General features: G+C 56.7%; 16 protein-coding genes and 7 long non-coding RNA genes across 89 annotated transcripts in view; 18 read left to right on the forward strand and 5 right to left on the reverse strand.

Moving 5' to 3' along the window:
- Positions 1-4,760: 4,760 nt before the first annotated feature.
- On the forward strand, positions 4,761-19,494 carry PARP10 (poly(ADP-ribose) polymerase family member 10). Its single transcript, XM_058832358.1, has 11 exons — positions 4,761-4,808; positions 5,297-5,457; positions 6,210-6,443; positions 8,045-8,263; positions 8,350-9,290; positions 12,623-12,835; positions 12,934-13,075; positions 13,455-14,366; positions 14,439-14,572; positions 14,644-14,821; positions 18,728-19,494. Exons 2-11 carry the CDS (start codon positions 5,298-5,300, stop codon positions 19,033-19,035), a joined length of 3,441 nt encoding a protein of 1,146 aa, XP_058688341.1. The 5' UTR covers positions 4,761-4,808; position 5,297; the 3' UTR covers positions 19,036-19,494.
- Positions 9,597-11,547, forward strand: LOC131576060 (uncharacterized). 4 transcript variants are annotated; one of them, XR_009276916.1, is made up of 3 exons: positions 9,597-10,052; positions 10,093-10,251; positions 11,522-11,547. It is a non-coding gene; the product is annotated as an uncharacterized LOC131576060 (long non-coding RNA). The 4 variants fall into 4 exon arrangements; XR_009276914.1 differs by lacking the exon at positions 11,522-11,547 and adding an exon at positions 10,418-10,853 and having other exon boundaries at positions 10,093-10,196; XR_009276917.1 differs by lacking the exon at positions 11,522-11,547 and adding an exon at positions 10,639-10,853 and having other exon boundaries at positions 10,093-10,196.
- Positions 19,495-20,654: 1,160 nt separating the features above from the next.
- PLEC (plectin) lies at positions 20,655-106,789 on the forward strand. The gene is given in 34 exon segments (XM_058832298.1): positions 20,655-20,767; positions 29,846-30,041; positions 61,543-61,604; positions 62,915-63,004; positions 64,442-64,519; positions 64,603-64,695; positions 64,872-65,038; positions 67,160-67,275; positions 67,362-67,468; positions 67,553-67,672; positions 68,859-68,922; positions 68,925-68,953; positions 70,502-70,629; positions 71,948-72,041; positions 72,126-72,280; positions 74,429-74,741; positions 77,227-77,304; positions 80,453-80,614; positions 84,460-84,564; positions 85,288-85,383; positions 85,469-85,594; positions 86,386-86,538; positions 87,205-87,359; positions 87,430-87,556; positions 87,637-87,820; positions 88,181-88,338; positions 88,723-88,901; positions 92,983-93,121; positions 93,207-93,563; positions 94,034-94,117; positions 94,239-94,343; positions 94,525-94,623; positions 96,389-99,769; positions 100,291-106,789. Coding segments are annotated over 33 exon segments (13,794 nt in total). The 5' UTR covers positions 20,655-20,767; positions 29,846-29,881; the 3' UTR covers positions 106,621-106,789.
- On the forward strand, positions 28,835-29,794 carry LOC131576057 (basic proline-rich protein-like). Of its 2 annotated transcripts, none has more exons than XM_058832355.1 (2): positions 28,835-28,902; positions 29,024-29,794. In XM_058832355.1, exons 1-2 carry the CDS (start codon positions 28,842-28,844, stop codon positions 29,734-29,736), a joined length of 774 nt encoding a protein of 257 aa, XP_058688338.1. In that variant the 5' UTR covers positions 28,835-28,841; the 3' UTR covers positions 29,737-29,794. The 2 variants fall into 2 exon arrangements, with proteins under 2 accessions (XP_058688338.1, XP_058688339.1); XM_058832356.1 differs by having other exon boundaries at positions 28,900-28,971; positions 29,041-29,794.
- Positions 84,931-85,270, forward strand: LOC131576061 (uncharacterized). Its single transcript, XR_009276918.1, has 3 exons — positions 84,931-85,002; positions 85,043-85,088; positions 85,181-85,270. It is a non-coding gene; the product is annotated as an uncharacterized LOC131576061 (long non-coding RNA).
- Positions 106,790-106,930: 141 nt separating the features above from the next.
- On the forward strand, positions 106,931-108,659 carry LOC131575573 (uncharacterized). The gene is made up of 3 exons (XM_058831171.1): positions 106,931-107,264; positions 107,773-107,913; positions 108,036-108,659. The coding sequence occupies exons 1-3, from the start codon at positions 107,148-107,150 to the stop codon at positions 108,657-108,659; spliced, it is 882 nt and encodes a 293-aa protein (XP_058687154.1). The 5' UTR covers positions 106,931-107,147.
- Positions 108,660-118,203: 9,544 nt separating this feature from the next.
- On the forward strand, positions 118,204-149,876 carry LOC131575574 (microtubule-actin cross-linking factor 1, isoforms 6/7-like). Its single transcript, XM_058831172.1, is given in 41 exon segments — positions 118,204-118,443; positions 118,478-118,744; positions 119,169-119,333; positions 119,474-119,634; positions 119,951-120,110; positions 120,185-120,269; positions 120,715-120,956; positions 121,145-121,264; positions 121,368-121,475; positions 121,570-121,788; positions 122,660-122,863; positions 123,609-123,840; positions 123,951-124,177; positions 124,248-124,370; positions 127,302-127,403; positions 127,528-127,629; positions 128,496-128,642; positions 129,790-129,945; positions 131,445-131,642; positions 131,709-131,837; positions 132,562-132,732; positions 132,836-132,991; positions 134,260-134,427; positions 134,429-134,467; positions 136,172-136,291; positions 136,530-136,586; positions 136,589-136,701; positions 137,710-137,869; positions 139,823-140,020; positions 141,870-141,995; positions 143,486-143,629; positions 145,928-146,116; positions 146,454-146,568; positions 146,638-146,804; positions 148,063-148,225; positions 148,302-148,456; positions 148,535-148,609; positions 148,916-149,033; positions 149,161-149,354; positions 149,434-149,554; positions 149,695-149,876. Coding segments are annotated over 41 exon segments (6,183 nt in total). The 3' UTR covers positions 149,742-149,876.
- A 7,463-nt stretch (positions 149,877-157,339) lies between these two features.
- LOC131575575 (collagen alpha-1(III) chain-like) lies at positions 157,340-161,721 on the reverse strand. Its single transcript, XM_058831173.1, has 6 exons — positions 161,584-161,721; positions 160,701-161,503; positions 159,310-160,238; positions 158,474-158,848; positions 157,803-157,888; positions 157,340-157,456 (listed from the first exon to the last, which is right to left on the reverse strand). The coding sequence occupies exons 1-6, from the start codon at positions 161,719-161,721 to the stop codon at positions 157,340-157,342; spliced, it is 2,448 nt and encodes an 815-aa protein (XP_058687156.1).
- EPPK1 (epiplakin 1) lies at positions 158,464-174,571 on the forward strand. Its single transcript, XM_058832299.1, has 2 exons — positions 158,464-158,510; positions 163,908-174,571. The coding sequence occupies exon 2, from the start codon at positions 163,943-163,945 to the stop codon at positions 173,933-173,935; it is 9,993 nt and encodes a 3,330-aa protein (XP_058688282.1). The 5' UTR covers positions 158,464-158,510; positions 163,908-163,942; the 3' UTR covers positions 173,936-174,571.
- A 15,492-nt stretch (positions 174,572-190,063) lies between these two features.
- On the forward strand, positions 190,064-193,999 carry LOC131576051 (epiplakin-like). The gene has a single exon (XM_058832342.1). The coding sequence runs from the start codon at positions 190,327-190,329 to the stop codon at positions 193,246-193,248; it is 2,922 nt and encodes a 973-aa protein (XP_058688325.1). The 5' UTR covers positions 190,064-190,326; the 3' UTR covers positions 193,249-193,999.
- A 12,209-nt stretch (positions 194,000-206,208) lies between these two features.
- On the forward strand, positions 206,209-240,544 carry NRBP2 (nuclear receptor binding protein 2). Of its 4 annotated transcripts, XM_058832347.1 has the most exons (18): positions 206,210-206,649; positions 221,363-221,485; positions 221,742-221,843; positions 221,946-222,035; positions 223,428-223,468; positions 223,552-223,646; positions 224,152-224,175; positions 225,576-225,659; positions 225,954-226,009; positions 226,579-226,674; positions 230,090-230,222; positions 230,734-230,836; positions 230,937-230,987; positions 232,102-232,237; positions 232,412-232,465; positions 233,780-233,843; positions 239,153-239,208; positions 240,405-240,544. In XM_058832347.1, exons 1-18 carry the CDS (start codon positions 206,533-206,535, stop codon positions 240,471-240,473), a joined length of 1,494 nt encoding a protein of 497 aa, XP_058688330.1. In that variant the 5' UTR covers positions 206,210-206,532; the 3' UTR covers positions 240,474-240,544. The 4 variants fall into 4 exon arrangements, with proteins under 4 accessions (XP_058688331.1, XP_058688333.1, XP_058688332.1 ...); XM_058832348.1 differs by lacking the exon at positions 240,405-240,544 and having other exon boundaries at positions 206,209-206,649; positions 239,094-239,206; XM_058832350.1 differs by lacking the exons at positions 239,153-239,208; positions 240,405-240,544 and adding an exon at positions 235,139-235,214 and having other exon boundaries at positions 206,209-206,649.
- Positions 240,545-241,148: 604 nt separating this feature from the next.
- LOC131576055 (submandibular gland secretory Glx-rich protein CB-like) lies at positions 241,149-243,103 on the reverse strand. Of its 3 annotated transcripts, none has more exons than XM_058832352.1 (4): positions 242,815-243,103; positions 242,387-242,757; positions 241,948-241,970; positions 241,149-241,518 (listed from the first exon to the last, which is right to left on the reverse strand). In XM_058832352.1, exons 1-4 carry the CDS (start codon positions 243,101-243,103, stop codon positions 241,149-241,151), a joined length of 1,053 nt encoding a protein of 350 aa, XP_058688335.1. The 3 variants fall into 3 exon arrangements, with proteins under 3 accessions (XP_058688335.1, XP_058688336.1, XP_058688334.1); XM_058832353.1 differs by having other exon boundaries at positions 242,387-242,779; positions 242,836-242,973; XM_058832351.1 differs by having other exon boundaries at positions 242,387-243,103.
- A 950-nt stretch (positions 243,104-244,053) lies between these two features.
- Positions 244,054-269,934, forward strand: PUF60 (poly(U) binding splicing factor 60). 4 transcript variants are annotated; one of them, XM_058832344.1, is made up of 11 exons: positions 244,054-244,153; positions 254,078-254,173; positions 255,447-255,536; positions 256,473-256,523; positions 260,602-260,763; positions 261,851-261,943; positions 262,945-263,158; positions 263,571-263,761; positions 266,199-266,334; positions 266,912-267,147; positions 268,910-269,934. In XM_058832344.1, exons 2-11 carry the CDS (start codon positions 254,096-254,098, stop codon positions 269,207-269,209), a joined length of 1,551 nt encoding a protein of 516 aa, XP_058688327.1. In that variant the 5' UTR covers positions 244,054-244,153; positions 254,078-254,095; the 3' UTR covers positions 269,210-269,934. The 4 variants fall into 4 exon arrangements, with proteins under 4 accessions (XP_058688327.1, XP_058688326.1, XP_058688328.1 ...); XM_058832343.1 differs by lacking the exon at positions 244,054-244,153 and adding an exon at positions 246,558-246,739 and having other exon boundaries at positions 268,910-269,921; XM_058832345.1 differs by lacking the exons at positions 244,054-244,153; positions 256,473-256,523 and adding an exon at positions 246,562-246,739 and having other exon boundaries at positions 268,910-269,911.
- Positions 269,935-277,490: 7,556 nt separating this feature from the next.
- LOC131576056 (erythroblast NAD(P)(+)--arginine ADP-ribosyltransferase-like) lies at positions 277,491-279,942 on the reverse strand. The gene is made up of 2 exons (XM_058832354.1): positions 278,298-279,942; positions 277,491-277,708 (listed from the first exon to the last, which is right to left on the reverse strand). Exons 1-2 carry the CDS (start codon positions 279,079-279,081, stop codon positions 277,629-277,631), a joined length of 864 nt encoding a protein of 287 aa, XP_058688337.1. The 5' UTR covers positions 279,082-279,942; the 3' UTR covers positions 277,491-277,628.
- Positions 279,943-283,187: 3,245 nt separating this feature from the next.
- SCRIB (scribble planar cell polarity protein) lies at positions 283,188-387,543 on the forward strand. Of its 45 annotated transcripts, none has more exons than XR_009276905.1 (48): positions 283,202-283,504; positions 302,150-302,267; positions 302,460-302,538; positions 304,465-304,554; positions 305,213-305,269; positions 308,634-308,697; positions 310,251-310,325; positions 310,409-310,553; positions 310,894-311,012; positions 311,605-311,804; positions 312,480-312,646; positions 313,200-313,324; positions 314,438-314,563; positions 315,173-315,394; positions 315,878-316,195; positions 319,743-319,805; positions 332,781-332,870; positions 333,582-333,659; positions 335,901-336,215; positions 337,153-337,233; positions 342,836-343,093; positions 343,684-343,794; positions 344,984-345,160; positions 345,529-345,645; positions 347,652-347,840; positions 348,601-348,720; positions 348,966-349,022; positions 352,241-352,297; positions 353,000-353,083; positions 357,063-357,449; positions 358,861-358,929; positions 360,999-361,049; positions 362,172-362,213; positions 363,009-363,134; positions 364,808-364,921; positions 366,160-366,207; positions 367,588-367,753; positions 369,454-369,619; positions 371,011-371,100; positions 372,360-372,542; positions 376,151-376,303; positions 377,032-377,171; positions 377,780-377,817; positions 378,672-378,746; positions 380,369-380,420; positions 380,560-380,593; positions 380,733-380,985; positions 385,349-385,485. XR_009276905.1 is itself a non-coding variant. In XM_058832311.1 (47 exons), exons 1-46 carry the CDS (start codon positions 283,343-283,345, stop codon positions 380,562-380,564), a joined length of 5,769 nt encoding a protein of 1,922 aa, XP_058688294.1. In that variant the 5' UTR covers positions 283,202-283,342; the 3' UTR covers positions 380,565-380,593; positions 385,349-385,487. The 45 variants fall into 45 exon arrangements, 41 of the variants coding, with proteins under 41 accessions (XP_058688321.1, XP_058688323.1, XP_058688324.1 ...); XR_009276906.1 differs by having other exon boundaries at positions 380,795-380,985; XR_009276909.1 differs by lacking the exon at positions 378,672-378,746.
- Positions 387,544-396,629: 9,086 nt separating this feature from the next.
- Positions 396,630-416,167, forward strand: FAM83H (family with sequence similarity 83 member H). 3 transcript variants are annotated; one of them, XM_058832054.1, is made up of 5 exons: positions 396,630-396,957; positions 408,742-409,202; positions 410,523-410,687; positions 411,022-411,146; positions 413,279-416,167. In XM_058832054.1, the coding sequence occupies exons 2-5, from the start codon at positions 408,756-408,758 to the stop codon at positions 415,926-415,928; spliced, it is 3,387 nt and encodes a 1,128-aa protein (XP_058688037.1). In that variant the 5' UTR covers positions 396,630-396,957; positions 408,742-408,755; the 3' UTR covers positions 415,929-416,167. The 3 variants fall into 3 exon arrangements, with proteins under 3 accessions (XP_058688037.1, XP_058688038.1, XP_058688039.1); XM_058832055.1 differs by having other exon boundaries at positions 396,630-396,952; XM_058832056.1 differs by lacking the exon at positions 396,630-396,957 and adding an exon at positions 397,945-397,963.
- Positions 404,759-428,951, reverse strand: MAPK15 (mitogen-activated protein kinase 15). 4 transcript variants are annotated; one of them, XM_058832058.1, is made up of 14 exons: positions 428,837-428,951; positions 427,310-427,408; positions 427,018-427,047; positions 424,621-424,711; positions 424,337-424,467; positions 423,615-423,778; positions 422,455-422,675; positions 422,079-422,136; positions 421,175-421,312; positions 420,847-420,952; positions 420,130-420,433; positions 419,750-419,892; positions 418,130-418,357; positions 404,759-405,598 (listed from the first exon to the last, which is right to left on the reverse strand). In XM_058832058.1, exons 1-13 carry the CDS (start codon positions 428,903-428,905, stop codon positions 418,151-418,153), a joined length of 1,761 nt encoding a protein of 586 aa, XP_058688041.1. In that variant the 5' UTR covers positions 428,906-428,951; the 3' UTR covers positions 404,759-405,598; positions 418,130-418,150. The 4 variants fall into 4 exon arrangements, with proteins under 4 accessions (XP_058688041.1, XP_058688042.1, XP_058688043.1 ...); XM_058832059.1 differs by lacking the exon at positions 404,759-405,598 and adding an exon at positions 416,346-418,041; XM_058832060.1 differs by lacking the exon at positions 404,759-405,598 and having other exon boundaries at positions 416,346-418,357; positions 422,536-422,675.
- Positions 428,952-429,030: 79 nt separating this feature from the next.
- On the forward strand, positions 429,031-430,319 carry LOC131576343 (uncharacterized). Its single transcript, XR_009276960.1, has 3 exons — positions 429,031-429,287; positions 429,501-429,562; positions 430,063-430,319. It is a non-coding gene; the product is annotated as an uncharacterized LOC131576343 (long non-coding RNA).
- A 5,245-nt stretch (positions 430,320-435,564) lies between these two features.
- THUMPD2 (THUMP domain containing 2) lies at positions 435,565-448,752 on the forward strand. Of its 3 annotated transcripts, XM_058832199.1 has the most exons (11): positions 435,565-435,705; positions 436,184-436,316; positions 437,487-437,899; positions 438,210-438,476; positions 439,029-439,106; positions 440,498-440,550; positions 440,855-440,942; positions 441,523-441,594; positions 442,193-442,307; positions 443,993-444,110; positions 446,382-448,752. In XM_058832199.1, exons 1-11 carry the CDS (start codon positions 435,607-435,609, stop codon positions 446,719-446,721), a joined length of 1,776 nt encoding a protein of 591 aa, XP_058688182.1. In that variant the 5' UTR covers positions 435,565-435,606; the 3' UTR covers positions 446,722-448,752. The 3 variants fall into 3 exon arrangements, with proteins under 3 accessions (XP_058688182.1, XP_058688180.1, XP_058688181.1); XM_058832197.1 differs by lacking the exon at positions 438,210-438,476 and having other exon boundaries at positions 439,029-439,109; positions 446,382-448,749; XM_058832198.1 differs by lacking the exon at positions 438,210-438,476 and having other exon boundaries at positions 446,382-448,749.
- A 66,408-nt stretch (positions 448,753-515,160) lies between these two features.
- LOC131576506 (uncharacterized) lies at positions 515,161-518,974 on the forward strand. The gene is made up of 6 exons (XR_009276995.1): positions 515,161-515,190; positions 515,274-515,353; positions 515,431-516,650; positions 518,462-518,624; positions 518,708-518,787; positions 518,865-518,974. It is a non-coding gene; the product is annotated as an uncharacterized LOC131576506 (long non-coding RNA).
- LOC131576507 (uncharacterized) lies at positions 516,749-517,987 on the forward strand. The gene is made up of 3 exons (XR_009276996.1): positions 516,749-516,907; positions 516,991-517,070; positions 517,148-517,987. It is a non-coding gene; the product is annotated as an uncharacterized LOC131576507 (long non-coding RNA).
- Positions 518,975-541,260: 22,286 nt separating the features above from the next.
- LOC131576722 (uncharacterized) lies at positions 541,261-543,240 on the reverse strand. Its single transcript, XR_009277058.1, has 3 exons — positions 543,128-543,240; positions 542,155-542,283; positions 541,261-541,350 (listed from the first exon to the last, which is right to left on the reverse strand). It is a non-coding gene; the product is annotated as an uncharacterized LOC131576722 (long non-coding RNA).
- A 5,827-nt stretch (positions 543,241-549,067) lies between these two features.
- Positions 549,068-553,141, forward strand: part of LOC131576721 (uncharacterized) — a 7,540-nt gene continuing 3,466 nt past the window's right edge. For all 4 annotated transcript variants that reach the window (XR_009277054.1, XR_009277055.1, XR_009277056.1 and 1 more), the window contains exons 1-4: positions 549,068-549,136; positions 549,215-549,258; positions 551,085-551,129; positions 552,341-552,458. This is a non-coding gene — a long non-coding RNA (uncharacterized LOC131576721). The remainder of the gene's footprint in view (positions 549,137-549,214; positions 549,259-551,084; positions 551,130-552,340; positions 552,459-553,141) is intronic.

Here is a 553,141-nt window from a genome sequence, read left to right on the forward strand (position 1 = left end):
TCCGGTTTGGGGTCCCCGTTATTTCATTCCCGTTATTTCAGTCCCGGTTTGGGGTCCCGGTTTGGGGTCCCCGGTATTTCATTCCCGGTATTTCATTCCCGGTATTCCAGTCCCGGTTTGGGGTCCCCGTTATTTCATTCCCGGTATTTCATTCCCGGTATTTCATTCCCGGTTTGGGGTCCCCGGTATTTCATTCCCGGTATTTCATTCCCGGTATTTCATTCCCGGTATTTCAGTCCCGGTTTGGGGTCCCCGGTATTTCATTCCCGTATTTCAGTCCCGGTTTGGGGTCCCCGTTATTTCATTCCCCGGTATTTCAGTCCCGGTTTGGGTCCCCGGTATTTCATTCCCGGTATTTCATTCCCGTTATTTCATTCCCGGTTTGGGGTCCCGGTTTGGGGTCCCCGGTATTTCAGTCCCGGTTTGGGGTCCCGGTTTGGGGTCCCCGGTATTTCATTCCCGGTTTGGGGTCCCCGGTATTTCAGTCCCGGTTTGGGGTCCCGGTTTGGGGTCCCCGTTATTTCATTCCCGGTATTTCATTCCCGGTATTTCATTCCCGGTATTTCAGTCCCGGTTTGGGGTCCCCGTTATTTCATTCCCGGTATTTCACTCCCGGTATTTCATTCCCGTTATTTCAGTCCCGGTTTGGGGTCCCCGGTATTTCATTCCCGTTATTCCAGTCCCGGTTTGGGGTCCCCACCATCGGGGGTCCCGTCCCGCTCCCCCCGGCCCCGCGGCCGCACAAGATGGCGGCGCCCAGCCCGTTGCCATGGCAGCAGCCCCGGGACCGGGGGCGGTGTGCGGGACCGGGGGGGCTCGGCCGGGACCGGGGGGTCGCTGTTTGGACCGGGGGGGCTCGGCCGGGGGTCGCTGTTTGGACCGGGGGTCGGTGTGAGGGACCGGGGGGGCTCGGCCGGGACCGGGGGTCGCTGTGCGGGGCCAGGGTCGCTGTACGGGACCGGGGGTCGCTGTTTGGACCGGGGGTCGCTGTTTGGACCGGGGGTCGCTGTGAGGGACCGGGGGTCGCTGTACGGGACCGGGGGTCGCTGTTTGGGCCGGGGGTCGCTGTTTGGACCGGGGGTCGCTGTGAGGGACCGGGGGTCGCTGTACGGGACCGGGGGTCGCTGTTTGAGCCGGGGGTCGCTGTAAGGGACCGGGGGTCGCTGTGCGGGCCCGCTCCCTGCCGCGATTACCGGCAGCGCTGCGGGGGAAGCTCCGGCGCTGCTTCACCGCCCCCTCGGGCCGTCACCGGGAGCAGCGGGGTCCCGCCAGGCCCGGTCCCGCCAGGCCCGGTCCCGGTGCCGCCTCACGGAACCGGGCCGGCTCCACCGCAGCCCCGGGGCCGCCCCCGCTGCCGGAGCCCGGTTACAAAACCGAGCGCTGCGGGAGCGGCGGCTGCGCCCTAAGCGGGGACCGCGCACCCGGCGCTGCGGTACCGGCAGCGGAACAGCGGTACCGGTGAGGGTACCGGTGTGGTACCGCTGCGGTACCGGCAGCGGAACAGCGGTACCGGTGAGGTACCGGTGTGATACCGGTGCGGTACCGGCAGCGGAACAGCGGTACCGGTGCGGTACCGGTGTGGTACCGGTGCGGTACCGGCAGCGGAACAGCGGTACCGGTGAGGTACCGGTGTGATACCGCTGCGGTACCGGCAGCGGAACAGCGGTACCGGTGCGGTACCGGTGTGGTACCGGTGCGGTACCGGCAGCGGAACAGCGGTACCGGTGAGGTACCGGTGTGGTACCGGTGCGGTACCGGCAGCGGAACCGGTACAGAACCGGTGCGGTACCGGCAGCGGCACCGGTGTGGCGGCAGAACCGGTTGCGGTACCGGTAGCGGAACAGCGGTACCGGTGCGGTACCGGTCTGGCGGCGGAACCGGTGCGGTACCGGTGCGGTACCGGCAGCGGCGCGGGTACCGGTGCGGTACCGGCAGTGGTGCGGTGCCGGTGTGGTACCACTGTGGTACCGTTACCGCCGCTGTTCCGGTACCGGTGCGGTACCGCTGTGGTGACGGTACCGCCGCTGTTCCGGTACCGGTACCGCCGCTGTTCCGGTACCGGTGGGTTACCGGTGCGGTACCGGTACCGCCGCTGTTCCGGTACCGCCGCTGTTCCGGTGCCGCAGCGGCCCCGGCCCGGCCAACGGGCAGCTCCGGCCGGTGGCGCAGGCACCGCGGCCGCGTGACGGCCCCGCGCCCCGGGCGGGCGGCGGAACCGGGGGGGGCTCGGCCCTGCGGCGCCGCGGGGGCGGCACCGACACCGGGCGGGGGGCGCACGGAGCGGGCACGGAGGGCGGGGAGGCTTTCCCGGGGGCACCGGGTGCGTGCGGCACCGGAGACACCCCGCACGGGGTCGGGGGTACCGGGACACCCCGCACGGGGTCGGGGATACCGGGGACACCCCACAGCACGGGGTCGGGGGTACCGGGGACACCCCGCAGCACGGGGTCGGGGGTACCGGGGACACCCCACAGCACGGGGGTCGGGGGTACCGGAGACACCCCGAATGGGGTCGGGGGGTACCGGAGACACCCCGCACGGGGTCGGGGGTACGGGGGGCACCCCGCAGCACGGGGTGCGGAGGGGTGCAGGGTGTCTGCATCACGGGGTGCAGGGGGCTCGGTGTGCGGGGGGCCCGGGGGTGCGGGTTTGGGGGGGTCCGGGGGGCTCGGTGTACGGGGTTTGGGGGGGTTCGGGGGGCTCGGTGTACGGGGTTTGGGGGGGTTCGGGGGGGTTTGGTGTGCGGGGTCTCGGTGTGCGGGCGGGTTCTGGGGGCGCAGGGGGTGCTCGGTGTGCGGAATTTGGGGGGGTTCGGGGTGCTCGGTGTGCGGAGGGGGCTCGGTGTGCGGGGGGGGCTCGGTGTGCGGGGGTCTCGGTGTGCGGGGTTTGGGGGGGTTCGGGGGCTCGGTGTGCGGGGGACTCGGTGTGCGGGGGTCTCGGTGTGCGGGGTCCCCGGTGTGCGGGCGGTTCGGGGGGCGCAGGGGAGCCGGCAGCCCGGCGTGCGGGGGAGCTCGGGGTGCGGGGTTTGGGGGGGTTCGGGGTGCAGGGGAGCCGGCAGCCCGGCGTGCGGGGGTCTCGGTGTGCGGGGGAGCTCGGGGTGCGGGGGTCTCGGTGTGCGGGGGAGCTCGGGGTGCGGGGGTCTCGGTGTGCGGGTGTCTCGGCGTGCGGGGGTCTCGGTGTGCGGGGGTCTCGGTGTGCGGGGTTTGGGGGGGTTCGGGGTGCAGGGGAACCGGCAGCCCGGCGTGCGGGGGGCGCAGGGATGCCCACGGCGCGGCGGGCGGCGTTGCGGGGGTGCCGGTGTTCCCGCATCACGGGGTTTGCGGGGGTGCCGCCGCCCGCTCTTCCCCCCCCCGGCGGTTCTCTCCGAGCCCCGTAAGCCGCTTTGCTCGGTAAAGCCCCGCCGCGGCCTATTTACGGCACCAGCGAGCCTAATCCCCGAGCGCTGCCTCGTTTGGGGAGGGGGGGAGCGGCCGGGAGACCCCCACCGTGCCCGGGGGGGTTGCGGGGGTCCCGCTCGGCCCCGCCGCCCCCCCCCTCGTTCGCACCGAGCCCCGCGCGCTGCGGAATGCGGCACCGGGAAGCGGCGGAGGGAACCGCGCTCGGCGGCGGCTCCGGAGTTCCCGCACCCACCGCTCTCCTCCCGCACCCCCCGTAAGAGCCCCGGAACCCCCCGAGACCCCCCGGGACCCCCCGGGACCCCCCTGCCCCCGCTCACCGGCCGGGCCGAGCTGCGCGGGTCCGCTCGCTGCGCGCCGGTGGGCGGGGCCTGCAGGGGGCGGGGCTAAGGGAGGGGGCGGGGTCAACCAGTGAGCGCTGCGTAGGCTGCAGGGGGCGGGCTTAGAAAGGGGGCGGGGCTTAGAGAGGGGGCGTGGCCATCCCGATTAGCGCTGCGTAGGCCGCAGGGACGTGGCTTAGGGAGGGGGCGTGGCTTAGGAAGAGGGCGTGGCTTATGGAGGGGGCGTGGCTTAGGGAGGGGGCGTGGCCTGTGTCTCGCAGCACAGCGCCCCCTGGTGGCGGCAGCGCGCACTCGCCGCGGTGGCCCCGCCGTGTCACGCGTGGGGACAGCCCGGTGTCCCCTGTCCCCCCCCCGGTGTCCCCTGTCCCCCCCCGGTGTCCCCTGTCTCCCCCACCCAGTGTCCCCTGTCCCCCCCCCAGTGTCCCCTGTCCCCCCCCGGTGTCCCCTGTCCCCCCCCCGGTGTCCCCTGTCCCCCCCACCCCGTGTCCCCTGTCTCCCCCACCCAGTGTCCCCTGTCCCCCCCCCCCCCCCCCGGTGTCCCTTGTCCCCCCCCCGGTGTCCCCTGTCCCCCCCCCCGGTGTCCCCTGTCCCCCCCCCGGGGCTGCTCCGTGTGCCCGTTCCATTCTCGTGTACCCACCGCGCCTTTCCCGTGTCCCCTCGCCACGTCTGGGGTCAGTTCCGCGTCTCCTGGTCACCCACGCGGGGGTGGTCGCGGATCCCCCGGTCACCCACGAGGGACAGTCACTTGTCCCCCCCCGTCACCCGTGGGGCTGGCCCCGTGTCCCCGTGCCATTCTGGGGGACGATCCCGTGTACCCCTGTCACCCGCGGCGCTTTTTCCCTGCCCCTCGTCACACCTGGGGTCAGTTTTGTGTCCCCTGGTCACTCGTGGGGCCGCTCACGCAGGAGGGACGGTCACTTGTCCCGCTGTCACCCCTGGGGCCGGTCCCGCGTCCCCGTGTCCCGCGTGGGGCCCGTGCTGTGTCCCCACCCCGGTCCCGCCCCCCGCCCTTCCCCTTCCCGTTTTCGTCCCATTTCGGTTTCGTTTCCCGGCCGGGGCGGAGCCGTGTCCGGTGCGTGGGGTGGGGGGGTCCGGTCCCGGGGCGTGGGGGAGCCCGGCCGGGGGATTCGGGGGTCCCACGGGGGTGCGGGGCTCCCACGGGGGGTGGAAATGTCCGGGACGTGGGGGGGGGTCCTGTCCCGGGGCGATCGGGGGGGTCCCACCCCGGGGCGTGGGGTGTGGGGGGGTCCCTCCCGGGGGATTCGGGGCTCCCACGGGGGGCGAAGGTCCGGAGCGATCGGGGGGTCCGGCCCCGGAGCGTGGGGGGGGGTCCCTCCCGTGGGATTCGGGGCTCTCACAGGGGGGAAAGGTCCGGGGCGTGGGGGGGTCCTGCCCCGGAGCGATCGGGGGGTCCTGCCCCTTGGTACGGGAATTGGGGGGGGGGGGTCCCTGCCGGGGGTTTGGGGAGGGGAGTTGGGGTCGCGGGGAGGGCACGGGGGGGGGTCCCTGGCCCGGGAGGGGGCGGTAAATTGGGGTTCCACTCCCAAATGTGTGCCCCAGGATGGCGGGGGGGGTGCTGGAGGTGCAGGGGGTCCCCCCCGACGCCCCCGAGGAGCTGCTGGTGCTGTACTTCGAGAGCCGGCGGCGCTCGGGCGGGGGGCCCGTGCAGAGCTGCCAGCGCCTTGGGCCCCTCCTCTTCCTCACCTTCGAGGACCCCCAGGGTAAGCGTGAAGGGAAGGGGGTGGAGTCCCAGTTCCAACTGGGAGCACTGGGATAGAGTTGGGGGGGGGGTCTCAGTGTCACTGGGAGCACTGGGGTTGGGTGTGTGACCGTCCCAGTCTCACTGGGGGCACTGGGATGGGATTTGGGGGTCTCAGTCCCAACTGGGGGCACTGGGATGGGATTTGGGGGTCTCAGTCCCACTGGGATCACTGGGGTGGGGTTTGGGGGTCTCAGTCCCACTGGGATCACTGGGATGGGATTTGGGGGTCTCAGTCCCAACTGGGGACACGGGGATGGGATTTGGGGGTCTTATTCTCACTGGGATGGGGTGTGGGGGGTTCCCAGTCCCAACTGGGATCACTGGGATGGGGTTTGGGGGTCTCAGTCCCACTGGGATGGGATTTGGGGGTCTCATTCTCACTGGGATGGGGTGTGGGGGGTTCCCAGTCCCAACTGGGATCACTGGGATGGGGTTTGGGGGTCTCAGTCCCAACTGGAATCACTGGGGTGGGGTTTGGAGGTCTCATTCTCACTGGGATGGGATTTGGGGGTCTCAGTCCCACTGTGATCACTGGGGTGGGGTTTGGGGGTCTCAGTCCCACTGGGATGGGATTTGGGGTGTCCTGGCCCCAGTGGGGGCACTGAGGTGGGCTGGGAGGGTTCCCAGTCCCACTGGGAGCACTGGTGAGCAGTGCTGTACCCCCGGGGGTCGCTGGGGGGGTCCCCGGTGACCCCCCATTTCCCTCCTCAGATGCTCAGAACGTGTTGGCCCACGGCAGCCACAGGCTGGGGGGGGCCGAGCTGGGGGTGCGTGCAGCCCCCCCCTGGGACCCCCACCACCTTCTGCTGCACTGCCCGGACCCCAGGACGCCCCCCCAGCACCTGGGGACCCTCCTGGGGGTCCCCCCCGGCACTGTCACCCTGTGCCAGGGCTCCGTGCCCGGCTGGCACCCGCTGCGCCTGCGGGACCCCCTCACCCCCCCAGGTGAGGAGGGGGGCACCCCAGGGTGGGTGGGATGGAGCCGCCAGGGGGTTGGGGGGCAGTGGGGTGGGGGTACAGGGGTGACAGGGGCAGCCTGCTGAGGGTGGGGGGACAATGGGGCTGGGGCAGCGAGGGGCAGGGGACACCTGGAGGGAGCACCGGGGTGGCATTTTGGGGACAGTGCCGCGGGGACGGGGTTTGGGGGTCTGAGTCCCGTTGGGGTGGGGTTTGGGGGTCTGAGTCCCACTGGGATGGGATTTGGGGGTCTCAGTCCCACTGGGATCACTGGGGGTGGGGTTTGGGGGTCTCAGTCCCACTGGGGTGGGGTTTGGGGGTCTCAGTCCCACTGGGATGGGATTTGGGGGTCTGAGTCCCACTGGGATCACTGGGGTGGGGTTTGGGGGTCTCAGTCCCACTGGGATGGGATTTGGGGGTCTCAGTCCCACTGGGATCACTGGGGTGGGGTTTGGGGGTCTCAGTCCCACTGGGATGGGATTTGGGGGTCTGAGTCCCACTGGGATCACTGGGATGGGGTTTGGGGGTCTGAGTCCCACTGGGATCACTGGGGTGGGGTTTGGGGGTCTGAGTCCCACTGGGATCACTGGATGGGATTTGGGGGTCTCAGTCCCATTGGGGTGGGGTTTGGGGGTCTCAGTCCCACTGGGGTGGGGTTTGGGGGTCTGAGTCCCACTGGGATCACTGGGGTGAGGTTTGGGGGTCTCAGTCCCACTGGGGTGGGGTTTGGGGGTCTCAGTCCCACTGGGATCACTGGGGTGGGGTTTGGGGGTCTCAGTCCCACTGGGGTGGGGTTTGGGGGTCTCAGTCCCACTGGGATCACTGGGGTGGGGTTTGGGGGTCTCAGTCCCACTGGGGTGGGGTTTGGGGGTCTGAGTCCCACTGGGATCACTGGGGTGGGGTTTGGGGGTCTCAGTCCCACTGGGATGGGATTTGGGGGTCTGAGTCCCACTGGGATCACTGGGGTGGGGTTTGGGGGTCTCAGTCCCACTGGGATCACTGGGGTGGGGTTTGGGGGTCTGAGTCCCACTGGGATCACTGGGGTGGGGTTTGGGGGTCTCAGTCCCACTGGGGTGGGGTTTGGGGGTCTCAGTCCCACTGGGAAGGATTTGGGGGGTCTCAGTCCCACTGGGGTGGGGTTTGGGGGTCTGAGTCCCACTGGGATCACTGGGGTGGGGTTTGGGGGTCTGAGTCCCACTGGGATCACTGGGGTGGGGTTTGGGGGTCTCAGTCCCACTGGGATGGGATTTGGGGGTCTGAGTCCCACTGGGATCACTGGGGTGGGGTTTGGGAGTCTCAGTCCCACTGGGGTGGGGTTTGGGGGTCTCAGTCCCACTGGGAAGGATTTGGGGGTCTCAGTCCCACTGGGGTGGGGTTTGGGGGTCTCAGTCCCATTGGGATGGGATTTGGGGGTCTGAGTCCCACTGGGATCACTGGGGTGGGGTTTGGGGGTCTGAGTCCCACTGGGATCACTGGGGTGGGGTTTGGGGGTCTCAGTCCCACTGAGGGCACTTGGATGGGGCGGCCGGAGCGCGGTGCCAGCGCAGGTTGTGCCAGCGCCGGTTGTGCCAGCGCCGGTTGTGCCGCAGAGCTGGCCTCGGCGGAGCAGCGGGCACGGCAGCGGGGGCTGGCGCTGCTGCGGGCGCCGCGGAGCCCCTCGGTGCTGGTGCGGGCGGCGGGGCCGGCGCTCGGCCGGGACCTGCTGGAGCTCTACTTCGAGAACCGGCGCAGCGGCGGCGGCCGCGTGAGGCACGTGCGGCTGCTGCCGGGCGGCCACGGGGCCATCGTCACCTTCCAGGAGCCGGCAGGTGAGCAGGGAACCCCCGCCGGTGCCCCGGGGACCGCCGGGAGCCGCTCTGGGCCGCCGGCTGCCCGTCCGTTTGTCCTTCCCCAGCCGCCGAGCGGGTGCTGCGGAGGCAACACCGGCTGCAGGACACGGTGCTGGAGCTCACCCCTCACTACCGCTTCATGGAGCTGCTGGAGGGGAGCACGGACCCGACCCTGGACACTGCTCTGGACAGGGCCCTTGCTCCGGACTCAGAGCTGGTCACAGACCCCTTGCCGGACAGAGATCGGCCGCCGGACATGGCCCCGTCCTTGGTCAGAGACCCCATGGTGGCACACGTGAACCCCTCACCGGACACAGCCGTGTCCTCGGACAGAGACCCCGTGGTGGCACATGTGAACCCCCCGCTGGACACGGCTGTGTCCTTGAACAGAGACCCCACGGTGTCGGACAGAGACCCCACGGTGTCACACGTGAGCCCCCCGCCGGACACGGCTGTGTCCTCGGTCAGAGACCCCACGGTGTCACACCTGAGCCCCTCACCGGACACGGCCCCGTCCTCGGTCAGAGACCCCACGGTGTCGGACAGAGACCCCACGGTGTCACACGTGAGCCCCTCACCGGACACAGCCGTGTCCTCCATCAGAGACCCCACGGTGACACACCTGAGCCCCTCACCGGACACAGCCGTGTCCTCCATCAGAGACCCCACGGTGACACACCTGAGCCCCTCACCGGACACGGCCGCCGCAGTCCCGGCACTGCCGGCAGCACCGACATCGCACCCGGCACCAGGACGGCCGCCAGCCGCCTGCCCCGGCCGGGACCGGGACACGGAGGGGTTCAGGGCCGTGCCGGGCCAGGCCCAGCGCCCGGGGCTGTTCCCAGAACCAGAACCGGTACCGGCGGGGCTGCAGCAGGACGAGGCGCTGGTGCCGGCGGAACCGGGAGCGCTGCGGTTCCTGCAGCAGCAGTACCGGGACGTGCTCGGCAGCGTCCCCGGAGTGACCCTGCTGCCGCTGGACGGGGGGGACATCTCCGGGCTCCGGGTGAGCACCGGGCAGGGCTGGGACAGGGGGAGGACAGGGGGGGACAGGTACAGACAGGTGAGGAAGGTGAGGACAGGGAAGGACAGGTACAGACAATTGAGGACAGGTACAGGGGAGGACAGGGGAGGACAGGTACAGACAGGTGAGGACAGGTACAGGCGGGTACAGACTGGTACAGACAATTGAGGACACGTACAGGTGAGGACAGGGGAGGACAGGTACAGGCGGGTACAGACAGGTACAGACAGGTGAGGAAGTGGAGGACAGGGGAGGACAGGTACAGACAGGTGAGGAAGGTGAGGACAGGGGAGGACAGGGGAGGACAGGTGAGGAAGGTGAGGACAGGGGAGGACAGGTACAGACAGGTGAGGAAGGTGAGGACAGGGGGGGACAGGTACAGACAGGTGAGGAAGGTGAGGACAGGGAAGGACGGGAGGACAGGTACAGACAGGTGAGGAAGGTGAGGACAGGGGAGGACTGGTACAGACAATTGAGGACAGGTACAGGTGAAGACAGGTACAGGCAGGTGAGGACAGGTACAGGTGAGGACAGGGGAGGACAGGTACAGGCAGGTGAGGACAGGTACACACAGGTACAGACAGGTACAAACAGGGGAGGACAGATGAGGACAGGTATAGGCTGGTACAGATGGGTACAGGCAGGTACAGGCAGGTGAGGACAGGTACAGACACGTGAGGACAGGTACAGGCGGGTACAGGCAGGTGAGGACAGGTGAGAACAGGTACAGGCAGGTGAGGACAGGTACCAACAGGTACAGGCAGGTACAGACAGCTGAGCACAGGTACCGACAGGTACAGGCAGGGGTGCGGGCAGAGCTCTGCCGAGCTCCCACCTTCCCATGCTCACGGCACATCCCGGTGCCAGAGGCCGCCCACACCCGCCCAGGTGAGCGGGCAGGTGCTGTGCACAGGTGCTGAGCTCTTTTCCCGTGCGCTGCCAGGTGAGTGGGCAGGTGCTGGTGCCCCGGTGCTGAGCTCTTTTCCTGTGCGCTGCCAGGTGAGCGGGCAGGTGCTGTGCACGGGTGCTGAGCTCTTTTCCTGTGCGCTGCCAGGTGAGCGGGCAGGTGCTGTGCACAGGTGCTGAGCCCTTTTCCCATGCGCTGCCAGGTGAGCGGGCAGGTGCTGGTGCCCCGGTGCTCAGCTCTTTTCCCGTGCGCTGCCAGGTGAGCGGGCAGGTGCTGTGCCCCGGTGCTGAGCTCTTTTCCCGTGCGCTGCCAGGTGAGCGGGCAGGTGCTGTGCACGGGTGCTGAGCCCTTTTCCCGTGCGCTGCCAGGTGAGCGGGCAGGTGCTGTGCCCCAGTGCTGAGCCCTTTTCCCGTGCGCTGCCAGGTGAGCGGGCAGGTGCTGGTGCCCCGGTGCTGAGCCCTTTTCCCGTGCGCTGCCAGGTGAGCGGGCAGGTGCTGTGCACGGGTGCTGAGCTCTTTTCCCGTGCGGTGCCAGGTGAGCGGGCAGGTGCTGTGCACAGGTGCTGAGCCCTTTTCCCGTGCGCTGCCAGGTGAGCGGGCAGGTGCTGTGCACAGGTGCTGAGCTCTTTTCCCATGCGCTGCCAGGTGAGCGGGCAGGTGCTGGTGCCCCAGTGCTGAGCTCTTTTCCTGTGCGCTGCCAGGTGAGCGGGCAGGTGCTGTGCCCCGGTGCTGAGCCCTTTTCCCGTGCGCTGCCAGGTGAGCGGGCAGGTGCTGTGCACGGGTGCTGAGCCCTTTTCCCGTGCGCTGCCAGGTGAGCGGGCAGGTGCTGTGCCCCAGTGCTGAGCCCTTTTCCCGTGCGCTGCCAGGTGAGCGGGCAGGTGCTGTGCCCCAGTGCTGAGCCCTTTTCCCGTGCACTGCCAGGTGAGCGGGCAGGTGCTGTGCACGGGTGCTGAGCTCTTTTCCCGTGCACTGCCAGGTGAGCGGGCAGGTGCTGTGCACGGGTGCTGAGCTCTTTTCCCGTGCGCTGCCAGGTGAGCGGGCAGGTGCTGTGCACAGGTGCTGAGCTCTTTTCCTGTGCGCTGCCAGGTGAGCGGGCAGGTGCTGTGCACAGGTGATGAGCCCTTTTCCTGTGCGCTGCCAGGTGAGCGGGCAGGTGCTGGTGCCCCGGTGCTGAGCCCTTTTCCCATGCGGTGCCAGGTGAGCGGGCAGGTGCTGTGCACGGGTGCTGAGCCCTTTTCCCGTGCGCTGCCAGGTGAGCGGGCAGGTGCTGTGCCCCGGTGCTGAGCCCTTTTCCCATGCGCTGCCAGGTGAGCGGGCAGGTGCTGTGCCCCGGTCCTGAGCCCTTTTCCCGTGCGCTGCCAGGTGAGCGGGCAGGTGCTGTGCACGGGTGCTGAGCCCTTTTCCCGTGCGCTGCCAGGTGAGCGGGCAGGTGCTGTGCACAGGTGCTGAGCCCTTTTCCCGTGCGCTGCCAGGTGAGCGGGCAGGTGCTGTGCACAGGTGCTGAGCCCTTTTCCCGTGCGCTGCCAGGTGAGCGGGCAGGTGCTGTGCACGGGTGCTGAGCCCTTTTCCCGTGCGCTGCCAGGTGAGCGGGCAGGTGCTGTGCACGGGTGCTGAGCTCTTTTCCCGTGCGCTGCCAGGTGAGCGGGCAGGTGCTGTGCACAGGTGCTGTGCACGGGTGCTGAGCTCTTTTCCCGTGTGCTGCCAGGTGAGCGGGCAGGTGCTGTGCCCCGGTGCTGAGCCCTTTTCCCGTGCGCTGCCAGGTGAGCGGGCAGGTGCTGTGCACGGGTGCTGAGCTCTTTTCCCGTGCGGTGCCAGGTGAGCGGGCAGGTGCTGTGCACAGGTGCTGAGCCCTTTTCCCGTGCTGCCAGGTGAGCGGGCAGGTGCTGGTGCCCCAGTGCTGAGCCCTTTTCCTGTGCGCTGCCAGGTGAGCGGGCAGGTGCTGTGCACAGGTGCTGAGCCCTTTTCCCGTGCGCTGCCAGGTGAGCGGGCAGGTGCTGTGCACGGGTGCTGAGCCCTTTTCCCATGCGGTGCCAGGTGAGCGGGCAGGTGCTGTGCACGGGTGCTGAGCCCTTTTCCCATGCGGTGCCAGGTGAGCGGGCAGGTGCTGTGCACAGGTCCTGAGCTCTTTTCCCGTGAGCGGGCAGGTGCTGGTGCCCCGGTGCTGAGCTCTTTTCCCGTGCACTGCCAGGTGAGCGGGCAGGTGCTGTGCACGGGTGCTGAGCTCTTTTCCCGTGCACTGCCAGGTGAGCGGGCAGGTGCTGTGCACGGGTGCTGAGCTCTTTTCCCGTGCGCTGCCAGGTGAGCGGGCAGGTGCTGTGCCCCGGTGCTGAGCTCTTTTCCCGTGCGCTGCCAGGTGAGCGGGCAGGTGCTGTGCATGGGTGCTGAGCTCTTTTCCCGTGCGCTGCCAGGTGAGCGGGGAGCCGGCCCGGTGCCGGGCGGTGGCGGAATTCCTGCAGAGCCTGCTGGACTCGGTGGCCTCGCACCCCACAACGCTGCGCTTCCCGGGCATCGCCCGCTTCCTGCGGGAGCCGGCCGGGCAGAGCCTGCTGCGGCAGCTGGAGAGCCGCTTCGGCTGCATCATCCAGCTGCACGGCGAGCCCTGGAGCCCTCCGGATCCGCAGGTGAGCCTCACCGCCAGCGCTCCGGCACCCGGGTACCACCCTGCCGGTGCCCGCTGTGCCGCAGCAGCGCTCCTGACGCCGCCCGTCCGTGCCCGCAGCTGGAGCTGGAGGAGCTGCTGCCCCCGGGCAGCCACCGGGAGCTCTGCTCGCCCTCCTGGCACCGGGACCTGCCCGAGGACAGCCACGCCGCTTATGAGGACACCGGGGACGGCGGCGACAGCGGCTTTCGCTCCAGCGCAGGTGAGGGGCAGGTGAGGGGCAGGTGAGGGGCGGGTGAGGGGCGGGTGAGGGGCAGGTGAGGGGCAGGTGAGGGGCAGGTGAGGGGTGACGGTGCCCGGGTGCCGCAGTGGGGTGAGGGGCAGGTGAGGGGCGGGTGAGGGGCAGGTGAGGGGCGGGTGAGGGGCGGGTGAGGGGCAGGTGAGGGGCGGGTGAGGGGCAGGTGAGGGGCGGGTGAGGGGCGGGTGAGGGGCAGGTGAGGGGTGATGGTGCCCAGGTGCCGCAGTGGGGTGAGGGGCAGGTGAGGGGCAGGTGAGGGGTGACGGTGCCCGGGTGCCGCAGTGGGGTGAGGGGGCCGTGGTGCCGGTGCTCCCCCGGGGCTGACACCGCGCTGCTCCCGCAGAGGAGATCAAGGAGGTGCTGGCAGCGCTGCACCTGCACGGCCCCGCCGGGCGTGGGAGCCCCGGCCCGTGGCCCGAGCCCGTCGCCAGCGGCGAGTGGGACCTGGAGGCCGAGTTCCCCTGCGCGGCCGGCGGGGACGGTGCCCGGGAGCTGCTGTCGGGCACGGGCGTGGAGGAGGAGGTGCAGATGGCTCTGGCCATCCAGTACTCCATGGACCGCACGTGGTGCGAGGAGCAGGAGCTGGCCCGCGCCACCGCCCTGTCCCTGCGCTCCTACAGCCGGGAGCGGGAGCAGCAGCGGGCGGAGGAGGATGCCGGGCTGCTGGCCGCGCTGGAAGCCTCGCTGGAGGAGGCGCTGCTGGCGGCAGACGAGGTGCGGGTGTCGGTGTTCTGCTCCTCGGAGCGGGACGCGTCGGCGGTGCCGCGGGAGCTGGAGCGGGCGCTGGCGGCGCGGCTGCGGGCGCGGGAGGTGGCGAGCGAGCGGCTGCGGGCGTTGCCAGCCACCGGCCGCTGCGCGCTGGCCCTGCTGCGCCGCCGCCACGCCGTGCAGCTCGCCCTGCACGGTGGCACCGCCACGCTGCGAGGCTTCGCCGACTTCGTGGAGCCTGCCGCACGGGAGCTGGCGTGGCTGCTCCGGCAGATGCCACCGCCGCGGCACGGTGCCACCGCCACCGCCACCACCGCGCACTGGGTGCGCTGGGACACGTCCGGCACCGCTGTCCCCTACGGCCCCGAGGCCGCGGCGCAGCTGGAGCGGGCCTGGCTGCGCCAGGAGCGCCGGCTGGATCTGGTGCTGGACGGGAGGCCCTTCACCGTGGATTTGGAGCGCATGGAGGAGTTCGACATCGGCAGCGCCCGCGCCGTGCCCGTGTGCCGCAGCCAGCCCCCGCTGGACAGCACCTGCTGCCTGCTCGGTGAGCCCGGGCACCGTGGGACCGGCCCTGCCCCTCGCCGCGCCCGCGCTCACCGGGACCGGTGTCCGGCAGGGCCGGAGCTGGCCGGGCTGGAGGAGGAGGTGCGGCTGATGCCGCTGGCCGAGGACTCGGAGGAGTTCGCCGAGGCGGCGCAGCATTTCTGCGGGACGCTGGAGGAGCTGCAGGGTCAGATCAGCATCGTGCAGGTGGGTGTGGGTGCCTGTCCCCCCCCCGGTGAGTCCCCGGGGCTCGGCGGTGACGCGGCGGTGCCCGGCAGGTGCAGAAGCTGATCCACCCGGTGCTGTACAAGCAGTACCAGCTGAAGAAGGGCAGCGTCGAGCGGGGCTGCGCCGCCGGCACCGCCGTGGAGCGCGTCCTGTTCCACGGCACCACCAAGGCCTCCAGCCGCGAGATCTGCCTGCACGGCTTCAACCGCAGCTTCTGCGGCAAGAACGGTGAGCGCCGGGCAGCTCTGGGGTGGGAACGGGGTGGAACGGGGTGGGAACGGGGTGCTGAGATGGGCACAGTGCCCTCGGTGTGGAATGGGGTTCCGAGGTGGGCATGGAGCCCTCGGGGTGTGAATGGAGTGCCGAGGTGGGCATAATGCCATCAACTCAGGAATGGGGTGACCATGCGTGCACGGGAAGGGGGTGCTGAGATGGGCACGGTGCCATCAGTGTGGGAATGGGGTGGTGAGGTGGGCATGGAGCCCTCGGTGTGGGAACGGGGTGGTGAGGTGGGCACGGTGCCATCTGCACAGGAATGGGGTGACCATGGGTGCACGGGAAGGGGGTTCCGAGGTGGGCACGGTGCCCTCGGTGTTTAACGGGGTTGTGAGATGGGCACGGTGCTCTCAGTGTGTAACAGGGTGCTGAGGTGGGCACGGTGCCCTCGGTGTGGGAACAGGGTGCCAAGGAGGGCACGGTGCCCTCGGTGTTTAATGGGGTTGTGAGATGGGCACGGTGCCCTCGGGGTGGGAACGGGGTGCTGAGATGGGCACAGTGCTCTCGGTGTGGAATGGGGTTCCGAGGTGGGCATAGTGCCATCAACTCAGGAATGGGGTGACCATGCGTGCACAGGAAGGGGGTGCTGAGATGGGCACGGTGCCCTCGGTGTGGGAATGGGGTGGTGAGGTGGGCATGGAGCCCTCGGGGTGGGAACGGGGTGGTGAGGTGGGCACGGTGCCCTTGGTGTGGGAATGGGGTGGTGAGGTGGGCACGGTGCCCTCGGGGTGGGAACAGAGTGCTGAGGTGGGCATGGAGCCCTCGGTGTGGGAATGGGGTGGTGAGGTGGGCACGGTGCCATCTGCACAGGAATGGGGTGACCATGGGTGCATGGGAAGGGGGTTCCAAGGAGGGCACGGTGCCCTCGGTGTGGAATGGGGTGGTGAGGTGGGCATGGAGCCCTCGTGGTGGGAATGGGGTGGTGAGGTGGGCATGGAGCCCTCGGGGTGGGAACGGGGTGGGAACAGGGTGGTGAGGTGGGCATGGAGCCCTCGGTGTGGGAATGGGGTGGTGAGGTGGGCATGGTGCCATCTGCACAGGAATGGGATGACCATGGGTGCATGGGAAGGGGGTTCCAAGGAGGGCACGGTGCCCTTGGTGTGGAATGGGGTGGTGAGGTGGGCACAGTGCCATCAACACAGGAATGGGGTGGCCATGAGTGCATGGGGAGGGGGTTCCGAGGTGGGCACGGTGCTCTCGGTGTGGGAGCGGGGTGCCGAGGTGGGCATGGTGCCATCAACACAGGAATGGGGTGACCATGGGTGTATTGTGCCATTGGCATGGGCAGGGGGTGCTGAGGTGGGCACGGTGCCCTCGGTTTGGGAACGGGGTGCCGAGGTGGGCACAGTGCCCTCGGGGTGGGAACAGGGTGCCAAGGAGGGCACGGTGCCCTCAGTGTGGGAATGGGGTGACCATGGGTGCACGGGAAGGGGGTGCTGAGGTGGGCACGGTGCCATCTGCACAGGAATGGGGTGACCATGGGTGCACGGGAAAGGGGTTCCGAGGTGGCCACAGTGCCCTTGGTGTGGGAATGGGGTGATCATGGGTGCATGGGAAAGGGGTTCTGAGGTGGGCACGGTGCCCTCGGTTTGGGAACGGGGTGCCGAGGTGGGCACAGTGCCCTCGGGGTGGGAACAGGGTGCCAAGGAGGGCACGGTGCCATCTGCACAGGAATGGGGTGACCATGGGTGCACGGGAAGGGGGTTCTGAGGTGGGCACGGTGCCCTCGGGGTGGGAATGGGGTGACCATGGGTGCATGGGAAGGGGGTGCCAGTGTGGGCCCGGTGCCCTCGGTGTTTAATGGGGTTGTGAGATGGGCACGGTGCCCTCGGGGTGGGAACGGGGTGACCATGGGTGCACGGGAAGGGGGTTCTGAGGTGGGCACGGTGCCATCAACACAGGAATGGGGTGACCATGGGTGCATGGGAAGGGGTTCTGAGGTGGGCACGATGCCCTCGGTGTGTGAACGGGGTGACCATGGGTGCACGGGAAGGGGGTGCCAGTGTGGGCCCGGTGCCCTCGGTGTTTAATGGGGTTCTGAGGTGGGCACGGTGCTCTCGGTGTGGGAATGGGGTGCCAAGGTGGGCACAGTGCCCTCGGGGTGGGAATGGGGTGACCATGGGTGCACAGGAAGGGGGTTCTGAGATGGGCACGGTGCCCTCAGTTTGGGAACGGGGTGCTGAGGTGGGCACAGTGCCCTCGGGGTGGGAATGGGGTGACCATGGGTGCACAGGAAGGGGGTTCCAAGGTGGGCACGGTGCCCTCGGTGTGGGAATGGGGTGACCATGGGTGCACGGGAAAGGGTTCCGAGGTGGGCACGGTGCCATCTGCACAGGAATGGGGTGACCATGGGTGCACAGGACGGGGGTTCTGAGGTGGGCACGGTGCCCTCGGTGTGGGAATGGGGTGACCATGGGTGCATGGGAAGGGGGTGCTGAGGTGGGCACGGTGCCATCTGCACAGGAATGGGGTGACCATGGGTGCACAGGAAGGGGGTTCTGAGGTGGGCACGGTGCCCTCGGTGTTTAATGGGGTTCTGAGGTGGGCATGGTGCCCTCGGTGCGGGAATGGGGTGACCATGGGTGCATGGGAACGGGTTCTGAGGTGGGCACGGTGCCCTCGGTGTGGGAACGGGGTGACCATGGGTGCACAGGAAGGGGGTGCCAGTGTGGGCCTGGTGCCCTCGGTGTTTAATGGGGTTGTGAGATGGGCACGGTGCCCTCGGGGTGTGAACGGCGTGACCATGGGTGCATGGGAAGGGGGTGCCGAGGTGGGCACGATGCCCTTGGTGCGGGAATGGGGTGACCATGGGTGCACGGGAAGGGGGTGCTGAGATGGGCACAGTGCCATCTGCACAGGAATGGGGTGACCATGGGTGCACGGGAAGGGGGTTCTGAGGTGGGCACGGTGCCCTCGGTGTTTAATGGGGTTCTGAGGTGGGCACGGTGCCCTCGGGGTGTGAACGGGGTGACCATGGGTGCACGGGAAAGGGTTCCAAGGAGGGCACGGTGCCCTCGGTGTGGGACTGGGGTGACCATGGGTGCACAGGAAGGGGTTCCAAGGAGGGCACGGTGCCCTCGGTGTGGGAACGGGGTGACCATGGGTGCATGGGAAGGGGTTCTGAGGTGGGCATGGTGCCCTCGGTGTTTAATGGGGTTGTGAGATGGGCACGGTGCCCTCGGGGTGGGAACGGGGTGCCAAGGAGGGCACGGTGCCATCTGCACAGGAATGGGGTGACCATGGGTGCACGGGAAAGGGTTCTGAGGTGGGCACGGTGCCCTCGGTTTGGGAACGGGGTGCCGAGGTGGGCACAGTGCCCTCGGTGTGGGAACGGGGTGACCATGGGTGCACGGGAAGGGGGTGCTGAGATGGGCACAGTGCCATCTGCACAGGACTGGGGTGACCATGGGTGCACGGGAAGGGGGTTCTGAGGTGGGCACGGTGCCCTCGGTGTTTAATGGGGTTGTGAGATGGGCACAGTGCCCTCGGTGTGGGAACGGGGTGACCATGGGTGCACGGGAATGGGGTTCCAAGGTGGGCACAGTGCCCTCGGTGTGGAACGGGGTGACCATGGGTGCACGGGAAGGGGGTTCTGAGGTGGGCATGGTGCCCTCGGTTTGGGAATGGGGTGCCGAGGTGGGCACAGTGCCCTCGGGGTGGGAACGGGGTGCCAAGGAGGGCACGGTGCCATCTGCACAGGAATGGGGTGACCATGGGTGCACAGGAAGGGGGTTCTGAGGTGGGCACAATGCCCTCGGTGCGGGAATGGGGTGACCATGGGTGCACGGGAAGGGGGTGCCAGTGTGGGCCCGATGCCCCTGGCACCCCCCGTGCCCCGTCTGACGCCCACCCCCACAGCCACGCTCTACGGTCTCGGCGTGTACTTCGCGGCGCGCGCGGCCGTCTCGGCGCGGGACCGTTACTCGCCGCCCAGCGCCAGCGGCGCCAAGTTCATCTTCATGGCCAAGGTGCTGACCGGGGAGTTCGCGGCCGGGCGAGCGGGGCTGCGGGCGCCGCCGCTGCGGGAGGGCTGCGGGGTCCCCCGGCGCTACCACAGCGTGGTGGATGACCCCCGGCAGCCCGACATCTTCGTCATCTTCAACGACACCCAGGCCTACCCCCAGTACCTCATCACCTGCCGCAGCCGCCACGGGGGTCCCCTCTGAGCCCCCCCGGCTTTGAGGACCCCCCTTTATCCCCCTGGCGTGTCCCGGTGCCGGTGCGGGGGTTTCGGTGTCTGGGGGGCTCTGCCGTCGGGACTCGGGGTGCAGGGAGGTTCCTGCCCTGCCCAGGAGCTCAGGGCGGGGGGATCCTCACCTGGGGACGCTCCTGGGCACCCCCGTGCCAGGGCGGGAGGGGGACAGGAGGACTTGGGGTCACCTGTGTGACATCAGTGGAATTTTAAATGAAAGTGGAAATAAAATTGGGAATAAATTGGAACCTTTTGCATGGCTGGGATTGGGGGTGGGAGAAGATGTTCCAGTCCCAAATGGGATGACTGGGATTGGTGTGGGTGGGGTCCCAGGCTCAGCTGGGAGCACTGGGAGCTGCGCACCTGTGTGTGGGTGCTGTGTCCCCCTGACAGGTGGCTGTGCTGGGTGGTGGCTCTGGGCCACCCCAGGGCTGGACCTGGCCACTCCTGCACCTCTGCCTGTTCCCTGCTTCTCACCTGTGTCCTGCTCCTCACCTGCTCCTCACCTGCATCCTGCTCTTCACCTGTTCCCCACCTGCTCCCCACCCGCTCCCCGAGCTGTTCTGGGGGGTACCCGGGTGCCCCGTGGGTGGGGGCAGAGCCCCCTCCATGGGCAGTGCTGGCGGCACCGCTGCCATCGGGTGGGACCCCCCAGCGGGGGTGCAGGGGGGGCAGGGAGGGGTGCAGGAGGTCCCCTCCGTGCCCGTGCTGCCCACTGAGCTGCCCCAGGTCACGGGTGGGCGAGCGTGGGGCCGGGGGTCTTGGGGACCCCCTTGGGGAGCCCCATGGAGCGGGCAGGGGTGTGACACGAGTGGGACCGGGGATCTCGGGGACCCCCTTGGGGAGCCCCATGGAGCGGGCAGGGGTGTGACACCAGCGGGACCGACCCGCGGGCACGGGCGGTGGCGGGGCAGGGTGCGGTGGCACCGGCCTGGCGTGTGCCAGTCCCGCTGCCGTGTGCCAGCCCCGGGAACCCGCCCAGCCCCGGGAACCCGCCCAGCCCCGGGATCCCGCCCGGCCCCGGGATCCCGCCCGGCCCCGGGAACCCTCCCAGCCCCGGGAAGCCTCCCAGCCCCGGGATCCCTCCCAGCCCCGGGAACCCTCCCAGTCCCGGGATCCCTCCCAGTCCCGGGAACCCGCCCAGCCCCGGGAACCCTCCCGGTCCCGGGATCCCGCCCAGCCCCGGGAACCCGCCCGGTCCCGGGATCCCGCCCGGCCCCGGGAACCCTCCCAGTCCCGGGAACCCTCCCAGTCCCGGGATCCCGCCCGGTCCCGGGATCCCGCCCGGCCCCGCCACCGTGTTCCAGCCCCGGGATCTCGCCCGGTCCCGGGATCCCTCCCAGCCCCGGGATCCCTCCCAGCCCCGTGGCAGCCGCCCCAGCCCCGCTCCCCGGATCGCCGGTGGGAGCCCCGAGGGAGCGGGGTGCGGCGGGGGGGTCCTGGCCTCACGCCCACCCCGTGCAGAGGCCGCTGCCCCGCGGGTGCCCCGGGCAGGGAGTGCCCGGCGCTGGCGGTGCCAAGCGTGCCGGACCTTTGTCCCCTGACGCCGAGGGGCCCGCGGGGCCCAGCGCCGCTGAAAAGGGCTCTTTGTCCGGCTCTGCCCGGGGGATTCGCTCCCTGCGCCCGTGCCGGCACCGGCACATGACCGCGGCCACAGCGGCTGCGCCAGCACCGGAGCCGCACGGACGGAGCGAGCGGCAGCCCCGGTAGGGCCGGAGCCAGAACGGGCGGGGGTCTGGGAGGGTGACACGGTGGGGACCGGGTGGGGGTCTGGGAGGGTGACACAGTGGGGACAGAATGGGGGGTCTGGGAGGGTGACACGGTGGGGACCGGGTGGGGGTCTGAGCGGGTGACACGGTGGGGACAGAATGGGGGTCTGGGAGGGTGACACGGTGGGGACAGAATGGGGGGGGGTCTGAGCGGGTGACACGGTGGGGACAGAATGGGGGGGGATCTGAGCGGGTGACACGGTGGGGACAGAATGGGGGGTCTGAGCGGGTGACACGGTGGGGACAGGGCGGGGGGTCTGAGCGGGTGACACGGTGGGGACAGAATGGGGGGGGTCTGAGCGGGTGACACGGTGGGGACAGAATGGGGGGGGTCTGAGCGGGTGACACGGTGGGGACAGAATGGGGGGGGTCTGAGCGGGTGACACGGTGGGGACAGGGTGGGGGGGTCTGAGCGGGTGACACGGTGGGGACAGAGTGAGGGGGTCTGAGCGGGTGACACGGTGGGGACAGAATGGGGGGGGATCTGAGCGGGTGACACGGTGGGGACAGGGTGTCCTGTGGAGCCGGGAGGGACCCCCGAGCACATGGAACCGCCCCGGTGTCGGGTCCCGGGGGTCCTCGCTGCTCTCCGCGCCCCGCGGGGAGGCTGCGGCTGTGCTGGGCTTGGCGCGGTCACTTTGGCACTCGGTGGCCCCGATGAGGCCACCGGTGGGGCCGGGGGTCGGGGGGCAGTGCCAGCGAGTGGATGTGGCGGGGGGCACCGGGGGTCTCTGAAGCCCCCGAGACGCCCCCGGTTGTGCGTTCCGGTGCCGTGCGCACCGGTAATGCTCCGGGCCGGGCCTGCAGCCAGCCGGTGTCCACCTGTGCCCGCTCCCAGGTGTGCACACACGAACTGCGGCTGCACACACGCCTGTTCTCCCTCCAGTTCCTGTTCCTGGTACCGGCTCCGCTTCCTGGCACCAGCTCTGGGTCCCCCTGGCTCCAGTTCCTGTTACCAGTTCCTGTTTCTGGTACCGGTTCCTGTTTCTGTTACCGGTTCCCGTTCCTGGTACCGGTTCCTGTTCCTGGTACCGGTTCCTGTTCCTGGTACCGGTTCCTGTTCCTGGTACCGGTTCCTGTTCCTGGTACCGGTTCCTGTTTCTGTTACCGGTTCCCGTTCCTGGCACCGGTTCCTGTTCCTGGTACCGGTTCCTGTTCCTGGTACCGGTTCCTGTTCCTGGTACCGGTTTCCGTTCCTGGTACCGGTTCCTGTTCCTGGTACCGGTTCCTGTTCCTGGTACCGGTTCCTGTTCCTGGTACCAGTTCCCGTTCCTGGCACCGGCTCCTGTTCCTGTTACCGGTTCCGGTTCCTGGCACCGGTTCCCGTTCCTGGTACCAGTTCCTGTTCCTGGCGCCAGTTCCCGTTCCTGGTACCGGTTCCCATTCCTGGTACCGGTTCCCGTTCCTGGTACCGGTTCCCGTTCCTGGCACCGGTTCCCGTTCCTGGTACCGGTTCCTGTTCCTGGTACCGGTTCCCGTTCCTGGTACCGGTTCCCGTTCCTGGTACCGGTTCCTGTTTCTGTTACCGGTTCCTGTTTCTGTTCCTGGTTCCTGTTCCTGGTACCGGTTCCTGTTCCTGGCACCGGTTTCCGTTCCTGGTACCGGTTCCCGTTCCTGGTACCGGTTCCTGTTGCTGGTACCGGTTCCCGTTCCTGGTACCGGTTCCTGTTTCTGTTACCGGTTCCTGTTCCTGTTCCTGGTTCCTGTTCCTGGTACCGGTTCCTGTTCCTGGTACCGTCTCCTGTTCCTGGTACCGGTTCCTGTTCCTGGCACCGGTTCCTGTTCCTGGCACCGGTTCCCGTTCCTGGTACCGGTTCCTGTTCCTGGTACCGGTTCCTGTTCCTGGCACCGGTTCCTGTTCCTGGTACCGGTTTCCGTTCCTGGCACCGGTTCCTGTTCCTGGCACCGGTTCCTGTTTCTGTTACCGGTTCCCATTCCTGGTACCGGTTCCTGTTTCTGGTACCGGTTCTTGTTCCTGGTACCGGTTCCTGTTCCTGGCACCGGTTCCTGTTCCTGGCACCGGTTCCGGTTCCTGGCACCGGTTCCGGTTCCTGGTACCAGTTCCTGTTCCTGGCGCCGGTTCCCGTTCCTGGTACCGGTTCCCATTCCTGGTACCGGTTCCCGTTCCTGGCACCGGTTCCCGTTCCTGGCACCGGTTCCTGTTCCTGTTCCTGGCACCGGTTCCTGTTCCTGGTACCGGCTCCTGTTCCTGGTACCGGTTCCTGTTCCTGGCACCGGTTCCTGTTCCTGGTACCGGTTCCTGTTCCTGGTACCGGTTCCCGTTCCTGGCACCGGTTCCCGTTCCTGGTACCGGTTCCCGTTCCTGGTACCGGTTCCTGTTCCTGGCACCAGTTCCCGTTCCTGGCACCAGTTCCTGTTCCTGGTACCGGTTCCCGTTCCTGGTACCGGTTCCTGTTCCTGGCACCGGTTCCTGTTCCTGGTACCGGTTCCTGTTTCTGTTACCGGTTCCATTCCTGGTACCGGTTCCTGTTCCTGGTACCGGTTCCTGTTTCTGTTACCGGTTCCATTCCTGGTACCGGTTCCCGTTCCTGGTACCGGTTCCCGTTCCTGGTACCGGTTCCTGTTCCTGGTACCGGTTCCTGTTTCTGTTACCGGTTCCATTCCTGGTACCGGTTCCTGTTCCTGGTACCGGTTCCTGTTCCTGGTACCGGTTCCTGTTTCTGTTACCGGTTCCTGTTCCTGGCACCGGTTCCTGTTTCTGTTACTGGTTCCTGTTTCTGCTACCGGTTCCCGTTCCTGGTACCGGTTCCCGTTCCTGGTACCGGTTCCTGTTCCTGTTCCTGGTTCCCGTTCCTGGCACCGGTTCCTGTTTCTGTTACTGGTTCCTGTTCCTGGTACCGGTTCCTGTTTCTGCTACCGGTTCCTGTTCCTGGCACCGGTTCCTGTTCCTGGTACCGGTTCCTATTCCTGGCACCGGTTCCTGTTCCTGGTACCGGTTCCGGTTCCTGGAGCTGCTCTCGGCACCAGCTGTGGGACCTGGCAGCAGCTCAGGGTGGCAGCGCCAGCTCTGGATCAAGGCACCGGTTCCGGTTCCCAGCACCAGCCGCAGTTCCCGGTTCCCAGATCTCCCCACCCGCCCGGGGGATCCCGGGATCCCAGATCTCCCCACCCGCCCGGGGGATCCCCAGATCTCCCCACCCTCCCAGGGGATCCCCAGATCTCCCCACCCTCCCAGGGGATCCCAGATCTCCCCACCCGCCCAGGGGATCCCCAGATCTCCCCACCCGCCCGGGGGATCCCCGGATCCCAGATCTCCCCGCCCGCTCGGGGGATCCCCGGATCCCAGATCTCCCCACCGGCCCGGGGGATCCCCGGATCCCAGATCTCCCCACCCGCCCGGGGGATCCCCGGATCCCACATCTCCCCACCCGCCCGGGGGATCCCGGGATCCCAGATCTCCCCACCCACCCAGGGGATCCCCAGATCTCCCCACCCACCCAGGGGTTCCCAGATCTCCCCACCCGCCCAGGGGATCCCGGATCCCAGATCTCCCCACCCGCCCGGGGGATCCCTCACTCCAGATCTCCCCACCCGCCCAGGGGATCCCGGCATCCCAGATCTCTCCAGGTGTCCAGGGGATCGATCCCTCACTCCCAGGATCTGTGCCAGGATCTGTGCCAGGAACTCTGCCGGTTCTGTTCCGGTGCCGGTTCCGGTTCTGTTCCCGGCTCTGTCCCGGTTCTGTTCCGGTTCTGTGCCGGTTCTGTCCCGGTTCTGTTCCGGTTCTGTCCCGGTTCTGTTCCCGGTTCTGTTCCCGGTTCTGTCCCGGTTCTGTTCCCGCTCTGTCCCGGTTCCGTTTCGGTTCTGTGCCGGTTCTGTGCCGGTTCTGTTCCGGTTCTGTCCCGGTTTTGAGCCGGTTCTGTGCCGGTTCTGTTCCGGAGCACCGGTCGGGGTTAACCCTCTCCATCCTGGGTGTACTGGGAGCACTGGTCAGGGTTAACCCTGTCCATACTGGGTGTACTGGGAGCACTGGTCAGGGTTAACCCTCTCCATACTGGGTGTACTGGGAGCACTGGTCAGGGTTAACCCTCTCCATCCTGGGTGTACTGGGAGCACTGGTCAGGGTTAACCCTGTCCATACTGGGTGTACTGGGAGCACTGGTCAGGGTTAACCCTCTCCATACTGGGTGTACTGGGAGCACTGGTCAGGGTTAACCCTCTTCATACTGGGTGTACTGGGAGCACTGGTGACAGTGAACCCTCTCCATACTGGGTGTACTGGGAGCACTGGTCAGGGTTAACCCTCTCCATACTGGGTGTACTGGGAGCACTGGTCAGGGTTAACCCTCTCCATACTGGGTGTACTGGGAGCACTGGTCAGGGTTAACCCTCTCCATACTGGGTGTACTGGGAGCACTGGTGACAGTTAACCCTCTCCATACTGGGTGTACTGGGAGCACTGGTCAGGGTTAACCCTCTCCATACTGGGTGTACTGGGAGCACTGGTCAGGGTTAACCCTCTCCATACTGGGTGTACTGGGAGCACTGGTGACAGTTAACCCTCTCCATACTGGGTGTACTGGGAGCACTGGTGACAGTTAACCCTCTCCATACTGGGTGTACTGGGAGCACTGGTGACAGTTAACCCTCTCCATACTGGGTGTACTGGGAGCACTGGTGACAGTTAACCCTCTCCATACTGGGTGTACTGGGAGCACTGGTGACAGTTAACCCTCTCCATACTGGGTGTACTGGGTGCACTGGTCAGGGTTAACCCTCTTCTTCCTGGGTGTACTGGGAGCACTGGTCAGGGTTAACCCTCTCCATACTGGGTGTACTGGGAGCACTGGTCAGGGTTAACCCTCTTCATACTGGGTGTACTGGGAGCACTGGTCAGGGTTAACCCTCTCCATACTGGGTGTACTGGGAGCACTGGTGACAGTGAACCCTCTCCATACTGGGTGTACTGGGAGCACTGGTGACAGTTAACCCTGTCCATCCTGGGTGTACTGGGAGCACTGGTCAGGGTTAACCCTCTCCATACTGGGTGTACTGGGAGCACTGGTCGGGGTTAACCCTCTCCATACTGGGTGTACTGGGAGCACTGGTCAGGGTTAACCCTCTCCATACTGGGTGTACTGGGAGCACTGGTCAGGGTTAACCCTCTCCATCCTGGGTGTACTGGGAGCACTGGTGACAGTTAACCCTCTCCATACTGGGTGTACTGGGAGCACTGGTCAGGGTTAACCCTCTCCATACTGGGTGTACTGGGAGCACTGGTGACAGTGAACCCTCTCCATACTGGGTGTACTGGGAGCACTGGTCAGGGTTAACCCTCTCCATACTGGGTGTACTGGGAGCACTGGTCGGGGTTAACCCTCTCCATACTGGGTGTACTGGGAGCACTGGTGAGAGTGAACCCTCTCCATACTGGGTGTACTGGGAGCACTGGTCAGGGTTAACCCTCTCCATACTGGGTGTACTGGGAGCACTGGTCAGGGTTAACCCTCTCCATACTGGGTGTACTGGGAGCACTGGTCAGGGTTAACCCTCTCCATACTGGGTGTACTGGGAGCACTGGTCAGGGTTAACCCTCTCCATCCTGGGTGTACTGGGAGCACTGGTCAGGGTTAACCCTTTCCATACTGGGTGTACTGGGAGCACTGGTCGGGGTTAACCCTCTCCATCCTGGGTGTACTGGGAGCACTGGTGACAGTGAACCCTCTCCATACTGGGTGTACTGGGAGCACTGGTGACAGTTAACCCTCTCCATACTGGGTGTACTGGGAGCACTGGTCAGGGTTAACCCTCTCCATCCTGGGTGTACTGGGAGCACTGGTCAGGGTTAACCCTCTCCATACTGGGTGTACTGGGAGCACTGGTCAGGGTTAACCCTCTCCATACTGGGTGTACTGGGAGCACTGGTCAGGGTTAACCCTCTCCATCCTGGGTGTACTGGGAGCACTGGTCAGGGTTAACCCTCTCCATACTGGGTGTACTGGGAGCACTGGTGACAGTGAACCCTCTCCATACTGGGTGTACTGGGAGCACTGGTGACAGTTAACCCTCTCCATACTGGGTGTACTGGGAGCACTGGTGAGAGTGAACCCTCTCCATACTGGGTGTACTGGGAGCACTGGTCAGGGTTAACCCTCTCCATACTGGGTGTACTGGGAGCACTGGTCAGGGTTAACCCTCTCCATCCTGGGTGTACTGGGAGCACTGGTCAGGGTTAACCCTCTCCATACTGGGTGTACTGGGAGCACTGGTCAGGGTTAACCCTCTCCATACTGGGTGTACTGGGAGCACTGGTGACAGTGAACCCTCTCCATACTGGGTGTACTGGGAGCACTGGTGATAGTGAACCCTCTCCATACTGGGTGTACTGGGAGCACTGGTCGGGGTTAACCCTCTCCATACTGGGTGTACTGGGAGCACTGGTGGCAGTTAACCCTGTCCATACTGGGTGTACTGGGAGCACTGGTCAGGGTTAACCCTCTCCATACTGGGTGTACTGGGAGCACTGGTCAGGGTTAACCCTTTCCTCCCTCCCGGGGAGCTCCGCTTGCGGAGGGTGGGGCTCTGATTTGCGCCCCCCCCGCTGCCCGCCCCCCGCCCCGCCCCTGCCGGGAACCCGGGGCCGGTGCCGGTGCCGGTGCGGGCGGAGCCCCCGGGGCCATTTTCCCCCCGATCCCCCGCGGTACCGGTGCCGGTGCTCCCCCCCCGCCGCCGGTGCCGTTTCCCCCCCCCGGTCATGCCCCCCCGTCGCGTCTTGGCGGACATCGTGGCGCTCGGTGAGTCCCCCACGCGTGGGACCCCCGCCACCCCCTGCCCCGCCGAGCCGGGAGCGGCGGGGGGGGCTCGGAGGATGCTGCGGGGCTGGGGGGGCTGCAGGAACCGGGGGGGCTGCAGGAGCCCTGGGGGCTGCAGGAACCGGGGGGATGCAGGAACCGGGGGGGCTGCAGGAACCGGGGGGATGCAGGAACCGGGGGGCTGCAGGAACCGGGGGGATGCAGGAACCGGGGGGGCTGCAGGAACCGGGGGGGTTTGGGGGGCTGCAGGAACCGGGGGGATGCAGGAACCGGGGGGCTTTGGGGGGCTGCAGGAACCGGGGGGGCTGCAGGAACCTGGGGGGCTGCAGGAGCCCTGGGGGCTGCAGGAACCGGGGGGGCTGCAGGAACCGGGGGTGCTGCAGGAACCGGGGGGGCTGCAGGAGCCGGGGGGGCTACAGGAGCCGGGGGGCTGCAGGAACCGTGGGGGCTGCAGAAGCCGTGGGGGCTGGGGGCTGCGGGATGTTTCCCTGGGGATGCGAGGGGTGTTGGGGGGCTGAGACCCGAGTCTGGGGGTTCGGGGGTCCCCATGGGTGCCCCTGCGCTGGGGGGAGGCGGCGCGTCAGGCCTGGGCTGGAGGGGCTGCTGGGGAGGGGGACGTGGGCGATGGAGCCGTGACTCAGGCTTGGCACGGCGCCCTCCCCACGCCCCCCACCCGCTCCCCCTCTTCTGCCCCCCACGCCCCCCACCCGCTCCCCTTCTGCCCCCCACGCCCCCCACCCGCTCCCCTTCTGCCCCCCACCCGCTCCCCCTCTTCTGCCCCCCACGCCCCCCACCCGCTCCCCTTCTGCCCCCCACGCCCCCCACCCGCTCCCCTTCTGCCCCCCACGCCCCCCACCCGCTCCCCCGCGCCCACCCCCCGCCCGCCGCCCCTCTGCCGGGGCCGCCGGTGGCTCCGCGGTGCCGCTGGTGTCGGCGGCGCCGGGGTCCCGGCGTGCCGGGCGCTGCGGTGTCGGTGATGCCGGTGGGTCCGGGAGCCCGCCCGGTGATGCCGGGCCCGGTGGCTTTAGCGGGTTCGGAGCTTCTGCAAATGGCGCCGCGGCCGCGGCGAACGCCCGGTGCTGCCGGTTCCTGCGGGAGCCAGCCCGAGCCGCGGGCAGCGCTGCGGTGGAGCCGGGGCGGAGGCGGCACCGCGGGGGTCGCGGAGGTGTCGGGATGGCGGGGGCAGGATCACGGAGATGCCGGGAGAGCGGAGGCAGCGGCATGGCGGAGGTGCCGGGATGGCGGGGGCGGGATGGCGGAGGTGCCGGGATGATGATGGGAGAGAGCAGGATCACGGAGGTACCGGGATGATTGGAGAGAGCAGGATCACGGAGATACCGGGATGGCGGAGGTACCGGGATGGCGGAGGTGCCGGGATGGCGGAGGTGTTGGGATGATGGGAGAGCGCAGGATCACGGAGATACCGGGATGGCGGAGGTGCCGGGATGGCGGAGGTGCCGGGATGACGGAGGTGGGATGGCGGAGGTGTGGGATGGAGAGCGCAGGATCACGGAGCTACCGGGATCGCAGAGTCACCCCCGCCGCTACCGGCGCCATCCATCCCGCTCCCCCGGGAGCGCTCCCGGAGCCGAGGTGCTGCATCCCCGGCAGCCGCTCTCAGGCCCGGAGCCTCCCGAGCGCTCTCGTCCCCCAGGGCTTCGCTCTGGCTGCTCCTCCCGGCTGCGGCGGCACCGGCGGGCGCTCCCACCGGCGAGTTCCCGGTGCCGGGCCGGCCGTGGCCGCGGGGGCCCCGTGGGGATCGCGTCCCTGGCGACACCGCCCTGCACGGCTCGGCACGGACCCCGCTTCCCCGGGGCTGTCCCGAGGGGTTCCGCCACCTCCGGGCGCCCTGTGGTTCTGCCGTGCGCTGCCGGTGCTGCGGTCCCGGTGCCCGGTGTCCCCGGCGCCGTCTCTCTGCCGCAGGAGTCGGGGTCGGCGGTGCCGGGGGTCCCTGAAGCCAGAGGGAGGGCAGTGACGATACCGGGGGTCCCTGGTGCTCCGGTACCGGGGGTCCCTGAAGCGAGAGGGAGGGCAGTGACGATACCGGGGGTCCCTGGTGCTCCGGTACCGGGGGTCCCTGAAGCGAGAGGGAGGGCAGTGACGATACCAGGGGTCCCTAGCGGGGGTCCCTGAAGCCAGAGGGAGGGCAGTGACGATACCGGGGGTCCCTAGCGGGGGTCCCTAGCGTTGGAAGGCGATGGTCCCGGTACCGGGGGTCCCTGACGCCGCCCCTCTGTCGCAGGAGCCGGGGTCTGCGGGCAGCCGGGGGCCGGCGGCGATGGCGGAGGACAGCTCGAGCGGCAGCAGCGGCTCGCCCGGCGCCGGGGACACGCTGCCCTGGAACCTTGGCAAGCACCAGCGCTCCCAGCGAGCCAAGGCGGCCGCGGGCAACGGGACGGTGCTGGACCCCGCCGAGAGAGCCGTCATCCGCATCGCAGGTACGGCCCGGGGGGCCAGAACGCGTCCGGGGGGTGGGGACGTGACAGGGGAGCCGGGAACGGGGGGCTCGGCGTGAGCCGCTCTCCGGGGAGGGGGTCGGGCGGCACCGGGGGCCGGGATGTGTCCGGGGGCCGGGATGTGTCCGGGGGTCGGGGACGCGACCCCAGGGAACTCCGCGTGCGCCGGGGGATGGAGGGGTCGGCGGTGTCTGGAGACCCGTGGGGCGATGCTGTGGGAATCGGGGGACCGAGGGGTGACATCGCGCTGGGGGCTGTGCCGAGATCGGGGCAGTGAAGCTGCCATGGGGGATGCCGAACCGGGCCGTGCCGAACCGGGCCGTGCCGAACCGGGCCGTGCCGTGCCGAACCGGGCCGTGCCGTGCCGTGCCGCCCCCATCCGGCTTCCAGTGTGTCCCCATAAAACGCTCAGCGTGTCCCCCGCAGAGAGCGCTCACACCCCCGGCACAGATCCCTCCCCCCCGGCTATTTCCGTAACACCTCCCCCTCCCTCCCTCCCTCCCTCCCTCCCCGCCCCCTCCCGCCGCTGATCCCCGCTCGGATTTCGGGGCACTGGTGTCTATTTTTAGGGATGACGATGTCCCATCCCATGGGGACGGTGTCCCCCCCGCACCCCCCCAGCTCGCCCACGGCTGGGACAGGGCTCTGGGGGGGGAGGGGGTGTTGGGGGCCGCAGTGGGGTCCCCTCGGTGCCCCTCGGGTGGCGCTGGGACACAGAGCTTTAAAAACCCCTCGGTGCTCGTGGGGCTGCTGCGGGAATCCCGGGGGGTGTCCCTGTGCCCCCCAGGCGGGGGGGACGCGAGGGTCCCTGTGAGGGGGGGAGGTCAGGCTGAGAATCGGGGGGTCCCTGCGCCAGGCACCCCCCACCCCGTCCCTCATCACCTGCGACCCCAGCCCCACACGGTCCCCTATCACCCGAGACCCCAGCCCCACACTGTCCCCTATGCCGTGGCCGTGGTTCGGTGTCCGTGGGTTCGGTGTCCGTGGGTTCCGTGTCCGTGGTTCCGTGTTGTCGGTGCTGTGGGTTCCGTGGCCGTGGTTCCGTGTCCGTGGGTTCGGTGTCCGTGGGTTCCGTGGCCGTGGTTCCGTGGCCGTGGGTGCCGTGGGTTCGGTGTCCGTGGTTCGGTGTCCGTGGTTCCGTGTCCGTGGTTCCGTGTCCGCGATTCGGTGTCCGTGGGTTCGGTGTCCGTGGTTCCGTGTCCATGGTTCCGTGTCCGTGGGTGTCCGTGGTTCCGTGTCCGTGGTTCGGTGTCCGCGATTCGGTGTCCGCGGTTCGGTGTCCGCGGTTCGGTGTCCGCGGTTCGGTGTCCGTGGTTCCGTGTCCGTGGTTCGGTGTCCGTGGGTTCGGTGTCCGTGGTTCCGTGTCCGTGGTGCCGTGTCCGTGGTTCCGTGGCCGTGGGTGCCGTGGGTTCCGTGGCCGTGGTTCCGTGTTGTCGGTTCGGTGTCCGCGGTTCCGTGTCCGTGGTTCCGTGTCCGTGGTTTCCGTGTTGTCGGTTCGGTGTCCGTGGCTCGGTGTCCGCGGTTCGGTGTCCGTAGTTCCGTGTCCGTGGTTCCGTGTTGTCGGTTCGGTGCCCGCGGTTCTGTGCCCGCGGTTCCGTGTCCGCGGTTCCGTGTCCGCGGTTCCGTGTCCGTGGTTCCGTGTCCGTGGGTTCGGTGTCCGCGGTTCGGTGTCCGTGGTTCCGTGTCCGTGGTTCCGTGTCCGTGGTTCCGTGGCCGTGGGTGCCGTGGGTTCGGTGTCCGTGGTTCGGTGTCCGTGGTTCGGTGTCCGCGGTTCCGTGTCCGCGGTTCCGTGTCCGCGGTTCCGTGTTGTCGGTTCCGTGTCCGCGGTTCCGTGCCCGCGGTTCCGTGTCCGCGGTTCCGTGTCCGTGGTTTCCGTGGGTCGCGGCGCGGTTCGGGGCGGTGTCCGGCGGTTCCTTTAAAGGGTTGGGCGGGGGCACGTCCCGTCCCCTGTCCCGTCCCCGCTCCCGTCCCCGCTCCCGTCCCCGCTCCCGTCCCCGCTCCCGTCCCCGCTCCCGTCCCGTGCCCCTGCCCAGCCGCGGGGCCGCCGGACCCTCCGGACACTCCGGACCCTCCGGACCCACCGGACCCCGGCCCCGGCCCCCGCCCTCGCCCCCCAAAACCTCCCTGGGCCGCCATGGCCGCCGCCGGTGCCCCTCCCGTGCCCGAGGAGCAGGACTTCATCCAGGCCTACGAGGACGTGCGGGAGCGCTACAAGGGTACGGGACCCCCGGCCCAGCCCGGGGGGCGCGGGGGGCGCGGGGGGCGCGGGCGGCGGGGGGGTCGCGGGGGAGCGCGGCCGCTCATTCCCATAATTGGGCACGACCGGCACCGCCAGCCCCGGCACGGCCGGGGGGGCCGGGCTGGGGGGGCCGGGGGACACGGCCGGTACCGTGGATCCCGCCGAACCCCCCCGGGAGCCCCCCGGGAACCCCCCGGGAACCCCCCGGGAGCCCCCCGGGCCGCCGCTGTCACCGGGGCTCGGTGCCCGGGGAAGGGTGGGGGGCCGTGCCCGCTCCCCCCGGAGCGACCGGCGGGATCGGTGCTGGGGCAGGGGGGTCCCTCCGAGTGCCCGGGGCACAGAGCGGCTGCCGGGGGTTCCCGGGGGCGGCACGGAGGGGGCACGGGCGGCGGGGGGCGGCGGAGCTCCGGTGCTCGGCCGTGGCATCGGTGACACGGGTGACACCGGTGACACCGGTGGCATCTCGGGCTCCGAGCCGAGATGGGGCGGAGGCCGGTGCTCCCCTCGGTGCCCCCGGTGCTCCCCGCGGTGCCCGCGCGTGGCCGAGGGCGCCCCGGTGTCGCGGCAGCGGCTCGGTCATGTCCTTACATGGGAGCGGGCGCTGCCCGCGGGGGGAGCCCCCCCGGCCCCACACCGGGGGTCCCGGCCGTGGGGGGCTCCCGGCTGCTCCCACCGGAGCGGGACGGCGCTGTCGGGGTGCTGGGAACGGTGCCACCAGCGGCTGTGGCACAGTCCCGGTGTCGCCTGGCTGGGGGCCCCGGTGCGCTCGGTGCTGTCGGGAGCGGCTCGGCACGGCCGGGCCTGGCACGGTCCGGTGCCACCAGCGGCGGTGGCAGCTGCTGTCCCCTCCCCGGGGCCAGGCCACCGTGGCATGGCTTGGTGTGACTTGGCTGGTGGCGCTGGGCAGGTGGCAGCGGTTCATTGTCACCGTGGTGTCCCACCTGAGCATTGGCAGGGATTGTCACCGTGCTGTCCCACCTCTGGGTGCTGGCAGGGATTGTCACCGTGCTGTCCCATCTGAGCATTGGCAGGGATTGTCACCGTGCTGTCCCATCTGAGCATTGGCAGGGATTGTCACCGTGCTGTCCCACCTCTGGGTGCCGGCAGGGATTGTCACCGTGCTGTCCCACCCCTGGCTGCTGGCAGGGGTTCAGTGTCACCGTGCTGTCCCATCTGAGCATTGGCAAGGATTGTCACCTTGCTGTCCCACCTCTGGGTGCTGGCAGGGATTGTCACCGTGCTGTCCCACCTCTGGGTGCTGGCAGGGATTGTCACCGTGCTGTCCCACCTCTGGGTGCTGGCAGGGGTTCATTGTCACTGTGCTGTCCCACCTGAGCATTGGCAGGGATTGTCACCGTGCTGTCCCACCTCTGGGTGCTGGCAGGGATTGTCACCGTGCTGTCCCACCTCTGGGTGCTGGCAGCTGTTCATTGTCACCGTGGTGTCCCACCTCTGAGCACTGGCAAGGATTGTCACCTTGCTGTCCCCCGCTGGGTGCTGGCAGGGGTTCATTGTCACCGTGCTGTCCCACCCCTGGGTGCTGGCAGGGGTTCATTGTCACCGTGCTGTCCCATCTGAGCGCTGGCAGGGATTGTCACCGTGCTGTCCCACCTCTGGGTGCTGGCAGGGATTGTCACCGTGCTGTCCCACCTCTGGGTGCTGGCAGGGGTTCATTGTCACCGTGCTGTCCCACCTCTGGGTGCTGGCAGGGGTTCATTGTCACCATGCTGTCCCACCCCTGGGTGCTGGCAGGGGTTCAGTGTCACAGCGTGGTCCCACCTCTCTGAGTTCTGGAAGGTTCAGTGCTGTTGGTCCTGGGGCAGGTGTTTGGTGTCACCTGTGTCACATCTCTGGGTGCCAGAGGGTTTGGTGTCACCTGTGTCACATCTCTGAGTGCCAGAGGGTTTGGTGTCACCTGTGTCACATCTCTGGGTGCCAGAGGGTTTGGTGTCACCTGTGCCACCTCAATGGGTGCCAGAGGGTTTGGTGTCACCTGTGCCATGTCTCTGGGTGCCAGAGGGTTTGGTGTCACCTGTGTCACCTCAATGGGTGCCAGAGGGTTTGGTGTCACCTGTGTCACCTCAATGGGTGCCAGAGGGTTTGGTGTCACCTGTGTCACATCTCTGGGTGCCAGAGGGTTTGGTGTCACCTGTGTCACCTCAATGGGTGCCAGAGGGTTTGGTGTCAACTGTGTCACCTCTCTGGGTGCCAGAGGGTTTGGTGTCACCTGTGTCACCTCTCTGAGTGCCAGAGGGTTTGGTGTCACCTGTGTCACACCTCAATGGGTGCCAGAGGGTTTGGTGTCACCTGTGTCACCTCTCTGGGTGCCAGAGGGTTTGGTGTCACCTGTGCCATGTCTCTGGGTGCCAGAGGGTTTGGTGTCACCTGTGTCACACCTCAATGGGTGCCAGAGGGTTTGGTGTCACCTGTGTCACCTCAATGGGTGCCAGAGGGTTTGGTGTCACCTGTGTCACCTCAATGGGTGCCAGAGGGTTTGGTGTCACCTGTGTCACCTCAATGTGTGCCAGAGGGTTTGGTGTCACCTGTGCCACCTCAATGGGTGCCAGAGGGTTTGGTGTCACCTGTGTCACATCTCTGAGTGCCAGAGGGTTTGGTGTCACCTGTGTCACCTCTCTGTGTGTGGCACCCGGAGCTCCTGCCACCCCTGCCAGGTGCCGGTGGCTTTGGTGCCGTGGCCCGTGGGGATGCCCGGTGGCCGGTGGCTGGTGGCCGATGCCCGGTGCCTGGTGGCCGGTGCCCGGTGGCCGGTGGCCGATGCCCGGTGGCCGGTGGCCGATGCCCGGTGGCCGGTGCCCGGTGCCCGGTGGCCAGGGCCCGTCCGTCTGGAGCGGTGCTGATGTCAGGGCTGAGCCAGCACAGCCGGGAAGTGTCACAAGGGAGGGTGACACAGGCGCGGTGGGCACGGAGCCCACGGGAGCCGCTGATGGCTGCCAGCGCGGCTGGCACGTGCCACCCCTGCGGCTCAGAGCCCGGGGGACACGGGGCCCGCTGTGCCAGGGGCTGTGCCCTGCGTGGGGCAGGGGACACGGAGCTGCTGGTGGCCCTGGCACGGGGCTGGGTGCCAGGGACCCCCGGGTGACACGGGGCACTGTCCTCCCTTAGAGCCACTGGTGTGGCACAGGGCCCGGTGGGCACTGAGGACGGGCTGGGGGACACTGTCCCCTCTGCCACTGTCACCGCTGTCACTGTCACCACTGCCACTGTCACTGGGCACTGAGGACAGGCTGGGGGACACTGTCCCCTCTGCCACCATCGCCACTGTCACTGAGCACTGAGGACAGGCTGGGGGACACTGTCCCCTCTGCCACTGTCACCACTGCCACTGTCACTGGGCACTGAGGACAGGCTGGGGGACACCGTCCCCTCTGCCACCATCACCGCTGTCACTGGGCACTGAGGACAGGCTGGGGGACACCGTCCCCTCTGCCACCATCACCGCTGTCACTGGGCACTGAGGACAGGCTGGGGGACACCGTCCCCTCTGCCACCATCACCGCTGTCACTGGGCACTGAGGACAGGCTGGGGGACACTGTCCCCTCTGCCACCATCACCGCTGTCACTGGGCACTGAGGACAGGCTGGGGGACACCGTCCCCTCTGCCACCATCACTGCTGCCACTGTCACTGAGCACTGAGGACAGGCTGGGGGACACTGTCCCCTCTGCCACCATCACCGCTGTCACTGTCATTGGGCACTGAGGACAGGCTGGGGGACACTGTCCCCTCTGCCACCATCACCGCTGTCACTGAGCACTGAGGACAGGCTGGGGGACACTGTCCCCTCTGCCACTGTCACCACTGCCACTGTCACTGGGCACTGAGGACAGGCTGGGGGACACTGTCCCCTCTGCCACTGTCACTGCTGTCACTGTCACTGGGCACTGAGGACTGGCTGGGGGACACTGTCCCCTCTGCCACCATCACTGCTGTCACTGTCACTGGGCACTGAGGGCAGGCTGGGGGACACTGTCCCCTCTGCCACTGTCACTGCTGTCACTGAGGACAGGCTGGGGGACACCGTCCCCTCTGCCACCATCACTGCTGTCACTGTCACCACTGTCACTGTCACTGGGCACTGAGGACAGGCTGGGGGACACCGTCCCCTCTGCCACCATCACTGCTGTCACTGAGCACTGAGGACAGGCTGGGGGACACTGTCCCCTCTGCCACCGTCATCGCTGCCACTGTCACTGTCACAGCTGGGCCCCAGCTGTCCATCCAGGCACGGTGTCCATCCACAGTCACCCGTGGGGACACAGGCTTGGCATGGTCACCCGTGGGGGACAGCCAGGACACAGTGTCCGTCCACAGTCACCCGTGGGGGACACAGGCCTGGCACAGTCACCCGTGGGGGACAGCCGGGCCCCTGGCACACGCCAGCCCCTCACCAGGGCTGTGCAGTGCAGACCGTGCCAGGGTCCCTCACAGTGTCCCTGGGGGTCACAGTGTCACTGTGGCTGTGTCACAGCCCTCACAGTGTCCCTGGGGTCACAGTGTCACTCTGACTGTCCCACAGCCCTCACAGTGTCCCTGGGGGTCACAGTGTCACTGTGGATGTGCCACAGCCCTTCCCAGTGTCCCTGGGGGTCACAGTGTCACTCTGGCTGTGTCACAGCCCTCACAGTGTCCCTGGGGGTCACAGTGTCACTCTGACCATGCCACAGCCCTCACAGTGTCCCTGGGGGTCACAGTGTCACTGTGGATGTGCCACAGCCCTCACAGTGTCACTCTGACCATGCCACAGCCCTCACAGTGTCCCTGGGGGTCACAGTGTCACTCTGGCTGTGTCACAGCCCTCACAGTGTCACTCTGACCATGCCACAGCCCTCACAGTGTCCCTGGGGGTCACAGTGTCACTCTGGCTGTGCCACAACCCTCTCAGTGTCCCTGGGGGTCACAGTGTCACTCTGACCATGCCACAGCCCTCACAGTGTCCCTGGGGGTCACAGTGTCACTCTGGCTGTGTCACAACCCTCACAGTGTCCCTGGGGGTCACAGTGTCACTGTGGATGTACCACAGCCCTTCTCAGTGTCCCTGGGGGTCACAGTGTCACTCTGGCTGTGCCACAGCCCTTCCCAATGTCCCTGGGGGTCACAGTGTCACCCTGACTGTCCCACAGCCCTCACAGTGTCCCTGGGGGTCACAGTGTCACTCTGGCTGTGCCACAGCCCTCACAGTGTCACTGGGGGTCACAGTGTCACTGTGGCTGTGTCACAGCCCTCACAGTGTCCCTGGGGTCACAGTGTCACTGTGGATGTGCCACAGCCCTCTCAGTGTCCCTGGGGGTCACAGTGTCACTCTGACTGTCCCACAGCCCTCACAGTGTCCCTGGGGGTCACAGTGTCACTCTGACTGTCCCACAGCCCTCACAGTGTCCCTGGGGGTCACAGTGTCACTGTGGCTGTGTCACAGCCCTCTCAGTGTCCCTGGGGGTCACAGTGTCACTGTGGATGTGCCACAGCCCTCACAGTGTCCCTGGGGGTCACAGTGTCACTCTGGCTGTGTCACAGCCCTCACAGTGTCCCTGGGGGTCACAGTGTCACTCTGACTGTCCCACAGCCCTCACAGTGTCCCTGGGGGTCACAGTGTCACTCTGGCTGTGTCACAGCCCTCACAGTGTCCCTGGGGGTCACAGTGTCACTGTGGCTGTGTCACAGCCCTCACAGTGTCACTCTGACCATGCCACAACCCTCACAGTGTCCCTGGGGTCACAGTGTCACTCTGGCTGTGTCACAGCCCTCTCAGTGTCCCTGGGGGTCACAGTGTCACTGTGGATGTGCCACAGCCCTCACAGTGTCCCTGGGGGTCACAGTGTCACTGTGGCTGTGTCACAGCCCTCACAGTGTCCCTGGGGGTCACAGTGTCACTGTGGCTGTGTCACAGCCCTCACAGTGTCCCTGGGGGTCACAGTGTCACCCTGACCATGCCACAGCCCTCACAGTGTCCCTGGGGGTCACAGTGTCACTCTGGCTGTGTCACAGCCCTCACAGTGTCCCTGGGGGTCACAGTGTCACTCTGGCTGTGTCACAGCCCTTCCCAATGTCCCTGGGGGTCACAGTGTCACTGTGGATGTGCCACAGTCCTTCCCAATGTCCCTGGGGGTCACAGTGTCACTGTGGATGTGCCACAGCCCTCACAGTGTCCCTGGGGTCACAGTGTCACTGTGGATGTGCCACAGCCCTCACAGTGTCCCTGGGGGTCACAGTGTCACTGTGGCTGTGTCACAGCCCTCACAGTGTCCCTGGGGGTCACAGTGTCACCCTGACCATGCCACAGCCCTCACAGTGTCCCTGGGGGTCACAGTGTCACTCTGGCTGTGTCACAGCCCTCACAGTGTCCCTGGGGGTCACAGTGTCACTCTGGCTGTGTCACAGCCCTTCCCAATGTCCCTGGGGGTCACAGTGTCACTGTGGATGTGCCACAGTCCTTCCCAATGTCCCTGGGGGTCACAGTGTCACTCTGGCTGTGTCACAGCCCTCACAGTGTCCCTGGGGGTCACAGTGTCACTCTGACCATGCCACAGCCCTCACAGTGTCCCTGGGGTCACAGTGTCACTCTGGCTGTGCCACAGTCCTTCCCAATGTCCCCAGGAGTGGACAGTGGCCCGGTGGCTGCATTATGGTGACCATGCCACTGTCCCTCCTGGTATCCCTGTGTTGGGGACAGGCCGGTGTCCGTGCTGGGATCCCTCCTGGTGTCCCTGGCATCGGGGAGTGGCTGCTGGCCACGGTGGCCGTGGTGGCCACACTGCAGTGGCTTTGCTGGAGTCCCTCCTGATGTCCCTGCAGCTTGGAGGCTGGCCAGTGTCCTGAGTGTGGTGGCCAGCGGCTGTGGTGACCACAGTGTGGTGGCCTCCTGGTCTCCCTAGGGCTGGCTGGTGGCCACGGTGTGGTGGCTGTGCCAGTGTCCCTCCCGGTGTCCCCAGGGCTGGCCAGTGGCTGCAGTGGCTGGTGGCCATGCCACAGTCCCTCCCAGTGTCCCCAGGGCTGGCCTGTGGCCACGGTGTGGTGGCTGTGCTGGGTCCCTCCTGGTGTCCCCAGGGCTGCCTGGTGGCCACGGTGTGGTGGCCATGCCACAGTCCCTCCCGATGTCCCCAGGGCTGGCCGGTGCCCAGGGTGTGGTGGCCATGCCACAGTCCCTCCCGGTGTCCCCAGGGCTGGCCGGTGCCCAGGGTGTGGTGGCTGTGGTTAAGGTGTGGTGGCAGTGTCAGGCTCCTTCTCAGTGTCCCCAGGGCTCTGGGAGTGGCTGTGGTGTGGTGACCAGTGGCTGCAGTGGCTGGTGGCCTTGCCACTGTCCCTCCCGGTGTCCCCAGGGCTGGCCAGTGGCTGCAGTGGCTGGTGGCCTTGCCACTGTCCCTCCCGGTGTCCCCAGGGCTGGCCAGTGGCTGCAGTGGCTGGTGGCCTTGCCACTGTCCCTCCTGGTGTCCCCAGGGCTGGCCGGTGCCCAGGGTGTGGTGGCCATGCCACAGTCCCTCCCGGTGTCCCCAGGGCTGGCCAGTGGCTGCAGTGGCTGGTGGCCTTGTCACTGTCCCTCCCGGTGTCCCCAGGGCTGGCCGGTGCCCAGGGTGTGGTGGCTGTGGTTAAGGTGTGGTGGCAGTGTCAGGCTCCTTCTCAGTGTCCCCAGGGCTCTGGGAGTGGCTGTGGTGTGGTGACCAGTGGCTGCAGTGGCTGGTGGCCATGCCAGTGTCCCTCCCGATGTCCCCAGGGCTGGCCAGTGGCTGCAGTGGCTGGTGGCCTTGTCACTGTCCCTCCCGGTGTCCCCAGGGCTGCCCGGTGCCCAGGGTGTGGTGGCTGTGCTGGGTCCCTCCCGGTGTCCCCAGGGCTGCCCGGTGGCCGCAGTGGCCGCAGTGCAGTGGCCATTCCTGGCTGATTTGGGGCTGGTGTGGCCACCCGGAGCTGAGGCTGAGTCCTGGCACCACCGGCTGGCACCGTGCCAGGGGCTGCCCCCCACCCTCGGATGGGGGTCCCGGTGCCAGGGGGGGAAGCAGCTGGGGGGCTCCCCTGCCCCCCTCAGGGACAGACCCCCCCCAGCAGTGCTGGCAGGACTGGGGGACCCCCGGGGACGGGCCCCACCCGGGGGGAGCTGGGCTGAGCGAGTTTTGGGGGGCTGGACATGGGGGGCTGTACCTGGGGGGCTGTACATGGGGGGCTGTACCTGGGGGCTGTACATGGGGGCTGTACCTGGGGGGCTGTAGCTGGGGGGCTGTAGCTGGGGGGCTGTAGCTGGGGGGCTGTACATGGGGGGCTGTACATGGGGGGCTGTACCTGGGGGGCTGGGCGTGGGGGGCTGTACCTGGGGGGCTGTACATGGGGGCTGGACATGGGGGCTGTACCTGGGGGCTGTAGCTGAGGGGCTGTAGCTGGGGGCTGTAGCTGGGGGGCTGTACATGGGGGGCTGGACATGGGGGACTGGACATGGGGGGCTGTACCTGGGGGCTGTACATGGGGGCTGTACCTGGGGGCTGTACATGGGGGCTGTACCTGGGGGGCTGTACCTGGGGGCTGTAGATGGGGGCTGTACCTGGGGGGCTGTACCTGGGGGCTGTACATGGGGGGCTGTATCTGGGGGGCTGTACCTGGGGGCTGTACCTGGGGGGCTGTACCTGGGGGGCTGTACATGGGGGCTGTACCTGGGGGCTGTACCTGGGGGGCTGTACCTGGGGGGCTGTACATGGGGGCTCTACATGGGGGGCTGTACCTGGGGGCTGTACATGGGGGGCTGTACCTGGGGGGCTGTACATGGGGGGCTGTACCTGGGAGCTGTACATGGGGGGCTGTACCTGGGGGCTGTACCTGGGGGGCTGTACCTGGGGGGCTGTAGATGGGGGGCTGTAGATGGGGGGCTGTAGATGGGGGGCTGTACCTGGGGGGCTGGGCGTGGGGGCTGTACCTGGGGGGCTGTACCTGGGGGGCTGTACCTGGGGGCTGGGCGTGGGGGGCTGTACCTGGGGGCTGTAGATGGGGGCTGTACATGGGGGCTGTACCTGGGGGCTGTAGCTGGGGGGCTGTACCTGGGGGCTGTACCTGGGGGCTGTACCTGGGGGCTGTACATGGGGGCTGTAGATGGGGGGCTGTAGCTGGGGGGCTGTACATGGGGGGCTGTACCTGGGGGGCTGTAGCTGGGGGCTGTACATGGGGGCTGTACCTGGGGGCTGTACCTGGGGGGCTGTACCTGGGGGGCTGTACATGGGGGGCTGTACCTGGGGGCTGTACCTGGGGGGCTGGACATGGGGGCTGTACCTGGGGGGCTGTACCTGGGGGGCTGTACATGGGGGCTGTACATGGGGGCTGTACCTGGGGGGCTGTACCTGGGGGGCTGTACCTGGGGGCTGTACCTGGGGGGCTGGGCGTGGGGGGCTGTACATGGGGGCTGTACCTGGGGGGGCTGTACCTGGGGGCTGTACCTGGGGGGGCTGTACCTGGGGGCTGTACCTGGGGGGCTGGACATGGGGGGCTGTACATGGGGGGCTGTACCTGGGGGCTGTAGCTGGGGGGCTGTAGCTGGGGGGCTGTACCTGGGGGCTGTACCTGGGGGCTGGGCGTGGGGGGCACTGTGCGTGCCGGTGGGAGGGGGGGGTCTGTGCTGGGGGGGTCCGGGCGGTGGGACCACCCTGCCGGGGGGGCTGTGCTGCACTCATGGGGACGGGGGGACCGTCCTGGGGGGGTCCCCTGGTGTTGTTGCTGGGGAGGGGTCTCTGCTGTCCTGCGGGGCCGGTCCCAGGCGCTGCCGGGGGGGCGGTGTCGGTGCCGCAGGGGCGGGGGGCTGCGGCGGGGCGGGGCGGGCCGGGGGGGGCGGGACGGACCCGCCCCGGGGCTGCGGGACCGGCCGGCAGCGTGCGGGAGCGCGGGCGGCCATGGAGGGGGCGCGGGGCATCCACCACGAGATCGCGTCCCTCAAAGGTACCGGGGGAGGGGGCACCGGGAGGGGTCCCGGGAGCGGGCCCGAGGGCACCGGCAGCGTCCCGGGGAGGTTCCGCGTCCCGGGGAGGTTCCGCGTCCCGGGGAGGGGGGGGCGCGTCCCGGGGAGCTCCAGCCGCGCCGCATCCCTCCTGTGCCACTGTCGCAGCGCCGGCAGGAGGGCGGGGGTCACCGGGGACGCCTCGGCATCGCCCAGAGTGAGCCGGTGTCACCGGGCCCCCGGCAGGCATCGCGCTGGCGGTGCCGCGGTACCGAGCCGTGCTGCAGAGCCGGTGCGCTGGGCCGTGAGGAACGGGCCCGGTCACGGGGCTGCTGGCGGCCAGCGGTCCCTGTGTCACCGCAGCGGGCACAGAGCCACCGCGGGGCCCCGCACCGCAGCGAGCCACCGGGCCGGGCCCGGCCTGGAACCGAGCCCGGCGAGGGTCCGCATGTACCCGGCGAGAGATGGGATGCGCGCCGGGAAAGTCGTGATGGAGCCCGGGAGCCTCGGGGTGGGGGATGGACACCGGGAGCCTCGGGGTGGGATGGACATGGGCGGGGGTCGTGATGGACCCCGGGAGCTTCGGGGTGGGATGGACACAGGCGGGGGTCGTGATGGACCCCGGGAGCTTCGGGGTGGGATGGACACCGGCGGGGGTCGCGATGGTCTCGGGGTGGGATGGACACAGGCGGGGGTCGCGATGGTCTCGGGGTGGGATGGACACAGGCGGGGGTCGCGATGGTCTCGGGGTGGGATGGACACCGGCGGGGGTCGTGATGGACCCCGGGAGCCTCGGGGTGGGGATGGGATGGACCTCGGGCGTCCGGGGGTGATCCCGGCGAGGTTCGGGATGGACACCGGCAGGATCAGCAGCTGTGGCGATGCCGCCGGCCCCAGCGAGGGGATCCCGGCTCGTGTCCCCCCGGCAGAGCCCGGGCTGCGGCGAGGCTGATTTACCGTGAGAAGCGTCCCAGCGCCGGGACCCCCGCCGGCACCGGCCTCATTATGAGCCTCTGGCCGCGGTGCCCTCCGCGAACAGCCGCGGCTTTGTTCCGCCGGGCACGGGGAGCCCCGCCAGACCCAGCACTGGCACCGGCACCGGCGCTGGCACCGGCACCAGGACGGCGGCGCCGGGCCCGTGGCCAGAAGCCGCTGGCACATTTTGGGGGGCTGCCCCCCCCGCCCGGCTGCCCATGGGGCGCACAGGAGCGGGATCGGGGGGTGCCCCCAGCCCCTCGTGCTGGCAGCCGGTGCTCCCGGCGGTGCGGGCCGGTGAGCGGAGCTGCGGGGCCGATGCGGGGGGGTTCCTCCCCGGTGGGTGCGGGGCCCTGCCCGGCACGGGGCAGCTGCGGGGCGCTGGCGGCGGCCCCGCTGTCACATCGCGTTGGATCACGGCGGGCGGCGGGCGCTGACGCGGCATTTCCCGGAGGGAGCCGCCGGCGCGGCCGTGACCCCGCTGCGGGCTGGGGGTGCGGGGCCACGGCTGGGGGGGGACGCGCTCCTGCTGCCCCCATCGCTTCCCTGGAGGTGCCCCCATCGCACCCACCCACAGCCGCTCCCCATCATTTCTCATCCCTGCTCCCCTTTGTCCCCCTCCCCGCCCCCCATCACTCCCGCTCCCCCCCAGCCGCTGCCCCCTCCCACCCCGCTGGGGTTCCGGGGTGCTGTGGGGCTCTGGGGGTGGAACGTGCCGAGGTGGGGCTCAGACAGGCAGCTGATGCTTTCCCCAGGCCTTCCCTTCGAGGGGGTCTGGGCACCCCAGTGCTCCCAGTTGCCCCGCACCAGCTGTGCTGGGGCCCCGGTCGGTGATGGAGTAAAGGGAGCCCCACTCCACCACCCCTCAGGGCTGAGGGCAGGCAGGCTTGGGGAAGTTGTGCAAGTCCTGCTGGAGCCCCCGGGGTCGCACATCAGCCCCGCGGGTTTGGGATCGCCAGGGGCGGGCGCCCCACAGGCAGCAGCCCCCCATGGCTGGGTCACTGCTCCCCACCAGTAAATCCCAGTGAGCCCCGCTGTCGCTCCCAGTAGCGCCATCGGCGGGGACGGGGGTGCCGGGGGGTGTCCCTCCATTCCCCCAAGGCTGCCGGGGGGCTCCTGCTGCGGCCTTGCAGCATCCCAGCGCCCCGAGCTCCCTGCGCTTGGCCGGGGGTGCTGAGGGAGCCTTGGGGGGCTCCTCCCGTTTTGGGGGTCTGTTCTCCCGGCATGAGCAGCCCCCAGCGTGGGGGACACCCTGGCACCCCGCTTGGTCCCACACGGTTCCTCCTGCAGCGTGATGTGGGCACGGAACCTGGCTGTGCCCATGGAGAGGGGGCGTCCCCTTCCCGCGGCCCTGCCGGGGGTCCCGCTGCTGTGCCGGGGGCCGTGCTGGGGTCCCCGCGGTGCCGCTGGGGGTTGTTGGGCGGTTCTCGGTGCCGGGGGGGCTCGGGGGAGTGGCAGCTGCCGTGTCCCCAGCTGCCGGCCGGCGGGCGTGGTGTGGCACAGCTGTGTCCCGGTGTCACTGCCGGGACTGTGCGGGGTCCCCCCGGGGGTGCCGGGATAAACCGGGCCAGGAGCAGAGCAAATATTGACGTGGCCGGATGTGGCTGCCGAGCCCTGCCCGTGCCCATCCACCTGCTCGCCCCCCTGCCCGACCCCTGCCCGCGGCTCTGCCCGAACCCCCCCGGTGCGCGATGCTCGGGGGAGCGCGGAGGAGCCGTGCCCGGCTCGGGGCCTCTCCCCTCTCCGGGACCCCGTGCTCACGGTCCTCTCCCGAGCTCAGGGACAGCCGCAGGGCTCAGGGTCCCTCCCCAGGCTCGGGGTGCCCCTCCCAAGCTCAGAGACCCCCGCGGCTCAGTGTCCCCCTGGGCTCCGGGATGGCCGCGGCTCGGGGTCCCCTCCAAGCCCAAGGACCCCCCCCCCCCGGCTCAGGGTCCCCCCTGGGTGCTCCCTGGGGCCGGTCCCGGGGCGGGGGCGGGGCGGGGCCCGCGGGGGTTCCCACGCAGGAACCGGCCGGGTGGGTCGGGGCAGGGGGGGAAGGGGGAGGCGGGTCCGGCCGTGCCCCCCCCGGGCGGGAGCCGGGGCCGGGGAGGGGCCGGTGGTGAGTCAGGGCAGGGCCTGGGGCCCCCCCTGACCCCCCCGAGCGGGGGTGGAGCTGCAGCCGCTCCCGCCGTGCCGGCAGCCAGCGCCGCGCCGTGTCGGATCGCGCCGGGACGTGCCGGGCCATACTGGGCTGTACTGGACTGCACTGGGCTGCACTGGGCTGCACTGACCGCGAGCCGGGCCGGACCATACTGGGCTGGGCTGGACCACACTGAGCCGCGTCGGACCGTGCTGGGCTGTACTGGACCGTGCTGGGCTGTACTGGACCGTGCTGAGCTGCTCTGGGCCGTACTGGGCTGCTCTGGGCCATACCGGGCTGTGCTGGGCCATACCGGGCTGTGCTGGGCCATACTGGGCTGTACCGTACGGAGCGGTTCTGGACTCTGTTGAGCCGTGCTGGGTGAGCCGTAACCGAGCCCTGTGGCCCGTGCCCGGAGCCGAGCCGTGCCACCATGGTGGCGGGGATGCTGATGCCGCTGGAGCGGCTCCGCTCCATCCTGGAGCTGCTGTTTCACGAGGGTGTCCTGGTCGGGGAGCGGGACGGCTGCCCCCGGCGCACCCACCCGCAGCTGCCCGGCGTGGCCAACGTGGAGGTTCGGCGTGCCATGGCCTCGCTGCGCTCCCGCGGCCTCGTGCGACAAACGGCAGCCTGGCGACACCTCTACTGGTACCTGACGGACGCCGGCGTCGCCCACCTGCGCCAGTACCTGCGGCTGCCGCCGGACGTGGTCCCGCGTTCCCTGCAGCGCGTCCCCCGCCCCGCCGCCCCCCGGCCCCGCGCCGCCGCCGCCGCCGGTCCCCAGCGGGCGCGTCCCGCCGCCGGTGAGCGGCTGTACCGGAGGAAGGACGAGGGCGTGGGGCAGGTGGAGCCCAGCGCCGTCAGCGCAGCGCAGGGGGTGGCCCAGCCGCCCCCCCAGCCCGGCCCGGCCGCAGGTACCGATCAGAGCCCCGGGGTGCTCCTGGTGCTCTCGTGGGTGGGGGGCACTCGAGCCCCTCTGCTCCCAGGGGAGGGATGGGACAAGTCCTTCAGCTCCCCAGGTCCTTCAGCTCCCAGGTCCTTCAGGTCCCCAGGTCCTTCAGCTCCCCAAGTTCTTCAGCTCCCCAGGTCCTTCAGCTCCCCAGGTCCTCCAGCTCCCCAGGTCCTTCAACTCCCCGAGTCCTTCAGCTCCCCGAGTCCTTCAGCTCCCCAAGTCCTTCAGCTCCCCAAGTTCTTCAGCTCCCCGAGTCCTTCAGCTCCCCAAGTCCTTCAGCTCCCGCAGTCCTCCAGCTTCCCTAAGTGCCCCCCAGCTCTTCCTTGCCAAGGGGTTCCTGCAGGCCCCTGCCCTGTCTGGGGGGTTCCTCGCCCTGACCCCACAGGGACCCTCTGGGCTGGAGTGGCCCCTGGGGGATCACGGGGGGCACTGAGGTGGCTTCCCAGGGTCCCCGGGTTGGTGGGGTGACGGACCGGGCGTGTGCCGGGGAGTCACCGGTGCCGCCCTGCCGGGCTCCGCCGCGGTGCCGGGGGGAAGCCGGGCCCTGGGGGCTGTGCTGCGGGGGGATGTGCGGCGGGGTCCCCGCGCCCTGGGGAGCGGCGCTTCAGGGGGGCCATGGCGGGGAGGGGGCGCATTCCGTGGGGATTTTGCCCCCCGAGGTCCCCACTGGGCCTGGGGTGGGTCGGACAGACGGCGGCAGCTGGGGCGGGCAGCGCTGGTGGGGAGGGGGCTGCGGCTGCGGGGGGGTCCCCGCCTCCCTGGCGACACGCGATCCGACACACGATCGGCGGCAGCTGGACCCGGCGGGGGTGCGGGGCGTCCGGTGTCCCACCCCCCCGGGCGGGGCAGCTGTGGTGTCGCTCCGAGGCGGCGGCGGGGGCCCCCCCCCGATCCCCGCGGGCTGTGAGTCAGCCCGTGGCCGTGGGCAGCCGCCTCCGGTCCAAGTTTCCAGCCTGGAGGCGCCGAGCCCGGTCCCTGCCAGCGCCGTGAGTCACCGGCCGCCGGGGGGGCCGGGCCCGCGGCGCTGCTGTCCCGTGGCTGCGGCTCCTCGCGGGCAGCACCCACGTCCCGTGGGGACCGGAGGGGTTGTCCCGAGGCCTGGCTCGGGGGTCACATCTCCCGCCGGGCTCCGGGGCTGCCGTGGCTGCGCGACCCTCGCGTGGGACGCGTGGGACTGGACCCCGTCCAGTGCTGGTGCCAGCCGATCCGGCTCCAGGCTTTCCCTCCGCCCCGGCAGCCGCTGCCGGAAAACCCGGCCTGGAGTACCGGCTTGCGGGGACGGGGTCGCGCCGGCGGCCAGGGGTTGCGGGGTCCCCGCGGGGGGGAGGGGGTCCGGTACCCCCCCGTGGCCCCACTATCCCCCTGCCCGGGGGCCCGGCGTCCTTCGGCGGCGGGGCCGTGCCGGGGCTCTCAGTCCTGATGTCACGGCGACCCCCGAGGTATCGGCCGGGTGACCCGCCCCGGTGCCGGGGGGTCCGGGGGTCCTGGGGCGCCGCCGCGGTCGCCCCGTCCCGCCCCCGCCCGTGTCATGTTCTAACTCGGGCTCGGTGACGGGCCCCGGTTATTTATATCAGCGCCCGCTCCCTGCCCGCCCCCCCCCAGCCCCCGCCGCCACCGGCGGAGCCGCGCTGCGCCCTCGCTCCGCGCTCCGCACCTGTCCGCACCCTGCCCGCACCTGCCCGCACCTGCCTGCCCATGAAGGTCGTACCGGGTGGGTGAGACCGGTGGGGCTGCGGAAAGGACGGGGACGGGGGGGGGCTGGCGCCGCCGGGGCGCGTTGTCCCAGGATATAAAAAGCCGGGATGAAGGGGACACTCGGGGGGGGTGGGGGGGGGACGCGGGATGGGGGGGGGACACGGGGGGGCCCTGCCGGTGTGGCGGGCAGGAGGCGTCTCCACGCCGCGGTTCGGGAGGGGTTAAGGCGGAGCGGGCGCTGCCCCGTGGGGGCGGGCGCTGGTTCGTCCCTGACCCGCCGAGCCCGGCCGGTGCCGAGCCCCTGCCGTGTCCCCGATGGAGGACACCGGGTCCCTGTTCCCGTCGCTGGTGGCGGCGGGACACGCAGCATCCCTCGCCCTGGTCTGGTACTGGCGGCGGCAGCGGGACGAGCCGGGGGGCACCGGTGAGTTGGGCTCCGCTCGGCCCCCCCGCGCTTGGCTCGGCCCCTCGCCCCGCCCACCCGCGAAGGGGGAGCCACACGACACCTGCAGCCCGCCAGGGTGGGGGTCCTGGGGGGGTTCAGGGGGGACCCACCCACCGTGGGGTGGGGGACGAAGGGAGAGGCGTGCGGCGCTGGGTTCTGGGGGGGCTTCAGCTGCCCTGGGGGAGCATCCCGGTGGGAGTGGTACCCAAGCGGGGGGAGTGCTGGTACCCAAGGGTGACTCAGCACCGACAGAGTGTGGCCCCCCAGTGCCTCCGCCCCCTGCCCACCCCGGCACTTTTACGAGTGGAGGTCCCGGCAGGAGCTTCCTGGCGCCGAGCCGGCTGCCCAAACCCTCCCGCAGCATCCCCGTGCCGAGGCACCGAGGTGCCAAATAGTTCTGGGGACGGGTATTTGGTGACAGAGGGGGACGGGGAGCGCCGGGAGGATGCCGGTGTCCGGGGGTCCTATGAGACCCCCACCCGCAGCCCCGGCGCGGCCGCAGCCACCTGCATCCGAGCTGCCGGGGCGGCCCCGGCCCTCCCCCCGGGCACTTTCCAGGGCGTTGGCTGCGGTTTCCGTCGATCCGTGTGCGGCGCTGGGCACCGTCACGGGGCCGCCGCCGCTCGGGGATGGCCCCGCTGCCGCGGCCGCTGCGAGCCGCGGCTGCCGCTGCCGGTGCCGGTGCCAGATAAGGCGGGCAGGGCACCTTGGCCGGGCCGGAGCCCCCGCTGCTCCCGGCCGGGGGGGCCGCTGTCCCTGGCGCCGCTCCAGTCCGAAGGACACCCCCAAGGTCGCACCTGCCGGGGGCCATCATCGCTCAGCGCCGCGACCCCCCCGAGCTGGGAACTCCCGGGGGGCTCCGGCAGCATCGGCGGCTCCCGGCGGTCCCTTGGGGGCTCCGGGGTGTCCCCGGTGGTCCCCGTGCCCGGCTGCGCCACGCCGGGCCAGTGGGTTTGGTTTGGAGCGCTGGTCATGAAACCCTCCTGGGGGGAAGGGGGGCTGCCCGGTGCCCACGGTGGGCTCCCGGTGCCCATGAGGGGCTGCCCGGTGCCCACGGGTGGATTTCCCGGTGCCTGTGGTGGGCTCCCGGTGCCCATGACGGGCTGTTCCAGCTGCTGTCGGTGTCACTTGTGGCACAGTGTCAGGGCAGGTGTTTTTGGGGTGCACCACAGCTCAGGCGGAGCTCCTGTCCGTGTCTGCATCCCCGTGCCCGCGGGGCCGGGGGACACAGGGCTGGGGGACAGAGGGCCGGGGGGCAGAGAGCTGGGGGACACAGGGCTGGGGGACACAGGGCTGGGGGCAGAGAGCTGGAGGAAGAGGGTTGGGGAGCAGAGGGTTGGGGGGCAGAGAGCTGGGGGACACAGGGCTGGGGGGCACAAGGCTGGGGGGCAGAGGGCTGGTGCAGAGGATTGGGGGACAGAGGGCCGGGGGGCACAGGGCTGGGGGTCACAGGGCTGGTGCAGAGGATTGGGGGGCACAGGGCCGGGGGGCACAGGGCCGGGGGGCACAGGGCTGGTGCAGAGGATTGGGGGACAGAGGGCCGGGGGGCACAGGGCTGGGGGGCACAGGGCCGGGGGACAGAAGGCTGGGGAAGCTCGGGTGGCCGAGGCAGAGCCTGGCAGCCTGCTGGCGGCGCCGGCTGGTTTTGGCAGCAGGATGCCGCTGTTTGTTTGGCCCCGCTCCGGTTTCCAAGGCTGCCAGAGACGTGGCGGCAGTGGGCGGGTGGGGGCCCCAGAGGTTTGGGAAGCCCCCCCCGTGTCCCCCTTTCCGCTGCACTCAGCTTTTCCACCGCGCTGGCGGCTCGGGCTGTGCCAGGCCGGGAGGGTTGTTGGATGCCGCTTCTGGCCGCAGCAGTGACTCACCAGCCTCGAGGGGCCGTGGCTGGCAACCACCGGCATCCCCGGCGCGGCCCCCCCGGCACGGCCTCCGCCCCCCGGCGCTGCCTCGGGCGGCCGTGGGGAAGCTCTTCCCGGCACTGTCCCACGTCCTCCGCGGTGTAGCCCTGGGAAGCGTCCTGGATCCGTGGGGAGTGTCCCGGATCCGTGGGGAGTGTCCCAGATCCATGGGGAGTGTTCTGGATCCGTGGGGAGTGTCCTGGATCCATGGGGAGCGTCCCCGATCCATTGGGAGCATCCAGGATCCACGGGGAATGTCCCGGATCCATGGGGAGTGTCCCAGATCCATGGGAAGTGTCCCAGATCCATGGGAAGCATCCCGGATCCATGGGGAGCGTGTGGAGCCGTGGGGAGTGTCCCAGATCCATTGGGAGTGTCCCAGATCCATGAGAAGCGTCCCAGATCCATGGGGAGCGGGTTGGATCCATGGGAAGCATCCCAGATCCATAGGAACCATCCCAGATCCATGGGAAGCATCCCAGATCCATGGGGAACATCCCAGATCCATGGGAAGCATCCCAGATCCATGGGAAGCATCCCGGATCCATGGGGAGCATCCCGGATCCATGGGAAGCGTCCCGGATCCATGGGGAGCGTGTGGAGCCGTGGGGAGTGTCCCAGATCCATGGGAAGCATCCCAGATCCATGGGAACATCCCGGATCCATGGGAAGCATCCCAGATCCATGGGAAGCGTCCCAGATCCACGGGAAGCGTCCCGGATCCATGGGGAGCGTGTGGAGCCGTGGCAGCCTGCGGGAAGCGAGGCGGGCGGGGCAGGCGCATCCCACGGGACGCGTGTCCCGTTCCAGGCTCTGTTCCCCGCTGCTATCGCCGAGGCGCGGCCCCCCCGGCCCCCCCGGCTCCCCCCGGTTCCTTATCTCGGCGGCGCAGATGCGGCGCTGCCGCTGCCCTGGGGCTGAGCCGTGGGTCGGCACCGGGCCGGGCCGGGCCGTGCCCAGCCCCCGCTCCTGCTGACCCGGTTCGCCCTGCCTGCCTCGTGCCGTGCTGGCTTTGAACATCGGAGCCCCCGAGATCCCCCAAACCCACCCCGAGACCCCCGGGGTCCCCCCAGCAGGGAGGTGCCTTGCTCCAGCAGCCCCGGCAGAAGCCGGGTGCTGACACGGGCTGGCCTCAAAGCACCCCAGTGCCTCCCTGGCCGGGGGTCCTGGGCCGTGCCAGGCCGTGCCTGGCTGTGCCATGGCTGTGCCTGGCTGTGCCCATGGCTGGCTGTGCCATAGCTGGCTGTGCCTGGCTGTGCCTGGCTGTGCCATGGCTGTGCCTGGCTGTGCCTGGCTGTGCCTGGCCGTGCCATGGCTGTGCCATAGCTGGCTGTGCCTGGCTGTGCCTGGCTGTGCCTGGCTGTGCTTGGCTGTGCCATGGCTGGCTGTGCCTGGCTGTGCCTGGCTGTGCCATGGCTGTGCCTGGCTGTGCCCATGGCTGGCTGTGCCATAGCTGGCTGTGCCTGGCTCTGCCAGGCCTGGCTGTGCCATGCCGTGCCAGGCCATGCCTGGCTGTGCCATGGCTGGCTGTGCCCGGCTGTGCCATAGCTGTGCCATGGCTGGCTGTGCCATAGCTGGCTGTGCCTGGCTGTGCCAGGCCTGGCTGTGCCATGCCGTGCCTGGCTGTGCCATAGCTGTGCCATGGCTGGCTGTGCCTGGCTGTGCCATGGCTGTGCCATGCTGTGTCTGGCTGTGCTTCATTGTGCCATGCCATGCCATGCGTGGCTGTGTCTGGCTGTGTCCATGCCATACTGTGCCATGCCGTGCCTTGCCATGCCATGCCTGGCTGTGCCCGGCTGTGCCCGGCTGTGCCATAGCTAGCTGTGCCTGGCTGTGCCTGGCTGTGCCCATGCCATGCCACACCACACCACACCATGCCGTGCCGTGCCTGCTGTTTCGAGCCCCTCCAGCTTTGTGCCAGCTGCCCGCTGCTCTCTGCCCAGAGCCGTGCGGGTCTGGGGGTCTCAGCAGCGTGGCCGGGGTTGGGCTCCCCGCTGCCGGGAGCAGGAGGAGCCGCGCTGGGTGAGGCCGTGGGCTGGGTGAGTCACTGGCCGCGCTCTGGCCGCGCTCCGGGCACGGATTCCGCTGCACTCCCGGCACGGATTCCGCCGCACTCCCACCCGGACGCCGAGCGGGGCGGGGGGCACCGGGCCGGGACGCGCCATGGGCTTCTCGCTCTGCTGCTGTTGCTGCTGCGAGCCGGGAGAAGGTGAGCGGGGGGCCGGGGGGTCGGGGGGATCGGGATGCCGTGGCACCCCCCAGGACCCCCGTTCCCCTTCCCAGCACAAACTGGTCCGGCCCTGCGTGTGCTGGCGGGCAGCTCCGACCGCGGCCGGGGACAGCGGGGCTCGGCGTTGGGCACAGGGGGTCCCGGCAGCTTGGGGGGCGTCCCTGGGGACCCCCCGGAGAACGCGCTGGGGGCTGTCCTTGGCACAGGGACCCCGGTAGGGACGGGAAACCGGGAGGAACGGGCGCTGGAGCGAGCGGGGGGACAGGAGCTGCCCCCACCCGCGGGGCTCTGTGTGTGCGGAGGGGCCGGGACGAGGCTGCGGGAGATTTTGGGGTGCCAGGAGTGCAGCTCTGGCTGGTCCAGGGGGCTCCGGGCGGAGGGGCGCGGGTGGGGGGCACAGGGGGCTGCTGTGTGCCGGCTTTGTGGGGTGCAGAGTCCCGGCACGGGGGTCCCGAGTGCCGGAGGGGATGATGTCCCGTCCGGAGATCGCCCGGGGGTGTGGGATGGAGTTCCCCCTCGGATCCCTCGGGTTTCCCCGGGTGCTGCGGGCGGTGGCGCAGCCGGAGCCGCCGAGGGGAGGGCGGGGCGGAGCGGGGCGGGTCCCGCCCGTTTCCCCCCCCCGCCCGTCCCGTCCGCCCGGTGCCGCTGGTCGGTCCCGGCCGTGGGTCCGTCGTTCGCTCGGTGGATGGTGGGTCCCGTCCGGTCCCGTCGGGTGGAGCGGCGCGGCCATGTCGAGCCCCGGTGCCGGTGGGGACTGGCTGAGCGGCGGCTCCGGGCCCGAGCGGCGGCGGTACCTGAGCGCCCGGCTCTGCTGCACCGGTGACCGAGGGGCCGGGGGGGCGCGGGGGAGGGAGCGGGGGGCTCCCGGGGCGGGAGGGGAGCGCGGGGGGGGCTGGCGGCGGGGGCGCGGGAGCGGCGGGACGGGGGGGACCCGGGAGGGCGGGGGGACACCGGGAAGGGCGGGGTTTGCTCCGTTCCCCCCCCCCCCGTTTGGGTAACGCCCCCTGTGTGACCCCACCCCCCGGGGGTGAGTTTGGGGCGGGCTCAGCAGGGTGGGGGTGATTGTGTAAATGTGTGCGTGTGTTTGTTTGTGTGTGCCTGTGGTGCACGCCTGCTCGCGTGTGCGCCAGAGAGCGCTCGGGTGTGCACACCCGGGTGTGTCCGTGTATGTCTGTGTGTCCCGTGTGTCCGTGTGTGTGTCCCGTGTGTGTCCCGTGTGTGTGTCCCGTGTGTGTGTCCGTGTGTGTGTCCCGTGTGTGTCCCGTGTGTGTGTCCGTGTGTGTGTCCGTGTGTGTGTCCGTGTGTGTGTCCCGTGTGTGTGTCCGTGTGTGTGTCCGTGTGTGTGTCCCGTGTGTGTGTCCGTGTGTGTGTCCCGTGTGTGTGTCCGTGTGTGTGTCCCGTGTGTGTGTCCGTGTGTGTGTCCGTGTGTGTGTCCCGTGTGTGTGTCCCGTGTGTGTGTCCGTGTGTGTGTCCGTGTGTGTGTCCGTGTGTGTGTCCGTGTGTGTGTCCGTGTGTGTGTCCCGTGTGTGTGTCCGTGTGTGTGTCCGTGTGTGTGTCCCGTGTGTCCCGTGTGTGTGTCCGTGTGTGTGTCCGTGTGTGTGTCCGTGTGTGTGTCCCGTGTGTGTGTCCCGTGTGTGTCCTGTGTGTGTGTCCATGTGTGTGTCCCGTGTGTGTGTCTGTGTGTCCGTGTGTCCCGTGTGTGTGTCCGTGTGTGTGTCCCGTGTGTGTGTCCCGTGTGTGTGTCCGTGTGTGTGTCCGTGTGTGTGTCCCGTGTGTGTCCTGTGTGTGTGTCCATGTGTGTGTCCCGTGTGTGTGTCTGTGTGTCCGTGTGTCCCGTGCGTGTGTCCGTGTGTGTGTCCCGTGTGTGTGTCCCGTGTGTGTGTCCGTGTGTGTGTGTGTGTCCGTGTGTCCCGTGTGTGTGTCCCGTGTGTGTGTCCCGTGTGTGTGTCCGTGTGTGTGTCCCGTGTGTGTGTCCGTGTGTGTGTCCCGTGTGTGTGTCCCGTGTGTGTGTCCGTGTGTCCCGTGTGTGTGTCCGTGTGTGTGTCCGTGTGTGTGTCTGTGTGTCCGTGTGTGTCCGTGTGTGTGTCCGTGTGTGTGTCCGTGTGTGTGTCCGTGTGTGTGTCTGTGTGTCCGTGTGTGTCCCGTGTGTGTCCGTGTGTGTGTCCCGTGTGTGTGTCCGTGTGTCCCGTGTGTGTGTCCGTGTGTGTGTCCGTGTGTCCCGTGTGTGTGTCCCGTGTGTGTGTCCGTGTGTCCCGTGTGTGTGTCCGTGTGTGTGTCCTGTGTGTGTGTCCGTGTGTGTGTCTGTGTGTCCGTGTGTGTGTCCATGTGTGTGTCCCGTGTGTGTGTCCGTGTGTCCGTGTGTGTCTGTGTGTCCGTGTGTGTCTGTGTGTCCGTGTGTGTGTCTGTGTGTCCGTGTGTGTGTCCATGTGTGTGTCCCGTGTGTGTGTCCGTGTGTCCGTGTGTGTCTGTGTGTCCGTGTGTGTCTGTGTGTCCGTGTGTGTGTCCGTGTGTCCGTGTGTGTGTCCGTGTGTGTGTCCGTGTGTGTCCGTGTGTCCCGTGTGTGTGTCCGTGTGTGTGTCCGTGTGTCCCATGTGTGTGTCCGTGTGTGTGTCCCGTGTGTGTGTCCCGTGTGTGTGTCCGTGTGTGTGTCTGTGTGTGTGTCCCGTGTGTGTGTCTGTGTGTCCCGTGTGTGTGTCCGTGTGTGTGTCCGTGTGTCCATGTGTGTGTCCCGTGTGTGTGTCCTGTGTGTGTGTCCGTGTGTCCCGTGTGTGTGTGTGTGTGTCCCGTGTGTGTCCCGTGTGTGTCCCGTGTGTGTCCGTGTGTGTGTCCGTGTGTGCGTCTGTATGTGTGTGTGTGTGTGTGTGTCCGTGTGTCTGTGTGTGCAGGCCGTGTGTCCGTGTGTCCGTGTGTCTGTGTGTGCAGGCCGTATGTCTGTGTGTCCGTGTGTCTGTGTGTGCAGGCCGTGTGTCTGTGTGTCTGTGTGTCCATGTGTCTGTGTGTGCAGGCTGTCTGTGTGTCTGTGTGTGTGTGCAGGCCGTGTGTCCATGTGTCTGTCTGTGTGTGTGTGCAGGCCGTGTGTCTGTCTGTGTCTGTGTGTCTGTGTGTGTCCGTGTGTGTGTGTGTGTGTGTCCGTCTGTCTGTCTGTGTGTGCAGGCCGTGTGTCTGTCTGTGTCTGTCTGTCTGTGTGTGCAGGCCGTGTGTCTGTCTGTGTCTGTGTCTGTCTGTGTCCATTTGTCTGTCTGTGTCTGTGTGTCCATGTGTCTGTCTGTCTGTGTGTGCAGGCTGTGTGTCCGTGTGTCCGTCTGTCTGTCTGTGTGTGCAGGCCGTGTCTGTCTGTCTGTCTGTCTGTGTCCGTGTGTCTGTCTGTGTGTGTCTGTCTGTGTGTGTCCGTGTGTCTGTCTGTGTCTGTCTGTCTGTGTGTGCAGGCCGTGTGTCTGTCTCAGCTCCCCGTGCCCACCCAGCCTGGTGTGCTCCCCCCGCACCTCGGGGAGCCCCTGCCCTCCGTTCCCTCCGTTCCCTCCGTTCCCTCCGTGCCCCCTGTGCCCTCTGTGCCCATCCTCCCTGCTCAGGTCCCCCTGGTGCTGTCCCTCTCCCCGGTGTTGTCCCCGTGTCCCCGGGCCCTGCCACCCCCCGCTGCCACCCCCGGCTTGCTGCCAGTGCCCGCAGACCCCGGCGCCTCCGGTCGCTCCGGGCACGGGGCTCGAGGTCTCCCTGGTGCGCCCGGGTCCTCGGGCTGGTGCCCGGAGCCCCACGGGGCTGTGCTGGCCCGTTGTCCCGGCCCGGTGCGTGGTGGTGTCACCTGGCTGTCACCACGGCGCCGGTACAGCCCCGGTGCCCGCTCCGTGCCCGCGGGTGCCCGGCGCAGCGTCCGGGCGGGGGCGGCTCGGCGGCTCCCGGGGGTTCCCCCGGAGCCCCGAGGGTGGGAGACGCCGTGGGAGGGAGCCGGGCCGGCCCGGTGGCGTCGGCACCCGCGGGCGAGGCTGAGACGCTCCTGCCCGGCCGGCCCGGCTGGCCCGGGAGCCGCCGGAGCCGGGAGCTGCCGGGGCCGGGAGCTGCCAGGGCCGGGAGCCGGGCGCCGCCTGCCCCGGGAGCCGCCGGGGACGGTGCCAGGAGCCGCCCCGTCAGGTCTTCAAAGCGCCCGCTCTGACGCCGCCGCGTCCTCCCGGTCGGTACCTGCCGGAACCGGGGGTGCCGGTGCTGGGGGTGCCGGTGCTGGGGGTGCCGGTGCCGGGGGCGCCGGTGCTGGCGGTGCCGGAGCCGGGGGTGCCGGAGCCGGGGGTGCCGGTGCCGGGGGTGCCGGTGCGGCGATTCCGCCCCTCACCCCGGAGCCATCCCAGGCTCTCAGAACCCTCCGGTCCCGGCTCGGTACACGTCGGGAGCGGTTCGGCCAGTGCGAGCGAGGTGCCAGAGCACAGCGGTGCCACCCTTGTCACCGCGCTGGCAGTGTCACCTCCGTGTCCTTCTCTCGTCCGGTGGCTCCTTCGGCCGTGTGGCGGTAGCCGCGGTCCCGGGGAGTCCCTGCCTCCCCCGACGTGCGTCAGCAGGGCTCCCACCGCGCTCCGGGCGCCAGATGTGCCTGTGCCAGATGCGCCTGTGCCAGATGTGCCTGTGCCAGATGCGCTCTCGGCGGAAAAATGTGCGTGCCGGGGCCGGGCCCGGGCCGGTGCCGCCCGCATTCCGCGGCGGCCGCGCTGGCTCCGTCCCAGCGGGCATCGGCCCGGCCGCGGCTGCCGCTCCCTGACGGGCCCCCGCGGCCGCGCAGTGTCGCGGGTGGGTGCCGGGGCGGCTGTCGCGGGTGGGCGGGGGCCGGCGGGGCTCCCCGGGGCGCCGGAGCAGCGCGCTTGGACCGTGAGTCACGGCAGGACGGGGCACGGTCCCGCGGCCTTGGACTCCGCACTGAGGATGGGCACTGCCCGCGCTGCACGGCGGCTGTTGGGGTGCGGGCACGGATATTGGGGTGCGGGCACGGATATTGGGGTGCAGATACGGATATTGGGGTGCGGACATGGATGTTGGGGTGCTGGCATGGATGTTGAAATGCAGACTCGGATTTTGGGGTGCAGACAGGGGTGTCGGGGTGTAGACAGGGGTGTTGGGGGTGTAGACACGGATGTTGGGGTGTAGACTCGAGTGTTGGGGTGCAGATAGGGGTGTTGGGGTGCTGGCATGGATGTTGGGGTACAGACATGGGCGTTGGGGTGCAGACTCGGATTTTGGGGTGCAGACTCGAGTGTTGGGGTGCAGACACGGATGTTAGAATGCAGACTCGGATTTTGAGGTCCAGACTCGGGCGTTGGGGTGCAGACATGGATGTTGGGGTGCAGACTCGGATGTTAGGGTGCAGACAGAGGCGTTGGGGCACAGGATGAGTGCCTTAGGGCACTGACGTGTGTGTTGGGGTGCAGAGCGAGGTGTTGGGGTGCAGACTCGGGCGTTGGGGTGCAGACACGGATATTGGGGTGCAGACTCAGGCGTTGGGGTGCAGACACGGATATTGGGGTGCAGACTCAGGCGTTGGGGTGCAGACTCGGGCGTTGGGGTTCAGGCAGAGGCGTTGGGGTGCAGGATGAGTGCCCTAGGGCACTGACGTGTGTGTTGGGGTACAGAGCGAGGTGTTGGGGTGCAGACTCGGATGTTGGGGTGCAGACAGAGGCGTTGGGGTGCAGGATGAGTGCCTTAGGGCACTGACGTGTGTGTTGGGGTGCAGACCGAGGTGTTGGGGTGCAGACTCAGGCGTTGGGGTTCAGGCAGAGGCGTTGGGGTGCAGGATGAGTGCCTTAGGGCACTGACGTGTGTGTTGGGGTGCAGAGCGAGGTGTTGGGGTGCTGGCGATGCCAGGCTGGCAGCGCTCCGAGCACCCGCAGCTGCGCTTTCCCCAGCAGCTGCCGGCCCTGCCGGGGGTGACGTGGGTGGCGTTGGTGACGTGGGTGCTGCTGCCATGGGCAGGACTGCCCGCTCCGTGTCACCCCCAGGGGCTGTGCCAGCCCCTCCGGGGGTCCCCAGTGCCCCACGGGGGGATATTCCAGGGGGATGCAGCACCCAGTGCGGCACAACCCCGGAATTTTCCCCGTGGTCCCCTCCGCTGACGTTGTCACCCTCTGGGGGAGGGCGGTGGGAGATGAATCCCTGGGAATTCCATGGATTCCTCCAGCGCTGCCAATGCTCGATGCGAGAGCCCGTGGGTGCTGTGGGGCACAGGGTGGGGTGTGGAGAGCTCTCCTGGGGTGCTCGTCCGGAGCGGAGCTGCTGGTGGGGCTGGTGCGTGCGTGGGGACCCCCGGCGGAGTCTGTGGGGCTCGGTGCCCCCTCCCAGGGGTCCTGCAGCCCAGGGGGGTTGTGACCTGAACCCCCGAGAGGGGCCCGAGGGGTCTGAGCAGGGCTCCTACAGCACCAGGGCATTGCTGGGGGCTCTGGGGCGGTCCCGGAGCTGCGGGTGGTGCCAAAACCGGGACTGAAGGTTCTGGGGACCCTCTGTGAGGGGCAAGGAGGGTCTTGAGCTGGAAACCTGGGCGACCTGAGCCTGTGGAGCTTGGAAAGCTGGTGGTCCTGAGGTGTGGTGACTGGGGGTCCGACAGCCCCAGGCTGTGGGTCCCACCCTCCCCGGGCTCGTGGGCCTGAGGTGTGGGGCGGGGTCTGGCCGCCCCGGGTGAGGGGTGAGGGGTTTCTGAGCACCCCCATCTTCAGGAACGAGGGTCCCGCTCCCCGCGCTGGCAGATCCGGGGGTCCCCGCGTGTGGGACTGGGGGTGCCGGCTCCTCGTGGAGCGCCCCACGGCTGCTCCGCGCCTCCGTGTCCCGTGCCGCCTGCAGGCGCAGGGAGGGAAGGGTTAAAGCTCGGGAGTTTCCTGTGGGCAGGGTCGGGGCGTGGGGCGTGGGGCGTGGGGCGGGGGGAGAGAGCCCCGTCTCCTCCCCGGGCCGCCCCACTCGCGGCGGGACCGGCGGCGGAGCGGGAAGGGAGAGCGGCGGTGTCGGGCTCAGCATGTCCCGGCCGCGGCGCAGCTCGGACGAGGCTCCGGCCCGAACGGGCTCCGAGGACAACCTGTACCTGGCCGTGCTGCGGGCGGCCGAGGGCCGCAAAGGTACGGCCCGGGGAGCCTGGAGGGGCCGCCCCACCGCCGCATCCCCCACCCGGGGCGGTGTCCCCAGGGCAAGCCGCGGGGCAGCCCCCCAAAGCGGGGCGGGGTCCCCGGGGGACACCCCGGTGCTGGCTCCGTGTCCCCAGGGCAGGCCGTGGGGCAGACCCCCACACTGGGGTGGGGTCCCCGGGGGACACCCCGGTGCTGGCTCCGTGTCCCCAGGGCAGGCCGTGGGGCAGCCCCCCACAGCAGAGCAGAGTCCCTGGGGCACAGCCCCATGCCGGGGCGGTGTCCCCAGATTGGTGTAGCCAGGGTGGGCTGGGGCTCCGACCCCCACGCCGGGGAGATTTCTCGGGCCGGGCTGTGGGGCAGACCCCCGTGCTGGGGCGGGCTGTGGGGCAGACCCCCGTGCTGGGGCGGACTATGGGGCAGACCCCCGTGCTGGGGCGGGCTGTGGGGCGGGCTATGGGGCAGACCCCCGTGCTGGGGCGGGCTGTGGGGCAGACCCCCGTGCTGGGGCGGGCTGTGGGGCAGACCCCCGTGCTGGGACGGGCTATGGGGCAGACCCCCGTGCTGGGACGGGCTATGGGGCGGACGGCAGCAGACCCCTCGCCGCCGCCCAGCTCCATCCCCGGTGCCCGCGGTGGTTTCCTGCCACGCCCTGCCCGGCAGCCCCGGCCGCTCCTGTCCTTGTGCCTTCCCCGCGGGGCGGGCGCCGCGCTGGGGACCCCGGGGGTGTCAGAGCCGTGGGCGCGGCTGCCGGGGGTCCGGTGTAGGTGCCCCCCGCTCGGGTGCCCCACATTTCCTTCCTCCTTTCCTTCCTCCCTTCCTTCCTCCCGGCCCGGCCCGGCTGAGCGGCCGTGGACCGCGGGTTGGATGGGGCTGCGTCCCCGGGGAGCCTCGGCTGTGGGCGCTGGGTGCCGCGTGGGCAGATCCCGGCACGCTCCGCCGGGGCAAGACCCAGCACGCAGCGCCCGGCTCGCCACGGCGAGGGCAGGGGGGGCCCCGTGGCTGCCGCGGCACCGGTGGCATCGCCCCACGCCTGTGGGGTGTCGCTTCTGGCCTCCGAGCCCTCTTGGGCGCTGGCGGTGGCTCTGGGGAGCAGGGGGACGGCAGAACGGGTGCTGGCGGTGGGGCACAGGGCGCCGGGGGTTGGCGGGGTGCGGGGCAGTGGGTGCTGTGGGGGGTGGGTCCTGTGGGATCCCGGGTTCCCATCCCGATGTGTCATCGTCCCCATGCCATCCCCTAATGACAGGGCAGCGGGCAGGGAGCGCCGTGACTCACTGCAGCCCTGCTTGGCCCTGTGCCCACAGAGAAGGGTGTCCCGGGGGTGTCCCGGGGGTGTCCTGGGGTGTCCCACGGCGCTGGCAGTGCGGACGGTGCGTGGGCTCATCTCGATCCCGTACGTGTCCCACCAGGGCCCTGCCTGTGGGGCTGGAACTGTGCCGGGGTGGTGCCAGGACAAACACCCCATGGCCTGTGCACCATGGCCACCCCTCTCAGCCAGCCCAGGGCACTGCTGGGGCTCCTCACGGCACTGCCAGAGGGCTCAGGTGGGCACCTCCTCCTCTGAGCCGTCACAGAGGATATTCTGAGCCGAAAGGAATTCCAGGAGGATCACCAAGTCCAACTCTTAATTTGTCCGTACTGGGGTTGAACCTTCAACCTCGGTGTTATTGGCACCGTGCTCTGGCCAACTGATCTAATCTGGGTGCTGGGTGTTGAGGCGCTGCTGGGTGCTGGTGGGTGCTGGCACGCAGGGGCCGGTCCCCGTTAGCTGTTTCCTTTCCCCACACCCCGTGACTCACCGTGCTTCCCCAGAGCGGTTGGCTCATCATTTCCTGCGCCAGCCGTGCCCTGCGGTGCCACCGGCGGGGCCTGGTTTTTGCCGTGCCACCGTCCCGCTGCCGCTGGCTCACCTGTCCTTCTCCTCTCTTGCAGATGAGCGAGATCGTGTCCAGAAGAAAACCTTCACCAAATGGGTCAACAAGCACCTTATCAAGGTACAGGCACCGCCAGTTCTGTGGGCACCGCTGCCCCAGCAGTCCCTGGGCACCCCCAGTCCAGTGGGCACCACTGCCCCAGCAGTCCCTGGGCACCCACTGGCCAGTGGGCACCACTGCCCCAGCAGTCCCCAGCAGTCCCTGGGCACCCCCAGTCCAGCGGGCACCGCTGCCCCAGCAGCCCCCAGAGGTCCCCAGCAGTCCCTGGGCACTCCCAGTCCAGCGGGCACTGCTACCCCAGCAGTCCCTGGGCACCCACTGGCCAGTGGGCACCACTGCCCCAGCGGTCCCCAACGGTCCCCAACGGTCCCCAGCAGTCCCCAGCAGTCCCTGGGCACCGCCAGTCCAGTGGGCACCACTGCCCCAGCAGTCCCCAGCAGTCCCTGGGCACCCCCAGTCCTGCAGGCACCGCTGCCCCAGCAGTCCCTGGGCACCCACTGGCCAGTGGGCACCACTGCCCCAGCGGTCCCCAGCCATCCCTGGGCACCCACTGGCCAGTGGGTACCGCTGCCCCAGCAGTCCCCAGCAGTCCCAGGCCCCAAATCACCGCCAGCCTCAGCCCCGTGTGCTGGAACGGCTCAGGACGTGGCACTGGAGGGTCCCTGGTGCCAGCACCGCTGCCACACCCTGGTTGAGGCCCCTCAGCTGCCTCCGTGGTGGGGGTCTGCCCCCCAGGCAGGATCTGCCCTCCTGCTGCCCTCCCACCTATGCCATGGGAACGGTGCCCCTGGCACCTGGGGATGTGTCCTGTGCTTTGGGGCCCTCAGTCCTGTCCCACTCCTGCCAGTCCCCATTCCCTGGCACCCCCTGCCACAGGCAGAGCCCCACCTTGGCACCTGGCACACGCTGGGACACGGCCCAGCCCCCCCCAATGTGTGTCACATGTCCCTGACCCCGCAGTGCCATCGTGGTGCCACCACACTCTGCCCATGCTGGGTCCCCCCTCTGCTCTCTCCTAACCGCTCTCTTCTCTCTGCCCTGCGCAGCACTGGCGACCAGAGGTAGGTCCTTCCTCTCTCTCTGTCCCACTGCGCTCTTCCTCCCTGCACACCCCCTTCCCCTGCCCGGGGATGGACCCCGCTGTGGTGGGCGGGGGGTCTGACCCCTCCGTGGTGGGTGGGGGGCTCTGACCCCTTCCCGGTGGGTCTCTGCATGCCCGAGTGACGCTGGAGCGATGCTGGAGCCGGCACAGGGGGAGCTGCCGTGTGTGTGTTTGTGGGGGCCGTGGCACCGGGGACACCGTGGGGCTGTGTGTGAGCGCCCGTGCCCGGCTGTCCCCGGCCCCGCTGACGCCGTCGCTGTCCCCACAGGCGCAGCGCCACGTCAACGACCTGTACGAGGACCTGCGGGACGGGCACAACCTCATCTCGCTGCTGGAGGTGCTGTCGGGTGACACGCTGGTAGGTGCCCCGCCGCCCTGCCCCGCTCCCCGCCACGCGCCGGCTCCTCTCCGCCGGCCTTCCTCGTCCTCATCCTCGCCCTCGCCGCCTGCCTCTGTTCCCTCTCTTCCTGCTTGGCCGTCGGTCTGTCCGGTGACCCCGGAGTGCCCGCGCCCCCCGCCCCCGCCTCTAACCTCTCTTTGCTTTGGTGCCCTCTCTGCTTCCTGGCGCCGGCCCCCGGCCCACCGCCGCCTTTGCCTCCTCCTCCTCCTTCCTCTCTCTGCTCCTCTCCGCTCGGCTCGGCCGGGGCAGCCCCGGGAGCGCGACGTCCTGCGGACCTTGCGGTTGGTGAGTGGTTCTGCCATCGGCTCTTGGCATGGCCCCGCACGGCGACCGGCGCTGTGGCACCGGCACGGAGCGGTGCCGAGCATGTCCCAGGACTGTCTGCATGCCGTGTGCCATCCATGTGCCATCCGTGTGCCATGTGCCATCCGTGTGCCGTGTGCCATGTGCCATCCATGTGCCGTGTGCCATGTGCCATGCCTGTCCCCGTGCCATCCCGGTGCCCTGGCTGCATGCTCTGCCTGTCCTGGTGCCCCCTGATGCCGAGAGCTGTGGGGTGGGTTTCCCTGGGCCGGGGGCTCAGTGGCAGCAGCAGGAGAGGAGTCTCCTTCCACGAGCAGCATCGCTGGGAGTGATCCCACCGTGCTGGGCCTCGGCAGGCTGGAGCTGGACTGTGGCTCCCAGCACCACGGCAGGATGTGCTGCCGGCTCTGCGGGGTGGCTGGCAAGGGGTGGCACGTGGCCACCAACTCTCTGGGTCTCACAATAGGGCTGGCCCTGGCCCCGAGTGGCTGCGGGTCCATGCTGGCCCCTTGCTGTGGGACAGGAGTGGCCCTGGTCTGTTCTGAGCAGTACCAGGGGTTCATGGAGTCCCCAGCTCTCCTGGCAGCCAAATCTGGGCTCAGCCGGTGGAATGTGGGGCAGGAACATGTGGGGGTCTGGGCAGGACCCAGGGGACCCCGGCCAGGACCCACAAGTTTGGGGGACTCACCCAGCTTGGCAATTCCTGGTCCTGCTGAGGGGACACGGAGCGTGCTGGGGACCTGCATGGCGAGGGACACGGTGGCCACGCGTGCAGCGCCATCAGGACCGTGGTGCATTGGCACCGCCGGGCAGCGGCTGCCGTGCCCACCCTCGGCTCCCCTCGGGACGGTGCCGGTGTCGGGTGCGGCGTGGGAACAGCCTGTGCCGGCGGGGGGAGCGCGGGGAGCGTCCCCACCCCTGCAGGGACAAAGTGCGAGGGCGGGTGCCATCGGCATGTGCTGGGAGGGGCCGGGCAGAGCCGGGGTGACAGGGGTGACAGCACGGTGTGGTGGCATCGCGGCCGGGCCATGCCGGGGGGCTGCGGTGGCCGGACGTTGCCGGGCCTGCTCTCACCGCCCTCCTCTCCCCCAGCCCCGGGAGAAGGGCCGGATGCGCTTCCACAAGCTGCAGAATGTCCAGATTGCCCTCAACTACCTGAAGCACCGGCAGGTGAGGATGGATGGGGTGGGAACACAGCCCCTGGGCTGTGCCGCGCTCCCCCAGCCCTGAGCCGCGCGCCTCCTGTGCTGCAGGTGAAGCTGGTGAACATCCGCAACGATGACATCGCCGACGGCAACCCCAAGCTGACGCTGGGGCTCATCTGGACCATCATCCTCCACTTCCAGGTGAGCCCGGCGGGGTGGGGACTGGCCGGTGGTACCCAGGGCCAGGATTCCGTGGGGCTGGGGGTCTCCCCGGGCCGGTCTGGTCCCCTCCAGTGGGGCAGGAGCGGTGTCACTGCCGTGCAGCGAGGGTCGCTGTGCCAGTGCCGGTTTCCAGAGTAACGGCCGTGTCCTGGCAGATCTCAGACATCCAGGTGACGGGGCAGTCGGAGGACATGACAGCCAAGGAGAAGCTGCTGCTCTGGTCACAGCGGATGGTGGAGGATTACCAGGGCCTCCGCTGTGACAACTTCACCACCAGCTGGCGGGACGGGCGCCTCTTCAATGCCATCATTCACCGGCACAGGTGGGTGCCGTGGTGGCGGTGCCGTGTGTCTGTGGGCAGCTGTGTGCTCACCGGGGCTGCCGTGTGCTCACCGGGGATACCGTGTGCTCACCGGGGATACCGTGTGCTCATTGGGGATACCGTGTGCTGACCGGGGCTGCCGTGTGCTCACCGGGGATACCGTGTGCTCACCGGGATACCGTGTGCTCACCGGGGATACCGTGTGCTCACCGGGGCTGCCGTGTGCTCACCGGGGATACCGTGTGCTCATTGGGGATACCGTGTGCTGACCGGGGATACCGTGTGCTCATTGGGGATACCGTGTGCTCACCGGGGATACCGTGTGCTCACCGGGGCTGCCGTGTGCTCACCGGGGCTGCCGTGCCGATCTTGCTCACCGGGGCAGCCGTGCCAATCCCCCCTCACCGGGGCAGCTGTGTGCTCACCGGGGCTGCTGTACCAATCCCCGCTCACCGGGGCTACCGTGTGCTTACCAGGGCTACCATGCAGATCCCCCCTCACCAGGGCAGCTGTGTGCTCACCAGGGCAGCCGTGCCTATCCCAGCTCACCGGGGCTACTGTATGCTCATCGGGGCTTCTGTGCTGATCCCGCTCACCAGGGTGGCCGTGCCAATCCCCCTCACCAGGGTGGCTGTGCCAATCCTGCTCATTCAGGGTAGCTGTGCCAATCCCGCTCACCAGGGCAGCTGTGCCGATCCTGCTCACCAGGGTGGCTGTGCCAATCCCCCTCACCAGGGCAGCCGTGCAGATCCCACTCACCAGGGTGGCTGTGCCAATCCCCTCACCGGGGCAGCCATGCCGATCCTGCTCACCGGGGCAGCCGTGCCGATCCTGCTCACCGGGGCAGCCGTGCCGATCCTGCTCACCAGGGCGGCTGTGCCGATCCCCCTCACTGGGGCAGCCGTGCCGATCCCCCTCACCGGGGCAGCCGTGCCAATCCCCCTCACCGGGGCAGCCGTGCCAATCCCGCTCACCAGGCAGGCTGTGCCGATCCCCTCGTGCTCCTGACGAGTCCCGGCCCATCGGCTGTGCCGGCAGAGCCGTGCCCGCCGCTGGCGTGCCGGGGCGGTGGCAGGCAGGTCCCCACGGGTCCTGCTGGGACTGCCGCGTGCTTTTGGGGAGGGCAAATATGCGCAGGTGGGTGCCCCATGGGGGGAGATGTCACAGCCGCGCCGTGCTGCGCTCCAAGGCGCTGCCACGCTGAGCTTGGCCCCACCATGGAGCTCCAAGGGGTCCCAAAGTGTCAGCCCCACAGGGTGTCAGCCCCACAGGGTGTCAGCCCCACAGGGGACTGGGGTGTCAGCCCCACAGGGGATTGGGGTGTCAGCCCCACAGGGTGTCAGCCCCATGCAGGATTGGGGTGTCAGCCCCACACGGTGTCAGCCCCACAGGGGATTGGGGTGTCAGCCCCACAGAGGATTGGGGTGTCAGCCCCACAGAGGATTGGGGTGTCAGCCCCACAGGGGTTTGGGGTGTCAGCCCCACAGGGTGTCAGCCCCATGCAGGATTGGGGTGTCAGCCCCACAGGGGATTGGGGTGTCAGCCCCACAGGGTGTCAGCCCCATGCAGGATTGGGGTGTCAGCCCCACAGGGGATTGGGGTGTCAGCCCCACAGGGTGTCAGCCCCACAGGGGTTTGGGGTGTCAGCCCCACAGGATGTCAGCCCCACAGAGTATTGGGGTGTCAGCCCCACAGGGGACTGGGGTGTCAGCCCCATGCAGGATTGGGGTGTCAGCCCCACAGGGTGTCAGCCCCACAGGGGATTGGGGTGTCAGCCCCACTGGGTGTCAGCCCCATGCAGGATTGGGGTGTCAGCCCCACAGGGTGTCAGCCCCATGCAGGATTGGGGTGCCAGCCCCATGCAGGGTTGAGGTGCCCAGTTCACAGGACACGGGGGCTCTGGCTGTGCCAGGGTTCCCACTGGGGACTGTGTGTACCCCCAGCTCCTCCTGTCCCTGTGCTGGCTGTGGGGGTCTCCCCTGCTGTGGGGCTGTGGGGTGGCTGGGCAGGAGTCCAGGCAGAGGAGGCAGCCATGGTGGCCCCAGGAAGGAGGGGAACCTGCTCTCCTCGGGGTTTTGGGGTCCCCAAACCCCGCTGACCCCTCCTGATCCCTCCCCACAGGCCAATGCTGATCGACATGAGCCGGGTGTACCGCCAGAGCAACCTGGAGAACCTGGACCAGGCCTTCACCGTGGCCGAGCGGGACCTGGGGGTGACGCGGCTGCTGGACCCCGAAGGTACCGGGCTGGGGTCACCCGTGGGGTCCCTCTGCAGACCCCTCCCCACCTCGGGGTCCCCCAGCTGACCCCGCTCCCTCCCGCAGACGTGGACGTGGCGCAGCCGGACGAGAAGTCCATCATCACCTACGTGTCCTCCCTGTACGACGCCATGCCGCGCGTGCCCGAGGTGCAGGACGGCGTCAAGGCCAACGTGAGTCGGGGTGCCGGGGGTCACCAGCGCTGCTGCCAGCCCCACGGTGCCACCCCCAGCCCCACACGTGTGTCCCCTCCCCAGGAGCTGCAGCTGCGCTGGCAGGAGTACTACGAGGTGGTGACGGGGCTGCTGCAGTGGAGCCGGCAGCACTCGGCGCTCTTCGAGGAGCGGCGCCTCCCTGCCAGCTACGAGGAGATCGAGGTGAGGCCGCCGGGACGGGCGTGGGGCGAGGACAGGAGCAGTGCTGCTGGCCTGGCACGGGCACGGGGATGGGCACGGGGATGGGCACGGTGCTGCCACAGCGATGACCAACCTTGGGAGCCGCTGGTAGCCGGGGCAACGTGGGGCACAGTCCCAGCCGGCCCCACCGTGGGTGGCTCATGCCCAGTGTGGGTGTCTCATGCCCAGTGAGGGGTGGCTTATGCCCACCGTGGGTGGCTCATGCCCAGTGAGGAGTGCCAGCCGGCTGTGGCCACCCTGTGGGTGGCTCATGCCCAGTGAGGGTGTCTCATGCCCACTGAGGGGTGCCAGCCAGCCTGTGGCCCCACCGTGGGTGTCTCATGCCCAGCGTGGGTGGCTCATGCCCAGTGAGGGGTGGCTCATGCCCGGTGTGGGTGGCTCATGCCCATTGAGGGGTGCCAGCCAGCAGCCCCACCGTGGGTGTCTCATGCCCAGTGTGGGTGGCTCATGCCCATTGAGGGGTGTTAGCTGGCCTGTGGCCACCGTGTGGGTGGCTCATGCCCGCCGTGGGTGGCTCATGCCCAGTGAGGGGTGGCTCATGCCTGGTGTGGGTGTCTCATGCCCATTGAGGGGTGCCAGCCAGCAGCCCCACTGTGGGTGGCTCATGCCCAGTGAGGGGTGTCAGCTGGCCTGTGGCCCCACCGTGGGTGTCTCATGCCCAGTGAGGGGTGCCAGCTGGCCTGTGGCCCCACCGTGGGTGTCTCATGCCCAGTGTGGGTGGCTCATGCCCATTGAGGGGTGTTAGCTGGCCTGTGGCCACCGTGTGGGTGGCTCATGCCCACTGTGGGTGTCTCATGCCCAGCGTGGCAGCCCCCTGGCAGCCCAGGGCCAGCCGTGCCGCGCCGTGGGTCACCGTGAGACCCGGGTGCGGCTGTGGCACCGAGCCCCCGCCGGTGCCAGCGTGGGGTCTGCGGGGTTTGGGGGGCTCAGAGCCGTGACGGAGCCGGGTGCCCCATGGGGGGGGCCCCTCTGACTCAGCCTCCCCGGCCGTGCCGTGAGTCACCGCTGGCAAAGTCCAGCGCGGCCGCTTCCTTCCCTCCGGCCCCGCACACATGGAAAACTGGGCGGGGGAGGGCGGATACTTGGGGAGGGGGCAGCAGCGGCTGGGGGTCCCCGCTCAGCTGTGCCCCCCGCCCCCCCTGGGCAGATCCTCTGGCGCCAGTTCCTCAAGTTCAAGGAGACGGAGCTGCCGGCTCGGGAGGCCGACAAGAACGCTCCAAAGCCATCTTCCAGGCGCTGGAGGTACCGGCCAGGGGCTGGGGCTTGGAGCTGGGGTCCTGAGGGTCCGGGGTGTTTGGGATCCCCAGGGGTGGGGGGCCTGAGCAGCCAGGGGGCTCGAGAAACTGGGGATGTGTCCCAAAGGGATGATAGTCCTGCGGGGCTGGGGGCTTCGGGGGGCGCTGGGTGGGTCCCAGGAGAATGATGGATGGTCCTGGGGGCTGTGGGATGCCAGGGGTTTTGGGGGGCTCTGGGTGGGTCCCGGGAGGATGATGGATGGTCCTGGGGGCTGTGGGATGCCAGGGGTCTTGGGGGGCTCTTGGTGGGTCCTGGGAGGATGATGGATGGTCCTGGGGGCTGTGGGATGCCAGGGGTCTTGGGGGCTCTGGGTGGGTCCCAGGAGGGTGATGGATGGTGCTGGGGGCTGTGGGATGCCAGGGGTTTTGGGGGGCTCTGGGTGGGTCCCAGGAGGATGATGGGGGGCTGTGGGATGCCAGGGGTTTTGGGGGGCTCTTGGTGGGTCCCAGGAGGATGATGGATGGTCCTGGGGGCTGTGGGATGCCAGGGGTTTTGGGGGGCTCTGGGTGGGTCCCAGGAGGATGATGGGGGGCTGTTGGGATGCCAGGGGTTTTGGGGGGCTGTGGGTGGGTCCCGGGAGGATGATGGATGGTCCTGGGGGCTGTGGGATGCCAGGGGTTTTGGGGGGCTCTGGGTGGGTCCCGGGAGGATGATGGATGGTCCTGGGGGCTGTGGGATGCCAGGGGTTTTGGGGGGCTCTGGGTGGGTCCCGGGAGGATGATGGGGGTCTGTGGGATGCCAGGGGTCTTGGGGGGCTCTGGGTGGATCCCAGGAGGATGATGGATGATCCTGGGGGCTGTGGGATGCCAGGGGTTTTGGGGGGCTCTGGGTGGGTCCTGGGAGGATGATGGATGGTCCTGGGGGCTGTGGGATGCCAGGGGTTTTGGGGGCTCTGGGTGGGTCCCGGGAGGATGATGGGGGGCTGTGGGATGCCAGGGGTTTTGGGGGGCTCTGGGTGGGTCCCAGGAGGATGATGGATGGTCCTGGGGGCTGTGGGATGCCAGGGGTTTTGGGGGGCTCTGGGTGGGTCCCGGGAGGATGATGGGGGGCTGTGGGATGCCAGGGGTTTTGGGGGGCTGTGGGTGGGTCCCGGGAGGATGATGGGGGGCTGTGGGATGCCAGGGGTTTTGGGGGGCTCTGGGTGGATCCCAGGAGGATGATGGATGATCCTGGGGGCTGTGGGATGCCAGGGGTCTTGGGGGGCTCTGGGTGGGTCCCAGGAGGATGATGGATGGTCCTGGGGGCTGTGGGATGCCAGGGGTTTTGGGGGGCTCTGGGTGGGTCCCAGGAGGATGATGGGGGGCTGTGGGGTGCCAGAGGTTTTGGGGGGCTCTGGGTGGGTCCCAGGAGGATGATGGGGGGCTGTGGGATGCCAGGGGTCTTGGGGGGCTCTGGGTGGGTCCCGGGAGGGTGATGATTCCCGGGTGCCGGGGGTCCCACGGCAGTGCCCGGCACGCCCCTTTTGAGGCGGGGTGTGACATTTGGGGTGCGCAGGGCGCGGTGCAGTCGGGGCAGCTGAAGGTGCCCCCCGGGTACCACCCCCTGGACGTGGAGAAGGAGTGGGGGCGGCTGCACGTCGCTGTGCTGGAGCGGGAGAAGCTGCTGCGGGCAGAATTTGAGAGGCGAGTTGGGGGGGGCCGGGGGGGGCGGGCAGGGCTGAGCTGGCACCCACACCCCCCTCCCGCTGCCAAACCGCGGGGCTGGGCCGGGGTGGGGTGTCCCGGCCCCCCCGAGGGGGAACCACAGCGCTGTGAGTCACCGATCCTGCTGGGAAAGCTCTGCGGCCGCCGGCCCGGAGCGCGGCACGGCAGGACAGGGATGGGGACGGGATTGGGGACAGGGGACACGGGGGTGGCACGGCAGGACAGGGATGGGGACGGGAGCGGGGACACGGGGGTGGCACGGCAGGACAGGGATGGGGACAGGAGCGGGGACAGGGGACACGGGGGTGGCACGGCAGGACAGGGATGGGGACGGGATTGGGGACACGAGGGTGGCACGGCAGGACAGGGATGGGGACGGGAGTGGGGACACGAGGGTGGCACGGCAGGACAGGGATGGGGACGGGAGCGGGGACAGGGGACACGGGGGTGGCACGGCAGGACAGGGATGGGGACGGGATTGGGAACACGGGGGTGGCACGGTAGGACAGGGATGGGGACGGGAGCAGGGACAGGGGACACGGGGGTGGCACGGCAGGACAGGGGTGGGGACGGGAGCGGGGACAGGGGACACGGGGGTGGCACGGCAGGACAGGGATGGGGACAGGAGCGGGGACACGGGGGTGGCACGGCAGGGCAGGGATGGGGACGGGAGCGGGGACACGGGGGGGGCACGGCAGGACAGGGATGGGGACAGGAGCGGGGACAGGGGACACGGGGGTGGCACGGCAGGACAGGGATGGGGACGGGAGTGGGGACACGGGGGTGGCACGGCAGGACAGGGATGGGGACGGGAGCGGGGACACGGGGGTGGCACGGCAGGACAGGGATGGGGACGGGAGCGGGGACACGGGGGTGGGACGGGGATTTGGATGGCGGCAGGATCGGGGACAGGGGACATGAGGGTGGGACGGGGATTGGGATTGGGATGGGGATTTGGATGGGGATTGGGATGGGGATTGGGATGGGGATTTGGATGGGGATTTGGATGGGGATTGGGATGGGGATTTGGATGGGGTGGGGGGCATTGGGAACGGGATGAGGGGCAGCATGGGGACTGAAATGGGATAGGATGTGGGGGATTGGGATTGAGGTTGGAAGTGGGGTGAGGGCCAGGATGGGAGAAGCAAGATGGGGACGGGGCGGATTGGGATTGGGATTGGGATGAGGAGCAGGACAGGGAACAGGCTGCAGCACGGGACAGGAGCCATGCTGTGCATGGCCAGGACAGCTGTCCCCTCCCTGCGCTGACCACGTCCCCCTGTGCATGTCCCCGCAGGCTGGAGCGGCTGCAGCGTGTGGTCACCAAGCTGCAGATGGAGTCAGGGCTCTGTGAGGAGCAGCTGAACCAGGCGGACGCTCTGCTGCAGGCAGTGAGTGCCGGTGCCACCGGGGCCTGCTGGGACCGTGCCCGTGGCTGTGGCCGTGGCTGTGACCTCACTGTCCCTCCTGCGCAGGACGTGCGGCTGCTGGCGGCCGGGAAGGCGCCGCAGAAGGCGGCAGAGGTGGAGCGGGACCTGGACAAGGCGGACGCGATGATCCGGCTGCTCTTCAACGACGTCCAGAGCCTCAAGGACGGGCGGCACCCGCAGGGCGAGCAGATGTACCGTCGGTACGGGCGCTGTGGGGGTCCCCACAGCCTGTCCCCTGTGTCCCCAGAGCCCTTCCTGTCCTCCTTGTCCTTCCTTCAGTGCCCCTAAAAGCCCTCCGTGGCCCCCCAAAGCCCTTCACGTGTCCTCTGTCCCCCGTGTCCCCTGTGCCCCCAAAGCCCTGCAAAGCCTCCTGTGACCCCTGTGCCCTGCGTGTCCCCTGTGTCCCCTGTTCTCCTCAAAGCCCCCCAGACTCTCTGTGGCCCTTGAGCTCCAAAAAGCCCCCTGTGACCCCTGTACACCCCAAAGCTCCTCATGTCCCCGAACCCCCACTGTCCCCAAAGCCTCCCACATCCCAAACCCCCCCTGTTCGCTGTACCCCATTGCAACCCCTGTACACCCCAAAGCTTCTCACATCCCCAAAGCTCCTCATGTCCCCAAAGCCTCCCATGTTCCCAAATCCCCGTTTGCTGTAGCCCATTGCATCCCCTGTACACCCCAAAGCTCCTCAAGTCCCCAAACCTGCCCTGTTCACTGTATCCCATTGCAAACCCTGTACACCCCAAAGCTCCTCGTGTCCCCAAAGCTCCTCATGTCCCTGAATCCTCCCATGTCCCCAAACCCCCCATTCACTGTACCCCATTGCATCCCCTGTACACCCCAAAGCTCCTCATGTCCCCAAAGCCTCCCATGTCCCCAAACCCCCCCTGTTCACTGTATCCCATTGCAAACCCCTGTACACCCCAAAGCTCCTCATGTCCCCAAAGCTCCTCATGTCCCCAAAGCCTCCCATGTCCCCAAACCCCCCCTGTTCATTGTACCCCATTGCAAACCCTGTACACCCCAAAGCTCCTCATGTCCCCAAACCCCCCCTGTTCATTGTACCCCATTGCAGCCCCTGTACACCCCAAAGCCTCCCATGTCCCCAAAGCCTCCCATGTCCCCAAACCCCCTCATTTGCTGTACCCCATTGCAACCCCTGTACACCCCAAAGCTCCTCGTGTCCCCAAAGCTCCTCATGTCCCCAAACTCCCCCTGTTCGCTGTACCCCCCCTGTGACCCCTGTACACCCCAAAGCCTCCCATGTCCCAAACCCCCTCATTTGCTGTACCCCATTGCAACCCCTGTACAGCCCAAAGCTCCTCATGTCCCCAAACCCGCCCTGTTCACTGTACCCCATTGCATCCCCTGTACACCCCAAAGCTCCTCATGTCCCCAAACCCTCACTGTCCCCAAAGCCTCCCATGTCCCCAAACCTGCCCTGTTCGCTGTACCCCATTGCAAACCCTGTACACCCCAAAGCTCCTCATGTCCCCAAAGCTCCTCATGTCCCTGAATCCTCCCATGTCCCCAAACCCCCCTGTTCGCTGTATCCCCTTGTAACGCCTGTACACCCCAAAGCTCCTCACATCCCCAAAGCTCCTCATGTCCCCAAAGCCTCCCATGTCCCCAAACCTGCCCTGTTCGCTGTACCCCATTGCATCCCCTGTACACCCCAGAGCTCCTCATGTCCCCAAACCCCCCCTGTTCATTGTACCCCATTGCAGCCCCTGTACACCCCAAAGCTCCTCATGTCCCCAAACCCCCCCTGTCCCCAAAGCCTCCCATGTCCCCAAACCCCCCTGTTCACTGTACCCCATTGCATCCCCTGTACACCCCAAAGCTCCTCATGTCCCCAAACCCCCCCGTTCATTGTACCCCATTGCAACCCCTGTACACCCCAAAGCTCCTCGTGTCCCCAAAGCTCCTCATGTCCTCAAACCCCCACTGTCCCCAAAGCCTCCCATGTCCCCAAACCCCCCTGTTCGCTGTACCCCATTGCAGCCCCTGTACACCCCAAAGCTCCTCGTGTCCCCAAACCCTCACTGTCCCCAAAGCCTCCCATGTCCCCAAACCCCCCTGTTCGCTGTACCCCATTGCAAACCCTGTACACCCCAAAGCTCCTCATGTCCCCAAACCCCCCTGTTCGCTGTACCCCATTGCAACCCCTGTACACCCCAAAGTTCCTCATGTCCCCAAAGCTCCTCGTGTCCCCAAAGCTCCTCGTGTCCCTGAATCCTCCCATGTCCCCAAACCCCCCATTCACTGTACCCCATTGCATCCGCCGTACACCCCAAAGCTCCTCGTGTCCCCAGAGTCCCCAAGCCCCCCCTGACGCCTCCCCCCCGCAGCGTGTACCACCTGCACGAGCGCCTGGTGTCCATCCGCACCGAGTACAACCTGCGGCTCAAGTCGGGGGCGCCGGTGCCAGCGGTCACAGCCGTGTCGGTGACATCGGCGCAGCGGAGGCCGGAGGCGGACGAGGCCCCGCTGCGGTACCTGCAGGAGCTGCTGGCCTGGGTGGAGGAGAACCAGCGGCGTGTGGCCACGGCCGAGTGGGGCGTGGACCTGCCCACCGTGGAGACCCACCTGGGCGCCCACCGCGGGCTGCACCGCGCCATCGAGGAGTTCCGTGCCAAGGTGGAGCGGGCACGGGCCGATGAGGTGAGACCCCCGGTGCTGGGGACCCCCTGCTCCTGGGGGTGACCCTGCAGGGTCCTGGGGGTCCTCTGGGGCTGTTCCCACTCTGCTTCAAGGGGTCCCCCCCCAGTGCTGTCCCCTCCCCTGCTGCTGAGCATTTCCTGTGGGGCTGCTTTCTTCTGTGCCTCAGGGTCCCTGAAGCACCACGGCCGCCCCTCTTTCTGCTCCTGGGGGTCCCCAAAGCCCCCCAGGCTCACCCACCTCTGCTCCTGGGGGTCTCCAAGGCCCCCTGGGCTCACCCACCTCTGCTCCTGGGGGTCCCCAAAGCCCCCCGGGCTCACCCACCTCTGCTCCTGGGGGTCTCCAAAGCCCCCCTGGGCTCACCCACCTCTGCTCCTGGGGGTCCCCAAAGCCCCCCGGGCTCACCCACCTCTGCCCCTGGGGGTCCCCAAAGCCCCCTGGCCTCACCCACCTCTGCTCCTGGGGGTCTCCAAAGCCCCCTGGCCTCACCCACCTCTGTTCCTGGGGGTCCCCAAATCCCCCAGGCTCACCCACCTCTGCTCCTGGGGGTCCCCAAAGCCCCATGGGCTCACCCATCTCTGCTCCTGGGGGTCCCCAAAGCCCCCCGGGCTCACACACCTCTGCTCCTGGGGGTCCCCAAAGCCCCCAGGCTCACCCACCTCTGCTCCTGGGGGTCCCCAAAGCCCCCCGGGCTCACACACCTTTGCTCCTGGGGGTCCCCAAAGCCCCCCGGGCTCACCCACCTCTGCTCCTGGGGGTCCCCAAAGCCCCCCGGGCTCACCCACCTCTGCCCCTGGGGGTCCCCAAATCCCCCAGGCTCACCCATCTCTGCTCCTGGGGGTCCCCAAAGCCCCCCGGGCTCACCCACCTCTGCTCCTGGGGGTCCCCAAAGCCCCCCGGGCTCATCCACCTTTGCTCCTGGGGGTCCCCAAAGCCCCCCGGGCTCACACACCTCTGCTCCTGGGGGTCCCCAAAGCCCCCCGGGCTCACCCACCTCTGCCCCTGGGGGTCCCCAAAGCCCCCTGGACTCACCCACCTCTGCTCCTGGGGGTCCCCAAAGCCCCCTGGGCTCACCCACCTCTGCTCCTGGGGGTCCCCAAAGCCCCCCGGGCTCACCCACCTCTGCTTCTGGGGGTCCCCAAAGCCCCCTGGGGTCACCCACCTCTGCTCCTGGGGGTCCCCAAAGCCCCCCAGGCTCACCCACCTCTGCTCCTGGGGGTCTCCAAAGCCCCCCGGGCTCACCCACCTCTGCTCCTGGGGGTCCCCAAGGCCCCCCGGGCTCACCCACCTCTGCTCCTGGGGGTCCCCAAGGCCCCCCGGGCTCACCCACCTCTGCTCCTGGGGGTCCCCAAAGCCCCCCGGGCTCACCCACCTCTGCTCCTGGGGGTCCCCAAATCCCCCGGGCTCACCCACCTCTGCTCCTGGGGGTCCCCAAAGCCCCCCGGGCTCACCCACCTCTGCTCCTGGGGGTCCCCAAAGCCCCCCGGGCTCACCCACCTCTGCTCCTGGGGGTCCCCAAAGCCCCTTGGGCTCACCCACCTCTGCTCCTGGGGGTCCCCAAAGCCCCCCGGGCTCACCCACCTCTGCTCCTGGGGGTCCCCAAAGCCCCCTGGGCTCACCCACCTCTGCTCCTGGGGGTCCCCAAAGCCCCCCGGGCTCACCCACCTCTGCTCCTGGGGGTCCCCAAGGCCCCCCGGGCTCACCCACCTCTGCTCCTGGGGGTCCCCAAAGCCCCCTGGGCTCACCCACCTCTGCTCCTGGGGGTCCCCAAAGCCCCTCGGGCTCACCCACCTCTGCTCCTGGGGGTCCCCAAATCCCCCAGGCTCACCCACCTGTGCTCCTGGGGGTCCCCAAAGCCCCCTGGGCTCACCCACCTCTGCTCCTGGGGGTCCCCAAATCCCCCTGGGCTCACCCACCTCTGCTCCTGGGGGTCCCCAAAGCCCCCCGGGCTCACACACCTCTGCTCCTGGGGGTCTCCAAAGCCCCCCGGGCTCACCCATCTCTGCTCCTGGGGGTCCCCAAAGCCCCCCAGGCTCACCCACCTCTGCTCCTGGGGGTCCCCAAAGCCCCTTGGGCTCACCCACCACTGCTCCTGGGGGTCCCCAAGGCCCCCGGGCTCACCCACCTCTGCCCCTGGGGGTCCCCAAAGCCCCCCGGGCTCACCCACCTCTGCTCCTGGGGGTCTCCAAGGCCCCCTGGGCTCACCCACCTCTGCTCCTGGGGGTCCCCAAGGCCCCCCAGGCTCACCCACCTCTGCTCCTGGGGCAGTGCACAGCCCGCTGGGGGGGCTGGTTTGGGGAGAGCCGCCCATCCCGCTCCCCACAGCCCTCTGGAGCCCCCTCTGGAGCCCCTCTGGGGTCTGGGGTGCCCTGGGAGGGTGGGGGGCACCGTGCCCCGAGGGTCCCCGCAGCCCCCCTGGTGTGACCCCTCCCTGCATGGCGGGGGGCAGCTGGGGCAGGGGGGCGGCCACTGACGCTGTGTCCCCCAGAGCCAGCTGTCCCCCGGCCCCAGCGGCGCCTACCGGGAGTGCCTGGGCAAGCTGGAGCTGCAGTACGCCAAGCTGCTGGTGAGGGCTGCAGTGGGGCTGCAGTGGGGCTGCAGTGGGGCTGCAGCGGGGCTGCAGTGGGGGCTGGAGTGGGGCTGCAGTGGGGCTGCAGTGGGGGCTGCAGTGGGGCTGCAGTGGGGGTGGACAGGTGGGGGCTGCAGTGGGGCTGCAGGAGGAGGAAGGGGAGATGTGTGGAGGATGCAGAACACGGGGGAGGAAGTGGGGAGGAGGAGGAAGGGGAGATGTGTGGAGGATGAAGGACATGGAGGGGAGATGAGGAGGAGGAAGGGGAGATGTGTGGAGGATGCAGGAGATGGGGGAAGTGAGGAGGAGGAAGGGGAGATGTGTGGAGGATGCAGGACACGGAGGGGAAGTGAGGAGGAGGAAGGGGAGATGTGTGGAGGATGAAGGACACGGAGGGGAAGTGGGGAGGAGGAGGAAGGGGAGATGTGTGGAGGATGCAGGACATGAGGGGAAGTGAGGTGGAGGAAGGGGAGATGTGTGGAGGATGCAGGACACGGAGGGGAAGTGGGGAGGAGGAAGGGGAGATGTGTGGAGGATGCAGGACACGGAGGGGAAGTGAGGAGGAGGAAGGGGAGATGTGTGGAGGATGAAGGACACGGAGGGGAAGTGGGGAGGAGGAGGAAGGGGAGATGTGTGGAGGATGCAGGACACGGGGGGGAGGTGAGGAGGAGGAAGGGGAGATGTGTGGAGGATGCAGGATGGAGGGGAAGTGGGGAGGAGGAGGAAGGGGAGATGTGTGGAGGATGCAGGACACGGGGGGGAGGTGAGGAGGAGGAAGGGGAGATGTGTGGAGGATGCAGGATGGAGGGGAAGTGGGGAGGAGGAGGAAGGGGAGATGTGTGGAGGATGCAGGATGGAGGGGAAGTGGGGAGGAGGAGGAAGGGGAGATGTGTGGAGGATGCAGGAGATGGGGGAGTGAGGAGGAGGAGGAGGAAGGGGAGATGTGTGGAGGATGCAGGAGATGGGGGGAGGTGGAGAGGAGGAGGAAGGGGAGATGTGTGGAGGATGCAGGAGATGGGGGGGTGGGGAGGAGGAGGAAGGGGAGATGTGTGGAGGATGAAGGACACGGAGGGGAAGTGGGGAGGAGGAGGAAGGGGAGATGTGTGGAGGATGAAGGACACAGAGGGGAGATGAGGAGGAGGAAGGGGAGATGTGTGGAGGATGCAGGACACGGAGGGGAGGTGGAGAGGAGGAGGAAGGGGAGATGTGTGGAGGATGCAGGACATGAGGGGAAGTGAGGAGGAGGAAGGGGAGATGTGTGGAGGATGAAGGACACGGGGGAATTGGGGAGGAAGGGGAGATGTGTGGAGGATGAAGGACACGGAGGGGAGATGAGGAGGAGGAAGGGGAGATGTGTGGAGGATGCAGGACACGGGGGGAAGTGGGGAGGAGGAGGAAGGGGAGATGTGTGGAGGATGCAGGACACGAGGGGAAGTGAGGAGGAGGAAGGGGGAGATGTGTGGAGGATGCAGGAGATGGGGGGAGGTGGAGAGGAAGGGGAGATGTGTGGAGGATGCAGGAGATGGGGGAGGTGGGGAGGAGGAGGAAGGGGAGATGTGTGGAGGATGCAGGACATGGGGGGAAGTGGGGAGGAGGAGGAAGGGGAGATGTGTGGAGGATGAAGGACACGGAGGGGAGATGGAGAGGAGGAGGAAGGGGAGATGTGTGGAGGATGCAGGACACGAGGGGAAGTGAGGAGGAGGAAGGGGAGATGTGTGGAGGATGCAGGAGATGGGGGGGAGGTGGGGAGGAGGAGGAAGGGGAGATGTGTGGAGGATGAAGGACACGGAGGGGAAGTGGGGAGGAGGAGGAAGGGGAGATGTGTGGAGGATGAAGGACACGGAGGGGAAGTGGGGAGGAGGAGGAAGGGGAGATGTGTGGAGGATGAAGGACACGGAGGGGAGGTGGAGAGGAGGAGGAAGGGGAGATGTGTGGAGGATGAAGGACACGGAGGGGAAGTGGGGAGGAGGAGGAAGGGGAGATGTGTGGAGGATGCAGGAGATGGGGGGAGTGAGGAGGAGGAAGGGGAGATGTGTGGAGGATGCAGGAGATGGGGGGAGTGAGGAGGAGGATAAGGGGAGATGTGTGGAGGATGAAGGACACGGGGGGAAGTGGGGAGGAGGAGGAAGGGGAGATGTGTGGAGGATGAAGGACACGGAGGGGAGATGAGGAGGAGGAAGGGGAGATGTGTGGAGGATGAAGGACACGGGGGGAAGTGAGGTGGAGGAAGGGGAGACGTGTGGAGGATGCAGGAGATGGGGGAAGTGGGGAGGAAGGGGAGATGTGTGGAGGATGCAGGACACGGAGGGGAAGTGGGGAGGATGAGGAAGGGGAGATGTGTGGAGGATGCAGGATGGAGGGGAGGTGGGGAGGAGGAGGAAGGGGAGATGTGTGGAGGATGCAGGACACGGAGGGGAGATGAGGAGGAGGAAGGGGAGATGTGTGGAGGATGAAGGACACGGGGGGAAGTGAGGTGGAGGAAGGGGAGACGTGTGGAGGATGCAGGACATGAGGGGAAGTGAGGAGGAGGAAGGGGAGATGTGTGGAGGATGCAGGAGATGGGGGAATTGGGGAGGAAGGGGAGATGTGTGGAGGATGCAGGACACGGGGGGCTGTGGGGAGGAGGAGGAAGGGGAGATGTGTGGAGGATGCAGGACATGAGGGGAAGTGAGGAGGAGGAGGAAGGGGAGATGTGTGGAGGATGAAGGACACAGAGGGGAGATGAGGAGGAGGAAGGGGAGATGTGTGGAGGATGAAGGACACAGAGGGGAGATGAGGAGGAGGAAGGGGAGATGTGTGGAGGATGAAGGACACGGGGGGCTGTGGGGAGGAGGATAAGGGAAGATGTGTGGAGGATGCAGAACACGGAGGGGAAGTGGGGAGGAAGGGGAGATGTGTGGAGGATGCAGGACACGAGGGGAAGTGAGGAGGAGGAGGAAGGGGAGATGTGTGGAGGATGCAGGACATGAGGGGAAGTGGGGAGGAGGAGGAAGGGGAGATGTGTGGAGGATGCAGGACACGAGGGGAAGTGAGGAGGAGGATAAGGGGGGACAGAGGGTGTGAGGGGCAGCTCGGTGGGGATGAGGGTGCGGGCTGTGGCCGTGCAGGGCCAGGACACAGCTGCCACCCCCCTGTGCCTCCCCAGAACTCCTCCAAGTCGCGGCTGCGGCACCTGGAGAGCCTCCATGGCTTCGTCAGCGGCGCCACCAAAGAGCTGCTGTGGCTGAGCGAGCGCGAGGAGGAGGAGGTGGCCTTCGACTGGAGCCACAACAACCCCGCCATGGCTGCCAAGAAGGAGAGTTACTCGGTACGGGCACGGCGGGGGGGACACGGGGATGGACACGGGGATGGGTGTGGACACGGGGATGGACACGGGGATGGGTGTGGACACGGGGATGGACACAGGGATGGACATGGGGATGGACATGGGGATGGACATGGGGATGGGTGTGGACACGGGGATGGACAGGGGGATGGATGGGAGGATGGACATGGACACGGGGATGGACATGGACAGGGGGATGGACACGGGGATGGACACAGGGATGGGTGTGGACAGGGGGATGGACAGGGGGATGGACAGGGGGATGGACACAGGGATGGACGGGAGGATGGACATGGACACGGGGATGGACATGGGCAGGGGGATGGACACGGGGATGGACACAGGGATGGGTGTGGACACGGGGATGGACATGGACATGGGGATGGACACAGGGGTGGACATGGACAGGGGGATGGACACAGGGATGGACGGGAGGATGGACATGGACACAGACAGGGTGATGGACACGAGGATGGACATGGACATGGACAGGGGGATGGACATGGGGATGGACATGGGGATGGACACGAGGATGGACATGGACACGGGGATGGACATGGACATGGACACAGGGATGGACACAGGGATGGACATGGGGATGGACACGAGGATGGACATGGACATGGCCAGGGGGATGGACACGGGGATGGACATGGGGATGGACAGGGGGATGGACACGGGGATGGACACGAAGATGGACATGGACACAGGGATGGACACAGGGATGGACATGGACGTGAGGATGGATACAGACACAGGAATGGGCACAGACAGGAGCCTAGGGATGGGCATGGACATGGACACAGGGATGGACACGAGGATGGACACAAGGATGGAAATGGACACAGGGATGGACATGGAAACGAGCACAGGGATGGGCACAGGGATGGGGATGGACACAGGGATGGACACAGGGATGGACATGGACGTGAGGATGGATACAGACACAGGAATGGGCACAGACAGGAGCCTAGGGATGGGCACGGACATGGACACAGGGATGGACATGGAAATGAGCACGGGGATGGGCACAGGGATGGGGATGGACACGGGGATGGGCACAGAAATGAGCACAGACACGGGCACAGGGATGGGCACGGACATGGGCACAGAGATGGGCATGGACATGAGGATGGGCACGGAAATGAGCACAGACAGGAGCCCAGGGATGGGCATGGACACGGGCACAGGGATGGGTGTGGACATGGGGATGGACACGGGGATGGACACAGAAATGAGCACAGACACGGGCACAGGGATGGGTGTGGACACGGGGATGGACACGGGGATGGACACAGGGATGGACACAGGGATGGGTACGGGGATGGACATGGGGATGGACACGGGGATGGACATGGGTGTGGACGCAAGGATGGACACAGAAATGAGCACAGACAAGAGCCCAGGGATGGGCATGGACACGGGCACAGGGATGGGTGTGGACATGGGGATGGACACAGGGATGGACACAGGGATGGACACAGGGATGGGTACGGGGATGGACACGGGGATGGACACGGGGATGGGTGTGGACATGGGGATGGACACGGGGATGGACAAGGGGATGGACATGGGGATGGACACGGGGATGGACATGGGGATGGACATGGGGATGGACACAGGGATGGGTACGGGGATGGACACGGGGATGGACACGGGGCTGGACAGGGGGATGGACACAGAAATGAGCACAGACAAGAGCCCAGGGATGGACACAGACATGGACACAGGGATGGGTGTGGACACGGGGATGGACACGGGGATGGACACAGGGATGGGTACGGGGATGGACATGGGGATGGACACGGGGATGGACATGGGTGTGGACGCAGGGATGGACACAGAAATGAGCACAGACAAGAGCCCAGGGATGGGCATGGACACGGGCACAGGGATGGGTGTGGACATGGGGATGGACACAGGGATGGACACGGGGATGGACACAGGGGTGGACACAGGGATGGGTATGGGGATGGACATGGGGATGGACACAGGGATGGACACAGGGATGGACACGGGGATGGGTACGGGGATGGACATGGGGATGGACACAGGGATGGACACAGGGATGGACACAGGGATGGGTACGGGGATGGACATGGGTGTGGACGCAGGGATGGACACAGAAATGAGCACAAATGTGCACGTGGGCACACAGGCACGGAGAACAGCTGCTCCAGGTGCACAGAGCCATGAACACACACCCGCACCGGGCTGTGCACACCTGTGAGCTCTGACCCCTCCTCACCTGTGCACACCTGTGAGCTCTGCCCCCTCCTCACCTGTGCACACCTGTGAGCTCTGCCCCCTCCTCACCTGTGCACACCTGTGAGCTCTGCCCCCTCCTCACCTGTGCACACCTGTGAGCTCTGCCCCCGCCCCACCTGTGCACACCTGTGAGCTCTGCCCCCTCCTCACCCCACCTGTGCACACCTGTGAGCTCTGCCCCCTCCTCACCTGTGCACACCTGTGAGCTCTGCCCCCTCCTCACCTGTGCACACCTGTGAGCTCTGACCCCTCCTCACCCCACCTGTGCACACCTGTGAGCTCTGCCCCCTCCTCACCCTGGCTGTGCACACCTGTGAGCTCTGCCCCCTCCTCACCTGTGCACACCTGTGAGCTCTGCCCCCTCCTCACCTGTGCACAGCTGTGAGCTCTGACCCCGCCCCACCTCTGCACACCTGTGAGCTCTGCCCCCTCCTCACCTGTGCACACCTGTGAGCTCTGCCCCCGCCCCACCTGTGCACACCTGTGAGCTCTGCCCCCTCCTCACCTGTGCACACCTGTGAGCTCTGCCCCCTCCTCACCGCACCTGTGCACACCTGTGAGCTCTGACCCCTCCTCACCTGTGCACACCTGTGTGAGCCCTGCCCCCACCCCACCTGTGCACACCTGTGAGAGCCCTGACCCCTCCTCACCTGTGCACACCTGTGAGTCCTGCCCCCTCCTCACGTGTGCACACCTGTGAGCTCTGCCCCCGCCCCATCTGTGCACACCTGTGAGCTCTGCCCCCCTCCTCACCTGTGCACACATGTGAGCTCTGACCCCTCCTCACCTGTGCACACCTGTGAGCTCTGACCCCTCCTCACCTGTGCACACCTGTGAGCTCTGCCCCCACCCCACCTGTGCACACCTGTGAGCTCTGCCCCGCCCCACCTGTGCACACCTGTGAGCTCTGCCCCCGCCCCACCTGTGCACACCTGTGAGCTCTGCCCCTGCCCCACCTGTGCACACCTGTGAGCTCTGCCCCCTCCTCACCTGTGCACACCTGTGAGCTCTGCCCCCTCCTCACCTGTGCACACCTGTGAGCTCTGCCCCCTCCTCACCCCACCTGTGCACACCTGTGAGCTCTGACCCCTCCTCACCTGTGCACACCTGTGAGCTCTGCCCCCTCCTCACCTGTGCACACCTGTGAGCTCTGCCCCCCTCCTCACCTGTGCACACCTGTGAGCTCTGCCCCCGCCCCACCTGTGCACACCTGTGAGCTCTGCCCCCTCCTCACCCCACCTGTGCACACCTGTGAGCTCTGCCCCCTCCTCACCTCGGCTGTGCACACCTGTGAGCTCTGCCCCCTCCTCACCCCACCTGTGCACACCTGTGAGCTCTGCCCCCTCCTCACCTGTGCACACCTGTGAGCTCTGCCCCCTCCTCACCTGTGCACACCTGTGAGCTCTGCCCCCTCCTCACCCCACCTGTGCACACCTGTGAGCTCTGCCCCCGCCCCACCTGTGCACACCTGTGAGCTCTGCCCCTGCCCCACCTGTGCACACCTGTGAGCTCTGCCCCGCCCCACCTGTGCACACCTGTGAGCTCTGACCCCGCCCCAGGCGCTGATGCGGGAGCTGGAGCTGCGGGAGCGGCGGATCCAGGAGCTGCGGACCTCGGGGGAGCGGCTGCTGCGTGAGGAGCACCCCGGGGCGCAGACGCTGGAGGTGGGCGTGGGGCTGGGGGCAGATGGGGGGCACGCGGGAGGCTGGGGGGCAGCCGGGGGATCCGGGAGGGCGTGGGGAATCCGGAGGGAGCCTGGGGGTCTCAGTGATCTTGGGAACTGGAGGGGCTGGGAGAACGTGAGGGGCACCTGGGGGCCCTGGTGGGCTGGGGAGGGCATTCAGGAGGGTCTGGGCACTGGGGGTCACTGGTGGGGCACTGGGGGTCACTGGGGGTCACTGGTGGGGTGCAGTGGGCACTGGGGGTCACTGCTGTGGCTGCCTGTCGAGGTGCAGGTGAGGGTGCAGGTGAGGGTGCAGGTGTGGGTGCAGGTGTGGGTGCAGGTACAGGTGTGGGTGTAGGTGAGGTGTGGGTGCAGGTGAGGATGCAGATGAGGTGTGGGTGCAGGTGTGAGTTCAGGTCAGGTGAGGGTGCAGGTGAGGGTGCAGGTCAGGTGTGGGTGCAGGTGTGAATTCAGGTCAGGTGCAGGTCAGGTGTGGGTGCAGGTGTGAGTTCAGGTCAGGTGCAGGTGTGGGTGCAGGTGAGGTGTGGGTGCAGATGAGGTGTGGGTGCAGGTGTGAGTTCAGGTCAGGTGAGGGTGCAGGTCAGGTGTGGGTGCAGGTGTGGGTGCAGGTGTGAGTTCAGGTCAGGTAAGGGCGCGAGTGTGGGCACCTGTGCCAGTGCAGGTGCCCTGGGTGCCAGCCCCGGTGTCCCCCCTGTCCCCCCAGGCGTTCCTGGCAGCGCTGCAGACCCAGTGGAGCTGGATGCTCCAGCTCTGCTGCTGCATCGAGACCCACCTGAAGGAGAACACCAACTACTTCCAGGTACGGGGGTGCCAGGGAGGGGCTGCAGGAGGGAGGGAGGGAGGGAGGGAGGGAGAGACCCCAGAGCTGACCCCCGGCCCCCCAGTTCTTCGCCGAGGTGCGGGAGGCCGAGGAGCTGCTGCGAAAGACGGAGGAGACGATGCGGCGCAAGTTCAGCTGCGACCGCGGCACCACGGCCACGCGCCTGGAGGACCTGCTGCAGGACCTCGCGGTGAGGGCACCCCAGAGACCCCCAGCAAGACCCCCAGACCCCGAGGGGACCCCCGCAGTGACCCCCAGACCCTGGGGACCGTCCCAAGATCTCCAGGGTGACCGTGACCTTGTAGTGCGGACACGTGGAAGCCCAGGAGGGGCTGCCAGAGTGGACCCCCCCTGACCTGCAGGGTGACACCTCCAGGGTGACCCCAGCCCCGTGGCAACCCCAGGCTGACCCCCCCTGCAGGGTGACACCTCCAGGGTGACCCCAGACCCATGGAAACCCCGGGCTGACCCCCCCCTGCAGGGTGACACCTCCAGGGTGACCCCAGCCCCGTGGCAACCCCAGGCTGACCCCCCCCTGCAGGGTGACACCTCCAGGGTGACCCCAGCCCCATGGAAACCCCGGGCTGACTCCCCTGCAGGGTGACACCTCCAGGGTGACCCCAGACCCGTGGCAACCCCGGGCTGACTCCCCCTGCAGGGTGACCCCAGCTCCTGGCAGCTCTGAGGTGTCAGCCCCCTGCAGCCCCCAGGGTGACCCCCAAAATCAGAGTCCCACAGCAGCCCCTGAGATGGGGTGCCACCCCAACACGTCCACTGCTGCAACAGACCGGGGTGACCCCCCTGTCTCATATTTACTGACCCCTCCCCAAACTCCTGGGACCTCCCCCCCCTCCAAGAATCCCAAGAGCTCCTGATATTTCTGAGCTCTCTCAAGAAAACTGGTACCTCCCTAAAATCCTGATGCCCCTCAAGGCCGTGGGACACCCCAAATGCTGAGGTGCCCCAAACCTGCCCCCACAGGAGCAGAAGGAGCAGCTGGCCGAGCTGGGGGCGCAGCTGGGGGGTCTCTCCCGCCGTGCCAGGACCATCGTGCAGCTGAAGCCGCGCAGCCCCGCGACGCCCCTGCCGGGCCGCCCCCCCATCCAGGCCGTCTGCGACTACAAGCAGATGGAGGTGAGGGGGGACACGAGGGTTGGATCAGGGTTGGTTCCCCTGGGGAGGCCGTGGGGGGATGTGGGGCAATGTGGGGAGACGTGGTGGGTCCGGCACGGTGGCTGATGCTGCCCCAGCCCCATGGGGGGGACACAGGAGGGACCCCCCCTCTGGTCTGACACCACTCTGGGGGACAAAGGGAGATGTGAGGGACCTCTCACCCTTCTCTCACACAGCCCCAGCCCCATGGGGGGACACAGGAGGGACCCCCCTCTGGTCTGACACCACCCTGGGAGACAAGGGATTATGTGGGGGACCTCCCACCCTTCTCTCACACAGCCCCAGCCCCATGGGGGGACATAGGAGGGACCCCCTCTGGTCTGACACCACTCTGGCGGACAAGGGGACACATGGGGGACCTCTCACCCTTCTCTCACACAGCCCCAGACCCATGGAGGGACCCCCCTCTGGTCTGACACCACCCTGGGGGACATGTGGGGGACCTCCCACCCTTCTCTCACACAGCCCCAGCCCCATGGAGGGGACACAGGGGGGGACACAAGGGGCCCCCCACCCAGACTGAGACCACCCCAGGCCCATAGTGGAATATGGGGCGACACTGGGGAACGCGGGAGAGGCACAGATGGGCTCGAGGCAGCCCACCCTGACCCCCTGTGCACCCCGCAGGTGACGGTGCACAAGAACGACACCTGTGCCCTGCTGAACCACGCGCAGCCGCAGCAGTGGCGGGTGCTGAGCGCCGGCGGCAGCGAGGCCGTCGTCCCCTCCGTCTGCTTCCTCCTGCCGCCCCCCAACAAGGAGGCTCTGGACGCCGTGCACAGGTGGGGACGGTGACCCTGCGCCCCGCCGGGGGCTCCCCCGTGTCCCTGCTCTGACTCCACGTCCCCACAGGCTGGAGACCACCCACCAGCAGCTGCTGGGGCTGTGGCAGCAGCTGCACCAGGACCTGCGCAGCCTCCGCGCCTGGCAGTGCCTGACCCGGGACATCCAGCAGATCCAGTCCTGGACGCACGTCACGGTGAGTTCCTGGGGGTCCCGGTGTGGCGCAGGGGTCCCAGGGGGTCCCAACGGGGGCTGACGTGGCCGTGCCCCCCCCAGTTCCGCACGCTGCCGGCCGAGGAGGTGCGCCAGGTGCTGTGCAGCCTGGAGAACCACTACCAGGAGTTCCTGCGGGACAGCCAGGACGCCCAGAGCTTCCAGCCCGACGACCGGCTGCAGGTGGAGCGCGACTACAACGCCTGCACTCACAAATACGAGCTGCTGCTGCGTAGCCAGGAGAAAGGTGGGCGTCCCCTCTCTGCCTTCTCTGAAGGGTGGGTGTCCCCAGGGTGTCCCCGGGGTGTCCCCGGGGTGTCCCCAGGTGCTGAGCATCCTCAGGTCCCCGTGGTGTCCTGGGGTATCGCCGTGGTGCTGAGCTGTCCCAGTTTCCCTGCTCCTCACACTGGCTCTGGGGGTGTCCCGGGGTGCTGAGCCATCCCTGTGTCCCCCCTCCCTGCCGTGGGTCCCCGTGTCGTCCCCACGGTTTCCAAGGGTGTCATTTCCGTGTCCCCTCTTCCTCCTGTGGGTGCCCCGGGTGTACCCAGGGCCATGCTGGTGTCCCCACGGTGTCCCAGGGCACTGAGCCGTCCCCCCGTCCCCGCAGGAGAGCAGGACGAGTCTCTGTGCAAGAGCTACATCTCGCAGCTGAAGGACATCCGGCTGCAGCTGGAGAGCTGCGAGAGCCGCACCGTGCATCGCCTGCGCCTGCCCCTGGAGGCCGACGCCCTGCGCGAGTGCGCCCAGCGCCAGGCTGAGCAGCAGGTGGGTGACACCTGTGCAGCGTGCCCGTCACAGGGCCAGCACGGGCCTGGGGCATGGTTTGGGTTGGAAAAGCCCTCAGAGCCCATGGAGTCCCCCCTGTCCCCCAGCACTGCCAAGGCCACCCCTGACCCCGTCCCCAAGTGCCGCATCCACATGGCTGCAGAACCTCAGCAGGGGTGGCACTCCACCCTGGCCTGGGCAGCTGCACCAGGGCTGGACAGACCTTTCCAGGAGGAGCTTTCCCAAGATCCCTCCTAAACCTGCCCTGTCCACCTGCACCGAGGGGCTGCAGAGCCTTCCCCTGCTCCGCTCCTGGGCTTTCGGTCGGGGGTTGTTCCTGACCTGCAGCCAGCAGGGACTGAGGGACTCACTCCTTCCCTGCAGCAAACACACCTGGAGCTGGAGGGCATCCAGAAGAACCTGGCCAAAGTCAGCGAGAAGACGGAGCAGGTGCTGTCGCAGCCGGAGCAGGCGGGCTCAGCCCCAGTGCTGCGCTCGGAGCTGGAGGTCACCCTGCGGAAGATGGAGCAGGTGTACAGCCTGTCCAGCATCTACCTGGAGAAGTGAGTGAGCCCTGGCACCGTCACAAAGAGAATCCTCAGTGCCTGGGGAGCCCGGGCAGCTGGGAGGCCGTGGGGAGTCTGGGGAGAGCCAGCATGCCATTCCCTTTCTTTTCCTTCCCTTTTCTTCCTCCTGTTTCTCTTTTCCCTTATTTCCCTTTTCCCCTTTCTCTTTTTTTCCTCTTGTTTCTCTTTTCCCTTCTTTTTTCCTTCCCTTTTCTCTTTTTCCTCTTGTTTCTCTTTTCCCCTTTTTCTCCCACTTTCCCTTCCCTTTTCTCTTCTTCCTTTTGTTTCTCTTTTCCCTTATTTCCCTTTTCCCCTTTTCTTTCTCTTTTCTCTTCTTCCTCTTGTTTCTCTTTTCCCTTTTTTTTCCCTTCCACTTTTCTTTCTCTTTTCTCTTCTTCCTCTTTTTCCTCTTTTCCCTTTTTTTTCCCTTCCCTTTCTTTCTCTGTTTTCATCTTCCTCTTGTTTCTCTTTTCCCTTTTTTCCCTTTTCCCCTTTTCTTTCTCTTTTCTTCCTTTTGTTTCTCTTTTCCCTTTTTTCTCTTTTCCCCTTTTCTTTGTCTTTTCTCTTCTTCCTCTTGTTTCTCTTTTCCCTTTTTTTTCCCTTCCCTTTTTCTTTCCCTTTTCTCTTCTTCCTCCTGTTTCTCTTTTCCCTTTTTTTTCCCTTCTCCTTTTCCTTCCCTTTTCTCTTCTTCCTTTTGTTTATATTTTCCTTTTTTTCCCTTTTCCCTTTTTCATTCTCTTTTTTCTTCTTCCTCTTGTTTCTCTTTTCCCTTTTTTTCCCCTTTTCCCCTTTTCCTTCCCTTTTCTCTTCTTCCTCCTGTTTTTCTTTTCCCTTTTTTTTCCCTTCCCCTTTTCTTTCTCTTTTCTCTTCTTCCTCTTGTTTCTCTTTTCCCTTTTTTTTCCCTTCTCCTTTTCTTTCTCTTTTCTTCCTCTTGTTTCTCTTCTCCCTTTTTTTTCCCTTCTCCTTTTCTTTCTCTTTTCTTCCTCTTGTTTCTCTTTTCCCTTTTTTTCCCTTCCCCTTTTCCTTCCCTCCTGGGTCTGCGGTACTGCTCTTGCTGAGCTGTCCCGCTCCCATTCCTGCTCCTGCTGATCCTGTCCCGTTCTGATCCTGCTGATCCCGTTCCTGCTCCTGCTGATCCCGTCCCATTCCTGCTCCTGCTGCTCCCATCCCGTCCCTGCTCCTGCTGATCCCGTCCCTGCTCCTGCTGATCCCATCCCATTCCTGCTCCTGCTGATCCCGTCCCATTCCTGCTCCTGCTGATCCCATCCCATTCCTGCTCCTGCTGATCCCATTCCTGCTCCTGCTGATCCCATTCCTGCTCCTGCTGATCCCGTCCCATTCCTACTCCTGCTGATCCCATCCCATTCCTGCTCCTGCTGATCCCATCCCATTCCTGCTCCTGCTGATCCTGTCCCGTTCCTGCTCCTGCTGATCCCGTCCCGTTCCTGCTCCTGCTGATCCCGTCCCATTCCTGCTCCTGCTGATCCCATCCCATTCCTGCTCCTGCTGATCCCGTCCCATTCCTGCTCCTGCTGATCCCATCCCATTCCTGCTCCTGCTGATCCCATTCCTGCTCCTGCTGATCCCGTCCCATTCCTACTCCTGCTGCTCCCATCCCATTCCTGCTCCTGCTGCTCCCATCCCATTCCTGCTCCTGCTGCTCCCATCCCGTTCCTGCTCCTGCTGATCCTGTCCCATTCCTGCTCCTGCTGATCCCATCCCATTCCTGCTCCTGCTGATCCTGTCCCATTCCTGCTCCTGCTGATCCCATCCCATTCCTGCTCCTGCTGATCCCATTCCTGCTCCTGCTGATCCGGTCCCGTTCCTGTTCCTGCTGATCCCATCCCATTCTGCTCCTGCTGATCCCATCCCATTCTGCTCCTGCTGATCCCATCCCATTCCTGCTCCTGCTGATCCCATTCCTGCTCCTGCTGATCCCGTCCCATTCCTGCTCCTGCTGATCCCATTCCTGCTCCTGCTGATCCCGTCCCATTCCTGCTCCTGCTGATCCCGTCCCATTCCTGCTCCTGCTGATCCCATTCCTGCTCCTGCTGATCCCGTCCCATTCCTGCTCCTGCTGATCCCGTCCCATTCCTGCTCCTGCTGATCCCGTCCCGTTCCTGCTCCTGCTGCTCCCATTCCTGCTCCTGCTGATCCCGTCCCATTCCTGCTCCTGCTGATCCCGTCCCATTCTGCTCCTGCTGATCCCGTCCCATTCCTGCTCCTGCTGATCCCGTCCCATTCCTGCTCCTGCTGATCCCGTCCCATTCCTGCTCCTGCTGATCCCATTCCTGCTCCTGCTGATCCCGTCCCGTTCCTGCTCCTGCTGATCCCGTCCCATTCTGCTCCTGCTGATCCCATCCCATTCCTCCTCCTGCTGATCCCGTCCCATTCCTGCTCCTGCTGATCCCATCCCATTCCTGTTCCTGCTGATCCCATCCCATTCCTGCTCCTGCTGATCCCATTCCATTCCTGCTCCTGCTGATCCCGTCCCATTCCTGCTCCTGCTGATCCCATCCCATTCCTGCTCCTGCTGATCCCGTCCCATTCCTGCTCCTGCTGATCCCATCCCATTCCTGCTCCTGCTGATCCCGTCCCATTCCTGCTCCTGCTGATCCCGTCCCATTCCTGCTCCTGCTGATCCCGTCCCATTCCTGCTCCTGCTGATCCCGTCCCGTTCCTGCTCCTGCTGATCCCATCCCATTCTGCTCCTGCTGCTCCCGTCCCATTCCTGCTCCTGCTGATCCCATTCCTGCTCCTGCTGATCCCATTCCTGCTCCTGCTGATCCCGTCCCATTCCTGCTCCTGCTGATCCCGTCCCATTCCTGCTCCTGCTGATCCCATTCCTGCTCCTGCTGATCCTGTCCCATTCTGCTCCTGCTGATCCCATTCCTGCTCCTGCTGATCCCGTCCCATTCCTCCTCCTGCTGCTCCCGTCCCATTCCTGCTCCTGCTGATCCCATCCCATTCCTGCTCCTGCTGATCCCATCCCATTCCTACTCCTGCTGATCCCGTCCCATTCCTGCTCCTGCTGATCCCGTCCCATTCTGCTCCTGCTGATCCCATCCCATTCCTGCTCCTGCTGATCCCATCCCATTCCTGCTCCTGCTGATCCCGTCCCATTCCTGCTCCTGCTGATCCCATCCCATTCCTGCTCCTGCTGATCCCGTCCCATTCCTGCTCCTGCTGATCCCGTCCCATTCCTGCTCCTGCTGATCCCATCCCATTCCTGCTCCTGCTGATCCCATCCCATTCCTGCTCCTGCTGATCCCATTCCTGCTCCTGCTGATCCTGTCCCATTCTGCTCCTGCTGATCCCGTCCCATTCCTGCTCCTGCTGATCCCGTCCCATTCCTGCTCCTGCTGATCCCATCCCATTCCTGCTCCTGCTGATCCCATTCCTGCTCCTGCTGATCCCGTCCCATTCCTGCTCCTGCTGATCCTGTCCCATTCCTGCTCCTGCTGATCCCATCCCATTCCTGCTCCTGCTGATCCCATTCCTGCTCCTGCTGATCCCATCCCTGCTCCTGCTGATCCCATCCCATTCCTGCTCCTGCTGATCCCATTCCTGCTCCTGCTGATCCCGTCCCATTCCTGCTCCTGCTGATCCCATCCCATTCCTGCTCCTGCTGATCCCATTCCTGCTCCTGCTGATCCCATCCCATTCCTGCTCCTGCTGATCCCGTCCCATTCCTGCTCCTGCTGATCCCGTCCCATTCCTGCTCCTGCTGATCCCGTCCCATTCCTGCTCCTGCTGATCCCATCCCATCCCTGCTCCTGCTGATCCCATCCCATTCCTGCTCCTGCTGATCCCATCCCATTCCTGCTCCTGCTGATCCCGTCCCGTTCCTGCTCCTGCTGATCCCGTCCCATTCCTGCTCCTGCTGATCCCATCCCATTCCTGCTCCTGCTGATCCCGTCCCGTTCCTGCTCCTGCTGATCCCATTCCTGCTCCTGCTGATCCCATCCCATTCCTGCTCCTGCTGATCCCGTCCCATTCCTGCTCCTGCTGATCCCGTCCCATTCCTGCTCCTGCTGATCCCATTCCTGCTCCTGCTGATCCCGTCCCTGTGCCGCAGGCTGAAGACCATCGGGCTGGTGATCCGGAGCACGCAGGGGGCGGAGGAGCTGCTCCGCAAGTACGAGGAGCAGCTGAAGGACGTGCAGGCAGTGCCGGCTGACCTGGCTGAGCTGGAGGCCAGCAAGGCTGAGCTGAAGGTACCGGGGGTTCTGGGGGTGCCACGGGGAGCCGGGGGGTGGCTGGGGACACCGTGCGACCCTGACCGGTGCCCGTCTGCCGCAGCGGCTGCGGGCGCAGGCCGAGGGCCACCAGCCCTTCTTCAGCACGCTGGAGACCGACCTCGGCAAGGCCAAGGACGTCAACGAGCGGATGGTCCGCGGCCACAGCGAGCGGGACGTGGACCTGGAGCGGTACCGGGAGCGCGTGCAGCAGCTGCTGGAGCGCTGGCAGGCCGTGCTGGGCCAGGCTGACCTGCGGCAGCGCGAGCTGGACCAGCTGGGCCGCCAGCTGCGCTACTACCGGCAGAGCTGCGACGCGCTGCGCCAGTGGATCCGCGACGCCCGGCAGCGCCAGGAGGCCATCCAGGCCGTGCCCATCACCGACAGCCAGGCCGTGCGCGAGCAGCTGCTGCAGGAGAAGGTAGGGCTGGCAAGGGGGGCTCCAGCAGGGCCAGGGGTGGGCTTGGCCATCCTCAGTGGGGCGAGGGGTGCTCCAGGGCATTCCCCAGCGGCACGAGGAGTGTCCCGTGGCTGTGACGTGGTAAGGGGTTCACCTGGCCATCCCCAGCAGAGTGCAGGGTGCCCCTGCCCATCTCTGTCTGTGGCAGAGTGAGGGGAGTGCCCGGCTGTCTCCAGTCCTGGCACACTGACTGCTGCTCTTGGGTGGCTGCAGGAGGGTGGGGACCATCCCTGGCCGTGGCACGTGGAGGGTGCTGTCAGCCATCCCCAGTGGGATGGGGGGTACCCCTCACCATTTTTGGCTGCAGCAGAGGGAGGGGTGCTCCTGGCCATTCCCAGCCATGGCAGGGCATGCTCTTGGCCATCCCTGGGGTGAGGTGTGCTCCTGGGTGGCCGTGGGGGGCCTGGGCTCACCCCCACATGTCTCCCCAGAAACTGCTGGAGGAGTGCGAGCAGCACAAGGAGAAGGTGGAGGAGTGCCAGCGCTACGCCAAGCAATACATCGACGCCATCAAGGTGTGCCCACTGCCCGGGGGGCTGAGGGGGCAGCACCGTGTCCTGCAGGGGTGGGGTCACAGCACCGTGGCCAGGGGGCTCGTCCCAGGTCGCAGAGCTTTGATCACTCTCTCCTCATCAGGACTATGAGCTGCAGCTGGTGAGCTTCAAGGCGCAGGTGGAGCCGGTGGCATCGCCGGCCAAGAAGCCCAAAGTGCAGTCAGCATCTGACAGCATCATCCAGGAGGTGAGGGGGGGTCTCTGCTGGCCTGGGATGTCCTGCAGCTCCTGGGGCGTGGCTGCTCACTGCAGGGGTGGACTTGGGGGTGTGGAGTGTGGTTTTGCCTCCGTGCAGCCCCATCATTGCTGGGGTACCGGCGGGCCGCGGGCAAGCTCCCGTCTCTCCTGCTGACCCACTGTCCCCACAGTACGTGGACCTGCGGACGCAGTACAGTGAGCTGACCACGCTCACCACCCAGTACATCAAGTTCATCACCGAGACCCTGCGGCGGCTGGAGGACGAGGAGGTAGGGAGCGGTGCAGGGTGGCATGGCCGGCTCTATAACCGAAAGGAACGCACTTCAGGGGGTCTCTGGTCCCATCACTAACGCCAGCCCGCGGCCATGACTCCAGCCCTATCACTGACCGTGGCTCATGGCCTGACTCTGGCCCCACCACTAACGCCAGCCCATGGCCGTGGCTCCAGCCCCATCACTAACAGTGGCCCATGGCCGTGGCTCCAGCCCCATCACTGACAGTAGCCCATGGCCGTGGCTCCAGCCCCATCACTAACAGTGGCCCATGGCCGTGGCTCCAGCCCATCACTAACACTGGCCCGTGGCCGTGGCTCCAGCCCCATCACTGACAGTAGCCCATGGCCGTGGCTCCAGCCCTATCACTAACAGTGGCCCATGGCCGTGGCTCCAGCCCCATCACTAACACTGGCCCATGGCTGTGGCTCCAGCCCCATCACTAACACTGGCCCATGGCTGTGGCTTCAGCCCCAGCCCATCACTAATAGTGGCCCATGGCTGTGGCTCCAGCCCAATCACTAACACTGGCCCATGGCCGTGGCTCCAGCCCAATCACTAACAGTGGCCCGTGGCCATGGCTCCAGCCCCATCACTAACACTGGCCATGACTCTGGCCCTCTCAGTAACACTGGCCCACAGCCCCGAGCTCCTGCTCCCTGCTGGGCTCCTGGGAGCGAGGCTGCTGGCTCTGTGTACAGCGAGTCTCCGGGCCAAGCTGGCTCTGGGCACCGGGGCTCTGGTGTGACTGGTGGTAGGAGGCACTTCCCAGATACACGTCGTGCAGTCAGCACCTGCCTGCGCATGCTGCTGTGCCGGGCGCTGGCCCGCGGGGTCTGGCGCGGGGTAACCTCTCTAACTCTTGGTTTCTGCCCTTGGAGCCGCTTTGCCCGTGCTTTTTCTTGGGGAATATTTGTGTTGGTGGGGATCTAATGGAGGGTAAAAAACCAGGATGACTCTGGCAGCCGTGCACCAGGTACTCACTCTGCGCATGCCTTCTCCCCGCGGCACCCTCCGCCTCCCCCACGGCTCACCGCCCTCTCCTCGCCCTCCTCTACATCTGCGCCGGGACCAGGGGTCCGCTGTGGGTCCGGCTCCCCTGCATGCGCTGCCCGCCCCGCCGAGCGCGCGGCTGCCTCGCTCACGGTGCATGTGGCGCGCGTGCCGCGGCACGGCCCCGAGCCAGGCGCCAGCTGCGTTGGCCCTTTGGCAGAGCCCGCTCCCGGCCGTCTGGAGAGGGCTGGGACGGGTTTGAACCAGCTGAACTGCTCTCTCCTGTTGAGGCTTTCCCGGCAGGGAAGGCTCTGCCGGCGCCGCCCTCGCACCGCTCCCCTCTGTTCTGCTCCCGGTGCTCCGGCCGTCTCTCTCGTTTCCCCACGGCAGGGGCTGTCTGTGCCAGCCCCCTCGCAGGGGCAGCCACGGTGGTGATGTGCACGCTGCTCGCATCGTCTTCATCGCTTGGGCTCCGCTCGCTCTCTGTCCCTTCTCTCTGGAACGTGGCTTCCCGTGCTGCTGTCTGGCTCCTGTTGCCTGTCTGGCTGTGCTGTCGTGTGTCCCCTGTTGTGCCACACATCTTCTGGAAGCCGGCGTCACCGGCTCGTGCGGTGGCCCGGGGGCCGAAGCCATTCCACGCACATCTGCCACCCCTCCGCTGTCTCGGCAGTGCGTGGCTGGGCCAGCATCGAATCCACGGCGCGATCGCATCCCTTGTGATTTGTCTCTCTCTCCCCTCTCTGTCCCCTGCACCCTCTTTCCCCTCCAGAAAGCCGCCGAGAAGCTGAAAGAGGAGGAGAGGAAGCGGCTGGCGGAGGTGGAGGCACAGCTGGAGAAGCAGCGGCAGCTGGCCGAGGCCCACGCCAAAGCCAAGGCACAGGCGGAGGCGGAGGCGCGGGAGCTGCAGCTCCGCATGCAGGAGGAGGTCACCCGGCGGGAGGTGGTGGCCGTGGATGCCGAGCAGCAGAAGCAGAACATCCAGCAGGAGCTGATGCAGCTGCGGCAGAACTCGGACCACCAGATCAAGTCCAAGGTGAAGCTGATCGAGGAGGCCGAGTACAACCGCAAGAAAGTGGAGGAGGAGATCCGCCTCATCCGCCTGCAGCTGGAGAGCACCGAGAAGCAGCGGGAGAGCGCGGAGACAGAGCTGCAGGAGCTGCGGGCACGCGCCGAAGAGGCCGAGCGGCAGAAGCGGCAGGCGCAGGAGGAAGCCGAGCGCCTGCGCCGGCAGGTGAAGGAGGAGAGCCAGAAGAAGCGGGAGGCGGAGGAGGAGCTGAAGCGCAAGGTGCAGGCCGAGCGCGAAGCGGCGCGGGAGAAGCAGAAGGCAGTGGCGGACCTGGAGCAGCTGCGGCTGCAGGCAGAGGAGGCTGAGCGGCGCATGCGGCAGGCAGAGGCTGAGAAGGACCGGCAGATCCAGGTGGCCCAGGAGGTGGCCCAGCGCAGCGCTGAGGCCGAGCTGCAGAGCAAGAGGCTCTCTTTCGCCGAGAAGACAGCGCAGCTGGAGCTGTCGCTGCAGCAGGAGCATGACGTGGTGGCCCAGCTGCAGGAGGAGGCTGAGCGGCTGAAGAGGCAGCAGCTGGAGGCCGAGCACTCACGGGAGGAGGCTGAGAAGGAGCTGGAGCGCTGGCGGCAGAAGGCCAACGAGGCGCTGCGCCTGCGGTTGCAGGCCGAAGAGGTGGCCCACAAGAAGTCGCTGGCGCAGGAGGAGGCCGAGAAGCAGAAGGAGGATGCAGAGCGCGAGGCCCGCAAGCGCGCCAAGGCAGAGGAGGCCGCCCTGCGGCAGAAGGAGCTCGCGGAGGAAGAGCTGGAAAAGCAGCGGGAGCTGGCAGAGGGCACAGCCCAGCAGAAGCTGGTGGCGGAGCAGGAGCTGATCCGGCTGAAGGCGGAGATGGAGAACGGGGAGCAGCAGCGCCTGCTCCTGGAGGAAGAGCTCTCACGGCTGAAGGGGGAGGTAAATGAGGCCATCCAGAGGAGGAAAGAGCTGGAGGAGGAACTGGCCAAGCTGCGGGCAGAAATGGAGGTCCTGCTGGAGAGCAAGGCCAAGACGGAGGAGGAATCGCGCTCCAGCAGTGAGAAGTCCAAGCAGCGGCTGGAGGCGGAGGCCAACAAGCTGCGGGAGCTGGCCGAGGAGGCCGCCCGCCTGCGCGCCCTCTCCGAGGAGGCCAAGCGGCAGCGGCAGCTGGCAGAGGACGAGGCCAGCCGGCAACGGGCCGAGGCCGAGCGCATCCTGAAGGAGAAGCTGGCGGCCATCAACGAGGCCTCACGGCTGAAGGCGGAGGCAGAGATCGCGCTGAAGGAGAAGGAGGCCGAGAACGAGCGGCTGCGGCGGCTGGCGGAGGATGAGGCCTACCAGCGCAAGCTGCTGGAGGAGCAGGCGGCCCAACACAAGCAGGACATTGAGGAGAAGATTGCCCTGCTGAAGCGCTCCTCAGAGAGCGAGCTGGAGAGGCAGAAGGGGCTCGTGGAGGATACGCTGCGGCAGCGGCGGCAGGTGGAGGAGGAGATCCGTGCCCTCAAGGCCAGCTTCGAGAAGGCCTCAGCTGGCAAGAGCGAGCTGGAGCGGGAGCTGAACCGCATCCGCGGGGAGGCGGAGGAGGTGCAGCGCAGCCGGGAGCAGGCAGAGCGGGAGGCTGAGCGGCAGCGGGCGCTGGCGCTGGAGGAGGAGGGCCGGCGGCGTGAGGCTGAAGAGAAGGTGCAGGCCATCCTGGCGGCCGAGGAGGAGGCCGGGCGGCAGCGGCGGCTGGCCCTGGAGGAGGTGGAGCGGCTGCGGGCCATGGTGGAGGAGGCGCGGCGACAGAAGGAACTGGCGGAGAAGGAGTCAGAGCGGCAGATCCAGCTGGCACGGGAGGCGGCGCAGAAGCGGATTGCGGCGGAGGAGAAGGCGCACCTGGCTGCCGTGCAGCAGAAGGAGCAGGAGCTGCTGCAGACGCGCCAGCAGGAGCAGAGCCTCCTGGACCGGCTGCGCGAGGAGGCCGAGCGGGCCCGGCGGGCGGCTGAGGAGGCCGAGTTTGCCCGTGGCAAGGCCGAGCAGGACGCCAGCTTGTCCCGGCAGCGCGTGGAGGAGGCTGAGCGGCTGAAGCAGCGGGCAGAGGAGGAGGCGCAGGCCAAGGCGCAGGCACAGGCGGATGCGGAGAAGCTGCGCAAGGAGGCCGAGCTGGAGGCCGCGAAACGGGCGCAGGCAGAGCAGGCGGCCCTGCGGCAGAAACAACTGGCCGATGCCGAGATGGAGAAGCACAAGAAGTTTGCCGAGCAGACGCTACGGCAGAAGGCGCAGGTGGAGCAGGAGCTGACCAAGGTGAAGTTGCAGCTGGATGAGACAGACCACCAGAAGGGCATCCTGGACGAGGAGCTGCAGAGGCTGAAGGAGGAGGTGACAGACGCCGTCCGGCAGAAGGCCCAAGTGGAGGAGGAGCTCTTCAAGGTCCGGGTGCAGATGGAGGAGCTGGCCAAGCTGAAAAGCCGCATTGAGGAGGAGAACAAGGCGCTGATCCTCAAGGACAAGGACAACACGCAGAAGTTCCTGGCGGAGGAGGCAGAGAAGATGAAGCAGGTGGCAGAGGAGGTGGCCCGGCTGAGCGTGGAGGCGCAGGAGGCCGCCCGCATGCGGCAGCTGGCTGAGGACGACCTGGCGCAGCAGCGGGCGCTGGCGGAGAAGATGCTGAAGGAGAAGATGCAGGCGGTGCAGGAGGCCACGCGGCTGCGGGCTGAGGCTGAAATGCTGCAGAAGCAGAAGGATCTGGCGCAGGAACATGCCAAGAAGCTGCAGGAGGACAAGGAGCAAATGCAGCAGCGCCTGGCTGAGGAGACCGAAGGCTTCCAGAAGACACTGGAGGCCGAGCGCCGGCGGCAGCTGGACATCACAGCTGAGGCTGAGCGCCTCAAGCTGCAAGTGGCCGAGATGAGCATGGCCCAGGCCAAGGCTGAGGAGGAAGCCAAGCGGTTCAAGAAGCAGGCGGAGGAGATCAGTGAGAGGCTGCATGAGACTGAGCTGGCCACACAGGAGAAGATGACGATGGTGCACACCCTGGAGATCCAGCGGCACCAGAGCGATGAGGACGCAGAAAAGCTGCGGAGGGCCATCGCTGACCTGGAGAAGGAGAAGGAGAAGCTGAAGCAGGAGGCAGCGCTGCTGCAGCAGAAGGCAGAGGAGGTACTGGGCTGTGGGTCTCCCGTAGTGGTGGTGGTACACAGGGAGGCTGTCCCTCTTCCCAGCCAGCCCACACCATCCCTGGGCAGGTCCCCAAGGACCGTCACTGGGGATGGTGGGGCAGGATCCCCTGTGCAGGTCAGGGATGCGCGTAGAGTTGGGGGCAGTGGAACAAACCCCTCAGGCAGCGTCGGAGCAGGACCCCGCACCCCTGGAGCTGTGGAGGTGGGATCCCCATCGCCTGGGCCGGCTCTTCCACCCCGTGCCGTGTCCTGCCGTGTTCTTCTCTGTGCCCGGCTCCCAGCCTTAGTGCCGGGGCTTCCCTTGTGTCCTTCCCCTGCTCATCCTGCCCCATGCTGTGTGTGGCTCCCTAACCCGGCTCTGCTCCTTAACTCCTACCTGTTGTAGGGAGTGTGTGGGGGACTCTGTGCCTCCCCTGCCGCCCGTCCCCCTGCCTCAGACCACCCTCAGTCCCCCACTGCCCTCCTGGGTGTCTGACCACGCTGTTCTCTCTCCCACCCCAGATGCAGGTGGCCCAGCAGGCTCAGCTCCGTCAGGAGACGCAGCTCCTGCAGCAGAGCTTCCTGACGGAGAAAGATGCCCTGCTGCAGAAGGAGAAGTTCATTGAGGAGGAGAAATCAAAGCTGGAGAAGCTCTTTAAGGATGAGGTGAACAAAGCCCAGAACCTGAAGGCAGAGCAGGAGCGGCAGCAGCAGGAGATGGAGCAGGAGAAGCAGCAGTTGAAAGCTATGTTAGATGAAGCTAAGAAGCATCAGAAGGAAGCTGAGGAAAACGTCAGGCACAAGCAGGAGGAGCTACAGCAGCTGGAGAGGCAGCGACAGCAGCAGGAGAAACTTCTGGAAGAAGAGAACAAGAAGCTGAGGGAGAGGCTCGAGCAGATGCAGGAGGAGTACAAGGCTGCCCTGGCCCAGCGACGGGAGATCATGATCCAGACAGATGACCTGCCTGAGGAGGTGGTTACCACAACGCAGCTGCTGGACATCAAGGCTGTGCCCAATGGCCGGGATGCAATGGATGGCTTAGCCCAGAATGGGGAGCCGGAGTTCGCCTTCGACGGCATCCGGCAGAAGGTGTCGGCAGAGAAGCTGGCTGATGCTGGCATTCTGAGCAGGGAGAGCTTAGACAAGTTGGCGAAGGGAGTTGTGAGCGTGGGCGAGCTCTCTCAGAGGGAGGATGTCAAGAAGTACCTGCAGGGCAAGAGCAGCATTGCTGGTTTGCTGATCAAACCCTCCAACCAGAAGATGAGCATCTACGAAGCCATGAAGAAGAAGCTGCTGAGCCCAGGCACAGCACTGGTGCTCCTGGAGGCACAGGCTGCTTCTGGCTTCATCATTGACCCCGTGCGGAACGCGAGGCTCTCGGTGAACGAGGCGGTGCGGGAGGGAGTGATCGGGCCAGAGCTGCACAACAAGATGCTGTCGGCCGAGCGGGCCGTCACCGGCTATAAGGATCCCTACACAGGTGACAAGATCTCCCTGTTCCAGGCCATGCAGAAGGATCTCATTGTCAGGGATCACGGCATCCGCCTGCTCGAGGCCCAGATCGCCACCGGCGGCATCATCGATCCTGTCAACAGCCACCGCCTGCCCGTGGAAGCCGCCTACAAGCGCGGCTACTTCGATGAGGAGATGAATCAGGTCCTGTCTGACCCCACTGACGACACCAAGGGCTTCTTCGACCCCAACACTCAGGAGAACCTCACCTACCTGCAGCTGATGGAGCGGTGCGTGACTGACCCGGACACAGGGCTCTGCCTCCTGCCACTCACCGACCAAGCAGCCAAAGCTGGAGAGCTGGTCTACACTGACAAGGAAGCCAAGGATGTCTTCAAGAAGGCCACAGTGACAGCGCCGTTTGGCAAGTTCCAAGGGAAGACGATGACCATCTGGGAGCTCATCAACTCTGAATACTTCACCGAGGACCAAAGGCGGGACCTGATCCAGCAGTACAGGACCGGCAAGATCACAGTGGAGAAGATCATCAAGATCGTCATCACGGTTGTGGAGGAAAGTGAGAAGAAGAGCCAGATGTGCTTTGAGGGCCTGCGGGGCCCCGTGCCCGCTGCCGAGCTGCTCGAGAGCAAGATCATCAACAAGGACCTCTACAACCAGCTGCACCAGGGCAAGAAGTCCATAAAGGATGTGGCAGAGATGGAGTCCGTACGGCAATACCTGAAGGGCACGGATGCCATCGCTGGTGTCCTGGTGGAGTCTACGGGCCAGAAGCTCACCTTCTACGAGGCCCTGAAGAGGAACTTGCTGAGGCCAGAAGTTGCCCTGTCCCTGCTGGAGGCACAAGCTGCCACCGGCTACATCATCGACCCTGTGGGTAACAAGCTCTTCTCCGTGGACGAGGCGGTGAAGGCTGAGGTGGTGGGGCCAGAGTTCCACGAGAAGCTGCTGTCGGCAGAGAAGGCAGTGACTGGCTACAAGGATCCCTACACAGGTCAGACGGTTTCCCTCTACCAAGCGCTCCAGAAGGGCCTCATCCCCAGCGACGCTGGGCTCCGGCTGCTGGACGTCCAGCTTGCCACCGGTGGCATCATCGACCCCGTCAACAGCCACCGGCTCCCGCTTGAGGTCGCCTACAAGCGCGGCTACTTTGACTCGGAGATAAACAAGGCTCTGGCCGAGCTCCGAGACGATGCCAAGGCTTTCTACTGTCCCAACACCCAGGAACACCTCACCTACGCCCAGCTGCAGAAGAGCTGCCACCGCGACAAGCAGACCGGCCTGTGTCTGCTGCCCCTGTCCGACAAGGCGATCCAGTCGCAGCAGGAGGAGGTCTACACCGACAGCCAGGCCAAGGAGTGCTTCGACAAAGCAACCATAGAGGTCCCGGTGGGCAGCATGAAGGGCCAGACAATGACCATCTGGGAGCTGATCCACTCTGAATACTTCACAGAGGAGCACAGGCGGGAGCTGCTCCGCCAGTACAAGACTGGCAAAGTGACAATCGAGAAGATCATCAAGATCGTGATCACCATCATCGAGGAGGCAGAGACCAAAAAGCAGGAGAAACTGACGTTCAGCGGTCTGCGTGCACCGGTGCCAGCCAGCGAGCTGCTGGAGTCCCGCATCATCAGCAAAACCCAGTACGAGCAGCTGAAGGAAGGCAAGAAATCAGTGAAGGACCTCTCTGAGACAGATGCGGTGAGGAGATTCCTGCAGGGCAGTGACTGCATTGCCGGTGTCTATGTGGAAGCCACCAAGGAGAAGCTGAACATCTATGAGGCCATGAAGAGGAACCTGCTGAGGCCCAGCACTGCCGTGGTCCTCCTGGAGGCCCAGGCAGCCACTGGGTTCTTGATTGACCCTGTGAAGAACCGTAAGCTGTACGTCAACGAGGCGGTGAAGGCTGGCATCGTCGGGCCTGAGCTGCACGAGAAGCTGCTGTCGGCTGAGAAGGCGGTCACGGGGTACAAGGATCCCTACTCAGGTGATACCATCTCCCTGTTCCAGGCCATGAAGAAAGGGCTTATTGTCAAGGAGCACGGCATCCGCCTGCTGGAGGCCCAGATCGCCACGGGCGGCATCATCGACCCCGTGCACAGCCACCGCCTGCCCGTGGAGGTGGCCTACAAGCGTGGCTACTTCGACGAGGAGATGAACCGGACCCTCTCCGACCCCACCGATGACACCAAGGGCTTCTTCGACCCCAACACTCAGGAGAACCTCACCTACGTGCAGCTGAAGGAGAGGTGCATCGAGGACCCCGAGACGGGGCTGTACCTGCTGCCTCTGCGGGAGCCTGAGAAGCCAAAAGTGGTGGAAACCACTCACATGTACACAGAAGCGGAGACACGGAAGGTGTTTGAGGAGACACAGGTGGACATCCCTGTGGGCAGCCGGGCAGGCTCCTCCATGTCGCTGTGGGAGATCATGCACTCGGACCTGCTGCCTGAGGAGCAGCGTAAACATCTCATGGAGGAGTTCCAGTCGGGCCGCGTGTCCAAGGAGCGCATGATCATCATTATCATCGAGATCATCGAGAAGACTGAGATCATCCGGCAGCAGAACCTCACATCCTATGACTACGTCCGGCGCCGCATCACGGCCGAGGACCTCTACGAGGCCAAGATTATCTCACAGGACATCTACAACCTGCTGAAACAGGGCTCCAAAACCTTCCGGGAGCTCCTGGACGTGGAGACTGTCTGGAAGTACCTTTACGGGTCGGGCTGCGTGGCTGGCATCTACATCCCCTCCTCCAAGCAGACACTCAGTGTCTACCAGGCACTGAAGAAGGGGCTGATTAACCCCGAAGTGGCCCGCTCCCTCCTGGAGGCCCAGGCAGCCACCGGCTTCATTATTGACCCCACAAAGAATGAAATGCTGACTGTGGATGAGGCAGTGAGGAAGGGTGTGGTGGGGCCAGAGATCCACGACCGGCTCCTGTCTGCAGAGAGGGCTGTGACCGGCTACAGAGACCCATACAGCGAACAGAAGATTTCCCTCTTCCAGGCCATGAAGAAAGATCTCATTCCCAGCGAAGAGGCCCTCAAGCTCCTGGACGCCCAGATCGCCACCGGTGGCGTAATTGACCCGCACTTGGGCTTCCACCTGCCCCTGGAGGTGGCCTACCAGCGGGGCTTCATCAACAGGGAGACGTATGACATGCTGTCGGAGCCCAGCGAGGTGCGCAGCTACGTGGACCCCTCCACAGATGAGAAGCTGAGCTATACCCAGCTGCTGAAGCGGTGCCGGAAGGACGAGAGCTCCAGGCTCCTCCTGCTCCCGCTCTGCGACACACGGAAGCTCACCTTCCGGGGGCTGCGGAAACAGATCACCGTGGAGGAGCTGGTCCTCTCGCAGGTGATGGATGAAGCCACAGCCCAGCGCCTCCAGGAGGGTCTCACCTCTGTTGAGGAGGTCTCTAAGAACCTGAAGAAGTTCCTGGAGGGCACCAGCTGCATCGCTGGCGTCTTTGTGGACTCCACAAAGGAGCGTCTGTCCATCTACCAGGCCATGAAGAAGGGGATCATCCGGCCCGGCACTGCCTTCGAGCTCCTGGAGGCGCAGGCAGCCACGGGCTACGTGATTGACCCCATCAAGGGCCTCAAGCTGACAGTGGAGGAAGCTGTGCGCATGGGCATCGTGGGCCCCGAGTTCAAGGACAAGCTGCTCTCTGCCGAGAGGGCCGTCACCGGCTACCGGGACCCCTACACCGGAAAGCTCATCTCCCTCTTCCAGGCTATGAAGAAGGGTCTGATCCTGAAGGACCACGGGATCCGCTTGCTGGAGGCACAGATCGCCACGGGAGGCATCATTGACCCTGAGGAGAGCCACCGCCTGCCCGTGGAGGTGGCCTACAAGCGGGGCCTCTTTGATGAGGAGATGAACGAGATCCTGCTGGACCCCAGTGACGACACCAAGGGCTTCTTCGACCCCAACACAGAGGAGAACCTCACCTACCTGCAGCTGATGGAGCGGTGCATCACAGACCCAGAGACTGGCCTCTGCCTCCTGCCTCTGAAGGAGAAGAAGCGGGAGAGGAAGACCTCCTCCAAGTCCTCCGTCCGCAAGCGCCGGGTGGTGATCGTTGACCCGGAGACGGGCAAGGAGATGTCCGTGTACGAAGCTTATCGCAAGGGCCTCATAGACCACCAGACTTACCTGGAGCTGTCAGAGCAGGAGTGCGAGTGGGAGGAGATCACCACCTCCTCCTCCGATGGCGTGGTGAAGTCAATGATCATCGACAGGCGCTCGGGCCGCCAGTATGACATCGATGATGCCATTGGCAAGGGTCTGATTGACCAGTCAGCCCTGGACCAGTACCGCTCGGGCACCCTCTCCATCACCGAGTTTGCTGACATGCTCTCTGGCAACATGGGTGGCTTCCGGTCACGGTCGTCCTCAGTTGGATCCTCCTCCTCCTACACCGTCAGCCCCGCCCTGTCACGGACCCAGATCTCCATGTGGACTGACCCAACCGAAGAGACTGGGCCAGTGGCAGGCATCCTGGACACGGACACTCTGGAGAAGGTGTCCATCACCGAGGCGATGCGCCGCAACCTGGTGGACAACATCACAGGGCAGCGGCTGCTGGAAGCCCAGGCCTGCACCGGGGGCATCATCGACCCCAACACTGGTGACAAATGCACCGTCGCTGACGCGGTCACCAAGGGCCTGGTGGACAAGATCATGGTGGACCGCATCAACCTGGCGCAGAAGGCCTTCTACGGCTTTGAGGACCCGCGGACCAAGACGAAGATGTCGGCGGCGCAGGCACTGAAGAAGGGCTGGCTGTACTACGAGGCCGGGCAGCGGTTCCTGGAGGTGCAGTACTTGACAGGGGGCCTGATCGAGCCCGATGCCCCGGGCCGCGTCTCCCTGGACGAGGCGCTGCAGAAGGGCACCATTGACGCAAGGACTGCCCAGAAGCTGCGGGATGTCAACACCTATTCCAAGTACCTCACCTGCCCCAAGACCAAGCTCAAGATCTCCTACAAGGACGCCATGGACCGGAGCATGATCGAGGACGGGACCGGCCTGCGGCTGCTGGAGGCCTCCTCCCAGTCCAGCAAGGGCTACTACAGTCCCTACAACATCAGCAGCGCCGGCTCCACCTCCGGCTCGCGCTCGGGCTCTCGCACCGGCTCCCGCTCAGGCTCCCGGCGCGGCAGTTTCGACGCCACCGGCTCCGGCTTCTCCATGACCTTCTCTTCCTCCTCCTACTCCTCCTCGAGTTTCGGGCGCAGATACGCGGGGGGCACCCAGGGCGCCGTGGAGGTGGCTGCCCTTGCCCTCGCCCTGGCCCCATCCAGAAGCTGCGGGTGGGAGGCGAGCAGGGAGTGCTCCGGGGCGTGTGGGCCCCTGCTCCACGTGGCCTGAGACCTGCCAGCCCCCCGAGGCGCTGCCTCCACCCGCTCCGCATGTGGCAACGCTGCTGGCTAATCACTAGTATTTTTTTTTTAATTTTGAACCTCCACTCTTCTCCCAAAGCAGTGCCTCAAGTTTAACCAAAAAAGACAAGACTAATAAATTAATATATGAGAATGTGCTGACAGTGTTTGTATATTAAGAGACAAGAGACAACACACACTACCCTCCCCACCCTGTGCCCCAGGAGCCGGACACCGTTCCTGCTCCTGGCTGCGCCAATCCCGCCGCTGCTCGCACACGGCGCAGCCGAGCCGGACACCAGGAAAACAGTTCCCTGTTTGGATCTAACCACTTAGCACTCTTTTGTAATTAACCTGCCGGCTTCAGCCCCTGCACCCCAAAGGAGGAGACTGCCTTGGCCCCGCGGTGCACCCCACTGCAGCTGATGTGCCAGAGGAGGACGTTGCAGGCTCCTCGGCACTGGACAGCCAGACACACCACACCAGCCCTGAAGCTGCTGCCTGGACCCCTTCCACATGTCCTCACTGCAGCGAGGAGGGGGCTCTGCACCCCAGCCCCCGAGCTGCCCCATCTCCCTGCCTCGGCCTCCCGGCACGTCCCCACCACCACGCCGCGGAACCGGTGCCCCAACCGTAAGTGCCGCGCTGGCGCTGCCCGGTGCTTGCGCGCCACGCGGGGGGACCTGCCTCCGCTCGCCGCTTCGCCCGCCGAGGGGCTTCGCTGCGTGCCTGCCTCCGCCAGCCCACCCGCTCACCCGGGACGCGCCTGCCGCGGTCTGTCTGTCTGTCTCTCCGTGTATCTGGGAAGTGCTTCTGCTCGAGGTTGATTTCCTCACACTCACGTGGCTCCATCACCTGTTGGCAGGTGTCTGCCAGAGCCCGTGCCCCAGCCTGGGTCTGCGCAGCTCCTGCACGCAGACCCCCCCAGAGCCGTGGGGGTTTTCCTGGCCCTCACAAAGGCTATGAGGGCCGTGGGACTCCTGCAGCACAGGGTGGGCCACGGGGTGCTGTAGCAGCCTGACACACATTCTTGTTAGAAATAGGCAGATTTCTGTAAAACCGGCCTCCTTCTCCTCCTTCGCGGTAATTCCACGGCCCTGGCTCCCCCTGTGCCGGCGCTAACGCGCTCTCTCTCTGGCAGACGTCTTTTTCCAGTCCCAACAAAGACCTCCCAGTGCCGCTGGGCGAGCTCCTGAGCTGGGTCTCCGACATCAGCAGGTCGTGGATGGGCTCGAGGGAGGCCCTGGAGGCGGCAGCTGCTCGGCCGTGCTCACCAGCACAGGTAACACCGCCCTCCCCGCTCTGTCCCGGTCCCACAGAAGGTGCGCGGCACCGGCGGCCGGGCTCGGTGCCTTCATTTCATGGATTGTTCTCATCCCATCTTTTCTGTTCGCTTTGTTGTAGTGTGGCTGGATGTCCATACCACCTCCCCTCATCGCCGCCGTGGAGCCCGTCCCCCGCCCTGAGGCCGGTGGGACCGCGCCTGAGGACACAGGGACGTTCTCCCTCACCCTTTGCACTTGCCAGAGTCCCCGGCCAGAGACTGGGGCCACAGTGCCCGAGCAGCCAATGGCCCGAGAAACACCCACAGGGCCACCACAGGGCCCCCACTCGCCCCACACAGTCCCTCCTCCCCAGGGATGGCCTCGTGGTGTGGTGTCGGGCTCACTGCGGATCTCCAAAACATCTCCTCCTTCCCACCTGCTCTCATCTGCCTCCTGTAAATCCAGTCATGTTACCCTCCGCCTCTGGTGTCATTATTGCTCTCATTACCCCGTTTGGCTTTGCATGAGGTGCCTCTGCGCGCAGCTCCAGGACAGTCCCCGCTCCCGGGGCCCCCCGCACCCCGACCATCACTCACCGGGCCGGGGGGGCTCCATCGATTTCCCAATCACATCTCCTTTTGGGGACAAAACACTAAACTTGTACATACCACGAAGTGTCTGTAAAAGAGCAGTGTGGACCCAGGGCTCCCCTGCAAGGGCAGTAAAGGAGAATCCTCTGAAACCAGCCGGCAGCTCTGCGTGATCTGTTCACCCCCTGGCCTTGCCACCGTGGCCGTGGGCTCCCATTGCCTCCTGCAGCTTCGTGCCGTGGGCTGCCGCAGGTGGTGGTGAAGTGTGCTGGGGTGCCAGGGCCTGACCAACACCTGCTGCAGGTGCTGCACCTGAGCGCTGGGCCTGGGGGTACCCGTGGTGCTGCCAGGGACAGAGCAGGGCCACAGGGTTGTCCCCAGAGCTGCCCCATGCTGGCAGCACAGCTGACACTGCTGGGAGTCAATGTGGGTGCAGCACGGGGCCAGTGGACCCCTGGTTTTGGGGAGTGGGTGCTGCTGCTGCTGTGGGGGCTTCTGAGCATCGAGGACAGACTTGTCCCTTCATCAGTGGGGCTCTGGACTGGGCAGGGGCACTGTCCTCCATGGTCCTGTTCCCATGTGTGCTGCTGCCACTGCTGGCCTGGGGCCGTGCCGGCCGCTGCCGTGGCCACTGCCCCGTGTGGGCTGAGCCGTGGCCACTGCCCGGTGTGGGCTGAGCCATGGCCACTGCCCGGTGTGGGATGCACCATGGACACTGCCCGGTGTGGGCTGAGCCGTGGCCACTGCCCGGTGTGGGCTGAGCCATGGGCACTGCCCGGTGTGGGCTGAGCCATGGGCACTGCCCGGTGTGGGCTGAGCCGTGGCCACTGCCCGGTGTGGGCTGAGCCGTGGGCACTGCCTGGTGTGGGCTGCACTGCCCAGTGTGGGCTGAGCCATGGGCACTGCCCAGTGTGGGCTGAGCCATGGGCACTGCCCAGTGTGGGCTGCACTGCCCAGTGTGGGCTGCACCGTGGGCTCTCCCTCTCTGGGCAGCCAGGGGCTGTTGTGGGTGGATGGCAGCAGTCGCTGAGGGGCTGAGAGGGGTTCAGGATGGGTTCAGGGGGTCAGCCTGGCACCCACTGCTACGGCATTCAGAAGGGAAGGCCTGGCAAACCTGGAGACATCAGTGCAGCCACTGGCACAGGAGGCTCAAGGGGTGTGTCCAGCGCAGTGAGACTGGTACCCCTGCACAGCCAGGACTCCCTGAGCAGAAAGGTCCCAGCAGTGCTGCGAGCCCCAGGCGCTGTGCCAGGAGCAACAGAGCTGCCAGGACCTTGCGGGACCCCGGCAACGTCCAGGGGCTGGTGGGGTCTCAAGCGTGCCGGGACCAGCCAAGCATGTCAGCAGCCCCGGGTGGGGCAGCCGGGCTGGCCGGGACAGATGGCGGTGCCTGGGTAGGACGTTAATTGCATTGTCCATCAGCAATTAACCGCAGCGTCCGTCTGTCCCCACCAGCAGTGGGATGTGGCCGTTAGGCGCAGCCGGGCCAGGGGGACCCAGGGGGGGTTGCAGGCTGCTGCAGCCATTGGGGGGCTCAGGAGAGGTCCCAGAAGAGCAAGATGCTCCCCCAGGTGATGCAAGATGCTCCCCCAGGTGACACAAGCTGCTTGGGGCCCCGCCCCACCTCACTGGCCCCCCAGACATTTCCTTGTGTCCCCCAGATGTTCCCTGTTCCCCCAGATACTCCTTGCTTACCCTCCAGCTTCCTGACTCCTCCCCCAGCCCCAGTAACCTCTCCTAAAGTTCACAGGGCCACCAAGAGCCCTCTGACCCATGACCCGGTCCCTTGTCATGGGCTGGTAGCCCCTCACACCCCCTCCCCAACACTGGTGGGGTCCAGCTCTGTTTCCTGGTGAGAAACGCCCCTGTTCCCAGGCCCAGCCACAGAACTCACATCCATGTGCCAGGGGGGATCCTATTCCCCACTCTCCTTCGACCCTGGGACCCTGCCTGGTGTGCCCGAGGCCCTGGCATCCCCCCGCGGTGCCTGGCAAAGGGGTGAAAGAGGGTGGGCAGGGGGATGCCCTGAGGCCCAGGCTGACTGCTCCTGGCGTGAGCCGGCCTCTTCCCGCAGTGTCCCTTGTCCACGGACACTCTTCATCATCTTGTGTTGCTCCACGTCACCCTCCTGCCCCACTGATACCCCCCGTCCTTCAGCACCGTGAGGGACCGGGCCAGGCTCATTACCACGCAGAACTCCATGATTTCCCCATTTTCATGCCCTGCATGTCATGCTGCCCTGCTGCTGCGGAGGCTGGAGCTAACCCTCCCCACCCCCGCGGGTTCACCCACCCCTCAGCTTTTCGGGATCCCACACGAGGCACCGAGAGCCGAGCGCCCTGGCGGGGTGAGCGGCAGCACCGCCCCGTCCTGGCTGTGCTCCGTGGCGTGGGACCCGTGGCCGCTGTGCCAGGCGTGGCTCGGTCCTGCTGGCACGGAGCGGCCGCCAGCTCCCTGTGCCCACCGCCCCGGGCGCTGCTGGCTCGGCCCCCGCCGCGCCGGGAACGCTCTGTACCGCTGCTCCACAAAGACCGGCCGGCCTCTCCCACGCCCCCCCCTCGCTGGGGAGCCCAACCTCCTCACGGCCAGGGACCCCGAGACCCCCCCGGCCCTGCCGCTGAGGCTCGGAGCCCGGCCAAGGGCGGCTGTGCCGAGTAAAGCGCCGCGGTCCCTGCCCGGCCGGAGCGGTGAATCCCCCCGGGGGCTGCGGGGCTGCGAGCGGGGATGGAGCTGCCCCAGAGCTGCAGCCTCCACCTCCTGCCGGCCACCAGCAGCCCCCGGAGCTCAGGGCCAGGCGGTGGCGGTGCTGCCGTGCGGGGACCCTCAGCCTCCCTGAGCGGCGGCACCGCGGGGCTGCTGTCGGGCAGCTCCAGGGCTCTTTGCTCCGGCTGTCACATCCCCGGGGCAGCCCGCGGTGGCCGGTGTCCCAGCCGCTCCCCCGGGTGTGCCGGAGCAGGCGGCGGCCCTGGGACCCGCACAGAGCTTGTGCTGCACCCAGCGCGTCCCAGCACCCGTCTGGGCTTCGCTGCTCCTCCTGCTCTCGGGTCTCTTGGCACGTCCCGGCTGGAGCAGCCGCGCTGGCACCGTGTGTGGGACAGGCTGACAGCGGTCATCGGAGCTCCATCCCCTGCCCCAGCCCCACAGCCCAGGCTGAGCTTGAGCTGAGTTTGAGCTGAGTTTGAGCTGAGTTTGAGCTGAGTTTGAGCTGGAAGAGCGTTTCCCAGTGCAGGGAAACCGTCTGCCCACCCGCAGTATCTTCCTCCACCTGCCTGGTTCCCTGTGCCCAACCTCTGGCAGCAGGGTGACACTGCAGTCCTGCCCTGGGGTGAGGGCTCGCCGTGGGGCACAGGGCCAGGGACCACTGGTGTGGGGCACGAGGGCTGTGGGACCACCTGTGACCACACCGGAGCTGCCACAACCCCGCTAGCCTCGGTGGCCACAGCTGTGCCATCCTGGACACTGGCCTGGCCCTGGGCAGGAGGAAGCAAGGCGCTGCTGGTGGCTTTTCCAGCTGGTGGGTGGCCCTGGTGGCAGTGCTGGGGCAGGTGGCCACGCTGAGGGTGGGGCCCTGCTGATGGCATCGTGAGCACACGTCCTCAGGTGCCTCTGACGGGACTGAGCCCTGCTGGCACTCCAAACACAAGGAACTGCTGCGGCACCTGCACCCAGCACCTGCCTGGTGCCTCTTCCCCTCATCCAGGGAATTCACAGCTGCTCCTGGTGGGGCTCCTGACCAGACCCTGGCTGAGGTTCCTTCTGCAGCAGACATACCCCAGGCACTCCCCGGTGCTGCAGCTCCTGCTCGGCTGCTTTATGTCACCTTCCCCGGGTCCATCATGGCAGCAGTGCCTCGTCATTCCTGCACCACGGGGCTTTTATCTCCTGTTTATCCAGCCCACGTTCCCTGGCTCTTTCCCCTGCTACAATATCTTGGAGATGTGCTCGTGTCTTTAGGTCTTGGGCCCGTCATCAGCTTTGTGGCATCACTGTGGCAGTGCCCATTTCCCTCACAGGATGCACAGTGCTGTTTCCCCCTCCTTGAGCTCAGCCAGGTGACCTGGCTTAATTAATCACCAGGCTTAGCGACCAGTTAATTGCAGGGCTCCCGGGCTGTGGGAGCAGGATCACCCTCAGCCTTTGGGTGCAGGTTTGGTGTGATCCCTCCTGCCAGTCCCGCTCTCCACTGGGGCACCAGGTAACTGCTGCTGCTTGTTCGTGTCCCGTGTCCAGGGCATTGCTGGTTTGTAGATCCTGGTGTTTCCCTGGCATCTTCTCCCATGTGCTGAGGCGAAGTGGCTGCTCTTGCAGCACCTGGGGAGGATCTGGCCTGAGACACCACTGCTCCATGCCACTGCAGGGGGTTTTCCATGGGTCAGTTTGCCGTTGGTCATTTTTTGCTGGGGGTCAGTTTGCCACGGCTTGGTTTGGGCTCAGCCGGGGGCTGGAGCGTGGCTCTGCAGTGCACAGAGCGGGTCTAGGGACACCAGGGACCGAGAGGCAGCAGGGTGAGATCTGGGAGAAATCCCAGCTGAAAAAGGCTGAGAAACTGGGGTGTCCCACAGGAATGCAGAGGAGCTGGAGCCAAGCCAAAAGCCGCAGGTCCTGGTGATGGCCGGAGCCCGGGACAGATGTGGGGGATCCTGGCCAGGGGAGCTCTGTCCCTGGGGAGCCACAGCAACACTCCAAACCTCCTACACCGGAATGCCAGGGGCAAGGCTGTCCCCTGCCCCTGTGGCAGGCGCGGTGTCCCGTTCCCACCGTCCCTCTGCTCTACTTGCAGATGCCCCGCGCTGCAGGAGACCCTGGGCTCACCGGGGACAGCGTGGAGGGGTCGCCATGGGACAGGGAGGAGATGGAGAGGTACGGGCACCGCCAGACGCGCCGTGTGGGGAGCGGCGGGGGTGCCTGGCACCGTCATGGGGGAGCTGGTGAACCCTACACGGTTCAGGGGTCTGGGCCAGCTCTGGGGTGGGGAGGGTGAGGGTTGGCTGTGGGAGGGAACGAGTACAGCATGAGCACAGCCATGAGCGCAGGTGTTAACACAGGTGTGAGCACAGGTGTGGCTGTGACCCGCTCGGTGCAGGTGGGCAGCAAGGCTGGAGCTCAGGGGGGGACAGAAGCCGTGTCCCCCACAGCCTGGTGTGTCTCTGCTCTCTCCCCAGAGCCCGTCTGCGGTCAGAGCAGAGACTGGAGGTGCAAGAGCAGCTGCTTGCCCTGCGGCACTGGCTGGACGCCGTAGAGAAGCGGCTGCTGGCGCTGCCAGAGCCCGGCACGGCCCTGCAGGTAACGCGTGGCCCTGGCTTGTGACTGAGCCGTGCAGAGCCGGGCAGGACCAGCCCACGCCTGCACCGAGGCTGGTGAGGGCTTGGTCCTCGGAAGGGAGGAAGGAATCCGGCCACAGCTGTCTGGGAGACCCTTCAGCACAGCCCTGCGACCATCGGGTGTCAGGTGCGCTGCCTGCGGCTGCTGCTCCCCAGCCCGACAGCGCTGCTGGCTCGGAGCCCCGCGGAACTCGTGGGGTCACTGCCTCGGAGCCCTGCTGACCACAGGGCCACCGCCCACACCAGCTGCGGCCACAGCTCATGGCACTGCTGCCTGGGCACGGAGAGAGCGGCCAAACAACTGGGGTGTGCGGCTGTGCCAGGGGTGTACAGCAGTGCCAGGGGTGTGCGGCTGTGCCAGGGGTGTGCAGCTGTGCCAGGGGTGTACAGCTGGGCACAGGGGTGTGCGGCTGTGCCAGGGGTGTGCGGCTGTGCCAGGGGTGTACAGCTGGGCACAGGGGTGTGCGGCTGTGCCAGGGGTGTGCGGCTGTGTGAGGGGTGTGCGGCTGTGCCAGGGGTGTGCGGCAGTGCCAGGGGTGTGCGGCTGTGCCAGGGGTGTGCGGCTGTGCCAGGGGTGTGCGGGTGTGCCAGGGGTGTGCGGGTGTGCCAGGGGTGTACAGCTGTGCCAGGGGTGTGCGGCTGTGTGAGGGGTGTACAGCTGTGCCAGGGGTGTGCGGGCTGTGCCAGGAGTGTGCGGGCTGTGCCAGGGGTGTGCGGCTGTGCCAGGGGTGTGCGGCTGTTCCAGGGGTGTGCAGCTGTGCCAGGGGTGTGCAGCTGTGCCAGGGGTGTGCAGCTGTTCCAGGGGTGTGCGGCTGTGCCAGGGGTGTACAGCTGGGCACAGGGGATGTACAGCCCAGCACACGGGGTGTAGAGCCCGGCACACGAGGTGTACAGAGGGCACAGGGGGTGTTTGGCTGTGCATGGGGGTGTACAGCCGGGCACACGGGGTGTACAGAGGGCACACAGGGTGTCCAGCCGGGCACAGGGGGTGTACAGCCCATCACCCGGGGTGTACAGCCCATCACCCGGGGTGTACAGCCGGGCACAGGGGGTGTTAGGCTGTACATGGGGTGTCCAGCCCATCACACAGGGTGTGCCCGTGCCAGGCCAGGACGGATGTGTGCCCACGCCCTGGCTGTGCAGCCCTGTGCTGCTGTGCCCCCCGGCCAGGCGCGGAGCCGCAGCGGGAGCGGTGCAGTGGGGGCTGCCGGCAGCCCCCTCCCCGCCGCCCCGTGCGCAGCCCCTCGCCGGCTCCTTTTGTTCGAGGCCTGGCCGGCACACGGGCTCCCTCGGCACACATGACGGCACAAACTGAATGGGCCATTCATCCCGGCCCCGGCACAGACAAAGCCGAGGCCGCACAGAAACCCACCCGGCTCCCGGGATCTGAGGCTGTGGATTCCAGCCGACCGCTCCCGCCCGGTGCCCCGCGCCGGGCTCCCCTGCCCGGGGCGCCCGTGCCACCCCGAGCCCGGTACCTGGGGCTGCGGAGCGTGCCGGGCGAGCTGCCGGCGGGCGCGGGGGACCGAGGTGGCGAGTGGCTCTGATCAAAGAGCTGGATCCTCACCCCCCTGGCCCAGCTTCTGCCTGGCAGGTCCCGGCTGGGCTCCGTGGGTGCTGTGGGGTGCCTGGAGTGCCACGGGGCTCAGAGCCGTGCTGGGTGCCGAGCACTCGGTGCCAGCAGTGGAAAGCTCCAGAGGCGTGTGGGGAGGAGGATGCAGAGCTGCTGCAGGACGGTGTGGAGCCACCGAGGCCCTGGCAGATGCTAATTCCCGGCAGCGTCTCTGGCAGCAGACAAAGCCCCCGGCCCCGCCGCCCGCCGCTCCCAGGAGACCCCAGGGAGCCCCATCCATCAGCGTGGCCGACGCGCCTGCAGCGGCCCCCCGGCTCCCGGGGCCCAGCAAGGGGCACCCACGCGGCTCTGTGGGGCAGGACCCCCGTCCTGGGGGGCTCTCAGTGGCTGGGGGGCCGCGGTAGAATCAGGTGGGGATGGGGCTCACACCACAGGCAGGAGCAGCCCCCGGCTGGGCACCTCCGGCTGCCCCCTGTTCCCTCCAGCACCCAGGGCGGCAGCGAGGGGGGTCTGGAGACCCAGGCCCGCAGCACCCTGGCTCTCAGGGTGGGCTTCAATTCAGCATCTTAACAGCCCGGTCTGGACCCCCCAGCCCAGCCCTGCTCCACTCAGCCCCCCCGGGCCCCTGGCTGAGGGGCCCCCGCACCCAAAGGGCCCCCGGGAACGGCGCCAAGCCCCTCAGTGACCACAGCATCCACTGCCTGGGGGGCCAGAGCCAGGGCGGGGGTGCAAGCCCCGAGCTGGAGGGGCTGTGGGGCTGTGACACCGTGGGGCTGTGACACCGTGGGGCGGTGACACCGTGGGGCTGTGACACCGTGGGGCTGTGACACTGAGGGGCTGTGACACCGTGGGGCGATGACACCGTGGGGCTGTGACACCGTGGGGCTGTGACACTGAGGGGCTGTGACACCGTGGGGCGATGACACCGTGGGGCGGTGACACCGTGGGGCGGTGACACCGTGGGGCTGTGACACCGTGGGGCGGTGACACCGTGGGGCTGTGCTGTCCTGGGGCTGTGACACCGTGGGGCTGTGACACCGTGGGGCTGTGACACTGTAGGGCTGTGACACCGTGGGGCTGTGACACCGTGGGGCGGTGACACCGTGGGGCTGTGCTGTCCTGGGGCTCACTGTAAGGCAGCACAGCCCGGGCTGGTACCAGTGCAGGTGCCAGTGTGGTTGCCGGTGCTGGTGTCGGTGCAGGTGCAGGTGCAGCAGCAGGTGCCGGTGGGAGTACGGAGCAGGTGTCGGTGCCGGTGTCGGTGCCGGTGCCGGTGGCAGTGCGGGGCGCGGGCTGTCGCCCCCCCGGGCGGCGCGGGGCGGGCGGTGGGCCGGCGCCGCCCCTCCCCCGCGGGATGGCTGCGGGGCCCCGGGGGTTTCCCCGGTAACGGCGGCGATCGGCTCCCGGAGGGTTAACGGGGGCGGCGGTGTGTCCGGGGTCAGACCAGCCGATCCGGGCCGGTGCCGGTGCCAGGGTCTCCGCCCGGTGCCCCCCGCGCTCCCCCCGCGCCGCGGGCGCGGCGCACAAAGGCGGCGGGGCCGGGGCGGCGGTAACGGGGACCGAGTCTCCCCCCGCTGCCTCCGCCCCGCTCCCCCGCACAGGCCGGGCCCCCCCGGAACGGTAACGGCGGCGGCGGCGCCCCCGGGCCGGCCCCATGGACGCCCGAAGTCGCCGAGGGGTGAGTGCGGGGCGGGGGCTCCGCGCGGGGCCGGGCGGGGTCCGCGTCCCGCAGCCCCCCCCGGGGCGGGTGGTGCGGTTCGGGGTCTCCCCGGGTCACCCACCCACCGGTTCGGGGTCTCCCCGGGTCACCCACCCAGCCGTGCAGCCCCGCGGGACCCCGGCAGGCGGGGGGGCGCGGTGGGGCGGTTCGCGTGTGGGGACCCTCCGTGGGTGCGTGTGCGGGGACGCGCACGGGGCGCGCTCCCGCCGCTCCCTGGGGGCTCGGGGTACGGAACCCACGGCAGGGGCACGGCCGCGGTGGGTGCGGGTGGATGCCCCACGCGTGTGCGGGGCTGCTACGGGCGCGTTTCATGTCCCGGCTGATACAGGCGTGGGGGTCGTGTCGCTGACCCTCCCCCGAGCAGGGTGCGAGGGTGGGCTCTGCCTGTGGCGGGGGTGTGTGCGTGTTTGGGATCGAGTGTGTGGCGTGTGCGTGTGCGGGGTGCGTGTGCGTGTTTGCACACGTGTGTTTGTGTGTACACACGTGCGCAGGGGCGTGTGCCCGGGGCCGTGCCGGAGGCCCGGGGGTGAGGCCGTGGCCGGGGGTAGCAGCACTGCGGCTGCGGCGGGGGGGGCTGCCGGGGGAGGGTCCTGCCGGGTCACGCCGGGATTTATGGCTGCGGCAGGGCTTGCAGGCTGGGGAGGCCACCTGCCCGTCCCCTGCTCGCCCCCCGCTTGGCGCCCCCGCCGCCCCCAGCCCCCCGTCCCCCCGGGCAGATGCTCCTCTCTCCCGGCTCCCCGTTAATCCAACGGCACAAGGCGGTGCCGGGCGGGAGCATCTGCCTCTCCCCAGTGCCTGGCGCTGCCGCCACTGCCGCGTCTTCTGCCCAGACGCGTGGGACAGGCACCCGGGCACTGCCGGGGGGTCCCTCGGGGTCCCCTCCCTCCGCCAGCCCCCGGTGACAGCCAGTGTCCCTTCTCCCTGTCCCGGTACCCTGGGTCTTGGCAGTCCTTTGCTGGGGGGCCGGGACCCCCAGCGCCCGAGTGCGAGGTCAGGGTTAGGATCAGCGCAGTGAGGAGTGAGGGCCCACCCGAGCCCCGGTAACGCGCATCCCCTGCCTCATTGCAGGCCGGGATTTGAGGCGGGGGCCCGGCGCCCGCGCCATGGGGAACTCGGTGAGTCGGCCCAGCTGCCTGGGCGAGAAGAGCCGGCGGCCGGAGGAGCTCCTGCGGGAGCCAGGGCTGGACGCGGGGCAGCCATCCGCTGGAGGCGGCACGGAGGCCTGGCCGGGGCTGCCGGAGAAGGCGCCGGTGCCGGTGGAGAATGGCTGGAGCCCGGTGCCCGGTGCCATCCGGAGCCGGCCGGGCAGCCCGGTGCTGAGGCGCAGCCAGTCCGAGGTGGCGGTGCAGAACGGGGGTGCGGCTGGAGTTGCGGTGAGGGGGCAGGCGGGGGGCGCAGCCTGGACCCCCCCCCCGAGCCAGCGTTCCCCGCAGCACCTGGTCCTGGAAACCCGTCACCACCCGGGAGGTGACAGAGGTGACGGAGGTGACCGAGACCATCGTGACGGAGATCGTGGAGGTGACCGAGTACCCGGCGGGTGAGAAGGGTGGCGAGCCCGTGGTCACCCGGACGGTCACCGTGCTGACGGAGTGCGTGGGGGAGCTCACTGCTGCTGCCTGCGCCGGACACACGGATGCCGCTGAGGTGACCGACGGACAGAGACCCTTGCTGGGAGGACGCTGTGCCAAACCCCGGGCCGCAGGGCTGCCCTCCAGCACGGTTTTCTCCACAGCGAGTCTTGACCTTCACGGGCCTTGGCCGGGGCTCGTGTGGAGTCACTGGCTGTGGCCCGGTGTGGGCTGGGCCAGTGACACCCCTCGTGTTGGTCACCCAGCCTGGAGCTCTGGGACAGGGCGCTCCCCTCCCTCAGCTTCGGCTGCTGGGGGTCTGGAGGGATCCAAACCGCACCGGGTGGGCGGCCTCTGCTTTGGGGAGCCCCGTGACGGATGCCAGGCAGGACCCCGGGGGCTGGACGTGCTCCCGGTGTCACCTCGGGGAGGGGGCATGGTGTGGGGGCTGCTGGCCAGCCCCATGGCTGCACGGGCGGCTCAGCCACCTCTCCCCACAGGTGTCCTCACGGGCTGTCCCCGTCCCGGAGGAGGCAGCGGAGCGGGGCCAGGAGACGCTGGAGCGGCTGCTGGCCTGGGTGGCCGACATGGAGGAGCTGGTGAGCAACCAGAAGCCGCCGTCGGCGGAGGCGAAGGTGGTGAAGGCGCAGCTGGAGGAGCAGAAGGTCAGCAGGGCCGGCCGGCGGGTCCTGCCCACGCGTGCCCTGTCCGGGATTAGGGGGCCGGGGTTGGAGCGGCCGCCCGGGGCTGTGCCGAGGCGGGAGGGGTGCACGGGAGCCCCCGGCACAGCGCGGTGTCCCCGCAGCTCCTGAAGCGCCTGCTGGAGGAACGGAGGCCGCGCGTGGAGCTCGTCCTGCAGGACAGACTGACGGCACAGGGCTCCGGCACCGCCGCGCCCGAGGGCAGCGCCGGCCTCCTCAGCCTCGGCGAGAGGTGGGACAAGCTGATGCAGGAGGCTGAAGCCAGGTGGGTCAGGGCCAAGCCCTCATCACTGCACCGGCCTCCCCGGCCCGCTGGCACAGGCTCTGCCCGCTGGTGTCTCTGTGACACCCCGATGTCCCCGGGCTCTGCCCCTGGGGCACCGCCGTGGGGGGAGCGTCCCCATGGCTGCACAGGAGCAGCGGGGCCGGGGCTGGAGGGTGTCCCCAGGGGTCCCGCTGTGGGGACACCGGCCTCGCTGTGTCCCCCACATCGGGGCAGCACCCCGCTGTGGGGACAGGGGGCTTTACTGGCTGGGAGCTCGGGCCGGGGGCTGCCCGCTCACCCAGCCCTCCCGGCGCAGGTACGGCTGCCTGGAGCGGATCCTGCCCGCAGCCCAGGGCTTCCAGGAGGCCGTAGACGCCTTCCAGGAGTGGCTCGGTGCCACAGAGCGGCAGCTGGCCCAGCTCTGGCGCGCTGACGGCTGTGTCGGCCGCGTACAGGACGCCCACCAGCAGACCCAGGTGGGCGCAGGGTGGGCGCGGGGTGGGCGCAGGGCGGGCACGGGCACCTGTGTCATCACTGGTCACTGCTGCAGGCCCTCTGTGAGGAGATCCGCGGGCGGCTGGGAGAGCTGGATGGTGCCCTGGAGAGCGGGCAGCGGGTCCTGGAGATGGTGACAGGCGAGTGGCGATGGCTGGGGGTGGTGGCCACAGGGTCAGGACCATGGGACTGGGGATGGGATGAGCACAGAGAGCGGCAGCCGAGGCCAGCAAGGGGACCCCCGGGCACTGGGGGTCCCTGGGGCGTGCTGCTCCCCACTGGGAGCCGTGGTGTGGTGTGAGGGGGCAGACAGCGCCCCATGGGATGCAGAGGGGCCAGGACAGAGCCTGTGGGCCAGGGCCATGGGGGGACAGGGTTCAGAGGTGGCAAGGTGCAGCTGGGGAGGTGAGTCCTGCTGGCTGTGGGATGAGAGGTCAGAGCTGGGTCTGGGAGGAGCAGGGGTAGGAGAGGGGAAAGGTCAGGACAGTGATCATCACATCAGTGGTTGGAAGCTCCCAGTGTGGCCAGTTCCATGCCCGGGGGTGCCGGTGTGGTGGCCCTGATGCCGGTGTCACACTGCCACAGGGGAGGAGGCCCAGCTGACGCAGGAGAAGATGGAATCGCTGAGGATGAGGTACCTCATCGTGGGCCAGAGCAGTGCTGACACCGCACACCGGCTGGGGCAGACCCTGGAGGCCTCGTCTCGCCTGGGCACGGCCCCTGAGGACCTGGCACTGTGGCTGAGCCGCATGGAGAAGGAGCTGGGCGAGCAGGAGAGCCAGCAGGATGGCCAGGAGCCCTCAGTCACTGCCAGTGACAGGGAGAAGGTGTGGGACACTGGGCTCCCCGAGCCCCTCACCATTGCCAGCATCGCTGTCTGCAGGGGGAGCTCGGTGTGGATGGGACGTGCTGGGTTGTGGCACAGCCCCGTGGGATGCGCTGGCCATCCGTGACCGAAGCAGCTGTCCCGGTGCATTCACACCCTCCCTGGCTGAGGTGTGTCCCTCTGCTGCAGTTTGAGCAGGTCCTGGAGTCCCAGCTCAGCCGTGTGGCTGGGCTGGGTGAGCGACTGGAGGAGATCGGCCGCGTGCAGCTGGATGCCGAGGCTCTGCGCTCGCAGCTCTCCGAGCAGAAGGTGGGTCTGCAGCAGTGTCCAGGGGTGCCGGGGGCACTGCCTCGCTGTCCCCATCCCGCCGGCTCCTGCCGGGACCCGCCACCCACCTGCGGCTCCGTTGCAGCTGCTCTCCGCCGAGATCCTGCACTGCCGGGGCCTGGTTGAGCGTCTGCTGGGCTTCTCGGAGCCGCTGCTGCGCTGCTGCCCCGAGCCCCTGCGGCAGCGCCTTCAGGTGAGCCGGGAGGGTGCCGGGGGGGGACGTGGCCAGCACCCAGGGACGGCTGTGCCCCGTGTCCCCGGCCACGCGGTGACCTCTGTCTCCTCAGCCGTCCGTGCAGGCGCTGCGGGAGCGCACGGAGCAGCTCTCGCTGCGCAGCGGCGCCTGTGCCGTGCAGCTGGAGCACGCCCAGTCCCTGCTCACCCAGTTCTCCGAGGCCGTCGAGGAGCTGCTGCCCTGGCTGGAGGAGACGCAGGCCCTGGGCGTGCAGCTCTCCCCCAACGCCATCAGTTACGAGGCCTTCAAGGAGCAGCAGGCGCTGCTGCAGGTGCGGGCAGGGCAGGGACGAAAGGGACTCGCTCGGCCGCCCCCAGGCTGGGAGAGGTGACGGGACGGGGGTGGCACCATCGGGCTGGAGCGAACAGGAGTCCTGTGGGAGCAGCACCCAGCACACGTCCCTGTGGGGCACATCCCGTGGGGCACAGCCCGTGGGGCACATCCCAGTGGGGCACACCCCTGTCAGGCACATCCCGTGGGGCACAGCCCTGTGGGGCACATCCCGTGGGGCACAGCCCTGTGGGGCACATCCCTGTGGGGCACAGCCCTGTGGGGCACATCCCGTGGGGCACATCCTTTGGGGCGCATCCTGTGGGGCACATCCCTGTGGGGCACAGCCCGTGGGGCACATTCTGTGGGGCACATCCCCGTGGGGCACAGCCCATGGGGCACATCCCGTGGGGCACATCCCGTGGGGCACAGCCCGTGGGGCACATCCCGTGGGGCGCATCCCATGGGGCACATCCCGTGGGGCACATCCTTTGGGGCGCATCCCGTGGGGCACATCCCGTGGGGCACAGCCCGTGGGGCACATCCCGTGGGGCACATCCCTGTGGGGCACATCCCTGTGGGGTGCATTCCATGGGGCACATCCTTTGGGACGCATCCTGTGGGGCACATCCTGTGGGGCACAGCCCGTGGGGCACATCCCTGTGGGGCACATCCCCGTGGGGCACATCCCTGTGGGGCACATCCCCGTGGGGCACAGCCCGTGGGGCACATCCCCGTGGGGCACATCCCATGGGGCACATCCCCGTGGGGCGCATCCCGTGGGGCACAGCCCTGTGGGGCACATCCCGTGGGGCACAGCCCGTGGGGCACATCCCTTCCCAACGCGCCCCACGGCTCTTCCTCGCCACCAGAGCCTGCGGGAGGCCATCGCCGAGCACCGGCCGCTGGTGGGGAAGCTGCAGCGGGTGTCGGCGCAGCTGCTGGAGCTGAGCCCGGAGCAGGGAGCCCCGTTCCAGCGGCGCTGGCAGGAGCTGGAGGAGCAGTACGGCCACATCCGCGAGCGTGTGCGCCAGGCAGCGGCTCTGCTGGAGGATGCCCTGCCGCGGTACAGCCAGGTACGGGGCTGGCGATACAGCCAGGTGTGGGGCTGGCGATACAGCCAGGTGTGGGGCTGGCGATACAGCCAGGTATGGGACTGGCGATACAGCCAGGTACGGGGCTGGCGATACAGCCAGGTATGGGACTGGCCATACAGCCAGGTGTGGGGCTGGCGATACAGCCAGGTACGGGACTGGCCATACAGCCAGGTACGGGGCTGGTGATACAGCCAGGTACGGGACTGGTGATACAGCCAGGTATGGGGCTGGCGATACAGCCAGGTACGGGGCTGGCGATACAGCCAGGTACGGGGCTGGCGATACAGCCAGGTACGGGGCTGGCCATACAGTCAGGTACGGGACTGGCAATACAGCCAGGTGTGGGGCTGGCGATACAGCCAGGTGTGGGACTGGCGATACAGCCAGGTACGGGACTGGCGATACAGCCAGGTACGGGACTGGCGATACAGCCAGGTACGGGGCTGGCGATACAGCCAGGTGTGGGACTGGCGATACAGCCAGGTGTGGGGCTGGCGATACAGCCAGGTACGGGACTGGTGATACAGCCAGGTACGGGGCTGGCGATACAGCCAGGTGTGGGGCTGGCGATACAGCCAGGTGTGGGGCTGGCGATACAGCCAGGTACGGGGCTGGTGATACAGCCAGGTGTGGGGCTGGCGATACAGCCAGGTACGGGGCTGGCACGGCCCTGCTGGGGCGAGTCCCCGGGGCCCTGCCTTGGAGTGACCGGGCTGCTCCGCAGCTGTCGGAGCGCATGGATCTGCTGCTGGAGTGCCTGGAGCGGCTGCAGAGCCGGCTGCAGAGCCAGCCCCCTGTCCGCGGCGACGCGGCCCACCTGCGGGAGCAGATCCGGGAGAACAGCCTGGCCCTGGGCGAGCTGGAGAAGCTCGGGGTGGCCCTGGAGGGCATCCGGGCGCAGGGCGAGGAGCTGCTGGCCACCATGCAGGCGGTCAGCTCCGACGCCGCCGCCAGAGGTAGCGGAGCGGAGGGGTGGGCACGGCCCGGCCGGCAGGCGATCCGTGCCGCTGTCGGGGCCGTGTGCGGGCGCTGGGCACCCCGGTCCCTGACCCCTTGTGCCCCGCAGGGATCCAGGAGCGCACGGCACAGCTGCTGGCACAGTGGGGCTGCCTGCGCGGCCGCTGCCAGGAGCGGGAGCGCTGGCTGCGGGAGCTGCTGGCGCTGGCCGAGCGCTTCTGGCACGGCCTGTCTGAGCTGGCCGTGGCGCTCAGTGACACCCAGCAGCTGGTGCTGGGGCTGGAGGAGGCCGGCGGCGAGCCCGAGGCCATCCGCACACGGCTGCGCACCATGCAGGTACGGCTGGGCGGGGGGCTCGGTGGGCAGCCCCCGGCGAGGGCAGCCCTGAGCCCCGTGCCCCGCACAGGCGCTGCGGGAGGAGATCGACGCGCTCCAGGGTGAGCTGGACACGCTGGGCAGCCTCGGCGTGGAGCTGATGGCCTCCTGCGGGGACCCCGACAAGCCCGACGTCACCAAGAGCCTGGACGATGTGAGTGTCCTCGGGGCAGGGCCCTGGCGGGGTGTGGATGCTGCTTGGTGGGGCTGGCGTGTCCCCGACCCTCGGCAGCGCCGCTGACCCCCGCACCCCAGAGCCCCCCTCGGTGCTGCTGACCCCCACACAGCTGCACCGACCCTGTGCCCAGGCACTCCGTGGGGGCTCTGGTCCCCAGGCCTGGATGTCCGTGCACTGGCACCCCTGTGTCCTGGCCACCTCCTGACACTTGTGACCCGCACACCCTGTGCCCCCGGGTCACTGCTGACACTTGTGACCCCCACACCCTGTGCCCCTGGGACACTGCTGACACTTGTGACCCCCACACCCTGTCCCCCCGGGTCACTGCTGACCCCTGACCCCCACACTCTGTCCCCTGGGACACTGCTGACCCCTGACCCCCACACTCTGTCCCCTGGGGCACTGCTGACCCCTGACCCCCACACCCTGTGCCCCCGTGTCACTGCTGACCCCTGACCCCCACACCCTGTGCCCCTGGGACACTGCTGACCCCTGACCCCCACACTCTGTCCCCTGGGACACTGCTGACCCCTGACCCCCACACCCTGTGCCCCCCGGGTCACTGCTGACCCCTGACCCCCACACTCTGTCCCCTGGGGCACTGCTGACCTCTGCCCACCCTGACCCCCATGCCCTGTGTGCCCACCCTGACCCCCCTTCCCTGTGCCCCCGTGTCACTGCTGACCCCTGACCCCCACACCCTGTGCCCCCCGGGTCACTGCTGACCCCTGACCCCCACACTCTGTCCCCTGGGGCACTGCCGACCCTGACCCCCACACCCTGTGCCCCCTGGGACACTGCTGACCCCTGACCCCCACACCCTGTGCCCCTGGGACACTGCTGACACTTGTGACCCCCACGCCCTGTGCCCCTGGGACACTGCTGACCTCTGACCCCCACACTCTGTCCCCTGGGGCACTGCTGACCTCTGCCCACCCTGACCCCCATGCCCTGTGTGCCCACCCTGACCCCTCTGCCCTGTGCCCCCGTGTCACTGCTGACCCCTGACCCCCACACTCTGTCCCCTGGGACACTGCTGACCCCTGACCCCCACACCCTGTGCCCCTGGGACACTGCTGACCCCTGACCCCCACACCCTGTGCCCCTGGGACACTGCTGACCCCTGACCCCCACACTCTGTCCCCTGGGGCACTGCTGACCCCTGACCCCCACACCCTGTGCCCCCCGGGTCACTGCTGACCCCTGACCCCCACACCCTGTGCCCCCCGGGTCACTGCTGACCCCTGACCCCCACACCCTGTGCCCCTGGGACACTGCTGACACTTGTGACCCCCACACCCTGTCCCCCCGGGTCACTGCTGACCGCTGACCCCCACACCCTGTGCCCCTGGGACACTGCTGACCCATGACCCCCACACTCTGTCCCCTGGGACACTGCTGACCCCTGACCCCCACACCCTGTGCCCCCGTGTCACTGCTGACCCCTGACCCCCACACCCTGTGCCCCCCGGGTCACTGCTGACCCCCACACCCTGTGCCCCCCGGGTCACTGCTGACCCCTGACCCCCACACCCTGTGCCCCCCGGGTCACTGCTGACCCCTGACCCCCACACCCTGTGCCCCTGGGACACTGCTGACCCCTGACCCCCACACCCTGTGTCCCCCGGGTCACTGCTGACCCCTGACCCCCACACCCTGTGTCCCCCGGGTCACTGCTGACCCCTGACCCCCACACCCTGTGCCCCCCGGGTCACTGCTGACCTCTGACCCCCACACCCTGTGCCCCTGGGACACTGCTGACACTTGTGACCCCCACACCCTGTGTGCCCACCCTGACCCCCACACCCTGTGCCCCTGGGTCACTGCTGACCCCTGACCCCCACACCCTGTCCCCTGGGGCACTGCTGACCTCTGCCCACCCTGACCCCCATGCCCTGTGTGCCCACCCTGACCCCTCTGCCCTGTGCCCCTGGGTCACTGCTGACCCCTGACCCCCACACCCTGTCCCCCTGTCCCCCCGGGTCACTGCTGACCCCTGACCCCCACGCCCTGTGTACCCACCCTGACCCCCACACCCTGTGCCCCTGGGTCACTGCTGACCCCTGACCCCCACACCCTGTGTGCCCACCCTGACCCCCACACCCTGTGCCCCTGGGTCACTGCTGACCCCTGACCCCCACACCCTGTCCCCTGGGGCACTGCTGACCTCTGCCCACCCTGACCCCCATGCCCTGTGTGCCCACCCTGACCCCTCTGCCCTGTGCCCCTGGGTCACTGCTGACCCCTGACCCCCACACCCTGTCCCCCTGTCCCCCCGGGTCACTGCTGACCCCTGACCCCCACGCCCTGTGTACCCACCCTGACCCCCACACCCTGTGCCCCTGGGTCACTGCTGACCCCTGACCCCCACACCCTGTGTGCCCACCCTGACCCCCACACCCTGTGCCCCTGGGTCACTGCTGACCCCTGACCCCCACACCCTGTCCCCTGGGGCACTGCTGACCTCTGCCCACCCTGACCCCCATGCCCTGTGTGCCCACCCTGACCCCTCTGCCCTGTGCCCCTGGGTCACTGCTGACCCCTGACCCCCACACCCTGTCCCCCTGTCCCCCCGGGTCACTGCTGACCCCTGACCCCCACGCCCTGTGTACCCACCCTGACCCCCACACCCTGTGCCCCTGGGTCACTGCTGACCCCTGACCCCCACGCCCTGTGTACCCACCCTGACCCCCACACGCTGTCCCCCCGGGTCACTGCTGACCCTTGACCCCCACACCCTGTGCCCCCCGGGTCACTGCTGACCTCTGTCCACTCTGTGTGCCCATCCTGACCCCCACACCCTGTGCCCCCTGGGTCACTGCTGACCCCTGACCCCCACGCCCTGTCCCCCTGTCCCCCTGCTCCCCGGCCCCCTGTGGCACCACTGACCCCCGTGCCCGGCCGCAGCTCTACTCCTCCTGGCACAGCCTGAGCCGGGTGTGGACGGAGCGGAACGGGCGCCTCGAGGAGCAGCTCCAGGCCGCCCTCAGCTACCAGGACACCATGCAGGTGGGCTGCCCTCAGGCAGGTGCCCCACGGAGGGGGCTGTGTCACCCTCCTGTCCCCACTCAGGGGTGTGAGGGACCATGGGGCCACCATGGGGTCCCCCAAATGCCCGTTTTCCCTATGCCAGCGGCTGCTGGAGTGGCTGGACGCAGCCGAGCTGCGCATCGCCGAGGAGTTCCTGGTCGGCGGCGACCTGGACATGGTGCAGCAGCAGCTGGCAGAGCTCAAGGTGCCACCGTGAGCCACGCGGGGCCGTGGGGGCCGGGAGGGCACAGGTGGGATGGGGGGATGGCAGGTGGGACAGTGGCAGTGCCCGAGCGGCGGGCGCTCGGTAGCCAAGTCCTGCCTGGGGTAGCCAAATCCTGTCCCCAACAAGTCCCTGAGGTGGCCGGGCAGCCCCACAGGAGCAGCCCAGGTGGCTGTGCTGTCCCGTGGGGTGCCGTGGGGTGCTGTGGGGTGCCGTGGGGTGCCGTGGGGTGCTGTGGGGTGCTATGTGGTGCCGTGGGGTGCCGTGGGGTGCTGTGGGGTGCCGTGGGGTGCTGTGGGGTGCTATGTGGTGCTGTGCTGTGCCGTGGGGTGCCGTGGGGTGCCGTGGGGTGCTGTGGGGTGCTGTGGGGTGCCGTGGGGTGCCGTGGGGTGCTCTGGGGTGCCGTGGGGTGCTGTGGGGTGCTATGTGGTGCTGTGCTGTGCCGTGGGGTGCCGTGGGGTGCCGTGTGGTGCTGTGGGGTGCCGTGGGGTGCCGTGGGGTGCTGTGGGGTGCCGTGTGGTGCCGTGGGGTGCCGTGGGGTGGCGTGTGGTGCCGTGTGGTGCCGTGGGGTGCCGTGGGGTGGCGTGTGGTGCCGTGTGGTGCCGTGGGGTGCCGTGGGGTGCCGTGTGGTGCCGTGGGGTGCCGTGGGGTGCCGTGGGGTGCCGTGTGGTGCTGTGTGGTGCCGTGGGGTGCCGTGGGGTGCTGTGGGGTGCCGTGGGGTGCTGTGGGGTGCTATGTGGTGCTGTGCTGTGCCGTGGGGTGCCGTGGGGTGCCGTGGGGTGCCGTGGGGTCAGGCAGACCCTGCCCCGCTGTGTGGGGCCGGGTCACCGAGCAGTGCCACCCCCCAGGAGTTCAAGCGGGAGCTGTACCAGTGCAAGGTGGATGTGGAGAGCCTGCGGCACCAGGGGGGCTCGGGGCAGGGGGACCCCCCGGCCACCCTCAGCGACTTCCGCCAGCGCTGGGACCACCTGGAGGAGGAGATCGTCAGCCGACAGGTGGGGAGGGGGCACGGGGGGCTCGGGGCAGGGCTGGCAGGACAGGTGGGGTGCCAGGAATGGGCTGGGTGGGCACGTCCTGTGCGTGCTGGGTGTGCGCTGCTGGCTCAGCGTGGGTGGTTGCAAATGGGCACTGGGTGGGTGCCCAGGTCTGGGTGGGCACTGGGTGGGCACTGGGTGGGTGCCCAGGGTCAGGTGGGCACTGGGTGGGCGCTGGGTGGGTGCCCAGGTCTGGGTGGGCTCTGGGTGGGCGCTGGGTGCTCTGTGGGTCCCCAGGGCCGGGTGGGTTCTAGGTGGGTGCTGGGTGGGCGCTGGGTGGGTGCCCAGGGCCGGGTGGTCACTGGGTGGGCTCTGGATGGGTGCTGGGTGGGTGCCCAGGTCTGGGTGGGCTCTGGGTGGGCGCTGGGTGAGTGTCCAGGGCCGGGTGGGTGCTGAGTGGGCTCTGGGTGGGTGCACAGGGCCGGATGGGCACTGGGTGGGTGCTGGGTGGGCGCTGGGTGGGCACTGGGTGGGTGCCCAGGGCCGGGTGGGCACTGGGTGGGTGCTGGGCACTCTGTGGGTGCCCAGGGCCGGGTGGGTGCTGGGTGGGCGCTGGGTGAGTGCCCAGGGTCAGGTGGTTGCTGGGTGGGTGCTGGGTGGGCGCTGGGCGCTCTGTGGGTGCCCAGGGCCGGGTGGACAGTGGATGGGCACTGGGTGGGTGCCCAGGGCTGGGTGGGCACTGGGTGAGCTCTGGGTGGGCTCTGGGTGGGTGCTGGGTGCTCTGTGGGTGCCCAGGGTCAGGTGGGCACTGGGTGGGTGCTGGGTGGGTGCTGGGTGGGCACTGGGTGGGCACTGGGTGGGTGCCCAGGGCCGGGTGGGCACTGGGTGGGTGCTGGGTGGGCTCTGGGTGAGTGCCCAGGGTCAGGTGGTTGCTGGGTGGGTGCTGGGTGGGCGCTGGGTGGGTGCCCAGGGTCAGGTGGTCACTGGGTGGGCTCTGGGTGGGCACTGGGTGGGCGCTGGGCGCTCTGTGGGTGCCCAGGGCTGGGTGGGCTCTGGGTGGTCACTGGGTGGGCACTGGGTGGGTGCTGGGTGGGCACTGGGCGCTCTGTGGGTGCCCAGGGCCGGGGCTGCCCTTTCTTCCCCCGACGCCGCGTCTCCCCCCTGGCAGCACCAGCTGGAGGCAGCGCTGCTGGGGTTGGGGCAGTTCCAGCACCAGCTGGCAGAGCTGCTGCAGTGGCTGAGCAGCACCGGGGAGCAGCTGCGCGGCCCCGCACCCCTGCGGCCCGACCTGCAGAGCTGCGAGATCGAGCTGGCCAAGCACAAGGTGAGGCTGCACAGCGGCCCGAGGGACGCGTGGCCACGGTCACAATACCGGGGTGTGTGTCCTGGGGGTCCTGAGGGTGGTGGCACCCCCAGGGTGGGTGTGCTGGCCATGGTGGCACCCCAGGGTGGGTGTGCTGGCCGCGGTGGCACCCCCAGGGTGGGTGTGCTGGCCACGGTGTCACCCCAGGGTGGGTGTGCTGGCCGTGGTGGCACCCCAGGGTGGGTGTGCTGGCCACAGTGGCACCCCAGGGTGGGTGTGCTGGCCACAGTGGCACCCCAGGGTGGTCTCCTGGCCGCGGTGGCACCCCAGGGTGGGTGTGCTGGCCGCGGTGGCACCCCAGGGTGGTCTCCTGGCCACAGTGGCACCCCAGGGTGGGTGTGCTGGCCATGGTGGCACCCCAGGGTGGTCTCCTGGCCATGGTGGCACCCCAGGGTGGTCTCCTGGCCACGGTGGCACCCCAGGGTGGGTGTGCTGGCCACAGTGACACCCCAGGGTGGGTGTGCTGGCCACAGTGGCACCCCCAGGGTGGGTGTGCTGGCCACAGTGGCACCCCAGGGTGGGTGTCCCGGCCCCGGTGGCACCCCAGGGTGGTCTCCTGGCCATGGTGGCACCCCAGGGTGGTCTCCTGGCCACGGTGGCACCCCCAGGGTGGGTGTGCTGGCCATGGTGGCACCCCAGGGTGGTCTCCTGGCCGTGGTGGCACCCCAGGGTGGGTGTGCTGGCCCCGGTGGCACCCCAGGGTGGTCTCCTGGCCACAGTGGCACCCCCAGGGTGGGTGTGCTGGCCATGGTGGCACCCCAGGGTGGTCTCCTGGCCACAGTGGCACCCCAGGGTGGGTGTGCTGGCCGCGGTGGCACCCCAGGGTGGGGGTCCCGGCCCCGGTGGCACCCCAGGGTGGTCTCCTGGCCACAGTGGCACCCCAGGGTGGGTGTGCTGGCCGCGGTGGCACCCCCAGGGTGGGTGTGCTGGCCACAGTGGCACCCCAGGGTGGGGGTCCCGGCCCCGGTGGCACCCCAGGGTGGGTGTGCTGGCCACAGTGGCACCCCAGGGTGGGTGTGCTGGCCACAGGGCGCTGCCCGGCCCCTCCTCGGTTGCTGCGCTAGCAGGGCTGGGCAGGCAGCGGCGCGGGGACGCGTCCCCTCCCGCGGTGACAGCACGGAAGGAATGAGCTGTCTCCCAGCCCCTTGCCCGGGCACGCTCCTGGCGTGCCTGGAGCAGGCGAGGCTGCGAGGCTCGGGCTGTCCCCGAGCCGCGGGGGCCGTGCAAGGGGTCCCTGTCCCCTCTGCGCCTGGCCCGGCCACCCGGCTGTCCCAAATGCCGCGCACCCTGCAGAGATCAGCGGCCCTGAGCGCGGCCTGGGGGCACCCACGGGTGCCGTCCCTGCCCGGTGTGAGCCCTCAGTCGGTCCCCAGGGCCGCGGTGACAGCGGAGCCGCCTCGGGGTGAGGGGCTTTGCTTTGTGCAGAGGAATTTGGGGTGACCCCGCCGCTCCGTCCCCAGGTGCTGCGGACCGATGTGATGTCCCACGCGCGCACGGTGCAGTCGGTGACCGAGGCGGGGCAGGGGCTGCTGCTCTCCAGCCTGGGGGAGAGCGTGGAGGGGCTGCAGCGCAGCCTGCAGCAGCTGGGGCAGCGCTGGGAGCTGGTGCGCAGCGAGACCGAGAGCCGGCAGCTGGAGCTGGAGAACAACCTGAGCCAGGTACGGCCGCGGCCCCGCGGCGCTGGCGGGCGGCGGGGCCGGCGCTGAGCCTCGCCTCGCCTCCAGGTGCAGGACATCACCCTGGAGATCACCGAGCTGCTGCAGTGGCTGGAGCAGGTGGAGCTGCAGCTCTTCTGCTCCAAGCCGGCCTGGGGCCACCCGGATGCCACCAAAGAGAAGCTCAACGCGCACCTGGTGAGAAGCAGCGCCAGCCGGCCGCAGGGCCGGCCCCTGGCGTCTGTTGGGCGGGTGTGTGCCCCAGATCCACCCCTCTGCACGCTGGGCCAGGATCCTTCCCTGCTGCCTCCTCTCCCCAACCGGGCGGAGCCCGGTACCCCTCCCTCAGCCACTCCAGCTCCGTAAGACAGAGCAGGAGCCGTCCTTGTCCTTGTCTCTTGCCCTGAACCTGTTCCTGTCCCCATCCACATCCCTGTCTTCATCCCTTCTCCCTGTTCACTATGGTTGTCTCCCTTGTCCCCATCCCTGTCCCCATCCCTGTCCCCTGTCTACTTTACCTGACCCCTCCACATTCCCATCCACATTCCCATCCCCGTCCCCATCCCCGTCCCCATCCCTGTCCCCGTTCCCATCCCCTTTCCCATCCCCGTTCCCGTCCCCGTTCCCGTCCCCGTTCCCGTTCCCATCCCTGTTCCCGTCCCCTTTCCCATTCCCACCCCCGTTCCCACCCCCGTTCCCATCCCCTTTCCCATTCCCACCCCCGTTCCCACCCCCGTTCCCACCCCCGTTCCCACCCCCGTTCCCATCCCCTTTCCCATCCCCGTTCCCATCCCCGTTCCCATCCCCGTTCCCATCCCCATCCCTGTACCTGTCACCTGCCTTCCCCATCCCCGTCCCTGTCGGTTTCCTGGCCGCGCTGCCGGTGCCGGTTCTGATCCCGCGGCGGGCGCTGTCCCGGCAGGAGCTGTGCCGGGAGCTGGAGGCGCGGGCCGTGTCCTACCGGGGGCTGCGGGAGCGGCTGCAGCGGCTGCTGGACTCGTGCCGCGCGGGCCGGCCCTGCAGCACCGAGCACAGCCTGCGGCTCCTGGAGCAGAAGTGGGAGAGCGTCCAGGCCGAGGCCCAGGAGAGGAAGGTGCGCGGGGTGCGGGGCTGGGACCCCCGGGGGGCTCACCCTGACCGGAGCAGGGCAGGAGCGGCGGGATCCCGTCTCCATCGGTGCCTGCCCCTGCCCGCAGGAGCGCCTGGTCGAGGGGCTGACCGTCACCACCGAGTTCCACGGCTCCGCGCAGGAGCTGCTGCGCTGGGTGGCCCACGCCGAGGAGCTGCTGGGGTCCCCCGCGCCCCCCAGCTTCGTCCTCGACACCGTCACCGCCCAGATCCAGGAGCACAAGGCAAGAGCGGGCGGGGCCGGCTCCCTGTGCTCGGGGCCGGCTTGTGGAGCTGGGTCCGGTGCTCCATGTCCTGTCCTGGCTGTGTCCAGTGCTCCATGTCCTGTCCTGGCTGTGTCCAGTGCTCCATGTCCTGTCCTGGCTGTGTCCAGTGCTCCATGTCCTGTCCTGGCTGTGTCCGGTGCTCCATGTCCTGTCCTGGGCTGTGTCCGGTGCTCCATGTCCTGTCCTGGCACGGGCTGTTCTTGGTGCTCCGTGTCCTGTCCTGGCTGTGTCCAGTGCTCCATGTCCTGTCCTGGCTGTGTCCGGTGCTCCATGTCCTGTCCTGTCCTCGCTGTGTCCAGTGCTCCATGTCCTGTTATGTCCTGGCTGTGTCCAGTGCTCCATGTCCTGTCCTGTCCTGGCTGTGTCCAGTGCTCCATGTCCTGTCCTGTCCTGGCTGTGTCCAGTGCTCCATGTCCTGTCCTGTCCTGGCTGTGTCCCGTGTTCCATGTCCTGTCCTGGGCTGTGTCCAGTGCTCCATGTCCTGTCCTGGCTGTGTCCAGTGCTCCATGTCCTGTCCTGTCCTGGCTGTGTCCCGTGTTCCATGTCCTGTCCTGGGCTGTGTCCAGTGCTCCATGTCCTGCCCTGGGCTGTGTCCAGTGCTCCATGTCCTGTCCTGGATGTGTCCGGTGCTCCATGTCCTGTCCTGTCCTGTCCTGGCTGTGTCCGGTGCTCCATGTCCTGTCCTGGGCTGTGTCCAGTGCTCCATGTCCTGTCCTGGCTGTGTCCGGTGCTCCATGTCCTGTCCTGTCCTGGCTGTGTCCGGTGCTCCATGTCCTGTCCTGTCCTGTCCTGGGCTGTGTCCGGTGCTCCATGTCCTGTCCTGTCCTGGGCTGTGTCCAGTGCTCCATGTCCTGTCCTGTCCTGGCTGTGTCCAGTGCTCCATGTCCTGTCCTGGCTGTGTCCAGTGCTCCATGTCCTGTCCTGTCCTGGCTGTGTCCAGTGCTCCATGTCCTGTCCTGGCTGTGTTCAGTGCTCCATGTCCTGTCCTGGCTGTGTCCAGTGCTCCATGTCCTGTCCTGGCTGTGTCCAGTGCTCCATGTCCTGTCCTGGCTGTGTCCAGTGCTCCATGTCCTGTCCTGGCTGTGTCCAGTGCTCCATGCCCTGTCCTGGCTGTGTCCTGGCATGGGCTGTTCTTGGTGCTCCGTGTCCTGTCCTGTCCTGGGCTGTGTCCTGGGTCTCCTCACCTGCCCCAGGACCACCCGCACTCAGCCTCCCCCTGCCCGCAGGCCCTGGTGAAGGAGGCCAATGTCCACGGGGAGAAGCTGGGCAGCCTGGAGGCCGTGGCCGCTCGCCTGAAGGATTTCAGTCGGAAGCAGGACGGGGCCGTCATCCAGAACCTGGTGCTGGCAGCTCGGGAGCGGCTGGGCAAGGTCCTGCAGCGGGCGGCCGAGCGGGGGGGCGATGCTGGAGGAAGCCCGAAAACGCAGCAAGCAGGTACCGGGACACTGCCCGGCCACACCCACGGGCTGGGGAGGGGGCTCTGCCCCTTGCTTTGCTTTGGACACCGGCCTGGAGGGACAGGAGAGCGGGGAATGGCTTCCCACTGCCAGAGGGCACGGCTGGATGGGATCCTGAGAAGAAATTCTTCCCTGTGAGGGCGGTTTCCCGGAAAAGCTGAGTCTGCCCCATCCTCAGACGTGTCCAAGATGAGGTTGGATGGGGCTTGGAGCACTCTGCTCTAGTGTTAGGTGTCCCTGGCCATGGCAGGCGGGTGGAACTGGAGGGGCTTTAAGGTCCTTCCAACCCAAACCAGCCCAGGACTTGATTCCCTGCCATGGGTCCTGCTGGGAGCTGCAGCAGGAAGGGACCGCAGGGCTCCAGCGCTGTCACCTGTCCTGTCCTGGCCGTGGTTTGCCCCATGGCGGTGCCCAGGCCTCGTGTGGCTCCGTGGCTCCTGCTCGGGTCACCCCGGATCCGCTTTGCCCCTGCGTCCCCCCCTCAACTCCCCTCAACTCCCCTCAGCCCCCTCAGTCCCCACAGCCCCCTCAGCCCCCACAGCCCCCTCAGACCCCTCAGCCCCCACAGCCCCCTCATCCCCCACAGCCCCCTCAGCTCCCCTGAGCCCCCCACAGCCCCCACAGCCCCCTCATCCCCCACAGCCCCCACAATCCCCACAGCCCCCACAGCCCCCTCATCCCCCACAGCCCCCACAGCCCCCTCAGCCCCCTCAGCCCCCTCAGCCCCCTCAGCCCCCTCATCCCCCTCAGCCCCCACAGCCCCCACAGCCCCCACAGCCCCCATGGCCCCCACAGCCCCCACAGCCCCCACAGCCCCCTCAGCCCCCCACAGCCCCCAGAGCCCCCCACAGCCCCCTCAGCCCCCTCATCCCCCACAGCCCCCTCAGCCCCCTCAGCCCCCACAGCCCCCTCAGCCCCCACAGCCCCCATAATCTCCACAGCCCCCACAGCCCCCACAGCCCCCTCATCCCCCACAGCCCCCTCAGCCCCCACAGCCCCCACAGCCCCCTCATCCCCCACAGCCCCCTCATCCCCCACATCCCCCACAGCCCCCACAGCCCCCTCATCCCCCTCATCCCCCACAGCCCCCACAGCCCCCACAGCCCCCACAGCCCCCACATCCCCCACAGCCCCCTCATCCCCCACAGCCCCCACAGCCCCCACAGCCCCCTCAGCCCCCCACAGCCCCCTCATTCCCCTCATTCCCCTGAGCCCCCACAGCTCCCTCAGCCCCCACAGCCCCCTCAGCCCCCACAGCCCCCACAGCCCCCACAGCCCCCACAGCCCCCCTCAGCCCCCAGAGCCCCCAGAGCCCCCACAGCCCCCTCATCCCCCACAGCCCCCTCATTCCCCTCAGCCCCCTCATCCCCCACAGCCCCCACAGCCCCCTCAGCCCCCACAGCCCCCACAGCCCCCAGAGCCCCCACAGCCCCCTCAGCCCCCACAGCCCCCTCATCCCCCTCAGCCCCCACATCCCCCACAGCCCCCTCAGCCCCCACAGCCCCCTCATCCCCCTCAGCCCCCACAGCCCCCACAGCCCCCTCAGCCCCCACAGCCCCCTCATCCCCCACAGCCCCCACAATCCCCACAGCCCCCACAGCCCCCACAATCCCCCTCATCCCCCTCATCCCCCACAGCCCCCCACAGCCCCCACAGCCCTCCCCTCTCCCCTCCACCGCAGTTCAGCGAGTCCCGGCGGCTGCTCCTGGACTGGATGGACGAGGTGGAGCAGAGCCTGGAGGTGCCGCAGGACGCTGCCACCAGCCAGGAGGAGATCAAGTGCCAGCTGGCTGAGCACAAGGTTGGGGGGCTCCGGGGGGTGCAGAACCGGGGTTCTGGGGCTGCCCAGGGGGGATCCCCAGCTCCAGGGGGGGGACACCAGCGCCAGGGGGGCTGGACAACTCCCCAGGGCCATCCTGTAGAGTTGGGACACCTGGGGGGGGGAGTGCTGGGCCAAGTTGGAATCCCAAGTGCCCCAGGGGTCTTGGGGGTCTGGGGGGACCCCACACCCACCTGTGGGGTGCGGGGGTGCCCTGCAGGCGTTCCAGAAGGTTCTGCGGGCAAAGCGTCCGGTGTACGAGGCGACGCTGCGGAGCGGGGGCGGGCACTGCGGGAGGGGGCCCGGCTCCCCCAGGACCTGCAGCCGCTGGAGGAGCTGCTGGGGGAGCTGAAGGAGCGCTGGGACGCGCTGTGCAGCCACGCCGCAGAGAGGTGGGAACGGGGCCAGAGGGATGGGATGGGATGGGATGGGATGGGATGGGATGGGATGGGATGGGATGGGATGGGATGGGATGGGATGGGATGGGATGGGATGGGGATGAGGTGGGTTGGGATGGGGAAGGGGTAGGGATGGAAATGGGGATGGGATGGGATGAGCTGTTCTCTGCTCGCTGTGTGAGCCCCAGGCAGGCACAAGGAACTGCTCTTCCTCTCTGAGCATCCTGCTCCAGGAGCCCATTCCCAGCATTGCTGGGCTCTGCCCTTGGGGTGCAGCTGGGCCCCATCCCTGTACATAAAGACACTGCCAGGACCTGTCCCTGTCCATAAAGACACTGCCAGGACCTGTGCCTGTCCATGAGGGCACTGCCAGGACCTGTCCCTGTCCATGAGGGCACTGCCAGGACCTGTCCCTGTCCATGAGGGCACTGCCAGGACCAATCCCTGTCCATAATGGCACTGCCAGGACCTGTCCCAGTCCCTGTGGGCCCTGCCAGGACCTGTCCCAGTCCCTGTGGGCACTGCCAAGACCTGTCCCTGTCCATAATACTGCTGCCAGGACCTGTCCCGGTCCATGTGGGCACTGCCAGGACCTGTCCCAGTCCCTGTGGGCCCTGCCAGGACCTGTCCCAGTCCCTGTGGGCACTGCCAGGACCTGTCCCAGTCCCTGTGGGCACTGCCAGGACCTGTCCCAGTCCCTGTGGGCACTGCCAGGACCTGTCCCTGTCCATGAGGGCACTGCCAGGACCTGTCCCAGTCCCTGTGGGCACTACCAGGACCTGTCCCAGTCCCTGTGAACACTGCCAGGACCTGTCCCTGTCCATAATGGCACTGCCAGGACCTGTCCCAGTCCCTGCGGGCCCTGCCAGGACCTGTCCCGCTCCCTGCGGGCCCTGCCAGGACCTGTCCCGCTCCCTGCGGGCCCTGCAGCTCTGCGGGGCGGCTCCATGGGGTGCCCCCCAGCAGCCGGGTGGCCCCGCAGCATCTCCCGTGGCCCGGCAGGCAGCACAGGCTGGAGGAGAAGCTGCTGTTCTCGGGGAAGTTCACGGACGCGCTGCAGGCGCTGATGGACTGGCTGTACCGCGCCGAGCCGCAGCTCAGCGAGGACGCGCCCGTCGGGGGGGACCGCGACCTGGTCGGGGACCTCATGGACAAGCACAAGGTGAGCGGCACCAGGGTGAGAGGGGACCCAGGAGAACCGGGCTGAGCCCGGCCTCCCTCTGGGCCGGGAGCGGAGCCGGGCACGGGACGGGCACTGCCCGCTGCAGCCAGGCGGGTTTGAGCCCGGCTTGAGCCCGGCTTGAGCAGCTTGAGCTCGGCTTGAGCCCGGGTGGAGCCCGGATAGAGCCCGGCTTGAGCAGCTTGAGCTCGGCTTGAGCCCAGATTGAGCCCAGTTTGAGCCGAGATTGAGCATCTTGAGCCCAGCTTGAGCCCAACTTGTGCCCAACTTGTGCCCAGCTTGAGCCCAGATTGAGCCCGGCTTGAGCAGCTTGAGCTCGGCTTGAGCCCAGATTGAGCCCAGATTGAGCCCGGCTAGAGCATCTTGAGCCCAGCTTGTGCCCAGCTTGAGCCCAGCTTGAGCAGCTCGAGCCCAGCTTCTGCTCAGCTTGAGCCCAGCTTGTACCCAGCTGGAGCCCAGCTTGAGCAGCTTGTACCCAGCTTGAGCCCAGCTTGAGCCCAGCTTCTGCCTGGCTTGAGCCCAGCTTGAGCAGCTTGTACCCAGCTGGAGCCCAGATTGAGCAGCTTGAGCCCCGCTTGTGCCCAGTTTGAGCCCAGTTTACGACCGGCTTGAGCCTAGCTTGTGCTCAGCTTTAGCCCGGCTTGATCCCAGCTTGAGCCCAGCTTGAGCCCCTCGCCCTGTGTCAGCACTGGGGGGCCCCACGTACCCCAGAGCTGGGAGGGTTTGGGGGTTCAGTAGAGCCCTGTGCCCACTCCTGTGAGGGTTTGGGGTTCACAGGAACCCTGTGCCCGCTCCTGTGAGGGTTTGGGGTTCAGGAGAGCCCCGTGCCCGCTCCTGTGAGGGTTTGGGGTTCAGGAGAGCCCTGCGCCTGCTCCTGTGAGGGTTTGGGGGTTCAGTAAAGCTCCTGTGCCCGCTCCTGTGAGGGTTTGGGGTGCACAGGGACCCTGTGCCTGCTCCTGTGAGGGTTTGGGGGTTCAGGAGAGCCCCGTGCCCGCTGCTGTGAGGGTTTGGGGGTTCAGGGGAGTCCTGTGCCCGCTCCTGTGAGGGTTTGGGGTTCACAGGAACCCTGTGCCCGCTGCTGTGAGGGTTTGGGGTTCAGGAGAGCCCTGTGCCCGCTCCTGTGAGGGTTTGGGGTTCAGGAGAGCCCTGTGCCCGCTCCTGTGAGGGTTTGGGATGCAGTAGAGCCCTGTGCCTGCTCCTGTGTGGGTTTGGGGGTTCAGTAAAGCTCCCGTGCCCGCTCCTGTGAGGGTTTGGGGTGCAGGAGAGCGCTGTGCCTGCTCCTGTGAGGGTTTGGGGGTTCAGTAAAGCTCCTGTGCCCGCTCCTGTGAGGGTTTGGGGTGCACAGGGACCCTGTGCCTGCTCCTGTGAGGGTTTGGGGGTTCAGGAGAGCCCCGTGCCCGCTGCTGTGAGGGTTTGGGGGTTCAGGGGAGTCCTGTGCCCGCTCCTGTGAGGGTTTGGGGGTTCAGGGGAGCCCTGTGCCCGCTCCTGTGAGGGTTTGGGGGTTCAGGGGAGCCCTGAGCCCGCTCCTGTGAGGGTTTGGGGTTCACAGGAACCCTGTGCCCGCTGCTGTGAGAGTTTGGGGTTCAGGAGAGCCCTGTGCCCGCTCCTGTGAGGGTTTGGGGTTCAGGAGAGCCCTGTGCCTGCTCCTGTGTGGGTTTGGGGGTTCAGTAAAGCTCCTGTGCCTGCTCCTGTGAGGGTTTGGGGTTCACAGGAACCCTGTGCCCGCTGCTGTGAGGGTTTGGGGGTTCAGGGGAGCTCCGTGCCCGCTGCTGTGAGGGTTTGGGGGTTCAGGAGAGCCCTGTGCCCGCTGCTGTGAGGGTTTGGGGTTCACAGGAACCCTGTGCCCGCTCCTGTGAGGGTTTGGGGGTTCAGGGGAGCCCTGCACAGCAGTGGGGTTCAGGTGGGACCCTGTCCCACCCCCTGCCCTCCCTCCAGGTGTTCCAGAAGGAGCTGGGCAAACGCGCCAGCTGCATCAAGACGCTGAAGCGCTCGGTGCGGGACCTGACGCGGGGCAGCAGCAGCGTGGACTCGCAGTGGCTGCAGCGGCAGGTGGAGGAGCTCAGCACCCGCTGGGACCTGGTCTGCAAACTCTCCCTGTCCAAGCAGGCACGGCTGGAGGCGGCGCTGCGGCAGGTGAGGGCGGGGGGCAGCGGGGGGACCCTGCCCTGGGGCTGGGGGGAGCAGTGGGACCCCGCCTTGGGGCTGGGGCGCAGCGGGGGGACCCCGCCTTGGGGCTGGGGGGAGCAGGGGGACCCTGCCCTGGGGCTGGGGGGAGCAGGGGGACCCCGCCTTGGGGCTGGGGGAGCAGGGGGACCCCGCCTGGGGGCTGGGGGGAGCAGGGGGACCCCGCCTGGGGGCTGGGGGGCAGCAGGGGGACCCCGCCTTGGGGGCTGCAGCCGAGTGGGAAGGCTGAGATGGCCGTGGGGGTGTGGGGTGTGTGGGGTGCTCGGGTGGCCATGGGGTGTGGGGGGTGTGGGTGGCCCTGGGGGTGTGGGGTGCTCGGGTGGCCGTGCTCTGGGGGTGTCCGTGCTCTGGGGGTGTCCTGGTGGGGGATGGCTGTGATCTGGGGGTGTCCAGATGAAGGATGGCCATGCTTTGGGGGTATCCGTGCCCTGGGGGTGTTCAGGTGGGGGATGGCCGTGATCTGGGCGTGTCCGTGCTCTGGGGATGTCCAGGTGGGGTATGGCTGAGATCTGGGGGTGTCTGTGATCTGGGGGTGTCCAGGTGAGGGATGGCCATGCTTTGGGGGTGTCCGTGCTCTGGGTGTGTCCAGGTGGGGGATGGCCGTGATCTGGGGGTGTCCAGGTGTCCGTGATCTGGGGGTGTCCAGGTGGGGTATGGCTGAGATCTGGGGGTGTCCGTGCTCTGGGGGTGTCCAGGAGGGGATGGCTGTGATCTGGGGGTGTCCAGGTGAGGAATGGCCGTGATTTGGGGGTGTCCAGGGGGGGAATGGCCGTGCTCTGGGGGTGTCCGTGCTCTGGGGATGTCCAGGTGGGGTATGGCTGAGATCTGGGGGTGTCTGTGCTCTGGGGGTGTCCTGGTGGGGGATGGCTGTGCTTGGGGTTGTCTGTGGGGTGCCCAGGCTCAGTGGGTGGCTGTGTGTTTGTGGGGTGCTCTGGGCTCCCCGGGTGGTGTGGGGCTGTGATTTTGGGGTTGCCTGTGGGGTGCCCAGGCTCACTGGGTGGCTGTGTGTTTGTGGGGTGCTCTGGGCTCCCTGGGTGGTGTGGGGCTGTGATTTTGGGGCTGTCTGTGGGGTGCCCAGGCTCGGTGTGTGGCTGTGTGTTTGTGGGGTGTTCTGGGCTCCCTGGGTGGTGTGGGGCTGTGATTTTGGGGTTGCCTGTGGGGTGCCCAGGCTTGGTGTGTGGCTGTGTGTTTGTGGGGTGCTCTGGGCTCCCTGGGTGGTGTGGGGCTGTGATTTTGGGGTTATCTGTGGGGTGCCTGGGCTCACTGGGTGGCTGTGTGTTTGTGGGGTGCTCTGGGCTCCCTGGGTGGTGTGGGGCTGTGATTTTGGGGTTGTCTGTGGGGTGCCCAGGCTCGGTGGGTGGCTGTGTGTTTGTGGGGTGCTCTGGGCTCCCTGGGTGGTGTGGGGGCTGTGATTTTGGGGTTGTCTGTGGGGTGCCCGGGCTCGGTGTGTGGCACTGTGTGAGGTTCTGTGCCACGGCCAGGTGCCAGCCCGGCTGCTGTTACAGGTGTGAACGTGCACAGAATACCTGGGGCAGGGGGCTGGGCAGCACAGGGAGGTCCTGGAGGCTCAGAGGGAATTGTGTCCATGTGCAGAGCTGGGTAGGGGGCGTCCCCCTGATCCCACCGAGGGGTTGGGGCGAGGCGGGCAGCAGCTCTCCCCCAGCTGCGGGGGCTCGTCCAGCCAGCAGTGCAGGGCTCAGGGTCTGCCCGGGAGATTCGGGGGGCTCAGGGGCTGAGAGCTGGGGCTGAGAGCTGGGGCTGAGAGCTGGGGCTGAGCAGGTCCCCGCTGTCGTGGCAGGCGGAGGAGTTCCACACCCTGGTGCACTCCTTCCTGGGGCGCCTGACCGAGTCGGAGAAGACCCTCAAGTACGGAGTCTTCCCCGAGGAGGAGGCGGCCGTGCAGGAGTGCCAGGCCCAGCTGCAGGTGGGTGCCAGCCCCCACCAGTCCCCACCAGTCCCCACCAGTCCCCACAAGCCCCCACCAGTCCCCACCAGTCCCCACCAGTCCCCACCAACCCTCAGCAGCCCCCAGAAGCCCCCACCAACCCCCACCAGCCCCTACCAGCCCCCACCAGCCCCCACCAGCCCCCACCAGCCTCCACCAGCCTCCACCAGCCTCCACCAGCCCCCACCAGCCCCCACCAGTCCCCACCAGTCCCCACCAGCCCCCCACCAGCCCCCACCAGTCCCCACCAGTCCCCACCAGCCTCCACCAGCCTCCACCAGCCTCCACCAGCCTCCACCAGCCTCCACCAGCCTCCACCAGTCCCCACCAGCTCCCACCAGTCCCCACCAGCCTCCACCAGCCTCCACCAGCCTCCACCAGCCTCCACCAGCCTCCACCAGGCCCCACCAGCCCCCACCAGCCCCCACCAGCCCCCACCAGCCCCCACCAGCCCCCACCAGTCCCCACCAGCCTCCACCAGTCCCCACCAGCCTCCACCAGCCTCCACCAGCCTCCACCAGCCTCCACCAGCCTCCACCAGCCTCCACCAGCCCCCACCAGCCCCCACCAGCCTCCACCAGCCTCCACCAGCCTCCACCAGCCTCCACCAGCCTCCACCAGCCCCCACCAGCCCCCACCAGCCCCCACCAGCCCCCACCAGTCCCCACCAGTCCCCACCAGCCTCCACCAGCCTCCACCAGCCTCCACCAGTCCCCACCAGTCCCCACCAGTCCCCACCAGCCTCCACCAGCCCCCACCAGCCCCCACCAGCCTCCACCAGCCCCCACCAGCCCCCACCAGCCTCCACCAGTCCCCACCAGCCTCCACCAGCCCCCACCAGCCCCCACCAGCCCCCACCAGCCCCCACCAGCCTCCACCAGCCCCCACCAGCCCCCACCAGCCCCCACCAGCCTCCACCAGCCCCCAGAAGCCCCCACCAGCCCCCACCAGCCCCCACCAGCCCCCACCAGCCCCCACCAGCTCCCACCAGTCCCCACCAGCCTCCACCAGCCTCCACCAGCCTCCACCAGTCCCCACCAGTCCCCACCAGCCCCCACCAGCCCTCACCAGTCCCCACCAGCCCCCACCAGCCTCCACCAGCCCCCACCAGCCTCCACCAGCCCCCACCAGTCCCCGCCTCAGGTCGGCTCCAGGTTTCCCCAGGACCTCCATCACTGGGGTCAGCCGGCCCCAGGCAGCCCCTGCTGGGCTGTGGGATCCCCACAGAAGGGCACGGGATGTTGGGTGCCACCACTGAGAGATGTTGGATGTTGGGTGCCACCACTGAGAGATGTTGGATGTTGGGTGCCACCACTGAGAGATGTTGGATGTTGAGTCCCACCAGGAGCACGGGGTTTGGGGCTCCAAATGCCCTGAGCTGGCACCCCCACCCCAATCCAGCGATCCCTGTGCTGTGGGGGGGTCTGGAGGGCTGAGACCTGACAGTAGCGTGGTCCTTGTCCCCCCAGGAGCTGATGCAGTCCCTGCAGTGCCAGCAGCTGGAGCTGGAGTGCATCACCTCGCTGGGGGAGGAGATCCTCACCACCTGCCATCCCGACTCCGTCATCACCATCAAATCCTGGGTGACGGTCGCCAAGAGCCGCTTCCAGGAGGTGAGACAGGTGCCCTGTTCCCATCCCTGCCCGGGGGAGCAGAGTGGCACCCACACCTGGGGAAAGCAGGGCCCCAAACCTGTCCCACCACCCCAAACCTGTCCCACCACCCCACACATCTCCCACCACCCCACACCTGTCCCACCACCCCACACATCTCCCACCACCCCAAACCTGTCCCACCACCCCACACCTGTCCCACCACCCCACACCTGTCCCACCACCCCACACATCTCCCACCACCCCAAACCTGTCTCACCACCCCACACATCTCCCACCACCCCAAACCTGTCCCACCACCCCACACATCTCCCACCACCCCACACATCTCCCACCACCCCACACCTGTCCCACCACCCCACACATCTCCCACCACCCCACACCTGTCCCACCACCCCAAACCTGTCCCACCACCCCACACATCTCCCACCACCCCACACCTGTCCCACCACCCCACACATCTCCCACCACCCCACATATCTCCCACCACCCCACATATCTCCCACCACCCCACACCTGTCCCACCACCCCACACCTGTCCCACCACCCCAAACCTGTCCCACCACCCCACACATCTCCCACCACCCCACACATCTCCCACCACCCCAAACCTGTCCCACCACCCCAAACCTGTCCCACCACCCCACACATCTCCCACCACCCCACACATCTCCCACCACCCCAAACCTGTCCCACCACCCCACACATCTCCCACCACCCCACACATCTCCCACCACCCCACACCTGTCCCACCACCCCAAACCTGTCCCACCACCCCACACATCTCCCACCACCCCAAACCTGTCCCACCACCCCACACCTGTCCCACCACCCCAAACCTGTCCCACCACCCCACACATCTCCCACCACCCCACACATCTCCCACCACCCCACACCTGTCCCACCACCCCAAACCTGTCCCACCACCCCAAACCTGTCCCACCACCCCACACATCTCCCCCCACCAGGGACTGCCTGCTGCAGCCCCCCAGCCAGCGCGTTGCAGGGATCTGGGGGTGCTCAGCCCCAGAGGGTCTTGGCCTTGCCAGTGTCACCCTTTGCTCCCCCATCCTGTGGCCTCTTGGGGTCACCTGGGGCCTCTGCAGCCCCCTTGGACAGTGGTGGTTCCTGTGCCATGGCAGCCACCACGCAGCTGAGGCAGGGGAACCTCAGCAGGGTCCTAGAGACCCTCACACCCAGACCGTGCTCCCACAGTGGCCCAGAGCCTCCCTGGGCTGTGGATTTGCAGGTAAGAGGCTCCTGGCACTCCTGGGACTGGTCTGGCAAGTTCAGCCGATCCCACACAAAGCCCTTATTGAGCAGAGACCTGCAGGATCTGCTCTAGATCTGCCCTGGGTGCCACACACCCCACAATGGGAGAGCAGCTGCCCTGTCCACACAGCACAGAGCTGGGGACCCTCAGCACGTGGGGGGCAGCACCCCCAGCCCTGTCCCAGCTGCCCTGGAGGAGCCTGGTCCTGCCCCACATCCCTGCCCCGTGGTCCTGGTGGGCTGGGGGCTCCCCACGTCCCTGGTGGGCTGGGGGCTCCCCACGTCCCTGCCCCTCAGTCCTGGTGGGCTGGGGGCTCCCCACGTCCCTGCCCCTCAGTCCTGGTGGGCTGGGGGCTCCCCACGTCCCTGCCCCTCAGTCCTGGTGGGCTGGGGGCTCCCCAGGGTCCTGGTGAGCTGGGGGCTCCCCACACTCGCCAGGGCTGCTGCCGGGGGTCCGTGGCCCTTTCTCGTGGCCGGAGTGGCAGCGGCTCCCGGTGCTGCTCCCCGTGAAGCAGCGGCCCCGTGGCATCTGCCCCAGCCGGGAGACCTCGGGGTGGGCAGCGGGGTGTTCGTGTTCCCCCGAGCCCCAGGCGGGACACCTCGGGGTGGGCAGCGGGGTGTTCGTGTTCCCCCGAGCCCCAGCCAGGACACCTCGGGGTGGGCAGCGGGGTGTTCGTGTTCCCCCGAGCCCCAGCCGGGAGACCCTGGGGTGGGCAGCGAGGTGTTCGTGTTCCCCCGAGCCTCAGCCGGGAGACCTCGGGGTGGGCAGCGGGGTGTTCGTGTTCCCCCGAGCCCCAGGCGGGACACCTCGGGGTGGGCAGCGGGGTGTTCGTGTTCCCCCGAGCCCCAGGCGGGACACCTCGGGGTGGGCAGCGGGGTGTTCGTGTTCCCCCGAGCCCCAGCCAGGACACCTCGGGGTGGGCAGCGGGGTGTTCGTGTTCCCCCGAGCCCCAGGCGGGACACCTCGGGGTGGGCAGCAGGGTGTTCGTGTTCCCCCGAGCCCCAGCGGCCCCGGCTGCCCCGCAGGTGCTGAGCTGGGCGCAGCAGCAGGGCGAGCGGCTGCGGGCGCAGGCGGCAGCGCTGGCGGCCGAGCGGGAGGAGACGGAGCAGCTGCTGGACTGGATCACGGCGGCCGAGGAGGCGCTGGGGCTGCGGGACCAGGAGCCGCTGCCGGAGGAGGTGGAGCAGCTGGAGGAGCTCAGCGCCCAGCACGCGGTGAGGGAGCCCAGACCCGGCTCTCCCTGGGGATCCGCACGCACCCAGCCCTGGGCCGGCACCCGGCCCGAGCGAGGGCTTTGGGGAGCGCTGGGCTGGGCTCCTGGTGCTGCTGCTCGCTTTTGCATCGTGCGGTCCGAGCCCACCACGGCCACACAGCACAGAGCTGGGGACCCTCAGCACGTGGGGGGCAGCACCCCCAGCCCTGTCCCAGCTGCCCTGGAGGAAACTGGTCACGCTGCTGGCCCGGGAGGGCCCAGGGAGGGGGGCAGCGAGGGGGGGTCTCCGGTCCCCGGGGTTGTGGAGCACGGGGGGCTCAGCACCAGCTCCGCCGCAGGTGTTCATGGAGGAGCTGAACCGCAAGCAGCCTGACGTGGAGAAGGTCACCAAGAGCTGCAAGCGGAAGCTGGCGGTGGATCTGGGCCCCCCGGCCACCCGAAGATTGGCCACACGTAAGGACCCCCATCATCGCCCTCGGCACCCCCCGGGCCCCCGCCGCCCCCTCACCCCGCTCTCCGCAGGTCGCCGCAGCAGCGGGAAGGCGCAGGGCACGGCGGCGGTGCCGCTCGGGGGGCTGGAGCCCCAGACACCCCTGATGGCGCAGCTCCTGCACCGCTGGCAGCAGCTCTGGCTGCTGGCCCTGGACCGGCAGTACCGGCTGGAGACGGCCCTGCAGCGCCTGCGGGAGGTACGGGCAGCCCGGGGGTCCCACTGCCCTGGGGGTCCCGAGTACTTCCTCTCCTGCCCTGGGACCCCCAGGTCAGATGCAGAATGGGGTCAGCAGTCCCAGCCCCTGTCCCTGCAGCTGGGGGTCCCCATGGGTGCACCTCGACATCCCAGATTCGGGGGTCCTGGGCAGAGACTCCCCCACCATTGCCAGGGCTGGGAGCAGCAGTGGGCACAGCGTGGTCAGCCGGGCTGAGGGGGGCATGGGGGTCCCGGTGTTGTGTTAATCCCCGTGTGTGCCCCCCCGATCTGAGGGGTCACGGGGGGTCCCGGTGTTGTGTTAATCCCCGTGTGTGCCCCCCCGAGCTGAGGGGTCCCGGTGTTGTGTTAATCCCCGTGTGTGCCCCCCCGAGCTGAGGGGAGGATGGGGGGTCCCGGTGTTGTGTTAATCCCCGTGTGTGCCCCACCGAGCTGAGGGGTCCCGGTGTTGTGTTAATCCCCGTGTGTGCCCCCCCGAGCTGAGGGGTCATGGGGGGTCCCGGTGTTGTGTTAATCCCCGTGTGTGCCCCCCCGAGCTGAGGGGGGGATTGGGGGTCCCGGTGTTGTGTTAATCCCCGTGTGTGCCCCCCCGATCTGAGGGGTCACGGGGGGTCCCGGTGTTGTGTTAATCCCCGTGTGTGCCCCCCCGAGCTGAGGGGTCCCGGTGTTGTGTTAATCCCCGTGTGTGCCCCCCCGATCTGAGGGGTCACGGGGGGTCCCGGTGTTGTGTTAATCTCCGTGTGTGCCCCCCCGAGCTGAGGGGAAGATGGGGGGTCCCGGTGTTGTGTTAATCCCCATGTGTGCCCCCCCGAGCTGAGGGGGGCATGGGGGTCCCGGTGTTGTGTTAATCCCCGTGTGTGCCCCCCCGAGCTGAGGGGTCCCGGTGTTGTGTTAATCCCCGTGTGTGCCCCCCCGAGCTAAGGGGGGGATTGGGGGTCCCACGGTTGTGTTAATCCCCGTGTGTGCCCCCCCGAGCTGAGGGGAGCATGGGGGTCCCGGTGTTGTGTTAATCCCCGTGTGTGCCCCCCCGATCTGAGGGGTCCCGGTGTTGTGTTAATCCCCGTGTGTGCCCCCCCGAGCTGAGGGGTCCCGGTGTTGTGTTAATCCCCGTGTGTGCCCCCCCGATCTGAGGGGTCACGGGGGGTCCCGGTGTTGTGTTAATCCCCGTGTGTGCCCCCCCGATCTGAGGGGGGCATGGGGGGTCCCGGTGTTGTGTTAATCCCCGTGTGTGCCCCCCCGAGCTGGAGGAGTTCGCGCACTTTGACTTCGGGGTCTGGAGGAAGCGCTACATGCAGTGGATCAGCCAGATGAAGTCCCGTGTCCTGGACGTTTTCCGCGGCATCGACAGGGACCAGGACGGGCGCATCAGCCAGCGGGAATTCATCGAGAGCGTCCTTGCCTCCAGTGGGTGCCGGGGGGGAGGCTGGAGGAGGCTGAGGGGGCTGGCACTGGGGGGCTGAGGGTCCCCGTCCCCCCACAGAGTTCCCCACCAACGTCCTGGAGATGAATGCCGTGGCCACCATCTTCGACATGAACGGCGACGGCTTCATCGACTACTACGAGTTCGTCAGCGCCCTGCACCCCAACCGCGACCCGCTGCGCCGCTCCGCCGACGCCGACCAGATCCAGGACGAGGTGTGGGGCTGGGCAGCGGCGGGGGGCGGCTGGGAGGGCGGGGGTCCCGCCTGGGGCTGAGCTGAGCGTCCCCCGCAGGTGAACAGGCAGGTGGCCCAGTGCAACTGCGCCAAGCGCTTCCAGGTGGAGCAGATCAGCGCCAACAGGTACCGGGTAAGCGCCAGCCCGGGGCTCCGGCCCGCTCCGACAGCCGCACACAGCCTGCCCCGTGCGGGGCCCTGCAGTGCCCGGGGGCCGGGGCAGGGAGGGGGACACATCCCCGTGCCCTCGGGAGCCCTGGCCCGTGTGGGGGGCCGCAGGGAGGGGGACACATCCCCGTGCCCTCGGGAGCCCTGGCCCGTGTGGGAGGGCAGGGCAGGGCTGGGGGGGCCGCAGGGAGGGGCAGGTCCGGGTGCTGCCGCCTGCTCTGGCACCCCTTCCCGATGCCCAGCCCAAGCCCCTGCGTCCCTTTCCCTGCAGTTCGGGGAGTCCCAGCAGCTGCGGATGGTGCGGATCCTGCGCAGCACCCTCATGGTGCGGGTGGGTGGGGGCTGGATCGCCCTGGACGAGTTCCTGGTGAAGAACGACCCCTGCAGAGGTGGGTGCGGGGGTCCCACACTGCGGGGCCATGCGGGTCGCTGGGGGGCACGGCTTCCCGCACTCCCCAGGGTCTCGCACGGCTGCGACCCCATCGCTCGCCCCCTCACCGCCTCCGCTGTCCCCAGTGAAGGGAAGGACCAACCTGAAGATCAACGAGAAGTACCTGTCCTCAGACGTCTTCGGAGCCGCCGCCGCCGCCACCCGGTGTGCAGGGAACCAGTCGGCCGCCTCCTCCAAAGTGCTGTCCCCGAGCCGCTCCAACTCCAGCCTCAGCCTCTACAGCAGCGCCTCGGCTCCCAGCAGCCCCCTGGCCAGGAAGGTAAGGGCCGCGGAGCCCCCCTGAAGTCCCCGACCCCCGAAATCCCCCGTGCCCGGTCACTGACCCTCTCCCTCCGCAGTCGGTGCTGCGGAGGACGCGCTCGGGGGATCGGTGTCCGCGCTCCCGGGGCTCGGGACTGCCCGACGGAGCCGAGCTGCAGTTCAGTGCGGCTGAGGAGAGCCTGGCTGTGGCCCCCCCAGGTGAGCACCGGGCCTCCGCGGGCTTCCTGCCCTCCCCGTGGGGCTGGGGGGCACAGGGGAGCCGGGCTGTCCCCCCGGCCCTCGGAGCGCTGGAGCCGGGCCGGGAGAGCTCCCCGCTCCAACCCGCCGTGCCCTCGCAGAGCCGCCCGAAGGCTCCTCTCCGGAGCGCTGCAGCCCCTGCCGCTGACCCCCGCGCCCGCCCTGCGCCCAGCACCCTCGGCCGGCCCCACTCAGGACCCTCCTCCGCCAGGCTGGAGGACGGCGAAGCCTCGGCCGCGCCCCCCGCGGGTCTCCGGCCCGGCGCTGCGGCCCCCCGAGCGGGGCTGAGCTGTCTGTCCGTCTCCGATCCGCCGGGGCCCGCTCCAGAGGATATGCAAGTATCTCCCGACACACACCGAGCCCCCTCCCCGGGCTCCGGTCTCCCGCCCCACGGCTCCAGCGGCCAGCGCGGGGGGTTCTGAGCCCCGGGGCCCCGCTCCGAGTGCCCGGGGCTGTGGGACCACCCCGGGGCACCCCCCCGCCGGACCCTGCCCTTCTCCCGTGCCGTCAGCTCAGGGCGGCTGCGGTACCCCCGGCACTCGGCGTCTCTGACGGGGGTCCCCACGCCGCCTCCCGTGCCCCGGCGGGAGCTGGCCGGGCTCGGTAACCGGGCACCGGGACCCCTGGCCGGACCCGAGCCCCGTTTCTGGTGCTAACCCTCACCCCTCGGCCTTCGGTGTGCGCGCACGGGCCCCCGGCTCCGGCCGCCCCCTGCCACGGGCGGGGGTCCCTGGCGCCCGCGCTCCGTCCAGCGGCGGGCAGCGGGACCCCCGCCCTGCTGCCGCATGCTCGTGTCACCCCGCTAACCGGACAGCAGTAGAGCTGAATGTAACCCGGGCCCACCGCCGCCACAATAAACTGTAGTGAGGTTCCTTTTTCTATCAGCACCCGGTCTGTCCGTCCGTCTGTCTGCTCGGGGAGGGGCCCCCGCTCCACCCATCCGCCTGCCCGCCCCTCTGCTGAAGCGGGGCTCCATCGGTCTGTCTGTCTGTCTGTCTGTCTGTCTGCTCGGGGCAGGAGGCTGCACCCTGACTTGTGTGCTCACCCCGGTGTCAGGATGGGGAGCTGCGGTCTGTCTGTCTGTCTGTGTGCTCAGGACGAGGGGCTGCAGTCTGTCTGTCTGTCTGTGTGCTCAGGATGAGGGGCTGCGGTCTGTCTGTCTGTGTGCTCAGGACAAGGGCTGCAGTCTGTCAGTCTGTCCATCTGCTCAGGACGAGGGGCTGCAGTCTGTCTGTCTGTGTCCTCAGGATGAGGGGCTGCAGTCTGTCAGTCTGTCTGTGTGCTCAGAACAAGGGGCTGCAGTCTGTCAGTCTGTCTGTGTGCTCAGGACAAGGGGCTGCAGTCTGTCTGTCTGTCTGTGTGCTCAGGACAAGGGGCTGCAGTCTGTCTGTCTGTCTGTGTGCTCAGGACAAGGGGCTGCGGTCTGTCCGTCTGTCCATCTGCTCAGGACAAGGGGCTGCAGTCTGTCTGTCTGTGTCCTCAGGATGAGGGGCTGCAGTCTGTCAGTCTGTCTGTGTGCTCAGGAGAAGGGGCTGCGGTCTGTCCGTCTGTCTGTGTCCTCAGGATGAGGGGCTGCAGTCTGTCTGTCTGTGTGCTCAGGACGAGGGGCTGCAGTCTGTCTGTCTGTGTGCTCAGGAGAAGGGGCTGCAGTCTGTCAGTCTGTCTGTGTGCTCAGGATGAGGGGCTGCAGTCTGTCAGTCTGTCTGTGTGCTCAGAACAAGGGGCTGCAGTCTGTCCGTCTGTCTGTGTGCTCAGGACGAGGGGCTGCAGTCTGTCTGTCTGTGTGCTCAGGACAAGGGGCTGCAGTCTGTCCGTCTGTCCGTCTGCTCAGGACAAGGGCTGCAGTCTGTCAGTCTGTCTGTGTGCTCAGAATGAGGGGCTGCAGTCTGTCTGTCTGTCCATCTGCTCAGGACGAGGGGCTGCAGTCTGTCCATCTGTCTGTGTACTCGGGACAAGGGGCTGCAGTCTGTCAGTCTGTCTGTGCTCAGGATGAGGGGCTGCAGTCTGTCCGTCTGCTCAGGACGAGGGGCTGCAGTCTGTCAGTCTGTCTGTGTGCTCAGAACAAGGGGCTGCGGTCTGTCCGTCTGTCTGTGTCCTCAGGACAGGGGCTGCAGTCTGTCCGTCTGTGTGCTCAGAACAAGGGGCTGCAGTCTGTCAGTCTGTCCATCTGCTCAGGACAAGGGGCTGCAGTCTGTCAGTCTGTCTGTGTGCTCAGGACAAGGGCTGCAGTCTGTCAGTCTGTCCATCTGCTCAGGACAAGGGGCTGCAGTCTGTCAGTCTGTCCATCTGCTCAGGACAAGGGGCTGCAGTCTGTCAGTCTGTCTGTGTGCTCAGGACAAGGGCTGCAGTCTGTCAGTCTGTCCATCTGCTCAGGACAAGGGCTGCAGTCTGTCCGTCTGTCCGTCCCCTCACTGCTCTCGGGGCAGGGGTGTCACCCACCCCAGCAGGTGCCACCAGCGCGGTGGCTCACGGTGGCCGGGCACAGCCGGGTGTGCCCCAGCCGGTGCCACCGGCAGAGCCGCCCGGCGCCGGAGCCGCGGCTGGCGAGCCCCGGGCGCTGCAGCGGTGCCAGCGGGCACCGAGCCGCAGCTCCTCCTTCCCGTGGCATCGCCGCTGTGCCCAGCACCGGCGCCCACGGTGGCAGCAGGGGGACGGGCCAGACCCCGCTCCCTGGCTGCTCTCTGGACACCGGGAATGTCCAGCACGGTCCTGGCAGCTGTGTATCCATCACCTGCCCGCCCTGTCAGGGAAGGGATGGGGGGGTTGGAGGCACTGACTGTGTCCAAGAGCTGGAGCACACCTTGAGCATGGAGACTCCTCAGGGATTGCAGCACCACCACCCTTGCCTGCCACCCTGGGGGAGTGCCAGACCCTGCACACGAGGGCTGGGGCTGTTCTCTTTGGTCCCCCACCGGCCCTGCCTGGCTGTCCCCTCCCAGTCCCGGCCCTCTCGGTCACCTGGCCACGTCCTCACGGCTTCCAGTTCTGCTTTTGCATTGTTTCACCCTAAAACCTTCTCTCCACTCATTTCTTTTCTGAATAAGCACAGATCCAAAGGGTCCAGGGTGCCTGTGCTGGGCACATCCCTTTGCTGGAGGAGCCCCACGAATGCCCTGGCACAGGGCAGGACCCCTCGCCCAGGGCACAGCCCCCCAGGAGCCGGGCTGAGCCCACGGCTCTCGGTGCCACATCTGCCAACACGTGCCAGGACATTCCCGCAGCGCTGCGGGCGCGGCTGGAACCGCCGGAGTTGCGTTGCACATTCCTGTGCCTCTGGAAATCTCACCCACCACTCCCAGCCGGGGCAACGTGCCCGGCACCACCGGCACCACCGGCACCGCGGCTTGTGTCAGCCGCATCCTGAGCCCCAGGCAACGGCGCTGGCTTGGCAGGAGAAGACAACAGGCACGGGGTGGCTGGGCCCACACCAAAGTGTTTTGTGTTTTCACTGCAGCCCCTGCAGGGCTGGCACCGATACCATGGACAGACACAGAGCACAGGAATGGGCACACGGGAACTTCACCCACGGGAACTTCACCGTCCTCAGGGAGATGAGGTGGGGAGCAGGGGAGAGCCCCCGTGGCTCTCTGTGGCTGCTGGCCACAGCATGTGCTGAGTCTGAGGGATTGCAGTGACAGGGTGACAGGTGAGCGGGTGGCAGCAGTGGGGAGAGGGGCTGGAGGCTCAGCCCCAGCTGGGACCATCATGGCCAGGTGGGACCATCATGGCCGGGTGGGACCATCATGGCTGGGTGGGACCATCATGGCTGGGTAGGACCATCATAGCCAGGTGAGACCATCATGGCCAGATGGGACCATCAGCCCCAGGTGGGACCATCATGGCCAGGGGGGACCATCAGCCCCAGCTGGGACCATCATGGCCGGGTGGGACCATCATGGCCAGGTGGGACCATCATGGCCAGGGGGGACCATCATGGCCAGGGGGGACCATCAGCCCCAGCTGGGACCATCATAACCGGGTGGGACCATCATAACTGGGTGGGACCATCATGGCCAGGTGAGACCATCATGACCGGGTAGGACCATCAGCCCCAGCTGGGACCATCATGGCCAGGTGAGACCATCATGGCCAGATGGGACCATCATGGCTGAGTGGGACCATCATAGCCAGGGGGGACCATCATGGCCGGGTGGGACCATCATGGCCGGGTAGGACCATCAGCCCCAGGTGGGACCATCATGGCTGGGTGGGACCATCATGGCTGGGTAGGACCATCAGCCCCAGGTGGGACCATCATGGCCAGGTGGGACCATCATGGCCAGGAGGGACCATCATAACCGGGTGGGACCATCGTGGCCGGGTGGGACCATCAGCCCCAGGTAGGACCATCATAACCAGGTGGGATCATCATAACCGGGTGGGACCATCATGACCGGGTAGGACCATCAGCCCCAGGTAGGACCATCATAACCGGGTGGGACCATCATGGCCAGGTGGGACCATCATGGCCGGGTGCTCAGCCGTGAGCCCCTGAACCACCCCTGAGTCCCAGAGCCCCACTCATGGGTCAGAGCTGCTGTCCTGGAGCTGGCTGACCCCTCCATGGGCCCTGCTGCCCACCTGCCCCAGCACTCACCCTGGCTTGGGGAACCCTGGGAGGGGGACATGGCCTGCCAGACATTTGTCCCATTCCACACATCCCACACAGCTGGAGCTCCTCGCTTCCTCCCACCCAGCAGAGCCGGGGTGCACCGTGGGGATGAGGGGCCGTGCCCCAGGGCTGGGCACTGGCAAAGGTGAGAGCCCTCGGGTGTCCCCAGACACCTCCTGTCCTTCGGGTCCCCCCAGACACCTCCTGTCCTTCGGGTCCCCCCAGACACCTCCTGTCCTTCAGGTCCCCCCAGACACCTCCTGTCCTCTCTCTGGGGTGTGAAGAGAAGCGGTGCCAGGGCAGCTCTCCCAGCCCCGGGAAGCACAGCCCAGCTTGTGCCGCTCCATCCTGGCTTTCCTGCCTCAGCACAGCCGTGTTCCAGGCTGTTCCATCTCCCACCCAGAGCCGCCGGGCTCTCCTGCCCGCCCCTTGCCCCCACGTCCCGGGTGAAGCCTTTGCCCAGCACCTTGGTGTGGTGTGGCTGGGGAAGGGACAAGAGCCACAGCCGGGAGCCCTCTGGGCCCCCATCCTGCCCCACAGAAATCACCAGCCAGGCCCAGGGCTGGGACAGCGCGGGGCTGGAGGCAGTGGCACGCTGACAGCCGAGGCTGGCAGGGCTGGAGGCCTCGGTGCCGCGTGGGCTGGTGCTGATGGCAGCTCTGATCCAGCTCTGGGGCCAGCCCGTGTCCCAGCACGTGCTGAGTGTGCCGAGCCATCTGCACGGCCGATGTCCGTGAGCACCTGTCCTGGGGTAACTTTATGATCCTGGTATCCCCAATCGTCTGGTTTATGTTATTTATTAAGTTCTGCACCTTTAAGACTGGCTTTGAGAGCAAGAGAGGGGGAAGAAGAAGCTGCAGTTTGTGTTAAGGAAAAACATCACTCCCACACATCTCGCTCCTGGACCGTGGTGTCTGCAGCACGGACAGACAGCGGGACAGAGCTTCTCCCTGGCTTTTAGTTAGTTTTAGCTAGCTGAGGCAGAGGAGCTCCCTGGACCTTTGTTTTTTTCCTTTTTTTGGATCTGTGCAAGCCTGCTCTGGACTGAACACCCAGCCAAACCCCGGGAGCTCACGCCTGTGACCCACCGGGGCCTGGGCCTCGGCACTTTCCAGCACCAAAAGGTGATAAAAACCTGAGCAAGCCGAGCTACACCACATGAAAAGGACTTTTCTTCCTAGACTTGCCATCCCATCCAACAGCGAGAGGTTTTATTATTTGATATTATTCAATTTCTGTTAAATAAGCAGCTTTTTCCACTTCTCTCCAAGGATTTTTTTTTTTTTTTGTTCCTTTCCTGGACCAGTTGGTGGCATTTCCCTGGGGAAACCCCCATTTGGAGTTTTCCTCCCTAATTTGCCCTAAACTAGGACGGCACCTGAGCTCACCTGTGCGTGAGGTTGTGGGCACCGGTCCCGGGCAGCAGAGCCACAGCGGGCACCGGTCCCGGGCAGCAGAGCCACCGCGGGCACCTCCCAGCGCTGAGCTCAGCGTCTGACCCCAGCCCCGGTGACGGCTCCGCTCCTGCTCTGCCCCGGCCCCTCCCCAGCATCCGCCCGGGGGGATGGCGAGTGTGGCGAGTGTGGCGAGTGTGGCGAGTGTGGCTACTGACACCCGGCCCGGCCTCCCCGTGCTGCTCCACCGCTGCCACCAGCAGCACACTGAGCCCCCCGAGCCGGGGCCTTTGGGCTGTCCGTGAGGCTGGACTGACAGCAGCTGGGACAGACAGACACGGCACAGGGCTGTCCGTGAGGCTGGACTGACAGACGGACACGGCACAGGGCTGTCCGTGAGGCTGGACTGACAGACGGACACGGCACAGGGCTGTCCGTGAGGCTGGACTGACAGCAGCTGGGACAGACGGACACAGGGCAGGGCTGTCCGTGAGGCTGGACTGACAGCAGCTGGGACAGACGGACACAGGGCAGGGCTGTCTGTGAGGCTGGACTGACAGACGGACATGGCACAGGGCTGTCTGTGAGGCTGGACTGGCAGCAGCTGGGACAGACGGACACGGCACAGGGCTCTGGTGCTGCCTGCAGGGTGGGATGTGCCCGTGTGTGGGAGCTCGGCCAGCGGCAGCGGTTCGTGCTGGGTGCAGTGGCTGCTGCTGGGAGCCCTCCCTGGCTCTGCCGGCTCAGCCCAAGCTCCGGCCGCTCCTGTCCGGACCCGTGTCCTGTCCCGGGCACGGCCACTCTGCCAGCGCCCCCCGTGACACCCGGCGTGGGTGGCCACCAACCCACCCGCGTGGGGTTTCTGCTGCAGGACAACTCCTCCAGCACAGAGTGACCGTGTCCAGCTCCCCTGGGCTCCCCCTCCCCACGGCACGGCCCCACAGCTGGGCTGGCACGGCACGGGTGGCACCCAGGCTCCGGGAGCCGCAGCTGCCCACGGGCAGGGGAGAGCTGTCCAGGCTGGTCGCTCCTCGTCCTTGTCAGCAGCTGAGGAGCTTTGATGAAGCCGCGCGTGCTTTGGTTGGATTTGCCCAAATGGCAGCTGCTCATTTACGGCTAATTAACACCACAGCCCCTTCCCATCCCGCGGGCAGCAACAGCCGCCCTGCACTGGCAGGGCTCGGCACGGCCCAGTATGGCCCAGTATGGCCCAGAACAGCCCAGCACAGTGCACTGGGTCCGGTGTGCCCAGCTGTGCTGCCCTGACAGGGAGCTGAGACCTCTCCTGGCTGTCCCTGCAGAAGAAGGGGCCATGCCCCCATCATCCAGGCCCATCAGTCCGGTCACTGGCCACCGTGTCCATCCGTGCCTGATGCCGCTGCAGCCCTGGGGCTCTCTGAACTTCCAGGGTGGGTCACAGGGCCTCAGGGAAGCTGCAGAGAGGTTCTGCTGGCCCCCACCCTGCTGGAGGATGAGCAGCTCAGCGCCTCGGCAGCAGGAAGTTCTGTGGTGCCGGCGCTGAGCGCTCTGGTGCCGCCGAACACTCATCTCTGTTTGCCGACAGATTAAGGCTCCTCAGCCTTAATCCACCTCAGCCAGCGCCTGGGCAGCCCTCGGAAGCTTGTGCCGGTTTCTGGGACACATCTGCCTGCCCATGGGCCACAGGAGCAGGGATGGGTTCGGTGGCAGCCACAGCCCCACCAGGGAGGATGCAGCCCCTGCCCCTCTCACCGGCCCTGTTCAGACATCGCCCCACGAGTCCGGGGCATTGTGCCAGCCAGTGCCTCTCTTGGTTCTCTGGGTGCCCCAGGTGACCCTGCCCAGGTTCCTCTGCCCTTCTGGACCACCAGCTTGGCCCTGCCCAAGCAGCAGGCACAGGGGACCACCCTGCCCAGGCGTTTGGCAGCGCCATTCCGATGGGAATGCCCCCTTCCACCTGGGCTGCACCACCAGGACTGCCTGCACCCACAGCAGGCACCAGGGCTTTGTGCCCGCTGGCCCGTGGCGCGCCGCATCGTGGGCTCAGCCCCGTGCCTGGATACCGGCACCTGTCCAGACAACACACTCCCACACACCATAAACATCTTGCCCAAGTGCCGCATCCCTCCCGCAGCGCCTCGCCCTGCAGGGTGGCAGGGGGGGAGGCTGTGGCACGACCCCCCTGCCCCGGTGGCCCTAAAGGCCTCTTTGCCCAGTGTGGTACCCGCTGCTCTTGCAGGGCCCAGGGACCTGTGGCACTGGGGAGAGAGCTCAGGGTGCCCAGGGGGGAGCAGGCGCTGGCTGCAGGGTCTGGAGAGAGGGTGTGGAGCTGGTGACGGAAGCAGGGCAGGGGTGTTTGGGTGACTCAAGCAGCAACGGGATGGTTTGGGCATGTTTTGGGCAATTCAGGCTTCGTGCACATCCAGGGGCGTGGGCAAGACTGGGGGGAGCAGCGAAGGGTCCCCCTCTCTACCCCAGCTGCTGTGGTGCCAGGGTTAGCCCTGCACCTGCAGCCCGGGGTCCGACCACTGCAGAGAGGCACAGGGGCCCTGCTGGAAGGGGGGAGGGCTTGGGGGGTGATGGAGAGAAGGATGAGGAGCTGCTGGGGATGAAGGCAGCGCTGACCCCAGGCGAGAAGGTCTCTGCCCTTCGCTCTCACCTCCTCTGCGGAGGGCACAGCCCACGGGGACAGGGCCACCTCCTGCAGCACAGCCATTTGGGGACCAGGGAACCCCTGCAAGGAGGGACCCCAGCTCCCGGAGGGAGGCCTGGGGAGGGCTGGCCCGCGAGTTTCTGCAAGGGCTGGGCCGTTGTGTCATCCCCAGGGGCGGGGAAGGGCCAGGTTTTAAAGGTGCGCTGGTGGCGGGCAGGAAGCAGCGGAGGAGCTCCGGGCACCTGCCAGGGCAGCCCGTTGTGCCAGCGCCGTGCGCAGGTAGGAGAGCTCGGGCGGAGCGGAGCTGGCCGCGCACTCCGGCCGTGCCGGGAGCTGCAGGCGACAGGAGCGCACTCGCGATCCCCGGAATGGCAGGAATGCGGCAGCGCTCCCGGTGCCGGGGTGGGACCGCGGGCGTAGGGCGGCAGCCGCTCGGGGCTGGGGCAGCCTGGGCACCCCCGGCAGTGCTGGGGCGGTGGGAGGATGGCGGTCCCTGAGCCCGGCACCTCCCAGGAGCAGGACAGGAAGGCACGGCCGCCCGGGCAGGATGGCTCCCGGGAAGAGCCGGTGATGCCTCGAGGCTCCGATGGCACGGGCGGGCTCGGCTGAGGAAGGGGCTGGCGGTGGGACAGGGCAGGACCCTCCCACAGCACCCGGTGAGGTGAATCCACGGTGCGGTGGGGTTATCCCCGTGGAGAGGGTGCGACTCCATCCTACAGCAGCCCCCTTCGGGCACCGGGCAGGACCCCGGCACTGCGGGCCCTGGGGCGGCCGGGCAGGCAGCAGTGCCTGGGAAGGGGTGCTGAGATGCCCGCTCAGAGCAGGGCCCCCAAAGCACGCCCCAGCTGCTCTCCCTGTTCCCGTCACCCTCCGTCACTGCCCCAGAAAACTTCCCTACTGCTCTCCCTCCCCAAAACAGCGCCGGCCTCAGCCTGTCCCACGAGACACCACCCTGCAGACTCTCCCCGGCCCCGCCAAGCTCCCACCCCCAGCCCCAGCCTCTCCCAGCACTCTGCAGTCCCTGCCCCAGCAGACACACAACTCCTCCGCCACCCTCTGCAGACACCGTGTCCCGCACTCTGCCAGTAAAACCAGTCCCTTCTCCCGGGCGCTCCCTGGGGCCCCCGGCAGCCGCTCCCTCCGCAGCCGGTGCCGCTCTCCGGCTGCTCCCTGAGGGTGCAGACGTGCGGATTGTCCCGCGGGCCGTGGGGCAGCGGCGCCGCCGAGTGTGCGAGGAATGGCCCCGTGCCGGGGATCCCGTGGCTGTGCCGGGGCTCCCGTGGCTGTCCCGGGGTTCCCGTGGCTGTGCGGGGGTTCCCGTGGGTGGCCGTGGCTGTCCCGGGGCTCCCGTGGCTGTGCCGAGGATCCCGTGGCTGTGCGGGGCCGTGGCTGTGCCGGGGTGACCGTGGCTGTCCCGGGGTTCCCGTGGCTGTGCCGGGGTGACCGTGGTTGTGTCGGGGCTCCAGTGGCTGTCCCGGGGTTCCCGTGGCTGTGCCGGGGTGACCGTGGCTGTCCCGGGGTTCCCGTGGCTGTCCCGGGGTTCCCGTGGCTATGCGGGGCCGTGGCTGTGCCGGGGCTCCCGTGGCTGTGCCGAGGATCCCGTGGCTGTGCCGGGGTTCCCGTGGCTGTGTCGGGGTTCCCGTGGCTGTGCCGGGGTTCCCGTGGCTGTGCCGGGGTGACCGTGGCTGTGCCGGGGCTCCAGTGGCTGTGCCGGGGATCCCGTGGCTGTGTCGGGGTTCCCGTGGGTGGCCGTGGCTGTGCGGGGCCGTGGCTGTGCCGGGGCTCCCCTGGCTGTGCCGGGGATCCCGTGGGTGGCCGTGGCTGTGCCGGGGCTCCCGTGGCTGTGCCGGGGCTCCCGTGGCTGTGCGGGGGTTCCCGTGGCTGTGCCGGGATTCCCGTGGGTACCCGTGGCTGTGAGGGGCCGTGGCTGTGCCGGGGCTCCCGTGGCTGTGCCGGGATTCCCGTGGGTACCCGTGGCTGTGCCGGGGCTCCCGTGGGTGGCCGTGGCTGTGCGGGGCCGTGGCTCACACCACTGCCAGCGCCTTCCCTGACGCAGCCGGGAGCGAAAGCCGCGGAGCAGCGGCTGCGGCTGCCAGGGAGCGCTGCCCGCGTCGGGGAGAGACCGTGGCCCCGGGGAGGGTGGCAGGTGCCAACACCTCTGCCAGGAATCTCCCTGCCTTCGTCGGCAAAGTCGGTTACTCAAAGTTTCCGATGGGGCTGACGCCTTCTGTGGAAAGGGAGTGGAGCCTTTCCCTGCTGCACACCCACCTCCTACCCCCGCCCGGGGAGGGGGACAACACCTCGACCCTTTGAGTCCTCAGCCGCCCAGGCTTTCAAACTTCCACATTTATGGGCCGGATTCCAGCTGCACTCCGGTGCCGGCGGCCAGTTTGGTTCTGGGAACGTGTGGGGACCTGCCTGGGGCTGTCCGGACACGGGAACCACACCGGAGCCACACCGGAGCCACACCGGAGCCACACCGGAGCCACCCCGGAGCCACCCCGGCGCTGCCACCGCTGCCGTGCCCGCGTCACGGCCGGGCTGAGCCCGGCTCCTCCCGAGGGCAGCACGGCCGGTGCCTCCAGCCCCGCATCTCTGCCAGGAACGGGCTGCGGGGCCCGCAGCGGCTTTCCCGGCCGCAGGAGCGGGGCGGACAGAGCCGCTGGCAGGTGCCGCCAGCCCCGCAGGTGTTTTGCATGTGCATGGCCCAGGATGCACGCGTGGGCAGCCGCTGTGAGCCCGTGGGACACAGGAGGCAGCGGAGCCCCTCGCTGCCGGCCCACAGCGCAGGACGGAGCAGCTGTCCCGGCTCTCAGGCAGCGGCTGGACCCCCCTTCCCCCCAGGCAGGGACCCCCGAGTCCCCCTCCCCTCTCCCAGCCCTTCCCGCGGGCGGGCGCAGCCCCGGGGCCCCCCGCCCGTCCGCAGCTCCTGGCACGGGAGCCGGGCGCGATCCTGATCCTGCGAACACAAACAGCTCTGCCTGGGCAGATCCGAGCCGCGCTGACATCACCGGGCGGAGGGAGCCGGAGCTGCCGAGACCTTTCCCCGGGCCGGGCAGCGAGCCCGGGGCACGGCTGGGACAGGGCAGCAAGAGAAAGGAAAAGCTGCTGGCGTGGCCCAGGGGCACGGAACGAGCTGGGGGGACACGAGCGGACGAAGCCGGGTGCACGGAGCCCCGCTGGAGAGGCGGCTCCTGGGGTGGGCAGGGCCCGGGCACAGCACCCACCGGCACCGTCAGGCTGCTTTTCGCTGCCAGCGCTTGTTTGCTCGCCTGGAGCCGGGGAGGAGCCGGGTCTGTGAGCTCTGGGCAGTGAGACACAGCCGCTCCGCACTGTCCCCCCTCGTTGTGACCCCTGCGGGAGGCTCGGTGTGGCACCGGCTCTCCCTGGGGTTCTGCGTGCCGGACATCTCGAGGCAGCCGAGCCCAGAGATCCCGGTGGGCAGCACCGTGCCCCCCCTGCCCGGCTGCAGGAGCTTGGGCTGGGGCATCTCCTGGCTCCTCTTGGCGCTTGGCCCGTGCCTCGCTCGCCCCTGACAGACCCCGCTCGCCCCGGGGCTGGCGCTCTGCCCTCGGGGATGGATGGAGCTGACGGGGGAACGAGGCACCGGAGCTGCCCCTCGCTGCTGAAGCCCCCCGCTGCAGGAGGTGCTGCAGCGCTGCAGGAGGAGCTGCAGCGCTGCAGGAGCGGGGTGCTGGCACAGGGGCTGCGGGCAGAGAGGCTCCGCTGCCCGGGGGCACTGGGTGACCGCAGCTCCCGGAGCCCGGCACGCCCGTGCTCGATCGTGAGCACCCTCCAAGCTCCCGGTGCTCACGGCCCGGTGCCCCGGCTGTGGAGGGTCCAAGTTATCAGGATCCAGTTTTTAGAGTTGTTAGGAATGCCTCTGCCCGAATTGAGGTGCAAACCAGACCATATGCCAAAGTAAATAGTGTGAGTTTTATTTGACGGTAAACATGCGAGAGGGAGGGAGAAAGAAATAGAAAATAGGTGGGTGGACAGAAAGAGAGTGACAGAGACGAGAATAAAGAAACCATCACCATTCGTGGATCCCAACCATTGATCCCCTCTCCAGCTGATCTCCTTGGTGGTGAAGGTCCCCCTGGAAAGCAGAATCTGATGGGTTTGTATACGCTTAGGCCAGGGAGGAAATCCCCCCTGGGATTGCCATTTTCTCTTAAAATGACTCCGGATTTGTCACGTGCAGTCCTGTGGTGCATCAGGAATGACTCTGGGGGTCTCTGATGGGTGAAGGCACCTCCTCAGCTGCCCCTCACATAAATGTCCTGTGGATGTGGCCTTCCCAGGGCTCCCACAGCCAGTTTGTGTAAGGGAAGAGAGGTTCACTGCCCCTGAGCGGGGATTACAACACACTGAAACTTCCTCCACCCACCTCGGCTGAGGGGGAAATCTGAGCAAACCTGCTCCCAGCAAATGGGGCTGTGGGCTACGGCCAAAGCAAGCCAGAGATGATTCTTAGCACGGCTGCTGGGTTTGGCCCACATACTTTTCCTTGTTTACTTGTTTACTTCTCCCCTGAAGAATGGGTTTCCCTTTATCTAATCTCAGAAGCTTGAGTTTCAGTTCAAAGTTCCATTCCTTAGGGAGGGGTGGGCTTCAATGGGAAAAATTTTATGTCAGTGTTTGAGGCATTAACTATTTCAGTCTCTGACACAAGTGGATCCTGCAGCTTTGCCAGCAGGAGGGCAGGTTTGGATCAGGTGCAATCTCACCCTGAGGTAGCCCTGGCTCTTTTCCTGGTGGCCACTGCTCACTGGGATGGAGCCTCTGCCTTCCTTGGACAGGGTGAGAAGGGGGAACAGTGGAAGGACAGGGGGGTTGCATGCCAGCAACCCGAGAATCACAAAATCATGGAGTGGTTTGGCTGGAAAGGGACCTTTAGGGCCCATCCAGTCCCACCCTGTGCCATGGGCAGGGACACCTTCCATGGGACCAGGCTGCTCCAAGCCCCAGGGTCCAACCTGGCCTGGAAAACTGCCAGGGATCCAGGGGCAGCCACAGCTGCTCTGGGCACCTGTGCCAGGGCCTGCCCACCCTGCCAGGGAACAATTCCTGCCCAAGATCCCATCCAGCCCTGCCCTCTGCCACTGGCAGCCATTCCCTGTGTCCTGTCCCTCCATCCCTTGTCCCCAGTCCCTCTCCAGCTCTCCTGGAGCCCCTTCAGGCCCTGCAAGGAGCTCTCAGCTCTCCCCAGAGCTTCTCTTCTCCAGGTGAGCACCCCCAGCTCTCCCAGCCTGGCTCCAGAGGGGCTCCAGCCCTGGAGCAGCTGCGGGGGCTCCTCTGGGCTCTCTCCAGCAGCTCCAGGTCCTTGTGCTGCTGCTCCCCAGGGCTGGGGCAGCTCTGGAGGTGGGGTCTCAGCTGGGCACAGGGGCAGAATCCCCCTGCCCTGCTGCCCAGGCTGGGGGATCAGCCCAGGGCACAGGGGGTTTGGGAGCTCCTGTGCACTTGGGCAGGGCACGTGGAGCTTCTCATCCACTGACTCCTTGAGTTTGGCCGGATCCCTCAGGATGGCACATCAGGTTCGGACATGCTCAGCCTTTGGCTGTCACTTCCTCCTGCCTGAGAATATTTATGTTTCTGATTTCCCCGTATTTAACATGCAAACCACAAAGAAGCTGATTTCTCACTGAGCTTTCCCTCTCTGTCCTCTCTCTCCAGAGTCCTGAGCGCTGTGGAAGGCGTGCAGCAGGAGGATGGAGAGCAAGCCAGCAGTGAATGGCCACGCTGTTCCCAGCTCTCCCGGGGAAGACGTGTCAGGGACAAACCACTTGTGCCAGGACACGATGCCGTGCAAACAGCAAAAAGCAGCTGGCAGGGATGTGGCGGGTCTGGAGGCTCCCAGGGAGCCCTCGGAGACAGCTGGCAGCATTGCAGGCGTCTACGTAGAGGCTTCAAAGAGGATAATGAGCTTTTATGAGGCCACCAGAGAGCATCTACTGAGCCTGGATTCAGCCCTCTGCCTCCTCGAGGCCCAGGCAGCCACGGGCTCCATCTCTGACCCGCTGAGGAGCCGCCGTGTCCCCGTGGCAGAAGCCGTGCGGACGGGGCTGGTGGGGCTGGAGCTGAAGGAGAGGCTGCTCTCGGCAGACAGAGCTGCTACTGGCTTTGTGGACCCCTACACAGAAGAGAAAATCTCCCTCTACCAGGCCATCCAGAAGGAGCTGGTGGGGAGGGAGCAGGGCATTCGCCTGCTCCAGGCCCAGATGGCAACCGGAGGCGTCATCGACCCGGCCAGCGGCGGCCGGCTGCCGGCAGATGTGGCCTGCGAGAGGGGATATCTGGATGAAGAGATGAGCCAGCTCGGCTCTGACCCCAGCCACGAGGACAGCAAAGTGTTCCTTGACCCCAGCACTATGGAGAAGGTCACTTACTCAGAGCTGAGGGAGAGGTGTGTTGTGGATCCAGCCTCGGGCTTCCTCCTCCTGCCGCTGCAGATCACATTCCCAGGGCTGGGAGGGAGGGTGAGCAGCAGGGACCTGATGGACTCCGGCATCATCAGCTCCGATGTCTTCCGAGGCCTCGAGGAGGGAAGAGTCTCTGCCCAGGAGGTGGCAGAGAATGACATTGTTCAGCATTTTCTGCGCGGGACGAGGAGCGTGGCTGGTGTTGTGCTGCCCTCCGGGGAGCAGAAAAGCCTTTACCAGGCACTGAGGGAGCATCTCCTCGTGCCTGGGGCTGCTCTCATGCTCCTGCAAGTCCAGGCCTCCACCGGTAGCCTGACAGACCCCCTAAAGAACAAAATCTACTCCGTGGATGAGGCTGTCAGGGTCGGTCTCATCGGCCCAGAGCTTTATGAGAAACTGTCTTCAGCTGAGAAATCCATCACTGGCTACAGGGACCCCTCCAGCGGAGAAATGCTCTCCCTGTTCCAAGCCATCAGGAAGGGCTTTGTTCCCAGGGATCATGGCCTTTGCCTTCTGGAGGCTCAGGTGGCCACGGGGGGTGTCATCGCTCCGGGCAGGCACCTCCGTGTCCCCATGGAGACAGCCTGCGAGTGGGGGTACCTGGACGAGGCCACCAGCCAGCTCCTCTCCAGCCCTCCTGACGACCTCAAGGGCTTCTTCCACCCTGGCTCCAAGGAGAAGCTGAGCTACGCAGAGCTGCTCCAGCGCTGCGTCACCGATCCCAGCACGGGGCTCCTGCTGCTGCCGCTCGGTGGGGACGGCACTGAAGGATCCCAGGGAACACCCGGCTTCCTTGACCACAGGAGCCAGACAGCTCTGGAAAACACACAGGTACCCATCGCTGTCGGGAAGTTCAAGGGCAAGTCGGTGTCTCTCTGGAAACTTCTCTTCTCTGACTACATCCAGGGCGAGCAAAGAGCTGTGCTCGCTCGGCAGCTCCTGGCAGGAACGCTCTCCCTGCAAGGACTGGGAGAGGCCATCAGAGCCGCCGTTGAGGAAAAGGCTGCCACTGCCAACGTCACCTTCAAGGGCCTGAGGGAGCAGGTGACGGCTGACCAGCTCCTGAGCTCGGAAATTATCAACAAAGACTTGTTTAAAAAACTCAAGGAGGGAGAAACATCGGCCAAAGAAGTCACCAGCATGGACACTGTCAGGAAGTACCTGCAGGGCACGGGAAGCATCGGTGGGCTGCTGCTCCCCGACTCCCAGGAGAAGATCAGCATCTACCAGGCAAAGCGGAAGGGACTTCTGAGGCCAGGAACGTCTCTGATCCTCCTGGAGGCACAGGCTGCCACAGGGTTTGTCATTGACCCCGCTGCCAACAAGAGGTATTCCGTGGATGAGGCTTTACGAGCCAACGTCATTGGCCCAGACGTTTACGACAAGCTGCTGGCTGCGGAGAAATCTGTCACTGGCTACAGAGATCCTTACACAGGTGACAAAATCTCCCTCTTCCAGGCCATGCAGAAGGAGCTGATCGTCAGGGACCACGGCATCCGCCTGCTGGAGGCCCAGATCGCCACGGGCGGCATCATCGACCCCGTGCACAGCCACCGCATCCCCGTGGAGGTGGCCTACAAGCGCGGCTACTTCGACAAGAAGATGAATTTAATCCTCTCCGACCCCAGTGACGACACCAAGGGCTTCTTCGACCCCAACACCCACGAGAACCTGACGTACCTGCAGCTGAAGGAGAAATGCATCACCGAGCCCTCCACCGGGCTCTGCCTGCTCCCTCTGAACAGCAGGAAGCGGCAGTTCATCGACGAGGCCACCAGGCAGGTGTTCAGGAGCTCCTGGCTGCCCGTCAGGTTCGGGCGCTTACGGGGGGAGAAGGTCTCCGTGTGGGACCTGCTGAACTCCGAGTACTTCAGCGAGGGGAGGCGCCGGGAGATCTTCAACCACTTCCAGCTGAGGAAGCTCAGCCTGGAGCAAATCCGGCTCATGCTGGAGGAGGAAATGAAGAAATGGGCCCCCATCAAGTTCCCAGCCATGAGAGGCAATGTCAGCGCTTATCACCTGATGGAAACCGGCGTCATCGACAGGGCCCTGTTTGAGCAGGTGCTGGAGGGATCCGTCACCCCAGAACAAGTCCTGCGCATGGACTCCGTCAGGAAGTACCTCTACGGCTCGGGCAGCATCGGCGGGATTGTGCTCCAGCCATCCAACCAGAGAATGAGCATTTATGAGGCCATGAAGCAGAACATCGTGGTGCCAGGAGTAGCCCTGCCCCTGCTGGAGGCCCAGGCTGCCACGGGCTTCATTATTGACCCTGTGAACAACCAGAAGCTCCGTGTGGATGAGGCCGTCAAGGAGGGAGTCATCGGGCCAGACGTCCACGAGAAGCTGCAGCACGCGGAAGGAGCCGTGACGGGCTACAAGGACCCTTTCACGGGCAAGAAGATCCCCCTTTTCCAGGCGATGAAGAAGGGCCTGATCGCGGACAAGCAGGCCATGCAGCTCATGGAGGTGCAGATGGCCACAGGAGGCATCATCGACCCGACGTGTGGCCACTACATCCCCCTCGAGTCGGCCCAGCGGCGAGGCTGCCTGGATGAGGACACAGGCAAGGCCCTTTCCAAGCCCAGCGATGACCACAGAGTCTTCTGCCTCCCGGACAGCAAAGAGAGCGTGACCTACGCTGAGCTCATCCAGCACTGCCAGAAGGACGACGTCTCCGGATTCCACTTGCTGCCTCTGGCACAGACAGCTGCTCCTGCCTACACCGACGAGCAAATCCAACGGATTTTCAAGGAAACCATGGTGAAGGAGAAAGGAGTCTCCCTCTGGGAGCTCATGCACTCAGGGTACTTCACCCAGGAGCAGAGGAGAGACTTCACGGAGAGGTTCCGGTCCGAGGAGCTGTCGCTGGAGCAGCTGGTTGCTCTTGTGCTCAGGCTGGTGGGGGAGATGGAGATGAAAGCCAGGACCCAGATCTCCCTGGAAGGCCTGAGGGGCAGTGTCCCTGTGGTCTGGCTGCTGGACACGGGCATCATTTCTCAGAAGACGTTTGAAGAACTGGCTCAGGGCGTAAGAACTCCTGAAGAAGTGGCCGCGATGGAGAGTGTAAAGAGGTACTTGAAGGGCACAGGCAGCATTGCTGGGGTCTTCATAGAGGAATCCAAACAAAAGATGAGCTTCTATGATGCCATGAAAAACAATCTCCTCCTCCCTGGGGCTGCTCTGAGGCTGCTGGAGGCTCAGGCAGCCACAGGATACCTGACTGACCCTGCAACAAACCGGAGGCTCAGCGTGAGGGACGCCGTGAGAGCGGCTGTGGTTGGAGAAGAGCTTACAGAAAAACTCCTTCTGGCCGAGAGGGCTGTGATGGGCTACACAGACCCCTACACCGGGAGCTCCATCTCCCTGTGCCAGGCGCTCAGGAAAGAGCTCATCCCCCTGGCAGAGGCTGTGCCCCTGCTGGAGGCCCAGCTGGCCACGGGAGGGGTCATTGATCCCATCCACCACCTCCACCTGCCGCTCCAGGCTGCCTGCAGGCATGGCTTCTATGACGAGGACCTCAGCCAAACCCTCTCTCAGCTGGATGACAGCACCAAGGTCTTTTTTGACCCAAACACCAAGGAGAACGTGACCTACCAGCAGCTGAAGGACCGGTGCATTCGTGAGGCTGAGTCGGGTCTGTGGCTCCTCCCGCTGTCAGAAAACGCGATGTTCTGTGTGGATGAGCAGACCATGAAGGTGCTGAAATCTGTGACCGTCTGTGTCAACGTGGGGAGGTTCAAAGGACAGACCGTGTCTGTCTGGGACCTCCTCAACTCCGAATACTTCTCTGACAGCCAGAGAAGAGAGCTGGTGCAGAAGTACAAAGACGAGAAGGCTGAAGTGCTGCAGGAAATCACAACAATTATCACCACAATCATCCAAGAGACTGAGGCACAAGGCAAGAAGTTTGCGTTCAAAGGCCTGCGGAAAAGAGTCTCCGCCAGCGACCTCTTCCAGTCCCAGCTGATAGACAAAAAAACCCTCGATGAGCTCAACCAGGGGAAGAAAACGGTCAAAGAAGTCACTGAAATGGAGTCTGTCCGCAGGTACCTGGAGGGCAGCAATTTCATAGCAGGGGTCCTTATCCAGCCAAGCAATGAGAAGATGAGCATCTACCAGGCCATGTGGAAGGGCATCCTGAGGCCAGGGACCGCCCTGGTGCTGCTGGAGGCACAGGCGGCCACCGGATACATCATCGACCCTGAGAAAAACAAGAAGTTTTCAGTGGAAGAAGCGTTAGAGGTGGGTCTGATTGGAGGGGAGATTTTTGAAAAGCTGCTCTCTGCGGAGAGAGCCGTGACGGGCTACACTGACCCCTACACCAAAGCCCCGATGTCCCTGTTTGAAGCCATGAACCAAGGGCTGATTGTGAAGAGCCACGGCATCCGCCTGCTCGAGGCTCAGATCGCCACCGGCGGCATCATCGACCCCGTGCACAGCCACCGCCTGCCCGTGGAGGTGGCCTACAAGCGCGGCTACTTCAACCAGGAGATGAACCAGATCCTCTCCGACCCCAGTGATGACACCAAGGGCTTCTTCGACCCCAACACCCACGAGAACCTGACCTATATGCAGCTCCTGGAGAGATGTGTCCAAGACCCAGAGACGGGGTTGTACATGCTGCAAGTTGTAAAGGAGGGAGGAAAGTACTTCTACATTGATGAGTCCACGAAACAGGCTTTGCGCTCAAAGCCCCTTCAGGTGAAAGTTGGAAAGTTTAAGGACCAAACCGTTTCTGTCTGGGAAGTCCTCTGCTCTCACTACATCTCAGAGCAGAAAAGGAAAGAGCTGGTGATGCAGTACAAAAGCAAAACCCTAATGCTGGAAGACCTGATATCCCTCATCCTAAAAATCATCGAGGACACAGAGCGAAGAGGAGAAGCCCTCAGGGTCAAAGGACTGAGAGGGGAGGTGTCGGTATCAGAATTGTTCAACTCTGAGATAATTGACAAGAAAACTCTGGATCAGCTGCAGGATGGGAGTCTCACGCTTGCCAGCCTCACGAAGAGGGACACCATCCAAAGGTACCTGGACGGCACTGGGTGCATAGCTGGGGTCCTCCTCCCACTGAGGAAAGAGATGATGAGCATCTACCAGGCGCTGAAGAAAGGCCTCCTCACAGAGCAATGTGCACTGGGGCTGCTGGAGGCACAGGCGGCCACCGGCTTCCTCCTGGACCCCCGGAACAACCAGAAGCTCTCAGTGGACGAGGCCATCTCGTCCGGGCTGGTGGGCAGCGAGCTGCGTGAGCAGCTGCTGTCGGCAGAGAAAGCCGTGACGGGATACACAGATCCTCAAACAGGAAGTAAAATATCTCTCTTCCAGGCTGTAAGACAGAAGATAATAGTCAGAGATCACGGCATCCGCCTGCTCGAGGCCCAGCTTGCCACTGGTGGCATCATTGACCCCTGGCATGGCCACCGCCTGCCCGTGGAGGTGGCCTACAAGCGTGGACACCTGGACGAGGACATGTTCCTCCTGCTCTCAGATCCAGACCACGGCAGCAAAGGCTTTATAGATCCAAACACTCATGAGAAGATCAGTTACAGCCAGCTCCTGCAGAGGTGTGCCAAAGACAGGGAGAGCGGCCTGTACCTGCTGCAGGTCCTGGAAAAGGAGGGCGACTATTTCTACATTGATGAGCAAACCAAAAACGCCCTGCTGTGTACCAAGGTCCAGGTGCCCGTGGGAAAATACAAGGGACAGGTGTTGTCGCTCTGGGAACTTCTCTGCTCCGAGTACATCACTGAGGAGAAACGAAAAGAGCTGGTGAAAAAATACAAAGCGGAATCCCAACACATCGTGCAAGGAATGATTGAGACAATACTGAAGATCATTAGAGAAAAGGAAGAGGACAGAAGTGATGTGTGGTTCCAGGGAATCCGACAGCAAATCACAGCATCAGAACTGCTCAGTGCAAAAATAATTACAGAGGAAACAATAGAAAAACTCCAGAAAGGAAAAGAGACGGCACAAGAAATAGCACAATCAGAGAGTGTGAGGAGGTACCTTGAGGGAACTGGAAGCATCGCCGGCGTGCTGGTGCCATCCAAGGCCGAGCCTGGCAAGGTGGAGAAGATGAGCATCTACCAGGCCATGTGGAAGGGCATCCTGAGGCAGGGCACGGCACTGGTGCTGCTGGAGGCACAGGCGGCCACCGGCTTCATCATCGACCCGGTCAAGAATCAAAAGCTGTCGGTGGACGAGGCCGTGTCCTCTGGGCTGGTGGGCAGTGAGTTGAAAAACAAACTACTCAGTGCCGAGAGAGCAGTGACAGGCTACACCCACCCCTACACGGGACAAAAGATGTCCCTGTTCCAGGCCATGAAGCAGGAGCTGATCGTCAGGGACCACGGCATCCGCCTGCTCGAGGCCCAGATCGCCACCGGCGGCATCATCGACCCCGTGCACAGCCACCGCCTGCCCGTGGAGGTGGCCTACAAGCGTGGCTACTTCGACCAGGAGATGAACCAGATCCTCTCCGACCCCGGAGATGACACCAAGGGCTTCTTTGACCCCAACACCCACGAGAACCTGACGTACCTGCAGCTGCTGCGCCGCTGCGTGCCCGACCCCGACACGGGGCTGCTGATGCTGCAGCTGATGGACAAGGGCTCCGTGCTCTACCAGCTGACCGAGGATGCCCGCAAAGCCCTGCAGGCCGCCCGCACCACGCTGCCTGTGGGGCTCTTCCAGGGCCAGAGCGTCACCCTCTGGGAGCTCCTCTTCTCCCGCTACGTCCCCGACCACCGGCGCCAGGACCTCCTGCGCCGCTACAAGGCGGGGACGCTCACCATTGCGGAGATGATCGACCTCCTCACCGCCATTGTCACCAGGGCTGAGGGGCACAGTGACGAGGTGGCCCCCAAGTCCCCAGAAAGGGAGGTCCTGCCCCAGCCCAGCCAGAACGGCAGTGCCTCAAACTCCCCGAAGGAACGGGGACAGAAACGGGAGCAGGAGCGGGAGCAGGAGCTGGAGCTGGAGAGGTCCCTCAAGTCCCACACCATCGAGGTGTCGGCAGGCGGCTTCCACGGCAGGAAGGTGTCCCTGTGGGAGCTCCTCTTCTCCAAGTTTGTGTCGGAGGCGAAGCGAGGGGAGCTGCTGGGCCAGGTGCGGGCCGGGAGCCTGGCGCTGGCCGAGCTGGCCACGCTCCTCACCCGGCTGGTGGAGGAGGCGGCGCAGCGCAGCAGCAGCGTGAAATTCACGGGCCTCAGGAGGCAGGTGAGCGCCTCGGACCTGCTGGACTCGGGCATCATCGACACGGGCACGCTGGCCGAGCTGGTGCAGGGCGCCAGGACGGTGCAGGAGGTGACGCAAATGGCCTCGGTCAAGCGCTACCTGGACGGCACGGGCGTCATTGCCGGCGTGCTGGTGCCCTGCAAGGCCGAGCCTGGCAAGGTGGAGAAGATGAGCATCTACCAGGCCATGTGGAAGGGCATCCTGAGGCAGGGCACGGCGCTGGTGCTGCTGGAGGCACAGGCGGCCACCGGCTTCCTCGTCGACCCGCTCAAGAACCAGAAGCTGTCGGTGGACGAGGCCGTGTCCTCTGGGCTGGTGGGCAGCGAGCTGCACGAGAAGCTGCTGTCGGCCGAGCGGGCCGTGACGGGCTACTCTGACCCCTACACGGGCGACAAAATCTCCCTCTTCCAGGCCATGAAGAAGGAGCTGATCGTCAGGGACCACGGCATCCGCCTGCTGGAGGCCCAGATCGCCACCGGCGGCATCATCGACCCCGTGCACAGCCACCGCCTGCCCGTGGAGGTGGCCTACAAGCGTGGCTACTTTGACCAGGAGATGAACCAGATCCTCTCTGACCCCGGCGATGACACCAAGGGCTTCTTCGACCCCAACACCCATGAGAACCTGACGTACCTGCAGCTGCTGCGCCGCTGCGTGCCCGACCCCGACACGGGGCTGCTGATGCTGCAGCTGATGGACAAGGGCTCCGTGCTCTACCAGCTGACCGAGGATGCCCGCAAAGCCCTGCAGGCCGCCCGCACCACGCTGCCTGTGGGGCTCTTCCAGGGCCAGAGCGTCACCCTCTGGGAGCTCCTCTTCTCCCGCTACGTCCCCGACCACCGGCGCCAGGACCTCCTGCGCCGCTACAAGGCGGGGACGCTCACCATTGCGGAGATGATCGACCTCCTCACCGCCATTGTCACCAGGGCTGAGGGGCACAGTGACGAGGTGGCCCCCAAGTCCCCAGAAAGGGAGGTCCTGCCCCAGCCCAGCCAGAACGGCAGTGCCTCAAACTCCCAGAAGGAACGGGAACAGAAACGGGAGCAGGAACGGGAGCAGGAGCTGGAGCTGGAGCTGGAGCGGTCCCTCAAGTCCCACACAATCGAGGTGTCGGCAGGCGGCTTCCACGGCAGGAAGGTGTCCCTGTGGGAGCTCCTCTTCTCCAAGTTTGTGTCGGAGGCGAAGCGAGGGGAGCTGCTGGGCCAGGTGCGGGCCGGGAGCCTGGCGCTGGCCGAGCTGGCCACGCTCCTCACCCGGCTGGTGGAGGAGGCGGCGCAGCGCAGCAGCAGCGTGAAATTCACGGGCCTCAGGAGGCAGGTGAGCGCCTCGGACCTGCTGGACTCGGGCATCATCGACACGGGCACGCTGGCCGAGCTGGTGCAGGGCGCCAGGACGGTGCAGGAGGTGACGCAAATGGCCTCGGTCAAGCGCTACCTGGACGGCACGGGCGTCATCGCCGGCGTGCTGGTGCCCTGCAAGGCCGAGCCTGGCAAGGTGGAGAAGATGAGCATCTACCAGGCCATGTGGAAGGGCATCCTGAGGCAGGGCACGGCGCTGGTGCTGCTGGAGGCACAGGCGGCCACCGGCTTCCTCGTCGACCCGGTCAAGAACCAGAAGCTGTCGGTGGACGAGGCCGTGTCCTCTGGGCTGGTGGGCAGCGAGCTGCACGAGAAGCTGCTGTCGGCCGAGCGGGCCGTGACGGGCTACTCTGACCCCTACACGGGCGATAAAATCTCCCTCTTCCAGGCCATGAAGAAGGAGCTGATCGTCAGGGACCACGGCATCCGCCTGCTCGAGGCCCAGATCGCCACGGGCGGCATCATCGACCCCGTGCACAGCCACCGCCTGCCCGTGGAGGTGGCCTACAAGCGTGGCTACTTTGACCAGGAGATGAACCAGATCCTCTCCGACCCCGGTGACGACACCAAGGGCTTCTTCGACCCCAACACCCACGAGAACCTGACGTACCTGCAGCTGCTGCGCCGCTGCGTGCCTGACCCGGACACGGGGCTTTATTTCCTTAATATTTTTAGAAAATAGTTATAAAACCTTTTGATTTTTTTCCTTGCGGAAGAATGTTGCTATTGTGAATATTTCTTTTGCTGCTGGTGTTTGTCTTTCTTTTTCTAAATTTTTTTACCATTTATGATGCCAGTGAGGGAATTTCCTTCGTGATCTCTTTTCTTTACCACCACCCACCCACATCAGATGCAGCTTTGAAGTGCCTCCCCCCCAAGCAGTGTTGTTGCATTGCGTTGTGCCTCTTTCTTTGGTTGCCTTTCAGGAACAGAAGAAGCAGCCTGGGTTATCTCAGGCCATTTTGGTGAAGTGTGTCATCCTCATTTTCCTCACACAGGTTTAAGTGCAGGTCTTTGTTCCATATGGGTGTTGCTGTGGGTGGTATTTTTATTCTCTGCCTCTCTTTTCTTGCCTGTGCCAGATATCCTCAGTAGCTTTGCAGGAGGGTATTTGGGTATTGGGGTTGCGGCTTTTCAAGCCAGGACAGCGTGGAGAGCAGATTTCCGCATGGGCAGGACGCCAGGCCTGCGTTGTGTGTCACTGGCACTGGTGGGACACATCATCTGTGTTTGCTCTCCATGCCTCGGCCCGTCCTGCTTTTCCGGGAGTGTCTGGAGTACAAAGAGCCTCAGCCCAGAGTGGTCTGGTTTCTCGCTGTGCCTTTCCTCCCTCCTTGAAGCCTCCGTGGGGATGGATCCTCACAGGAGCTGAGAGTGGACACGGCTGTGCCGTATTTTATTCTGTCCATCCACCGTGGAGCCTCCGTTCCCTCCTGCTCCTGTTGCCCTCCTGTGTCCTGAGCTGACTCAGCCCACATGCGGCGCTCCCGCAGAGGAACAGCCCCGCAGCCACTCTTCCATGCACTTCAGGGATGAATAATTCTACTGCTGTTCAATGGAAGGAAACTTACCCTCCTTAAATGTGCTGCCTTGGGCTGTTTGCCTTAATTAACCTGCTAATGTCCTGGAAAATGGACTTTTGGCCACAGCTTGTACAGCTGGTGCCTGGGAAGAAGTGTGGAGGAGCTGTGGGACACCTCGCCGTAACCTGCTGTGGAGCCCAGAGAATTGCACGGGCTCAGAAAGTGATGGGACAAACGAATGGGAGAGAATTCACAGAATCATGGAACAGTTTGGGTGGGAAGGGGCCTTCTTGTCCCACCCCCTGCCATGGGCAGGGACACCTCCCAATAGACCAGGCTGTGCCAAGCTCCATCCAGCCTGGCCTTGGACACTTCTGGGCATCCAGGGGCAGCCACAGCTGCTCTGGGCACCCTGTGCCAGGGCCTGCCCACCCTCACAGGGAACAATTCCTTCCAATATCTGATCTACACCTACGTCCTTCCAATCTGAAGCCATTCCACCTCACGCTGTCACTCCAGGCCTTTGTCCCAAGCCCCTCTCCAGCTCCCTCATAGCTCCCTGTAGTTACTGGAAAGCCACAATAACGTCTCCCAGGAGTCTTCTCATCCTGGAAATCCAATTCTCCCTTCCAGAGAGGCCATCAGGAACAGCCTGTGCTGGGTCACCGGCCTGCATCGGTAACGTCCGACTGTGCCGGTGCCAGCGCGGCGTCCCCGCGGCTGCTGCGCTGTGGCACAATTTGGGACACTCAAGGACAGGGCACAAAGCCACCCTGGGCTCTGGCAGCACCCAGAGCGGGCAGGAGCTGAGCAGAGGCCTCCAGGATATTAAACACTGGCCACAGCCAGAGGGCCAGCCCCAGCCTGGGGACCTTGTCCTCTGTGCCACGCTGCCTCCTCCCTGCCTCCCTCCCTCCCTGCTTCCCTGCCTCCCTCCCTGCCTCCCTCCCTGCCTCCCTCCCTGCCTCCCTCCCTCCCTCCCTGCCTCCCTCCCTCCCTGCCTCCCTCCCTGCCTCCCTCCCTCCCTCCCTGCCTCCCTCCCTCCCTGCCTCCCTCCCTCCCTGCCTCCCTGCCTCCCTGCCTCCCTGCCTCCCTCCCTGCCTCCCTGCCTCCCTCCCTCCCTCCCTCCCTCCCCACCTTCTGCCCATGGAATCCTTTGGGTTGGGACCACGGGATCCAAACGCTCCCCCAGCACGAGCAAGGCCGCTTCTAGCCCATGTCCCCTGATGTCACATCCACATGTTTATTGAGCTCTTCCAGGCATGGGGACTCCACCACTGCCAGGGCAGCTGGGCCAGGGCTGGGCAGCCCTTTCCAGGAGGAATTTTCCAAATATCCAACATAAACCTCCCCTGGCCCAGCCTGAGGCCGTTCCCTCTCCTCCTGTCCCTGTTCCTGGGAGCAGATCCCAAATCCCCCCCGGCTGTCCCCTCCTGCCAGGGACTTGTGCAGAGCCAGAAATTCCCCCTGAGCCTCCTTTGCTCCAGCCTGAGCCCCTTCCCAGCTCCCTCAGCAATTCTCCAGCCCCTTCCCAGCTCCCTCAGCAATTCTCCAGCCCCTTCCCAGCTCCCTCAGCAATTCTCCAGCCCCTTCCCAGCTCCCTCAGGAATTCTCCAGCCCCTTCCCAGCTCCCTCAGGAATTCTCCACCCCTTCCCAGCTCCCTCAGCAATTCTCCAGCCCCTTCCCCAGCTCCATTCCCATCTCTGGAATGGAGTTTCCCATCTTTGGCTGGGGAGATGAGGGACTGGGGCATCCCTGAGGGATGGGCTGAGGGAGCTGGCCTGGCCAGCCCTGAGGAGGCACAGCTGAGAGGGGACCTGTGCAATGGAGGGAGGTGTCAAACCAGGCTTTGCTCCGTGGTGCCAACCACTGGGACACGAGGCGATGGCAGGGACTGAGGCCCAGCAAGCTCCACCTGAAGATGAGGAAGAACTTTGTTCCCGTGCAGTGACGGAGCACTGGAACTGAGACCAGAGAGGGTGTGGAGTGCCCCTCTCCAGAGATATTCCAGAGCCCTCTGGACACGATCTGTGCCAAGTGGTCTGTGATGACCCTTCCTGAGGACCTCCACCATGGGTCCTTCCAGCCTGAGCCATCCTGGGATTCTGTGAGTCTGGGATTTTGTAATCCCACCACACCCAATCCAACCCACAGCCCCTCTGTGCCCAGGGCCACATTTGAGGATCAGCTGCTGGCAAAGCTGAAAGTGGAAAACACAAGAACCAAAGACTGAGCTGAGGTGGGGACTCAGCTCTCCCCTCCCTGCAGCCCAAAGCTGACCTGCTGGGGAAGCCCTGGGTCCCTTCTGGTGCAACTGGAATACCCTGTGCCCCAGCTCTCCACAGCACAGCAAACCCCACGAGCACCTCCTGGATCCCTGGGTACTGGGAAGAGATTCCTCCCTGTGAGGGTGGGCAGTGCCTGGCACAGGGTGCCCAGAGCAGCCATGGCTGCCCCTGAATCCCTGGCAGTGCCCAAGGCCAGGCTGGATGGGGCTTGGGGCAACCTGGGATAGCAGAAAATGTCCCTGCCCTTGGCACTGGAGGTTGGATCTGGGTGATCTTTGAATTCTCTTCCCACCAAACCATTCCATGATTCCATGACTCCTTCACTCCTGGCAGAGGCACATCTGCCTTTGCTCCGTGTGCAGCCCCCGTGGGCACATTTTGGGAGTGCTTGGCCAAGCACCACGAGCTGCCACAACTGGCACAGGTCTGCAGGTCCCCAGATGTGGCCACATCTGCTCTGGCCACAGTGGCCACGCGTGTGGCACTGTCCTGCTGAAGGTGTTGGTGGCCGGACACCCCACGGGCTGAGGGGGCTCAGCTGGGGAGCTCAGGCTCAGCCACCCCAGGCAGAGCAGCCACATCACGGGGGGCAGTTATCAAATGATGGTCTCTGGGGCACAGATCACCTGTCACCTGTGTCCTGGGGGTGGGGATGGTGATGGTCTCTGGGGCACAGATCACCTGTCACCTGTGTCCTGGGGTGGGGATGGTGATGGTCTCTGGGGCACAGATCACCTGTCACCTGTGTCCTGGGGGTGGGGATGGTGATGGTCTCTGGGGCACAGATCACCTGCATCCTGGGGGTGGGGATGGTGATGGTCTCTGGGGCACAGATCACCTGTCACCTGTGTCCTGGGGGTGGGGATGGTGATGGTCTCTGGGGCACAGATCACCTGTCACCTGTGTCCTGGGAGTGGGGATGGTGATGGTCTCTGGGGCACAGATCACCTGTCACCTGTGTCCTGGGAGTGGGGATGGTGATGGTCTCTGGGGCACAGATCACCTGTATCCTGGGAGTGGGGATGGTGATGGTCTCTGGGGCACAGATCACCTGTCACCTGTGTCCTGGGGGTGGGGATGGTCTCTGGGGCACAGATCACCTGTCACCTGTGTCCTGGGGGTGGAGATGGCACAGGTGGCTGACCCTGACCCTCAGAGAACGGCAGTGGAGCTCCATCTTTGGCCAGCTGGGCAAAAGGGCAGAGCCCACCAGCTCCAGTTAGATCTGCACATCCTCCAGCAGCCAAGGAGAGCTCTGGAGATGCTCCACAGCTGCGGCTGTGGGAGGTTCAGGGGCTTGGGGAGCAGGCTCTGACCGAGCAGAGCTCTGTCCACACCTGTGCCCTGTCCCAATGTGCCTCGGGGTTCAACAGGAGTGTGGCTGGAGGCAACCTGGGCCAGATCTTGAACGTGACCTTCCCCTCAATGTGCTCCAGAGCTGCCGAGGGAAACTCGGCTCCCAGGAAGCCAAATGATAAAGAAGTTCCCTGGGAAAGGTGCGGGAAGCAGCTGCAGCTGTGGCGCACCCCTGGCACCACCCCAGTGACGCTGACACCATCCCTGCAGCCCTGCCCCACCCCAGCACCCCCAGATTACCTCCCTCCCTGACCCTGCCACAGGCCAGGCGCCCCGAACATCAGGAAAAGCCCGGCGGATCCGTTTTCCTCAGGAATCACGAGTCAGAGAGAGGATACTCGATAGTCCCTTTCCCACAGAGATCATATTTGTGCAATCCCTCCCAGCCAGAATAAAGAGCATTTTTGTTTGTGTCCGTGTCTGCCCGTGCCCGTCCCCTGGGCGCGGGGATGGGCTGGCTCCTTGTGGCTTTTGAAAGGGAACATTTTTGTGATTCTTTCCTCCGGAGGCGCCTGCCCCGTGCGGTGCGGCCGGCTGGGAAGAGGCGGAGCAGGGGCGGCGGCCGGGGGCACCTGCGGGCAGGTGACAGCAGCGGCGCGGGGGTCCCGCCCTGCTCAGGGTCCCGCCCTGGCCAGGGTCCCATCCTGCTCAGGGTCCCGCCCTGCCCAGGGTCCCATCCTGCTCAGGGTCCCATCCTGCCGAGGGTCCCATCCTGCTCAGGGTCCCGCCCTGCTCAGGGTCCCATCCTGCCCAGGGTCCCATCCTACCCAGGGTCCCATCCTGCCCAGGGTCCCGCCCTGCCGAGGGTCCCATCCTGCTCAGGGTCCCATCCTGCTCAGGGTCCCATCCTGCCGAGGGTCCCGCCCTGCCGAGGGTCCCATCCTGCCGAGGGTCCCATCCTGCCCAGGGTCCCGCCCTGCCGAGGGTCCCATCCTGCCGAGGGTCCCATCCTGCTCAGGGTCCCATCCTGCCGAGGGTCCCATCCTGCTCAGGGTCCCATCCTGCCGAGGGTCCCGCCCTGCCCAGGGTCCCGCCCTGCTCAGGGTCCCGCCCTGCTCAGGGTCCCATCCTGCCCAGGGTCCCATCCTGCCGAGGGTCCCATCCTGCCCAGGGTCCCATCCTGCCGAGGGTCCCATCCTGCCCAGGGTCCGATCCTACCCAGGGTCCCATCCTGCTCAGGGTCCCATCCTGCTCAGGGTCCCATCCTGCTCAGGGTCCCGCCCTGCCGAGGGTCCCATCCTGCTCAGGGTCCCATCCTGCCGAGGGTCCCATCCTGCTCAGGGTCCCATCCTGCTCAGGGTCCCGCCCTGCCGAGGGTCCCATCCTGCTCAGGGTCCCATCCTGCCGAGGGTCCCATATTTTCGAGGGTCTCACACTTCTGAGGGTCTCACATTTCCGAGGGTCCCACATTTCCGAGGGTCCCACATTTCCCAGGCTCCCACATTTCCGAGGGTCCCACATTTCCGAGGGTCCCAGACCCCCGAGGCTCCCACATTTCCCAGGCTCCCACATTTCCGAGGATCCCACATTTTCGAGGCTCCCACATTTCCGACGGTCCCAGACCCCCGAGGCTCCCACATTTCCCAGGCTCCCACATTTCCCAGGCTCCCACATTTCCGAGGCTCCCAGACCCCCGAGGCTCCCACATTTCCGAGGCTCCCACATTTCCTAGGGTCCCACATTTCCGAGGCTCCCACATTTCCGAGGCTCCCACATTTCCGAGGGTCCCAGACCCCCGAGGCTCCCACATTTCCGAGGGTCCCAGACCCCCGAGGCTCCCACATTTCCCAGGCTCCCACATTTCCGAGGCTCCCACATTTCCGACGGTCCCACACTCCCCCGGGTCCCGCATTTCCTAGGGTCCCAGACCCCCGAGGCTCCCACATTTCCGAGGCTCCCACATTTCCGACGGTCCCACACTCCCCCGGGTCCCGCATTTCCTAGGGTCCCACATTTCCGAGGCTCCCACATTTCCGAGGCTCCCACATTTCCGAGGCTCCCACACCCCTCGGGTCCAGCTCTGGCGGCCCCCGCAGCCCCGCTGGTCCCGAGTCTCTCCGGGCATCCCGGGAGCCCCGCGGCGGCTCCGGGCCCCGGGAAGCGCCGGGAACGCCGCGGGTCGGGCCAGGCACGGATTTCTCTGGTTCCCGGTGTCCCCCGTGTGACAGAGCGAACTCTGGCTGAGCCCTGCGCTCCTCCTGTCCCTGATCCCCGGGGACCGATGCCTTAAACCGGCTGATTTCTGGCCAGACAAGGGAAAGCGCTGGGCAGCAGCAGATCTCTGATAAGGATTCCTTCTGATAAGGCACCGCTGACTCGGCTCCGCCAGCACGAGGAGCAGGGACAAACAGCATCACGGCATTAGGCGAGGTCAGAAACCATCAGAGACCCCCAAAGACCCCCGAAGCACCCCCACCCCCCGACTGATTTCGGGGCTTCCTGCAGAGGATGGCACTGGGTTCACAGTGTTGTATCCTGCAGAAAATACCCGGACACTCCCTCTTAAACCAGAATGTAAATTAACCCCTGGATTCTTGTTTTGTGAGCCCCCATCCCCGATGGATGAGTAATGGGTGGTGATACCTTTCTCTCTATTCTATTCTATTCTATTCTATTCTATTCTATTCTATTCTATTCTATTCTATTCTATTCTATTCTATTCTATTCTATTCTATTCTATTCTATTCTATTCTATTCTCTATTCTATTCTATTCTATTCTATTCTATTCTATTCTATTCTATTCTATCTATTCTATTCTATTCTATTCTATTCCTATTCTGTTCCTATTCTATCCTCTTTCTTTCTTTCTTCTTTCTTTCTTTCTTTCTTTCTTTCTTTCTTTCGTTTCTTTCTTTCTTTCTTTCTTTCTTTCTTTCTTTCTTTCTTTCTTTCTTTCTTTCTTTCTTTCTTTCTTTCTTTCTTTCCTTCCTTCCTTCCTTCCTTCCTTCCTTCCATCCTTCCTTCCTTCCTTCCTTCCTTCCTTCCTTCTTCCTTCCTTCCTTCCTTCCTTCCTTCCTTCTTCCTTCCTTCCTTCCTTCCTTCCTTCCTTCCCTTCCTTCCTTCCTTCCTTCCTTCCTTCCTTCCTTCCTTCCTTCCTTCCTTCCTTCCTTCCTTCCTTCCTTCCTTCCTTCCTTCCTTCCTTCCTTCCTTCCTTCCTTCCTTCCTTCCTTCCTTCCTTCCTTCCTTCCTTCCTTCCTTCTTCCTTCCTTCTCTTTTCTCTTTTCTCTTTTCTCTTTTCTCTTTTCTCTTTCTCTTTTCTCTTTTCTTCTTTCTCTTTTCTCTTTCTCTTTTCTCTCTTTTCCTCTTTCTCTTTTTCTCTTCTCTTCTCTTCTCTTCTCTTCTCTTCTCTTCTCTTCTCTTCTCTTCTCTTCTCTTCTTCTTCTCTTCTCTTCTCTTCTTCTTCTCTTCTCTTCTCTTCTCTTCTCTTCTCTTCTCTTCTCTCTTCTCTTCTCTTCTCTTCTCTCTTCTCTTCTCTTCTCTCTCTTCTCTTCTCTCTCTTCTCTTTCTCTCTCTTCTCTCTCTTCTCTTTCTTCCTTATATATTTTCTTAAGCAATATATTTAGATTTCTACATTTTTCTAGACAATATTGAAAATGGCCACATCCTTCCTTTCCACTGAAAGGAATTGAAGCGATCACATTGTTTTAAAATAACCCTGGTCATGTACACAGGTGTCATTGGGTGTCGTTTCACTCTGCTGCACTCCAAGGGGTGGATTAATGAGATTAATCACAAGGATTAATGAGAACTCTGCCTGTGCACAGATGTTTCCAAGGGCTGCCATCCCCACCTCAGGCACGGGCTCTGAGCATCTCTCCCCACAGGAAAACATCCTCAGCAGCCACAGGCCCGGGGACCAGCGCTCCCAGGAGCAGCTGGAAGGGAGCCGGGAGCGCTGTCAGCACCTGAGCTCTGCCACCGGAGGTTTCCCAAATCAATCACCCAAGGAAAACACTCCCCGAACACCCCAGTGCTGAAACATCCCTGGGAAAGGCATCTCCCAGCCCTCTGATGTGGTTCTGCTCCAGCCAAGCCTCCCACACCTTCCGGCAGCTGAGGCCGCGGGGCTGGGATGCCCGAGCCCTGGCGTGTCCCTGCCAGGCTTCCCGGTGTGAAAAACGAGCTTCACATCGTTTTTATAGGATTTAAAAGTTTAATAAAAAAAAAACAATTAGGAGAAAAAAATAAAGTAAAGAATACAGATACGGCCGGGTGTCTCTGCATTCAGCCAAGAAAGCAACACCTTACTAACAAAGGATTGTCCCTTAAAAACAGAACCCTGTTACATATCCAGAAATTCTCATACATATCCAGAAATTCTCACACATATCCAGAAATTCTCACACATATCCAGAAATTCTCACACATATCCAGATATTCTCATACATATCCAGAAATTCTTATTCATATCCAGAAATTCTCATACATATCCAGAAATTCTCACACATATCCAGATATTCTCACACATATCCAGAAATTCTCATACATATCCAGAAATTCTCACACATATCCAGATATTCTCACACATATCCAGATATTCTCATACATATCCAGATATTCTCACACATATCCATAAATTCTCACACATGTTCATACATTCTTCTTAGGCTCTTTGGTTTTCTTCTGTTTAGTTTTCTCTTGCCCCCTTCCCAATAGATCAATCCTCTTGGTGCCATCGAGATTTACATTCACTGATACCAGAAATGCAATAAATTCCTCCCCCCAGAGTTCTGGTCACTGCTGTCTTCATCTGGATAAGATAATTTACAAATGCAGGAGTTCTCCAGCTATTTTTTTTTCCTCAGTCTTTGGGTTATACAAACAAAAGCAGTTTTTATTTTAATACTATGCCATAGCCTAACATATATGTATTATACCACTATTTCTAAATTTCATCAATAACAGAAATAAAAAAAACTCTATTAATACAACAAAAATTTCTCATTCTTATACACATAACATTCGTTTTAACATTTGCGAAAAACCAACAATATAAAATGTATCTGTAACACCGGGAAGCTGCAGGACCAGCGAGTGCAGGGCATCCCGGGGGTCTGCGCCCCTCTCTGTGCCCCTGGAGCTGCAGGGGATCCACAGCACCCACCCACGGGGAGATCTGTGGGGATCCACACCATCCATCCATGGGGAGATCTGTGGGGATCCACAGCACCCACCCACGGGGAGATCTGTGGGGATCCACAGCACCCACCCATGGGGAGATCTGTGGGGATCCACACCATCCACCCATGGGGAGATCTGTGGGGATCCACACCATCCATGGACAGATCTGTGGGGATCCACACCATCCACCCATGGGGAGATCTGTGGGGATCCACACCATCCATGGACAGATCTGTGGGGATCCACAGCACCCACCCATGGGGAGATCTGTGGGGATCCACACCATCCACCCATGGGGAGATCTGTGGGGATCCACACCATCCACCCACCCATGGGGAGATCTGTGGGGATCCACACCATCCACCCATGGGGAGATCTGTGGGGATCCACACCACCCACCCATGGGGAGATCTGTGGGGATCCACACCATCCACCCATGGGGAGATCTGTGGGGATCCACAGCACCCACCCATGGGGAGATCTGTGGGGATCCACACCATCCACCCATGGGGAGATCTGTGGGGATCCACACCATCCATGGACAGATCTGCAGGGATCCACACCATCCATGGACAGATCTGCAGGGATCCACAGCATCCATGGACAGATCTGTGGGGATCCACACCATCCATGGACAGATCTGTGGGGATCCACACCATCCATGGACAGATCTGCAGGGATCCACACCATCCACCCACCCAGGGACAGATCTGCAGGGATCCGCACCATCCATGGACAGATCTGCAGGGATCCATCCACCCACCCACCGAAGGATCTGCAGGGATCCACACCATCCACACCATCCATGGACAGACCTGCAGGGATCCACACCATCCACCCACCCACAGGGAGATCTGTGGGGATCCACACCATCCATGGACAGCTCTGCAGGGATCCACAGCACCCACCCACCCACCCATGGGGAGACCTGTGGGGATCCACAGCACCCACCCACGGGGAGATCTGTGGGGATCCACAGCACCCACCCACGGGGAGATCTGTGGGGATCCACACCATCCATGGACAGATCTGCAGGGATCCACACCATCCATGGACAGATCTGCAGGGATCCACACCATCCATGGACAGATCTGTGGGGATCCACACCACCCACCCACCGATGGATCTGCAGGGATCCACACCATCCACGGACAGATCTGCAGGGATCCACAGCACCCATCCACCCACCGAAGGATCTGCACAGCCTGGCCGGGCACCCCTGGACCTGCCGGGAGCCTCCGGGGTTCGGTCTGGACTGGGAGCAGCTTCCCCGTGGGGTGGGCAGCTGCCAGCCCATCCTCCTGCAGCTCTTTCCACAATTAATGAATTAGTCCAGGATTAATCGCTCGCTCCTCTGGGCAGGGCCTGGTTGGTTCTGCCCTGGAGAGGGGATGTTCTGGGAGGGGCACCAGCATTTCCAGCTCTGTCAGGGGCTCCTGCTGCCTGTCAGGGAGGTTCACTGCGGGTGATGCTGGCTGTCCCGGGCAGCCAGGGGACAGCAGCTCCGTGTGGCTGCTCTGGGGACACATCCCACACCTGCAGGCGCTCAGAGGAGCCGTGGCCCGGGCTCTGGAGAGGGTGGCAGCGTGCTCTGCACAGCTGGAACGGGACCAGCTCTGCGGGACACGTCCTGTGCGGGGAGATAAACCACAGCCCGTCTGGCAGGGGCAAAGAAACCTCCCGGGAAGCTGTAAAATGCTGGGAGGCTTCTAAACGAGCTGTGCCAGCTCCAGAGAGGGCTCCAGGGCCTCTGGCACACTTTGGAGGAGTTTCCTGCGTGGCCGTGGCCGTGCCCAAGGAGAAGGGGGGGCACCAATGTGGAGAAACTCGGTGATGCTGCTCCTGCTGTGCCCGGGCTGTGCACGGAGCCTGGGCTGAGCTGGGCTGAGCTGAGCTGAGCTGGGCTGAGCTGAGCTGGGCTGAGCTGAGCTGAGCGAACAGAGAGGTGGGATCCTTCTGCCAGCAAGGCCGGGTGACCCCTGCACCCCTCGTACTCTCTCCCGCTGAGGATGCAGCCCAGCCGGGATGGCTGAAGCTGCGGTGAAATCACAAAACCACCGTGGAATCACAGACGGGTTTGGGCTGAAGTGTCCCCAAAGCTCCAGTCCCACCCCTTCCATGGGCAGGGACACCTTCCACTATCCCCGGCTGCTCCGAGCCCGGTCCAGCCTGGCCTTGGACACTTCCAGGGATCCAAGGGCAGCCCCAGCTTCTCTGGGCAACCCGTGCCAGGGCCAAACCACCCTCACAGGGAAGGATTTCTTCCCAATACCTCCTCTAAATAAATCCCCCCTTTTTCAGTTAAAAACTGTCCCCCCTTGTCCCGTCACTCTCTGCCCACGATAAGAGAAATGCAATTAGTGAAGTTCCAGTTATGCTGCAGTTCCCGAGCTCAGCATCCGGCAGGCTGAGAGCAGATGTCGGGCAGGGAAGGGCTTCAGAGCAGGGAGCGAAGCCACCGGGACCGGGTCCTGCATCCACCTCTCCCCCGAGGACAGGGGACCTCCAGCCCAGGTGTGTTCCCTGGAGCCAAACCCCGCGGTGAGTCAGAGCCAGAAGCTCTCGGCGTGCTGATCAGCCAGTCTGGCGAGCGCCCACGCCAGCAGGAATGTGCTCCCGGAGCAGGACACCCAGGAAAGGCAGTCCCTCCTGCACACGGGGCACCGAGTCACCCACGGCCACGCGGGACACGGTCACACGCCGGGCTGTGTGACACACAGTGTCCCCACTCACGGGACTGGCACACGCGTTGTCCCGGGTGTCCGGGCTCCCAGGGAATCACCCCAGGGTCCCGCAGGACCCCGCAGGGCTCCGGGCACGGGGGGGCACAGGGAGCCCACGCAGTCACACACACCGAGGCACAGACACCCGTGTGTGTGGCACAGACACCTGTGCAGGTTGATGGGAGCACGGCCACTGTCACCAATGTTCCCACGCACACCCGTGGCCAGCGCTGGCCCTTCTCTGTCAGCCCAGGCATGGCCACAGGGACAGGCTTGCTCTGTCCCGGCCGGGGGCAGGGACAGCTGCAGGGTGCTGGCTGCAGCTCCCAGAGACAATTCCAACAAGCCCAGATCCGTGGACACCCCCGTGGGACCGTGGGCAGGGCTGTCCACGAGCGGCTGAGCTGTCAGAGAAAGCGGAGTCCAGGAGCCTCATGGAAGGAGAGGTGTCCCACGTCCTGTCCTTGGGCTGCTGCCGGCCCCGGGGGTCCTGCGGTCAGTCCGGGTCCGTGTTCCAGCTCTGCTCCCGTGTGTCAGCACAGGCAGCGCCTCCCTGCCGGCCCCAGGGGCGGGGAGGGAAGGGTTTAAATGGGGCTCCTGCCTCCTCTGCTCACCTGGCTGCGAGTCGGCGGGAGGAGGAGGAGGAGGAGGAGGAGGAGGAGGAGGAAGAGGAGGAGGAGGAGGAGAACCGGAGCCTGCCGGCGATCCAGCCGCTCTGGATACACGTCCAGGAGGTAGGACAGAGCCCACCTGGGGGTCACCGAGGCCACCACAGGGAACCTGCACGGGAGGCGGGGACCTCACCTCTGTCCCAAACTCCCGCGCGGGGAAGGGGTGGCTGCTGAAACTCCCGGCACCGGAGAGCAGGAGATCTCCAGGCAGAGCTTGGTCCTTTTTGGGAAGGGACAAAGTGACCGAGTGGCAGCAGGCCCGAGCGGAGCTGCTGCTCTCTGGGATGTTTTTTGTTAGCTTTTTAGCCGAACTGGGATGCGGGAGGGAAACAGCCGGAGCTGCGGGACCCGCCGGCACCCGGGGCTGGAGCGGTGGGACCGGCGCGGTGGGGCTGGAGCGATGGGGATCGCTGGGATCCGGGGGCTGGAGCGATGGGGCTCGCTGGGATCCGGGGGCTGGAACAGTGGGGATCGCTGGGATCCAGGGAATGGAGCAATGGGGATCGCTGGGATCCAGGGAATGGAGGGATGGGGATCGCTGGGATCCGGGGGCTGGAGCGATGGGGCTGGGCTGGAGCGATGGGGATCGCTGGGATCCAGGGAATGGAGCGATGGGGATCGCTGGGATCCAGGGGCTGGAGCGATGGGGATCGCTGGGATCCAGGGAATGGAGCAATGGGGATCGCTGGGATCCAGGGAATGGAGGGATGGGGATCGCTGGGATCCGGGGGCTGGAGCGATGGGGCTGGGCTGGAGCGATGGGGATCGCTGGGATCCAGGGAATGGAGCGATGGGGGTCTCTGGGATCCAGGGATCGGAGGGATGGAGCTCGCTGGGATCCAGGGAATGGAGAGGTGGGGATCGCTGGGATCCAGGGAATGGAGCGATGGGGCTCGCTGGGATCCAGGGAATGGAGCGATGGGGATCGCTGGGATTCAGGGAATGGAGCGATGGGGCTCGCTGGGATCCAGGGAATGGAGCGATGGGGATCGCTGGGATTCAGGGAATGGAGCGATGGGGGTCTCTGGGATCCAGGGAATGGAGCGGTGGGGGTCTCTGGGATCCAGGGAATGGAGCGGTGGGGGTCTCTGGGATCCAGGGGCTGGAGCGGTGGGGGTCTCTGGGATGCGGGGGCTGGAGGGACTGGTGGGATTTCGCTCCCCGGGGCGTGGGCAGGACTGGGGACCCCCGCCCTGTGGGGCCATCCCGGCTCGCTCCGGCTGGAAAACCGCTTCCACCGGAGCCTCCTGGGCTGGGCTGCCGCAACAGCTCGCAGAGCCAGCCAGCCCCTGCCCCGGGAGCTGCAGCCCAGCCCCGGCATCAGGAGGCTGATTAGAGAGCGGCTAATGACAGGCTGCAGCTGACTTTGCAGCGCAGGGTGTTCACACGACATCCGTGTCCTACAAAGGTGTCGCCGGCTCCAGGGTGTGACACCGCACTCGGGGACCCAGCGCCACCCCAGCAGGCAGCACAGCCAGCCCGTCACCTCCCGGCTGCATCCTCGGGGTCGGGCAGGGGGGAGAGGAGCTGCTGCTGGAGGCGCAAGGTGGGACAGAGCCACGGGCAGGGTCCCCGGAGAGCAAGGGCTGGGATAAATCTCTGCCCCATCGTGGTGCAGCTGGCCCAGCATCAATCCAACGTTTAAATGGATCAAAAGCAATGACTCAGAGACTTTCTGACTGTTAAGTAAACAGTCGGAGACTTAAGCTGTGACCCTGATAGGGAGCTAAACGTGTCATTAATGTCAGTCAGCACAGTTTACGGGAGATGGGCGTTCCCAAAGAGATGCTCTGGGTTTCGATTCTGCTGTTTTCACAAGACCGTGGCCTCGTCACTGCACAATGCTGGAGATGCTGAAAGTTTGTTTACAAGGCTTCCCAAGGGGACCAGGTGACAACGTGAGACATCCTGGGAGTGGGTGGCATCCCTGCCTGTGGCAGGGGCTGGGACGAGATGAGTTTGAAGGTCTCTTCCCACCCAGACTATCCCGGGATTCCATGATGCATCTGTGACTCCTACATTAAATAATACGGAGCCCAGTTTTGCAGGACGGGGTTTGGGGTCTCTGCCCACCCAGAGGCCTTAGGACAAGCAGAGACCCAGAGAACCCAGAGACCCACCCCAGCAGCAGCAGCAGCAGCACAGCCAGGGGAAAAGCCTCTCTCAGCTGAGAGCCACTGCTGCCCCCGGATCTGAACAGCCACTCCTCCATCCCTGAGGCTATTCCCGCGTCCCACGGACTGCCAGGGTGGCGTGGGATCAGGAGATCCACACAGACAGCCGTGGGCTGGGCTCTGCCTGTCACCCTGTGTCCCACCACGCTCGTGGCCAGCCTGTGACCGGCACAGGGAGATGATCTCAAGAGGGCAGGAAATGACTGCAGCACCAGGCAGCACCTCTCTGAGGCTGTGCCATCGTGTCAGGAAGCCACTGCTGTCTCTTGGCATGAGCTGAGCTTGGGAAGAGACCAGCAGGGAGATGTGGCTGTCCCAGGGCAGCTCCAGGGGGCAGGGAGGGAGCGATGCCTTGAGAGGCTCCCTGGATCAGAGGCTGGAGAGTTAAAGGAATAAAGCAGGTATTTGTTAAAAAGGCCTTGGGCAGTGCAGGAGCTGGCTGTGGCTCTGCCCAAGGTGGACAGTGGGTCACAGGTTTTCACACTTTTGGTGCATTTTTTTTGTGCATTCACAAATTTTGGTGCATTTACATATCGGGGTTAATTGTCCAGTTACAGCTGGAAGTCCCATCCTCCCAGTAACTGCCCCCAGTTCACTGCTGTTTGTACTTTTTGGGGCCTGAATCCATGACGGTGATCTTGGTTTTTGGGCTGTGAAAGGATTGTTGTGTCTGACTGAACTATGAGGAGAGCTTGCTAACGCTCTGTGAAGTTCAGAGTTACATCCTGATGCAGCAGAGGATCTGAAAATTACGAAAGCTAAAACTGAAGGTGTCAGGAGCAGCGGTCCTGTCTCGTGCAGACACCCAGTGGCATCAGCCCAGAAGTGGTGGTTGTGTCACCCAGGAACAGAAGAGGAAAGGGGTTGAGGCCACAGGCTTGAGGCAGTGTCGGGCTCTGAGAGAGCAGGTGGGGAGCTGCAGGGTGTCCATGCTGCTGGGATGATGCTCCTTTCTGTGGTGCTGTCACTCACCTGGGACGTGCCCTCAGAGCTCTCTGGCCAGCCCAGCTGCAGCCTGGCCCTTGGATTGCTCTGAGGGAGCAGCAAAGCCCCTGAGGCCACTCCCTGCTTCTCCCTGCGGTCACCTCCAGGGAGAGGCTTCCCCCACACCCACTGTGAAAACCGCACACGGACTTGTGTCTTACCACAGGCTCTGTTTGTTTCTGCCTCCCCAGACACACTCCGTGCCCCACAGGAGCAGGATTCCTCCCAGAGATGATGCAGAAGATGAGTGGATGCTCCCAGAACGAGTCGAGCAGCACAGGGAGTAACCCAGCTGCAGGTGAACACAGAGAGGTGGGTGGGGGTGGGAGTAACTTCATCGCTGGAGTCTTCATCCAGGCCAAGAACAAGAAGCTGAGCGTCTACGAAGCCATGATGAGGGGGCTGCTGACCCCGGGCACGGCGCTGGTGCTGCTGGAGGCGCAGGCGGCTTCGGGGCTGCTCACGGACCCCGTGAGGAACGAGCAGCTCTCGGTGAAAGAGGCGCTGGCTCAGGGACTCATTGGCCGGGACTTCTACGAGAAGCTGCTCTCGGCAGAGGGAGCGGTGACAGGGTACACAGAGCCCTACACAGGACACAGGATCTCCCTCTTCCAGGCCATGAAGCAGGAATTCATCGTCAGGGAACACGCCATCCGCCTGCTCCAGGCCCAGATGGCCACGGGCGGCATCATCGACCCCGTGCGCGGCCACCGTGTCCCCGTGGAGGAGGCCTACAAGCGTGGCTACTTCGACCAGGAGATGAGCCAGTTCCTTTCTAACCCCGAGAATCAAACAAGAACTTGCTTCGACCCCAACACCCACGAGAACCTGACGTACCTGCAGCTGCTGCGCCGCTGCGTGCCTGACCCCGACACGGGGCTGCTGATGCTGCAGCTGATGGACAAGGGCTCCGTGCTCTACCAGCTGACCGAGGATGCCCGCAAAGCCCTGCAGGCCGCCCGCACCACGCTGCCTGTGGGGCTCTTCCAGGGCCAGAGCGTCACCCTCTGGGAGCTCCTCTTCTCCCGCTACGTCCCCGAGCAGCAGAGAGAGGAGCTGCTGAGGAAATACAGGGCGGGCACGGTGACCATCCTGCAGATGATGAGCATCCTCACCGCCACCATCACCGGGGCAGAAAGGGAGAACGGGGCTCTGGGCTCAGCCAAACCCCGTGACAAGGTGAGGGCGTCACCCCCAGCTCAGGACACGCAGGCCCAGGAGCAGCAGCTGAGAAAGTCCTTGAAGTCCGCGACCGTCCGTGTCACCGCTGGGGAGTTCCGCGGGCAAAACGTTTCTGTGCTGGACCTGCTCTTTTCCAGGTACGTCCCTCAGGGGAAGCGGCAGGAGCTGCTGGAGCTGTACAGGGCAGGGATACTGACCACGGAGCAGGTGGCCACTGTGGTCACCACCATCGTGCACCGAACAGAAGCTGCAAACGCCGCGCTCGTGGCAAGTGCCAGGAGCCCACACAGGGCAGCGGCAGCGGCAGGGGAGGATGGAGAGGATTGTTCAGCGCTCCTGGATGATGCCTTGAAGTCCAGCACCATCAATGTGCTGGCTGGGGAGCTGCAGGGAAAGCAGGTGTCCCTGTGGGACCTGCTCTTCTCCGACTGCATCCCCGAGGAGAAGAGGCAGGAGCTGCTGGAGCTGTACCATGAAAGGTTATTAACTCTGGAGCAGATGACAGATGTTGTCACCACTCTCATTAGGAAAAAAGAATCTGCAGGCAGGAAATTCCACATCACAGTCAAGAGTTCCAACAAGGACCCTGTGACAGCAGCAGGAGAAGAGGATGATGACACCCCCAGAGAAGAGCCATGGGAAACAACCTTGAAAACCACAATGGTTGACATCGAGGCTGGGGAGTTTCAGGGCCACAGGGTCTCGCTGTGGGACCTGCTCCACTCCCGCTACATCCCCGAGGAGAACAGGAAGGAGGTCCTGGAGCTCTTTGAGGCAGGGGAGCTGACCCTGGAGCAGGTGAAGACCATTGTCACCACCATTGTGACCAGGGCAGCAGCAGCGAGGGCAGAGCCAGAGACAGAGCCGGTGGCCACCGAGGCTGAACCCACCCCCCTGCATGGGGACAGGGCCTGGGAGGACACCCTGAAGGCCACCACAGCCGAGGTGTCAGTGGGGGAGTTCCAGGGCAGGCAGACCTCCCTGTGGGACCTGCTCTTCTCCCACTACATCCCCGAGGAGAAGCGGCAGGAGCTGCTGGAGCTGTACCGTGGCGGGACATTGGCCTTGGAGCAGATGACAACTGCTGTCACCACTCTCATTAAGAAAAAAGAATCTGCAGGCAGGAAATTCCACATCACAGTCAAGAGTTCCAACAAGGACCCTGTGACAGCAGCAGCAGGAGAAGAGGGTGACGAATCCCCCAGAGAAGAGCCATGGGAAACAACCTTGAAAACCACAATGGTTGACATCGAGGCTGGGGAGTTTCGGGGCCACAGGGTCTCGCTGTGGGACCTGCTCCACTCCCGCTACATCCCCGAGGAGAACAGGAAGGAGGTCCTGGAGCTCTACGAGGCAGGGGAGCTGACCCTGGAGCAGGTGAAGACCATTGTCACCACCATTGTGACCAGGGCAGCAGCAGCGAGGGCAGAGCCAGAGGCACCTGTGAGTGGTCCCAGGGCAGAGCCAGTGGCCACCGAGGCTGAACCCACCCCCCTGCACGGGGACAGGGCCTGGGAAGAGACCCTGAAGGCCACCACAGCCGAGGTGTCACTGGGGGAGTTCCAGGGCAGGCAGACCTCCCTGTGGGACCTGCTCTTCTCCCACCACATCCCCGAGGAGAAGCGGCAGGAGCTGCTGGAGCTGTACCGTGGGGGGACACTGCCCATCCAGGAGCTGCTGAGCACCACCAGCAGCCTCGCCAGTGACAGCCTCGAGAAGCACTTCAGGGCCCTTCCGGCGCACACCATGGATCTTCTGCGCTCCGAGGGCTCCTACATCACCTTTGACCCGTCCCAGGAGCGCAGGGTGTCGGTGTGGGAGCTCCTGTCCTCCAAGCAGGTCTCCGAGTACAAGCGGGAGGCGTGTCTCGACACCTACCCCTCGGGAGGGCTGACGGTGAACAGGATCACCATCACCACCACCATCACCACCGGCCCCCGGCTCGACAGGAGCCACCCCCGGCACCACTAACGCCCGGCAGAGGCAGAGGAGGGTCCTGGGCACCTGTGGGACTTTGCTCTTCACGTCCCTCCGTGTGTCACGGCGGTGACAAAGCCACGTCTGGAGGGGGTGGGCACTTGGTTAAACTCCTGCTGGCTCAACTCTGACTGTGTTGGGATTTCTTTGGCCTGGCAGAGCTTTCCCAGAGGGGCTCTGGGGGTGTCCAGGAGCCCTGGGACAGCACCGTGAGCAAGGACAGGGACACGTGGAGCCAGCACCCAGCTCAGGAGGGCTGCAGAGTGCCCTGAGGGGAGCAGGCAGAGACCCCAGGGTGGGGGCTGTGGGCAGCAACACCCGGCCCCAGGGGAGCCACAGAGGGACAGACACCCCCTGTTCAGGACAGCCGGGACCCTGAGGCACAGCAGGGGCAGTGGTGGCCTGTGGGACACTGGGACCTGACCTGTCCCAAGTTCTGCTGCAGAACTGGGTCCCTGGGCTGGAGGATGGGGCTGCAAGCGCCCCTGGGCTGCTGGAGCTCGTGGCACACGAGCACTGAAAGAGAGGGACACTGGTGCCAGGGCTGTGACCTCTGTGACAGTGAGAGGTGGCCAGGGGCACCCACGGGAACAGCAGTGCCTGGGGCACGAGGGCACTGCCCGCAGGGCATGGGGTGCTGCCCCATAGAGGGAACGGGGAGACTGGAAATTCCTCATAAGGGAGCAGGGAAAAGGATGAGCTGAGCTGTTTATTGCCCCATTACATTGTCCCACCCCACTGTCCCTTCCATTTGTCCCACCCCATTGTCCCATCCCATCCATTTGTCCCACCCCACTGTCCCATCCCATATCATTGTCCCACCCCATTGTCCCACCCCACTGTCCCGTCCATTTGTCCCACCCCATTGTCCCATCCCATCCTTTTGTCCCATCTCATTGTCCCATCCCACTGCCCCATCCTATCTCATTGTCCCATCCCTTTGTCCCACCCCACTTCCCCACCCCATCCCTTTGTCCCATCCCTTTGTCCCACCCCACTGTCCCGCTCTGTGAGGTCTCAGAGAAGCCCAGGAATGATGAGGCACAGGAATGATGAAGCGCAGGAATGATGAAGCGCAGGAATGATGAAGCACAGGAATGCTGAGGCACAGGGAAGGAGAGGGAGGATGACTGGACTGCTGGGATGGGAAATGCAGCCGTGTGCTCCGTGTCTTCTCAAGCCCTAGGATTGCCGCGGGTTATTGCCGATCCAGCAGGAGGCCAGGAGAGGCCCTGGAAGGAATTCTGCCCACCCGGGGTGCCCGGGCTGAGGAGCTCCCGGTGCGGGATGTCCCCGGAGCTAAAAGTTCCAGTGGGCTCACAAAACGCGCTCGGAGTAAGCCATGGAGGAGAACCCATCAGGGCTACCAGAGAAGAGGAGACAGGGCTGTTTCGGTGGCTCCCAGAGCCCCCAGCCCCGTGGGGACCCCGGGGCGGTGCTGCCGTGCCCTTTTCCCCGCAGTGTCGCAGCCACCGGCCGGTGACACCGCAGCGCTCCGTGTCGCGGCTCCTGGCACTGCCGGGCCACCGGGACACGCCGAGGGCTGGGCTAGGGTCTGCGGGGGAGGGAGGACAGGATGGTGGGGAAGGGGCTGCGGGGACCCGGGGGCAGATCCAGCCTGCCCGGGGAGCCGCGCCGGGGGGCTCCGGATGGCTCCGGATGGCTCCGGGGATTCGCGTTGCGCTCCCACAGGAAGCGCTGGATTTCCAAAAACGCAGCTGAAGGAAAGCAGGAGGCTGTGCGAGGGGAGAGCTGAATACATTTGCATGGCTAAGAGCTCGTTGCATAACGGGACGAACCGGAGCAGCTGCCGGGGGCACGGGGGAAAGGAAGGCTCGGGCGGTGTCCCCCATCCCTGCGGGAATGTCGCACCACAGCGGATGCTCCGGGAAGCGCCTCGCTCTTGTGGGAGCAGAGGGGGGACAGAAAAAGCTCCAGGACGGGATCTGAGCTGCTGGGGAAGGAACAGGAAAGCAGCGAATGCCTCGCTGTGCCCACGGGAGTGCCCGCAGCGGCTTTTCCTGCAGCGTGAGCACAGAACCGTGCACTCCTGGAGCGCTTTGCTGGGACGGGACATTGAAGCTCATCCTGTTCCACCCCCTGCCATGGGCAGGGACACCTCCCACTACCCCAGGCTGCTCCGAGCCCCGTCCAGCCTGGCCTTGGACACTTCCAGGGATCCAGGGGCAGCCACAGCTTCTCTGAGCAACCTCTGCCATGGCCTCACCACGCTCACAGGGAAGAGTTCCTTCCTGATACCCAATCTAAATCTACTCTCTTTCAGCACAAAGCCATCCCACCCTCTCCCATTTTCACATGCTCTTGTGCAAAGTCCCTCTGCAGGGACCCATGGGGGCCACAGAGCTCTGCAGCGGTGCCCTCGAGGGTGGCACAGGTGCCAGCCTGGCTCGTGACCCCCCTGGAATCCCCAGCCCACCCGGACACAGCCGAGGGGGCCGGCAGGGCTCTCCCAGGCCAGCTCTGCCCTTCCTTTTCCAGCAGCCACAAACGTTCTCTGGGTGTCCAGCCCAGTTTCCTCACGTGCCAATCCCTCCATCAGCCGGAGCAGACCCACTCCTGGCCCCGTCTGGCCCTGATAACGCTGCCCTGGGCAGTTTTATCTCCCGGCACATCTGTCCTGCCAGAGCTGCTCCTGCTCTGAGTTCCTCCCTCAGTTGTGTCTGCCCCTTTTCCACGGTGAATCCAGGGGTTTGGGGCATGGCTGGAGCTCAGGCTGCACACAGAGCCCTTCCTGGCCCCTGGCACTGTCTGCCCCTCTGGAAACACCTCCTGGGGCAGCTGAGGACACGCCAGGGCCTCATTGCCTGAACCCTCATCCCTGCTGAGGCTGCTGAAGCCACACAGGCCTTTTCCTCTTAATCACATCCATGCCGTGTGCTTCACTGTTTGTTCAGTGACTGCGGGGCATGACTGTGCATTCGGGCCCCTTCCTGATGGTCCCATGACTGCTCCTTCAGCTTCAATGTCACCTGTCCCAGCCCTCTGTGCTGCCCAGCTCAGCTCGCTCACCCTTCCTGCTGTTTATTGCCAAAGCTGTTGATAAAAATACAGAATGGATCTGACTCTGAGAGCCCACGGTCTCCCCTTCCAGCACACCCCAGTGTGACCCTGAGGCTGACAGGGCACGTGTCCCTCTGTCCCTGTGTCCCTGTGTCCCTGTGCCCCTGTGTCCCTCTGTCCCCGTGTCCCCGTGTCCCCGTGCCCCTCTGTCCCTGTGTCTCTGTGTCCCTGTGTCCCTCTGTCCCTGTGTCTCTGTGTCCCTGTGTCCCTCTGTCCCTGTGCCCCTCTGTCCCTGTGTCCCTGTGTCCTCATGTCTCTGTCCCTGTGTCCCCGTGTCCCTCTGTCCCTGTGTCCCTGTGTCCCCATGTCCCCATGTCCCCGTGTCCCTCTGTCCCCGTGTCCCTGTGTCCCTCTGTCCCTGTGTCCCTGTGTCCCTCTGTCCCTGTGTCCCTGTGTCCCTGTGTCCCTGTGTCCCTCTGTCCCCGTGTCCCTGTGTCCCCGTGTCCCCGTGTCCCTGTGTCCCTGTGTCCCTGTGTCCCTGTGCAGCAGCCAGGCTGTCACAGGGACAGAAGTTTCCTTTTTGGCTTCTGGCACTGGGATCTGCTGGGGAGTGCGAATTGTCCTGGTTTGTCCCAACAGCACAAAGGGGGTTCAGCAGCAGAGCCCTGGGGTCTCCAGCACCTTGTCCCCAGCTCCAGAGGTCACACCTGACACCAGCTCTGTCTGTTACGTTTCTCTCCATGAAAGGTTTGACCTGGCAGATAAAAAGGGAACAAACCAGAGTGTTATGATGAACCTTATCCTATTTTCCACTGAACTGGTTCCATGTCTTTGTCGTTATCAAAGCTCAGAAAGATGTTAAAGGTTGTTGGGACAGGGAACTCCCCAGCTGTGATGTGACAGCCCAAACTCCTCTCTCTGACAGCCAAGAGAGCTCCTGCAGCCCAAAGTCCTCAGGCTGGGGTGATGATGTCCCTCCTGCTCATCCTCCCCGGATGGGAGAGGCTGTGCCGAGTGTGCCAGGGACTGTCCCCTGCTCAGCTCCCCAGGACCCGCCCGTCCTGTTCCACAGCCACCAGTGTCCCCTCAGGGGGAGCGGGACAGGGCCCTCGGCCAGCTCTGCCTGGGGAGGGGCTCCTGCAGGGTCCTGGGGAGCAGTGGGGTCACTCAGGGCCAGGGCTGAAGGAGCCAGCAGAGATTTCAAAGTGAAACCACAGTCTGAAGAAGAAGGGAATGCCCTCTCAGCCAAACACAGGATCCAGGGCAGGGACATTCCCATGGGATCAGGGTCTCAGCTGTGCCCAGCCCATCCCCACCTAGAGCTCCACCAGCCCTGTGAGAGGGGCCAGGAGTCAGGAGACCCTGAGCAGGGCCTTGTGGAGCAGCAGTGAATCCCCTGGGAGCTGCTGAGGGCTCCAGTGGCAGCAGGGGCTGACACAAACCAGGTGCCCTCTGTGCGTGACCAGCTACAGGCGACGGGCAAAGTCTGACAGCTGTGCCCAAAACCCCACCAGCCTGCTCCAGAATCAATCCCTCTGCTCCAGAATCAATCCCTCTGCTCCAGAATCAATCCCTCTGCTCCAAAACCCAACCAGCCTGCTCCAGAATCAATCCCTCTGCTCCAGAATCAATCCCTCTGCTCCAAAATCAATCCCTCTAATCCAAAATCAATCCTGCTGCTCCAGAATCAATCCCTCTGCTCCCAAATCCATCCCTCTGCTCCAAAATCAATCCTTCTGCCCAAAACCCAACCAGCCTGCTCCAGAATCAATCCCTCTAATCCAAAACCCAACCAGCCTGCTCCAGAATCAATCCCTCTGCTCCAAAACCCAACCAGCCTGCTCCAGAATCAATCCCTCTAATCCAAAACCCAACCAGCCTGCTCCAAAATCAATCCTTCTGCCCAAAACCCAACCAGCCTGCTCCAGAATCAATCCCTCTGCTCCAGAATCAATCCCTCTGCTCCAAAATCAATCCCTCTGCTCCAGAATCAATCCCTCTAATCCAAAACCCAACCAGCCTGCTCCAAAATCAATCCTTCTGCTCCAAAATCAATCCCTCTGCTCCCAAATCCATCCCTCTGCTCCAAAATCAATCCTTCTGCCCAAAACCCAACCAGCCTGCTCCAAAATCAATCCTTCTGCTCCAGAATCAATCCCTCTAATCCAAAATCAATCCCTCTAATCCAAAATCAATCCTGCTGCTCCAGAATCAATCCTTCTGCTCCAAAACCCAACCAGCCTGCTCCAAAACCAATCCTTCTGCTCCAAAAGCAATCCCTCTGCTCCAAAATCAACCCCTCTGCTCCAGAACCCAACCATCCTGCTCCAGAACCCAACCATCCTGCCCCAGAACCCAACCATCCTGCTCCCAAGCACAGCTGTCCTCCACCACACAGCTCCGGTGGGAGCAGCTGCTGACAGCGCTCTCAGGGCCCCGACCCCCCCTCCCTTTGTTATCTCTGCCCTTGGAACCACAGAATGATGGAATTGCTGAGGTTGGAAAAGCCCTGTGAGCCCACTCCTGCCGTCCCCAGCACAGCCAAGGGCAGCCCTGGCTGCTGTCCCCAAGTGCCACATCCCCGGGGACTCGTCCCGGCTGTGCCAGGGCTGCAGGGCCCTTTCCAGGGATTTCCCTGAGCTCTGCCCTGTCCCGGGGTCTGTGGCCGTGCCCTCCCCTCACCCCCTGCCCATCCTCTGCCTCCCCCTGCTGCTGTCCCCTGCCCCGGGATGTCCCCTCCAGGGACAGGTCCCGAGCCCTCCGCAGGGCTTTGTGGCTACCGCGCTGTCAGCCCTGGCCATCTCCAGCCCCTGGGCTCATCCAAGGCTCCCGGTCAGCCTCAGCTCCTGGCACAGCTGGCTCCCTCCCCGCTGCTGGGAGCGCTTCGGGAAGAGCTGGAGAGGCGTTTCCCGGCCAGCAGGAGCACGGGCAGGGCTGGGAGGAGCAGAAGGAGCCGTTCCAGAGGCTGCGGCTCCTCTCCCGGCTCCCGGGCTCGCCCCGTGCCCGGGGGATTCCAGCAGCGATGGCTGCAGTGGGAACAGCTCCAGAACACTGCCCTGCCTGCTCCAGTCTGCCAGGACCGCTCTGATCCCGCGTTCTTGGGGTCCTGCTGGCCTGCACCCCACTGATGGAGACACCTGAGATACCTGAACCCCATTAATCCCCACACCTGAGTTACCTGAACCCCACTAATCCACACACCTGAGATACCTGAACCCCACCAATGGACACACCTGAGTTACCTGAACCCCCTGATCCACACACCTGAGTTACCTGAACCCCACTAATGGAGACACCTGAGTTACCTGAACCCCACCAATGGACACACCTGAGTTACCTGAACCCCACTAATCCACACACCTGAGTTACCTGAACCCCACTAATGGAGACACTTGAACTACCTGAACCCCCTGATCCACACACCTGAGTTACCTGCACCCCCAATGCACACACCTGAGTTACCTGCACCCCCCAATGCACACACCTGAGTTACCTGCACCCCCAATGCACACACCTGAGTTACCTGCACCCCACTAATGCACACACCTGAGTTCCCTGAACCCCTTTAATCCACACCTGAGTTACCTGCACCCCCTGATCCACACACCTGAGTTACCTGCACCCCCTGATCCACACACCTGAGTTACCTGCACCCCCTGATCCACACACCTGAGTTACCTGCACCCCCAATGCACACACCTGAGTTCCCTGCACCCCTTTAATCCACACCCCTGAGTTCCCTGCTGGCACCTGCAGGGCCCACACCTGCCCGGTGTGTGTGTGTGCAGTGGTGCTGCTGCAGGTGAGGAGCTGCAGGGCAGGCTGAGGTGACACAGGCGGGTCCCTGGTGTCGTGTGCGGCCGCGCTGGCTCTCAGGAGCGGCAGGATGATGTTTGCCAGATCCACGGAGCCGGTTTGGCACCCAGACCTTCAGCCTGGACACGGTGTGAGCTGTGCAATAACACACGAGATGATCACAGCCCCTCCACCCCGCCTGGATAAAAACAGACACACGCCAAGAGCAGCCTCCGGCATCCGAGGGGAAGGGAAGCAGGAGCTGCCCTGCTCCTCGGGGGGTGACGGTGACACTGCTGGGCTGTTCCCCGAACCCCAGAGCCTGCACAGCTTCCAGAAAGGGATAAAAACAAACTGACCTGAGAGGGGCCCCAGGGTTCTGTCAGCTCACACTTGGAGCGCGTTCGGGGGGATCCACACCTGGGACCCACAGTGAATAACGCACGGAGCTCCAGGCTGGCTGCAGATCCCTGGGGGAGGCCCCCCTGCAGACCCCCACCCTGGGGAGCAGCTTCAGAGCCCCTGCACCCGCCAGCCCTGTCAGGCTCAGCAGCACCCTGGGGTCTGCAGGTCCTGGCCCAAGCCCTGGCCCCAGAGGAAGCCGTGCCCAGGACACTGGGGACAGGGGGGACAGGAGCCCCAGGACACTGGGGACAGGGGTGACAGGAGCCCCAGGACACTGGGGACAGGGGTGACAGGAGCCCCAGGACACTGGGGACAGGGGGGACAGGAGCCCCAGGACACTGGGGACAGGGGGGACAGGAGCCCCAGGGCACTGGGGACAGGGGTGACAGGGGTGACAGGAGCCCCAGCTGTACCTGGGGACAGGGGTGACAGGAGCCCCAGGACACTGGGGACACAGGTGACAGGAGCCCCAGGACACTGGGGACAGGGGGGACAGGAGCCCCAGGACACTGGGGACACAGGTGACAGGAGCCCCAGGACACCTGGGGACACAGGTGATAGGAGCCCCAGGGCACTGGGGACAGGGCACTGGGGACAGGGGTGACAGGAGCCCCAGGACACTGGGGACAGGGCACTGGGGACAGGGATGACAGGAGCCCCAGGACACTGGGGACAGGGGTGACAGGAGCCCCAGCTATACCTGCCCAGGGCACTGGGGACACAGGTGACAGGAGCCCCAGGACACTGGGGACAGGGGTGACAGGGGTGACAGGAGCCCCAGGACACTGGGGACAGGGGTGACAGGAGCCCCAGGGCACTGAGGGCAGGGGTGACAGGAGCCCCAGGGCACTGGGGACAGGGGTGACAGGAGCCTCAGGACACTGGGGACAGGGCACTGGGGACACAGGTGACAGGAGCCCCAGGACACTGGGGACAGGGGTGACAGGAGCCCCAGGGCACTGGGGACAGGGGTGACAGGAGCCCCAGGACACTGGGGACAGGGGGGACAGGAGCCCCAGGACACCTGGGGACACAGGTGACAGGAGCCCCAGGGCACTGGGGACAGGGGTGACAGGAGCCCCAGGACACTGGGGACAGGGGTGACAGGAGCCCCAGGGCACTGGGGACACAGGTGACAGGAGCCCCAGCTGCACCTGCCCAGGGCACTGGGGACAGAACTCGCCCCCAGCAGCAAATCCTGCCTGCCTGGCCTCCCCCACACCACAGTCCTGGATGGAAACCAAAAGCTGAACCTTCAGACCCATGATCTGAGTGCTGAGATCCCCAAAGTGCTCAGCCAGGAGCTCTGGCCTGCTCCTGTGCTCAGGGCAGCCGGGAAGGAGCTGGGGAAGGACGGGCTGGTGGCAGCACAGCCAGGGGAGCTCCCCTGGCAGCAGCATTTCCTCCTGGAGCCCTGATGCCACAGGCATCGGACCTTCCCAAGGTTCCTGACCCAGCTGTGGCAGGAGAAGGTGACACTGAGCAGAGGAACAGCCTGAGAGGGGCTGGCAGAGGGAAAGGGCAGAGTCTGGGACAAAAGGTCTCTGCAGCTGCCCCACAGCAGGGGATTCCCAATGGAAATGGCCTGGTAGGGGCTGGTGGAGGAAATGCAGGCAGCTCCTGGGCAGGAGAATCATGGAATCGTTTGGGTTGGAAAAGCCCCCTGAGCCCATCAGGCCAAACTCTTCCCCAGCACAGCCAAGGCCACCACTGACCACGTCCCCAAGTGCCACATTCCCACAGCTGTTAAACCCCTCCAGGGATGGGGACCCCACCTCTTCCCTGGGCAGCTGGGCCAGGGCTGGACAGCCCTTTCCAGGAAGGAATATTCCAAATATTCCACTTAAACCTCCCCTGACACAGCTTGAGGCCATTTCCCCTTGTCCTGTCCCTGTTCCCTGGGCGGCAGAGCCCGATCCCCCCCTGGCTGCCCCCTCCTGTCAGGGATCTCCTGGGAGTGAGGAGGTCTCACCCCCTCCGAGCCTCCTTTTCTCCAGGGTGAGCACCCCCAGCCCCTCCTGGGGCTCCAGACCTTTCCCAGCTCCATTCCTGTCTCTGGATTTGCTCAGCCCTTCAATGTCCTTCTTTTCATGAGGGAGAGGCACAAAACTGCCCCAGGGCTGGAGGTGCCTTAGCAGTGCCAGCTCGAGAGGGGGGTTATTGCCCTGGGCACACAGCCACGCTGTGGCTGGAACAAGCCAGGGGCTGTTGCCCACCTGGACACTCTGGCAGGGTTGTGGAGAGCCCAGCTCCAGGCAGGCAGAGCCTGGGGCTCTGGGTGTGGGTGTGGAGCATCCTCTGGGTCCCACATCCTCAGCACAGCAGTCATGGGCAGAGGTCAAGCCCAGGTCCCCTGCACTGCCCGGCCCCTGCTCCCCCTGAGAATTCCCAGCTGGAGCCCTGGGAGCAGCCAGGGGCAGGCAGATGCTGCAGGAGGTCACACACGAGAGTGTGGAGGCCACCAGGATGGAACCTGTTTCTCCTGTCTCTGGTGATTTGATGGCTGGGACAAGCAGAGGAGGAAGGACCGTGTGACCCCTGCCTGGAAAGGAACAGCGGGACAGGTATTGCTGATGTGCATCCTCCAGCAAAAACAGGTCCATGGATGGGACACTGAGGATGAGGAGGTGACGCTGTCTGGACAGGGGTGACACAGGAGATGGTCACTGCTGAGGGAACACCACTGCCCCTGCTCCCGTCCCAGGGAGCTGAGGATTCCCACAGCAGGAATGCTGAGCTCAGAGTGACCAGCCTTGAACGAGGAGATCCAGGGCCCAGGCAGCCCCAGGGGGATTGATGTGCCCCAAAGGACCTGAAGGATCCTGTAGGAGCTGCTGGGCCAGGCCAGGGACACGGGAATCTCCAGCTGTGGATGTGTCCTGGGTGAGGGACACGGGAATCTCCAGCCGTGGATGTGTCCTGCATGAGGGACACGGGAATGTCCAGTCGTGGATGTGTCCTGGGTGAGGGACACGGGAATCTCCAGCCGTGGATGTGTCCTGCATGAGGGACACGGGAATGTCCAGCCGTGGATGTGTCCTGGGTGAGGGACACGGGAATCTCCAGCCATGGATGTGTCCTGGGTGAGGGACACGGGAATCTCCAGCCGTGGATGTGTCCTGGGTGAGGGACACGGGAATGTCCAGCTGTGGATGTGTCCTGGGTGAGGGACACAGAATCTCCAGCTGTGGATGTGTCCTGCATGAGGGACACGGGAATCTCCAGCCGTGGATGTGTCCTGCATGAGGGACACGGGAATCTCCAGCTGTGGATGTGTCCTGGGTGAGGGACATGGGAATCTCCAGCTGTGGATGTGTCCTGGGTGAGGGACACAGGAATCTCCAGACGTGGATGTGTCCTTGAGGGTGACAACACGAGGGAGATCCACAGGAACCTCAGGACCAAACGCTTCCCCCCACGAAGCTGGAAGTGGCTCCCCAGCTCAGAGCCCGTGTCCCTGCATCCTGCACCCCACTGCCAGCAGGAAAAGCGCAAGGACCCGAGCCCGGGCCAAGCTGTGTTTCATCAGCTGCAGCTCCTGGCAATCACAGCACGGAGCCTCTGGAGCCAGGAGCTGCATCTGCGTCTCTGGTTAATAGCCCTCAATCAATTTTTCTCCCACAAATTTGCCTAATGGCTTTTAAAATCCCTTTAAAATCTACTTGGGCTGCTGCAAACACCCTGTGGCAACGAATTCCGCCGTGTATCACACTGAGCACTCACCCCCAGGAGCAGTGAAAGATTTCCCTCCTCTGTGAATTCCACAGCCCCATCGGGATTCCCGTGTGGAACGAGGCACCTGGAACGAGCAGGCAGGACAGAAGCGCCCTGCTGTGACTCCCCAGTGAAGGAGAAGGGAGCTGGAGAAGGCAGGTGAGGGGTGCAAGGGTGAGGAGCCTCTCCCCGTGCCCCACGCCCTCACCCCAGCCCTGCAGGCCCCCAGCTCAGCTGCTCTCCCAGCTCAGGGACTGGTTTTGTGTGAAAGCTCGTCCACACCTCTGCCGCTCCTCCCTGTGCCACCAGAGCCAGCGCCAGAGCCAAACCACCCAGAAGCTCCAGTGGCATCAGCAAACTCTGCCAACTCATTGTTCATCCCTTTTTGGGGGGAGCTGGAGGTGATGAAAGGCAGCTCCACAGAGAGCCACAGGCAGGGGATGGTCACAGGGGAACCGGAGCCAGCCGAGCTGGGAGGAGGTCACGGAAGGGCCACAGGGGCTGTGAAGATGCGGCAGATGGGAAAGGTGCCTGGGTGTGGCGCGTGGCTTGTGTTTGGTTGCAACATTTTTATTCCTTGTCCTTGAGCGTATTCCCAGACTTCGCCGTGATAAGAGCCAGGGGTTGGCTTCCCTTGCAGCCGTGTCTGGCAGGTAGGGGACAAGGTCACCCCCGTGGGAGCTCCTGGCACCTGGCACAGAGCACAGCGGGGCAGGATGGGTGAGGGGAGGTGGCCCAGGGGGGGATGATGGGGGGACCTTTGCCAGGGCCAGCTCGGGGCCACTCTGACAGCGGGGACTCAGCCAGGGGGGCTCAGGCATGGGGCCACCACACGGCCCTGTCAGTGCCCACGGCGGCTCCTGGGGGCACCGTTTACCCTGGAGCCACGGTCAGAGCAGCCCAGCTGGTGGCCCAGCAGGACCTGCTGGTGGCCCACACCAGGAAACAGCTCCTGCTCCCTCCTCCTCTGCCAGGGCCGGGCCCTTGTGGACCATACCTGGTGTGCACGTCCTGTGTCACCTCGCCCAGAGCCACCCTGGCCGTGCCCCTCTCGGTTAACCGCGGCGGCCAGAGCAGCCACAGGCTGGAGGAGGAGGAGGACGTGCCAAAGCCAGCCAGGCGCCAGTACCGTACGGAAGAAGGGTGGGACAACGAATGGTCGGGCTAAAAGTAACTGGAGACGGCCAGAAAAAGAAAAAGAAAACCAACAACAAAAAAACCCCAACCATCTAACGAGCCAGAGACTTCCCAGTGGAATGAAAACATCTGTTTTCAGACCTTTCGGGGTGCCCAGGGCCCGGCGAGGGGGTCCCGCAGAGGGCCAGCCCCCGGGGCTGTGGCTGCTCGGGAAGATGCCGCGGTGGCCCTGGCACGGCCAGGGAGGGCTGGGGGGAGCGGGCAGGACGGGAGCCCCCCGAGATGGGGCTGGAGAGGGGGCACGGCCGGGGGGAGGCTGGGCAGGGCAGCTCCGCTGGGAGGGGACGGGCCCGGGGCTCCGAGGGGTGGGACAAGCCCCGGGGCCCCGGGCGGGGGCGAGCGGCGGCTGCGGGGCCCGGGGGGTTGGACACGGACCCTGGACGGCCCCGGGGCGGGTGGAGCCCGGCGGCGCATCCCGGTACGGGGGGTGCGGGGTTGTTAGGGGTACGGGGGGTGCGGGGGGTGCCTGGGGGTGCCGGGAGGTGCCGGGGGTGCCGGGGGTGCGGGGTTGTTAGGGGTACGGGGGGTGCTGGGGGTGCGGGGGGTACCGGGGGGTACCGGGGGGTGCCGGGAGGTGCCGGGGGTGCCGGGGGGTGCCGGGGGTGCGGGGTTGTTAGGGGTACGGGGGGTGCCGAGGGGTACCGGGGGATGCCGGGGGTGCGGGGGTTGTTAGGGGTATGGGGGGTGCTGGGGGTGCGGGGGGTGCCGGGGGTGCCGGGGGTGCCGGGGGTGCCGGGGGTGCCGGGGGTGCCGGGGGTGCCGGGGCCCCTCCCGGCGGGGCGGGGCGTGCGCGGCCGCACGTCCGGAGCGGGGCGGGACGAGCCCGGGCCGGCCCCGCGCGGCACCGGCAGAGCGCGGTGGGGCTCGGTTCGGTGCGGAGCCCTGCGGTGCCGCTGCCATCGGCCCGGCTCGGCTCGGCCCGGCTCCGCTCCGTTTCGCTCCCTTCGGCTCGGTTCCGTTCGGTTCCGTTCGGTTCGGCGCGCATCAGCTCGGCTCGACGTGGTTCAGAGCGGAGCGGATCGGGTCGGATCGAAGCGGATCGGGTCGGATCGAAGCGGATCGGGTCGGAGTAGAGCCCGGCACAGCTGAGCTCGGCACAGCCCCGCAGGTTTGGGCACAGCCCGCAGGGCGCGCTCGGCGGCGGGGATGGCGGTGCCGGAGCCGGACGCGCGGCTGGCGCAGGAGAAGGAGGAGGAGAGCGAGGAGGAGAGCGAGGTGCTGGAGGAGAGTCCCTGCGGCCGCTGGCAGAAGCGCCGCGAGCAGGTGGGAGCCGGGCGCGGCGGGATGGGAACGCCGGAGGGCGGCCATGGGAATGCGGGCAGGGGGAGGCCGGGAGATGGGATGTGGATGCCGGGGAATGGGGATGGAGCCGCCGCCGCCGGGCCCTGCGGGGCTGCGGGCTCTGCGGGGCGCCCAGCGCGACCCTTCGCCCTTCGCGGGGGCCGCAGCTCCCGCAGGTGCCCGGGGCACGGTGGGGACGGCGGCTGGAGAGCGATGCAGGGAGCGGCTCCGCGGGGAGCGAGTCCCCGGAGAGCCCGGTGCGGAGAGCCCGGTGCGGAGAGCCCGGTGCGGGGAGCCCGGTGCGGAGAGCCCGGTGCGGGGAGCCCGGTGCGGAGAGCCCGGTGCGGAGAGCCCGGTGCGGGGAGCGCGGTGCGGAGAGCTCGGTGCGGGGAGCCCCGGAGAGCCCGGTGCGGAGAGCCCGGTGCGGGGAGCCCCGGAGAGCCCGGTGCGGAGAGCCCGGTGCGGAGAGCCCGGTGCGGGGAGCCCCGGAGAACCCGGTGCAGGGAGCCTGGTGCGGGGAGCGAGTCCCCGGAGAGCCCGGTGCGGAGAGCCCGGTGCGGGGAGCCCGGTGCGGGGAGCCCCGGAGAGCCCGGTGCGGGGAGCTCGGTGCGGGGAGCCCCGGAGAGCCCGGTGCGGGGAGCTCGGTGCGGGGAGCCCCGGAGAACCCGGTGCAGGGAGCCTGGTGCGGGGAGCGAGTCCCCGGAGAGCCCGGTGCGGGGAGCCCGGTGCGGGGAGCCCCGGAGAGCCCGGTGCGGGGAGCTCGGTGCGGGGAGCCCCGGAGAGCCCGGTGCGGGGAGCTCGGTGCGGGGAGCCCCGGAGAGCCCGGTGCGGGGAGCCCCGGAGAGCCCGGTGCGGGGAGCTCGGTGCGGAGAGCTCGGTGCGGGGAGCCCCGGAGAGCCCGGTGCGGGGAGCTCGGTGCGGGGAGCCCCGGAGAGCTCGGTGCGGGGAGCCCGGTGCGGAGAGCCCGGTGCGGGGAGCCCGGTGCGGAGGGCCCGGTGCGGGGAGCGAGTCCCCGGGGAGCCCCGGGGAGCCAGGCTCGCCATGCCACAGCGCTTGGTGTGCCGGTGCGGAAAGCCAGGCTCGCCTTGTCTCGGTGCGGGAGCCTGTGCGGGGACCGGGCTCTCCGTGCCCGTGTGCGGGGAGCCGATCTCATCGTGTCCCGGTGCAGGGAGCCAGGAGCCGGAACCCGGGCTCATCGTGCCCCGGTGCAGGGTGCCAGGAGCCGGAACCCGGGCTCATCGTGCCCCGGTGCAGGGAGCCAGGAGCCGGAGCCCGGGCTCATCGTGCCCCGGTGCAGGGTGCCAGGAGCCGGAGCCCGGGCTCGTTGTGCCCCGTTGGGACGGCCCGGGAGCGGGGCTCGCCGTGCCCCGGGGTGGGAAGCCCAGGTGTGGAGAGCCGGGCTGTGCCCCGGGGCTCAGTCCCGGGCCCGTCCCAAGGGCAGGGCTCCGATGCCGTGGGACCAGCCGTGCTGGGGGCTCCTGGAGGGTTTTGCTGCTCTGGATCCCTGAGCTGTGCCCGGTGACAGCGACACGGGTCGCAGAAAGGTGACCCCGGGGCGCTGGCCCGGAGCTCCTGCGGGAGCCGGGTCAATGTTGGGGTGTCGGGGCTGCCCTCACAGGGCACCCCCAGCGCTGGAGAGCCGGTTCCTCCCCTCCAGAGAGACGGGTTAGTTCACTTCAGCTCCTCTTCCTGTGCCAGAGCGCAGCATCAGGACTGTCTCCCCCAAACTGGGGCTGGAGTCACCCCGAGTCTGTCAGGGCACCCAGGGACAGGGAGCAGAGCCAGAGGCTGAATCCTGACTGAGGGAGAGACGCCACAGGCACCGCCGGAGCCTGAAGGGGAAAAGGCCCATCCAAGGCCAAATGTTTGTGTGGCCCTTATCTCTCCTCTCCCCGGTGAAGAACCCGGCCCCTGCCTTCAGCTCTGCCTGCGGCTGCATCTCCCAGTCTGAATTCCCAGTCTGGGCTCTGCTGAGATCTTGATAACCTGTTCCTGACTGATACCGCGCCCCTGGCTGATCATCTGCTCCTGCCAGCGCCGGCAGCACCTGCCCTGCTGTCCCTCGGTGCTGCCAGGGGCTTCCACACATCCCCCTTCCCCCTGTCCTGCTCCCTCCCCCTTCCCCCTGTCCTGCTCCCTCCCCCTTCCCCCTGTCCTGCTCCCTCCCCCTTCCCCCTGTCCTGCTCCCTCCCCCTTCCCCCGGTCCTGCTCCCTCCCCCTCTCTGGGACACTCGAGCCCCACTCTAGACCTGACCCTGACCCTCATGGAAAGGAGGACATGAGGAGCTGGAGCATTTCCAGAGACGGGAATGGAGCTGGGGAAGGGGCTGGAGTCCCAGGAGGGGCTGAGGGAGCTGGGAAGGGGCTGGAGAATTGCTGAGGGAGCTGGGAAGGGGCTGGAGAATTGCTGAGGGAGATGGGAAGGGGCTCAGCCTGGAGCAAAGGAGGCTCAGGGGGAATTTCTGGCTCTGCACAAGTCCCTGGCAGGAGGGGACAGCCGGGGGTTCGGGCTCTGCTCCCAGGAACAGGGACAGGAGGAGAGGGAACGGCCTCAGGCTGGGCCAGGGGAGATTTAGGTGGGAGATTTGGAAAATTCCTTCCGTGTGTTCTGGCCAAACAGCAATGTTTAGTCATGAGGATTTCAATGCTAATTTTGTGCAGGAGCTTTCTGGAGCCTGAATCTGGCCCAGGGGGTTCATCCTCCTGTGCAGGCGTGGGGGAAGTGGAAACCCTTCGGTGCCATCCCCACGCGAGTGCTTTGGGTCCCTGTGCCGTGCTCTCCCTCCACGGGGATTTTCGAGCTGGAGCAGTGGGAAGGGTGGCTTGGCCTTTCCAAGGGCAGGACAGCTGTTCCAGGAGAGCCAGAGCGGCAGGAAGGCTCCTTGATTGCCAAGTGGAGGAAGTTTTGTGGAGGAGCTGTGTTTGTGCGAATTCACAGATGCTTCGTGACGTGCAGGAAGGAGCCGAGCGCTGGCGATCCGCTCTCCTCTGCCCTCAGCACTCCTGGCATTTGTGCCCTCACTCCCCTGAAGGTTGATTGTAATTATCTCTTTCCCTGATGTGGTTTTGTCAGGAGTCAGGCCCTGTGTGGGACCTGCAGAGCTGTGCCCGGTCTCTGCTTTGGAGAGCAGGGCCAGCAGGGTGCTGGAGCTGGGAGCCCGGAATGCTGATGGAGCTCAGGCAGCTGTGCCTGGCCCAGGGTGCTCAGCAGAGGCTCAGCCTGCAGAAAAGGAGGCTCAGGGGGGACCTTCTCACTCTTCACAACTCCCTGACAGGATGGGGCAGCCAGGGAACAGGGACAGGACAGGGGCAAACAGCCTCGAGGTGTGCCAGGGGAGGTTTAGGTGGGATATTGGGAAAATTCCTCCTGGAAAGAGCTGCCCAGAGCAGTGGTGGAACCCCACCCTGGGGGAGATTTAACATCCCTGTGGGTGTGGTGCCTGGGGACATGGGCTAGTGGTGGCCTTGGCAGCGCTGGGGATGCACTGAGGGGGCTCAGAGGCTTTTCCAGCCCAAACCATCCCGTGGTTCCATGGCTCTGTAGACTGAAAGGCACTGCGAGATGTTCAGGTGAATTAATGATGTGGACACAAGGACTGCACCTTGCTTTCACACCCAGGGCTGTGCTGGGCCTGCCCTGCCCCCGGGAATAATCTCCCTTCCCAGCCTCCTCGGCCTATTTATGATCCCTTATTCCTCAGGGTGTGGAGGGTGCCACGAGCAGTTCAGGGCATAGAAGCAGTTTAGGGAACAGAAGCAGTTCAGGGAACAGAAGCAGTTTAGGGAACAGAAGCAGTTTAGGGAATAGAAGCAGTTCAGGGAACAGAAGCAGTTTAGGGAATAGAAGCAGTTTAGGGAACAGAAGCAGTTTAAGTAATAGAAGCAGTTTAGGGCATAGAAGCAGTTTAGGGAACAGAAGCAGTTTAAGTAATAGAAGCAGTTTAGGGCATAGAAGCAGTTTAAGGAACAGAAGCAGTTCAGGGCATAGAAGCAGTTCAGGGAACAGAAGCACTCGGACAAGGTGTGAGGAGCAGCAGCTCCGTGGCCCTGCAGTGTCACAGTCCCAGCTCTGCCCTGCCCCTCTCAGAGCTCTCCTGTTGTTTGTGAACTTCTGCTGGCACAGAATTTTCCACGTGGGAACACCGGGGCTCTTTCAGCCTTGCTTTGATGACCTCATTTGCTTTTCCCACCCACCCAGGGGAGTATGAGCAGAAGGGAGAAGGAACTTGGTTTTCTGCTTTTGTGGAAAGTTTTGCACCTTTGCTGTGGGTGATCCCGGTGCTGGGATCAATCTGGTTTATCCCTGCTGGTTTGTGTTCCCAAACCCTCAATCTGCCCAGAAAGGGGGGCTGTGACCTGCAGGTATTTGCTGCTCACGAGTGCTGGTCCCACCACGTTCATCTGTCACATTTCCCGGGTTCAGGTTGTGATTTCCACACCCTCCTCCTCACCTCTCCCACCTGTGCTGCCCATTGTGCTCCCTGGGGGAATGCTGCAGCGTGCTCTGGGTTCCTGGAGGCTTTCCCTTGGGATGAGAGTGGTGAGTGCTGGGGCAGAGCTCAGCTCCGGTTCACGGATGGAACTTTGGAGCTGTTCCTATAATTTATTCCTCTAAGCCGCCCTGGAGCTGTCCCTTGCTCGTAATTCTGCTGCTGCTCCCAATGTGGGATTTGCTTTGCAGCACCCTGGGAGTTCAGTGAGGGAAGGGATGGGGCATCCAGAGGGACCTGGACAGGCTAGGGATGTGGGAACCTCGTGCTCAGGCTCCAGCACAAACACAGGATGGGGGCTCTGCCTGGAGGAATCCTTGGGGAGAAGGACCTGGGGGTGCTGGGAAAGGCTGGACATGCCTGGGATCCCAAACCCCCTGTGCCCTGGGCTGATCCCCCAGCCTGGGCAGCAGGGCAGGGGGATTCTGCCCCTGTGCCCAGCTGAGACCCCACCTGCAGAGCTGCCCCAGCCCTGGGGAGCAGCAGCACAAGGACCTGGAGCTGCTGGAGAGAGCCCAGAGGAGCCCCCGCAGCTGCTCCAGGGCTGGAGCCCCTCTGGAGCCAGGCTGGGAGAGCTGGGGGTGCTCACCTGGAGAAGAGAAGCTCCAGGGAGAGCTCAGAGCTCCTTGCAGGGCCTGAAGGGGCTCCAGGAGAGCTGGAGAGGGACTGGGGACAAGGGATGGAGGGACAGGACACAGGGAATGGCTGCCAGTGGCAGAGGGCAGGGCTGGATGGGATCTTGGGCAGGAATTGTTCCCTGGCAGGGTGGGCAGGCCCTGGCACAGGTGCCCAGAGCAGCTGTGGCTGCCCCTGGATCCCTGGAAGTTTTCCAGGCCAGGTTGGACCCTGGGGCTTGGAGCAGTCTGGTCCCTGCCCATGGCACAGGGTGGGACTGGGGGTCTTGTAGATCCCTTCCCACCCACACCACCCTGGGATTCTACAACTCGAGCCACGAGCTTTAACTCACCCAGCAGGATGAAAGAAGGGAAGGAGGGAAACAACGGCAGAAATGCAGAGAAGAAGTGCTGAAGCAGCATTTAAGGAAAATAAAATGATGTTAAAAAATCAGCAAGAGGGGGAGGTTTTGGGGGTGTTGCTGTAGGTTCCCACAGATGAGAAAATGAAAACAAAACATGGAAAAACAGCGTAAGCGCTGGAATCCTGTGAGGTGCAGGGGGTTCCCATTTTTAGGCATTAATGAGGTTTGCAGTTGGCAGCAGGATCGCCGGTTCCGTGGTGGATGATTTGGGAAGGCTCCAACTATGCAATATCTGCCACAGGGTTATTTTTAAAAGCTGCTTTGTTGCCAGCCATCCCCAGGGATCCGGGCTCGGAGCGTGCGGAGCTGTGAGGGGGGATCAGCTGGAGGACTTGGCTCCTTCTTTTCCTGCCATCCCTTTTGTTCCTGCCTCTTTTCTGCTTCCACCGCTTTTGTTTGGCGCGGGTGAACTTTGCAGGGTGAGTTTGGGGTGACTCTGCCCAGCTCAGCTGATCTCTGAACTTCCAAGACTTTTGGGTTAATATCCGAGAATTTCGGCTGATATCCAAGTCTTTAGGGTTAATAGCCAAAAATTTAGGGCTAATACCCAACACTTCAGGACAGTGAAGGGTTCACCCTGGCTCTGCTCCAAACAGGGGTTTTGGGGCACCCCAGGGGCTTCTAGACAAGGATAAACCGAAAGGAAATTGAATTCCAGTGGCAAACTCAGCAGCAGATAAATGTTGCTGGAAGCAGACAGTGGAGTTCTGTCCCCAGCACGTGCTCCAGGGGTCTGGCAAGGAACAAGCCTTGGCTGTGCCAGATTTAGAGTCCTCCCCATCACCCTCCGAGCTGGTGTGGGCGGAGCGGGCCTGTTCTGGATGGCGCCTCGGGGCTGCTCTCCCCGTGCCACGTTCTCCATTTCACGGAGCTTTTAATCCTTGGGGATCTTACCCGGCCACAACAATCCTGTGCCTTGTTCTTGCTGCTGGGGAGGGGGCTGACGTCAGCCTGCGGTGAGGCTTCAGTGCAGGAACTTGTGGTTTTTCATGCAGGAACACGCTCCTGTATCCCCATCCATATTCTGCAAGGAATTCCTGGCTGCAGCTCCCTTATCCCATCCTTTCCTGCACGGGAATTCCTGGCTGCAGCTCCTTTATCCCGTTCCTTTCCTCCATGGGAATTCCTGCCTGCAGCTCCTGTATCCCCATCCATATTCTGCAAGGAATTCCTGGCTGCAGCTCCTTTATCCCATTCATATTCTGCACGGAAATTCCTGGCTGCAGCTCCTTTATCCCATCCTTTCCTGCTCGGGAATTCCTGGCTGCAGCTCCTTTATCCCATCCTTTCCTGCTCGGGAATTCCTGGCTGCAGCTCCTTTATCCCATCCTTTTCTGCACGGGAATTCCTGGCTGCAGCTCCTTTATCCCATCCTTCCCTGCACGGGAATTCCTGGCTGCAGCTCCTTTATCCCATTCATATTCTGCACGGAAATTCCTGGCTGCAGCTCCTTTATCCCATCCTTTCCTGTACGGGAATTCCTGCCTGCAGCTCCTTTATCCCATCCTTTCCTCCATGAGAATTCCTGGCTGCAGCTCCTGTATCCCATCCTTTCTTCCATGGGAATTCCTGGCTGCAGCTCCTTTATCCCATCCTTTCCTGCTCGGGAATTCCTGGCTGCAGCTCCTTTATCCCATCCTTTCCTCCATGGGAATTCCTGCCTGCAGCTCCCTGCCTGCTCCAAGGCAGTGCCCGTGTCCTGACTCCTCGCTTTCCCAAACGGATGCGGCTCCTCAGCTCCCGGACCGTTCCTCCTGTGCTCCCCCCACCCGAAGTGTTACAATTCCTGGCACTTGCCATGTTTTCTTCCCTTTCCTGTCTTTATCCAAGCTCTTTTGGCCCTTTCCCTCGCTTTCCCAAGGGGATGGTGTTGTTTGCAGTGCCCAGACGTTTCAGCCGAGTCCTGCAGGCTGGAGCCCCCTCTGTGCCCCTCGGCTCCTTCCTGCTTTTCGGCTGCTGTAACCGGAGTCCTTTGGCAGTCCCGGAGGGTTTTGTGTTTCTCTGCTGGGGCTGGGGGTGTCCCGGGCCGTGTTACAGGACGGATGAAGCTGCTGGAATGCTGTGGGTGAGCTCTGCAGCGAGGGCTGGATGGAAACGCGTGGCTGAGCTTCCTGCAGGGATGACAGGCTGGTCAGCGAGGGATTCATTGGCTTTCCTGGAGCTGCTTTGCTGCGGCTCAGCCGGTCAGCAGGGAGAAAACACGGGAATCAGAGCCCGTTCCTCTGAGCTGGGCTGATTCCTGCTGGTCTCTGCTCCTGCCTGGCCCACCCAGGCTGCTGCTGCTGCTGCTTCCCGCTGGGCTGGGATGCTCATCCAGCAGAGCCTGCTGGGTCCTGGCTGAGCACGGCAAAGGGGCCCTGGGCCTTCGTCCCTGGCTGGCACTGCTGGGCACTGCTGGGCACCGCTGGGCACCGCTGGGCACTGCTGGGCACTGCTGGGCACTGCTGGGCACTGCTGGGCACTGCTGGGCACTGCTGGGCACTGCTGGGCACTGGTGCAGTGGGATGGGTCATGGCATGGCCTAGGATGGAGTACAACATTCCCATAGGATGGGGCACAGCATTCCCATAGGATGGAGTACAACATTCCCATGGGATGGGGCACAGCATTCCCATAGGATGAGGCACAACATTCCCATGGGATGGAGTACAGCATTCCCATGAGATGGGGTACACAGTGCCCAGGGATGGAGTACAGCATTCCCATGGGATGAAGTACAGCATTCCCATGGAGTGGGGTACACAATGCCCAGGGATGGGGTACACAATGCCCAGGGATGGAGTTCAGCATTCCCATGGGATGGGGCACACAATGCCCAGGGATGGGGCACACAATGCCCAGGGATGGAGTTCAGCATTCCCATGGAGTGGGGTACAGCATTCCCATGGAGTGGGGTACAGCATTCCCATGGGATGGGATACACAATGCCCAGGGATGGGGCACAGCATTCCCATGGGATCGGGTACAGCATTCCCACAGGATGGGGCACAGCATTCCCATGGGATGGGGCACAGCATTCCCATGGGATGGAGCTCAGCATTCCCACAGGATGGGGTACACAATGCCCAGGCATGGAGCACCACCTGTGCATCCTTTCCTTGGGCACCTGCTGCTCCCCCCTTCTGCCCCAGCCCCTCTGGGCTCCACTCGCCCGGTGCAGGCTGGCACTGGGATCCTCTCCCTGAACTCCTGGATCCTGCAGAGCCCCAGCCCTGTTTCCTGGGAGGGGGTGCTGGGCTGGGCTGACCCCAGGTTTGTGTCCCCTCCCGGGGCCATGCAGGGCCTGGGGGTAAAGCAAACATTGCTCCAGGCTCTGGCTGCAGGTGTGTGCAGGGAACGGCTTCTCCCAGGAAACCACAGTCCTGGTATTGCCCCATGCAGGATCTCTCCTGGCTCTGGTCTGGGCAGTGGAAAAATACTCCTCTGTCCCTTTCCTGCAGCAGTGGCCCGAGAACAGGGATCACAGTGTTTGCTCGGGCAGCTGCTGGGCAGGAGGGAAGGGCACCCGTGGGCATGGAGGGAAGCTGAGGCTTCCAGCCCTCCCACCCGTGGGTAGGGGTACCCTCCCAGCGGCGTTCCCGAGGAGCCCTGCTGAAGATCCCACTGGGAGAGGCAGGATCCCTGTCTGCTGGGATTCCACACGGAACCGTGCTGCTGGAGCTGCCAAGCAGGAATCTCCTGGGAATGCACAGTGGCTTCCCAGTGCCAGAGAGCAGCGTTAGACATTGGGATGGGATATTGGGAAGGAATTCCTCCCCTGTGAGGATGGTGAGGAGTTGCAATGGAACTCCCAGAGAAGCTGTGGCTGCCCCATCCCTGGAAGTGTCCAAGGCCAGGCTGGCTGGGGCTCGGAGCAGTGGGATAGTGCGAAGTGTCCATGGCAGGGGGTGAAATGAGGTGAGCTTTAAGGTCCCTCCCCACAGCATGCTGGACTTTGATGATTCTGTGACAGGGAGAGTTCCTGAAAAGGGCTGGGTGCTGTGGGTGCCCCTCCTGCCCTGGGTGGGGCAGATCTGCCACTGCCCATCCCGCTGGGTTGTCCGTGACTCGGTTTCCGTGCCCGCTCTCCCAGGCCCGGAGCGCAGCCACGCACTGGGGTGGTTTTTCTGGTTGACTGAGCGGCCCTGCTGCCTTCTGCCCCAGCTCTGCTCCTTCCTCGATGCTCCAGGATGGAACTGGTCTCCAGTGCCTGTCTGGGGCACCACGGCTGTGCCGGTGGCAGAGCTCACCCTGTGCCTCCCCACCCTCAGCTGGGGCTCCTCAGCCAGTGGGGCTCAGGGCTGAATTAGTGCTGAGCTCATGGGTTTGTGACAGACAGGATCAAATGCTCCACTGGAATCAAAATCTTTTCCATCTCGTGCGTTCCCTTCACCTGCTCGTTATGTAACAGGATCGCTCGGACAGAACAGGTTTGTCTGGCGCCGCGGATTCCTCGGCAGAGCCGCAGGGCTGAGCTGCTCTGCCGTGGGCCCGTGGGTGTCCCCAGCCCTGAGTGCTCCTACCTTGGGACAGCCACTGCCAGCTGGGACGGGCGGATCTGGCATTGCTTGGGGCTGCTGCTGTTGCAGTCCCCTCGCCGGGACCAGAGGCTCTGCAGGTGGCCCTGCAGGTGTTGGATGGGACCCCAAAGCAGGAGCTGGGAGCTGGGAGCGGAGCCTGGGAGCCTGGAACGTGTTCCCTGCTCTGAGAAGGGGTGACAGCCCCTTCCCCAGGACACAGCAAGGGCACAGGGGGTCGGTGACCCCTCACCTGCCACAGGCTCTGCCTGTGCTGCCGCTCCCCGTCCCTGAACCCTGGGGACCTGCAGGACACAGCTCAGGTGTCCCCGACTGGGGCCTCAGCCCTCTCAGCTTGTTATTTTCCTTTCCCGTGTTTTCTGAAATGATTTCTGTGTTGCAACAGCCACCCCTGCCCTGCCTGGCTGGGGGATGGGGGGCGCAGCCTTGGTCAGGGCCAGGGGACACGAGGTCTGGGGGGGCTTGGGTGGCCCAGTGCCAGCAGCCCCCGCAGGGGCTCCCCCCTGCCCTGCTGCCCCCGGGGTGTCCCCGTGCCCGGCACTCCCTGTTCCCACCTCCCACCGGGACACGGCCCTCCCTGTCACCCAGCTCCGGGACCCTGGGGTGGAGTGGCCGGGCTGGGATTTACTCTGCAGAGGTTTTCCAGGCACGCCGTGTTCGCTGCTCAGCCCCGTGGGCCCCCAAATCCCACCCGTGCCCAGCATCAAATGTCGTGGTGGCACAAAGGAGGGGAATAACCGGTGCACACAGTGAGTGGAGAATCACGGAATGGTTTGGGTGGGAAGGGAACCTCACAACCCCTCCTGGCGTGGGAGCAGAAACTCCTCTCCCCGTTATTCCCATCCCCATCCCCCAGCTGCTCTCCCAGCCCCCGGAGCTGCTTCCCTGGGCCCGTTCCCGTGCCTGTCTCAGCCCTCGCTGACGAGAAAAGCTCAGAAGGGAGCAATTGATGGGAAGCTGCAACCTGATCTTTGCTAAACCTGCCCTGCCCCGTCCCCAGCGGGCGCTCCGGGCGCCGGCCAAGCGCGCTCCGGCAGCCGAGGCGCTCCCGGCCCGGCCAGCGCTGGAGCGGCGCCGGAGCTGAGTGGTGCTCACCGAGCAGCGAGGATAAACCATGGAGGATAAACCATGGAGGATAAACCATGGAGGATAAACCACTGGGGATAAACCACGGGGATAAACCATGGGGGATAAACCACTGGGGATAAACCACGGGGATAAACCATGGGGGATAAACCACTGGGGATAAACCATGGGGATAAACCATGGGGATAAACCATGGAGGATAAACCATGGGGGATAAACCATGGAGGATAAACCACGGGGATAAACCATGGGGGATAAACCATGGAGGATAAACCATGGGGATAAACCACGGGGGATAAACCACTCGGGATAAACCATGGGGATAAACCATGGAGGATAAACCATGGAGGATAAACCATGGGGATAAACCATGGGGATAAACCATGGGGATAAACCATGGAGGATAAACCATGGGGATAAACCATGGGGGATAAACCATGGAGGATAAACCACAGGGATAAACCACAGGGATAAACCACGGGGGATAAACCATGGGGGATAAACCATGGAGGATAAACCATGGGGGATAAACCATGGAGGATAAACCACGGGGGATAAACCACGGGGGATAAGCCACGGGGATAAACCACGGGGATAAACCACGGGAATAAACCGCGGGGATAAACCATGGGGATAAACCATGGGGATAAACCATGGGGATAAACCATGGGGATAAACCACGGGGGATAAACCATGGGGGATAAACCACTGGGGATAAATCACCAGGGATAAACCATGGGGGATAAACCACGGGGGATAAACCACGGGGGATAAACCATGGGGGATAAACCACGGGGGATAAATCACCAGGGATAAACCATCAGGGATAAACCACGGGGGATAAACCAGGGGGGTTAAACCACGGGGGATAAACCACTGGGGATAAATCACCAGGGATAAACCACTGAGGAAAAACCACGAAGGATAAACCACGGGGGACAAAGCACCAGGGATAAACTGCCAGGCATAAACCACTGGGGATAAACCTCAAGGGATAAACCACCCGGCATAAACCATGGGGGACAAAGCACAAGGGGTAAACCATGGAGACCTGCACCACTGCCTTTTGTCCCAGTCGGGCTGTGTGGAAAGTGCCACGTTTATTTATTTATGGAGGCCAGGCCGGAGCTCGGAGCGGGAGCAGCTGGTGGGGATCAGCTTTGTTCTCACTCAGCACAAGACGGAGCACGTTCGTGTCCGCACGGAGCGGGGAAGGTTCCTCCCCGTCACGTTCCAGAGCCTCCCGGATCCCGGCAGATCCAGTGTCTGAGCCCTGAGCAGCGGGATGCCCCTGGGGCTCAGAAAGCAGCTCGTTTGCAGCTGGGAGCGACCCCCCGGGCTCCTCCTGTGTGTCAGCAGGACGAGATGGGCTTTAAGGTCCCTCCAACCCAAAGCAGTCTGTGATTCCCACTCTGGCTGTGTGTGCACTGGGATCACTGGCATCTCTGGAAGGGCTGTGGCCGAGTCCCTCGCCGTCCGTGCTGGGCTTTGTGCGGAGCACGCGGAGCCTGTGCCGGGCAGAACAAGGAACAGAGGTGCTTTGTGTGGCCGCAGCAGGAACGGGGCCAAGAACTGCCTGGGCGTGCCCTGCTCATGAGCTGGGGGTGCTGAGCGCCCACGGCTGCCCCGAGCACCGCAGGGACCAGCCCCAGCAGCAGGACGAGCCCCAGATCCAGGCAGTGGGACGAGCCCCAGCAGCAGGACGAGCCCCAGATCCAGGCAGTGGGACAAGCCCCAGCAGTGGGATGAGCCCCCCAGCACTGGGACCAGCCCCAGCAGTGGGATGAGCCCCAAGATGAACCCCAGCAGTGGGACCAGCTCCAGCATCAGGACAAGCCCTGGCAGCCAGGATGAGCCCTGAGCCCCAGCCCCAGAATCAGCACATCACATACCTGCCCCAGGAGCAGCAGAACAATCCCCCTTTTCTTCTGGCAGATGGGATGGGGGCAGATGGGATCGGGCAGGTGCAGTGGGGACAGATGGGATGGGGGCAGATGGGATCGGGCAGGTGCAGTGGGGGCAGGTGCAGTGGGCACCGTGCCCCTGTTCGGGCTGACAGGGCATGACAGGGGCACGGCCCCAAGCCTGGAGTGCCCCGGCCCCACAGGAAGGGGCAGGAGCAGGGGGGCTGAAGTGCCACTCCCACAGGGATGCAGTGGGTCGGGATGCAGTGGGTCGGGATGCAGTGGGTGCAGCAGGTCAGGATGCAGTGGGTCAGGATGCAGCGGGTCGGGATGCAGCGGGTCGGGATGCAGCGGGTCAGGATGTAGCGGGTCAGGATGCAGCGGGTCGGGATGCAGCAGGTCAGGATGCAGTGGGTTGGGATGCAGTGGGTCGGGATGCAGCAGGTCGGGATGCAGCGGGTCAGGATGCAGCGGGTCAGGATGCAGCGGGTCGGGATGCAGTGGGTCGGGATGCAGCGGGTCAGGATGCAGCAGGTCGGGATGCAGCGGGTCAGGATGCAGTGGGTCAGGATGCAGCGGGTCAGGATGCAGTGGGTCAGGATGCAGCGGGTCGGGATGCAGCGGGTCAGGATGCAGCAGGTCGGGATGCAGCGGGTCGGGATGCAGTGGGTCCAGTGGGTCAGGATGCAGCGGGTCAGGATGCAGCAGGCACCACTGCTGGGAGGCAAGAGCCCTGTCCTGGGGTGGGGGTCTGAGCCGGGTGCCTTGGAGGTTTTGCCTGGGCTGGAGATGGGTCCTGGTGGTCATGGCTGGTCTGGAGACCAGGAAGGTCTGTGCAGGATGTCACCGGCGGAGGTGACACCTGCGGAGCTGTTCCACACGGGGTCCTGGGATAGGGATCTGTGGCCTCTGGGGATGGGAAGTGCTTGGACAGATCCTGGGGCTGCACCCAGGCTCCTCAGGAGGTTCAGAGATGATGTGGTGGCTTTGGTTTGTCCAGACCTTCTGATTGTCCCTGGACAGTGTAGGTGTGGGTGGCTCCAGAGGCAGAAGGGCCAGCTCAGGACCTGCTCCCTCAGGCTGGTTCTCCTGCTCCCTCCTGGCCCAGAGCTCCCACACTGGCTGGAGATTTGTTCCACGCTCCAGGTCCCAGCCAGAGCCTCTTCCGTGGCCACCCCATGGACCTTATTTCCAAAAAAGCTTTATTTGTAAGACAGTGCCGTGTTGCCATGGCAGGGAGCGTTGCAAGAGCATGGAGACTGCTCTTCCTGGGCAGGAATCGGGTTTCAGGCTGGTTTATTTATTATTTGTTATTTATTTATCTGTGCTTTTACTCTGGGAAGTGTCAGTGTCAATCATTCTGGAGGCCTTCACTGCTGCTCCAGTGACACGGGGATGATTGTGCAACAAAGCTGTAGCCACACTGCACCTCCCAAGGCCGTGGGGTGAGGTGCTCAGAAACTCTCGGCATTCCCAGAAATGCTTGGAGGTGGCTCTGTGGATAAACCAGCCAGGCTGACCAGTAAGGCCTGGCTGATCAGGCCAGGATGTTCCTGTGCCAAAGAGAAAAGAAAATGGTTTTTTTTTTGGTGAGTTGCCTGTGCAGCAGGTGGTGCCATCCTGCCCTCAGCGCATCCCTCAAGCCTCCCCTTTCCCCAGGTGAACCAGGGGAACATGCCCGGCATCCAGAGCACCTTCCTGGCCATGGACACGGAGGAGGGTGTGGAGGTGGTGTGGAACGAGCTGCTCTTCACTGACAAGAAGGCCTTCAAAGCACACGAGGTGAGACCCTGAGAGCCCCCCACACCTTCCTGGGTGTGGCACAGCCTGGCAGGATGGGCTCCTGCCCTCTGGCACTGGGTCCTCCTTGGCTTCTCCCTCAAAGGCAGGTCCTTTGGACCTCAGACCAGCGTCCCTGTGACACCCCCAGCTCTTGGGGGTGCCCTGCCACATCCCAGGACCTTCTGCATGCCAGGACCTTCCACCTCACCTGTCCTGGCCCATCCCAGGACCTCACCTGTGCTCTGTGTGCCCCCAGGAGAAGATCAAGACCATGTTTGAGCAGCTGGTGCTGGTGGATCACCCCAACATTGTGAAGCTCCACAAGTACTGGCTGGATGTGAAGGACTCAAAGGCACGGGTAGGGGGCCAGGGGGCACCAGGGGGTCCCAGCTCTGCTCCTCAGCCTCCTTTCCCCATGAGGGGCCGGGCTGGGGGGAGCTGACCCCCTGTCTCCTGCCAGGTCATCTTCATCACGGAGTACGTGTCCTCAGGGAGCCTCAAGCAGTTCCTGAAGAAAACCAAGAAGAACCACAAGGCCATGAATGCACGGGTGAGTCCTGGGAGCACGAGAGGGGTCCCAGCTGGAGCGGGTGCCTCTGTGTCCCCATCCCTGGGAGGGTCTCTGGGATCTTACAGGGCAGAGCAGGTGGGAGTTGCTGTTCCCGGGGTCACATGGGGACCCTGCTGGACCCCAGGAGAGCCCAGCTGGATCCCACTGGCCCCAAGGTGGGAGTGGCTGCAGTGGGTGGCACTGCCCCAGCTGTCACCACTCTTGGTGTGCTGCCCCTGCCCAGGGCTGGCACCTGGGGACAAGGGACCAGCATCACCTGCAAAGCCACTGCCCAGGGCTGTGAGGGACCTGTGGGATGGTCCAGAGCCACCCCTGCCATGGGCAGGGCCACCTTCCGCTGTCCCAGGCTGCTCCAAGCCCTGTCCAACCCGGCCTTGGGCACATCCAGGGATGGGGCAGCCACAGCTGCTCTGGGCACCTGTGCCAGGACTTCCCCACCCTCCCAGGGAAGGGTTTGTTCCCAATATCCCATCCCTGTCCTCTGGCAGCCACTCCATCCCTCCTCCAGAGTCCCTCCCAGCTCTCCCGCAGCCCTGAGCCATTTGCTGCAGTCACTGGAACAGGGGACAGGGACAGGACTGTGGGACAGTGTGGGACACACCCCAGAGCCCCAGGCAGGGGATGTTCCTGTAGGACATTCCTGTGGGATGTTCCTGGTGCTGGGGGTGACAGGGAAGGACCCCGAGCCTCGGCAGGGCACAGGGGATGTCCCTTGTCCCAGGGATGGCAGGGAAGGACCCCGAGCCTCGGCAGGGCACAGGGGATGTCACTGGGGTGGCTGGGAAGGGCACAGGGGATGTCCCTTGTCACTAGGGATGGCAGGGAAGGGCACAGGGGATGTCCCCAGTGCTGGGGATGGCTGGGAAGGGCACAGGGGATGTCCCTGTCACTGGGGATGGCTGGGAAGGGCACAGGGGATGTCCCTGTCACTGGGGATGGCTGGGAAGGGCACAGGGGATGTCCCTTGTCCCAGGGATGGCTGGGAAGGGCACAGGGGATGTCACTGGGGATGGCTGGGAAGGGCACAGGGGATGTCCCTGTCACTGGGGATGGCTGGGAAGGGCACAGGGGATGTCCCTTGTCCCAGGGATGGCTGGGAAGGGCACAGGGGATGTCCCTGTCACTGGGGATGGCTGGGAAGGGCACAGGGGATGTCACTGGGGATGGCTGGGAAGGGCGCAGGGGATGTCCCTTGTCCCAGGGATGGCTGGGAAGGGCACAGGGGATGTCCCTTGTCCCAGGGATGGCTGGGAAGGGCACAGGGGATGTCCCTTGTCCCAGGGATGGCTGGGATGGGGAGCCCTGGCCTGGCCGTGGGTGCCAGCGTGTCCTGGCTGCTGCAGTTCTGTCCCTGCTCTGTCCCTGCCCTAGGCCTGGAAGCGCTGGTGCACCCAAATCCTCTCGGCTCTCAGGTGAGGCTCCCCTGGCTCCCTGCCCTGCCCCGCGGGGCCCCAGGGGTGCGGGCTGTGCTCGGGACACCCCTGTGCCCCCCCAGCTTCCTGCACTCCTGTGAGCCCCCCATCATCCACGGCAACCTCACCAGCGACACCATCTTCATCCAGCACAACGGGCTCATCAAGATCGGCTCCGGTGGGGCAGCGCCGGCCCCACCCCAGGGGTCTGGGGGGTCTGGGGGGGCCAGAGGGGTTCAAGGGGGTCTGAGGGGGCCAGAGGGGTCTGAGGGAGCCAGAGGGGTTCAAGGGGGTCTGAGTGACCTGAGGGATCCAGAGGGGTCTGAGGGGGCCTGAGGAGGTCTGAGGTGTCTGAGGGATTCTGAGGTGTCTGAGGGATTCTGAGGGGTCTGAGGGCTCTGAGGAGGTCACAGGGGGTCCAAGGGGGTTTGGGGGGTCCAAGGGGTTCAAGATGGTCCAAGTGGGCCAGAGGGGTCTAAGGAATCCAAGTGGGCCTGGGGGGTCCAAGGGGGCTGGCAGGAGGAAGGGGACAGAGGTCCTGTGGGGTGTGTGGTGGGTCTGAGCCAGGCAGGACCCCCAAGATCTGTGGGGTCCCTTTTTGGGGTGCCAACCTTGGTGTTACTCGTTCTTCCTGCCCTCTCCTGCCTTCCCAACCCGCGGCTCCGTCCGGCTCTGCCTGGCAGTTTGGCACCGGGTGTTTGCCAACGGTGAGTGAGCCCTGCCCTGGGGACCCCCCTGCGGCCCCTCAGCCCCCCCAGAGGGGCACAGCCCCCGGGGGAGGATCCTGGGCTCTGTGGGGAGGCAGCACCTTCATCCCTTCAGGAATTGCTGCTCCTGGGGGGGAGCAGAGGGGTCTCCTGGGATGGGAGGTGGCTGGGGGTGGGCAGGGGCACACACATGAGGATCCTTCCCCATCCCTCACCCCCCGGGTGGGCACACTCAGATCCCCCATCCCTCATCCCCCGGGTGGGCACACTCAGATCCCCTCATCCCCTCATGGGTGGGCACACTCAGATCCCCTCATCCCCTCATGGGTGGGCACACTCAGATCTCCCATCCCTCATGGGTGGGCACACTCAGATCCCCCATCCCCTCATGGGTGGGCACACTCAGATCCCCTCATCCCCCGGGTGGGCACACTCAGATCCCCTCATCCCTCCGGGTGGGCACACTCAGATCCCCCATCCCTCATCCCCTCATCCCCCGGGTGGGCACACTCAGATCCCCTCATCCCCTCATGGGTGGGCACACTCAGATCCCCTCATCCCTCATGGGTGGGCACACTCAGATCCCCTCATCCCCTCATGGGTGGGCACACTCAGATCCCCTCATCCCCCCCCGGGTGGGCACACTCAGATCCCCCATCCCTCATGGGTGGGCACACTCAGATCCCCCATCCCTCACCCCCTGGGTGGGCACACTCAGATCCCCCATCCCTCATGGGTGGGCACACTCAGATCCCCTCATCCCCTCATGGGTGGGCACACTCAGATCCCCTCATCCCTCATGGGTGGGCACACTCAGATCCCCTCATCCCCTCATGGGTGGGCACACTCAGATCCCCTCATCCCCCCCCGGGTGGGCACACTCAGATCCCCCATCCCTCATGGGTGGGCACACTCAGATCCCCCATCCCTCACCCCCTGGGTGGGCACACTCAGATTCCCCTCATCCCTCATGGGTGGGCACACTCAGATCCCCCATCCCCCCCCGGGTGGGCACACTCAGATCCCCCATCCCTCATGGGTGGGCACACTCAGATCCCCCATCCCCCCCCGGGTGGGCACACTCAGATCCCCCATCCCTCATGGGTGGGCACACTCAGATCCCCTCATCCCTCATGGGTGGGCACACTCAGATCCCCCATCCCCTCATGGGTGGGCACACTCAGATCTCCCATCCCCCCCCGGGTGGGCACACTCACACCCCCACCCCTCATGGGTGGGCACACTCAGATCCCCCATCCCCTCATGGGTGGGCACACTCAGATCCCCCATCCCCCCCCGGGTGGGCACACTCACACCCCCCACCCCTCAGCCCCTCTTGGGTGGGCACACTCACACCCCCACCCCTCAGCCCCCCCAGACCCTCTCCCGTGTCCCCCCAGCGCTCCCGGACGATCTCCGCAGCCCCATCAGGATCGAGCGGGAGGAGCTGCGGAACCTTCACTTCTTCCCTCCGGAATACGGCCGTGAGTGGGGCTGGGGGCACACGGGGGTCCTGGGCAGGGTGGGGGTCTCCAGGGGGGGTCCTGGGCAGGGTGGGGGTCTCCAGGGGGCACACGGGGGTCCTGTGTGGGGTGGGGGTCTCCAGGGGGGCACACGGGGGTCCTGGGCAGGGTGGGGGTCTCCAGGGGGGCACACGGGGGTCCTGGGCAGGGTGGGGGTCTCCAGGGGGCACACGGGGGTCCTGGGCAGGGTGGGGGTCTCCAGGGGGGGCTCTGGGCCTCAGGCTCTGTCCTGACGTGTCCCGGTCCCTGTTCCAGAGAAGGCGGACGGGACGGCCGTGGACATCTTCTCCTTTGGGATGTGCGCGCTGGAGGTGACTCTGGGAATCCTGGGACCCTGTCCCCTGTCCCCTGTCCCCTGTCCCCTGTCCCCTGGCCGGGGGTGTCCCCTGTCCTGAGGTGTCCCCTGTCCTGAGGTATCCCCTATCTGGGGGGTGTCCCCTGTCCTGAGATGTCCCTGTCCTGGGGTGTCCCTGTCCTGAGGTGTCCCCTGTCTGAGGGTGTCCCCTATCTGGGGGTGTCCCCTGTCCTGAGATGTCCCTGTCCTGAGGTGTCCCCTGTCCAGAGATGTCCCCTGTCCTGAGGTGTCCCCTGTCCTGAGGTGTCCCCTGGCCGGGGGTGTCCCTGTCCAGAGATGTCCCCTGTCCGGGGGTGTCCCCTCTCCAGAGATGTCCCTGTCCAGAGATGTCCCCTCTCCAGAGATGTCCCCTGTCCGGGGGTGTCCCCTCTCCAGAGATGTCCCTGTCCAGAGATGTCCCCTCTCCAGAGATGTCCCCTGTCCTGAGGTGTCCCCTATCTGGGGGTGTCCCCTATCTGGGGGTGTCCCCTGTCCGGGGGTGTCCCCAGTGAAGCCCCCATGCTCTGGCCGTGCTTCCCCCCCCAGATGGCCGTGCTGGAGATCCAGACCAACGGGGACACGCGGGTGTCGGAGGAGGCCATCGCACGGGCCCGGCATTCCCTGGATGATCCCAACATGAGGGTGAGTGCAGCTGGAGGAGCCTGCTGGGGATAAACCCCTGTCCTGAATTCCTCCTGGGTGTAAATCCCTGTCCTGCATCCCTCCTGGGGAGAAATCCCTGTCCTGAATCCCTCCTGGGTGTAAATCCCTGTCCTGAATCCCTCCTGGGTGTAAATCCCATCCTGCATCCCTCCTGGGTGTAAATCCCTGTCCTGAATCCCTCCTGGGTGTAAACCCCTGTCCTGAATTCCTCCTGGGTGTAAACCCCTGTCCTGAATCCCTCCTGGGGAGAAATCCCTGTCCTGAATCCCTCCTGGGTGTAAATCCCTGTCCTGAATCCCTCCTGGGTGTAATTCCCTGTCCTGAATTCCTCCTGGGTGTAAATCCCATCCCTCCTGGGTGTAAATCCCTGTCCTGAATCCCTCCTGGGTGTAAATCCCTGTCCTGAATCCCTCCTGGGTGTAAATCCCATCCCTCCTGGGTGTAAATCCCTGTCCTGAATTCCTCCTGGGTGTAAATCCCATCCCTCCTGGGTGTAAATCCCTGTCCTGAATCCCTCCTGGGTGTAAACCCCTGTCCTGAATCCCTCCTGGGTGTAAATCCCTGTCCTCCATCCCTCCTGGGTGTAAATCCCATCCCTCCTGGGTGTAAATCCCTGTCCTGAATCCCTCCTGGGTGTAAACCCCTGTCCTGAATCCCTCCTGGGTGTAAATCCCTGTCCTCCATCCCTCCTGGGTGTAAATCCCATCCCTCCTGGGTGTAAATCCCTGTCCTGAATCCCTCCTGGGTGTAAATCTCTGTCCTCCATCCCTCCTGGGTGTAAATCCCTGTCCTGAATCCCTCCTGGGGATAAATCCCTGTTCTGCATCCCTCCTGGGTGTAAATCCCATCCCTCCTGGGTGTAAATCCCTGTCCTGAATTCCTCCTGGGGATAAACCCCTGTCCTGAATTCCTCTGGGTGTAAATCCCATCCCTCCTGGGTGTAAATCCCTGTCCTGCATCCCTCCTGGGTGTAAATCCCATCCCTCCTGGGTGTAAATCCCATCCCTCCTGGGTGTAAATCCCTGTCCTGCATCCCTCCTGGGTGTAAATCCCATCCCTCCTGGGTGTAAATCCCATCCCTCCTGGGTGTAAATCCCGTCCCTCCTGGGTGTAAATCCCATCCCTCCTGGGTGTAAATCCCATCCTGCCGGTTCCCAGGAGGTGCAGAAGGGGTCTGGCCCTGTCCCATGGGTGTCCCCGTTGTCCCTCACACCTGTGGTGGTGTCCTGGGTACCTGTGGCCCCTTCCCAAGCTCCATCTCACTCCTGAGCTGCTCCAGCTCCATGATGGGGCCCAGGTGGATCCAGGGAACAGAGAACAAGCTTCCCCACAAACACTTGGGAACGAGGTTTCATAAGGAGGCAGGACAGTCTGGAGAGCAGTTGGGATTTGGGCTCAGCCAGAGGAACAGCTGGAACCTTTGATCCCCCTCCATCCACCCTGAGCCACTCAACCCCCCTTCCTCTTCCTCTTCCTCTTCCTCTTCCTCTTCCTCTTCCTCTTCCTCTTCCTCTTCCTCTTCCTCTTCCTCTTCCTCTTCCTCTTCCTCTTCCTCTTCCTCTTCCTCTTCCTCTTCCTCTTCCTCTTCCTCTTCCTGTGGCAGTCTCCAAAACATCCCATGATGAGTTTGTACATTCCCCAGATTCTCTTGTTTGATCACAGAGTTTCTCCAGGCATCCCACAGTAAATCCTGCCCTCAGATCCCACAGTTCCCACGTTCCAGGAGAACCAGGAGTCTCCTCTGGAGCATCCAGGAGTGGTTGGAGTCGCGCCCGAGGGTCTCTGGGGCAGGTGGTTCTGAGGGTCCCAGTCTGGGGGAGCCCACCTGGCACCCCTGGGATCAATTTTTGGATAGATCCCAAATATGGATATCCATTTTTGGATAGATCCCATTTTGGATATCCATTTTTAGATAGATCCCATTTTGGATATCCATTTTTTGGATAGATCCCAGATATGGATATCCATTTTTTGGATAGATCCCATTTTGGATATCCATTTTTTTGATAGATCCCAGATATGGATATCCATTTTTTTGATAGATCCCATTTTGGATATCCATTTTTTGGATAGATCCCATTTTGGATATCCATTTTTGGATAGATCCCAGATATGGATATCCATTTTTGGATAGATCCCATTTTGGATATCCATTTTTAGATAGATCCCATTTTGGATATCCATTTTTTGGATAGATCCCAGATATGGATATCCATTTTTTGGATAGATCCCATTTTGGATATCCATTTTTTTGATAGATCCCAGATATGGATATCCATTTTTTTGATAGATCCCATTTTGGATATCCATTTTTTGGATAGATCCCATTTTGGATATCCATTTTTGGATAGATCCCAGATATGGATATCCATTTTTGGATAGATCCCATTTTGGATATCCATTTTTAGATAGATCCCATTTTGGATATCCATTTTTTGGATAGATCCCAGATATGGATATCCATTTTTGGATAGATCCCAGATATGGATATCCATTTTTGGATAGATCCCATTTTGGATATCCATTTTTGGATATCCTGGCCCATCCCCTGTCAGCAGCAGTGGCAGATTTGGCTCCTCTGCTCTCAGGGAGCAGGAACAGGCAGATCCCTTGGATTCTGCTGCTCATCCTGCCCCTTCCCCACTCCCAGCACCACACTCCTGCTCTCGGGGCTGGTCCTGGTTCTGCCCCTTCTCCTGCAGCCTTTGCTGGGCTCACACTGGGATGGGGCCAGTGGGAACCCCCTTCCATCTCTGCCCACTGGAATTCTGCTGCAGCTCCCTGTCCTGGGGCTCCTGCTGCAGAAAGAGCCCTTTGGATCTGTGTCCTGGGAAATTGTATCAAAACCAGTGTGAGCCCAGGCCCAGGGCAGTGAGCCCCGTGCTGGCACTGCTGGGACACCTCCAGCCCTGGGGCAGCTTTGAGGTCCCCAGGTAAGGACAGGTGAGGTGCTGGAATGTGTCCAGGGAAGGAAATGCAGCTGGGGAAAGGTTCTGGAGCAGCTGGGGGAGCTGGGAAGGGGCTCAGGCTGGAGCAAAGGAGGCTCAGGGGGAATTTCTGGCTCTGCACAAGTCCCTGGCAGGAGGGGACAGGGACAGGAGGAGAGGGAACGGCCTCAGGCTGGGCCAGGGAGAGCCAGGCTGGACACCAGGAGGAATTTCTTCAGTCAGGGATTGGAAGTGCCCAGGGAGGTTTGGAGTGCCCATCCCTGGAGGTGCCCAAGGAGTGACTCGGACACTCAGTGCTTCGGGCTGGTGATGAGGTGGGGATCAGGCACAGGGTGGACTCTGGGAGCTCTTTCCAGCCCCAGTGATTCCATGATTCTGTGTGAAATGTTCCTGTGAGAGCAGCAGGGGAATGTCCTGCTCTGCTCCAGCTCCTGCTCTGATCTCAGGAGTTCATCCTGTCCTGCCTGACCCTGAACCCGGACAAGCGCCCGACCGCCAACAACCTCCTCTTCCACCGGGTGCTCTTCGAGGTGCATTCCCTGAAGCTGCTGGCAGCCCATTGCTTCATCAACCACCAGTGTGAGTGCCTGGGGCCACCCAGACCCCCAAACTCATCCTTCTCCCGAGGAGCCAGGCTGGGAGAGCTGGGAATGCTCACCCTGGAGCAGAGAAGGGTCCAAGCAGACCTTAGAGCCCCTTGCAGTGCCTGAAGGGGCTCCAGAGGAGCTGCAGAGGTCTTTGCACCAGGGATGCAGTGACAAGGCAAGGGGGAATGGTTTCCCCCTGCCACAGGACAGGGTTAGAGGGATTTGGGGAAGGAATTCCTGGCTGTGAGGGTGGTGTGGCCCTGGCACAGGGGGCCCAGAGAAGCTGTGGCTGCCCCATCCCTGGCAGTGTTCCAGGCCACATTGGATGGGGCTTGGAGCAACCTGGGATGGGGGAAGGTGTCCCTGGATGGGATTTAAGGTCCCTCCCACACAAAACATTCCGTGATTCCAGCTGCAGAGCCTGGGGAGGGAGGCAGGGACTCCCAGCCCCTCCCTGGAGCAGGGGCTGCAGGACCCACACACCCCCTGTGCCTCTGCCCCAGATCTGATGCCAGAGAACGTGGTGGAGGAGAAGATCAAGGAGCTGGACCTGAACATGGTGATGGCCGAGATCCGCAGGGAGGGCCGGCCCGGGGCGCAGTGGAGGTGAGGAGGGGGAGATTCCACAGGATCCAGCCTGGAGATCCCAGTGCTGTGGGAAGGAGCCCTTCACTCCCTGAACCCTCCTGCCCTGTTCCCTGCCCAGGTACTCGGAGGTTTCCTTCCTTGAGCTCGACAAGTTCCTGGAGGATGTGAGGTGTGTTGGAGCTCCCAGCTCTGCCTGGGCTCCCCGGGAGTGTCGGTGCTGTCCCCAGCTGTGCTCAGTGCTGTCCCCAGCTGTGCTCGGAGCTGTCCCCAGCTGTCCCCAGCTGTGCTCAGAGCTGTCCCCAGCTGTGCTCAGAGCTGTCCCCAGCTGTGCTCGGTGTTGTCCCCAGCTGTCCCCAGCTGTGCTCGGTGCTGTCCCCAGCTGTCCCCAGCTGTCCCCAGCTGTGCTCAGAGCTGTCCCCAGCTGTGCTCGGAGCTGTCCCCAGCTGTCCCCAGCTGTCCCCAGCTGTGCTCAGAGCTGTCCCCAGCTGTGCTCGGTGCTGTCCCCAGCTGTGCTCAGAGCTGTCCCCAGCTGTGCTCAGTGCTGTCCCCAGCTGTCCCCAGCTGTCCCCAGCTGTGCTCAGAGCTGTCCCCAGCTGTCCCCAGCTGTGCTCAGAGCTGTCCCCAGCTGTCCCCAGCTGTGCTCAGAGCTGTCCCCAGCTGTGCTCGGTGCTGTCCCCAGCTGTGCTCAGAGCTGTCCCCAGCTGTGCTCGGTGCTGTCCCCAGCTGTCCCCAGCTGTGCTCAGAGCTGTCCCCAGCTGTGCTCAGAGCTGTCCCCAGCTGTCCCCAGCTGTGCTCGGTGCTGTCCCCAGCTGTGCTCAGAGCTGTCCCCAGCTGTCCCCAGCTGTGCTCAGAGCTGTCCCCAGCTGTGCTCAGAGCTGTCCCCAGCTGTCCCCAGCTGTCCCCAGCTGTGCTCAGAGCTGTCCCCAGCTGTGCTCGGTGCTGTCCCCAGCTGTCCCCAGCTGTCCCCAGCTGTGCTCGGTGCTGTCCCCAGCTGTGCTCAGAGCTGTCCCCAGCTGTGCTCAGAGCTGTCCCCAGCTGTCCCTAGCTGTGCTCAGAGCTGTCCCCAGCTGTCCCCAGCTGTGCTCAGAGCTGTCCCCAGCTGTGTTCAGAGCTGTCCCCAGCTGTGCTTGGTGCTGTCCCCAGCTGTCCCCAGCTGTCCCCAGGTGTCCCCAGCTGTCCCCAGCTGTCCCCAGCTGTGCTTGGAGCCCATCCCTGCTCCTGCTGGCTCTGCCTGGCCCAGGGGCTGGACTCAGCTCTTTGTCCTCGCTCCGTGTCTGTGCCAGGAATGGGATTTACCCCCTGATGAACTTCGCTGTCTCCAGACCCCACGCTCTCCCCCGCGCCCTCTCCCAGCCCCAGGAGGATCCTCAGAAAGCCAAGACCCCCACGCCAGAGCCCTTTGATGTGGAGACCAGGAAGGTAAGGCCAGCTCCAGGTGGGGACAGCTCCTGCAGTCTCATCCCTGCTGCAGGGACACCTCTCCTGCTGGCCCAGGTGAGAGCTGGGAGAGGAATCACGGAATTCAGGAGGAATTCCAGAGCCCCAGGGCCGGAGGGGCCGTGTCCAGGCTGATCCTGAGTTGGGCTTTTCCAGGTGGTGCAGATGCAGTGCAACATGGAGCTGAACGAGGACAAGAGCCAGTGGCACGTGAGTACCTGGATCCTGAGCTGCTCCCTGCACACCCACTGGGAAATGGGATTAGGAAATGGGATTGGGAAATCACAGCAGGAAATCTGACAGGAAAATGGCCAAGGGAAATCTGCCTGGGGTATCAGAACAGGAAATGGTACCGGGAAGTCAGACTGGGAAAGGCCTCAGCCAGTTTCCATGGTACCCAAAGAACTCACTCCTGTCCTGTACAGTGAGAGAATTCCCAAAAAGTCACAAATTCCCCTGGCCTGTGGGACACACACCTGGAGTGATGTCCCTGGTGTTTCCAGACACTTCTGGACTCCTGTTTTTTCTGGCCCAGAACTTACAGGGACCTGGAATTGCTCCAGGGAACCAGCAGAGCCCCAGAGCTCCCCTATCCCAGCAGTGCCCCAGAGCTCCCCTATCCCATCCCTGCCCCAGAGCTCCCCTATCCCTGCCCCAGAGCTCCCCCATTCCTGCCCCAGAGCTCCCCCATCCCTGCCCCAGAGCTCCCCCATTCCTGCCCCAGAGCTCCCCTATCCCAGCAGAGCCCCAGAGCTCCCCCATTCGTGCCCCAGAGCTCCCCCATTCCTGCCCCAGAGCTCCCCCATCCCTGCCCAGCAGTGCCCCAGAGCTCCCCCATCCCTGCCCCAGAGCTCCCCTATCCCAGCAGAGCCCCAGAGCTCCCCTATCCCAGCAGAGCCCCAGAGCTCCTCTATCCCAGCAGAGCCCCAGAGCTCCCCCATTCGTGCCCCAGAGCTCCCCCATTCCTGCCCCAGAGCTCCCCCATCCCATCCCTGCCCCAGAGCTCCCCTATCCCTGCCCCAGAGCTCCCCTATCCCATCCCTGCCCCAGAGCTCCCCCATCCCTGCCCCAGAGCTCCCCTATCCCAGCAGAGCCCCAGAGCTCCCCTATCCCTGCCCCAGAGCTCCCCCATCCCTGCCCAGCAGTTCCCCAGAGCTCCCCTATCCCAGCAGTTCCCCAGAGCTCCCCCATTCCTGCCCCAGAGCTCCCCCATTCCTGCCCCAGAGCTCCTCTATCCCAGCACTGCCCCAGAGCTCCCCTATCCCATTCCTGCCCCAGAGCTCCTCTATCCCAGCACTGCCCCAGAGCTCCCCCATTCCTGCAGAGCCCCAGACCTGCCCCATCCCTGCCCATCCCTGCCCCAGAGCTCCCCCATTCCTGCCCCAGAGCTCCCCCATCCCATCCCTGCCCCAGAGTTCCCCCATCCCTGCCCAGCAGTTCCCCAGAGCTCCCCCATCCCTGCCCAGCAGTTCCCCAGCACCTTTGGAGGGGTTGGGATGAGCAGACTCTCTCCTGTCTCCACAGCTCACGCTCCTGCTCATCCTGGAGGACAAACTGCACCGCCAGCTCAGCTATGACCTGCTGCCCAGTACGTTCCCACAGGGAATGCTGGGTGGGGATGCTGGGGAATCCCGTGGCCCTGTCGGGATGAGGCTCTGTTGGACACAGAATGTGCCAGCTTCCCAGCCAGCTCCCCTACCTTTCCCTTTCCCTTTCCTTCTTTTCCTCTCCTCTTTTTTCCTTTTTCCATTCCTTTCCTCCTCCTTTCCTTTCCTTTCCTTTCCTTTCCTTTCCTTTCCTTTCCTTTCCTTTCCTTTCCTTTCCTTTCCTTTCCTTTCCTTTCCTTTCCTTTCCTTTCCTTTCCTTTCCTTTCCTTTCCTTTCCTTTCCTTTCCTTTCCTTTCCTTTCCTTTCCTTTCCTTTCCTTTCCTTTCCTTTCCTTTCCTTTCCTTTCCTTTCCTTTCCTTTCCTTTCCTTTCCTTTCCTTTCCTTTCCTTCCCGCACCTTCCCGCACCTTCCCTTCCCGCACCTTCCCTTCCCGCACCTTCCCGCACCTTCCCTTCCCGCACCTTCCCTCTTCCCTTCCCTTTTCCCTTTTCCTATTCTTCTTCCTTTTTCCTTTTCCCATTCTTTTCCCTTTTTTCTTTTTCCATTTTCCTTTTCCCATTCTTTTCCCTTTTCCCATTCTTTCTCCTTTTCCCTTTTCCCATTCTTTCTCCTTTCTCCTTTTCCCATTCTTTCTCCTTTTCCCATTCTTTTTCCTTTTCCCTTTTCCCATTTTTTTTCCTTTTCCCTTTTCCCATTCTTTCTCCTTTTCCCTGTTTGTCCCAGCCCTTGCCCAGCTGGTCCCTGTGCTGGTTTCCCCCACGCTGCCCATAAGGTGCAGTTGGGATCCAGCAGTGACCCAGCAGGGATCCCGCAGTGATCCCGCAGTGATCCAGCAGTGATCCAGCAGTGACCCAGCAGGGATCCAGCAGGGATCCAGCAGGGATCCCGCAGTGATCCCGCAGTGATCCAGCAGTGACCCAGCAGGGATCCAGCAGTGATCCAGCAGTGATCCAGCAGGGATCCAGCAGTGACCCAGCAGGGATCAGCAGGGATCCAGCAGTGACCCAGCAGGGATCCAGCAGTGACCCAGCAGGGATCCAGCAGTGACCCAGCAGGGATCCAGCAGGGATCCAGCAGTGACCCAGCAGGGATCCAGCAGGGATCCAGCAGTGAGTGATCCAGCAGGGATCCAGCAGGGATCCAGCAGGGATCCAGCAGTGATCCAGCAGGGATCCAGCAGGGATCCAGCAGTGATCCAGCAGGGATCCAGCAGTGAGTGATCCAGCAGGGATCCAGCAGGGACCCAGCAGTGAGGGATCCAGCAGGGATCCAGCAGTGACCCAGCAGTGACCCAGCAGTGACCCAGCAGGGATCCAGCAGTGACCCAGCAGTGATCCAGCAGTGACCCAGCAGGGATCCAGCAGTGAGTGATCCAGCAGGGATCCAGCAGGGATCCAGCAGTGAGTGATCCATCAGGGATCCAGCAGGGATCCAGCAGGGATCCAGCAGGGATCCAGCAGTGATCCAGCAGTGACCCAGCAGTGATCCAGCAGGGATCCAGCAGGGATCCAGCAGTGACCCAGCAGTGATCCAGCAGGGATCCAGCAGGGATCCAGCAGTGATCCAGCAGGGATCCAGCAGGGATCCAGCAGTGATCCAGCAGGGATCCAGCAGTGAGTGATCCATCAGGGATCCATCAGGGATCCATCAGGGATCCAGCAGTGATCAGCAGTGATCCAGCAGTGATCCAGCAGGGATCCAGCAGGATCCAGCAGTGACCCAGCAGGGATCCAGCAGTGATCCAGCAGTGATCCAGCAGGGATCCAGCAGGGATCCAGCAGGGATCCAGCAGTGACCCAGCAGTGATCCAGCAGTGATCCAGCAGTGATCCATCAGCAGTGATCCAGCAGTGACCCAGCAGTGATCCAGCAGGGATCCAGCAGTGATCCAGCAGTGATCCAGCAGGATCCAGCAGTGAGTGATCCAGCAGGGATCCAGCAGGGATCCAGCAGTGACCCAGCAGGGATCCAGCAGTGACCCAGCAGTGACCCAGCAGTGACCCAGCAGTGATCCAGCAGTGGATCCAGCAGTGACCCAGCAGTGACCCAGCAGTGATCCAGCAGTGACCCAGCAGTGATCCAGCAGTGATCGAGCAGTGATCCAGCAGGGAGTGATCAGCAGGGATCCAGCAGTGACCCAGCAGGGATCCAGCAGTGATCCAGCAGGGATCCAGCAGGGAGTGATCCAGCAGGGATCCAGCAGTGATCCAGCAGTGACCCAGCAGTGACCCAGCAGTGACCCAGCAGGATCCAGCAGTGACCCAGCAGGGATCCAGCAGGGATCCAGCAGTGATCCAGGAGGGATCCAGCAGTGATCCAGCAGTGATCCAGCAGGGATCCAGCAGTGACCCAGCAGGGATCCAGCAGTGACCCAGCAGGGACATCCAGCAGTGACCCAGCAGGGATCCAGCAGGGATCCAGCAGGGATCCAGCAGTGATCCAGCAGGGATGCAGCAGTGACCCAGCAGTGATCCATCCAGCAGGGATCCAGCAGGGATCCAGCAGTGATCCGCAGTGACCCAGCAGTGACCCAGCAGTGATCCAGCAGGGATCCAGCAGGGATCCAGCAGTGACCCAGCAGTGACCCAGCAGGGATCCAGCAGTGACCCAGCAGTGATCCAGCAGTGACCCAGCAGTGACCCAGCAGGGATCCAGCAGGGATCCAGCAGGGATCCAGCAGTGACCCAGCAGTGATCCAGCAGTGATCCATCCAGCAGTGATCCAGCAGTGACCAGCAGTGATCCAGCAGGGATCCAGCAGTGATCCAGCAGTGATCCAGCAGGGATCCAGCAGTGAGTGATCCAGCAGGGATCCAGCAGGGATCCAGCAGTGAGTGATCCAGCAGTGACCCAGCAGGGATCCAGCAGGGATCCAGCAGGGATCCAGCAGGGATCCAAGCAGTGACCCAGCAGGGATCCAGCAGTGACCCAGCAGTGACCCAGCAGTGACCCAGCAGTGATCCAGCAGTGATCCAGCAGTGACCCAGCAGTGACCAGCAGTGATCCAGCAGTGACCCAGCAGTGATCCAGCAGTGATCGAGCAGTGATCCAGCAGGGAGGGATCCAGCAGGGATCCAGCAGTGATCCAGCAGGGATCCAGCAGGGATCCAGCAGTGACCCAGCAGTGATCCAGCAGTGATCCAGCAGGGATCCAGCAGGGATCCAGCAGGGATCCAGCAGTGAGTGATCCAGCAGGGATCCAGCAGTGATCCAGCAGGGACCCAGCAGGGATCCAGCAGGGATCCAGCAGGGAGTGATCCAGCAGGATCAGCAGTGATCCAGCAGTGACCAGCAGTGACCCAGCAGTGACCCAGCAGGGGATCCAGCAGTGACCCAGCAGGGATCCAGCAGGGATCCATCAGGGATCCATCAGGGATCCAGCAGGGATCCAGCAGTGACCCAGCAGGGATCCAGCAGGGATCCAGCAGGGATCCAGCAGTGATCCAGCAGGGATGCAGCAGTGACCCAGCAGTGATCCATCCAGCAGGGATCCAGCAGGGATCCAGCAGTGATCCCGCAGTGACCCAGCAGTGACCCAGCAGTGATCCAGCAGGGATCCAGCAGGGATCCAGCAGGGATCCAGCAGTGACCCAGCAGGGATCCAGCAGTGAGTGACCCAGCAGGGATCCAGCAGTGATCCAGCAGGGATCCAGCAGGGATCCAGCAGGGATCCAGCAGTGATCCAGCAGGGATCCAGCAGTGACCCAGCAGGGATCCAGCAGGGATCCAGCAGTGATCCAGCAGGGATCCAGCAGGGATCCAGCAGTGACCCAGCAGTGATCCAGCAGTGAGTGATCCAGCAGTGATCCAGCAGGGATCCAGCAGGGATCCAGCAGGGATCCAGCAGTGATCCAGCAGGGATCCAGCAGTGACCCAGCAGGGATCCAGCAGGGATCCAGCAGGGATCCAGCAGGGATCCAGCAGTGATCCAGCAGGGATCCAGCAGTGATCCAGCAGGGATCCAGCAGTGACCCAGCAGGGATCCAGCAGTGACCCAGCAGTGATCCAGCAGGGATCCAGCAGTGATCCAGCAGTGATCCAGCAGGGATCCAGCAGGGATCCAGCAGGGATCCAGCAGTGAGTGATCCAGCAGGGATCCAGCAGTGATCCAGCAGTGACCCAGCAGTGACCCAGCAGTGACCCAGCAGGGATCCAGCAGTGACCCAGCAGGGATCCAGCAGGGATCCAGCAGTGATCCAGGAGGGATCCAGCAGTGATCCAGCAGTGATCCAGCAGGGATCCAGCAGTGACCCAGCAGGGATCCAGCAGGGATCCAGCAGTGACCCAGCAGTGACCCAGCAGGGATCCAGCAGTGATCCAGGAGGGATCCAGCAGTGATCCAGCAGGGATCCAGCAGGGATCCAGCAGGGATCCAGCAGGGATCCAGCAGTGACCCAGCAGTGATCCAGCAGGGATCCACCCGTGATCCAGCAGTGATCCAGTGCTCATTCCAGAGCTGCATTCCCAGCAGGACCCACACTGGGCACTCCCTGTGGTCCCAGTGGAGCTCCAGCCTCATTCCCAGCACTTTTCCAGAGGATCCTCTGGGTGGATCCTCCTCGGAGGGGCCTGGGAAAGGTGCAGCTCCAGCTCCTTCCCAGACTATCAGGAGCCCCTGGAGGCCACACAGGCAGAGCCCCTGGAGGCCACACAGGCAGAGCCCCAGGGCTCTCTCACAGCCAAGATTCCCTCAGAAAGCTGGGAATGGTTCCTGGGAGCTGCTCCTTCCCCAGCCCCTCGTGGGCTCTGCCTCAGGCACTGTCCTGGGGCGTTCCCTGCTGAGCCAAGCTGCTGTTATTACTTTGTCCCCTGCCCCTGTTACCCCCCAGCAGCCAGGGAGGCTGGGGAGGTGGAAGAGCTTCCAAAGGAGACCCTAAAAACGAGGCTCTTCCCCTTTGCTGAGATGGCAGTGACAGTTTTATTTCTTGGAATGCTTTGGGGTGAAGTTGCAGGAGGGAAAGAGGAGGAGGTATTGATGAGCACCCCTTTTTCAGGACAGGGGAAAGGGGTGGAGGAATTTACACAACCAATAAGGGGAACTGGGAGAAGAAGAAAAGGGAAGAAATTACAATTCTACATTTTTGGGGGTACATTCTTTGGCTCACACCATTTTTCCTAACTGCATTACAACACCAAACAAAGCCTTTCCAAGTGACACAGTGTCCAGAGCTGTGTTCTGGGAGCTTTGGGAACCTTGTTCCACCTCCCTGCCCCGTTTTCCCCACTCTCCCAGGTACAGGAGCTCCCTGAGCTGTGTCCATGTTCATGTTCTCCTGCTCCTTGTCTCTGCAGCTGATAACTCCAAGGATTTGGCCACGGAGCTGGTGCATTATGGATTCATCCACGAGGTGAGTCCCTGCTGTGGCTGAATCTGGAGCCCCTGGAGCTCCTCACGGGCAGGGCGTGGATCTCTGATCCCTCTGGACTCTGCTGCAGGAGCTGTTCCGAGGGGAGCTGCCCCTCGTGGCACACGTTAATTAACTGCACCTTAAATAATTCTGAGTGGGAGAACCAGGGGAGCAGCCAGGGAAGGAGGCTGGTTCCTTACTTAAGGAATCACAGAATAATTAATTTGGGAAAAGACCTTATTGAGCCCAGCCTGTGACCAAACGTGGGAGGTCACCCTGTGACATCCCCAGGTGCCACATCCACATGTTTATTGAGCTCTTCCAGGGATGAGGACTCCACCACTGCCAGGGCAGCTGGGCCAGGGCTGGGCAGCCCTTTCCAGGAGGAATTTTCCAAATCTCCCTCCTAAACCTGCCCTGGCCCAGCCTGAGGCCGTTCCCTCTCCTCCTGTCCCTGTTCCTGGGAGCAGAGCCCGAACCCCCCGGCTGTCCCCTCCTGCCAGGGACTTGTGCAGAGCCAGAAATTCCCCCTGAGCCTCCTTTGCTCCAGCCTGAGCCCCTTCCCAGCTCCCTCAGGAATTCTCCAGCCCCTTCCCAGCTCCCTCAGGAATTCTCCAGCCCCTTCCCAGCTCCCTCAGGAATTCTCCAGCCCCTTCCCAGCTCCCTCAGGAATTCTCCAGCCCCTTCCCAGCTCCCTCAGGAATTCTCCAGCCCCTTCCCAGCTCCCTCAGGAATTCTCCAGCCCCTTCCCAGCTCCCTCAGCAATTCTCCAGACCCTTCCCAGCTCCCTCAGCAATTCTCCAGCCCCTTCCCAGCTCCCTCAGGAATTCTCCAGCCCCTTCCCAGCTCCCTCAGGAATTCTCCAGCCCCTTCCCAGCTCCCTCAGGAATTCTCCAGCCCCTTCCCCAGCTCCCTCAGCAATTCTCCAGCCCCTTCCCAGCTCCCTCAGGAATTCTCCAGTCCCTTCCCAGCTCCCTCAGGAATTCTCCAGCCCCTTCCCAGCTCCCTCAGCCTCTCCTGGGGCTCCAGTCCCTTCCCCAGCTCCATTCCCTGCCCTGGACACGCTCCAGCCCCTCCAAGTCCTGCAGCAGGACTGGGGCAGGCCAGCACAGGAAGGGCTCAGGATTGGGACTGAGGGAGGCTGGAGGTGCCTGGGACAGCTGTCAAAGGGAGCTGTGGGCATGTCTGGATTTCAGGATGACTGTGAAAAGCTGGCCACGTTCCTGGAGAGCGCCTTCCACAAGCACCGCTCCCAAGCCCTGTGAGCCAGGACCCAGCGCAGCCCCCGTTCCCAGGGGATCGAGGTGCCGGACTGGAGGATCCCAAAGGGCTCCTGAGCCACCAAACTGCAGCAGGACTCACCTGGCCGGGCCTTGGGCCCACGGGGATTTGCCCAATCCGTGCTCTGGGAAGGCAACAGCTGATGGAGGACTCTGCAAACACCAGGAATTGCATCCCGGGACCTTGGGACTCGGGTTCTGGTCCCTGCTGCCAGTGGGAGGTGTGGGGGAGTGGGCAGCAACCCCCAGCAGCCCCTTCCCCGTGGGGTTTGTGGAGCTGCTGCAGGAACCCCAACAGGATCCCTTTCCCTCTGGGAACAATCGGCTTTTCTCGCTGCGGGTCCCAAAGCTCTTTTTTCCTCTTTGCCATCTGGAATGGTCCTTGCTGAGGGGAGGGGAGGGGAGGAGCAGGCTTGGAGAGCCCCGGTGTAGCTTCCCATCTGCCACATTCCACTCTCCATCCTGAATTTCTCCAGGTTTAAGGTCTCCACTGTGCTGCCTGTGCTCAAAATCCTCACGATGAGCCGGGACTGTGTGAGCTGGACATGATATGTCTTGAGAAGAAATCCCAGAAATCATGACCCACCACCTGGATCCACACATGGATCAGCAGGAATCTCATTGATGCTCCACAGAATCCTTCTCATTTCCCAGTTCCTCCTACAGCCTTCCAAAATCTCTCAGCATCTTCAAGAGAAAGCCCTGGTGCCTCTTCCTCCCATTCCTCCTGCGCTGACTGGAATCAGTCCCCAGCCTGGAGATGGGAGAATTGCCACCAGCACCAGCCCAGTGCTGCCCTTTGCCAGGGACACTTCGTTGAGGTGGAGAAAAGTGCAAACAGGAATTGTCTCTGTCCAAGAGCCGTGCGGGGCTGCTCTCACTGTGCCAGGGGAAACTGGCTCTGATATCCTGCTCTGTGCTGTGCCAGGGAAAACTGGCTCTGACATCCTGCTGTGTGCTGTGCCAGTGCTGCTCCTGCTGCTCCACTGTGCCAGGGAAAACTGGCTCTGGCATCCTGCTCTGTGCTGCTCTCACTGTGCCAGGGAAAACTGGCTCTGACATCCTGCTCTGTGCTGCTCTCACTGTGCCAGGGAAAACTGGCTCTGACATCCTGCTCTGTGCTGTGCCAGGGAAAACTGGCTCTGACATCCTGCTCTGTGCTGTGCCAGGGAAAACTGGCTCTGACATCCTGCTCTGTGCTGTGCCAGGGAAAACTGGCTCTGACATCCTGCTCTGTGCTGTGCCAGGGAAAACTGGCTCTGATATCCTGCTCTGTGCTGTGCTGGTGCTGCTCTCACTGTGCCAGGGAAAACTGGCTCTGATATCCTGCTCTGTGCTGTGCCAGGGAAAACTGGCTCTGACATCCTGCTCTGTGCTGTGCTGGTGCTGCTCCACTGTGCCAGGGAAAACTGCCTTTGGCATCCTGCTGTGTGCTGTGCCAGGGGAAACTGGCTCTGACATCCTGCTCTGTGCTGTGCCAGTGCTGCTCCTGCTGCTCCACTGTGCTAGGGAAAACTGGCTCTGACATCCTGCTCTGTGCTGCTCTTGCTGTGCCAGGGAAAACTGCCTTTGGCATCCTGCTCTGTGCTGTGCCAGTGCTGCTCCTGCTGTGCTGGGGGAATTCAGCTCTGGCTCTGTGCTGGTGATCTGCACCACGCCGGTGTTCCGTGCCTGTTCTCTGTGCTGGTGCTGCTCCTACTGTGCCAGGGAAAACCCCTCTGGCATCCTGCTCTGTGCTGTGCCAGGGAAAACCCCTCTGGCATCCTGCTCTGTGCTGTGCCAGGGAAAACCCCTCTGGCATCCTGCTCTGTGCTGTGCCAGGGAAAACCCCTCTGGCATCCTGCTCTGTGCTGTGCCAGGGAAAACCCCTCTGGCATCCTGCTCTGTGCTGTGCCAGCGCTCTGTGCTGTGCCAGTGCTCTGTGCTGTGCTGCTCCTGCTGTGCCAGGGAAAACCCCTCTGGCATCCTGCTCTGTGCTGGTGCTGCTCCTGCTGTGCTGGTGCTGTTCCTGCCGTGCTGGTGCTGCTCCTGCTGTGCTGGTGCTGCTCCTGCTGTGCTGGTGCTGTTCCTGCTGTGCTGGTGCTGCTGCTGCTGTGCTGGTGCTGCTGCTGCTGTGCTGGTGCTGCTCCTGCTGTGCTGGTGCTGCTCCTGCTGTGCTGGTGCTGCTCCTCCTGCTCAGACTCTGCTGGGGGAATCCGGTTCTGGTGCTGTCCTGGTGATCTGCACCATTGCTGCTGTTCCATGCCACTGCTCCGAGCCAGTGCTGCTCCTGCTGGGCCAGGGAAATCTGCCTCTGGCATCCTGCTGGTGTTCTGTGCTGCTGCTGCTGCTGGGCTGGCAGATCTGCCTCTGGCATCCTGCTGGTGTTCTGTGCTGGTGCTGCTCCTGCTGGGCCAGGGAAATCTGCCTCTGGCATCCTGCTGGTGTTCTGTGCTGCTGCTGCTCCTGCTGCTTCTGGTGTGCCAGGGAAAACTGGCTCTGTCATCCTGCTCTGTGCTGGTGCTGCTCCTGCTGGGCTGGCAGATCTGCCTCTGGCATCCTGCTCTGTGCTGCTCAGTGCTGGTGTTCTGTGCTGCTGCTGCTGCTGCTGTGCTGTGGGAATGCAGCTCTGGCATCCTGCTCTGTGCTGCTGCTGCTGCTGCTGCTGCTGCTGCTCAGGCTGCACTGGGGAGATCCAGCTCTGTGCTGTCCTGGTGATCTGCACCACGCTGCTGTGCTGCTGCTGCTGCTGCTGCTGCTGCTGCTGTGCTGTGGGAAGAAGCTGCCTCTGGCCTCCTGCTTCGTGCTGATGTTCCAGTCCCTGCTGGAGCTCTGTGTGTCACCACCTGCCCTGCCCTGCCCTGCTCGTGCCTCGTGGCATCGCTCCCTCTGCATCCCAGCGGGATTTTATCCACATCAGCCAGCTGGGGCTGCATTCCTGGCCCAGGCTGCATTCCTGGCTCAGGCTGCATCCCCAGCAGTGCTGCATCCCCAGCCTGTGCAGCATCCCCAGCAGTGCTGCTGCATCCCCTGCAGTGCTGCTGCATCCCCAGCAGTGCTGCTGCATCCCCAGCAGTGCTGCTGCATCCCCAGCAGTGCTGCTGCGTCCCCAGCCTGTGCAGCATCCCCAGCAGTGCTGCTGCGTCCCCTGCAGTGCTGCTGCGTCCCCAGCCTGTGCAGCATCCCCAGCAGTGCTGCTGCATCCCCTGTAGTGCTGCTGCATCCCCTGCAGTGCTGCTGCATCCCCTGCAGTGCTGCTGCGTCCCCAGCCTGTGCAGCATCACCTGCAGTGCTGCTGCATCCCCTGCAGTGCTGCTGCATCCCCTGCAGTGCTGCTGCGTCCCCAGCAGTGCTGCTGCATCCCCTGCAGTGCTGCTGCATCCCCTGCAGTGCTGCTGCGTCCCCAGCAGTGCTGCTGCATCCCCTGCAGTGCCAATGTCCCAAGCTGACACATCAATAAAGCAGCCGGTCCCGCTGCAGGGCTCTGCACAAACTGCTCGTGATTCCTCACTCCGGTGCAAGGAGGGATTCAGGGGACGCCTCAGAGCTGCAGATTCCCAATCCCTGCAGAGCACACCTGCCCCAGACATCCCAGCACGTCCCAGCCCCTCCCTGGCACTCCCACAAATCCATGGATTTTACAGGATCTCCCTCAGCTGCTCTGACCCTGCAATTCCCTGCCCTTGGTGAGCACCAGGGGCCCAAACTCCCCAAATCCTTCATGAAACCTGGGGGCTCTGTGAATGCAGAGCCTTGTGGATCTTTGTGGATCTTTGTGGATCTTTGTGGATCCTTGGAGCTTTTCCTGACTCCTGGGAATGTTCCATGGTGGGAATTGAAGATCCTGGTGTCTGTTCTGCCCCAGCCGTGTCCTGCTGCTCCCTGGGGCAGAGCCCACCCCTGGGGAGGGACAATTGGGGACATCTGGGGACATTCCAGAGCTGCCCTTCCATCCCCAGCACAGGGCTGGGTGGGGAGGGACCTCCAACATCTGCCAGGGCCACGGCAGGGACGCCTTTCCCGGGACCAGGCTGCTCCAAACCCTGTCTGGATCATTTCCAGGGATCCAGGGGCAGCCCCAGCTGCTCTGGGCAGCCTCCCCTCCCTGCCAGGGAAGGGTTTCCTGCCAATATCCCATTTATCCCTGTCCTCTGGCAGCCATTCCCCGTGTTCTGTCCCTCTCCAGCTCTCCTGGAGCCCGTTTAGGTCCTGGGAGGGGATCTGAGGTGCCCCAGGGATGTTTCCATTTCCAATGAACGTTCCCAGCTCTCCTGGAGCCCGTTTACACCCTGGGAGGGGATGTGAGGCACCCCAGGGATGTTTCCATGTCCAGTTGAACATTCCCAGCTCTCCTGGAGCCCGTTTCAGCCCTGGGAGGGGCTCTGAGGCACCCCTGGGATGTTTCAATTTCCAATGAACGTTCCCAGCTCTCCTGGAGCCCGTTTCAGCCCTGGGAGGGGCTCTGCGGTGCCCCAGGGATGTTTCCATGTCCAGTTGAGCATTCCCAGCTCTCCTGGAGCCCGTTTACACCCTGGGAGAGGATCTGAGGTGCCCCAGGGATGTTTTCATGTCCAGTTGAGCGTTCCCAGCTCTCCTGGAGCCCGTTTCAGCCCTGGGAGGGGATGTGAGGTGCCCCAGGGATGTTTCCATTTCCAATGAACGTTCCCAGCTCTCCTGGAGCCCGTTTACACCCTGGGAGGGGATGTGAGGTGCCCCAGGGATGTTTCCATTTCCAATGAACGTTCCCAGCTCTCCTGGAGCCCGTTTCAGCCCTGGGAGGGGATGTGAGGTGCCCCAGGGATGTTTCCATGTCCAGTTGAGCGTTCCCAGCTCTCCTGGAGCCCGTTTTGGCCCTGGGAGGGGCTCTGCGGTGCCCCTGGGATGTTTCCATGTCCAGTTGAACGTTCCCAGCTCTCCTGGAGCCCGTTTCAGCCCTGGGAGGGGATGTGAGGTGCCCCAGGGATGTTTCCATTTCCAATGAACGTTCCCAGCTCTCCTGGAGCCCGTTTCAGCCCTGGGAGGGGATGTGAGGTGCCCCAGGGATGTTTCCATGTCCAGTTGAACGTTCCCAGCTCTCCCAGCCCGGCTCCGTTCCCTGGAGCTGCCGGGGTGTGGCCTTGGCTCCGCGCTGGAATTTGGACACGAGGGAGCAGAGCCCCTGGAAGGGAAAAGAGAGAAGGGACAGGGACAGGGGAAAGGGGACAGGGGAATGGGGACAGGGACAGGGACAGGGGAAAGGGACAGGGGAAAGGGGACAGGGACAGCGAGAGAAGGGACAGGGACAGGGAGAGAAGGGACAGGGACAGAGGAGTGGGGACAGGGACAGCAGAGTGGGGACAGGGGAGTGGGGACAGGGGAGTGGGGACAGGGACAGCGGAAAGGGGACAGGGACACGGGGACAGGGGAATGGGGACAGGGACAGGGACAGAGGAGTGGGGACAGGGACAGCAGAAAGGGGACAGGGACAGCGAGAGAAGGGACAGGGACACGGGGACAGGGACAGGGGAATGGGGACAGGGGAATGGGGACAGGGACAGCGAGAGAAGGGACAGGGACACGGGGACAGACAGGGACAGGGGAATGGGGACAGGGACAGCAGAGTGGGGACAGGGACAGGGACAGCAGAGTGGGGACAGGGACAGGGACATTTCCCTGCGGTTCCCAGCAGCCGGGCCCGCTCCCCCTCCCGTGACATTTCCAGCACCTCCCGCTGCCCACGGCCTTTCCGCGGCTCTTCCCCCCGCCTGTGGCCAAGGATCACGCGGCACCAGTCGTATTTAGCACGTTTTATTCCGTTTGAGCTCGTTTTTCCGCGGTTTCACGCATTTTAGCCGGTTTGAGCTCGTTTTCTTAGCTAGAGACGTGCCCATGGTACCGGTACTTTGGACCTTCCCGAGGCGCCGGGCATTGCCGGCCCAGCACCAACCCCGGGGCGCTGAGGGTCGCAGCAGCCGAGCCGGAGCCCCGTTCCCCCCCGTTCCGCCCCGTTCCCTCCCGTTCCCCCCCGTTCCGCCCCGTTCTCCCCCGTTCTCCCCCGTTCTCCCCCGTTCCCGGGCTCACACCACACCGCACCCCCCCGGCACTGACAGCACCTGGGCGGCGCCATCTTGGCAAGCGCTCGGGTCACATGACACCCCCCGAGCTCTCGCGATACTTTTTCCCGTGAGGGCCTCCCGCCCCCTGTTTCCCGCGCGCGCGCCGCGGAGCTCTCGCGAGAGCCGCGTGCTGCAGACGGGAAGGACAAGATGGCGGCGACAACGACGATGGCGCTGGTGAGGGGGCGATGGGCGGCGGGACCGGGCCGGGCCGGCGGGACCGGGCCGGGCCGGCTCCTCGCGGGGCGGGAGACAGCGGCTGCCGCCAAGGGGGTCCGCCCGGGCCCGCGGGGTGGGGTGGCGGCTCTGAGGGGACGGCGCCGCTTCCCGCCGGTTCTCCTCCGTTCCTGGGCTCCCGTCCCGGCCTCCTCCCTGTGGGGAAGGAATCGCTCTCCCCCCGCTCGGTCCTGAGCTCCGAGCCCGCCGGGCCTCAGCTCCCGCCCGTTCCGCTGCCAGGGGCCGCACAGGCCGCTGTTCTTGGGCCGGCGTTTCCAAATCCTTGGTTTAAAAGCTCCTTGCTGCGCTCCCGTTCCTAAAGGCGCCTGCATTGCGTTTATGGGAGTCCTTTGTGGGCTCTGGGACGATTTTAGAGCTTTCCTGGCTGCGGGTGAGAGCGAACAGGGAATTCCCGGGCTGCTGGTTTTCCTGAGGCGTGAGCAGAGCAGGGGATGGGGCGTTCTTGGCTCGCTGGGAATTGTGTGAGATGGAAATCGGGAATAGCCCGGGGACTCGTGGGCTCCTCTCGTGAACCCCCACATCTCATGGGATTCTGGGCTGGAGCTGCAGTCACACCGGCACTGCAGGAATTTATTGCTGGGTTTGTTTCCTGTTTCCCCGTCGTTGTTTTCATGGGAAGTGTGGGATTTCTCTGAGGAACAGCTCTGGTTCCAGAGCAGCTCAGCTCTAAAGAGCTGCTGCTGGTCCCAGAAGGAATCGAGTACCCTGGAGTTCCTTTTGTGAATTTGCAGGTGTTGGTCCTCCCATTTCAGAGTAAATAAAAATAACTCTGGCTTTGTTTCCTGCCTCACCTTTCCTTAATCCATCAGAAAGTTTCCCAGGCTAATGCTGGGAAAGGAGGGGGCAGATCTTGCTTTCTGAGGGTACCTGTGGTTCCAGAGGGGATGGGAAGTAAACAGCTGGCCTAAGAATTCCCATTTGTTCTGTGGACACACTCCCAGGTGTGGAGAATGGCTGGACACACCTGCCCAGGGATCCCTTGGACACACCTGCCCAGGGATCCCCAGGTGTGGGGAATGTCTCTGGACACTCCTGCCCAGGGATCCCTTGGACACACCTGCCCAGGGATCCCTTGGACACACCTGCCCAGGGATCCCTTGGACACACCTGCCCAGGGATCCCTTGGACACACCTGCACAGGGATCCCCAGGTTTGGGGAATGTCCCTGGACACACCTGCACAGGGATCCCTTGGACACACCTGCACAGGGATCCCCAGGTGTGGGATCTCTGTGGACACACCTGCACAGGGATCCCCAGGTGTGGGGAATGTCTGGACACACCTGCACAGGGATCCCCAGGTGTGGGGAATGTCCCTGGACACACCTGCACAGGGATCCCCAGGTGTGGGGAATGTCCCTGGACACTCCTGCCCAGGGATCCCCAGGTGTGGGGAATGTCTGGACACACCTGCACAGGGATCCCCAGGTTTGGGGAATGTCCCTGGACACACCTGCCCAGGGATCCCCAGGTGTGGGGAATGTCTGGACACACCTGCACAGGGATCCCCAGGTGGGGGATCCCTTGGACACACCTGCACAGGGATCCCCAGGTTTGGGGAATGGCTGTGGACACACCTGCACAGGGATCCCCAGGTGTGGGGAATGTCTCTGGACACCCTCACAGGGTGGTAGGACAAGAGGAAACGGCTCAAGCTGTGCCAGGAGAGGGTCAGGTTGGATTTCAGGAGGAATTCCTTTGAGCAAAGGGTGCTCAGGGCTTGGCAGGGGCTGCCCAGGGGCGTTTGGAGTTGCCATCCCTGGAGGTGTTTGAGGAAGGCCTGGCTGTGACACTCGGGGCTCTGGGGACAGGTCGGAGGGTGGAGCTGGTGATATCGAAGGTGTTTTCCAAGCTCTGTGATTCCATGATGCCAGGAGCAATGGGAACCACCCAAAGGCAGGTGTGTGGCTGCCTTTCAGATGTAAAAACCAGCTCTGGTGTTTCTGGGCTCCATTTTCCCATCCAGCAGCTGATGAATTTCCCCAGGAGGCTGGGGAGGACCTGTGGAAGTCCACTCTGTTCCCTCCTTCCTTCTGAGCCAGAGGATTTGGAGAACAGCCACTGTGATGTTTGCACCAGATCATCCTGGGACAGCTGTGCTGTGAGACAGAGCAGGGCCAGGGGATGTGCATGGGATTCTCAGGGATCCTCTGGGTGGTACCTTGCTGTTAGTTGTGGCTGTGGGATCGCCTGTTGAGGCTGATCCAGGCGTGGGTGCCTTGCTAAAGCAATCTCTGCAGTCTGGGACGTTGGGTGGCACTGTGTCAGTGCTTGATTGTGCTCCCAGTTCAGTGTTCCCCCCATTTCTCGGGCTGGGACCTTCCCACATCCACATCTCACATCCTGTGCTCTCTTCCTGACTCCTGGCAGTCTTCAGGCTCCCTGCACCCCTGGGAATGAGCACAATGTTCTGGGCACCTCACCAGTGCCATTTGGAAGAGTAAAACCTCTGTAGGGGCATTTTGGAGCATTCCCTGTCACCATCAGCCCTCATGCCCTCACATCAACTCCTCTGCTGGTGCCTGACTTCCTCCTGCATTCCTGAATCCCAGCTGGGTTGGGTGTGGTCTCCACTGGGGACTTCAGTGACAGCAGCTGGATCAGCCACAGTTCCTTTCCCTTGGCTGAGCTGTGCAGTTTGGCAAAAGTCATTTGGGAGCCTGAAAGGGTCAGTCATGGAATCATGGAATCAAAGCCTGCTTTGGAATGGCAGCAGTCTTAAATCTCATCCAGTTCCACCCTCTGCCCTGTTCTTGGGAGCATTCAAGACCAGGCTGAGCGGAGCTTGGAGCAGCCTGGGGTAGGGGAAGGTGTCCTGCCCATGGAGGGGTGGGACTGGATGAGCTCTAAAGCCCCTTCCCACCCAAACTGTTCCATGGTTCTGCATCACTGGCCACATCTGCAGCTGTGGGAGCTGTTTGCTCACAAAGTGCTGCAGAAAGGGCCCATTTTGGGAGGTTTTGCTTGCTGCCAGTCTCTGGGAACATATCTGGGAAGTAGTGGAGAAGCTTTGGATGTGCCCCATGCTCTGGATTCTGCATGTGGCAGCAGTAACAGCCAGCACTGCTGTTGCCAGTTGGGAAGGAGCATTCCATGGGGTGTGGGGAAGGAGTTGCTGAAGCCATTGAGTACTAGAGGTTACTGTGCCCCCAGGGGCTTCCAGAGTTCCAGTGGAATCCTCAAGAGCTTAGATGGAAAATAGGGACAAACACTGCAGTGTGGTTGTATCCAGCAGGAAGGGCCCTCCCTGGACACTCAGCTGTTGTATGGGAATTTCTTTCTGGAAAGGGTGGTCAGGCCATTGGAAGGGGCTGCTGCTTGAGGTTTGAAGTCCCTGTCCTTGGAGGTGTCCAGGGAATGAGTGGACGTGGCACTCAGTGCTTTGATGAGGTGCTGAGGTGGGGATCAGTCACAGATTGGACTCTGTGACCTTGGCATCTCCATCCTCTGGGATTCTGGGATTCTGTGCTGCTCAGGCTGTTGCCCCTGCTGGGCTCTCAGGGGATGCTGTTCCAGCCTCTCTGCTGAGTTCCTGTTCACCCTGCCAAGGAGGAGGAGCAGGGATGGAGCAAATGCCCTGGCCATGTGCTTCTTCCTTCCTTTTTGCACTTCTGTCTCCCTGGATCTCCGTGTGATTTGCTGCTTGTGGTTCCCAAGTAAATGGGATTCTGTCCTTTTTGTGACTTTATACTTCAGAGTTCTCAGCCCTGGAACAAATTTCCAGGAATGTTTCTGAAATCTTGGCATCCAAACCCCCTCAAAGGGCCCAGCCACGCTCAGATGCTGGAATAGCAGCAGGAATCTGGTTCCCATTTATTTTGTTCCAGAGAAGCTCCTGTTCTGCTTCCTCCACCAGCTTTTCTCGAGTTTTTCTCCCACTTTCCTCGCTTCCCTCTGGCTTTTATGGGATGTGGGAATAAGGTTTCAGGCAGGGAACCGGAGCACAAAGCGCCAGGTGCTGTTGTCTGGCGCCAGGGAACTGAGCTGAGCCTGTTCCTGGGACCAGGGTTATCCTGAGGTGCCTGGAAAGAGGAAAGCAGCAGTCTGGGCTCTCTGAGGGTGGAGCCTGGGGTGGGTTTGCACAGTGTGCTGCTTTCCAGGGATTCCAGAGTGACAGGGTGCTGATGTTCCCTGGGGAATGTTCCATGGTGAGGAAACCTCAGGAATTGTTGTTGGAGTCATTCAGTGGTCAGCAAAGATCACCCCTGGATCTGTAGGTACTTCCCAGAGGGATGTGTGGTGGCAGAGAGCCTGGAGCCAGCCGTGCCTGGGTGCTCCTGGGCACTGCTGGGTCCTTTCAGTCTCAGCTTTGCTCTCTGTGCTGGAGCTGGGATGTTCCAGAGCAGTTTTTGGAAGCTGTGCCTGCTAATGTGCTCATATATGTAAATTATATTCAGCTCAGCCGTGCAATGGGCTGGGGTTGGAACCATCACAACAGATTGGGCTCCTGACTTTTTTGTTTTGAATAGTTACAGTGAGCAGCCCTGCACTTTGTTCTTCTCCTCCCACATCTCAGAGCTCCTAAATTGGAATAATTGAGTTTTTTAAGCTGGAGGAGATGGGAGCAGCACTGGGAAAAGGGTTTGTGGACTTTGAAATTGGCTGGGGAGAGCTCTGGGCCTGAGTGTCCAATGGCAGAGATGTGGCAAGGGACAGCTGGTGACAAACAGGGCTTCAGCCAGGTGGGAAAGGACAAGAAGGATTTTTAAAATTCATTTATTGGATGTTCCACAATCAAAATGAGTCCTGGAGATGAGGGAGCCTTCTTTTATAAACAGATCAGCATTTCTGGATTGTGTGGAGATGACATTTGGGGACATGGTCACTACTGGCCCTGGCAGTGCTGGGGACAGTTGGACTCGGTGGCCTGTGAGGGTTTTTCCAGTCTCACCAATTCCCTGATTCCATGTGGCTTTGCTGATCTGGTTTTCAGCCTGGCTGTGGCCTGTGCAGTCACGGCTTTGTGCACTGGAGTTTGCCAGTTTGCAGCTCCAGCCTCCTCTGCTCCTGTGTCAGCTCCTGTTGGTGCCCTGCTGTTCCCCTCATCCTTCTGTTCCTTGTGTTCCAGTCCAGCCATGGACTTCTGAAGGGAGCAGGGAAACAACTGCAGCTCTGGATTCTGTCCACACACCTGGAGAACGGGCTTTGGTGTTGGGAGGCTTTGTTCTGTCTGCTCCATGTTCACCGATCCTGGAAAATGCTCACAACCCCCACAGGGAACTGGAGACAGCTCAAAACCAGGAGTCTTATTCTTGCTGTCAAATAAGAGTCAGATTGTTGAGGATCCTAGAATCCTGGAATGGTTGGGGTGGGAAGGGAAGCTGCTGCCCCATCCCTGGAAGTGTCTGTGGCCAGGCTGGATGGATCAGAGCAATCTGGGATAGTGGAAGGTGTCCTGCCCGTGGCAGGGGGTGGAATGGGATGAGATTTAAAGTCCCTCCAACCCAAACCATTCCACGATTCTGTGACAATCCAGGAGAAGCTTTGCTTTTGGTAAAGAAAAAGCTTCAAGTCTTGGTCCCTGCTCTCAACAGAGGTTTTTCCATGCTGCTTTTACTCGGAGCAAAGACTTCCCACAGGAGCGTGTCCCGCCCAACGCGTGCCCAGGAGCACAGGCTGGGGTTTGTCCCTGCTTTTGGGTGGTTGATGGGAAATGTGGAGTTGAGAGAAGGAACCAGCTGTGTTTTGATGGATGGTGCTACCAGAACCCACAGGAACACCAAAGGCTGGGTCACATCCTGCTGCTGGGGGCTGAGCTGGGATTGCTGGGCTGGAATCACAGTCCCGGCAGTGCCATCCCTGGGGTGCTGAATTCCTGGGATCACTCGTGGTCCCAGCAGTGGGATCACCGTGCTGGAGTCCCAGTCCCAGCAGTGGGATCACCATGTTTGAGTCAGTCATGGTCCCAGCAGTGGGATCACCGTGCTGGAGTCCCAGTCCCAGCAGTGGGATCACCATGCTGGAGTCCCAGTCCCAGCAGTGGGATCACCATGTTTGAGTCAGTCATGGTCCCAGCAGTGGGATCACTGTGCTGGAGTCAGTCCCAGTCCCAGCAGTGGGATCACCATGTTTGAGTCAGTCATGGTCCCAGCAGTGGGATTGCTGTGCTGGAGTCCCAGTCCCAGCAGTGGGATCACTGTGCTGGAGTCAGTCCCAGTCCCAGCAGTGGGATCACCTTGCTGGAATCCCAGTCCCAGCAGACAATCCATGGTCCAGCAGTGGGATTGCTGTGCTGGAGTCCCAGTCCCAGCAGTGGGATCACTGTGCTGGAGTCAGTCCCAGTCCCAGCAGTGGGATCACCATGCTGGAGTCCCAGTCCCAGTCCCAGCAGTGGGATCCATGGTTGGAGCAGTGGGATCACTGTGCTGGAGTCAGTCCCAGTCCCAGCAGTGGGATCACTGTGCTGGAGTCCCAGTCCCAGCAGACAATCCATGGTCCCAGCAGTGGGATTGCTGTGCTGGAGTCCCAGTCCCAGCAGACAATCCATGGTCCCAGCAGTGGGATTGCTGTGCTGGAGTCCCAGTCCCAGCAGACAATCCATGGTCCAGCAGTGGGATTGCTGTGCTGGAATCATAGTTCCAGAGAGCTGGAGTGGGACTTCAGACAAGGGCTTGGAGTGACAGGACAAGGGGAATGGCTTCCCACTGCCACAGGGCAGGGTTAGATGGGATACTGGGAAGGAATCCTTCCCTAAGAGGGTGGTGAGACCCTGGCACAGGTTGCCCAGAGAAGCTGTGGTTGCCTCATCCCTGGAAGTGTTTCAGGCCAGACTGGACAGGGCCTGGAGCAGCCTGGGGTTATGGAAGGTGTCTCTGCCAATAGCAGGGGGTGGGACTGTGTGAGCTTTAAGGTCCCTCCAGGGCATTCTGTGATTTGTGAAAGTTTCAGAGGAGGTTTTAAAATGAGAACTTGAGAAAGCTAAGTCAACAGAGCTTGGAGGGAGAAGTGGGAGGAGAACATTGATGGGGACATTGAACAGTGGATCTTTTATGGGAATGGAGATGATGTGAGCAAGGATTGGGGATTATCTGATTGTTCACAGAAAGTGTGGTTGGAGAACTCTGTCCAGCACATCCCTTGGTTTCAACAATTGCTGGGATGGCTCTTGCTGCAGGGAATTGTGGGGATATGGACTGGTTTTTCTGACATACAGCTGGGTTTGGGAAGGGTTTTTAGGCAACTGTCACGTTCTGACATGAAGTGCTTTGGTTTCCTGGGAAGGAAGAAACGGGTCACTCCCGTGAGAACAGTTTCCCCTGAGCATTTTCTGTTTCCTTAGGGTACAGAGTCCATTAAGATGGAAAATGGGCAAAGCACGGCAGCAAAGCTGGGGCTGCCCCCTCTCACCCCAGAGCAGCAGGAAGCTCTCCAGAAAGTGAGTAAAACTGCTGGGAATTTGCTATTTTTGGGGGGTGGTGTTGTTTGTGTTCTTAATGGGCCTCTGTCCCTGGTGGGGCCAAAGGGAACTCCCCACTGGATTTCTGGGATCACAGCCATGCTGGAGGGTCCCACAGTCACATACAGGCCCAGGAATGACTTGGTTTGGTTTAGAGTTCATGAACACTTTTGGGAGCATGATGGGGAATTGCTGTTGGGGTGGGTGAGAGCGGGTTTAATTTAAAAAGTAAATTAGTTCAGAAAAATGGCATCCTGAGTCAAATGGGAATTCTGAGCTAGGCTGTGGGTGCCAGAAAGTCACTGAGGAGCAGCCACTGCTCCACAAGGACTGAAATTGGGGTCTGCTCCAGCTGGCCTGTCACTGCCCACACCAGAACACATCCCAGAGTATCCCTGTCCTCGGGATGACAGGGATAGAGAGCTCTGTCCTCAGGAGGCTCCATGTGGCTGTGCCTGTGCTGTCACAGCTGTCCCCCTGTGTGTGGTGCTTGGCTCCCAGCCTCGTTCCCTCTGGCTTCTCTGGAGCCGAGGGATGCAAACCCCCTTGTCCATTTCCAGGTTTTGGAAGCACACACCCCAATTCCCTGGGTTAGATTCCCCCATTCCCTGGCAGCTGCCAAGCACAGCCATGGAGACCAGGGCTGGCTGAGTGTCCCAGGGAGCGTGGGGATGAGGTTTGCCTTGGCACAGAGCCTCTGTGCCAGCACCGCTGAAATCTCTGGCTTTGCCAGGTTTGGAGAGGACAGAGAAACCCCAGAGGAGCCTCGTGTGTGCAGGCAGAGCCTGAGGTGAACTGGGGCATTTAGGGAGCAGAGCTAGGGAAGAGCTGGTGTGTTTGGGGAGCAGATCCAGAGCAGGATCTCTGAGAGGGGAGAGCCCAGCCCAGGGGTGGCCATGGGAAGGTGGAGCCCCTTCCCTCCTGTAGCACCTGTCTGTGCAGACGCTCTCTGAGAGGAGAGGACTGAAGGAGGCCGTGCCCCGCCCTGGGCCCTGCAGGTAAGGGGCTGTGGTGGGATGTGAGGGCGGAAGAAGGGGATGCCGAGCTCCCGGTGCATGCTGCTGCTTCCCCGCGCTGCCCCTCATGACATCCTGCTGTGTCCCAGGGCCTCCAGGTGCCGGGGAGCTGTGGGCAGTGCTGTGGTGCTTTAGAGATGGAGGCCAGAAGGTTCTGGGAGCTGTGGTGCAGAGCCAGGCATCGTCCCCTGCCCCGTTGTATTGTCCTGCCCCTACAGCCCCTGTTTTCCTTGCAGGCCAAGAAGTACGCGATGGAGCAGAGCATCAAGAGCGTGCTGGTGAAACAAACCATCGCCCACCAGCAGCAGCAGCTCACCAACCTCCAGGTGAGACCCCCCTCCGAGCCGCTCCCTCTGCCTCGTGCTCCCCCCGACACGGTGGAGTTCTCAGGGCCCTCGGAACCAGAGCACAGCCCTGAGCCTGCAGCTCACCTAGGCACCCTGACTGACCTCACAAATTGCCTGCAGATCTCTTTTGTTCCAAGAGGAAATGGTTAAAAATTCCCGTCCTGTTGGATGTCCCTTCTTGAGATACAAGAAGCCAAAGACTTTGCCGTGGGTTTTGCTTCTGAGCCATGTTTAAGGTGGTGAAGGCAGAAGGGATCCTGGGAACAGTGTCCTGTCACCATCTCCTCTGCCTGAGGGAGGGTCCCTGTGTCCCCATGTCCTGGTGCTGCCCCATTTCCCTCCCCTGCACCCAGGTGCTCTCAATTTTGGAGAAGTTCTGTTGGCTGTTCCTGCTTGTACTGGAATGCCCATACTGGGAGAACCCTTAACTGGGGTTTCACCTCCTCTCCTTCAGAGGTTTCTGGAACACGTCTCACTGCATTTACTCCGAGTCAGGAAGCCCAAAGCAAGGGCTTTGCCTGAGGAATCCCTGTGGATGTGCTCTCCCTGCCCGGCAGCTGAGGCCGTTGGGGGCTGTGCCTGGTTCTGAGGGTCTGCTCTAGATGAGGGGCTCCTTTTAAATGCTGGGGGTGAATCAACGACAGTGGTTGCAGAGGTTACTATTGCCTTGAGTCCCCCCTGGGATCCCACCCTGCTTCCCAAGGCAGCGGCAGCAGCACAACCCCACCCTGGCCTGGTGGGACCGGACTCGGCAGGGTCCTGGCGCCGGACAGCCCTGGGGACCAGGCAGTGAGGGCCGAGGAAGGAGAGGCCTCTCCGCAGGTGCCCCTGTGCCGCCGCTCTGCTTGAGTTTGTACAAACAGCCGTAGTATGCTCAGCTCCAACAGACTGAACTCTGTCTTTACTGTCTTTCAGATGGCAGCAGTGACAATGGGCTTTGGAGATCCTCTCTCACCTTTACAATCGGTCAATAGACATATTCACTTCTTCTGGGGCACTTGTCTTAGTCAGGGCCTAGCGTGGGGACGTTCGTAGTGGTGCCAATGCTCTTGTCCGCGCCCAGCACAGCCCTCCCACATCCCCACCTGTACTGGACACGCCCAGGAGCAGAGCGAGGTGTCACTGCCCCGAGAAGACCCCAGGCTGTGCAGTCTGCGGGGACACTGCCACTCGGGGGCAAAGACAGCTTTAGATTTCCACCAGTTCTGAACACACCCGTGAAATTGTGGGAGCTGCATTTCTAGGGATGCTACAGTTCTGAGGTCCCGACCTAAAACTAACGGCCAAGGTAACTCACCAAGGGGCGATTTCTTGTGGAACGACCTCCCAGCAGCCAGAGCCGGCCGGTGCTGGGGAGGGCCGGGGTGCCGGAGGTTGGCAGAACATGGTGTAGCCCAGGCTCAGACTCTCTTTACTGTGCACGGTCCAGACCAGGGCAGTATGGCACGTTCCAAGTGCAGCAGGAGCAGGATGGAAGGGACAGAACCGCAGGACTGATCAGAGAACTTGTGAGACCCTTTGTGCCTGTTCTAATCAGAGGCCACAAAGGGCTGAATGACCTGGCATGATCCATCCTCTCCTTTTTCCTAGATGTACTGGACAAAGTGTCCAGTGACTTCTCTCTGCACCCAAAGGTTCATTTGTAAATTCGTGTGCACATTTGCAAATACCTCTCCATCTTGCTGGAGTGTGAGATTTGTGCCTGGTGTAAAACACAGATGGAGGTTTGAACTCCAAGAAGAAGGGCACTGAAGTGAAATCCCCGGTCTCCCTTCTCTGACAGTGGATGATGTGTCAGTGGGGAGCCAGAGTGGGTGTTCTGGGGCAGGGGTAAGCTTGGAATGGAACAGAGCAGCCATCCTGGTGTGCATTTGGCAGAGATGGTGTTGGAGCCCTCATGCCCAGGAACTCCCCCATCCCTGGAGCTGCTGCCTGACAGTGCAACTCCAGCAATTTGGCCTAAATTGGTTTTGGCTCATTCTCCCTAGCTGGGCACAGCTGAGTTGGTGGCACAGGAACGTTTTAATGGCTTATGACCCCCAGGGCACCAGGCTGTGACCCCTTTTCCTCAGCCATTCCTCCCTCAGGAGTCACAGGCAGACCCAGCCCAGGAGCAGGAGCCTGGTACAGTTCAGAGCAGTCAGGACATCCCATTCTTGGCAGATGCTTCACCCCAGAGCCCATTCAGAATGTGCAAACAGCCCCCATCCAGCACTTTTCCTGTTGCCAAGGTTCCCTGGTTCCTTTGTGGAGGCAGCACAGCCTGAGCTCTCGGGTCTCAGGGCTCGAGTTACAGCTTCCCATGGGCTCAGTCCTCCCTCCAGGCGTCACAGTATAAAATTCCCACCTCCCTTCACCATCCCCTGGTTATTATTGATGCTCGTGGTGGGGGTTGTGCATCACCTGCTTTGATTACAAGAGCACCCCAAGGTGGGTTTTTGGCCTGTCCTTAAATCACCTGCCAGATCCCTTTAGAGCAGCATTGCACAGCTGCAGGTGGGGGGCTGCTGCCTGGCTGAGGCTTCAGGTGCTTTTCCATGTGACAGGAGGAGAAAGAGGCACAGGGGACAGCGAAATCAGCCTGGGGGCTGCTGAGAGCAGTGAGATGTCCAGGCAGGAGGCCCTGATGCTGACCTGTGCTGAGCTCAGGTGCCCAGGACACATCCCCCACCTGGATGCTCCTGTTGGTGACCCACAGACACCCAGAGTCAGCACGGCCCATCTCAGCTCTGCCTTCTGCAGCTCTAAAATCCCAGGGTCATCAAGGCTGCAAAAGACCTCCAAGGTCATCGAGTCCAGCCTGTGCCTGATCCCCACACGATCACCAGTCCAGAGCACTGAGTGCCATGGACACCTCCAGGGATGGGGACTCCACACCTCCCTGGGCAGCCTCTTCCAGTGCCTTACCACCCTTTCCAGGAAGGAATTCTTCTGCTGTCTGGAAGTCCCGAGTCCTCCTCACTCCCCCACCTCTCCTTTAGAGTCCTGTGGCAGGGCAAGGTGGGGATTTCCTCCTGCAGAGGCTCCTCGGGAGAGGTGCCTCCCTGGGACACCCAGGGTGACGCTGGTGGTGGTTCTGACCCCTGATTTGCTTCAGACTGAGGGGATTTCCTGCACCAAAGCTGGGAATGTGCTGGAGCACCTGGGAGACCACCCAGCCACAGTCCTGCATGTGTACGTGCCATAGTCCTGCTGGTCACAGCCTGCAGAGTAAAGAGAGCCATGGCCCAGCCGTGCCGGGAAATCCTTGAGCCAGGCAAGGGGCAAGCTGGATGTCACCACAGGAGCAGCAGTTGGGGCTGGATGTCACCACAGGAGCAGCAGTTGGGGCTGGATGTCACCACAGGGGCAGCAGTTGGGGTTTAATGTCACCACAGGAGCAGCAGATGGGGTTTAATGTCACCACAGGGGCAGCAGATGGGGTTTAATGTCACCACAGGAGCAGCAGATGGGGTTTAATGTCACCACAGGGGCAGCAGTTGGGGCTGGATGTCACCACAGGAGCAGCAGATGGGGTTTAATGTCACCACAGGAGCAGCAGATGGGGTTTAATGTCACCACAGGAGCAGCAGATGGGGTTTAATGTCACCACAGGAGCAGCAGATGGGGTTTAATGTCACCACAGGGGCAGCAGATGGGGTTTAATGTCACCACAGGAGCAGCAGTTGGGGCTGGATGTCACCTCAGGGGTAGAGTCTGGGGTGAGAGCTGTCCCTGTTCGCAGTGTCCTGTATGGAATGGCAGGATTTAAACCCTCCCAGGTTGTCTCCTCCTGTGGCCAGTGGCAGTCCTGGACAGGTGCAGGAGGGAGCAGGAGTCCCTCGGGTACAGGCTGCGCCCATGCTGCTGTGCCTGTCACAGATGAGCTCTCCCTCCTTTTGGGCTGCAGCACCCCCAGGAAGAGTTCCTGTGCTCAGTAGGGCAAAAATCAGCCTTGAGAAGGCCCTGAGTGCTTTCCCTCTGCCCCAGGGGTCCCCAGGCATGGCAGAACTCCTCATTATAGCACCCCAAAAGTCATCTCCTGAAGGTCCTGGTTGCAGCCCCTCTGTCCTGGGGGTGCTGGGGAGGGAAGGGGGTGTTCAGAGCTCCCTGCTGTGGTGCTGGGCAGGGCCAGAGGCATCACCTGCTGCTGCTGCTGCTGCTTCACGTGCTCTGCACCAGCCTCTTCCTGCCCCAGGTGTGTCCCACCTGCCCCAAAGCCATCCCCTCACATGCAGGCAGTGACTCCTCCAGAGCCCCGTGGGGTGGCCACGTCCCTCAGCAGCTCTAGAGCTGCTCTGGGGGTGACAGACACGAAGGACACACTGTGCTCTGCTTTTGGGATCCCTCCTGTAAGGAATGGTTGGATTTGTCTTGAAAACAGGTTTCCAGGCAGACTTAGGATGCAGTAGCAGAAGCCCTCAGTGCAGCAGCCGTGTGTTGGGGCTGCACCAGTACAGCCAGTGCCGCCAGGCAGGGATGAGTACTGGCACCACACGCTTCTCAGGAGTCCCACTGGGCCATGGAAGTGTTTGGCTTTGCTGTTGAGCTGTGGAAGTGGTGCCCAGTACTGGATCTCGGACTGCCGGGGAGGGGGGAGGCTCTGGTGCCAGAGGGAGCGGGGGGAGGTTCCCAGGTCCAGACCCTTTGCTGCCGGGAGGACGGGGCGGGGGCGGGAGTGCCGATGGATCTCTGCTGTTGGGGGGAGCGGGAGGGATTCTCCCAGTGCCCAGAGCTGAGCCCTTTGCTGCCTGGAGGGGGAAGCTGCCCTAGAGCGAAGGGATTCCCTCCTCCTGCAGGTGTGGCTGGAGATGAGATCAGGCTGGGGGAGACCCGGCCGGAGGGGCCGAGAGGCGTCTGCCCCGGGACGAGCCGGACTTTATCCGGGAGTGAGGCGGATGGATCCGCTCCAGCGCCCTGTGCAGCGAGCAGGGAAATCCTTCTGATCCAGGCTGTGCCAGAGCTGCCGCCGGGGGTGGCTCCCGGGAGGGAAGCAGGAGGGGGAGGAGGCCCCGGTGGCCACGGCCAGCCCGGCACTGACCAGCCAGTCCTTGTCTCGCTACAGATGGCGGCTCAGAGGCAGCGGGCACTCGCCATCATGTGCCGGGTCTACGTGGGCTCCATCTACTACGAGCTGGGGGAGGACACCATCCGCCAGGCCTTCGCCCCCTTCGGGCCCATCAAGAGCATCGACATGTCCTGGGACTCGGTCACCATGAAGCACAAGGTGGGATGGGACCGCCAGCCCGCTGGGGGTTCCCTGCCCGTGGCACGGGGTGGAACTGGATGAGCTTTCAGGTCCTCTCCCACCCAAACCCTTGTGGGATTGGCTGTGTCTGGCAAAGAGCTGTCTTGGGAAGGGATGGAATTCTTTGGGGGCGGTGCTGATTGCCCAGTGATGAAGCATTTTGGGGTCTTCTGCAAGGACATTCCTTTCAGCCGTGTGTCCTAAACACTAAATAACCAGCTTTGCAGGATTCTGGGTGAGATATTGGGAAGGAGTCCTTCCCTGTGAGGGTGGGGAAGCCCTGGCACAGGCTGCACAGAGAATCTGTGGCTGTCCCATCCCTGTAAGTGTCCAAGCTCAGGCTGGATGGGGCTTGGAGCAACCTGATCTAGTGGAAGGTGTGAAACTGGATGGGCTCTAAGGTCCCTACAACCCAAACTTTCCTGTGATTCTATAATTCCCAACCCTCAAGGAACATCCTCCTCTCTTCAGGGCTTCCCAGATGCAGCCATGAGAGGAAAGGACCTCTATCCCTATGAAGAACAGGCTCCTTTTAGCACTGGGGGTGAATGTTTGCAGCTCCCTGATCTGCTTAGGGCAGGATTCTGTGATGGGAGCCAGGGTGTATGGGGTGAAGTGCATGGAATGGGAATCCTTGAGGTTGGAAAAGAGTGCCCAGAGCACTGAGTGCCACATCCAGTCATTCCTTGGACATCTCCAGGGATGGGGACTCTGCACCTCCCTGGGCAGCCCCTTCCAATGCCTGACCACCCTTTCCATTAAGAAATTCCTGCTGATGTCCAGCCTGAAGCTCTGCTGGAAATGCTGACAAGGTAGCAACTCTTAGTTAGGTGGGGTTTTGCTGCAGGCCCAGAGGCTCCAGAATGAGATGCCCTTGGGGGGAACCTCTGCAAGCCATTTTCTGCCATAATAAAATGCTTCTCGAAGGAATCTTCTTGGGCCAGGAGCAGGAATCAGTGTGTTGGGAATCAGTTCCACCTGTAGGCATTTGAGGATCCATGGGAAACCTTGGCTGCATTAGATTGGCACAGCTGGAGTGCCTGACAGGTGTCTCCTGCCATCCCAGGGCTTTGCCTTTGTGGAATACGAGGTTCCTGAAGCCGCCCAGCTGGCCCTGGAGCAGATGAATTCTGTCATGCTGGGGGGAAGGAACATTAAGGTGAGTAAGTAACGTGCCTGCTCTGAAAATTCCTGCTTTTTTCCTGTGAATAACAGTTTCATGCCTGGAAATGCTCCCCACAGCACTGTGATGGGGGAAGGAACCTAAAGACTGTTCCCTGATGGACCTTGATGTCCAGCATGGAGCACACGGTGGCTCTGGGCCCCTCCTCTCCGAGGAGAAACCCCTGGGCTGCGAATCCCACCTGAAATTGGCTCCAGGGACTCAGCTCAGGTTTTCCCACCCACACATGGAATTCTCTTGAGGAAAAAGCAAAGGTGATTGTTTATATCTTCTGTGGTGCCTCTGACACGCTTTGAGTGTGTGCAGAGTGCCATGGCCCAGGGGGTTTAGGAGCCCCTGAAGGAAAGGGATCAGCTGTGATTTGCTTACAGAATCCTCAGTCCCTGTAAGTTGGTGTTTGGCAGGTCAGGGAAGGTAAATGGGAGGGGTCCAGGGAGGAGGGAGCAGAGCCCAGCAGTGCAGGCTGTTCCTGTTCCCTCTGGTGTGAGCTGTGGTTTGCACAGGCAGGGAGGGACCAGGTGCTGCCCTGCTCCATGGACCATCCATACCACAGAATGGAACTGTTCACATGGGAAACTCCTCCCAGCTCATCAGAGTCCAGTCTGTGACCCATCCCCACCTTGTCACCCAGCCCAGAGCACCGAGTGCCACATTCCTTGGACATCTCCAGAGATGGGAACTCCAGCACCCCCTTGGGCAGCCCCTTCCAAGGCCTGACCACCCTTTCCTTGATGAAATTCCTCCTGATGTCCAGCCTGAACCTCCCCTGGCACAGCTCAAGGCCGTTTCCTCTTGTCTCTTGGTCTTTGGGAGCAGAGCCCGGCCTCCCCGGCTGTCCCCTCCTGCCAGGGAGCTGTGCAGAGCCAGAGGGGCCCCCAGAGCCTCCTCCAGGCTGAGCCCCTTTCCCAGCTCCCTCAGCCCTCAACTCCCACTACTCCAGGCCCTTCCCAACTCCATTCCCATCCCTATCCCTGCAGGTGGGGAGGCCCAGTAACATTGGGCAGGCTCAGCCCATCATTGACCAGCTGGCAGAGGAGGCTCGGGCCTTCAACCGCATCTACGTGGCCTCCGTGCACCAGGACCTGTCGGACGATGACATCAAGAGCGTCTTCGAAGCCTTTGGGAAGATCAAATCCTGCACCCTGGCCAGGGACCCCACGACAGGGAAGCACAAAGGCTACGGCTTCATTGGTACAGCCAGCTGGGGCTGGGGCTGGGGCAGGGCAGGGTGGGAGTGTCCTCTGCTCCTGGGGGTGGCTTTGGGGCTGGCTTTTCCACCCTAGCGAGGGAATTTCCTGAAGTGGTAGGAAAACCTTTGGAGCAGGTCAGGGCTGGATTTAGAAATAAAATTGATGGTGGCTGTGAGGGGGGTGAGCCCTGGCAGCGACTGGCCAGAGCAGCTCTGGCTGCCCCATCCTTGGCAGTGTCCAAAGCCAGGTGGAACAGGCTTGGAGAAACCTGGGCTACTGGAAGGTGGCCCTGCCCGTGGAAGGGGGCAGGGGGTGGAGCTGGGTGGTCTTTAAGGTGCATTCCCAGCCAAACCGTTCCATAATTCCATGACTGAACAACAAAGAGCTGATTTGTGAATGATCTCTTCCTGCAGAGTACGAGAAGGCGCAGTCCTCCCAGGACGCCGTCTCCTCCATGAACCTCTTTGACCTGGGGGGGCAGTACCTGCGGGTGGGCAAGGCTGTGACACCCCCAATGCCACTCCTGACCCCGGCCACACCTGGGGGGCTCCCACCTGCAGCTGCTGTCGCTGCTGCTGCCGCCACCGCCAAGATCACGGCTCAGGTGAGACACAGGAATGGCTCAGGGGGCACAGGGGCAGCTCTGGGCACAGGAATGGCTCAGGGGGGCACAGGGACAGCTCAGGGGGCACAGGGACAGCTCAGGGGGCACAGGGACAGCTCTGGGCACAGGGACAGCTCAGGGGGGCACAGGGACAGCTCAGGGGGGCACAGGGACAGCTCTGGGTGGCACAGGGACAGCTCTGGGTGGCACAGGGACAGCTCAGGGGGCACAGGGACAGCTCTGGGCACAGGGACAGCTCAGGGGGGCACAGGGACAGCTCAGGGGGGCACAGGGACAGCTCAGGGGGGCACAGGGACACCTCAGGGGGGCACAGGGACACCTCAGGGGGGCACAGGGACAGCTCTGGGCACAGGGACAGCTCAGGGGGGCACAGGGATGGCTCTGGGGGGCACAGGAATGGCTCTGGGCACAGCTCAGGGGGGCACAGGGACAGCTCAGAGCACTGCACAGGTGAGACACGTGGATGGAACAGGGACAGCTCTGGGCACAGCTCAGGTGAGACACAGGGACAGCTCAGAGCACTGCACGGGTTGCCCAGAGAAGCTGTGGCTGCCCCATCCCTGGAAGTTTCCAAGGCCAGGTTGGGTGGGGCTTGGAGCAGCCTGGGATAGTGCAGGGTGTCTGTGCCCATGGTAGGGGTGGGATTGGGTGAGCTTTAAGGTCCCTTCCCACCCAAACCATTCCAGGATTCCATGATTCCAGTTCATACTCTGTCCCAGGATTTCACACATGGAAGCTTGTCCCTGGCACCTGGGGAATCTGAGACACCAGATTCTGGAATGATCTGGCACAGCTGATGAGAGTTTTATTTCAAGAACTGGTGGGGAAGGGTGGAGAGAATTCCTAGTCTGGAAATCAAACCAGCAATGAGGGGAAAATGGTTGCAGGAGAGGCTGAAAGAAAGCAGGGAAGGGCATGGAAGTGGGGAGAGGGATGAGGGCAGGAGCAATTGTGTGAGCAGCACTCTGGTTGAAGCTCCCACCTGTAGCAGGGTGGAACAGGCCTGGAATGACTTTAGGCTGTGGGAAACAGGGAAGGGCAGTGATGCATATTGATACAGACCTTGAGTTCTCTGGTTTAGTTTTCCTGAAGTACCAGGATCTCCTGGGTGGGACCATTGGGCCCAGATTCCCATGGCTGTGCCCCCATCCCTGCCTTGGGCAGCAGGATCCCCCCATGGCACTGTAGCACATGAAGAAAGAAAATTCCAGCACTGTTGTGTTTTAGGGTTTTCTTGGGTAGGACTTGCTGGCCAGTGCAGCCCCTGGTGCTGCTGCAGCAGAGATGAGGCTCTGGAAGGCTTTTTGGGGAATGTTTCCCTGAATCAAAGGTGGAGGCAGCAGTGGGAGAAGCTGCCCCTCATGTGGAATTCACAGGTCCCCAGGAAAGATTCCACAGGTCTGGAAACCTCTGCAGTCAAGGGAGGGAGGAAGTTGAGCCATGGCTGGAATTACTTGGATCAGAATCACTTTGGGGAGGAATATGGACTGTGCTGAAGTGAATGGTAGAGATGTGATACAGACATGGATAAATCCTGCTGTTTTGTCAAGAAACTGCAGGATCTGTTCCTGTGAGGAGAGTGGCACTAAAGACAGAGGAGTAAGGGTCACCCCTGTCCACCAGAGGTAGGAAAAGTCAGACTTGCAAGGAAGTGAAAGAATCAAAAGCATTGGGAGAAGTTTTTCAGCCATCTCAGTGAGAAGTGGGGGCAGCTGGTGACCAGTGTAGCCAGAAATTCCTGTGGTTTTGTTCCAACACTTCCCCATTGCCCTTCATTAGGAGCTTCATCTCCAGTGGCAACAGGAGTGGCCTTGTGGGCTCTGGGAGCAGATGATGGGATGGGTTGGATCCCAGAGTTTGGGCATTTATGTAGAGGAGAGTTGAGATATGGCAGCAGCTTTGTCACAGCTCCAGGAACATGTGGGAGAGACAAAACCTGAGGATCTTCTGCTCTGCCACATCAAGGATTACAGGATTACAGGAGCCCTGAGAATACAAGGAGGAGAAGGATGTGAGCAATTAAATCAGGACTACAGTGTTGCCTGGAGAGCAACAACAACCAAAAACGTTGGGATCCCAGGGTGTGTTTTAGGCACATTGTTTTCAGTATTTCCATGGCATGGGAGTGCTCATTGTTCAGCTGGATGTTGCTCCCGAATGTTACTGGAATTCTGGGATCTGGAGTCAGGGTGTTTACTGGGATTTGAGTTCCAGGAGGTTTGTCTTCCAGGGTGCTTCAGTTGTTGTTTCCCTGCTGGGCTGGGTGACACCTTGACTTTCCCCAGCAGCACTGGGAGCTGCTGGGAATGGGAGTATCTGGGATTTCCCAGGTGTGGGACAGCTGAGCCTGGCTGGATGCTCTGCAGGAAGAGTCCCTGGAGCAGGGGTAACCCAGGGTTTTCCGTGTGTCCCGCAGGAAGCCGTGGCAGGAGCCGCAGTGCTGGGCACACTGGCGACACCAGGGCTTGTGTCCCCTGCCCTGACCTTGGCCCAGCCCCTGGGGGCTCTGCCCCAGGCCGTGATGGCTGCACAGGCCCCCGGTGTCATCACAGGTGGGTCCCCTCCTCCTGGCACCTGTGTCCCCTCCTGCTGGCTCCTGTGTGTCCTCCTGGCACCTGTGTCCCCTCCTCCTGGCACCTGTGTCCCCTCCTGCTGGCACCTGTGTCCCCTCCTGCTGGCACCTGTGTCCCCTCCTGCTGGCACCTGTGTCCCCTCCTGGCACCTGTGTCCCCTCCTCCTGGCACCTGTGTGTCCTCTTCCTTCTGTCACGTGCTCTTGTTACCTGTGTGCTTCTCTTCCTGTCACCTGCATGTCTGTCCCCTCCTCCTGTCACCCATGTGTGCTCTTCCCTTGTCAGCTCTGTGGGTCCCCTTGCTCCTGTCACCTGTGTGTGCTCTGCCTCTCGTTATCCACGTCCCTTTTCCACAGGACTCTCTGCCTGGGTCCACTTGGAGCAGGATTCCTGCTGCTGGCCCTGCCTGGGCAAGAACTTGGATGTTGATGGATTAATTTTGCTGTCCAATAGATGGGACAGGCCATGGGTTCCCAGCAGGAACTCCTGGCATGGGGAAAAGCTGGATAATCAGCACTGGGTGTCACTGACCATCCTCTGTCCCTCTGCTCTCCCAGGTGTGACCCCTGCCCGGCCGCCCATCCCGGTCACCATCCCGCAGGTGGGGGTCGTGAATCCCATCCTGGCCAGTCCCCCAGCCCTGGGGCTGGTGGAGGTGAAGAAGGAGAAGGAGGAGGAGGAGGTGTTCCAGGAGTCGGAGCGGCCGGAGATGCTGAGCGAGCAGGAGCACATGAGCATTTCCGGCAGCAGCGCCCGGCACATGGTGATGCAGAAGCTGCTCCGCAAGCAGGAGGTGAGGCCAAGCCACACATGTGTCCAAATGGCTCTGCAGGAACTCCCACAGCACCTCTGAGCTCCTGGCCCTGCTCTTCAGTGGCCTCCCAGTGCCACAGGGCAGGGCTGGTTCCCTGTCAGGGTGCCCAGAGGAGCTGTGGCTGCTCCATCCCTGGAAGTGTCCAAGGCTGGACAGGGTTTGGAGCAGCCTGGGATAGTGGGAGGTGTCCCTGCCCATGGCAGGGGATGGAACTGGATGGGCTTTTAGTCCCTCCATCCCAAACCATCCTGGGATTCCATGATCTTGCCTGGGTCCCTTGGAGGACTCAGAGCAGGCCCTGGTGAGGTGTCTCTGACTGAACTCTGTCCCTGGTGTCACTAAATCAAACCCTGGTGGCCTTTGGGCTGCAAAGGTGGGACTGGCACAGTTCAGGCCAATCTGTCCCAATACCAAGTTTACCTTTTCTCCACAACATTCCATAGTGGGGTGAGTCCTTCCAGAATGCCAGAGGAGCCCCCAGTCTGGGTGATAAGGTGGGCATTGGTCACAGGTTGGACTCAATGGTCTTAGAGGTCTTCTCCCACCTGAATTAATTCTGTGAAACCCTGAGGTGTTTCTCTACATAATCCAAATCATGGGATTGCAATGAGGAGGAGAAGAATGAGGGACAGAAAAAGAACATTAAACAGAGCAATGGATTAATGGATTTTTGTGGGGCCTGTTGGAGGGGACTTCATAATCTTGCCTGGGCATGTCCAGTTTGTTCCTTTGATGGAGTTTCCTGACAGATTTCCTGAGCTTTGACAGGGAATCTGCAATATTTCTTCCCCATTTGCTAACAGGGACCATGCTGGCAGCATTCCCTAAGGAATGAGGAGTTCCCTCCACTCTCCAAGGGTGCCTGAAGTTAAACACACCTTTGAGCTTCTGTCCCAGCAGCCACAACCTCTGTCACAAAGATTCAATCTGTGGGAGAGCCTGGCTCAGGAGAAGCTTAGCAGAGCTAAATAGTTTATTTGAGGTTCAAAAATATTTAAAACCCAAAAAAACCAAAACTTGTCTTTTTTAATAAAATGCTCCATCCCAGTCAGTTTGGAATTCTGAGCTTCCAAGTGCCCTTGATTTGGGCTGTGAGGAACAGCCACAGGACACGTGTTCACATGGAGCCTGGAATGGGATGGGGCAGAGCCTGGAATGCCCCAGGTGTGCCAGGGCCAGGTGCAGGAACAGCCTGCCCAGAGGGGTGGTGGAGTTTCTATCCTTAAAGTACCCAAGGCCACCTGGACATGGCCCTGGAGCTCAGGCCAGGTGACTTCCAGCTGTCCCTTCTGATCTGAGATCTCTGTCACAGAAGGGCTGGGTGCAGGTGTGTGACCTACCTGTGTGTCCTGCTGGGAGCACCCAGAACACCTGGGGAAGCCTTCAGCTTTACTGGGAGGGGAGGAAAGGAAAGTAAAGATAATTGTGATGGAATTGAGGGACTGCTGAGGAAAAGCCAAACATTACCTGGATGGCAGCAGCACAGGGAAAATGAGAGTGGTGCCCAAGGCTCGTTGTGCTTCCAAGGTGTATCCCAGGAAAGCCCAGGGGATGGCAGACAGCATTCCCAAGCCAGGGGAATTCTGATCCAGGGAATCCCTCACAGCCAGCAGCAAACAGACCTGGAAAGTCAGTAATTACCCTGAGAAGCTGAGCTGTCAGTCCCATGGAGCCATTGGGGTGCTCAGGTGTGTCCCCTGCGTGTCCCCAGGCGTTAATTCCCCCATCCCTTCCCCTGCAGTCCACGGTGATGGTGCTGCGGAACATGGTGGATCCCAAGGACATCGACGACGACCTGGAGGGAGAAGTGACGGAAGAGTGCGGGAAGTTCGGGGCTGTCAACAGGGTCATCATCTACCAGGAGAAGCAGGGGGAGGAGGAGGATGCCGAGATCATCGTCAAGATCTTTGTGGAGTTCTCCATGGCCTCAGAGACTCACAAGGCCATCCAGGCGCTCAACGGGCGCTGGTTCGCGGGCAGGAAGGTGGTGGCCGAGGTCTACGACCAGGAGAGGTTTGACAACAGCGACCTCTCGGCATGAACTGCATCCCATGGCTGGGCTTGGATCTGGGGAATGGGCCCAGCCCTCATCCCAGGGCTTGGCTGGGCTTGGATCTGGGGAATGGGCCCAACTCTGATCCCAGAGCTTGGATCTGGGGAATGGGCCCAACTCTGATCCCAGAGCTTGGATCTGGGGAATGGGCCCAGCCCTGATCCCAGGGCTTGGATCTGGGGAATGGGCCCAACTCTGATCCCAGAGCTTGGATCTGGGGAATGGGCCCAGCTCTGATCCCAGGGCTTGGATCTGGGGAATGGGCCCAACTCTGATCCCAGGACTTGGCCAAGCTTGGATCCTGGGAATCAGCCCAGCTGTGATCCCAGTGCTCATCCACACTCCAAGGAATCAGCCCAACTTTGTTCCAAGGAATTGGCCAAGTTCTACTCCAGGGTCCAGCCCTGCCCCCTCTCTCCCAGGATTTTTGTAGCTGTGTGTAAAGGACATTCCAGGACATTCCAGGGCGGGGACAGGGATCTGGTGTCTGGGGAGTTGAGATAAAAACACAAAGAAAGCTGGTGTCACTTGTGTGTGTGTGTGACAGGGCTGCCACCTCCTTGGCCAAGGCTGGCACCCCGGGGAGCGGGGCTGGGCCTGAAGAGGTGCTGGGGGTGCCCTGCCCAGCCCCGAGCTCCCTGCAGCCACACTCGGGTCAGGACCCGGTGCCAGCTTTGGGGCAGGAGCAGCAGTTTCCCTCCAGGATGGGACCCAAGGGGTTGGGATGGAGCCAAGGGGACACTTTGGGATCGGGGGGGTCACCCCTGGGGGCTCCTCTCCTGGCAGAGGGAGGAACTGGGGGTGCTGGGAGGGAGCACTGGTCAGAGGAACCAAGCTGAGCCTGTGCTCCGGAATTCCACAGAACTGGGATCCAGCAGAAGTGTGGAGGAAATCCTTTTACTTAAAAACACAAAATCGACAGAATGATCTCAAAAGAAACTGCAGCAGGGAATTCTGAGCCGAGTCTCCCTCTGGTGGGGGTTGCTGCCAAGCTTGGGGATGTCCTGCAGCAGAGCCTGGGAAGCTCACCCAGGGCTGGAATGGATCAACCTGGAGCAGAGCCAGGAGACTGAGTTTCTGCAGCTGGGATCCTGGGGGGCTGTGGCAGCTGGGATTTGGGGATGCAAGGGAATTTGGATGCCAGGATGCTGTGCCTGCAGCAGCTGGGATTTGGGGATGCAGGGATTTGGGGATGCAGGGATTTGGTGAGGCTGTGCCTGCAGCAGCTGGGATTTGGGGATGCAAGGGAATTTGGAGATGAAGGGATTTGGGGATACAGGGATTTGGTGAGGCTGTGCCTGCAGCAGCTGGGATTTGGGGACGCAGGGATTTGGGGATACAGGGATTTGGGGATGAAGGGATTTGGGGATGCAGGGATCTGGGGATGCGGGGATTTGGTGAGGCTGTGCCTGCAGCAGCTGGGATTTGGGGATGCAAGGGAATTTGGAGATGAAGGGATTTGGGGATGCAGGGATTTGGGGATGCAGGGATTTGGGGATGCAGGGATTTGGGGATGAAGGGATTTGGGGATGCAGGGATCTGGGGATGCGGGGATTTGGTGAGGCTGTGCCTGCAGCAGCTGGGATTTGGGGACATTGGGGTGCTGGGGGTCTAGGGGAGCTGAGATTTGGGGATGCAGGGATTTGGGGATGCAGGGATTTGGTGAGGCTGTGCCTGCAGCAGCTGGGATTTGGGGATGCAGGGGTTTGGGGATGAAGGGATTTGGGGATGCAGGGGTTTGGGGATGCAGGGGTTTGGTGAGGCTGTGCCTGCAGCAGTTGGGATTTGGAGATGCAGGGATTTGGGGATGAAGGGGTTTGGGGATGCAGGGGTTTGGGGATGCAGGGATTTGGGGATGCAGGGCTTTGGAGATGAAGGGATTTGGGGATGCAGGGGTTGGGGGATACAGGGATTTGGGGATGCAGGGGTTTGGGGATGCAGGGATCTGGGGATGCAGGGATTTGCTGAGGCTGTGCCTGCAGCAGCTGTGGTGCTGTCTTTGGCAGCCCTGAGCTTTCAGGAGTGGCTGCACAGAGCACTGAGCAGCTCTGTCTGGGGGCACCTGTCACAGGAGGCTCTGGTTTAGGGAGAACACCCCAAAAAGGGCAGGGGCAAGCACGGGACCTTCCTTGAGCGCTGGAGCTGGGGCTGAGCCAGGCTGGGTGGGGCTCTCAGCCACTGCGTCCCTGCCCATTGCAGGGTCCTGGACCAGATCAGCTTCAAAGCCGGACCCAGCCCAGCCCATCCCTCAGCCTGAGTCCAGCTGTGCCAGTCCCTGAAGGAGGCAGCACTGGGGGGGAGGGAGAGGCCCAGAGGCTGCTCAGGAGGAGCCTCCACATCTGGGCTGTGCAGCTGAGGGGTCACAGACTCCAGCTCTGTACAGGAGGAGGGGTCTGAAGCTCCAGATCTTCTCAGCCCAGGGCCTCCCCCTGGGCCCAGAGGTTCTGCTGTGGAGGCTGGAGAAGCACTGAACCCCTGAGCCTGGTGCCAGCAGGACAGGATCAGCTCCAGGCTTTTGAGCTGGAGGATTTTTGGGGAAAAGAGAGCTCAGGAGCTCCTGCTGTTCTGCTGAGGATTGCTTCCCTGAAAAATCAGGCTGCAGGTCTCACCTCCAATGGATACAGGTGCTTGAGTAAGCTCAGTCAGGCATTCTGTGATCACAGGAGGCTGAACTGGCCTGAAACTGGTTCCAGTCCATTCCTTTAGCTGTCACTCCTGTGTCCCCCCACCCTTCCCACCATGGAAACATTTTTTTCCAACTCTCTTTGATGTGAATAATTGATCACCAGCTGAAATCCTTCATCTGGGCACCCCATCAGAGTATTGTTCCTGCTTGGTAGATGAGCAGGAAGAGCCCAAACTGGGAAGGAGCAGCCTGAAGCAAAGCAGCTGCACAAGGAGATTGCTGTGTGTCTCACTGGTGCTTGGACAGACTCTGCTCACATCAGCTTCATCTCAGGTAAATGGTTCAGCTTGGTGGGAATAAGGGAAAATTCCTTTTGTCAGAGTTTTCCAGTGTGTTCTGCCTGGTGGGGAGCTCTTCCTTCCCAAGGCTGTTGGGAGAGAGCCGGAATAGCCGGGCTGGGATCGCCAACACGTGAGTGCCCTGCAGGAGATGGCAGCACCGGGGCTGGTGAGTTTGTGTGGGTGCTCCAGAGAGTCCTTCATGGGCAGCCAGACCTAAGGGGTGGCTGAAATCACCTCATTTTACAGCCATGGATGTTGTTTTAGGGGCTGGTTTTTGTGTGTGAGCTGGTTACCAGGCTTTTCCCTGGCAGTTGTGTGGGGAGTGACCAGGGGAGCCTCTCTTGGTCTGACAATTCATTCATAGCTGCATCTGAGCCAGAGCCTGGAGCAGAGCTCCAGCTTCATCCCACCCGTTCCCAGGCAGAGCTCTCGGGGATGGTCCCTGGGACCTGACCCTGCAGAGCCCAAGAGCTGCTGCTGCTGCTCTGCTGCTGCTCTGCTGCTGCAGCATTTGCTGCTGCTGCTCTGCTGCTGCTGCTGCTCTGCTGCTGCTGCTCTGCTGCTGCTCTGCTGCTTCTGCTGCTGCTCTGCTGCTGCTCTGCTGCTGCTCTGCTGCTGCTCTGCTGCTGCTGCTCTGCTGCTCTGCTGCTGCTCTGCTGCTGCTGCTGCTCTGCTGCTGCTGCTCTGCTGCTGCTGCTCTGCTGCTGCTCTGCTCTGCTGCTGCTGCTGCTGCTGCTGCTGCTGCTCTGCTGCTGCTCTGCTCTGCTGCTGCTGCTCTGCTGCTGCTCTGCTGCTGCTGCTGCTGCTCTGCTGCTGCTCTGCTGCTGCTCTGCTGCTGCTGCTCTGCTGCTGCTGCTGCTGCTCTGCTGCTGCTCTGCTGCTGCTGCTCTGCTGCTGCTCTGCTGCTGCTGCTGCTCTGCTGCTGCTGCTCTGCTGCTGCTCTGCTGCTCTGCTGCTGCTGCTCTGCTGCTCTGCTGCTGCTGCTGCTGCTGCTCTGCTGCTGCTGCTGCTGCTCTGCTGCTGCTGCTGCTCTGCTGCTGCTCTGCTGCTGCTTCTGCTCTGCTGCTGCTCTGCTGCTGCTGCTGCTGCTCTGCTGCTGCTGCTCTGCTGCTGCTCTGCTGCTGCTCTGCTGCTGCTGCTCTGCTGCTGCTGCTGCTCTGCTGCTGCTCTGCTGCTGCTCTGCTGCTGCTCTGCTGCTGCTGCTGCTCTGCTGCTGCTCTGCTGCTGCTGCTGCTCTGCTGCTGCTGCTGCTCTGCTGCTGCTGCTGCTGCTCTGCTGCTGCTCTGCTGCTGCTCTGCTGCTGCTGCTGCTGCTCTGCTGCTCTGCTGCTGCTCTGCTGCTGCTCTGCTGCTGCTCTGCTGCTCTGCTGCTGCTCTGCTGCTGCTCTGCTGCTGCTGCTCTGCTGCTGCTCTGCTGCTGCTGCGGGCACAGGCCTCTCGCAGGAGCCACATGCACTGAGAGCCATCATTTGATGGAATTTGGGAATGGTTTGGGTTGCAGGGACCCACCCCACCTCACCTCACCCCACTGCCATGGGCAGAGACACTTTCCAGACCAGACCAGGCTGCTCCAAACCCCGTCCAACCCTGGCCTGGAACCCTTCCAGGGACGAGGCAGCCCCAGCTGCTCTGGGACAGAAGGAGAATATGGATCTATCCATAAATACATTTTATGCATCCTTGTGACCAGAGCTGAAAGGCCTCTGTGCTTCCAGCTCCAAAAGGATTTCTTTGTTTCCGTGTTCAGCTCCTGCAGGTGCCAGCGGTGCTGTGGGCTCAGTGGCCCGTCCTGGTGGGTGGGCAGGGCAGGTTGTCCCCGTGGCACTGTGGGGCTGGGGCTGGTGCTGGTGCTGGTGTGAGCAGTGCTGCCTGCTGGGCACAGCGGTTCTCCCGGAGCAGCTGCTCCTGCTGATCCTGCAGCTGGATTTTGGCGTCTCTGAGGAGCTGGCAGTGCTGGAGGAGGCCGAGCAGCTCCCGGCGCAGGAGCCTGTTCTCTGCTTTCACCTGTTCCACGTGCTGGATCAGAGCCTTGAACGCCACCTCCTGCGCTCCCCAGGTGAGCTCCTGCATCCTCTGCTGGAATTGCTGCTCACAGTCAGCCTTTTCCTGCAGGAACTTGCTCCTGACGGCGTGGGTTTCCTCGGCACAGCGTATCCTGGTGACCCGCAGTTCCTTCTCCAGCGCCTTCACCTTCTGCTCTGCCTGGACCTTCTGCTCCTTGTAGGGCTCCAGCTCCTCCAGCTCCGTGTCCAGGAGCGAGGCCTCGGCCTCCGTGTCCTTCAGGGCGCTCCTCACCTCCCGCTCCTTGCCAGCATACCGTGGGATCAGCTCCTCCTTCTGCTCCCGGATTCGGGCCAGATCCTGGCAGTTCTGGTCATTGAGGGTGATGATCATATCCGGGGGGTCCTGCCTGAGCTTTGCTCCGCAGGACAGGTAGGACTGGCTCTGCTCCTGAGTGCCCTGGGCTTCCTTTTCCAGGCGTTTGCTCCCCTGCAGGAGCTGCTCTGCTCTCCCCAGGTACGTGTCCAGGTGCAGTGTGAGGATCCTGCACTCCTCCTGCAGGTACAGCTTCCTCTCCTGGACAGGGTCCTCCGTGTCACTCGTTTCTTCCAGTGCCTCTCCATCCTTGCTTTTCTTTGTTTTGGATGCCATATCCCAGTCAAGATGTGAAAAACTGAAACAGAGGGGAAAAAAACCAGCTCAGTGAACATTTTTGCCCCAGTCCTGCCCTTGTGTTTCCAGCTGGTTCTTCCAGCTGCTCAAATGTTTGACCCAAAACTGTTTGGGGTGGAAGCGCAGTTGCTACACCTGGATTTGCATTTCCCATCCTGAATTGCCTCAGGAGAAAACCAAAAATGCACATTTTTAAAGATTTCTCTTTTCTGTCATGGAATGTTGGGATATTCCTGCGGTTTGGAGGAAGAAGTGCAAGTCTGCCCCTTTCCTCCCTCGCTGATTCCAGTGTTTGAAGAGGCAGCTGCATCCCAAACCAGTATCTCCTGTCTAAAACCAGGATCTCACATCCCAATTTCAGGACATTCTCTTTTAAAAAAAAAATAATTATCAGCATTAATTTAATGAGGTTCAGGTTTTAAAACACTTTTTAAGCATTCATTTCAGGATTGGCTGAATTTCTGAACTATTTATTCCAGAGTAGAATGCTGGAATTCAGGATTTACAGCTGACAGGTCCAATAGTTTTGGTGAATATTTGTAATTAAAAATTCCCATTTCCTAATACAAGTCATGTCAATTCTTAAGGAAAAAAAATTGCAAAATTCCTGGAGATGGATGACAACCAGAATAAATCCATGAAATCCCAGCACAGGCTGCACTGATGCTGGAATTCTGGGAGGTTGGTGTGGGGAATGTGTGAGGCTCAGAGTATTCCCATGTCCCCATGGGAAAAGGACAAAGCTGGAATTGTACAAAATTTGGTATTTTGAGGCACTGACCTTCGCTGCTGTCGGGTTTTCCGTGGTCCCACCGCTCCCGGTTTGCTGCTGGCAGCTGCTCCTGGAGCCCGCTGTGTTTGGAGCTGTGTCCATGGAGATGAGGAGCTGAGGTCACAGGGCTGCAGTCAGAGGCTGCAGCGAGATCCCAGCCCTGCTCAGCTTCCACAGTGGGATCTGATCCCCAGGGGAGCTCTGCAGGAGGATCCCATCCCCAGGGGAGCTCTGCAGGAGGATCCCATCCCCAGGGGAGCTCTGCAGGAGGATCCCATCCCCAGGGAAACTGTCACCAGCACCCCCAGATCCTTCCCCAGCTTTCCTGACTCTGTCCCAAGCCTGGAGCCATCCTTGGGGTTGTTGTGACCCCAGGGCAGGAGGCAGCACTCGGTCACACTGACCCTCACACCACTGACCCCTGCCCACAGATCCCATCCCACCAACCCAGCCTGGCCAGATCCCGGCTCTGCAGGGGGATCCAGGCTCAGATCCAGGCTCAGATCCAGCCCCAGATCCAGGCTCAGATCCAGGCTCTGCAGGGGGATCCAGGCTCAGATCCAGCCTCAGATCCAGCCTCAGATCCAGCCTCTGCAGGGGGATCCAGGCTCAGATGCAGCCTCATATCCAGGCTCGGATCCAGGCTCGGATCCAGCCTCAGATCCAGCCTCAGATCCAGCCTCAGATCCAGCCTCAGATCCAGCCTCAGATCCAGGCTCTGCAGGGGTATCCAGGCTCAGATCCAGGCTCAGATGCAGCCTCATATCCAGGCTCGGATCCAGGCTCGGATCCAGCCTCAGATCCAGCCTCAGGTCCAGCCTCAGGTCCAGCCTCAGATCCAGCCTCTGCAGAGGGATCCAGGCTCAGATCCAGCCTCAGATCCAGCCTCAGATCCAGCCTCAGATCCAGCCTCAGATCCAGCCTCTGCAGAGGGATCCAGGCTCAGATCCAGCCTCAGATCCAGCCTCTGCAGAGGGATCCAGCCTCAGATCCAGCCTCAGATCCAGCCTCAGATCCAGCCTCAGATCCAGCCTCTGCAGCTCCTGGAGCTGGCTCTGCTTCCCAAACCTTCGGCTTCTCCTGGCTGCTCCCAGGGCAGCATGCTGCATTGAATTTAGCAGGCTTTATGGAATTTATGGATCTGGAACAGTTCATGATTATTTTAGTTTCTTGAAAACCTTGGGAACTGTGTGGAAAGATGGATGTCGACATAAAAAGAAGCTGTTTCCACTTTGATAGAGATGGTGGCAAAAATCAAGAAATCAAGGAGTTTTGTTGTAACATGAGGTGGAAAACTGGGAAACAAAGCTAAGAACGGTAGAGGAAAAAAAAAAGGATGGAAGAAGCAGGCTAAATATGGCAAAAAAAGCTGAAATGGATTTCTTATTCTCATTCCATATTATCATGGGATCCTGGAATGGTGGTGGGTTGGAGGATTTTTAAAGCTCATCTCGTTCTACTCTGTGCCATGGGCAGGGACACCTTCCTCTAGGCCAGGCTGCTCCCAGCCCTGTCCACCTTGACCTTGGCCACTTCCAGGGGTGGGGCAGCCACAGCTGCTCTGGGCAACCCATGCCAGGTCTCCCCACCCTCCCAGGGAAGGATTCCTTCCCAGTATCCCATCTAACCCTGCCCTGTGGCAGTGGGAAGCCATTCCCCTCGTCCTGTCACTCCAGGCCTGTGTCCAAAGTTACCAGAGCAGGATCAGGTGGAGAAAAATGAAAAGGAAATTCATGAATTAAGTAACAAACAGTTTAATAATTCAAAAGAAAGGTATGGGAAGGGAGAAAAGAAATCAAAATGAGAAGAAAATCCCCACTGTGCTTCTCCCCCCGCACCCCATGAAGCTGTACCCTGACACCCCAGCCATGGCTCAGGGAGGGTGGCCACAGGGCTTGTCCAGTGTCCAGCCTGCGGGGACCAGTGCTGCCATCCTGGTGACACCGGTGCTTCCATCCCTGACGCCTTGTCTTCACCAGGCACCAGGTCTTGTGGCTCAGGGGGTGCCAGTGACAACTGCCAGTGCTGCCAGGAGGAGCCCAGTGAGGCCTGGGGGGTCTCTGGGGACGCTTCTGCCTGGGGAGGCCAGAGAAGGGGTCAGGGGGAGCTCCCTACTTGGTGCAAAGTCGAATGAAAAACAGAAATCCTCCACTTGGGGGTGTGAAATAGTGCTGCCTCCAGAAAACAAACCCAGCATCAGGACAGCACCATCCCACCCCATACCATGATGTGCCATCCCAGGACAGCACCATCCCAGCCCATGCCATGGTGTGCCATCCCAGGACAGCACCATCCCAGCCCATGCCATGATGTGCCATCCCAGGACAGCACCACCCCACCCCATGCCATCCCAGGACAGCACCATCCCACCCCATGCCATGGTGTGCCATCCCAGGACAGCACCATCCCACCCCATGCCATGATGTGCCATCCCAGGACAGCACCATCCCACCCCATGCCATCCCAGGACAGCACCATCCCACCCCATGCCATCCCAGGACAGCACCATCCCACCCCATGCCAGGATGTGCCATCCCAGGACAGCACCATCCCAGCCCATGCCATGATGTGCCATCCCAGGACAGCAGCCAGAGCTGTGCCATGCCCTGCCACCCCCAGCACGTGTCCCATCACCAACCCTCCTGTCCCCAGCCCAGGACATCACCTTGGAACAGGGCACAGTTGTATTTGCTGTGCACGCCGTGGGAGCGGAGCTGGATGTAGATGTCGTCCCCTTGGTGGGTGATGTTGGTGACCTTGAAGGTCTCAAAGGGTGGGATGAGGACCTCCTGCTCCTCGGGGTAGTTGGAGAAGTCGCGGATGTCGGCGCCGTGGCAGGTGTCCACCTCGAAGGTGGTCGTGATGCCGTAGGACTCGCTGACGTTCTGCAGGAGGGAGGTGGAGGCGAACTGGCCGAAGCGGACGATGCGGCCGAGCCCGGCGGTGAAGCGGATGCCGTCGACGCCCCGGTACACGTGCAGGCAGCGGGGGTGGCTCTGGGCACCCCGCAGCTCGCTCAGGGCCTCGGTCAGCAGGTAATGCAGCACCTTGAAGGGGAAGGTGTCCAGGTACTCCCGGCGGGAGCGGCCGGCCGTGCGCACGGCCCTGTTGAACTCCAGGTACAGGCCCTCCTCCATGGTGTAGGCCAGGAGGGCGATGGCCAGCTCCAGCTGCAGCGGGGACTCCGTGTGGGCCCGGCTGGCCCATGTGGCCATGGCCCTGGCCCAGGCCTCGGCGTAGTCGCCGTAGGGAACGAACTCCGTGCGGTTGAGCGCCGGCAGCGCCCGCAGCATTTTGAAGTGGCAGCGCAGGTAGCGGTCGTCGAAGGAGTTGGGAGCCATGTCCAGTGCAATCTCCTTGGTGGTGCCGCCACGCTCCCACCAGTGCAGGTGGATGCTGCTGGCCACGGTCCCAGCCAGCAGCACCAGCAGCGGTGACAGGAGCTCCATGGTGGCCAGACTGCCCAGGGACCCCCTGGGCACCGCAGGGACGCTGGGGGGATGTGGCCTGTTCCTCTGTGAGGGGCTGAGGAGGTGGCAATGGGGACAGGGGACGGCCTGCAGAGAGGGACCATCTCCAGCCAGGAGCTCCTGGCCGTGTCCCAGCACTGCCCTGACCCCAGCCTGGTCCCAGGGGCCACTGTCCTCCCCCTGGAGCTCCCTGTCCCTGTCCCTGTCCCTGTCCCCATCCCTGTCCCTGTCCCCATCCCTGTCCCTTTCCCCACAGCGTCACTCCCGGCACCCCGACCCAAAGCGTTGCCTGCGCCCTGCCGTGGGTCTGGGCTCTGGGTGCTGCTCTCAGTCCCTCCCTGTGCTCCTGGACAGGAGACAGGGGCTTCCTCCAGCTTTTTAGAGCTGGGATGGCTGGGCTTTAATCCAGACACTCTCCCTGCTCCCAGGCAATTTCCCTGTCCCCCCAGAGGAGCTGAAGAAGCCACCATCCTCTCCAACCCTAGGGACAGGCAGGAACCCCCTGATAAATCCTCTCAGCCCCCACCCAGGTGCAGAGGGTTGAGATAATTCAACAAAAACACAAGGAAAAACAAAAGGTTCCATAAGCAATGGGAAAAAGGTGAGATTTTATTCTCTGCTTCCCATGAGCAGGTGAAGTCCGGCCACTTCCCAGAAAGCAGGACTCCAGCTCTTGGAGCCATTTCTTCAGAAGGAAAACATTGTAAATAACAAATTTCCCCCCTTCCTCCTCCTTTTCTGAGCTTTTATATCTGAGCCAAGGTGATGTGGCTTGGGATATCCCTGGGGTCAGCTGTCCTGGCCATGTCCCCTCCCAAGGCCCCACAGACGGGGCTGGGGTGCTGGTGTGGTGCCAGCCCTGCTGGGCAGCACCGGAGCTCAGGGGTGTCACTGGCACCTGCCCGGCTCCCGCTGTGACCCCGGCACTGGGAGAGCTGCTGGGGACCAGGAGACCCAGCCCAGCCACACCCAACACAGCCGGGCCAGCCAAGCTCCCACTGCAGGGCCCAGGAGGGAGAGATGGAGGGGACAGAGCCCAGGAGGGGCTGGGGCAGGACCTGAGGCTCCCCCGGGAGCTCACCCAGGCTCAGCTCAGCAGCAGAATCCCTTGAAGCTCTCCACAGTTCTTGATTAACTGGAGTGTAAACTCTGCAGAGTGTAAACAGGACCAGGCCGAGGCCCACGGTGTGAGGTTCAGTGAGGCCGGGTTCTGGGTCCTGCCCAAGTGTCACCACAGTCCCCTGCAGTGACCTGGGCTTGGGGCAGAGCTGGAAGAGGAGCTGGGGGTGCTGGTGGCACTGGCTGAAGAGGAGCCCAGGTGGGCAAGAGGCCAATGGCAGCTGGCTGCTATCAGCCAGAGCGTGGCCACAGGCCCTGGCCAGTCAAACCCTGGGTCAGTTCTGCGGCCATCACAACTGAGAAGGACATTGAGGGGCTGGAATGTGTGCAGGGAAGGGCAGCAGTGCTGGGGAAGGGTCATCCAGCCTTTCCAGAGCCCTCTGCAGAGGTTCCTGCCCTCCAGAAGATCCATGTTCCCACCCAGCCTGGTGTCCCCTGAGAACTGGCTGAGGTGCTCTCGCTCCCCTTGTCCAGAGCGTGGATATGGACACGAAACAGGACTGGTCCCAGTACTGAGCCCAGGGAATCCCAGTGGTGCCCAGCCCCAGCTGGACGTGGCCCATTCCCCACCACTCCCTGGGCCCAGCTGTGAGCAGCGAGCAGTGCCCTTGTCCAGGCCAGGAGCAGCCAGGTTCTCCAGGAACCTCCAGGAGAACGCTGTGGGAAACAGTGTCCAAGGTTCACTTGAGTCCAGGCAGACCCATCACAGGAGGTGACACTGTCACAGAGGGAGATCAGGTCGGTCAGGCAGGACCTGTCTGTCACAACCCCAGCCTGGCTGGGCTGATGCTCCGCTTTTTCTGCACGTGCTGTGCAGTGACACCGAGCACGATCTGTTCCCACTCAGCAAGGTCAGGCTGGCAGCCCTGGAGTTCCCTGGATCCTCCTCCTGCCCGTGCTCGTGGATGGGCATCACATTGGCACCTCCAGTTATCTGGGAGCTCTCAGGGCAGCCAGGACAGATGATGGACAATGGAGAGCGGCTGGGCATGGTCCCTCTCGAGACACACATTGTGTCAAACCCCTGAGCCTTTTGCAGAACTGTAATTCCTGTCTTTGTCCCTGCCGTGATTTTGCAGTTCTGCTGAGGCTTAGGTAGATCAGTGAAACCATCCTCAAAGCACAGGTTTGCTCCATTTTACTGCCTCTGCATTTATAGGAAACAGAGCTGGGACCATCCTACCCTTGCAAGTCCTACACTTGTACAAATGCTGTAGAGCTGGCTTGAAAATTTAAATTTCACCTTTCTAATTCCTGATGTCCAATTCATTGTCTCTCTCACACCACCTGCCACCACATCTGTATTTCCTGACTCCCTAGATGATTTCTGACAGGGCACAACACCAGGTGATGCAACACCCCAGAAATAATAATTACTATGAAGTCACAGGCCCATGTTCCATGTGGCAGGATTGCTTTATTACAGGATTGCTGTGACAGACACAGCAGGATATCTCTGTTACAGACACTTGCAACTGAGGCAAATGAAAGCTCAATAAACCCAAATATTTAAAAATGGAGTGCCAGGACAAGGGGGAATGGCTTCCCACTGCCAGAGGACAGGGATGGGATATTGGGAAGAAATCCTTCCCTGTGAGGGTGGGGAGGTCCTGGCACAGGTTGCCCCGAGCAGCTGTGGCTGCTCCATCCCTGGAAGTGTCCAAGGCCAGGTTGGATGGGGCTTGGAGCAGCCTGGGCTAGTGCAAGGTGTCCCTGCCCATGACAAGGGCATGAAACTGTATGGGCTTTAAGGTCTCATCCCACCCAAACCCTTCTGTGATTCAATGACTTCATAAATCCTTTCCCCTTTCCTTTCCCCTTTCCTTTCCCCTTTCCTTTCCTTTCCTTTCCTTTCCTTTCCTTTCCTTTCCTTTCCTTTCCTTTCTCCTTTCCTTTCCTTTCCTTTCCTTTCCTTTCCTTTCCTTTCCTTTCCTTTCCTTTCCTTTCCGTCTTTCCTTCTTTCCTTCCTTCCTTCTTTGTTTCCTTGTTTCCCAGCCTCTGCCTGTTGTGAATGCTGAAGCTGAAAGGAGAATGTTCACCTCCTCCTGCCTGCACTCGGACCTGTCCCTCGCCAGTGTCTCACCAGGGCCACAAGATGTGGTGTCTCTCTGTTGTTGGTCACTTTCTGTTCATTGCAGGATTATTTCTGACTCTGCAGTCTGAGGAATGCAGTCTCAGGAATCTTTCCTGGCCTGGGCTGGTGTCCCAGGTGTCCCAGGCTATTTGTCACACAGTGTATGACACTGTCCCAGGCTCAGTGTCACACAGGTGTGGGTGTGAAGAGTTGTCAGTCAGACTGCGAGGAAGGAGGATCTGATCTCTGAAAGATAAATGAGAGAGAAATGAGGTAAACAACCACAGCAGGAGCTGGTGGAGATCTGTGTGCAAGGCAAAAGGAGCTGGAACAGAGAATTGCATCTGGAGAGGAGACAGGTCTAAGGGCCATGTGACAGTGCTGGGATAAGAGAGCAGGGATAAAGCTCAATGAGGAGAAACTGGACGGGAAAGATAAAGAGTGACAAAGCAACCAGGCAACTGTGAAAGCAGCAGGGGATGGAACAGGGAGGACTGCGGTGTCCCGGGACAGCTCAAAGGCAACGATTCCCTTCGCACTTTGGCTTTTGTCACTAAGTAGCTGTGTCCCAGAAGGGCCACACGCGAGCTTTACTGCACCTGTTGTGCCCTGTGCCGGGAGCAGGGACGGAGGCGGCCGCCCGTGGTTCCTCCCGCGGCAGCAGCGCTCATTTCCCCGCTCCGCCGCTCCCTCCCTGCCGGGCCCGGCCCCGGGGCGGTGCCGGGCGGGGCGGAGCGGACTCCATTTCCCAGGAACTCCATTTCCCAGGAACTCCATTTCCCAGGAACTCCGCTTGTTTCCCAGGAACTCCGCTTGTTTCCCAGGCTCACCCGCGGAGGGCGGCGCGGCCCCGGGCGCAGGCCGGGAGCGGCCCCGGGAGCGGCTCCAGGCCAGGGCGGAGGGAGCGGGGCGGGGGCGCTGCCGCAGCGGGCGCCGCTCGGCGCAGCCCGGCCCGGCCCGGCCCCCGCACATCCGGGCGCTGCCGCAGCCCCGGCCCGTCCTGCCCCGTCCCGGTGCGGCCGATCCCGGCCGGCGCGGCCCGGCGCGATGCTGCGCTGCATGCCGCCGCTCTGGCGCTGCAACCGGCACGTGGAGGCGCTGGACCGGCGGCACTGCTCGCTGCAGGCCGTGCCCGAGGAGATCTACCGCTACAGCCGCTCGCTCGAAGAGCTGCTGCTGGACGCCAACCAGCTCCGCGAGCTGCCCAAGGTGAGCCCCGCACCGGCGCCGCCGCCCCGCGGCTCCCGGAGCACGGCAGGGCCCGGCCGGGGCCGCTCCGGCCCGCGGGGGCCGCCCGAGCTGTGCCCCGAGCCCGAGCTGTGCCCCGAGCTCTGCCCCGGGCCCGAGCTGTGTCCCCAGCCCGAGCTGTGTCCCCGGGCCGAGCTGTGCCCCCAGCCCGAGCTGTGCCCCGAGCTGTGCCCCCAGCCCGAGCTGTGCCCCGAGCCGAGCTGTGCCCCGAGCTCCCCCCCGGTCCGAGCTGTGCCCCCGGGCCGAGCTGTGCCCCCGGTCCGAGCTGTGCCCCCAGCCCGAGCTGTGCCCCCGGGCCGAGCTGTGCCCCGAGCTCCCCCCCGGGCCCGAGCTCTGCCCCCGAGCCGAGCTGTGCCCCCAGCCCGAGCTGTGCCCCGAGCTCCCCCCCGGTCCGAGCTGTGCCCCGAGCTGTGCCCCGAGCTGTGCCCCGAGCTCCCCCCCGGTCCGAGCGCTTCCCCCGGCCGAGCCCGGCGCCCTCGCCCCTCTCCGGGCCCGGCCCGAGCTCCGGGGCCGCGGGGCTTTGCGCGACACCGCGGAGCGGGTGGGGCAGCCCCGGCCGAGGAGGAGCCCTCGGCTGTGAGCGGCTTCTCGGCCGGGATGAAGGGGTGCCCTGCCCGCGGGGGAGATCGCTTTACCCGAGTCATCAGTCCTGTCACAGTCACTGCCCAGCGAAGCGCAGCATGAACTGAAAAACTCTGGTTTAATCTGTAAACTGCAGAAAGTGTGGAGTAAGTTAATTAAAAGCGCTAGAGCTGCTTTATAGGTGGGATCGTAGGGCTACAGAGATGCTCAAAGAGCCGGAGCATCTCTGCCATGAAGACAGGCTGGGAGAGCTGGGGGTGTTTGGCCTCAAGAGGAGCTCTGGGGACACCTGAGAGCCCCTTCCACTGCCTAAAGGGGCTCCAGGAGAGATGGAGAGGGACTTGGGATAAGGACCTGGAGGGAATGTCCTGAATGGGACAAGGGGGAATGCTTTCCTACTGCCAAAGGGCAGGGTTAAACGGGTTATTGGGAAAAAATGATTTCCTGAAGGCTGGTGAGGCCAGGGCACAGGTTGCCCAGAGAAGCCGTGGCTGCCCCGTTCCTGGAAGTGTCCATGGCCAGGTCAGACAGGGCTTGGAGCAGCTTGAGATAGTGGAAGGTGGCCCTGCTATGGTGGATGGTGTTTAAGATCCCTCCCATCCCAAATCATTCCGTGGTCTGGGGCTCCAGCCTGCATTTGCAGCTTTTGTTGCCATTCTGTTCAGCCTCAGGGCTCTGCACACAGGGAACACCAGGATAAGGCTCCGTGTGCTGTTCCATGCCACTGTGGTCTCTGCAGAAGCAAAGGACTGGAGATCTGCTCCACTGCCAGCTTGGCCAGCAGCTCACGGCTCCCAAGGGTTTGCTTTTGCAGGGCAGAGCGTTGGGATGGGGTGAGCTCTCATGTTCCTGAAGTACCATCCAGCAGGAACCCAAGCCCTGGTGTTTGCATTCTGCCTGGCAGTCTGGTACCCTGGATGCTGCAGATGGGAATTTGAACCTGCCTGTTGGGAAGGAAAAGGCCTTAGAACAGTCCTGGGCTGTGGGATACTCCCAAGGAAGTTTCATTGTGTCTCCCCTTTGGAAACGGTATGATTTTTTAAAAGTTATTTAAGTTCTGCCTGTGCCAGGGAGAGAAGGCGTTTGTGCTTGGAGAGATGTTCTTTAGGGAATATAGAATGAGTTGCGTGTTCATTAAAAAAGTTCAGAAGTAGGTCGTTAGCTTTCAAGGTTTTTATTGAATGCTGGCATGTTGTGGAATTTGTCAGATTAATCAGATCTAGATTAAAAAAAGCCATACAAACCAGAAACTGGGTTTTGATCCAGGCCAAAGTAGTTTGGTTCAGTTTAGTTAAAACACACAGTTGTTGCATCCACAGCTGAACAGATTCTCTTGCCTGGAAGCAGCAGTTCTTGCTCTGGTATTTTTGGTTCTGTTTGTCTTTGCTGCTTGTCTCTTCCTGAGCTCCGGTGAGCTGGGCTGCCTGTGGGATTCAGCTGTGAGGTTGTTCAGGTGTGGAGACACTGGGGTGATACTCTCAGCTTTTCTCTCAGGTAGCTCAGCATCCTGCTGTACTTCAGGGGAGGAGATTTCCCAAATTGTGGAAGATGTGTGTTCTGGGCAGGCTGGGATGTGGGAATGGGTGCCAGTCCCGTCTGCAGAGGAGGATGATTGTGACACACCTGCGGAGAACCTGCTGTCCCTGCGCTCTCAGCTTCGAGTGTCCTGCTGAGCACTCCCAGCCCAGCCTCGTGCTGCACCAAACCCCTTGGAACTGGGACAGACTGGGCTTTGTGAGCTCAGAAGAACATCTTTTGGATTACAAATACAAATTTTATACCGGCTTTTTGCTTAGCCTGTGAGTGTGGATGCAATCCTGCTCGTGATCACAGGAGCTGTGTTCATGCCCTTGGTGTCTTCCTGAGTCACCCCAGGAGCTGCTGTTCCACGGGGCTGTGCCATCTCTGGCTTGGAGCATCACTTCTTGCTGTGACCTGTCCTGGGCTCACAGGCTCTTCTCTGACATCTGAGTGCCCCTTTTGGAGTCTTCTGGCAAAGAATTATTAGAAGAACAAATTGAACAGAGCAGTGAGATCCTGGTGCCCTGCTCTCTGGAGATGGAGTAAATTGGGAGAGGGACAGAGAATGGGGAGCAGCAAAGGCTGTGACCAGAGCCAGAATGTAACAGCTTCTGTACAAAGGGAGGTGAACAGAGCTTTCAGGATGTCTCCATCTGTCTGGGAAAGGCAGTGAGATGTAGAGCCACTCCCCATCCCATGGCAGAGGCCTAGAGCGTAAATGATGGCCCAGAGGGGTGGACAGGGAGCAACTGATCACTGCTGCTGCTTTCAGGACAGTGTTGAGTGAAACCAAAAAGGGATCAGTTCAGAGCAAATTAAATATTTTTTTCATGCAAAATGTAGTTTAACTGGGCTGTGGAACCAGTCAGCACAGGACATAACAGTGCTGTGAGTTAACGTGAGCTCAGGAGACAAGTGGAGCAGTTCACCAAGGAGAAAACAACCAAAAATGAGGATGTGCAGGGACACCATTGTGTGTTTGCACTGCATGTCCTGGGAGGGAGTTGGCTTTGGGTTTGCTGTACTCACACTCTTCCTTCTCAGCTCCTGTCTGGAGCTGCTGAGGGCTTTCTCTGGCCATGCCAGGTGTCAGCCCATCCCCAGACAAGCCTAAAAACCCTCACAAGGCAGGTGAGCATCAGGTGCCTGCAGCTGTGGAGGAGAGGGGAGACAAGCAGAGCAGTCCTGAGTGCTGCTGCTCCTGAGGACAGCCGGGGAGTTTGGGGGTGCCAGGGGTGCTGAGCCTTGGAGACACGATGGGTGCAGAAAGCAGAATTGCAGCCACTGTCTCTCCCCTTCCCAGCCCCTGCAGGTTCCCTGTGCCATGCTTAGTCCAGGGGCACATGAGGAGCAGGAGGAGGAGGAGGAGATCTGCAGTTGGTGGAACAAGGAAGCAGGTTTGATCTGTCTTAGCTTTGACCCAATGTGTGTCTCGAAGGTTTGTGCTCCAGTGCTTCCCTGAGCTGTGCCAAGGTGTGTTTGGCCCCAGGCACACAGGTCACTGCAGGAAGGGCATTTTTTGAGGATATTGCTGTTGGTAGGGACAGATACCTAAGGCAGGAATAGAAATCTGTGTAATATGAGGTGAATATGGTGATGAAAACTGAAAATAAACTGCCCTTCCACCAGGAAGAGGGAAGGTGGGAGCACTGGGTATAGGCACACACTGTCCCTAAATTTAGGCTGGTGTTGGGAAACATCTTTGGCTGGGTCAGGGGGATGTTTTCTGTGTGAGGAGCCCTTCATGGAAACAAGGCTTTTTTGGGAGAGAGACCCTGGGAGCAGGGTTTGTGCTTACCAGGAGGGAAGGTGGAGAAAGGGCAGCGTGCTTGTTTCACACAATGGGGCTGCACGTGCCCGTGCCATGGGAGAAGGTCTGAAGGACACTGAGATGTGCCTGTGAAGATCTGTCAGCAAAGTGGGAATGAGACAGCGTGCACAGCCTTGGGCAGCAAGCTTGTGTTTGAGGGCTCAAGCAGGGTTTTTAGGGAGGTGATTTCTGAGGTGAAGGGATTGGAGGGGTGCCTTTTGGAAAGGTCAAACAACTCTCTTGAAAATACGTGGGTTTATATGGTTCTTCTTCCAAGGGGTTTCTTACCCAGCACCTGCTGGGTGTTTCAAACAGGCTTTTCTGTGTCCTTATTTCACCTGTTCCAGAAACATGGCATCTCTTGCTCTTTCTGTGGCACCATTTTCCTCTGCAGAATTTCCAGTGCCATTTGTGCTGCTCTGCTCCAGATCTGATGGGATGCTCTGCCTGTCTCCTGGGATTGCTGAGTGACTCTGCTGTGCTCTCCTCGCTTTCCCCTTCCCAGCTGCAGAAGTCAGCCTGGGTTTCTCTCCATCCTGCAGTGCCAGGTCCTCTTCTGTCTGATCTTGCTTTTTTGTCACCTGTCCCTTGCAGAAACTTGCCTGTTTTGAGCCTGAATTTCCCCATAGGGTGGCTCTGCTTGGGCAGTTTGAAGGGATAGATGAAATCTGTGTGGGAACATCGTCTGCCCCACTGCAGGGATTTGCTGCCCTGGGTGATACCACGTGATTTAATGGAAAATGATAAATTCCCTTTGATAAGTTGCCCGTGCTTTTCCACAAGGGTGTCTGAATTCCAGAGGTGGAAATTACTTGCTCTGTGCTGACTTGTGCTATACCTATCTTGCAGGGAATGGTATCTGTAGGAGCAGGGCGGGGAGCGGGTCCTGCACTGGTTGGCGTGGGTTTTGGAAGTACAGCTGGCTAAATCACTGCGTTGGAGCTGCATAACACCTAAATCATCCAGGCCACTCGTGAGCACTTGAGAAGCACAGGTCTCACCAGGAAGGAATGAAGAGAGTTTGGAATTTGGAGCACGGGGAGGTGGCAGACGGAGCCGGTCACAGCCCAGAAGGATCCAGAGACTCTGGGTGTGCTTTTGGAGGAGCGCTCCAGTTTGGAGTGTGGGGAGGCAAGAGGGAGCTTGGAGGAAAGCTGGGTGGAGCAGAGCTGGTAGGACCTGGTGTAGGAGGACAAGAGGGTGGAGCTGAGTAGGAAGTGACTCCTGAACAGGTCTGTGCAGAGGGAGGAGAGCTCAGAGCTCTGGTGTGGCAGCGTGGCAGGCTGCTGGACACCCTCTGGAGCAGCGCTGCCTGGAGCTGTCTGAGGCTGTCCAGAGAGGAAACCCAAGGGTTGCCTGTGGTCCCGAGGGTTTTAGCAGTGGTGGTGCTGAAGAGGGAAGCCCTGGGCATTTCTCATGTAGGGGCTGCAGTTCCTCTGCTTTGCTTTGTCCTCACTACAGCTCCCATGATAAACTGAGCCCAAAACACCCTTCCCACTGCCCAGTGAGCTGATACCCTCTTGCACTGGGAACAGTGGGAGACGGGCACTGGGGAGAGGAGCCCATTTCTGTCCAGGGCAGGTCCTTCCCTGTTTGGGCTTGTTCCTGTTTGCATCATGGCAGGGCCCTTTGAAACTGGCTGGCTTTCAGCAGCTGCTCCTGTGTGGCTGCCGTGGCCTGGGGCGAGAGCGTCCCTGTCCCTGTCCCGTGTCCAGAGCCAGGGTCCCACTGCACCCAGGTGAGGCTCCAGACCCTGACTGTCACTTTCCCAAAGCAAAATGGGGCCTCACAAAGCTAATTAAGAACAGCTTTTAATTTCCTGGCATCTGAGGGCTGTGAGGAGGATCTTGGGGTTTATGGAAGAGTAAAGCTTCTCCTTCTGATCTCTCTGTACTAAGAGCCCTTCCCTGAGAAAGTCAGGGAGCTGGGAATCCTCCGTGGCTCACTGCATGGAGCCTGCCGAGGCTTGATGTGCCCTGGGCACCTCCTCTTGCTCTGGATGTGCTTCCTTCCATCCCAGGCTGTGTCAAAGCTGCAGCTGCATTTGTTTAACAAAACCAGCCAACAAACTGGTTTCACTTGCTGGTTGTGAGGCTTGTGTGCAGAGCTGGCATGGCTCTCTGTGCTTTGCAGGATTAGTGGGTTAGTGGGACAGCTGGACGTGTGTTTGTCTCTGCAGAAGCCGTGTATTCTGGACTGCTGCTGCCCAGAAATCAGAATAAGTGCAGGCTGTCTCCCCTGCACCCTCCCCTGGTGACAGCAGAGGTGTAGGGTCTGTGCTGGGGTGGCAGCAGCCAAATACAAGCTCAGTCATGGAGAAAAGAGCTGATAAAACTCTTGGACGTACAATTCTTGGATACACAAACAGGGAACAGGAAAGAGGTGCACAGGTGGATTTTACACTTGAGGTCTATGAAAGGGAAGTGACTGTTAGTTAATATTCAGTTCTCTGAGCTCCAAGGTGTGTTCAGTTCTGTGTGGGACAGCTGTGGGCGTGCTGCCCAGCCTGTCTCCCCAGCAGCTCGGGTCTTGGAGGAGGTTCAGGTGCGTGGAATAGGAGGTGCAGAGGCAGCTGGGCAGTAGAGATGTTTAGTGGAGTAAAAAGTTCAGGAAAATTCAGGTGGCCATGGTTGGAATGGCTCTGCCTCTCACCAGACCTGCTTTGGCACTGGTTTGGTACCTGCAGGGAGGTCACTGGTGGAAGCACCTGCTCAGTGTTTCCCAGGTTGTTATAAAGCTCTCTGTACGTCTCTGTTGGGTGATTTAACACCTGCCCTGTCTGTGGGTGCCTCGCTGCCTGTTTGGTTCAGCTTTGCCCTTTGGAGTTCTCCTGTTGGTTGCTGCTGGCTGCCTGTGTCAGCTCCCCAGCCCCTCCTGTGTTCCCAGTTCTGTCTCTGAATCCAGCATTGCACAGACCCTGCCTGCTCCTCTCAGCTGTCCCTGCTTCCCTTTGGCTGCTGCTGAGGATCTGCCAGGAAGGATTAGTTCACTGCTGGCTGGAGGTAGAGGCAGGGCTGGGTTAACCTCTTGAGGTCTCCTCTGACCTGTTCTGTGTGTCTCCTGCATTTTGGAGTCCTGTTTTGCCGTGTCCCTGGCAGGAGCTTGGCTGAGGCAGCGGTGGGAGTGTGGTGGATGGAAGGGATGCTGTGTGCTGAGCAGGGGCACGTGGCATTGCAGCATCTCTGTGGGCTCTGACTCCTTGTTCCATTCCTGGTTCAGGGCATTTACTGGTCTGTGTCTGAGCTGTTGCCCTGGGAGCTGCTCCAGCAGCTTCTTCCTTGTCCTCACCCTGCTCAGAGGAGATGTTTGGCTCAGTGTCCTTCTGCACAGGGACACTTAACTCTTCTTCAGTACTTCTCCAGTCCCCCAGATGTGCTTTCCTGCAGCCCAAGGGTACAGGCTGCCATTGAGTGCCCCACTTGGCATCAGTTATTTGGCTTGTGTCATTTCCTTGTCTTGGATTCCTAGTTTCAGGGTTCTGCCTGGTTTGTTGGGTTTTTTTGGTTGTTTTATAGTACCTCACTGTGCTGGAGATCTGTCTGTTGGATAAAACTACTTATGATTTCTGCCTCAACAAAATCTGATTTGAAACAATTGCAACAGGTTATTGTCTAATACAGCTTTTGGCATTTTTCCCTTTGTTAATAGCTGTGGCATTACAGATCAGTCAATTACTTTCTGTAATTGCAAGTTGACCCTTCTTTGCTGAGAGGATGGTTTAGAAGGAGATGGTGTCCCTTGGCTGAGTGGGAGGAGGTGATTCCTGAGCTGCTGGGATGACCTGAATGCTGGGGCAAATCAGAAAGGGGCAGAGGTCCCTGGGTAGGACCTGCAGGGTGCTGGCTTTGGCAGCTTCACCTGTACCCAGGGTGCTCTCCCCTGAAATGATCTCCACAGGTCTCTCCAGATCAATGCTTTTGCAGTGGAGTCACAGAATCATTGAGGTTGGAAAAGACCTTCAACATTGAGTCCTACCTTCAGTTAAACACCATTTTGTCAGCTAAACCACAGCACTAAATGCTGTGATTGTTTCATATATTCAAGTATTTCAGTGGAAAATGTCCCTGGATGCCCTGTGCCTGCCACCAGGAGTTCTGGTCCTTCTGACTTGCCCCATCCCACTGCACAGACCAAGGCTGTGAGTGCTGGGACTGGGGCCCCTCTGTTCACACAGCCAGTCTGCCTGATGTCGAGGATCAGTGTGACAGCATCCATCACTTTCCTGCCCTTTGCAGCAGTGGGATGCTAATTGTGGTGTCTCGATTTAATTCTGGCTCGGGGTTGCCTTTCTGGGGGTGGTTTGTTGTTTCACCTGGGCCAGAGATTGCTGCGTGCTCCTGGCTGTGTGCCCTGGCCCCTCTGAAGGGGACAGCATTCCTCAGTCCTGCCTCAGTGCCTGAGAAGCAGCAGCTGCTGAGCCTTTGGCTGGGAGACAGCTCTCTTTGTCTTTTTGGAATGTATTCCCAACACTCGAGTACTTTTATATATTTGCAGCGCATTCCTCAGGGCCCGGTCGGGGTTAAATAGTCGGAAATCCGTGGGTGTGTGTGGGGAGGGCTGTGGGGAGGGCAGTGGAGGCTGGGAGGCTGCTGGGGCTGCTCTGCTCCTGGCTCCAGGGTGTGCTGGAGCTCCTGGGGCTGCTCGGTGCCTGTTCCTGTGCCTCTCCTGCTGTGGGCAGCTCAGGAGTGTCCTCTCCTCCCCTGCTCTCTGCCAGGGTGTGCTGCACACCTGGGCACAGCGCTGTCTCTCTGGGAGCCGTCTGAATTGCCACCTTGCAGGTGTTGCTGGCCCTGTGGCTGTGGCCAGAGAAGTTCACTAGCCTGGAGCCAGTTCAGGATCTGGCAAATGCTGAGGAGTGGAGAAGGGAACACTTGTGGGGTGGGAGACAGCTGAGAAGATCTGGTGTTGGGGTGGCCTGTGGTCACTGCCTGAGGTTGTCCCACAGCTGCTGGGGTGGGTCAGACTCCTTGGAGCTGGGTTTGGGTGGTGGCCGTGGTGGCCTCCCTGTGGCACCAGGGTTGCCCCTGGGGCTGGGTAGTGGCCGCTCTGCTGGAGCTCCAGACTGATGTTCCCACCTCTCAGCAGTGTGATCCCTTCTTTGACCTCTGCTGTTAACTCAGTTATCCTCATCAGATTTCGGTGATTCTTCTCAAATTAAGCTATTTTGGGGATAACCATTGCCTTCCTGGTTTCTCTCTTTTTTAGGAGAAACTGGGGTCTCTGGGGTTTGCTACCTAGAGGCGCTGGGCTCTGCTGGAAGTGAGTCCTGCTCTGCTGAGGAAGCTGAGCAGCTCTGGAGCTGGCATCCTGCCTGTGCTGCCCAGCCGTGGGGTACAGGTCTTTCTGGTTCTGTGGCCTCACCTGTGCCATGCTGGCTTTGAGCACAGTGACTTGCAGGTGCTGGCTTTAACCTCAGAGCTCATCAGCTCCTGGGTGTTTTGCTTTGCAGTTGCTGCTTCCAGCTTCTCCTGGCTCTCCCAGGCTGGATTTTCCCAAAGACACTGCCACAGGTGTTGCAGATCTCTCAGCACACCTGTGGAAGGAGGGGCTCCAGCTCTCTTCACACTCCAGCTGCCTGTAGGTGAGACAGGCAAGGCAGCCAGGTGTCCGTCCCGGTGTCCATCCCCGTGTCCATCCCCGTGTCCGTCCCGGTGTCTGTCCCGGTGTCTGTCTGTCCCAGTGCCCGTCCCAGTGTCTGTCTGTCCCAGTGTCTGTCTGTCCCAGTGTCTGTCTGTCCCAGTGCCTGTCCCAGTGCCTGTCCCAGTGTCCATCCCAGTGTCTGTCCCGATGTCTGTCCCAGTGTCTGTCTGTCCCAGTGCCTGTCCCAGTGCCCGTCCCAGTGCCCGTCCCAGTGCCCGTCCCAGTATCCGTCCCGGTGCCCGTCCCAGTGCCTGTCTGTCCCAGTGTCTGTCTGTCCCAGTGTCTGTCCCAGTGTCTGTCTGTCCCAGTGTCTGTCTGTCCCAGTGCCCGTCCCAGTGCCCGTCCCAGTGCCCGTCCCAGTGCCCGTCCCAGTGCCCGTCCCAGTGCCCGTCCCAGTGTCTGTCCCAGTGTCTGTCCCAGTGTCTGTCTGTCCCAGTGTCTGTCCCAGTGTCTGTCTGTCCCAGTGTCTGTCCCAGTGTCTGTCCGTCCCAGTGTCTGTCCCAGTGCCTGTCTGTCCCAGTGCCCGTCCTAGTGCCCGTCCCAGTGCCCGTCCCAGTGCCCGTCCCAGTGCCCGTCCCAGTGCCCGTCCCAGTGTCTGTCCCAGTGTCTGTCCCAGTGTCTGTCTGTCCCAGTGTCTGTCCCAGTGTCTGTCTGTCCCGGTGCCTGTCCCAGTGTCTGTCTGTCCCAGTGCCCGTCCCAGTGCCCGTCCCAGTGCCCGTCCCAGTGCCCGTCCCAGTGCCCGTCCCAGTGTCTGTCCCAGTGTCTGTCCCAGTGTCTGTCCCAGTGTCTGTCTGTCCCAGTGCCTGTCCCAGTGTCTGTCTGTCCCAGTGCCCGTCCCAGTGCCCGTCCCAGTGCCCGTCCCAGTATCTGTCTGTCCCAGTGCCTGTCCCAGTATCTGTCTGTCCCAGTGTCTGCCTGTCCCAGTGTCTGCCTGTCCCAGTGTCTGTCTGTCCCGGTGCCTGTCCCAGTGTCTGTCTGTCCCAGTGCCTGTCCCAGTGTCTGTCTGTCCCAGTGCCTGGCCGTGGAGCGTGCAGCAGTCTCTGCTTCCTCCAGGGGCAGCTCTTAAGATGGCAAGCCCATAATCCCGTGTTTAACCAGGAAAATGGGAATGAGGCACAAGACTCAAATACATGAGCTGGTTTTGCTGCCAGCACTTGAGGAGCTGCTGGGTTGCACTGCTGGTGGATGGATGGATGGACAGATGCCTCCTGCCTGCAGTGGATTCAGCTGGCCTGGAGACAAGCACAGATCTCATCTAGGAGCCCAGCCCGTGGTGGCATGGGAAGCAGGCCCTCTTGCTCATGAATCACAAGGAGAATTGTAATTATTTTCCTGCTGCACGGTCTGATCCTGCCTTTAATTAAATATGTGCTGTCCTGCTGGAGGCAGGGGCTGTTCTAGCAGGGCCAGACAGGTGGACTTGAAATTCTCTGAAGAGAAATGAGAGGTGAGGAGACTGAGGAGGACCTTAGCATGGGCACTTCCAGGGTTGGAAGGGTTGGCAGAACCTCTGCCATGGAGCCCCTCAGCTTGTGTTAGAGTCATCATCACACAACAGGCACAGCTTGGTCCCTGAAGAAGATCAGCTGCTACCAGCACTCCTAGCTCAGAGCAGCCTGGGCTGTCACAGGTTGTTTTTGAGGAAGAGGAGGTGTCTGAGCCCTGCAGAGCTGGGAACACTCTGGTGGTTTTGGCTGCAGAAGCAGAGTCTCTGTTCCACTCCAGAGCCAAGATCTGTTGTGTCCTGTTGCTGACCTCCAGCTGCATCAATTGTCACCGCCTGGTTTCAGAGGCACTGGCCTGAGTGTGACATTGTTGTGGTTCTGTGGTTAAGCTGCTGCCTGACTCCTCTTCCCCTGGTCCTGCTCCCCTCCAGCAGTGCTGCTGTTTGTCACCTGGAGAGATCCTGAGGTGTTGCACTGAAACCTGCCTGCAGCCTGCTTGGCTGAGGGGAACAATGTCCCCACACCTGTGGTGGCACTGGGCAGCCACCCCCCTCCTGTCTGCTGTTGGCAGGAGGGGTCCTGGGGCCGAGGCAGCTCCATGAGCCCCTTCTCCATGGAAACCAGGAGAGGAGCCCAGATGTCTGTCTGTCTGTCCTCCTCTCTGTCTTGCCACATGGAGATGGCTCTCTCCAGGTACAGGTGGGAATTTGGGGGCTGGCCCTCCAAGGAGAGCACGAGGTGATGCTGGAGAACAAAACCCCCCCATGTCCCAGTTCCCTTCCCGTGGCATTATGAGATTAGGCACCAGGTGAAGGGGAGAGCTGGAGTTTAGCCTTGGGTAGGCCAGAAACCCTCTTTGACAGCCTCAGGAAAACAAAGGTTTGGAAAGAGTCATGGTGCTGAGCCGGGAGAGGGGATCAGTCCGAATGCAGACACAGTTTGTGTTTCCAGGTTCCAGGCTCAGCACCCAAGCACCTTCTGTCTTGCCTTGGCAGTGAGGATGCATCTCCTGCAGGTGTGGCAGGAGCTGGAGCAGCCAGGGGCTGTGCACACAGTGTTGTGTTGTCATTGTGTGCACAAGGGACGGGCTCTGGGCTCTGTGGTCACTGCAGCTCGTGGACACCAGCAGTCTGCCAGGGGACCTCAGTGGCTCTGGTGGATCTGTGTCCCTGACCCTGCCATTCCAGGGCTGCAGCCCATTTCCCCTCCTGCCTGAGCAGCAGGACCAGCTCCAGCAGCCCCCTGCAGCAGCGTGGGGGTGTCTGTGGTGACCCAGCACCGTCACCCCTGAGCCAGGCTGCCTCTCTGTCCCTAATCCTGCCTGGGGAATGCTGCCTTTCCAGGCCTGCCCTTGGGATTTTGCCATTTCTGGGAAATGGCATAGCTGAGTGGTGGCTCAGAGGGTTTGTCCTGAGCCTTTTATCCATTGTCCTTTCTCCTTTTTTTCATTTTCCACCTCTTGGTCTGACTGAATAAGAGAGCGGGGGGCGCACCAAGGCTCTGCCAAGCATCACGCTGCAGCAGGAGGGGGACGTGGGGTGGTGTCTGAATTCCTGGGATCACTGGACACTGTGGTTCTCCTAGATCATCTAACAGCTCCAGCAGCCCTTTGTTCATGTCCTGGGGCTCTGCTGCAGCCTCAGCACTATTGCTGGGAGCTCCATAGACAGGAACACAGACATGTCACATCAGCTGGAGAAACACAACTTGAAGGTTTGATCGTGGCAGAGGGGGGATGGAACCTGCTCCAGATGGTTCCTTAAAGACAAAGAATGAGCTTAGAAGGCCCTTTGAGATTCTGTTGTATGTGCAGATGTCACATGTGACTCTGCTGTGTGCACACATGTGTGTGGCTGCTGTGTACCTATGTCACAAGACATTGCTGTGCGTGCACACGCTGCCCTGGCTGCTGGGGCTCACCTTTCTCCGAGCAGAGGTTGGACTACCTGGTCTTAACAGGTCCCTGCCAACCTCCACCCCTCCCTGGTTCTGCTGGACCTGCCTCTGTGTCCCTTCCAAGCTCAGCCCATCCACGGATCTTCATGGATCTCTGTGATGCAGATCAGCTTTTGGAGCGAGCTGCTGTACCTGTCAGTCTGTCCCTCCTCCGCCTGCACCACTGCAGTTTTGAGGCTGTCGGCTCTCCAGGACATCCCCTGCTTTCTGGACACGCCTGGCAGCTCTGTGCTGCTGTCTGCAGGGCCCAGGATGCCTGTGTGGTGCTGATTCCTGGGTCAGGTGGGCATCTCCTTCCTTCTGAGAGCACTCTGCATTGCTGGGGGCCTGGAGCTGTGCCCTGAGCTGGCTGAGGTGATTGATGAGGAATTGCACCTCGTGATTCCTGAGCTCCCCACGGTCAGGGACTTTGGTGCTTGTGCCTCTTGCTGGCTGAAAAGCTCTGCCAGTGGGTGTTGGGCATCCTTGTGTTGTCAGGGAGAATGACATCCAGGGTCAGCAGTCACTGCCCAGGTGTTCACTCCTCAGAGGTGAATCTGCCAGGGGAGCCTGTGTTTGCTGCCAGCAGTGTGTCCTGCTCACAAACCCGCTGAGCCTGTTCCTGTTCCTCTGGATAGCCTCCAATCCAAGCACAGTGAGCAGTGTGGGAATGTTCCTGGGGCAGCACTGACCTCACCTCTGAGGGAGGGAGAGCAGGTATGGCCGAGCTGGTTCTGCTTGGCAGCTGCAGGTCTCACTTGGAGGGGTCATTTTGGGGTTTTGGTTGTCACAGTGTGACCCTGCTGTGATCACTGGGTATTTTTCTTTCATAAACTGGTGTCAAATGCAGTGCTCTGAATCAAGAGGCTCGCTAATAACTGCATGGGGCTTCCATCCTTTCCCACTGCTGCACAGGTCAGCCAGTTGGAACGAGGCCAGAGGAGGCCACAGCGATGATCACAGGGCTGGTGCACCTCTCCAGTGATGGAAGGTGAGACACTTGGGATTGTTCAGCTAGAGAAGAGGAGAAGGAGAGGAGAGGGAGAAGAGGAGAAGGAGAAGAGGAGAAGGAGAAGAGGAGAAGGAGAAGAGGAGAAGGAGAAGAGGAGAAGGAGAAGAGGAGAGGGAGAAGAGGAGAGGGAGAAGAGGAGAGGGAGAAGAGGAGAGGGAGAAGAGGAGAGGGAGAAGAGGAGAGGGAGAAGAGGAGAGAGGGCTCTGAGGAGACCTTGGTGCAGGTCTTGCTTTCAGTCCCTACAGGAGCTCCAGGAAAGCTGGAGAGGGACTTGGCACAAGGCTTGGGGTGACAGCACAGGGGGACTGGCTCCCCACTGCCACAGGGCAGGGTTAGATGGGGTGTTGGGAAGGAATCTGTCCCTGTCAGGGTGGGGAGGCCCTGGCACGCCTGGCACAACCCTGGCACGTTGCCCAGAGCAGCTGTGGCTGCCTCATCCCCAGAAGTGTTCAAGGCCAGGTTGGATGGGGCTTGGAGCAGCCTGGGCTAGAGGAAGGTGCCCCTGGCTAGCCTGGGCTAGAGGAAGGTGGCCCTGGCTAGCCTGGGCTAGAGGAAGGGAGTGGGTCTTGAAGATCCCTTTCTACCCAAAGCTTTCTGTGCTTTGGCATCCCAAAACTGCCACCACATAACTTCCAGTGGAAACAGAGCTCAGCACTGCAAACCCAGGAGCAGATGTCTCCATTCTCCAGTTAAACAGGGAAAAAAGCCGCTCTGTGACAGGGACAGACTGCAAAAAGGAAGAGACAGGTTTGTGGAGGGGAGCTGTGTGACTCGTGGGTGTGTGGTGATGGTGATGGTGTCACTGGGCAGAGTTGGGCTCGTGAGGGGCTCCCCACGTTCTGCTGGTTCCATCTCCTGGCTGATGTTGGCCACGCTCAGTATTTGACCAGCAGCAACAAGGAGGGATCTTTGAAAGGTTTTATTGGTTTCTGCAGAGGCCTGTGAACCACTGGAGCCGAGTGGTTCTCCTGTGAGGATAATTATTTGGTGGACCCAAGGGCCCAGAGAGGTTTTGGGCCATCCCTCATGGTTGAAGGTTTGACCAGACAAAAGCCTGAGCAAGCTGCTCTGGCCTCATCCTGATCCTGTCTGGAGCAGGAGGGTGGACTGGAGATCTGTCTGCCAGGTACCTTCCAATAGCAATTATTTCATGGATCTGTGAGGAAGGTCTGTGATTTATAAAGCATTGGAAGGATATTGTATCAGATTATATTTCAGTTTCTTTTGATGAAAAAATCCATGGGTCTAGGCTGCTTTTTTTGGTCTTTTTTAAAGATCGAAGTAACTGAATTTTGTTTCAGAACTTAGCAAAAACCCTTGAGTGTGTTTGCCTGCATTTGTGTCTCAAGGGGCTGGTGAGGGAGGATGTTACATCTGAAAACCTGCTGCAGAGCCTGGTTTTCATAGTTTTCCACCTTTTTTTGCAATGTTGTCATTTTGTGGAGCATTTCTTATCTTTTGGCACGTGGTTCTTTACAGCTCTTCATACCTGTCCGTGGTTAATGACTGTTTAATACATTTAATACATTTCCAGTTGTTTGCAGTGTGGCCTCTCTGCTCTGAGCACTGTAAGAATTTATGTCCCTGAATTTTAATTGTGGGCAGTTTTGTAGCTGTTTTCTGCCTCATCTGCCCTGTGAATACTCCCATGCTTCAAGAGAGAATATCTTTATAATGCACCCGGCTTTGCAGAGGCTTTGACCCCCAACATAACTGCTATTATGTGGGTATCCCCTAATCTTTAGCTTTTTTTTTTGATAGTGATATCTTCCATCATGCTGTGACCTGCTGGATTCCCATGTGCTGGAATCCTCCTGTGCTGATTCTGGATTTCTGTGTGCTGGAACATTCCTGTGCTGGTCCTTGTGGGCTTTGGGCTTCTGGGCTGCCAGGAAACGGGGAGATTTGGCTTACCTTTTCTTCTTCTTCAAACTTCTGTTTTTAATCTGCTCTGAGTCCAGTTTGGACACTGAGGGATCTGGGTCAGGCAGATTGGGTGTTGTTTTGTTTTATAAATCAGAAAATGTTGAAGTTGGGGAAGTTTCTCTTTATTGGAGATGTTCAATGTGGTGCCAAATCCAGGGGTTTGCTTTGTCAGCTCTGGGAATTAGGGTAAACTTTAATTAGCAGAAAGGATAATTGCCAGTCTCCAGAGACATGTAATCTAGGTTTCACTCTTAGTTCTAGTAACAATTTTTAAATCAATTTGTTCTCATTTTCAAGTGTCACAAGTGAATCTCCTGTGCAGCCTTTGCTTTGGGTTGTTGGGCTGAGCTGAAGTCCTCAGCTGACAGAACACTGAGCTGGAAGTGACATGGAAATTTGTGTCAGAGACAGCGTTTGCAGCTCTTGGTCACATCCTCTTGCCATCTCTTTGTTGGCAAATATAAAACCTGAATTCAGGCATGAAAACACTGTAATTCTCACATTTGTTTTTTCTGGCTACCGCTGCTGGCTGTTGGTTGGTTTTACCTTTTGTCACATCTAAATATTTTATTCAGGTCCAGGATAACTGATTTGGCCAGGTGGGACGTGGCTCTCCTGCAGTTCTGCCTGTGGGCAGTGCCAGGGGCTTTAGAAACCTCTTCATTTTCTTCTTAAGAAAAAGGAACAAGCTGGGAGCTGCTGCACCACACACAGCCTGGGTTTATTCCTCTTTGCTCTAAATGTTGTTTAAAAGTGTGGAGATGTATTCTGGGGCTGCCTGTACCCTTAGGCAGAAGTGCTGCAGCCCGGGCTGTGGATGTTCAGTCCCTGTGGTTATTTTCCAATGTGCAGACTCTGGCAGGTCAGCACGATGTCTTGCCTGGAATTTCCTTGCATTCTAAAATTAGGAGAAGGCTCTAGGAAACAATAGCAAATCAAGTCTCTAAACTCCTTCTCCCCTGGACCTTTTTTGTCATTTAGACTTTCACCTACTTCCTTTCCACTGAGCTGGTCTGCGTTAGATAATCAGGGTTAACAGAGCTGGAGATGGCCAGTGCTGAGAGGGGTTATTTTTTAAATGTATTTATTCACTACACAGTTATTGTGGTCCTGTAGGACACGACAAGTGTGAATTTCCTGTCAGTGCTGTCCATCCCTGATCCCTTCCCTGTGCAGAGTGCTGTGGGAGCTGGACAGCCCCAGGGCAGCAGGGGCTGTGCTTTGGTACCCCTCACACACAGACCTGTGCCTGGCAGTGTGTCCTGACTGGGACCTGGGAGCTGCAGAGGGCTGGATCTGTGCAGGTGTAACTCCAATTACACCTCCAGACTTTGTGGTTGTCACTGCAGGGGGTTGAGCAGCTCGCCTGTGCTCTGTGCATCTTCTCAGGGTTATGTTTATTCCATCTTTTCATCCACTCCCCTCCCTTGCCTGCCCCGTGCTCTCATTTCCACAGTGTTTCATTCTCATTTCAGTGTTGTGAGGGTCCTGAAGGTGCCCCCCACCTGGGGGTACCCTGCAGCTGTTCCTGGGGGGCTCTGTCCCAGCAGCTCTCCTGGATACCTGGAAAGGCGCCTGTGGAGGGGGGTTCAGAGCTCGCTCTGCTTTCATCCCTCTCGGTGTGTGCTGCAGGAGCAGCCCCAGCTCTGGCTGTGTTTTGTGACCTGGGGATGATCCCAGGGCTGCCTCTCCTGTGCTGCTGTGACCCCTTCCCTGCCTCTGCCCAGGGCAAACACAGGGTGTTGTGATTTAGAGGTGCCCTGTGCATCTCCCTGCACGGACCCGAGTTTGTTCTCGGTCACTCCTTAATGTTTTCTGCAGTGGCCCCACTCTGTTGTTTGTTATTCCCAGTACTCCGAAGCAATCCAGGAAATGCAGCAAACACCCCAGCCCTGGTTCCCATCCTGTCCAGGATCTGACCTCTGGCAATGGTTGGAATCAGCTGCAGTATGTGGTCAGTTGATAATTACAGCACATTGTGTTTAGGGGGCTGCTGGTGTCTTGCAGGAGTGCTTGGTGGATCCTGCAATTTGCCATTTGCAGCTGATGCACTTGTGGGAGCCCCAGGGGGTGTTTGAATAAAGTCGAGTGTTGTGAGGGCCCTTCCAGTCACCATTCCTATGGCTGTGCTGTTTCTTGAAAAGGATTTTTGTGCCTTCTCTAGCTCTGTGTTACTTGGGGCCGTGCTGGCAGCTCACCTGTGCCTTTTCCACCTGGCACAAGGGGCACAAACGCTGTCCCTGATGGTGTGGGGACCTGCCACCGATGTCCTGACCACACCTCCTGTACAGCAGCAGGGACAGCTCTTTGGGCTGGTGCTCTCCTTGTGTTTCTCCTTTGCTGGCTCTCCTGGCCCTGCCTCATGAGCTCAAGTGTCTGCTGCAAGCTGCTGTAGAGTAACTTCCCTGTGGTGCTGGGCTTCAGAGGTGAACTGTTACTGCAGGAAACAGGGAATGTCTCCTTTGTGTCCTGTGCAGGAGGGAGGAGAGCTGTGGGGTAACAGGTGCTAAATGAATGATGAATCTAAACTCATTTATGCCTTTTTTCTTTGTACCCTCATCCCACGAGGGATGTGAGGGATCCACGGGGATTCTGATGGATGCAGTGACTGCCCCGTGAGGGCTGGGCTGGGGGTGGTGGGGGCAGGCAGGTGTCTCAGGGGTGGATGGTTTCTCCTGAAATGAGGAAGATGGGTTTCCCCAGCAGTGCTGCTGACACTGTCACTCCTGTCACAGCCTTTCTTCAGGCTCCTCAACCTGCGCAAGCTGGGCCTGAGCGACAATGAGATCCAGAGGCTTCCCCCCGAGGTGGCCAACTTCATGCAGCTGGTGGAGCTGGACATCTCCCGCAATGGTAAGGCCAGAGCTGGGCAGGAGCAGGTGCCCCAGCCCTGCAGTGCTCAGGAGAAGCTGTGCCCTTCCTCCCCCATCCCTCAGGGCTCCTCAGCTCTGACAGTGGGCTTCTATTGCCATGTCTCAGGCTGTCAGCACTACCAGCTGTCCCATTTCCTCAAGCATCTTTTGTTCTTTCACCTGTTTTTCCCAGACATTCCAGAAATTCCTGAAAGCATCAAATTCTGCAAATCCCTGGAAATCGCAGACTTCAGTGGGAATCCTCTCTCCAGGTAGGAAGGCATGTGCTGCCCATTAGTCCAGCTGAGAAGGAGAACTGAAATTGCACATTTTCCCTGCCTTTCTCTGATCTTCATCTTGTCTCACTGTGAAGCCAAGGCCCGGGATTGCCCTGCCTCTTCCAAAGCTGCTCTGCAGGCAGGTGGAATGCTTGGTGCTGGGAGGAGCTGGTGTGTGCTCCATCCTCGGGGCCTGTGGCTGAATGATGAGCTGTTGTTGTCCTGGTGTCAAGAGTGAGGACTTTTGTCCTCTTGCAGTGAGCTTGTCGCTCCCTCTGCACTGGTCACAAACCAGAATGGATATGGGCTTCTGCTGCAGAGGAGAGAAAGCCTGCATGCCATCCTCTGCACCCCCTTTTGGGGCTCAGAACCCCTTTTGGGCCCCACTCTCAGCCCTTTTTTGCCCCCTCTGAGCCCCATTTCCACCTCTCTTATTCAGAACTGAGGACAGCCATGCTTTGAACCCTGTGTTTGGTTGTTTCCCCTCTTACCTCAGTGTCCAGAGCTGTGCCCAAGTTGGAATCTCTGACTTTCAGTGCTCTGTCTCTGGAACTTTTAATACATGAAGCTGGAATTCAGTGTGGCTCCCCCCTGCCTTGGTGTTGTCAGGCACTGTTGTTTTGCTGCTGGGGTCCCTGCAGGTGCCAGCCTGGCCCCAGGTGCTGTCCAGCTTTGAGGCACATTTCATTCTGCTTCCTCTCCTGGTGCTGGGCACTGCTGCAGTGGGACAAGCTTCTCTGTTGGTGACAATCCCTGTACCACAGGAATGACCAGCATTTCAGGTGTTATTTCTCAGAGCTTTTGTGGCTCAAGGTTCAGATGAGTGTCTTGGTTTGAAAAGACAGGTGTCTGCTAAGGAAGGCAGGAGCCTCCCCTGAAATGGAAAAATGTGAACCCCACCCCCAAATTATTATAATGTTGAAATCAAGGGGCTCTCAGGCAAAGATATGGGAATAGGAATAACAGTTCTTTACTAGGAAAATTAAAATAAATGTGCAGTAGTACAAAAAAAGCCACTGTCAGAGTCAGAATCCACCCTGACCCCTGTTGGGCAGGGTGTTGGGAGCAGTCCATTGAAATGGTGGCTGCAGTCCTGGAGTGACAGATGTGGTTCTGGTGAAGCAGTGATCCCACAGAAAGGATGTAGTTTTCCTGTGAAGGTCCAGATGGGTCTGGTCTCTCCTCTGGGATCCAGTGGAGAAAGGCTGGCCGCAGTTTTCCAGGTCTCAGATTATATCCAGGCAGGAATTCTGGGCTCCTCCCCCTGGGTGGAGCATCTCAGAATGGGATGATGGCATTTTATCAGTCCTGCAGTGAGACTCAGTGGCCCATTAGCACAAGCTATGCCCCTGGAGGGAGGATGGGTCCTGGAAGAGATAAAGAACACTGCCACACCTGGTTTTAACAGCTGGTAATAGAATATTGGTTACATCTTGCACTGCAACCCAAGAAAGTAAGTTGGGAGGGTCTATGAGCTTCCTGTGGAAGCTGAAGAATTTCCTTTTTCAGGGTTTTTCCCTATTCTGTCACACCTTGGGTCTGTTGTGATGGTGCTTGGAGCTGGGGAATGCTGCAGTGTCATCTGCAGAGATATCCCTTGCACTTGGAATGCTTGAGAGCCCTCCTTTCTTCCAAGTGTCAATGGTCCCATGGCATGGTTCAGTCTGGGATTTGTGCTCAGGTACTGCAGAGCTGAGTGTGCAAACCTGGACAGGTAATGTCTGGTGCAAGGGCGTTTTCTGGTCTTGGCAGCAGAACTTGTCCTGGATCAGCAGCCAGGGTTAGTGATGGTTCCTGTTCTTCTCCTTTCCACATGTTGATGCCAGGTGGGATGAGATTGGCTTTGGCAGGATTTAAGTATTTTGTGGGATTCCATGCTTTGCACACAGGATTAATGGAGTTTTGTTCATGTTCTCACAGGCTCCCTGAGGGCTTCACCCAGCTCCGAAGCCTGGGCCACTTGGCCTTGAACGATGTGTCCCTGCAGAGCCTCCCCACTGACATTGGGAAGTGAGTATGGCCCTGTTCTGGCAGGGGGCTGGGCTGGGGACACCTGGCAGGTGGGATGAGGACAGTGGCAGGGCCTGGAGGGACAAACCAGGTGCAGCTTTGCCCTGGTGCTGACCGTGCCGTGTGAGCACTGCTGAGCCTCGGTTTGCTAAGAGGTTTCTGTCCTGGTCCCAGCTGCTTCACCTGCTGGGGTTGGTGGCACAGCAGGGATTGATCCAGTCTTCTCAAATCCTGTCTTTCCCTATGTTCTGAGTGCCCATTTGCCCCTTTCCAAGCAGGTGTGGGCTGCCTGATGATGTTTGATTCAGATTTATGCTGCTGGCAAATGGCCTCATGGGGTGCCGTGCTCTCCCATGGGGTTTGGTTTTCCACACGTGAGGGGTTTGACCTCTTTGGGCAGAGTCCTGTGGTGACAGCGTGTTCCTTGTCCTGAGTGTGGGCACAGTGTTGTTCCTGGTGGCTGCAGCAAGCACTCACATCCACCACAGCCATTTTACATCCCTGCTGTTTCTGTTCCCCCATCTCCATCCACGTGTGCACATTCACACATTGCACAGGACACGAGGGGTGGTTCCAAGGGAAGGGAGATGAACAGCTCCTTTCATCCCTGAAGCCCTGTCCAGTGAACCTGGCTTTCTTGCTCCCTTTTCTCTTGCAGTTTGGCAAACCTGGTGACTTTGGAGCTACGTGAGAACCTGCTAAAGACTCTCCCCACGTGAGTGTCTGTCTGGGGGCTGGAGAAGTCTCCTGCCTGGTTGTTCTTGCTGCTTCCTCAGGGACCGGTGCAGGCACCATCACTTGGCTGGGGAGGGCTCAGGCTGGGCATAAATAGGCTGCATCTTGCTGAATTTCCATAAATTGGGGTGAGGAGGGAGAGGATGGTGCAGGGCTGGAGATGTTTGGAGCCTGTTCTCAGCCTGTGTAAGGATTGATTTAGAATAGACAGAGTTCCCAAAGAAGCTGCTGGAAATAGTGAGAACCATTTCCCCTGAAGAGGTGGAGCAGACAATGGATTCTTTTGGAAAGAAAGAGAAAACTGTGGATGGGGATGTAGGAGGAGCTCTGTGCACAGTGAGGTTCAGGATTTGAAGAGCAGCAGGGTACAGCTGAAGGTTCCATTTTGCTTCTGACATCTGTTCTGTTGGATATCCCTCCTGGTTGTTCTGGGTGGGATAACTGCCCTCATAAGCCAGCAAGGGAGAAGAGGTAAGTGTTGTTCCACGTCCTGGAGCTAGGGATAGGGATGAGTTCCTGGCAGGGAACAGGATTGGTGGAGGTAATGCTCTCAGCTGGATGGATGTGGAGAGCTGTCCAATTGCTACTTCAGTCTTTGCTTTGGCCCATCAGAGTTTGTTGAGTTTTCTACCCTCCATCAGCTCTGTCAGCTTTTTTCCTGCCTGCTTATGCATCCCACTGATTATTCCCCCAGCTTTCCTTGGATGTCATTGGAAGGGATTCTGCCCAGCTCCTTTTTGAGCAGCAGCTGTTCAGGGGCCACATGAAGTCCTCAGTGAAGGTGTGATGTGTGCAGCTGTTGTCACCTGTCCTCAGAGCTCTCCTACTGTTCCTGCCAGGAGCTCAGTTTGTCTGCTGGCACCTCCCTGCCACAGTTGGAGCCTGTGGAATCAGGGATCAGAATCACACCATCGCCCTGTCCGGTGCCAGTCAGCAGATCTGTGTGTGACATCTGCTGTGACAGGGACCCTGTCACAGAGCCCTGACAGGAGGGGGCAGCTGAGATGGTCCCCTGTGGAGTATCACCACAGAGGACAGTGTGAGAGTTAAAGCTTCTTGTCACAGAACCCCAGGATGGTTTGGGTTGGAAGGGACCTTAAAACTCATCGTGTTCCAGCCCATTGCCAGGGACACCTTCCACTAGACCAGGTTGCTCCAAGACTCTTCTAGCTTGGCCTTGAACACTCATTCTGGGCTGAGAACTGGTTTGTGTCCTGCTGTTGGGCTGCTCTTCTGTCTGTTCCTGTCCTGGGTGTTGATTCAGGCAGGTGCCACAGCTGCACCATGTCAGCAAGGAGGTGCAATAGCTTCACCCAAGGCTGGGCTCTCACCCTGCACTGAAGATAATCCCAAGAGCTTTCAGCCATCTCAGGACCACTGAGTCTCTGGAGTCTGGAGAATTCAGTCTGTGACCACACCCCTGGGTTTTCCTGGAGATCTCTTGCCCAGTGTTGCCACGTTGCCCTTTGGTAGATCTGGTTGCCATCCAGCAGGATACTTGTAGTGTGCTATGAGGTTTTGGTGTTTTTCACTGGAAGGTTAATCCAGACTTGATATTCATCCTGTAATGCAAATTCAGCTTTTTTTTTTTCATCTTCCCCCAATCCCCCAGATTCTATTTTGGGATGATTTCCAAAAGTAGAATGTGGATCTTGAAGGCCAAGGTAATTCTGAGCAGATGTGTCAGTCAAATACAAGATAGCAGTCGATGGCCAAAATAATTTCAGTGGTGCTGGGGGGTTCTGTGCCTCAGGCTCTGGTACTTTGGCTGTAAGAACAGCTCTCAATGAGATCAGGTGACCTTGCCAAAGAGGAGAACAACTTGAGCAAAAAATGGCTGTTGCTTTGTTCCCAGGGTTCCTGAGCCCAGTGGGTAGGTGGGCTTCAAGGCTGAGGATTTGGGGCAGAATAATGCATCAGTGTCCTTTTGGTATTTTTCTGCTCCAGAGCTTCTTGAAAGATCCAGCTTGCAGTGACTTTTGTTTGCCAAGATTCCATTTCATTGGTTAGTCTCCTGATATTGACTGAGTTCTGGAATGGTTCAGCTTGTCCAGCTGGTGATCACCCCTCGTTTCTCCCACACAGATAAGGGATGCAGACTTGGGAGGGGCAGCTCTTGTGTGTTCTTATGGAATAGAGGAGGTTGATCTATACTGAGACCTTTTGCTAGATGGCATCAATGTGGATTGCACAGCTCACTTGTTCCTATTTTGGGAATTCAAGCTGTGAAAGTGCAAAGGAACAGTCAAGGCTGCATCACCTTCAGAGGAGTTAGAGTTGACATATATTCATGGTGAAGGAGTGCTGTGCAAGAGGATCCTTTGGATGAAACTGCTGACAAGGCTTTGCTGGAATTTATCTCAAAATCCACCACTGCATGCAGTAGGAAATGAATTTTCCTGCATAAACCAGATGTTTTTTACAGCCTGGCCTGGGGAAGACAGCTCCCTCTTATTGCAGCTCCCAACAGCCTTGGTAGGGGTGGCCTTCAGAGGCAGACCTGTTTCCAGAGAAATATGGGGATTTCTCTGCTGGAATGGTTCCTGAAGAGGAGAATAAAGCTGTTCCCTGCTGGGGAGGTGGGCAGGGCTGGCCCCTGGAACACGGTGAGGGGCAGCAGTCCTCTGGGGAGGTGGAGCTGTAGTTGATGGGTTAGACTCAGGTGTGAGGACAAATGAGCACCTGGAACGTGTCCTGAGAACCCAGCCCTGGGTTTGTGGGACTGCAGGCCTTGTCCACCCCCAGGGGTGGTGGATGGGGTGCTTGGGGCACATCCGTGGGCTGCAGGTCCTGTGCAGTGTCTTCATCGTGAGCTTCTGTCTGTACACGGTCACCTCACCTGAGACATCAGGCCACTGCTGTCTTCCCTTCCTCCCCAGCAGCATGAGCACCCTGTTTGGGGAAACAGGCTGCTGACTTTGTCATTCCTCCCTGTCCCTGCAGCTGTGCTCCCCTTGCCCCCCAGCCATGTCCTGTCCTCTGCTGTTGCCTGTCAGTCCAGCCCAGGTCCCTGCCCTGGCAGCGACGTGAAGCTGTGGCTGGTCATCTGTGATGGTTTTAATCAAAGGGGATGTTATGGTGGGAGGGGGAGAAGGCAAACTGGTACCAGTGGAACTGGGACTGCTGGTGCCTCTGAGCCCAATTCCCTGGGGTGAACGGTCTGGCTCGGGGAAGGGACCAGCTCTACAAAGTGTTGGGCTCAGAGGGACCGTGAGAAAGGTCAGGATTGCCCCACCTGCTTTAGGAGTTACTAGAGACCATGTGATTTATGCAATGTGTGTCCCAGATGCTAACCTTCCGCTCTTTATTTCTTGTTTTATCTCTCTGTCCCCTGTGCCTTGCAGTTCACTCTCCTTCCTTGTCAAATTAGAGCAGTTGGATCTCGGTGGCAATGACCTGGAAGTGCTGGTAGGTGAGGGCTGCTGGGGAGGGATTTGGGTGGTTGGTAGGGGCAGATCCTGCACCTTGGTGCAGGAAATTTGGTTTCCACCTAAAATGCAAAGAAATAGACCCTCAGGTTATTTGGGGAGGTTGTGATCTGCCCAGCATGGCCCACTCATCATTTCCAGATAAATTTTCTCTTCGTGTGTCAGCCCTTGTGTCCTGCTGGCCTCTCACACTGCCTGCTCTGTCCTTTCCAGGCTCTGGGATGGTAATTCTTCCTGTCTGGCTGCCAAGGATCTTTCCTTTCCAGCAGGACTCTGCTGCTTCCCTTCTCTGTCCTGCACTGCCCCCAGCTGTTTTTCTTCTCCTCCAGCTTCCTGCCTTTCTCTTTTCTGTTCTGATTTCTGCCCCACAGAGTGCTGGGCCATTCCATGTGGTCCATGGCAATGAGGGTAGCCCAGTGTGGGGGCTCTCTCCATGGAGGGCCCAGCACGTGGTGAACAAGGGCACAGTCTCCAAATTCAGGTTATCTGGGCTTTTGGGGACACCCTGTGATGTTCTGTAAATTTGTGGCTGTGGATTAAGCTATTACTGGATCTTTCTTACTCTTTGTGTTCTGGAATGGGTTTTGGCAGAAAAAGTTTGGCACCAAAGTTGGGAGGAAAAGGGGTTCATGCAGCTTAGCTGTGCACAGGCTGAACTCACCTGTGGGAACAGGTGTGTGACACTTGAGCCATGCTCCAGTGAAGCAAAGGCCAAACCCAAAAGCTGATTGCTTGGGGGGGTTGTGGCATGTGAATGTGTGTCTGTCACGGCTGGTGGTGCCACTGGGTCTTGCTGAGTTGGCCAGTGGTACCCAGATGTTTATTTTCATGTCTGAGAGGAGGAAGATGCATTTCTTCTGTAAGGCCAGAATTTCCAACCTGCTAGAATAATGGAATTATTTAGGTTAGAAAAGCCATTTGAGACCCATTGAGTTCAGCCACTCTCCCAACATTCCCAAGGCCACCCCTCACCCGTGTCCCCAAGTGCCACATCCACACAGCTGTTAAGTCACCCCAGGGATGGGGACTCCACCTCTGCCCAGGGGCAGCTGTGCCAGGGCTGGACAGCCCTTTCTGGGAAAAGATTTTCCCAATATCCAACATAAACCTTCTGTGGCACAGCTGGAGACCATTTGCCTTGGTCCTGCCCCTAGTTCCCTGAGAGCAGAGCCTGACCCCACCTGGCTCCATCTTCCTGTCAGGGAGTGACATAAAGCAAGATCTTCCCTCTCTCCCAACTCCCTCAGCTGCTCTCCATCAGAGCTGTGCTGCAGGTTTGGTTCTTGCCTTGCCTGCTGACACAGTCCTGCTGTTGCCATCTGTGTTTCCCACTGGAGCCCCTGCAGCCCGTGGGCCATCCCAGACATTCCCAGACACGGTGCTGCTCTCTGGTAGTGATCCATGGATGGTTCTGGCAGGGCTGAGAGGCAGAGCAGTGCCTGGCTGTGCAGAGAGTGCTATTTGCAGTATCCTCAAGCAGCTTCTCGCTGTCCCTGGAGGGGAGCGGGGTCAGCTCTGTCCTGTCTCCCACAGCCGGACACTCTGGGCGCGCTCCCAAACCTGCGCGAGCTCTGGCTGGACCGGAACCAGCTCTCGGCCCTGCCACCGGTGAGTGTCTGTTCAGCACCCAGCCTGCCCTCTGCCCCTGCCCCAGCTGCTCCCTGAGCCCTGGGCTGTCCTCTCTGATCCAGGAGCTGGGCAACCTCCGCCGCCTGGTGTGTCTGGACGTGTCTGAGAACAAACTGGAGCAGTTGCCCAACGAGGTCAGCGGGCTGGTGGCACTGACGGACTTGCTGCTGTCTCAGAACCTGCTGGAATGCATTCCTGATGGGATTGGTGAGTATTGTCACCACTGCAGGACTTCAGCTCCTTGGCAGTGCTCCTGGAGGAGCTCCAGGAAGGAGTGTCTGTGGCAGGGAATCAGGGATTGGTGGACATGGGCACGGTCATGGAGAGCAGAAGCAGTGGGTGGTACAGATGGACAGAACTCTGCAGGAGAGTTCAGGTGCTTCATCTGCATCAGGCGTGTGTGAGGCCTGTGAACAGGCCTGGTGGGAGGAAAGGCAGAGCCTGCACGGTTGGGTTGTGTGATCCTTGATGGGATCACAGCCAGGTGAGGGTACAGCAGCATCCTTCTCTCTGGCACAGCTCACACCTAACTTGTCACCCTGGACAGGTCAGCTGAAGCAGCTCTCCATCCTCAAGGTGGACCAGAACCGGCTGACAGACATGACAGAATCGATTGGGGACTGTGAAAATCTGTCAGAGCTCATCCTGACTGAGAACATGCTGACGGTGAGTACACAGCAGCTGCCTGTCTCTGCCATGCTGTTCAGCCAGCTGCAGGGTTCCCTCCCCACCCTCTGCCCTCCAGCCTCAATTCCTGGCCACGCTCCAGCTGCTTCTATGAAGTTTCACCAAGTTCAGTGATGTTTGGAAGCTGCTTTCTCTCACTGATTTTTTTCCCCTGAAACATTCTCTGGGGTAGCAGGGATGCTGGGATTGCCCATCCCAAAGACCATCCTGGCTGACAGGTGCAAGACCATGTCCCAGGCTGCATTGGTGAGGGGTTTGGGATAGTGTGATTGAAAATGGCCCTGCTCCAAACTGCCTGTGATTTGATTAAACCTAAAGACTGGGAATGAGCAGATAAACAGGAGGGAAGTCTTGAGCAGCAGTGGTTGGAGTGTGCTGTGCTGTGTTAGGGGAACAGTTGGCATGGCTCGGTCTATCAGCCTGAGGGAAAACCTGTCCCAAAGATGCCCCAGGAACATATCCCAAATGCATCTGTGGGGACAGAAGGCAGCTTGTTCCCCAGACAGAGGGCTTTGTGCCTTGACTTGTGCTGGCCTTTCCTCTTGCAACCACTGACTTGGCTCCTTCCCAGGCCTTGCCCAAATCCCTGGGCAAGCTGGCCAAGCTGACGAACCTGAACGTGGACCGGAACCGGCTGACGGCGCTGCCAGCAGAGATTGGGGGCTGTGCCAACCTCAATGTCCTGTCCCTGCGGGACAACCGCCTGGCCCTGCTGCCCCCTGAGCTGGCCAACACCACCGAGCTCCATGTCCTGGATGTGGCTGGGAACAGGTGAGTGGCAGGAAGGTGAAGAGGCTGGGAGGCTGCTGAGAGGGAGGTGCTGAGCCTTCGTGGATCCCAGGATCCGCGGTGTGGAAAAGCCCAGGCTGGCTGCTGAGGTCTTGGGCTTTGCCTATGAACCCCTTCTCTGTCACCTAAACACAGGTTAGAGGTAAGGCACAAGTGGGAGGGCATTTTATCATGTGTGAAATAGAGATCAGGGGAAGTCCCTGGTCACTGGCTTCCTTTCCTTCCTGCAGATTTTGTGGGTTTGTGTCATTAGTCCTCAGGGGGTCGGTGCCAGAGCCTCCTTCCTGGTGTGCAGGTGCCTGGCAGCTGTTCTGAAGGGTCCTGTAGTTCTGTTTGCTGGGGTTGGGATTTCTGGGAGCAGCTGGACGCTGAGCAGAGGTTCTGCAGGGAACATTCTATACATTGGTCTGTGAGAGTATTGGTTTTCTGTTTCTAAACCCCTCCACACTGTTGGAGGGAGTTGTCCTCTGGTGAGGGTGGGGTACTGGAGCCCAGTCCACAGCCATGGACAAAATCAGCTGTTCCAGAGGGCAGGACTGAGGGACCCACAGCACTCTGGCTCTGTTCCTCTCTGTTCAGGTGGGGCAGTCTGGAGGTGTGGTGAAGCTCCTTTCTGGCTAGGTAAATGTAACAAGCAGTTGCTCTTCTCTTTTGCAGGCTGCAGAATTTGCCCTTTGCTTTGACAAATCTTAATCTGAAAGCCCTGTGGCTGGCAGAAAACCAGTCCCAGCCTATGCTGAAATTCCAGACCGAGGATGATGAAAAGACAGGAGAAAAGGTTCTTACTTGCTACCTGCTCCCCCAGCAGCCCTCTCCCAGCCTGGGTAAGAATCTGTATCACAAGCACTGGCTGCAGAGCCTTGTGCTCTGGAGGGGGCTGAAGCCTTGAACCTTCTCTGCCGGGTTGGACTGTCCCTTACTGTGATTCCTGCAGCAGATCTGGGCTCTTGTGTGCCTGGGACATCTTTCCCAGGCAGTGATGGTTAAATTGAGGAGTTGCTTTCTGCCAGGGGATAAGGCCCTGCAGCCTCATCTTTGATTGTTCTGCTTGGATCTACTGACCACGATAGTTGGATAATAATTTTCATTATCCTGTCAGCATGGTATTCCTGCCTTAATTCTACCTTTTTCTGCACTTCTTGGGTAAGGACCGCTCGAGCTGAAGCAGCAGACGCTTCCCTGGAGGCTGCTGTAGGTCTGGTGGGAGATGTGCAGAAGGTGGCAGGATGTTGAGGCCACAGTCTTTGTCCTCAAGGGCTCTGATGCCACGGGCAGATACAACAGAAATGCCCTAATGGGATAAGAACTGACTTCCATCTAATTCTGCAACCCTGCTCTTCCCAGAAGGAGCTCCCACTGTGTTCTTCTTCTCCCCAGAGAACCTCCTGCAGAACAGCGTGGATGAGAGCTGGACAGACACCAACTTGAACAGAGTCAGTGTGATCCAGTTCCTGGATGAGCCTAAAGGAGATGATGATGAGGAGTCTGGAGCTGAAAGACGAGTAAGAAATTCCTGGTGGCTTTCTGGCTCCCTGTGGAAGCTCAGGGACAAGCTAAGCTTTCCAAAGGTGGGGAACCACTGTGAGGCTGCTGCAGACGTGTGCAAGATTTCCACGGTCTGAAGGCCATCTGGTGCCCTGGGGACCCAAGCAGCAGTGAAAGGGAACGAATTCCCTGGGAGCCAAGGTGCAGAGTCATATTTTGAGGCTCTCCTACGGGACTGGAGTGCCCAGGGAGCACTCAAAACGTCCAGAGGTCCAGTAGAGCACTGTCACAATTGGGTTTTAGCTCACCTCCACATGGGGAAAGGCTGCCCTGCCAAACCCAGGCCATCCCATCCCTCCAAGCGTGGAGGCAGTGCAGTGTCCTGTAGGTAAAGTACTAAACACTGTCAGCAGCCTCAAAACCTGCAAGAGATTGTTGTGCTTCCAATGCAGATGCAAAGGCCAGGACAGAAGTTTTCAGCAAGTGCTCTGAGGGTTTCAGTCTCTTGCAGGACTTTATTCCTTTCTAATTTATGGAAAGCCATCCTTGAAATCTGAGTCCTTCTAATGAATGGTGTTTGCAGCCATCCTAGCAGTGTGTGTGTGCTGCTGGCTTTGGGAGGTTTGGGTTTTTCTTGAACTGTTTTTAACATTGTTATTAGTTTAAGACTGCTGGTTATCTTGACTCTACCTGGGATGGAAATCACTAAGCAGCACCAATTCTGGTGCTTTTGGGCTTGGCAGACCTGTTAAGCCCAGAGGAATTAGGAAGATACCCCAAGATTTCTCACCTGTGTTCTGGAGGAGTTTCTGTCTCGATAGTTTTTCATTTACTAAGCCTGATACACCACTTTAAACTTCCCAATTCTGTCATTCTTCCTGAAGCCACTGTCAGCTGGAGAGCAGGATGGTGTCCAGAGAGCTGTCAGGGTTCCCTTTCGCTGTCCTTTCACCTTCCCAGCTGCAGGCTGTGTGAGGCCTGGAGCAGACCAGCAGCAGGACGTGCTGCTCTCGTCCCCTGTGGCTCTGCCTCTCTGATCAGGGTGTCAGTTGCCTGCAGAGGTTCATTCCCGTGGCCTGGCATGTGCTGCCAGGGCTGGAATCCCCTTCCTGAGGGTTTCACTTTGCCAGGGCCTGCAGCGCCGAGCCACCCCTCACCCCAGCGAGCTGAAGGTGATGAAGAAGGTGATTGAGGTCCGGCGTAACGAGGTGAACGCTGCGAAGGCTGATGCCAACCCCAAATCTCCCAGCTCAGAAGTGAGTGCTGGGGATGGATAACCACAGAGAACATGGGATCATGGAATGGTTTGGGTTGGAAGAAATCTTACACACCATCAAGTTCCACCTCCATGCCGTGGGCAGAGACATTTCCACTAGGAACATGTAGCATGTGGGAAATGGGGAGGTGGAGAGGATTGACTTTGGGGAAAGATTGGGAGGGACTGAGGATGGATTGCCTGGGAAGGTTGGGAATCTGCCTTGAGGTGTCATGGGGGCCTGTGGAATAGAGCAGGAGATAGAGCCAGGAGACAGAGAGCAGTGTAAGGGGAACTGTGTGTGTCACTACCAGGTTTGTCATGGCACAGGGAGAAGGGAAGAATCTGATATTCCCAGTAAAGAGTGATGGGAACAGAGCACTTGGAGGAGGCACCTTGCTGCCCCGGTGGGAGCTGAGAATAAATGCCTGCTCAGGAGGTGGAGCAGGGTGGACCCAGGTCCCATGGAGAGGGCTCAGGAGGGGAAGCTGTGGGCAGGCTGGGGAGGAGCTGGTTCTGCTGGTGCAGTGTCATTCACAGCTCCCAGCAGTCACTGCATGGCTCTGTCTGCTGCTCTGTTCCGTGCTGACCATCACAACCATTTTCCCAGGAGAAGAGGCTGAGTGCCACTTCGAATCGCAGCGAGGACTCTCACCTGTCCACCAGCACGGCCTCTGTGGACTGCAGGGCAGAGGAGAGGGAGCGGGGCTGGCCCAACGGGCAGCTGCCTGACGGGCGGGAGCTGGAGAGGGAGGTGAAGCCCAGAGCGGAAGAGGAGCGCAAGGAAGCTGCTGACCAGGAGGAGGAAGATGTGGAAGTGGAATACAATGAGGTAGGAGCCTGGGAACTGCAGCAGGGTCATGAGAAAGAGTGAAAGGACCTGGAAGTTTTAGAGGAAGTGGGAAGTAGACGTACAGGTAAATGGATGTGGGATTTGAGCATCACTGGAGGCAGATCCAGCCTGTGGAAGGCGGTGCAAGCAGAGACCAAGGCAGCTTTTGGGAGCTGCACACGAGCTGGGTGGACTGGACAGTGTGGGAGCCAGGCAGGCTGAGGGAGAGCTGGGGTGACCCTGAGAGGTTTGAATGGCCTCCATCCCTGGAGCTGACAGAAGCATGTCTGGGGGAAGGCGTGGTTATGGAAAAAGGCAAGGATGGGGAGGTGGTGATGCATTCCTGCATTTTCCTGCGCACACAAGCGGTGACACTGGCTCTGCCTGTGCCGGGAGAGGAGTCACAGGGCCAGCAGGTTCTTCTGTGCTGCCACCCCTCTGTTCCATGGGGCTCATGGCATGTCTGGGGCTCTGCTGTCACAGCCTACTGTACACTTCGCGGAGGACACGCTGATCCGGAGTGAGGACGAGGATGAGGATGAAGAGCGACCGTTCCCAGTAGAGAAGCAGAGGCTTATCCGCAAGGACACTCCCCATTATAAGAAACACTTCAAGATCACCAAACTGCCCAAGCCAGAGGCAGTGGTGGCACTTCTGCAGGGGCTGAACAGTGATGGGGTCCCCAAAGAGGAAGAGGAGCTGGGAGGCTGCAATAATAACACAGAGCCCAGGGATCAGGAGGAAGCATGGGATGAGGATGACAGAAAGAATGGAGCTTTGTCTGCTCAGCCATCCGTGAAGGTAAGGTCTTGTGGGGAGGGGGAAGTCAGAGGGATGCAGACCTGCCCTCTGCTCCTGTGACCGATCAGGTTGATGTGGTACTGATGAAACCACTGGCAAGAGGCTGCAGCACTTGGGGGTGTGCTGAGGGTGGGAGAGCTGAAGGTCACTGGGGGCTCAGAGGGTTGTCACAGAGCTGAGCTGTGTTGCTGTGTCTGACACCTTCACTGTACCCAGGTCCTTGCACCATCCCCATTCCATGTGCTGTTCCTTGTGCTGCAGGGACAGGTCTCTGTCTCGCCACTGCTGGGTTCTGCTGGTCCTTCCAGCCTCCTCCTCACTTGCTGGCTGTTGCTGCTGGTTCCCAGGAGGATGAGCTTTATTCCTGTGTGGATTCAATCTGAGACTGGCATTTGGGCCGCTGACACTTGTTGGCACAGTGCTTCCTGGAGCATTCAAGTGCAGCCAGGAGTGGGCCCTTCCCTGTGCTTCCACCCAGACACAGCCTGATGGAGGGTTCACTGGGATTTAGGGGAGCCTGTGCTCCAAGTTTTGGCCTTACTGGTTATACTGGGGCTTAAGAGATAAGGGGTCCCTGGCTCTCTTCAGCTGAACCACCACGTTTGGTTAGGGACACACAGGAGTTCCTGCTTGAGGAGGTTCCTCACAATGGAAAGGGAATACCTGAATGAGGGACACTTCATGAGACCAGCCCAGCTCTCACCCGAGCTGGTTTGAGGGTTTTGAGTTGTATTTGGTGGGCACAGGCCAGGATGTGGCTGAGTCTCCATCACAATCTGACATCAGCAAATCTCACGGGTGAGATGTGGGTCTCTGGATGTGGAAGGTGCCGGAGTCAGACCTGTTTCTGCTGTAGCTGCACATGCTCCAGGGTGCCAGGATCACTCCTGTCCCTCCTGGAGCTCAGGTTGCCCAGGGAAAGGTCCTTTCCCTCACTTGGCTGTGGAGCCTTTCCCTCAGGGGATGCTTGCCTTGCTCTGTTTGAGCCTATACAGAAGGAATATTTGAAGTCCCCTTCATCCAAGACTTATCATACTTGGGAATGCCCTCACTCAAAAAGGTTCTTTTATCTGGAGACTCAGAGCTGAGGAGGCACTGACCCCCTGGCAGAGCCTGTGATGCCTGCTCAGGAGTAGGGGAGCTGTCAGAATTTACCCTGGCTGGCAGCTGAGCCTCCTGCCTGGGACTGGGGCTCAGTTCTCCTTTCTGTGGGGCTGGGTTGGATGCCTGCTCCATGGCAGGAGGTTCATGAGCTGCCTTCTGAGCTGTATTCCAGGAGTGGGGATGGAGGGAGCAGTGTCCCTGTGCAGGGAGTGCCAGGGATGCACTGAAGGACAGGCTGTGCAGGAGGCTGAATCCTAAAACCAGAGGGTTTTGTTGCAAGGAAAATTTGCTTTCAGAAGAAATCCTGAGGTTTCCTGTGCTTGAGAGCAGGATCCCAGGTGCCTGTCAGGATGTACTTTTTCACCAGAGGAAAGGATTGTGCAGCTGTGTTTGAGACTGCTCGTTCCTGTGCAGCAGCTTGTGGCACCACAGGCTCCTTGGTGCTTTCTCCTGTGTTTAACCCTTCCTCCTTCCTGGAGTGACTTGGGACAGAGAAGATGAGGTCAGCTAGTGGTGGACAGCTGAGGCCAGGGCCTCAGGGTGCCAGCATCAACAAAACCTGGCCTTAGGGGTTCTCCTTGGCAGGAGTGTGCTGGCCCTTGGCACTCGGGGAGGCCACGAGCAGCCCTGGCACTGCAGAGGTGCTGAGCAGGCGAGGGGGCTCCTCTGGAGCTGAGGGGCTCCTCTGGAGCTGAGGGGGCTGCTCTGGAGCTGAGGGGGCTGCCCTGGAGCTGAGGGGGCTCCTCTGGAGCTGAGGGGCTGCCCTGGAGCTGAGGGGTCCCCTCTGGAGCTGAGGGGTCCCCTCTGGAGCTGAGGGGGCTCCTCTGGAGCTGAGGGGGCTCCTCTGGAGCTGAGGGGGCTCCTCTGGAGCTGAGGGGGCTGCTCTGGAGCTGAGGGGGCTCCTCTAGAGCTGAGGGGTCCCCTCTGGAGCTGAGGGGGCTGCCCTGGAGCTGAGGGGCTGCCCTGGAGCTGAGGGGTCCCCTCTGGAGCTGAGGGGGCTGCTCTGGAGCTGAGGGGTCCCCTGTGGACCTGAGGGGGCTGCTCTGGAGCTGAGGGGCTCCTCTGGAGCTGAGGGGGCTCCTCTGGAGCTGAGGGGCTGCTCTGGAGCTGAGGGGGCTGCCCTGGAGCTGAGGGGGCTGCCCTGGAGCTGAGGGGGCTGCCCTGGAGCTGAGGGGGCTGCTCTGGAGCTGTGCTGGGAGTGGGCTCAGCTGCAGAGCTCTGGGGATCAGGAGTAAGTCTGGGAACTCTGGAGGTCAGCAGTGTCTCCAGGAGCTGTGGGGTCAGGAGTGTCTCTGGGAGCTGTGGGGTCAGCAGTGTCTCCAGGAGCTGTGGAGGTCAGGAATGACTCCAGGAGCTCTGGAGGTCAGCAGTGTCTCTGGGAGCTGGATCAGCCCCGGAGCTCTGGAGGTCAGCAGTGTCTCCAGGAGCTCTGGAGGTCAGCAGTGTCTCCAGGAGCTCTGGGGGTCAGCAGTGTCCCCAGGAGCTCTGGAGGTCAGCAGTGTCCCCAGGAGCTCTGGAGGTCAGCAGTGTCCCCAGGAGCTCCTGAGGTCAGCAGTGTCCCCAGGAGCTCTGGAGGTCAGCAGTGTCTCCAGGAGCTCTGGAGGTCAGCAGTGTCTCCAGGAGCTCTGGGGGTCAGCAGTGTCCCCAGGAGCTCTGGAGGTCAGCAGTGTCCCCAGGAGCTCTGGAGGTCAGCAGTGTCCCCAGGAGCTCCTGAGGTCAGCAGTGTCCCCAGGAGCTCTGGAGGTCAGCAGTGTCTCCAGGAGCTCTGGAGGTCAGCAGTGTCCCCAGGAGCTCTGGAGGTCAGGAATGACTCCAGGAGCTGGATCAGCCCCAGAGCTCCTGAGGTCAGCAGTGTCTCCAGGAGCTCTGGAGGTCAGCAGTGTCCCCCAGAGCTCCTGAGGTCAGCAGTGTCTCCAGGAGCTCTGGAGGTCAGCAGTGTCTCCAGGAGCTCCTGAGGTCAGCAGTGTCCCCAGGAGCTCTGGAGGTCAGCAGTGTCCCCAGGAGCTCCTGAGGTCAGCAGTGTCCCCAGGAGCTCTGGAGGTCAGCAGTGTCTCCAGGAGCTCTGGAGGTCAGCAGTGTCTCCAGGAGCTCTGGAGGTCAGCAGTGTCTCCAGGAGCTCCTGAGGTCAGGAATGTCCCCAGGAGCTCTGGAGGTCAGCAGTGTCCCCAGGAGCTCTGGAGGTCAGCAGTGTCCCCAGGAGCTCTGGAGGTCAGCAGTGTCCCCAGGAGCTGGATCAGCCCCAGAGCTCTGGAGGTCAGGAATGTCCCCAGGAGCTCCTGAGGTCAGCAGTGTCCCCAGGAGCTCCTGAGGTCAGCAGTGTCCCCAGGAGCTGGATCAGCTCCGCGTGGCGTGCGTGTGTTGGGTGGTGGTGGTGGTGGTGGTGGCGGGTTTGGTTGATGCTCCACTAATCCGCATGCCTCTTTGCTGGTTCCTGTCCTAACAGGGGGTGTCGTTTGATCAAGCCAATAATCTGCTGATTGAACCTGCTCGCATTGAGGAGGAAGAGGTCTGTACCACTCCTACTGTTCTCTCTCTGCCAAAAATCATCCAGCCTGCTTGATTTGCTTCCCAGCCTCACCCATTGTTGTAGGGGGAGCTCTGATCTCTCTAGGTCAAGTGGCTTCTGGACCTGGCTTATCACAAACATGATGATTGTTTCCTCCTTGCTTTCCCGTTTTCCTCCTTTCCCATCCTTGAGATGAGAGTGGCTGCTGCAGAGCAGGAGTAAAGTGGAAATGATGTAAAAAGTGAAGGGGCTGAGGTGGGAAATTCAGTACCTATTTGCTGTGTGTTGATGGAGAAGTGGAATTCAATAAATGGATGTTTCTGGATGTGTGGGTAACCCTGGAGGAGCAGGGACCTCAAGAATCAGCCAAGTGCTGTGTACTGATCCTTTGATGAAAGGAGGAGGATCTCACTCAGGACACTGTGCCACTGCCTGGGGAAAGTGGACTGGAGTCAGTGATTTGTGCATCCCCTGAAGCCTCCCTTGAAGCCCCTCAAGGCTTAACGTGCAGCACCTTGAGGTGTCAGAATGGGGCAGGAGGCACCCGAGGGACCACAGAGCCGCTGGCATGGGGATGGTGAGTGTCCTGTGCTTGTGACCATCCTGTGTTGGTCTGCAGGTTTTCAGTGCCTGCCCATGGGGTCAGTACCTTTCTGCAGGTGGTTTCCCAGGAGCTGCTGGAGGCAGAGTGTTCCTGTACTGACAGGAGGCAGAAACAGCCATGCTGAGAGCTTGCATGGAGATCTCTCCCACAGGACACACAGTGTAGGGCCACCGACCCTTGTGCTACCTGGGAGTGTTGGCCTGGGTGTCTCTGAGAACTTGCCTCTGTTCCCTCAAGTGTAAAAGAGAGATTTTTATTTGTTTTGGAGTATGGCATTCCAGGAGGGAGGTGATGAATCCTCTCCACCCATGCAGAATGTGAGTTGACTCAGGTGTGGTTCCCTGTTAGTGGATCCTGAAGATTTCTCTGTCTCTAGGTCCCTGAAAATCACATTAGTATTTCTTTCATTTCTCTTTTGCATAATCTTCTGATCCTGGAGGCCTTGACTGCTGTGTGGGGCTGGTTGGAGGCCCCAGGTTGGCTCTGGTGCCCCCTCAGCACTGACCCCTTGCACAGCTCTGTTCCCATACTGTGAGGAAGAACGTGGTTGTGCAGCTCCCAAGGACCAGCCTGCTAGAGATCCCCCAGGTTGGTGGTGGTGTCTGAAGTCACCCAAGAGCAGACCAGCTTTGGGAGGTTGATTTGGAATACTTGTCCTACAGCTCTGGACAGTGCTCAGCAAAGAACCTTCCACAAGACCAGGTTGCTCCAACCCTAACCAGCCTGTCCTCAAACACTTCCAAATGGCACCAGCCTGCTGTTGCCAGGGATGATTCCTTGAGAAGAATCAGTGTGCTGATGGAGCTGAGCAGAGCAGAGAGCCTGGGGCCTTGAGCAGCATGGTTTCAGGTTCATGATACTGCTATCACATTCCATATATCATTTAATACAGCCCCCAGAGAAAAAGGGCTGCTGATTCCTGGTGGTGTGTTCCTTAATCCTAAACCATGATTGTGAGCTGGAGCCTGATGGTGTTGGAGCAGAGCTGGAGAGAGATGCCCAGCCTTGGGTACAGCCAGAGTTTCTGTTCCTGTGTCAGGTGTGTGATACCCCATGGGGGATACCTGGCTCTGTTCCCAGTGTTTTGTCTCTGTCCCCACCTGCCTTGCAGGACTGGCTGTACTGGTTTGTAAGAGGCTTTGAGAGGAGAAAAGCAGCATACTGAGCACGAGGTTACACCTGAACTCTGTTTTCAGGGAGTTCTGATGGAATAGCCTGGAAAGCTGCTGGGCAGGTTGCAGGAGCAATGGAAGGAGGGTCCCAAATTGAGTTTCAGTGCCCGGTGCTGCTTTGCTGTAGCAAAGGCTGGTGCCATCCACACCCTCGGGTGTGCCCAGCCTTAACCCCTGCAGGTCCAGGAGCTGCAGAGGGTCCTGTGCTGCCAGGGCTTGTGCTGCTGGGGGGCATTGACAGGGTTTTGTCTCTCGCTCTGCCCAGGGACAGGAGCTGCCATTCCACTCCTGGGAAGGAGAAAAGGCTTCCACAGATGCTGGATGTTGTCTTTGCTGCTGCTGCTGCTGCTCAGGTGTCACATCCTGTTGCTTTGCAGTCAGGAGTGAGTCAAGCCTTCTCCTTGAAGGAGCCTCATCCTGTGGAAACTGCTCAGGAATGTCACTGATTGTGTTGGAATTGGAATATTAACTGGCCTCCAGCCTGGCACCAGTTAATGTTTGCCAGCAGCAGATGTGACAGCACAGCCTGCTCCTGCTCCTGGGCTCAAAGGGTTCTGTTTTGGAAAGGCTCCACAGGTACTGGGGAGCACTGGGATGTGCTGGGAGCCATCCTGTGCCTCCTGGAGCATTCTGAACTCAGGGACTCAGCTGGGGAAAGGCCAGCACAGGGAACTGGGGGGCACTGGGATGTGCTGGGAGCCATCCTGGCCCTCTGCGTGGGGCTGCTCTTTGCTGCTGCACACATGGAGCTCTTCCCCTTGCTCTGGTTTTGCATTTATGGGGTAAGTGTGTGCTTCATCAGGGCACTGTCAGAATTCTTAAGCAGAAAATTCGATTTTCCCACAATGTGACCCATAAATTTTAAACCCGGGAAAGTTTAATAAACCTCTTGTGTAGTGCAGGAGAGGTCACATCACCTGTGTTTGACTGGAATATGACAGAATGGAGTCCTTCTGATGTTAAAAGAAAGATACAACACTCCTTTTTCTCCCATTTAATTTTTAAGATGATCAAATTTCCTCTTGAGCAAAGAAAATTCTGTTTTAATTTGTCTGGTTTTTAATTTATTGCCATCATAATGTTTTTATGACCTTTCCTACTGGATTGAAGGGTCCTCAGTGTTTTTTATAGAATCATAGAATGGCTTGGGTTAGAAAGGACCTCTTAAATGTCATTGGCAGGGGCAGCTTCCACTACCCCAGGTTGCTCCCTGCCCTGTCCAACATGGCCTTAAACACTTTCAGTGACGGGATGGCCACAGCTTCTCTGGCAGCTGGGGACAGCACTCTCCACCTTTTCCATGACCCTCTAGTTTGGAGGTGGGTTTGTGATCTCTTCCTGTAAATGTACAGCTTCACCTGTGGACCTGTGCTAAGGCACGATTTGGACACGAGTCACCCATAAAGTGTGGGAGATTGAAGAGTGATTTATGTGATTGCTGCTTGTTCACCAGCACTGATCCCTGTCTCAGCTGCAGGTTTTGTGTGATGCAGAGTTCTCTGATGACAAAGGAGCAGTGTGGAATGATTTCTCACACAAGTGCAGTCCTATTTGCAGTTTCCTTTCCCTGCTCCAGGAGTGGGGCAGGATCATTTTGGTTCTGCTCTGTCGCTCAATCATCTCGTTGGCCTTCACAGAAACAGAGCAGAGAGCAGCAGAGGAGCGAGTGATGGAGAGAAAATGTTTAAACACAGTGCTGGAGTCCAGCTCTCCCTTCCACACTGGGCAGATGCTGTGTGTGACAGACACGGGGCTTTGCTGCTTGTACCAGAGTTATGAACAAAAGTCAGGCATTACAATAACCCCTGCAGAAATTAGGGGCTGAAGCATTAACCTGCCTTAAAACTGTGTGCTGCAGCATGTTCTGACTGTGTCAGCAGAGGAGAGCAGGAGCTCCCAGAGAGTTCCAAGATGCTCTAGTGGGAATCAACCCCAGCTTGGGTGTGGCACTGGAATGAGGCCAGACTGGGATAGGTTGGCATTTCTGGAAGATAGAATTTAGCTGAAAAAGGGCTCTGCTCAAGTCAGGAAGGAGAGAGCTGAGTTTGCAAGGAAGGTGACAGAATATTTGGAAGTGCTGAAATCAAGTCTCTTACCATGCCTGGCTACATAACACTGTGCTCTGGTTAATAAGTCTTTAATAAAATAAACTTTTTATTAAGCAGAGATTGTTTCATCCTGCTTTGCAGTGTGTGCACACAGGGATTCCTCCTCCAGGGAGAACCCCAAAACTCCATATTTCTGCTTCTGGAGTGGTTAGAAAACTTACTTTTAATCTGCTATTTGTTAGTTAATTCTTTGTGTTGTATTTTATCTTCTCCAGTCTCTTCCCTGCTGGCTGGCTCATTGCCTGCTTGTCTTTGGTGTAATTCTAAGGAGACCAGTCCTGACTTCTCCAGCCTTCCTTTTGTGGGGTTAGAGAAACCATTTCCTCTGGTGTTCTCTGGGAAGAGGGATTTCCATTTATTCCCTGCCTTTTCTTTCACCTGACCTACCTGAGCTCAGGTTTGGTGACTACAGACAACATGAGAGATCTTATCCAGACCTTAGTTCACTAAATTCTGTACTTGTTTTCAAATATGGAAGTTCCTGTTCCTGGATGGGAATTCTCTTTAGCCACCTTTGTTCATACCTTTATTAAACCTTTAGCTTTTCTTCCTGTAGCCTTTAAAACTTGGGGAGGTTTGGCTTCCAAGCAAGGTGCACTTAGAGATGTCTCTGCCTGTGTGTTCTAAAGCAGGTGATGTGAGTTTCCATGTTTTCCATGTTTTCCATGTATTCCACTGTTCCTTGGACTGATGCTCTCTTCCTGCAAGGCCTGCCCTTAGCAGCACAGTGTTGAAGTAGATTTTAGGAGAGTTATAAACTCTCTGGTCTTTATAGTCTTGTAATTGTGTATTAAATGATGGGCAAAACAAACCCTTAGAACAGTCTGAAATTGCTGGGCTGAGAAGAGTCTCCAGTAGAATTTAATAGTGGAAAATATAGTGCAAAAAACGTCTGCTCCAAGGATTTCACCATGCAAGAAGGGTCAGTAAGAATAGGAATAAAATTTCTGTGCTACTGAAGGGATTAAATAGAATGTGTTCTAGTGTTACCCATTCCAGCTGAATCTGGGTGTAGGTTTTTGTCCTGTTGCTGGTTCTGAAATGGTTTGAGGATTGGTGGCTTTGGACAATGCTTTCTGTTTCTCTCTAAGCATTTGAATGTTTTCATTTCCAGAGAGACCCTGTCCTGCTGCATTCCATAGTTTGGCCAGCCCGGACCCTTGCAGAATTCCCTTCTTTATCTGTTTTTGTGCCCGTGACAAAGCTGGCTCCCAACGATGATAAGAAGGAAGTAGCAGCTTCCTAAGTCCCAGTTAGTGGAGTTCATGGATTAAATAACTAATCCTGGAATCACAGCCCAGCCCAGGCTGAAGGGGCTTTGGAAGGCCCAAGGTTTGAGGGGAAGGAGCTTGGTGAGGTTATCAGCACATCCAGGGATGTGACTCAGCACCTCCCCGTGGAGTTTGTGTGAAGGATTCTTTTCACTGCAAACATTTCTTTCATGCACCAAGGTGAAATCATATCTTTATATAGACACACAGCACTGCTCTTAATCTTGCTATGGATCTCTAGCCAGGGCACACAGCTGTCAGATGGGAGTCTCGTAGGATACGTGAATATTCATGTGTCTGTGGGAACCTCGGGTTTTATTTATGCTTCAAATGTGGCCATATTTCATGTTTTAGAAAGATATCATTGCTTTCCTCTGCCTTTGGGAAATGTGCTCATTGTCCTTGAGTTTCCTGGGGAAGGGATGTGCAGGAGCAGAGCAGCACTGGGAGCGTGGCTGTGTCCCTGTCCCTTCTGCTCCCAGTGCTGCTGTCACCAGGGGCTGTTCCCCTGTCCCTTCTGCTCCCAGTGCTGCTGTCACCAGTGGCTGTGTCCCTGTCCCCTCTGCTCCCAGTGCTGCTGTCACCAGTGGCTGTTCCCCTGTCCCTTCTGCTCCCAGTGCTGCTGTCACCAGTGGGGCTGTTCCCCTGTCCCTTCTGCTCCCAGTGCTGCTGTCACCAGGGGCTGTTCCCCTGTCCCCTTCTGCTCCCAGTGCTGCTGTCACCAGTGGGGCTGTGGCTGTGTCCCTGTCCCTTCTGCTCCCAGTGCTGCTGTCACCAGTGGCTGTGGCAGGTCCCTGTCCCATCTGCTCCCAGTGCTGCTGTCACCAGTGGGGCTGTGTCCCTGTCCCCTTCTGCTCCCAGTGCTGCTGTCACCAGTGGGGCTGTTCCCCTGTCCCTTCTGCTCCCAGTGCTGCTGTCACCAGTGGCTGTTCCCCTGTCCCTTCTGCTCCCAGTGCTGCTGTCACCAGGGGCTGTTCCCCTGTCCCTTCTGCTCCCAGTGCTGCTGTCACCAGTGGCTGTTCCCCTGTCCCTTCTGCTCCCAGTGCTGCTGTCACCAGTGGCTGTGGCTGTTCCCCTGTCCCTTCTGCTCCCAGTGCTGCTGTCACCAGTGGCTGTTCCCCTGTCCCATCTGCTCCCAGTGCTGCTGTCACCAGTGGCTGTTCCCCTGTCCCTTCTGCTCCCAGTGCTGCTGTCACCAGTGGGGCTGTGGCTGTTCCCCTGTCCCTTCTGCTCCCAGTGCTGCTGTCACCAGTGGCTGTGGCTGTTCCCCTGTCCCTTCTGCTCCCAGTGCTGCTGTCACCAGTGGGGCTGTGGCTGTTCCCTGTCCCTTCTGCTCCCAGTGCTGCTGTCACCAGGGGCTGTTCCCCTGTCCCCTTCTGCTCCCAGTGCTGCTGTCACCAGGGGCTGTTCCCCTGTCCCCTTCTGCTCCCAGTGCTGCTGTCACCAGTGGGGCTGTGGCTGTGTCCCTGTCCCATCTGCTCCCAGTGCTGCTGTCACCAGTGGCTGTGGCTGTTCCCCTGTCCCTTCTGCTCCCAGTGCTGCTGTCACCAGTGGCTGTTCCCCTGTCCCTTCTGCTCCCAGTGCTGCTGTCACCAGTGGGGCTGTTCCCCTGTCCCTTCTGCTCCCAGTGCTGCTGTCAGCAGTGGGGCTGTGGCTGTTCCCCTGTCCCTTCTGCTCCCAGTGCTGCTGTCACCAGTGGCTGTGTCCCTGTCCCTTCTGCTCCCAGTGCTGCTGTCACCAGTGGCTGTTCCCTGTCCCTTCTGCTCCCAGTGCTGCTGTCACCAGTGGCTGTGTCCCTGTCCCTTCTGCTCCCAGTGCTGCTGTCAAAGGTCTCTTTCAGGGCTCTCTGCTTTGCACTGGTTTTGTGGAGGTGTTCAGTGAGAAGTCAAACTCTCAAACTCCCCTGTGCCCACCATCTCTGCCCTCCAGATACCCTTTCCTTTGAGAACTAAACCTGTTGGAACAGAGGAAGGAATAACATCAGAGCCAGGAAACCTCCTGCCCCTGTCCAGGGGCTTGCTCTCCTGCCAGGGCTGCTTTTCCTTCATGTTCCTTTTCCAGTGTCTGGGGTTAATTTAGCTCTCAGCAGTCACACAGCAATCTCCCATCTCCCTTTTGCTCACCGTTATTTTCAGCCTGTCTCCTTGTCCCCATGAGCTGTCACTGACCAAAGCCAGACAGATTTAGCTCTTCTCATCTTTCCTGGTGAATCAGTGCCTCCAGCTCCTGCTCTTCCACGTCCCAGCTGTGTGCACCCAAGGTGAACACAAGCCCAGAATTATCTAGGTTAGAAAAGACCTCCAAGACCATCAGGTTCAACCTCCAACTGATCCACACCTGTCACCAGAGCAGAGCACTGAGTGCCACATCCAGTCATTCCTTGAACACCTCCAGGGATGGAGACTCTGCCACCTCCCTGAGCAGCCCCTGCCAATGCCTGGTGACTCTTTCTGGGAAGGAATTCTTCCTGATGCCCAGCCTAAGCCTCCAGGCTATAATATGAGTTACAGACTGACACGTTATGTTATATTGCACTGACTGATTGTGTGTCAGAGCAAAGTGACAGGAGCTGGGTGGCCCAGACCTCAGCAGGACAAAGGGATCCTTTCCCTGGTGGGTGCTCAGCTCTTGGCACTCTGTGGATTTCTGGGCTGTTCATGCCCATGTGTGAGGCACCACGGAGCTGCCATCCATGATTCTGTGAGATCCTCTCCCAGTCCTTTTATACATTTCAGTCCCACAGAATCTAGTGGCAATAAATTGTATCATTTACTTGAGATTTATATCAAAAAGCATTTTTTAAGCTTGCCATTGGTATTTCATTTGGTATCTTCCTGTGTTCCATTGAATTCTTTTGTGGTCACAAACATGGAATAATAATCTCCTATAGAGTTATTAATGGCATGAAAAGACAAAAAGACATCTTGACTGAACCCAAATTCTCATTTCTCTCCCAGTGACTCTTACCTGGTTCTTGTACAGCACACACCTGTACCAGCTTTGGAGCACAGCTTCCATCTTTTGCACAAGTCTCCTCAGTGAGTCTTCACTTCATCAGCCAAGTCTGGAATCTTCTTAGAACGAAATAGTTTGGGTTTTGAGAGACCTGGTTTTCATAAAATTCAGCTGTTTCTCATGAGAGCCATTTGTGGGCCTGGTAGGAGGCACATGTGTTCCCCAGTTGCTCCTCTGGACTGGTGTCTGGGTGAGGAGCTGGTGGTTACAGGCATCGTCCTGTGTAGCCTCTGAGTCCCTCAGCACAATACAGGGGGTCTCAGGGTAAAAAAAAGCCCAGAATTTTCCCTCAGGTCCCTCCTGAGCTTCCTTTTCTCCAGAATTTTGGAAATGCTCTATAAGCATCTCAGAGATCTCAGGCAGATGCTGGGACTCTTGAACACAAGTTTTCCAGGCCTTTTGATTTTTGAAAAGGTTATTGATGATATTTAATGGATTCTTCAGCTGCTGTTGAAGTGGGATCTCTCACCCTCACATGGCACCTGTCCCTTGTCACGCGTCTGTCGCAACATAAATCCAAATTATTTATTGCAGTGTGCATTTCCTGTGTCAGTGTGACAGTCTCAAATAAATCTTTTGGGGCATGTAAACACGAGGATTGGACACTGAGAGTCAGGAATCAGTAAGGCTGGAAAAGTCCTCAAAGATCATCGAGTCCTACCATCAGCCCATCACCACCACCATGTTCATCACTAAACCATGTCCTCAGGTGCCATATCCACGTGTTTTAGGAACACTTCCAGATACGAGGACTCTGTCCTGAGCAGCCTGTGCCAGGGCTGGACAGCCATTTACAGGAGGGGATTTTCCAGTGTCCCACGTAAACCACTCCTGGCACAACCTGAGACTATTTGCCCTTGTCCTGTCCCTTGTTCCCTGGGAGCAAAGCCTGAGCCCCACCTCGTTCCACCTTCCTGTCAGGGAGTTGTAGGAACTGAGATGGTCCCTTCTGAGCTTCCTTTCCTCCAGGCTGAGCCCCCCTGAGCTGCCTCAGCTGCTCCTGGTGCTCCAGACATTTTCCCCAGCTCTGCTCCTGTATCTGGACTTGCTGATGCCCCTCGATGTCTTCCTTGGTCCCAAACTGACCCCAGCTGTGTGCATCCACATGTACAACCATTTATAAACTGATGCCTGTGCCAGCAGAAACTTTCTGTCTTCTGGATGTGAAGCCCTTGAACCCCACTTTTGTGGGTGTGTTTGGAGGAAGAACTTGGTGTTTCAGCAGCTCTCAAGGACAACAGCTCTGAACTCTGTCCCTGGAGTCCTGTGCATGCGATGGTTGGGCACTGCCTGGGGTCTGCCGTGCCCCTGAAGGCTGCAGGAATCCTCAGTGAGGAGCTGCACGGCTCAGCAGCAAATTCTGACTGTCCCAAATCACCTGGGCATCACCTGGGCATCACCTGGGCATCACCTGGGTACCACCTGGGCATCACCTGGGCATCACCTGGGCATCACCTGGGCATCACCTGGGCATCACCTGGGCATCACCTGGGCACCACCTGGGCACAACCTGGGTACCACCTGGGCACCACCTGGGCATCACCTGGGCACAACCTGGGCATCACCTGGGCACCACCTGGGCACAACCTGGGTACCACCTGGGCACCACCTGGGCACCACCTGGGCACAACCTGGGCATCACCTGGGCATCATCTGGGCACCACCTGGGCATCACCTGGGCACCACCTGGGCAGCACCTGGGCATCACCTGGGCACCACCTGGGCAGCACCTGGGCACCACCTGGGCAGCACCTGGGCATCTCCTGGGCATCTCCTGGGCACCACCTGGGCATCACCTGGGCAGCACCTGGGCATCACCTGGGCACCACCTGGGCATCTGGGCTGCTGCTTGAAAGCGAGTCTGTCCAGGTGTGCAGTGCTTCTGGTGTGTACAGTTACTTCCTGAAAGCTGGGAATTCTTGCAGGAACAAGTGAATCTCTTGGCAGAAAAGAGTGGGTGGATGAGCTTTAAGGTCCCTTCCCACCAAACCATTCCATGATTCCATGTTAAAAAAGAGTTACACCAAAAACCATGTGAGAGCTGGGTCGAGGTGGCCCTGGTTCACATTTGGTGTGTCCCCAAAGAGGCACAGGCAGAGCCACAGGCAGGACTGAGGGGAGGAGATGGAGCTGCTTCCCTGTGTCATGTTCACTGCCACTGATGGTGAATGGGCTCCTGGCAGGAGCCAGCCCAGGGGGAAGGATGGCAGCTCAAAGCTGATGTGGCAGCTTTTTCCATTTCCCCACTTTTCCCCTGGCACTGCAGCGCTTTTCCATGCAGGGCTGGGCCCCTGCTGGGGAGCTGGGAGCGTGGTGCACTCTCCATGAAGGTTTGTGCTCTCTGCAGAGGAAGAAGCAGCAGGTTTTGGTGGGAAGCAGCACAGATCAGATCCTCTGAGGTGGGCTATGGGTAGATCCCTGCCTTTGGGGGAAAGCCAGACAAGGAGTAAAATTCCCAGTAAAGTCCATGGCAGGAGCAATGGGCAGGAGGGAGCTGAGCTGGGGACAGCTCTGTGCTGTGGTTTCAGTGCCAGTCCAACATCGTGGCAGCCCAGGAGCAGCCTTAGGGGAGAGGAGCTTTGGGGAACAGACAACTTAAGGGTTTAGTGCAAGAAACAGCCTGAGCTGCAAAATGAAGGGCCATTACAGGCTGCTGGATCCAGGTCCTTCTTTCTTAAGGTTCATATTCACATCAGTTACTCTTTTCATAGACCTCAAACAAACACCAGAACATTCAGATCTCATTCAGTCCTCACCACACTGGTTTTTGTGAGAGAACTGATTTGCTTTGGAGTTTGAAATCTTTTTAGCCTACATATATTTATATCTCATTCAAGCCCCTTTGCTGCAGTTGTCTCAATATTTTTAATCTGGCCTGCTTTCTCCTTGGGGTTTTGCTTTTCGAGTGTACATTGATGGACAGAAGGTTTTTCCCCCTCAGGCCAGTTGGCTTTTCTGGCAGGTTTCCCCATGTTTTCAGACTGGTTTGCTGAATGTGTGAAATCCAGGGGGTTTGTGGTCTCTTTCTGTTAGCATGCAGCTAACATGCAGCTCCCATGCAGCTGGAAGTGACTTTCTGTGAACAGTGATATCAGACAGTCCTCAGTCTGTCCAAAATCATGATCCTGTCCAATGGATTCGGGCACTGAGCAGAACCAGCCCAGCTCTCTTCCTGGGAAATACCAGGATTCTGCTGTTGGACTGGTCCGTAGTCCATGCCTGAAGATCTGGTTTGCTCTCATCCTTAGAAGCTTTTGTGTTGAATGTAGAGTTACATTCAATTTCCTCATCAGGTTCATCAAGTCCATCTTCTGGCCGTGCACAGAGCCCCAAAAATCCTCCCATGTGCCTGAGAGCATTGTCCAAATACTCCTTGAACAATCCAGGTGTGAGTTGTTGGAGCATTTCTGGAAGTCCAGTGAGTCTGGATGGAAAAACGTGGGGTTTGTAATTAGTTCCTGATAGACATGGTCATGCAAGAAACGTTTGTCTGGTCAGGAGCTGGTTTGAGGTGGGCTGTGTTGGATGTGGTGCTGTCTCCTCAGTACCCTGTTTCTGTCTGACTTGGGTATTCCAAAACTTGGACTTTTACTCAGTTTCTGGCTGTTGTAGCAGAGACAGTGAAGTGATGTAGGTCTGGAATCAGGGATTTCCCTGGGAAGGTTGCAGAGTGTTCTGCTGTGCTGTTAACTGGGCATCAGAGGAACTGCAGAGCACCTCAGTTTGTCTCATGTTTCCTGCAGTGGTTTTTGGGTTTGGTTTTTGTTTTAAACTTAGCAGAGTATGGAGCTCCACAAGATGCTGGTTCTGTCATTACAGAAGTGAAAGAGGGTTGGAAGGGAAGTGTTAGGGAAGGTAATCTGCTTCTTTTGCTGCCCATGCTGTGGCCATGTGGAGCTGACGCGGACACTCGACATCTCTGCAGCAGCCTCTCTCCATCCTGAGCTTTGTTTGCAAAGAGGTTACATGGAGGACAGCAAATCTGGTTCTCTAGAGGAGTCTGTGATCATTTCTGTCACCTCACCAGCTCCTTGGTCCTTGGCCCTGAGAGAGTCCTGTCTATCCTGTTCCTTTCCCTGTATCCTACCACGTGCTCCCTGTCTTCCTTCTCGTGACTGTGGCATTATGGATGGTTCATGCTGGTGTCCTTAAAAGAAACAGCTTCAGGTCAAGTCAGATCAGCTGTTGGCAGTGGGCATAATTGGGTGTGTAGAGGTGGGAGGTAGGAAGGAGGAGACTTGTGGATTGCTCAGCTGTGATCCTGAGCAGCTGGAGCAGAGGGAAGCAGAGGATCTGGACAGAGCAAATGGGGTTTTTTGGAGTTGTGTGTTGATTTCCATCAATACAACAATGCCAAGTATCCATCCAGAGTATTCTGGACAAGGTGCCATCCTTGTCACTGCACACTACGCTGGCGTGACCTGGCATACCCCAGTGGCTGACAGAATTACACTCAATAACTGCTTTGATAATTACACTCAGAATTACACCCTTGGCAGAGCCAGGCTGTGGTGTGAACACTGTCCCTGTTCTGTGATCCAGTTCCAGTCCGTGGCTGCCCAGTTTGCTTTGCAGTGGAGTCCCCTCCTGCCGTGTCCATGGCCAGCGAGCTGCCTGGGGCAGGACTCGGCTGTGGGAAGGGATTTGTGTGTTGGATGTGCAGTGCTGGTGGTGCCTCTGAGGCCCGAGTGCCACAGCTCCCCCAGAGTGTCAGCAGGGCACTTGGGGTTCCTGTTTGTTGTGAAAAGAGTCATCCCCTGTTGTCAGGTGCCCCGAGCCATAACCACTGTCCCTTCTGCTTCCAGCTGACGCTGACCATCGTGCGGCAGACGGGGGGGCTGGGCATCAGCATCGCGGGGGGCAAGGGCTCCACGCCCTATAAGGGGGATGATGAGGTAAGACCTGGGCTGTGCCACTGCTGAGGCTCCTGCTGTCGGGGACTCTTCTCCGTAGCTGGAGCTTGGGTGTCCTCGTGTCAGAGCCTTTTGGGGCCGGGTGGGAGCAGCCCTGAATCCCCCAAAAACAAGAGGTTGGTGGGGTGACGCAGACTCCTGGCCCTGGACCGGGGTGGTCTGCCCTGGATCAGGCATGGGAGCAGAGGATTCCTTCCCAGCTGTGTCCTGGGGCACAGAGTGTGGGGTTGTTCCCCAGCTGCTGGCATCAGCCTTGTCATGTGCCAGTTCCACTGCACCAGGGATAGCGTGTCATCCCCGGGTCTCGTGTCTCACCTTGAGGTCACCCTGCAGGGAGGTTTCTGTCCCCTTTTCCCAGCTCCTGGGGCAGGGAGGTTTCTGTCCCCTTTTCCCAGCTCCTGGACAGGGAGGTTTCTGTCCCCTTTTCCCAGCTCCTGGGGTGGGGAGGTTTCTGTCCCCTTTTCCCAGCTCCTGAGCGGGGTGATGTGGTTGCTGTGTCCCCTCCTGGGTTCAGGACTGGCCAGGAACTGTCCCCTCTCCTTGGAGCTGAGGGGTCCCTGCAGTCCAAAGGGAGCAGGCTCTCCATATAACAGATGGTTTAAACTCCATATGTTATGTTAAACTCCATATAACAGATGGTTTAAACTCCATATGTTATGTTAAACTCCATGTAACTGATGGTTTCGTTTCCAGGGCATCTTTATTTCCCGTGTGTCTGAGGAGGGTCCTGCAGCTCGTGCAGGGGTCCGCGTTGGGGACAAACTTCTGGAGGTAAGGACTTGACATCTGTGATGAAGCAAATGCTTCTGATAACTTGGAGTGGAGGGAGGTATGAGATGATTTGGAATGGATTTGCATCACGCATGTTTCAGACCAAATTAAGCATTAGGAAATGTAAGAGCTAAACAAAATCCCTTTGGCTCAGAGATAGTTGTTTAATTTATGTTACCATGAACCCCTTATTGCTTTATAAGCTCCTGCATTTACTCTGGCCCAGCTCTGAAGTGTTTTGTGAGCCAGGTGGGAAGAAACACATCCCCAGCAGGCTGAGCCCTGCTTACCTGGGTGGGGAGAAAGTGAGCCCTGTAAAATAACTTCTGAGCCAGGGAGCCAGCCATGGGAATTGTTTGGGTGGAAAGGGACCTTAAAGGTCATCTCATTTCACCCCCTGCCATGGGCAGGGCCACCTTCCACTAGACCAGAGTGCTCCAAGCCCCATCCAACCCGGACAGCCTGGGCCTGATGCCCTGGTTCTCCCTTGTGACATTCCCCACACTAAGGGAGTGTCACACCAACAGCTCCAGTGTTTCAAGGGTGTGAGCAGGTGGATGTCCCTTCTGGGAAGTGAACAAGGGTCAACCTGATTTGTGTTGAATTTTGCTGAATTTTGCTGGAGATGGTTCTGTGTGAGGGGTTACCTCTCTGGGATGTTGCCTGTAGGGATAACACAGGTGTAGGGAATTTAGGACTCCCTGCAGGGAAAGAAAGGAGCCTTTCCTTGGTTGCTTTGGCCTGGGACAGGTAGCAGGTGCTGTGGGAATGCAGGAAAACTTCCCAGAGGTGTGGACACACCTGTGGGAGCTGGGCCTGGGAGGGGTGTGAGCTGTGTGAGCTGATTGAGCTGTGTGAGCTGTGTGAGCTGTGTGAGCTGATTGAGCTGTGGGAGCTGTGTGAGCTGATTGAGCTGTGTGAGCTGTGTGAGCTGTGTGAGCTGATTGAGCTGTGTGAGCTGTGTGAGCTGTGGGAGCTGTGTGAGCTGTGTGAGCTGTGGGAGCTGTGTGAGCTGATTGAGCTGATTGAGCTGTGGGAGCTGATTGAGCTGATTGAGCTGTGTGAGCTGTGGGAGCTGTGGGAGCTGTGTGAGCTGATTGAGCTGATTGAGCTGTGGGAGCTGTGTGAGCTGATTGAGCTGTGTGAGCTGTGTGAGCTGTGTGAGCTGTGTGAGCTGTGTGAGCTGTGGGAGCTGTGGGAGCTGTGTGAGCTGATTGAGCTGATTGAGCTGAGTGAGCTGTGTGAGCTGAGTGAGCTGTGTGAGCTGTGTGAGCTGTGGGAGCTGTGTGAGCTGTGGGAGCTGTGTGAGCTGATTGAGCTGTGTGAGCTGTGTGAGCTGATTGAGCTGTGTGAGCTGTGTGAGCTGTGGGAGCTGTGTGAGCTGTGTGAGCTGTGTGAGCTGTGGGAGCTGTGTGAGCTGTGGGAGCTGTGTGAGCTGTGTGAGCTGATTGAGCTGTGTGAGCTGATTGAGCTGTGTGAGCTGTGTGAGCTGTGGGAGCTGTGTGAGCTGATTGAGCTGTGGGAGCTGTGGGAGCTGTGGGAGCTGTGGGAGCTGTGGGAGCTGTGTGAGCTGATTGAGCTGTGTGAGCTGTGTGAGCTGTGTGAGCTGTGTGAGCTGTGTGAGCTGTGTGAGCTGTGGGAGCTGATTGAGCTGATTGAGCTGATTGAGCTGATTGAGCTGTGGGAGCTGTGGGAGCTGTGGGAGCTGTGGGAGCTGTGTTCTGAGCCAGCTCCCTTGGACAGCAGTGCCTCAGGCCGGGGGCCTGGGTGAGGCCAGGGCCCTGGGTGAGGCTGGGGCTGTGTGAAGTTGGGGCTGTGTGAGGCTGGGGCTGTGTGAGGCCGGGGCTGTGAGGTTGGGGCTGTGTGAGGCTGGGGCTGCGTTGGTTTGGGCTGTGTGAGGTTGGGGCTGTGTGAGGTTGGGCCTGTGTTGGTTGGGGCTGTGAGGCTGGGGTTGTGTGTTGGTTTGGGCTGTGTGTGAGGTTTGGGCTGTGTGTGAGGTTTGGGCTGTGTTGCCTGGGGCTGTGTGTGTTGGGGCTGTGATGGTTTGGGCTGTGAGGCTGGGGCTGTGTGTGACAGGAGGCTGTGATGGTTTGGGCTGTGATGGTTTGGGCTGTGTGTGACAGGAGGCTGTGATGGTTTGGGCTGTGATGGTTTGGGCTGTGTGTGACAGGAGGCTGTGATGGTTTGGGCTGTGTGTTTGTTCCCTGTGTGTGACAGGAGGCTGTCGCTGTCTGTCCCCAGGTGAACGGGGTGTCCCTGCACTGTGCCGAGCACCACGTGGCGGTGGAGGCGCTGCGGGGCTCGGGGAGCTCGGTGTCCATGACGGTGCTGAGGGAGAGGATGGTGGAGCCGGAGAACGCCATCACCGTCACCCCGCTGCGGCCCGAGGACGACTACAGCCCCCGGGAGCGGCGCGGGGGGCTGCGCTTCCCCGAGTGCCCCGAGGGAGCAGCGGCCACCGAGAGATTTTCCACCTGCCTCATGCGCAACGAGAAGGGCCTGGGCTTCAGCATCGCTGGTGGCAAGGGCTCCACTCCTTACCGGGCTGGGGACACGGTCAGTGCTGATCCCCGGGGTCCCTGAACCCTCCTCATCCCTGGGCATGCAGCAGTGCAGCCTGGCCCTGGGCGTGCAGCAGTGCAGCCTGGCCCTGGGCATGCAGCGGTGCAGCCTGGCCCTGCAGCGGTGCAGCCTGGCCCTGGGCATGCAGCGGTGCAGCCTGGCCCTGCAGCAGTGCAGCCTGGCCCTGGCCCTGCAGCGGTGCAGCCTGGCCCTGGGCATGCAGCAGTGCAGCCTGGCCCTGGGCATGCAGCGGTGCAGCCTGGCCCTGGGCATGCAGCAGTGCAGCCCGGCCCTGGGCTGGTGGGGCTGGTGGTCTCAGAGCCAGGTGCTCTTAGGTCAGGGAATCATGGAATTCCAGTATGGGTTTGAAGGGACCTTAAACCTCACCTATTCCATCCCCTTGTCATGGCCAGGTTCCGCTGTCCCACGCTGCTCCAAGCGCTGCCCACCATGGCCTTGAACACTTTCAGGGATGGGGCAGCCACAGCTTCTCTGGGCACCCTGTGCCAGGGCCAAACCACCCTCAGAGGGAACAATTCCTTCCCAATATCCCATCCAGCCCTGCTCTCTGGCAGTGGGTGGCCATTCTTCTCTGTCCTGTCACTCCAGCCCTTGTCCAAAGTCCCACTCCCTCTTTTTTAATAGAAGGAGGGAAGCTGGGGCCCCCAATCCCTGCTGGTGACATGTAATCCTACTGCTGCCCTCTTGGCACAGATTCCAGGCTCTGGGCCACGGGAGGGCTTTGCTGCCACGGGCTCTGGGAGCAGAGGGTTTGTGTGGAGTGGGGAACCAACAGGAGGCATCAGGGCAGGGGAAAGGTGTGTGGAGGGGAGAGGGCTGAGACCTGCCTGGTGTCGGGGAAGGGCTTTGGAAAGGCAGGCTCAGGTGAGGGAAAGCCCAGGCTGCTCTGATCTTCCTGCTGGTGCTCCAGGGGATCTTCATCTCCCGGATCGCAGAGGGTGGTGCAGCCCACCGGGATGGGATCCTGCACGTCGGAGACCGGGTCATCTCGGTGAGTGTGTGTGCAGGGAAGGGGCTGACTCGGCTTCTGGCCCTTCCTCGTGTAGGGGCTGCTTCTCTATTACTGGAGCTGGATTTTGGGGGTCCTTTTTTCAGCTCCTGAGCCTCCTGGGAGAGCATTTAATTTGGGTGCCTCTTCCCTGTCTGGTGGTGGGTGCAGTTACACCTCCCCTTTCCCCAGCTGCTTTATGCAGGTGCTTTCCCCAGGAAAGGCACAGAGGGAGGGGACACAGCAGCGCTGCCCCAGCCTGGTGTCCCTCTGGAGCCTGGGCAGCAGCTGGGGGCTCATGGGGAGGGGGAGCCCCTCGGGGCACAGTGGGGTGGCAGGGTCAGCAGGGGCTGGGGCAGAAGGAGCTGCCCAGGGGTGGTGTGGGGCAGTGTGGGGGTACCTCAGCACTTCCCTGCTTCACTTGGAGCTCTGGCCTCAGCCTCCCGTCCCGTCCGTGTGGATCTCACTGCTCTCACCTCGTGTCTCTGCCTCCTGCTCCTCGCTCCCCTCCTGCGGGAGCCTCTCCTGAACCTCCCGACCTCCTCCCACACTCGCATGCTGCCTCTGAGGGAAACCTCCTGCTGCTGGTGGTGGGTTTCTGGCCCAGCTGCTGTGGTAAGAGCACGTGTTACCACAGCGCTGGCGTGAGTAAACACTGATACAGCCTCGTCAGTGCTGGCTTCTGTCTGCTCTATCCCTGGGCTGGGGCTGTGTTGTATTTGCTCAGGCACAGCATTTCAGTGGAGCTTGTGCCCAGGTCTGACACTGGTGTCTTGGCAGGAAGCTTGAGCTGGTATAGCATCTTTCCATCCCTTCTAGTGTTCCCTACTCCCCAAAATCAAGCCCTGACCCTGATTTATGCCAGATAGACTGAATTCTTTTGGATTTGCTCATGTTTTCATGTTCCATGGTACGGAGACAGTACTGAGCCCCATCATTTGGGGTTGGTTTGCTCAATCTGTGGAAAAAATAGACACAAAAACCTTAGAACAGATTGAAAAGTCAAACCTGTCTCCACCCTGCTTTAGCAGCTCTATTTATATCCCTGGGCAGCTTCATAGGAAAAGGAGATCTAATTCCCTGGTAATAGCCTGCAGTGGATTCCTTATGGGATGTGTGAGCTCAGGGCTCACAGAGTTGAGGCCTCTGCTGGATTTTGATGTGGCTGAGGCACTGCTGTCATTATTCCTGACACCCCCAGCAGGGATGGCCTTGGTTACCTGTGCTGAGGTGTGTGTGACCATACAGGTTTGGTGCTGAGCACCAGCTGGAGCTCACCTCTGATGACTGCAGGGACATGTCACCTTTCAGCTCAACACTCACCAGGACTGCTCCCAGAACTGCCAAGTTACCACACTCTTTCGGAGCAACAATTGCCCATTTTTATTGGAAAGCTTCCACAATGCCATGATATCCAGGATGTGAGTGCAGGTTGCCTGCATGGGGAAGGGGAGGACCCTTGCTGGGTTCAGGGCTTGTGGCTCCTGCAGGAAGGGTCCATTTCTATTTCCCCTAACCCATTTCCAAAGCTGAGGTCTCCTGGTCATGTTCAGCTCTCACTTTGCCAAAGAATTCTGTTTTCTTAAGAAAATAAATACATCACAGCTTCCTGCTCTTTCCCTGTGCTCTAAATCCTCCTGGACTTCTCCTCAGGAGAAGAACTGGGATTGCTCCTTGGACTTTCTTGGGGGAGCTTTGAGCACATGGATTGAAGAGCCCAGCCTAGGTCTCCCCTGAGTTAACACCCCTCAACAAGCCCCAGTGACTGACACTCCCTCCCCAGCTTCCCTCTGTCTCCTGGGAGTCGTTTTGGTGGGGGAGACTCTGCACAGGGACCTGCTGGGGAGGAGTGCTGGGGAGCTGGAGCTGTGGGATGGGGATCCAGCAGGGAGGGAGGGGAGCAGTTGCTACGGGCAGCTGATTCTTTTGGGGTGGGACTGGGAAGAAAACTGATTGTGGGAGATTTAGGACAGTGGTGGGTGACAAGTCCTAATGAGGCAAGATTTAAAGATTTGCCTGGATATTTTAATTCCCTGGCACACAGAGAAACGTGGAGCAGGGAAAGGACAGACACTGTCCCTTCCCCATGGCACTTGGAGAGCCATGCTGCATGACTGGCCTTGCTCTCTAGCTAGATAAAGGCCATGGAAAATCAGCTGCTCAAAAGCTACCAGGATTGCCAGGCAGTGCAGAGTTACTGGGTGAAATGCACCAAGGGCTGTTACCTTTGAGACAGCTCTGACTCCTGGAGTCCTGTGGCCTGGTCCCTGCTCCAGGGAGGCACTCTGTGCCCTTCTGGTCTGACTCCATCTGACCACTCATCCTGTCAGGGGCTGGAGAATGGCAGAGGGGATGTGAGAAATGAGAGTAGACTGTGTGTGCAGTATCAAGGCAGAGCAAGGCTTGGGTTGGAAGAAATCTTAAAGATCATCCTGTTCCCACTCAGTGAGCATGCTTGGTGTTGATCTGGTGATAAAACCAAAGAGTGAAGTCTCTCCTGCATGTTGCCTTTGTTACCCATGAGAGGAATCCCCCCTTCCCAGACCCCTGGACACACAGCTGCTGCTTTCCCTGCTCCCAGTGCAGCCATCAGCAGGGATAAGTGCAGACTCCAGATGTGGAACACACTGCAGACACAGCTGGTCTCAGGTCACAGAGGCAGGACAGGGGTGGTACCTTTATAGGTGCACACCTGAGCACAGGTAGTGCTCACAGGGCAGGAACAACAGCCAGCTTCTCCCTGGGAGAATCCCTTCTCATGGGGATTCAGCTTGCTGCTGGAACATGCACACCTCCTCCCTCACTCCATGAATGCTCCTGTCTGCAGCCTCTACCCCAAGCAGCAAGGTCTTCCAGGCTCTTTGGTCAGAGCCCAAGCTTTTCATCCAGCTTCTGGGACACCTCTTGAGTCTTCCCACATTTTGGATTCCTACTTGCTGGCTAGTCCAACTTGAATTTTACCAGTAGCTCTTGCACATGTGCCCAGAAGAGAGTGAACTGACGCAGTAAATACAGAATGTGGCAGGGCAGATGTGGAGTCAAGCCCAGGGCTTGGCCAGACCAGCACTGACCAGCAGCCTCTTGTTCTCCCCTGTATTTCCCTGTGCTTCTTCTTCACCTCCAGTCCTCTTTCTGTTCTGCCAAACATCCCATAATAAGTGCTGCATATTCCCACACCTCCTTCAAGCTTCCGGCAGCCACTGGGCCCTTTCCTACAAGAGATGTGTTGAGACAACCCCTCATAATCTCCATTTCTTCTGCAAATGGGCTGCCAGGTTTGGTCACACTTCTCTAACCTGGGTGATTCCTTTGGGTGATTGCTTTAAGGATCCATCCAGGAGTGTCTGAGCTGTGTGTCTGTTACCTGCACTCCGTTAAGGGCTGTTTGTGGTTAATTTGTTCCCTTTCCTGCTTGATGCCCTGTCCTGTGCTCAGCAGCCATTGCCCAGGTCGCCCTCACCCTTCCTCTTCCTGCGGGTGTGTGCCAGCTGCTGCCTTGACATCCCTCAGCCTCGTGCCAGAGGTGTCCCTGTGGGGCCAGTGCTCTCAGCAGAGGTGACACCGTGGAGTTCCCAGGACAGTCCAGGTCCACTCGTGCTTCTCCCTCCCAGCCCAAGGAGAGCAGTTCCCACAGCTCGGGGGGAGTGAGCGCTGCGAGGGTCACAGGGGGCAAAGCCCTGGCAGACAGTGAATGTCAGCTTAGTCCAGAAACTGCTCTCTCTGAGAGTATTTCTGGGAATCAGGCACTGGGGAGTTGGGCTACAAAGCCCAGGTGCTGTGACTGTTCCAGTCACGTTATTTCATGAGCTGATCAAAGCCCATCTTGGCAGCTCCTTTTTTCACATCCTCATTGTTCATTGTGGAAAGCTTTTCCAGAACCTAATGACTAGAAACTTTTTAATTTTCAGCTTCAACATTTTCCTGTCAAGTTTTGTTGTTTTGGCTGTGTTCTCTCAGCTCAGCTCTCCTCAGGTTTCTGCCCCTTGTACGTCCATGGAGAACAGTCACATCCTTTCCAGTCCTTTGAGTTTCCAGGGAGGCAGTTTTAAATCTAAGTTTTGTAGGAAAGGTTCTCTGTTCTTTCAAATCTCTCTGTACCTGGTGTCATTTTTAATGCCTTAGAGCTGGCATCTTCCCCGGGCTACCATGACCTTGCCCAGCATGGGCAGCCAGTGGGCCAGTGACTGGTCCTGTCACCATCAGATCGTGCCTGCAGTGTCTGTGTCGGGGCTGTGGGTGACTGATGAGGACAGGTGGCTCAGTGAGGAGGCAGCAGATGCTTTGGCACATGCTTGGCTTGTGCCATTGCTCCTGGCAGTCACTGGTTTTGCTTCTCCCATAGTGAGATGTTTGGCTGTGGGAGGTGGAAGATCACAGCTGAGCCGCGTGGTCCCCTGAGCACCGTGTCAGTGGTGCTGAGGGCGCCAGGTGTGCCAGGAACCTGGGAAAGGGGCAGGAAAACTGAGGAGGAAGGGAATTGGGATCAGTGGGAATGATCAGGTGCCTGTGTTAGGATCAGTGGGAATGATCAGGTGCCTGTGTCGGGATCAGTGGGAATGATCAGGTGTTGGGATCAGTGGGAATGATCAGGTGTTGGGATCAGTGGGAATGATCAGGTGCCTGTGTTGGGATCAGTGGGAATGATCAGGTGCCTGTGTTGGGATCAGTGGGAATGATCAGGTGTTGGGATCAGTGGGAATGATCAGGTGTTGGGATCAGTGGGAATGATCAGGTGTCGGGATCAGTGGGAATGATCAGGTGCCTGTGTCGGGATCAGTGGGAATGATCAGGTGTTGGGATCAGTGGGAATGATCAGGTGTCGGGATCAGTGGGAATGATCAGGTGCCTGTGTTGGGATCAGTGGGAATGATCAGGTGTTGGGATCAGTGGGAATGATCAGGTGTTGGGATCAGTGGGAATGATCAGGTGTCGGGATCAGTGGGAATGATCAGGTGTTGGGATCAGTGGGAATGATCAGGTGCCTGTGTCGGGATCAGTGGGAATGATCAGGCGTTGGGATCAGTGGGAATGATCAGGTGCCTGTGTTGGGATCAGGGGGAATGATCAGGTGTCGGGATCAGTGGGAATGATCAGGTGCCTGTGTCGGGATCAGTGGGAATGATCAGGTGCCTGTGTTGGGATCAGTGGGAATGATCAGGTGCCTGTGTTGGGATCAGTGGGAATGATCAGGTGTCGGGATCAGTGGGAATGATCAGGTGCCTGTGTTGGGATCAGTGGGAATGATCAGGTGTCGGGATCAGTGGGAATGATCAGGTGCCTGTGTCGGGATCAGTGGGAATGATCAGGTGCCTGTGTTGGGATCAGTGGGAATGATCAGGTGTTGGGATCAGTGGGAATGATCAGGTGTTGGGATCAGTGGGAATGATCAGGTGCTGGGATCAGTGGGAATGATCAGGTGTCGGGATCAGTGGGAATGATCAGGTGCCTGTGTCCCTTTGCCAGGCCAGAGGGAGCTGGGATAGTTACGAGCTGCTCTGGGGCACAGTTCTTTGATCGGGGGCCACGTGGCAGCAGGACAGGGCTCCCAGGGGCTCGGCCAAGCGCCGTGGGGCCGGTCTGACGCCGCGTTTGCGGATTGTTCTAGATCAATGGGGTAGACATGACAGAAGCCAGGCATGATCAGGCCGTAGCGCTGCTTACCGCGGCCTCCCCCACCATCGTGCTGCTGGTAGAGAGAGAGGGCGCGGAGCAGCCCGGCGAGGGAGGCTCGCCCGGCGCGCCCCGCGGCCGCATGCACTCCCCCCCGCCGCCCCCCGGCCCCGGGGACAGCCTGCCCGAGGAGACGCCGGCGCCGCCGAGGAACCACCTCGCCAAAGGCCTGGAGGATCAGTACCCTGTGGAGGTGAGCTGCCTTTGGGGTGGGGGATAGGGCAGTCCTGGCTGGGTGCTGTTTGGAAGAGCTGTGTTCGATGGGGACCGGCCTGCTGGGTTATTGGGGCCTGAGATGTTGTTGTAGAAAGGCTTGGGCTTGGGGTGGAAGGGACGTGAAAGCACATCCAGACCTACCACATGCCATGGGCAGGGACACCTTCCACTATCCCAGGCTGCTCCATGCCCTGTCCAACCTGGCCTTGAGAACTTCCAGGGGTGAAGCAGCCACAGCTTCTCAGGACAACCGGTGCCAGGGCCTCCCCACCATCACAGGGAAGGATTTCTTCCCAGTATCCCACCTAACCCTGCCCACGCTCACGGGGAACCCATTCCCTCTTCTGTCACTCCAGGCCCTTGTCCAAAATCCCTCTCCAGCTCTCTTGGAGCCCCAGTCTAGCTCTTCTCCAGGTTGCAGTGTACCACACGGGGAATCCCCTTGTCCCATAAGTGTTCACCTTGTGCTTACCCATGCAAAACAGCCCTGACTCTACGATTGTCAGTGTTTGTGGTCTGTGTGTGATATCCTTCACTGCCTTTGACACTGCTTCTTGTTCCCTTAAGGAAATTCACCTGGTGAAAGCAGGTGGTCCCCTGGGCCTCAGCATCGTCGGTGGCAGTGACCATTCCAGTCATCCCTTTGGGATTCATGAACCAGGTGTCTTCATCTCCAAGGTAGAGTCCCAGGAGAGCTGCTCTGAGCGTTCCTGAGCTGTTGGTTATTGGGATTAAGGTGAAGGATTTTGCTGTGAGTCCAGATGTACAGGATGGATTTGCAGAAGAGGGACATAAGAGAGGGATGTGCCAAGGGTTGTTTGTACTGGATGTGCTGCTGCTGGAGCCATCTGAGGGCATGTTAAAGCCTCAAACCTACATAATCTATGCTGAACTCTTTGGAGGGTTAGCTTTTGAAATTGCTGAGTTCATGTTGGCTTTAATGAATCCTGGGAAGATGCTGGCATTGCAGAACTCGTCATTACGGGGAAGGTGCTGGTGGGATGAGTGTGTGACTACTGGGGCACCCAGAGCTGCTCTGCTGCACTCAGGCCAGTGTCCTTTGATCCCATGTTCCCACTCCTGTGGTGACATCAGCTCATGCCATTGGGGACAGCACACAGGCTGGCCACTGGCTGCAGCCCATTCCCTTACAGTCCTGCACATCCATGTTTATTGGAATAGGAATGCCAGAGAGGACATCTGTGCTGAGCCCTTTCTGCTTCCTGACTTCTCTTGTCACTTGGAGATGCTGAACCTGCCTCGTCTGACAGCTGTGGCTGGGTTCAGACCTTGTTGAGGGCTGTTTGGAGTTCCAGGAGTGATGCCTGCCAGGTCTCCTCCTTCATGTGCCCATGGTTTTTCTTGCAGTGCATCAGCAGGTCAATGAGACAGGATTTGCTCTTCTCAAAGCAAAGCTAACTCTTTCCCACCATCCTTGCTTGCCCATGTGCTCACAGATTTCACCCTTTCCTTGCTGACTCCTTCGTTTCACAAGAGCACAGGTTTGGTTCTATGTTCAGACCCGTTGTGGCTCTGAGGAGCCCCTGTAGCGTGCTGGGTGAGGACTGGAGTAGTACTGGTGCTGTCAGTCCTGGTTACAGTCACAGGCAAAATTATGGCAGCACTGGCACAGGATTGGTTCAGATGAAATTTGGAATATGAGAATAACATATGGAATAGCATTTCAGAGCACATCCCACTCCATTCTTTGCCAGCGTTCTCAGATCTGTCACCTCTTAGGGAATGTTGTCTGCAGAGAGAGGAGTCAGAACAGGCCTGCAGGGTGTTGGAGGATGCCTGGGGACACAATCACATCCCCAGGGAGAGATGACTTCCCTTCTCTAGCTGTGTTGGTGGCTCTGTGCAGGTGATTCCGCGGGGGCTGGCGTCGCGCAGCGGGCTCCGCGTCGGGGACAGGATTCTGGAGGTGAACGGCATCGACCTGCGCCACGCCACCCACCAGGAGGCTGTGAACGCGCTGCTCTCCAACGCTCAGGAGCTCACCATGGTGGTGCGCAGAGACCCACCCCCACCGGGCATGCAGGTGGGCTCTGAGTGAGGGGGCTGGGGGCAATCACACAGAGTGGCTGCTGGGGAAGTGTTTTACCAGGCTGGAGGTCTGGGAGTGGGCTACAAGCAGACTCCTGGCTGGAATTCCCTTCTCCTTTGGCAGAATCCAGTCTCTTGTAAGTGCATCTCCAGCTGGGGCGTGGTGAGGATCTCTTGCCATGGCCGTGGTCACTGTCTCAGGGAGCAGAAAAGGGCAGGTCCTCACCAACAGGAATAAACTGCCAAATGAGGGATGGGGCTAATTCAGGCCCTTTTCAGGGCACTTAGAATTGTGATCACTCCGAGGAGCGCTCCCTCAGCTGAACTTGGCCCAAAAACAAGAACACTCTTCTGTGTTTCCAGGAAATATGCATTGAAAAGGCTCCAGGAGAGAAACTGGGCATCAGCATCCGGGGAGGAGCAAAGGGCCATGCTGGCAATCCGTTTGATCCCACTGATGAAGGCATCTTCATCTCCAAGGTACCAGAGCACCACCCCTGCAGGCACTGCCGGGGGGGGGGGGGGGAAGAGTGAGTGATCCCTGGGGAGCTGCTGGAATGTGCTCTCAGCTTCACTGCTGCATCAGTGCTGGACATTCTCCCTCCAGCAAAGGAGACAAGTCCTTGTCCTGTCATATTTCCTCCTCCACAACAGCTACACTGTTTCTTTTATTTCCTGCTTGCCTTTATTTTGCTTGGTGTTTCTTCTCTTGTGTTTTTTTCTGTAATGCAAATATACATGTCTTTCCTTGTACCCATATTCCTATTGGTCCACTTGTGCCTGTGCTTCCTGCCCACTCAGACATGCAAGCTCTTTCCTCCTTCCCATGGAAAGTGTCTGGAATTCCTGACCTTTTCTCCTGCACCACGCACTCTGTGTGTATCTTTGTTCCTTTTTTAGGTGAGTGCTTGTGTCACAAATACTTCTCACATTGCTTTTCCTCCAGAAATTACATGGTTTTTTGTTTAACTTACACTTGTGCTTATCAGTTTATGTTTCACCCAACCCTTTCCAAAAAGTTTTTATTTCTTCTTTGCTGGCAGCAGAGTGCAGTAAGACAAATAATAAGACAGCAATAAGTGGTGTCATTTTGGTCTTGCTGCTGACAATGAGGACTCTGGGTGTTCACCTTAGTGTCACTGGTTCCCTCTTTAGCTGTTTTTTTGGGGTAGAAACTGATGTGAGTTGTCCTCATGGCTGAAGACACTCCATAATTTGCAGTCAGCTCTGATAATTGATAATTGGTTGCCATTAAGGCAAGGGAACATTCAGCATTTGTTGTTACGTGGCTGTAACTGTTTTATCTGAGTTCTAAAGTTAAAAGAATAAATTCCCTCTTTCAGAGTGACAGTTGCATGTTCACCTGGGACATTTCTAACAACAGAGAAAGAAAACCTGGGATTATTCTGACAGTGATTTGGAGTAATTGGCTCTGGTTTTATCTCCTGCAGAATTACAGCATTTGGGGGTTGGAAGGTTCACAGTTTAGCCATGGCACAGAGTTAGTTTACCCTATCTCCCCTCCCTGGTTTTTTCCAATACTTGTTGTTTTAGCCTGTAGAGAACCAAAATCCTGAACTTGTCTGCTCTCCCTTGAGCTGTGTTACTCCCCTCAGCCTCTCTTACCTGTCCTATCTGGAGGAGTTTTCCTGTCTCTGATTTTCTCTTGATATTTCTAGTAACCAAGAGACAAAGTGGTGCTTTTCCTCTTCTTCCTCTTTGCATGTCTGATCCCTGCCTCCTTCCTCCTTAGTTTGTCTTCATTTACATTTCCACTGTGTCTCTCTCCCATCACAAAATGATTTTCTGTGAGCTCCATCACGATGTGACAGCTTTTCCTTCTCACCCGCTTCTTTCCTTGGGACAGGACATTTCAAATTCCCATTCTTTTATCTCACTTTATAAAAGATTCTTCCACACCCATTCCCTCCCCCAGCCTGTCCTTCCTGTTGTGCCCTCTCCAGAGTGCTTCCAGAAGTTTCCCTGACTCTCAGCTGCAGGTGTGTGCTGTCCACTCCTGCTGCCGTGGTCCCCACGCTCTCCTCTCCTCTCCTCTCCTCTCCTCTCCTCTCCTCTCCTCTCCTCTCCTCTCCTCTCCTCTCCTCTCCTCTCCTCTCCTCTCCTCTCCTCTCCTCTCCTCTCCTCTCCTCTCCTCTCCTCTCCTCTCCTCTCCTCTCCTCTCCTCTCCTCTCCTCTCCTCTCCTCTCCTCTCCTCTCCTCTCCTCTCCTCTCCTCTCCTCTCCTCTCCTCTCCTCTCCTCTCCTCTCCTCTCCTCTCCTCTCCTCTCCTCTCCTCTCCTCTCCTCTCCTCTCCTCTCCTCTCCTCTCCTCTCCTCTCCTCTCCTCTCCTCTCCGAACCTCTCCTCTCCCCTCTCCGAACCTCTCCGAACCTCTCCTCTCCGAACCTCTCCTCTCCGAACCTCTCCGAACCTCTCCTCTCCTCCGAGCTGCTCCGGTGACGCTTTGGCTCCCTTGGGTGTGTTCCAGGTGAGCTCCTCCGGGGCCGCTGCCCGGGACGGGCGCCTGAAGGTGGGGATGCGGATCCTGGAGGTGAACCACCAGAGCCTGCTGGGGATGACGCACACGGAGGCCGTGCAGATCCTGCGGGGCGTGGGAGACGCGCTCCTCGTGCTGGTCTGTGACGGCTTCGACCCCAAGGCTGCGGCTGCCATTGAGGTGAGCGCTGGAGTGCAGCTGCCCTTGGAGTCACCAGAATCCCCCCACATGGATCCCACCTCTTTCTTCACCGAACACTGGATTTTCCCAACCTTTTGCTGTAAATTTTTTTGTTTTTTTGAGGTCCCAGATTTCAGAGTCCGACCTATGATATGAACTGGAGGGGGTCTCCACTCTAGAAAAGCAGTGGTCCCTCAGGACTGTCTTTCTCAGCTGTTCCAGAACTGTCCCACAGTAGACCTGCACTGGAAAAAAAAAAAATTCAAGCTCATTTTCACTAGGCTATTTATGCCCATTTTTTCTTGGCCAGTGTTACATTTAGACTAAATGGTCTGGCTCTTTATTGGTGTTCATCTTAATGGGTAGAACTTCCCTGGAGCAATCCTGTGCCCTCTCAGATTTCTGTTTCCAAGGCTTAGCTAGTCAGCTTTTGTATTCTCCAATAGAATATGAAGCAAGTCCCTGCTCCTTATCCCCTTCTTGCACCTAGATTAATTTTAATTCAGCTTACTTCAACCTTGGGTTCCTCAAACAGTTGTCAACCTAAATGGCAGGGATCAAGGTGGATACTCTTCAGGTCCCTTCCAAGCCAAACAAGGCTGGGGTTCTATGAAATAAGGTTTCAAGTTGTTGAAAGAATTATGGTTCTGACTTGCTTGGGACTGTCGTGGTGCTCTGTATGTGGGAGGCTGGAACAGGGAATTTTTGGAGTGGCACTCTGTGGGCTTCCACCAGGTGGGATTTGCCATTTGCTTTGCAGATGTCCCCAGGAATCATTGCAAACCCTTTTGCTGCTGGCATTGGGCGCAAGAACAGCCTGGAGAGCATCTCCTCCATTGACCGGGATTTGAGCCCCGAGGAGCTGGAGATCCTGCAGAAGGTGTGTGTTGTGGCTGAGCTGGGAGCACGTTACAGACTGGAAGCAGTTTCTGGAAATCTCTGGTGTCCCCTTGGTGCATGCAGCCTGCAGTGTGCTGTGCAGTGGACATGGCATGGGATCAGCAGAACCCAGCACTTGGATCAGGAACACGCTAGGATGGGACTGTGACACCTTCATCAGGTTCTAGATGCTGCAGGTGTGGAGAGAGCAGTGGGTGAGGTGGCTCTAACTCTGCTCTCTCCTAGGAGATGGAAATGGTGAGAGAAGCCACTCAATGGGAGAGAGAAGAAATGGAGAAAGTGGTGAGAGATGATCTGTGTAGCAGAGTCTGTTTGTGGCAAGGGCTCTGCTGAGCCTGTGAGTCCCAAGGAAGGTGTCACAAGTTATCTCTGCTCCACTGTAGTGCCATGGGGAGCTCTGGAGCTCTGCCCTGTTGTCAGTGCCATGGGGAGCTCTGGAGCTCTGCCCTGTTGTCAGTGCCATGGGGTGGAGCTCTGGGCATTCCCTCAGTAGTGCTCTGTTGTCCTGGCTGCTCTTTGGCTTTGCTGAACCTCCTTGTACACCTCGCTGGTGATGTTCCTGTGGTATTCCCAAAGACCACCCTTGTTACTTGCTGGTACCTCCTGGCCAAGCTGCAGCTTCAAGAAAAATGGCCAATAAGCTTGGAAGTACCAAATTTAATCAGTTTTCTCTGTCCAGCACCCTGTGACTGACAGAGTTTTTGTGAGCAAAGATGAGAACACACAGCTCCGAGCTGCCCTGACTGGAGAAGTGATGCTGCTGGTCAGCCACAGCTTTGTGCTCCTCAGTTCACTTGGTCATTTCTCAGCTTTGCTGTGAGAGTTTTGTGTCTCTGCCCACTGGCTCAGCCTTGCACAGGAAGAGAATTTCGCAGAAGGAGACTTTCACAGAGATAGATCAGCAGAATCAAGCCTCTTGAGGACTTAGAGTTTTCTAGTCATCCCTTTTAAAACAGTAATTTATCCAGTCTGAGTCACTGGAAGAAGAGGGGAAACTGAATTCCTCAGTGTTGTCAGTGAGGAATCTGCTCTCTTGGCAGATGTGTGTACATTTTTCAGGTGTTTCATCAGGTTTCTGGTTCAGACACACCTGAAGTTTCCCTGGGCTGTCTCTGCAACTGCAGTTCCTGAGCTTGTTCACATTTGCTGCCCCACAAAAGCAAGGTGAAGTTGGCAGTCCTGGAAGGAAGTCAAATGACTTTATAGAATGATCTTCAATCTGATCCAGTTGAGGATGCCCCTCATTGCAGGGGTTGGACAGGATGACCCTGGAGGGTCTCTTCCCACCCAAACCATCCTGACTAATTTGGGCAGGAGGGACCTCAGCAGTTCTCTTGGTTCAGCCCAGAGCAGAGGCAGTTCAAATCAGATTTAGATTTTTCCTGTAAAATGTATAGTTCCTTGCCTGGGAAGGAACTCAGACTGGTTTGATGTGGTTTCAGCAAAGCTGATTTCATTGTGTTTCTGTCTGAGCAAAGGATATTCCTGCCAGATTTCATGTTGACAGTATATGGGTTTGAATATGGATATATGGACTGAAATACATTCCAGGAGACTTCAGGTACTGTGGGTCAGGTTCAGCATTCCTAACATCTGTGAGTACACCAAGTGTGGCCCCAAACTGTGTTGCTCAGGCTGAGCAGGTGGCCTTCATCCAGGCTCAGGTAGAGAAAGACTTTGCCAAAATTTATACTGAGATTACTTAAAAATACTTGGGTCAAAAAAGAAACCCAGAAAAGCCTTTATGATTGGTGAAGTAGCCTTGGCCATATCTCATCTTAAAAAACACTGATGCATTTTGGTGTCCCTCCCCTTGGTGTGTCAGGAGAAGGTAGCAATGGGTGCTCCAGGCTCCTTGGACCTCCTGGGATCCTCAGGCCTGGGAGCAAATACATGTTTTTCTGCTGGGCCTTTTAAACTTTGAATCTGGGATTATGTCTCTAAAACTGGTTTTGATGATTAAATTTATCCCCATGATGGAGCCAGCACACCGTGGTGGCCATTGGAATACGAAGGGAAGTTCCTGTCCATGCCTGATCCCTGGTAATTTCTGTCACTGTTTCTGGACTGGTTTTTCTTGCTCTTCAGTGTTTCATGTTTGTTCAAGAGCAATAGAGACCAAATGTGTCTCCAGCCCACAGCATGCTGCCAACTGAATAACTGGGAGGAATTATGCCTTTGCTCTGCTCATGGCAGAAGTTTCCAAACCCATTCACTGCTGACACCTCTTGGCTCCAGTTCTCTGATAATTCAGTTTCTAGTAGAACTGTAACTCTGTGGGCTGATTCCTGGTGCTGTCTCCTGGCTCTGTGGCTGTAGTTATTTTTCTAGTCTTAATCCAGGTCCTCCCCAGCTGTTGTCAGAGATGGATTTGGAGCATGCCACAGCTCCATCTGGGCTGGCTGGTGCTCCTGTCACTCCTCAGAGAACGGTCACTCATCAGATCAGTGTCTCCTGGAACCCTCACCCTACAGAGAACTCTTGGCCAAAACAAGCATAACCAGATTCAGAATAAACTTAAATATCCCTCAATATCCTTTTGGGAGCTGTGATCCTCCAGGGCATTGGTGACTTCCCATGCTGCTTATCCTTGCTTGGGGGTCAAGGGGTGATGTGGGGCAGTGGGAATCTGTAATGCATGGAATCTGTTGAAGAACAGGGCCCAGCAGAATTTTCAGATGACTCCCTCTCAGCTGCCTTCCACCTCCCGTGCTCCCAGTGTCAGGACCTCTGGACCATCTGTGTGGGAAGAACAGCTGGGAGGGTTCCATAGACAAGAGAAGGGAAGGATGCTGCTGTGCTGTCCCCAGGCCTGGCTCTGCCCACAGGTTCCAGGTGACAAGACACAGGAATATCAGTGCCCAGAAATCAGTCCTTAGGACAAGTCCCACACTGTTCCCTTCCTCTTGCAGCCTGCAAGCAAGCCCGTGGCTGGGGCTTTTGGGATCAGTCACTGGTCACTCTCTCATGCCTGTGCAGGCTGACAGCCGGTGCTGAGCTGACCTTGTGCCATGACCTTCCTGTCCCTTTGCTTGTGTTTACACCATTCTGTACGTGATGCTGTAAGCCAGCAAGACCTGTGCTCTGTAGATTTGATTTTCCATTCCCTTCCCTGTCCTGTCTGTGCTCCATCAGGGTGTCTCTTCTTGCAGTGAGCAAATTCCTTCTCTCCCTTGGTGTAGCTTATGCTTGGGGGCACAGTAGCTCTCCTTACTTGCCCCAGGATTGTCCCTGCTGAGGATCTTGGGGACACCTGCTCTTGCCCCTCACCTGTGGCACCCCGATGATCTTGTTCTGTCGCTGTCCTTTCTGCTGGCAATAACAGTGCAAGTGCCAAATTCCAGCTCCTCCTTCCCTGGTCCCAGTGTTCGTGCGGGGTTTCTGCTCCCCCTCTCCTGGTGCTGGCACTGCTGTGTCCCCTCAGCAGTTCGTGCCCAGCACGTGTGACCTCTGTGCCTCTCTCTTGTCTCTCTGCTCTGGCTCTGTCTGTCCCATGGAAGGAGCGGATGCGTAGGGAGCGGGAGGCAGCCACGCAGCAGCTTGAGGAGGAAGCAGAGGTGAGCAGCACAGGGGAAGGGCTGGAGAAGCCCAGGAAAGGGCTACAGCTAGATTGGAAGACTGGAAAAGTCCCCAGAAAGAGTTTGCTCCCCAAAGCTTGTGTTCTCCACTCCCTCCCCTAAAAGGATGTGGCTTTGGGGATAAGAGGATCAGAACCCAAGAAACGTATAAGGGATTGAGGAAAACAGGGACTGGGTTAGAAACCTTGGCTTCTGTTTAGGGTTAGAAAGGCAATACATGGGAAGCAAAATTGAATGAAGTTGTACGGTGAATGTGGGTTAAGGTCAGAAGAAGAAGCTGTAGAGGAATTGCAGACTTGCAGTCTTACACGTGTCCAGATCTGGTCATTCCGGGTGCTGTTGGAGCAAACAGGTGGGCACGACGCCTTCTCTTCTCCATAGGGAAGTGGATGTGGGGGCAGGAGGAGCAGAGGAATCTGTGGTATCTGCAGTGAGTGGCCAGGGGTCCACAGTGATGCATTCTCGGGGGGGTTTCTCAAGCCCTGTTCCTACCACAAGTTCTCATGGTTGTGTTTGAGCAATTCCAGCTCTTTTTCCAGGCAGTGGGAACTTTGATGAGTTTGGAGATAAGGCCTTGCTTATTACTGGGGTGGTTCCCTTTTCATTGCTCATTCTCATTGATTTAGCTGACTTTGGGCCTGACCTGTTCCTGGTGTTTGTGGTTTTTTTACCCCTCTCCAGAACGTCCCCAGTGAACCCCTGCGCCTGGACTACCGGACCCTGGCAGCGCTGCCCAGCAGTGGCCTGCAGAGAGGCAACCGCACCGTGAGTGGGGCTGGGGGGCCTGGGGGGTCCCTGCAGGGGAGGCAGGGAGGGGCTGTGGAGGTGTGATTCCCAGCAGGGAGGGCCGTGGTTCGTCCATGACCTGCCCTCCACCTGTGCCATGGTGTGAGAGGTGACAGCATCCTCTGCAAAGGAAAACTGGGAAGCAGAACTCTGGGGGACTCGGGCACTGAACCAGGAGATGGCTGTGTAAGAAGGATGGGAATAAGAAAATGAGGAGAGCAAGAGCCAGGCAGCTTTACCTTTTGGGAAGGGAAGTGGCAAAGTTTGAGAAGTTGCAAAAAGCAGAGTTTGGAACAAGGTGGAAAGAACAGCCTGGTAGGAGAGAGCGGGATGTGAGTGGGAGAGTGCAGGGATTTGTTGTGGAAAGAAGAGGCTCCAGAAAGCCACCAAGGATGGAGAGAAGGATTCTTCCCGACACAGTGATGACAGTGTGTGCACAGCTCGGTTGTAAATCCATTGTGGGATGGTGTTTAGGAAGGGGCAGGGATGAGAGTGCTGAAACTGAAAGTATTAAAAATAAAAAAAAAGTTTAAGGCCAGGTTGGATAGTGCTTGGAGCCATCCATCTAGTGGAAGTGTCTGCCACTGGTGCTCTAGTGGAAATGTCCCTGACCATGGCAGGGGGTGGGACTGGCTGGTCTTCAGAGTCCCTTCCAACCCAAACTACGCTGAGATTCTGTTAAAGCCAGGATTCCCCCAGGCCTGCAGAAGTGAAGTGGCTGTGGTTGTGTGTCATGACTGAGCCCTGTGGTTCACGTATCCTGTTGTGTATCGTGACTCCTGCTGTGGACGTTCCTGTCCTGTGCCCTGCTTGGCAGTCCCTCATGTGTAGTGACCAAGAGAAATTCCAGATTTCACAGACTTCACATATTACAAACTTAACCCTCTCCTGTGTTGTTTAAAATCTCACCTCTCCATATTTTCTTTCTTCTGTCTTTCCTGCATCACACCCATTCTGCTGAGTTTCTGCCTACTCCTTCACGCATCCTCAGTCTTCTTCCTTTCCTCCTGTGTCAGCAAGATCTCGCTTTGCTGGCATCATCCCGTTCAGCATTCCCATTCCAGTGTTTCAGGATCATCTCTTTTGCCTTTCCTGTCTCCATCTCATTCCATGCAGACAGGTCTCCTCTCCTGTTCTCTTTCCTTACTCCAATGACAGCTCTGCTTTGGCTCCAGCTCTGCCTCCTTTTGTTCCCACACTTCCCAGCTTTTGGCTTTTCCTCTTGCTGTTCAGACAATAAAGCAGTATCAGGAAAAGGCCTATTTTTAGCATCTCTGAGTGTAACTCAGGAGCTGGAAGAGGGGGAGAGTCAGCCCCAGGCAGCAGCTGCCTCCATGCAGGACAGCTCGAGTGTGGTCCAGAGCAGAGCAGCATTTGGGGTTGAGCCTTGCAGCCGCTGTCAGCCTGGGAATGCCAGGCACGGGAATGTGGGGCCGGAACGCCGGGGCGCTGGGCGGCTTCTATAAATGTCCCGTTCCAGGGAAGGGCCCATGGGTGCCTGGGTTTGTCCAGCTGCCACCAGCCCTGTCTTTGCTGTGGTCTGAAAAGTCCATCTGCCTGGATGGTGCGGACAGGGAGGTTCTGGTGGTCCTTCAGGAGCTGCCCTGGAGGACCTGTTCGGTGACGCTGGAAGACTCAGCCAGGGTCAGTCCAGCCAGTGGAAGGTCAGGGGGTCAGTGACAGATTGTCTATCTCTGGACGACCTCATCCAGATGACTGGTGCTCTTGCCCTGTTCCCATCAAGGTTTTCTCTTTCTTACTGTCTCCAGGCCAATTCTCACCACAGACACTCCTCTGAGCAGTGACTGGGTGTCTTTTACTGCTGCACAGCTCCCTGTGAGGGAGCTGCAGCAAACTGTTCCTGTCCTCACCATGCGACACAAGGTTCTGTAGGGAACGGTTCTTGCTGTGGAGCAGGAGGAGGTGCAGGTCCATCTGTCCACTGACCACTGTAACTGTGGGTGGAACTGGTCTTGAGGATTCCCCAAGAACAGCCACCAGACAAGGGAGCAGGTGTTTGTCTGTCTTGGGTCGATCTGTGTGACTGCATCTGGGTCCCCTTGTGAGCAGGATTTGACAAAGGCTGATGAGATGCTCATTCTGTTTGTCCACAGTTACAAGCCAAACTGAAAATTGGCATTGGAAGCAGCATGGGAATGTTTGTTTGGGGGATGATCTTTGGCCATGCCCTGAGAAGCTGTGGCTGCCCCATTCCTGGAAGTGTCCAAGGCCAGGTTGGATGGGACTTGGAGCAACCTGGTCCAGTGGAAGATATCCTTGCCATAGCAAGGGGGTGGAACAATATGAGATTTCAGGTCCCTTCCCACCCAAACCATCCTGGGATTCTGTGACTCTGACATTTCCCTTACAGAAGCCAAAGAGCTGCTCCAGTCTCTGTCTTCACACTGAACAGAAATGAAAGCCAGACCCATGAGGGACTGTTCACAGCAAAATGATCAAAGTCTAGTTTTGTTTCTGGACTATGAGAAATGGAGAAGACTTGACATGTATCAATACCAGGTCACCATGGTTAGTTAATTAGCAACCTTTGCTTTCTGTTCTGAATCAATTTCTCTTCAGTTTCTTGCCATTGATTCTTTTTTTTTCACTTGTTCATCGGATTTAGGATTGGATTTCTTTCAGTGCCAGGAAGGATGAAGAGTAGCACATGTCTGTTCCATCTGCAAGCTGGGAAAGCTCGCTGCATTGCCCAAATTTTTGCTTACCCAAAATAGAAAATGTGGCTTGTCTGACAGGAATAGCCCCACTGAGGCTGGGGAGTGAGGAATCCCTCACTGGGATGTGTTACAGCAGGAGCTGGAGCTGAGACACAGATCCAGCCCAGTTCCAGTCCAAGAACAAAACAGGGACTGAGGCTCCCCATCAACTGTCAGGCATTGTGGGACTCCGAAGAAAAGGGGTTAAAGCAGGGTTTTTACACTGAAAAATCACACAGCCACAAGAGCAGAATTTCTCAGGGTAACACAGGCTTCACTGGTGAGGAAACACGATATGAGCCAGGGCTCTGCCAACCACAGAGGTTGGGTTAGGGGAGGGCCTCCGAAATTCCTGAGGCTCCCAGCTGCCATTGTAGTCACCAGCCCACCCTTGAGAACTATTTTGGTGACTGCTGCCATGACACAGGAGCTGAGGAATTTGCTCTGAGCAGGAGAAGTCTTTCTGCTCCCTGGAGGCGCTTGGATGGAAGCTCTGGTCTTTGCTCTCTGCCTGTCGCTGCTCCTCTGAGGAAGGCTCTGGCTGGGGTAACAAACTCTCTTCTATGGCATTAAGAGGAAGGGTCAGGGCTTCACTCGGGCTGTGTGCATTGAGCCCAAACCAAGCTGGGACTGCCTCAGTCCTGCCAGCAGGAGCCACCCAAAGGGTGTGCGCTCTGTCTGCTGCACTGAGCTCTGTGTTTTGGGTGTGTTGTGATGCAGTGGGGCTGTTGAAGCCTGTTCACCTGTGCAGGTGTGGTGGAAGTGCACGGGGTGGGTGTTGTGTGACTGTCGCAGCGTTGGGGTGACAGCAGAGGCTGGGCCATAGGTCATGGGACTCGGTGAAGTTGAGGTTGAACTGGAGGATCTCCAGAGATGCCTTCCAGCCCCAGCTGTTGTGGGATTCTGTGTGCTGAGGTGAGCAGGGGGAAGCATGTGCTTGTACAGATGTTGGAAGTGGCTTTGGCTGGGGAGCAGCTGCAGGAAGGTGTGTGAGTTGAGGAGTGCAGGGAGTGCTTGTGCCTGTCAGCTCCCCTGGGTGTGTGTGCACAGCAAGGTCCTCTCCTGGGAGTGACATTGGGGGTCACAGAGCGGTGGCAGAGCAGGAGAGAGGGTTGGGGTGGTGTGCGGGCACCAGCACTGGAATTCTGTCCCCTGTCCTTCAGCAGCTGCTCTGTATTTTCTCCCTCCTCTTCTTTACTGTGTTCTCCTTATTTCTCTGTGGTCCTTGTGTTTCCTCTCAGCGTGTGGGGTGCCCTGAGCCCAGCTGCAGCATGGAGGGTGACTGTGCGCTGCTGTCCCCACCCGCGGCGTGGCACGGCCGGGAAGCGTCCCCAGAGCCGGCGGCGGCCGCCACCGGGCCCCCTCAGCCCCCTGCGCCTCCCCAGCCGCACACGAGCGGGGCACAACAGCCCCGGGGAGACAAGCAGGACCCCGAGGGGTGTCCCTTGTCCCAGGAGCAGCTGCCAGAGACGCCAGAGTGTTTGATCGACTCGCAGCCCATCCCCTTCAGTGAGAACCCCTTTGTGGTGGCCAACCGCAGGGGCAAGGCCGCGGGCGCGGCCGGCCTGGGGGGGCCTCCCCTGGGCTATGGCCGGGGGGGCGTGCTGAAGACCAGCCCGTACTCCAAGGCAAGCAGCGTGTGGCGTGTGGCATGCACTCACACAGCCCAGGCCACTGCACCCTACTAAACCCCGGTGCCGGGCAGCACGGTGCCCGTGGGCCGGCTCCCCCGCCCCGTGTGCTGCCCCGCGCCGGGCCGGCCCCGCCGCGCCGTCCTAACACAGCCTGGGGATGCTGGTGTGTGCTGCTGAGGGGACAGATGGCATCCCTGCCTGGGACAGATGGCATCCCTGCCTGGGACAGATGGCATCCCTGCCTTCCCTGCCTTCCCTGCCTTCCCTGCCGTCCCTCCCGCTCTGGCAGGCCTGGTGGAAAGCCTGGTAGTGCTGGTGCCACACTTCTGTTCGTGGGCCTGAACACAGCCCTTCTTAGACATCTGGAAAAGATCTGCAACCCAGGAGCTGCTCCTCCAAGTGACACTATTTGGTAGATTGAGACTTTGGAATTTCAAGGGAGAATTTTGATTTCTGCCCTGGGAGATCTATATTTGACATTCCTGCTGTTGCACAGGGAACCTGTGGTGGAACAGGGACCAGACCCAGAGATGCCATCGTCCAGATGAGCACCACGTTGCTCTCCCCTTCTTCCTTGTTAAGCCTTTTGGGAGGTGTGAAAATCAAAACAGCCCCACATAAACAGCCCCATACACAGTGGATAAACCAACCAAGCAACAAACCTAATCCTCAGCTGTAGTGATCTTGGAGGTGTTTTAGTTCCTTGGTGGGAATTTCACAGGTGTGTAGCCAGGTAAGCTTAGAGCAAGGTGTCTGGAATCTGTGCTCCAGTATAAACTTCAGGTCACTTCAGGCTTGGTGTTTCAAAATACTGACTTGATTCAACTGAGCATGTGCATGGCTGTGGTGTTAGTGACTGGGAGCTGTAGGTTTGCCTAAATAGTTCCCTAAATCCCAAATGACCTGCTTCTACCTGAAGGCATCTGAAATACTTGTGAAACACGCTCCTCGTGCTGCAGTCAGAGTGCAGCTGGTTCCTGGAACGCTGCTCTCTGTTGGGCTCAGCTGAGCCTCAGTGCCAGAGGTTCCTCTGAAGCCAGGAGAGCCCTGTCTCCCCCAGCCAGGAATGGCTCCTGTACAGCAGGAGGTTTGCCTGGGCCGTGAGCCCTGCCTTTGAGGGCTGTGGGGAGTCAGGGAAGAGGATTCCTGGGATGTGCTGTGAGGCAGAGGCTGTAACCTGATCCAGCTGGCCTCACAGGGCACTGGGCTATGATCCCGGTTCCAGTGTTTAACGTCATCCCCTCGGTCCCTCTAGTGCTTTTTGGCATGTGCCAGCTGCTGCTGGGCCCTGCTGATCCTGCTCCCTGGATGTGCAGGGTGTCCCATGCCCCCTGGGCTGTACAGACCCCTCCTAATCAAGAGTAACACTCGAGCTTTGTCTTGAGCTTTGTATTCTCTCTTTCAGGCTCCTATGGGCGAGTCTGGGACAGGAAATTCCAGGCGTGAATCCCCCTATTCTTCCAGTAATCCACAGGTGAGACTGTCCCCAGGACAGGTGATATGGGAAAGGCAGGGAGGCACTTCCAGGGATAAAGGAGAGAGGTGGCTGAGGACAGTTTCCATCCTTGAGTCACACTGGCAAGGTGGAGGGGATCCATCAAAGCAGGCAACCAGAGAGCAAGAGAGCAACTCCCTCCTTCAAAATGTGTCAGAGATCCAGGAGGATAAGCTGGTCATAAATGAGCTTTGAGGGGTAGCTTAATTGCAGGGTGATGAGGCTGGGCTACAATGTAGTTGTGAATTTTTTGGACTAGTGCCTTGTACAGAGATTCTTTAATTCTGGCAGCTAGTATGTGGTAAGAGATGGAGGAGTCAGGATTTGGAGAAGCATCTTGGGTCTGCCCAAGACCAGGACTTTCCACTGCTGCCCAGGCTTGCAGAGGATCCCTGGTTCTCCCTGTGAGGCTGGAGGTGGAAGGATCCTAGATGATTCTAGGTGTCCCTGCCCTCAGGGAGTGATTTGTTACAGCTCCTTGCTAGAGGCTTCCCCTCTGGAATGGGAAATATCTTTGTTTCTTGGAACTTCTGATGATTTTTTTCTTTATGAACAATACCTCTTATCCCTTGACATTCATATTCCTTATTTATGTCTGAACTTTCCTTTTCAATATCTGAGTCTTTGATCCCCGTGTCCATCCCACAGTAGGAGGTGTCACAGCTCAGTTGAGCCTTTTGAAATTAAAAGAATTTAAGTAGATTTTTAAATTTTCCCTTTACAGTCATTGCCTATTACTGGGTTATATATTGGGGGCTGGAGTGAATTGCCAGTTATACTGTTGTTCTCTGTCCTTAGTCATTTTGGGTCTGTTGCATTCCTTTTGGAGTCCAGCTGTTCTCCAGCTGCTCTTCCCACCAGCTCTGGCATTTCCCTGGTCCTCAGTGAACCATTTCAGTTCTCAGAGCTGGACAGGAGCTCCTGAGGTGAACAGAGTCACCTTGGGGTGAGGTGACAGAGGGGTTGAGGAGAAGGGCCAGGACTGTGCAGGAAGCAGTGGGAGCAGCACTCCAGTCCATCTTCTGTTTCTTCTCGGCCTGTCTCACACCTCCCTCAGTTCTTGGATCATTTGGAATTGAGTGTTCATCAGGAACATGGCAAGATTAGAAGAAGATACTGTTATAGCTGAACAATTCTAGTGCACTTTGTTCTAGCTGTGTTTCCCTATTTACATTTCTGACAGCAGCTCTCTTACTTGTAAGTTTTCCTTTTACCACAAGTGCAAATTTTCTTTGGTTTTCACAGAATCCCAGGATGGTTTGGGTGAGAAGGGACCTTCAAGACAATATCATTACAGTCCCCTGTCATGGGCAGGGACACCTTCCACTATCCCTGGTTTTTCCAAGCCCTGTCCAAACAGGCCTTGGAGACTTACCAGGAACAGGGCAGCCACAGCTTCTCTGGGCAACCTGTGCCAAGGTGTCATCACCTTGAAGGAAAAATTTCTTCCCAAAATCTCGTGTAATCCTCTCTCTGTCAGTAGGAAGCCATTCCCCCTTGTCCTGTCCCTCCAAGCCCTTGTCCAAAGGCTCTCTCCAGCTCTCCTGGAAGCCCTTTAAGGCAGTAGAAGGGGCTGTAAGGTCTCCCTGCAACCTTCTCTTCTCCAGGCTGAATATTCCTGGATCTCTCCTTTTCTGGGGATTCAGGAGCCTTGACCTTCAGGTTGTTGCTCCAGGGCAGTAGTTCCGAGGAATTTTGTCTCTTACTCTCTGGCTCCATCTATTTTTAATGTTTATTCTTTGGTTTCAACATCTTGTAGTCCAGCCAGAATTTATTGGTTTATTTCAGAGAATTCCTTGAGGGAAATGCAATCCTTTGTCCCGAGCTGGCATTGTGATGGTCATGCCTGGCCTGGAGTTGTGCAAGGGGGTGGGGGGAGGAAAGAGGTGTTTGTGATGGATCTGTGTGTGCCAGGCAGGGCAGAGTGGCTTCCCCCATGGCGGGGACCCCACCAGCTCCGGCTGCTGCAGTGTCTCTACTCCTCTCCTGTGGAAAACCCAGTCTCTCCATTTTCTCTCCCATTCTCTCCCCTGCTGATGCCCCTCCAGGTGCCCGCAGCCCCCCGGCCCCCTCACCTGGCCGGCAGGGAGACGCGCTTTGTAAGTGCTGTTGGTGTGCGGTGTGCGCTGCTCCCGCTGCCCCGGCTGCTCCCGCTGCCCCCGCTGCTGGCTCCCTGTCCCCAGGGGAGCAGCACCCCGCTGGCACCCCAGGCACGAGGGGCTGCTCCCTGTCCCCTGGGGAGCAGCACCCCGCTGGCACCCCAGGCACGAGGGGCTGCTCCCTGTCCCCTGGGGAGCAGCACCCTGCTGGCACCCCAGGCACGAGGGGCTGCTCCCCATCCCCCGGGGAGCAGCACCCCGCTGGCACCCCAGGCACGAGGGGCTGCTCCCCATCCGCAGGGGAGCAGCACCCCGCTGGCACCCCAGGCACGAGGGGCTGCTCCCCGTCCCCTGGGGAGCAGCACCCCGCTGGCACCCCAGGCACGAGGGGCTGCTCCCCATCCCCAGGGGGGAGCAGCACCCCGCTGGCACCCCAGGCACGAGGGGCTGCTCCCCATCCCCAGGGCAGCAGCACCCCGCTGGCACCCCAGGCACGAGGGGCTGCTCCCCGTCAGCTGCTGCTGTGGTGGCACCCACGGGTGCTTTGGGGAGGAGCTGCGGGGGGATGTGGCTTTGCTGGGGCAAGTGCGGAGGGTTGGGGATGTGCCCAGGGAATGTGCCATGGGCCACGAGCAGGGGATGTGCCCAGGGAATGTGCCATGGGCCACGAGCAGGGGATGTGCCCAGGGAATGTGCCATGGGCCACGAGCAGGGGATGTGCCCAGGGAATGTGCCATGGGCCACGAGCAGGGGATGTGCCCAGGGACCAGGACCTGGGATGTGAGCAGGAGACAGGACCAGGGACTGTGACCATGGGCCAGGAGCTGGAGATGTGCCCGGGGACCAGGAGCAGGGGCTGTGCCCATGGGCCAGGACTGTCCCAGAGTTGGGGTTAGAGTTTAGAGATGTGCAGAGAGCTGTCAGGGCCTCCTCACATAGCACAGGTGCTGGGAGAAGCTCATAGAGGTGGGCTCTGGCCTGTCCTCACTCGAAGAAGCAGGTATTGGGGGACAGGGGTTCTGTGGGACCTGGAGCTCCCCATATAGGATGGGCAGTGGGTCAGGGGTAAACTAAAGGCTTTCAGGGTGGATTCCAGATTTACCCCTGTACTTCTGTTTGCAGGCTTCCATTAACTTCACTACATCGCAGGATGACAGTAAATCAGTGAGTACAGCTGCCGTGAGACCTGACTGTGGTGTTCCTGTGCATCCCCCAGCACATGGAGCTTGTTTCTTCCTCCTGTTGGTTCCTATTGTGTCTCCAGTCCTCCACTATGCCTCAAGTTTGTACAAATGCATCAGGTCTTAAATATGGTCCATCTGAAAACCCAACAGAACTGGTTTTGCAGCTTTTACTCGTTTCCCCTTGCAGCTTCCCCTCCTGCAGGTTTTGCTGGCTTACCCAGTTCCTGCTCCCACTCTCTCTAGTTGCAGATGCTTTCACACAACATCCAGCAGTGATGGTGACATCTAGTAGAAGTTTTAGACTCTTGCCTCTGCTCCAGTAACTGCATTTCTTGTCAGAGCTCTGACTCGATCTGGTTCACTTCCATCCACAGCTTCTGCCAATTCCCATTCCTGGCTGACACTTCCCTACTTCCATTCCTGGTGCTCACATTTTCTGAGCTTCGTAATACTTACCATACCCTGCAAACCCTTGTAGCTGCTGCTGGCATGGCAGGTGCCTGCTTTTGTCTTGGCCTTCTCTGTAATCCACTGGTTCTGTGTAACCCTTCCTTGGCCAAGTCTCTTTTGGTGTTGGCTCCAAGAGCTCTCTCCAGTCTGGCAGCTGGAGCAGGCAGCACAGCTGAGGAAAGAAGTGGGGGTGCATGGATTTGTTTATTCACCTGCATGGCAGACACCTCACTGCCCTAACTGCTTATTTCTCTTCTCTCTTTCTCCCTCCCCCTTCTCCTCCTCTGCCTTTCCCCATCCTGTCCTGGCGCACTGGCACGAGCAGACCAAGCCTGGCGTCATTCAGCCTCTCTCCCGCGTGCGACCAAGCGCTGCGCCACACAAAGCCGAGGAGGGGGACAGCCCCAACCCCTTCCAGCAGCCTGAGCCATGCTTCAGGATCCACAGCTCTGTAAGTGGCCCAGGCTTTCCCCCCTAAAGCCGTGTGCCTGCCCGGGTGGCTGCAGTGGGGCAGGACACCCCCCCAGAGGTGGCTCTGGGGTTCGGTGACCACGTGAGCCGGGGCTGGTGGTGTCCATGCACCAGTCTGGGCTCCCTGAGAAGGGACCCACACTCCTCACAGGCAGAGCCAGGTCACTGCCTCACTCTTACTTCTTTATTTCTCTGGGCCTCCCCAGCTGCCTCCTGTCTCCATGGCCCTGTCCCAGGAGTCAGCACTGCTGAAGCTTTTGTGGCCAAAATCCCCAGAGCAGATACAGGTTTAGAGCCATATTTGTGAGGTGTTGAGACAAAAATCTTACAGAACCTTGGTTGATGTCTGGCACTTTGGAGCAAAAGCCAGTCCCATCCTGCTGATGGGTTTTATAGGTTGCAAAATGATTGATTTTGAAAGGTTCATACTCCTGGGGCTATTTGTTGATGGGAGAGAAAAAATCAGGTATTTTGGTCTTTGTCATGATGGAAGACCTGTGTCTCTTCAGTATAAAAGTGGAAGGTGTCTGTGCCCACGACAGGGGAGAGGGATTGGATGGGCTTTCAGTCCCTTCCCACACAAACCATCCTGGGTGAGATTCCATTAATCCAGCCCTTCTCTCCCTGTTGGAGCTTGTACAGTGTGATACCGAAACAGAGACCTGATTTGCAGGCAAACAGCTGTACAGAATCCATGGAACTGGACAAGGTTCATATTTCTCAGTGTCTTCTGACCTCACTGTGCTGTCCTTTAGCCCGTGCAGGAGCATCATCAAGCAGCATTATTTAGCCCTAGTCCAGGACTAAGAAAAAACAGGCAGCCTGGAACCAGACTAGTGCACCTGGAGGGTTGGAGGGATGAACAGCTAAAGGGAATTTACTTTCCAGCAGGATGAAGGTGTCATTCTCCCCCCACCCCTTCCATTTCTGTGATGCTTTGAGCACCCCAGTGCTGCTTCCCCCCAGAGATGGCAGGATGGGTCACAGGGAAGGTAGGTGAGGAAGGGACCAGCAAAGACAGTGACAAACAGTAGGAAGGTCCCCTCAGACCTTGTCAGATGTTTCTCAGTAAGTGTAATTCTGCAAAAGGAAAATTTGAGATCAAAGGCAGATGTCCACAGATCCCTAGATCAGGTCATGGAATCACAGGGTGGTTTGGGACAGACCTTAAAGACAGGGACACCTTCCACTAGAGGGAATCTCGTTCAGCCCTAGAGTCATTGTGTAGCTATCCTGTTCTAGCCCAAAAAACCCTGGTTCATGTAGGCAGTTGCTGTTTAAGTTGGGTGAAAATCCTCAGGGACTGGGACAGCAATGTGCCCTTGGCCAGAGGATCTGTCACAACATTGCCATCGGGTCAGTGGAGATCTGTGCCACCAACAGGACCATTGCTTCACCATCCAGGAAACAGAACGGGGCTGTGACCCTCGTGCTGCTGTGTGCAGTGTGTGTGCAGTGCTCTGCTCCTTGTGTTCCTGCCCAAGGCTCAGGAGCAGCCTTCCCAAGGCTTACACATTCCTTACATGTTCCCCAACATATTCCTTTCCATCTCCCACTCGTCAGGCTCTGTGGGCCAAGAGTTGGGCTGTGTTTCCCTGTGTGGGTTTTTTCACCCCTCCTGTGCTCACCTTTACCTCCTGTCTGTCCCTGTAGCAAAAACCATCGCCACTGTCGCCACCCTCCCCTGACGAGGTCCCCATCAATGTCAAGCAGGCCTACAAGACCTTCGCAGCAGTGCCCCTGTCCCACCCACTGCTGGGGACACAGGTAACTGAGTGCTGGGGTGACAGCAGCACAGGTGTGAGCAGGCCAGAGCTGAGAAGGGAAGAAGGTGGTGATTGGTTCCCTCCAAAGAAAGCTGCTGTAGTGGAGGGACATGTTGAGGTCCTGTGGAAGTTGGAGGATGTTGATGATGCAGATGGTTATCCTGGCAGAGTATCCATCAGGTCCTGGAAGCTCATGGAATCTCACATCATTGTTGTTCTCCCCAGACATTTGGGTACTGATGAACAACCATGCTGTTCTCATGCAAAGGAACTCTGAAATTCCAGACTCCAGGGCTAGATTAAACCTGTGCCGAAACATTTTTTAATAGATTTTGATCTCCATTGGGACTCTTCTTATTTCTCTCCATCTAGCTGAATCCTGGAACAGTCCAGGCTAGGTGAGGCCTTGGAGGTCATTGCCTCAATCCCCCATGCAAAACAGGGCAGCCTTGGATATTAGAATTGTAGAATCCTGGAATATCCTGAGTTGGAAGGGACACAAAAGGATCATTGAGTCCAACTCAGGATGCCCCCAAGAATCCCACCATGGGCCTAAGAGCATTGTTCAAACACCTCCAGAGTTGTAGAAGGTTGCTCAGGCAGATCCACTCAAGTTCTGAATTAGTTTTTGTGTGTTTGGATAAAGCCAGAGGTCATCTCCTTGCTCTCTTTTTGTGGGTCCATTCAGTTTGTCTAATTATAAAACTTGCTTATTTTCCATAGCTTGTTTGCAGTTTTCAGTTTGCCCCTATGGATTCCTGGTTCACAGATAGATTTTGTGGATCAGTTTCCTCCCCCTGTAGTTCTGGTCATCCAATATCCTGTTATGCATCCAAGTAAATACAGATTTTGTTCTTTCTCATGGTATCTCTGCTTCTTTGAAGTAAATTTTGGTTGTTTTTGTCTTTGATGTAAGCCAAGTGTGAGTGAGCTCCTGCCAGCTCCTGTGAACCCCTTCCAGCTCTAGCTTACCCCCTGCTCCTGTTTTGTGCCTGTTTCCCATGTTTTTCAGTTTCTGCCCTTTCAGGAGTTGTCACACCTGGTTCTGTTTAACCCTCAATTGAACATAAATCCTCATTCCTGACAATTACTAAACCTTGTTAAATCTGTGTGAATTCTGGGACAGTTTCAGAAGGCTGTGTCACCTCGCCTGGCCTTGGGGACAACATGGCTGGAGGATTACTGGGGAGTGGCTGGAAAGTTTCCTTTTAGAACATGCTAGTTTTTCTCTGTTCTTAGGAGCTGTCTGGTCAGAGCAGCACAGAAAACACCAAAATGGCCTTGGAGGTGAGTTCTGGAGCTGGGGCTGGAAGAAAGGTGGGAGTCATGGGGGCTGTGGATGGGGAGATGGGGTCGTAGTATGGGAGGGTTGGGGAGGAAAAGAATGTGGGGCAGCTGGCAGAGTGAGGGTTGGGGTGACATGGAGAGGGTGCCCATGGCCTGTGGGCAGTGCTGTGGCTGGGTGGGCAGTGCTGTGGCTGGGTGGGCAGTGGTGTGGCTGGGTGGGCAGTGGCTGGGTGGGCAGTGGGCAGTGGTGTGGCTGGGTGGGCAGTGGTGTGGCTGGGTGGGCAGTGCTGTGGCTGGGTGGGCAGTGGTGTGGCTGGGTGGGCAGTGGGCAGTGTGGACAGTGGGCAGTGCTGTGGCTGGGTGGGCAGTGGGCAGTGGTGTGGCTGGGTGGGCTGTGGTGTGGCTGGGTGGGCAGTGGGCAGTGCTGTGGCTGGGTGGGCAGTGCTGTGGCTGGGTGGGCAGTGCTGTGGCTGGGTGGGCAGCGGGCAGTGGCTGGGTGGGCAGCGGGCAGTGGCTGGGTGGGCAGTGGTGTGGCTGAATTTGCAGTGGTGTGGCTGGGTGGGCAGTGGCTGGGTGGGCAGTGGCTGGGTGGGCAGTGGGCAGTGGTGTGGCTGGGTGGGCAGTGGGCAGTGTGGACAGTGGCTGGGTGGGCAGTGGGCAGTGGTGTGGCTGGGTGGGCAGTGGGCAGTGTGGACAGTGGCTGGGTGGGCAGTGGGCAGTGGTGTGGCTGGGTGGGCAGTGGACAGTGGTGTGGCTGGGTGGGCAGTGGCTGGGTGGGCAGTGGTGTGGCTGAATTTGCAGTGGTGTGGCTGGGTGGGCAGTGGTGTGGCTGAGTGGACTGTGGGCAGTGGGGCAGTGTGTGGCTGGGTGGGCAGTGGCTGGGTGGGCAGTGGGCAGTGGCTGGGTGGGCAGAGGCTGGGTGGGCAGAGGGCAGTGGGCAGTGGCTGGGTGGGCAGTGGGCAGTGGGCAGTGGCTGGGTGGGCAGTGGGCAGTGGCTGGGTGGGCAGTGGGCAGTGGCTGGGTGGGCAGTGGTGTGGCTGAATTTGCAGTGGTGTGGCTGGGTGGTCAGTGGCTGGGTGGGCAGTGGCTGGGTGGTCAGTGGGCAGTGGTGTGGCTGGGTGGGCAGTGGCTGGGTGGGCAGTGGCTGGGTGGTCAGTGGGCAGTGGTGTGGCTGGGTGGGCAGTGGTGTGGCTGGGTGGGCAGTGGGCAGTGGTGTGGCTGAATTTGCAGTGGTGTGGCTGGGTGGGCAGTGGTGTGGCTGGGTGGGCAGTGGTGTGGCTGGGTGGGCAGTGGGCAGTGGTGTGGCTGAATTTGCAGTGGTGTGGCTGAATTTGCAGTGGTGTGGCTGGGTGGTCAGTGGACAATGTGTGGCTCTTGCAGGTGGCCGCGCACAGCCCTGGGGGACAGCACAGCCCAGAGCAAAGGTCCTTCCGAGAGAGGCAGAAGTATTTTGAGATTGAGGTGAAGCAGCAGCACCTGGACAAGCCTCCCAAGCGTGTGTCCTTGGTGGGGGAGGATGACCTGAAGAAAATGAAAGAGGAGGAAGGTACGTAGGAATAAGCCCTGTTAAGTGATTCCTTCCCCACAGAAATGCAGCACTTCCAGAAGCCCATGGGTGGTTATTGTAAGGCCTGGGAATAATTTGAAAGTAAGTGAATGTTGGAAGGATTCTGTGGATGCTCAGCTGATACTTTCTGGGTTGGTGGAAGTGCTGTAGTTTCAGGGTGTCCTGTATCATGGAATCACAGAGTGGTTTGGGTTGGAGGGACTTTTAAGCCCATTCAATCCCACCCCTCTGCCATGGGCATGGACACCTTGCATTAGACCAGGCTGCTCCATGCCCTGTCCAGCCTGGCCTGCAACACTTCCAGGGCTGGGGTAGGCACAGCTTCTCTGGGCAACCTGTGCCACCTCCCTCCTTGGGAAGGATTCCCTCCCAGGATCCCATCTAAGCCTGCCCTCTGGCAATGAGGAGCCATGTCCCCTTGTGCTGTCACTCCAGGCCCTTGCCCAAAGCCCCCTCCAGGTCTCTTGGAAACCCTCTGGGTACTGAAAGGCTGCAATAAATTCTCCCTACAGCCTTCTCTTCTCCAGGCTGAACAATTCAGCTCTCACAGCCTGTTTTCAGAGCAGAGGGGCTTCAGCCCTTGGAGTATTCCAGTATCCCTGCTCTGGACTCTCTCTAGCAGCTCAATGCCTGCAGTTGGTAAAGACTTCAGTGAATTTTTAAAGCCACTGCAGACAGTGAGTCTGTGCCAGCTGTCCAGGTGAGTGGCACCCTCACCTGGACTGGCAGCAGAGCTCTCAGACCTCGCAGTGCTCACTGAGCTGCTTTAGGTTTGCACTAGGAGCTAAATTGCTGCTCTCGTTTTTGATGTAATTTCCTCCTGCTTGAGAGTTGTTTTAGGTGATGAGGATCAATGTGAAGTTGAAAAAAGTGTTTTTATTGAACTCTCCAGCCAGTCCAAATCATGCCTGGACCTGGCATTGTGCTGTTCCAGCTGTGGAACCTGGCATTTGCTGTGGTTAGATTTCATGTCATTAATGGTTGCCCAGTGCTCCATCCTGTCTGGATCCTCCTGTAAGGCTTCATGGCCCTTGAGAGAGTCACCAGTGTGGCATCATCAGCAGTGTTACTGCTGCATTCAGCTCCTGCAGCCAGATAAAATTATTAATAAAAATCTTGCCCAGAACTGGCCCCAGGCCTGAGCCCTGAAGAACACCACTGGGGACTGGTAACCTGCAGGACACCTGCCCCAAGCCTGCTCATGTCTCCTCCTGTCCCTGACCCTCTTGGGACTTACGTTCAGCAGCAGAATTGTTCTCAGGGCCACTGCCATGCCTGGGGCCCAGCACCAGCACCCAGGCCTTGGTTCCTCCTGAGGGCCAGTGGGGAGATGCAGACTCCCAGGGCTGTTCCTCTGGGAAAAGGGCAGAAGAGACTGTACCAAATTTCCAGTTTGAGCATGAGAACACTGGGAAATCTGCTGGAAATCTGTCCACTGAGTGTCCAGGGCTGGAAGTTTGGTGGATAAGGAAGGAGGGAGTGAGGAAGTGAAGCAGAGTTTGTTTCATCTGAAGCATTAGTGGCAGTGTGGAGGAACAAAGGTGTTGATGGAGAGGGAATGGATTGAAACCAGCCCCGACTTGCAGCGATGAGAAGCATAAGGACTCGCCCAGAAATCCCATCCTGGGGGGTTCAGCAAATGCTTTGTGATGTCAGCTGGCTCCTGTCTCCCTTGGCAGCCCGCAAGCTGCAGCAGCAGCGAGCTCTTCTGCTGGAGGAGGAAGCTGAGGAGGATGAGGAGGTGAGGCAGGTGCCTGAGGCTGTGCAGTCCAGCGTCATCATCGAGGGCGTCGAGTACAAGGTGGAGAGGCTGAATGGAAGGAGCATCCAGGCTTCAGCAGCTCGGTAAGACAGGACCACAGGCAGCCCTGAACCACCCACATGTCAGAGGTGTCCCAGGAATTCTCAGGGAAGAGGGCTGGGCAAGATTTCTTCTTCAGCACAGAAAAGACCAAGTTTTCCAGCTCGCTTTTTGCAGAGAACAGCTCCTTCCTGTGGAAGTACCTATATTCCAAGAGTATGTAGAGATTGATTTTTAGAGACAGTTGTTTCAAGATAATCTGAATGATAAAGTGATGCTAAAACAGGTTTGGGGTTTTTTTAAGCTTTTGTTTCCCAGCTCTCTGGGACTTGGCCTCCAGGTTACCTTGCTGGTTTTTTCCTATTCTTGAGCATAGAAGTGAGGAATGAGGACAGGATTCTCAAAGGCTCCAGATAAACTAAGAACGCACTGGAGTAAAGCTGAAGCTGTTCTTATCTGTCTTTGAAGTCTTTGGGACAGACATTCTCCTTTCCACAAACACTTTTCAGTCACAGTGGTAGAACACATCCTGGCATGTGGGATCTCATTTCTCTCTGTTCTTTCTGCCCAGTCTCAGCTGAAGAACTTCTCACATAATGATGCCCTGAGTCTTTCCTTGCCCCTCCCGTGCTGGGGCAGCTCCAAGGAGGAAAGCAGTCATATGCAGCTCTTTGGTTCTCTAGGAAGTCACACTTATCCCTCCTGTTTTCATCCTGAAACATGGGATGCTGAAGAACAGGAAGGCTAGATCCATCAGATGACTTGCAGTTGCTTATTTTTTATGCTTGAATGCAGGGGAGGCAAAGGAAGAGACTGAAGTTGTGTTTCTTGAAATAATCTTTCTCATGCTGGAAGAGAAACTGAAATTTAATTAAAATAATCTTGAGCAGTAAAAATTAGGGCTGAGTGTCACTATAAACTGAGCACCCCTAGCTCTCCCAGCCAGGTTCCAGCCCTCAGAGCAGCTCCATAGCCCATCTCATGGAAGAACTTGTAATAATCAAATTAATCTGTTAATCAAGATATAAAATCAAGATCAGGTGACTAGTGTTTCCAAGGTGAATCTTTCTTGGGCTCCTCTGTTTGTAATTCATTTGTGCCACATCTAACAAAGCCAAGTATGAGTTCCACCTTCCCAGGACTGAAGGGTAAGATCCAGAGGAAAAGAAAGCCCAGCAAGTATTTTTATTAGAAAATCTGAGAAAAAACGTGTGCTTGTGTGTGTGTGTTAGTGCCTGGCTGACCTCCAGCTGCAGGAAATGAGCTCTGATATTCATGTGGACATTTAGGAGATCCCCACAGGAATTTTCACAGCAATGGTCATGGAGTGCTGTGATTTCATCCTGGAGCAGTTGTTCTTTCTTGGGGTGGACCTGTCCCTCCCTTTGCTGGGTGTGCAGCCTGTGGTGCTGCAGCTCATAGGGGTTTTTTCCAGGCCCTTGGAGCTCAGTGAGAACAGCAGCTCACAGAGGAATTCATTGGAAGAGGGGATCAAGTCTGAGCAGAGAACCAACTCCATGTCGGGGTGAGTGGGGCACCTGGGGCAGGGGCTGGATAATTCCTTCTGTCTTAGCAACCAGGGGCTGCAAAGGAAGGGCTTGGGGGAGAAGGGGAAACTGAACAGAACCAGCTTCATAGAATCCCAGGATGGGTTGGGTTGGGTTGGGTTGGGTTGGGTTGGAGGGACCTTCAAGACCATCTGGTTTCAACCCCCTGCCCTTTGGGGTTTGCTCCAAGGACAGTCCAAGCCCCGCCCAGCCAGAAACTCCTTACAGGAAACTTGCCCGTGTTCTGTCCACCCCAATCCCACAGCAGCCTGTGGAAGTGGCACTGAGCAGGTGATTAGAGCTGCCACCCCAATCCCATGGCAGCCTGTGGAAGTGGCACTGAGGAGGTGATCAGAGCTGGCACTGAGGAGGTGATTAGAGCTGGCACTGAGCAGGTGATTAGAGCTGGCACCCCAATCCCACAGCAGCCTGGGGAAGTGGCACTGAGCAGGTGATTAGAGCTGGCACCCCAATCCCATGGCAGCCTGTGGAAGTGGCACTGAGCAGGTGATTAGAGCTGGCACTGAGCAGGTGATTAGAGCTGGCACCCCAATCCCATGGCAGGCTGTGGAAGTGGCACTGAGCAGGTGATCAGAGCTGGCACTGAGCAGGTGATTAGAGCTGGCACTGAGCAGGTGATCAGAGCTGGCACTGAGCAGGTGATTAGAGCTGCCACCCCAATCCCACAGCAGCCCAGGGAAGTGGCACAGAGCAGGTGATCAGAGCTGGCACTGAGCAGGTGATCAGAGCTGGCACTGAGCAGGTGATCAGAGCTGGCACTGAGCAGGTGATCAGAGCTGGCACTGAGCAGGTGATCAGAGCTGGCACTGAGCAGGTGATCAGAGCTGGCACTGAGCAGGTGATTAGAGCTGGCACTGAGCAGGTGATCAGAGCTGGCACTGAGCAGGTGATTAGAGCTGGCACTGAGCAGGTGATTAGAGCTGGCACCCCAATGCCATGGCAGCCCGGGGAAGTGGCACTGAGCAGGTGATCAGAGCTGGCACTGAGCAGGTGATTAGAGCTGGCACTGAGCAGGTGATTAGAGCTGGCACCCCAATGCCATGGCAGCCCGGGGAAGTGGCACTGAGCAGGTGATCAGAGCTGGCACTGAGCAGGTGATTAGAGCTGGCACTGAGCAGGTGATTAGAGCTGGCACTGAGCAGGTGATCAGAGCTGGCACTCACAGCAGGGTGAGTTGTGGTGGCCCCACAGCCTCAGTCTCTCCGTTCCTCTCCAGGCTGAGCCCGTCGCCGCTGGGCGATCCCGCGGCTCCCGTGCGCACGGCCAAGGCCGAGCGGCGGCACCAGGAGCGGCTGCGGATGCAGAGCCCGGAGCTGCTGAGCGGCCAGGAGAAGGAGCTGTCTCCAGCAGAACGCCGCGCTCTGGAGGCAGAGAAACGCGCCATGTGGAGGGCAGCACGGTGAGCCAGAGCTTCGCTGCCCCTTCTGGGCCAGAGCAGGGGAGCTCCTGAGGATCTGGGGCCTAAAGAGAATGAAAGCAGGGAATAGGGGACCCTTTCAAAGGTAGATGTTGAGGGAGGTTGTGTAGGATCTGTTTGAGCAGTGCAAAGCACTGGTGACGTGGCTGAGCCTGTCCACTTCTGTCAGCACAGGGGAGGCGGGAGGGCTCAGATTCCCCCTGTGCCTGCACAGCCGTGGTCACGGGGAGCTCATGATGAACAGGAACACAGCTGTCTTGTGGTGGGTGTGTTCCTTCCCTCAGCACACCATTCCCACCTTATTCATAGCCCATGTGAAATGGTGTTACTGAAGCTGCAAGGTCACATGTCCAAAATGAAAAATGGAATTTCATATTTCCAGTGTTGCTGGGCTGGAAATCGTGCTGCAGCCCAGTCACTGGCAGGATCAGGCCGTTCCCAGTCTTACCCACATGAGCTGTTCCATCAGCTATGAGAGAGTGACTAAAAATTGTTCTGGAAGAAAGAACTTTCTAAGTCCAAACTTAAGACTTAAAGCTAGTCCAGATATTTACTGCATCATAGAATTCCTTCCAAAAACTAGTCAGTCTGCTCCTATTGATAGTTTTTCTTCTCCTGATATTCCTGTAGGAGACATTCAAAGAACAGTCTGAACTGTCTCTTTTGGGATTTGGATGAGGCTTGGAGAGGAACAAGGTTTTGGATAAGACTGGAGGGAATCGCTGTGAGCAATTCCAAAGTTTGTGCTTGACATGGATGATCACGGGGCTGTTGCTCCCAGGGAGGCTCTGAGAATGGAGAACTGCAAAGCAGATCCTCAGTGAGAGCTGGACTGATGTTCTGGGGCTTTGAGCAAACTTTGTCTGAGATTGGTTTTCACAGAATCCCAGGATGGTTTGGGTGAGAGGGACCAGCAAGCCCATCCAGTCCCACCCCTGCCATGGGCAGGGACACCTTCCACTATCCCAGGCTGCTCCAAGCCCTGTCCAACCTGGCCTTGGACACATCCAGGGATGGGGCAGCCACAGCTTCTCTGGGCAACCTGTGCCAGGGCCAAACCACCCTGACAGGGAAGGATTTCTTCCCCAGATGCCCTCTAACCCTGCCCTGTGGCAGTGGGAAGCCGTTCCCCTTGTGCTGTCACTCCAGGTCTTTGTCCAAAGTCTCCCCCAGCTGTCTTGGAGCCTCTTTAGGGACTGCATTGCTCTGCCATAGCCTTCCTTATGAGGCTGGATGGAGAGACCACCAAGTTCCTCGTGCTGCAGGTGTTTGGAGAGGGCTGGAACCACATCTCTATCTCAGGAAAAGCTGTCAGTGTGAAATAGTGCCAAAAGCAGCCATCACTGTGACACTGGGCAAGCACCACAGTGTCAGGCACCCTGCACACTTCCTCTTGGTCTTCAGACCTCCTGTCAGGCCTCTTCTGGAAATCCACATCACTGTACTTGGAGAGGGGTAGTTCCCAATCTGTCATCCCTTCCCAGTGAGACATGCAAGGGTTTCACTCCCTCGTGCCTCCACTTCCCAGGTATGTTCCTCACATGATGGAAAAGGCTTCCTGAGATCTGTCAGTTCTGATTCGTGCCTGAACAGGAATGTATCCAAGGAATGCTGTAATAGAAGCTTTGAGATGAGTGTCAAAAGGAGAAACAGGATGTTGCCCATGCAGACTTTTGGAAGTGGAGTCCATGCAGGGACACTGCTGCTGTCCCAAGTGTGCACCTCCAGCCTCGGGACTCTGCTCTTCCAGGAACTTGGTGTTGCCAGCAGATAAATCTGAAAAATGCTGGGAGGGAAGAGGATGCTTTTAGGTGATGTGATGATAGGATTTGTTCTACCTGCCCATGGTCTTGGGCCAGCTGGGACTTGGCTGGAGTTGCTCAGGGCACAGTAAAAGTTTCAGGTGACACTTTAGGAGGACTAGTGAGTGTGGAGCACCATGGGTTTGTCCACTGTGGGCAGAAGAGAGATCTCTTGTCCCAGACCTTCACTCTCTTTTAAGTGTGCTTTGTCCATGGAAAATGAGGCTAGCAAAAGAAGAGCCTTTCCAAGGAGGGAATACCTGCAAGGAGAAGCTGCCTGAGCTGTCAGATCCAGCTTTGCTGGGTTTTGGTTTGGCAGACCAGGGCTTCAGCTCCACTTTGCTTCCAATGCCAAGGCCCAGCTTTTTGTGCAGCTCCTGGAGAAGGGCCTGGCTGATGATTTGGGTGAGAATCAGTCAGTCACTGATTCTTGACACCCTTTTCTAAGACAAGGAGGGGTTATTCCTGCTGCCACAGATCTCCCAGGAGGATCCAGTGGTTTCAGGGTCCCTCTTTCCTAGCTCTGGAATGGGCACGGTGAGGTGATCAGGTCCTGTCTCCAGAGGCCCCTGTGCTGCAGGGGAAATTCTGCGCTGCCCCACACACAGGGCTCAGCCCCACTAACCCATGTTCTTTCCAAGTGCTGCTGGGTTTGTTCCTCCCCTTCTAATCTCCTGTCTTCTGCTTCTTTCCAGTTCTCTGCTCTGTGCTGTCACTCGTGACCCTCAGTTTGCACCCACTTGGGCTTTCCTTGTTCTCCCTGTGTCATCAGTGCTCTGCCGGGATGTGATTCCCCTCCTTCCCCAGCACCCCTCATGCTCTGTGGAGACACACACAGACACCCACGTTACACACGTGTTCTGGGCACTCCCAGCCTCTGGCACAGTCATGGAATCATGGAGTAGTTGGGGTGGAAGGGACCTTAGAGCTCATCTGGTTTCACCTCCTGCCACAGGCAAGGACATCTTCCACTGTCTCCGGCTGGCTCCAAGCCCCGTCCAACCTGGCCTTGGACACTTCCAGGGACAGGGCAGCCACAGCTTCTCTGGGCAGCCCATGCCAGGGCCTCCCCACCCTCACAGGGAAGAGTTTTTTCTCAATATTTCATCTAAGACTGCCCTCTGGCAGTGGGAAGCCATTGCCCTTGTCCCTGCACTCCAGGCCTGTGTCCTGTGGGAAGAGGGAGGTTCAGAGGCTCTGGTGCACTGAGGGGCAGGTGCCCAGGAGCATTTTGGCACTTTTCCTCCCTCACACACACTGGTTTAGGGACACACTCGCCCTCAGCTACACGTGTCCCACAACAAAACCTGTGTCATGTGCTTGGCCATTTTGTTCCCCTTTTCCCATGGTCGAGCTGAGGTGCATGGAACACATGACCAATGTGGGCTGAGACTGTCCCACGTGTGCCCACACCCCTCAGTCTGACTCTCTCACGCTCTTTAACCACCTCACAGCGTTTTCTGTGGGGCTGAAGTTGTTCCTGGTCCCCTCCAAGCACATGGGGAAGGCAGCCCTGGGTGTGGAGGCTCTGAGGCTGATGCTCCTGGGTACAATCCCAGATTGCCCCCAGGGGTTCCTGCTGCCTCAGCAGTGGCCAGGGCTGGGCAGGATCAGATCTGGGACCCAGTGTAGCTACGGCTGCCCCTGTGTCAGACCCGTATTTCCCCATCACCCGGGTATGTTCCTGTATCTGTTTCTTTCTTTTCCTGTTCTTGTCTGCTGCAATGTTCATCACCATCATCTCTTCCTCCTCCTTCTCCTCTTCCTTCTCCTGCTCCTCCTCCTCAGATCCTCAGCTCTTGAAGACAGTATTAAACAGTACGAGCAGGATCTGGCCAGGAAGCTGTACCAGTCCCGGCAGTGGGCACCTGCTCCCGGGGCCAGGTCTAGCCCAGTGCAGAGTCACGCCTCGAGAATCCCTGGGTCAGGAGGCCAATCCAGGTGTGCACAGCCCCCTCCCCACAGCTGCATGCTCCTGTCTGTGTCCCTGTGCCCCAGCTGGGGCCTCCTGGGGCAGGAGGACATGGGAGTGGTCCCTGGTGTCCATTGCCCTGAGAACCAAGGGGGGATGCTGGGGCTGTCTGATGGGGAGAAAGGAACAGACATCTCTGAGGGCTGGACCCACTTTTTCACAGCTATTTCACAGAATCTCAGAGTGGGGTTGGAAGGTACCTTAAAGATCATCTTGTTCCACCCCTGTGCCACGGGCAGGGACACCTTCCATTAGACCAGGTTGCTCAGGGTCCCATCCAGCCTGGCCTTTCATGATCTTCTGATGGCTGAGGAGGGTTAAGGTGCAACACACTGAGCACAGAGGAGAGTAAAGCCCCCAAGGACTGATCCTGCTCATGTGGTTCTTGCTTTTTGTCCCCAGCTCGGGTCACTGTCCTGTTGTGTGGCACTCTCGCACTGCCCTCAGCTTCTTAGCATGTTGATCCATAGCTTCAGGCTCTGTGTGTTTGACACATGTGCTCACATGTGTGGTTTGGGATGGCAGCCAGCCTAGCTGTCCTCCTGCCTGCCTCGGGGACCCCTGGGGGCTTTGTTCCACCCGTCTGTTTCCAGCCCACGGGTCCTGGCAGTGCCCTGCTGCACGCAGATGGCACCTGTCCCCTCAGCCACAGGGCGGTCACTGATGGCTTCTTCTCTCCACCCCATTCCTGAGGCAGGATGAAATCACTGGAACAGGATGCTCTTAAAGCCCAAATGGTTATTGCCAAGTCCAAGGAGGGGAAGAAACGCAGCACACTGGAGCAGCTGGCAGAGTCACCATCACCTGCTCCGACACCGTCTCCAACGCCGCTGGAAGGTACCGAGCAGCTGCTGCTGCCTCCAGGGGAAACAGGCAGTGCTCCTGGAGCTTAGCCTGCTCAGAAGCAGAGCTGTGGGAAGCAATTCCCTCCTTCAACCTGGTTGGGGCCATGTTGCATCTCTCAGCACTGCCACACTGGGCTTCACCTCACTGTGGGGACACAGAGATCCCAGCCCGAGGTGTGTCAGTCCAGTGACCCACTGGCTGTGGTAGAGCTGCAGTTGGAGAATTCTCAGACAGTTTTACTTTATTTGGTGTCTGTTCTCCACTGACACCTGTCCCTTGTGGTATTGCTCTACTCCTGGAAGTCATTCATCACCTTCTTCAGGTGCCTTCCTTTGGGATGAGCCCCTCTCCAGCTGTAGAAAATGTGATAGCACCTGAGGTGGAGGTGAGGTTCCAGGGAACCAGGGTGGAAACACAACCAGCATCCTGACTTTCTGAAAAAGCAGCAAAGAGGTGTTTGTTGGGAGCACAGAAGGCAGGGTCTGCCCTCAGTGTGGGGTCAGCACACTGAAATGCTGCTGAGGAAGGAGGTGGCATGGGGAGGTGAATGTCACACAGCCAGCCTGTCACTAACTGTGCTCTTCTCTCACCTCTTGCAGATTGCAGCCCCAGGAACGTCACTTCCCCGGGAAGGCTGGTATGATACTCTCCTGCTTGCTTGGGAGCTGTGGGTCCCCACTTAATCCTTGAGCCAGACCTGGCTGCATGGTGCAGGGAATGGTGAGGGGGTCAGTGGATGGAACATGGCCAAACTCCTGGCTAGAGGCACCCCCTTTATTGCAGCTCCCATGTGACATCTGCTTTCTGTTTCCCTGTTTTATTCTGTCATCCTTTCTGTGGTTCTTCACCTCCTTGTTCAGAAAGTTTCCCACCATGGTCAGAAAGCCTTTCAGCAAGCTCAGAGGGCCTTTCCCCAGCTTCAGAAGGCTATTGCCTGGATTCAGAAGGCCTTTCACTTCAGGGACTTTTGCCCCATGTTTCCTAAACATCACAAATCAGACCTTCAGCTGCAATCAGCATTTTCCTTTTCCTAACCCTGAGTAAATGCCATGGGACATTGTTGCACAGAGCTATAAGAACTGGTGAGACAAACCAGGGAAAGCAGGTGGGGAGCAGCTGCATAGAGGGATCCTTGTCCTGCTGGGTCACACCATAATGCAGCTCTGGATCAAAATTCGGACTCTGCTCCAGCTATCAGAAATCTTGCCATGAATTTCCCCCCCAAAAATAGGTTTCCTACTTGACTTGATGTGTATGGACCACATGATGTTTATTCTATGACTCAAAACCCCTGCCCTGACACCAGAAGAGCTCCAAAGGCAGTGTCCCAGGATGTCCCAGGCTCTATCCAGGCACTCCCACCTCTTCCTGAGGATGTCCCTCTGCTGCTGTGATCTCTGCTTAGATTGGTCAGCCTGCTGCTGCTTCTCCATCTGTTTCTCTCCCCTCACTCTCTCTTTTCTGTTTCTTCCCTTCTGCTGTCCCTTCTAGTCAATGTCTGAAAAGAAGTTTGACTACCGGGAATTTGCTGCCATTCCTTCCTCCAAACCTGTTTACGAAATCCAGGTATAAACTGCATGCTGAGCCACCTTTAGATAGGTCAGGACTTGCTTTGGTGGAAGAGCTGAGAGATTTGGGGAACTCCTCTGCAGAGGCCTTGCCTGTGTAGGGGCAGTGACGCCAGTCTTGCTGAAAATTGAGGGCTTGTCGGAGGATTCAGCCAAGTGGAACTGAGAAAAAGTTGGTCCAGATGGTTTTAAAATGAATGACAAAAGCTTTGCAGATATAAAACATCTGCATCTTCAACAAAATGGCTCCTGAAATATTTTAAAGTGAAAGATGAGAACTAAAAGGGATGAAAAATTACAGAAATCATTATAGAATTGATGGCTAGCAAATGCCAAATTGGAGCAGATGTGAACTTGCAGCTGGGATGTGTCTGGTTCCTGCCCGAGGAGCAGCTGGGGTCCCTGTTCTCAAGCTGTAGTTCTGCTGTCAGTGAGCTGTGGAGTAAACACCTGGTTCTGAGAGTGAATGCCATACTGAGGTGTTTCTCCTTCCTAAAATGGCTGATTTTAAGCTGTTTTGTCATGGAATGCCCGCTCTGGAGGTGATCCTGACCCCCAGCCCCTGCTCTGGGGGCCACTGGAGCCAATCTTCCAGGGCTGGGAGCTGTGACTGCCTGGGTCAGTCAGTCACTGATGGCATTTGTGACAGTTGAATTCAGCTGGTACTCCGTGTCTAAATGGTTTTAGGTGGGGTTTTTTTAGCTTTTTATACAGAGCATGAAGCAGATACCTGTGTGTGGAGAGCCAGCAAGCACTGCCACACTGGGCTTCACCTCACTGTGGGGACACAGAGATCCCAGCCCAAGGTGTGTCAGTCCAGTGACCGACTGGCTGTGGTAGAGCTGCAGTTGGAGAATTCTCAGACAGTTTTACTTTATTTGGTGTCTGTTCTCCACTGACACCTGTCCCTTGTGGTATTGCTCTACTCCTGGAAGTCATTCATCACCTTCTTCGAGTGCCTTCCTTTGGGATGTGCCCCTCTCCAGGTTCTGTTCCAGGTGCACTGAGGGACTGGTTGCTTGAGCCCTGTGGCAGCTCCAGACCACCCAGATTTCCCCAGGTGCAGCTGAAAGGTGCCTCCAAAGGAGGCTGCACCTCCAAATCCTGTGGGCCTCTCAGTGGTGCAATAGTTCATAGAATCCTGGGATGGTTTGGGTTTGGAGGGACCTTAAAGTTTATCTCATTTCACCCCCTGCCATGGGCAGGGACACCTTCCACTTTCCAGGGTACTCCAGGCTCCATCCAACCTGGCCTTGAGCACATCCAGGGATGGGGCCACAGCTGCTCTGGGAAACCTGTGCCAGGACCTCACCACTCACAGGGAAAGATTTCTCTCTCATATCTAACATAAATCTCTCTTTCAGCTTCAAGTCTTTTTCTTCACTCTACACTTCCTGCCTTTTGTATTACTTCTCTCCTTCCTACACACAGGCCAGGCAGTGGATGCTTGGCTCAGGCTTGGGGGATTCGTGCTGGAGTCTCTGTGGCCGTGTCCCCACTGTGGCAGTGCCAATGCCTGAGGGCAGCAGGTTCTCTGTAGGGTGCAGGAAGGTGGAGGTGGGGAATTACTGGGCACAGGTGTTGCAGGTCTGAATGATCACATTTGCTGTTCTCTTCCAGTCTCCTGATGCAGCTGATGACCTCAGATACGTCGATGACAGGAATAACTCAGGTAAGCCCAGGCCAAAGGAGTCGTGGCTGCACTACTCACTCCCTGCTGTGCTTCTAGAGGGTTCTCCTCGGCTTGTGGAACCACCCTGAGGATTTTACCTTCTGTTGCTTGAAGCAATGTTATGTTTTGTCTGTTCTAGAATGAAAACTCCACGCTCACCACGTTCATTTTGGGTAGGATATTTGCATTGTGCTTCAGTGATGGCTAACTTTTCCAGTGTGGTGTGTTACAAGCATGCCTGGTTTTCTCCAGTTTTGTGTCCTGGGGTAGAGTGGTGGTAGGATGTGGCAGGGAAGTTTTGGCATCTCTCAGCTGTTGCAGGTGCATGATGTCCATCATTCAGGGGCTGTCTTGTGCCCCTTTTGCTGGACCAGGGAATCGTGCAGGTAAAGTCATCCTGCTGCAGCCTTGGAGCAGTTGGCGCTCCAGTACCCAGATGGCTCCGAGTTACACTCATGGATCTGTGGGCATGGCCATCTCAATCAGCAGGAATTAAAGGTCTGCAGCTGGATCTCCAGGCTGTCCAGCTGGGGTGTGGCTGCCTGTCCCCAGCTGTAACAGACAGGTGAGACTCCCACCCAGTTGGTTCCAGTGGTGATAGCAGCTCCGTGGAGCTGGGCAGAGCCTGTGTGCTCTGTAGAAGCACTCCTGTTGCCTCTAACAGTTGGTGCTGGTTTGCTTCTACCCATTTTGCATGTTTCACTCCTTTATTTGAAAAAAAACAAACAAAAAACCCAACAGTTCCTTTTATCTTGACAAATTCCTCTAAGTACAGGCTGCATCCCAAACAGCTGACCCATGGCTGAGCTGTTTCCAGAAGGAGGTTCTGCTGTAGGACTCAATAAAAACTTACTTTCCTGGGAGTAGTATCTGTTCTTCATCCCTCAGGGTCATCCTCTAAGCTCTGGGTTATTCTCTTGGGGTTGTTTGTTCAGTCAGTGCAGGGTACTGAGAGGTCAGGGAAGGTCTGGGAAGTACCAGCTGCTGCTTAGGGCATTAAGACCTCACTGTTGCCTGTCACTGCTCTGTTGGGCCCTCAAATGGGATGAAAGCCAGAAAGAAAAGAGTGTGGTGCTCATCAAGAGACCCAGCCCTTAGTCCTTAAGCAATGCTTAAATCACCTGTGATGTGTGTGAGGCACAAGAAAAAGAAGCAGGTTTTCCCCCATCATCTGGAGAGGATGGCAGGTGAGGATGCCAGTGAGCTCTCTTGGCATGGGACCAAGCTCTCCTGGCTTTTTTAGAGCCCCCATCCCATCTCATTCTCCCAGGCAGTGCAGCATTCCAGCCAACATAATCAGAATTGTCCTGGATCATGTACTTATGGCTTTTTGACTCACAGCAATTCTTAAACTTTGTGCTAGCAAACCATTTTTCCTGAGAAAATCCAACTGCAGGAAAGTGGTGGCATCTCACTCCTCCCAGCACAGCCTTGTCCTCTTGTCCATGCAGAAACAGTTCCTTCTGTTCTTTGGTCTGACTTCATGGTCATTGTCTCTTAAATGTTTTTAAAAACCTTTATTCCAAGGTTTCCATGAGGCTGTGGAGTTACTGAACTGCAGAGCAGCCTTTTTAAGGTGGAACCAAGCAGTGTGCTCCTGTTCTGGCATAACTTCTCCAGATCACCTGGAGACTTTTGGTTCCAAATCCTGTAGCCCTCAGGTTCCAGAAATTCCCTTGATGACTGTGTGTTGCTCCTGTTACTGGAAACCTGCCTGTGGGGTGTGAGAGGCTGCCCACCTGGGCTGTCTGTTGTTTGCAGCAGCTTCCACAGGAACGGTGCCTCCTCATCCTGCACCTGCTGTTGGATAATGAACTTTGCAGCTCTTACACTCAGAGGAACCAAATGTGTTCTCTCTGCCCTCTTGTGCCTTTAATTTATTCCTGTCCAGCCCTTTTAGCCACATCACTACTCCAAAGACTTGCATCCATCATTCTCTTCTCCAGACTTGAATTTCACAAGTTCTTCTCCTCCAAAATGCCAACATTTCACAAAACTAGAATCTCTGGATTCATACCAGTGGCAATGCCTGTGCTTTCCTCCAGTATTTCCTGTTTTCTCTCAGGATGGGAAACATGTAGGTGAGGCCTTTACTGATTCAGGATACACCAGGATCCTGTTTGGTTGGAAATTGGTTCTTAGGGTAAGACCATAAGAAACAGGGAAAATGAGCTTGTATAGATGAATATTTTCAGTTTTCTGGGCTCACCTGTTGTGTAGGCACGTCTTGAACGAGGTGTTGTGTCTTCATCAGCAATGGAATGAGCCTGTGTAGAGCTCCAGATATTTTTTAACCTTCCATGGAGTGTTGCGATGTCAAGTTCCACAATGAGGCATTTTATTTACTTTAATTGTTTCTTGATAACTCCCTTGCGTCTTCTGGGATGCAGTGAGTGACTGTGTCTCCCTTGCTGTGTCTGTTCCAGTCACATCAGCCAATAGAGCAGCAATCCCTTCTTTCCAGGCTGGCAAATCCTGGTTCCTCTGTGGGAATAATTCCCACACTCATCCGGACTTTTTTTATTTCATGGGTGTAAGGTAGAGAGGGGGACCAGGACTGCCTGCAGTTTCTGCTGGAGGAGAGGACATTCTGAATTGTGTTCTCCCATCTTTTCCAATACCTAAACTTCATTTCAAAGTGAAATGGCATCGCTGGGAAGTTGCCAGTATATACAGAAATATCTGCTGATGCCTATAGAACCATCCTCTCATTCAAGGATGGTGCATTTCTTTTAGGCAATCAGGATTCTAATCCTCTTATTGAGCTTAAACGTCATCCAGTGGTGTAAAAATGAATTTACTGAGTCAGCACAAGGTTCTGGCTGATCTGGGGTGTGATGGGAGCCACTGAGAGTGCCAGAAAAGGCCACAAAAGAAGAAATGCCCAAAGTAGTTCCTTCTAGAATTGCTGCAGGCTGCAGCCATCAGGGGATTTGCACTTTCTAAGCCAGAGGCTTAGAGTTCTCTCTTTCTTGAATCTATTCACATCTGCAGTAAATTGCCCCTTCCATGTAATTTTACCCCTCAGCCGTATGGATCATGATGCACTTTGTTATGATTGAGCTTCATTTGACTCAGACACAGCTTGATGGCATCAGTAGTCTCTCCTGACACAGCCTTCATCACTCCTCCTCCTCAACTGCAAGATACTGACCCAGGTACGAGTCCTGCCTGCTGGGTCCTGTGGCAGCACCTTCCTGCCCTTTTCCTGTGGTGTCACTTTTTATTTGCCCACCAAAGCTGCCCCACTTGTTTTCAGTAGAGCTTTTCCCAGGGTATAATCCAAATATTTTTAAAGCTTAGTGTGCTGCGTGGGGATCACTAAACCTGCATGTTTGGGGGCTCCTTTGGCCTAAGAGGGTCTAAAAGGACTGACTTCTCTCTGAGCTATGGGATTTCCTCCCCCACCCACACAGGCTGGATTTTTATCTTCATGTGCTCATGTTTTATAGCTGTGTGCCTTGTCTGAGAATCAGTCACCTGCTTCAAACCCCAGCGTTCTCTGGAGGGGTTGCACAGGCTAGGAGGGCTGGGAGTGTTCAGCCTTCAGAAGAGAAGGCTCTGGAGAGCCTAAAGCAGCTCCAAGAGAGCTGGAGAGGGACTTTTTATATGGGCTTGGAGTGACTGGACAAGAGGGAATGGCTTCCCACTGCCAGAGAGCTGCTCCTGGAGCAGAGGGTGGGACACTGGGCACAGCTCAGCAGACTGAGGGACCTTTGGCTGACAGATCTTCAAAGATTTCTCTATTTGAGGTTCTCTGCTGCATCCAAAGGCTTTGGAGAGCTTTCCCAGGAGCCCATTTGTGCTTGAAGCGTATGGATTGCCTGTGCTCTCCTGGGTTGTCCTTCCAACAGATACTGGGGTGGTTGAATTCCCCACCCCACCCTGAGGACCAAGGTTAATGTGAGGCTGCTCCCATCTGTCTCTGAGGGGAGATCCCATCCCCTCAGTCTTCCTGGTCAGGAATGTCACCTGTCCCTGTAGTCCTGATCTGTGAGCTCTGCTCAGCTCCTCAGGCCTCTCAGGTGCAGCTCCCTGCATCCAGCTGAGCACTGACACACAGGGTGAGCCTCACCTCATTGTCCCTGTCCTTCTCTAAGGGTCTGGATCCTCCTGTTCCAACACTTCAGGGACAGGAGCTGTCCCACTAAGTCTCTGTGGTGCCCATAAGTTTAAAGCCCTCCTGACCAGCTGGGCCAGTCTGTGACCAAAAATGCTGCTCCCCCTCCCTGATAGAGGGACCCCTCAGCCCCCTACAGGACTGAGGCAGGGTGGATCCATGGTCTGGAGAGCAGCATTTCAGGACACTTGATCTTTCATATAGCTTGGCACTTGCAGTCATGTTCAGTGAATGATGGTGGTACAGGCAGGTGTCTTCTTACACATGGTACTTCCTTCCCAGGATCCACAGTGGTCACTACATGAGCTACAGGTCACCAGGAAATTCTGGGCATGGAGTTCCTGTGAGTGACAGAGACCAGTGCTGTCCCAGTTCTAGTACCTGGGGATACCCTGGAACACTCCCTGAAGGTGTTCAAGGCCAGGTTGGACTGGGCTTGGAGCAGCCTGATCTAGTGAAAGGTGTCCCTGCCTGTGGCAGGGGGTGGAATGAGATGGCCTTTAAGGTTCTCACACAAACCATTCTGTAATCCTATGATGGCTGAAACATCTGCATGAACTGTGCCAGCTGTGTGCTGCCAGAATCACAGAATGGTTTGGTTAGGAAGGGATTTTACAGATCACCCAGTCCCACCCCCTGTCTTGAGCAGGGACACCTTCCACTAGACCAGGTTGCTGCAAGCCACAGCTTCTCTGGGCAGCGTGTGCTAGGGCCTCACCACCTTCATAGGAAAGGATTTCTTCTCAGTATCTTACCTAACTTAACCCAGTGCTTTGTCTTCAGATCTAAACATCTCTTGTTGTTGCAGTTCCCCGGGAGCAGGATGGGCAGGCAGAGGAAGAGGACACGTTGGGAACACGGGATCCATCAGCACCAGCTCCCTCAGCCCTGGAGGACATGGCCCTGTACAGCAACAAGCGGAAGCTCCGGCACAGCCGGCGCAGTTTGGAGACCGCTGTCCCCACATAGGTGACCCGACACACCTGGGCAATGGACTGGCCTGGCACAGCCCTTCTGAGCTTCCTGTGCTCCAGGGACAGCACCAGGCTGCCACCCTGCCTACAGACTCTGGATGGAACCTGGGCTTCCCGGGAGCTCTGTGGCCAACTGACTCCTCTGAGGCTGTGAATCGCCCTCGTTTCTCATCCAGCAGTCTACTGGGGCACATCCCAAAACTGGGACAACACTGGACTGACTGCTGGCAGATGGAGAGGAAGGGTGGCCAGGACAGTGGGCAGCTTGTTAGCCTGTAAATATTGTGTGTGGGGAAGGGTAGGACAGGGAGAATGTAGGAGTGTGAAAGTGTGTTGGGCTCCAGCAGTTACTGCCTCAACTTGGGTTTTGTAGTGGTTAAAAGGAGCTTCTCCTCTGGTGGGAATCAGGAGAAAGGTCCAACCTGCCTTTACTCCTATTTAGTTTCCAGTCTTTTGCCAAAAAGCATCTCCTCCCACCTCCTGCACTGTGTCACCTCACTTCCCTTTGGGAGTGTTTGGGAATGGGAAGCTTAGAGGCAAAAATAAGGAAAAAAAAAGAAAAAAACCCCACCAGAATTCCAGCAAAGTGCCTCCCTCTGCCACTGACACTCTGTGCTTGAGGAAAACAGAGCCAGCTCTCCACCACCTGCCTCTGTCTTGGTGGGACCGTGCTCCTGCCGGGGCTTTGCACTGTCCTGGGGACAGGTCCCTCCCTGGCCGCTCGCGCCCCTTTGTCACACACGGTTTTGGCCACTCCATGAGCGCACAAGTGGAGGAATCTGTCTCCTGTAGCACTGGGGCTGAACTGGCCAACTGGGGCAGGACTGGGATGGAGCCAGCAGCCTTAGCAGGGGTGTAGGGGGCGTGTGACAGCGACGGGGAGCAGGACAGTTGGGGTAGGAGACGCTGGCAGAGGTGGGAGGTGTGACAGCAGGTACCTTAGCGGGTAGAGTTCAGGAACTGGGGATGGGTAGAACGTGGCGTTGCTCGGGGCAGGTTGGGAGTTACAGGATCTTCGACTTGGGAGACACTGGTGGGGAGTCCACGGTGTCCACGCTGGCTGGAGGGTGGAGTGGGACGTCACGGGGTGCTGGTGTGGGCTGGCAGGAGCACCAGGAGCACCACAGAGCAGGATGGGGCTGGCCTGTGCCTTGCAATAACTACACAGTTCCACTTTGCCAGCTCATTGGCTTCAGGCCCCTTTCCGTGGAAGACGGGGAAAATGCACGTTTGCCCACGCAAGAGGGAAAAAGGAAAATGAGAAATGAGTGGGGGTGTGAGTCCTGGTTTCCACATGTGGAACAAGGGCTGTGAGCAGATTCTGTATCGTGTGAGCTCTGCAGATGTGGAGGTCACAGCTGCTGCTCCTGACTCTGCCATCAGCTTCTGCTGCCACTGGTGAGGGGAAACAACCCTTTTCTTTTTGGTTTTTTTCACTGCCTCTAACCGTGAGGAAGGTTCAAGCTCAGCACAATCCCATTCCTTGTCTGTTGGTGCTCTCTGACTCCCCAGTAAGACCAGGGTTGGACCTTGAGCCTCACAGTGGCTGGGCAGTGACAGGCACATCTGCTTGTGCATTTGCTGAAGGAAAGAGCTGGATGCAGTTTTTTGGGTGCAGTTTTTTAGTTGAGCATCTCCTTTCAGGCCAAAATCCAGCAGATCATTTTAACTGACTCTGTATGTTTTGATTTTACAAACTTGTGAAGGAGGAACTGATAATCTCACTCTGCAGCTGCAGCTGCTTCCATCATCAGCAATTTGAGCTTTTCCTTTTTAAATCTAATTTTAGCATTTGCTTTTTAACAACAGCAGTTTTGGAAACAATCCTGGCTGGGTTTTGGTGACTAACTTGTGATTCTTCTCTCCTTTTCCTGTGCGGTACCTGGTGCCAGGCTCTGGATTCTCTCCCGTTCTCTCCCAAGAGACTCAGAGGGAAAATTAGCGCATCAAGACTGTAACTAGTGAAATTTGTACAACCAAAGAAATCTATTTTGTGGTTCAAGGATAATAAAGTTTACTTTACATTTTAGAGCCTTTAGTGACAGTGATTTGCCCTGTGTGAAGTCTGCAGTTTCAGTTTCAACACTGGTGGTGGTTGTTACTCACCGCATAATCCAGCAATGATGCTCCTAGTGTTCCTGCTTTTAGGAGCAGGAACTACTGCCAGCTGTGAGAATATCAATATTCAGGGATGAGGAAAAAAAAAAAAATGTAATATGAAACACAGTGATACCAGCAAGATCTTCAGTCTCTTGGCTTTCCTTACTTGTCTGTGTTTAAAATACAAAACCAACAAAAAACAAAACAAACAAACAAACAAAAACCCCAGAGAAACCAAACAAAACAACAACAGCAGTATTTTTTTTTTTTACATTATTAAGGTTTTTAAAAATAGTTTGACTGGTGAAAACCAGCCCCATTTCCTGTAGCTCAATCAGGTTTTCCTGAGTCTGGTTCAATGGATGGGCACCATGCTGTGGCACCTCAGGGAAAGAGGAGCAGGCTCAAGAGAGGGTGGATTTGCTTTTCCCAGAGGCAGGGTAGTGCCAGACCTCAGCCTCCTTCTTCCACCTGTGTGACAGGACAGGTACAGCTGGAAAAGGGGCCTTGGCTGTGCCATGTCCTACCTCAGGTGTCCTACCTCAGGTGTCCTTGGTCAACATGAGGCTTCAGGAGTCTGAACTGCAAGCCTCACACAGGCTCTGTGCACTGGTCCTTTGCTCCATTTGTCTGTTCTCTCCTCACTTCGTTTCTTTGGGCCAGGTTTACTACCAGGTTTCTCTCTTAGTGTGTATAATTTGCCTACCACAACTGAACCCTGATCAGGTAATGGGAAGTAGCTACACCTTCAGACAGAAGTAAACACAGAAACATCATGAATGGAAATTGTTTGTTTAGGAAGTATTCATGTAGGGTTGGAACTAGATGGTCTTTAACTTCCAACCCAAACTATGCTATGATTATATGATTTTTATATAAATAGGAACAGAAATAACCCAGCTCAATATATAAGAGAATGCAAAGATCTCCAGGGCTGCACTGGCAAAGACCAGAGCACAGCTGGCTGGGTTGGAAGGTTTGCAAGAAACACTCCTGCAGCTGACTGCCTTGTGTTGCAGCAGCAATTCACAGACAGGCTCCGGGGTAGGAAATGTCATATCTGGGCAAAACTCAGTGTGTGAACCTGCACAGCCTGCCCCTCTGATCCTGCTAAATGCAAGTTTTCTTGTTTTCAGGAGTCAATCCTGTCTGGTATTGGTTTGTAAGGTGAGGGATGGTGTTCCTTTCCCTGCATTTCCCTCAATAAATAACAGCAGGCAGGTGTCTGGAATAACTGTAGGATTCTCCTCAGAGACCGTCTGCCGACAGAGAGGAGGGGCTGCCATGGAAGCTGCAAACCACAACAAATTTACCTGTTTCTTATCTCTGAGAAACCTGGCCCTTGGAACACCTGGGATGACGGGAGGCTGGAGAATGTTGGTTTCCAGCCTTGCCCACCGGCCACCAACTGCTTTTGGAGACAAATTGCTGGAGGAGATGAAGCTGTGGTTGTAACTCAGTCCTATTTTTGCTGCTGCTACGCGTAGTTTGTGTTGATTTGTCAACAGGAGCATCAAAAGACCCCAAAGGCAGAGCATTGCAGGAGCTCCCATGCCACAGGTACCGCTGCCACCACCAGAGAAATTTGCTTTGCCCGTCTTTGGGCCTTGGGCAGAGCCGCCTCTCTGGCTCCAGGTCCTGATCCTTGTCCCGGTGCATCATCACATCTCCGTGTGCATCAGCCGTGCTGCTGGAGGAGCTGGGAACAGCCGCACCTCCCGCGCAGGGCTGGGCGGGCACCGGCTGCGTCTGACACCGGGACCGGGCCGGGCTGTGCAGGGACAGGCGGCACCGCCGGGACCGGGCCGGGCTGTGCAGGGACAGGCGGCACCGCCGCGACCGGGACCGGGCCGGGCTGTGCAGGGACAGGCGGCACCGCCGGGACCGGGCCGGGCTGTGCAGGGACAGGCGGCACCGCTGCGACCGGGACCGGGCCGGGAGCGGGACCCAGAGCGGCGGCACCGCCGGGACCGGGACCGGGCCGGGAGCGGGACCCAGAGCGGCGGGCACGCGGCCCTGTCAGGTGACGCTGTCACGTGACACAGCGCTGACGCTACGCGGTGACGCACTCGTGACGCAGCAATGACGCAGCAGTGACACAGCCGTGACAGGCGCAGTCGGGCCCGGGCCGAGCCCCGTGAGGGGCGAGCGGAGCCCGGGGGAAGATCCCGGAGCGGGCGGATTGAAACTGCTCCGGGAGCGGCTCAGGGCCCGTGCTGCCACCGCCCATCAACAGGTGCCGTTCTCTGCCTTCAGAAAGCATTTACCTGCAGTTGTGGTGAATCCTTTAGTAACTTTAAACCAACATTCTAAATCAGGACCCGCTGTGCAGTGAGGCCGTTTCTTTTCAGGGAGGTCACAGGAGACACACAATCCACCTGACTGCAAAATCTTGTTTGCCTTCTCTACGCGCTACAGCACTAGTTTGTATGAATGACGGAATCACAGAAAAAGCTGAGTTGGAAGGTACCCACAAGGATCACAAGGGATCCACAAGGATCACAAGGGATCCACAAGGGATCCACAAGGATCACAAGGGATCCACAAGGATCACAAGGGATCCACAAGGGATTCACAAGGATCACAAGGGATCCACAAGGGATCCACAAGGGATTCACAAGGATCACAAGGGATCCACAAGGATCACAAGGGATCCACAAGGATCATCGTGTCCAGCTGCTGCCGCTGCACAGGACCATCCCAAGACTCACAGCATGTGCCAGAGTGTTGTCCAAACACCTGCTGAACTCTTGTCAGGCTTGGTGCTGTGACCACTGCTCTGAGGAGCTCATTCCAGTCCTCAACCACCCTCTGGGTGAAAAACCTTTTTCTAAACTTTTTTCCAGCCTAACTTTCCCCGACACAATTTCAGGCCATTCCCTTGGATCCTGTCACTGGTGACCAGAGAGAAGAGATTGGTGTCTGCACCTCATCCCCTCATAAAGAAGCTTTAGACGAGTCTGGACTAGAAATTAAAATGTGTATCCCATGACTGTTGAAGACAGAGGCTCTGCCAGTGCAGGGATGAGCTCTCACCCTGAATATCCTTGTTCTGTGGGGGAACATTAACTAGCCCAGCCAAGCAGGTCCAGATTTTCTCTTAATCAGGTCATGCTGTGTGTTCTGAATCCCTCCTGTCTGCATGGGGGACCCTCCAGTGTGGTCAGAGGTTAAGGCCAGGTTACCTGATCTCAGAGACCTTCCTTAGGTCAAAAACCCTTCTTGGGTTTTCCGCCAGAAGGAAAGGATGGCCATCAGGGCTGAACACTGATAAACAAAAAACCAGCAAACCCTTACAACAACTTCATCCCCTGCTTCCTAAACAGTGCTGCTGCATGAATATAACACTGTTTCTTCACAGATTATTCCCCATCAGCCCCATTAATTGAAGACAGTTTTCTTTAAAAAAGCAAACAATTTCTAACAGTGAAACTCTGCAAGAACACATTCCTGTTCCAACTCCCAGAGTTCCAATCAGACATCAGTTCTGTTTGTTAGAATGATGTGGTTTGTAAATATGGTAAAGTTCTGTACAGTAAAAAGTGACCGTGAAGAACGAGAGGAGGATGACTTGTGCGACCACTGAAGAGACTTTTCCAATTCTGTCAGCACAGCAGGGGGTGGGAATTGGATTAGGGACCTGTGAGTTGAGTGACCAAGTCTGCAGTCACTGCAGAAAAAATCAGCTCAGTGCTCAGTGCCAGTCAGTGCCTGGGACTCCTTGAAACCGAGCTGGCATAAAAGCAGGCAGATGATGTTAAAACAGCAGAGAGATAAAGGGTGAAAGCAAAGCTGCACTTAACCCAGATAATCTGATATGTACAAATGCAGAGCCTGAACATACAAACCCAGAGTGGCAGCTGGGATGAGCCACCATTGTGGAGTCAAGGAGAAGATTCAGCACTTTCTCCGTTATCAAAGAGCCCATGGATCTGCACTGCTAAAGAAGCGCCTCTGGAATGAGCTCCTGTTCTCCAGATTACCTTGTCTCTGCCTGCGGTGCCCTGTGGGTAATGTGTCTGTTCCTTGCATTCTGTCAGCAATTACAGTGGCTCACCTGCTCCGTGGTGGATGGAGCCAGGGGCTGAGTGTGGTAATCACAGACTCAGGGACTGTTTTGGGTGGGAAGGGACCTCAAAGCCCTTCCAATCCCACCCCTGCCATGGGCAGGGACACCTTCCACTATCCCAGGCTGCTCCAAGCCCTGTCCAACCTGGCCTTGGGCACGTCCAGGGATGGGGCAGCCACAGCTTCTCTGGGCAACCTGTGCCAGGGCCAAACCACCCTGACAGGGTATCCCATCTAAACCTATCAGAATCCAAGCTCCCATCAGGTCAGATTTCTATTATTTCAGTTTTAAAATAATGGAATCACAGAATCATTTCAGTCACAAAGACCTGTAAGAGCATCATGACCAGCCCAGCACCACCACCATGTTCACCACTAAACCATGTGCTTGAGTGCCATATCCCCATGTGTTTTGAATTCTCTGGCACTTGAGGACGCAAATTTTGCAGTCCCCTCCTGGTAAGTGCTGAGACCTCTTGCAGTGCTCCTGTTCAAGCTGTTGCCAAAGCTGAGGGCTAGAACAGTACCCCAGCATGTGATGGGTCCCACACGCACGCTGTGCTGGTTCCTGGGGAGAACTGTGCCCACCCACTCACGGTGTTCCCCCTGCTGCTGCCCGCCCCCTCAGGGTGCTCACTGCCCTGCTCTGCTGCCTTCCAGAGCTGCAGTCCCAGCGCAAGCAGCTACCACAATCTGAAATTAGGGCTCACACTCATTGCACATGCTTTGTTTTACCCCGTGTCATTAATCTAGACATCATCAATCTGGGACACAAGTGTCCTTTGTTGGCAGGCCATTGGCAGAGGGAGCCTAGTAAGACACTGGTGACAAACAGTAATTACCCAGTTCACTGCACTAATCCAGTGTAACAATGCAAACACATTGTAATTCATGAAAACCAAACAAACACCACTTACACACGTACATTGCATTTACAGTGAAGGAAGATTCTCTAAAATAACCAATATCATCTTGGAAATAAAACAAGAAAATAAACACAACCAACATTCAGAATAGAAAATCAGCAGAACTTTATTACTAATACCCAAGTGGAAAGATGCAGGCCTTTTTATTGCATTAGGAATACCTTTAAAATTAGCAATTCCAGGTGATATTCAGTCTGGAGCCCAGAAGAAATTGGCTCAGGAGAAAGCAAACCTACTCCAATAAAAGGCTGGTGATGTATTTGTGTATACAGCAGTAGTGAAACTGAAAGTAAAAGCATCCTGTTTGATACTCAGATTTGAAAGTTAGTTTTGAAAAGCTGGAACAGAAAAGGTCTGCAAATACCATTTAAGTGATGGGGGAAAGAGAAAATGAGAGATTTTAAGTGTTTTCTATTTAACAGTGAGAAGACTAAAGGTGATAATTGTATTTACGTTACTGAGAAATACTTTAGTCAAATACAGGTTATGAGACTTAATGAAGTAGATTAAACTGGTGTGAGATAAAGGCTGAAACGGGAGTGTAGGGAGTAGTTCTGACCACATACTCTGTGAAGGCCAATGTATTTTCACTGGGATTTCCCTCCTGTAATAACGTCTCGGAATAATTCACACAGGTCCTTGCTGGCTGATAGATTCTAAAAGCCAAAGTTCACAAAGATTTTAAGTTCCTTTAGAGTTCATTCCAGACTCTTATTACAAGTCATCGTTCTTTAAGGATAAAAGGGTTGTAAAGCCACACACTGAAACCTTGGAGTAAACCAATTAAACCTGACTTTCTGAGGGATTTCACCAACTCGTATTTCAGTATCATACAGGGAAAAGATACAAACTCACGTTGTAACTGGCTTTCCTTACAGGCAGGATTGGTTCAGCTCGTTCTGAATCACAGCTTCAGACCAGGGCTACTGCTTATCCAATCTAAATGTATATCTGAGAGATCAGACAGATGGTGTAGCTCTCTTGTATCCAGTGGGGTTCAGCTACAGTTCATCTTCCTGGTCTGGAAGGTCTGAATTGCCCTGTGTACATAGTGACAGCATTACAAGATCTATGGGATGAGCATGGGATGGCTGGTGCTGATGCAGCCACCTCTGTAGTAGTCACCAGTGTTCAACCTGATAGGTCCTGCCTCAAATAGCCATATCATAGTCATGACACTACCAGAAATGTCATTGTTTTTGGGGCCTCAAAACAGATCCTTTGCCGTTTCCTGATGACAGAAAAGGTATTATAATATCAAAGATGTAAACAAAGACACTACATTCCATTAGAGAGCAGGAGTGTTCTGTCCACGGGAAGAGAAGCCAAGCAGATGATGAATTGTTACCTCGATGCCAGTGCCTGAAGGGGCTGGTCGAAGAGATCTGGACTTTGGATAAGGGCCAGGACAGAGGGGAATAGCTTCCCACTGCCAGAGGTGAGTTTAGTAGGGATGTTGGGAAGAAATCTTAAACTACAACAGAAATCCTTCCCTGTCAGGGCGGTGTGGCCCTGGCACAGGGTGCCCAGAGAAGCTGCGGCTGCCACATCCCTGGCAGTGTTCAAGGCCAGGTTGGACAGGGCTTGGAGCAACCTGGACTAGTGGAAGGTGTCCATGGCAGGGAGGTGAAAGTGGATGAGGTGTAAGGTCCCGTCCAACCCAAACTGTTCCATGATTCAATGGTCACCGAGTCCAGCTGCTCCCCCAGCATTCCCAAGACCACCACTAGCCCATGTCCCCAAGTGCCACATTCACACCACTGATAAATCTCCTTAGGGATGGGGACTCCACCATTGCCCTGGGCAGCTGTGCCAGGGCCGGACAGCCCTTTGCAGGAGGAATCTTCCAAATATCCCACCTAAACCTTCTGGTGCAAGTGGAGGGCATGACCTCTCATCCTGTCATTTATTTTCTGGAAGCAGAGCCTGACCCCCACCTGGCTCTACCCTCCTGTTACGGAGTCGTAGAGAGCGAGAAGGTCCCTTCTGAACCCCCTTTTCTCCAGGCTGAGTCCCCCCAGCTCCTTCAGCTGCTTCTGGTGGTCCAGACTGTTCCCCAGGTCTGTTCCCTTCTCTGGACAGGTTCCAGCCCCTCAATGTCCTTTTCGTGAGCAGCCCGAACCTGCCCTCAGACTGGAGATAGCTCAGCAGTGCCCGGCACACAGGCTGGACATAGCTCAGCAGTGCCCGGCACACAGGCTGGAGACAGCTCAGCAGTGCCCGGCACACAGGCTGGAGATGATAGCTCAGCAGTGCCCGGCACACAGGCTGGAGACAGCTCAGCAGTGCCCGGCACACAGGCTGGACATAGCTCAGCAGTGCCCGGCACACAGGCTGGACATAGCTCAGCAGTGCCCGGCACACAGGCTGGACATAGCTCAGCAATGCCCGGCACACAGGCTGGAGACAGCTCAGCAGTGCCCGGCACACAGGCTGGAGACAGCTCAGCAGTGCCCGGCACACAGGCTGGAGATGATAGCTCAGCAGTGCCCGGCACACAGGCTGGACATAGCTCAGCAGTGCCCGGCACACAGGCTGGAGACAGCTCAGCAGTGCCCGGCACACAGGCTGGACATAGCTCAGCAGTGCCCGGCACACAGGCTGGACATAGCTCAGCAGTGCCCGGCACACAGGCTGGAGATGATAGCTCAGCAGTGCCCGGGACACAGGCTGGACATAGCTCAGCAATGCCCGGCACACAGGCTGGACATAGCTCAGCAGTGCCCGGCACACAGGCTGGACATAGCTCAGCAGTGCCCGGCACACAGGCTGGAGACAGCTCAGCAGTGCCCGGCACACAGGCTGGAGATGATAGCTCAGCAGTGCCCGGGACACAGGCTGGAGACAGCTCAGCAGTGCCCGGCACACAGGCTGGACACAGCTCAGCAGTGCCCGGCACACAGGCTGGACATAGCTCAGCAGTGCCCGGCACACAGGCTGGACATAGCTCAGCAGTGCCCGGCACACAGGCTGGACATAGCTCAGCAGTGCCCCACACACAGGCTGGAGACAGCTCAGCAGTGCCCGGCACACAGGCTGGAGATGATAGCTCAGCAGTGCCCGGGACACAGGCTGGACATAGCTCAGCAATGCCCGGCACACAGGCTGGACATAGCTCAGCAGTGCCCGGCACACAGGCTGGACATAGCTCAGCAGTGCCCGGCACACAGGCTGGAGATGATAGCTCAGCAGTGCCCGGCACACAGGCTGGAGACAGCTCAGCAGTGCCCGGCACACAGGCTGGAGATGATAGCTCAGCAGTGCCCGGCACACAGGCTGGAGACAGCTCAGCAGTGCCCGGCACACAGGCTGGAGATGATAGCTCAGCAGTGCCCGGCACACAGGCTGGAGACAGCTCAGCAGTGCCCGGCACACGGTGCTCGCCGCTCCCTCACGCTGGGACCCCTCAGCCCCGCGCCCTTCCCTTCCCGCCTCCCCGCCGTGGCGCCTCCCCCACCCCCGCTTGAGTCAGCGCCGGCCCGGCCCTCACGGCGGCGGCGGCTGCCGGGCGGGACGAGCTGGGACATGAAAGGTGGAACAGGCACTGCCACGCCCGGGGCTGCGGGGAATCTCGCTTAACCCTTCCCTGCCCGCGGGGCCCCGGCTGAGCGGAGTCGGTGACGGCGGTGGACAGGAGGCCACGGCTATGGGCCTCAGACCCCCTTTCCCAGCACCCCCAGGGACACGGCGGGCACAGTCCCACACGGCGGGCACAGCGGAGAGGGCGCTGCCCCCGACCCCTCCTGGTGCCACGGTGCCACTGCCTAGGAGCTGCTGCTCGGTTGTCCCCTACAGACCCAGAGCATGAGAAATGCCCTCGGAGCCCAAATCCCCCTTCTTGAGAGCCGCAAGGCTACGACCGAGCTGGGGCCAGCGGCCAAGGGCCCTGCCCGGCGCTGAGGGTGAAGGTCTGAGCCCAGGGCTGTGCTGAGGGTCCATGCCAAGGCCCGGGACAGCACAGGGGCTGCGGCCCTGCCCTACCCCGCTCCCAGTCCCGAGCTGGTCTGACAGGCTCGGGGCAGACGGGAAGGGAGAGGCCTCCGGCGGCTCAGGAATGCGCAGCCCTTATCTCTGGCTCCCTGCGCGCCTGGGGAGGGAACAGCTCTCCGGAGTTTGCCTTTCTCTCGCTCTTACTCACCCCTGCTCTGCCCTGGGTGGAGCCTCGCTCGCCTGGCTTCCAGGTGAATCAGGTTGCAGGCACGTCCAAGTGAGCGGAGAGTGACCCACCACCTGCCCCAGCTCACCTGGGAAAGTAGAGAAGGGTGGAGACCTCGTGGGTACCTGCATGGCCGCCTGAGCCAGAGAGTGACCCACTACCTACCCACCACCTGCCCGGCTTCCCTGGTAAGGTAGGAGAAGGGCAGATAGCTCCTAGGGTATCTCTATGGCTGCATGAGGTGGAGGGCAAGGGCTGGGGTGGGCCTATCCTGTTCCTCTGCACAGGGCTGAGCACCCGGCATCTGGGACAGGGAATTCCACAGGCAATCCACGGGGAGGAGGTTGCTGCTTCTATGCAAGAAGGCTCCAGTGGCAGGAGCTCCCAGTCACGCCATGATGGCGAGAAGGGAGATAGGAGGAGACGAGAGAGGCGAGGGGAGTGGGAGAATGTCCCAGCGCAGGCAGCAGGGGTTGGAGATGGTGAGGGAATGTCCCAGTTGTGTCAGGGATGGCAAGGGAAGGGACCCTTCCGTCCTCAGATCAAAACTGCTTATCAAATGCTTCACACAATTGCGGCCCTTCCCCTTTGAGAAATGCCTAAGGAGCAGATATTCCCAAACTCAGCCTCTTTCTTTGGGAAGAGTCTTGTAGCCTGATTGAGCTCTCCATAACAGAGCTCAGGCCTCCTCTCCGCTGTAGGGGATGTATGGTCACGACACTGGGACAGAGGGGATGTATTGTGAGGACCAAGGTCTGCAGTGGGCGAGGAGCTGGGAAGCAGCTCCCGAGGCCCCTGCATTCCACACACATGGATTGGGTGTGCAGCTGAGTGCTGACACGGCCCAGGAGCCCTGACACCATCATGCACGTACACGCAGGAGCATGGACCGATGTGCGTGGACAGGCGTGCACAGGCACACGGGCCAGCACTTGCTGGGTTTCCATACAGACCTCAGGATTTGTGTGTGAGGAGAGGAAGGGGATGGTTCCATGCTGCTCACTCTAAATTGGCTAAGGTCAATAGGGGTCAATTAGGGATCTTGCTTGGCCTGAGGATTGGGTTCTCCATCTTATACAACAGTTAGAAAGGGAAGAGGCACCTGTGAAGGAACAGAAGTACTGATCACATCCCGCTGCTGAAAACTTCTAATCTGTGGAAGCTGCAATAAGCTCAGCTGCAAGAGAGGCCAAAAATAGGTCAGTAGCAGCAAACTACCCCAAACCAGAGCAGGTACAGTGACAGCAGTGCTAAACACCAGTTTCCAGCTCCCTATGCATATGTTCTCCCTGGATGAGGAGGCAAGAGGGCACAGTGTGTCCCAGCCCCAGATGGACACGAGAGCTGCATTTTAGGGGAAGAAAGTTGTTTTCATTTTGGTCTCACTCCCATTTACCTGAGGGACTTTATAGTTGCATTTGAGGGGTAAAAAGAGAGTTGGATTTGCTGTGATCTGGCAATAGAAGTATTCTGAGGAGGAAAAAAAAAGTCTTGCTCTTCATATGATTTAGGGAAAATTGCATGCCAAAGGAAAAAGTTGTTGTTCCCCCATCCCTGGAAGGTTCAAGGTCAGGCTGGATGGGGCTGGGAGCAATCTGCTCTATTGGAAAGTGTCCCTGCCCATGACAAAAGAGTGAAACAAGATGGGTTTGAAGGTCCTTACCAACTCTAACCAGTGTCTGATTCTGGGATTCTATAAGTGTGGAAATGTCTGAATGCTTGTGCCAGAGCAGCGTCGTGGCTCAGGACAGATTCACCCATGTTCTAGACATAATTTTTCTGGCAACCACAACTTTCCAGATAATGGAAATTCATCTCCAAAACCTGCAGGGTTGGAATTCTTTGCATTTTATGGTTACATGGGACACGTCTGGACTGCTTATCAGGCCCCATATACGAGATTTCTGTAGTTTTAATGAGGAAGAGGAGACTGATGAGTGCACTTCTAAAAACAGTGTGTGTGGGGAGTAAAAGTCAAGGGCAGCACATGGTTCTTCTCCAAATTAGACCTTTTGCTGTTTGTCCTTTTTTTTAAGTTCTCTGTTTTAGACTTCCTTATACTTGCTACCTTTTGAATAAAAATCCAGGGAAGGGGATTGGCTGAAGGACAGTGAATTTGGCATGAGCATTGCTATCGTGGATGTGCTGCCTGGGGACATGGGTTAGTGGTGACCTTGGCAGTGCTGAGAGAGCAGTTGGACTTGAAGGTCTCAGGGGGCTTTTCCAACCCAAAGGGTTCCATGATTATTCAGATAATCTGCTAAGAGACACCTTTTGCACACAGGATGACATTTCATTTCCAGCTGCTGTAAACATCAGGTTTTGCACTGGTGACTCCCCACAGCTCAGATTTCCCTGTCCATTCTGTACCCTTGCTGCATGGGACAGTTAAGGCTGACAGGTTCACATGTTGCCACTGTGGGACACGTTGACAGGTGTCTCAGTAACCACTTCACAAAGAAAATTACAACATGTAATTCTTCTGCCACTTTTCCCTTCCTCTGGCCTACAGAAAGATCCCCTGGATATTCTGAATGTCTGGCCACTTTCCTGATTCTCTAGCAAAGAATGTTCTATGGGATCCCTTGCCCTAATAAGCAGAGATGAGAGTCCAGTGGGTGTTGAAGGTGCAGACCAGGTTCCCAGTTCCACTCTGCCACATGCCTGTAGCATTCAGGGCATTCACTACTCACCTGAGACACAGAAAGAGTTCTTGGAGCCATTTGTCAGGGTCAGCTGCCACAGGTATGAGCATGGAAAGTGCAGCTATGATCTCTGGAAGCTCAGTGAAAAATTGATTAATTGAAGCAATTTCTCATCTGATGGCCAGAACTTCTGAAGTGAAACTCCTAGCAGCTGGCAGAGGTACTGTTTTTTTTTTTTTAAATGATGACTGCAATCCATGTATGAGCATGCAGAGTGAAGAATGGGGTGACATTCTCTCAGATGATTAACATGGAGTGATCAGCTGTTCAGATGACCATAGGGGAAGGTCTGGGAGCATTATATGGCATTGTAACAGGAGTAACAAATCCCAACCAGAAGTTGTGACAGTAACCCAGGCTTTGAGCCTGCTGCCTGAAGAGGACATTGAGAAGAACATTGAGAAGAAATACAGAGAGGAGAATTGAAAGAGAAAAAATAAGAATTAGGACTTGGCAGAGGCAGTTGTAACTAAAAAAGTGTCTAGTCCAGGTTGTTGTCCATATTTCACTGTCCTGTTCTGAGGAATGTGCCTGAGCCCTGTCTGGTGAGAAGAGCAGTTCATGGGCAGGTGTCCAGCATCCATTATCACACAGCCACGGAAGGCTTTGGGTTGAAAAGGACCTTCAAGACCATCTCCTCCAAACCCCTGGCGTGGACACCGTCCACTATCCCAGGTTGCTCCAAGCCCCATCCAGTGTGGCCTTGGACACTTCCAGGGATGAGGAAGCCACAGCTTCTCTGGGCAGCTTCCTCTTTGCTCCAGCTCTTGTACGATTCCATGGCCACGTGTTCTGGCCAAAGTAGGAAATTCTGGGCTACACTTCAAAGCTTCATATGCTGCACCCCTGTGAGACTGGCAAGATCCTTTTCAGGAGAAGTCCAACCCTTAGGATGGAAAATGAGTACATGTAGAAGCAGCTCTGAAGAGGACAAGCATGTCTTGCTGTTCATACAGGTTCTTCCTCTGCAGCAAGATCAGAAGGCACTGGCTTGTCCTTCCATCACACACTGCAGAATTAAAAACCCCACACCTTAAACCATGTTTGAGGAGACAGGTTTCTACCCAGATCATTTTCCAAGTACAACATTTTCTTGAGAGCAAGCTAACACTTTCCATGTCTCATTGTCACCATGTCTGCTCCAGTCATTTTCCCTCAGGCATTGCTGTCCTCTCCTAAACCCAACCCTCCCAGAACATCAGCAGTCTGTTTGCCCAGGATCTTTCCTATTTTTTTTTTTTTTTTTTGAGGCCAAGTATTTTCTTTTAAATAATTGATTTGTAGACTTCGTGTATTGAGACATTTTGGAAACATGAAATTTTTTCACAGCCCACCCTGAGAGATGTCAGTGATACCACTGAATGTGGTGTACAGGCCAGGTGAGACCCATCACAGGGATTGAAAGTGCCTTGATTCATTTCTTGCCCCTGGTTTGGAAGTCCTTCAAGCTTTGATAGCACAGAGGGGTTTGTGGCTGGCTGTGCAGAGTGTGGGCTAAAGAATAGTCTGTCTCTGCTGCCTTTCTTTTCATGGTGGAATCTAGGGCAGTGGAAAGATGAGGTGGTTAAGCCCAGGACATGGTGTCTGTACTTGCATATAAGGGGTCTGGGGAACAGATCGGGTCTTCCCAGCCCTTTCCAGGCTCTGGGATCAAGCCCTGCTTTGTCCCAGGTAGTTCCTTCCTGGGTGCTGCCTGCCCTCGGCAGCCTCAGCTCCTGGGAGTGTCCCAAAGCAGCGGAGCAGGTCCAGCCAGGGAAGGGATCACCTGAGTGAGGCAGCCTGGGAACTGGCTGTGCAGGCAGAACACGTAAAAACAAGCACTGGAGTCAGCAGCAGGGAGGCAAATGGAGCCAGCCCCAGGTGCTGAGGCATCAGCAGGGCTGGCACCAGGCACAGCACATGAGAGAGAAAGGGAGCACTGAGCTGGTTCCCTTTTGCTTAGACTGGGCAAGCATGGTCCAGTGCCCTTGATTCACACCAGGCACAAAGGCTGTGGAGAAAGGCAGGTCCTTTTATTTATTTATTTTAATCTGTAGGGCTTTGTGGTGATCACAGCATGTCTGAATCTGTGATTTCTTGCTGCTCTGTTTGGAAAAAAAAAAACAGTAAAAGTCTATTGAAATGGAACATAATATGGACAGGCACCACATGCTGTCCAAGTCAACAGGTTTCTGCTTCTCTCAGTTTCTTGTCCTATAATGAATCCAGAGGGAAAGGGGCAGTTTTTACCTCTAGCTTCATCTGTCAGGCACTTTTCCTTCCATTAAATGTTCCATGTGGTTGAGTGTTTTTTAGTGTGGAGGAATCTGCAGGCTGTGATCACATCTGACTCTTCCCTTCATTAAGGGGGTCTGACAGCTTTTGGGACTCTCAAAACCAAATGCATGTGGCAGGTATCACAGCTAGTAAAGTCACTCCCATTTATACTAGTGAGAACAGAGGCAGATCTCAGGCCAAGACAAAGGGAAATTTCCCTTGGAGACTCCCTCCTCACCCCCGCCTTGATCATAGCACAGGGATGGCTGAGACCCTCCTGCTCCTTCCTTTTCACCTGTTCCTCTCCTTCTGATGGATTTTTGGCCATGGAAGGGAGTGACTCCATGGGGACTCCCCGTACACCGGCACAGCAGCAGCAGCCAGCACAGTGTCTTTGGCACAGCCCAGGCAGACAGGTGGAGGAGAAGTGAATCCTGCTTCTTGACAGCCCATTCTATCGGCCTTCATCTCCCACTTGTTAAGTTTCCAACAAGCTGCTTCGTGCTCTCCTTTATCCGCTGCCCCCAAGCATGGGAGGAGTTACTGCAAGCAGCCACAGAGCCGCCTTCTGTTCTCCTGCAGCTTCCTCCTGCAAAACCCAACCACCAGTCCAGGTCAGTGTGCGAAGGAGAGTGCCAACAGTACCCACAGCACCTTCTTTCTGTGGGGTTCTTGGGGCTCCCTGTTCAGGGCTGGGAGTTTGACTTTATGGCCCTTGTGTGTCCCTGCCAACTCGCGAGATTCTGTGGTTTTTTTCCGTGCCGCTCTGTACCTGTCTGTGCTCATGTTTGTCACAGCCATTGTATTAGGAGAAGGATTTCTTGGGGAGGAACTAAATTTTGCAGGTTTGGTTCTAAAGGTTCTGATCATGAGCGGTAATACTTCCGCATTTATGGAGATTGTTTCATGGAATGATCGCTTAGGATTGCAGAGAAGTACATGAAATGCCAACTAATGGTAACAGACTTAGAGAATATGTGAAGTAGTGCCACTGTGACACATGGGAGTAGGCTGAAACTCCACTGCTCTGGAAACAGACTGGGACAGCCGAGAGGGGTTCAGCCTGGAGAAAGCTCCTGGGACACCTGAGAGCCCCTTCCAGTGCCTAAAGGGGCTCCAGGAGAGCTGGACTGGGACTTTGGACAAGGGCCTGAAGTGACAGGACAAGAGGGAATGGCTTCCCGCTGCCAAAGGGCAGAGTTTAGATGGGGTGTTGAGAAGGAATCATGGAGTGTTTTGGGTACCTTAAATCTCATCCAGCCCCACAACACTGCCATGGGCATGGACAGCTTCCACTAGCCCAGGTTGCTCCAAGCCCCATCTGGCATGGCTTTGAACACTGCCAGGGACAGGGCAGCTGCAGCTTCTCGAGGCAGCCTGTGCCAGGGCCTCCCCACCCTCACAGGGAAGAGTGTGTCCCCAATATCTGACTTGCACTCCTGTCAAAGTTGCCTCCCATCCTCTAGGTAAATTCTGGTATAAAGCATTGACAGTTCCAAGCAGGATCTTGGTGGGATGAATTGTGTGACAGGGTGAGGGGGAACCTTGGAGTTAAAACAGCTCAGATCTGAGTGCTGAGGCTTTAGTAGGCTGATTTGTTAATGTCTGGGAGAAAAATTAAGTGAATATTTGGCCAAACATGAGAATGTCTCTTAGAAGATGAATCCTATCCCGTATTTCTTGGATGTTATTATTTTCCATCACGTGTAGGGGGGTGCAGATAGGCACATTATACATATTCATTTCATCATTGATCCTTGAGGAGTAATCCTGGTTTTGAAACTTGTGGGTTTTGACACATTCCAGGTGCCTTTGGGCATCTAAAGTACAGCAGGTGTGACACCAGCCGTGCAGAGACTCGCAGCCTCCTCGGCAGCAGCTGGAGGCCAGGCCAGGTACCTTCGGGCATCCCAGGTGACATGGAGTGCCTCTTTGTGAACACCTCAATTGCTGCCCTGGCTATAGTTTGTTTGCACTTTATTTATAGTGACTTTCCCAAGACCTAAGGGCTCGTTGATGGGGAGAAGGAGATTTCCCCCCTTGCTGCCTAATTTACCTTCTGGAATTTTTCTTTCCTTGAAGCACCAGGAGCTTGGCTGCAGGATCAGTAGGGATGTTGCCAGATCAGTAGGGTTGTTGCCAGTGTGCTCAGTAGTCTGAAGAAATTCTCAGGTCCTGCATCAGTATTTTCTGCTCAAAAAATCCAGCGCAAAACAATTGCTGGAATTTTTTCCCAGGTCATATTGACAGGATGTAGCCAAATTTCTTTCCTGTCTAATGCCAGGACAGTTCTCTCCCACTCTTCCTGGGAAGCTTTTCCCAATAAAACTGTGGCTATTGAAGGCATGGAGGGTACTGGTGATGTGCTTGAGCTTTCCTCTTCTGGATGTGCACTGCAGGGCTTTTGGACTAAGGGACTTCAGGGCCTTTGTTTTCCAGTATTGTCGTGGGAATGGAAGGAGAGATGTTCAGGGGTTCCCTCTGGCTGCACACATCACACAGCTGTTTACAGCTGTAGGTGCTGGGTTGACATGAGCTCGTCTCCTGTACCCACTGACATTTCAGTGCCTGAGCTGTAACTGCACACAGAATATCTTATTACCCATTATTAAGAATATTTTGTTGCCCATTGTAGAGACCCCCCCAAGCAAATTGCCACACCTTATTCTTTCTAGCATCCTCATTTCTCCCCCAAATCCTCATTACTTGTGTCAGAAGATTTTGTAAATTTGCACCAGCAATTCAAAGGAAATTCCTAATTAAATAAAATAAGTAAGTTCGTAAGTAAGTAAAATTCTCTATTAATCAGTAGGTTCAGGCTGAAAATCTACATTTGGGGTATTTTCAGTTTGTGACTCGGTTTATTTGACACTTATGGCGGTTCAGCATTCCAGAGGTACAACATTTCTCTTTTTCTGGGGTGAAAGAAGCTGCAGGAAATAGATTTGCAGGTGAAGTTCAAACAAGGAGCCAACCTCTCCTTGGAGTCATGGAATCACAGAGTAAGCTGAGTTGGAAGGGACCACAGGGATCATCGAGTCCAGCTCCTGGCCCTGCACAGGACCGTCCCCAAGAGTCCCACCACGTGCTTGAGAAAATTGTCCAAATGTTTTTTGAACTCTGCCAGGGAGCCTGTTCCAGTGCCCAGCTACCCTCTGGGTGAACCTTTTTCTAATATCCAATGTAACCCTTCCCTGATCCAGCTCCAGCTGCTGCCTTGAGTCCTGTCACTGGTCACCACAGAGATCAGTGTCTGCTCCTCCTCTTCCTCTCGTGAGGAAGCTGTGGAGTGCAGTGGGGTCTCCCCTCAGTCTTCTCCAGGTTGTTTCAGGTGCCCCTGATCAGGGAGAATCCAGCTATCAGGGAAACATGCTAATAACTGATGTGTGTCCAGTCTCCTGTCCCTCTGAGGGGAAATGTGACGTTGTGTTCCCTGAATTCCTGCTAAAAGGAACCAAGGCCTAAAGCGTGGAATCCCCTACAAAATACATGGAATGTACAGTTCTGGAGTGAAAAAATAACAAGGCAGTGTGGCACAATGTGTAATCCATCTCTTATTTCCTGATGCATGTGAATTGCTCCTCCACCAAATCCAGCCTTGCACTGGGATAATGGGATCAAGACTAGTTAAGAGAGAAGTGAAAAGTGAAAATATAGGAGTTTAAAAGCCAGTTCTGTCTCCCTCAGGAACACAAATATCAGCCAGAAGTGGTATGTGATTGCTTCCATCTGATTTGGAGAGGAATTGCTTTTCCAATAGTGGATGATTTGATCCAGAACTGGAGAACCAGCCTGGCAGTCAGCAGCTTCATGAGACCAAATCTGACCCAGGGCCTCAGAGCTCTGCCAGCTGCAGGCAGGTGATCCCAGGAGCTAGAACAGAGCAAAACAAAATTGAAAAAAATCCATGAACTAAGTGTAGAATCCATCTGAATTCAGCAAGATGGGCTGTAACAGGAGAAATTTTATTTATTTCTTGACCTGAACTCAGCTCACACCCATCAAAGTGACAAAAGGTGATAAATATCCTTTGGGGTTCCTGGTAATTTCTTCCCTTCTGCTTTACCTGGCAGGGAAGGTTTTTGGAAGATTAATGAAATACCCAGAATTTTGTGTGTGTATATGTGTGTGCATATGTGTGTATAGCTATTTATTTATTTTCTTACTTACTTATATCTATAAACCAGAATTTTTCATGCAAACTGAGAATTCATCGACATGGTATTGTTCTTGTTGCAACCCAGGGAATTAAAGGATGCCGACAATTCATGGAATCTCAGAAGTACAAGATGGTTTGGGTTGGAAGGCACCTTAAAGCTTGTCTTGTTCCACCCCGTGCCCTGGGCAAGAACACCTTCCACCAGACCAGGTGGCTCCAAGCCATGGAACATATGCAGAGCTGGGGCAGACACTTATGGGGCACAAACACAGCTTCTGGTTTTTATTTCACAGTTCTGAGTTGTGGGTCTGTTTAGGAGGAAATAACCCCCCCACACACACACAGTAAGTGCAGGGTTTTCCAGGCCCCCTCCACACATCCCCTGCAGGCTCCGCCTGCTCATCCCTGGCAGGCCAGCAGCCCACCCCCACTGCTGTATTCAGTGGTACCAGGACACCTCCAGCTCCATATCTGTGTTCTCCTGTTCTCAGGGAAACCCATGAGAATCAGTTTGCTTTTGCATCAAATTTACTTCTTTGCTGGTACCATTTTCTCTGCTTATTCATAAACACACCGAGCACCACAAACACTTTGGAAACTCAAATGACTCCTTACTGTAAAAACTGGGAGCAGAGCCTAACCCCCATCTGGCTGCACCCTCCTGTCAGGCAGTTGCAGAGCAATGGGAGAGTTCTTCCAAATCAGCCCAGCTGAGCACAGATGTTTGCTGATGTCCCTCCAGACCTACCACCTGTAAGATTAATTTTCTGCCCATTTAGTCCTTGTGCTGGCAGTGGAGATGTCCTGGTCACAGTTTTTAGATGTCTTCTCTAGACTGAGGAATCAGAGTTCAGGCATAAACCACCTTTTTTTGGGACATGAGGAATAAAACTTCCATATCCCCAGCCCACTCTGGCTTGTGAGTTCCTCTTGAATCTGTGTAGTGGTGGCATTTTCCGTGGCCCTACCAACTAACAGTTACCTGATGCTTATTTAAAGCTCAGTCTTCTCCCTCTTCATTTATAACTGGAGTAAAATAATTGTATTGATCAATATAAAATTGCTTTGCCATTACTAGCATGACATTTCCTCTGCTCTTTTGATTATGCAGCAGTACCACAGACTTCTTCTGATGCTTCTTCCTTTTAATGTTGCAGTTGGTCCTTTGTCTCTGATCTGCTCCCATCTCTGAGCACTGTGAACAGTTTTCTGTGGGACCATTTTCCGCTTTGTGGGTTGTATCTGGATGAGTTGGACATTTTGGATATTCTTCTATCCAAGATGAGTGGAACGTGGGAGCAAGTCCTTAAAATGACATGACACTGGTGGAATAGCTAAAAGCAGGAATGTTGGTGACTTGAGAATCCTAAAATCACAGAATCCCAGGATGGTCTGAGTGGGAAGGGACCTTAAAGACCCTTTTGTTTCACACCCCTGCAATAGGCAGGGGCACCTTCCACCAGAGATACATACTGGCGTGCTCTGTACTTTTTTCTCTTACACAGAGAGAAAAAGGCTGAATTAGAGTGGGAAGATTGAATGCAGACAATTCAGACTGCAAAGGCAGCTGCATGTGTGGACTATAAAGATGATTATATATTGCAATGCATCACATATGGACCTGTTGGATTTTCCTATCCTTATATTAAGACTATAATTTTTCCTGTTGTTTCATGCAGCTTTATCAGGAGTTTCAGTTTAGAGCAGGAGTAACTTGTGGGAGTTTGAGGAAGGAGTAACAAGCACTGCTGCGTGCTAGGCAGGTGGTCATATAAGAACTTGAAACTAGTTTATCCTTACAGCTGAGTTACAGTCTGAGTCTGAAGTCTTTATCTTCCTCCCAGTCCACGGCAATCCTTCCCACTTTGGAAGCAGAAGTGTTGGATGGCAACAGCAACAGCAGTGACCCTCAAGTTCTGTGCTCACTTTCAGTAATGTAACTTAGCAGGAGTCACTCACCCTTTGGGGATCGTGAGGAAGTCTCTTCTGGCACGCACCTCAGTGGTGGGATGCAGGAAGAGAAGATTCCAGCACTGACATTAGTTCAGAGTCTAAAGCCAAAGTGCTCTGAGCAATCTGTGGATCAGTCAGATACTACTGTTGTGGCACAACAAGCTTTTCTTTCAAAAATGGGTTAAAATCAGATTTATCTACAGTCTTAAATGATTGTCCCCTATAGACAATTATCAAATATTGCATGTGAGCCCCTTCAGCTCTGTTTTTTCTCAACACAAGGAGACAGAAGACATGATCACATCCTTTGTTTGTTATTTCTTCATCTCATGAAGACTCCTCTGCCTTCTGACTGTGTTACAGCAGCAGGACACCCTCATACTCACCTGCACCCATGCGTCACCTATTTCTGTTCGTGTGCTGAGGTGGTTATAACACCCAATTTATAAAGGTCCAGAGGGTGCCCTTGTGTTCAGGCAGGCACTTTTCATTTAGGGCCACATTACACATAGTAAATAACTTCTGTAGCGCTTGAAAATTAATTTTAATGGAGTATAGATAATAACCACCTACAGCTTTGCTCTTGACTTTAAAACAAATGATAAATTGAAGCTTAGCAACCAACAGCCTAAAAGAGAACGTTGGGCATTCTGTTGGATGCATTGGCCTTGCTTATCCCAGGACTGCCTGGTTGATTTGTTCCTTATTTTGGCCCAAAACAGTTAACTGTGTGAAGGTAATGGTTAAGTGACTCACACCTTTGCCTAATTTTAGGCTCCCATGCCTTTGGATTGAACTTTCTCCAGCATTGCTCCATGTTCTTTTAATCTCTGCCTTTGCTCTATGGGGAAGATGTGTTGCTGTCGTGACACTGCTCTCTTGGATGTTTTTTCTTTCCCTCCAGCTTTCCCTCCCCTGATGGCTCGTCGATCCCAAAGCTCTTCACAGGGGGACAACCCCCTTGACCCCAACTACCTTCCCCCCCACTACAAGGAGTATTACCGCCTGGCCCTGGATGTGCTGACAGAGGAGGGGAAGGAGAGTTACCAGCGCTTCCTGGCCGAGGAGGCAGCCCCCGATTTCCTCTGTGGCTCTGAGGTGGATCACATCATCCAGAACCTCCAGAAGCCGCAGTACGCCAACCAGGAGGGCAGCACGGACACTGCAGGGGACAATGACATGGATGGATCCTCCGGGACTTACTGGCCCATGAACTCAGATCTTGCTGTTCCTGAGCTTGACCTGGGCTGGCCGATGGTCTTTGGCTTCAGGGGAACAGAGGTGACAACACTGGTGCAGCCACCCCCGCCAGACAACCCCAGCATTAAAGAGGAGGCTCGCAGGATGATTCGAGCAGCTCAGCAGGTAAGACAGGGAGAGCCCAGACAGAGCAGAGGTAAATCACACATGTGCCAGAGAAGCATCAGAATAGAGAATCATAATGCAGTGGTTTGAGCTTTAAGTTCGACTCCCCTGCCATGGGCAGGGACACCTTCCACTAGACCAGGTTGCTCCAAGCCCTGTCCAACCTTGAACACTTCCAGGGATGGGGCAGCCACAGCTCCTCAGGACAGGCTGTACCAGGGCCTCCCCACCCTCACAGGCAACAATTTCTTCCCGATACTTAACTCTGCGCTCTGGCAGTGGGAAGCCACTCTCCCTTGTTTTGTCACTCCAGGCCCTTGTCCAAAGTCCCTCCTGAACTCTCTTGGAGCTACTTTAGGCACTGCAAGGTGCTATATGGTTTCCCTGGAGGCTTCTGTGCTTCAGGCTGAGAAACATCAGGTCCTCTGACAATTCTCTTAACTTTGCTTCCAGAACCTGACAAAGGAGCAGGATGGTTCAAATCCACCATTGACTGTACTAAAGCTTGGCTCTGCTCTGCTGTCATGGCACAGTGTCCAAGCCCATGCTAAAATACACCAAGAGTTCACAGAACCCCAGAACATTAGAGATTGGAAGGGACCTCTGGAACTGGACCTGTCCACCCCCCTGCTCAGAGGAGGTCAGTTAGAGAGGGTCACTCAGGATGTGTCCTTGAGCATCTCCAAGGGTGGAGACTAAACCTTTCTGTTCCCATAGTGATGGTCTCCTTAGAATCCCAGAGGCTTTTCTGTAACTGAACTGTAATTTCCTGTGTTTCAGTTTGTATCTTATCCTCTCCCTGGACACCACTGAGGAGAGTTTGGCTCCTTCTTCCTTACACCCTTTCCATCAAGTATTTATATCCAGGGAGCTAGGAAGGACAGGAAGGTTGACCTGTGAAGCTGCTTCCCATACAATCAGCACATGGATGCAGCTGATTAGTGGCCGCCTGAATGCTGGCCAGGACGTTACCTAACAATGACACGTGGATGTTGGCGTGGGGGGACCAGCTCCACACACCATCCAGTGTGATTACATGGCCAAAAAATTAATGGAAACATTGGATTGATGAGTCAGGACACACCCAGGGAGTTTTCCCCTCACCTGCATACACAGAGCATGCACCTTCCTGGACAGAAATTACCTTTCCAGTTCAGGGTCCACAGTGCTTAATGGCACCTTTAATTGGGATGTTTCCTGTTTCAAGAGGAAGCTGAGATGGGGAAAGTGCAGCTTTGGGGTGTGAGAAGCTGGGGTACATGGTTGGTCAGGGCATGAGCCAGCATGGGTGGCTGACGTGTCGCTGCATCCCTTCCCCAGGTGGTGGCCATTGTGATGGACATTTTCACGGATGTGGATCTGCTCTTTGAGGTGCTGGATGCTGCTTCTCGCCGAGTGCCTGTCTACATCCTGCTGGATGAAATGAACTCCCAGCTTTTCCTTGACACAGCTGCTAAGTGCAGAGTCAACCTGAACTATGTGGAGGTGAGCCAAGACCTGCCCTACCTGATTTGTGTCCTAAGGGGGTGTGTCCTGCAACACAGAGGGCCAGTATGGCAGGAAACACCTGAGAAAGGGGAGAATGGGCCGTAGCCTGGTGAAAGATGAGTATGAAGAAAGTGAGGAAAGCTGGCACGACATGAGGTGAAGGCTGAAGACGTGTTGAGAAAGGGTTTTGTACATCGGTGTGTCTGCAGGCAGAACCACTGGAGCTAGAGAATAATCCCAGGGGCAGGATGGAGGATAAAAGGAGACAGGGAAGGAGGGTCACAGGAGGGAATGAGGGTCCCATCTGAGTCAGTGCCTTTCTGGTTTGCAGTTCCTGAGGGTGAGGACAGTGTCTGGCCCAACCTACTACTGCCGCACGGGGATGTCCTTCAAGGGGCACCTGAAGGAGAAGTTCCTGCTGGTGGACTGCATGGTGGTGCTGAGTGGCAACTACAGGTGAGGAGCCCTGTCCAGTTCAGAGAAAGAGACACTCAGGTACTTTGTGCAGGGGGCTGTCTGCAGAGGAGCTCAGCTCCCATCTGATCCATTCCAGAGAGAATTTGCCATAGAGTAAGGAATGTAAGATTTGCATCTTAGTCTGGATCAAATGAATTTTGACCTTCACACACAGAATCATCAAATCACAGCATGGTTTGTGTGGGAAGGGACCTGAAGGCTCATACTGTTCCGCCCCCACAGCCCCACATGGGCAGGGACACCTTCCACTGGACCAGATTTCTCCAAGCCCCATCCAATCTGGCCTTGGATACTCGCAGGGACGGGCCAGCTTCTCTGGGAAACAGAGAGGTGGATGGTTTTAGTGATGGGTGGTTTCAGTTAGGATTTAGATCAGCCATTACCATCCTTTTGGGAACAACAATCTTACCAGCTAAGGCATTCATTTTTGGAAGAATAAAGGTTTTTAGTGAATTGCAGTAGAAGAATTTCTCTTTCACATATTGAAAGCGTGATGGGATAAAACACCTGTCATGCTCTAAGAATGTAATAATAGAGTCACAGAATGGTTTGGGTTGGGTAGACCCTAAAGCTCACAGGGCTTCTCCCCCTGCTGTTGGCAGGAAGACTTTCTAGGCCAGGTTGCTCAAAGCCTACCATGAGTTACCTCTCTTGGTGGAAGATAAGCAAATAGAATTAAGGGTATTTTAAAACACAGCATATGAAGGAAAAAATATAAGAATCTGATTAAAGTGCATATTCCTTGATAATAAGATTCCACTTTGGCTTTTTTCCCTGATGTTTGAAAAGAATTACATTTGATGCTGAACCAAACAACTAACTGTTCCAATTGGATCATTTTTTGTTTATGAGAGCATCAAGGTAATTGTTCAGGACTACTTCTGCCACACTCCCATGTGCTTTGGGCTTTCAAATATTGTGTCATTTCTGAAGTGGGAAGTTGTGGAAGTGTTCAAGATGAGACTCAACAAAGCTTGGAGCAACCTGGGCTAGTGGAGGGTGTCCCTGTGCATGGCAGGGGGGTGAAACAAAGTGTGATGGTCCCTTCCAACTGGGAGCAGTCTGGGATTCTGAGAGACAGGCTGGTGAATTGGTAAAGCAGCATTCTGGCACTTCCACATGGATATGAGGGACAAAAGTTTTGCTCACTGAAGAACACTGAGTAGCAGTTTTTTGGGAAAAGTACTCCAATTTGCAGTGGAGGTAGATGCACCAACTAAAGAAGTCCTTGAGCCCAGACAACCCCAAACCAAGCTTCCTTCACATTAAGAATTAAAAAATCTGTGGGAAATAAAAAAAAAAAGACAGTAGTTCTAAGGGTTTTGGTCAAGCCCAGCAGGCAGCCAAGGTGGGACACAAATGGCCCCTCCTAATTCCCAGCAGGATGTGGTAAAGAACTGTAAAGGTGAGAACATTCCTGGGTTGTGATACGGTTTTAACAGCTACAGCAAAGCTGCGCACACAGACAAGACAAAATAAGGGGTCTCTGCTTCCCATTGGTCAGCAGATAGGGAAAAATGATGCAGAGCTTGACTTGGGAAGATGAATGCCAGAACACTGAACATCTTCCTCCCTCATCTCCAGCCCAGTTCCTTCTGTTCAGTCCCCCTCAAACTGTGTGTGGGTGGAAGGGTTGTGCCACCCCAGGAGTAAGATCTTGGGTTTGTCTTTTCTGAGGTTCATGTTGGCACAGCTCCCCAGCCTTTGGGGTCCCCCTGACTGGGGTCACCTGCCAGGTGCTGAGGGTACACACTGACTGTCCTTCAGGTCATTACTGACAGTGTTAAAGACAGGAACATCTACTTCACATAGAGATTATCATCAGCTCATGCTCTGAGTGACACAACTGACTGGCTTTTTAGAACAGAAATCATTTATTGCCTTGTAAAATTCTCTGCAAAGATGTGATCCCATATCAATCAAGCTACTAGATTTGGGACCAGTCATGTGTAACAAGTAGCTGCAGGGGAAATTTCTACTCTTATTTTGCCCTATTTCTGCCCAACCAGAAAATGCAGAATTTGCTGCAGGTGAGCAAATGTTTTAATGAAAACCAGTACAGCTGAGTTACTCAGTGGTAACACCCTCCATCACTTCTGTTCTCTCTACAGTTTCATGTGGTCCTTTGAGAAGATTCACAGGAGTATTGCACACATCTTCCAGGGTGAGCTGGTGGCCAGCTTTGATGAAGAATTCCGCATTTTGTTTGCACAGTCGGAACCTCTCGTTCCTCCAGCCAATGTCTTGGCAAAGGCAGAAAATTCCTTCGCCATGGCTCCCTTTGGCAATAACATGCCTTTCTTTCCCAAAAAAGGCCCCCTGATGTTCCAGAGGGATGAGAGTCTCTTCCCCTCCTTCATGGACAGAGTGGATCCGGACAGGTACTTCCTCTCCAATTTTCGAAGGGATGACATGCTGCGGCACACTGTGGAGGGATCAGCCATGCGGATGTATAAAAAGGTGGAAATGGAGAATTCCCAGATGGATCCAGTCAGGGGTTTCCTCCGTTCCAAGCAGCTGGAGCTGGACGCTTTTAAGAGACACAGTTTTGCAGAAGGAACGTTTGAAAATTTTGCTTCTGCCAAACAGTACACCCGGCAGATGTTCATGAACAACATGGACGAGTTCAAAATCCAATCCAGTCATTTCCAGAAGGACCAGTTCTACCAGTACCAGTTTGAACATCCCCATCTTTCTGGCAGACCTCAGGGATTCTTTGAGAGGATTCGAGGCGGGAGGCCAGGATTCAATGAACTGGAAGATTATGGAGAGGGACCCCGATACCCTGAACTGGAGCCCAGTTTCCCACAGGAGGGTTTCCCCTTACGGCTGGATTACGTGCCCTCAAATTCTTCCAGGGAGGTGAGACACGGCTCTGACCAGCTGAACCCTGCGGGCAATGGCCCCATGGGAATGATGCTACGGAGGCAGAATATTGGACAGAAATTCATTTGCCAGACCTCTCCCACGCAGAAGCAGAGCCTGGAGCAGCGCCTGTTCCTACAGGACAAGGATGAAGACCAGGATGATGACAAGAGCATGCAGGAAAACAGGACAGGGTTGCGGAACTGGAGGATTTCTTCGTACCTCAGTGCGTACCAGTCTGAACCAGATGAGGGGCTCCCAATGCCGATGGAGTCCGAGGCATATAACGACGCCCTTGGGGATCCCCTCACAAAGCACCCCACCGACCTCGTCCCAGCCTTCAAACCTCCCATGCCTTTCAATAGCAAGCCACTGGGAATTGACAGTGCCAAAGAATCTGCAGATCCTGATAGAGCAGGTGAAGAAACCTCTATAATGAAACCAGATGCCTTCAGGTCCAGGATAAATCCCTTGATCCAGAGGAGCTCCAGGCTCAGGTCCTCTCTGATTTTCAGTGCTGCCAAATTAGATCAACCCAACACCACAATAGAAAAGGTGCAGATGATCCAAAAAGAGCAAATGTCCAGTGAGTTAACAAAGGACAATGAAACTGTCAAGACAGCTGCCTCCTCCAAAGTGGCTGAGCTGCTGGAGAAGTACAAAGCTGTGGGCAAGGACATGGAACGGGGCACAGTCACCCACACCAAAGCTGTTTCAGGTTACCTACAGGAGGAATCACAGAATACAGAGAAGAAATGTACCAAATCTGTGCAGTATAAGATTCTGGAGAGCAGGGTGCTGGACTCCAAAGACTCCTGCAGTACTTACAAAATGCATGGAGAGCTGGACAGAGCATTTGGAATGGCCTCATCCACCCCCCAGCTTGGGGACGTGTTGAGTAAAGATCCCCTGGCACATCTTGGCACTAAGGTGGACAAGCTGTCATCCCGATTTTACCCCATTGAGAACAAACCTCCTCTTCCAGAGAAGGAGAGCCTGATATTTGTAGGAGACACTCAGAAATTGGCTCTTCCAGAGAAGAAGGACAGAGTGACCTTCAGAGAAGACTCTCCAAAATTAGTCAACACAGAAATGAAGAAACCACAGGTTAGGGCAAGTACTGCATCCTCAGTTCTAGAAAGCCTGTCTAGAAGTCAAGGGTCTGACAGCTCTCTCAACAAATCTGAGGAAGACTGTTCAAAACAAGAGCAGAATCCCATGGAGTTTCTAAGAAAAGGGTCCCTACGGCTGAAGCAGCTTTTGAACCCAAAAGGTGAAAAGAAATTGGAGGAGGAACCTGCTTCTGAGAGTGGGAAATGTGACAAGCAGGCAGTGGTTCTCAAACGATCATCAATAGCGGACAGCCAGGAAGCAATGGAAGAAGAAAAAACCCACAAATTCACAGCACCTCTCCCTCCCAAGAGCAGCCAGACAACACAAGGGAGGTTTCCTTCCTCCACAGCCAACATCCTGTACAGCAGCAACTTGCGTGACGACACCAAGGTGATCCTGGAGCAGATCTCTGCCAACAGCCAGAAGAACAGAGCCGAGCTGGCCAAGCAGCTGCCATCCACCAGCAACCCTGACCTCTCCAGGTCAACCACAAGCTTGGAAAGAAAAGGGGAAAAGGAGAAAAGCTGCAACATCCACAGGTCTGAGAGCTTTGGGAGCCAGAAACGGAACCTGCAGAGGCAGCCATCAGAGGATAGAGACACCCTCCTGAAAAAAATGGAGAACATGCGTAAGGAGAAGCGAGTCTACAGCAGGTTTGAGGTGTTCTGCAAGAAGGATGAACACACGAGTCCCAGTGAAGAGGAGTATGACACAGATGCCAAAGACAAGAAAATGGGAAAATTCATGCCCAAGATCCTGGGGACCTTCAAGACCAAAAAATGATCCTAGAAATCCTATTTAATTCCATTTAATCACTGACTGTCACGTGGAAACAAGGAAGAAACTTGTCTATGATGGCTACAAACCCCAGTGGCAATGCTCTTCTTGGTTAGTGAGCAGAAATGTACCCAACATGAGCCTCCCATGGCACAGTTTGCTCAATAAAATCAGGTGGTATCAAACAACCTTATCTCAATATGTTCCAAATAAAACAATATGCCAACATACTTAAAAAACAAGTCTGTTACTGTACAAAACTAAGTGATAGTCTCTGTTAAACCCAAGGAATATTTTCAGCAGACAAAACCATTCAAACAAGAAAAAAAAAAAAAAGAATAGAAAATTCAGTACTTGATTTTGGGCCAGAAAAGATAACTGCATACAGGTATTAACTGGAAAAAGTATTTAAACCTCAGTGGTTTCTCAGGTGAAGTTACTCTTTTTCTGTATCTCACAATGAGTCAGACACAGGAGGCACCTTTTTGAAGGTTTCCTTCCAAGAAAAAAAAAACAGTCGTAATCAATGTTTTGGCCTAGTCTGTGGTTCTGATCTTCCCCAGCAGCACAGGCCCAGCTTTTTTGTATTTTCCAATTCCTGAGCCTGCGGGGTCTGGTTTGCTTGTGGTTTGTTTCTTTGTGTATAGGGAATTACTTCTTTTAGGGGCTGAGCTGAAAGAACCTGCTGAGGTGCTTGTGATGGAGAAGAGTTTGGTTTTAGGAGGCTTTTTCAGGTGAGTCTGAGTTTAAATAAGCATCTAAAGTAAAATCCTGCCTTGGCCAAGTCGTGACTTCCTTGACAGTGTAACCGCAGTTCATGAGGTGACAGATCTGGAGCAGCATGAGCAGCTGAGACAGCTGGGGGGGATAACAACCATTCTTCACAGGCAGAGTAAAACCTCAGGGACAGAGACAAGACCTTCAAGTTAATGAGGAAAATGTATCCAAAATAATCATTGAAAGGAATATGAAGTTTCCTGTAGTCCCAGTGAAGACTGGAAACACCTTTACAATGTCGCAGCAATAGCATCTCATGAAATTTTGCTTTCTTAAAGCAAAAACAATAAAAATGACCAATTTACAGAAGAAGACTGCCTACCAATAGGCAATTTCCTTCTCAACATAGCAAATGCTGCTTTGAAAGACAAGAGTTTATGCAGTGCCATATAAAGAATTTATTATTACAATATTACACACAAGAGAAGCTAATAAAATTAAATATTGTAGAAGAACCCATCTGTATTTCAAATGCTTTTCTACTTGATTTTAACAAAACCAGACCATAATGAACTGTTCATCTAGCCTAGAACAGTCATAGAAATGAGTGAAGGGTTGTAAGATTACCTGTGAAGAGTCAGGTCTTCATGGTCTTCAGAGAACGATTACCTGTTCTACTCAAAAAAATCCCCACCGTTTAGGCAGACTGCTGAAGAATCCCTGGATGGGCTGGAAGGGACCTTTTAAAGGTCACCCAGTCCCAACCCAACCCTGCCTGCCATGGCAGGGACACCTTCCACTATCCCAGGTTGCTCCAAGCCCTGTCCAGCCTTGAACACCTCAAGGGATGGGGCAGCCACAGCTTCCTGTGCCAGGGCCTGCCCACCCTGACAGGGAAGGATTCTTTCCCAAGATCCCACCTCACCCTGCCCTCTGGCAGTGGAAGCCATTCCCCTTGTCCTGTCACTCCAGGCCTGTGTCCAAAGTGCCTCCCCAGCTCTCCTAGAGAGGTTTTTTGGGTTTTTTTAAAGGCTCAGAAGGGGCTCAAAGGTCTTCCCAGAGCCACCTTTCCTGCAGGCTGGACACCTCCAGTTCTCCCAGCCTATCTCCAGAGCAGAGGGGCTCCAGCCCTCAGAGCATTTTCTTGGCCTTGCACTTGGCTTTGCTGAACTTTAGGAGGCTCCCCTGGACCCTGAATATGTCTAAAAACCACTCAAGTATCAGAATAATGCAGTTTTCTGTGATTTTTTGCAGTAATTCAAATGAGGAATATGAACTGACAGCATTCACTGTTCTCAGGGTGTGAGAGCAAACCCACTGTGTCCTTGACTGCTGAGACTGAAGGCAGAGGGGTTGCATTCCCTTTCCTATTAGCTTGTCCAGAGGAAAGAAGGATGTTGTCCTAAGCAATGAATAAAGCATTTCCTCATATTTTGCTCTCCCCTGCTGCCCTTGCTTAGTCAGGGGCTGAAGGATGAGCTGTACTTCACCTGTCTGGAACATCTCCACAGTCACTGCTCAGGAGTTTTGGAGGCCTTTGCTATTGGAAGACTCTGCAGTGCAGATTTACTGATGGTTCCATAGGCTTGGGAATAGCTGCCCATGGATGCCTTTGGATCACCCACAGCTCCCACGTTTGCAGTGATCTGGAACATCTTTTTACTGGGCTTCAGAAGGGGACGAACATCTTTGCTGTGACACTGAGAGTTTCTAGGATTCTGTGTGAGAAAGAAAAGCCAAGAAAAGTTAACAACCTGGAATCAGCTTTCTGGAATGCAAATAGGACACAGGTTTGGCTTTGGTCAGTACTATCCTCTCAGGAGACAAACACAAACTCGGGGCACATGTAGGCTGATCTTCTCCCTCTTCTGCTCTTCTAGTCACAGAAAGTTGTTCACAATTCCCTAAAGATTCTTCCAAATGCATTGGTCATGTGTACACCTGCATGTGCAGCAAGTCCCATCTTGGGGAATTTTCTCTCAAAACATTTTGGAACAGATTCCAAATCAGAGAGGTGGGTTGCAAGTGTGCTAATGGACATGCTTGAAAGTTTCTGACAACTTGAGCTAGTGGAAGGTGTCCCTGACCACGGGAGAGGGGTGGAACAAGGTGAGTTTTTTGGTCCCTTCCAACCCAAGCAGTCTGTGATTCTGTGAATCTGTGGTGCCTCCTTCCATACTCTTCCTCTGTCATAAGCTTCCTCCGATCACCACTGCAGGTGCCAGCAGTCACCAAGCAGCAGACAGCCAGCTCAGGAGAAAAAAAACAGGAGCAAGAGGTCATTAAATAACCCAGTGAGGGTGATGACTTTAGCAAGAAAGCATGGCCAAGATCAGGGAAGACTGACACCCTCACAGCTCAGCAACAGCAATCCATTAGAACCACAGAATCATGAAACCACAGAATCACTGAGGTTGGAAAAGTCCTCTAAGCCCACTGAGTCCAACCACTCCCCCAGCACTGCCAAGGCCACCGGTAATCCACGTCCCCTAGTGCCACATCCACGTGGCCATTAAATCTCCCCAGGGATGGGGACTCCACCTGAGGCAGTCTGTCACAGCTGCTCAGCCCTTTGCATCTGGGTTTTTTTCCAGTATCCAACCTGAACCTCTCCTGGAACCCACTTGAGGCCATTTCCTCTCATCCTGTCACTTGCTTCCTGAGAGCAGATCCTGACCCCCACCTGGTGCACCCTCCTGTCAGGGAGTTGCAGAGAGTGAGAAGCTCCTCCCTGAGCCTCCTTTTCTCCACAGCTACTGCTGCTGCTCCAGACTCTGTTCCCTCCTCTGGACACACTCCAACCCCTCAATGGGGTCCCTCCTTTCTTGCTGTGAAGAGCCCAAACTTGTCTCCAGGACTGGAGGTCCCTCAGCAGTGTCCAGCACAGGGGACAGGCACTGCCCTGGGCATCTGGCCACACTGTGGCCGGTACAAGCCAAGTGCCGCTGGCCTCCTGCCCACCTGGGCACACCTGGTCTCATGTTCAAGCTACTGTCAGCAGCAGCAGCAGGTGACCTTTCCCAGCTTTTCAGCCACTCTGCCTGGAGCACTATGTGGAGTTGCTGGGACCCAGGTTACCACAAGTAAGGACTAGAAGTTAAGCTACTCACATTGTAAAGGTTCTGCACACTTGTAGGAGAGAGCTGAGTGTTTATCCATGTGGTTTGTCTCCCTAGTTTTTCATTGTTGGAGATTCTGGACTGTTGAGGTGGTGCAGAACAGTTCCTGATCCCAACACCAGGATTTGCATTTCCTGCAGAAGGAAAAACATGAGAGAAAGTAGGAAAATCAGAAGAACACAGAACACATTGACCGAGGAAGGGACAGTCCCATACTCAACACTCATTCAACCGTGTTTTGTTCTTATGTAATTTCCCTCCCACACTTTCAGCCCCTCATTTTACAATGAAAATTCCCTTAATTTCTTTTACAGCACTCATTCTCTCTTCCCTACACTAGTTACACCCCAGTGTAGGAGGGTGGTACCTACTCTGCACAGTGGTGTGTGTGATGGGGTTGTACATCATCACACTCATCTGTGATCTCTGACATACAGTTCTGGCCAAATCCTTGCTCTGGCTAGATCCTTTTGGCTGGTCCCCAGCTGTGGCTCCAGTGTGCACATGTGAAGGGTTTACAAGAGGGGGTGTTGGTTCTTGCTGGCCTTTCCTGATGGGTGCAGTCACCGAGCTGAAACCTGGGAGGAGTGTGCTGGATTCAGACTGTCTCAGCTGAATGTTTTCTCTCCACCCTTGCTCCTTTGGAAGGCTCTTTGACTTGTTTTCAAGGATCATCTGCAGAACAGAAAAGCTGGTTAGACTTGATACAGAAATACAGCAGAAGAATAAAACATCAAAATAAAGAGGAATACTTACAAATATCTGCAATTTATTTTACAGGGTAAGAAACCATTTTGGAACTAGGTGATCTTTAAAGTACCTTTCAACCCAAACCATTCTATGAATCTTTTTTAGACATCATGCTTCAGAGATTTTTCTTTGCCCTGTGTGAATTTGACATGTAAAGGTCTCTCAAAGATGATGACTGAACTGGAACTGACTGATCAAACACCAAGGTGTAACCGTACCAGCAGGTACAGAAAGCCCAGGGGAACACAAAGACAAGAAAATGACAGAATTTTTAAAGTGTGTGCAAGAATGGCATGTTACCTGGAGGATCAGGATTTGGGAAAATAGGATGGAAGTACCTCATATAATTTATTTCTATATTCTGCCACAGACAGTTGGACATCATCACCCAAAGGAAGGATCACATCAAAATCCAAAGAGGGCTCTCTGGAAGGACAGTGGAATCTGAGGAAATGAGAACACATCATGTAATTCACTGACTGGATATTAAAATTTAAACAGGATTGTTAAACAATCTCATTGTTTAATATAAATAGGGTTGGAGAAGATAAAGAATTAGCTTTGCCATTTTTTTCTGTAATGCATCTACAGAAAATTTGTGCCAAGGGCAGGTTTGTAATGTATCAGAATGTATCAGGGGAAGCTGCATACTGGCATCAGTCTCACCTCCTCACATAAGGATGCTGCAGAGCCTCCTCTGCTGTGAGCCGTTTGTCGGGGTTAAAAACCAGAAGTTTCTTCAGCAGATCCAAGGCAGGCAGTGGAGTAGAGGATGGGAAAATCTCCTCAAATGTTACTCGCTGCCTAGAAGCCAGGAAAAAAGTGATACAAGCTCTCAGTGTCTAATTCCCAGTGAGGGCAGGAGGGACAGTTCCAGGATCACATTAAGGTGACACCAGACACCCACAGTGTGTAATACTCCCTGAATCCTAGGATGGTTTGGCTGGGAAGGGACCTTAAAGCTTACCACTTTCCAGCTCCATGATCCCACAAATCTAGACCTGAGATTATAGAAACATACTTCTCTGTAATTTACAGAGAAGATAAAATTTAAAAATCTGGTTTTGCATTTTGAAATCCCAAATATAATTGTGAACATAATAAAGAAGAAAGTATCTTCCAAAAAATCAGTTTTAGGCACCAAATCTTACTCATCTTGTAAATAATTTTTATTTAAGGAGACAACTTAGAGCCCCTTCCAGTGCCTTAAGAGGCTCAAAGGCAGCTGGAGAGGGACCCTGGACAAGGGCCTGGAGTGACAGCATGAGTGGAAAGGGTTTCCCACTGCCAGAGGGCAGGGTTAGATGGGGTATTGGGAAGAAATTATTGCTTGTGAGGGTCCTGAGGGACTGGAATGATTTCCCAGAGAAGCTGTGACTGCCCCATCCCTGGAAGGCCAGGGGGGATGGGGCTTGGAGCAACCTGGTCTAGCGAAAGGTATCCCTGTCCATGTCAGGGGAGTGGAATGAGATGATTTTTTAAGGTCCCTTCCCACTCAAACTTCTGATTGTTCCATGACTCCATGGTCCCACATTAGATGATCTGAGACACAGGAACACCTCAGGCTTACCGGGAACTCATGTGGTTAATAACTGAGGCCTTGTACTCTGACTGCAGAGCCAAAATATCTGCAATAATAAAAAGACACTGTCACTGCCAAGATGAGGATTGGCAGAGCTACACAGTTTATGATGGAAAGCCAGTATCTGATATTAACATAGGAAACTATCCTCAAAAAACTCAGCTGGAGATCTGTGGAAGGGGGATGGAATATTTACTTAAAAATTTTCTAAGCTGATTTTTTAATTCCTATTTATTAATCATACACTTCATAAACTTGCATTCTCATAGTAACAGATGCAGAAGCACCGCAATATCTGAATTTCTTATCTTCCTCTAACACTAACATTCAAGATGAAGATTTTAATTTCTGTAATGAGAGATACCTTCTTCCTTGACCCAGCCAGGCTGCTTTCTTCCACTCTTAACCCCTTCTCTAGATACCTTTCCCCGCAGCAGAGTCCCACCTTCTGGGGATGGAGCAGGGATGACCCTCAGGATCTGCTCTATTTGATTCATTGTTGATGTTCCAGGAAAAAGTGGCTTTCCAAGCAGCATCTCTCCAAGAATACAGCCAATGCTCCACATGTCTACACCCTTAGTGTAACTACGAACAGGATAGAACAGAGGTAGGTTTAAATCATGCAAATATTTTCCTGTACCTGGTATTCACATCACCTACATTGATTTATTTGCTAGAAAGCTTACCTGGTGATTTCTTACATATAAATGCTCATGGGTTTGAACTATAAATTGAATAACATTTGGGAATCATGAGTCTGGCAAGCATGAAACAGAAAGGAGATTTATCCTACTCAAAGTCTAGTCTAAGAAATCATAGAAAAAAATATATTATAGAGAAATGCCAGAAGAAGGTCTGGCATTATTAAAGGTAATGCCAGAACAAATTATTATATCCTTTTCATATGATCAAGGATGAAGATACACATTGCTCTTACCTTGGTCATAATGCATATACAAAGTAGTTACAATTCCTTAAGAATTACGTTTTTAAGCAAAGCAAATACCAAACAGTGGGTATAGGACAGTTTGCAAAACATCCACATTTAAATCCCATCCAGATTGGGATACTATCCTTCATCTATTTATTTATGTTTCTGTTTTTCATATTTAATTGAAAAAAAAGGACTAAGCCTGACTAACAGGCAGCTGGTTTAACATTTGATTAGGGAATATTTCATGAAGGTCTATCAAAAAACACTGCTTTAATTTGGAAAAGAGGACTATGTTCTCAAGCAGATTTTGTAAAGTTGTGGGTTTTAAGGGAGAAGAAAGAAGTCTGGTGGGAGAAGGGAGGACAAACAGATGAGCTGCTCAAGTATGTACACTGACACTCTAAGAACACAGGAAGAACATGTACACATTCATAAGAGGTTTTTCTGCCACAGAAGTTTAACCGTATACTGAGAAAACAGACTGCTGACATGACACTGCATATGGTGACACTGAAAATTAAAAGACTGAAGACTTTTAGGCAAAAAAATGTACAAGTGGTGAAGTGCCAGGCTCGAATCCCTTCACTCACTTGCGAGAGGCCAGCAGGATCTCCGGGGCTCGGTACCAGCGCGTGGCCACGTACTCGGTGAGTGCAAGGCTGGGCTGGTCCTCACTCAGCTGGCACAGGGAACGGGCCAGGCCAAAGTCACACAGCTTCACACAGCACTGTGCATCCAGCAGGACATTGGAAGGCTGGATTGAACACAGCAGAATTAATTAGCCTTTTACTCTCTGAATAGCAGATTATTATCAAGATTCTTTTCCTAGTCTCATACTTGTATACTTCTGCATACTTTTCCTGTGGAGACAGGCTGGGACAGCTGGGGATATTCACCCTGGAGAAAAGGCTCCAGGGGAGATCTTAGAGCCCTTTCCAGTGCCTAAAGGGGTGCCAAGAGAGCTCAGGAGGAACTGCGAACACAGGCCTGGACAGCACAAGCCAGAATGGCTTCCCACTGCCAGAGGACAGGGTTAGATGGGATATTGGGAAGGAATTCTTCCCTGTGAGGGTGGGGAGGTCCTGGCACAGGCTGCCCAGAGAAGCTGTGGCTGCTCCATCCCTCGAAGCTTTCCAGTCCTGGTTGGACAGGGCTTGGAGCAACCTGGGATAGTGGAAGATGTCCCTGTTCATGGCAGGGGGTGGGAACGGATGGACTTTGAAGGTACCTTCTATCTGAAATCAATCTGTGATTTTATTTAGTGTTCAACAGAAAACTGGAGTGAAGGATACAGACTATGACCGAAATGTACCTTCTGATCCCTGTGAATAACATTCCCTGAGTGGATGAATTTAGTTGCCTTCAGGAGTTGGTAGAGAATGTAACACTTGTGGATGTCTTTCAGCAAATTCCCCTTCTTAATCACGGCATGTAAATCTGTCTCTGTAATATACCAATAATATATTTTCATCAGTAAATATCACTAGTATCATAAACATTCATGTGTAATCACCACCATACCACTATTAAAGTCATAACAAGAATAACTCCTAAGACAGGCTGGGTTTGAATGGTTGCTGCAATGCTGAGTCTCACCCATGGACTCAAAGATGAGATAGATGTCTTTGTCATTCTCTGCTTGGATAACATCGAGCAGCTTGATGATATTTGGATGTTCTCCAAATTCCTGCACAGGGAAGAGACACAGCTGTCAAAATTATGTGTTTTGCTTGTGAATCATAAAAAGGGACAATAACCTATTTCAGTTTGTATCACTGTCTAGAACAAACACTAACAGGCTATTTCCTTCATAAGGCTTCTTCAGAAATAAACTTGAAATAAGGATTTAAGTTTGTTCCATAGTAGGAAACCAGTCAATAAAAAAAAAATCTCTGTTGAATGAGACATTAGTTCTAACACTCCCTCTATACTGTTTAAAATAAAATCCAGTTCCCTTTATGCACTTCACTGTTGCTGCTGAATCAAAGAATTATTGGTGGCATGAAAATAGATCATAGTTGCCATCAGCATTCATAGTTAAAAACCCAAACAATCAGACAGAAGATGTCAGTCTGAGAGCTGGCTCAGACACTCACAGGCTGCAGCACTGAGGAACTGACTGCATGGAGATCAGACAGTGCACAGAGATACCTGAACGCAGGTATCACACTGCAGGTGAAGTCCATCCTCACATTTTTTGCAGACTGGTAATTTTCATGGGATCATTAAGTTCATCCCCAGCTTTAACAGCTTTTATTTCCCACTTCTGTGCAGCCATGGACACAGTAAACACTTCATAATATTCCAACATTTTATAATGCGCAACATCTAGGAAAGTTCACAAAACAATACATTCACCTGCAGCAACCTGTGACAACACACAACGCAGTGATACACAGCCAGGCCGTCACACGCTTTGTCTTCATTCTGAGAACAGTCACAGTACCCATCCAAATGATCTAAAAAAGGTTTTTACCCAAAAGGGGGCATTGCTCTAGAGATGCAGCTAAATCTTGACAGTGTTACTTGACTGCCATTTAAGAAGAATTCCACTGTCTCACCCTGCCTTGCCCTGGAATTGATGACAGAAAGTCATGAAAAAAATTTCAATCTGCACTAAAAAAAATAAGTTACCTTGAAAAAAAACCTTGTCAGGGCCAGTTCTATTAATCTTTGCTTAACGAATAATAATGCTACTAACATACTTACCAAAATGACATTCTAAAATTAGCCTAAAATGCACCTGGAGATCTACACCTACACTGAACAGCAAACACAAAACCTGCGAGCAACAACCAGAGCATCACAGAATCATTCACACCCCAGATTCTACAGCAACTTCTCAATTAGAATAATTGAGATACATAACATAAAATAATAACCTAGTCCATCAAATGACCTTGTGATAAACATCAAGATTGAACAAAGCAACTATTATGCACAGACAAATAGATTAAGATAAACATGCAGTTATGAATAACAGAGTATTTTTCACATCTTTTCCTTTCTGAGCCCTCAGTCTTGAACCTCAAGAAAGAGGCTTAAAATAGGAGAGGAAACTAAAAATCTTAAAGTCTATTGAGCACCAAAATTTATAGAAGTACAGGCTGAACAGCACATTAACCTCCCTCTCCCTGCCCTCCACTACCAAGGGACTCCTTTCCTTCAGAAGAAATATCCTTTTTTCCCCTGCTCCTTCTCCATCCATCCATTCCAGGAGTGCTGCACTTTCAGAGATGATGTAACTTACAGGTAATTCACTTCTAACTAATTGTTTCTGTTTCGAGCTTTGAAATTCGCATCTTCTATTTCAGGCTTCAAGATTGTCTAAAAAGTGAAAAAAAAGAACCTCTTTCCTACTTAAACTTGGCAGTCTTAGGAAATACCTCTTCTTTGAGCCCTGCCTCACTTGTGTCCTTAGAAAATCATGAGTTATAACAACATTATTCCAAAATATTGATGTTTCTACATGTTAAGTCTGAGGAGAAGTTGACAGATAACTGGAATGCCACTGATAAGGTCAATTATATCAAAACAAGAGTAGTCTTAAGTTATTCCTTGCAGAACTTCCCTTTTTCTTTTGGTTTGATTATTTTAAATTTTTTAAATTGCTTACAGCATAATGGAGGAAAACAATTTTGGAGTGTAAATCCCTCTCCCACCCCAGCCCCTTCTCCAAACATGGCAGTTAAAATGTAAGAGAAACAATTTCTATCCACAAAGAAACAAGAAGTGACAGAAGATGCTGATGTGCTGATGCTGCAGCAGACACATTGCTAAAAATGGAGAAACTGAAAACAAGCCCAAATGGAGAGTGTTTCATCCAGGTGGGTTCGCCCTGAAAGGCTCTTGGCCAAGATGGTGCAGAAAAGAAATTGAAGAGTTTTCAACACTAATCAATGACTGCTGCATTTTGGAAAACAACGGGAAAAAAATACTTAGACATCAGAGAGATGATAAAAAATCAGAGAAGAGGAGGAACGTGGACATTACCTGCAGGAACATAATCTCCCGAAATGTTCTCTAGAAATAAAGAAATGACAGTTCATTATCACCTCAAGAGAATGGCAGAACAGAGATGCAGTTCAATGACAGGGTTAAATCCACTTCTCTTTTGTACATGCCATGATACAAGGAGCTTCATATTTATTGCTTGTTTTTATCCCAATATAGCTGCAGACTGTATTGTTACATATATAATTATCATCTTTCAGAGACAAAAATCCTGAAAATACCTATGGAATCCCACCATATCTCAGAACACATCAGGACAATGATTTCTCACCTGAGCATCTGTTCTGTTCCTGAAAGCATCAAAAATCTTTTTAACAGCAACTGTTTCTCCTGTCTTGCGGTCAATTGCTTTCCAGACGATGCCATAGGCCTGCAAAGAAGCACGGACAGGTGAGCAGTGTGCTGACACCTGCACACAGCTCAGGCCTGCAGAGGAACCAGAATGTGTTCAATGATGGACTGGAAGCAGAGATGATGGAAGGTACATGGAAGAAAGAGAGATTAGGCCAAGGAGCTACTCCACTCAGGAGACAGACTGAGAGAGTTGGGGGTGCTCAGCCTGGAGCAGAAAAGGCTGCAGGGAGATTTTAGAGCTCCTTCCAGTGCCTGAAAGGGCTCCAAGAGAACTCGAGAGGGTCTTTGGACAAGGGCTTGGACTGACAACACAAGTTGGAAGGGCATCCCACTGCCAGAAGGCAGGGTTTAGATGGGATTTGGGAATAAATCCTTCCCTGGGAGACTGCAGAGGCCCTGACACAGGTTGCTCAGAGAAGCTGTGGCTGCCCCATCCCAGGCAGTGTCCAAGGCCAGGCTGGACAGGGCTTGGAGTAACCAGGTCTAGTGTAAGGTGTCCATGCCCATGGCAAGGGGTAGGACTGAGTGGGCTTTAAAGTCTCTTCCAACCCAGGACTCTAAGGGCATCAAGGCAGGATTCCCAGTAACATGTGTGGTCCTGGAGCATGGGATGAGGACCTTTACCACGCATCAGGCAGTTCAAACAGTTGTACATCAGGTAAGTGCTACAGCACCACCCTGCTGGCAATTGAGAAACAGCCTCAAGTTGTGCCAGGGGAGGTTTAGGCTGGATGTTGGAAAAAGCCGCAACACGGGCTGGCTCAGGGCAGGCGTGGAGTCCCATCCCCATCGCTGGGGGGATTTAACAGCCACATGGACGGGGCACCAGGGGACACGGAGCAGTGCTGGCCCTGGCATTGCTGGGGGAGGGGTTGGACACCACAGCCTCAGAGGGCTTTTCCACCTCACTGATTCCTCGACTCTGTGAACATAATGAGGGAAATATGAATACTTAAATACTTGTACACTTGTATCAACACAACTAAACAATAGCAAAGAACTGCCAGAATAGAAAAGCAGATAACTTGGGAGGGTTTAGAGACTGTCTGAGGACACATATCTTAGAAACTACCATTGGCTCATGTATAAAAATACATTTTATGGAGAAGATATGACTCGATGAAGTATGGTTTGAAGTGATGGGGTTACAGTCAATGTAGAAGGATTTGGCAGGCACAGAGAGAACGTACTTTAAGACTCGGATCCATTTTACTGTTTACTCTTGACCTCTTCCCTGGTCACCTGGAGCTTCCACCAGGCCCTGAGCGACAGACAGAGTTCCCACGGACGCCTAAACTCCCAAACACCCCTTCAAGCTGCCCCGGATCACCCGGAGCTGTCACGGTACCCTGACCTTCACACGGGCCCCCCGAGCTCTCATGGGGCCCCCCCAGGCCCCACGACCAGCCCAGATCCCACAGACCACCCCCTGCCAGGCACTCACCCCCTTGCCCAGGCGCCTTTTGATCTCGTATCTGCGGCACACGAGCGGCTCCACCTCGGGCGGGCTCATGGCGGCACCTCCCTGTGGGCTCCCGCTGCCATGGAAACGGCCCCGCGCGCCGCGCATGCGCAGAGTGACCCCGGGCGGGAGCGCGCGAACGCTGAGGGAGGAGAGGGAGCGGGGGGGGCCTTGCGGGGCTCGGGACTCGGGCCTGGAAGAACAGCACGGGGGGAATGGCTTCCCACTGCCACAGGGCAAAGTTAGATGGGGTCTTGGGAAGAAATTCTTCCCTGTGAAGGTGGAGAGGCCTTGGCACGGGTCGCCCAGAGAAACTGTGGCTGCCCGGTCCCTGGTAGTGTCCAAGGCCAGGATGGAGCAGCCTGGGATAGTGGAAGGTGTCCCTCCCATGGCAGGTTGATGGGATTGCACGAGTTTTAAGGTCCGTTCTAAGGTAAAGCATTCTGAGATTAAATTATGCTTCTTTGGGTTTTTTTCCCCCCTAATTTTGATTCTTCTTCCCTACCCCCACCCAATTCCAACTTTTCTGATGAGGCTAAATATTATTTAGCTTCATTAAATTTACTTAATACAACACTCTTCAGTGAGTGTTAACACGTTTGTCACGTTCTCTAAGAGTTTTGCTTTCTTTCCTTGTGTTTTATAGCAGATAGAGAAGATCTCTGAAGCCAAATTCTTGTCCAGAATAGATGGTTGAAATCAAAATAGGTAAGCTGAATGCAGTCATTAGATACTCTGTTGTGACTTTTTTTTTTTTTTTTAATGAGAATATTATGAATGTGGATTTAGTGTAATGAATTTGTATGACTTTGAGATATGACTTCAGTTTTATTAGTGAACTGGTGTCTTTGGTCACGCAGGGATTTGGACTGCTGATGTATACTTCCATCACTAGCATCATTCATTTTGTGTGGAAGTTTTCTTTATTTAATAATGATTTCTGACTCTTACAAAGAGACTTATTCCTCTCAGCCCATAATTTTTAAGAAATTGCATTCAGTTTAGTTTTAAATGTTCATTTAGGATTCCTCAAGGGACTCACTAATTACTTTAGGCTGTATTGTTTATCTGCTTTACATTTATCTGTACATTTATCTGCTTTAGTGTGTTCATAGAGGCATACAGTTGTGTGTGTGCACTTAACAGCACACACCAAAGTTGAGGTCTTGGTTGTGATAATTGCCTCTGTTCTCACTGTGGTTCATTAGCCTTTTGGTGTGATGGGTACCAAGATGGGAGAAGGGTTAGTCAGTCTGGCAGCCCAGCTAGTGAGGCTGCTGGAATGCTGCTTCTGAGACTACTGCTTCAATTCTCATCTCTGCCCAAGTCCAAGTTTTACCAGTGACTTGAGCACCTAAATCTGATTAAAATATGATTTAGACAACAGCTGCAATCAATCTAATACAATCTAATGTTTTCATACCTGTTGGCTGTTTATTAAATACAGTCATGGAGAGGGGCTGGGTGCTACACTTTCATTATCTTTTTTTCATTCACTTTATATGATTTGAGTCTTGTCTGTTGAATAATACACACAACTGCACAAAAATATTAAATTAATAATTCTCAGTGTAATAAATGGAATTGTTTCGTGCTAACTAAATTTTAACTATTTGGAAAGTTATTGTTAGAAGCAATCAAAAGAATCAGTGTTACAAGGCAGATGTACCCCTTCACAGATGTTACATGTCAAAATTAAGGTACAGGATGTAGTTTGGAAGATAAGGGATGTCCCAAGACGAAAACTACCTTGAAATGGACAAAATTAGAAGGACTTTAGGCATAGGGCCTAAAATTCATCAAATGTAAGACTAATTAGTAGACTTACATAGCACAAGGCTTAGTATGTACACACAAACCCGTGAGGTTTTCCAGAGGACAACGAGGATGAGTGCAGGCCGTCATCCAAACACCACCAAAAGACTGAAGACCCCCTAACAAAAATTGACACATGCACCATGAGGAATAGTGACATAAAGTCAGAAAATCAGAAATAGGAGGAAACTTACGGGAAACATTAATGAATATGTATAAGCATACAGTATATAAGTTTAGCTTGAATTGTTTTGTTTTGTACGTGAAGCAGGGTGAGAAACCCCCTCTGTACCCCGGTTGGTTTTGTACATGAGGTGAGGTGATGAGCCCTCCCCGTACCCTGGCTGGTTTTGCTTATGCTTTAATCATACTTAATTACTGGCAAATTACATATATAAATTGTATTTTTTTATTAAATTGTATTCTTTTACTAAATTGTATTCTTTTATTCCAAATTACTATGCAATTTAATAAATTGTATTAATTTTAAATTAAACTGCTGTTAACTCAAAGGACCTAGATGTCAAAATTCTAATTTCATTTCTAACAACAGACATTTATGGTGAAAGCTTTCCATGGGAATCTTGAGTGTTTCTGTCTTCTCCAAACACTTCAGTTCCTTGTGGTTGTACATTGCATTTGCAGACTCCAGATATAAGCTCTGTTCTCCATCAGTATTAGTAATTCCCAAAACTCACACAGATTTAGCTTTCAATCAAGGTAAAAGCAGTCAAAATACTTCTCAAAAGTAGAAAGAAGACTGTTCAAGTGTCTGCTGTCCTATTTGACTGAAAGAGCATGTTACTTAAATAATGGATTTATTAAAATTCACTTAAAATTAATTTATGTAGGAAGTGGACTACTACTAGTTCATTTTTAATTTAATCTACTGAGTGAATTGGGACATTATGCAGTGTCATTCTAAGTCTATTTTGTGAATTGCAAAGTAAGCTCAACTTCACCTTGAGAAGAACAGAAAAACAAAAAGTCTTAATCAAAAGTTGCAGTAAATATTCTTAGTGTGAAAACAGTAATGTAGTGCTGCTAATTGGTTTTGGATGAAGGGATAGCAAAGAAAACCAGCTGTGATTGAGACTTGCGTGTGGTTTTACAGGTTGCAAAAACACCTGACAGGAGCCAAACACGAGTTTTATACCCACTGCATAACCCTGCAGTGTCCTGCAAGTCTTGTAGAAAGTGCTAATTTTAAAAAGTAGTGTTGAAAGGACTTCCTAGCCTTCTGCAGGGTTTTTTGATAATAGGAGGTCAAATGGAGGAACTTTGGAGCGTAGATACTTACAAATGTTCTGTTGAAGAATGAAATATAGGGAGATGAGAGCTCATGCCTCATTTTGATGTTGGAAATAAAAAGCGAAGTCCTAGCGCTATGCTCTGTTTTTGCAAATGTCTACCTTTGTGGACCTGAACTAAAAGTGGGGCCAGGAAATTCTGAGGAACAAGGGTAGCTTCAAATTGTTTTCTCTGTGAAGAAGCACTATAAACACAGACTGGAGCAGTCTGATTTCTGTGGACTGTTTGAAAGGAGCTTGGAGGATTGGATCTGTCCAAAATCTCAACTGGAAAGAATTTAATATGAAACAAGAATTAGAGAGTTTATGGTTGCTGCAGTACAGAACTAACCAAATATCTGCCAGAAGTCTGTTAGAAACCTCCTTAGCCATGTTCTAGGAACAAGGGGCTTAGAAACATGGCTTTGCTCTTGTCTCACTGATGGGAGGAACTAAAGTTCTAAGGTATTTTCAGTGCTTTGTCTTGACTTGGTAGAGAAGTGTATAATGTGTCAGCTAAGTCAGCTGAAAAAAGCACAGGTTGTGCTGGCAGGCAGGGCTTTTATTTTGCAGATGGCTTCTATCTGGCAATTTGGATTTTAGGTGCAGTGCAAGTAATTTAACTGCGAGGTGTTCTATTTCAATTCCGTAAGAATGAACAGCATTTATCCTTACTTCTAGGAATTTCTTCACAGAAACTGTTTTTGATCTAACTGTAGAGAACATGATCCAAAGCTTAATTTCCTGCAGAAGTGTTTTCTCATTTGAATCCCATTACTATCCCGCTCTTTGAACTGCATGTTATTTTTGTCTTGGTTCAGTTGCTGCTTCTGTCCAGCAGTTCACGACTTGTCAGATCAGGGTGAAAAGGCACTTTGCACTCTACTGTGTAGCACTCCTGAGGTCTGGTTGTGACATTGTGTTCCTTTTGGACGTACCTTCAACATGTAGGAAAGGCAAAGGATGATACAAATGCAATAGAAACAAATTTCTTGAAGGAGTCACAAGTGAAAATATGAATATTCATAAAAGACTAAGAGAGAAGCCATGGTATTTACTTCCACAAGTTTTCATTTGAAGAAGATACCCTTGGAGACCAGCAGTACCTGAAACTGTATATCTGCAACAGCTACAAGTGAGTGATGCAGGATTTAAATTTTGGATAATAATAACATGCTGATGAAATTAATGTTAGGAGATCAGGATGTATCCTTGTCACAGTAAGTGTTATACCAGAGTTAGGTCACAGGAATAAAAATGCTTTTGCTTTATAATGAATTAAGCTATTTGAATTATTTGAAGTGTTGAATATACTTCATATATAATATAATAATATAATATTATCTATATTATATATTGTATATTGTATGTTATATATTATAATATATAATATCTTTTATATAATAATATCTATGTTATAATAGATATAATATATATAATAATATAATTCAAATATTGAAGTATTTGAATTTTGTTCAGTGCCTACACTGTCACACTCAGCATGCGTTCTGAGTTTGGACAGTCTGGTTTGATGCAGACATTTCAAATCCTGAAGTTTTGTTAACACGTGCAAACAAGAAAGTGAAAAGAGGATAGACTATTTAAAATAGTACAGATAGCTAAAACTGCATATTGATCAAGTTTTTGGTTTTTCACTCTTCTCTTAATATTGTTATGGTAGTGTTTAAAAAATGGTCCTGAAATGGGGAGAGGTGAACTTCTTCTTGAAACAGCATGTGTAAACTCCATCCATGTATCCAGTGCATCACAGTCTATTCAAATAATCATAGGGCTCTGAAATTTCTTATACTTTATAAATTTGAAGGCTGGAATACTGCTCTTACTTCACTTTGTATCACCTGTAATGTCACCTTTTTCAGGAGATTAAGTGAGGTAAATGCCAATGGCTAGCTCTTTAGTATATTTTTAGTATCTGCAATGAAATAGGAACCATTGTGTAAAGGAATACCATTTTGTATTGCAAGATAAGCAGAAAAACTCTGGATACTAACCTCAAATATACTGCTTTTATAACTTTGTTTTGTTTTTAAGTCCTTGAATAGCAATAGCTATGTTCCTGACAGGTCTTACTAAAATTTCAAACAATGTTAAAATATTCAGACATTGATAGTTACTGTTCCAAAATACACTATACAGTTTTAACTGTCTCCTATAATCGAGTCTCAAACCTTGGTAAAGAAAATTAATGCCTGTGTTTTTAAAAATGAAATAATATAAGGAGTTCCAGGAGTGGAAGATCAAAACCTAAATTATAGGGAAATTAGTGATCTGATACTGAAAAAGCTCCAAAATCGTTTTGATTTTGATTTTTCTTACAGTTTGACAAGCTGTAGCATTTATCTGACAACACCAAATGAAAGCAGTTATTTCAAGATAGACAAAAATAGATCTGGCCTGAATGATTGGTGCTTCATATACCTGTGTTTGCACTGTCAGATGCACTTGTACCAAGCTTTGTGCCATTTAAAAATATTTAAATATTTTGAAGTAAACCACAATGCATATTAATTCATGTTTCTCAACACTTTGTTGGCCGTGCAGGCTGTTGCCAGTGTTCTCTCATTTTTCAGTGCTGGGTTGTGTACAGTATTGAGGGTGAACTACAAGGATGATTTTTTTCCCAATAATCTCACACAGAGACTGTTAAACTTTAGGAATGTTACTGGTAATTTTTTGAGAATTACAGAAACACCATCAGTGACTGAGAATCTTTTTTGCACAGTAGCCTTATTAAACAGAGGATGTACCATACAAAAACTCTACAAAATGCATGCTTAAGCTATTACACATGAAATGCAGGTGTTTGCTGACATCCTTGCACATTTACAATGCTGTTTATGTGTGAAAGGTGCAAGGACCAACTCAAGAACTTTTCTTTCTTTGCCTAAAGTCGTAAACGTATTGTTTACAAACATCTGGGAAAAAGGCTGTAACATACGCTATTTGTCTTAGTTACATAATGCAAGCTCCTAGCATTTCTTTTGTGCAAGATTTTTCCTGTTATCTGTGGGTGAAGAATCACTACTGTACTGAATTCAGATCCTCGGTATTCTGCTGGCTGGTATCTGTCTTGTGTAATTTACTACATAGTGAATTTAGAGCTCTGAAGAGATCTATTTTCCTGTCCCTTTACTTCTGAAGTTGCAGATCATGCCAAAAGAACAGCTGGAACTTCCATCCATGTTGTTCCATACAAAATGCTTGTGTAGAATAACAACAGAAATTATTTTTTTTCACTTCTAAATTTAAAATTAAAATAATCGTGTGTACCATATTGTTTGTATCTGTATTAATTATATAGTCATCACTATACAGGATTAATTGTACAGAGAATAAAGCCATTGCAAGTGCCCGAGCCCGCCCTGCTGAACAGTTGGTGACAAGTATCTTGTGCATTTCCATATGGAAAATGCGTTTGTCCTGCACAAACAGCACGTACGGGTCGGGTATCCGAAGGCAGAGTGGAATGGAGTGGAATGGAATGGAATGGAATGGAATGGAATAGAATAGAATTTAAAAACCACAGGAAACAATAAAAAACCCCAGTTTTTAAATCCCGTTCCCGGCGCCCGGGCTGGTCAATCCGCTGCCGAGGCGCCGCCCCCGGCGAGGTCCCGCCTCATCAAGATGTCGCCGGCGGAGCCCGGGCGGTTTTTCTGCACGGCGGGCCGCGGGCTGGAGCCCTTCCTCGCCCGGGAGGTGCAGGCGCGGCTCGGCGCCACGGAGGTGAGCGGGGAGCCGGAGCCCGCCCAAGCGGTCCCGTCTGGTCTGGTCCGGGTGAGCGGTGGGTGGGCCGGAGCCGGAGCCGGTGCCGGTGCCGGTGCCGGAGCCCACCCGGGCGGTCCCGCCTGGTCTGGTCCGGGTGAGCGGTGGGTGAGCCGGAGCCGGTGCTGGTGCCGGAGCCCACCCGGGCGGTCCCGTCTGGTCTGGTCCGGGTGAGCCGGAGCCGGTGCCGGAGCCCACCCGGGCGGTCCCGTCTGGTCTGGTCTGGTCCGGCTCGGCAGGGCACGCTGCGCGCCCCGGAGCCCGGCGAGCAGGGCCGGGCTGTGCCGCCGCCCGTACCGGGGGCGCCGCGGGGCTGGTCGGGGTCGGAGGGGCTCCGCACCGCGGGCCGGGGACCGTCACCCTTAAGGAGTTGGGGCGGGGTGCGGCAGGGGCTCACCCGGAGCCGCCCGGCCGCGTCCGACCGGTGTTCTCCCCGGAGGTGGACAGCGTCGTGGGAAAAGTGTTCTTCAGAGCGGCGGCGCGGCCGGGCGAGCTGCGGAAGCTGCGGTCGGGGGAGCGCCTGTTCCTGCTGCTGAAGAAGCACGGCCCGCTGCCGGTGACCAGGAGCAGAGGTACGGCCCGGACACGGGCTGCGCGGGAACGGAAGCCTCCGTTTGAGCCCTAATTATAAAAGTCGAGGTGTTTATTTTTTTACTAGTGGCTGTAGTTCTAATATAGTAATCGATTCTGAAGTGTCTTCCATCCATGTATGTTTTCTACATTTTTTTAATATGAAAAGGGCTTTTAAATTATTTTCAGTAGCTACCTTCTAACCTGCATTCTGCTGGCACTGAATGTATATGTGTATTTTTGAGACTCTCTCACCGGTCTGGTCCCAAAAAAGAGAACGACACAAACCAAAGTTCAGTTCTAGATCTCTTGGGTTTAACAGTAGGTCTTATTTTCTATTAAAAAGAGTGAATCCCGACCTATATCTTGTGTCAGTTTACTGTTGAGTACACAGCTTCCTTCTAAGTCTCAGCTACTTGGGTCATCCTCTCTGTCAGTGTTGGAATGAGAATTTCAGGTTAGATGGATTGATATCTGCCTCCTGGTGGGTTCTTATTTGGGAGATTACTTTCACCTTTGAGAATGAAATTTGATCATGATTCTAAAATTTTAAGTGATAACTATAAAGAGCTTTCTTTTTTTTTTTTGACCAGCTTTGAACTATTTAAGTGAATTGGCCTCTCTGTTCCTTGTGCCTCTCTTGTAGCTAGCTGCAGACTGCCCACATGTGTCAGGATTGAAGGCAAAGTGATGAATGGGAAGGAGAAATTTTCTTTCTCAAAGAATAAACTTGTTTTTGTCTGAGATGACTCAAAGTAATTCATGTTTGTATCTGTCTTTCAATTCTGGAAAGTGTCCTGCATCCCTTAATCCTGGGCCAAGTGCTTTCTGGGGAGGATGGCATGGTAGGCTGGTCCTCTGTCCCTGGGAATGACTCTCACCATGTGAGAGTCTCAGGTGGTCTGGTTTTCTACAGCTGTTGATTTCCTGTGCAGAATTCAAAGCTTGCATGATTTAATCTTTCTTGGGCAGAGCTTGTAATCAGAGGGATGCCTGTGTGGCTTCTGGTGGGTGCTGAGAGCTCAGCTGTGCCTGTGGTGTCAGCTGCTGGTTTTTGGAATCACACATTAATGAAATCAGAACACAGTTGCTGTTAACAGCTGTTCTCAGTTTGTAGGGAAGTGAAATGCCGAGGCTGAAGTTCTTAACCCAAATCTGCTTTTTTCTTCCAGGGAAAATGCTTAATGAAATTAAAAGCTTTGTCACTGAGGAACCAGAATACTGGCTGGATATTATCTCTGTTTGGAGAAAGCTTCATGGACACGAGGGGAAAACAGATGATGTCTCTGAAGAAAAGTCATTGGCTCTGAAGAGAAATTCAGAAGAGACAAATTCTGCAAGTAAAAGGCAAAAAACAGAACAAGTGAGAGGAATTGTGTCTGAGGAATGTCAGGCGGAAGCTGGAGAGACCTGTGTGGCACCGGAGAGAATGAGCGGTCAGGAGTGCTGTGTTGAGAGCAAGACTTCCTCAGAATTCCCTTCCAAAGGCAGTGGGGAGAATCCCACTGCGAATGAGAAGCTTAGCTTTAGTTTCAGAGTGTCTTGTCGTTGTAGTGGAGCGATTGCCAAAATACTTACTTCACAGGTATGCTGATGTATCTGTGTTTTAAAAGAATTCAGCAAAGGTAAACAGAGATATGTAGTTTGTCATTTCAGTTGTGTTGTGTGTTCTGCAATAACAAACTGATGTAGGCTTTCTCTGTATTTTCTCAAAAAGCCCTTAATCTGCATTCACCTTAAACAAGTGAAAATACAAATGCTGTTTTTCATTTTTGTGCACTATTACCCTTAGTGTTTTTCAACACTCCTTTTACTGAGGATAAGCAAAAAGAGTTTGAGGTTTCTGGGCCTGTGGAGGCTAAGGAGTGATGGAATAAGTTTACAGCTACTTACAGGGCCATTGCAAGGACCATGGAGCCAGGCTCCTCTCAGCTGCGGCATGCAGGCTAGAAGAAGGGATAAAAGCCAGAACTTGCAGCTTCAGTTGCCTCTGGTTGGGCACTGGGGAGAACTTGTTCTTCAGGAATGCAGCCCTGGGATGGGTCTTGGGAGAAGTGGAGCTTGGTCCTTGGAAAAGAATTGTGGCATACAGACCTCCAGGATTCCATTTGATCCAGCCCTTTTCCCATCTGTGCAGATGGGAAATTTTCTCTTGCTTAAAGGTAATTTAGATTTGGAAAGCTAGTACCTTGGTGAGGTGAGACACATGAGCCTCCCTACAAGGGTGTTTGACTAAATTTGTGCTGTTTGAACATACACTCTGAAGGTAATCAGAGCTTTCTGTACGTAATGAAAATGTTAAAACTGTGAGTTATAGTTGTGCATTTGTAGGTTTTCTGTTGGATAATCTGCCTTAGAGCCATTGGAAGTATTTTGTGCATGTGATTAAGAATTGCAAAATGATGGCAATCACGGAATATTTTGAGTTGGAAGGAATCCACAAGGATCAAGTCCATCTCAAGTGAATATTTTGTTGTGACTTGGTCAGGACTTGACCTTTAGCCTCTCTCGCTCCAGTTAAACATTGGTTGTTTGCCATGTGGCATGTTTTGCTTTGCCCCCCACTCACTTGATGTGCCCTGTTGTACCTCTTCCAGTGTGAATTGCGTGGATTTTTCTTTTCCCTTTGAGGGTTGCGCATCCAAGGCTGTGATCTGCAGTTTTCTGAATTCTGTGGGTTTTTTATTGCCTGTGACTGTTCTTTCCCCTTGTAGGAGATTGGAAAAGCCATTGGCATCGCACTTGTGAAGCAGTGTGGGTGGCATGCTGATCTGCGGGACCCTGACGTGGAGGTAGTGGTACTTGTCTGCCTGTTGATGCTTCCAGAATCACCCCTGAACCTTGGCACATGGGACCGTGGCCTCTCCCTGCTGGTCTTTCTGCCCCTGAATTTACTTGTAAATCAGCTGGAAGCACTGAGCAAAGCATGTGTGCTGCCCCTGTGTGTGTGTGGTTTCCAGAGCTCTGGAATACACACCAGCCTGGCTGCTTGGGCCTGCATGGGAGGGGAAGGATCCATACAGCAGATGTGTCAGGATCCAGCACCCTTACAGACTGCTGGACTCTGTGTAAAAATGGAAATCACCTGAGCCATGGGGCATCTGTGGCCTCTGGAGGGGAAGTAAGCAAGCAGCAAGGACATGTTCTCAGGGAGCTAGAATTGAGAATGTCATTTGTGGAAGAGCCTCCCCTGGGCCTTGTGTGTGACAAACAGCTGGCTTAGTGTACCCTTGGTGGTGCAGCTGCCTGGAGACCTTCCAAAGGACTCCTTGCTCTTGACGAGCTGCTTCTCCATCCCTGCACTTGACTTGTGGACACTGCTCTCAGCACTGATGCTGAGAGATCTGAGACTTGTAGAAACTTTTGAGTTCATTTACTGGCACTGCTTTTCCCACACTGAGCATTATGTGCAGATTTGTTGAGGCTCATCTGTTCTTGCCCAGATTTTTGCTCTGAAACTGTTCAAATGCTGAGGACTAGGATTTTTCAACAGCATCATGTGCTTTCGGGGGCAGGGATTGCACTCATGCAAAACCTGCTGGGGAGCTCAGTCTTCTTTTGGTATGCTCTGTGTGGGACAGCAGAACAATTTCTTCTAGCTGCCTACATTTCTGGAAGGATTACTTATACATGACTTCTATCGGAATTTCCCCTTAGTGGCACTAGTGGGGGTAATGGTGGGGTTTGTTGTTGTTTGTTTTGGGTTTTTTGTTTGTTGGGGTTTGGGGTTTTTTTGTTTGATTTTTTTGTGTGGTTTGTTTGCTTGTTTGTTTTTTAGGGGTTTTTTTTGGTTGGTTGGCTTTTTTTTATCTTTATTTATTTATTTAGTTGTTAGTATACCATGAATAATATTCTCCCACTTGTAGTAAATGGATTTATAAATAAAAATTCCCATGCTGTGTTAAGGAAAAATAGGTCCCCTTATAAATTCAAGTGCTTGCTTGAATTTTTTGCTGATGAATTCCTGGCTGACAAAATCCCCTTCAGCTTGCTTAAGCATTAAATCATCTTTAAATTGGCATTCAGATTATCTAGTGGGATTTCTTCCAATTGTTATTGTTTATAGTATGCATTTTTGTTCTTAAAAACTTGCAGAAGCATCTGTCTGGTTTAAATGAGTTAAAGCTATTGTCGTGTCAGTTTGAGACTTCAAAATGTTGGGGTTGCTTTTTTCCTCTTTTAGATCTTTGTACATCTTAATGACATTCACTCTGTGGTGGGGATTCCTCTTTTCAGGTAAGCATTCTCCCCACCAGATTTGTCGTGGCAGTACCAGAACAGATTTGTAAATCTTGCTGTCCACCATGAGTATTTCTCTTCTGGTTTGATAATCACTGGTTGTCAAACTGGTCTTGTCATCTGCCTGGGTTTTAAATGAACACACAGACCAGACTTTGCAGTGAGTTATAATTAAAAGCAGACTTCTCTGTCCTTCAGTAGATCTGTCCAGTTAATTTGTTCTTTGACATTATGTGGGCTTTTCTAGGTGGTTCTGCTGATGTTTTAGTCAATTTTTTGTTTGATTTTTTGCTGTCTGCAGGCTTCCATTGGCAAACAGAGAGTATATCCAAACAGCAGGACTGCGGTCAACAGTCGCATGGGCCATGGCGTCTCTGGCTGAAATCAGTGTCAGTGAATGTTCCTTGCAAAGAAATGGAGTCCTGAATGAATGAGAGGGGGGTGCTGCTCATCGGGGCTGGAGCTGGATGCTGTGAAGGAGAGTGGTGATTTTAATGCCCCATTCTCTAGTGCATGTGGACAGGATCTGCCATGCCTGTGATGAGAGTGTGCTGTCACCTGCCGTTCAGCCAGGTGTCTGCTGTAATTCCAGGTGCTCCTCAACAGAGCTGTTAATTCTTGTACAGATATATGTCTAAGTGGCAACATGTTTTTCACTGTCCAGTGACAATATGAAACCTTGTTTGGTGTTGTTTTCCAAGGAAATGTGACATCTTTTCACAGATTAATTTGGTACCAATATCTGTCTGCAGACCACTTGTAGTATTTCTTCCTGAATGTCACCTCAGGGCTGTCTGTAGTGAAGCTGTTGGTGCTTTTTACTATGTTCCCTTACAAGCGAGTTTGGCCTGAGATTACCAGTGATTGTTGTTGACCTGTGCTGGACTGGGTGGGATTATGTGCATGCCTCTGTAAGCTATGTCCTGTGTCTGTCTTGCTTGGGATGCAGTAACCCCTCTGTTTTTGTAGGCTGGTGCCTTTGTGCTGGATCCCATGTGTGGGCTAGGAATGATACTGCTGGAGGCTGCCAAAGAATGGCCTGTAAGTATCCCAGTCACAGCTGGCTGGACCTTTGCAGGGAAACTGCTAGTTGTGATACAGGGTTTTCTTTCTACTGGTTAGGCCGAAGTCCATTGCTGGAAAGGTGAAAAAAACCCCACAATCTTTCTAGGCAGATGCTAAACATATTTTAGTACAAATGTTCCTGCAAATGAATGTCTTGCAGGCTGGTGCAGCTGTTGATTCACACTGCAGGGTTTGTGTGAGGCAACCATGGACTCCTAAATCTTCCTGGGCTTCTTCTGGGTTCGGAGGAGTTGCTGTGGTGGGACCATCCATCAGTGTTAGAGGCAGTGGGGCTGGCTGTACCTTGCTGCCGTCTTGCTGTTAGGACATGCTCTTGATATTTCTGTAATTTCAAGTGTCTTAAGTAGACCAGAACATTAAAAGAATGAAGACAGCACATACTTCATCTGTTCCTCCATCCTCTGGATTGCGAGTTGCTCTGTATAACAATAGCAGGTATCCCAGAAAGGGGATTGTCTTGCAGGAGCTGTGCAACAAGGCAGTTCTGAAAAGGGTTCATAAAACAAATAACCCGAGTGTTAACAAAAGTACTTTTCTCTTTCTCTCTGAACAGGAAGCCTATTACTGGGGTGCTGATATAAGTGATTCGCAGTTAGAGGGTGCAGATGGGAATATCAGAACTGCAGGCTTAATGGATAAGATTGAGTTGCTTAAAGCTTCTGTGAAAGGTATGTCTGTAGGCTTTCCAAGTGAATCTTTTTTGTGTTTTTGGGATTCTACAGGAAATGTAGGTTCTCTTGAAGTGATATATTTTAGAGCTAACTCCCAACAAATAGCTGGGTGGTGACTGTAGTGCTCGTGAAGGGATAAGTATTTGTTCTTCCTCCCTGCTGCCTGCACCTGGGAACTTTGGTAAGAATGAAGTCAGCAGAAGACAATAAAAATTATAATTGTCTGGCATGGACAGTAGTTGTCTCTCTTAATGGTAAATGTGTGGATACCACAAAGAGTATGTACGTGTGAGAGTTCCATCCAGGAGAAATCCAAATAAAATGCAGCCCAAAACTTAAATTGACCAGGTGAGCAATGGTGAGGACTTATTAAGATGAGCTGAATTGTTCATGTTTTGCAGTCGGTGTATTTTGAATGATGATGCCTTTTTCCTGTAACAGGGAATCTGTTTGCTCTTAATTCACAAGCTAGTCTGTAGAGAAGGTAATAAATTCATGACCTTATTCTAGACCTCAGAGTCTGAGGGTAAATTATCCCTATATGAAATTCTTGGCAGGCAAGCTGGCTGTTTTCCCTTGTGCATGAGTGATGGAGTTTGCATATTTTTTTACCTTGTAGTATTTATTTTTTACTGGAATGGTAAGAAATACTCTTTTTTGTATATAAAAATGTAGGTTTATTTCTCACTTAAAATCCATGTTTGGTTTCTAGGATAACAGAAGGTACTTACGTGTCAGGTTTTCTAAACTGAACAAACAGTTGGTGTCTTCATTACTGGTCAAAAGCTGTTATTTCTGCATATCTTGAGCAGGACTGTAGGTGACATCCTTTCATTTGCAGATGAAGTTGATACCCAGTTGTTGTGCTGCAAGTGTTGGCCCAAGAATGGTCTGGGAAACATCTCCAGCTAGCTCTAGAAAAGTTGGTGTAGAATCTCAGCAGAGTTTAGATGAGGAGGGACTGTTGGAGGTCTTCAGTCCTGTTGTCTGCTCAGGGCCTTGCCCGGTCAGTTTTGAGCACCCTGAGGGATGGAGGACCCACAGGATCTCAGGAGGGATCTCAGCCTGGCCTGCACAGCCTGGCATGTGGCCAGCCTTCATCACCACAGGCACAGGGCTGCATCTTCGTCAGGGGAACTGACCTTTGCTCTGATGCAGAAACTTTAAGGCAACACTTCAAAGACACTAGCTGGCAGAATCCAGGTGGTTCTGGCTGTAACCAGATTTCTGGGGGGAGAAAAGGGGAATGGAGAGGAATTTGATGTGGTTCCTTGCCATTTATACATACACACTTGAGCATTTGCACTAAGTGCTCACAAACTTAGCTCTTCTTCTGTGTTTTGCTAAATTATTTTCATGTTTAAGATGTACTGTGTGTTGAGACGCAGCAGTTAATTTGGACCCATGTGGTGCCCTATGGGAGAGTCTTGCTGCAGGAGCAGACCTCATCAGGACCAGGGAATCTGCAAACTAAATGCTGCTGTCATCTGTTTGTCTCTTCCCAGTCTGAAGAGGGGTGGTGGCTCCATAGTGTTGTTTGTGAGGGCAAGTGCAGAAGAACCTGTGAATCTGGGTGCATAACCCAAAAAGAGCTGTCAGGTAGTGTTGAAAGGGGAACTGGTGACATAGCTGCTGTGCATTTTTCAGACAGAGAGATATAAAGACCTGCCTTTATTCTGCAGCGTTGCCATTGCCTTCTGAAAGCTTCGACAGTGTTATTTCAGATATTCCATTTGGGAAGAAGTTCAAGACCACAGGTGATGCCCAGCTTCTAACAGATATTCTCCAGGAAATGGAGAGGTACGTGTAGCCTTTGACATGTTTGGGGTTTGATGTAAGTGCTACAACAGTTTGTGATGTCAGCTTCAGATTTGCTTTATTTCAAACAGTCTGCAGCTCTCTAGTCTGACCCTGTGCAGGCTGTGGAATTCCATGTCCCTTAGAGACTGCTTACATGTCCCTTAGAGGCTGTTGTGTTGTGTCTTGCCAGCTGTGAGTGCCAATGGCAGCGCAGGCTGACAGGGAATGATCTTGTTCAAGCCGTGCTCACAAATGCTCTTTGCAATGATGGTGGAATATTTCTGAGCCACACTCAAAAGTGTGGCAGAAAAGAAAAAGAGGAGAGGCCTACCTGGACAAAGTTAAAGCATGGGCAGGTGTAATGTATAAGCTATAATCCTTTTTCAGTTGAGGCCTGTGTTATAAATGCAAAGGCAAATTTGGGATAAAATCAAAGAGAGAAATTTATTAATAGACAGCAAAGAATAACAATGAGAGAAAAAAACCACAATAAAAATGGTCAGCGCAGCGCTGGGTGGACAGGGTCTACACCGGAGGTGTAGGGTTCCCAAGTCTGAGCGCTCTCAGGATTGGGGTTTTATAGGGATTTTAAGTCCTCAGGCTAAAATTCCAAGCAGGCTCCATTCACCAAGTGTTCTTGATTGTTCGGTGAATGGATTTCCTGGCTTGGAAGAATAGACCTAACCGGTGTCCGGACAGAGTCTCCTCATATGTAAAGAGACTCTGTATGTATTTTAATTTTGGGTTATCAAGGCAGAAGTGGTGTGATCCGGGGTTGGTGCCGATGGAAATCTCGGCAGAGTCTTCCCTTTTGTTTCCAGTGATTGCATCTCCAACACTGGTCTGACAGGTGGGGGATTCAGGACTAGCGACAGATACTTTTTCTGAGGCTCGTCTTTGTCGACCTTGATTGTTTCCCAACAGAGATCTGCAGGGACGTTGGTCAGGTCCGGGGTTGGGTTCCTCCTCCGAGCTAGTCCTTTTGTTTTCTTGATGGCTCTCATCCTGTCTATTTTCCGAGCTAATGTTCGTTATCTGGGTGTTGGCTGCAATCCTTTGCCTTCGGAGAAAAACTCCTGGCCAGGCTTGGAAGAAGGGTTTATATATACATCTTTGGATTTTTATTATTTCAACACATATACATCTTATTTTATATCTTTACGAATTTTTATTTACACAAAATTTATTACAGCCTGCTTGTATAAAATCACAGGCTTTTCTTTTTTGAGGTCACAGCCAAGCTTTGACCAGCCTGCCTTGACAGGAAGGACTAGAAAAAGTGGGATGCATTTTCCTTGCTATCCAGGACTAGCAACCTGGTCTGATTTTTAGGTGTGTTCTTTCATCTCTCACTATGTCGCTTTATGGCAGAGTTGAGCTAAGCTAAACTGCTGCTTCTAACAGACAGTTCAAGCCATCTTCCCCTCTACTTCTTGCCTAAAAACAAGCCCTTTCTCTGGGACTGGTCTTCAGTGGGTGTTGATCTCACAAACACAATGCAGGAAGGCGGTGGAGAGGGTGGGGTGTGGCTCCACAGATTGGTGTGCCGATCCTACTGGGCTTGTTTTCCAGCCTTACTTGCTCTGTTGGTCCATCCTAAGCAAAATAGTCCCTTGGGAAGGTGGAGAGGAGGAAGGGACCATTACCATGAGAGCCCCTGTTCAAGCTACTTGCTGTAAACTCAGTCAGGATAGTATTTTTTTTACCCCTCTTTCAAAGTCAAGTGTAATGTTTGGACATATATGTAGAAAAATTAATTACAAACAACGGTTAGTTTTCCTCTACTTCCTGAGTTTAAAAGCTATTAAGGATCAGTGGAACAGGGAAAGGGCAGACTTTTAAGGTTTCCAAAAGGAAGGGCCAGTTTCAGAATTACCCTACTAATCTGGGGAGCCCTTGCTGCACTGGGAGGCTGTTGCTTTGCAATTTCCAAAAACCGTAGGCTTGATGGGGCCCTCAGTCCTTGAAAGAATGCTGAAGGGGGTAATAAAATGAGTCCATCTTCCCTGCTAACCCAGTAGAAAGAACTGATAACAGCAGAAATGTTTTGGAGTCAGGACAAGGCCCTGTTCTCCCATTTAGAAAGAGGTAAGAAGGTCTGGGATTTAAATTCCTTTTGGAGATGCAGCTCACAGAGTTGAGCTATGACACACTGAGATGTTTTACTGAATGCAGGTGGCATCTGAAGTGTCAGCAGTGTTGCATTCTGCACAGGCAGAGGGATGCCAGGAAGGATCAACACCTAACCTTTATTTTTCCTGTGATTGCCAGAGTGCTTCGTGTTGGGGGGACTCTTGTGTTGTTGCTGAGCCAGGAGCTCCGCAGACGCGTGGATGATTTGACCGTGCGTGCTGGAGGTGACTCTGCCCAAGCCTCTGCTGATGGCAACAGCGGAGCAGCCCCTACACAATCCCCGAGTGTGGATGGGAATTCTTTCTCCTTGGCACTGAGTGGTGAAGAAGCTGTTCTCAGCAGACATTTTGGGTCTCTGGTGCCAGAGGGTGTCTATGCCGTTAGTCTGGGGAAGACTGATGCTTTCATACACAAATACAGAAAGGTGTCTGCTGCTGGGCACTGGAAGCTGTCTGGCCCTGGGCTGAAGAGAACTTGAATCCTGAGATGCTTCAGGAGCAGCATGGCAGCACTTGGTGGAACCTGATGATGCAGACAAACTCAGTGCCATCCATTAGATTAGATCACATTCTTTGGATGTCCTAAGGCATTGTGCTTTTCTTTCTCTGGTTTTTAGGAGAGATGCCTACCAGCCAGTTCTACTGTATTGTATACAGTGAAACAGGATATAGTATATTGTAATGAGGCAGTGTCCTCAAATCCTTGTTTAGGCAAAGCTGCTCAGTACTGGGAGGAGTTTCTGTGGGAGAGAAAGTCTTTATTTGCAGAACTGCAAATCCAGATGTGGTAGCCCATGATCTTTGGGCTGTCCACTCCAGCTATTAATTTTAAAGTAATATTTAAGCTATAGCTTTGTCTATTCTAACTATTCTTAATGTTCAGATTGTTCTTAGGTAGAGGATAGGCAAACTGTCTTAGATGCTGAGAAGGGAGGAGAGAAGGAGAAAGAAGCAGCACTGACAGCTGGAGTTGCAACAAGTCCCAGGCCCTTGGGCCCTCTGTTCTGTGTGTTCTGGGTCCTCCCTGCCCCTGCCTCTCTCTCCCACACAGTTGTGACACATTTTTTTCTTCCCTTTATCTTTTCATTCTTCTGTCCTGGCAAAATAGGGCTTTTAGAACTGTATCAGCGTTAAAGAGCCCAAGGCAATACTGAAATCACTCTCTCCTTTGGGTTTAGCATCCTTTATACAAAGGCTAAGATAGCAAAAAACAAAAATCATTGCACATTTTCTGCGAGAACTAAACATAAAGACTTCTCACTGCTTTCCTAAGCAATGTCAGTCTGCAGGAAAATGAGGCCTTTTGGGAAGGGAAAATTAGGATAAAATATTAAGTACATTTCTGTATGATTCTGTGTCAAGTTTTTGACTGAAGATACCTTCAAGAGCAGAGTTGGGTTTAATAATGTTATTTTGTTGACTTCAGCACAATTTATCTCAGATGTTTTTACTGAGAAAAGTATAAAATGGGACTATATTTGCATTTTCAAAGACACTCTTCTGTCCTAAAATATCTTGTAGTTATTAATGTATATTTTTTCAGCTGTGTAGTCTACAATAAGACTTCCTTTTGAAACTCAGCAACATTTTGGAGTAAAGCAAACTGTTACATAAGGGTAGGGTTTGGGTTGGGGGTTTTTTGTTTGTTCTGGTTTTGTTTCATTTGGCTCACTTTTTTTAAACACTGAGCATATCAAAGAATAACATGTAATTGTTGTTTGAATTTGTTACTTTTTTAAAAACAATTACTTTGGACTCTGGTTAACTATATCTAGTGTGGTTCAGCATTCTTCAGCCATTGTGCTTACAAAAACATTAAATGCCTTGGTGAAAATTTTTGCTTTGGTATTTTAGAAGAAACGAGCTTAGGCCACACTTCTGTCCACATGCAGCTGTGAGACATTCGTTACCTTATCCATGAGATACGGAAGCATGGTTTTGAGTTGTCTTGCCAAGTTCTTTGTGTGTATTGTAGCGCATTTACCTATGTCTTAGGGCTATTTTTGGCCCCTTTTTGGTTTTTTTTTGTATGAAAGCTGATTTTTCTAGTCTTGCAACACCAACAAAAAAGGAATGTAAATGGCACTTGCAGTACTAATTGTCACATTGACCCTCATTGTTTATATGTGCTGTATTTTTAGAGGCAAATGAACTGATGTCATCAGTCTGTTGCTTTTTGCGGTTGTTTGATGTTTTGTGGTTTGCAGTGATGAGACCTGAAAATAATGATGTGTGCCCTGTAGACATAGTAACTGAAAATTTTCCAGGTATACTCTCTAAGTTTCTTTGTTGCTGAACTATAAACATATTTAAAAACTACCAAAAAAAAAGCCTTTCTGTGGAAAAACACATACCAAGGAAACATGTGTGTGAAATTCTGAGACTTGCTGTAAGTGTAGATGAATTCTTCTGGAATCACTTGGACCATACATTATCATATATAGCTGTCATACAAAAATAATAGAGCTGTTCTTCACAATTTTTTTTTTTTATGATGAATGACAAGCAAAGTTTTTTTCTAGATTGTGGAGATTATTTGGGATAAAGAAATGGAAAGGCATGAGGGAAGCTCCATGTTCTGGAGGGAATGCTTTAGGCACCCCATGCAGCTTCTGAACTGCACCCATAGTCCCCTCTCCCACAGAAACCTTCCAAAGCTGGAAGGGACAGGGAAGAAAATTCCAAGAGTGGTGTGGGAAGTGCTTTCTCACAGGTCTGGACAGTGCTGAGGATGGAACGAGTTATAAATATTCCTTGTGCCTCTCATGTTGCCAGCCCAGGACTGTTTCCCTGAGCAGCTGCAGTTCCCTGCCTGTGGAGGGAGCAAGCCTGTGCTGGAGAGCGGGAGAAAGGTCCCTGCTGGTTGCTGTGTCCTCGGTGGGCAGAGAGCTCTGACCTTAGTTGGTGAGTATTGAATTGATCCTGCCTCCTTTTGACTGAGTTGTTTTAATGAGTCATCAGCAGGGACGGCTTTTAGCCAGCTTTAGTTCAGTTTCTTTTTCACAGATTTCTGGTTGTTTTGGGTGACGTCACCAAACCCTTAAGTCTGCTAAATTAACCCTGAAAAGGTGCAACAAACCAATCCTGGGCCCATCCCCCAAAGCAGGAGGTCAAGATTCACACTAGTCAGGCATTTCAGCCCTGCCTCCACTTTAGCAATGCTTATCTAAAACTAAATCTTCACCTCCATGAGGTACCTCATAACACCTGTGCATGGTTCTCTCTGTGTGTCTGTGGTCATTTTTAAACTGCAGGGCTGGGAGGCCTGGCCATTTCACCAGGAGTGCTCACCCTGGGAGCACCAGTCTCTGCCTTGGGAGGAAGCAAGCTGCCACCAGAATAAAAACGGGGTGGAGCTGCTCCCACTCCAAGGCAAGAGCCTGCAAGGCCCGTCCTTTGGGGACTCATCTTTTGTGTGAAGGCACATTGTCTAGCAGAGGAAGAGGTTGGTACCTGGTGGAGCAGGACCAAGATTCCATTTTCCCCAGGCAGCTCCCTCTGCCTGCTGTAGCACTGGCCAGGGCTGGGAGAGGAGGGGGAGTGTGTTCAGCACTGCTGCTGGAACGGAGTGGCCCTCTCAGGAGGATCCTGGTTGCTTCAGGGCTTTGCTTTTCCACTGGTTTGTGTCCACAAAGGAAAGGCATGCAGAAGGCAGCACCATCACCCCAGCCCTGTAGTCGGGAGTCCATCAGCTTTCCCCACAGTCAAAGTGGTTAAGGTCTCCTTAACCAAAGGAAAACTCAGCACCACTACAGATGTACAGAACAGCAATTTATCCACTGGGGCCTTCTGACACACTTTGCCCATTATGTGTCCAGAGGACTCCAAGTACTGACTTTACATGTCCCCAAGTGTGGCCAAAGCCACACATACCGAGCAACGCTGAGTTCTCACAGTGTACCAAGAGAAACAAAGATTTAATAACATTATTTCTTAGACAACTGTTGGGGATGAAGTCAAATGTAAAGAAAAAATGGAAATGTAAAAAATGATGGACGTTAGTGCACACGGATACAGAGTTTCTGCTTTTGAGCTCCGCAGATGTTTTTTTTTCTTTCCTCTTTCCCTTCTCGTGTGAGCTTCCTTTGATTCAGTTCTGCTATGCTGAGCTCTGCGGCAGTGCTGCCGCCCTGTGGGCACAGAGCGGTACTGCCGCTGTGCCCCGACCGGGGCCCTGCCCCGCTCCGCTGGGTGGCGGGGGGGGGGCGGCAGCGGGAGCTACGGGAGTTCCGCGGCTGCCGAGCCTGGGGAGGGAGTGAGCGCGGCGGTGTCTGTAAATAGCAGGGAGGGGGGAAAGAGAGTTAAGGGTGTAAAGTGACACGGCCGGGCTCGAGCGGGGACACGGCACTAAAAGGAGCGGCTGCCGTGCAGTGCCGTGCAGTGCAGTGCAATGACAGCAGTGGACCCTGCAAGCGCCCCTGGCTCCGCCCACCTGAGCGCCTCGCGCTCCCATGGGCCGCAGCCTCAAAGCTTCCGCCAATCCCGGCCCGCCTTGCTCCGCTCTGGCCAATCACAGCCGCCCTTTGAATCCGGGCGCGGTCCGCCCAAGCTCAGCTCGCTCAGTCAGGGCCCGGCCCCTCAGCCAGCCTGGCCCCGCTCCCCCGTTCTGCTGAGGCGCCGCTCCGGCCGCTGTCGCTTTGGGATCCGGCGGAGCCGTGCTGCCGCAGCCCCGGCAGGTGCTGTTGGGTCCCGGGAAGGGTGGGCGGGGGCTCCCTGTTCAGGTCCCGGCCATTGGTTCTCCCAGGGGAGAAGGCGGGGAGCGGGCGGGATCGTGGGAGCGGGGCCTGAGGGGACAGCGGGGGGTCGCGGAGTCCTGCGCGGCGGGAACAGGGGGGCTGAGATCGGCGGGCCCGGCGCTGCCTCGGGCTGTGATCGGCTGTGCCGGTCAGCCCTGGGGCACAAACAGCGTGTGCTGGAGGGGTGCGGGCGTTAGTTCGGCGGTGAGGCTGCGAGCGGCGGTGGGAGCTGCGGCTGCCGATCTGGGGAGCACCGGTGAGCTCGGGCGCGACGCCCGCGTCTGCCGGGGCCAGCATCTGGGGGCCGGCGGTGTCCTGGGGCGGCGGAGCCGGTCGTGGCCAGTTCTTTCCGCCACGCCCTGGGCTGTTCGGGTGGTCGGAGGCGGGTGCGGGGTCTGGAGTGGCACGGGGACGAGCTGCTGCTACTGCGACACAGAGAGGAGCTGTTCGTAGTTTCTGGATTGAACATAATGTTTAAAATATCGGGAGCAAAGCTGGGTTTTTTGCGATTTAATTATTGTATTTTGCTTTTATTTAAAATAATAATGATTTTCTTTATTACATTATTTTGTTTTGCCCGTTTTATTAAAATAATAAAATTATTATTAATAATGATCATTAGTTTTAATAAGATATATTTTTATGTTTAGCTCTATTAATCTATTAATTAAAATTATTAATAAATAATTATCAAATATTACTTATTAATTACTTTAGGGGCTTTTTTGCTGGTTAGCTGATGTTAATTCAGTAAAGATTGTGGGGCTGGGGCTGAAACACCCGTTGTGGGGCCAGTGGAGACATAAAGCCCCAGGGTGTGGAATAAAGACCTTGGCACTGGAGTCAGGCCTAAAGCAATGTGGGGCAATGGAAATACTGAGGCTGGAGCTGGATAAATGCCTGGGGGAAGGGGATGGAGCTGCAGCTCAGGGCCTGCAGGAGGTGCCTGGCAGTTTAGCAGCCCCTGCCCGCTGGTACCAAGCAGAGGCTGAGGGTCTGGGGGCTGGGAGGGCTCCAGGGCCCGAGAACCAGCCCAAGGGCACCTTTTGGGATGGGGGAGCAGGGGCCCAATGGCTATTCCCAGCCCCTGGTTCTGCCTGGGGGAGGTGAGGGGGCCTTTGGGCAAGTGCTGGGCTGAGACCCAGGGGGAGGGGGAAGGTACCTGTTGGGCTTGAGGCCTCAAGTGGCCCCAAAGTTGGGCTCCCATTAGGATGGGTAGGACAATTCCTAGAGACATTGATGTGATGGTGATAACTGATTTGTGGCCTTATCAACAGCCCCGGGCTGCAGTGAGAAGCAGGAGCAGCTTTTAGCCACCGGCAGTGGGAAGCTGAGGAGCTGGAACTGAGGAAGCAGAGCTGGAGGACACAAATATGGTAGGGTTTAGGGTGAAACTGTTGTGGGGCTGGGATAAGGAATATGGAGCTGGGATGTGAACTGCGTGGCAGGAGCTGAAATCAAGGTAAGGGCTGGGATAGGGCCTTGCAGAGCTGTTCCTGCAGTAAGGATGGTCAGGTTGGGCTGGAATGTGGGTTCAAGAGCTAAGCTCAAACCACAGAGAGCTAGAGCTAAAACAGAGATCCTGCCTGGAGCACCAGAAAGCAGCATGATGTGGCACTGCTGGGAAGATGTGGAGCCAGAAGCGCAGCACAAGAGCTGGCAGTCAAATAAAGCTTGTGGGACTGAAGCTGAAATCACTGGGGCCGGGGTGGGGACTGCAGTGCTGCAGCTGCAAACGCTGTTCTGAGGGGATAGTGACTGTAGATGTGGGAAGCAACCATAGAATGGTACACAATGGGATGGGCTGCAGATACAGTAAAGATTGCTTTGGGGTTGGCATGGGGTTAGAGTGGCATTTCTTGGCCTGGAGGTGAAACCTCAGAGCTGGAACCAAAACAAAGACCCTTTTGTCTCAACCTGGAGCAGCTTCACCTAGCGGAGCAGGGGAAAAGGAAGCGGATGTGGAGCTGGAAGAAGAGAGCTGGCCGTGAAATAAAGCTTGTGGGTCAGTCAAGAGCTGAAATCACTGGGGCAGGGATATTGACTGTGGGGTGGGCTTAGAGGCCCTAGGGCCGGAGCTGAAATGTTGCAGAGCTGGAGCCAAGAGGAAGATCCTGCTCCTTGAACCTGGAGAGTTTTCAGCCAGCAGACTTGGAGAAACACACATCTGGAGCTGGAAGAAGAGAGCTGGCCGTGAAATAAAGCTTGTGGGTCAAGAGCTGAAATCACTGGGGCAGGGAAGGGGTCACTAGGACGAGCTATAATCACTGTGGGGCTGGGATAGAGACTGATAGTGGGATTGACACTGCTGGGTGAGATATCTGTGGTAGCATTCATATGCTGAAATCACTGGAGGTCAGTGATATTGATGTTGGGGCAGGGTCAAAGGGCTGAGGTCAAGGACAAAAGCTCAGGAGTCAATGGTTAAAGTGAAAAGTCAGGGATTCAAAATGCAAGGGTCACATGTGAATGGTCAGGGTTCAAAGATCAAGAGTAAAGGGTCCAAGGTCCAATGTTATGGGTTAATTTTCCAAGGTTATGTGGTTCAAGGTCAATTATCAGGGAATCAAACTTCAGAGAGCTAAAGTCAAGAGTCAAAGATCAAAATTCAGAGGTTAAGAGTAAACGGTCAATGGGAGGTTGCCAGGGAGTTGCAGGGAAGAGGAGTATTTATAAACTTTATCCATATTTCCCTGTAATTCTCGGTGTTTGGATTTCCTTTGTGCTTGTCAGGATAAGCCATAAACGAGCCCCTGAACTCTGCATCAATGTGTCAAACACTTCCACAGAAAGGCAAGTCAGCAGTGATTCTAGAGGGAAAATTAGAGGTGATGGCTTATGATCCATGGGGAATTACATTGGGAATCATGAAACTCAAACACATGGAATTGTGGAGGTGGAATTCCATTTTCAGCCTTGGGCACCTGGAGGAGGAGAGGTGTCCTCATCCATAGCAAGGAAAGCCTGGTGCCCCTGTGTGTCAGGTGCAGACAATGAGCTGTCCAGGGAATGAGCAACAAGTTCCTTCTGCCCCTGCCCTCACCCGTAGGATGGGAACAGCACAAACTGAACTGTGAGGATGATGAGGGCTCAGAGCAGCCCCAGGTGTGAGCAGTGAGGTTGATGAGGGCTCAGAGCAGCCCCAGGTGTGAGCAGTGAGGTTGATGAGGGGACAGAGCAGCCCCAGGTGTGAGGTTGATGAGGAGCGGGTGGGTCCTGCCCGGGGCTGTTTTAGGGGGAGGGTTTCCCTCAGTTCGCTTGGGCACGGAGCAGCTGGAGAAGAGGGGTTTATGGTGGGCTCCCCGGGGGTGTCTCATGGAACGATACCGGGAGCATCTTGTAGGGTCTGGGAGAGCAGCTGGATGCACTTGGCTGTGGGTGCGGAGGAGCCTGGCGAGCCCGCGATCCCGGCTCTCCCCTAGAGACAAGATACTTCTCTGTAAGAGAGACACAATGTATCGCTGCCAGGGGTCTTTGCGTTAGATATGTTAAACTGCAGTGCCCCATTGGTGTTCCCCCCTGCTGTCCCACCCCGATACAGGTATCTCGGGCTTCCCCCCGCCCCTCTCCTCTCCTATAAATATCCCGGGTTTTCCCCTTTTCGGTAGTTTAGCTGTTGCTGGCACCCTTCACCAAAGCTCTGCCTGAATAAAGGTTTGTACTTAGCGAAACGCTGGACCAGCTTTCTCGTCCGTGCTTCCCGTGTCGCCTGCCCGCCACCGCTGAGCTGAAATCACTCGAGACCGTCTGAAGCTGCTCACACGCGCTTCGGCCCAGTCCTTTTCAGGGCTGCCTCTAGAGAAGTCGCGGTGCTCCGGGCTTTCCGTCGCTGCGGCAACTGGACACGGAGCATTGCTTCAAGGAGGTGCCGAGGGACAAACCTTTGTGTCTGGAAGCAGCATCTGAGCAGGTGAGCCAGCGTGGGTTCGCAGGGGGGACTTTTCTCCTTTTCCTTTTTGATTTCCTCTTGCCGGGGAGTGACAGAGCCGTGCGGAGGCGAGGCGAGCTCTGCCGGGGCCGGCAGGCGGGAGCCGCGGCGCGGAGCTGTGTCCATCCCGCCCGCTCCGGGCGCGGGGCTTGGGCACCGCGGGGGTCCCTTCGGGCCGGGCTCTCCCGGGGCCGGGGCCGCCCCCGCCCGCCGGAGGAGCCGCTTTCCTGCCGGGAGCCGCGCTCCGTCCGGGGGCCGGGAGCGCGGGGCCGCCCCCGGGTGCCGAGTGCCGCCGCTGCCGGGGCTCGCGTGGCTCCCCCGGTCCCCCCGCACCTGGAGCGGCGCCAGCCCGGGAGCGAGTCCCGGCGAGGGCCGCTGGGGAACACCTGTGGCTCGTCAGCTGCGGAGTGCGCTGGTAAAAGCCGCTGGGAGGAGGGGAGGGGGAAAAGCCCGACCTTCCCGCCTTTTTGTCTCGGGGCTTTGTCGGTATTGCTCTTTAGCCGAGCCGCGCCTTTAAATAACGATGTGACGCTTTCTAGAAACTGTGTCCAATACCTTTTGCACCCTCACGTGAGGGCTTCGAGCTCAGGTTTTTCCATTGCCGAGTTAATTGCAGGTCCAAGTTGGCAGCGTCCCGTGCATCTGGTGTGCGTGAATCTGTTTGTGATGTTCATTTCCTCTGGATGCAGAGTTGGGCTTGTTGGGCAGACCGTATTTCTCAAACCTCGGAGCTTGTTTAAGGCTTGTACACGATTTTCTGGAGACGCGGGCTGGGGGAGAACTTTGTCTTGCGGCTGTACTAGGGAATGGAATGCAGGGGGTCCCCGCAATATCCCCGTGGAAGCTGGAATGTCCGAGGAAATGGATGTGACAATTCTCGGGGGTGAACCTGGCTCCCAGCGCTCTGCAGCGTAGGACGCGAGAGAGCAGGGCCGAGGGACAGCGGGGTAGGAGCGGCGAGGTGCTTCGTGCTCTGGGTTTGGTGTCGCTGATGTTTCCAGAGCCAGGGCAGGTTGATTTGGTTCTGGTGCACTGGAACGGGATCCAAACCTTGGAAAGGTTTGAGACCAATTGGGAGGAAATGTTTTAAAATGAATGCGTTTCTTAATAGAGGGGAGGTTTCACTCAGTTTTTTAATTGATTTTAAAGGAAATTTTTTTTGAGGAAAAGTGAAAATGTTTATTTTAATAAGTAGGGCGTAGGTAAGAGGAAAAAAAGGATGAATAACGTTAGATATTTTTTTCTTTTGTTGTGGAGAAAAGAGCAGGAGATTTAGAAGGGTTTTTCTGCACGTGCGGTTTGGATGTTTTTGGAGTTGGGCTGTGGCGTGGATCTTTTTGAGCCGTGGGGTGTTTTCGTGGTAGCCTGGGTTTTTGGATCAGAGTAAAGTTGAATAGTTTTAGAGGAACTTGTTACGGTTTTGGCAATCATTTTGTATTCACTAATCTATGCGAAGTTACTTTAACAAAGTAAAAAATGGATTTTTTTGTTGTGTTAAACAATAGAGTTGAGAGACAATTTGGGTGAGGCTGTATTAGTACTGTATACAGATTGTATGTTCAAAGAATTTTTTTTCTTTTTTAGTTTTGAAATTATAGAATTTGTCTGGGCATAAAACAGATGATGGGGATATAATTAATTTTAGAACATTTTATTTTTTAGTGTATATCTTTGGCTTAATGGTCAAATTAATGTTTTTTAATTTTAGATATGCTTTTATACAGATACAGGTAAATATAAATAGTGGTAGTAATGTTTAGTAAGTAGAGGCATTTATATGTGGTTTTTATTCAATATTAGACTTTTTTGGTGGTACACAGTGTGTTGTTTGATTTTTTTGTGTTGTATACTAAGTGAAATTTGGTTTTTGAATAAAGATGATTTTTATGAATGGGTTTGTTTATATTTTAGATAGAATCAATTAAAATAGATTTTGATATCGATTAGTGGGTTTTGTTTATTGTATGTAGGGGTTCAGATTGGGTAGGGTTTGTTTGGTTAGCTGAGTTTTGGGTGTTAATTAGGTGGCTTTTGTTAGATGCAGTTTTCAATTTTTGAAAGTTTTTTATTGAGTGGTTTTAAGGTGATTTTTAGTAGTTGATGGTCTAATCTTATTTTGTTTGTAGTTCTGTGTAATAACAGATATGTTCTATTTATTTAATGTTGTCTTTTTTAGTTTAGGTGTTGATGATAAGTTTGGATTTCTTTCTGTTGTGGCATTTCTTAGTTTCCTTTCTGGGGACACAGGCATTTATATGGTGGATATTTATAGGTGTATTTTTGGGGGTGATGCTTTTTAATTTTTTAGTAGTTTGGTTTTTTATGTTTTCAATTAGCTATTAAATTTTTTTATAGAGTATTGGTGAGTATTTATGTATTACTATAAATGTAGAGCTTTGGGGTTTTTTTTACTAATGTTTAGGGTTAATTGAATGGTTTTGAGTTCAGTGCATTGGTTTAATTTTTTTTTTAATAGTTGATGTGATTTGTTTTGTGGAGTTCAATAGGGTTGTTTTTTATTTACGTTTAACTTTGCTGATGTGATAAGAACTGTTAGTGAAAGAGCATAGCATCTGTTTTTGCTGGTAGTTTGTTGTATGGTGTTTGTTTTGTTGGTGTTACCTGTTTTGGGTTGTTTTCTTTTTTTTGTTAGATTAAAGTTTTTATTTTGGGGTTAATTTGTGATTGTTTTAAAGATTTTAGGGCAATTTAGGTTTTTGATTCGGGGGTGCTGTGATGAGAGTACTTTATTTGTTTTATGTGGTATCGGTGGTGTGCATAGAGGGAATATTTGTTTTGAAAATTTATTTTAGTATTGTTAGTTGAAGTGTTAGGATGAGTTCTGTTTCAGTGTTGAAACTTTTTGAGGTGGTTTGGATTTTTTTCTAGGTTAAGATTTTTTTCCCTTGGCTGGTGGAGGTATTGTGATTTTATTGATGATATTGGTGGGAATTTGATGCTGTTTGTTTTTTGATTATTTTATTTTTAGGAATTGGATTTTTGCAGTTGGACTGAAAGAATTCACTTTATTTCAAAACATACTACTTTAATGATGTAAAGGTTCCCATATTAACTCCTCAGTCTTTTAGATTCTTTTTTTCATTTAGGTTTTCCAGAATTTATGGATAATTTAGCAATCAAGCAGGGAGGGAACCCCATTCTTGAAAAGATGGCTATGGAAAAACCTGTGTCTAACAACACGTACCTGACAGAGGGCAACAATTTTGCCGTTATTACAGGGTCAAATACGAGTGGCAAAACAACATTGGCATGCATCTGCCGGAGGAGAGGAGTTTCTGGTGGGCTCCCAGTGGCATCTGATGGAGTGATGGTGAGAGCATCTCATAGGGTTTGGGGGAGCATGTGGATGCACTTGGATGTGGAGCACCGCTTAAAGGAGATGGTGAGGGACAAAGCTTTTTGCCAGGAAGCAGCACCTGAACAGCTGAGCCACTGTGGATTTGCAGGGGTGATCTTTCTCCTTTTCCTTTTTGATTTCATCTTGGCAGTCCCTCCCCGGTGCCCTCAATCTGTCACAAGAATTCCAAAAAAAAAAAGGCTGTGCAAACAGTGAAAAGAAGGGGTATAGGTAAGGTGGAGTTCAGGTGTACCCCACCCCAAACCCTAAACAGCAGCCCTAACAGTGCCACCATTTCCCTGAGGCAGCTGCAGGCAGGAACCCTAAAGCAGCAGAGTGCCAGAACCCCTGGTACTGCAGACAGTACCCCTGGTGCTAGGGCCAGCCAGGAGATAGTGGGGGGACGATCCGTAGGGTTGGGGAAACAGGGGGTTTCCCGCCCCGCCCCACCCTGGGCTCTCGGTCCCTCCGCAGCCGGGGATTGCTCCCACCCCTCCTCGAGGCGGCGGTTGGCAGGGCTTCGTGCCTGGCCTCCGCAAAGAGTTCGGCTCTGTCAGCCTCTGCCCTGTCTCAGGGCCAAACTTAGGTAGGGTAGGGAGCAACTGTGGATTGCCTGGTCCGGGCTAATGGACATCTCTTGGGGCCTATGGATAAGGAGCATCCCCGGTTGCAAGCGTAGGGTTCTAACTAAGTTTGTAGGGTTCAGTGCGGGAGCTTGGCAGTGACACAGAGAGGTTGAGGGAGGGCTTCAGAGGTCGAGGGCTCGAGGGCTGGAGACAAACAGTGAAAATAAAAAGGGTACAGGTTGGGATATAAGGTAGAGTACAGGACTATTCAAACCCTAAACAGCAGCCCTAACAGCGCTCCCGTTTCCCTGAGGCAGCTGCAGGCAGGAACCCTAAAGCAGCAGAGTGCCAGAACCCCCGAGAGCTGCAGGCAGTACCCCTGGTGCTAGGGCCAGCCAGGAAGAGATAGTGGGTGCTAGGGCCTACTGCTGTCATAGAAGATGGGGTTTCCATCCTTGGGGTACCCTGGGCTCCCTGTCCCTCACTGACTGGAGAGTCTTCCTCCCCTCCTTGAGGTGGTGGTAATTTGGCTGTGTCAGCCAATACTGCTGTGAAGCAAGCCTCTGCCTCCCTGCGGGGTGAAGTGTGCGGCCCATGAACCTGGGCATTCTCTAGAGAAGGTAAGTGCTGGGTTTTCACAGATGTGCCGCTAAGATCCTGCATTGATATTTGGTCTTCTAGATTGTAGCTGACCAGGAGACGACATCCTGGCGATGGCAGGAACTTCCCAGAGAGCGCAACGGCCTTCCAGGGCGTCCTCGTGTGGATCCTCCCCGCCGGGCATCCGAGAGCTGAGTCGAAGGCTACAAATTGCAGAGGGGCTGAAAGCGGGGTGCCGGGTCGGGACTTGTGACCTGGGATTATGGAGTCAGCTTTGGGGACGGGGAGGTCCAGACTGTGGCCCCTTAGGCCACACGGTGGGAGAGCCTCACTTTTGTTCACAGTGCTGAGGTGCGCAGGACAGAGCAGTCCCGGGGCGTGTTGTATCACTTGTCCATCGTGCCTTCTGTGTCTTTTGTGCCTCTCGTGTTGTATGTGCCTCGCCTTATCTCTTCTGGGGGCTTACCAGAAACCCCGGCGTCACTCCTCGCATCTCTGGGCTCTGGGCTCCTCAGCCCGACGCCATCGAAGCTTTGCCTCAGGAGCTCGCAGAGGCCTTGGAATTGCATCTGTTTTGGAAAGCATCCGATCGGATGTCTTTTAGAGGTCTTGTTCCGAGCTGTGTCAACAGCCGTGCGCCGCGAGGATCCATTGCTGCGGCTTAGGTCTTGAAGAAACACAAAGATAGGTAGAGAACTGTGGCCCTAAAATTCTCGGGCATCCATCTTGGCAGTTGCTGGAGTTTGTCATTCCATCAGCATCTTCTTCCTCCCGGGTTCTGCGAGCTTCATCAGCTCGCCTTCATTCTCACCCGGCTCATCTCGTTCCGCGTTCTCTCGGTCCTTGCGGCCATTCTTGTGGCCCAGAGTTTTGTCTCCCCGTTGTGTCCCCTCGTCTGTTGTCTTGTGTGTCACGGGTGTCTGGGTGTAGTTGTCCCGGAGCTGCTCTGTCCTGCTGCCCAGCCTGGGTGTAGGTGTAAAAGGCTGAGTCCCAGGCCCCTGTTATTTGAAATTTGTCATGTAGGGTGTAGTTGGAGTCTAGCGGGTGTTCCTAGATTGACACAAGATGTCAGGAGCTGTGAAGTTACCCTGCAGCACTTTGACTTTTGTCTCAGCTTTCTTTCAGATGCGGACGGATGAAATCGGTGGCAGAGCGCCCCATCCAGGGTAAGGGGGTTCCTGCAAGAAGGTAAGTCAATGTTTGTCTTTGCAGGGCAACTGGAACCGGTCACTGTGTTACAGGTCTCCTCTTTGTCTTTATTTTTAGGAAGTAGAGCCAGCTAGCAGCAGTCAAGGCAAAGCGGGCAAGTTGAGCATTTACCGGTGGAGGGAAACTGTTGTTATTGCTGGGCTCTCAGTTTCTGGTGCAAATGCCAAGCATCCCTTCTCGTTTGCGTGCTTTAGGTGGTCCAGTCGCATTTTGCTGAGATCCCCTCCCCAACCGGCCGGCACAGCTGTTTCGCCGCTCCCGTGAGCCCTGCGGAAGCGTTATGGAACCGTGTGATGGAGCCTTTTCCACGTAAAGGGGCCGTGTTTGTGGCCTTCAGGAACGGGCCGAGGGGTTGCCGTGAGTTGGGGATGTTGGGAGGAGGAGCGAGGGTCCCTTTGAGTTTCAGCAATGCCACATCACTTTGTCTCTTAACTCAGGCACGCCCTGCGATGACGGCGTCCGGCTCCCGGCGTGGCCGAAGCGTGCGGCCTCAGGACGCGGCCGTTCGCAGGAGACCGTGAGTCGCGGAATTGTCGGGTTTTGGCTGATGCCCTGCAAAGATCAGCCGCTGATTTTCTGTTTTATTTCTTGTAGCTGACCGAGAGACGGCAGCCTGGTGATGGCAGGAACTTACCAGACGGCGAGACGCCCTTCCTTGGTGCTCCATGTGGATCCACCCTGCCGGGCATCCGAGAGCCAAGTCGAAGGCTGCGAATTGCAGAGGGGCTGAAATCGGGGTGCCGGGTCGGGACTCTGGACCTGGGATTTTTAAGTCAGCTTTGGGGATGGGGAGGTCCAGGCTGTGGCCCCTTAGGCCACACGGTGGGAGAGCCTCACTTTTGTTCACAGTGGTGAGGTGCGCAGGACAGAGCAGCCCCAGGGCGTGTTGTATCACTTGTCCGTCGTGCCTTCTGTGTCTTTTGTGCCTCTCCTGTTGTACGTGCCTCGCCTTATTTCTTCTGGGGGCTTACCAGAAGCCCCGGCGTCACTCCTCGCATCTCTGATCTCTGGGCTCCTCAGCCCGACGCCATCGAAGCTTTGCCTCAGGAGCTCGCAGAGGCCTTGGAATTGCATCTGTTTTGGAAAGCATCCGATCGGATGTCTTTTAGAGGTCTTGTTCTGAGCTGTGTCAACAGCCGTGCGCCGCGAGGATCCATTGTTGCGGCTTAGGTCTTGAAGAAACACAAAGATAGGTAGAGGACTGTGGCCCTAAAATTCTCGGGCATCCGTCTTGGCAGTTGCTGGAGTTCGTCGTTCCGTCAGCATCTTCTTCCTCCCGGGTTCTGCGAGCTTCATCAGCTCGCCTTCATTCTCACCCGGCTCATCTCGTTCCGCGTTCTCTCGGTCCTTGCGGCCATTCTTGTGGCCCAGAGTTTTGTCTCCCCGTTGTGTCCCCTCGTCTGTTGTCTTGTGTGTCACGGGTGTCTGGGTGTAGTTGTCCCGGAGCTGCTCTGTCCTGCTGCCCAGCCTGGGTGTAGGTGTAAAAGGCCGAGTCCCAGGCCCCTGTTATTTGAAATTTGTGATGTAGGGTGTAGTTGGAGTCTAGCGGGTGTTCCTAGATTGACACAAGATGTCAGGAGCTGTGAAGTTACCCTGCAGCACTTTGACTTTTGTCTCAGCTTTCTTTCAGATGCACACGGATGAAATCGGTGGCAGAGCGCCCCATCCAGGGTAAGGGGGTTCCTGCAAGAAGGTAAGTCAATGTTTGTCTTTGCAGGGCAACTGGAACCGGTCACTGTGTTACAGGTCTCCTCTTTGTCTTTATTTTTAGGAAGTGAAGCCCGCTAGCAGCAGTCAAGGCGAAGTGGGCAAGGTGAGCATTTACCGGTGGAGGGAAGCTGTTGTTATTGCTGGGCTCTCAGTTTCTGGTGCAATGCCAAGCGTCCCATCTTGTTTGCGTGCTTTAGGCGGTCCAGTCACATTTTGCTGAGATCCCCTCGCCAACCGGCCACCATGCCTGCTTCGCCTCTGCCGTGAGCCCTACGGAAGTGTTACGGGACCGTCTGATGAAGCCTTGGCCTTTTCCACGTAAAGGGGCCGTGTTTGTGGCCTTCAGGAATGGGCCGAGGGGTTGCCGTGAGTTGGGGATGTCGGGAGGAGGAGCGAGGGTCCCTTTGAGTTTCAGCAATGCCGCATCACTTTGTCTTTTCTTAACTCAGGCGCGCCCTGCGATGACGGCGTCCGGCTCCCGGCGTGGCCGAAGCGTGCGGCCTCAGGACGCGGCCGTTCACAGGAGACCGTGAGTCACGGAATTGTCGGGTTTTGGCTGATGCCCTGCAAAGATCAGCTGCTGATTTTCTGTTTTATTTCTTGTAGCTGACCGAGAGACGGCAGCCTGGCGATGGCAGGAACTTACCAGATGGCGAGACGCCCTTCCTTGGTGCTCCATGTGGATCCACCCTGCCGGGCATCCAAGAGCCAAGTCGAAGGCTGCGAATTGCAGAGGGGCTGAAAGCGGGGTGCCGGGTCGGGACTCTGGACCTGGGATTTTTAAGTCAGCTTTGGGGATGGGGAGGTCCAGGCTGTGGCCCCTTAGGCCACACGGTGGGAGAGCCTCACTTTTGTTCACAGTGCTGAGGTGCGCAGGACAGAGCAGTCCCGGGGCGTGTTGTATCACTTGTCCGTCGTGCCTTCTGTGTCTTTTGTGCCTCTCGTGTTGTATGTGCCTCGCCTTATCTCTTCTGGGGGCTTACCAGAAACCCCGGCGTCACTCGTACCATCTCCGATCTCTGGGCTCTTCAGCCCGATGCCATCGAAGCTTTGCCTCGGGAGCTCTCAGAGGCCTCGGAATCGCGTCTCTCTTTTAAAAGCATCCGATCGGATGTCTTTTAGAGGTCTTGTTCCGTGCTGTGTCAACAGCCGTGCGCCGCGAGGATCCATTGCTGCGACTTAGGTCTTGAAGAAACGCAGAGATAGGTAGGGGGCTGTGGCCCTCAGATTCTCGGGCATCCGTCTTGGCAGTTGCTGGAGTTTGTCATTCCGTCAGCATCTTCTTCCTCCCGGGTTCTGCGAGCTTCATCAGCTCGCCTTCATTCTCACCCGGCTCATCTCGTTCCGCGTTCTCTCGGTCCTTGCGGCCATTCTTGTGGCCCAGAGTTTTGTCTCCCCATTGTGTCCCCTCGTCTGTTGTCTTGTGTGTCACGGGTGTCTGGGTGTAGTTGTCCCGGAGCTGCTCTGTCCTGCTGCCCAGCCTGGGTGTAGGTGTAAAAGGCCGAGTCCCAGGCCCCTGTAATTTGAAATTTGTGATGTAGGGTGTAGTTGGAGTCTAGAGGGTGTTCCTAGATGGACACAAGATGTCTGGAGCTGTGAAGTTACCCTGCAGCACTTTGACTTTTGTCTCAGCTTTCTAAGCATTTAATTATTTGCTGCCCAATGTCCGGTTCAAAAGAGTGAGAAAAACCTGTACTGATTACGTTATATTGGTACTTGTGTGTGTTGGGATAAAGGACTTTGTAATGGTGTTCCTTAAGTTCATGTCTCTCAGGGTTGAGCCCATCATGTAGTTCTAGTCTCTGAGCTTTTTTTCAAGTTTTAATGCCTTTCTTGTTCCAAAGTTTATTTTCTTATCCAAAAATAACTCCAATATTGTCCCTAATACATAACTTTCACAGTAAAAGGGCAAAGATTAAAATAGCTGTTATGCTAAGCTCAGGAATAATGATTGATAAAACCTTTTTGCAAGTACTGACGCTTGTACCAAGTAGCTTTAGTTTTTAGTTTCTTTGTCCTCCCCTACGTCCCAATCCCAGTAACAGGTTTTAAAAGTGTATTAGTAATTATACCTAGTTTATAAGAAGAGCAGCAAAAAAACCCACTACACTCTTTTTACTAATAATTCATACCACATCATAAAAGTAAAACAAAACACAAAAAAATATATACAACTTACCACAACCCAATCTACTTAAAAAAACTTAACAACTTACTAAACTCAAAACCATTCAATGAGCCCTAAACATTACTAAAAAAAACCTAACCAAATTGCTACCTTCTAATGCATAAATAATAATCAATGCTCTATAAGAATAATGGAAGACCTCCTTAACAATAAAAAAGATTAAACTACTAAAAAATAAGAAATCACTACAAAAACAAACTCCCTGTAAAAATCCATCATATAAATATTCATATCCCCAAAAATACAACTAATAAAAACCGCCAAAGCAATAAACAGGTCCATGCAACTACAAAAATAAAAAGATCAAAAGAAACGTGCAATTAACCATACAAAACAAAATTGTTCCTAACTCAATAATCTCATAATACCTCGAATCATCAAAATAAAAATACCACCTCCAAATAAACACAAAACCAAAAAATAAATTTAGCCATAAACAATATTTCTCACATTATCGATAAGTTTAAAACATATACTTCAATCAAACTCCCTATCACAATAATCTAAATAGAAATATAAAAAACCTAACAAATTAACTACATTACTGTACCCCAAACACACCAAAATAAACACTACATACTCACAAAAATAAAAAAAATCACTAAATAAATAAAAACCTACCCTATACCTCACACTGCTACTCAAAACATCATCCTAAACCTTAAAAAACAAGTCCTTTAACAACATAATACCCCTAAAAAATTAAAGCAAACCATAAAACTCATTTCAAAAACAACCTTATCAACACCTAAACTAAAAAACATTATATTCACTAAATATACCGTATCCCCTACTGTGCACCAAGTACAAATAAAAAAATACAGTAAAATATTAAAAACCATCTTTAAAACATTAAATAAAAAATCTTTCAAATATTAAAAAACATCTAGCAAAAGCCACCTAATTCATTAACACCCCAAACTCCACCAAGCAAACTAACCCTACCCAATCTAAACCCTGACATATCATTAACAAAACCAAAATCCCAGTAACAAATATCAAAATGTATTTGAAAAAGCAATTAAAATCAATTCCACTTTAAATTGAAAAAATTCCATAAAATTGTCTTTACTCAAAAACCAAATGTCACATAATAAATAATACAAAAAAATAACACAATATATATCTCAAAAAATATATACCTCAAAAAAATCTAATCATTAAATAAAAAATACATAGAAACATCACTTTTTACTAAATATCACTACTCTTATCTGTGTATATATAACTAATTTCCAGAAGAAACAGAACACCCCACACAAGTTATTTTCAAAACCAACACTCGTTCCCCCACATCCTTCTCCAAACGATATTATCTACAACAAAACAAAAGTCTCCCTTATTTTGAATTAAGTTTCAACAAACTAAACCAAAAAAATTCTCCAAATTATATATATTTTTCCTTTCTCTTAAATCTATTCAAATGTACTCTAAACTAAAAACCCGAACACAAAAACCTCACACATCCAGCCCTCGGGGGTCTGGGCCTCAACACTTTCCAACACCAAAAAAACTAATATGTAACTAAACAAACAAAACTACACTTCCCAACAAGAACTCTCTAAATTGACCATCTCTTCAAACAACAACAAATTTTATTATTTATTATTATTCATTTGTTTATACTTATAAATACTTTACTCATTAAATAAACATTTTTTTTCAATTTTCCTCTAAAAAAATCATTTCCCAAACCAATTAAACCAAACAAAAAAACACTTAAATTTACTGTCTTAAAAAACCCCATTCAAAACTTTTCTACCATCCACTAACCAACCCACACAACCATCCGAAAAAGCCACACCACACGCGCCCGCCAAAACACGCGTGGCACAGCATCCGAAAACCACACAAATGCACAGCGCCACATTTGACCAGAAATGCATGAGCACAACCATTTTTAACCACAAATAAATGCACATCACCATATTCAACCCAAAATGCATCTGCAGACCCCCATATCAAACCAGACGTACACATGCACCACCATAGTTAACTAAAAATGAATTCACACCACCATATCTGAACCAGAAGAACACAACCACCACCATTTCAGGGGTCAGGGTTATGAATAAGGTCAGCGGGTCAAAGGTCAGGGGGGTCATGGATCAAAGGTCAGGGGTCAAAGGTCACAGAGGTCAAAGGCCAAAAGCCATGGGATCGAAGGTCACGGGGTCAAAGATCACAGGGTCTAAAATCATGGGGTCTAAGGTCACCGGGCCAAAGGTCACAGGGCCAAAGGTCAAAGATCAAAGGTCATGATGTCAAAAGGTTGTGGGGCAAAGGTCACAGGGGCAAAGGTTAAAGGTCATGTGTCAAAGGTTGAAGGTCACGGGGTCAAACGTCAAAGGTCATTATTCAAAGGTCACGAGGTCAAATGTCACAGGGTCAAGGATCAAAGGTCACGGGATCAAAGGGCCACCGGTCACGAGGTCAAAGGTCACAAGGTCGAATGTCACAGGTAAAAGGTTGAAGGTCACGGGTCAAAGGTCAAAGCTCTTGGGGCCAAAGCTCACAGAGTCAAAGGTCACAGGGGTTCAAGGTCAAAGGTCAGGGTTCAAATGTAAAAGGTCAGGGTTTCAAAGGTCTAAGGTCAGGGCTCAAAGGTCATGAGGTCACATGTCAAAGGTCGGGGTCAAAGGTCGGGGTCAGGGGGTAAGGAGGTCATGGGTCTGGGGTCAAAAGGTCAGGGGTCAAAATTCCAGGAAGGTATTTCTGGGACCTGCCCCCCTTTTCTTGTTGCAGCAGAGCTCCTTTTTGGGAGGGGGTCTAGTCCTAGAAGGGCTTCCAATAAAGCAGGGTGCTGCTGTCCAGGGCAGTTGGAGTTGTTCTGTGCCTTCTTTGGGGGTGAGGAGCAAAGGCTGAGGGGGACGGGGTGGGCACTGGGGGGCTCCCCTGTCCCTTGGGGCACGCCGAGGTCCCCGGCAGAGGGAGGCAGGCGCTGCGCTGGAGGAGCAAGGTGAGCGGGGAATGGGGAGGGCTCGTGCCGGGTACCCTTGCCCAGAGGGGACCCCGAGCTGCCAGGAAATTCCCTGCGAGGGCTGGATGCAGAATCCAAAAACCTGTGGAGCTGTTCTGGTTTTTACGGTAGGCATTGGCAAGGAACAGGAATGGATCTCTCTAAATTCCCTTGGAAAGAAACCCCCTCTCTGTGCACGCCGTCTTTAGGGTTTTGTTATGTCAGGAACGGCTTAGGGTTAAGAAAGTGGCTTTTGTTTTTCCACCTCTTACTTCCCTGTAAAAAGTGAGTGTATAAAACACATCTGTGCATCCATGAGGTACTAAAATGCACCGAGACAAATTTCTGTGCCTAAGTTCCATAGTGACGAGCGCGTTCTGCACTCGGGGTTCACCAGGGCTTTATATTTTTGTCATTCTGACCTGTCAGCTGAATGAATGGGTAGAGTTTCAAAGAGAAAGAAATGCAAATTTCAAAAAGCAGAACATCAGAAAGAGAAATATATACCTGTAAAATAAATATAGGGGAGCTAGGTAGATATAGAGAGAGAGAGAGAGAGATAAAAAAGAAATAAATACAAGAAATCCATATCTAGACAAGTAGATTAATATTCAGTATGAAAACTATATGGATAGATGCTAATATAATAAATTTTAATATCTGTTATGCAACATATCTATGTCTATAAATATAGAAAATCAGTATGATAGAAGTAAATATTAAAAATATTTTAAGGAAGGGACCTTTTGTTTATTATTTGGTTAGAGGCATGGCATTTAAATGAATAATATAGAAATGAAAATATACACATCTAAAATAAAGAAATGTATATAGGGAGATAGATAGATAGATAGATAGATAGATAGATAGATAGATAGATAGATAGATAGATAGATAGATATAGATATATACATAGCCATAAGAAAGAAATAAATACAAGTTATCTAAATCTAGAAAAGCAGGTTAATATTCAATATGAAAAATATACGGATAGATGGTAATGTATTTTAATACATGTTATGCATTGTATCTATATGTATAAATATAGAAGATCAATATTATAGTAATAGATATTAAAAATATTTAAATGAGGGACTTTTTGTTTTTGTTTGGTTAAAGGCATGGCATTTAAATGAATAATATAGAAATGAAAATATACACATCTATACTAAAGAAATAAATAGAGGGAGATATATATATGTATATATATTCATATATATATATAGCCATAAAAAAGAAATAAATACATGTAATCCATATCTAGACAAGTAGATTAATATTCAGTATGAAAACTGTATGGATAAATGGTAATATATTTTATATCTGTTATGCATTACATCTGTGTGTATAAATATAGAAGATCAATATTATAGTAATAGATATTAAAAATATTTAAATGAGGGACTTGGTGTTTTTATTTGGTTAAAGGCATGGCATTTAAATGAATAATATAGAAATGAAAATATACAGATCTATAATAAAGAAATGTATATAGGGAGATAGATAGATAGATAGATAGATAGATAGATAGAGAGATAGATAGATAGATAGATATAGATATATACATAGCCATAAGAAAGAAATAAATACAAGTTATCTAAATCTAGAAAAGCAGGTTAATATTCAATATGAAAAATATACGGATAGATGGTAATGTATTTTAATACATGTTATGCATTGTATCTATATGTATAAATAAAGAAATCAGTATGATAGAAATAGATATTAAAAATATTTAAATCAAGGGACTTTTTGTTTATTATTTGGCTAGAGGCATGGCATTTAAATGAATAATATAGAAATGAAAATATACACATCTGTACTAAAGAAATAAATAGAGGGAGATATATATGTGTATATATATACATATACATATATAAATATAGCCATAAAAAAGAAATAAATACATGTAATCCAAATCTAGACAAGTATATTAATATTCAGTATGCAAACTATATGGATAGATGCTAATATAATATGTTTTAATATCTGTTATGTATTATATCTATGTGTATAAATATAGAAGATCAATATGATAGAAATAGATATTAAAACTATTTAAATCAAGGGTCTTTTTTTTTATTATTTTGTTACAAGCAGGGCTTTTGAATAAATAATATAGAAAGGAAAGTATACACATCTATACTCCAAAAATGAATATAGGGTGGTACATATATATATATTAATATATATAGCCATAAAAAAGAAATAAATACAAGTAATTCAATCTAGACAAGTAGATTAATATTCAGTATGAAAACTATATGGATAGATGTTTATATAATAAATTTTAATATCTATTATGCTAATAGAATATATTTTAATATCTGTTATGTATTATATCTATTTGTATAAATAAAGAAGTTCAATATGACAGAAATAGATATTAAAAATATTTAAATGAAGGGCCTTTTTGCTTTTTATTTGGTTAGAGGCAGGGCTTGCTAAGTTCCGATGGGGGTTTTTTTGGGGCGTTCCTTGGAGAAGGGTTTTTGGAAGGGGGTTGCACACGTTCTTTCTTGCCGGGCTTCTTTGCACGTGCGGGGGCGACCCCCGCCCAGCCCCGGGCTGAGCTCTGCGGCAGTGCTGCCACCTTGTGGCCACAGAGCGGTACTGCAGCTGTGCCCCGGCGCGGGCGGGGCCGAGCCGAGCCGAGCCGAGGCGAGCCGAGCCGAGCCGAACCGAACCGAGGCGTGCCGTGTCGAGCCGGGACCCCCCCCCGCAGGAGCCGGGTCGGGCTGATTGCCACACTGAAGTTTGCGGCCGGCCGGTAGGACCCCGGCAGAGGCGTCGACTCCAATGCCTGCCGCCGCAGGCGCAGCCGCCGCCCAGCTCCGGAGCCGCTGAGCCCCGCCGCCACCGTCCTCGCCCCGGGAAAGGCGGCGGAAAATCGGGCGGAGTGCTCGGAGTCGGCCGGCTTCGTCGGGTTTTTCGTTCAGGCAAGTAAGGTAGACAGACGCGCTGAGAGCAGCGGGGGCCTCGATCGTGCCACAACAAAGATGGCCGCTCGGCCGGAAGTGGCTTCAGCCACAACAAAGATGGCGGCGAGGAAGGGCGGAAGTGACGTCACGCCCCCCACAAGATGGCTGCCGAGTCGCGGCTGGCTTTGACCTTCCAAGCATGGCGGCCGAAAAGGCGGGAAAATGCAAGGACCCCGGGCGGTGGGTGTCTACTCGACTACCTGACAAACACCCCGACGCCGACGCCGCTCCGGCGCAATTTTCCGCGGCTTTTCCGGCCGTGCCGACACGGGCTGTACGCTCAGCGGCGCCGGGGCCGGACGCGAGCCAGCCGGGCGCCGACAGGCAGCGGTGCGGACGCCTCTCTCTGACGGGGTCCTTGCCGCGGCCCGCTTCGGCTCGGCTCCGCTCGGCTCCGCTCGGCTCGGCTCGTCTCCGCTCGGCTCCGCTCGGCTCCGCTCGGCACGGCTCCGCTCGGCTCCGCTCGGCACGGTTCGGCTCGGCTCGGCTCGACACGGCTCGGCTCGGCTCGGCACGCCTCGGTTCGGCTCCGCTCGGCACGCTTCGGTTCGGCTCCGCTCGGCTCGGCTCGGTTCGGCTCGGCTCGGCTCGGTTCCGCTCGGCTCGGCCCCGCCCGCGCCGGGGCACAGCTGCAGTACCGCTCTGTGGCCACAAGGTGGCAGCACTGCCGCAGAGCTCAGCCCGGGGCTGGGCGGGGGTCGCCCCCGCACGTGCAAAGAAGCCCGGCAAGAAAGAACGTGTGCAACCCCCTTCCAAAAACCCTTCTCCAAGGAACGCCCCAAAAAACCCCCCATCGGAACTTAGCAAGCCCTGCCTCTAACCAAATAAAAAGCAAAAAGGCCCTTCATTTAAATATTTTTAATATCTATATCTATCATATTGATTTTTTATATTTATACACATAGATATAATGCATAATAGATATTAAAATATATTAACGTCCATCCATATATTTTTCATATTTATTATTAATCTACTAGTATATATTTGTTACTAGTATTTATTTCTTTTTCATCTCTCTCTCTCTCTCTCTCTATATATATCTCCCTATATTTATACCTTTGTTATAGATTTCTATATTTTCATTTCTATATTATTTATTTAAAAGCCCTGCCTGTAACCGAATTTAAAAAAACATCCCCTTCACCTTAAATGATTATTTAAATATTTCTAATGCTTATTGTTATCAAATTTATATACTATTTTGAACTAGCCCAGGGGCACTGGGACCGGCCCAAAGGGACCCCGGCCGTGCCCGAGACCCGCGCCCGGAGCGGACGGATCTGCTGCTCCTGCTCCAGCTGCTCCTGCTGCTCCTGCTGGCAGCCTCAGTGCTGGCAGCACAGGGCAATTTCTATGGGGTTGGGAGGAAATGTGCTGTTTCAAGCTGGGATCACTGGCTTCTGTGGGTGGGGAAATCTTGAAGACTCAGCCGAGTCCTTCCTGAGAATTGCAAGGCTCGTGTCCCTGTGATTCTTGAGACAGGGTTTAAGTAGCTGCCATCGACTTGAGACAGCATCGAGTGGGTTTGTTCGAGTGGCAGAAATGATTTCTGTGCCTGGAATAAGGTGTCTTGGGATAAGCAACTCTCTTTGGTGGCAGAATGAACCGGTCTTTTTCCTTTTTCCTTCTTTTTCCTTCTAGATTGCGGAGCATTGGAGACCGGCGGCTCTGTGCTGCTCTTTGTTCACCTGTTGTGCTTGGAAGAGACGTGAAACTGCAGGGAAGCTGCGCTCGCCGTAGTGGCCAGAGGGAGAAGCACCTTGTCCATCTCGTCCATCTTGCCGGCCCCTGGCGTGGTCCTTTCCCCTCTGGCTCCTTGTTTCCCTCTTGTCCAATCAAGGACAGAATCCCTCTGTCCTTGCTGTGTGTTCTGCGCTCGGCCTTTTTCTGTGTCCTTCTCCGTGGCTCACTCACGTGCCTTTTTTAATTCCGTCTGTCTCTCTGCTCTTCCCCGTGCCCTTGTTTCCCAGTGGCTCCTTGTGTCCCCTTCCTTGGCTCTGTTCTTTTTCAATCCCTCTCTGTCTTGCTGCCCATGCCAGGTTTTGGGTTTGGGTGGAAGTTTTGGTTTTTTGGTGGTTTGGTTTTGTTTTTGGTGGTTTTTTGGTGATTTGGTTTGGTTTGGTTTTTTTTCAGTTTTGTTTTGTTTTTCTATTTCATCCTACAGCCCATTCTTTTGTTCTTTCTTTTCTTCCTGTGTCCTCTCTGCCACCACTCCCTCTTTCTGCCTCTGGCCTGTGCCTGGGGTTTTTGGGGAGGGATTTCTGGCACCTGCCCCCCTTTTCTTGTTGCAGCAGAGCTCCTTTTTGGGAGGGGGTCTAGTCCTAGAAGGGCTTCCAATAAAGCAGGGTGCTGCTGTCCAGGGCAGTTGGAGTTGTTCTGTGCCTTCTTTGGGGGTGAGGAGCAAAGGCTGAGGGGGACGGGGTGGGCACTGGGGGGCTCCCGTGTCCCTTGGGGCACGCCGAGGTCCCCGGCAGAGGGAGGCAGGCGCTGCGCTGGAGGAGCAAGGTGAGCGGGGAATGGGGAGGGCTCGTGCCGGGTACCCTTGCCCAGAGGGGATCCCGAGCTGCCAGGAAATTCCCTGCGAGGGCTGGATGCAGAATCCAAAAACCTGTGGAGCTGTTCTGGTTTTTACGGTAGGCATTGGCAAGGAACAGGAATGGATCTCTCTAAATTCCCTTGGAAAGAAACCCCCTCTCTGTGCACGCCGTCTTTAGGGTTTTGTTATGTCAGGAACGGCTTAGGGTTAAGAAAGTGGCTTTTGTTTTTCCACCTCTTACTTCCCTGTAAAAAGTGAGTGTATAAAACACATCTGTGCAGCCATGAGGTACTAAAATGCACCGAGACAAATTTCTGTGCCTAAGTTCCATAGTGACGAGCGCGTTCTGCACTCGGGGTTCACCAGGGCTTTATATTTTTGTCATTCTGACCTGTCAGCTGAATGAATGGGTAGAGTTTCAAAGAGAAAGAAATGCAAATTTCAAAAAGCAGAACATTAGAAAGAGAAATATATACCTGTAAAAATAAATATAGGGGAGCTAGGTAGATATATATAGAGAGAGAGAGAGAGAGAGATAAAAAAGAAATAAATACAAGAAATCCATATCGAGACAAGTAGAATAATATTCAGTATGAAAACTATATGGATAGATGCTAATATAATAAATTTTAATATCTGTTATGCAACATATCTATGTCTATAAATATAGAAGATCAGTATGATAGAAGTAAATATTAAAAATATTTTAAGGAAGGGACTTTTTGTTTATTATTTGGTTAGAGGTATGGCATTTAAATGAATAATATAGAAATGAAAATATACACATCTAGAATAAAGAAATGTATATAGGGAGATAGATAGATAGATAGATAGATAGATAGATAGATAGATAGATAGATAGATAGATATAGATATATACATAGCCATAAGAAAGAAATAAATACAAGTTATCTAAATCTAGAAAAGCAGGTTAATATTCAATATGAAAAATATACGGATAGATGGTAATGTATTTTAATACATGTTATGCATTGTATCTATATGTATAAATAAAGAAATCAGTATGATAAAAATAGATAGTAAAAATATTTAACTGAAGGGACTTCTTGTTTATTATTTGGTTAGAGGCATGACATTTAAATGAATAATATAGAAATGAAAATATACCCATCTATACTAAAGAAATAAATAGAGGGAGATATATATATGTATATATATTAATATATATAGCCATAAAAAAGAAATAAATACAAGTAATACATATCTAGACAAGTAGATTAATATTCAGTATGAAAACTATATGGATAGATGCTAATATAATAAATTTTAATATCTGTTATGCAACATATCTATGTCTATAAATATAGAAGATCAGTATGATAGAAATAAATATTAAAAATATTTTAAGGAAGGGACTTTTTGTTTATTATTTGGTTAGAAACATAGCATTTAATTGAATAATATAGAAATGAAAATATACACATCTAGAATAAAGAAATGTATATAGGGAGATAGATAGATAGATAGATAGATAGATAGATAGATAGATAGCCATAAAATAGAAATTAATACAAGAAATCCATATCTAGACAAGTAGATTAATATTCAGTATGAAAACTGTATGGATAAATGGTAATATATTTTATATCTGTTATGCATTACATCTGTGTGTATAAATATAGAAGATCAATATTACAGTAATAGATATTAAAAATATTTAAATGTGGGACTTTTTGTTTTTATTTGGTTAAAGGCATGGCATTTAAATGAATAATATAGAAATGAAAATATACAGATCTATAATAAAGAAATGTATATAGGGAGATAGATAGATAGATAGATAGATAGATAGAGAGATAGAGAGATAGATAGATATAGATATATACATAGCCATAAGAAAGAAATAAATACAAGTTATCTAAATCTAGAAAATCAGGATAATATTCAATATGAAAAATATATGGATAGATGGTAATGTATTTTAATACATGCTATGCATTGTATCCTTATGTATAAATAAAGAAATCAGTATGATAGAAATAGATATTAAAAATATTTAAATCAAGGGACTTTTTGTTTATTATTTGGCTAGAGGCATGGCATTTAAATGAATAATATAGAAATGAAAATATACACATCTATACTAAAGAAATAAATAGAGGGAGATATATATATGTATATATATTTATATATGTATAACCATAAAAAAGAAATAAATACATGTAATCCATATCTAGACAAGTAGATTAATATTCAGTATGAAAACTATATGGATAAATGGTAATATATTTTATATCTGTTATGCATTACATCTGTGTGTATAAATATAAAAGATCAATATTACAGTAATAGATATTAAAAATATTTAAATGTGGGACTTTTTGTTTTTATTTGGTTAAAGGCATGGCATTTAAATGAATAATATAGAAATGAAAATATACAGATCTATAATAAAGAAATGTATATAGGGAGATAGATAGATAGATAGATAGATAGATAGATAGATAGATAGATAGAGAGATAGATAGATAGATATAGATATATACATAGCCATAAGAAAGAAATAAATACAAGTTATCTAAATCTAGAAAAGCAGGTTAATATTCAATATGAAAAATATACGGATAGATGGTAATGTATTTTAATACATGTTATGCATTGTATCTATATGTATAAATAAAGAAATCAGTATGATAGAAATAGATATTAAAAATATTTAAATCAAGGGACTTTTTGTTTATTATTTGGCTAGAGGCATGGCATTTAAATGAATAATATAGAAATGAAAATATACCCATCTATACTAAAGAAATAAATAAAGGGAGATATATATATATGTATATATATTAATATATATAGCCATAAAAAAGAAATAAATACATGTAATCCATATCTAGACAAGTAGATTAATATTCAGTATGAAAACTATATGGATAAATGGTAATATATTTTATATCTGTTATGCATTACATCTGTGTGTATAAATATAAAAGATCAATATTATAGTAATAGATATTAAAAATATTTAAATGAGGGACTTTTTGTTTTTGTTTGGTTAAAGGCATGGCATTTAAATGAACAATATAGAAATGAAAATATACACATCTATACTAAAGAAATAAATAGAGGGAGATATATATGTGTATATATATACATATACATATATAAATATAGCCATAAAAAAGAAATAAATACATGTAATCCAAATCTAGACAAGTATATTAATATTCAGTATGCAAACTATATGGATAGATGCTAATATAATATGTTTTAATATCTGTTATGTATTATATCTATGTGTATAAATATAGAAGATCAATATGATAGAAATAGATATTAAAACTATTTAAATCAAGGGTCTTTTTATTTTTTATTTTGTTACAAGCAGGGCTTTTGAATAAATAATATAGAAAGGAAAGTATACACATCTATACTCCAAAAATGAATATAGGGTGGTACATATATATATATTAATATATATAGCCATAAAAAAGAAATAAATACAAGTAATTTAATCTAGACAAGTAGATTAATATTCAGTATGAAAACTATATGGATAGATGTTTATATAATAAATTTTAATATCTATTATCTATTATGCTAATAGAATATATTTTAATATCTGTTATGTATTATATCTATTTGTATAAATAAAGAAGTTCAATATGACAGAAATAGATATTAAAAATATTTAAATGAAGGGCCTTTTTGCTTTTTATTTGGTTAGAGGCAGGGCTTGCTGAGTTCCGATGGGGGGTTTTTTGGGGCGTTCCTTGGAGAAGGGTTTTTGGAAGGGGGTTGCACACGTTCTTTCTTGCCGGGCTTCTTTGCACGTGCGGGGGCGACCCCCGCCCAGCCCCGGGCTGAGCTCTGCGGCAGTGCTGCCACCTTGTGGCCACAGAGCGGTACTGCAGCTGTGCCCCGGCGCGGGCGGGGCCGAGCCGAGCGGAACCGAGCCGAGCCGAGCGGAGCCGAACCGAGGCGTGCCGTGTCGAGCCGGGACCCCCCCCGCAGGAGCCGGGTCGGGCTGATTGCCACACTGAAGTTTGCGGCCGGCCGGTAGGACCCCGGCAGAGGCGTCGACTCCAATGCCTGCCGCCGCAGGCGCAGCCGCCGCCCAGCTCCGGAGCCGCTGAGCCCCGCCGCCACCGTCCTCGCCCCGGGAAAGGCGGCGGAAAATCGGGCGGAGTGCTCGGAGTCGGCCGGCTTCGTCGGGTTTTTCGTTCAGGCAAGTAAGGTAGACAGACGCGCTGAGAGCAGCGGGGGCCTCGATCGTGCCACAACAAAGATGGCCGCTCGGCCAGAAGTGGCTTCAGCCACAACAAAGATGGCGGCGAGGAAGGGCGGAAGTGACGTCACGCCCCTCACAAGATGGCTGCCGAGTCGCGGCTGGCTTTGACCTTCCAAGCATGGCGGCCGAAAAGGCGGGAAAATGCAAGGACCCCGGGCGGTGGGTGTCTACTCGACTGCCTGACAGACACCCCGACGCCGACGCCGCTCCGGCGCAATTTTCCGCGGCTTTTCCGGCCGTGCCGACACGGGCTGTACGCTCAGCGGCGCCGGGGCCGGACGCGAGCCAGCCGGGCGCCGACAGGCAGCGGTGCGGACGCCTCTCTCTGACGGGGTCCTTGCCGCGGCCCGCTTCGGCTCGGCTCCGCTCGGCTCCGATCGGCTCGGCTCCGCTCCGCTCGGCTCCGCTCGGCTCGGCTCCGCTCGGCGCCGCTCGGCTCCGCTCGGCACGGCTCCGCTCGGCACGGCTCCGCTCGGCACGGTTCGGCTCGGCTCGGCACGCCTCGGTTCGGCTCCGCTCGGCTCCGCTCGGCTCCGCTCGGCACGCTTCGGTTCGGCTCCGCTCGGCTCGGCTCGGTTCGGCTCGGCTCGGCTCGGTTCCGCTCGGCTCGGCCCCGCCCGCGCCGGGGCACAGCTGCAGTACCGCTCTGTGGCCACAAGGTGGCAGCACTGCCGCAGAGCTCAGCCCGGGGCTGGGCGGGGGTCGCCCCCGCACGTGCAAAGAAGCCCGGCAAGAAACAAGGTGTGCAACCCCCTTCCAAAAACCCTTCTCCAAGGAACGGCCCAAAAAACCCCCCATCGGAACTTAGCAAGCCCTGCCTCTAACCAAATAAAAAGCAAAAAGGCCCTTCATTTAAATATTTTTAATATCTATATCTATCATATTGATTTTTTATATTTATACACATAGATATAATGCATAATAGATATTAAAATATATTAACGTCCATCCATATATTTTTCATATTTATTATTAATCTACTAGTATATATTTGTTACTAGTATTTATTTCTTTTTCATCTCTCTCTCTCTCTCTCTCTATATATATCTCCCTATATTTATACCTTTGTTATAGATTTCTATATTTTCATTTCTATATTATTTATTTAAAAGCCCTGCCTGTAACCGAATTTAAAAAAACATCCCCTTCACCTTAAATGATTATTTAAATATTTCTAATGCTTATTGTTATCAAATTTATATACTATTTTGAACTAGCCCAGGGGCACTGGGACCGGCCCAAAGGGACCCCGGCCGTGCCCGAGACCCGCGCCCGGAGCGGACGGATCTGCTGCTCCTGCTCCAGCTGCTCCTGCTGCTCCTGCTGGCAGCCTCAGTGCTGGCAGCACAGGGCAATTTCTATGGGGTTGGGAGGAAATGTGCTGTTTCAAGCTGGGATCACTGGCTTCTGTGGGTGGGGAAATCTTGAAGACTCAGCCGAGTCCTTCCTGAGAATTGCAAGGCTCGTGTCCCTGTGATTCTTGAGACAGGGTTTAAGTAGCTGCCATCGACTTGAGACAGCATCGAGTGGGTTTGTTCGAGTGGCAGAAATGATTTCTGTGCCTGGAATAAGGTGTCTTGGGATAAGCAACTCTCTTTGGTGGCAGAATGAACCGGTCTTTTTCCTTTTTCCTTCTTTTTCCTTCTAGATTGCGGAGCATTGGAGACCGGCGGCTCTGTGCTGCTCTTTGTTCACCTGTTGTGCTTGGAAGAGACGTGAAACTGCAGGGAAGCTGCGCTCGCCGTAGTGGCCAGAGGGAGAAGCACCTTGTCCATCTCGTCCATCTTGCCGGCCCCTGGCGTGGTCCTTTCCCCTCTGGCTCCTTGTTTCCCTCTTGTCCAATCAAGGACAGAATCCCTCTGTCCTTGCTGTGTGTTCTGCGCTCGGCCTTTTTCTGTGTCCTTCTCCGTGGCTCACTCACGTGCCTTTTTTAATTCCGTCTGTCTCTCTGCTCTTCCCCGTGCCCTTGTTTCCCAGTGGCTCCTTGTGTCCCCTTCCTTGGCTCTGTTCTTTTTCAATCCCTCTCTGTCTTGCTGCCCATGCCAGGTTTTGGGTTTGGGTGGAAGTTTTGGTTTTTTGGTGGTTTGGTTTTGTTTTTGGTGGTTTTTTGGTGATTTGGTTTGGTTTGGTTTTTTTTCAGTTTTGTTTTGTTTTTCTATTTCATCCTACAGCCCATTCTTTTGTTCTTTCTTTTCTTCCTGTGTCCTCTCTGCCACCACTCCCTCTTTCTGCCTCTGGCCTGTGCCTGGGGTTTTTGGGGAGGGATTTCTGGCACCTGCCCCCCTTTTCTTGTTGCAGCAGAGCTCCTTTTTGGGAGGGGGTCTAGTCCTAGAAGGGCTTCCAATAAAGCAGGGTGCTGCTGTCCAGGGCAGTTGGAGTTGTTCTGTGCCTTCTTTGGGGGTGAGGAGCAAAGGCTGAGGGGGACGGGGTGGGCACTGGGGGGCTCCCGTGTCCCTTGGGGCACGCCGAGGTCCCCGGCAGAGGGAGGCAGGCGCTGCGCTGGAGGAGCAAGGTGAGCGGGGAATGGGGAGGGCTCGTGCCGGGTACCCTTGCCCAGAGGGGATCCCGAGCTGCCAGGAAATTCCCTGCGAGGGCTGGATGCAGAATCCAAAAACCTGTGGAGCTGTTCTGGTTTTTACGGTAGGCATTGGCAAGGAACAGGAATGGATCTCTCTAAATTCCCTTGGAAAGAAACCCCCTCTCTGTGCACGCCGTCTTTAGGGTTTTGTTATGTCAGGAACGGCTTAGGGTTAAGAAAGTGGCTTTTGTTTTTCCACCTCTTACTTCCCTGTAAAAAGTGAGTGTATAAAACACATCTGTGCAGCCATGAGGTACTAAAATGCACCGAGACAAATTTCTGTGCCTAAGTTCCATAGTGACGAGCGCGTTCTGCACTCGGGGTTCACCAGGGCTTTATATTTTTGTCATTCTGACCTGTCAGCTGAATGAATGGGTAGAGTTTCAAAGAGAAAGAAATGCAAATTTCAAAAAGCAGAACATTAGAAAGAGAAATATATACCTGTAAAAATAAATATAGGGGAGCTAGGTAGATATATATAGAGAGAGAGAGAGAGAGAGATAAAAAAGAAATAAATACAAGAAATCCATATCGAGACAAGTAGAATAATATTCAGTATGAAAACTATATGGATAGATGCTAATATAATAAATTTTAATATCTGTTATGCAACATATCTATGTCTATAAATATAGAAGATCAGTATGATAGAAGTAAATATTAAAAATATTTTAAGGAAGGGACTTTTTGTTTATTATTTGGTTAGAGGTATGGCATTTAAATGAATAATATAGAAATGAAAATATACACATCTAGAATAAAGAAATGTATATAGGGAGATAGATAGATAGATAGATAGATAGATAGATAGATAGATAGATAGATAGATAGATATAGATATATACATAGCCATAAGAAAGAAATAAATACAAGTTATCTAAATCTAGAAAAGCAGGTTAATATTCAATATGAAAAATATACGGATAGATGGTAATGTATTTTAATACATGTTATGCATTGTATCTATATGTATAAATAAAGAAATCAGTATGATAAAAATAGATAGTAAAAATATTTAACTGAAGGGACTTCTTGTTTATTATTTGGTTAGAGGCATGACATTTAAATGAATAATATAGAAATGAAAATATACCCATCTATACTAAAGAAATAAATAGAGGGAGATATATATATGTATATATATTAATATATATAGCCATAAAAAAGAAATAAATACAAGTAATACATATCTAGACAAGTAGATTAATATTCAGTATGAAAACTATATGGATAGATGCTAATATAATAAATTTTAATATCTGTTATGCAACATATCTATGTCTATAAATATAGAAGATCAGTATGATAGAAATAAATATTAAAAATATTTTAAGGAAGGGACTTTTTGTTTATTATTTGGTTAGAAACATAGCATTTAATTGAATAATATAGAAATGAAAATATACACATCTAGAATAAAGAAATGTATATAGGGAGATAGATAGATAGATAGATAGATAGATAGATAGATAGATAGCCATAAAATAGAAATTAATACAAGAAATCCATATCTAGACAAGTAGATTAATATTCAGTATGAAAACTGTATGGATAAATGGTAATATATTTTATATCTGTTATGCATTACATCTGTGTGTATAAATATAGAAGATCAATATTACAGTAATAGATATTAAAAATATTTAAATGTGGGACTTTTTGTTTTTATTTGGTTAAAGGCATGGCATTTAAATGAATAATATAGAAATGAAAATATACAGATCTATAATAAAGAAATGTATATAGGGAGATAGATAGATAGATAGATAGATAGATAGAGAGATAGAGAGATAGATAGATATAGATATATACATAGCCATAAGAAAGAAATAAATACAAGTTATCTAAATCTAGAAAATCAGGATAATATTCAATATGAAAAATATATGGATAGATGGTAATGTATTTTAATACATGCTATGCATTGTATCCTTATGTATAAATAAAGAAATCAGTATGATAGAAATAGATATTAAAAATATTTAAATCAAGGGACTTTTTGTTTATTATTTGGCTAGAGGCATGGCATTTAAATGAATAATATAGAAATGAAAATATACACATCTATACTAAAGAAATAAATAGAGGGAGATATATATATGTATATATATTTATATATGTATAACCATAAAAAAGAAATAAATACATGTAATCCATATCTAGACAAGTAGATTAATATTCAGTATGAAAACTATATGGATAAATGGTAATATATTTTATATCTGTTATGCATTACATCTGTGTGTATAAATATAAAAGATCAATATTACAGTAATAGATATTAAAAATATTTAAATGTGGGACTTTTTGTTTTTATTTGGTTAAAGGCATGGCATTTAAATGAATAATATAGAAATGAAAATATACAGATCTATAATAAAGAAATGTATATAGGGAGATAGATAGATAGATAGATAGATAGATAGATAGATAGATAGATAGATAGAGAGATAGATAGATAGATATAGATATATACATAGCCATAAGAAAGAAATAAATACAAGTTATCTAAATCTAGAAAAGCAGGTTAATATTCAATATGAAAAATATACGGATAGATGGTAATGTATTTTAATACATGTTATGCATTGTATCTATATGTATAAATAAAGAAATCAGTATGATAGAAATAGATATTAAAAATATTTAAATCAAGGGACTTTTTGTTTATTATTTGGCTAGAGGCATGGCATTTAAATGAATAATATAGAAATGAAAATATACCCATCTATACTAAAGAAATAAATAAAGGGAGATATATATATATGTATATATATTAATATATATAGCCATAAAAAAGAAATAAATACATGTAATCCATATCTAGACAAGTAGATTAATATTCAGTATGAAAACTATATGGATAAATGGTAATATATTTTATATCTGTTATGCATTACATCTGTGTGTATAAATATAAAAGATCAATATTATAGTAATAGATATTAAAAATATTTAAATGAGGGACTTTTTGTTTTTGTTTGGTTAAAGGCATGGCATTTAAATGAACAATATAGAAATGAAAATATACACATCTATACTAAAGAAATAAATAGAGGGAGATATATATGTGTATATATATACATATACATATATAAATATAGCCATAAAAAAGAAATAAATACATGTAATCCAAATCTAGACAAGTATATTAATATTCAGTATGCAAACTATATGGATAGATGCTAATATAATATGTTTTAATATCTGTTATGTATTATATCTATGTGTATAAATATAGAAGATCAATATGATAGCAATAGATATTAAAACTATTTAAATCAAGGGTCTTTTTATTTTTTATTTTGTTACAAGCAGGGCTTTTGAATAAATAATATAGAAAGGAAAGTATACACATCTATACTCCAAAAATGAATATAGGGTGGTACATATATATATATTAATATATATAGCCATAAAAAAGAAATAAATACAAGTAATTTAATCTAGACAAGTAGATTAATATTCAGTATGAAAACTATATGGATAGATGTTTATATAATAAATTTTAATATCTATTATCTATTATGCTAATAGAATATATTTTAATATCTGTTATGTATTATATCTATTTGTATAAATAAAGAAGTTCAATATGACAGAAATAGATATTAAAAATATTTAAATGAAGGGCCTTTTTGCTTTTTATTTGGTTAGAGGCAGGGCTTGCTGAGTTCCGATGGGGGGTTTTTTGGGGCGTTCCTTGGAGAAGGGTTTTTGGAAGGGGGTTGCACACGTTCTTTCTTGCCGGGCTTCTTTGCACGTGCGGGGGCGACCCCCGCCCAGCCCCGGGCTGAGCTCTGCGGCAGTGCTGCCACCTTGTGGCCACAGAGCGGTACTGCAGCTGTGCCCCGGCGCGGGCGGGGCCGAGCCGAGCGGAACCGAGCCGAGCCGAGCGGAGCCGAACCGAGGCGTGCCGTGTCGAGCCGGGACCCCCCCCGCAGGAGCCGGGTCGGGCTGATTGCCACACTGAAGTTTGCGGCCGGCCGGTAGGACCCCGGCAGAGGCGTCGACTCCAATGCCTGCCGCCGCAGGCGCAGCCGCCGCCCAGCTCCGGAGCCGCTGAGCCCCGCCGCCACCGTCCTCGCCCCGGGAAAGGCGGCGGAAAATCGGGCGGAGTGCTCGGAGTCGGCCGGCTTCGTCGGGTTTTTCGTTCAGGCAAGTAAGGTAGACAGACGCGCTGAGAGCAGCGGGGGCCTCGATCGTGCCACAACAAAGATGGCCGCTCGGCCAGAAGTGGCTTCAGCCACAACAAAGATGGCGGCGAGGAAGGGCGGAAGTGACGTCACGCCCCTCACAAGATGGCTGCCGAGTCGCGGCTGGCTTTGACCTTCCAAGCATGGCGGCCGAAAAGGCGGGAAAATGCAAGGACCCCGGGCGGTGGGTGTCTACTCGACTGCCTGACAGACACCCCGACGCCGACGCCGCTCCGGCGCAATTTTCCGCGGCTTTTCCGGCCGTGCCGACACGGGCTGTACGCTCAGCGGCGCCGGGGCCGGACGCGAGCCAGCCGGGCGCCGACAGGCAGCGGTGCGGACGCCTCTCTCTGACGGGGTCCTTGCCGCGGCCCGCTTCGGCTCGGCTCCGCTCGGCTCCGATCGGCTCGGCTCCGCTCCGCTCGGCTCCGCTCGGCTCGGCTCCGCTCGGCGCCGCTCGGCTCCGCTCGGCACGGCTCCGCTCGGCACGGCTCCGCTCGGCACGGTTCGGCTCGGCTCGGCACGCCTCGGTTCGGCTCCGCTCGGCTCCGCTCGGCTCCGCTCGGCACGCTTCGGTTCGGCTCCGCTCGGCTCGGCTCGGTTCGGCTCGGCTCGGCTCGGTTCCGCTCGGCTCGGCCCCGCCCGCGCCGGGGCACAGCTGCAGTACCGCTCTGTGGCCACAAGGTGGCAGCACTGCCGCAGAGCTCAGCCCGGGGCTGGGCGGGGGTCGCCCCCGCACGTGCAAAGAAGCCCGGCAAGAAACAAGGTGTGCAACCCCCTTCCAAAAACCCTTCTCCAAGGAACGGCCCAAAAAACCCCCCATCGGAACTTAGCAAGCCCTGCCTCTAACCAAATAAAAAGCAAAAAGGCCCTTCATTTAAATATTTTTAATATCTATATCTATCATATTGATTTTTTATATTTATACACATAGATATAATGCATAATAGATATTAAAATATATTAACGTCCATCCATATATTTTTCATATTTATTATTAATCTACTAGTATATATTTGTTACTAGTATTTATTTCTTTTTCATCTCTCTCTCTCTCTCTCTCTATATATATCTCCCTATATTTATACCTTTGTTATAGATTTCTATATTTTCATTTCTATATTATTTATTTAAAAGCCCTGCCTGTAACCGAATTTAAAAAAACATCCCCTTCACCTTAAATGATTATTTAAATATTTCTAATGCTTATTGTTATCAAATTTATATACTATTTTGAACTAGCCCAGGGGCACTGGGACCGGCCCAAAGGGACCCCGGCCGTGCCCGAGACCCGCGCCCGGAGCGGACGGATCTGCTGCTCCTGCTCCAGCTGCTCCTGCTGCTCCTGCTGGCAGCCTCAGTGCTGGCAGCACAGGGCAATTTCTATGGGGTTGGGAGGAAATGTGCTGTTTCAAGCTGGGATCACTGGCTTCTGTGGGTGGGGAAATCTTGAAGACTCAGCCGAGTCCTTCCTGAGAATTGCAAGGCTCGTGTCCCTGTGATTCTTGAGACAGGGTTTAAGTAGCTGCCATCGACTTGAGACAGCATCGAGTGGGTTTGTTCGAGTGGCAGAAATGATTTCTGTGCCTGGAATAAGGTGTCTTGGGATAAGCAACTCTCTTTGGTGGCAGAATGAACCGGTCTTTTTCCTTTTTCCTTCTTTTTCCTTCTAGATTGCGGAGCATTGGAGACCGGCGGCTCTGTGCTGCTCTTTGTTCACCTGTTGTGCTTGGAAGAGACGTGAAACTGCAGGGAAGCTGCGCTCGCCGTAGTGGCCAGAGGGAGAAGCACCTTGTCCATCTCGTCCATCTTGCCGGCCCCTGGCGTGGTCCTTTCCCCTCTGGCTCCTTGTTTCCCTCTTGTCCAATCAAGGACAGAATCCCTCTGTCCTTGCTGTGTGTTCTGCGCTCGGCCTTTTTCTGTGTCCTTCTCCGTGGCTCACTCACGTGCCTTTTTTAATTCCGTCTGTCTCTCTGCTCTTCCCCGTGCCCTTGTTTCCCAGTGGCTCCTTGTGTCCCCTTCCTTGGCTCTGTTCTTTTTCAATCCCTCTCTGTCTTGCTGCCCATGCCAGGTTTTGGGTTTGGGTGGAAGTTTTGGTTTTTTGGTGGTTTGGTTTTGTTTTTGGTGGTTTTTTGGTGATTTGGTTTGGTTTGGTTTTTTTTCAGTTTTGTTTTGTTTTTCTATTTCATCCTACAGCCCATTCTTTTGTTCTTTCTTTTCTTCCTGTGTCCTCTCTGCCACCACTCCCTCTTTCTGCCTCTGGCCTGTGCCTGGGGTTTTTGGGGAGGGATTTCTGGCACCTGCCCCCCTTTTCTTGTTGCAGCAGAGCTCCTTTTTGGGAGGGGGTCTAGTCCTAGAAGGGCTTCCAGTAAAGCAGGGTGCTGCTGTCCAGGGCAGTTGGAGTTGTTCTGTGCCTTCTTTGGGGGTGAGGAGCAAAGGCTGAGGGGGACGGGGTGGGCACTGGGGGGCTCCCGTGTCCCTTGGGGCACGCCGAGGTCCCCGGCAGAGGGAGGCAGGCGCTGCGCTGGAGGAGCAAGGTGAGCGGGGAATGGGGAGGGCTCGTGCCGGGTACCCTTGCCCAGAGGGGACCCCGAGCTGCCAGGAAATTCCCTGGGAGGGCTGGATGCAGAATCCAAAAACCTGTGGAGCTGTTCTGGTTTTTACGGTAGGCATTGGCAAGGAACGGGAATGGATCTCTCTAAATTCCCTTGGAAAGAAACCCCCTCTCTGTGCACGCCGTCTTTAGGGTTTTGTTATGTCAGGAACGGCTTAGGGTTAAGAAAGTGGCTTTTGTTTTTCCACCTCTTACTTCCCTGTAAAAAGTGAGTGTATAAAACACATCTGTGCAGCCATGAGGTACTAAAATGCACCGAGACAAATTTCTGTGCCTAAGTTCCATAGTGACGAGCGCGTTCTGCACTCGGGGTTCACCAGGGCTTTATATTTTTGTCATTCTGACCTGTCAGCTGAATGAATGGGTAGAGTTTCAAAGAGAAAGAAATGCAAATTTCAAAAAGCAGAACATTAGAAAGAGAAATATATACCTGTAAAAATAAATATAGGGGAGCTAGGTAGATATATATAGAGAGAGAGAGAGAGAGAGAGATAAAAAAGAAATAAATACAAGAAATCCATATCTAGACAAGTAGATTAATATTCAGTATGAAAACTATATGGATAGATGCTAATATAATAAATTTTAATATCTGTTATGCAACATATCTATGTCTATAAATATAGAAGATCAGTATGATAGAAGTAAATATTAAAAATATTTTAAGGAAGGGACTTTTTGTTTATTATTTGGTTAGAGGTATGGCATTTAAATGAATAATATAGAAATGAAAATATACACATCTAGAATAAAGAAATGTATATAGGGAGATAGATAGATAGATAGATAGATAGATAGATAGATAGATAGATAGATAGCCATAAAATAGAAATTAATACAAGAAATCCATATCTAGACAAGTAGATTAATATTCAGTATGAAAACTATGGATAAATGGTAATATATTTTATATCTGTTATGCATTACATCTGTGTGTATAAATATAGAAGATCAATATTACAGTAATAGATATTAAAAATATTTAAATATGGGACTTTTTGTTTTTATTTGGTTAAAGGCATGGCATTTAAATGAATAATATAGAAATGAAAATATACAGATCTATAATAAAGATATGTATATAGGGAGATAGATAGATAGATAGAGAGATAGATAGATAGATAGATAGATAGAGAGATAGATAGATATAGATATATACATAGCCATAAGAAAGAAATAAATACAAGTTATCTAAATCTAGAAAATCAGGTTAATATTCAATATGAAAAATATACGGATAGATGGTAATGTATTTTAATACATGTTATGCATTGTATCCTTATGTATAAATAAAGAAATCAGTATGATAGAAATAGATATTAAAAATATTTAAATCAAGGGACTTTTTGTTTATTATTTGGCTAGAGGCATGGCATTTAAATGAATAATATAGAAATGAAAATATACACATCTATAATAAAGAAATGTATATAGGGAGATAGATAGATAGATAGATAGATAGATAGATAGATAGATAGATAGATAGCCATAAAATAGAAATTAATACAAGAAATCCATATCTAGACAAGTAGATTAATATTCAGTATGAAAACTGTATGGATAAATGGTAATATATTTTATATCTGTTATGCATTACATCTGTGTGTATAAATATAGAAGATCAATATTATAGTAATAGATATTAAAAATATTTAAATGAGGGACTTGGTGTTTTTATTTGGTTAAAGGCATGGCATTTAAATGAATAATATAGAAATGAAAATATACAGATCTATAATAAAGAAATGTATATAGGGAGATAGATAGATAGATAGATAGATAGATAGATAGATAGATAGATAGATAGATATAGATATATACATAGCCATAAGAAAGAAATAAATACAAGTTATCTAAATCTAGAAAAGCAGGTTAATATTCAATATGAAAAATATACGGATAGATGGTAATGTATTTTAATACATGTTATGCATTGTATCTATATGTATAAATAAAGAAATCAGTATGATAGAAATAGATATTAAAAATATTTAAATCAAGGGACTTTTTGTTTATTATTTGGCTAGAGGCATGGCATTTAAATGAATAATATAGAAATGAAAATATACCCATCTATACTAAAGAAATAAATAAAGGGAGATATATATATGTATATATATTAATATATATAGCCATAAAAAAGAAATAAATACATGTAATCCATATCTAGACAAGTAGATTAATATTCAGTATGAAAACTATATGGATAAATGGTAATATATTTTATATCTGTTATGCATTACATCTGTGTGTATAAATATAAAAGATCAATATTATAGTAATAGATATTAAAAATATTTAAATGAGGGACTTTTTGTTTTTGTTTGGTTAAAGGCATGGCATTTAAATGAATAATATAGAAATGAAAATATACACATCTATACTAAAGAAATAAATAGAGGGAGATATATATGTGTATATATATACATATACATATATAAATATAGCCATAAAAAAGAAATAAATACATGTAATCCAAATCTAGACAAGTATATTAATATTCAGTATGCAAACTATATGGATAGATGCTAATATAATATGTTTTAATATCTGTTATGTATTATATCTATGTGTATAAATATAGAAGATCAATATGATAGAAATAGATATTAAAACTATTTAAATCAAGGGTCTTTTTTTTTATTATTTTGTTACAAGCAGGGCTTTTGAATAAATAATATAGAAAGGAAAGTATACACATCTATACTCCAAAAATGAATATAGGGTGGTACATATATATATATTAATATATATAGCCATAAAAAAGAAATAAATACAAGTAATTCAATCTAGACAAGTAGATTAATATTCAGTATGAAAACTATATGGATAGATGTTTATATAATAAATTTTAATATCTATTATGCTAATAGAATATATTTTAATATCTGTTATGTATTATATCTATTTGTATAAATAAAGAAGTTCAATATGACAGAAATAGATATTAAAAATATTTAAATGAAGGGCCTTTTTGCTTTTTATTTGGTTAGAGGCAGGGCTTGCTAAGTTCCGATGGGGGTTTTTTTGGGGCGTTCCTTGGAGAAGGGTTTTTGGAAGGGGGTTGCACACGTTCTTTCTTGCCGGGCTTCTTTGCACGTGCGGGGGCGACCCCCGCCCAGCCCCGGGCTGAGCTCTGCGGCAGTGCTGCCACCTTGTGGCCACAGAGCGGTACTGCAGCTGTGCCCCGGCGCGGGCGGGGCCGAGCCGAGCCGAGCCGAGCCGAGGCGAGCCGAGCCGAGCCGAACCGAACCGAGGCGTGCCGTGTCGAGCCGGGACCCCCCCCCCGCAGGAGCCGGGTCGGGCTGATTGCCACACTGAAGTTTGCGGCCGGCCGGTAGGACCCCGGCAGAGGCGTCGACTCCAATGCCTGCCGCCGCAGGCGCAGCCGCCGCCCAGCTCCGGAGCCGCTGAGCCCCGCCGCCACCGTCCTCGCCCCGGGAAAGGCGGCGGAAAATCGGGCGGAGTGCTCGGAGTCGGCCGGCTTCGTCGGGTTTTTCGTTCAGGCAAGTAAGGTAGACAGACGCGCTGAGAGCAGCGGGGGCCTCGATCGTGCCACAACAAAGATGGCCGCTCGGCCGGAAGTGGCTTCAGCCACAACAAAGATGGCGGCGAGGAAGGGCGGAAGTGACGTCACGCCCCCCACAAGATGGCTGCCGAGTCGCGGCTGGCTTTGACCTTCCAAGCATGGCGGCCGAAAAGGCGGGAAAATGCAAGGACCCCGGGCGGTGGGTGTCTACTCGACTACCTGACAAACACCCCGACGCCGACGCCGCTCCGGCGCAATTTTCCGCGGCTTTTCCGGCCGTGCCGACACGGGCTGTACGCTCAGCGGCGCCGGGGCCGGACGCGAGCCAGCCGGGCGCCGACAGGCAGCGGTGCGGACGCCTCTCTCTGACGGGGTCCTTGCCGCGGCCCGCTTCGGCTCGGCTCCGCTCGGCTCCGCTCGGCTCGGCTCGTCTCCGCTCGGCTCCGCTCGGCTCCGCTCGGCACGGCTCCGCTCGGCTCCGCTCGGCACGGTTCGGCTCGGCTCGGCTCGACACGGCTCGGCTCGGCTCGGCACGCCTCGGTTCGGCTCCGCTCGGCACGCTTCGGTTCGGCTCCGCTCGGCTCGGCTCGGTTCGGCTCGGCTCGGCTCGGTTCCGCTCGGCTCGGCCCCGCCCGCGCCGGGGCACAGCTGCAGTACCGCTCTGTGGCCACAAGGTGGCAGCACTGCCGCAGAGCTCAGCCCGGGGCTGGGCGGGGGTCGCCCCCGCACGTGCAAAGAAGCCCGGCAAGAAAGAACGTGTGCAACCCCCTTCCAAAAACCCTTCTCCAAGGAACGGCCCAAAAAACCCCCCATCGGAACTTAGCAAGCCCTGCCTCTAACCAAATAAAAAGCAAAAAGGCCCTTCATTTAAATATTTTTAATATCTATATCTATCATATTGATTTTTTATATTTATACACATAGATATAATGCATAATAGATATTAAAATATATTAACGTCCATCCATATATTTTTCATATTTATTATTAATCTACTAGTATATATTTGTTACTAGTATTTATTTCTTTTTCATCTCTCTCTCTCTCTCTCTCTATATATATCTCCCTATATTTATACCTTTGTTATAGATTTCTATATTTTCATTTCTATATTATTTATTTAAAAGCCCTGCCTGTAACCGAATTTAAAAAAACATCCCCTTCACCTTAAATGATTATTTAAATATTTCTAATGCTTATTGTTATCAAATTTATATACTATTTTGAACTAGCCCAGGGGCACTGGGACCGGCCCAAAGGGACCCCGGCCGTGCCCGAGACCCGCGCCCGGAGCGGACGGATCTGCTGCTCCTGCTCCAGCTGCTCCTGCTGCTCCTGCTGGCAGCCTCAGTGCTGGCAGCACAGGGCAATTTCTATGGGGTTGGGAGGAAATGTGCTGTTTCAAGCTGGGATCACTGGCTTCTGTGGGTGGGGAAATCTTGAAGACTCAGCCGAGTCCTTCCTGAGAATTGCAAGGCTCGTGTCCCTGTGATTCTTGAGACAGGGTTTAAGTAGCTGCCATCGACTTGAGACAGCATCGAGTGGGTTTGTTCGAGTGGCAGAAATGATTTCTGTGCCTGGAATAAGGTGTCTTGGGATAAGCAACTCTCTTTGGTGGCAGAATGAACCGGTCTTTTTCCTTTTTCCTTCTTTTTCCTTCTAGATTGCGGAGCATTGGAGACCGGCGGCTCTGTGCTGCTCTTTGTTCACCTGTTGTGCTTGGAAGAGACGTGAAACTGCAGGGAAGCTGCGCTCGCCGTAGTGGCCAGAGGGAGAAGCACCTTGTCCATCTCGTCCATCTTGCCGGCCCCTGGCGTGGTCCTTTCCCCTCTGGCTCCTTGTTTCCCTCTTGTCCAATCAAGGACAGAATCCCTCTGTCCTTGCTGTGTGTTCTGCGCTCGGCCTTTTTCTGTGTCCTTCTCCGTGGCTCACTCACGTGCCTTTTTTAATTCCGTCTGTCTCTCTGCTCTTCCCCGTGCCCTTGTTTCCCAGTGGCTCCTTGTGTCCCCTTCCTTGGCTCTGTTCTTTTTCAATCCCTCTCTGTCTTGCTGCCCATGCCAGGTTTTGGGTTTGGGTGGAAGTTTTGGTTTTTTGGTGGTTTGGTTTTGTTTTTGGTGGTTTTTTGGTGATTTGGTTTGGTTTGGTTTTTTTTCAGTTTTGTTTTGTTTTTCTATTTCATCCTACAGCCCATTCTTTTGTTCTTTCTTTTCTTCCTGTGTCCTCTCTGCCACCACTCCCTCTTTCTGCCTCTGGCCTGTGCCTGGGGTTTTTGGGGAGGGATTTCTGGCACCTGCCCCCCTTTTCTTGTTGCAGCAGAGCTCCTTTTTGGGAGGGGGTCTAGTCCTAGAAGGGCTTCCAATAAAGCAGGGTGCTGCTGTCCAGGGCAGTTGGAGTTGTTCTGTGCCTTCTTTGGGGGTGAGGAGCAAAGGCTGAGGGGGACGGGGTGGGCACTGGGGGGCTCCCGTGTCCCTTGGGGCACGCCGAGGTCCCCGGCAGAGGGAGGCAGGCGCTGCGCTGGAGGAGCAAGGTGAGCGGGGAATGGGGAGGGCTCGTGCCGGGTACCCTTGCCCAGAGGGGACCCCGAGCTGCCAGGAAATTCCCTGGGAGGGCTGGATGCAGAATCCAAAAACCTGTGGAGCTGTTCTGGTTTTTACGGTAGGCATTGGCAAGGAACAGGAATGGATCTCTCTAAATTCCCTTGGAAAGAAACCCCCTCTCTGTGCACGCCGTCTTTAGGGTTTTGTTATGTCAGGAACGGCTTAGGGTTAAGAAAGTGGCTTTTGTTTTTCCACCTCTTACTTCCCTGTAAAAAGTGAGTGTATAAAACACATCTGTGCAGCCATGAGGTACTAAAATGCACCGAGACAAATTTCTGTGCCTAAGTTCCATAGTGACGAGCGCGTTCTGCACTCGGGGTTCACCAGGGCTTTATATTTTTGTCATTCTGACCTGTCAGCTGAATGAATGGGTAGAGTTTCAAAGAGAAAGAAATGCAAATTTCAAAAAGCAGAACATTAGAAAGAGAAATATATACCTGTAAAAATAAATATAGGGGAGCTAGGTAGATATATATAGAGAGAGAGAGAGAGAGAGAGATAAAAAAGAAATAAATACAAGAAATCCATATCTAGACAAGTAGATTAATATTCAGTATGAAAACTATATGGATAGATGCTAATATAATAAATTTTAATATCTGTTATGCAACATATCTATGTCTATAAATATAGAAGATCAGTATGATAGAAGTAAATATTAAAAATATTTTAAGGAAGGGACTTTTTGTTTATTATTTGGTTAGAGGTATGGCATTTAAATGAATAATATAGAAATGAAAATATACACATCTAGAATAAAGAAATGTATATAGGGAGATAGATAGATAGATAGATAGATAGATAGATAGATAGATAGATAGATAGCCATAAAATAGAAATTAATACAAGAAATCCATATCTAGACAAGTAGATTAATATTCAGTATGAAAACTATGGATAAATGGTAATATATTTTATATCTGTTATGCATTACATCTGTGTGTATAAATATAGAAGATCAATATTACAGTAATAGATATTAAAAATATTTAAATATGGGACTTTTTGTTTTTATTTGGTTAAAGGCATGGCATTTAAATGAATAATATAGAAATGAAAATATACAGATCTATAATAAAGATATGTATATAGGGAGATAGATAGATAGATAGAGAGATAGATAGATAGATAGATAGATAGAGAGATAGATAGATATAGATATATACATAGCCATAAGAAAGAAATAAATACAAGTTATCTAAATCTAGAAAATCAGGTTAATATTCAATATGAAAAATATACGGATAGATGGTAATGTATTTTAATACATGTTATGCATTGTATCCTTATGTATAAATAAAGAAATCAGTATGATAGAAATAGATATTAAAAATATTTAAATCAAGGGACTTTTTGTTTATTATTTGGCTAGAGGCATGGCATTTAAATGAATAATATAGAAATGAAAATATACACATCTATAATAAAGAAATGTATATAGGGAGATAGATAGATAGATAGATAGATAGATAGATAGATAGATAGATAGATAGATAGCCATAAAATAGAAATTAATACAAGAAATCCATATCTAGACAAGTAGATTAATATTCAGTATGAAAACTGTATGGATAAATGGTAATATATTTTATATCTGTTATGCATTACATCTGTGTGTATAAATATAGAAGATCAATATTATAGTAATAGATATTAAAAATATTTAAATGAGGGACTTGGTGTTTTTATTTGGTTAAAGGCATGGCATTTAAATGAATAATATAGAAATGAAAATATACAGATCTATAATAAAGAAATGTATATAGGGAGATAGATAGATAGATAGATAGATAGATAGATAGATAGATAGATAGATAGATATAGATATATACATAGCCATAAGAAAGAAATAAATACAAGTTATCTAAATCTAGAAAAGCAGGTTAATATTCAATATGAAAAATATACGGATAGATGGTAATGTATTTTAATACATGTTATGCATTGTATCTATATGTATAAATAAAGAAATCAGTATGATAGAAATAGATATTAAAAATATTTAAATCAAGGGACTTTTTGTTTATTATTTGGCTAGAGGCATGGCATTTAAATGAATAATATAGAAATGAAAATATACCCATCTATACTAAAGAAATAAATAAAGGGAGATATATATATGTATATATATTAATATATATAGCCATAAAAAAGAAATAAATACATGTAATCCATATCTAGACAAGTAGATTAATATTCAGTATGAAAACTATATGGATAAATGGTAATATATTTTATATCTGTTATGCATTACATCTGTGTGTATAAATATAAAAGATCAATATTATAGTAATAGATATTAAAAATATTTAAATGAGGGACTTTTTGTTTTTGTTTGGTTAAAGGCATGGCATTTAAATGAATAATATAGAAATGAAAATATACACATCTATACTAAAGAAATAAATAGAGGGAGATATATATGTGTATATATATACATATACATATATAAATATAGCCATAAAAAAGAAATAAATACATGTAATCCAAATCTAGACAAGTATATTAATATTCAGTATGCAAACTATATGGATAGATGCTAATATAATATGTTTTAATATCTGTTATGTATTATATCTATGTGTATAAATATAGAAGATCAATATGATAGAAATAGATATTAAAACTATTTAAATCAAGGGTCTTTTTTTTTATTATTTTGTTACAAGCAGGGCTTTTGAATAAATAATATAGAAAGGAAAGTATACACATCTATACTCCAAAAATGAATATAGGGTGGTACATATATATATATTAATATATATAGCCATAAAAAAGAAATAAATACAAGTAATTCAATCTAGACAAGTAGATTAATATTCAGTATGAAAACTATATGGATAGATGTTTATATAATAAATTTTAATATCTATTATGCTAATAGAATATATTTTAATATCTGTTATGTATTATATCTATTTGTATAAATAAAGAAGTTCAATATGACAGAAATAGATATTAAAAATATTTAAATGAAGGGCCTTTTTGCTTTTTATTTGGTTAGAGGCAGGGCTTGCTAAGTTCCGATGGGGGTTTTTTTGGGGCGTTCCTTGGAGAAGGGTTTTTGGAAGGGGGTTGCACACGTTCTTTCTTGCCGGGCTTCTTTGCACGTGCGGGGGCGACCCCCGCCCAGCCCCGGGCTGAGCTCTGCGGCAGTGCTGCCACCTTGTGGCCACAGAGCGGTACTGCAGCTGTGCCCCGGCGCGGGCGGGGCCGAGCCGAGCCGAGCCGAGCCGAGGCGAGCCGAGCCGAGCCGAACCGAACCGAGGCGTGCCGTGTCGAGCCGGGACCCCCCCCCGCAGGAGCCGGGTCGGGCTGATTGCCACACTGAAGTTTGCGGCCGGCCGGTAGGACCCCGGCAGAGGCGTCGACTCCAATGCCTGCCGCCGCAGGCGCAGCCGCCGCCCAGCTCCGGAGCCGCTGAGCCCCGCCGCCACCGTCCTCGCCCCGGGAAAGGCGGCGGAAAATCGGGCGGAGTGCTCGGAGTCGGCCGGCTTCGTCGGGTTTTTCGTTCAGGCAAGTAAGGTAGACAGACGCGCTGAGAGCAGCGGGGGCCTCGATCGTGCCACAACAAAGATGGCCGCTCGGCCGGAAGTGGCTTCAGCCACAACAAAGATGGCGGCGAGGAAGGGCGGAAGTGACGTCACGCCCCCCACAAGATGGCTGCCGAGTCGCGGCTGGCTTTGACCTTCCAAGCATGGCGGCCGAAAAGGCGGGAAAATGCAAGGACCCCGGGCGGTGGGTGTCTACTCGACTACCTGACAAACACCCCGACGCCGACGCCGCTCCGGCGCAATTTTCCGCGGCTTTTCCGGCCGTGCCGACACGGGCTGTACGCTCAGCGGCGCCGGGGCCGGACGCGAGCCAGCCGGGCGCCGACAGGCAGCGGTGCGGACGCCTCTCTCTGACGGGGTCCTTGCCGCGGCCCGCTTCGGCTCGGCTCCGCTCGGCTCCGCTCGGCTCGGCTCGTCTCCGCTCGGCTCCGCTCGGCTCCGCTCGGCACGGCTCCGCTCGGCTCCGCTCGGCACGGTTCGGCTCGGCTCGGCTCGACACGGCTCGGCTCGGCTCGGCACGCCTCGGTTCGGCTCCGCTCGGCACGCTTCGGTTCGGCTCCGCTCGGCTCGGCTCGGTTCGGCTCGGCTCGGCTCGGTTCCGCTCGGCTCGGCCCCGCCCGCGCCGGGGCACAGGTGCAGTACCGCTCTGTGGCCACAAGGTGGCAGCACTGCCGCAGAGCTCAGCCCGGGGCTGGGCGGGGGTCGCCCCCGCACGTGCAAAGAAGCCCGGCAAGAAAGAACGTGTGCAACCCCCTTCCAAAAACCCTTCTCCAAGGAACGCCCCAAAAAAACCCCCATCGGAACTTAGCAAGCCCTGCCTCTAACCAAATAAAAAGCAAAAAGGCCCTTCATTTAAATATTTTTAATATCTATATCTATCATATTGATTTTTTATATTTATACACATAGATATAATGCATAATAGATATTAAAATATATTAACGTCCATCCATATATTTTTCATATTTATTATTAATCTACTAGTATATATTTGTTACTAGTATTTATTTCTTTTTCATCTCTCTCTCTCTCTCTCTATATATATCTCCCTATATTTATACCTTTGTTATAGATTTCTATATTTTCATTTCTATATTATTTATTTAAAAGCCCTGCCTGTAACCGAATTTAAAAAAACATCCCCTTCACCTTAAATGATTATTTAAATATTTCTAATGCTTATTTTTATCAAATTTATATACTATTTTGAACTAGCCCAGGGGCACTGGGACCGGCCCAAAGGGACCCCGGCCGTGCCCGAGACCCGCGCCCGGAGCGGACGGATCTGCTGCTCCTGCTCCAGCTGCTCCTGCTGCTCCTGCTGGCAGCCTCAGTGCTGGCAGCACAGGGCAATTTCTATGGGGTTGGGAGGAAATGTGCTGTTTCAAGCTGGGATCACTGGCTTCTGTGGGTGGGGAAATCTTGAAGACTCAGCCGAGTCCTTCCTGAGAATTGCAAGGCTCGTGTCCCTGTGATTCTTGAGACAGGGTTTAAGTAGCTGCCATCGACTTGAGACAGCATCGAGTGGGTTTGTTCGAGTGGCAGAAATGATTTCTGTGCCTGGAATAAGGTGTCTTGGGATAAGCAACTCTCTTTGGTGGCAGAATGAACCGGTCTTTTTCCTTTTTCCTTCTTTTTCCTTCTAGATTGCGGAGCATTGGAGACCGGCGGCTCTGTGCTGCTCTTTGTTCACCTGTTGTGCTTGGAAGAGACGTGAAACTGCAGGGAAGCTGCGCTCGCCGTAGTGGCCAGAGGGAGAAGCACCTTGTCCATCTCGTCCATCTTGCCGGCCCCTGGCGTGGTCCTTTCCCCTCTGGCTCCTTGTTTCCCTCTTGTCCAATCAAGGACAGAATCCCTCTGTCCTTGCTGTGTGTTCTGCGCTCGGCCTTTTTCTGTGTCCTTCTCCGTGGCTCACTCACGTGCCTTTTTTAATTCCGTCTGTCTCTCTGCTCTTCCCCGTGCCCTTGTTTCCCAGTGGCTCCTTGTGTCCCCTTCCTTGGCTCTGTTCTTTTTCAATCCCTCTCTGTCTTGCTGCCCATGCCAGGTTTTGGGTTTGGGTGGAAGTTTTGGTTTTTTGGTGGTTTGGTTTTGTTTTTGGTGGTTTTTTGGTGATTTGGTTTGGTTTGGTTTTTTTTCAGTTTTGTTTTGTTTTTCTATTTCATCCTGCAGCCCATTCTTTTGTTCTTTCTTTTCTTCCTGTGTCCTCTCTGCCACCACTCCCTCTTTCTGCCTCTGGCCTGTGCCTGGGGTTTTTGGGGAGGGATTTCTGGCACCTGCCCCCCTTTTCTTGTTGCAGCAGAGCTCCTTTTTGGGAGGGGGTCTAGTCCTAGAAGGGCTTCCAATAAAGCAGGGTGCTGCTGTCCAGGGCAGTTGGAGTTGTTCTGTGCCTTCTTTGGGGGTGAGGAGCAAAGGCTGAGGGGGACGGGGTGGGCACTGGGGGGCTCCCGTGTCCCTTGGGGCACGCCGAGGTCCCCGGCAGAGGGAGGCAGGCGCTGCGCTGGAGGAGCAAGGTGAGCGGGGAATGGGGAGGGCTCGTGCCGGGTACCCTTGCCCAGAGGGGATCCCGAGCTGCCAGGAAATTCCCTGCGAGGGCTGGATGCAGAATCCAAAAACCTGTGGAGCTGTTCTGGTTTTTACGGTAGGCATTGGCAAGGAACAGGAATGGATCTCTCTAAATTCCCTTGGAAAGAAACCCCCTCTCTGTGCACGCCGTCTTTAGGGTTTTGTTATGTCAGGAACGGCTTAGGGTTAAGAAAGTGGCTTTTGTTTTTCCACCTCTTACTTCCCTGTAAAAAGTGAGTGTATAAAACACATCTGTGCAGCCATGAGGTACTAAAATGCACCGAGACAAATTTCTGTGCCTAAGTTCCATAGTGACGAGCGCGTTCTGCACTCGGGGTTCACCAGGGCTTTATATTTTTGTCATTCTGACCTGTCAGCTGAATGAATGGGTAGAGTTTCAAAGAGAAAGAAATGCAAATTTCAAAAAGCAGAACATTAGAAAGAGAAATATATACCTGTAAAAATAAATATAGGGGAGCTAGGTAGATATATATAGAGAGAGAGAGAGAGAGAGATAAAAAAGAAATAAATACAAGAAATCCATATCTAGACAAGTAGATTAATATTCAGTATGAAAACTATATGGATAGATGCTAATATAATAAATTTTAATATCTGTTATGCAACATATCTATGTCTATAAATATAGAAGATCAGTATGATAGAAGTAAATATTAAAAATATTTTAAGGAAGGGACTTTTTGTTTATTATTTGGTTAGAGGTATGGCATTTAAATGAATAATATAGAAATGAAAATATACACATCTAGAATAAAGAAATGTATATAGGGAGATAGATAGATAGATAGATAGATAGATAGATAGATAGATAGAGAGATAGAGAGATAGATAGATAGAGATATATACATAGCCATAAGAAAGAAATAAATACAAGTTATCTAAATCTAGAAAATCAGGTTAATATTCAATATGAAAAATATACGGATAGATGGTAATGTATTTTAATACATGCTATGCATTGTATCCTTATGTATAAATAAAGAAATCAGTAAGATAGAAATAGATATTAAAAATATTTAAATCAAGGGACTTTTTGTTTATTATTTGGCTAGAGGCATGGCATTTAAATGAATAATATAGAAATGAAAATATACACATCTATACTAAAGAAATAAATAGAGGGAGATATATATATGTATATATATTTATATATGTATAACCATAAAAAAGAAATAAATACATGTAATCCATATCTAGACAAGTAGATTAATATTCAGTATGAAAACTATATGGATAAATGGTAATATATTTTATATCTGTTATGCATTACATCTGTGTGTATAAATATAAAAGATCAATATTACAGTAATAGATATTAAAAATATTTAAATGTGGGACTTTTTGTTTTTATTTTGTTAAAGGCATGGCATTTAAATGAATAATATAGAAATGAAAATATACACATCTATAATAAAGAAATGTATATAGGGAGATAGATAGATAGATAGATAGATAGATAGATAGATAGATAGAGAGATAGATAGATAGATATAGATATATACATAGCCATAAGAAAGAAATAAATACAAGTTATCTAAATCTAGAAAAGCAGGTTCATATTCAATATGAAAAATATACGGATAGATGGTAATGTATTTTAATACATGTTATGCATTGTATCTATATGTATAAATAAAGAAATCAGTATGATAGATATTAAAAATATTTAAATCAAGGGACTTTTTGTTTATTATTTGGCTAGAGGCATGGCATTTAAATGAATAATATAGAAATGAAAATATACAGATCTATAATAAAGATATGTATATAGGGAGATAGATAGATAGATAGAGAGATAGATAGATAGATAGATAGAGAGATAGATAGATATAGATATATACATAGCCATAAGAAAGAAATAAATACAAGTTATCTAAATCTAGAAAATCAGGTTAATATTCAATATGAAAAATATACGGATAGATGGTAATGTATTTTAATACATGTTATGCATTGTATCCTTATGTATAAATAAAGAAATCAGTATGATAGAAATAGATATTAAAAATATTTAAATCAAGGGACTTTTTGTTTATTATTTGGCTAGAGGCATGGCATTTAAATGAATAATATAGAAATGAAAATATACACATCTATAATAAAGAAATGTATATAGGGAGATAGATAGATAGATAGATAGATAGATAGATAGATAGATAGATAGCCATAAAATAGAAATTAATACAAGAAATCCATATCTAGACAAGTAGATTAATATTCAGTATGAAAACTGTATGGATAAATGGTAATATATTTTATATCTGTTATGCATTACATCTGTGTGTATAAATATAGAAGATCAATATTATAGTAATAGATATTAAAAATATTTAAATGAGGGACTTGGTGTTTTTATTTGGTTAAAGGCATGGCATTTAAATGAATAATATAGAAATGAAAATATACAGATCTATAATAAAGAAATGTATATAGGGAGATAGATAGATAGATAGATAGATAGATAGATAGATAGATAGATAGATAGATAGAGAGATAGATAGATAGATATAGATATATACATAGCCATAAGAAAGAAATAAATACAAGTTATCTAAATCTAGAAAAGCAGGTTAATATTCAATATGAAAAATATACGGATAGATGGTAATGTATTTTAATACATGTTATGCATTGTATCTATATGTATAAATAAAGAAATCAGTATGATAGAAATAGATATTAAAAATATTTAAATCAAGGGACTTTTTGTTTATTATTTGGCTAGAGGCATGGCATTTAAATGAATAATATAGAAATGAAAATATACCCATCTATACTAAAGAAATAAATAAAGGGAGATATATATATGTATATATATTAATATATATAGCCATAAAAAAGAAATAAATACATGTAATCCATATCTAGACAAGTAGATTAATATTCAGTATGAAAACTATATGGATAAATGGTAATATATTTTATATCTGTTATGCATTACATCTGTGTGTATAAATATAAAAGATCAATATTATAGTAATAGATATTAAAAATATTTAAATGAGGGACTTTTTGTTTTTGTTTGGTTAAAGGCATGGCATTTAAATGAATAATATAGAAATGAAAATATACACATCTATACTAAAGAAATAAATAGAGGGAGATATATATGTGTATATATATACATATACATATATAAATATAGCCATAAAAAAGAAATAAATACATGTAATCCAAATCTAGACAAGTATATTAATATTCAGTATGCAAACTATATGGATAGATGCTAATATAATATGTTTTAATATCTGTTATGTATTATATCTATGTGTATAAATATAGAAGATCAATATGATAGAAATAGATATTAAAACTATTTAAATCAAGGGTCTTTTTTTTTATTATTTTGTTACAAGCAGGGCTTTTGAATAAATAATATAGAAAGGAAAGTATACACATCTATACTCCAAAAATGAATATAGGGTGGTACATATATATATATTAATATATATAGCCATAAAAAAGAAATAAATACAAGTAATTCAATCTAGACAAGTAGATTAATATTCAGTATGAAAACTATATGGATAGATGTTTATATAATAAATTTTAATATCTATTATGCTAATAGAATATATTTTAATATCTGTTATGTATTATATCTATTTGTATAAATAAAGAAGTTCAATATGACAGAAATAGATATTAAAAATATTTAAATGAAGGGCCTTTTTGCTTTTTATTTGGTTAGAGGCAGGGCTTGCTAAGTTCCGATGGGGGTTTTTTTGGGGCGTTCCTTGGAGAAGGGTTTTTGGAAGGGGGTTGCACACGTTCTTTCTTGCCGGGCTTCTTTGCACGTGCGGGGGCGACCCCCGCCCAGCCCCGGGCTGAGCTCTGCGGCAGTGCTGCCACCTTGTGGCCACAGAGCGGTACTGCAGCTGTGCCCCGGCGCGGGCGGGGCCGAGCCGAGCCGAGCCGAGCCGAGGCGAGCCGAGCCGAGCCGAACCGAACCGAGGCGTGCCGTGTCGAGCCGGGACCCCCCCCCGCAGGAGCCGGGTCGGGCTGATTGCCACACTGAAGTTTGCGGCCGGCCGGTAGGACCCCGGCAGAGGCGTCGACTCCAATGCCTGCCGCCGCAGGCGCAGCCGCCGCCCAGCTCCGGAGCCGCTGAGCCCCGCCGCCACCGTCCTCGCCCCGGGAAAGGCGGCGGAAAATCGGGCGGAGTGCTCGGAGTCGGCCGGCTTCGTCGGGTTTTTCGTTCAGGCAAGTAAGGTAGACAGACGCGCTGAGAGCAGCGGGGGCCTCGATCGTGCCACAACAAAGATGGCCGCTCGGCCGGAAGTGGCTTCAGCCACAACAAAGATGGCGGCGAGGAAGGGCGGAAGTGACGTCACGCCCCCCACAAGATGGCTGCCGAGTCGCGGCTGGCTTTGACCTTCCAAGCATGGCGGCCGAAAAGGCGGGAAAATGCAAGGACCCCGGGCGGTGGGTGTCTACTCGACTACCTGACAAACACCCCGACGCCGACGCCGCTCCGGCGCAATTTTCCGCGGCTTTTCCGGCCGTGCCGACACGGGCTGTACGCTCAGCGGCGCCGGGGCCGGACGCGAGCCAGCCGGGCGCCGACAGGCAGCGGTGCGGACGCCTCTCTCTGACGGGGTCCTTGCCGCGGCCCGCTTCGGCTCGGCTCCGCTCGGCTCCGCTCGGCTCGGCTCGTCTCCGCTCGGCTCCGCTCGGCTCCGCTCGGCACGGCTCCGCTCGGCTCCGCTCGGCACGGTTCGGCTCGGCTCGGCTCGACACGGCTCGGCTCGGCTCGGCACGCCTCGGTTCGGCTCCGCTCGGCACGCTTCGGTTCGGCTCCGCTCGGCTCGGCTCGGTTCGGCTCGGCTCGGCTCGGTTCCGCTCGGCTCGGCCCCGCCCGCGCCGGGGCACAGGTGCAGTACCGCTCTGTGGCCACAAGGTGGCAGCACTGCCGCAGAGCTCAGCCCGGGGCTGGGCGGGGGTCGCCCCCGCACGTGCAAAGAAGCCCGGCAAGAAAGAACGTGTGCAACCCCCTTCCAAAAACCCTTCTCCAAGGAACGCCCCAAAAAAACCCCCATCGGAACTTAGCAAGCCCTGCCTCTAACCAAATAAAAAGCAAAAAGGCCCTTCATTTAAATATTTTTAATATCTATATCTATCATATTGATTTTTTATATTTATACACATAGATATAATGCATAATAGATATTAAAATATATTAACGTCCATCCATATATTTTTCATATTTATTATTAATCTACTAGTATATATTTGTTACTAGTATTTATTTCTTTTTCATCTCTCTCTCTCTCTCTCTATATATATCTCCCTATATTTATACCTTTGTTATAGATTTCTATATTTTCATTTCTATATTATTTATTTAAAAGCCCTGCCTGTAACCGAATTTAAAAAAACATCCCCTTCACCTTAAATGATTATTTAAATATTTCTAATGCTTATTTTTATCAAATTTATATACTATTTTGAACTAGCCCAGGGGCACTGGGACCGGCCCAAAGGGACCCCGGCCGTGCCCGAGACCCGCGCCCGGAGCGGACGGATCTGCTGCTCCTGCTCCAGCTGCTCCTGCTGCTCCTGCTGGCAGCCTCAGTGCTGGCAGCACAGGGCAATTTCTATGGGGTTGGGAGGAAATGTGCTGTTTCAAGCTGGGATCACTGGCTTCTGTGGGTGGGGAAATCTTGAAGACTCAGCCGAGTCCTTCCTGAGAATTGCAAGGCTCGTGTCCCTGTGATTCTTGAGACAGGGTTTAAGTAGCTGCCATCGACTTGAGACAGCATCGAGTGGGTTTGTTCGAGTGGCAGAAATGATTTCTGTGCCTGGAATAAGGTGTCTTGGGATAAGCAACTCTCTTTGGTGGCAGAATGAACCGGTCTTTTTCCTTTTTCCTTCTTTTTCCTTCTAGATTGCGGAGCATTGGAGACCGGCAGCTCTGTGCTGCTCTTTGTTCACCTGTTGTGCTTGGAAGAGACGTGAAACTGCAGGGAAGCTGCGCTCGCCGTAGTGGCCAGAGGGAGAAGCACCTTGTCCATCTCGTCCATCTTGCCGGCCCCTGGCGTGGTCCTTTCCCCTCTGGCTCCTTGTTTCCCTCTTGTCCAATCAAGGACAGAATCCCTCTGTCCTTGCTGTGTGTTCTGCGCTCGGCCTTTTTCTGTGTCCTTCTCCGTGGCTCACTCACGTGCCTTTTTTAATTCCGTCTGTCTCTCTGCTCTTCCCCGTGCCCTTGTTTCCCAGTGGCTCCTTGTGTCCCCTTCCTTGGCTCTGTTCTTTTTCAATCCCTCTCTGTCTTGCTGCCCATGCCAGGTTTTGGGTTTGGGTGGAAGTTTTGGTTTTTTGGTGGTTTGGTTTTGTTTTTGGTGGTTTTTTGGTGATTTGGTTTGGTTTGGTTTTTTTTCAGTTTTGTTTTGTTTTTCTATTTCATCCTACAGCCCATTCTTTTGTTCTTTCTTTTCTTCCTGTGTCCTCTCTGCCACCACTCCCTCTTTCTGCCTCTGGCCTGTGCCTGGGGTTTTTGGGGAGGGATTTCTGGCACCTGCCCCCCCTTTTCTTGTTGCAGCAGAGCTCCTTTTTGGGAGGGGGTCTAGTCCTAGAAGGGCTTCCAATAAAGCAGGGTGCTGCTGTCCAGGGCAGTTGGAGTTGTTCTGTGCCTTCTTTGGGGGTGAGGAGCAAAGGCTGAGGGGGACGGGGTGGGCACTGGGGGGCTCCCGTGTCCCTTGGGGCACGCCGAGGTCCCCGGCAGAGGGAGGCAGGCGCTGCGCTGGAGGAGCAAGGTGAGCGGGGAATGGGGAGGGCTCGTGCCGGGTACCCTTGCCCAGAGGGGACCCCGAGCTGCCAGGAAATTCCCTGGGAGGGCTGGATGCAGAATCCAAAAACCTGTGGAGCTGTTCTGGTTTTTACGGTAGGCATTGGCAAGGAACAGGAATGGATCTCTCTAAATTCCCTTGGAAAGAAACCCCCTCTCTGTGCACGCCGTCTTTAGGGTTTTGTTATGTCAGGAACGGCTTAGGGTTAAGAAAGTGGCTTTTGTTTTTCCACCTCTTACTTCCCTGTAAAATATGAGTGTATAAAACACATCTGTGCATCAATGAGGCATTAAAATGCACCAAGTCTGTGTCTCTAAGTTGCATAAAGATGAGTTCCATAGAGACGAGTGCGTTCTGCACTTGGGGTTGTCCAGGGCTTTACATTTTTGTTATTCTGATTTGTTCGGTGAATGAATTTATAGAGTTTAAAATAGAAAGAAATGCAAATTTCAAAAAGCAGAAAAATAGAAATAGATAAAGATATAAATGTAAAAATAGAAGGCCCTATAAATAGAAAATACATAATAGAAATAATGTCCATAAATCTACACATCTAAAAGATAAGTAATCTCATGTATGTTATTGTAATATGCTTTAACCTATATTCCATAGAATTAATACAGGAATATATACAAAATATAGCATAAATAAAAACTATACATCTCAGTTGAAAAGAATTATTTAAATCTAGTATACAATAAAAGCTTGCTTTTTTTTATTTGGGTAGAGTCAGGGCTTTTAAATAAAATGTACAATATAGAAATATATATATTAAATATATAAAGATATATAAGGGTTATAAATACATACAAATAGGTTTCTATTTAATATATAATAGGAATAATATAGATGTAGTTGTTAATAGAGATGTCTTTTAATATAGGATACCTTGTGTGTTATGCCTAGTTCAATATAGTATATAAATATGAATATAAATTTGATAAAAATAGGCATTAAAATATTTAAATAATCATTTAAGCTGAAGGGGCTTTTTGTTTTTTATTTGGTTAGAGGCAGGGATTTTAAATAAATAATATAGAAATGAAAATATACAAATCTATAATAAAGATATAAATATAGGGAGATATATATAGGCATAAATAAGAAATAAATACAAGTAATATCAATCTGTCTAGGGAATAAGCAATGGGTTCCTTCTGCCCCTGCCTTCGGTCTTGGGGTAACAGCAGCACAAACTGTGAGCTGTGAGGATGATGAGGGCTCAGAGCAGCCCCAGGTGTGAGCTGTGAGGATGATGAGGGGACAGAGCAGCCCCAGGTGTGAGCAGTGAGGATGATGAGGGGACAGAGCAGCCCCAGGTGTGAGCTGTGAGGATGATGAGGGGACAGAGCAGCCCCAGGTGTGAGCTATGAGCATGATGAGGGCTCAGAGCAGCCCCAGGTGGGAGCAGTGAGGATGATGAGGGCTCAGAGCAGCCCCAGGTGTGAGCAGTGAGGATGATGAGGGGACAGAGCAGCCCCAGGTGTGAGCAGTGAGGATGATGAGGGGACAGAGCAGTTCCAGGTGTGAGCAGTGAGGATGATGAGGGCTCAGAGCAGCCCCAGGTGTGAGCAGTGATGAGGATGAGGACGGGGTGGGTCCTACTGGGCACTGTTTCAGGGGGATGGTTTCCCTCATCTCATTTGGGCATGGAGCAACTGGAGGAGAGAGGTTTATGGCCGGGTCCCCCGGGTGTCTCATGGAATGATGGTGAGGGGATCTCGCAGGGCCTGGGGGAACATCTGGATGCACTCAGATGTGGAGCATTGCTTAAAGGAGGTGCTGAGGGACAAACCTTTGTGTCACGGAGCAGCAGCTGAACAGGTGAGCCAGTGTGGGTTTGCAGAGGGGACTTTTCTCTCTCCCCTTTTGATTTTATTTTGCCATTCACTGCCTTGTTCTCCCAGGAAAAAAAAAAAAAAAAAAAAAAAGAAAGAAAAAAAGGGGGGGGGGGTTATGAGAACAAAAGAAGTTCAAACTGAGGGAAGAAACTCCTCCTCCATTATTGTCTGTGTTTAAACTGGGGGGAATCCCCTTTCACCGATGTTTTTGAGGGTACCGATAGGAGGAAAACCTGCCTTTTCCAGGGTGTTAGGTATATCGGTTGACAGCGAATCCTTGTGTTGTTTTAACACAAGGATTAAGGAAGGGGAAAAGTATTCTTGCCGTATCATGTGTTTGATTTGTGGGTACCTCCCCTTTTTTCGTTATTCTGAGGTTTAAATTGAGGGGGAAGCCCTGTTGTCTGCACTTTGTCACGGTCTGAACTGAGATGAAAATCCCCCTTTTCCCATCATTTGCGAGATTTTATTCGAGAAAAATCTTTTTCTGCTGCCGTAGGGGATTGAAATGAAGTGTCGAGCGCCCATTTATTTGCCATTGTATTGGTTTAAGATTGCAGGAACATACCCTGTTGCCTCAGTTTCCGGGGTTCAATTGACGGGAACACCGGCTTTTCCAGCATTTGGCGGGGTCACGTGTGGCCGTGCCGCTGCATTTGAGGGCGCTTCTGCCCCCGGCACCAAATGTCTTACAGGGGAGCGCTCCTGGCATTCCCTGGGGAATTGCTGAAGTGCAACGGGAATTTGGCGGCTGAGCAGCCCCCAGGGAGAGACAGAGCCGTGCGGAGGCGAGGTGAGCTCTGCCGGGCCGGCAGGCGGGAGCCGCGGCGCGGAGCTGTGTCCGTCCGGCCGCTCCGCCCGCTCCGGGCGCGGGGCTCGGGCACCGCCGGGGTCCCTTCGGGCCGGTCCCGGTGCCGCTGGGCGGGCCGGGCTCTCCCGGGGCCGGGGCCGCCCCCGCCCGCCGGAGGAGCCGCTTTCCTGCCGGGAGCCCCGGTCCGTCCGGGGGCAGGAGCGCGGGGCCGCCCCTGGGTGCCGAGTGCCGCCGCTGCCGGGGCTCGCGTGAAAGCCGCTGAAAGGAGGGGAGGGAAAAAATCGAACCCAGACCCCCCAGGCTTTTTGTCTGTGGGCTTTGTCGGTATTGCTCTTTAGCCGAGCCGCGCCTTTAAATAACGATGTGGCGCCTTCTAGAAACTGCGTCCAATACCTTTTGCACCCTCACGTGAGGGCTTCGAGCTCAGGTTTTTCCATTGCCGAGTTAATTGCAGGTCCAAGCTGGCAGCGTCCCGTGCATCTGGTGTGCATGAATCTGTTTGTGATGTTCATTTCCCCTGGATGCAGAGTTGGGCTTGTTGGGCAGACCGTATTTCTCAAACCTCGAGGCTTGTTAACCCTTGTACACGATTTTCTGGAGACGCGGGCTGGGGGAGAACTTTGTCTTGCTGCTGTACTAGGGAATGGAATGCAGGGGGTCCCCGCAATATCCCCGTGGAAGCTGGAATGTCCGAGGAAATGGATGTGACAATTCTCGGGGCTGAACCTGGCTCCCAGCGCTCTGCAGCGTAGGACGCGAGAGAGCAGGGCCGAGGGACAGCGGGGTAGGAGCGGCGAGGTGCTTCGTGCTCTGGGTTTGGTGTCGCTGATGTTTCCAGAGCCAGAGCAGGTTGATTTGGTTCTGGTGCACTGGAACAGGATCCAAACCTTGGAAAGCTTTGAGACCAATGGGGAGGAATTGTTTTAAAATGAATGTGTTTCTTAATAGAGGGGAGGTTTCAGTCCGTTTTTTAATAGATTTTAAGGGAAATTTTTTTTGAGGAAAAGTGAAAACAAATGTTTATTTTAATAAGTAGGGCGTAGGAAAAAGGATGAATAACGTTAGACAATTTCTTTTTTGTGGAGTAAAGATCAGGAGATTTAGAAGGTTGGTTTGGTTTTTTTTTTTTCCACGTGTGGCTGTGATGTGGTGTGGGTCTTTTTGAGCCGTGGGGTGTTTTGGTGGTAGCTTGGGTTTTGGGATTGGAGTAAAGTTGAACAGTTTTAGAAGAAGAAGTTACCATGGTTTTGGCAATTATTTTGTGTTCACTAATCAATGAGAAGTTATTTTTAAAAAAGTAAAAAATGGATTTTTTTGTTGTCTGTGTTAAACAATAGAGTTGAGAGTGAATTTGGGGTAAGCTGTATTAGTATTGTATACAGATGGTGTGTTCAAAGAATTTTTTTCTTTTATAGTTTTGAAGTTACGGAATTTATGTTTGGGCATAAAGCAGATGATGGGGATATAATATAATGTAATTTTAGAACATTTTATTCTTTATTGTATGTATTTGGCTTAATGGTGTTGGAGTCTGAAATACAGACTGTGTGCCCTTGTTCTTAATTTTTAGTTCTAAGATCCAAGAGAACACTGAATTTCATATTATATGAAATTCATGATCATGTTTTCATAGTGGTACATGAAAACAAATGCTAAAGTTAGATAAGAAAGGTAGGTGTGTAGATTAGAAAGTTTCTTAAATCACTGGGTGAAAAAGTAGTTTAGAGAACAGGAGACAATATGGAGGATTTAGGGTGTTGTCTCTTGTCCTTCTTCTTTCTTCTTCATGTCCTTCTCCTGGAGGTTTTTGGGTAATAGTTAGTAATTGGATAGAAAATGCCGCAGTGCATCACAGAGGTGATGGGTCATTGGGTCATTAAGAAAAATAATATACGTGTCTATTGTTAATTGGGTAAAAATAGGTATAAAGATAAAAGAACTGCGTAATTCGGGGCCATTTTGTGTATCAGACATGAAGTGTGCCACAAGGCCTTGTTTGTACCATCAGAAGAAGGAAATGTACCAGATTGCAAAGATTAACCTTGTAACCAGCCTGAAGAAACCTGTTAACTTTTGTAAGGATCCTGCAATAAACACGAGAAACAAGATTCTAACGAGCTCGAGAGTTTACTTCGAATAATGAGAACTGAGATAAGTGGAACTCCCCACGAGGGAGGATCCCGGGAGAATTCAGCCCAGAGGAGGCTGGGGAATTAGAGAAGAACTGTATTCACAGAGAATTCAGCCCAGAGAAGGCTGGGGAACTATAGAAAGGCTGTATCTACAGAAAATTCAGCCCAGAGGAGGCTAAGAGACTATAGAGAGCTGTATTCACAGAGAATTGAGCCCAGAGAAGGCTGAGAGACAAAGAAAAGATATATCCACAGAGAACAGAGCCCAAAGGAGGCAAGGAAAAGAGAGACAGAGGTAACAAATGGTCAAATTAATGTTTTTTAATTTTAGATACACTTTTATAGAGATAGAGGTAAATATAAATAGTGGTAGTAATATTTAGTAAGCAGAGGTATTTATATGTGGTTTTTATTCAATATTAGGGTTTGTTTTGGTGGTACACTGTGTTGTTTGATTTTTTTTTGTGTTGTATACTAGGTGAAATTTGGTTTTTGAATAAAGATGATTTTATGAATAGGTTGGTTTGTCTTTTAGGTAGAATGAATTAAAATAGAATTTGATATCGATTAGTGGGTTTTGTTTATTCTGTGTAGGGGTTCAGATTGGGTAGGGTTTGTTTGGTTAGCTGAGTTTTGGGTGTTAATTAGGTGGCTTTTGTTAGATGCAGTTTTTAATTTTTGAAAGTTTTTTATTGAGTGGTTTTAAGGTGATTTTTAGTAATTGATGGTATAATTTTATTTTGTTTGTAGTTGGTGTATAATAATGTATATGTTCTATTTATTTAACATTGTGCTTTTTAGTTTAGGTGTTGATAAGTTTGGATTCCTTTCTGTTGTGGTGTTTCTTAGTTTCATTTCTGGGGACACAGGCATTTATATGGTGGCTTTTTATAGGTATATGTTTGGGGGTGATGTTTTTTAACTTTTTAGTAGTTTGGATTTTTTTTTTTTGTTTTTAATTAGTTATTAAACATTTTTATAGAGTCTTGGTAATTATTTAGGTATTACTATAAGTGTAGAGCTTTGGGGTTTTTTGACGAATGTTTAGGGTTAGTCGAATGGTTTTGAGTTCAGTGACTTGGTTTGATTGTTTTTTAATAGTTGGTGTGATTTGGTGTGTGGAGTTCAATAGGGTTGCTTTTTATTTACATTTAACTTTTCTGATGTGATAAGAACTGTTAGTGAATGAGCATAGCATCTGTTTTTGCTGGTAGTCGGTTGTACGGTGTGGGTTTTGTTTGTGTTACCTGTTCTGGGTTTTTTTGTTAATGAGATTAAAGTTTTTATTTTGGGGTTAATTTGTGATTATTTTAAAGATTTTAGGGTAATTTAGATTTTTGATTGGGGGTGCTGTGATGAGAGTACTTTATTTGTTTTATGTGGTATTGGTGGTGTGGATAGAGGGAATATTTGTTTTGAAAATTTTAGTATTGATAGTTGAAGTGTTAGGATGAGTTCTGTTTCCGTGTTGAATCTTTTTGAGGGGGCTCAGATTTTTTCTAGGTTAAGATTTTTTTCCCTTGGTTGGTGGAGGTATTGTGATTTTATTGATGATATTGGTGGGAATTTGATGCTGTTTGTTTTTTGGTTATTTTATTTTTAGGAATGTGATTTTTGTAGTAGGCCTGGGAGAATTCACTTTATTTCAAAACATACTAATTTAATGATGTAAAGGTTTCCATTTTAACTCCTCAGTGTCTTAGATTTTTTTTTCTTATTTAGTTTTTCCAGAATTTATTGATAATTTAGCAATCAAGCAGGGATTGCACCCCGTTCTTGAAAAGATGGCTGTGGAAAAACCTGTGTCTAACAACACGTACCTGACGGAGGGCAACAATTTTGCCGTTATTACAGGGTCAAATACGAGTGGCAAATCAACGTTGGCATGCATCTGCCGGAGGAGAGGAGTTTCTGGTGGGCTCCCAGTGGCATCTGATGGAGTGATGGTGAGAGCATCTCATAGGGTCTGGGGGAGCACCTGGATGCACTTGGACCCGGAGCACCGCTTAAAGGAGGTGGTGAGGGACAAAGCTTTTTGCCAGGAAGCAGCACCTGAACAGCTGAGCCACTGTGGATTTGCAGGGGTGATCTTTCTCCTTTTCCCTTTTGATTTCACCTTGGCAGTCCCTCCCCGGTGCCCTCAATCTGTCACAAGAATTCCAAAAAAAAAAAGGCTGTGCAAACAGTGAAAAGAAGGGGTATAGGTAAGGTGGAGTTCAGGTGTACCCCACCCCAAACCCTAAACAGCAGCCCTAACAGTGCCACCATTTCCCTGAGACGGCTGCAGGCAGGAACCCTAAAGCAGCAGAGTGCCAGAACCCCTGGTACTGCAGACAGTACCCCTGGTGCTAGGGCCAGCCAGGAGATAGTGGGGGGACGATCCGTAGGGTTGGGGAAACAGGGGGTTTCCCGCCCCGCCCCACCCTGGGCTCTCGGTCCCTCCGCAGCCGGGGATTGCTCCCACCCCTCCTCGAGGCGGCGGTTGGCAGGGCTTCGTGCCTGGCCTCCGCAAAGAGTTCGGCTCTGTCAGCCTCTGCCCTGTCTCAGGGCCAAACTTAGGTAGGGTAGGGAGCAACTGTGGATTGCCTGGTCCGGGCTAATGGACATCTCTTGGGGCCTATGGATAAGGAGCATCCCCGGTTGCAAGCGTAGGGTTCTAACTAAGTTTGTAGGGTTCAGCGCGGGAGCTTGGCAGTGACACAGAGAGGTTGAGGGAGGGCTTCAGAGGTCAAAAGCTTGAGGGCTGTAGACAAACATTGAAAATAAAAAGGGTACAGGTTGGGATATAAGGTAGAGTTCAGGTGTACCCAAACCCTGAACAGCAGCCCTAACAGTGCCCCCATTTCCCTGAGGCAGCTGCAGGCAGGAACCCTAAAGCAGCAGAGTGCCAGAACCCCCGAGAGCTGCAGGCAGTACCCCTGGTGCAAGGACCAGCCAGGAGATAGTGGGTGCTAGGGCCTACTGCTGTCATATAAGCTGGGGTTTCCATCCTTGGGGTACCCTGGGCTCCCTGTCCCTCACTGACTGGAGAGTCTTCCTCCCCTCCTTGAGGTGGTGGTAATTTGGCTCTGTCAGCCAATACTGCTGTGAAGCAAGCATCTGCCTCCCTGTGGGGTGAAGTGTGCGGCCCATGAACCTGGGCATTCTCTAGAGAAGGTAAGTGCTGGGTTTTCACAGATGTGCCGCTAAGATTCTGCATTGATATTTGGTCTTCTAGATTGTAGCTGACCAGGAGACGACATCCTGGCAATGGCAGGAGCTTCCCAGAGAGCGAGGTGGCCTTCCTTGACGCCCCGTCTGGCTACTCCCCGCCGGGCATCCGAGAGCTAAGTCAAAGGCTACGACCTGTAGAGGGTTATGAAAGCGGGGTGCCGGGTCAGGACTCTGGACCTGGGATTTTTGAGTCAGCTTTGGGGACGGGGAGGTCCAGGCTGTGGCCCCATAGGCCACGTGAAGGGAGAGCCTCACATTTGTTCACAGTGCTGAGGTGTGCAGGACGGAGCAGCCCCAGGGCGTGTTGTATCACTTGTCCATTGTGCCTTCTGTGTCTTTTGTGCCTCTCGTGTTGTATGTGCCTCGCCTTATCTCTTCTGGGGGCTTACCAGAAACCCCGGCGTCGCTCCTCGCATCTCTGATCTCTGGGCTCCTCAGCCCGACACCATCGAAGCTTTGCCTCAGGAGCTCTCGGAGGCCTTGGAATCGCGTCTCTCTTTTAAAAGCATCCGATCGGATGTCTTTTAGAGGTCTTGTTCTGAGCTGTGTCAACAGCCGTGCGCCGCGAGGATCCATTGTTGTGGCTTAGGTCTTGAAGAAACACAAAGATAGGTAGAGGACTGTGGCCCTCAGATTCTCGGGCATCCGTCTTGGCAGTTGCTGGAGTTTGTCATTCCGTCAGCATCTTCTTCCTCCCGGGTTCTGCGAGCTTCATCAGCTCGCCTTCATTCTCACCCGGCTCATCTCGTTCCGCATTCTCTCGGTCCTTGTGGCCATTCTTGTGGCCCAGAGTTTTGTCTCCCCGTTGTGTCCCCTCGTCTGTTGTCTTGTGTGTCACGGGTGTCTGGGTGTAGTTGTCCCGGAGCTGCTCTGTCCTGCTGCCCAGCCTGGGTGTAGGTGTAAAGGGCCGAGTCCCAGGCCCCTTTAATTTGAAATTTGTGATGTAGGGTGTAGTTGGAGTCTAGAGGGTATTCCTAGATGGATGCAAGATGTCTGGAGCTGTGAAGTTACCCTGCAGCACTTTGACTTTTGTCTTAGCTCTCTTTCAGATGCGGAAGGATGAAATCGGTGGCAGAGCGCCCCATCCAGGGTAAGGGGGTTCCCGTGAGAAGGTAAGTCAATGTTTGTCTTTGCAGGGCAACTGGAACCGGTCACTGTGTTACAGGTCTCCTCTTTGTGTTTATTTTTAGGAAGTGAAGCCGGCTATCAGCAGTCAAGGTGAAGTGGGCAAGTTGAGCATTGACCGGTGGAGGGAAGCTGTTGTTATCGCTGGGCTCTCAGTTTCCGGTGCAATGCTAAGCCTCCCATCTTGTTTGTGTGCTTTAGGCGGTCCAGTCGCATTTCGCCGAGACGTCCTCGCCAACCGGCCGGCACAGCTGCTTCACCGCTCCCGTGAGCCCTGCGGAAGCGTTATGGGACCGCGTGACGGAGCCTTTTCCACGTAAAGGGGCCGTGTTTGTGGCCTTCAGGAACGGGCCGAGGGGTTGCCGTGAGTTGGGGATGTCGGGAGGAGGAGCGAGGGTCCCTTTGAGTTTCAGCAATGCCGCATCACTTTGTCTTTTCTTAACTCAGGCGCGCCCTGCGACGACAGCGTCCGGCTCCCGGCGTGGCCGAAGCGCGTGGCCTCAGGACGTGGCCGTTCGCAGGAGACCGTGAGTAGCGGAATTGTCGGGTTTTGGCTGATGCCCTGCAAAGATCAGCCGCTGATTTTGTGTTTTATTTATTGTAGCTGACCGAGAGACGGCAGCCTGGCGATGGCAGGAACTTCCCGGATGGCGAGGCGGCCTTCCTTGGCGCTCCATGTGGACCCTCCCCGCTGGGCATCCGAGAGCTGTGTCGGAGGCTGCGAATTGCAGAGGGGCTGAAAGCGGGGTGCCGGGTCGGGACTCGTGACCTGGGATTATGGAGTCAGCTTTGGGGACGGGGAGGTCCAGGCTGTGGCCCCTTAGGCCACGTGAAGGGAGAGCCTCATATTTGTTCACAGTGCTGAGGTGTGCAGGACGGAGCAGCCCCAGGGCGTGTTGTATCACTTGTCCATTGTGCCTTGTGTGTCTTTTGTGCTTCTTGTGTTGTACGTGCCTCGCCTTATCTCTTCTGGGGGCTTACCAGAAACCCCGGCGTCGCTCCTCGCATCTCTGATCTCTGGGCTCCTCAGCCCGACACCATCAAAGCTTTGCCTCTGGAGCTCTCAGAGGCCTTGGAATCGCGTCTCTCTTTTAAAAGCATCCGATCGGATGTCTTTTAGAGGTCTTGTTCCGAGCTGTGTCAACAGCCGTGCGCCGCGAGGATCCATTGTTGCGGCTTAGGTCTTGAAGAAACGCAAAGTTTGGTAGGGGACTGTGGCCCTCAGATTCTCAGGCATCCGTCTTGGCAGCTGCTGGAGTTTGTCATTCCATCAGCATCTTCTTCCTCCCGGGTTCTGCGAGCTTCATCAGCTCGCCTTCATTGTCTTCCGGCTCATCTCATTCCGCGTTCTCTCGGTCCTTGCGGCCATTCTTGTGGCCCAGAGTTTTGTCTCCCCGTTGTGTCCCCTCGTCTGTTGTCTGGTGTGTCACGGGTGTCTGGGTGTAGTTGTCCTGGAGCTGCTCTGTCCTGCTGCCCAGCCTGGGTGTAGGTGTGAAGGGACAAGTCCCAGGCCCCTGTAATTTGAAATTTGTGATGTAGGGTGTAGTTGGAGTCTAGCGGGTGTTCCTAGATTGACACAAGATGTCAGGAGCTGTGAAGTTACCCTGCAGCACTTTGACTTTTGTCTCAGCTTTCTTTCAGATGCAGACGGATGAAATCGGTGGCAGAGCACCCCATCCAGGGTAAGGGGGTTCCCGCGAGAAGGTAAGTCAATGTTTGTCTTTGCAGGGCAACTGGAACCGGTCACTGTGTTACAGGTCTCCTCTTTGTCTTTATTTTTAGGAAGTGAAGCTGGCTAGCAGCAGTCAAGGCGAAGCGGGCAAGGTGAGCGTTGACTGGTGGAGGGAAGCTGTTGTTATCGCTGGGCTCTCAGTTTCTGGTGCAATGCCAAGTGTCCCATCTTGTTTGCGTGCTTTAGGCGGTCCAGTCGCATTTCGCCGAGACGTCCTCCCCAACCGGCCGGCACAGCTGCTTCACCGCTCCCGTGAGCCCTGCGGAAGCGTTACAGGACCGTGTGACGGAGCCTTTTCCACGTAAAGGGGCCGTGTGGGTGGCCTTCAGGAACGGGCCGAGGGGTTGCCGTGAGTTGGGGATGTCGGGAGGAGGAGCGAGGGCCTGTTCAAGTTTCAGCAATGCTGCATCACTTTGTCTTCTCTTAACTCAGGTGCGCCCTGCGATGACGGCGTCTGGCTCCCGGCGTGGCCGAAGCGCGCGGCCTCAGGACGTGGCCGTTCACAGGAGACCGTGAGTCGCGGAATTGTCGGGTTTTGGCTGATGCCCTGCAGAGATCAGCCTCTGATTTTGTGTTTTATTTATTGTAGCTGACCGAGAGACGGCAGCCTGGCGATGGCAGGAACTTCCCGGATGGCGAGGCGGCCTTCCTTGGCGCTCCATGTGGATCCTCCCCGCTGGGCATCCGAGAGCTGAGTCGGAGGCTGCAAATTGCAGAGGGGCTGAAATCGGGGTGCCGGGTCGGGACTCGTGACCTGGGATTATGGAGTCAGCTTTGGGGACGGGGAGGTCCAGGCTGTGGCCCCTTAGGCCACGTGAAGGGAGAGCCTCACATTTGTTCACAGTGCTGAGGTGTGCAGGACGGAGCAGCCCCAGGGCGTGTTGTATCACTTGTCCATTGTGCCTTGTGTGTCTTTTGTGCTTCTTGTGTTGTACGTGCCTCACCTTATCTCTTCTGGGGGCTTACCAGAAACCCCGGCGTCGCTCCTCGCATCTCTGATCTCTGGGCTCCTCAGCCCGACGCCATCGAAGCTTTGCCTCTGGAGCTCTCAGAGGCCTTGGAATCGCGTCTCTCTTTTAAAAGCATCCGATCGGATGTCTTTTAGAGGTCTTGTTCCGAGCTGTGTCAACAGCCGTGCGCCGCGAGGATCCATTGTTGCGGCTTAGGTCTTGAAGAAACGCAAAGATTGGTAGGGGACTGTGGCCCTCAGATTCTCGGGCATCCGTCTTGGCAGTTGCTGGAGTTTGTCATTCCGTCAGCATCTTCTTGCTCCCGGGTTCTGCGAGCTTCATCAGCTCGCCTTCATTCTCACCCGGCTCATCTCGTTCCGCGTTCTCTCGGTCCTTGCGGCCATTCTTGTGGCCCAGAGTTTTGTCTCCCCGTTGTGTCCCCTTGTCTGTTGTCTTGTGTGTCACGGGTGTCTGGGTGTAGTTGTCCCGGAGGTGCTCTGTCCTGCTGCCCAGCCTGGGTGTAGGTGTAAAGGGCCGAGTCCCAGGCCCCTGTAATTTGAAATTTGTCATGTAGGGCATAGTTGGAGTCTAGCGGGTGTTCCTCAATGGACACAAGATATCTGGAGCTGTGAAATTACCCTGCAGCACTTTGACTTTTGTCTTAGCTTTCTTTCAGATGCAGACGGATGAAATCGGTGGCAGAGCGCCCCATCCAGGGTAAGGGGGTTCCCGCGAGAAGGTAAGTCAATGTTTGTCTTTGCAGGGCAACTGGAACCGGTCACTGTGTTACAGGTCTCCTCTTTGTGTTTATTTTTAGGAAGTGAAGCCGGCTATCAGCAGTCAAGGTGAAGTGGGCAAGTTGAGCATTGACCGGTGGAGGGAAGCTGTTGTTATCGCTGGGCTCTCAGTTTCCGGTGCAATGCTAAGCCTCCCATCTTGTTTGTGTGCTTTAGGCGGTCCAGTCGCATTTCGCCGAGACGTCCTCGCCAACCGGCCGGCACAGCTGTTTCGCCGCTCCCGTGAGCCCTGCGGAAGCATTATGGGACCGCGTGACGGAGCCTTTTCCACGTAAAGGGGCCGTGTGGGTGGCCTTCAGGAACGGGCCGAAGGGTTGCCGTGAGTTGGGGATGTCGGGAGGAGGAGCGAGGGTCCCTTTGAGTTTCAGCAATGCCACATCACTTTGTCTTCTCTTAACTCAGGCGCGCCCTGCGATGACGGCGTCCGGCTCCCAGCGTGGCCGAAGCGCGTGGCCTCAGGACGTGGCCGTTCGCAGGAGACCGTGAGTAGCGGAATTGTCGGGTTTTGGCTGATGCCCTGCAGAGATCAGCCTCTGATTTTGTGTTTTATTTATTGTAGCTGACCGAGAGACGGCAGCCTGGCGATGGCAGGAATTTCCCGGATGGCGAGGCGGCCTTCCTTGGCGCTCCATGTGGATCCTCCCCGCTGGGCATCCGAGAACTGAGTCGGAGGCTGCGAATTGCAGAGGGGCTGAAAGCGGGGTGCCGAGTCGGGACTCGCGACCTGGGATTATGGAGTCAGCTTTGGGGACGGGGAGGTCCAGGCTGTGGCCCCTTAGGCCACGTGAAGGGAGAGCCTCACATTTGTTCACAGTGCTGAGGTGTGCAGGACGGAGCAGCCCCAGGGCGTGTTGTATCACTTGTCCATTGTGCCTTGTGTGTCTTTTGTGCTTCTCGTGTTGTATGTGCCTCGCCTTATCTCTTCTGGGGGCTTACCAGAAACCCCGGTGTCACTTGTAGCATCTCTGATCTCTGGGCTCCTCAGCCCGACACCATCGAAGCTTTGCCTCTGGAGCTCTCAGAGGCCTTGGAATCGCGTCTCTCTTTTAAAAGCATCCGATCGGATGTCTTTTAGAGGTCTTGTTCTGAGCTGTGTCAACAGCCGTGCGCCGCGAGGATCCATTGCTGCGGCTTAGGTCTTGAAGAAACGCAAAGATTGGTAGGGGACTGTGGCCCTCAGATTCTCGGGCATCCGTCTTGGCAGTTGCTGGAGTTTGTCATTCCGTCAGCATCTTCTTCCTCCCGGGTTCTGCGAGCTTCATCAGCTCGCCTTCATTCTCACCCGGCTCATCTCGTTCCGCGTTCTCTCGGTCCTTGCGGCCATTCTTGTGGCCCAGAGTTTTGTCTCCCCATTGTGTCCCCTCGTCTGTTGTCTTGTGTGTCACGGGTGTCTGGGTGTAGTTGTCCCGGAGGTGCTCTGTCCTGCTGCCCAGCCTGGGTGTAGGTGTAAAAGGGCAAGTCCCAGGCCCCTGTAATTTGAAATTTGTGATGTAGGGTGTAGTTGGAGTCTAGAGGGTATTCCTAGATGGATGCAAGATGTCTGGAGCTGTGAAGTTACCCTGCAGCACTTTGACTTTTGTCTTAGCTCTCTTTCAGATGCGGAAGGATGAAATCGGTGGCAGAGCGCCCCATCCAGGATAAGGGGGTTCCCGTGAGAAGGTAAGTCAATGTTTGTCTTTGCAGGGCAACTGGAACCGGTCACTGTGTTACAGGTCTCCTCTTTGTCTTCATTTTTAGGAAGTAGAGCTGGCTATCAGCAGTCAAGGCAAAGCGGGCAAGGTGAGCATTGACTGGTGGAGAGAAGCTGTTGTTATCGCTGGGCTCTCAGTTTCTGGTGCAACGCCAAGCATCCCGTCTTGTTTGCGTGCTTTAGGCAGTCCAGTCTCTTTTCGTTGAGACCCCCTCGCCAACCGGCCAACACGCCTGCTTCGCCTCTCCCGTGAGCCCTGCGGAAGCGTTACGGGACTGTCTGATGAAGCCCTGGCCTTTTCTACTTAAAGGGGCCGTGTGGGTGGCCTTCAGGAACGGGCCGAGGGGTTGCCGTGAGTTGGGGATGTCGGGAGGAGGAGCGAGGGTCCCTTTGAGTTTCAGCAATGCCGCATCACTTTGTCTTCTCTTAACTCAGGCGCGCCCTGCGACGACGGCGTCTGGCTCCCAGCGCGGCCGAAGCGCGTGGCCTCAGGATGCGGCCGTTCACAGGAGACCGCGAGTCGCGGAATTGTCGGGTTTTGGCTGATGCCCTGCAAAGATCAGCCGCTGATTTTGTGTTTTATTTATTGTAGCTGACAGAGAGACGACAGCCTGGCCATGGGAGGAAGTTCCCAGATGGCGAGCTGGCCTTCGTTGCCGCCCCATGTGGATCCTCCCCGCCGGGCATCTGAGAGCTGAGTCGACGGCTACGACCCACAGAGGGGACGAAAGCGGAGTGCCAGGTCCGGACTTGTGACCTGGGATTTTTGAGTCAGCTTTGGGGACGGGGAGGTCCAGGCTGTGGCCCCTTAGGCCTCATGAAGGGAGAGCCTCGTTTTTGCTCACAGTGCTGAGGTGTGCAGGACAGAGCAGTCCCGGGGTGTGTCATGTCACTTGTCCATCGTGCCGTCTGTGTCTTTTGTGCCTCTCGTGTTGTACGTGCCTTGCCTTATGCCTTCCAGGGGCTTACCAGAAACCCTGGCATCATTCCTCGCATCTCCCATTTCTGGCTTCCTCGGCCTGGCACCATCGAAGCTTTGCATCGGGTGCTCTCAGGGGCCTTGGCATTGCATCTCTCTTTTAAAAGCATCCGATCGGATGTCTTTTAGAGGTCTTGTTCCGAGCTGTGTCAACAGCCGTGCGCCGCGAGGATCCATTGTTGCGGCTTAGGTCTTGAAGAAACGCAAAGATTGGTAGGGGACTGTGGCCCTCAGATTCTCGGGCATCCGTCTTGGCAGTTGCTGGAGTTCGTCATTCCGTCAGCATCTTCTTCCTCCCGGGTTCTGCGAGCTTCATCAGCTCGCCTTCATTCTCACCCGGCTCATCTCGTTCCGCGTTCTCTCGGTCCTTGCGGCCATTCTTGTGGCCCAGAGTTTTGTCTCCCCGTTGTGTCCCCTCGTCTGTTGTCTTGTGTGTCACGGGTGTCTGGGTGTAGTTGTCCCGGAGCTGCTCTGTCCTGCTGCCCAGCCTGGGTGTAGGTGTAAAAGGCCGAGTCCCAGGCCCCTGTAATTTGAAATTTGTAATGTAGGGTGTAGTTGGAGTCTAGAGGGTGTTCCTCGGTGGACATAAGATATCTGGAGCTGTGCAGTTACCCTGCAGCACTTTGACTTTTGTCTTAGCTTTCTAAGCATTACATTATTCACTGCCCGATGTGGGGTTCAAAAGAGTAAGAAAAACCTATACTAATTACATTGTATTGGTACTTCCTGTGTGTTGGGCAAAAGGACTGTGGGATAAAGGACTTTGTAATGGTGTTCCTTAAGTTCATGTCTCTCAGGGTGGAGGCCTTCATGTGGTTCTAGTCTCTGAGCTTTTTTTGAGGTTTTAATCTACTTGTCCAGAAATGGATTACTTGTATTTATTTCTATTTTATGGCTATCTATCTATCTTCATTTGTTTATTATAGATGTGTATATTTTCATTTCTATATTATTCATTTAAATGCCATGCCTGTAAGTAAATAAAAAACAATAAGTCCCTTGATTTAAATATTTTTCATACCTATTTCTATCATATTGAACTTCTTTTTTTACACACCTAGATATAATACACAACAGATATTAAAATATATTAGCATCTATCCATATGGTTTTCATACTGAATATTAATCTACTTGTCTAGATTTGGATTACTTGTATTTATTTCTTTTTTCTTTCTCTCTAACTCTCTCTCTATATATATCTATGTAGCTCCCCTATATTTACTTTTACATGTATATATTTAGATATTTCTCTTTCTAATGTTCTGCTTTTTGAACTTTGCATTGCTTTCTCTTTGAAACTCTACCCATTCATTCAGCTAACAGGTCAGAATGACAAAAATATAAAGCTCTGGTGAACCCCGAGTGCAGAACGCGCTCGTCACTATGGAACTTAGGCATAGAAATTTGTCTCGGTGCATTTTAGTACCTCATGGATGCACAGATGTGTTTTATACACTCATATTTTACAGGGAAGTAAGAGGTGGAAAAACAAAAGCCACTTTCTTAACCCTAAGCCGTTCCTGACATAACAAAACCCTAAAGACGGCGTGCACAGAGAGGGGGTTTCTTTCCAAGGGAATTTAGAGAGATCCATTCCCGTTCCTTGCCAATGCCTACCGTAAAAACCAGAACAGCTCCACAGGTTTTTGGATTCTGCATCCAGCCCTCGCAGGGAATTTCCTGGCAGCTCGGGGTCCCCTCTGGGCAAGGGTACCCGGCACGAGCCCTCCCCATTCCCCGCTCACCTTGCTCCTCCAGCGCAGCGCCTGCCTCCCTCTGCCAGGGACCTCGGCGTGCCCCAAGGGACACGGGAGCCCCCCAGTGCCCACCCCGTCCCCCTCAGCCTTTGCTCCTCACCCCCAAAGAAGGCACAGAACAACTCCAACTGCCCTGGACAGCAGCACCCTGCTTTATTGGAAGCCCTTCTAGGTCTAGACCCCCTCCCAAAAAGGAGCTGTGCTGCAACAAGAAAAGGGGTGCCCCGGCTGCGGGCACTTCTGCACCACCGTGAGTCCAGAAAAACCCAAAATCACCGGAATTTAACCCAAAAAATCCTCAGATCCAAAAAAAACCTCGTGAAAATTGGGTAAAATATGCAAAAACGGCAAAAAATCCCATAAAAATCCTGAGTTCTGGGGGTCAAACACCACTGCTACCCTGGCTGCGGGCACTTCTGCACTGCCGTGAGTCCAGAAAAACCCAAAATCCCAGGAATTTAATCCAAAAGAATCCTCAAATTAAAAAAAAAAAACCAAAAAATCCCATAAAATATGAGAAAATGGCAAAAAATCCCATAAAAATCCTGAGTTTTGGGGTCAAACAGCACTGCTACCCTGGCTGCGGGCACTTCTGCACTACTGTGCATCCAGAAAAACCCACAATCACCGGAATTTAACCCAAAAATTACCCCAATCCAAAAAAAACCCCGTGAAAATCCCATGAAATATGAAAAAATTGCAAAAAATCCCTGGAAAAATCTAGAAAAAATCTCATAAAATACAAGAAAATTCGGTAAAAATCCCCAAATGCCCCAAAACTGCCCCAAATCCCCTTCAGGATCTTTGGGAACCTCAATTTGTGCCTTTTAGGGATCAGTTTGGGGGATTTGGGAGGTTTTTTGGAGGATTTTGAGTGATTTTGGTGCATTTCAGGCCAATTTTGGTTGATTTCAGGGTGATTTCTGGTGATTTCAGGCTGTTTTTTTGCTGATTCTGGGGTGCTTGAGACTGATTTTGGGGTGTTTCGGGTTGATTTCAGGGTGATTTTGCGTGATTTTGGGGTGTTTCATGGCAATTTTTGGGTATTTTGGGGTGTTTCAGGCTGATTTTGAGTGATTTTGGGGTACTTCAGGCTGATTTGGGGTTATTTCAGGCTGATTTTTGTTGATTTCAGGGTGGTTTTGGGTGATTTTGGGCTACTTCAGGCTGTTTTTTTGCCGTTTTTTCACCGATTTTTGCTGATTTTGGCTGATTTTGTGCCGATTTCTGGATTTTAGGGCACATTTCTCGAATGCCACCCTGACGTGCGCATTGGGCGCCGTTTCCACCAGGGCTGCGTCTCCCGCCTGGGGTGTCTCATCTTCTGTCCCCAAACCCCCCAAAACTGCCCCAAATCCCCCAAAACTGCCCCAAATCTCCTTCAGGATCTTTGTGAACCTCAATTTTGATCCCGGTGACATTGTCCCTGCCCCGCACCCGGTGATGTCATTGTCGGCCCGGTGACGTCATAGTGTTCCCTGTGATGTCACCTTCTCTCCCCACGTGACGTCACGTGTCCCGCCCGGTGACGTCATCCGCACTCCGTGATGTCATCGCCAGCTCGTGACGTCACCGCCCCCTGTGTGATGTCACAAGCCCCCCCAATGTATGACGTCACCCCCCCCCCCCGTGTCTGACATCACCAAACGCCCCCATATGATGTCACCACCCCCGTGTATGACGTCACGGCGCTGCTGTTGATGGCATCATGGCGGCCCCGTTGATTACGTCACTGCGGCCCCGTGTATGACATCACGGCCCTGCCGTCGATGACATCAAGGCCCTGCCGTCGATGACATCACGGCCCTGCCGTCGATGACATCACAGCTCTGCCGTCGATGACGTCACGGCGCAGCCGTCGATGACGTCACTGCTTCCCCTGTCGATGACGTCACAGGAGGAGGACGGCTCCACCTGCCTGCACCACGCGGCCAAGAACGGGAACTTGGAGATGGTGGAGCTGCTGCTGGGAACCGGACAGGTGGACGTCAACGCCCAGGTGAGTGGTCAGTGAGTGACCACTGAGTGTCCACTCACTGTCCTGAGTGTCCACTCACTGTCCTGAGTGTTCTGAGTGAGCCCTGAGTGTGATCTGAGTGTGTGAGTGTCCACTCTGTGTGTCCCTGCTGGGAACTGGACAGGTGGACGTCAACGCCCAGGTGAGAGGTCAGTGAGTGACCCCTGAGTGTCCACTCACTCTCCTGAGTGACCCCTGAGTGTGTGAGTGTCCCCTGAGTGACCCCTGAGTGTCCAGTCAGTGTCCGGAGTGTCCTGGCAGTAGTCAGAGGGTCAGGGCTGCTCTGGGGCTGTTTTTGGGCTGTTTAGGGGTTGTTTCTCGGGTGTTTTTTTGGCTGTTTTAGGGCTGTTTTTGGGGTTGTTTTGGGGGTTGTTTTGGGGCTGTTTTTGGGTTGTTTTTGGGGTGTTTTGGGGTGATTTTGGGTGTCTGGAGGCGGCGCTGACCCCTGGATGACCCCTCAGGACAACGGCGGCTGCACCCCGATCATTTGGGCGGCCGAGCACAAACACATCGAGGTCATTCGGCGACCCCTGACCCTAGGGGCCGACGTCACCCTGACCGACAACGTGAGCGCACCTGGGGACACCTGGGGGGACCTAAGACACATCTGGGGACACCAAAACCACACCTGGGGACAGCTGAGATACACCTGGGGACAACTGGGGACACCTGGGGACAGCTGAGACACACCTGGGAACAGCTGAGGAACATCTGGGGAACATCTGAGATACCTGAGACACACCTGGGGACACCTGGAGAACATCTGGGAGACATTTGGGGACACCTGGGGGGACCTGAGACACACCTGGGGACACCTGGGGACACCTGGGGGGACCTAAGACACATCTGGGGACACCAAAAGCACACCTGGGGACAGCTGAGATACACCTGGGGACACCTGGTGACACCTGGGGGCCACCTGGGGACAACTGGGGACACCTGGGACACACCTGGGGACAGCTGGGGAACATCTGAGATACCTGAGACACACCTGGGGACACCTGGACACACCTGGGGACAGCTGGGGACACACCTGGGGACACCTGGGGGCCCCTGAGATACACCTGGGACACACCTGGGGACACCTGAGATATACCTGGAGACACCTGGGCACACCTGGGGACACCTGAGATATGCCTGGGGACACACCTGGGGAAACCTGGGGATAGAAGGAACACACCTGGGCACACCTGAGGGTACCTGGGGGGGTACCTGGGAACATACCTGGGGACACCTGGGATAGAGCGGATACATCTGGGACACACCTGGGGACACCTAGTGACACCAGGGGGCCACCTGGGGACAGCTGAGACACACCTGGGGACAGCTGAGGAACATCTGGGGAACATCTGAGATACCTGAGACACACCTGGGGACACCTGGAGAACATCTCGGAGATATTTGGGGACACCTGGGGGGACCTGAGACACACCTGGGGACACCTGGGGACACCTGGGGGGACCTAAGACACATCTGGGGACACCAAAAGCACACCTGGGGACAGCTGAGATACACCTGGGGACACCTGGTGACACCTGGGGGCCACCTGGGGACACCTGGGGACAGCTGAGACACACCTGGGGACAGCTGGGGAACATCTGAGATACCTGAGACACACCTGGGGACACCTGGAGAACATCTGGGAGACATTTGGGGACACCTGGGGGGACCTGGGGACACCTGGGGACAGCTGGGACACACCTGGGGACACACCTGGAACCCCGTCTAGAACCCAGTCCAGAACAGTCTAGAACTCAATCTAGAACCCAATCTAGAACAATCTAGAACCTAGTCTAGAACGCTCTAGAACCCAGTCTAGAACAATCTAGAACGTGATCTAGAACGCTCTAGAACGTGATCTAGAACGCTCTAGGACCCAGTCTAGAACGCTCTAGAATCGAGTCTAGAACAATCTAGAACGTGGTATAGAATGCTCTAGAACAATCTAGCACGTGATCTAGAACACTCTAGAGCAATCTAGAACCCAGTCTAGACCCCGATCTAGAGCAATCTAGAACACATTCTAGAAGCACACCTGGAACACACCTGGGGACAGCTGGGGACATCTGGGACACACCTGGGGACACCTGAGATACACCTGGGGACATCTGGGGACACACCTGGGGATACCTGGGGACACCTTGGGGACACACCTGGGGACACCTGGGGGCCCCTGAGATACACCTGGGACACACCTGGGGACACCTGAGATATACCTGGAGACACCTGGGCACACCTGGGGACACCTGAGATACACCTGGGGACACACCTGGGGACACCTGGGGATAGAAGGTGTTGGAGTCTGAAATACAGACTGTGTGCCCTTGCTTTTAATGTTTAGTTCTGGGATTCAAGAGAACACTGAATTTCATATAATATTAAATTCATGAGCATGTTTTCATAGTGATACATGAAAACAAATGCTAAAGTTAGATAAGAAAGGTAGGTGTGTAGATTAGAAAGTTTCTTAAATCACTGGGTGAAAAAGTAGTTTAGAGAACAGGAGACAAGATGGAGGATTTAGGGTGTTGTCTCTTGTCCTTCTTCTTTCTTCTTCATGTTCTTCTCCTAGAGGTTTTTGGGTAGTAGTTAGTAATTGGATAGAAAATGCCGCAGTGCATCACAGAGGTGATGGGTCATTGGGTCATTAAGAAAAATAATATACGTGTCTATTGTTAATTGGATAAAAATAAGTATAAAGATAAAAGAACTGCGTAGTTCGGGGCCATTTTGTGTATCAGACATGAAGTGTGCCACAAGGCCTTGTTTGTACCATCAGAAGCAAGAAATGTACCAAATTGCAAAGATTAACCTTGAAACCAGCCTAGAGAAACCTGTTAACTTTTGTAAGGATTCTGCAATAAACACGAGAAACAAGATTCTAACGAGCTCGAGAGTTTACTTCGAATAATGAGAACTGAGATATAAGTGGAACTCCCCACGAGGGAGGATCCCAGGAGAATTCAGCCCAGAGAAGGCTGGGGAACTATAGAAAGCTGTATTCACAGAGAATTCAGCCCAGAGAAGGCTGGGAAATTATAGAAAGAACTGTATCTACAGAAAATTCAGCCCAGAGAAGGCTGGGAGATTATAGAAAGCTGTATTCACAGAGAATTGAGCCCAGAGAAGGCTGAGAGACTAAAGAAAAGATATATCCACAGAGAACAGAGCCCAAAGGAGGCAAAGAAAAGAGAGACAGAGGTAACAAGTGGTGCCCCGTGTGAGGACAAACTCACAGAAGCTTCAATCAACACCTGCAGGATCACAGCAACCAGTTCCTGAAAGAAATCCTGGAGAAAAACATCTGCTATCACATTCCGAAATTCCAAGGGCCCTGGACTCGGAACATTGGATTCTGCTGGTCAGTAATCTGAAGATAGCCAGGTCTGGTAAGCTGTATACAGTCTATATAATGGGGTTGAATATTTATAAAGAGAGATTGTTTAAACCCAGGATTTGGGGGAAAATATAAATATGATGTTTAAAGAGTTAATAGCCCCGGGAATAGGGGGAGATGAACTGCCCTTTCTGAAAGCACGGGAAAACCCAGATAATTCCCCGGCGGCGTGGTACCCCTGCCCCTGTCCCTTCAGAGAACGTGGGGGGACGAGGGAGGAATGCGAGGGAAAACTGAACACCGGGAAGCTTGTGTTACTTCAGAAAGCAGAGTGAGCAGTTTGTTATATTGTTAGAGATTAAAAAGATTGCATGGAGAGATATGATGGTTTATATAGAGTTTTTTTTTTTGGAATTATTGCAGTTAGAAGAAATCGTGGGGGGCGGAATGGAGAAAAAAAAAAAAAAAGTTAGAAAAGTTCCACGCTGTTTCTAAAACCACGCCTTTAGAACAGCCCCCTACCCTGCACCCTCCATGCACGTCAGAGGAGCCAGAGCGAGGGAAGGAGCCTACCCCGCCCTCTGACGAATTTAATAACACAGAGATGTTAGAAAAGGCTAGTAAAGGTGTGTCTGCCCAAGAGGGGACACGGAGGGGGGTATTTGCTCAGCAGGCAACCCCGAAAATACCCGCCCATCAGGCGGAGTTAGAAGCTGCCCAAAGAGGAGAGGCTTCAAAGAGCGGCGGGAAACGGCGGGATGGCCGCGCCGCGGAGTGACCCCGAGCAAAGGGGGGAAAGATTAGAGAAGGAAAAAAAAAATATTAGAACGCTGCCGTAGACAGACAGCGAAAGAAAAGGGGCTGGCCAAAGTTATAAATGCACGCCCCGCAGGGAAAGCACTGCCGTGATTCATAACGGGGAAGACCCGGCCCTCCGGAGGGTAGATTGGCGGGGCCCCTGTCCAGCCGCGCATGCGCGTTTCAGCACTGAAGCCGAGCCGGAAAAGCTCGGAAAGTCGGCCCGGCTAGCTCAGCCGGCAGAGCCTGAGACTCTTGATCTCAGGGTTGTGGGTCCGTTTTCTGGGACAAACAGCAGTCACCCAAAAAGGGATTTATCTCCTGAAAAGGAGTTTCTTCCTAAATATAAGTTTTTAGAGTTCTTTTCTCAGATTCAAAAACAGCCCGGCGCGGACGGGCTTGATAGCACACAGCAGCTAGAAACGCTGTCGCCCTGGCAACCACCGGTAAAACAACTCACGCAACTTCGATGAAGCTACAGAAAGTAACAAAACAAAAGAGAAACAACAGAAAGCTGGACATCTCAGAGAGGGACAAAAAAGAGAGTGTTTTAATTGGACAATTAAAAAATTAAAAGCTTTGCAAATTGGATTGTTGGTAAATCAGCAAATTGTTGTAATCATGATTGAGTTTTAAAAAGAAGTCTCTATTGAATGAAGTGCCTTCAAAAATAGATCAAAAAGCTTATAGATATTTTATAATGAAATATATATAGATGTTGCCTTTTTAATAATATCTGCTGGTTTTATTTTTACAAAATAGCATGGAAAATGATATTTATACATCCCAAGAAGTTTAAAAGATTTTTCTTCTGTTTCAGTATTCCTAATACATGAAGGTTTTGAAAATGTTATCTTCACTATACATCTACTGATAATATAATACTGTATCATATGGTGTGATCATCAAGCATTATTACTGTAGTTACAGTCAGTTTCTGTAAGAAGCATTTCTTTAAAATTGAGTTAAAAGATCATATGATTAATCCTACAGAAAAAGGATTGAATGACAAATTTCTTTTATTTTTAACCTTTCCTTTTATTTGAGTATGTGTATTGTGGAGTTAGTTCAATACAGTTTTCAGTAATTTCAAAATTATGTTAACCATATATTACCCATTTGCTTGGTTTTTTTTTTGTAATTAGGCAATTTTAATGTGAGTCCTTTTGTTATAAAAAAAACATGTATAACAGCATATATATCAATTTGGATTTTGAATTTTGGTTAAAAAGTTAGACTTAATGTTTCTGAAAAGTACTACAAAAGCTGAATAGCAAATTACCAAATCTGTGGTGTTGGTTTTTTTTTTGTTTTTTTTTTTTCTAGTGAAACTGCACTCTAAAAATCCTAACAAATATAAGCATATACCAAGCAAATTCTTGTTATGAATTGATATTTTTAATAACATCTACAGTTATTATGAGTTATTCTCAAAACCAGATAACATAGAATGATGATAAATTTGTTGCATCCCTATAATCTTTATAGTGAACCAATATTCCTATTATATTGTGTTCAAAGAAGTGTATACCAAATTTTTAGTTGCCTTTTTTTAATAATAATAGAGTAAGATTAAGTTGTATTGTCATCTGATATAGATTAAGTGTTAATAGAATTAATCAAAGTTAAATTTCACTATGTTTAAGTTTGAGTGTTTTTAAGTTAAGTTATAACTTTAGTATTTTTTGATTTTAAGTTTTGTTACTTCCTTTTATCATAATTAATTTCTAACAAGTTTAAATTTAAATTGCCTTATGTTTTGTTGAAGATATTTGTTTAAATTGCAAAATATAGTTATTTTCCTAAAGAGATGAAGATGAACACCTGCTTGTGGACAGAAGTGAATGCAGTCTGTGACACCTTTAACTTCATTGAGAGTTCTATTGTTTGTTGTTATATTATTATTGTTATATTGTTATATCGTTGATATATTGTTATTGCTATTGTTATAGCTTTCTTATTTTTCAGTGTTTTCAAAATTTTAAGAAGATGTACCATTGCTAAGGGTCAACTGCCATGAGAGAAGCTTCAGATTAAACCAACTGCTGCATAATTTAATTGATCTGGTACCTAAGACTTCTTGTCATTTGCTTTATACGAATGTTTTTTGGAAGTTTGCTGTGTTTTAAGCATCTTATAGCTGTTATTTTTAAACCCCTTGCTTTAAAAATGAGTTAGGAGACATCTTTCCAGATGAAGCCTAAGGCTCTGGCCAAGCCTTGACTTTACCTGGATGGAGAATTTACCAATAAACCCAGAAGTTTTCTGCATCAAAACAATATTCAAGTCAATTGGACTTGGCAATTAGTGAATTAATATAGCAGCTGGATTTTACAGCGAGCTTGGAAAATTGTTATCCGGACATGATTTTCCAATCTTCCGTTGATTTATCAGCTGTGGCAGACTCTGGGATGAGAGTATATATTTAGTACATTTAGCCATTCATATTAGAGATTATTCAGATAAGTTTAATATCGCATAATATTAATTATGCATCTTCTTAATAAGTTTTTGATTTTTGTAAAAGTGTTACTTCCTATGTGTATACATGTGCAAGTGTTTTAATTTGATGATTTTTCATTGTCATAACAAAAAAACAAATACCTTACTTAATTATATAAAGAAAAAGGGGGGGACCAAGGCTATGCCTCGGAAGTATAAAAACCTAATATATTTTAAATTTTTGGAAAAAGCTTAAAGATCTTATATCTATTGCAAACAATTCTTGAACAGTCCTTTTTAAACAAGTCTTTTACGAAGCCAGTTCCATCAATTATTAGGTATTGTTCTAACGGTACTCAAGCAAAGTTGAGAGAGAATTCTTTGGTTCTGGTCAAAAGTTCAGAAGCAAAAAGATTAAAAAATTCATTTCAATTAATAATTTGGAGGAAAGTGTATGTTTGTGTATTCACAGGTTTAAAGCAGAAGTAACTTCCTAGAGAAGAAGCTGGAAACTCATCAGCTGCAGAGACAAGCAGACAGCCCAAAGAGCAGAAGAGCGAGCACGCAGATGTGAATTGTATCAAGACCACAGTTGACAGCAGAACAGCTTAGATCCAACATGCAAGAACAGTGAACTTTGGGTTTCATGAGAAACAGTGGGAAAGTCGATATTTTAAAGCCTCATTTGTTAAAGCATGGTGTGAACAGTGTCAAGATTCAGAATCTTGCACGAGAGATAAAGTCCTTGAATATGAAAGTGAATCAGGCATCACCCTTGAGCTGTATCATTTTGTTGATCACTTTGTGATGCAATTTCACCTGCATCACTTCTTTTAGTAAACTCAAAAGAAAGTGTACCTTATCTCAGAAAATAGATTTTAGTATAATATCCAATTTTTCTGTGTTAAAACAGAATGAAAATGAGATAATGAATATTATTCCAAATCATGCTCTATAGAAAGAGGCAACATCTTAGTGTAATCTTGTATCAATCTTAGTCACACCTGATTGTGAAGAGTTTGACTTTTGAAATTTTAGATAGAGATTTATAACAACTTAGCTTTCAATTCAATTAACTTCAGCAGAAACTTTAGAGCAATTAGACAAATTAAGCTACTAGTCAAGTAAGCAACCTAGATCTATTTCTCTAGCTTTGGGTAGTTAGTTAACTGATGTTCAAAACTGGAGGCAGAGCGCTCTGTGGAACAGAGCAGCAGTTCTGTTGTTAGTGCATAAGGCATGAGTGAAGGAAAAATAACCCTTCTTGAAAAGTAATCAAACAAAAGCTTTGGGTTGATTTTTTTAAAATTTTTTTTTAAAGAGAGGGGCAGATGTTGGAGTCTGAAATACAGACTGTGTGCCCTTGCTTTTAATGTTTAGTTCTGGGATTCAAGAGAACACTGAATTTCATATAATATTAAATTCATGAGCATGTTTTCATAGTGATACATGAAAACTAATGCTAAAGTTAGATAAGAAAGGTAGGTGTGTAGATTAGAAAGTTTCTTAAATCACTGGGTGAAAAAGTAGTTTAGAGAACAGGAGACAAGATGGAGGATTTAGAGTGTTGTCTCTTGTCCTTCTTCTTTCTTCTTCATGTTCTTCTCCTAGAGGTTTTTGGGTAGTAGTTAGTAATTGGATAGAAAATGCCGCAGTGCATCACAGAGGTGATGGGTCATTGGGTCATTAAGAAAAATAATATACGTGTCTATTGTTAATTGGATAAAAATAAGTATAAAGATAAAAGAACTGCGTAGTTCGGGGCCATTTTGTGTATCAGACATGAAGTGTGCCACAAGGCCTTGTTTGTACCATCAGAAGCAAGAAATGTACCAAATTGCAAAGATTAACCTTGAAACCAGCCTAGAGAAACCTGTTAACTTTTGTAAGGATTCTGCAATAAACACGAGAAACAAGATTTTAACGAGCTCGAGAGTTTACTTCGAATAATGAGAACTGAGATATAAGTGGAACTCCCCACGAGGGAGGATCCCAGAAGAATTCAGCCCAGAGAAGGCTGGGGAACTATAGAAAGCTGTATTCACAGAGAATTCAGCCCAGAGAAGGCTGGGAAATTATAGAAAGAACTGTATCTACAGAAAATTCAGCCCAGAGAAGGCTGGGAGATTATAGAAAGCTGTATTCAGAGAGAATTGAGCACAGAGAAGGCTGAGAGACTAAAGAAAAGATATATCCACAGAGAACAGAGCCCAAAGGAGGCAAAGAAAAGAGAGACAGAGGTAACAGAAGGAACACACCTGGGCACACCTGAGGGTACCTGGGGGGGTACCTGGGAACATACCTGGGGACACCTGGGATAGAGAGGATACATCTGGGACACATCTGGGGACACCTGGGGGTACCTGGGACACACCTGGGATGGAGAGGATACATCTGGAACTCACCTGGGGGGACCTGGGGACATCTGGGGACACCTGGGCTTTCTAATCTACACATTTACACTTTTCCTATCTAACTTTAACATTTGTTTTCATGTGTCACCATGAAAACATGCACATGAATTTCATATTATATGAAATTCAGTGTTTCCTTGAATCCTAGAACTAAATATTAAAAACAAGGGCACACAGTGTGTATCTCAGACTCCAACATCTGCCCCTCTCTTTTTAAAAAAAACAAACCAAAAAAACAATAAAGAAAATCAACCTAAATCTTTTATTGGATTACTTTTCAAGAAGGGTTATTTTTCCTTCACTTATGTTTTAACAAATGAGGCTTTACAATATTCATTTTCCCACTTTTTCACACGAAACCCAAAGTTCATCGCTCTCGCGCGCGGGATCAAAGGCGTTCATCCGTCAACTGCGGTCTCGATACGGTTCACATCGGCGTGCTCGCTCTTCTGCTCTTTGGGCCGTCCGTTTGTCTCTGCAGCTGATGAGTTTCCAGCTTCTTCTCTAGGAAGTTACTTCTGCTTTAAACCTGTGAATACACAAACATACACTTTCCTCCAAATTATTAATTGAAATGAATTTTTTAATCTTTTTGTTTCTGAACTTTTGACCAGAACCAAAGAATTCTCTCTCAACTTTGCTTGAGTCTTGTTAGAACAATACCTGATAATTGATGGAACTGGCTTAGTAAAAGACTTGTTTAAAAAGGACCGTTCAAGAATTATTTGCAATAGATCTAAGATCTTTACACTTTTTCCAAAAATTTAAGATTTATAAGGTTTTTGTACTTCCGAGGCATAGCCTTGGTTCCCCCCCTTTTTTTGTAATTAAGTAAGGTATTTGTTTTTTTTGTTATGACAATGAAAAACCATCAAATTAAAACACTTGCACATGTATACACATATAGGAAATAACACTTTTACAGAAATCAAAAACTTATTAAGAAGATTCATCATTAATATTATGCAATATTAAACTTATCTGAATAATCTGTAATATGAATTACTAAATATACTAAATATATACTCTCATCCCAGAGTCTGTCACTGCTGATAAATCAACGGAAGATTGGAAAATCATGTCCGGATAACAATTCTCCAAGCCCACGGTAAAAATCCAGCTGCTATATTAATTCACTAATTGCCAAGTCCAATTGACCTGAGTATTGTTTTGATGCAGAAAACTTCTGGGTTTATTGGTAAATTCTCTATCCAGGTAAAGTCAAGGCTTGGCCAGAGCCTTAGGCCTCATCTGGAAAGATGTCTCTTTAGTCATTTTCAAAGCAAGGGGTTTAAAAATAGCAGCTATAAGATGCTTAAAACACAGCAAACTTTTAAAAGGCATTTGTATAAAACAATGATCAGATGTCTTAGGTAATTGACTAATTAAACCATTCAGTAGTTAATTTAATCTGAAGTTTCTTTCATAACCCTTGACTTTCAACCATGACACATTTTCTTAGAATTCTGGAAACTAAAATAATAAAGCTACATTGGATTAGGTAAATGCAAATCATCTTAAACAAGGAGAAGAGTAAAAACCAAGACAAAAAAACTCTGTATAGAAGCAGCTGCATAACTTATTTACCAAGATGCATCTGTAGTGAGAAAACAAAAAAATCTCAAATGACACGTGTCTAAAAGGTAATTACACAAAGATATATTAAAATATGTATAAAGCTGCCTGTAAATACAATGACACTTTATACATAATGCTCATCATAGAAATCTATAAATTTACATTATAGAATGAATATGTCATCAGTGAGTGTCTGAGGAAATCAAGATAATAAATTTAAAATATTCACGTCTTAGTGACTAAAAATGAATTAAAGTGAAAAACTTTAAAATTTTTTGTAAATAACAATCACTAAGTTTTTTATGCAACTTTTAGAAAACTAAAACTGTAGAGATGATAACAAACAATAGAACTTCTAATGAAATCACGGGTGTCACAAATTGCATTCACCTCTATTCTTAAGCAGGTGTTCACCAGTGTTCTGTCACCACTGTTTCAGTTGTAATTATCTTCATCTCTATAGGAAAATAACTATGCATTTTAAACAGATGTCTTCAATAAAACATAAAGAAATTTAAATTTTAACTTGTTAAAAAATAATTACGATAAAAGGAAGTAACAAAACTTAACGTCAAAAAATACTAAAGTTATAACTTAAGTAAAAAACACTCAAACTTAAACATAGTGAAATTTAACTTTGCTTAATCTTATTAACACAATCTATATTAGATGAAAACACAACTTAATCTTACTCTGTTATTATAAAAAAAAAGCAATTAAACGTTTGGTATACACTTCTTTGAACACAATATAACAGGAATATTGATTCACTATAGAGATTATAGGGATGCAACAAATTTATCACCATTCTATGTTATCTGGTTTTGAGAATAACTTATAATAACTGCACATGTTATTAAAAATACCATTCGTAACAAGAATTTGCTTGGTATACGCTTAAATTTGTTAGGATTTTTAGAATTCAGTTTTACTAGAGAAAAAATACAACACCACAGATTTGGTAATTTGCGATTCAGCTTTTGTAGTACTTTTCAGAAACATTAAGTTTAAGTTTTTTAACTAAAATCTAAAATCCAAATTGGTATATATGCTGTTATACAGGTTTGGTTTTGTTGTTTTGTTTTTTTTTTATAACAAAAGGACTCACATTAAAATTTCTTTATTAAAATTGTAAAAAAAATACCAAGCAAATGGGTAATATACGGTTAATATAACTTTGAGATTACTGAAAACTGTATTGAACTAAATCTACAATACACTTATTCAAATGAAAGGTTAAAAATGAAAGCAACCTGTCATTAAATCCTTTTTCTGTAGGATTAATCATATGATTTTTCAACTTAATTTTAAAGAAATGCATCTTGTAGAAACTGACTGTAACTACAGTAATACTGCTTGATCACTCTATATCATACAATACTACATTATCAGTAGATGTATAGAGAAGATAACATTTTCAAAACTTTCATGTATTGAGAATACTGAAACTGAAGAAAAATCTTTTAAATTTCTTGGGATGCATAAATATAATTTTCTATGTTATTCTGTAAAAACAAAACTAACAGATATCATTAGAAATACAACATCTATATGTATTCTATTATGCAACATTTTTAAGCTTTTTGATCCATTTTTGAAGGCACTTCAATAAGGGCTTCTTTCTGAAGCTTGTGACTGCTATAATTTGCAGATAAGCCAGTAATGCATCTTACAATGCTTTTGATTTTTGCTTTTCGGCTATTTTTCTGAAACCATCCCAGAGATGCTGGAGTTTGTATTGACATGTCCCGTAACCCTGAGTCCATGTCTCTGGGAGGATTTGTAGAGTGAACGAACTGTGCATTGCCACAGCTGTGCTCAAAAGACTCTTGGCTTTGTGTGGTATCCAGCTAATCAATCTGCTGTGGTGAAGCTGTTGTTTTTTCCAGCTGTTGTTGCTCTGCTGCAGCTGTATTGTCAAGCGAATTCAATTTTAAAAGTGCCGCCGCAGCGCTCGGCGCACGCCGAGGCTCGGTTTCTCCACCCGCCTGTGCCCCGGCTCCGGGCTGGGCATGGAGGGACGGGACCACGCCTCCCCGTGACGTCACGGGCGCCCCGGATGACGGCTGGCCTGGGGGCGGTGCCGCAGGCGGGGTCTGGAGCTGCGGCTGTGGTTGCGTCACTGTGACATCACGTTGACTGACAGCTGTGGCTCAAAGCCCACCCCTGGCAGGCGGGGCGCAGGGGCCGCCGTGCCCGTGGAGGTCCCGGACAGCTCTGGCTCGGGCAGAACCCTCCCGTACCCTCCGAGGGGGGACAGGGCTGTCCACTCCACTCCCTTAGGGCCGGAAAGGGACTCGGCTGCCGGCACGCAGGCGGCCAAGGAAATTTCCCCTCCCTGTTCTGCTGGCACCGGCATACCGGGCGCTGGAACAGCTCCAAGAGAACCCAGACACTCTTGCAAAAGCTCTAAGACCCCTTTTTGCAAATTCTGCCCGCATTTTAGAATTGCCTCCTCGTCTCTGTATAGTTGTTTTTCTGGGCTTTCAACAGGCTTAGACATTCTCTTTCCTAAGGTAGATTTCCAGGAGGCTGACACAGACTTTACAGCGTGCGGTAACAAGCATTCCGCATTTGACTGAAACAAACCCTTCTGTTTTTCTGGACCCATAGTGTCCCTTGCTTGAGTTTCAGAGTCCCATTTACTGGCGATGACTTCATAAGTCACTGCAGAAGCCGTTAGAAGTTCAGCCGCTACCTCGTCTCTAAGAGTGGTTTTTTCATATACTCTCACATTTATCTTCTCCCACAGGCTTGGGGTAAAAATTTTGTCTGAATCCACGTTAGGGAATTCTACCCGTACCCAGGATAGAAGGCTTTTAAGCTCATCCGTGGACACAGAGATCGGGTGCTCCTTTACCATAGCTTCCAAAATAGCCAAAACCTCCCCCTCAGGTCTGGACATGTTTCCCATATTTCTGCTCCCTTTTGACGGCTTACCTGACCTCAGGCTCAGCTTTCTCTCAGCTCCTCTATCTGTGATCCATTCCACAGCTCACAGACAGTGTGGCTTGGCTTGTCTGCTCTCACCAGCACCAGGATTACCAAGATCTTTTTCCCCTTTCCAGGGAGTTTTCCGGCTTTCTGCTGTCTTCTCTTTTTTCCTTTTTTTTTTTTCAACAGGAGCCTTCAGTTCAAAGTACCCCAAGTTTGGGAGCCACTTGTCTCTTTATGGACTTTTTGATTTGGGTTCTTTTTCCCTTTGAACTGAAGATTGATGAGAGGGAGCATGGTTTTCTCTCGTTCAGTCTCAGTTGTTTATTTTTTGTTATCAGCATTACAAGGTACAAGGAGCTATGTGCACTATGATAGAAAAGGGGTAAAATGGCTAACAAAGATCTTCTTCAAGGTCTTTTATATGTCCATTTACCCAATTAACAGGTGCCAACTAAATTATTTTTCTTAGTGACCCAATGACCCAACACCTGTGTGCTGCACTGTGACATTTTCTACCCAATCACCTACTACTACCAAAACTTTGTAGTACCCTAACCCTAACCCTAGGAGAAGAACATGAAGAAGAAAGAAGAAGGACAAGAGACAACACCCTAAATCCTCCATCTTGTCTCCTGTTCTCTAAACTACTTTTTCACCCAGTGATTTAAGAAACTTTCTAATCTACACATTTACACTTTTCCTATCTAACTTTAATATTTGTTTTCATGTGTCACCATGAAAACATGCACATGAATTTCGTATTATATGAAATTCAGTGTTTCCTTGAATCCTAGAACTAAATATTAAAAACAAGGGCACACACTCTGTATCTCAGCCTCCAACATGACAGTGAGAGCATGTCATAGGGTCTGGGGGAGCACCAGGATGCACTTGGACCCGGAGCATTGCTCAGAGGAGGTGGTGAGGGACAAAGCTTTTTGCCAGGAAACAGCAGCTGAACAGGTGAGCCAGTGTGGATTTGCAGGGCTGATCTTTCTGCTTTTCCCTTTTGATTCCATCTTGGCAGTCCCTCCTCAGTGCCCTCAATCTGTCACAAGAGTTCCAAAAAAAAAAAAAAAAGGCTGAGCAAACAGTGAAAATAAGGGGTACAGGTACGGTAGAATACAGTTGTACCCCACCCCCAACCATAAACAGCAGCCCTAACAGCGCTCCCATTTCCCTGAGGCAGCTGCAGGCAGGAATCCTAAAGCAGCAGAGTGCCAGAACCCTGAGAGGTGCAGGCAGTACACCGTGTTCTAGGGCCAGTTGAGAAGAGATAGTGGCCACGTAGGTCCCGCTTGTGTGGGATAACCAGGGGTTTCCAGCCCCGGCCCACCCCGGGGTCCCCGTTCATCCGCAACCGGGGAGGCTCCCAAACCTCATCAAGGCGGCGGTTCGTTCGGATAATAACGGCAATACCGCTTGAAGAGTTTCGCTCCGCAAGCCTCAGCATCCCAGCGGGGCTGAAGCATGCAGGCGAAGGACCCAGCCATTGTCAGGAGACTGAGTGTTGGGTTTTCACAGATGTGCTGCTAAGATCTTGCACTGATATTTGGTTTTCTTTATTGTACCTGTCCAAGAGACAACAGCCAGCCAGAAACGTGCCAGACGGTGAGGCGGCCTTCCCTTGTGCCCCACGTGGCTTCTCGTCCCCACGCATATGAGAGCTAAGTCGAAGTCCAAGAACTACAGAGGGGCATGAAAGTGGTGTGCCAGGTAAGCACTCGTGCCCAAGGATTCTCGAGTCAGCTTTGGAGATGTGGAGGTCCAAGCTGTGTCCCCTTAGGCCACCTCAAGGGAAAGCCTCACTTTGGCTCACAGTGCTGAGGTGCGCAGGACAGAGCAATCCCGGGGTGTGTCGCGTCACTTTTCTACCGTGCCTTCCGTGCCTTTCGTACCTCTCGTGTCGTATGTGCCTCGCCTTATCCCTTCCGGGGGCTTATCAGAAACCCCGGTGTCTCTCTTAACATCTCTGATCTCTCTGAGAATAACATGCAGAAGAAAGAAAAAGGGACAAGAGACAACACCCTAAATCCTCCATCTTGTCTCCTGTTCTCTAAACTTTTTCACCCAGTGATTTAAAAAAACTTTCTAATCTATACCCTTACACTTGTAGCTTTTTCTATCTAACTTTAACATTTGTTTTCATGTATCACCATGAAAACATGCTCATGAATTTCACATTATATGAAATTCAATGTTTTTCTGGATCTTATAACTAAGTATCAGAAACAAGGGTACGCACTCTGTATTCCAGACTCCAACATTTGCCCCACTCCTTAAAAAAAGAAAAAAAAAAAATCAACCCAAACCTTTTCTTTGATTAGTTTTCATTCAGGGTTATTTTTCCTTCTCTCAAGCCCTACGCACCAACAACAGAACTGCTGCTCTGTTCTACAGAGCGCTCTGCCTCCAGTTTTGAACATCAGTTAACTAACCACTCTAAGCTAGAGAAATAGATCTAGGTTGCTAACTTAACCGGTAGCTTAATTTGTCTAATTGCTTTAAAGTTTCTGCTGAAACTACTTGAATTGAAAGCTGAGTTGTTATAAATATCTATCTGAAATTTCATGAGTCAAACTCTTCACAATCAAGTGTGACTAAGACTGATATAAGGTTACACTAAGATGTTGCCTCTTTATATAGAACATGCTAAATAAAAAGAAAAATTGAATATTATACAAAAATCTATTTTCACTGAGATAAGGTACACTTTCTTTTGAGTTAACTAAAAGAATCAATGCAGGTGAAATTGCATCACAAAGCGATCAACAAAATGATACAGCTCAAGGGGGATACCTGATTCACCTTCATCTTCAAGGACTTGATCTCTCATGCAGGATTCTGAATCTTGACACAGTTCACACCATGCTTTAACAAATGAGGCCTTACAATATCGATTTTCCTACTCTTTCACACGAAACCCAAAGTTCATCGCTCTCGCGCGCGGGATCACAGGCGTTCGGCCGTCAACTGCGGTCTCGATACGGTTCACATAGGTGTGCTCGCTCTTCTGCTCTTTGGGCCGTCTGCTCGTCTCTGCAGCTGATGAGTTTCCATGGTTCTTCGCTAGGAAGTTACTTCTGCTTTGAACCTGTGAATACACAAAGATACACTTTACTCCAAATTACTAATTGAAATTAATTTTTAATCTTCTCCCTTTGAACCTTTGACAGGAACCAAAGAATTCTCTCTCAACTTTGCTTGAGTACTGTTAGAAGAATACCTGATAATTGATGGAACTGGCTTTGTGAAAGACTCGTTTAAAAAGGACCGTTCAAGAATTATTCGCAATAGATATACAATCTTGGCATTTTTTCCAAAATCTAAAATACATACATAGTGTTTCCACGCTTCTGAACTGCAGCCTGTTTCCTCCCCCTCTCTTGTAAACAAAGGTCAAATATCCACTGTCTTGTTCTGACAGAGAAAAACCATCAAAGTAAAACACATGCATATGTATACATATAGGAAATAATACTTTTACAGCAATCAAAAACTGATTAAGACGGTGCATAATTAATATTATGCGATATTAAACTTATCTATATAATATGTAATATGAATTACTGAATGTACTAAATATATACTCTCATTCCAGAGTCTGCCACTGCCGATGAATCAACGGAAGATTGGAAAATCATGTCCGGATAACAATTTTCCAAGCCCACGGTAAAAATCCAGCTGCTATATTAATTCACTAATTGCCAAGTCCAATTGACCCGAGTATTGTTTTGATCCAGAAAACTTCTGGCTTTGTCAATTCTCTATCCAGGTAAAGTCAAGGCCTGGCCCAGCGCATCAGGCGCAGACAACGAGGCGTTCAGGGAACTAGCGGCGAGCCCTTTCCGCCCCTACCCTCTCACCCAGGGGCAACAGCACCGGGTATCGGACAAACCTCCGTCAAGCAGCAGCAGCCGAGCAGATGAACCAGTGCATGGATTTGCAGGGGGGATCTGGATTTGCAGGGGGGATCTTTCTCCTTTTTTCCTTTTGATTTCATCTTCCTAGTCCCTCCAAAGCGTCCCTAGAAAAAATGGGGATGATGAGGACGAAAGTAGTTGAAACTGAGGGAAGCAACTCTGTTGGGGAGGGTGAAACAGGGAAACCTTATGAATGTGATTGTTTGTCAGAAGATTCTGAAAATATGAAGGCTAGAATCAAAGTAGAAATGAAAGCCTGCTCCGAGTCCTAGGATACCGAGTGCCGGTTAACCAAAGAACAATAGCCTAGCCAGTTGAACGAGAATCCCTGCTGACAAAACAATGTCCTTCTGCTGATCGAGAAGTCCAAAGGTAAAGAAGCAAGGAAAGAACTTGTAAAGCTTTGTAGAGTCTAAAGCGCAGCACTGTACGTTAATATAGGGAAGCGCATAGGCTGTATGTAAACTCTTTAGTGGCCGTGTCTCATGGTGATCGGTTACTAAGAATTAGAATATTCACGATAGAAAAAGATATATTGGATTGTAACAAGAACTTCGCTCTCAACTCTTACCCCTCTCTCAGCTCCCCTCTCCCCCGCTCTTACCTCTGAACCCCGCTCCCTTACCTCCTTCCCGTCTAGCCCTCTCCCCCACTCTTAACTCTCAGCCCCATCTCCCTGCTCCTACCCCACTAGTCTTCCCTGCTCTCTACCTCTGGTTTTTCCCTCTTTCCCTCTATTGCTCTCTTATTCCCTCCCTCCCCTTTCCCAACCTCTCCTCCCCCGCTCTTACCCGTTCTCTCTCCCCTTCCCCGGACCACGCGGACGCCGAGGCCGGTGGCGGACACGCATCTCCCCTCTTTTTACCCTTATAATAAATTGCTTATACTTGAACAGCTTGACCCCGGAGAAGTCTCTCACCGCGAGTGAGCGTTTTTACACACCAATACCTGGCGCCCGCACGTTTACGAGCCATCCCACGACTCCTCCATCGGTGAGACACTGCTCCATCATCACTGGCAACTACGAAGACAGGTTTTTTCACCCTTTAAGGCCGTCTAGAGCGCAGTTTATGCGGCCGATCATCATAACACCGTAACTCTCTTTCCACTGTTCCGCGGCACCCTCGGGCACTGGCCGGCCGTCGCTCAGCAGCGTCGGCTCCGGAGCTCTAGGGGTATCCGCCGCGTGGCTTTTTCGGGGCGCACGTTCCGAACGGCGTCCGCACCCCTGGTTTCCGCAGGGCCCCGTGGCATTGAGAAGGGTGGCAAAGCCACGCCTCTTCTGTGCTACACGGGACATCCCCTGCGTGGTTTCTTCGGGGTGAAGGTTGCCAAGCAGCGTCTGAACCCCCGGTTTCCGTGGAGCCCCCGAGCTCAGGGGGGCGTTGCGAAGCGACGTCTCACCTGGGCTAGGCGGGCAAAGCCTCTACGTGGTCGAGCGAGGGGCAGACGCTGTCACAGCATCTACACCCCAAACTCTCTAAAAGTTTTTCCGCTGCAGCGTCCGCACTGTAGTTTTTAGACGACTCTGCAGCGTGGTTATGTGCGAGTATTACTAAGTGACACCCGAGAACGGACGGGACGTGCCCGGCCAGCACCCATCACCCGAGCTCTGAGAGACGAGCCGACATCATTAAAATAAGAGGTGAGTCACAAACCAGTCTATCACGGGTCAAAACTATTCAACCCCAGAAAAAAAGCTGTATAAGCAACTAAAATTCTCACTAAAAGCCGGCCAAAGTAAATTGCCTAAACGAGAACTAAAAACCCTCCTAACCTGGACTCTAGTTACTTTCCCAAACGCAAAACACTCAGAATTTTTTACTAGAGATTTTTGGGACACAGTTGGTAATAAGCTTTTTAATAACATCTCTCGCCGAACTGTGGCGGCCGCTAAGCTCCTCCCAGCCTGCAGAGCACTCGTAGAAATGCATGCTGCCAATACACAACGCGTGACGAGCCCCCCGTACCCCCGCAACCCCCGTATCTCCTACCCCTCCCCCCGACCACGCGGCCCCCGCATCCTCTGTCCCCGCCGGCCCCCCTCCTTTCCTGCCCACTGAGACCGGCGCGCCCCCGACCACGCGGCCCCCGTTCCCCCTACCCCAGTTCCGGCACGCTCCGTCCCACCCCTCCCCCCGCCTTCCCCGTCCCACCGCCCGCCTGCTTTTGCCTCCCTCCTGCCGTCCCAGCTACCCCCGATGTTGCGGTCCCGCCCCGTTCCGCCCTCCCCGCGGTTATGGGCCCCGCCGCCGCCGTCCCCGCGGCCCCGCCTTCCCCCGCCGACACCGTGGTTCCCGGCTCCGCCACCCCGCCCACCCTCGGCATCGCCGTTCCCGCAGCTCAGCTCCCCTACACCCCCTCCATGCCGCCCGCGCCGCCTTGCCGCCCCACAGGCTCCGCTTTCCCGGCACCCGTGGGGCCGCCGGCCCCGCCGCCGCCGTCCAGCGACACCGATCCGAGCGGTGCGGCCCGGGCCGATCCGAAACTCCCGCTGCCGTACACCACTCCCCCATGCTGCCCTGCGGCGCTGACGCCACCCACGCATGCGCAATCACAGCTTTTATCGCCGAGGCTCCTGCCGCCGTCCCCACGCTCCCCGCGTCTCCCCCCCCCCCGTGCCAGCCTGTCAAACCGCGGAAGGGGAGAGAAATGCCCACTTCTAAAACACCAGAACAAGTCCAAAAATACCAGCGTCACGCAGTTTCAAATCACCGAGTTGAAAATTTCCAAAGGAATCCAATTGCAAAATACCAGAATACGGGGTTCCAAAATTCCAAAATGATTCCGTTTCAAAATAGTAAACTAGTGAGTTCCAAAATATGAAAAGCACCCAATTTCAAAATATCAAATTGCAAAATACCAGTTCTCAGATGTCTTACACCGGCAGGATTCCCAAACCCAAATGAACGCAATTATTGTCAAAACGGGATCTGCGCTACCAAAACGGCTATTTTCTTCCCTGAAAAGCTTTCCCTGGTGATCATCAATACACGTAGTTATTTTGATCATTTAGCTGGGCGTAATAGAAATTTTACTTTAAAACCCAACATTTGTAGCGGTCCTCAGCTTGCGTCCGTGACCCGCAGCATCCGGGCGGGACCGCCGGGGCCGGGATCGAAGCGCAGAGCGAGCCCGGTCCCCGCGGCTGCGCGGGGAAAGGCCGAGCGGCGAGCAAAGGGAGCATTTATAAACTATATCGATATTTCACTGAAATTCAGGGCAGAGCAGCGACGGGGGCGCTTGGGTTCGGCCAGGATTAGCCCTAAACGAGCCGGGCAAACCCGCGGCCGCTCAAGGGAAGCGGAAGTCAGTAACCGGTAATCGCCTAGGACCCCGTGAGGAATTTCCTCCGTAATCACAAACCCAGCACGCAGGGGATTTATGCGGCAGAATCCCAATTTTGGCCACGGCACCCGGAGGAGGAGACCGGTTCTCTATCGCGGAAATGAAAGCCCAGCACCCCGGCGTTTCGGGGACGGACAGCGGGACACGTAAGGGAGGGAACGATCGGCAGCATGTTTCTGCGCCTCACCCCCAACCCCCCCCCCCCCCACTCCAAGGTGCTGCAGCCTCAGGCGTGACCAGTGAGGACGAGAAGGGAGCAGCTCCTTGCAGAGGCAGTTTTGAGAGGCTTACCCGGGCAAGGCTCGCGCAGGGAGCCGCCGGAGGGGCCAGCGGGGGTATACCGGGAGTTCCTCCGGGAACGAGGGTCACGGCACCCATCAGGGACCGGGGGATCAGGCGGTTTCACCCGGGCGGGGAGCGTCACTTTAAGATAAAGCCGAGAGAAAAGCCCGTCCTGCCGAGCAAGGTCACCCGAGCGGGCGGGGCAGCACGCACATTCCCGGCGGGGGGGGGGGGGGGCGGCCGTTTTCAGCTTTCCTCTTCTACCTCGCCACTCCATCTCCGCAGCCCCAAAGAAGGGATGGGTTATCAGGAAAAAAGGTGTTTAAGCTGAAGGAAAAAGCTTCCTTTTCCCCAATCGCCTGTGTTTGAATTGAAGAGAAATCCACTTCCCCTGCAATTTTGATAGTCTCAATTGGAGGTAACTCTGCCTTTTCTGTGCTGTTAGAGATATTAATTGATAGAGAATGCCCATTTTCTATTTTTTTCCACTTTAAGTGGAAAGGGAAAGCAGGGATGATGCTTTTTTATGGATCTGAATTAACCGAAAAATGCCCCCTTTTCAATCACCAGAGAGATTTAAGGTGAGGAAAACCACTCTTTTTCCCAATATTTGACGGGTTTAAATTAAAGGGGAGAAGCCATTTATTTACCACTGTATCTGTTTAAGTGGAGGTAGCTGCCCCATTTGCTCATTGTTAGCGTTGCCTTTTCCAGCATGTCCTGGGGTGACTTTATGATACCGGTATCCCTAATCGTCTGGTTTATGTTAAATATTAAGTTCTGCACCTTTAAGACTGGCTCTGAAAACAAGAGCGGGGGGAAGAAGAAGCACGCCGTTTGCATTAAGGAACAAACATCACTCCCACACATCCCGCTCCTGGACCGTGGTGTCTGCAGCACAGACAGGCAGTGGGACAGAGCTTCTCTCTGGCTTTTAGTTGGTTTTAGCTAGCTGAGGCAGAGGAGTTCCCTGGACCTTTGTTTTTTTTTCCTTTTTTTGTTTCCTTGGATCTGTGCAAACCTGCTCCGAACCGAACACCCGGCCAAAGCCCGGGAGCTCACGCCTTTGGCCCACCGGGGCCTGGGCCTCGGCACTTTTCAGCGCCGGAAGGACCGATAAGAACCCAAGCGAGGCGAGCTACACCACGTGAAAAGGACTTTTCTTCCTAGACTTGCCATCCCATCGAACAGTGAGAGGTTTTATTATTTCATATTATTCAATTTCTGTTAAATAAACAGCTTTTTCCACTTCTTCCCAAGGAATTTTTTTTTTCCTTTCCTGGACCAGTTGGTAGGGAGGGGTCATTTCCCTGGGGAAACCCCCATTTGGAGTTTTCCTCCCTAGTTTGCCCTAAACTAGGACACAGCATTTCAAGGGTTTAAAGCTGCATTTCAGGGTACCTCTACCCATGCCCCGGCACTAAATATTTCCAACAGGAGCGAGTCCGGCAGGTATGTAACGGTAATGCCAACTGGGAGTCTATTCTTTTTCTTATTTTCATTTATAATGTAGAGAGCCCTAATTAGAGGTCCCTATGAGACACCATTCATATCTATACTATTCTTCTCCACCCTAATTAATCACAGGGGGAGTGCTACTTAGTAATCACTAATACATAATTATGCAAGTCCATAAATTATCCAACTTAGCCGGCAACACTGCTGAAACACAAAGTTTTGCTTCTTACCTTTTTTTTTTTCCTTTGCTCCATTGCTCTGAGTAATTGCAGTAAAAAAAGAAAACACTGTCTTTTCCCAAAGAGTTTTCTTCTACGCAGAGCTCCTTACCTCAATTTTAACTCAGAGGAGCCAAACAGCTAAGGTCCCTCTGAGGGCTTTTATACCCGGTGGGATTTGCCGCCTCCCTTTTCCCAGGCATTGTGGGAAAAAGAGGCGGGCTCAATTAGGGGTATATTAACCCCAGGCTGTGCTAAAGGGCATTATTCCCTCCAAGGGAATCAGCTGGGCTAAAGAGCTTGTCTCTCATTTCAGCGAAGAGGCTCTTTCAATTTACTCCAGCCTGTTTTTAGCAGGTATCTTTTGGGCATTTGAAGCAGCAGAGGTTTTGAAAACACCTTGAAGAAAACATTATTGAACACAGGGAGAATTTAAGTTCATGATTTTGGGTTGGGAGTTCAGTGGTGATAGGATGCTTTTATAATGATTCTTCTGTTTGGGTTTTTTTTAGGAGGATTGCAGTTTCCTGAAGTTCTAGGTCACGTCAAGTGTGATACTTCAGATTCTCTCAGCAGATTCATCGTGACACAAAAGGGAACCGCTGCGGCAGCTTTCCTTAGCAGCAGATCGGTCTCTCCGATGGATTCGCTTCGGAGAGATAAGTCGAGGGCTGTGGTCACAGAGGGGATCGAAGCAGGGTAGTGGGTTAGGATTCACACCGGTTAGGGTTTTGAGTCAGCTATGGGGAGGGGGAGGTTTGAGAACTGGCCTCTGGGGCCACCGTGAGGGAAAGGCTCACTTTGGCTAACAATGCTGAGGCGGGCAGGGCAGAGCAGTCCCAAGGTGTGTCGTCACTTGTCTGTCGTGCTTTCCGTGTCTTCCGTTCATCTCGTGTAACGTGTCTCTTGCCTTAGTCCTCCCAGGAGCTTATGAGAAACCCCAGGTCCTTCCGGTCATCTCCCATCTTTCGTTCCTCGGCCCGGGGCCGACGCCGGCGAAGTTTTGATTCGGGAGGTCAGACAGGCGTCAGAATCGCATTTCTGTTCCGAAGCATCCGATCGGATGTCTTTTTAGGTCTTGTTCTCAGCTGTGTTGACAGCTGTGTGCAGTCATCTTTCTTTACAGTGGATAAGGACTTGTGCCGATTCAAAGGCAGGCAGAGGCTTCCAGCCACAGGATTCTCAGGCATCCGTCTCCGCGGTTCTCGGAATAAGTCGTTCCGTTAGCATCTTTTTCCTCCGGGGTCATCCGAGCCCGGCGGGCTTGCCTTCGGTCCCCCCTCGGTCATCTCGTTCAGCATTCTCTCGATCCTCGTGAGGACTTTCTCGTCTCAGAGAGTTTTCTCTCCCCGTCATGTCCCCTCGTCTCACGTGTCACGGGTGTCTGGGGGTATTCGGTCTGGAACTGCTCTGCCCTGCCGCCCGGCCCCGTTGCAGGTGTTCAAGGACAAGTCCCGGGCACTTGTAGTGGAGATTCGTAATAGGGGCTGTAGTTGGAGTCTAGGTAGTATTCTTATGTTGGCAGAAGGTGTCTGGAGCTGTGAAGTTACCCTGCAGCACTTTGACTTTTTTCTTAACTTTCTTTCAGATGCGGATGGATCGACCTCCCGGCAGAGCGCCCCGTCCCAGATGAGGCGATCCCCCCGAGAAGGTCGGTCATGGTTTTTCTTTGCAGCGGGGCTGGAACCGGTCACTGTGTTACAGATCTGCTCTTTGTCTTTATTTTTAGGAAGTAAAGCCGGATAGCAGCAGCGAAGGCGAAGCAGGTAGAAGGTGAGCCTCGGTTGGTGAAGAGAAGCAGTTGTTCTTGCTGGGGTCTCAGTTTCTGGTGCAACTTCCAGCATTCCTGCTTGTTTGTGTGTTTTAGGCTGCCTCCTGATGTTGTGCTGAGGCCCCCTCACTGACATGCCAAGAGACCCGGTTTGCTTCTCCGGTGAGCCCCAGCAAATGTTACTGGAGTCCGTGACGAAGCCTCGACCTCGTCCACGTGAAGGTGCGGTCCAGGTAGCCTTTAGCCACGGCCGAGGAGTCGCGGCGAGTCGGGGGCGTCGGGAGGAGCGGCGACGGCGTGCTCAACTTTTAGCGACGCCGCATCGCCTCCTCTCCGTTTATTCTAGGCGTGCCCCGCGACGATGGCGTCCCCCTCGGAGCGTGGCCGAAGCGTGCGGCCCGAGGACCCGGGCGTTCCTAAGAGATGGTGAGTAGGAGCATAGTTGGGTTTTGGTGAATATGCCACTAAGATTCTGCACTTATATTTGGTTTTCTTTGTCGTAGGTGATGATACTTGTCGGAGACGACAGCCTGGTGAGAGAAGACCTTCCCAGACGGCGAGGTGGCTTCGTTTGGCCCCTGACCGGCCTCTTGCCGTGACTCACGTCTTCAGCCATCCGAGAGATAAGCGGAGCCCGCAGAGGGGATCAAAGCAGGGCGGCGGGTCGGGACTCAGATCGGTTTGGGTTTTTGAGTGAGCTTTGGGGATGGGGAGACTCTAGAAATGACCCCCTAGACCCCATTGGGGGAAAGCCTCACTTTGGCTCGCGATGCTGAGGCGGGCAGGGCAGAGCAGTCCCAGGGTGTGTCGTCACTTGTCTCTCGTGCCTTCCGTGTCTTCCGCGCATCTCGCGTAATATGTCTCTTGCCTTAGCCCTCCCAGGGGCTTGGGAGAAACCTGGCGTCCCTCTGCTCATCTCCCATCTTTGCGTTCCTCGGCCCGGTGCTGACACCGGCGAAGCTTCGATTTGGGAGCTCGGACACGCGTCAGAATCGCATCTCTTTTCAGAAGCATCCGATCGGATGTCTTTTTAGGTCTTGTTCTCAGCTGTGTTGACAGCTGTGTGCAGTCATATTTCTTTACAGTGGATAAGGACTTGTGCCGATTCAAAGGCAGGCAGAGGCTTCCAGCCACAGGATTCTCAGGAATCCGTCTCCGCGGTTCTTGGAATAAGTCGTCCCGTCGGCATCTTTTTCCTCCGGGGTCATCCCAACCCGGCGGGCTCGCCTTAGGTCCCCCCTCGGTCATCTCGTTCAGCATTCCCTCGGTCCTCGTGAGGACTTTGTCGTCTCAGAGAGTTTTCTCTCCCTGTTGTGTCCCCTTGTCTCTCGTCTCATTTGTCACGGGTGTCTGGGGGTATTCGGTCCGGAACTGCTCTGCCCTGCCGCCCGGCCCGGTTTTAGGTGTTCTAGGACAAGTCCTGGGCACTTGTAATTGGGGATTCGTAATAGGGGCTGTAGTTGGAGTCTAGGTGGTATTCTTATGTTGGCAGAAGGTGTCTGGAGCTGTGAAGTTACCCTGCAGCACTTTGACTTTTTTCCTAACTTTCTTTCAGATGGGGATGGATCGACCTCCCGGCAGAGCGCAGTATCCTAGATGAGGCGATCCCCCTGAGAAGGTCGGTCACGGTTCTTCTTTGCAGCAGGGCTGGAGCCAGTCACTGTGTTACAGCTCTAGTCTTTGTCTTTTTTTTCAGGAAGTAAAGCCGGATAGCAGCAGTGAAGGTGAAGCATTGTGAAGGTGAGCCTCGGTTGGTGAAGAGAAGCAGTTCTTCTTGCTGGGGTCTCAGTTTCTGCTATAACTTTAATCCCTTGTTTTTTCATTTTAGGTGGTCTACTTGCAAGATATCCCAGCCCAGGATGCCAGAGGACAGGTGGGTGCAAGCTCTAAGTGTGTTTTGGTGTTTAAGTACCTGGTTTGCTGATAATGTTTAGTTCTCTCAGATAGAATGAAAGAACCACATCACGAATCCCACCTTGTGGATCCTGACACGAATCGGTGTCACGGACAGGATTCTGAGAGACAGAAGGGGTTGCAGATTTGTTGTGCATTCAGTCTCGGGCAAAGACGTTTCGCCTCAGCCGCCCCTAGCCTGCCACGCCGGTGAGCAGTGTCTAGAAAGCAAGGGAGGTGATTCGAATTTCTTAAGAACTGCACACGCCTCGATGCAAAGCACCCCACACTCATTTGAGGGCTCTGTCTTCAGAATTTTACAAGGGATATTTGAGTACCAGAGTTTGGACTGACTGATTTTTCTGTTTAAAGTACTTGTTTGCTGATCATGTTTAGTTCTCTCAGATAGAATGAAAGAACCACATCACAAATCCCACCTTGTGGATCCGGACACGAATCGGTGTCACGGACAGGATTCTGAGAGACAGAAGGGGTTGCAGATTTGTTGTGCACTCAGTCTCGGGCAAAGACGTTTCGCCTTAGCCGCCCCTAGCCTGCCATGCCGATGAGCAGTGCCTAGAAAGCAAGGGAGGCGATTCGAATTTCTCAAAAACTGCACATGCCTCGGCGCAAAGCACCCCACACTCATTTGAGGGCTCTGTCTTCAGAATTTTACAAGGGATATTTGAGTACGAGAGGTGGGACTGACTGATTTTTCTGTTTAAAGTACTTGTTTGCTGATAATGTTTAGTTCTCTAAGATAGAATGAAAGAACCACATCACAAATCCCACCTTGTGGATCCGGACACGAATCGGTGTCACGGACAGGATTCTGAGAGACAGAAGGGGTCGCAGATTTGTCGTGCACTCGGTATCGGGGGAAAGACGTTTCGCCTCAGCCGCCCCTAGCCTGCCACGCCGGTGAGCAGTGTCTAGAAAGCAAGGGAGGCGATTCGAATTTTTTAAAAACTGCACATGCCTAGATGCAATGCACCCCACACTCGTTTGAGGGCTCTGTCTTCAGAACTTTACAGGGGATCTTTGAGTACGAGAGGTGGGACTGAGTGGTTTTTCTTCTGTTTAAGTCCCTGGTTGGCTGACAAGCTTTTGTAGTCCAAGATGGAATAAAGGAACCGCATCAGGAATTCCACCTTGCGGATGGTGCCAGTCATATTTTCTGTTTTGTCCGAGGTTCCGTGCAGAGAGGCAGAGCCGAAGTTTGCGATCGGCCGCACCGCAGCCGGCGCGGGGGACGTCTCGATGTACGCATCCTATCGAGGATGGGTCTTGTCCTATTACGTTACAAAAGGTAAGCGTCACAGGTGGAAGTTGGGATCAGGGGAAAAGCATTTATAATCAGTGGAGCCAATTTAAAGTTAAGGTACAGGACAGGGCTGTAGTGGGGTGGGCCCCTCTGAAGCCAAGGGAGAGGGTTTCTTTTCGAGCTCCCCAGAGCTTTTGCCGGGCAGGGCAGTTCCAATCCATCCTCTCACGCTCTCGCGTTTCACGTCGTCGGCCGTCTCAGCCTCTCGATGTCGTCGTGGACTTTTTCGTCCGAGGAACCGGCCTTCGCGTCCCCGCGGCTATCGCCACGTTCACCCGGCAGACATCGCCTGCGCTCGCCTCTGTAAAAAGTGCCTTGTGCTGTGCTCGCCTCTGTAAAAAGTGCCTTGTGCTGCGCTCGCCTCTGTAAAAAGTGCCTTGTGCTGCGCTCGCCTCTGTAAAAAGTGCCTTGTGCTGCGCTCGCCTCTGTAAAAAGTGCCTTGTGCTGCGCTCGCCTCTGTAAAAAGTGCCTTGTGCTGCGCTCGCCTCTGTAAAAAGTGCCTTGTGCTGCGCTCGCCTCTGTAAAAAGTGCCTTGTGCTGCGCTCGCCTCTGTAAAAAGTGCCTTGTGCTGCGCTCGCCTCTGTAAAAAGTGCCTTGTGCTGCGCTCGCCTCTGTAAAAAGTGCCTTGTGCTGCGCTCGCCTCTGTAAAAAGTGCCTTGTGCTGTGCT

This window comes from Poecile atricapillus, chromosome 2 (genome assembly GCF_030490865.1).
Source record: "Poecile atricapillus isolate bPoeAtr1 chromosome 2, bPoeAtr1.hap1, whole genome shotgun sequence".
Taxonomy (NCBI): Eukaryota; Metazoa; Chordata; class Aves; order Passeriformes; family Paridae; genus Poecile; species Poecile atricapillus.

Excerpts from the sequence above, each read along its gene's own strand:
- LOC131576057 (XM_058832355.1), top strand. The coding sequence starts at position 28,842 with ATGGCGGGGGCGGGATGGCGGAGGTGCCGGGATGATGATGGGAGAGAG. Across the intron at positions 28,903-29,023 it reads GAGAGAGCAGGATCACGGAG|ATACCGGGATGGCGGAGGTG; the intron begins GTACCGGGATGA and ends AGGATCACGGAG.
- LOC131576055 (XM_058832351.1), bottom strand. The coding sequence starts at position 243,103 with ATGCCAGAGCTGCATTCCCACAGCACAGCAGCAGCAGCAGCAGCACAG. Across the intron at positions 241,971-242,386 it reads GCACTGGCACAGCACAGAGC|ACTGGCACAGCACAGAGCAG; the intron begins GCTGGCACAGCA and ends AGCAGGAGCAGC. Across the intron at positions 241,519-241,947 it reads GGCACAGCACAGAGCAGGAT|AGCAGCACAGAGCAGGATGC; the intron begins GTCAGAGCCAGT and ends TGGCACAGTGAG.
- THUMPD2 (XM_058832199.1), top strand. The coding sequence starts at position 435,607 with ATGTCGCCGGCGGAGCCCGGGCGGTTTTTCTGCACGGCGGGCCGCGGG. Across the intron at positions 435,706-436,183 it reads CGCGGCTCGGCGCCACGGAG|GTGGACAGCGTCGTGGGAAA; the intron begins GTGAGCGGGGAG and ends TTCTCCCCGGAG. Across the intron at positions 440,943-441,522 it reads CGTCTCTGGCTGAAATCAGT|GCTGGTGCCTTTGTGCTGGA; the intron begins GTCAGTGAATGT and ends CTGTTTTTGTAG.
- MAPK15 (XM_058832058.1), bottom strand. The coding sequence starts at position 428,905 with ATGAGCCCGCCCGAGGTGGAGCCGCTCGTGTGCCGCAGATACGAGATC. Across the intron at positions 420,434-420,846 it reads ATAGAAATAAATTATATGAG|ATGATCCTTGAAAACAAGTC; the intron begins GTACTTCCATCC and ends TCTGTTCTGCAG. Across the intron at positions 419,893-420,129 it reads CACACACACCACTGTGCAGA|GAAATGCAAATCCTGGTGTT; the intron begins GTAGGTACCACC and ends TTCCTTCTGCAG.
- FAM83H (XM_058832054.1), top strand. The coding sequence starts at position 408,756 with ATGGCTCGTCGATCCCAAAGCTCTTCACAGGGGGACAACCCCCTTGAC. Across the intron at positions 409,203-410,522 it reads TGATTCGAGCAGCTCAGCAG|GTGGTGGCCATTGTGATGGA; the intron begins GTAAGACAGGGA and ends TCCCTTCCCCAG. Across the intron at positions 410,688-411,021 it reads TCAACCTGAACTATGTGGAG|TTCCTGAGGGTGAGGACAGT; the intron begins GTGAGCCAAGAC and ends TCTGGTTTGCAG.
- LOC131575573 (XM_058831171.1), top strand. The coding sequence starts at position 107,148 with ATGTCCTCACTGCAGCGAGGAGGGGGCTCTGCACCCCAGCCCCCGAGC. Across the intron at positions 107,265-107,772 it reads GCGGAACCGGTGCCCCAACC|ACGTCTTTTTCCAGTCCCAA; the intron begins GTAAGTGCCGCG and ends TCTCTCTGGCAG. Across the intron at positions 107,914-108,035 it reads GGCCGTGCTCACCAGCACAG|TGTGGCTGGATGTCCATACC; the intron begins GTAACACCGCCC and ends GCTTTGTTGTAG.
- LOC131575575 (XM_058831173.1), bottom strand. The coding sequence starts at position 161,721 with ATGCCCCAGCCCAAGCTCCTGCAGCCGGGCAGGGGGGGCACGGTGCTG. Across the intron at positions 158,849-159,309 it reads GGACTGGTTTTACTGGCAGA|CCCCTTCCTCAGCCGAGCCC; the intron begins GTGCGGGACACG and ends TCCCACCGCCAG. Across the intron at positions 157,457-157,802 it reads GGGCCCTGCAAGAGCAGCGG|GGCCAAGCTGGTGGTCCAGA; the intron begins GTACCACACTGG and ends CTGCTTGGGCAG.
- LOC131576056 (XM_058832354.1), bottom strand. The coding sequence starts at position 279,081 with ATGGAGCTCCTGTCACCGCTGCTGGTGCTGCTGGCTGGGACCGTGGCC. Across the intron at positions 277,709-278,297 it reads CAACTGTGCCCTGTTCCAAG|GCAGAAGCGTCCCCAGAGAC; the intron begins GTGATGTCCTGG and ends TGGCCTCCCCAG.
- EPPK1 (XM_058832299.1), top strand. The coding sequence starts at position 163,943 with ATGGAGAGCAAGCCAGCAGTGAATGGCCACGCTGTTCCCAGCTCTCCC.
- SCRIB (XM_058832300.1), top strand. The coding sequence starts at position 283,343 with ATGCTGCGCTGCATGCCGCCGCTCTGGCGCTGCAACCGGCACGTGGAG. Across the intron at positions 308,698-310,250 it reads GCAATGACCTGGAAGTGCTG|CCGGACACTCTGGGCGCGCT; the intron begins GTAGGTGAGGGC and ends TGTCTCCCACAG. Across the intron at positions 358,930-360,998 it reads ATTCTTCCAGTAATCCACAG|GTGCCCGCAGCCCCCCGGCC; the intron begins GTGAGACTGTCC and ends ATGCCCCTCCAG.
- NRBP2 (XM_058832347.1), top strand. The coding sequence starts at position 206,533 with ATGGCGGTGCCGGAGCCGGACGCGCGGCTGGCGCAGGAGAAGGAGGAG. Across the intron at positions 206,650-221,362 it reads GGCAGAAGCGCCGCGAGCAG|GTGAACCAGGGGAACATGCC; the intron begins GTGGGAGCCGGG and ends CCCTTTCCCCAG. Across the intron at positions 230,988-232,101 it reads AAGTTCCTGGAGGATGTGAG|GAATGGGATTTACCCCCTGA; the intron begins GTGTGTTGGAGC and ends TGTCTGTGCCAG.
- LOC131576051 (XM_058832342.1), top strand. The coding sequence starts at position 190,327 with ATGATGCAGAAGATGAGTGGATGCTCCCAGAACGAGTCGAGCAGCACA.
- PARP10 (XM_058832358.1), top strand. The coding sequence starts at position 5,298 with ATGGCGGGGGGGGTGCTGGAGGTGCAGGGGGTCCCCCCCGACGCCCCC. Across the intron at positions 5,458-6,209 it reads CACCTTCGAGGACCCCCAGG|ATGCTCAGAACGTGTTGGCC; the intron begins GTAAGCGTGAAG and ends TTCCCTCCTCAG. Across the intron at positions 14,367-14,438 it reads CAGCACCTGCTGCCTGCTCG|GGCCGGAGCTGGCCGGGCTG; the intron begins GTGAGCCCGGGC and ends GGTGTCCGGCAG.
- PUF60 (XM_058832343.1), top strand. The coding sequence starts at position 246,713 with ATGGCGGCGACAACGACGATGGCGCTG. Across the intron at positions 260,764-261,850 it reads CGGTCACCATGAAGCACAAG|GGCTTTGCCTTTGTGGAATA; the intron begins GTGGGATGGGAC and ends CTGCCATCCCAG. Across the intron at positions 266,335-266,911 it reads GGCCCCCGGTGTCATCACAG|GTGTGACCCCTGCCCGGCCG; the intron begins GTGGGTCCCCTC and ends CTGCTCTCCCAG.